At 38.3% G+C, this 562,854-nt stretch overlaps 5 protein-coding genes, 1 long non-coding RNA gene, 1 other non-coding gene and 1 pseudogene across 17 annotated transcripts; 6 read left to right on the top strand and 2 right to left on the bottom strand.

Moving 5' to 3' along the window:
- The first annotated feature begins 32,987 nt into the window (after positions 1-32,987).
- On the top strand, positions 32,988-54,680 carry Bmf (Bcl2 modifying factor). 2 transcript variants are annotated; one of them, XM_076848481.2, is made up of 4 exons: positions 32,988-33,054; positions 35,669-35,965; positions 37,542-37,702; positions 50,808-54,680. In XM_076848481.2, the coding sequence occupies exons 2-4, from the start codon at positions 35,674-35,676 to the stop codon at positions 50,907-50,909; spliced, it is 555 nt and encodes a 184-aa protein (XP_076704596.2). In that variant the 5' UTR covers positions 32,988-33,054; positions 35,669-35,673; the 3' UTR covers positions 50,910-54,680. The 2 variants fall into 2 exon arrangements, with proteins under 2 accessions (XP_076704596.2, XP_076704597.2); XM_076848482.2 differs by lacking the exon at positions 32,988-33,054 and adding an exon at positions 33,473-33,561.
- Positions 54,681-95,509: 40,829 nt separating this feature from the next.
- Srp14 (signal recognition particle 14) lies at positions 95,510-98,762 on the top strand. Its single transcript, XM_076850549.2, has 5 exons — positions 95,510-95,583; positions 95,737-95,809; positions 96,317-96,429; positions 97,702-97,734; positions 98,384-98,762. Exons 1-5 carry the CDS (start codon positions 95,560-95,562, stop codon positions 98,471-98,473), a joined length of 333 nt encoding a protein of 110 aa, XP_076706664.1. The 5' UTR covers positions 95,510-95,559; the 3' UTR covers positions 98,474-98,762.
- Positions 98,763-99,048: 286 nt separating this feature from the next.
- On the bottom strand, positions 99,049-201,958 carry Eif2ak4 (eukaryotic translation initiation factor 2 alpha kinase 4). 8 transcript variants are annotated; one of them, XM_076850542.2, is made up of 40 exons: positions 201,762-201,958; positions 191,239-191,351; positions 186,817-186,919; positions 181,135-181,287; positions 178,794-178,874; positions 177,663-177,811; positions 168,991-169,103; positions 165,265-165,422; positions 163,233-163,768; positions 156,072-156,178; positions 155,593-155,637; positions 155,341-155,498; positions 152,329-152,759; positions 151,320-151,389; positions 148,432-148,515; positions 147,538-147,660; positions 145,370-145,474; positions 142,716-142,773; positions 142,084-142,163; positions 137,420-137,521; positions 136,033-136,086; positions 132,466-132,702; positions 130,729-130,804; positions 130,207-130,328; positions 127,286-127,335; positions 126,189-126,357; positions 125,056-125,172; positions 122,900-122,965; positions 119,116-119,286; positions 118,098-118,232; positions 115,520-115,627; positions 114,394-114,522; positions 112,398-112,484; positions 107,851-107,963; positions 104,549-104,601; positions 103,356-103,453; positions 102,050-102,118; positions 101,504-101,548; positions 100,115-100,233; positions 99,049-99,569 (listed from the first exon to the last, which is right to left on the bottom strand). In XM_076850542.2, the coding sequence occupies exons 1-40, from the start codon at positions 201,903-201,905 to the stop codon at positions 99,512-99,514; spliced, it is 4,989 nt and encodes a 1,662-aa protein (XP_076706657.2). In that variant the 5' UTR covers positions 201,906-201,958; the 3' UTR covers positions 99,049-99,511. The 8 variants fall into 8 exon arrangements, 7 of the variants coding, with proteins under 7 accessions (XP_076706657.2, XP_076706658.2, XP_076706659.1 ...); XM_076850543.2 differs by lacking the exon at positions 155,593-155,637; XM_076850544.2 differs by lacking the exons at positions 186,817-186,919; positions 201,762-201,958 and having other exon boundaries at positions 191,239-191,345.
- On the bottom strand, positions 156,988-157,061 carry Trnaa-cgc (transfer RNA alanine (anticodon CGC)). The gene has a single exon. It is a non-coding gene; the product is annotated as a tRNA-Ala (tRNA).
- On the top strand, positions 194,630-195,058 carry LOC143393979 (small ribosomal subunit protein eS19 pseudogene; annotated as a pseudogene).
- A 3,502-nt stretch (positions 201,959-205,460) lies between the features above and the next one.
- On the top strand, positions 205,461-206,367 carry LOC143393978 (uncharacterized). Its single transcript, XR_013090657.2, has 2 exons — positions 205,461-205,682; positions 206,223-206,367. It is a non-coding gene; the product is annotated as an uncharacterized LOC143393978 (long non-coding RNA).
- Positions 206,368-210,469: 4,102 nt separating this feature from the next.
- Gpr176 (G protein-coupled receptor 176) lies at positions 210,470-347,575 on the top strand. Of its 3 annotated transcripts, none has more exons than XM_076850539.2 (3): positions 210,470-211,469; positions 341,062-341,314; positions 344,478-347,575. In XM_076850539.2, exons 1-3 carry the CDS (start codon positions 211,298-211,300, stop codon positions 345,592-345,594), a joined length of 1,542 nt encoding a protein of 513 aa, XP_076706654.2. In that variant the 5' UTR covers positions 210,470-211,297; the 3' UTR covers positions 345,595-347,575. The 3 variants fall into 3 exon arrangements, with proteins under 3 accessions (XP_076706654.2, XP_076706655.2, XP_076706656.2); XM_076850540.2 differs by lacking the exon at positions 210,470-211,469 and adding an exon at positions 306,645-306,672; XM_076850541.2 differs by lacking the exon at positions 210,470-211,469 and adding an exon at positions 321,586-321,616.
- A 26,648-nt stretch (positions 347,576-374,223) lies between these two features.
- Fsip1 (fibrous sheath interacting protein 1) lies at positions 374,224-562,500 on the top strand. The gene is made up of 12 exons (XM_076848480.2): positions 374,224-374,388; positions 379,846-379,981; positions 385,428-385,599; positions 389,201-389,355; positions 390,641-390,734; positions 411,150-411,248; positions 415,552-415,676; positions 417,186-417,296; positions 423,967-424,125; positions 440,687-440,824; positions 553,232-553,742; positions 562,332-562,500. The coding sequence occupies exons 2-12, from the start codon at positions 379,853-379,855 to the stop codon at positions 562,376-562,378; spliced, it is 1,740 nt and encodes a 579-aa protein (XP_076704595.1). The 5' UTR covers positions 374,224-374,388; positions 379,846-379,852; the 3' UTR covers positions 562,379-562,500.
- Positions 562,501-562,854: the final 354 nt, after the last annotated feature.

Raw genomic sequence — 562,854 nt, 5'->3', positions numbered from 1 at the left:
ATATACTGCTTCTTTTCTGCAGAAGCACCCTACTTTTTATGGTCTTCTGAAAATGTTGGAAACAGCCTGACCTAGAATTTTCACCCTGATACATGTAACAAATGCACATGCTGAATGGGGAGATACCAGTTATCAACTTTTCTGCATCTGGCAGAAGAGAAACGTAAAAGTCAGAATAGATCACAAGCTGAGAACATAAGCAATTATATGGCAGGGTTGTTGAGAAACAAGGCAAGATGCAGAGTTAAATAAGTTATCTAGGTATTAGGAAGTGCAAAATTTGTCTGTTTTACCCTAGCATTATCCCAGCTAGTACTGTGTTCTAAGCAGATCTTGAAGAATTTTAGAGAGTTCCCCACTTTTGGTGATTGTGCTTGTTTTACACAAGAAACAAAGTGGCAGTGAGATTCACCCATGGTGGAAGAATAGAGTAGGCTTTGGATGCTGTCAGCTTCTTGTTACAAGTCCAGTGCTCAGGGCACCAGCAACCTCATCTCTGAATTAAGGGATTCAACCAGTACTCCTATGGGTAATGTGTGACCCACACATTGATGGGTGGGGCCTCAGCAGGCAATTTTCTTTGTCTTTGAGGAAGAAGAATGGTAAAGGTAGGAGGTTTGCCATAGGTTTGGAGGGAGCTAGAATGGGGAGGCCACATAATATTCATCTTGGACAGGTCCCAAGGATTTGTTGCCTTGTGGAGAGAGTCCTGTAGACAACTGTCATAGGAACCAGTTCTGTATGATGTGGCCTCCAGCAGTACTGACTTCATGCCCAGGTGCTAAGGGCATGGTATCTCAAGGATTGGCCATTTTGAGAGCACCAAGAGGTCACCTCTGGGGCAAGACATTAGCACCCCATAGCAATAGAGGTGAAATGTTCTCCACTGGCCTCAAAGGGGACAGAATTGAGGATAAGGGGGCAGTGCCTAGGACCAGAAGAGACTATCAAACAAGGGGGCTGGAACAGGAAGGAATCACAATGCCCATACTCTGGAAAACACTCAGAGCCCTTGAGAAGGGTTAGAAAGAGGTCTCATTCAGGGCCACATATAAAGATATATAAATTTTGCTGCACCCAAGGCTGCCTAGACAAAGATATAAATGGTGACCTGTTCCTGCTTTTTCCATTCAGAGGGGGGACCTTCAAATGTTCGTCTGCCTAGAGAGGCTTTATCTTTCTAATTCACACGAAGCACTGTGTGTGTCAGTTGTGGCCCTGGGACTGAAGGTCCTGTGGAAGAGCTAGTGGAATTTTCATTACTAGTGTTCATGTGACTCCATAGCTCTGAGGCCTGAAGAAACCAGTCACTTACTGCTCTGTCTGTATTGAAAGGGTTGTGGGGATGGCTCCTGGAGGAGGCAATCAGTGTGGGAAGTTGACAGGAGGATGGAGTGCCTGAGGGGTGGACCTGTTCAGGATCCCCTTGCATTTCTGTCAGGCAGGCTTTCTTGCTCCCTGGCTCAAACATAGCCTGGTGTAGACTGTGCAAAGTTGGCTTCTGACATTCTGAGGGGCCCAGCTGCAAAAGGCATTCTTGCAAATCTGAGCCCTGAGTTGAGGAGGTAATTACAGCCTATGGATGGGAGGGATGAACCTCTCCTGCTTCTATGTACAATAGGGTCTTCCCTGTGACAGCTGCCACAGGTGATCATGTTGGGTGTTGGATCTGCTCTGGGCACACCTCTCACTGTTGGCTCAAGCCAGCCTGTCAGTTCCATAGCTCCCCTGCTGGAAACACAGGGTGCCAAAGCTTTCAAACATCCCCGCCTCTCTCTCCTTTCCAAGGAAAAGCCAGAGATCAGAGACCCCCAGGCTGGGAGGGAGCCAAATGATTACAAACAATTTAATTTGGCTGAATATGGGAGCTAAATTGGCCACAGATATATGTAAGATGATTCAGAGAAGAATTAAGTGAGTCAGCAAGCTATTTTACCCTTGTTTGTCCCTCGACCCTTGTTCTTAAATACTATCCTTTTTTTTAGGGAAGAAACAACCTGGAGGTTTAGTTTCCAGCTGAAATTGGTCAACATTCTTCCTTTACAAAACAAGATTGGGAGGCCATTGGAAGAGCTGAACTGGGGCCCCTTCAAGAGCAATTCAGAGGTGTTGGTAAAGATAGCACCCAGAGTGCTTCTCTTCCGGGAGCTCAGGTCCATGACACACTGAAGGCGCACGAACCATCACCTCCAACCCCTGTGAATGGCGCGAATTTTGAATGGCGAGAACTCTCAGCCAATGAAGAAGTAACAGCCCATTCGCCTTGCTCCTCCTCATCCTGTGTTAAGCCCATAAATATCAATACCCTGTTCGTGTTCGTTCTCTTACTCTCTCTTGCTCTCTCCCCCCTCCCCCCTCCCCTCTCCCCCTCCCCCCTCCCCTCTCTCCCTCCCCCCCTCCCCCTCCCCTCTCCCCCTCCCCCCCTCCCCCTCCCCTCTCCCCCTCCCCCCCCTCCCTTGTCCTCTGTGACTGGCCACTACAATCCTGCTAATAAAATCTCCCACAGGTAAACGGTTGTTTTGGCTTGTTGAGTTTAAGGAGCTTTTCCATCCTCCTTTACAAGAAGAACACTTCATGTTTCAGAATACCGGGCCTACTCCAGGGCTTGAGCATGCCACAGACAAATACCTCAGTTTTTTGAACTTGTGAATCACACAAGCTTCCCTTCTTCTCTGTAGGGGTCTTCAGGACACGTTGCCTCTTGGCAGTGTCAATGCCTTTCTTCTAACACAGGCTCCCAGGCCAAAGTAGAGAGAAAAGAATCCAGAGCTAGGCAGTCAGGAAAAATGTCATTTCAGAAAATGTCATCTCTTAACAACCAAAGACAAAAGAAAGGACTGAACACCTCCCAGATCATTCTGGGCCTGTTTCTGATTTTCCATTCAGTCCCCTTTTAAGGAATTATACAAGGTGGTGGGCATTCCAAGACAGAGGCAGGGATGTTTGCTAGCTTTGGCCCCCCTGTGTTTCCAGCAGGGGAGCTATGGAACTGACAGGCTGGCTTGGGCCAACAGTGAGATGTGTGCCCAGGGCAGATACAACACTGAACGTGATCACCTGTGGCAGCTGTCACAGAGAAGACCCTACTGCACATAGAAGCAGGAGAGGTTCATCCCTCCCATCCATAGGCTGCAGTTACCTACTCAACTTAATTAAAAAATAAATAAATAAATAAAGAGGAATTGGACTAGCAGCCAAAGAAGCTAGGTCCAGGAACCCTAGCTTTTCCAGAACCAGTATTCCCCTCACTGGAACATATCAGCCATGGGCCAGGGTGTGTCAGTTTTTATTCCTCATCAAATTCCCAGCATCTGGCCCAGGGCAGCAGCTCAATAAATACTGGTTAACTGACTAAGGGAACGGAACATCTGAGGGTAGGTAACAAGTAACCTTGTTAGAGCCAACACATAGGATGCCCTTCATTAGTACAATAAACATTTCTTGAATGTTTTATGTCAAGAACTATGTCCCGCACCAGGGACATAAATGTGAAAAAAGCACACGTCCTATGGTCAAGAAAATCTATAACTTAGTTTATGAGCCGTACCCTTTCAGTGTGCTTGGACTCTAAAGAAGATGTGGCCCCTCCCCCAACTGTGACTGCAGGTCCTAGAGAAGGGGAGGTCAGACAGTGCTGCCTAGAGGGGTCTTGAAAAACAAGTAGGGGTTACTAAAAGGAGAGGAAATGACAGTGCATCAGGCTTCTGGGGGGAGTGCCAGTAGTCGGTGGGAGTCTCCAGGAGTTGTAGGGACACGGCAGGAGCTGCCCCTGGGGAGCACAAAGTGGGAAGGCAAACCCAGCCCCCTCTGCCTGTGGTGTGGTCAAGGGCGGCAGACTAGGTGTAATCTGGAAGCTGGGCTCCTCCTGCTGAGCTTTCAAGTCGCCTGGCTTTGGAGCCACCTATTTCTTTCACCTCTGGGATTGGCTTGCAGATTCCTCCCTCCTGCTTCAGATGAGAAGGGGGCAGGGCACAGAATGGGCACAGCCCCATCTGGATGTATTCCCTTCCTCATCCCAGCACAGCTCTCAGAAGCCAGATTGTTTTCATTTATTTGCTTTATCCTGACTAGGCCATTGAGGCTGCCAGGACCAGGGAGAACCAGCCCAGCTGGTCTGACTGGTTGGCCTGCACCACTTAAGCAGCCCCTGCCTCTCCTGGAGGGCTCCTGTTCTCCCCTCTTCCTCTGCTTGCAGCCTCCAGTGTGGACATTGGCTGGGGTATACCTGGCTCCTGGCCCTGGCTCCTCCTGAACTAGTGCTCATCATCTGGAACTTTTCTGCACTCTTGCCCCTTGAGGACGTCATGAAGAGTTTTGTGATGTTTTAACTTCTGCATCCTTCTTCATCTCCTGAACCCATTTGCAGGCAGGTAGCCCTATTGTCAGGCATTTACCCAAGGTCTTATGAGTGGAGGAGTGCTCATCATTGCAAAGAACACTTCTCTCCAAGGGATCATACCCCAAGGCACCCCCCACATAGTTTTGCTCCCCAGAGGGCATTGGAGGGTATTTCTGGTTGTTTTGGACACTGGGGAACTCATAGGGATGGGACAGGATGTCCTACAAAGTGGAGGACAACCCCACACAATGAATTATCCCACCCGAAAAGGCAGTAAACCCTCTCCCCAAATCTGGGCCCACATTATTCAAGGAAGTATAATTTCTATAAGTTCTACAACTGTGTTTCTCAAAACATTAATGTGTAGATGAATCACCTAGGGATCTTTTAAAAATGCAGATCTTGAGTCCCATAGGGTAAGATTGGAGATTCTGCATTGCTACAAGATTGCAGATATTGTTCAGGCTATTAGTTTGAGGACCACACAAGGCTCTGTGGGCACAGGTATGCTTGTAATCTTTAAGGGAGGAACATTGTATTTTGAGGTATTCATCTGCAAAATTTGTTGATATGTTGCTAAACATGTTACAAAGAACAGAACAATCCCTTTATTGGGCCTCAAAAATGACACTCCAAAGTATGATACTTTGGCATGCTGAGCACTTTGAATTAAAGGAAAGTGAAAGGCCTCAGAAGCTGCCCCAGAATCAAGGTCTTTCTAGACTTCCATTCTTTCTACTCCCTCCAAATGCTAGGAGAGGACTTTCTCTGAAAATATTTATCTACTTAAAGACCCAAATCTGCATAAGAGAGCACAATTGCCTTTGACCACTCCCCTCCCTGAAATTTCAGAGGAGATTAAACTCACAGTGCAGGAAAACACCACTGAAGAATGTTGTTACCACACCTAGACAGACTTTGTCACAAACTCTTGTAGGTTCTTAAGTCCAATTCAATTTACAAAGAGAACCATTAACTATTGTCTGTACTTTGGACCCATTCATTCCCCTAAAGTTTCTCTAAAATTGCCCAACCTCCTCTGCTTGAGGGTATTTAAGTTTCAACCATCTCGCCCTGCTTTAAGCTTCATATTTTGTGTGACTCCCATGTACAAGTGCATGTTAATGTATTTGAATGTCTTCTCCTAATCTGTTAGTTTAGGAGTTTAAACTTTAAACTTTCAGAGGGGAAGCAAAAATCCCTTCACTTCTACACTCATTGAAGAATTATCTCGGACAAATTATCAGTAATGCTAAGGTTAAGAAACCCTGGCTTAGATGAAATTTTTAAATGATGTGAAATTTATTTGAGGTAATCTTAGTTCATTGCAAGTTGGTGACTGCAGTTACAATGCAGTGAACACGTCATCGACTGAGGCTTGAAGTACCTCTGAGCAGAAATAAATTCAGCCCTTAGAACTTGGAAGCACTGGATCTTGATCCTGGTAAATAAACTGTGGTAGTAGGTATGTCTTAGTCAGTTTTCTAATGTAACAGAATATTTGAGACTGTGTAATAAGGAAAGAGGCCAAATTGACTCATGGTTCTAGAGACTTCGAAGTCCAAGATCAGGTGGTTGCACCTGGTGGAGGCCTCATGCTGCTTCATTTCTGGGTGGAAAAGCAAATGGGAGGGCTTGGAAGAGACAAAATACAAGGGGCAGCCCTGCTTGGTGGATCACAGCACGCCCTTGCTGTAACTGGCACCCTGGGAGTGGGAACTCACTGCCTTGAAAATTAACCCAGTCCTTCAAGAAAGGCATTAATTCCTCTTAACGACCTAATTACCTCTTAAAAGCCCTACTTCCCAACACTGCCACAAGGGCAGTCAAATTTCAAGATGAATTTCGGAGAGGACAAAATGCATTCAAACTACAGCAAGATGTTGTACTTCAATAAGTGTCATACCTATTCATGGTCTCTCACCTCATGCAATTTAAGAGCAAATTTTTAAGAAAATTCTATGAGAGATAGCAGGGTTGCAGGTAGGAGGATAGGATGAATAGCACATAGCAGATGCGGTTATGGTGCATGTTTTAGTTCTGGAACCTCTCTTTTCATTGAAGTAGGTATGTGCACAAAGATGGGCCATGCCTACAACAATGAAAAAAGAGATGTATAGACCAAAAAATTGTCATTCATCTAATGTAATTGGAGTTCTAGAAACAAGTGAATTGCCCATGACAAGTGACTAATAATAAATGAATACTTTATACTCATGGCAAAAAAAAATATCTGTGAGGGGAGAGAACATGCCAGGTTATACGAAAAGAAAAAAATAAGCACCTTGGAAAGAATGCCACTTGCCTTGGGGAAGACTTTTTCCCTCTGAGTGCCATGGTGAAAGGGGATCTGAAGGCATGGGGGACAGGTTCTTCCCTTTTTAGCTTAGCTTTAGCTGTGCAAGGACTCTGAGGACTTCCCATGGGGTATCACAATGGAGACTGATGGCTGCAGGCCACGCCTTGACAACCTGCTGCCCAGAGGGTCTCTCATCAGGTCCTTTGGTTGATCCACTTGGAGCAAGGCATTAGCCTTGTTCCTTCCATGCTTGGCCTCCTGCACCTCTGCAACACATGACCTTTATCATTTATTCATTCATATCCAGCGATTTTACTACATAAAAATGTCGATAGCATTTTCTTTCTTTCTTTCTTTTTTTTTTTTTTTTCTGGTACAAGGGATTGAACCCAGGGGCACTTAACCACTGAGCCACATCTCCAGCCCATTTTTGTATTTTATTTAGAGACAGGGTCTTGCTAAGTTACTGAGACTTGCTTTGAATTCGTGATCTTCCTGCATCTCAGCCTTCCAAGCTACTGGGATTACAGGCATGTGCCAGTGCACTCAGCTGCTGATAGCGTTTTCTTTGGCATCTTTCTGTTTGCTCAAAATGCCCACTGTCCTTATGTCCCCCACCATGTTCCACTTGCTCAGGCTCACTACCTTCTGTTTCCTGAAGAATTTCAATTCATCCCAAAGAACCTGGACAGTACACTTTGTTTCAGATTTTCCTTTTTCCTGTCCATATCAAAATTTACCTATGGACTGTGGATATAGCTCAGGTGGTAGAGTGCTTGCCTTGCATGTACAAGGCCCCAGGTTCCACCTCCAGCAACACACACACACACACACACAAAAAAAAAAAAAAAAAAAACTTACCTATGTTCCACACCCTCAAGACACTTCTCTCTGAAACTAGATAGTAATAAACTCAGAGATATCTCCTCAGTTGTGCAGATGGATTTTCTTGTATGGTATGTACATTATAGCAGGGAAAGCTACATAGCTAATGCCTCAATCTAAATAAATAATCCCAGAGGTTGGGAGTTCTGTGATTCATGGGAAGTTAAAAATCACCAAAATGTCTGAGTGAGAAGGGATCTTGGAGACCCTTTTGATGCAACTTCCCAGTTGACAAGACTGTGGTTCAGTGAAGTTATTTATACAAGGTCACACAGTATATGGGGGTAGCACAACCCAACTCCCATTGCCTTAGTTAGTCAATCAGTCACTCAGTCAACAAATCCTTATTGAACATTTTGTTATTTCATGTCATGCACTAACTGGGAAGGGGTCACAAATATGACAAGATTCTTGTATTTAGCTAGAGAGAAAAGAGGAATAAAAGGGGGGTGATCTCATGAAAATAGAAGGGAGATCAGTAGAGGAGAAGTAGGTTATCAAGGGGGAGAGAGGAAGAAAGAGAAAGGGGAAACCTGGGGAATAAAACTTACCAAATTAGGGGCTGGGGTTCTGGCTCAGTGTCAGAGTGCCTGCCTCACACCTGCGAGGCACTGGGTTTGATCCTCAGCACCTCATAAAAATAAATAAACAAAATAAAGATATCACATCCATCTATAACTTAAAATAAATTTTTAAAAATTTGATCAAATTATGCTGTAAGCATGTATAAATATACCACAATGAATCCCACTTTTATGTGTAATTATAATGAACCAATGAAAAAAAAATACGTGTAAGTAAATAGAAAGACTAGAAGAATAAATGTTAAGGAATAGGGTGAGGGAGGTAGGGAGGGACAGGGAAGTACTTGAAATGAAGTGTAGTAAATTATGTGCAAATATGAACATGTCACAGAAAACCACACTATTACATATAATTATAATGCACTAACAAAAACACTTTTAAAATAAAAATTCTTGTTCTCAAGCACATCCTAGTCTTGTGGGAGAAAACAGTATAGTGTGGAAAAATAATTGCAATACAATGAGGTCAGTGATTCAGCAGAAGTATCATATGAAGTAGGAGCACATTGGGGAGGGAGAGTGAAATTCTTCTCCAAGACTTCTGATTGTGTTTAGGGTTTGTCTCTATACCTCTATACCTGGATAAGTGTTACCAAAGTGAGGAACTGGTAATGAAGCAGTTGTGAGAATGTGGATCCCAAAACCTATCATTGACTGAAATTACTCTGCTCTATCATCTTGTCTCTGTTACCTGTTCACTATCATGTTGGGCACAGGTTGCATCCCCAGCCCTAGGAAGCTTCACAGCTGTTGATATTCATGGCCTACTCTAGACCAATTCCCCCTGCTCTCCTTTGTTAACAGGATGATTATTTGGGGTGACAATGTTCCCTTTCCAAGCAATGAATCATAGCTTGCCCAATCCAGTCATGAAAATTCTGTTCCCCAATTTCTCAGCTTCCCTTGAATCTAGGAGTGGCCCTGTGATTCTGTTATGATCCAAATAGAAGTCTGGAGAGGTTGTATGACCATTTTTCTTGCATGCTATCTTGGAGATGGCTGTGATATCTGGAGCTTGACCACTTCTGACCCTGGGGTAAAAGCAGAAAGACAACAGCCAGTATACTAAGTAAAATCAGAATAGAAAGGTAGAACCAACCTGGAATCACTACCCTCAGACTTCTCATTATAAGGGGGAAGTATGTGTTAGGCTTTCCATTACTGAAGCAAATTCATTGCTAATGGAAATACCATCTATATCACTCAGGATTCTAAAAGGAACCAATGAGTCACTGTAAGTGAGCTAAATGAAGGGATAATTTACATTGGTAAGAGCTGGGTTAAGGGGAACAAACATGGATAGTGAAGTACCTTGGGACCAGCAGTAGTGGGAAGATGTTGCCCCTTACTCTGATGGGGCAAAAGAAGAAAGTAGTTCCTAAAAGCCATTGAGAAACTATAGTGAAGGCAGAACTGACAAAAGTTGTGTCAGGAATGCAGCTTCTGGTAAGCATAGACAACAAGGATTACATACCCCACTTGCGTATGTTATATAAGGGACAACTCCAGGCAAACCCAGTCATGTGGGTATTTTAACTTTGGGGGTGGTTCTCACTGGACCCTACTCCTGCTGGCCCTCCATCACTCTGCGGGGAGGGGTCACACTCCAAGCCAACTTCCACTATACTCATCAGCCAAGTGGGCTGGCCTTCCTTCTTGTTCTGCTTCTTAGGGACTGAATCACCAGGCACACAACCCTGCCTACTGGTCTTTGAGGGTGGCTCAAAAACTGATTGAGAAGTCTTCCTTACACCCATTCTCTACCCCAGGCAGGGGATGTGCTTCCCTTTCCTTTATCCCTGCTATTTTTGCTGCAATGGTTTAGATGTGTCCCCAAAGATCCATATGTTAAAGCTTGACACTATTAGAAGGTAGTGGAACCTTTAGGAGGGGGGCCTAGTATGAGGCCCTTAGGTCATTTGGAGTTTGGCTTTGAAGTGGATTGTGGGATCACACAATCCACTTGTTCTCTTTGGCTTCCTGGATGATGAGATGAACAGTTTTGCTCCACCATGTGTTCCCATCATGATGTGCTGCTCCACCACAGACCGAAAGCAACGGGATCGATCAATCATGGAGCCTCTATATATATGAGCCATAATAAAACTCTCTCTCTCTCTCTCTCTCTCTCACTCTTCCCCCCTTATACTAGGGATTAAACTGGTGATAAAGAGGTACTTTACCACCAAGCTATATCCACAGAACCTTTATTTTTTTTAATTTAATGTCTTGCTAATCTGTCCAGGCAAGCTTTGAATTTGCGATCCTCCTACTTCACTCAGCCTCTTAAGTAGCTGGGAACACAGGCACATGCCACCATGCCCAGCACACTTTTTCATCTGTTATAAGTGCATTCTCCTGGGTAGTTTGTTACCGTAATGGAAAGTTGGCAAATATACTTGCTGAAAGATAACAAGCAGGATTCTATAAGGATTAAAAAAGCAATCATTATTGGGGAATCTCAAGTTCAGAGCTAGGAGAGCATTGTCGAGTATTTTGGAGAGCACAGGCCAGAGGTTGAGCTTAGTAGCTTTTCTTACCATAAAAAAATTGTGTTGCTGGAAGTGGTGGCACACAACTGTAATCCCAGTTATTTGGGAGGCTGAGGCGGAAGGATTGCGAGTTTGAGGCCAGTGTCTGCAATTTAGTGAGACCCGGTCTCAAAATGAAAATAAAGGCTCAGGAGTCTGAGGCAAGAGGATTATGAGTTCAAAGATAGGGTTAGCAAAAAAAAAAAAAAAAAAAAAAAAAAAAAAAGTGCTAAGCAACTCAGTGAGACCCTGTCTCTAAACAAAATACAAAATAGGGCTGGATATGTGGCTCAGTGATCGAGTGCCCTAAATTCAATCCCTGGTACCCCTCTGCCAGAAGAAGGAGGAGAAGGAGGAGGAGGAGGAGGAGAGGAGAAAGGGAAATTAAAAATTAAAAAAAAAAGAGCTGGAGATATAGCTCAGTGGCAAAACATCCCTGGGTTCAATCCCCAGTGTCACCACCAATGCCCTGCCCCCTGCAAAAAAAAATAAATAAAAAAGAAAAGAAATAAAAGAAAATATGTTGGCCACAAGAAAGCCCTTTCAGCTTGGCACGGTGTCACATATCTGAAGTTCTAGCTATTTGGGAGGCTGAGGCAGAAGGATCACAAATTCAAGGCCACTCTGGGCAAGTTAGATCTTGTCTCAAAAAAATGGGGCAGGGACTTGGGGATACAGTTCAGTGATATAATGCTTGCCTAGCATGTGCAAGGCCTTGGGCTCCATTCTCAGTACCAAAGAAAAAGAAAAAAAAAAAGAAAGAAAGAAAGAAAGAAAAGCAAGGCCTTCCAGCTCTGAAATCCCTCATGATTCTCTAATGATTCCTGCCAGGAAGGTACTGAGCCTGATTTAGCCCTGCATTAAGAAAGTGTTAGATTTAAAGTTGTACCAAAATCTGTACCCATCAAAGCAGGCCTTGTTTAAAAGAAGCAAGCAAGGTTCCATGCTTAGAATGACAAGAATCAAGCCATTCATGCTCTCACTTGCCACTTGGCACTCTTTGCTTGCATCACCAGTTCCAAGAGGGCCCACACCTGAAGTGGTCCTTGTGCACCTCCCCTGATGTATTTCAGGCTCATTTCTCTGAGGCACCCCATAGCCAATCATGGGTCCACAGGAAAGCATCCACATTGGCGGTACTAAGACTGAGGTCTCTTCCCCTCAACAATTCCCATCAGAATGGAGAGAAGAAAAGTGAGGACCCCAGCAGCATAGACACCTGGATCACATGGACACTGGCTTCATACCACTTCTCTGAGTTTTTGTGTCCTCTAGCTCTCTCTTTTGCCAAATAACATTAGACAATAAATTTGTCTGAAGAAGATAAATCTTGAGATTTGAAATTTACCAAAATCATGCACTTTTTGACTGAAACAAGAAAAATCCATTCACTATGGTTTATCCACAGGTTTAGGGAACTTCTCACTTTCTCCCTCATACTTTATTGTCTGGATTTTTTTAATTTAAAATATTTATTTTTTAGGTGTAGATGGACACAACACAATGCCTTTATTTTTATGTAGTGCTGAGGATCGAACCCGGGTCCCGCCCGTGTTAGGCAAGTGCTCTACCTCTGAGCCACAGTCCCAGCCCCATATTGTCTGGATTTTTAAAATTAATTAATTTATTAATTTTAATTAGGTATATATGACAGCAGAATGCATTTTGATTCATTGTACACAATTGCAGCACAACTTTTCATTTCTCTGGTTGTACATGATGTAGCGTCACACCATACGTGCAGTCATTCCTGTACCTAGGATAATGGTGTCTATCTCATTCCACCATCTTTCCCGCCTCCATGCCCCTCCCTGCCTCCTCCCCTTTTGGGAGCGTTTGAGTAGTTCAAACACTTTGCCCTCCCCTTTGCCCCATCAAATTTCCTCCATTTCCCCATACCATGCCCCCGCCCCCATCCTGAATCAGCATCTACTTAGAACATTTAGCCTTTGGTTTTTTGGAATAGGCTTACTTGGCTTAGCATGATTTTCTCCAACTCCATCCATTTACCTGCAAATGCCGTAATTTTATTCTCTTTTAATGCAGAATAATATTCCATTGTGTAAATATACCACAGTTTCTTTATCCATTCATCCATTGAAGGGCATCTAGTTTGCTTCCACAGTTCAGCTGTTGTGAAGTGAGCTGCTATAAACACTGATAAGGCTGCATTACTATAGTATGCTGATTTTAATACCTTTATGTATATACTGAGGAGTAGGATAGCTGGGTCAATTGGTGGTTCCATTCCAAGTTTTCTAAGGAATCTCCATACTGCTTTCCAGATTGGTTGCACCAATTTGTAGCCCCACCAGCAATGCCCGAGTGTGACTTTTCCCCCACATCCTCAACAACATTTATTGTTATCTGTATTTTTTTTAACATTTATTTTTTGGTTGTAGGTGAAAACAATATCTTTATTTCATTTTTATGTGGTGCTGAGGATCGAACCCAGTGCCTCATGTATGCTAGACAAGTGCTCTATCTCTGAGCCAAAACCCCAGCCCTTGTTGTCTGTGTTCTTTATAACTGCCATTCTCACTGATGTGGGATAAAATCTTAGAGTAGTTTTGATTTGCATTTCTCTAATTATTAGAGATGTTGAACATTTTTTCATGTATTTGTTGATCGAATTTATATCTTCTTCTGAGAAGTGTCTGTTCAGCTTCTTGGCCCATTTATTGATTGGGTTGTTTGTTCTTTTGGTGCTTTTTTTTTTTTTTTTTTTTTTTAATAAGCACTCTACTGACTAAGCTATATTCTCAGCCCTGATCTGTAATCTTTTTTTAAAATTTTTTAAATTTATTTTTTAGTTTTTGGCAGACACAACATCTTTGTATGTGGTGCTGAGGATAGAACCCGGGCCGCATGCATGCCAGGTGAGTGCGCTACCGCTTGAGCCACATTCCCAGCCCCTGTTCTTTTGGTGTTAAATATTTTGATTTCTTTATATATTCTGGAGATTAGTGCTACAGATATAGTAACAAAAATGGCATGGTATTGGCACCAAAATAGACAAGTAGACCAATGGTACAGAATACAAGACACAGAGACAAAACCACATAAATACAATTAGACATACTAGACAAAGGCACCAAAAACATACTTTGGAGAAAAGATAGCCTCTTCAACAAATGGTGCTGGGAAAACTGGAAATCTGTATGCAGCAAAATGAAAACAAACCCCTATCTCTCACTATGCACAAAACTCAAAGTGGATCAAGGACTTAGGAATTAGACCAGAGACCCTGCGCCTAATAGAGGAAAAAATAGGCCCAAATCTTCAACATGTTGGATTAGGCCCTGACTTTCTTAACACGAATTCTAAAGCACAAGAAATAAAATCAAGAATTAATAAATGGGATGGACTCAAACTAAAAATCTTCTCCTCAGCAATAGAAACAATGAGGTGAAGAGAGAGCCTACATTTTGAGAGCAAATTATTGCCTGGATTATAAGCAAAACCAAGACAGGCATCTAATCTTAGTCATCTTGGAATCCCTGACAGCCTTGCTAATCAAAATATGGTTTGCACTGTAACAAAATCTCAAGGTGATTCCCTAAGACTTTGGTGGCTCAGTACTGGACAGTCAGTACAGTGCTCTTTAAATGTTCTACAAGCCAGGTAAGGAGGCTTGGTTCCAGCAATGCAGATGGTTAGAGGCAATGCACTATTGAAATGATATGTTTTGCAGGTTAATTTTTATTGTTCTTGTTGAACCATAAGCTTTGCAGCGTAGGGATGACATGGATGTAATACACATCTCCCCAGTTGCCATTGCTTATGGAGGACAAAGCTGGTATGCTGCCCTGGGAATCTTTGTTTGACCCAAGTCAACTTATATTCTTCTTCTTCTTTTTTTTTTTTTGTACCAGGGATTGAACCCAGGTGTGCTTAACCACTGAGGCACATCCCCAGTCCTTTTTTATATAGTTTATTTAGAGACAGGGTCTCTCTGAGTTCTTTAATGCCTCCCAAGTTGCTGAGACTGTCTTTGAATTTGCAGTCCTCCTGCCTCAGCCTCCCAAGCCTCTGGGATTACAGGCATGTGCTTCTGTGCCCGGTTCAGTCACTTTGAATTCTATTCCTGATGAATAGAAGTCAGCAGAGAAAGAGAGAGATGCAGGCAGCATGGGGGATCAGCTGTCCCTAGGAAAAAGGAACCTCAGGACAAGAGTATTTATGATAATCTGAGCTGGAGTTTTTTTTTTTTTTTTTTTTTTTTAATTTTTTTTTTTTTTTTATTTTAGTTCTCGGTGGACACAACATCTTTGTTTGTATGTGGTGTTGAGGATCGAACCCAGGCCGCACGCATGCCAGGCCAGCTCGCTACCGCTTGAGCCACATCCCCAGCCCCTGAGCTGGAGTTTTGATTTTAATTTAGTTCACATGGAAACAATTTTTTTTCCCCAGCAATGGTAGCTCCTTTCCTGTCTCTTCCTAGTTCCAGTCCACAGCCACCTTATCCTCTCCCCTGGTGTCATGGCCAAGGCCTCAGGGACACCTGAGCCCTTCATTACACATTCCACACAGCTGTGGCTTTCTAGCAAACATAAAGGGCAAAGATAAGGCATCTGGCACATGGTTCTGTTACTCCTCATGAGAAGTTGCAGTGTTTGGGCAATTTCATTTCAAAGGTCTCAGACCTCAGGCTAAAGCATATCCAGATCAGGTACTCTAAAGATAGCCAATGCCCTGAAAACCACAGAAAGAAAAATAGGGGCATACTCTGGAGAGGAGGTACAAACCACAGTGTGATTCAAGGAAGGTCCTCCTCTGAAGTGACATTTGTGAAAAGACATAAAGGTGCCAAGGAAATAGCCATGTGAATAGCTAAGAGAAAATTATTCCAGGGACATAGGGAACAACAAGTACAAAGGCCCTGAGGTAGGAGCATATCCAGTTATTGGAGGCTGAGCATATGTTTTATCTTGATGAATGTTTTCATGTTCCATGAAAAGAATATACTTTTTGCAATTGTTGGCATACTGATCAATAAATGTCAATTAGGTTAGACTGGTTGATAGTGTTGTTCAAATTTTCAATATCCTTACTGCTTTTTGTCTTTTACTTCTTCCAGTACTGAGAGAAGAATATTAAAATATCCATCTGTAATGTGGATTTATTTCTCCCTTTAGTTCTGTCAACTTTTTTTGCTTCACGTATTTTCTTTTTCTTTTCTTTTCTTTTTTTGTACCAGGGCACTTAACCACTGAGCCACATTTCCAGCCTTTTTTATTTTATATTTTGAGATAGGTCTCGCTAAGTTGCTTAGGGCCTTGCTAAATTGCTGAGCTGGCTTTAAACTTTCGATCCTCCTGTCTCAGCCTCCTGAGCGGCTGGGATTCCAGGCATGTGTCACCATTCCTGGTTCCACTATTGGCTTTTTAGCTATATTTCTCTGTTTTAATTTTAGTGATTGAAATATGACTTTTTAATTTGTTACCATTTATTTTATATATACATTATGCTACTTGACAAATAATGTAAGAAACTTACAACATTATGACTTAGTTTATCTTTCCCCATCTTTTAACTATTACTGTTACCTGTTGTATTTCTATGTATATGTAACAATCCCCACACATGGTAATTATTTATGTTTTAAAAGACCAATTGCAGTTTTTGAATAAATTAATAAAATTAGGGACTGGGGACATAGCCCACTGGAAATGAGTGTGCTTTCATATGCAAGGCCCTGGGTTTGAGCCCCAACACTAAAAGAAATTAAAAAAAAAAAAAAAGAAAAGAAAAGTAAGAAAGAAAATAGAAAATGGTCTTTTATTATTTATTTAATTTAATTTTTATTTATTTATTTTTTTGAGATGGAGTCTCACTCCTACTGCCTCAGCTTCCCAAGTATCTGGGACAATAAGTATGGACTACAGGTATGTACTGTCATGCTTGGCTTTATTTTCCTTTTGTAAGGACATAGTCACATTGAATCAGGGCCCATCTATATGAGCTCATTTTAATTTAATTACCTCTTTAAAGGCCCCATCTCCAAATATGGTCACATTCTGAGATATTGTGGGTTAGGGCTTCAACATATGGATGGGGCAGGACACATTCCGTCCATCACCAGAGGTATAGAGAGATTAGGAAATGTTCATAAGGTCTCACAGCTAGTAAATGGCGGACTCAGGATTTGAATTAAGCAGATCTAATTCATAATCTACTTTATTAACCATATTCTATATGTTCTCCTAATGACATTCCTACCTTGGTATACTTTAGCCTCCACATGAAACAGCATACGATGCATAGTTGTAATCCCTTATCTGAACCATTAGACCCAGATAATATGGTGTTATAGTTTGAATCTAAAATGCCCCCTGAGGCTCTTGTCCTGAAGGCTTGGTCCCCAATGCAGCAATGTTTAGAGGCGGGACTTTGGGAAGTAATTGGATCATGAAGACTCTAACCTCGATTGGTGGATTAATTTATTGATGGGTTCATAACCCAAATGGACTATTGGGAAGGTGGTGGACACTGTAGGAAGTAGGACCTAATTTAAGGAAGTGAGTGCCTTTGGGGACTATATCTTGTCCCTGGCCCTTTCTTCCTTTTTTTCCTCTCTCTTCTTCCCAACTGTCAGGAGGTAAATAGCTTTCCTCCACCACGCCCTCTGCCATGATGTTCTGCCTCACCTCAGGCCCAAAGCAATAGAGCCAGATGATCATGAACTAAAACCTACAATCATTAGCCAAAATAAATCTTTCCTCCTTTAAATTGTTTTTCTCAGGTAATTTTGTTAAAGCAACAAAAAGCTGACCAATACATAGGGTCATGTGCCATGTCTTTTGCTACTATGTCCTATAGGGTCTGGGATACCACTCCAAAAATAAATACTAATTTGACATAAAAATAGTAATATAATAGAAAAATATTTTCTATTCTATTGAACCCAGGTGCACTTTATTGCTGAGCTACATTCCCAGCTCTTTTTATTTAGAGACAAGTTCTTACTAAGTTGCTGAGGCTGGCTTTGAACTTGTGGTCTTCCTGCCTGAGCTGATGGGATTACACTATACCTGGCATTAGAAAAATATTCTACTAGAATAGAAATAATAGATAGTAATAGGAATAATTACCCTAAATGGGATAGAAACCATGAATAGTTTTTTTTCCTAACTTTCACATTATTTTAAGTAGGCTTTAATGCCAAATGTGTTATGCAAGTGTGCATGTTGATTTGTTTTCAGAGTTTTGGGATTTCAGAATTGTGAATAAGGGATTGTGGATAAACATTTGTAATTCTCATCCTCATGACTGCAACTGTCCACCTTGGTAAATTTTGTACCTTTCTCACTTATTATACTTAATCTCTATGAGCTGGGTGTGGTGGTGCACACCTATAATCCTAGGGTCAGGAGGGGGTTAGGGCTTCAACATTACTAATTGGAGGATTGCTAATTCAAAGCCAGCCTCAGCAATTTAGTGAGACCCTAAGCAATTTAGCAAGACCCTGTCTCTAAAAAAAACATAAAAAGGTCTCAGAGGTTAAGCACCCCTGATTTAATTCTTGGTGCCCAAACACACACACACACACACACACACACACACACACACACACACGTCCCTTATGGGACACTGAACTACAACCCTTTGTCCCATAATGGTTCGACCAAACATGTATCATGTGAAGTCCTATCTTCCCCATGTCCCGCGCAGATGGTGGAATTTGGGTTTCCTCTGTGTGTAGCGGGCTGGCTGCGGAATAAAGCTAAAAAACAGAAAACCATGAAGAAACCACAGGACATAGGAAGTAATTTTAGAAAGCAGGGGTAGAAAGCTTCCCCAATCTTAGGAATGGAACTTCCACACTGGAAAGAGAGTAAGAGCCTGCACTTGCTTTATTTATTTGTGTGAAACATCAAAGATTTTCCATGGAATGTTCTTTGCCAAATAGGGTAGAGGGTGGGCTGTCTAGTTCTCATTGAGTTATGCCCAACTCTAGAGCACCAAGAGCTGTCCCACCAGTAGAGTGAGGGCAGAGATCTCATGCCTAGGGCAGTCTACACAGGAATGCTGGAATTATTCCCAAGGGAACACTAAGTCCCCCATGGCTTGATACTGAATAAAAGACTATTCAAGTAGCTTTACAGGTGGCGTCCCATAAACCCTCCCATAGAGAAGAAAATGGAGGAAGTAAAAGGGACAGGTTTTGGTCCATGGTCACAGGAGGAAAAACCCCTGGATTCTTCGGGAGAGCTACAGCAGAACATGACCCCAGAGAAAATGGAGCCTAGGGAAGGCGATAGCCTCTTTCTCTAAGGCTTTCCACTGGCAGGAAGGGACTCCAGTTATGGGATCTGGAGGACTTTAGGCCATGTGAGCATAGAGGTTTAGCATCCCTTTTCAAGTCATTCCAATAGACAATACTGTGAAGAGAAACAGTAATTGTAACATTGCCCATCTGGATGGCTCTGACCTGAGGATCACACAGGATCAGAGACCTTGCTGATGGTTGCACTCTGACAGTTGGACTCTACCCTCAGGAGTCTAGGTGACTCAAAGGCTAAGATTTCCACAAGAATGGCATTGAGGCCAGAGGTCAGAGAAGTCTAGACTTCCCTTTAACTCACAAGGCTCAGGCCCAGCTGTGGATGCTATAGAACATACTGTCCCCTCCCATTTCCTCCACACACTGCTTGGCTTCTGGGGCAGAGCTCTGAGTGACAGCTCACTAGATTCAGAGAGCCAGTGGAAATCCAAACTTGAGAACAATCTCCCTAGTTTTGTCCTAGATCCAGGGCTGGTCAGCAATGGCTAGAGAACAAAGAGCTCTGCAGACATGGGAAGAAAACAGCATGAAACTTTGATGATATACTTTAAAAGCAGGTGTAATGGATGAGGGCCAAGTTCCCCCACACCACTGGGTCTCCCCCTCTGCCTATCCTCTTGGAGATTTCCTTAAAAGGCTCCTTACTGTTGGTATGCCCCTGCATATCTGCCCCACAGTAGCTCTGTTGCAGATGCTCTTGGGTGAGGTGGGGAGACTGCCAAAGATGTATGCACCCAGCTTACTAAACTTAGGGAGTTCTTTCTAGGCTTAGGGAGTTCTCTGCAGCCTGAGGATCCACTGAGACTCTGGCAGAGAGTCACTGAGCCATAGTCTCCCCTAGATCAAGAAGGTGAAGAAGGAATTGGGAGAGCAGAGAGATAAGGGGAGGGCATTAGGTCTCTGAAGCACTGGTTTCTGGCCTTCACTTTAGGGAGCTCTCAGAGCAGTAGCTGCTTCTGGACTGCAGCCCTGTCCTGTCTTGCCCTGCCATCCTGCCATCTGCTTCCCACAGGTCAGTTTGTAATATTGAGGTTGATTGCAGTCATTTACTGGGTACCCTAAATGATTCATTGTTCATGTTTTCTTCTGAGCATATGTAATTGTATGCAAATAAGTACACCATCTATGGCTATCCCAAGAGGCCTGATGTTATTTTTATTCAGATTCTCAGACTGGAAATTTGGGGATTTTGTGGGCATTCCAGAAGTCTAGGGGCTTTAAAAGGATAGAACCATTTCCTTTTTTAAAGACAACAGCTCATTTTTCCTCTACTTTCAGATATTCAGATATTTAGCCCTAGACTGTGTGAGAAAATGCAGAAATGTGAACTCAGATCAAAAAAAAAGAAAGCCTAGCTGGGTGTGGTGATGCAAGTCTGTAATCCCAGCAGTTGGGAAGGCTGGGGCAGGAGGATTGCAAGTTCAGGGCCAGCCTCAGCAATTTAGTGAGGCCCTGAGCAATTTAGAAAGACCCTGTCTCAAAATAAAAAATAAAAAGGTCTGGGGATGTGACTCAGTGGTTTAAGTGCCCTGGGTAACCACTGAGTTATATATATAAACTATATATATTTTATTTTATATACAAAATAAAAATGAAACCCTAGAAGGAAGCCCCAAGCTTTCAGGGATGGGAATGGGTACATTCTATGAGACAGGGGTCATGGGATTGTCCTATTAGTTTTTATAACAACAATTTTAGAATGCTAAACAAAATGATGGAAGGCTATTGTTTTGGACTCCTGTACTAGGATCCTATAGACCAGACAATACCAAAATGGAGTTACTCATAGGGGCTGGGTTTGTGGCTCAGTGGTAAAGCACTTGCCTAGCACGTGCGAGGTGCTGAGTGCGATCCTCAGAATCACAGAAAAATAGATAAATAAAATAAAGGTATTGTGTCCAACTACTACCAAAAAAATTTTAAAAAAAATGGAGTCACTCATGTTTAGTGTCATATAATCAAACTGCAACCTTAAGGAAGCAGATAGATCACAAAGTGGACCAGTACTTCCTGAAAACAAGATTTCAGTGTACCTGAGTCAGCTAATAATGAAGTTCCCTTACTTTAACCCTTGCAGAAAAAGTAACCTGAAGTCATCTGATATTAGCCAGTCAGGTTTTTCCCTATTGTTTCATTGTTCCCACCTTACAAAACCTGCTGTTCTGCTGTTGTCCAGTGGGAGCTCTCATTCTAGTTTGTAGAACTCATGAATCACAAATGAAAGCCAACTAAGTCTATAACTAAATTTGTTGTAATTTTGTTCTTTGACAAGAATAAAAATCAACTTTAAAAAAATCAACTTTATATTCTGCTACTTGAGTTTCTTAGTTATGTACTGAGAATATAGATTGTAGCAAGAAGTCAATTAAAACCATAAATTTACTGCAGCCCTGGCTGGGGAATTCTCAGAGAAGTATTTAACACGTAAATGTTATCATGTTTTTAATTAGCAATAGTTCTAAAAGATACATAGACTGAATTTCAGGGACACTGGTGGCTCTGGGGGTTCACAGCAGAGGCTAGGGCAGCTGACTGATCACACCCTCCTTCCCTTTTTAAAAAAGGGAAGGGAAACTAATATATCCTAAGCATCTACATGGTTTGGCCCCATGCAAGGCCTTTACAATTGTTATCCTGTTTATTCCACACACCCCTCACTTTTTTTTTTTTTTTTTTTTTTTTTTTTTGTTCTGGTACTGGAGATTGAACCCAGAAGCATTCTACCTCTGAGCTATGTTCCCAGTCTTTTAAAAAACATTTTATGTTGCTGGGTGTCACCACATTTTATGTTGCTGGGCATACACCTATAATTCTAGCAGTTCAGCAGGCTGAGGCAGGAGGATCTCGAGTTCAAAGCCAGCCTCAGCAAAAAAGGCACTAAGCAACTCAGTGAAATCCTGTCTCTGAGTAAAATACAAAAAAGGGCTGGGGATGTGGCTCAAAGATCAAGTGCCCCTGAGTTCAATCCCTGGCACCAAAACCAAAAAACAAACAAACAAAAAAAAAACAATCCCCAAATAAAAATCATTTTATGCTGAGACAAGGTCTCGCTAAATTGCTGAGGCTGCTCTTGAACTTGTGTTCCTCCTGCTTTAGCCTTGCGAGTTGCTGGGATTACAGGCATGCACCACTGCACCCAGCTTAATCCCTCCTCCTTTTTTTATTAACAGAAAAAGAAACTGGAACTCTAAAAAGTTAAGGAAATTATAAGATGCACAGAAGGATTTTCACCTGTGTCTGAGGATTCCAAATCCATCCTTCTTTCATGACTAGCTACTTTTCAAAAATAGTATATAGCAGAGGAATGCTTCTCTTTTACTGACAAACTGACGGCTATTCCTTGTCATTGTGGGTGAAAATCCATGGTTTCCAAAGACCAAATTTTGCATTTATATAGGATGGCACACAGGCTCTAGGTTATCCCAGCTTCCATGGCACTTTCATAACTCTGCTGAACTCCATTTCAGGTTCTCTGTCTGAGAAACTGGTCTGGACATTGAAGGCACAAGGATATACCAAGTTGGGCAGGGTGTACAGCCAGGGCTGGGGAATGGTGAAGAATCTTGGGGCAATCTGGTTCAGGCTCCTGAGGTACACAATTGGTCTGATAAATGATTTTCCTTGTTTTATGAATAAGTAAAGGATTTGCCCTCAAGAGGGAACTAATCACAGCATAATTACAAATGAACACCAGGCACAAGTTCTCAGTGTCTTTTCTCTGGGATGGCAGGACATGCTGGTGTCTAAGGGGTGGGAGCAGGGTACGTTGTTCTAGGACCCTTGGCTCAGTCAGGTCAGGGAGAAGCTCTGTTTTCCTCCTGGGTCTCTCTTCTGGTAAAGCAGTATTATAGTCTAGTTATTAGGGTGTCCCCCAAAAGCTCATGTGTGAGGCAATGCAAGGAGGTTTACAGATGAAATGATTGGGTTATAAGAGGTTTAACAATCAGTGCATTAATCCCCTGATAGGGATTAACTGGGTGATAACTGTAGACAGGGTGTGGCTGGAGGAGGTGGGTCCCTGGGGGTGGATTTCGGGGATATATACTTTGTCCTTGTTGACCAGAGCTCTCTGCTTCCTGATGTCTTGAGCTGCTTTCCTCCACCATACCCCTTGCCATAATGTTCAGCATCTCCTCAAGCCCCAAGGAATGGAGCTGGTCGTCTATGGGCTAAGATCTCTGAAACTAAGAGCCCTCAAATAAACTTGTCCTCTAAAATTATTTTGTCGGGTCTTTTGTTCACAGCAGTGAAAAGGCTGACTAAAACAGGTAGATTTGAAGGGGTATTTTAGGGCTTCTTTTGTATCCTGCATTAAAAAGCTTACTAACTTTAATGTTTGAAGGTTCTACTTTTTTTTTTTTTTTTTTTTTCAATGCTGGGGATCATACCCAGGGCTTCATAGAAACTAAGCAAGGGCTCCATGCCCAGCCCTATTTTATTTTAAAACGACATCTACACTGAATTCCTCAGGCTGGCCTGGAATTTGCGATTCTCCTGCCTCAGCTTCCTGAGAAGCTGGGATTTCAGGCCTGTGCCACTGTACCAGCTCATACAATTTATCTTGTATGTGCTGGGTTTGACTCTCCAGCTAAAACACACACCCTCTGAAAACAGGGCCAATAGTTTTTCATTCGTTTTATGGACTTTCTTTCCCTATCTTATGGTTGTCACACAGTGCTGAACACATGGTAATAGCTACCATTTGTTGAGCATCTATTATGTACAAAAGCATACTACTAGGTATGTTGTTCACTTTATTACAATTTCTACTTCCCAACAATCATATGTGGAGGATGCTATAATTATCTCCATCTGATAGGTGATATAACTAAATTCAGAGAGGTTAATTTAATATACCCAAATCACCAGCGGGTGCATATACTAGGAATTGAATCTCTATTTGTCTGACTCCAAAGTCTTATTTTTACCCTGTTGTACTGGTTCTTTACTGAGTCACAGCATTATCTCATAGTTATCTGTGGCCAACTAACTAAGTCCCCCAAGGAGTCCTGGCTCCTTCTTCAGTGGCCCCTGGGCATAATTAGAGTGGAGGAAGGGTAGGACAGGCAACTGAGAGGGCAGGCAAGAAATATGTCATATACACCCCTGGCCTCCCAACCCTCCTGTGTGGTTTGGGACACATAGTATGTACTCAATAAATAGTTAATGTAAAGGAAAAGTTTCTTTTTAGAGAGGAAAGTAGTAATTATTTCAGGTAACCATTGGCAATGTGTACAACTAGGAATGAACTCTGTTGCCAAGGAATGAAAAGAGATAAAATGAAAGAAGACCCCCCCCAAAAAAAAAGATTAAAATTTTTTAAAATTATATTTCAAAGATAGAAGCAAAAACATTGTTGTATGTACCAAGGAAATGGAATGGGAGTGGTAGAGCACTTGCCTAGCATCCTTGAAGCTCTGGGTTCAATTCCCAAAGCTGCAATGAAAAAGAGAATCTAGATGGCTGGGAATGTAGTTTAGTAGTAGAGCACTTGTCTGCAAAGCATGCTTGAGGCCCTGAGTTTGATCCCCAGCACAGCAACAAATCAAACAATTAAGCAAAGACTTCCTTCCTGTAGACAAGGAAACTTATAAACTGCAGGGAGGCTTTCCAAGAAACTAATTCCAAAACAACATCAAGATTCTTTTCTTCTCACCTCTGAGAACTTACCTAATTCAAAGCCACTGTAAAGGGCATAGTTTGTGACCTGTTTTAGAGCTGATGTAAACTGGAGAAATAATTTCTTCCCAAAGCCAATAAGAACGGATGCCAAGAGTTTATACGGGGGTCAGTTTTCTGTTTGGGGTACCAGCAATTGAACTCAGGGGCACTTAACCACTGAGCCCATCCTCAGCCCTTTTTTGTATTTTATTTAGAGATAGGGCCTCATGAAATTGCTAAGGCTGGCTTTGAACTTGTGATCCTCCTGTCTCAGCCTCCTGAGCCCCTAGGATTACAGGTATGCACCACCATGCCTGGCTCAGGGGTCAGTTTTGTATATTTTATATACTCATTGTAAGAGAGGTCAGGATTGAAAGTAAATTATCCTATTCTGCAACATTTTTTTTTTTTGTCATTTTTCTCCAGTTGCAAAATCCAGGATTGATTTTGACATTTAGTTTCTTTATTGTGAGTTCATGTATCATCAGATGATGTGGGTAGTCCATGAAACCTGGAATAGCCTCAACTTCTTCTGGGGAAGAAAGACTTCCTTGAGATCTTCTTTTTGAGTCCTTGAGATCTTTTTTTTAGAGATTTATACATCTAGAACAGGCTTAATGACATCAAACTCTTAGGAAAGAGCCCGAAAATAGCATGGGTTTGAACCCAGCATAGCAACAAATGAAACAATTACGTCTATCACTATCCAGTTGGACATTTCTTTTTTTTTTAATTAGGATCAGAGATTTTTTTTTAAAGAGAGAGAGAGAGAGAGAGAAAGAGAGAGAGAGAGAGAGAGAGAGAGAGAATTTTAATATTTATTTTTTAGTTTTCGGCGGACACAACATCTTTGTTTGTATGTGGTGCTGAGGATCGAACCCGTGCTACACGCATGCCAGGTGAGCGCACTACCACTTGAGCCACATCCCCAGCCCAGTTGGACATTTCTTTAAACAAAGTAAAACCGTATTGATAATTTAAGCCTGGACTGGTTCTAAAATAACACTTGATACTTGCTCAAATCACTGATCTGGGTGCCCTAACCCCTGCCATGGAGTAAATCAGGCTGGTGTGCCAAGAGCAATCAGAGAGCTGGGAGATACCCATGTAACAGTCACTGGTTTAGTGTAGATCTCTCTATGGGTAAAGGATAGTGGTAAGTCCACTTGCACAACCACTTAAAATGTCTCTTGTACTCAAGTAAACAATTTTGGAATAGAGATGATAATATTAAAAGCAGCAGCCTCTCAGACAGCTGTGGTGGCACATGCCTATAATCCCAATGACTATGGAGGCTGAGGCAGGAGGATCACGGTTTGAGGCCAGCCTCAGCTACTTAGTGAGACCCTGTCTCAAAATAAAAAAAACAAAAGGTTTGGGAATGTAGCTCAGTGGGAAAGCATCCCTGGATTAAATCCTCAGTATCTCCCCCCTCCCCCAAATATACACACAAGCAGCCTCTCTACCTGGGATGACTTCTACTGAAATGTGGAGTATTTTGAGTTGATAAAGGGCTAACTGTTGTTGCTGTGGGCTAAGGTGAGGGCATTGAAAGGTGGCAGACGCAAGAGGAAACCAGGGTAGAAAGAGAGATTAAGAGATACAGAGAGAGTGCTGCATGGGGGAAAGAGAGAAGGAAGTTGGCAGAGAGGGAAAGTCTATGATGAACAGAAAAAGAACTATAGTGTGGAGGATCTAATCCTCATTCCAGCACATTCCATGGCAGAACAGGGAGGAAAGCAAAGCCCAGTGCAGCATGTTTGCCAATCTACCCCCCTCAGACACCACCAAAGAGAGACATCCTGGCTGTGTTGCCAGCTTCAAGGGCCTTCCCCTTGCTGGTCCACTTGACAGCCAGACACAGAGGCACTGATCCTTGAAAGGTAGATGTGAAGTAAGGGTGGCTGCCTGGGTCTCCCTTCCTTGCTTGTTTCCTGTGCCCAAGAGGCCTTTTCTCTGAGCCCACAGGATCCCTAGATCCTTAGTGGGGAAAGCCCCTTCAGCCTGAGTCCCCTCCACCATCTGGCAGTGTTCCAAAAAGAAATGAGGAATCCTATCTTGTGTCCCTTATCCATTGACACACATTAACCTAAGCCCACAGGGCCAAGGTAGAGACCAGAATATAGGGCAGTGTGCTGAATGGAGGAAGGGGTGGAAGTAGGAACTGAAAATGTGCCCCTGCGATGATGCTGGAGCTCTGGGTCGCTTCCTGCGGGTGATGCAATAGCTTCTGCCACAGGTGGTGTGTGGTGGCTGCGGTGGGAGTGTTTGCGGAGTGTTTGCGACTGAGAGGCTGGAATTTACCTCAGCTGGGTTGCCTCAGGGTTGACCTTCCTGTTCTGGGGGCAGTGAAGACGGTGGGTTACGGATGGGGGAAAGGGAGAGAACCAGGTCTGGGGGGAGGAACTGGCTGTGGCCGTAAGGCAGTAGATACTGGGGATGCCAGCACCAGCTTTCATGCTTCGCGTTGTTAGGCTTTCCTGTCCTTGGAGAAGTGAACTTAGTTTTCCTTAAATGTAAAGTGCTTCTGATGGGGATAACTCCATCTTAGGTTGGATTCCAAAGATGGAATGAAACACCTTTTATAATATTGTGTCTGGTGCTTAGTAGGTGTTCAACCGATGGAAATTGGAACCTGGGCAGGACCTGGGCAGGATTGGAATAAGAGGCTCCTGTCAGTCTCAAAGCCTAACCTGCTGAGCCACACCATTCATCCAAGTTCTGCCATCTCTGAGTCCACAGGAGTAACAACATAAGCATGAGTAAGTGAGTGTTGGTGACAGAGCTGGGAGCTGAACCCAGATCTCCTGACACGCAGTCTGGATCTCTGTCTACTCTGATGATAGGTGGGCTTTGAGAGCAGGGAAGAAGTGGAGCATCAGATATTTCCAGATCCCTTGGTATAAAAAAAGGCAAGACCATCTGGGAAGAGACCATCTGGGAGAAGGCTGGCAAGACCAACCTTTCCTGGGAAGGTTGCTTTTCCTTTGCTTGTCCAGGTCCAACTCTTTCTGCCATTCCCTGTTTCTGACCCCAATGTCTTTTTGAGCTTGTAGTATTCATGGGAAAAATTCATGTTTGGGAAGAAGGGTGCTGACATGCTCAAAGCTCTCCCTAGGTGTTGTATCTACACCTCCAGTCTTGGCATGGAGACTAACACAGTATATGTTTCATGGACTTGCACAGCTGGGTGATTGAGCCCCTCCCTCATTATCAGAGAAAGACCCTCTCCCAAGTCTAGAACAGTGGGAGAAAGGGGTTGGCTGGGAAGCATGCTGATCTAATTGATCAGCCCAGGGTCTTTTGAGCACCAGGTTCAACACCTGGAAGACTTTAAGCCTGGAAGGGACCAGTCTCCAGCTCTTCTGGGTAGCAGGTTTTCTTGATAACAATTGGTTATTCTCTGACCTCAGCTGGAAATTTCTGAGATTTCATACTACTTTTGTATCTTTGTCCCAGAAAGAAGCTGCCATCTTGGCCGTAATGGAGTGAAAGGAAGTTGACTTTGATTGGATTTTTCGATCCCTTGGTGAGATGAAGCCAACTTTTTTTTATGGGCTTGGCATGTGTGGGAGTGCAGCCAAGGATACTGCTCAGACAGCTGGTTTGGAGTTTTGAGTTTTTCTGTAAATTTATTTTCACAGATTTAATGAGTGTCATCATGTGGCAACGCAGAAGGAGTGGTCTGAGAGTACCAGGAGTAAGTGGCATCACTCTTACCTCTTAGGAGGATTCTCTCTGCTGGTGACAAGAAACTAAGGGAGTCCAGGCATCTTGAGGAGCAAGAACAAGATAGAGACAGGGCACTTACTGGAAATTCCCCACTGGAGTTTTCTTCCCACTTTGTAACACAGAGCTAATTGTACTTTTTTTTTTATTTTTATTTTTTTAGTTGTAGTTGGACACAATATCTTTATTTTTTTTGTGGTGCTGAAGATTGAACCCAGTGCCTCATACATGCAAGGTGAGCACTCTACCATTGAGCTACAGCCCCAGCCCCTAATTGTACTTTTTAAATGTGAAAATGTTCACTCACTCGGCAATAATTTACTGAGTGGTCCCCAAAACAAACTGAATATATGCTGAATGTCATAATCCAAAGAATCTTGAACTTCACACTTGTTTTTTAGATTGTCCTGGGCTCTAGCCTGGTAGCCTTAGTCCTTAGTTTCTGGATCCCAGTTGTTCTGCTTAGTACCTGGTTTTTTTTTTTTTTCCTATTTGAATCCCACTGAATTGGTGATTGGCACATAGTGACCTTATTAACTGGAAGATCAGGTCTCCCCACTTGCCCAGTTAGTAGAAGCCAGTCTGTTTTCTGTTCTAGTTTATACTTTGTGTCTGTATGTACAGCTGTCTGTCTCACTCCCTCTCATACACACTGTGCAATTCAGAAAAGAGGAACTATCTTTTGCCGACAGATGGAATGATGCAGAGATAAATTCCCTGTTTTAGGGCAAGTCTGGTGAGGGAAGGACGCCATACCTTCCAAGTTCCCAGTCTTTCTTACATACATGATCCTTCCTAGAGGGAGTTAAGAGGTAAGAGGGTCAAGCATCATGGGCTCCCCAAGACCCCCACCTTACCATAAATCAGTTTCCAATCCACCCCCTCCCTGGGGATTGAGTTACAAACCCCAGTAACCCCAGGGCATCCTGCCTGGTAATTCGTATTATTCAGCTGTCAGCTGGGTTTTTAAAAACCACTCTTCCTAGTGATCCAGTTACTGGAGTTTCAGAGCCTATTCCTTGTCTCTGAGAGAAATCCTATAGCCAGGTGAAACAATGGAGAAGGCTCCTGACTGTTTTCTACAGGGAGCTGGCTTTTCTCTTTGGTTAGGAGCAGGCTTCCCTTAACTCTTTACACCCCTCTCAGATTGTTAGGAAGATCCACCAACCTCTAAGTTTCTGTGCTGATGTTTTTTAGAGCAACTCTGCCTTCCTCTGGGGGCCTTTCTTGTAGAGCTGGCATTGGTCAAGAGAGAAAGCATATTAAAGCAAGAAGTGACAAGAGAAAGGGGAAATTCTCCAAAATGTAGGTTTTTGTGGCTATAATGTGCATCTGCTCCTAGCCTGTTCAAAAGCTGGGGTTCATCTATTTTCAGGGTGCTGCTGTTAATCAAAGGGCTTAGAGCTCAGCAATATAGTCAGCAGATTTTGACACTGATGTGTCCCTGTGTTGGAAGGACAGAAAAGGCATGGACGGGGAGGAGTCTGTTTTGACACTGATGAGAGGTGGGGGTGAGGCTCCTGACCTCCTTGACCCCTTTATCCCTTTTCTGACAGCCCTTCTCTGGTCCCTCCAGCTCAGAAGCCTGGGCCTCCTGCTGCTTGACCTCAGAGGCAGAGAGCACAGGAGGCCAAGCTACAGGTGTCCTTCAGAACCAGCCCGAGGGAGCAGGCTGGGAAGGCATGGGAGAGAGGTCTTAAAAGCAAGATCCTGGCCAGTGTGACCCTCCCCCTATCTCCCACAATTCCCAGGCCCACTAAGATGACCTCTTCCTGCTTCCCAGGCCCCTTCCCCTAAAATGGTGATTTTTAACTTTGTATGCATATGTGTGTTTCTAGGGCCTTGAGCGTGGGAGGCAAATAAATGCTCTACCACTGAGCTACACTCCCAGCCCTTTAAAAAATTATTTTATTGACACAGGATCTTACTAAATTGCTCAGGCTGGCCTGGAACTTGCAATCCTCCTGTCTCAGCCTCCCAACTGGCTGGTATTATAGCCCTGTGCCACCAAGACCAGCTGATTTTTAAACTTTTATGAGGACTCAGGGAAATTGTTGTAAATTATAATATTTATGTGTACCCACAAACACATTTTAGCCATTTTTAGGGGTTCAGAGACCCTGAATCTTAGAACTCTGTTGAGCCTAGTAAGTTTGTGGATCCTAGTTAAAAACCATGCTCTCCCAGCTTCCTTTTCTTGTGACTCAGTTCTAGCATACAGTGCTGTGATGAAACAGAGGACTTTAACATCAGGTGGATCAGGAAAGCTAACATGAACCCTACCCCTCAGGTCCCACTCAGAGGGCAGATTTGAAGCCACTTTGTCTTTCGGTTCCACTTTGACCCCAACGAATGCTCATGGGCACCACTGGCCAGCCTGAGGCACAGGTCCAGGCCAGTGAGAAGGATGGAGGGAAGGAAGGGAAGGAGGTCTGTATGTGGGAAATAGTGGTAGGCTCCCAGTGCCCTTCCCAGCAGCTGGATTTGGCCTTCTCATCTCCCCATATGTGGCATGAGTGCAAGGTCACCCTGACCAGCTCTGATAGTTCCTCTTAGCCAAGATTCCTGGCAAAATAATGTACCTCCTTTTGGCTCTAACACCTCTTGCTGGACATCTATCAACTCCTGGGTGGACTGGGCTGCTGGCCAAACTTGACTATCCTTTTCTCTGTTCTCTGTCCTTTGAGGACATTATTTTCCTACTCCAGCAACCACAGCTCTTAGTATTCCTGCTTCATTCTTTATCAGGTACATTGTGAAGGAGCCAGGGAAAGAATGGATGGGAAAACTGTACGAGGAGACCTCAAGTACCAACGAGCTGATGGTCCTGGCTTGACCTAACTTGAATCTGTCCGAGTTTATAACCCAGAGAGAGCAGCTTGGTGATCAGATCACTTCACAACCCCATTGCCCCATTGGGTCAGGTCCTTATCATGGCTCATCTAGTCTTTGCAGGGATTGATTCTCCTTACTGATTTTTTTTTCTTGAGGAGCCAGTTATTGAACCCAGGACCTCACATATGCTAGGCAAGCACCCTACTTAGCTATACCCCCAGACCTTTTATGTTTATTTTGAGACAGGGTTTATTTGCCCAGGCTGGGCTTGAACTTGCAATCCTCCTGTCTCAGTCTCCTGAAGAGCTGATGGCATGCACCACTACAACTGGTTTCACCTCACTGATTTCTGCACTTTGTTTATCTTGCCTGAAATTCTGGTTTGGTCAAATCACTCATCTTCTATAAAATCTATTCTCTCTCTTTATTATAAAAGACAGATTCCTCAGCTTGGTATACCAGGGACACCTCTGTAATCTAACTTGAACCTACCTACCCATGCCCATTCTTCCTAAATCACTGTGCACCTGATGATCCATTTATCTAACCTGCTTCTGCTTTCTGGACAGGATTTCCTGTTCAGGACTTTATTCTGCCTGGTTTTGTCTTGTTTTGCTTTTTTGTTACTGGGGATTGAACCCGGGCCTTGCACAGGTTACACAAGCATTCTACAACTGAGCTACACCCACACCCCAAGCCCTTTTATTTTGAGACAGGGTCTCCCTAAGTTGCCCATGCTGGCCTGAAACTTGGGATCCTCCTGCCTCAGCCTCCCCACTTAGTTGGAATGACAGGTTTGTGCACCACTGCACCAGGCTGGGCTGTTTGATCTTGTTTTCCTTATCGAAAAATTTCCCCATTCTTCAAGGCCCAACTCAAAAGCCCTGAAGCTGTCCCCAGTCTTTGCGCCCTGAACTTTTCTGCATCCCTCAGCAGTCATTGTCCTGGAATGAGCACAACTCATGCTACTTCCCATTATTTCCAAGTGGACTGTAAATTTCCTGAAGGCAGGCAGCAGTTCAGTACCTGGCATAGAGTTGGTGCTCAATAAATATTCAGTAGTCCTTAGACTCCCCTGCAGATAGTGGACGATCTATAGACGGGACGTTTTGCGCTCCTGGCAACACCAGCACTGTCTTTACATGCAGCCATAAAGAGAGTTGTGTGTCAACAGCCCAAGGAGCCCCAGCCTCTCTTATGCTCTGCCAGATACTTATTTTGCCAGGGTTCTCACCCAGTAAAAAAGAGGACATAGGGGCCCGAGTTTGATTCGAATGTCACTCAATAACAACGCCAGATACACGTGTTCTCAGGCTTTGGGGTTGTAGTTTTCTTCTGACCCGCCTGGCAGGCGGGAGGACTCTTTTCCAGTTGCTCGGGATCCACCAAGACCCGCAACTTGTACCCACGGGACACTGCCGGTCGTGTCTCAAAGCTTTCGCCGCCTCAATTCCCTTTCTAGAGGTGCCCATTCGCGTAGAGAAGACAAAAGTCACTTTGGCGCCCCCTCACCCCACCTAAGAGAACTCAGGGACTCTCTAATGCTTCTCAAGCTTGCGTTAGGAAAGGAATCCACAAGGGCGACGGCGTTTCAACTGCGCTTCTGGCGGCGGTCAGAAATTTGTTCGGCCCCTTACAATGTTTCCAAGGGAAGCTTCTACATTTGTGGCTGTCCCTGGCAGCCGCCCAGCCCGGGACTTGGGGCTCCACTCGCCATTGGCCAGTGTTCGGTGTGACGCGCTGGGAGGCGGGGCCTCATCAGCTGTTTGCGGGATGCCCCGAGCGGGCGTATTTTGGAAACAATACCGCGCGGTGCGCAGTGGCCTCCTCCCGCGCCCGCCGGAGCCCGCAGCCGCCGCCGGCCCTGCCAGCGGCTCCCGCCTCCCGCCTCCCGCCAGAGCCCGGTGAGCGATCGGGCGGCCGGGGGCTGGGCGGAGTTGGATCGCACCTCTTCGGGGAAGTGGGAGCGGAGTCTCGCTGCTTGTGGGGGCCCGGAAGGTCTGGGCTCTGGGCAACTGGGATGACCATGAGGAACTGGGGCGCTAGGGTGCGGGAATGAGATGCCAGAACCCACATCTGGGCGCATTGCTCCAAGTGGAAACTTTGGGGTAGCATTTGGAACTCTAAGGAGTTGGGTGCAGGTGAGCAGGGTATCCTTGGGTGCACTGCTAAGCACACCTGGGCACCTAAGAACGACCAGCCTCTGGGTCTGACTTCGGGTAGTTAGGGAGTTATGGGGTGTCCTACCTCCCTGCGGAGTCTGAAGGCTCCTCTCCTTAACAGCTGGGCTTTCCCCCTTCTTCCTAATCGAGTCTGGGCGCCAAGCCCCCAAGTGCTCATCACGCTGGACCCTGGCGCAGAGCCCTGGCATCATGACTCGGAGGCCGAGACTCTCTCCTGGAGTCACCCAGGTGTGTGTGTGTGTGTGTGTGTGTGTGTGTGTGTGTATTCGTTCGTTCTGCGGTTTTATCTGCTGTTGAGGCTCGGGGTGTCTGACTACTGCCTTCTCCTACGAAGAGGAGGAGTCTAAGTTCAGCATCCCTGTTGGAGCCCTTAGGCGCTGGGATGGCTCCAACGGGGTTTAGTTCCCTTTACTAGGAATAAAAGATTCCCCAGCAGTATTCTGAGGAAGTGCCCTCGTCCTACATCTGGACATCACTACTTAAGCTCAGGAAAGAGGTACGAGAGGGTCTCTTTACTCTTTCCCAGTTTACACTTGACCTTGCCCAGCACCCCTTTGGAGACTCCCACGAACTGGAAAGCCACCTGCAGTTCTTGGGGAGAGTGAGAGAGGTCCCTGGGGGCTTGCGGAGCCACACCCTCTGGCTGCACATCCCCCACTGTCCAGTCTAGGCAAGAGTTGAACTTTGGGGCTTTGCTGGAAGGGGGAGGGGAGGTGATAGGCTTCAAAGGAAACACCAAGACAATGACTCCTGCTTGTGATTGGCGCTGGAGGGTCTCTTAGGTTGGGATTGCCAGCCTGCAGAGAGGAGTTGGAGGGCAGGAGGGGAGCCCCTTCCAGGTGACAGCACTAGGTCCTTTCATCAGGGAACTTTGTTTCCTGTTGCTGATAATCTGAACCCCCTCCACCCACCACCCCCGACCTTGAGAAATCATGTCCAAAGATACCAGCTTTGTCATTCTAGCAGTCATTCCTCAATCTCTAGGGAAGAGAGCAGCGACAGGACCATAGGAAGCTCAGGGACTAGATGAGGTAAAGGGAGGTTTGGAGCAAGCACCTTAAAGAGATTGAGCTTGGGAAAGGGAGGATTTCTGAATTCTACTGAGTTTCCTTCACCAACTCATAAGCTTGTTCTTCAAAGGCAAGACACTGGGATAGGGGGCAGAACTCTAACAGTGACAAACAAGGACAAGGACAAACTTCATCTCACCACCTCTTAACCAACCCTTCAGGTGGTTGCTGCTGACTGCCCCAGGGCCCCTAGGCGCTGGCGCCAGCATGTGTGTTTGTGTGTGTGTGTGTGTGTGTGTGTGTGTGTAGAGGGCTAGGTCAGAAGCTCAAGCTGCTCGGTGGCAGACTTCCATGAGCCATCAGGTGGAGCAAGAGGAACTTCTTTATCACCAAGAAACTCACATCAACAACCCAAATAGTATAGGCAGTGAGTGAGGTCACAAAGTGAGGGCCAAATTTCACTTCCTTCTATGAGACACGTTGCATCAATCTCAGGTTCAGCACAGGCAGGAATGGGAGGCTGTTCCTGAGGATTTGAAGTTGCAGAGACTAGTGAGTAGACTAAGCTGGGGGAGGCTGAACAATTTGCCAGAGGCTGAACCCAACTTAGAGGCCAGCCTAAGGTGGGCAAATGCCTCTTCTCTGTTCCAGGAAAGCTGAGAGGGCAGCTGCAGTGACTAACTTGGGTCTTTATCCCCTCTCCCAGGACACACTCTCACCACACAGTAGAGCCTGTTTGTTGTGTTGTGCAAGCAGGGGGTGGAGACTTGTGTGGATGGGCAGTTGGGCGGGACTTAGCAGGTTTGGAGGGAACCTGTCTAAGGATTGCTGGCTTTTGTTTTTGCTGCTGAGCCTGGAGCTCAACTCAGACTAAGATGAGATCTTGGAGTTACTCTTTAGGGTAGTCGTTGTGTGTTTGTGAGTTGTGAGCACTATTTGTATGGTGAGTCATGACCCCTTCTATGCTCCCATAGTCACTTATGGAAACTAGTGTTATGTATGTTTTCCCAGGCATTCTACATGCTGCCAGTACCTGATCCTACCTCTGCTATTGCTTAAACCCTCAGAGTCAAACTTTGTGACCAGCCTAGGTCAGAAGAGATTGGGGGAATGGCTCTGGTGGTCCCTTACATTGAGGCAGTCTACATGAAGTGAGTGGATGTCACTCTTGGCAATGCTTTATTACCAGTGGTATATGTCATCAGTATCTGGCCCAACTCCCCCAAATGAGAAGGGGAAGCAGGAAAAGAAGAAGAGGGAGGAAGCCCTTCTAGGTGTGGACTGGATGGGACAGCATCTCACATGACTACCTTGCTCCCTGACAGAGGAGATGGAGCCGCCTCAGTGTGTGGAGGAGCTAGAAGATGATGTGTTCCAGCCAGAGGATGGGGAGCCAGGGACCCAGCCTGGGAGCTTGCTCTCTGCTGACTTGTTTGCCCAGAGCCAGCTGGACTGCCCCCTTAGCAGGCTTCAGCTCTTCCCTCTCACCCACTGCTGTGGTCCTGGGCTTCGACCTACCAGCCAGGAAGACAAGGCCACTCAGACCCTCAGCCCAGCCTCCCCAAGCCAGGGTGTCATGCTGCCTTGTGGAGTGACTGAAGAACCCCAGAGACTCTTTTATGGTAAGTGCTCTTAGCCTCAGGGCTCCTCCCATAGATATTGGGGGAAAAGAGGGGACTTTCCCTTCCCAAACATGGCCTCTGCTATTTCCTTCCCCAAACTGATGAGTGGGGGTGGTTGATTCCTCGACTTTCAACCTTCTGTCTTGCTGCTTGTTATTGCTTCTCACTTGTGTTCATGCTCCCCAAAAGGCAAATTGCTTTGTCCTTCTTTTGGCTCTTTTGTGCTTTCTCCTTTTATATTTTATACACTTGAGTGACAGCCTTTTAAATGCTGACAGTGATTCACCTTCCATAAAGTAGCTAATGCTGCCCTTGAGGGATCTGTGACTTGCTGTTGACACTCAAGAAAAAAACCCAGCCAGTTGTGGTAGGGAAGGTTCTTGAAGGCAGAAGGTGGCCTCCAGTTGTCACTTGGGACTTTCTGTGCTTGGGAGAGGAACTGGAGAAAGAGGTTGGGCCTGCCTGGGCTCAGTGCCAGCAGAGGGGCTGTTTCCAAGGCTAAATCAGACAAGACCCCTTCATTTGTGGGCCTAAATGGTTTGTTTTATGAGGACTATGCCCTTCTCTGGCAAAAGGGCAGGATTACTATTCAGTCTTTTTTCTTCTTTTAGTACTCTGGTTTGTGGAGGGAGGGTAAAGGTTCAGAGGCCATCCTGCTGTGTCTGCCCAAGCAGATTAAGGAGGCTATGCAGTTATTCCCAGAGGGAACTGTCTGTTAGGGCACTTCTGGCAAAGCGGTTCTGGAGGGAGCCTGAGAAGTTGGATCAGGCCAGTGGCTGGGGAAGAGGGAGAGGGGGGAGAAGGCAGTTGGGCTGGCGCCCCTAGTGGAGGCTCTAGTGCCAGCACTTGGTGAGTGTCATGCTCTGGCCTAGAGGGCTCTCCTGAGGCTGTTTCTAGAGAGGAACTTGGCTCTTCTGAGGGCCTCAGGAGTTTTCTCTGATTCACTTTTGTGTCACCACCCACTGCTATAGGTATTGAGCTGAGCTTTCTTCCACTACGCTAAAAAAAAATCAAGAAAAAAAGCAAAATACTTTTTGTTTTTTTGCTTCTCTGTGTATCTTGGTTTGTTCAGCCCAGGAACTCTGAAGAGCTGCTGCCAGTGCTTTTCCAGAGAAGAGCTTCAACCTGCTACTGTGACTAATGAATTGTGGTCAAGTGTAGCTTGATAAATAAGGACAGAAGGTTGGCATGTTCATTCACACACATTACCACCCTGCCCTATGTCATGGCATTTACAGGAAGTGGAGAACTAAAGAGAAGATTGGGACCGTTCGTTTTTCTTCTCCTGGCATCAACATATTGTATGTGTGTGCATGCAGTGGATTGAACCAGGGCCTCCCATGAGCTAAGGACCACTGAACTATACCCCTAGTCTCTGTGTCACTTTTCTGTGCTTGGGCAGCAGGCAAGGCAGGCTGTCCAAGCTTGGTAGAGTTACCTGATAAAGGCAGGCAGTTCTTCTCTATTCTCATCCTAGGGTTTTACCCTCAGCCCAAGTCTCAGCCAGAAAGGGCAGGCCTGGGGAGGATGCGATAGTACTGGAGAATGCTGAGATGTGGGTCCTCTCTCTTTGCAGGCAATGCTGGCTACCGGCTTCCTCTCCCTGCTAGTTTCCCTGCAGGCTTGCCCCTTGGAGAGCAGCCCCCTGAAGGTCAGCGGCAACATCGAGCAGAGGTACAGATCGCCCGAAAACTTCAGTGCATTGCAGACCAGTTCCACCGGCTTCATATGCAGCAAGTAGGCATGGGGGATGGGGAGGGGGTGTGAGTCTACTGGGGCTGGGGGCCAGTGCCTGCCTCTGTTCTCTTGTCAGGAACTTGGTCTTTGCCAGGCCTGGAGTATATGTTCCAGAGTTTTGGCCTTAGCCATTGTCATTCCTATGAACTGGGTGAGCCTGACTGGATGAGCACTCTTGCCCTCATCTCTGAGCCCTAATTTGGTTTATCTGCATACTCTCAGCTCCTGCATGCTCCAGAAGAGCAGAGAGATGCTGTGATCTATCCGTGCCAATGGGATGGCTTTCTGCACTGTGACTTGATAGACTATCTCTTCTCTAGGGAGGGTTGGGGGCTCGTCTCTTATAGACCTGAGGGAAAGATTTTCAGGGTGCTGCAGTGAAACTGGACAGTTGTGGGGGGGGGCTGTGTGTGTGCCTGGCTGAGGTACAGAGGGAAACGGGTAATCAGGCCAGGGGATGGGGCCTGAGTGGGGGAAAGCAGTGGAACCGGTTGAAACCTGACACTTTCCAGCTGGGGAGCCACTCCTCACTGTCTGTGTCTGGGAACCCGGGCCTGGGACTCTGGAGAGTGTACCTCCGAGAGTCTCCCCAGACTGGCCGCCGGCCGGGCGCTTTGCCGGGTGCTTGGCCGGCAGCCTGGCACCAGCCCCGCCAGGGCGGAGCATCGCGTGTCAGCCGAGCATGTGGCAGAGTCCATCAACAAAGGCGGCGGCTGGCAGGCTCGTGCTGGAAGAGCCCTCCGTGCCATGGACTGGAGGCTGCCCTTCTCAACAGCCGCTGTCTGCACTGGGTCCCCAGGCACTTAACCCTTCCTCTCCAGGCTGGCTTTTTGAGAGGTTGCCAAGGCAGAGAGAGGAGCCCGAGACTGGATCCATGTTGGTACAGCCACTGCTGAAGCAAAGCCACACCACCTGTAAATGAATACATTTCCTATCTCTGAGGCTGTGTCCTGTTCCAGCAGGCTGTGTGTATGTGTGTGTGTGTGTGTGTGTGTGTGTGTGTGTGTGTCTGTATGCCTGTGGCCATGTGTCTGTCTGGATCAAGGAAATAAATAGCTACCATGATTGGACAGAACCTGAGATTAGATGGGTAACTTCAGGTGACCAGAAGAATTATTGGTAGTAGTAAGGACCAAATTGTTAGCAGCCCAAGGGGGAAAAGGAATTGACTTGGGTTTCCTGAGAACAAGTTATTGAGGGTTAGATATAGGTATGCCTTCTACCAAGGAGTGGTGTTTTGTTTTGTTTTGTTCTTGTGGTACTGGGGTTTGAACTCAGGGCCTCATCATGCTAAGCAAGCACTCTATCCAAGGTTCCAACACACACATTTTTGGCGGGGGCCATACAGGGGTACTGGGGATTGAACCCAGGCATACTCTACCACTGAGCTATACCCCCAGGCTTTAAAAAAATCTTTATTTTTATTTATTTATTTTTATGTGGTGCTGAGGATCAAACCCAGGGCCCCGCGCATGCAAGGCAAGCGCTCCACCACTGAGCTACAACCCCAGCACCTCCCCAGGCCTTTTTATTTTATATTTTGAGGCAGGGTCTTGCCAAGTTGACCAGGATGACCTCAAACTTGGAAGATCAGCCTCAGCCTCCAGAATAGCTAGTATTTATAGGTGTTCACCAACATGCCCAGCTTCTACCCCCTTAAATTTTTTTTTGTTCTGAGATAGGGTCTTCCTAAGTTGCTTAGGCTGGCCTTGAACGTGTGATCCTCCAGCTTCTGCCTCCTGAGTAGCTGGGATTATAGGTGTGCCAAGTAGTTCTGAGGGAAATTTGGGGCTAGACCTGGTCTTGGTAGGTTATCTCAGCCATTAGTGATCAGGAAGCAAAGGCAGCCCTGTGCTTAGATTATAAGGCAGCCTGGCTACCTCCTCTGGCCCTAGTTCCAGTCCCTATTCCCTCCTTTGATTGTTTTGTGGAAACTTGGCTTAGAATTTCCCCTTCAGTCTATGTGTGGACTCCCTCTGATTCTTGCTTTTAGTCTCTTGGCCTCTTTCCTGCTCATTCACTCCACCCTGGTTGTACAGCCCAGCTCATAGCTTCTGGTCCTGGTACCAGTGTGGGTAGGAGGACACAGTGGCCATGGACATCTGGAAGGCAGCTCATGTGATTCACAGTAATCTGACCTCTTTCAACAGTACACTGGTGAGCCCTGGATAGCCTTAGGAGCAGGCTGGTAGGTCTCTCTTGCCCAGCTGGACCCTGGTGTAGGAAAAGAAGGTCCTTATCCTGAGGTCTGACCCTGCTCTTTGCTGGCATTGTTTCTCCCAGTTCAGGGCTGCTTCTTTGAAGGTGCAGGTCAGTTCCAGAGGGAGTGCTGTCCTCTCAGCCAGAACAATCCCAGCCGAGGAGAAGGAAAATGGGTGAAGAACTGAATGAGGGTTTCCCCTGCCCTGTACCTCACCTCACACTGGCTCTCAAGTTCCTCATATTCTGTCCTTCTGTCTATGAGCTCCCTTGGCCAGAAAGTCCGAGCCTCAAAGCTGGACTGTAAGGCATTTCTGGGCCAAAGACCTGGTTTCCCCAAATTTTCCATTACAAAGAAATAGGCTTTTTGTCTTCTCCTAGGAGAATTCTCCCAGGTCCTCTTACTTTTAACCCTCTCCTTCCCACTAAGGACCAGGGTGATAGCCACAGGCAGGTGGAGCACTAGCACTCTGGGACCTTTTAGCAGCTGGGCCCTTTTAAGTTAATCATTTTCTGAACTTGATTCTTATGTAAACTATGATATGATATTTCATATCTAGAAGGTATCGTTATTACTCTTACATTTTGATCCTTTATCTTTTTTCCCTACTTCCTTTCCTCATTTTTGCAGGCAGAGACACTGAGGCTTGGGGAAGCCAGTTGTTGAAGACTAACTCTCTAGGCTTCAGGTACAAAGTCAGAAGGCCCGGTTTAAATAACAGCTCTGCCATCTACTAGCCCTCGGGAAGTCACTGGCCTTGCTGAACCAATTCCTCTTCTGTGAATTAGAGCTAAAATCACAGAATTTTATTGAAGATTAAGTGAGAAAACACCTATGAAAGTTTGGGGCACATAGTAAATATCCTTGAGTTGCTTGTTTCCTTCTATCTAGAATCCTGATCATTCCCCACCTTAGTTCTTTTCGGTTCACAGTTCATTTCCCCCTCTACCTGCCAAGCTGATCCCTGAGCAGAGCTACCCCCCCTCAACACTGCCCCCTCCACCTGCCCTATCCAGAGAAATCAGTGTCCAAGCTGCTTGGGTATGAATCTTGGCCTTATCCCTTTTTCCTGTGAGAATGAGTTATTCCCTATTGTTATAGACTGAATTTGGAGACCTGAGAGGGGTTACCCAACAGGCAGCAAGAGGTTAAGGAAGCCCAACCACCTCCTTTCCCCCCAGATCTAGGATAGTGTCATGGGACCAGATAATGGCCATTGGACATCAGTCTTGTAGGAAGTGTGAACTCCATTTTGTCTCTGTTTATTAGATCCCAGTTATTCTTTTTTGTCTGCACCAGGGGAAACCTCCCTTGGAGATAAGGAACAGAGGAAGAGAGCATGTTGATGAAGAAGGTTGGTATTATAGCAAATTGGAGTGTATCAACATGATCTCAGATGAAACAGGTTCAAGATTCCCCTGGATGTCAGTTAATACATGCCTTGCAACTTCCAAGTATGTTTCCTGAGGAGTGTTCATAGTGGAAGGCTAGACTGGTTACCCAAGTGATTGGTTCAGGGTAGCTCCTCTGGACCTACAAGAAGAATTTAGAGGCAAAAATCTCTTAGGGTTTCCGAAGCAGTGAGAGAGTTAGAGACAATATGTGTGGAGGTCAACATTTTCTAGTTTTGCCACATGTCCTGCTTCCTTTGGCTGCATCAGGAGGGAAGGTTCCTCAATTTGTTCCTCTTGTACTGACAGGCTACAATAGGGATTTCTGGAGTTCTGCTAACAGCAAGGAACTTCCACCTGGGTTTTGTGAAGGTGGCATCTGAGTGTTCCCATGTCCATCCAGTTTTTGCATAGAAGATGGAGGCAGAGATTCCCTTCCTAAGAGCGCAACAGACTTCCCTGACTAGAAAGTCTGAGCCTCAATTTCTTTTCATTCTTCATCCTGTGATCTCCAGCATGTGTCTAGAGAGAGAGACAGGAACTGATTTCCCTCCCTTTGGGAAAGTTTCCTGTCCTAGTACCCCATCTTGAAATCTGTGGTGATATTTCTGGGTAATGTTAAGAGGACATGAATCCTTGAAAAAGTAACTGAGTTAGGTCAGTGAGTGAGTAAAGCTACAAGAGAATTGGAATTCTTCAGACTGGAAATGACTTTTTCTTTTTCTTTTTTTAAAGAGAGAGTGAGAGAGGGAGAGAGAGAGAGAATTTTTAATATTTATTTTTTAGTTTTCGGCGGACACAACATCTTTCTTTGTATGTGGTGTTGAGGATCGAACCCGGGCCGCACGCATGCCAGGCGAGCGCGCTACCGCTTGAGCCACATCCCCAGCCCTGGAAATGACTTTTTCACTTGGACCAGGAGTGGCTCCATTCAGAAAAATTAGATTCGGAAATTCCCCAAATAGTAATTAGACTTTTTGGAAAATGAAATCCAAGAAAACTTTCAGCCACTCAGTTGAAACCATCTTCAGTTGTGATATCACAGGAAGGATCCAGGACTTGTAGGCAGGGCTAGATCTGGGCTAAAATCCCAGCTTTGCCACTTAAACATTCTGTCTTAACAGGCAAATCACTTAACCCCTCCAAACCTCAGGTGCCTATGCTTACCTTGCAGAGTTGCTGTGAAAGGTCTTTGGGAACTGTAATGCAAATGACTAGGGCTGGGGATATAGCTCATTTGGTAAAGCACCTGCCTAGCATGTGTAAGGTCCTAGGTTCAGTCCCCAGCACTTCAAGCAACAACAACAAAAAAAACTATTAAAGAATAGACAAATTGAACTCTTAGAAATATGTTAAAAGATGAGTTTGGGAGTTTTACTTGGACCTGGCTTTATAGTTCTTGGAAGCTGTCTTGGATGTTGTTACCCAAGTTGGTGTTTGCATGGTTCATTAACTGGCCGCATCTCTGCCTAGCAACCTTCATTCTTTGTTCAGGGCACCCCTGACTGGATGTTCTCCGTGTTGGTAAGTGATTTTATGGAGGTCAGGACCATGGCTAAAGAGGTTGCTGGGGCTCTAGATGGGACAGTCCTGGGCAGGAGCCCCAGAAATTTGCCCTAGAGTAAGAAGTGCCCCTAGGACACCAGTCTCAGGAGTGGGAGGTCTATCCTGGACAGTGCTGAGGTACAGTGAGGCTGGGGCAGGGTTATGGAGAGCAGGCGTGCGTGAGAGCTGCTGCCGGGGCTTGGGGGCCCTGTTTGCTCTGTGGCTGGCTCTGTTTATATCACTTGCTATATTTAGCTTCTGAGTCATCAGCGTGGCAGACTAGAGGCTGAGTTCCCCACACACTCTGCACCTGACTGCTCTCCCTTCCAGGAGAAGGGCTTGTAGTTCCGGACAATTCATCCCTCTCTGCCCACCAAGGCAGACAGTGAGGATGGGGTTGGCTTTATTTATTTATTTATTTATTTTGCTGGGGGAGGGTTATGGGAGAAGGGGATTGGGGGAGGCACAAAGAAGGATAAAGAAGAGTATCTGGTTTGCCTTTTGATCCAAGTCTGGCAGCCAAGAGGGCATGTTCCATGACCAGCACAAGAACAGTCAGCGTGTGTGCTGAGGGGAGGGTTCCAACCTTTATCCCCACCAGTTTGCCTTGTCCTGTCTAGTGAACTGACCCCAGACGGGATGAGAACAGCCAGCTGCCAAGGCCTCAACTTGTTAGTCAGTTTGCCCTCCTTTTTGACCAGGGCACACAACACTGTTCCAAGGCACAAAACACTTTCCTTCTGAACTCTTATTCCTCCTAAAGTTGCCTAGTCTTCTGATGGAGCTGCTCTGAGACTGAGGGAAACAAAATACAAAGCAGTTCTGGGGGAAACTGGGTAAGGGTCTCAGTACTTCCTACGTCTAGGCTGTGGAGGTTCGTACAGCAAGGGTCTGGGGACTAGAGTGGTGCAGCACAGTGCAGCCCCCCACCCTTCCCTCATCTCCCAATAGCTGGAGCCAGTCCACTCCGGTAATGCTGTAGAAAGCCCTACTGTCTCCAACTGAGAGCAGAGCCCCCAGGTTGCCCTTTCTTCCTTGGAGAAATGATTGACATTGGGATGGTGGCTTCAACATCTTGTTAGCACTGCTGGCTGGGCTGAGGAAGCTCTTGGCAAGGAGTGTTTTATTCCTCTTCCATTTTGCCACATTGCTAATTACTTGGGTGTCTAGGTCAGAGGCAGTCTGGAGCAGAGGGCCCCTGGGCCCACAGGTTTCCCCCTGGTTGTCAGAAGTCCTGGCTCAGTGTGGCAGCCTGGGATTCAGAGCCTAATTGCCTCTGGCTACTGTGGCCATTCCAAGTGGTAAGTTCTGGATCTCCCCAGGATTTCATCAGTCTGTTCAGGGTGGTGCTCCTGAGGCTGGCCCTGTGAGCAAAGTGTGTCCAGGGAAGTGCCTGGCAAGATAAAGTGGATGCCAGGTTTTCCTTGTGCTCACCAGGAAAAGGCACTCTGTCTAGGGCTTAATTTAACATTTTCTCCATAATCACTAGAGCAACCTTGTACTTCTAGATCTCCTTATTTCTGTTTTATAGGAAACTGAGATTCATAGAAGTGAAGTAGCATGCCTAAGTTACCCTGTAGGTGGCAGAGCCAGGACCCATACAGACTTGATTGATTCTACAACCATGATATTCCCATCTCCCCATACCTGCTTCTCAGCAAACACTGCCAGGAAGCAAGAATACAAAGGAGCTCTCATTTATTGCCCCAAGCCATCCTCCCTCATATAATACTTAGTTCTGTGTTCTTGCTTTCTTCCCCATCTGATTGTAAAATAATTGAGAATGAGGTTTATATCTGAATCATCTGGATCCCTCATAGCTCTAGCTCAGTTGGGTGCTTGATCAAAGCCTGCTAGACTGAACAAAAACATCTTCCCAACTTCTCCCAAGTGGAATTTTCCCAGAGTTGCCCTGATCCTGTTCCTGTTATCAGCTGCAAGGCTCTTTCCTTCAGCCTTGATCTGGAGGGATTTTGGGTGTGACAGGGGGAAGGGAAGAGGTAGGAAAACTTGACTTCATAGAGTGCAGATCCCCTCGTGAAGTAGAGTGTGTACAGTTCTGCATTTTGAAGAAAATGAGGGTGGTTTCAGAACACAGTCTGAAGTTCTGATTTTACACCAGTCTTGCTTTATTTCTGTTTGATCTTCAGCTAGCTCTGCCTCTGAGAGGTTTATTTTTTTCTGGTCTACAGCATCCTTTCTAAATAGTTAATGGTCTGGAAAGGATGTCTTTAAACATACCAGGGGAGCAATTCAGGATGATTCCCCTTGAAAAGGAAATACTGTATTCATGATGTGAATAAATAGGTGGAATATTTTAGCAAAAGAGCATGGTTTTGGAGTCAGATGCCAGGGGTTTGAATAACCTACTTAACCCATGTGGGGTGACTTTTGGAGCCTTTTCTTATCCATCTGTAATATGGGGTCTATACTGCCTGCCCTTCCTATGTCCCAGATCCTTGTGGGGATCAAATGAGAAGATAGGAAAGCACTCTTGTCCTAAGATGGTATAATTTGCTGTTTGATAAATTTGCATTTTGTGTGTAAGGTCCTTTTAAAATGGTGTGCAGCTTGGATCTGCTTTTTCCTGATTCTTTGGGTGACTTAGCTCTGCTGAAGCATCTGGAACACCGGTGACACATGAAGCCCCCAGAGGGTGTTAATTGGATCTGAATGGGAGAGGCAAAAGAAGATTCTTATCCAGGGAGGGCCGGGAACACACTTTGTGCTAAATGCGCAGACCGTGTGGGATGAACAGAGGTTGATTTGTGTAATCCAACCTTGTCAGATACCACAGCCAACTCTTTTTTTTTTCCCCTAAACCCTTTTACTAGTGGGCCTCTACCAGGGGAGAGGCCATGGCAATCACATAAAATGCATCTTTTGACCTGGCCAGACATCAGTTGTTCCTGGCCTCACACAAGTGCGTTATCCTGCAGGGCTGACTCTTCTGCAGTCTGTGCAGCAGGCGCCTGTTGAGTACCTACAATGTGTCCTCCATGTTACCCATTATATGGGGTGAGAGATGGAGTGTTAGGTTGTAGTGCTTTGTACACAGTAGGGATTTAAACACTTGTCAATGGATGCCTACATCCCCTGACCACAGCAGGAAAGCGAGGCTGAGCCAGAGAAGACCCTGGTACCTGCTTAGGCTCTCTTAGCTGAGGAAAAGACATTTTGTATGTGTGTGGTACTGGAGATGGAACCCAAGACCTCTCACATGCTAGTCAAGCCACATCCTCAGCCCTTTTTATCTTGAGAAAGGGTCTCCCTAAGTTTCCCAATCTGACCTCCAACTTGCGATGCTACTGCTTCAGTCTCCAGGGTAGTTGGAATTGCAGGTGTGTACTGCCATACGTGGCTTGAGGACAACTATTTTATCCCCCATGATTGGCCTCTTCCCAGGGGTATTCTTTCTATTCTTTCCCTCTATGCCTTGGTGTTAGGCTCTGTGTGAGTTTTGAGGACTCAGAGGAAGCTTTCTGTCCCCTACCCCCAGCCTCCTGCCTCTGGGCCATCCTGACTGTGCATTCTGGGAACCCCCTTCTGTGAGGGCACTCATGCTGATGTGAAAGATCCAGACCTTACTCCAGGTGTTTGTCCTCATTGATCTCAGATTGTGTGCCGGGCACCATGCCACATACCTGAGTCAGAGGCTGGGCACACTCTTTCCTGGTTCCCCCTTCCTTCTCCCTTCTTCTCCACGACCTCCTCTGGAAGGACTCATTCTCTCTGGTGTTTTGGTATCTTTGTATCCTTCATCCTGTTAGGTGAAGGCCGATTTCCTTCCTCCTTACTGTTTTTCTCTCTGGACTCCCTTCAAGTCCTTTTTCTTTTCTTTCTAATCAGGTTCTTTTGTTCAACTTTTAGAAAATATTTTATTCATTGTTGTTCTTTGTCATCAGTGCATTCTTTGAGTCTCTTGGTGTGAGGCAGCTTGGTTTCCTTTGGGGGGCTGCCCTGTGGCAGGAGATGGCCAAGAGGGGTATGTACAGCACTGCTTGTGCCCAGGGAGGCCCCTGGGTCTGTGATTGGGTCTCCAGGCCCACCCAGGACCTACCAGGCCAACAGGATCCATTCATTGGCACTCTGCATTATAATCCTGAAGGTAATCATGATGACAAATTCCTTAGTGTTGGAAAGCACCTTGGTGGTTTCCAAAGGCTTGACTGTGGCCTGGCTGGCAAAGCCACCTAGATAGGACTCAGCTCCAGCTTTGTCACTAGGGCAAGGCATTACTTTGCTGGAAAGATTTAAAAGGGACTAAAGAAGATACTCCATTTTGAAGTGTTTTCTTCTAGGCTGTAGGATTATAAGCAATTTTTTTTTTTTTTAAAGAGAGAGTGAGAGAGGAGAGAGAGAGAGAGAGAATTTTTTTTTTAATATTTATTTTTTAGTTATCAGTGGACACAACATCTTTGTATGTGGTGCTGAGAATCGAACCCGGGCCGCACGCATGCCAGGCGAGCGCGCTACCACTTGAGCCACATCCCCAGCCCCATATAAGCAATTTTTAACTCCCCCTCTGCAAGTTTCTATTTTTTCAACTTTTCTACAATCAGAATATATTGCTTTTATGATTAAAATATGCAATGAATGTTACTTCTTTTTTTTTTGTTTTGTTTTGTTTTTAATTTTTAATTTTTTTGGTCTTGGAGATTGAACCCAGGGTCACTTTACCACAGAGCTACATCTCCAGGCCTTTGTGTTTTTTATTTCGAAACAGGGTCTCACTAGTTGCTGAAGATCTCGCTAAGTTGTCCAGGCTGGTCTCAAACTTGTGATCCTCCTGCCTCCTCAGTTCCTGGTATTACAGATGTGTGCCACCACAACTGGCATTACTTCTGATTTTTAAAATGTTAATCAGGGAGCTTGTTCAATGTACAAATCACTGGGCCCCTTTCCTGGAGAGTGACCCTGTTGGTCTGGGTAGGGCCTATAATGGTACCTCAGCTGGTTTGTGAATTTGGAAACCATGAATCTTACAGGATACCTGCAGTTTCCTTTTGAATTAGTGAGTTCTAACAAATAGTCAGTGGGAGGTGCCAGCTTAAAGCAAGGCCCTCTGATTCCTGGCCTGAGGACTGTCACAGGTGAAGGCATAGAAGCAAGTTCTTCCCAAAGGCTGGCCTGCGTGGCCAACTCCTACATCTGCATCTTCTAGTGTCCCCACAAACTTCAGCCTACTGTCTGACAGCACTTACTGGCCCACAGTTGCTTCTGGTTCTCCAAACTCCTTCAAAGGATGGGGGTAAGGGTGTTGCCTTTCTCATCCCCAGAGACATGAAGACCCAGGAAGTTATCTATGTAGCAGGTGGCCTCCATTAGTGGAATATGGGAGAAACTGAGGCACACAGAGATGGGATTTGTCCAGACCTCAAATATCTTGTCCTTGGCTATTCAGCTGTTTTGAGATGATCCAGTGAAGGAAAGGACAGAAGATCTGCTTTGGTGTAAGATAGATGATGGCACTTGGAGCAGAGTGATAATAGGTAGGGATATTGCTCTAGTGATGGATGGTCTGGATTCAATCCTGTCCCTGTTATTTAGTAGGTATGGGGTGTTTAAGATTCCTCTCTGGTTATCTCCTCTGTAATGGTTGGTAATATATACCAGTTTCATCAGGTCTTTATAGGACCAGATGTGTACAGAGGAGCGTTTCTCATATGAAAGTATGCCTCAGAATGCGTGGGTATCTTGTTTAAAATGCACATTCTGGGGTTGGGGATATAGCTCAGTTGGTAGAGTGCTTGCCTTGCATGTATACAAGGCCCTGGGTTCAATCCCCAGCACCACAGGGGGAAAAAAAATGCCCATTCTGATCCAGCGGGCCTGTTCTGGTAAGCTCCCAGATATTACCAAGGTTGCTGGCCCATAGACCATGGATTTTTTTTTGGGTACTGGAAATTGAGTCTGGAGTGCCTATCACCAAGCTACCCCCAGCTCTTTTCTGTTTTTTATTTGGAGACAGAGTCTTGCTAAATTGCTAAGCCTGGCCTTGACTTTGGGATTCTTCTGTCTCTGCCTCCTGAGTCACTTAGAACTACAGGCGTGCACCACCGTGGCCGACCATGAACCCCACTTTGAGAAGCAGGGATGTAGAGCACTCAGTGCAAAGCCTGGTACACAGTCCATGTCACTGTTACAGTTACAGTCGTGGTTGTTACTGCTACTCAGCCTTTTCAAACAGGCACCTGAGGAGCAAGAATGCCAGCAGACTGGCCTCTCCAGGGATCTGTCTTTTCCTGGATTCTCCTTCTGTTCCACCACATGACCTTTGCACCTGTCCTGAGCAGCAGCTGGGGAGGGATACAGGAGGAGGGGGTCCTCTGCCCAGCTGCTATAGGCCCGAGTTCCAGGTTTGCAGCTGAGTCCATTTTCATGCTGCTTTACTCCAACCAGATTTTGTTAAGCCGGGTGTGTTTCCTCTTTTTACTCATCTTTGTTTACAAAACACGAGGAAGCTATCAGTCTCCCAGCGGCCGCCAGGCCTCTCTGTGGCACACCCCTCTTCCCTTCCCCTGAGAGCAGGCCCTGTGCCTCCACTTGCTGGGTTGTTTTCCAGTGTCTTTTCGGCAGGGGAAAGAGGAATGTTCTAGCCATGGATATGAGGTGTTCTCTTCACCTGGGTTGTCAGAGCCCTGAGGTCAGCCTCAGTGGACACCACTTTTATATGAGTCTAAGCAGGGAGAAGGGAAGCCTCTTCATGGTTCCCTGGGGAAAGGTCAGGGAGACTGGGACTGGACATAACTTCAGACTCTGGGAGTCTGGGAAACTGGGCTCAATGTTCCAGTTATCACATTGGCTTATTCTTTTTCTCATCTGACCAGAAATTGCCTGGTGGGGACCAGTGGTAGCTGTGGCTAAAGACTGTCTAAGGGAGGGCTCCAGCTCCCCTGGACTCTTCACATAAACTTGCTTGCAGACTGGGTCATCTAAGGAATCTAAGGCCAGCCTGTGCTGGCCCCTTTCTGCATATTAGGTTTTTATTCCCCTGTCCACTGAGAACCCCGTGGAGAGGCCCCAGCCCGGTCCTCCTCCCCTGGTAGACAAGGAGAGAACAAAGACTGCCTCTTCCAGCACCCCCCTCATCCCCTCTGGGCCTCTGCTGGCCCCTGGGAAGTGGTACCTGTATGAGTAGGACACTAGCCACAAACCTGTGAGCCACTGACCCTTGAACTTTGCCCCCAACTTCTCAGCCTGACAGTAGGACCTGGGATAACCTCCAGAGCGTGGTGTGCATTCTTTGTTTTTGTTTTCAAGTATGTTCTTGCTTAACGTTTAATTGGCTCCAGTCAGTAGGAAAGCGCTCCAAGAGGGATTATTTATGGCTTACTGTCAAGAGCAGCTATAAAAAGGGCAGCATGGAGCTGGAGATGCTGGGAAGGGGGAGAGGGCGGACTCACAAGTGTGTGTCTGTGTGTGTGTGTTTGCACTGGATGAAATCAGATTTTTGCTGCCTCAGCAGTGTGGTTTAAATTGAAGATTAACCCTTTGACCTTCACAGTGTCAAATCACTTGCAGATGGAGGCTCCCCCCCTTCTTTCTCCCCTTGTTCTCTGTGTTACTTTAGAGTAGGGGGTGGGGGGGCACTTCTTCTCTTTCTCTCTGAAGCAAGTTTGTTGTTCATGCAGCTGAGGTTTGGGGGGCTCAGGAGCCAATCTGATTAAAAGCAGCACTTGGCTAAACTCTGGAAAATCCTGCGAGCAGGGGAAAAAGTCTAATCCTCTTGTGCACAGTGCACATAGAGCCAGTCTTTTCTTTTGAATGTTAAAACTGTAATTGTTTTTGGAGAACCCGACCATCTCCTCCTCATCCCCTGTCTGTTGCCTCCCCCACTCTTCCTCCAGTTTGCTGGACTGTTGGGATTAAAGTGCGGCCCTGAGGCATGGAGATCTGAACTTTTATTGGAAATGGTCTAGGTGGTGTTTGGCAGTTATGGTGATTTTTTTTTTTTTCCCTCTTCCAGCACCAGCAGAACCGAAATCGTGTGTGGTGGCAGATTCTCCTCTTCCTGCACAACCTGGCCTTAAATGGAGATGAGAACAGGGACCGGGCAGGTCCTAGGTGAGGCTGGGCTGTCTGCTTCGCATGGGGCACCAGGAATGCAGTCTGGAGCAGAAGGACGTCGGGAAGGACCAACACTGTGTCTTGTGAAGTTGTTTTTGTTATTTTTAAGTTTTTCCTCTATGTGTACATATGACATACCCCATCCGGACCTTCTGTCCCTATTCAGGGCCTTGACCTTGAATGGGGACCTTTGTCAAACACTGTTGATGGAGAGGCTCGTGTGTCTGTGATGCTGGGAACTCCCAAGGGCTCTGACAAGTAGATTCTTCACTCAGAGCTATCAGAGATGACCAGTTAGTGGACTATTCTCCAGGAAGTGGACTATAGTTATTCTACAAGAACTCAGTTAAGAAGTAGGATGCTAGATTAGACCTCCAGTTCCACCAACCTATCAGCCTTCCATCATGCATGGGAGCCTTGTTCCTCATGGTCATACTGTTCTAACCCAACAGGGCCTTGGCCAGGGCCTTTCCAGCTATGGATGGCAGTGTCACTAGTCCAGCCAGCCGGCTCCACATCTGGGTTTTTATTGGGCCCAGCCAGTGTCCACCCTGAGGACTCAGGGATTCTTGCCCCAGAACTTGTCCCCTCCATCAGACTCAGGGAGGGTTGAGCTTCTCCAAGGACCCCTTGAAGGTGCTGCAGAATGAACCAAGCATTTTGACCTCAGAACTGATTTGATCCCACTTGGAGGCTCCAGGATTGGTCCTGAGGCACAGAACCACTGCTACTTCTACTGCCTGGGTGTCAGCCACAGATGGGCCCAGCAACCAGTCACCATGCTGTGCCCAGCGGCCTGTGCCTTTGTCAGCTCTGTTTTCCAAAGACCCTGTCAACTGGACTGTATTCCATCAAATATCAGCACTGTGGCACAAAAAGGGGCAGGTTTTCAGTGTGGCTGGGAAATGTGGCAGCCATCCCACAGATAAAAGTCAGCTCCAGAGGCCCCAGACCCCTTGGTTTCCTTGGAAACAACATACCTCCTCCCCCTCATCCCCATTCCTTTTTCACACCTAGTGGGATAGAGGAAAAAGCCAGGACAAGTGGCTTTGTCAGTGAAAAGTGACTTTTAGAGTCATAGACAGTGATCAGAGTGTGGGACTGTCAAAGCTGGGTACCCATTTCCTGTCTTCCTTCAGCTTCCAGCCAAGCCAGGAGGGCAAGCTCTGGAACTCAGCAGGATCACAGCTGCCTCTGAACTTCTTCCCTTCTCTCCCTGCTGTGGCACTAATGGAGGGAATTTAAAGCAGCTGGTCTGGCAGCTCTGATAGCAGACACAGGGAATCTGTTAACCTAGAAATTAAATTATAATTTTTGCATATGTAAGAGAAGACAACATTGGTGCTAAAGTTAAAGCAAGACCCAAAGAAAGGATGACTTCCCTGGGCATAGAAGACCTCGTGACAACTCAAGAATACTGGTGGAGTCCAGAGTAGACTCTCAAATCTGAATGAGCCCAAGCTCCTCTAGTTCTGCAGAGAAGAGATACTCAGTACTGTTGAAGGACAACTGATCTTCTGGATGTACAGTTGGGCGGGTTGTTCACTGCACAAGGGCACCTGCAGAGGGAGCTTATAGAGGCTGAAATCCAGCCTATACTCTGCTCTCTAACCTGTGTGCTCTGATGTGGGGCTGCATCTGCTCAGAGTTAGGGGTGCCTTTCCTAATTTGCACAAAGGTACCGGATGCACTCACAGTGGTCCTGAGAGGGACCTCATGACTGTGTGTATAAGCCTCTGTTATGTTCTGCTCAGATGATCTGGAGATATTACCTCTTCTTGGCCAGGATCATTTTCTCAGGGTGTGTACCATGGTTTGTCTGTTAAGAAGATTGGTTCCTGCTTATAAGGAGCCCAGGGAATGAATAAGAGGACATGCTGGCCATTGTGAAATCTAGCCTTCTCTGCATTCTCCATACTGTTTTGTGACATGTATAGGACATATGTTGTTTTCCCCCTCCTGGACCAAGGCTGTGACAGGCAGGCTGCTGGTGTGCTTGAGTGGTACACAGACACACACACACACACACAGGATTATTTACACCTGCAGCTTTTAACCCCTCTTGGCAGATTTCCACCTGTGCTAAGAGAAACAATGTCCAGACCTTGGTGCTGAGGCCAGACCATCAGCTTCAGACCTGGCCATGCCCAAGCTGGATGCCTGGTGGCCTGTCCTGAGACCTGAGCTGAGTTTGACAAGTCCACCTGAACATCAAGCCAGGCAGACATTGGTCTCACTGTGTGGTCTCCATCTAAGCCATGCCAGGAATGCCCTCACTATCCTAGGGCAGCCAGGGCAAAATTTAAACCCCCTTTTATTTCCCCTGCCTCTCAAAAATCCCAAACTGGAATGGGGATGTGGCTTAGTGAGATGAGGGAGGCCCTGAAGGGGGGGCGGAATATATATATAGATTCCTCCTGGCTGGCTGGCTTAGTAACCCGGACTGGCCTCTTTTCCTCTCCTGGAGAATTGGCTTTATATTCCCCAGGTCCAGCCTTAGGAGATGCCCCTTGCCTGGGCCCCTCTGGCTCCATCCCCCACCCCAAAAGCCTAACTGTCTCTAGTGAGGGGGTAAGGTTTTAGAGGGAGGGAGAGTCGACCTGGGTCCTGACCTGTAAAGCTGAAGGCAAGTGGGACTTTTGTGGAGTGCTAAGGGTGGGGGCGGGAGAGGGGCTGGAAACCTCTTCAGTGTGGAAATGCCTTGGAGGGAGGGAAGTCTAATATTCAGGGTCCAAACAGCCCCTCTAATTCAGAACCCCCCAGGAGGAGTTTCTAGAACGTTGCGCACAGATGGAGATGGGGAGGCCAGACGCTAACTCCCTGGGTGAGGTTGCAGGACTCAGCTTGGACTGCCTTGCCTGCTTCAGAGACTGGGCCACTGCAGAGCTGCCTCTGGTTGCCTTTTCTTGCTCCATCTGAGGTAGAAAGATCACCTCTCAATGACATCCCTCGCCCCCACCCCAGGGGAGTGGGTTGATAGCCAGAGCTAGGAGACAAGGTTATTTGAAGGGCTGACCTGTCTTGCTGCCTCTGGCATTTCAGCTGGTGCCTGGGCATGATAGGGAGGGGGTCATTTAGGATGATCCAGCCAGGGACCCTGTCAGCCCAAAGCTTTCGAGAAAATGAAGCCACTGTCATTGTTCTAACCAGCAAGGAACACACTACCCCAGTGAGAGCTTTTCTGGGGGCTTGATGGGGAGGCAAGGAAGGGAGAATACAGAGTAGCACAAGTCCTCAGTCACTGCAGCTCTTCTGGGCTTCTGCAAATTAGTGCTACTGCAGCCAGCCCTGGCTAGAGAAAGCTGCAGGGTCTCTCTGTGTAAAGATGAGGACCCTTGGAGGCAGGCCATTCTGGCCAGATACCTGGCAGGAAGGAGTTAACTCATCAACCTTCAAAGCTCCCTGGGGTTACCCTGGGGACTGAGCCTTGAGAGAACCCCATAGCTGGGCCAGCCTCCTCCAAAGGTGCTGTGAATATGTTGGGCCCCGGCTGGCACCCCTTTCAGTGTGCAGATGACAGTGCCTTTCCCCAATCTGGGAGCATTGCCTAGGGGTCCACCCCATCCCTGGATCCACAGGGACTGTCAGGGGGAGACCCAGTGAGATGTAGCATTTTATTCATCCCCAGGTAGTTGCCCTGGGGTCTGGGCACTCTGCTCTGGGGAGGGGAAAAGAGAGGGGTACCTGTTATTTTTTAACTTGTACAGAGCATCTGACTTTCTGTTCTTCACATGCATATGTGTTTGTGTGTATATCTTTTTCCTTCATCAATTGGTACCATTTTTAATAAAACCATTTAAAGCAAAGCTGGTCTTTCTTTTTTGAGATGTGGTAAAATGCAAGCGGATGCCAAGTGTGGTGGTGCACACCTGTAATTCCAAAGACTCAGGAGGCTGAGGCAGGAGGATCACAAGTTCAAAGCCAACCTCAGCAACTTAGTGAGGCCCTGTCTTAAAAAAAAAGAAGGGGATGCTGGATATGTGGCTCAGTGATCAAGCACCCCTGGGTTCAATCCCTCGTTAGGCCCCCCATCAAAAAAAATGCAAGGGAAGCATTGGAGAATTAAAGACTACTGAGTGGTTTCTCAATTGCATCAAGAGTTACCCAAAGACTCTGTGCTTTTGTCATGATTTCCTTTGCCCTTTTGGAATGGAGAAGAGCAAAGTCTGACTGCAAAGAAAGCAGCACAACAGAGGCCCCATAAGATGGAAAGATGGAGCTTTCATCAAACCTGAATTTGGATCCTGGTTGGGTTCCACTCTCTGCCAGCTGAATGATCTTGAGCAAGTTTGTAACCTTCTCTGAGCTTTCAGTTCTTCCATGTAAAATCCAGCTGTGCCTGCCTTGCAAGTTTAAAGGGGATGTGTCAAAGGGTCTGCTCACTGCTGACACTCAACAATAGCAGCCTGAATTGTGGAAAGGACCTCTTGCACCCTTTCCATGCTCACCTACCCTCCTTCAAACTGGGCTTTGGTTTTCCTTTCTCCATGTAGCATCTCAGGACTTCCTGGCTTGCATTTCTCTATGGATTAACAATGTGTCTGACTCAAAAGAATAATTTAAAGCTCTTGACAGAATTCTGTAAGCCCTTGGGAAAAACTACTCCTGGTCCTATCAGCAGCAAGTTGTGGGCAAGAGGGCCAGTCTAGGACTCCAGCTCCTACCTCCATAGATGGTTGCAGTCTGGACCATCTTGTCTAATCTCTTGTTTTAAAAATGAGTAAACTGAGGCCCAAAAAGGAGCTGTAATTTTCTGTCTGGGCTATTTATTTATTGGTACCAGGGATAGAACCCAGGGTCTTGTATATGCTAGGCATGCACTCTATGACTGAGCTACCTCCCCAGCCACATTTGATCTCTTTATTTATTTATTTATTTTTGCAGTGCTGGGGATTGAACCCATGGCCAGGCAAGTGCTCTACTACTGAGCTACACCCCACAGTCCTGGACTCTAAATAGCTGAATCAGCCAGGACATTGTGGTGCACACCTGTAATTCCAGCTTCTCTGGAGCCTGAGGTAGGAGGATCACAAGTTCCAGGCCAGCTAGTGAGACCCTAATCTCAAAATAAAAAAATAAAAGGGGGATGTAGCTCAGTGGTAGAAAACCCCTGGGTTCAATCAATCAATCGATAGCTGAGTCAGGCTGAGGGGTATCAACCCATTCATCTGTGCAATTTGGAAATTGCGCTGCTCTTGCTCAGCTCTTTGAGGAAGCCAAACTTGTCTATTTTTAATGCCAAACAACTGCCTCTTCTCCTGTAAAACATGGCACTGCTAGCCACTCTATATTTGGATAGTGAAGTTTATTTTTACTGGAGTGTGGCAGAAGTAGGGCCTGGTGCCACATCCGGATGTTATTCTACATTTCACATGCTAAGTTGTAGTTGGGTACATTAAGTAGCTCCTATAAGACATTAGTAGGTGACTGGTGATGGTCAGGTCTTTCATGCAAGTCATCTGCTCCTACTTTGAGTAGCAACCTGAGAACTCACCCTTGTCTACCCTCTCCTTCTTCCTCTCTCTGATCTGTACAGAGGAAGCACAGTGTAAAAGTGAGGGCACAGTGGCCCAAGTTTGAATCAGGCTGTGCTTCCCCCTAGTTGTGTGGCATTGGGAAGGTCACATAATTTTCCTGTGCCTTGATTTCCTCCATTATAACATAATAGCACCTAGACATAGGGTTGTTATGAGGGTTAAATGTGCGAGCACATGTAAAGTACTTAGAAACAGTATTGGGGACATAATAAGTTTTCAATAAATGTTAGTTATTAATTTTTTTTGTAGTGCTGGGGACTGAAACCAGGGCCTTGTACATGTGAGGCAAGCACTCTACCAACTGGGCTATATCCCTAGCTCCAATGTTGGTTATTAATAATGTTACTTTGATCATTGTTTGTAGGCAATGGATCAATAGGCTGTGACTACTCTTACTTGGAAATGTCTCCATTGAGAAGAGCACCTATCTCCAGCACCTAGGAAGATAGGTGCTCTTCTCTATGGCATTGTCTTTTTTTCTTTCTTTTTTTTTTTGGTACTGTGGATTGAATCCAGGGATGCTCTAATACTGAACTACATCCTCAGTCCTGTTTATTTTTTAGTTTAAGACAGAATCTCACTAAGTTGTTCAGGCTGGTCTTCAATTTGTAATCCTCCTGCCTCAGCCTCCTGAGTCATGGGGGATTACAGGTGTGCACCACCACACCCAGTTGCATTGTCTTAATGTAAATCTTCTTGCCTGGACACCTGCAAAGGCTCCTAACTGGTCTCTTGTCAGCCTTGCCACCTTCCACAGTGACCCTTGCTCACCTGCCACCTTCTCTGCTGGAGGGGGAGGGGTGGTTCTAAAAGCAACTCTGATCCCATCAACCCCACTGGAAAACTTGCTCTACTGGATTATTCCTTAGCCTGCTGCTCTAGGCACCCACCCATCATATTAGAATTCTTTATGTGTGTTCTATACAACAAACTACCCCCAATTTATTGCCTTAAAATAACAGACATCTATTATCTCATAATTTCTGTGCATCAGAGATTCAAGAAAGGTGGCAGTATGATGAGATGCTATTATTAAGGTAGAGATTTCTGGGCTGGAGAGTAGCTCAGTGGCAAAATGCTTGCTGAGGCTGCATGGGTTCAATCCCTAGTAAAATAAACAGTTCCTGAAGCACTTATTTACTTTGCATGAAGTCTACTGTACACTTCAGTTGAGAGGGAAGAGGAAAAGAGAGAGAGATTGATACATAGTGATGCAACACAGCACTCCCGTCCTTCATTCCATAAGCAACTGGTGCCTGGAGGGAGTGTGTAAGGGAACACGCATGATAGCCCTTCCCTGGCCTCACAGCACACCAGCATCTGATCACACTCAAAGATAAGTTTCTCTGGTCCAGTGGGGTTTAAATGCCAACCAGGGTTTTCCTCTGCTGCTCAACTGATGCAACAGAAGGAAAAGCTGACTGGCTGGGATGTCCTGAAAAGCGGGTCTGCTTGTTGAACTTCATGGGTACGTACAGGATTTTCAAGGACAATTTTCACTTTGTGTGATTTCTGCCTCACAGGAGGTCTTGGAACCAATGCCTGTGTGAAATGAGACTCCTTTGGACCACTAACCCCAACCACTCTGCCCTTAATTCTCTGCTTCCTGGGAGAAATGTTTGCCATCCCAACTGGGAAGGCTCAGTGTGGAAGTAGAATTGGAATTGCTCTAGAGAGGGTGGTAAGAGTAAGTGGTGTTAGTGATGGCCTGACCGGTACAATTCAAAGGCCCTCTGGCTCTGTGCCACCCTGCAGTTGAATGAATACCAACTCTGTCTGAGAAGACAAGGTCCACTGAATGAGTCAATGGCACTGGCTGTGGGGGCAAGCCACCACCCTAAACCCAGTGCAAAGATTCAAAAGAAACAGGCCAGAGTACCTGTCTTGAAAATTGTATCCTGTGAGAAATCCAGGTGGTATGGGATAGTGGAAAACCCGCTTAGCTAGGACAAAGGAGACTTAAATTTTTAAGCTGACTCTATTACTGACTGGCTAAATGACTTGGGGCAAAGAAGTGACTTTACTTCTCTGGTCTTGAATGTCTTCATCTGTCAGCATATCTGTTCACCATTTTATCCAGAAGGTTTTTTTTTTTTTTTTTTTCAGTCTTGAATTCTTTTGTTTCTCCTGAAACAATAGATCCATCTCTCCTCAGGAAAAGGCACAGAACATGCACAAACTTAAGAACTTGTGTGTAAAAATTCAGGCAATTAATTGAATGTCTAAATCTGTCACATGGTCATGAAATTTAATGACTACTGGTTTTATGCAAAGCAATAAGAGAAAGAATAAGCATTGAAATAAACTTAGAAACCTAAGCAAGCTCATGACTTTCTTCATATTTTAAGGAGTTGCCTCTGTGTCCTGTGAGGGAGAATGGTGCAATCTCTGGAAACTCATGTTTATCGTACTGTATTCCTGATTTCAGAGACCCACGCTTCCCATCGGCACACTCAAAGACTGAAGCTGTGACAATGGTCTAGTTCTTTTGGAGGCCACAATCCCACTGCAAACAGGGTATTTGTGTCCACTGCTTTCTTTGTAGCCCTTCTATCTTAGTTTAAAAAGGGCAGTGAACCTGGGTGCCTTCCCACAAACTCTACAGGGGGCTTCTCTGATCAAGGAGTCTCCAGGTTCATGCTGAATGAGCTGGTGGAAGCAATTAGACATTGGAGGTGTAGGAGGTGTAGCCATGGGACATCCAGAGCAGAGGCCCAGGAGATATGTACAACCCTGATAAAAGCTTCTTGGTTTTTTACCTGAGTGAGTCCAGGGTTCTGCCCCCGATTTTATCTTTTAAGTGGAGAGAGTTCAGTGCCTAGTGGCAACCTCATTGCTAACACACCATTACATTTGCCAAAATGCTCTCAAGTCCCAGGCACTCATTGCAAAGATACTGGAAACATATACACACACTCAAGTGGGCTGGGTACCATTCTAAATGGCAGCCCCAGAAAAATTCATTAGGCCCTGAATCTTGTAGGGCTGGGGTTGTGAGGCTTTCAGTACTAACTGCTGTGTTTGCAGCACATAGCCATTCCAGATGCATAATTTTGATGATTCCTCCCTAAAATGCAGAGAAGAACTGGGGATAAATCATCAATTAGGGAAACTGAAAACCACCTGTATGACAGGATTTTATACCATTAAGGACCAGCAAATATCCCTTTTCCCTTTCACAACAGATGGTCACTATTTTCTTGACCACCAATGGACATTGTCATATGAGCAGCTCTCTGCTTTTAATTTGGATAGACTGAAGGCCCCTGGTGGGCAGTGACTGGTCTGTCTGATTCACCAGAAGAACTATCTAGCAAAAAACTTGACTCTGACATGAGGCTCAGAAATCTTTGGAAGAAAGGAGTGAGGAGTCATGAGGGAAGATTGATGAGTGCTGATAGGGTCAAGTCCAGCAAGGTATGCCATCCACTGCTGTGGTCACTTTGGAACTCCTCCTGAGCAGTCCTGCTGGACCAGTCTTTGAGTGGCAAAATGAGCCTTGTTTCCTTTCCTCCTGCCTCCAAAGTCTAAAGGTCAGAGTCTGCAAACTTTTAGGAAATTTGACTAGCTCACTTCAATAAGTCTTGGTGCAGGGATTTCTGGGTTGAGGTGGGGTTGGGGAAAGGGTACGCTGGTCTCTGGGGCAGGTAAGCTTTGAAGAGTGCTGGATAGTGGGCAACCTGCCTTGCTTTGTGTGGGCCATGAAGAAAGTCCAAGCTAACCAAGTGTCCGTAGGGTCAAGCACTTTGGTGAAAGATGGTGCAAGTGGGCTCCTGGTGCCTGAGGGTGCAGCCAGGCAGGCTGCAGCTTCCCTCTGGCAATGCCTGCCAACCACCTCCCTCCCACTCCCGAGAGGGAGGGACAAGGGGGATGTCTGGTTCTATCTGGCCGCTCTCCTCTCCAGTTCACCCAGAAGGGGAGGGGGATGAGCTGGGTGGGGGGTGCGGGGGGCTGGGGTGGGGGGGGTGGGGGGTGCTTACCACTGGAAACTGGACCAGCCTGCGATGTTTAGATGTGGGGACCTAAGGAAGTACTATGGAAAATCTTACACAAGGGAGACCTTGGACATTGCTCTTGCTTCCAGTTGCTTTGGTGTGCCTCTCATCTCAAGGCTAGCTGTAGGAGTACATGTGTCCCTTTGCAAGCTCTTTTTTTAAAATTTTTATTTTGTAAGTGCTTTGCTCTACTGTGAACCACAAACAGAAGCTCTCCCTCTGGAAGCCCATGAGCTCAAAACAAAGAGTTAACCTCTCTCTCTGGTGTCCTACCAGCCCCTGGAACCTGTGTCAGCGTTCTCTTTTCCCGCTCCCCCTGTGTTTAGCCTCAGGACTGCCGCTTGCTCTCTGCACACAAAGGCTTCTCTGTTTCTGGCGGAGCTGAAGTCACATGCTTTCACTCTTAACCCCAGAGCTTTAAAACTAAACACCCACCCTCTTTGGCCCCAGATGACCCTGTTTACGTCTGTGGAGCCAATTCCAAACAGCAACAGTAGTGAAAACTTCTGTCAGGAGAGACTTCTTGACTATTGGTGTAGAGAGAACAAATCTTCACTTTGTATATCGTGAGGACTTTTGAGGAGTTTGGGGAAATGGCTTAGAGGAAAAAATACAAGGAAGCCAGCAGCCTACCCTAACTTTTCTATTTTCTAAAGTATCTCTTACCAGAGACCCCAGGGGCTCAGTAAAAAACTTGTGAGAAACAAAATGGTGAGCAGAGTTTTAACAGCTGAGAGGCAGAACATTCTGGATTTTCCTTAGGAGATCCTACTTTCTTTAACTCATAAGGAAAGTGATACTTTCTTTCTTTAATTTTAAAGAAGAATCAATCTCTCTCTCTCTCTCTCTCTCTCTCTCACACACACACACACACACACTTTGGTACTGAGGATTAAATCCAGGGGTGCTTAACCACTGAGCCATATCCCCAGCCATTTTATTTATTTATTTATCTATCTATCTATCTCTATATTTATTTACTTATTTTGAGACAGGTCTCAAAGTTGCCTAGGACCTTATTAAGTTGCTAAGACTGGCCTCAATTTTGTAATCCTCCTGCTGGGATTAAAGGTGTGAGCCCAGCAGGAATTTTTTTTTTTTTTTTTAAATGAGGGATAGTTTCTTTGTTTCATGTCACAGGGAGGTAGGAAAAAATTGTTCCTTTCATTGGTATAGAGGAGTGCTCTTGATACCAAGGAGACTTCTAGAGAGGTCAGGCTGCTCTTTCAAAGTTATATTTGAGAAGCATTTATGTTTCTGTTTGTAGCCTAAAGATTCCTTTTCTTTCAGTTTATGGGTAGTAGCCCATGTTAGCTATGAAGGAAGTCAGGTTTCCTTTGATTGTTCTTACCCTGATCAAAGTGGTAGAAGTTGAAGGGAAAATACCAGAACCCAAAAATGCTAATAACATTGGAGTTCCTAGATTAGGTACAATTCATGAACAATACAAAAATGAGCAAGGGAGTATTGAAGATGGAACCAAGAAAGTTCTGTGTCCTGGAGTCCAGAGAAACTCCTCAGGTGGAGAATGACAAACAATTTTCATTTTTAGTGATGCCATTGACAAACTGCAGCTACCTGGGTTGAAAAGGATTCTGTTGTTCTTTCCAGGCTCAGCAGAAAAGAGGGTAGTGGCCAACAAGCAAGGTCTAATGGGCATGGGAGGAGGACAGGACAGCAATATTTATCCTAGTGTAATCTCAGAAAGTTAGATTATCATTTGTGTGCAAAGATAAGTAGAAAACAGGCAGTGCCAGAGAGGAAATGATAGACAGGATGATAAAAGCAGTGGTAATTAAGGCAGAGACAGTGAAACACACTAAACATTGTAGTCTTGCCTGTTAGGTGAACCATGTGACAAGTTTTAAGCAATAAAATTAAGCAGAAATTATGTCGTCATTTCTGCCTAAGGCAGAAAATACTGGATTCCATTCTTTTTAATAAAACAATTTTTTTTAGTTGTTAATGGAAGTTTATTATTATTATTTATTTTTATGTGGTGCTGAGATCAAACCCAGTACCCCAAACATGCCAGGGAAGCATTCTACCACTAGCTACAACCCCAGCCCCTGGATTTCATTCTTTAAGCTTTCTTTTCTTTTCTTCATTGATTGAAGAGGCCTCTTCTTTTAATAGTGCATTTACAAAAGGGTGTAATAACCAGCACTGGGGATGTAATTCAGTAGTAAAGTGCTTGTCTATCATGCCTGAGGCCCTGGATTTGATGGGGGAGGGAAATAATGTAACTTTGTCACCCTGAGTCCCTGAATGATTATGTAGAGGAGAGCCCTTGGCCAACCTGGCATGCACATGATGTAGCATGTGAGAGAAAAAAAAAATTTTTTTGTCTCCTGGAATTCTTTTTTAATTTTTTTTTTTTTTTTTTTTTTAGTTGTTGAGGTACCTTTATTATTTATTTATTTATATGTGGTGCTGAGGATTGAACCCAGTGCCTCACACATGCTAGGCAAGTGCTCTACCACTGAGCTATCACTCTAGCCCCTGTCCCCTGGAATTTGAGAGTTATTTGTTACTGCAGCATACCATACCTTTTCCTGACTAAAACAATTAATTTGAGGTTGCTATTTCAAAAAATGAAATGATAGAACCCTGAAAATCAACTCTGGTATATGGAAGACTTGACCGTTCAGACCATGCTGCTTGAAGTAGGGATTATTTTATATAAAACAGTGAAAATATATGTGAAAGTAATGTGTAAGTATAAGCAATATACAAACATACATATTTTGTGGTACTGGGGATTAAACGCAGGTTACTCTACCACTGAGCTATATCCTTAGTCCTTTTTATTTTTTATTTTGAGCCAGGGTCTTGCTAATTTGCTTAGGCCTTGAACCTGAAACCCTAAGGCCTCAGTCTCCTGAGTTGCTGGGATTACAGGTGTGCACTACTGTGTCCAGCCATATATTTAATATACCTCTAATAGTGGTACTTACCCGACCAGTAAGACCATCACTGCCTGGGGCTGGATAAAATGGTGAGAAGGATCAGTAATAAAGAGGAGATGAAAAACTTTATAATTATGAAAAAAACAATGTTAGGGTACTTGGGCTGGAGATTTAAAAGGTAAAAGAGACCTTGGAAATTTAGTCATATGTCAGAAGATTTCTTAGGAAGAAAAAGCTGATCACAGTTAACAAAATATTTCCATGCCAGGATCCATTCACCACTCTGTTCCAAAACGTTTGTACAAATGGTTCAGTTTATATACTTATTAAATACAAGGCTTGCAGACCAGTTTTTTATTTTTCCCCCCTTTTCTTTTCATCTGCTGTTCTTCCTTATTCCCATCACAGCTATTAGTATTTGTACTACCGAAACATTGCCTGATTTATTTTCTCTTCTCAATTGGTCACTTCCCATTCCCATGTTCCAGAGCACTCTGAAGCATGCTCTGTGATTATAAACATTTAGGCTTTATTTGTTGTTATTGGGTCCTATCTTCTTTGCATCTCTGATTATTTCTTTAGGAAATATTCCTATAAGGGCAATTTCTGGGTAGTAGATGTAAAGAATATCAATTGCTGCAATAGACAAAGCCCCAAATAAAACTGTGTTTCTCACTCAGCTATCTAATAAGAGTGTGGTGGATAGATTAACATGGTCATTCAGGGACCCAGTTTTCTTCTAACTTATTACTTTGCCATCATTGGCATGTACCACTATAAATAGGGAAACAGGGGCTAGAAAAGGTACATCATTATCATCTTCTCCTCCCCACCCCCCTGCTCCTCTTCCTTCTCCTTCTCCTTCTCTTTCTTCTTCCACACTGGGCATTAAATCCTGGGGCCCTACACCACCAAGCTATTTCCCAGCCCTTTTAATCTTTTTTAAAAATTATTTTAATTATTTATTTTTTTCGAGACAGTGTGTTGACAAATTGCTGAGGCTGGCCTCAAACTTGCAATCTTTCTGCTTTAGCCTCCTGAGTTGCTAGGATTATAGGCACATGACACCATGCTTGACTAAGTACATCTGCTTCTTAACCATTCAGCTTACAAGTGACACACACTACCTCCACTCATCTTCCATCAGTGAGGGCTAGTTACATGGTATGGTACTTACCTCAAGTAGACCTAGGGAATATAGTCCCTGGCTGGGTTCCCACTTCCTAGAACTGCCTGTATACTGTGGAAGGGAACGTAATCAGTGGATAGCTACTATCTCTGGTCACAAACAGAATGCATTTCTCAAAGGCCTTTGATATCTGCCCCCAAATTATTTTAGAAAGTCTGTTCCAGCACATGCTTTCATTTACAGTGTCTTACCTATGGAGAATGCAATTTTATCATTTGAAACATTTTATTTTACTCATTTTGAGTGAAAAGGGATATTTCATTGCTTAATTCACACTTTCTTATTTTCCAAAAGAATGAGAAATTGTTAAATACTTAATTGCCATAATTTCTTCTATAAATTGCTTCTTTCTTAGTACTTGGTTCTTTCAACTTGTGGGATTTATATAATTCTTTAAGCTATTATTTGTCTTTTAATTTCATTTATATGAGTTTCAATCTTTTTTTTGTGTGTGCTACTAGGAATTGAACCCAGGGGTGCTCTATCACTAAACTACATCCTTGCCTTTTTAATTTTTAAAAAAACTTTGAAACAGGGTTTTGTTGTTACCCAGGCTGACCTTGAACTTCTGTCTCAGCCTCCCAAACAGCTTGGATTACAGCTGTGTGCCACTGTGCCCAGCACAATTTTTAATTTTTTTTTTTTATTAGGAATTGAATCCAGGGGCACTTAACCTCTGAGCCACATTCCCAGCCCTTTTTATATTATTTTGAGACAGGATCTCACTAAGTTGCTTAGGGCCACACTAAATTGCTGAGACTAACTTTGAACTTGCATTCTCCTGCCTCAGTTTCCCAAACCAGGATTACCAGTGTGTGCCACCATGCCTGGCATAAATTATTTTTTTTAATATAGTCAAATTAATCAAGCAACTTCTGTTGTTTTTAAGCTTATAAAACTTTTCACATGGTAGTGCACACCTGTAATCCCAACTACTCAGAAGACTGAGGCCCTGGGTTCAATCCTTAACACCACCACCACCACCACAAAACACACAAACAAAAAACAAAAACCCAAGTGTTTTGATTCTTGTTTTTCTTCTTTTAAAATTGTTTCCCTTCAAAAATAATTATTTGCTCTAATTGTCACTCATTCTGGCATATGTATTTGAAGTAAGAAACTACCTTAAGTCCACCCCTACCCCCTACCCAAAAAGTAGTCGTTTCCACATAACAATCACTATTCTGATACTGACATTTGCTTGAAGATCTAAAATATCAAAAAGATGGATGTTAACCAAGGCAGGAGTTAGATCTCCTTCAGTAGCCCTTTGGTCAAATGAACATGAAGTCATTAATTATTTCCCTGGGCTTCTCTATTTCTCACTGAGTGCTCTTTCTGTAATAGCATATACTTCTGAGTCCATTTGTACTAATTCTATGAGGGAAATCCTCAGCACTGGTGGGTCACACGGTTGACCAAAATGACTAAAATCCCAGCACTTACTCACTTCCCTTCCTTCTTTTATCACTAGACTCAAGGTGAATCGCTTTGATTGGATGATGTTATTTTCCTGCCCTGTGTATCTCTTGGCCTTTCAACTTTTACCCACCATCCTGCCAGTTTTTCTTGATGGAAATTTCCATCCCCCCTTTGGGGAGGGGAGGTAAGAAGTAATTTTGCTGACTCATTTGTCCTCTGCCCTCTTCCTGCCCCACAGTCCTGAGCCCCCTTTCTCTGCAGCCCAGATTATTATTCTGCCATCTGAGTGTTGTCCACAAGGCTTACTGTTGGGGCTTCTCTGAAAACCAGCCCCTCTACTCCTGAGGGATTTAGATTTTCAGATCATGTTCTGGCTAGCTCTGGGGTCTACTAGGCCTGCCTATAGTCCTACCTAGTTAATCCCATCTCTGAAAGGGTGGACTTGGAGACCTGCTTCTTTCTGGGACTGGCAAACTCCCCCCAGTGGGTGTATAGACCTGGCAGGGGACTATAATGTCCCTCCCCCTCCAGGTCCTGTGGACCTGTTTAATAGAGGAAAGAGAGAAGGGTAGAGGAGAGGTGCTGGATTTTCTGGGGTGGTTAGAATTGAGGGAGCATGATGCTGAGTGACACTTCATGCCTTGGGACAACCAGAAAACTCCCATCTGAGAGAGTGACAGCTTGACAGAAGTAACTGCCACACATTCTTGTTTCTGAGGCCTGTTCAGAGAGCCCTGGGATCCAAGGCTCTTCCCAGTGAATAGTTTCGGCAACTAAGCTTCCTCACTATGGAGGCAGCCTTGAGGACAAATTCTCATTTGTCACTGACCACTAGGAAGCATGTCCCAGAGAGTAAATTATGAACTATCCATCAGCTTCTTTCAAGATTGGTGACCATTCCTGCTCCAGGAGCTCTTTCCTTCTCAAAGCCTCTGAGGATCCAACCCCACAGAGGCTTTGGCAGCCTCCCCTTGAGCTTCAGATGACACCACACTTCTCCAGCTTTCAGGATACATACACCCAAGAACAGACCTTTTAGGGGGTGGGAAGGGGAGGATAGAAATCAGTTTCCTCGAGAGACCTGGGGCAGGGGAGCAGCAGAGAAAGCTGCTTGTCTGGAGAGGAAGTCAGAAAGGAAGACAGAAACTCTTTGAACTTCTCCCACCAAGCTGACAGGAAAATTGCAAAAACATCATCAGACTGGGTCAGGATGCAAAGGGAGCAGTCAGGAAGGAGTGGCTCCTTTGAAGGCTTCCCGCTCTGCCCTGCGTGAGGTATGCATGGTTCTCAGGGAGCTGCAGCTGGGGTGAGAAGCAAGCCTTCCTCTCACACCCACAGCCACACTGTTCTGCCGTCTTGCTCCCAGCAGTCAACACAGGGAAAGGGAGGGGGGAATATAAGAAGCAGATGCAGATGTGCTGTCACAGGCCCCAAGCCAGACCTGCGGGAGCCTGAGGAGAAGCTGGAGTTACCCAAGGGCAAGGGCATCCTGGCTTCTGGAGAAATGGCACTGGTGAGGCCTAGCTGTGGCCAAAAGGGCTGGGGAAGGACAATGTTGGCCTTAGGCAGGGCTATGAGCAGAACAGCTACCTGACTTGTGGAACTGATGCAAAATGAAAAATGTGGACCCTTGTTTAAAAAAAAAAAAAAAAAAGTATGAGGAATTTTAAGAGGGCAACAACCAAGTATTAAAATAAATCCAATGTTCATAAGGGTTAGGGTGTGAGCTGATCTAGTGAGAAGAGTCCTTTGTAAAAAGACATCTAAAGGATGAGTCCAGACTAGATGTGAAGGGCAAGGGGAGAGGCAATCAGACTCCCTGAAGGGTCTTTTGGTGCTTAAAGGTATTAGATAGAAATAAAGACTATCTGTAAAAATCACATTTTTTTTTTTTAACTTTCAGACAGGACTTCACATCTCTGAAACTATATAACAAAGGTGACAATTTTATAAGCCAAGTTATGCATAGCATGTTTTATGTTCCTAAACGACCAAAGTGATTTTTGTAGGTCCTTCAAGGACACTAAAAAAGTAAGTATTATGAGAAAAGCAAAAATTGCTTGCATTTCTACTTCTCCACCAAATATCAATATTTCTTTGTTAGAAACTTCATCCTTTGTACCTGTTCTGGAAAGTTCAAATCCCTAGTCTTACTTGCCACTGATTTGTTTTTCACAATGGATCCCATGACTCCCTGGTTGTTAGAGTTGCTGTCATTTGGGCTACACATTTTCCCTACCCATTCTAAGCCAAACCTACCCTCAGCCTGTCAGTCAATACACATATTAAACTCCCTCTGAGAACAGAGCTCACAAAAGTAGTAAAAGGAGACGAGGAAAGAAGGGAGATCAAGGGTGAAGAGGGGGCCTGTAGCCTGCAGGAAAGGTAGCTGCCATTCCTCTCCTGATTTCAGATGCCTTCTCTGTCCTATTGCACTCCCCTCTCAGGGTAAAGAGGGTGAGGAGAAGGAATAACTTGCCGGGAGGGGATGCATCTCTCCTTCTACAGCTCTGAAGAGGTAGGATGATCAGGCTCAGAGGATCAGGCTCTAACAGGTTAGACCACTCTGGTCCTGAGTACCCTCTCCACCTGTGGCCTCAGAAAGCAAGGGCTGTCTGCTACTGTTTTCTCCCTTCAGTGGGATATTCTGTTTACAATATCAAGAGACTGTCAGGTAGAATGATCCATCTTCCTGATGTCAAAGAAGCAAGATCTTTGCTTAGCAAGACTGGGAGGCCACAGATCTCCTCAGAATCTTAGGATGGAGACATTCCTGTTGATAAAGAATTAAGCTACTGCTGCTCATTCCTAGGGGAGCAACCAAGGAGATACTGGGAGCTAGCAGTAAACTCCAAAGTCAAGGAGGAGCCCTTGCCCCTGGCAAGCCCCACTGTAAACTGCCACCTGAATAGCTTCTCTGAAGCACAGTTTACAAGAGCCTCCTTGGCACCAGGCCACCCCTCCCAATTCCTCTTCAGGGTGAAGTTGCTGAGGTGGAGTAGAGCCTAAAGGCCCAGCAGGACTTTTGAGGGTCTGGAAAAGAAGCCCCCTACCCAACCTCATCCTCAATCTGGAGACCAGAAGTGCAGGCTGCTTCATCTGCTTTTCCTGCTGACAGACACCAGCCAAGCCCTGCAGCCTTCCTCTGTCCTTACTGCAGGCCATTGCCCATCCCCCATCTCCCAGCCTATGGGGGTCACAGAGCAGCCTCCAAACAGCCTGGGACAGGAAGAGGCCTGATCAGGGACAGTCCCCTGGGAATGGCCTAAAGTCAGAGCCCAGGGTCTGGGGGCCCAGTAGGGAGCCCTCCCCACAGGCAATAATGGTGGTGGTAGGAATACAGCCAGCGGGTGGCAGTGGGTGCCCAGGGCAGGCCTCATGCCCTCTTGGCCAGGGTGACTGAATCTGCCAGCTGTGGAGCCTTGCCAAGTCTGTCCTGGCTCCGTCTAGTCGTAATCGATGCTGGCGCCAGGCCAGGCCCCCTGCCAGCTCCGGTCACACTCGGCTAACGCGAGAGGCCCAGCCCATTAACTCCTTGCCAAGGCCCATTGTCTGGGTCCTTGCCCGGTGGTTTATTTACTCCAGGGCTGGACAGGCTGGGGTTGGGAGGTGGCGGGCCATCAGTACTCAGGCGAGTGGGAGGGGTTGGGGTGGGCGAGAGAAGGGAGGTGTTTAGAAGGGATGGAGGGGGTTAGAAGGGATAGGGTGGGGGGCTGAGTCCTGGGGAGGGGGCTGAGAGCAGACCAGGCCAGGAGTGGGGTGGGCAGGACTGTGGCTTTCAGAGCCTGAGGGCAGGACACACTGCTGAGGGTTGTTTTTTTGTTTTTTGTTTAAGCCACATCAAAGATTCCCTGTACAGCAGATGTACCTCCAGAGGTCTTGGGGTGGGGTTAGGCACTTGAGACTTGAGGTTCTTAACTCCCCACCCAGCTAGTCACCTTCAAATTCCCTTAAAGATTTTTTACATTATTTTTTTACATTAAATACTCTATTGTATTTTTTAAGTTGGCATTTAAAAATTTCAACACAAGTTTAAATAGTTCCAAAGAATATCCTTATAAATATGTGCCTTTTCAATCTATGGCAGTTATTATTAAAATTCAAAGAAAAATTAATTGTGACATTTTAAAATAAAAAACTGGCAAATTTCTTTTAGCTATCATATGGAGTCTAAATGCCATAGCAATTCTATATCCTTCACTATCTATTTAAAAAAGAATAGGTGTACAAACTAATTATTTAACAGTGGGAAGCTTACATTGTTCCTTTCCCTCCATGAACTTTCCATTTCACTTCTGTCATAGATTATATCCTAATGTAATTTTTTTTGGGGGGGTGGGGATTGAAGTCAAGGGAACTTTGCCACTAAGCAACAGTCTCAGCCCTTTTAAAATTTTTTTTTAAATTTTGAGACAAGCAGTCACTAAGTTGCTTATACTGATCTGGAACTTATGATCCTTCTGCCTCAGGCTCCTGAGTTCCTGGGATTACAGGTGCTAATATAATGTGATTTTATGCTTGCAATGAAAACTTCCTTTGTTCATAAAATTCAGAGTATTAGAAATTTTTATCACACTTTCAGTTATTATGATAGTTAATATTCAATTGATCAGAACAACATTAATACTTTTAAAAATTTTATAAGCAACTATTAAACATAAAAAGTAAGCTTTTAGCCAGGTGCATTGTGCATGCCTGTAATCCCAGCTACTTTGGACACAGAGACAGGAGGATGGCAAGTTGGAGGTCAGCCTGAGCAACTAAGCAAAATAGTCTCATAATAAAAAGACTGGGGATGTAGCTTAGGGTAGAGCACCCCTAGGTTCAGTCCCCAGTACAGGGTGGGGGGGGATTGTAAATTTTTATCCTAAATTGTCTCCTTAATGAGATGATTGGGGCAATTTTCTTCCCAATTAGTGCATGCATATGTAGGTGACTATAACTTATTGCTAGGCTGTCATAGGCTCAACATCAATATCATTCTCCTTGTGAGTCATGAGTTATTTCCTTCTTTCCTTCCATTCTGCTGGACATTAAACTCATACACAGTAGACAAGCACTCTATCACTGAGCTATACCCCAAGCCCAGGAAATCAACAAGTTTTGTTATAGGGATGTCATTCAATTCTTTGAATTTCTTCTAAGTTATATGCCTCATAACTTTATTATTATTTTTTAACAACCTTCTGACAATTTGATTACTGCCTACTTTAATTTTGTTAAAAACAAAGAGCTGGAAACCATTTCACTCGCAAAAAGATTTGCTCCCTAGTTATTAGACCCCCCCACACACCTACTCCACTACTTCCAGGTCTCACTTTGGTGCCCCTGAGGTGAGAAGGATTGACTCTTGTGTTTCAGAGTGTACAGCAACCCCTCATATCAAAGTGTCTGGAGGTGGAGAGCTGTCTTCTTGCTCTTAGGACTATTTCCAAGTTGTTTTTTTTTTCTTTCCTTTTCACACTAAAACTGAATTTTCTTTTCTTTTCTTTTTCTGTTTTTACAGTGCTGGGGATTGAACACAGAACCTGGCACATGCTAGGGAAGCAATTCTACCACCGAGCTACACCCAGCCCTGCCTTCAGACCCAACCAGTTATCATCCCTTCTAGAATTTACCATACTCCAGGCCATTCCTGTTACTCATAGACTTTAGTATTTGATTTATGGTCCTTCTTTCAATCATCACTTCTTCATTTTTTTGGGGGGGGGGCTTAACATTCATTAATTCTTTTTGTTTTTTAAACATTTTTTTAGTTGTAGATGGACACAATATCTTTGTTTTATTTATTTTATTTATTTTTAATGTGGTGCTGAGGATTGAGCCCAGTGTCTCACACATTGAGGCAAGTACTCAACCACTGAACTACAACCCCAGCCCTGAAACTTTTTTTTTTTTTTTTCCTCCGTGGTGCTGGGGATTGAACCCAGGGCCTTATGCAGGTGAGGCAAGCACTTTACCAACTGAGCTATATTCTCAGCCCCATTAATTCTTTCATCTAATTTAATTTTATTTTTTTGCAGTACTGGAGATTGAACACAACCCAAGAGTGCTTTACGAGCTGCATCCCCAGTCCTTTTTATTTTTTATTTTGAGATGGAGTCTCACTAAATGGTCCAGCTGGGCTCAAACTTGTGATCCTCCTTTCTCAGCCTCCTGAGTCTCAGGGAATACAATCCTGTGCCACCACAACCAACCAACAAATATTTTTGGCACTTATTGTGTACCAGATACCGTTCTCAGAGTTGAAGTTTAAGGAAAAAATCAGAGAGAAATTTCCTTATCCTTCAGGGGCTTTTGTTTTAAAGAGAGCAAGTGGACAAAGAAATGAGCCCTTCGTGGCTGAATGATAGGCAGACTCTATCAAGGGAAAAAGGCAGACGAGGGGTAATGGAGGGGGTGGGAGAGCTGTTTTGGAGATGGTGGACAGGAAGGTAATCTACATAGATGACCCACCCAACACCTGCCACTCGTGGGCGTTGACCACCACTCTTCTCCAACCTCTGCTACCCACTCTCATGGCCATAGTTTATAACTTGGTATTTCCAACCTCCACCTCTGTAACCGCCACTTTCTGTATTTTCAGCTCATGTACTCTGTCACCTCCACTCTATTCCCCCTCACCCCACAGTAACAGGCCTGATGAGTTTGTTAGAAAGGATGGGAAGGGAGAAAAGGGGACACTTTCAAGGGAGAATGTGGGTCCTCTCAGGAGAGGGACCACCTCCACTCTATTCTTTGTCCCCCTTCATCCCTTTATTTCACCTAACTTGCCCCCTTTCACTATTATGAGCCCTCCACTTTTTTTGGTACCCGGAATTGAACCCAGGAATACTTAACCACCAAGCCATATCGCCAGCCCTTTTTTGTATTTTATTTAGAGACAGGGCCTCACTAAGTTGTTTAGGGTCTCGCCAACTTGCTGGCTTTAAACTCATGATCCTCTTGCCTCAGCCTCCCCATCCACTGGGATTACAAGTGTGTACCACCACGCCTGGCTCCATGAGCTCTTTTAACCTCTTCCTTCAGCTAGATTATGTGGTCTATGACAGTTATCACCTTTTACTCAAGTCCTCTTCTCTCTTGCCCCTTCCCCTTTGGTTGGCCTCCCCTGACACAACCTCCACCCAAGGCCCTGTTTACTCTGTGCCTGCCCTGAGTAGCTGAACATTGCTGGGGGAATTCACAGCCCTTTTGACTAGCCGTACTTTACATTTCTGACCACAAACCTCAAGTGGGCACTCAGCTTGTCCAGTAATTCTGCTGTTCCTCTACTAAACTCACCATCTGACCTTCCTGATGGCTATTTCACATCTTCTCCATCCCTGCATCTCCCTTTTGTTCCTTGCGATTAAATAATGACCTTGCTTTGTTATTTTGCTGAAAAAATAGATGCAAAGTACCTGCTTTCTCATCATCAGATCTTCCAAGGTGCCTGCCTCTACACCTGAGCTGCTGCTCTCCTTTTTCACACTGGATGGATATATGCCTGGATGGCCTCCTCTTAAATTCCAGGCCAACTATTGCACCTGTGTACCACATTACAAGCCCTTTTCTTACTCATTCTTCTTCCCCTGCACTATCTAATCCTGTTGACCAGATAATTCCCTCCAGCAAATAAATGTGCTGCAGTCTCTCTCATCGCAAAAAACAACTCTTCCTTGACCCCCTTCTTCAGCTCCTATCCTACTTTCTTCCTCCACTTCCAGCACATCTCCTTGAATTGGTAGCCCGAATGGCTGCCTCTCTACCTCCTCACCCATGTTCTCTCTTTGTCTGCTTCCGCCAAACTTTTGTCTCTTCTGCTACACTGAAAATGCACTTGTTCAACTCATCAATGACCTCCTTGTTGGCACATTGGCTCCATTTTTTTTCTTCATCCCATCAACAGCTCTGCCTCGCGACCAGCGCGGGCTTCATGAAAGAAGGTTCAGTTCATAAGAAATTGCTAGTGAGTTTTAAATTAGAGACAGACTCTCATTACCTTTAACACCAGCTCCCAGACGGCTTCTCCTAGCTCCCGCCTCCAGCCACCTAATGCGGTGGTGAGGTTTACAGAAGAGACTAGCGAAAGAGGGAGAGCATGCCAGGTAGTGGGCTTTTATTGGGGAACCAAAAATTCCAGGGAAAATCCCATCCAATGAAGGTTAAGGGGGGCAGCATCCCAAGGTCAAGGACGACAATTGGGTCATCAGTCAGTGGCCAGGCACGCCTCTGCACGAGCAAGCCCTCGGACCTGGGAAAGGGTGGGGAAGGCTCAGACACAGCTGTGTTTAAGCGCCTCTCATCCAGCCAGGGAGGTAACTCAAATCACGTGCGAGGATGGCCTCCCACAAACAGCTCTACTGCACTTGCCCAGAAAAGTATTGGCTCCTCCCTAGAGCGCCGTCTCCACCTGGAATCCTGGACTCCACACAGGTCTGGTTTTCTCCTACCTCCTGTCTACATCTTTGGTTCCTTCACTGGCTCCTCCTCTTTTTGATCTCTAAATGTGAGCATGGTATGGGGACTTCTTTCTTATTAAATAAGAAAGTCTCTCCCTGGTTAGATTCCATCTAGGCCTGTGCCTTTAAATGACATATAGAGGTTGGAGTCTGAGAAGCAACAAGGAAGAGAGTAGAGAATGAAACAAAGGATTTTGGAATGCCCATCTGGATGGCAACCCTGCTCTACTCCTGAGGAGCTGTGTGACATTGTTATTAAATAATCCTTCCTGCCTTGGTAAGATGATACAAAAGCCTAAATATAAGAAATTTATTTGGGAACATGATCCCAGAGAGCAGGAGTTAGGGAAAGGGAGAGTATGTAAGGGGACCAATACAAGGGTGTGTTGAGAAGCTGGCCACCTCTGGGTGACTACTGCTGGGTCCTTCTCAGAAGCAGTATAAAATATATTTCAGAACCTGCCTGAAGAAGCACGAGTGCTTTTCCATTGGCTCCCATCAAGTCACCTCAATGAATATTAACTCTCCCACACTTCTCAGTGGCTCAACGCCAAGTTCCTGTCAAGTTCCATGAGTGTCCCCCCACCATAGGGTCAGGAGATAAGAGGCATTTGTAGAGGTACCATCAAGCTACATTTACATGACACTTGTCAAGACCTGTGCAAAACTTGTCATGCAGCAGGGGCTGGAACAAGAGGTGAGATCAAAGGCATTTGAAGTAGTAGATAAGATGTACCCAGGATACATATAGGGATAACTATAGTGCTTGTCTTATAGGACTGATAAAAGGATTAAATGATTTAATGCATGTATTTAAAAGACTGCCCAATGTTTAGCAATGACCATCTATATGATGGTGACCCCTACCTTGACATCTTCCCTGCCTAGTGGACCTCTCTGGAGGTCTATCATGTTCAAAGCAGAGCTCTGATTCACATCCGTCCCCCACCCAACTCTTACTCCAGTCTTCTCCATTGTAGTTAAATGGCCTGGATTCATCTCTCTCTTCCAGCCTTTGAATCCAGTTCATTACCACACTCTGACTTCAAAATATACCCAGGCCTGGCCTTCTCACTAATTTCCATTGCAAAGTGACCAGTCCAGGCCAACTCCCCATCACCCTTTGCATGGCCCTTGTTATAGCCTCCCAACTGTCTCTTGCTTTCCTTTTGCCTCCCACATCAGCCAGAGTGATTAAAGCAACCCTCTAACAGCTTCCTATTATCCTTTTAGAAAAAAATAACAGCTTTATTGAGATACAATTCACAAACCATATAATTCACCCACCCGTTTAAAGTATACAATTCAATGGCATTTTAGTACAAAGGGTTGTACAAATATCACCACAATAAATTTTAGAACATTTTCATCATTCCCTCAAAGAAACCCACTATCCATTAGCAACTTTTCCCCACTTCTTTCCAACCCCCTCCCCACCCTTGACAACCACTAATCTACTTTCTGTCTCTATGGATTTGCCTATTTTGGACATTTCACATAAATGGAATCGTGTAATATGTGGTCTTTTTTTCCCATTATTCCTAAAATAAAATCCCTACCCCTTCTCTTGGCCATCAGAAATATTTAATTTATTGGTGCACTTACTTTACTGTTTCCTCCTTTAAATCTCTATATGAGCAAAACTTTTGTCCTGTCCAATTTTGTGTCCCCAGCACCCACACCCATGCCTGGCACCTAGCTGGTGTTTAGCACTTGCTGCATGAATTATGGGATAATAAATACTTTTGGACATCCAGTTGAGGAGTTCCTACAATTCCTTCTACCTCTAAAACAGCATGAGACATCTTTCAAATTTTCTTCTTTAGGTCTGATGAAAACCTGCCATGCTGCATAGCTTACATTTACTTTATTTATTTTGCCATGGCCATTGTGATCTGGAGTTTTTTATACCACCCTGCCATGTTCCAAATGTTTGTGTCCTTTTCTCTTTTCCAATCCCACCCCAAAGCCAAATTCACCTTTTGAAATCCTCACCCTGGGGAGGCATCACCCCGGGGGAGGCCAGTGATGGTCCTTGGAGGTAGGTCATTTAGGAGGTGATTAGGTCAAATGGGATGGGGTGGAGGGTAGAACCCTCATGAATAAGATTAGTGGCCTGGTCAAAGAGACAGTAACAAAAGAGGCATCATTCCACCAGGTGAAGATGGAGCAAGATCCAGAACCAGCCCCCACCAGATACCAAATCTGCCAGTGCCTTGATCCTGGACTTTTCAGCCTCCCAAACTGTGAGATATAAAATTCTGCTGTTTATAAGCCACCCAGGTTGTGTTACTCTATTATAGCTGCCCATAGAGACTGACATTGCCTCATATCCTCTTACACTAGCTAAGCTCTTTCCTTAGGCTTCCTTCAAAGTTTCTCTTTCTTGAGTCTCTTGCTCCCTCAGGGGAAATAATCCATTAATCAGCTGGGAGGGTTATTGCTGCAAATACAAATAATGCACCTCAACTGCCTGTATCATCATCGACAGGACTGAAGGCAACTGGGGATAGGGCCAGCAGTGGCCCTGCAAGCTCTGGACTTCTGTTCTGGGCTTTACCTTCTTTCTACCTGTCTTCTATAGGGTCCTGATATTGCCTCCTTCCTTTCTATTTAAAAATATCATCCTGGCTGGGCATGGTGCTACATGCCTATAGTCCCAGATACTTGGGAGCTAAAGTAGGAGGAGCACTTTGAGCCCAGGAGTTTAAGAACACCCTGGGCAACATAGTGAGACTCCCATCTCAAAACAAACAAAAATCTCAAACAACAAAAATATCAACCTGGCATAATCTCTGTGAAGACAGTTTGCAATGTCTGTCTAAATTAATACAATATAAATTTTATATATATATATATATATATATATATATATATATAGAGAGAGAGAGAGAGAGAGAGAGAGAGAGATAGAGATAGATATATAGATATAGATGATAAAGAGATATTTTTAGTGGTACTAGGGCCCTTCACATGCTAGTCAAGTGTTCTATACTGAACTACACCTCTAGTCCATGTGTTATAAATGCACAGACCCTGAACCCATCCTACAGGAGCCCGCACACATCTGAAGGGACAAATATGGCAAAGGACTGGAGAGTGACTACCCAGTACCACACACAGAGTATGGTGTGGTTTTGAACAAAGAACACTTTGCTGCTATCATAGGGAACACTCTATGTGCAGATATGAAACAATCCCCAGGACATGTTAGTAAGAAAAAACATAATTATACTAAACTACCTTTGGAACAATAAAGAGGGAAATTAATATATTTACATAAAGAAATCCTAGAAGAATATAAAACCTTTTTATCTCAGAAGTTGATAACTGGGTTAGAGATATTGCTCAGTGGTAGAGGCCTTGCCTAGCATTCGTGAGACCCTGAGTTTAATCCTCAGCATTGCAAACCAAATAAACAAACAACAAAAAAAAAAGAAACAGTGAGGAGCTAGGCGCTGTAGTGTATGCTTGCTATCTCAGTGGCTTGGGAAGCTGATACAGGAGAATTGTAAGTTTAAAGCCATACTCAGCAACTGCGAGGTGCTAAGCAAGGAGGAAACTGGCAATGCTGTTTGAGAAGGTTAGAAGGTACCCTGCAGATGTGGGCCACAGCCCTTCTAACAACAAATTTCCTGGATTTTTCTTGACACATGGGTTCTAGACAACCATATAGTGTTATGACACTATATTCACATTTATTCATTATGGTTGAGGCAGCAAATAACTCAGCGTGGGCAGAATCACCTTGTCTTGGGTCTTCTTATCTAATCCTGATTTCTTAGAAACTCAAAACCCCTCACAGGGTTTGGACTTTATACATGGAGGGCAAACTGTAAATCAGCCTCCGGCTCCCAGCCAGAACTCTGTGCTCCTGGCTGGTGGTGTGGCACTGCTGTGAATGGGCCAAGCATCGTCTGGAACACACAGTGGACTCCTGGCTTTGGCCCTAGTGTTTGGCATCAGTTATACCCTGACAGAGTGTTAGGTTCTGTGGGCCTAGACTGAAACTTGCTCAGTGCCAGCCCAGCGTGTACCCTTACCTCCTCTGGGGTCTGGCTGCCACCTTGCAGCCAGCCTCTTCCTGAAGCTAAAAAGTGCAGACCCAACTGTAACTTCTGCTGGCTCCCCTCTCTCTCCTTTCCACATCTGATCCAGGGGTTCCTGCAGATGGGTCATTCCATTTCCTCTCAGGTCTCCTTTGCCAAATGGCCCTCCCTCTTCCTACCCTGAGCCTGGAGTTATCTCTGAGGAGGCAATGGGGGCTGTTCTGCAGACTGGAGGCCACTGAAGCCCCAAGCCTGAAGCAGGGACAGAAGCAGTTTGCCTGGAGTTGAATGTGAGATAAGTCAGAGTCCTGGGATTTGTCAAGCCTGTGCATGTCAGATTCCTAACTTCCCATTCCTCCATAACCCTAGGCCTTGGCTCTGGACCCCAAGAAGCAAGCACCCCTTGACTGTGACCTGGGAGGAGCACCCTGGGCATCATGAGCCAGATGTCCCCCTGGGATTTGAGCATGTGTCTGACAGCCCAGGGGTGGGGCATGGGTAGTCTGTCAGAGTAGGATGAGCCACTGAACTAATACTGTCCTGGGGAAGTGTCCTAGCAGGGCAGCACCTAGCACTGGCTTCATTGCTTCAGCATGAGCAGTTTCTAGAGGAATCCCTGGAGCATATGTGATTCACCCAGAATGCAGCTGGATATTTGCTCTGTGGCAAGCTGCCCCCCTAAGAACAGGCCCTGTCTAGGTCCTAGAATCATGTGTGTACAAGACTGTCTTGACCAGCAGAGACCTGGCCCCTGAGTCTCACTTCCTCCTCTTCCTTCCTGTCCTTCCCACTCACCTCACGTGCTCATTTCAACCTCTCGTTCTGGAGCTCTATGTCCCACCTCAAGGGACACCAAGCCTATGCTAAAGAGGCCAGTTAGCTTCTTCTAGAAGTCAGTGGAGTGGGGACAAGTGAGGGGCCGAGGGGCCCTGTGGCTAGTTTCCCCTCTCAGCAATCCTCTCCCATCTCCCACACCAGAGTCTCTGGCTTTGGCAACAAATGATTGGTCATTCAACCAGAGGACTCCTTGTGGCAGGCCCAGGCTAGAGGACTATGAAGACCCTTCCATGCCACCCCCAGCAGCTGGCTGCAGGGTGAGGAGCCCCTCCCAGGCGCCTCAGGCCTGGGGCCTCTCAGGTTCCCTCCCAGGGAGAGGGCTGCTGGGGAGCCAGCTGCAGCTGTGGGAAACCACACACCGCAGCCTGCAGGTGCAAGGGGCCTGGGGGAAGGGGAGAGGATTAACTATTTCTTGGGAGCAAGCTTTCTCCATTCCTTCCATTCCCAAACTGTGGCTTCCCCAGGATGATGGGTAGTATCATGCTCAACGGGAGTGTGGGGAGTGTAGAATGCCACAGAAAGGTCAGAGGACTTGAGACTCAGAGGTGAGAGACAAACCCCTGTCTCAGATACCCTAAACCACACAGAGAGGCCAAGGCACTGTCATGGACTGGGAGGCTTCTGGGCCGCAGAGAAACCTTGGCATCGAGTCCCTGTTCATGTGTGGTTACTGCTCTCCTGAGCGAGCAATTGATTCTAAGTTATGGGGTCTTGCCTCGGGAGAGGCCAAAAGAAGACTTATTTTCAAGGTGTGTCATTCCCTGCCACCCCGGGTTGGCCCATTGAGGACCTGCAGTGTCTCCTGCAGGGGCACTGAGCCCAGTCTCATGGGAGCAGCTGGTGGCTGAGCAGGATGTTCCCACTCAGCCTGGGGCCTCCGGGTGGTAACCATTAGTGTGAGTGAGTAAACCTCAGCTCACCAGGGCTTGGACATGCTCTGGGGTTGTCAAAAGGGCTGGAAGCCATTCAAGGGGAAAGCTTTCACACAATCTCCAGAACAGCTCTTTTCAGCTATGCTGTCCCCAGAGGCTAGCGTGATGCTTAATGCTGCCCAGCTGCCTGCCTGCCTGTTCATGTTGGTCTGACTTCTCATTCTGCCAGTTCACCTGCCCACTGGAACAGCACTACCAAGAGCAGAGTCTTTTGGCAAGAGGGCCAGGAGACTCAGGGTCCTATTGGAAAAGGCCAGTTTTGCCCTTGTTTAGTCCTCCCTTCCCCCTCCACTTCCTTTTCATTTTTCCAAGTACAATTCATCCCCCACTCTCTTTATTTTTCCTAAATGTGAGAAAGGTAACACTCTCTGGGAGGAGCTGAGTTCGTTCTGTACACATGTTAGGCATGCACTTCTTGTCAGGCTTGGAAAGTAGACACGTCCTTGCCCTGGAGGAGCTCGAAGTCTGGCAGGGCAGACATTCATGCTGTCTTCATAGAGACAGACATTCACACTATCTGTTCAGAAAGATTCAGACTTGGTGAGGGAAGGCACCGAGTTCTTCAGGGGCAGAGGATGGGCTGATGATGCTAAAAGATGTCTGCACAGCCCTTGAAAATGCTACACAAAACACACAGTGCTGATTGTTTGGAATGAGGCATAAAGGGGCACCCAAGCAAGGTGCTTAGGATCAAATTGGGGAGATAAGAATGTGAATCACAGTATGGTTTTCCATTGTCCCCAAGGGCAGTAGGGGACTGATTCAAAGGGCTTTCAGAATTCAAACCAGAGGAGGATTCTAGAGGGGGAGATGGCATTGGAACAGGGAGGAATGTCACTAGGCTGAGTTGGAGGAAGGACCTCTGGGCTGAAGCAGAGACTGAGGGAAACCTCCCCCCCCTTTTTTTTAGAGGGGGGTGGGATTAAACCTATAAAAGGAGCAGAAGATTCTATTAAGATGGTGATTTGAGGGAGCTGTCTCTACTGCTTTTCCTCTGCTCCCACTTCCTCAGGGAGGGGAGTGACTTTTCCTCTTACTCTTGATTGGGAAGTTCAAACTCTCCCTCTGAAGGTTCCATAATCGAGTCCTCTAAAATAAACTGACAATGGGGAGATTAACAGGAAAAAAGGCATACAGATTAGTTAATGTGCACATATACATAGGAATCACACAAAATGTATAAACTCCAAGAAGGGCCAGATGGTTGAGGCTTAAACATCCTCTGCAGAGAGAGGAACACTGTAGGCAATTTAGAGGAGAAAAAAAATTTTGGAGGAGATGGACAGGCTGAAGAATAGACAGTGATCTGGGACCAATTTCCTCTAGGCTTTAGGTGCAGTATCTAATTTTCAGCTTCTTCTCTTGTGCTATGTGTTTAATCTTCCTTGTTAATGAAGTTCCAGCAAAACGATTGAAAGCAATTGTGCTCTTTGGTGGATGGGGTTTTAGATAGATAATGCAACTTCAGAGAAAGGTATCTGTCTCACCCCCTTTTCCCCCACCCCTGCTTTGGGAGACAGGATTGAGAGAAAAGGCGGAGTTGAGAGCAGGGTAGGCCAGACAGACCTGGAGGCTGCAGCTTTAGTTCATTAGCATGTCAAAGGTTATATTTGGGGGTGTCATTATCTGAGCACTAATATGATCAATTTCTGATCTTATAAATCATTTCCATCATCAGCCCCCATTCTTTTCCCTACAAGAACTGTCAATTTCAATTTGTGGTATAATTTTAAAAATGCACTCAGATTTTGTCCCCCTTTCCTAGCACATAACTTCAAATCCCTTGACATTTCCTGAGAAATAGTGACTCTTGTTTATAAGGAGCCTATTTCCACCATCTCTGAGTTTATGTTAATGAGGAGTCTCAAGGTAGGAAGACCAAGCATGTGATCAGAGGGTGAGAAATGTCATCTCCACACCCCACTTCATAGCATCCCCAACCTCTGGAGAGGGGAGAGGGCTATAGATGGTGTTCACTATATGGCCAAAGATTTACTCAGTCATGTCCATGGAATGAAGCCCCATATAAAAACTCTGGACCCAGGGGCTGGCATTGTGGCTCAGTGGTAGAGTGCTTGCCTTACGTGTGTGAGGCACTGTGTTCAATCCTCAGCACCACATAAAAATAAATAAACAAAATAAAGGTATTGTATCCATCTACAACTAAAAAATATTAAAACAACAACAACAAAAAAAAAAACCTATGGACCCAGAAACTGGGAGAAGTTTTCTGTTAATAACACAGTGTGTGCTTGCTGGTAAGGTAACATAGTGGATTTTAGAATCCACAGGAGAGGACATCAGCTGTGTACCCCCTCCTTGACCCTCTCCTTTAGCAGTAATTTTTTTGAGGGGGCCACTGGGGATTGAACCCAAGGGTGCTCTACCACTGAACCACATTCCCAGCCCTTTTTATTTTGAGACAAGGTCTTGCTGAATTGTTGAGGCTGGCCTTGAACTTGTGATCTTCTGCCTCAGCCTCCCAAATTGCTGGGATTACAGGTGTGAAGCCAGCTTCTGGCTTCCTTTGGTAGTACCTGCACCATATGTTTAAGAAAACTGTAAGTATTTTGCTTTCAATGAATTCTGTGAGTCATTGCAGTGAATTATCAAATCTTAGGGGAGTGGCAAGAACCCCCAAATGTGCAGCTAAATCAAACAGAAAGTTCTGACTACTGAAGGAAGAGCAGTCTTTTGGGGGACTATGCCCTTTAGCTGTGGATTTGATAATATGTCTGGGTAGTTAGTGTCAGGACTGACCCTCAGTTGAATTCAGAATGGCCAGTTGGTGTCAGAGAACTGATGTCAAAATGTATGACCAAAGAGGCCTCTTTATAACCTTCCCTCTAAATCATAAATCATTCCTAATCCCTTCTCCTGTTTGAAACATCTCTCTCATCTCCCATATCCATTAGTTTTAGTTTTTTCCAAGTCTTTCCTTCCTTCAAAGTAAGTCTACCTTACTTTACAGCTTGGTACCTCTAGTCCTGTGCTTCTCTCTCTTTCTTGCTCTGTGTGTGTGTGTGTGTGTGTGTGTGTGTGTGTGTGTGTTAGTGGGAATTTATCCTGGGAGCTCACACATGCTAGGCAAGTGCTCTACCTCTGAGCTATAACCCTAGCCTAGTGGTCCTGTTCTGAAGCCCTTCCTTATTCTGTACCTCCTGCCAGTCAATGTGTGTTTTTGGAGAAGAGAAATCTGGGGACTTGTGGAGTTCCCTCGGGCAAAGAAGTTGCTCACAAAAGGAAGCCTCCTTGCAGACTGAAGAGGAAGCCTGCATTGCAGGGAGGAATGCTGCTGGCCAGGCTGAACACCCCTGGAAGGTTAAGCATTTTCACCTCTCTGCTTCCTTTGTTTGTTGTGAAAGGCAGTGCCTTGGGTGGGCAGGGCAGGGGCAGGAGGGCTCTGGCTCTGTAGCTCCCAGCACCAATGGCCTTGACAGTAAATAGAGTTTTGGCATCTTCTCTACTGTGATTGTCAATGCTCATCCAAGCCAAGCAACTCACACCCCCTTCTGTGTACATGCACACACGCATGCGCACATACACATGCAGGGGCAGGACCATGCCAAACCTCAGGTTGGCCTTGTTTTAGACAGCAGTTGAGAATCACCACACGTGGGCCTAGTCTGGCCTTGTTCTTCTTCTTTCCCTTTGTTTTTTGCCAACATTGGACTTGGCAGAGTGTAGCCCTGCAGACCAAAGGCCAATAGGGAACAGCATGTTCCCTTCTCCTACACCCTCTCGCCCATCTTTCTACCTCACACAACCGCCCTGCCCTGAAGCCACCTCCAAGAGTCTAGGATTGTGGCCCCTTTTGAAATAGCTCCCATGAGTCCCTTAGTCTTAAGACACCTGGATAACCTGGTGGGAAGCCAGAGAGCAGTGTGACTTTGTCCCTCTAAAACACTGAAAAAAGAGCAGGTACTAGACAGGTGGAAGCTAAGCTGGGCTCTATTTCCCAGAGGCTTCTGGGGTCTAGGGGGAAAGTGTGAAGGGTTTCAGAAGTGAACCAGAGGGCATTTAGGGGGTCCTGGGCTTTCTTCAACATTACTGTGACTGGGGACTACTCTGAGCCACTAACACAGTTCCTGTAATCTTCGGGCATCTGCCTTCTCTCCTCTTTTCAGTTTCCACCCCTTCTTAAGGCCCCTCAGCACACCTTGGGTCCTAGAAGGATATAATATTAGTCATTTATACCTTCATGGGAATTTGAATGGTTGTGTCAAATTTTAACTACAACCGGTGATGAAACTCAGGGGATGGAACCTCTAATTGCCACTTTGATGTGCTGATTGCTTTAAACCAAGGGCACTTGGGAACATCAAATTCAAGGAGGAACTTTGTCTGAACTTCCCTTATTTGTCTTGAGATAGATCTTCCAAAAGGACTCCAATCGCCCCAAGCCCCCTTCCCTGAATCAAACAGGGAAGATAAACTATCATTTGAGAGAAGATTGGAGGTGACACCATGCCCAGTACCTGTCACAGGCTGTCACCTATTTCGAGAGTCCATTTATCATTCCTCCAAATAGTTTCTCTCCCCTAAATTGCCTGCATTCCTCTGCCCCCTTGCCATGAAGAGGATATATAAACTTCTAGATCTTCCTGGGTTATTGGTCATTCACTTTTTTTTTTAACCTGTAATGCTCCTGTGCATGTAATAAATTTGTATGCTTTTCTCCTCTTAATCTGTCTGCTGTCAGTTTATTTCTAAGACTCAGTGATCAAACCCTTGGAAGGTAGAGAGAAAGTCTTCCCTTCCCCACACTAGAATGAAAAGTTTAGTCTGCAGGGATTTTAAGGAGAGGTCTATGGGTTGGGGCTGGGGCTCAGTGGTAGCACACTTGCCTGGCATGTGTGAGGCATTGGGTTCGATTCTCAGCACCATGTATAAATAAATAAAGGTCTAACAACACCTGAAAAAAAATTAAAAAAAAAAAAAAGGAGAGGCCTACGTGGAACACAGAGTTACAATGACTGGGATTTGTCTCTCCCCATTATTACTGTACCCTACTACCTGCTCTCTAGTGTGTTCTCTTTCCCAGTCTACTCCAAATGGGGGAGTATGTGACTAAGGAATGACCTCAAGTTATCTGTAAGGATTCTAGCTCTTCCCCACCAAATGATGAGAATCTTCTATAAAATCAGCTCTTCTTGAGATATTCTCAGTCTAATAGACCCAAATCTCTTTATCACGAAGATCGGCAAGAAACAAAAGCCCATCCCATTTCAAGTCCAGAATTGACTCCAATTCTACTTTATCTGACCTCAGTTGGATTCTTATCCTAATTTCTCCTTTAGCTATCCCCAATGGTGGCTTTTTTTTTTTTTTTTTTTTTTTTTTTTCAGTCCTGGGGATTGAACCCAAGGCCTCTTGTGTGCTAGACAAGCACTCTACCACTCAGCTACTATGGTAACTTTAAGGTTACTGCAAAACACCAGTCTCACAAAATGGAAGGGACCCTAGAGCTCATCAGTTCCAGCTCCCCATATTAAAGAGGAAATGATTTGTCCAAGTCCTCATAGCTGGTCACTTAGTGCTCAGATTTTCAATCTAGTTTTCATAGGCTTACTAATGAATGTCCCCACTCAATTCAGAGTTTGGGACTTGAGATTAGGTCTTATCTTTAGGGACATTGTTAGAAGTTCCATAATGATATATTTATGAAGAGCCAGTTCCCATTTCCCCCAATGCTCTTGTTTTGAACTGCGACAGGAGGTGGGGCAGGAGGGACTGTGGGGGAGGAAGGCTGCAGAACTTGGCCCTGGCCCTGCTGGGCTCCCAGCCTGAGCTGATGGGGGCTCATTCAAACCGACCTGGGAGCAGGTGTGGGCCCTCTGTCCCCAGAGCTTCTTGAAGAACAATTTGTTCTGCAGGGGTGCAGCCAGGGTAGAAGGGGAGTGACAGACACCAGTACAGCCCTGAAGCCTCTTGCAGCTGCTTCCTGTTGTCAGAGGGCTCCTCCACGATGGAGGGGTGAGCTCCATGGCACTGCCACTCCCTGCCTAGTCCTCCATGTGGTATTCTGCTTCAGTAGTCCAGAGACTTCCCATTGATACAGAGAGAGATGGATCCAGAGAGAGCAATAACTCGGAAATCATCTCCTGGCCAGGCACATTTCAAGTCTCAAGGCTCACCATTCCCCGTGCAAAGGGACCCTGTCCCTCAGTGTGCCTACTGATTCCCATTTCATCTTTCTCTTCCTGTGTGAAAGACCTTTCCCTTTTCTCTGCAGAGCCAAAATCATCCATTCTCTGGTCCCCTCAATTCCTTCTCTTCCTTTCCGTTTTGTCCAGAGTCCACCCTCACTCCTCCCACCCCCGCACCCTCCAATCTAACACTAGCATACTGGACCATCCAGCATGAGCACCTAATCTCTTGTGGTTTGACATTTCACCTAGGTTTGTTCTGTCTCCTCTTCAAGACTTTCAGACCGAGACCTTAACCACTACCTCCTACTTCAAATAAGATCCCTTACAGAGCGAGCTCAGTGTTGACCCATTGCAAGGGCACAATCAATCCTCAGCAAATGTGCAAGTGTCTCTCTCTTGGTTCCTGCCTGAATTTCTGCCAGCTAAGTCATAGTTTGCCCCAGATACTGTATCTTGTTGGGAAGAGAAAGGGAAGGGTGACTTGGGCTTCCCTTCCTAGGATGTTATGCTTGGCAGTCACATCTCTTGATAGGAAGTTGACCAAGGCCTTGGTCCTCTTCAAGCCTGTGGGCCCTCTGGACTCCCAGGTTCCCCTCTGACTACTAACAAGAGTGTTCTGGACTGACCTGAATTGAACATCTACACCCTCAGAAAAATCCCTCCAGTGTAAGTGCTTACAGGTGGACAACTGGGGAAGTATGTGAGTGGTGGGTACATACCAGGCTGCCCCCATGTCCAACTCCAGGAACACCTCTTTGAGAATATCCCCAGCAGGGGGCATCCAGCCTTTGTCTCCTTTCTTGCATCTCTCTTTGCCCCAAACTTCAGGCAGGGTCTGGCTTATTCTCCCCAGAGGGTCTGAGAGGGGCTGGAGTGGGGGTGTAAACTCAATAACTGGCTTCTCTCAACCCAGCGCTCTTCCCCGCATTGTGAAATGGCCTTGGATGAGGGCCAAGCAGGAAGCTGCCTCTAATTTGAATCCTGGTGCCTGGGGTGTGAGGACGCCCTAAGCTCTTCCCTTCCCCAGGTTTGGCCTAACCCTAACCCTAACCAACACAGAGTCCACCTGCTAGAAGACAGCTTGAGTTGTTCTTGGCTAATCAAGAGGGGTGTCTGTGCTCCCTCCTGCTCTGTGTCTCAGCCAGGTGGGGGCATTTAGAGGCCTGTGAGGGCAGTGGAATGTGCAAGGGCCTGGGGCTCAGGGCTTCCTCCCTCTACTTTGACATTACTAAGTCTCCTCCCACCCCTCCACACACACCAGGAATTGAACCCAGGAACACTCACCCACTGAGCCACATCCCCAGCCCTTTTTTATTTTGCAATAGGGTCTCACTCAGTTGCTTAGGGCCTTCCTAAGTTGATGAGGCTGGCCTTAAATTTGTAATCTTCCTGCCTCAGCTTCCAGGGTTGCTGGGGATTATAGGTGTGTGCTACTGTGCCCAGCCATTACCAAGTTTTGGGATCTTGGTTAAGTTGCTTTTCCTTTTTGTGCCCCAGTTTTCTTACTTGTGAATAAGTCCAAGTAAAAAGTTGGACTAGAAAAATATTTGAGGCCTCCTTCAGCTTGATATTGTGACTCATTAGTCAGTGATTCATTGATGTTATTACCAGTACTTGGCTTAATCAGATGGGGAGTCTGTCCGTTATGTCTGAGTTTCCCCCATATAAATCTGTCCCTATTGGTCTGTCAGAGGTGGAGCGGCCTTCCCTGGACAATCAAGGATAAATTATGACTTGGAGAAATGAACAGCATCTGTGCTTTTGGGAGTTAGAACACCTGGGTAATTTGTGCAGAAACTCTGGTTATATAATTTGCTGTCCTTTATTTCCAGGTGGAAAATTTTTAAATTTGAGACCCCTGATTATCAAGAACAGAGGAGCCCCTCCTTCTGCCCTAAAGCTATGAATGTGGAAGGAAGAGAAGTACTGGAAGAAGACAAGGTCTGTCATTCTTCTGACTTCTCACCTATCTGGAACTGTTTGAACAATAACCAGTTCTGTATAGCTGCCTCAGTTTCCCCTTATACAATGTGGGGTATGCTGTTCCCACTTCTTGAGGTTCAGCAAGAAGGGAAATTACGGATGGGAAGGGGACAACATAGTAAAGCTCACAGGCTTTTCGTGACACTACCTGATTCTGTACAAGGCTGGCCTTCTAGGTACATGGGGCCAGAGACTGTTCATGGGTTAGTCTGTGGGATACTGGGAATTCCTACACATCTCTCCAAAGCCCCAGCACCTGAAATCCTTCCATTAGCCAGGTGGGGGCTTTTTTTTTTTTTCCTTCCTTTTCTTTCTTTCTTTTTTTTTTTTTTTTGTGTGTGTGTGTGTGTGTGTGTGGTGCTGGGTATTAAACCCAGGGCTTTGTGCATGCAAGGCAAGCACTCTACCAACTGAGCTATATCCCCCACCCTAAAGTTTTTCTTTTGTTCAACACTGCCCAAGTTTTCTCTCAAAATGGAGTGTGTGGGATATTTGTGATGAACATGTTATGGTGGTGTAGCCACTAGACAGATGGGTTTCCCCTACCTACCTTGTTAAGGTTAGTGAGGGCCTGAGGTTGGGGCAGGGGTGAGTGGGAGGACTTATTCTTTATGCTCAGAGTATTGCTTGAGTAGGAGGAGAAAAGCACACTGAAACCTGACTTTTCTGGCATCAAGTTTCATCTATAATGTGTTTCTGTCTACATTATCACACTTAATTCACCTGAGCAGTGTGAGGAAGACATTCCTATTTTATAGTTGAGGAGGTAGTGAATCAAAAATGAAAGTGAATTTCCTTCAAAAACACAGTCAGAAAGTGTCATTTGGGTCTAGAATGCACAGATTGAAGACTCTGACTCTGGAGGGGGAAGGATAGAGGCTTTGGGTAGGCATCCTACTAAGAGGGAGGAGGAAAGTTGAGGGGTAGAGAGTGGAACCCCAGATTTTTCTATTCTGGTCAGACCTTTTTTTCTTTTTCTGCCTTCCCTCCCTTCAACCACCTTCTATCCACCTGCACCACTGCTTTGGGCATCTGAAAGGCACTGCTCCCTGCCACGCTTGTCCTTAAACGGCCCTCATTGGCATGCTCTTTTCCGACACACAGCACAATGTCAGCCCTCCAGGTTCAAATCTCCATTTCACCTTTTTCATTTCGCTTCAGTGCCTCCGTGTCCCCAGCCAAAAAATGGACATAAGACCACACTCAACTGTCAGGACTGTTGCGAGGATTTAAGAGAGAATATATGCAAAACACCCAGAAGTGAGCCTGGCACCAAGGAACTTCTCAATAAATAAAGATGAGCAAATAGTCCCTCTGATAAGGAATTTAGTTGGCTTCCAGGAATTAGAGTAGTGCTTGGCAGAAGTGGATGCTCATTTAGTCCTTGCTCAATGAATGTATAATATCTCTGTTACAGAGAAAGCTTGTCTCCACTGAAGTAATACTGAAGGATAATGACCACAAATTCTTCTGGTTGGTAAATGGTGGGACAAGCTGCAAGAGCTGCTTGCGGCTGCTCTTGTCCAGTGAGGCCAGGGTGTCCCCTGCTGGCCGTGAGGAGTGCTGCAGGCCGGCCCTGGGGGGGTGAGGCTGCTTGGGGGATGCTGCCTGGGGAGGCTAAGGGAGGCCATGACCAAGCGGAGGCCAGTGCAAATCACTGACAATTGTAGGCTCTGGAAACTTCCTTAGGGCCCCAAGAAGGGACTTGGAGAGAGAAGCAGTAGTTCTTAGAAAGTTGGAAGTGACCTTAGTAAACTATTCTAAATACTCAACATAATGGTGGAAAAAACTCAATCAGTTGGGTGCTCACTACGAACACTTTGTGTGAATTATCTCCTTGAAATCCAAAAGCGACTCATGGGGTAGGTACTATGTGGAGGATAAGGTACAGGTAAGTACTTTGTCCCAGGTCTCACACAAAGTGAAGGAATGAGAAAAATCCATGCCTTCAGACTCCAAGTCAATCCAGGCCTTTTAGTCTCTCTGGGGCACTGGGGCTAGAATTTAAATCCAAGACTTCATCTGGAGATGGGGGCAGCAATGGGAGCAGAAGTCCCTGGAGCTCTGAGTCTCCCAGGTAGACACAACAAATACTTGGTGACTAAAGAAAAGAGTAAAGGAATTGGTAGCTGTAAGTATCAGAGTGGATTCAGTCAGGAGAATGTGTTAACACGGTTTTATGGTGGTTTATGATGGTTATTTTCTTCTGAGGGTACCCAGTTCTCTCCCTCTGGTCTTCCCTGGGTTGCCTCCACCAGAACTAACCACTTCCCACTGACTCAGGAGGTCTTTAAGCCTTAGGACCTTGCTCCTGTCACCTGGAACACAAACCCATCCAATGTCCAATCTCCTGCACTTCAGTGACACTTTCCTTTCTTTATCAGGACGTGACCCTAAAGTCATCACAGTGGATCTTGGGTGAGGCAGCTCAGAACCCAAGGTGTGGTTCCCCTCAGAGTGAAATTGAAAATAGTCAAAATAGCCCAGAGGACAGTCTCTTTAAAGTGTGCCTGTCTGGCAAGACTGGCACTAATCCCTGCTTCTTGTGGTCTGCTTCTGTAGGACAAATCCACACAGGCAAGGAGGAAATGGTTATGGTCAATTCTAATCTAATCTATGTGACTGGGACATAAAAATGCACAGCCCAGCTCCTTCACTTCTCTACCTATTAGTGAGGTAGACATCCCAGTTTTACAGATGAAGAGATGATGGTACAGAGGGATTTAAGTAAATTTAGAATAAGCAAAAAAGATTAGTGGAAACAAAAGTAAAAGACAAAAAGAAAGAAAAAGACCAAAAAAAAAAAAAAAAAACCCACGACAAAGCAAGGGTTAGTGGATATTTCCAATGGAAACTATACATGATTTAGCCCTTGCCATTTTGGATTAGCTGATTCTGTTCTTTTATTGCCTCTCTGTGGGTTATAGAGGACTCATGGTAGGGGGCTGGGCATATAGCTCAGTTGGTAAAGTGCTTGCCTCACATGCACAAGGCCCTGGGTTCAATCCCCAGCAATGCCAAGAAAAAAAGAACCCATGGCAGTGCAGATGATTCCATCTCTGTTCAGTGGAGGGACAATCCTGGGCCCCTCCTGTGGAAGATTCAGCTTTGCTTGCATTTACAGATTCATTTCAGAATTCCTGATCTATAAATGCATCTGCTCTTTGTATTCTCCTTTGAGTGAATTGTAACAGCTACCTAGTTCCCTTATAATAAACATTTATACTTCATATATCTATGAGAGTCATATTTTGCTTATTGAAAATTATCTTTTTATAGGGATTCTGTAATTTGCCTCTGGCCACTTACACAAGAAGAGGTAGAACTGGAATTCAAACTCAGGCAGGTAGGAACTAGTGGGAATTTTTGACCATCATACTTTCTAAGCACTACAAAGTGTAACTACATTAAAGTAACTAGCAGTAAATTCATCAGCTCTAACTTTAACAATACCCTTTGATCACATTCAAACCCAAACCTAATTCTTGACCCTAATTAAAATATAACCCTAATTAAAACCTAATAAATTGTTCTCTGTGGAAAAGACACATGTGACCACCACCATTTTTGGAGATAATTTTTAGTGGTACAAGCAGGCATATTCATTCAGGTCCCTTGGGTGTCCCAGGCCACCAGGGAGCAGGGGGTATTTTTCTCCCCCTGGTCTTACTATAGAATCCCTGCTCATGGGGAGGCAGCCAAGGTTGGGCAAAGCAGATGCTAGAGTTATGTGCTAAGGGGCTCCATTTTACCCGTGGTGCTACCCAGATTTAGCTAAAGTCCCCCATGATGTAGAAGGGGATTTGGAAGTCATTTTTATCTCTCAGTTCTCCTGGAGTGAGAGAGAGAGGGAGAAAAGTGACCAAATTTCCTGCCTCACATGCATTCTTCTTTGCTCAAAGGACTAAAAGTTATAACCTCTATTATATATTTAAATTATAATCTGATTAATAATATATTATTTTAACCACACATAATTGCAAGTAGGAATTTTGGTTTTTAGATAACATCAAAATCTAACCATGACTTATAGATATAAACTCTTAACTTGACTGTTAACTTGACCATAAAAAATACCATTTTTCTCACTGGGAAATTTATTCTCAGATATAAACTGATAAATCAATTAGCTCCATTTTATTCATTGCTTTAGAAATTTAAATCTAAACATTTTTAAATTTAGCAACATCATTTCATGGTACTTATTTTTGTGATTTCTTTCAATTATGGAAAAATGATACTCATTTTCCATTTATGATAATGGTATTAAACATATATAAGTATAAAATGAGTCAACTTAAAGAAAAATATTCACTAACAGTACAAGTGGTATTAGATATAGGTAGAAATGAGGTTAGTGATATCCAAATGATAGAAGGTGTATAATCTTTTTTGATACTGCTTTTTTGAGCATTTATTTTTACTTTTTTAAATGCTTATTTTTTAGTTGTAGTTGGAACCAATACCTTTATTTTATTTATTTATTTTTATGTGGTGCTGAGGGCCTCGCATGTGCTAGACCAGTGCTCTACCACTGAGCCACAACCCCAGCCCTTGAGCATTTATTATATGCCAGGCTCATTGCTTTTGATTGTCCAACAGAATATGCTGTCCAAGCCACATGTGGCTACAAAATCTTCAAAATGTGGCTAATGTGACTGAGAAATTAAAAACATTTAATTTGAATTCAATTAAATTTAAATATTCATATCAACCATATAAAAGCAAACCTAAAGGTCTTTTTTTTTTTTTTTTGGTAGTGAGGCTTGAACCTAGGGGCACTCTGTCGCTGAGCTATATTCCCAGCCTGATTTTAAATTTGGAGACAGGGTCTTGCTAAACTGCTGAGGCTGGCCTGGAACTTCTGATCCTCCTACCTGAGTCTCCCAAGTTGCTGGGATTACAGCCATGTGCCACTATGCCCAACAAAAATCTTGCTTTAAAAATACATATATTAGCATGACTCATGAGTCATTTCCATTCCTCTTTTCCTGTTATTGTTCACATTCAATTGTATGTGCATTATTTCCACTGCAAACAGAAGAGCACCTGCGGTAAGCTCAGTGGTAGGTTGGATGCCCCCAAGATGTCTGTGCTCTCATACCCGGAACTTGTAAATATGTTATCCTACATGATTAAGGAACTTTGCAGATGTAATCAAATTAAGGATCTTGAGATAGACAGTTCTGGATTATCCTAGCGGGCCCAGTGATAACTGGAAAGATCCTCATGCAAGGAAGGCAGGAACATCAAAATCAGTAGTAGAAAGAGTAATAGTGGTGGTGGTAGTACAATAGAAGAAAAAACTTGTAGTGATTTGAGGAAGGGGCCAGAGCCAAAGGAACACAGTTAGCTTCTAGAAGATTAATAAACAAATTCTTCCTGGAAGCATCCAGATGGAATATATGTTAGAAATATTGAGAGGGCGGGGGTTGGGAATCAGTCATGTGCTTGAAGCTGGGTGAACAAATCAAACTTTTACTCCTGTCAGAAAGGAATGCTACAGGAACCTGGCTAGCAAACTCCCCTGGGCAGGTAGTCCACCTGCTTATATCCCTAACATAACACAGCACTGTCCTGTGCTCTGATTAAAGGAGTTTTGGGTTACATCTATGGGATTGGGGCGGATAAAGGAAAGGGGTATAATTAAAATGGTTACAAATGGATCCAATTAAAGCTATATTCTAAAATGTACCACCAGATTTTCTATTTCTCACATGTAGGCCTACAGAAACACTGATTTTAGACTTCTGACCTCCAGACATATAAAAGAATAAATTCATACTGCCTTAAGCCACTAAATTTGTGGTGGTTTGTTATAGCAGTAATGGGAAGCTAATACAATTACCTAACTGGGCTCCTTATTTCCTGCCTTCTCTCTTTTCAGTGCATTCTCCACACCACAGAGGGATCTTTTAAAAATAGAAAAGAGATTGTCACTTTCCTGTTTAAAAAGTTCCTTAGCAAGAATCTTCTCTTTATACCTGGAATCCAAATGATGGCCATAGGCCCTACATGACCTGCTCACTAGCTATACCTCTCCATACTCCTTTAATTTTCTTTCTACTGGTGCTCTCCCACTTTCCACCCCCACCTCCCAGCCTTGCTGACTCAGGGCAACTGCTTTTCTCTTTGGGGTCTTAGCTCTAGCCATTCCATTTGTTTGAAACACTGTGTCCTCAAACCTTTGGATGACTGGTCCTTTTACCTTTCAGCTTAAAATTCTCTTCATGAAAAACTCCCCTTGCCCCAACCTAAGGTAGCCACTTGACACTACAGCCCTTGTTTAGTTGTCTTGTTTAGTTGTCTTCACAGCACTTATTATCTTAAGCTATACTACTCACTTGTTTTGTTTGTTGATTACTTCCTCTCTACCCCTTTGACCCAAGTTCCAGGAAACCAGGAACTTAGCTTGTCTGTGTCCTGCTGTTATGTCCAACCCCTAAAATAATGCCTGGCACAAGCTAGGCAGCTCAAAAACCTGTTGCAGGATGGAATGTTTGGCTTTACAGAGAGCTCAGGGTTCAAGTTGGCTACTAGCCCAGCAGGGCCTAGAACCCAGATCTCTACCCATAAGCTGAACTAAGACTGGACGCTAGTCCCTCTTTCTAGGGCTCCTGAAGAACCACTCAGTCTGGTGAGGAGTTCAAAGGACCTCCATGGAAAATGATAATAATGAAAACAACAATGGTTAATGATTATTGAGCACTTTCTAAGTACCACAATTAACACTTAATTTTATGTGTTAAGACAATTGCATTTACTCTTCACAATCAATCCTCACATTAAGGACGGGGAAACTGGGCTGGAATGTAGTTCAGTGGCAAAGCGTCTGCCTTGCATTCGTAAAACCCTGGGTTCAACCCCCAGTCCCCCCCAAAAAAAACCAAAAAACGAGGAAACTGAGGCAATGAACTGTTTCGTAACTTTCCCAACATACAGCTGAATATACACATTACACGTTTCTATTAATCTTTCTGTGGTTCACTTCCTCACACTAACAAGGTGGGAGGATTTCTGACCTGAGTCTCCGGGAACAGTGGGGTACGTCCTCCTACTCAGGCGACAGGTGGGCGGGGCACCGGCAGGGATTGGTGGGAGAGACTCGAGGCCATACAGCGGAAGTCCCGCCCTGCGTAGGAAAACTTCCGGTTCCAACTGCTCAGTGCTTATGTTGACCGGAAGCGTCCGGTAGCGCTGCGATGGTGCTCCTGGAGAGCGAGCAGGTATAGCCAGGCGTGGCCGGCCCTGGGACTGATGAAGGTTCGGGTTTTAGCTCCAGACCTCTGTGTCGCCTTGAGGGAGGGACAGGGACTTAGTTGACGCGGCGGTACGAGGATTTGAGGCTGCCTAATGGGGCCGGGCTTCTTATGTTCCAGTTCCTGACGGAGCTCACCAGGCTCTTCCAGAAGTGTCGGTTGTCGGGCAGCGTGTACATCACCTTGAAGAAGTGTAAGCAGCCACCTCGGCGGGGACGAAGGAAGCTGGGAGAGGGAACCCTGGAAGCCGAGCTGTGCCCGGCCTGGGTCCTAGTGTCTGGGAGGCACCAGAGTCCCCTGCCTTCCTCCACCCTGCACTGGGCACATTCAGGGACTTGGGCCCCGGGATATTGGGAATTGCGGTTGGTGCCCCCTCTTCCACTCAGTGTTTGTGACCAAGGTCCGTCCCGGCTACAGTGGGCCCCAAGTATGTCAGAGGTCATCGTTTTGTCAGGGATACCAAACCCAACCGCGACTAGTGAGGTTTAATATTCCAATGTAACGGCGTTTCTGTTGTGGAAGTTGTAGTTGTCTCCAAGATTTGGCCAAACCCTTGATAGCAGATGATGTGGTTAAACAGAACTGGAGCGGTGACAGTGGATTAAGTCACCTATTTAGATCCCTTCTTTCCTATTTTAACCTTTGTCTACCTATCAGCAACATATATGGCTGTGTTCACTAGGATGTATTTTTTGTGCAGATGATGGTCGAACTAAACCCACACCGAGGAAGGGTTCTGTGGAGGGCGTTGAGCCCTCAGACAACAAGTGTCTGTTGAGAGCAACGGATGGGAAAAAGAAGATCAGCACAGTGGTGAGCTGGATTCTTAACGCTAAATTTTGGAGTTTAGAACGGAGGATGGATCATATCTGAACCAGGCTTTTAATTTTTTTTCTTTTTTAGGTAAAAGGTAGCAAATGTGTAGCTCCCAGACTATTTTGGGATGCGGACTTTCCTTTACCACATTAATAGTAGAAATATCAGTAAAATTAAAATGGAGGTAGAGGTCAAACACTTGTTAAACTAAACTTTTTGTGGAAAAAACATATTGGTAATGCTGGAAGGAGTGCTTGGCATACTTATTTCCTTATCTCCTTACTGTGTTGGGCCTTCAATAATTTCTTGGTATCATGATTGTTTTACTTTTGAAAAGTATTTTTAGTTGTAGATGGACACAGTAACTTTATTTATTTTTATGTGGTGCTGAGGATTGAACCTAATGCCTCTGTGTGACAGACAAGCACTCCACCACTGAGCTACAACTTTTTTAGCTGATTATTCCTTTGTCTTTGTGGTTGACGTAACATAGTTATATGTTAGACTTGGTACATGAGAGAGTATACATTTAGTTAAGAGCTCTATTTAGCCCTATTTTCTAGATTATTCTAGTCTTTCTTTTCCTGGTAGAGGTTAAGTATAGCAAAGCAAAAGACTCTGGATTCTTGAGTGAAAACTGTATTCTGCTGGAGCAGATCCAGACTCCGCCTCGAATCACATTAAAATAGGTTATTCATGAGAACATAGAAATAATTAGTTTATAATTCTCCCTTTATAAGTTATCTTGAGTAGACCTTTGTAGTAAAGCCAGCTTATGTGGTCTTTGGAATATCAAAAAATAGGAAAACCTGAGAATCTTTTAAGGTAATATTTCTCTTGCAGTAGTTTGCATTGTGCTTAAATTGGTCTGAATAAATGGAAAGCAGAAGATGAGGAGGGAGTAGTTTTTGTGTATGTTACACAAAACATTAATACTGAGAAGTCACTTGACATCTCAGAACCCAGGGAGAAAACTTAGGGTCATCTCTGTAAGGGATTTCAAGAGAGATAAAAAAATAGAACTTCTGTAGAAGATCACTTCTGCCTATCCCTTCTGGTGTAGTTCTCATGTATAAAAAAGGCAGAGCTACTTTGCTTGTTCCTGAGGCAGAGGGAAGTTAGGTAGAAAAATAGCCTTTAGTGCAACATCAGAAGTTGGGAAGAACTTAGAATGTCATCTTCATGAATATTTTGAGATATTATCTGTGGTGGATCAGAGGATACTGAATGGATAAATAGGGGGTGACATCTTTTTTCCTTTTCTTCCAGGTGAGCTCCAAAGAAGTGAATAAATTTCAGATGGTGAGTTCCTAGTGTTGCCCATGTCCCCCTTCTCATGGCAAGAGAGCATAATGGTGAACACTTGAGTTAAGATTGATATTTGGGGAGCTGGGCATGTGGTGCATACCCGTAATCCCAGCTACTTGGGAGGCTGAGGCAGGAGGATCCCAAGTTTGACACCAACTTAGCTAGACCCTGTTTTAAAAATAAAATGGAAGAGAGTGCTAGGGATGTACCTCAGGGGTAAAACACTCACAAGTGCAAGGCCCTAGGTTCCATTCCCACTACTGGGGTGGGGGAGTGGTTGATATTGGGTTCATTGCTGTCCTGTGATGTTTTACCAGTATTTTTCAGGTAAAAGGTGATAAGCTATGAATTTCAACACTGATATATTTCTCCTTTCTGGTTTTTCATCTAGATTTTGTTGTCTTAACTTCAGATATACTCTGTAGTATAGTTGAACAAGAAGTTGCTTGGCTTTTCCCCTTTTTGCTTAAATATAAAGTAAAAAAGGTGCAGCTCACTGTGGGAGAGTGTTTTAAAAGGTACTATATTCTCTATTAGGTAGGCTTTCTTATTTTGGCTACCCTAAGTCTATTGTGGAAGTAGGGCAGCTCTCCACCAGTTGGTACCTCCTCCTGTTAATAAGGTCAGGCTGTGTGTTTTTCAGGCTTATTCAAACCTATTGAGAGCTAACATGGATGGGCTGAAGAAGAGAGACAAAAAGAGCAAGAGTAAGAAGAGCAAAGCAGCACAGTGAAGAGCACTGAGTTCCCTGCTTTTACCAAACCACTGAATTACATATTTCCATTTTGTTTATAGTTTTGTTCATAAATCTAGGTTTCTGGTTCCCCCATTAAATGTTTTCATGTGATATTAGGGTTATTTTGGAGAGAAGAAAGGTTGCAGTGTTTACAAAGTATTTGTGGTAAGAAAGTAGTTTATTTCAGATTTATGATGTATGGTTATAAATTCCTAAATTAGTTTTAAAAAGTCTCTGTAGTCATCCCTGTGAAGAGCATTGTATCATTAAACACCTGTTATCAGCACTGTGCTTATGTGATCCTTCCCCCCCATCCCCCACGCCTTTTTTTTTTGTGTGTGTGTGTGTGTGTGTGTGTGTGTGTGTGTGTGTATTGCTGGGGATTGAATCCAGGGCCTCACACATGCTATGTAAGCACTCTTGAGTTACATCCCCTCATCCCCCCTCCCCCATTTTAATAGTCTGGCAATAACTAATTCTGGATGATGTGATTACTGAATGTTTTAGCCCTATTTTCTAGATTATTCTAATTGAAACCTGACAATTATAAAAGTTGTATCATCTCATGGACATTCTTTCCACCAGGTTGTGTAAGTTTATCATCATAATTTATTAAGTTTGGAAGAGTTCTCATAGCCAAATGAAAATCTGCTTAACCACGTTAGGAAAAACATATTACAAAATCATTAAAAATAAAGATTCTAAGGTAATGATTTCTGGTGTCTTTGTGCCTTTTAGGACATTTTCATGTGCTTAGTCATTAGGATCAAGGGAAGAACAAGGATACTTTCTAATGTTCTATTTCCATAAAACCTTCAGTGTTAACAGATTTGCAATTAAAAAAGCTACACATATGACAAAGCATTTATTTTACCCCAAAAGATAAATTTATAATATATTACACATGAAAAACTGACAAAGCTAAGTAGGGCATTTTCTTAGAATTTAAAGTCAATTTAAAATGACAGTGAATGTACAACATTCCATTATTCCAGTATAAGCCCCTGTCTGAACAATGTAATGAGTTCTTCAGGGTTAAAATAAGATTCTATAGTAGTCATCTCTGTAGCTATATAGAAACAGCACAGATACCCTGCAAAAGAAGGGAAAAGGCAGATTATAATGACAGTTTAGTGAGTGAAGAACAAAAACAACAGTTAAATACTTTTAGGAGATACGAAGGTAGCTTTACTTAATTAAAAACAAGAATGGAAGGCTAGTCACTAAAAAATTATGTAAGTTTTACAGAAGCTGTGACTGCAGTAAAAGGCTCTACACAAGGAGATCCCCATTTACCTCACAGCCTCCTTGTTGCCCTTTAAGTGGAATGAGAACATGAATGACATTCTGATATAAGGGTATAAAGTTATATTTTATTTCATTTAAACACTTATAGAAGTAATCTGGGTGAACAAAATGATAATTGGGATAGCTACTCCCAGCTCTGCTGTGTTTTATTATCGACAAGATATGACTTGTGATTCATAGTCTCAGGAAGATTCATTGGTTGCCAGCTGCAGTTCTAAAAGCTTGTCTTTAGCCTTCAAATCTCAATAAGAATAAAATACGTCACTCTAAAAGCTCTTCCTGAATTTTAACCCTGTGAATGAAATCTGCTATGCCCAAGTGATAACTTACTTTTTTTCAACTTTGATGTTATAAATTTCGTCACAGACTAATTTGAGGTACCTTTGCTTTGGCAGGCGTGACAGCAGCTGCTTTACAGTTGTGTTAAATGCCTGTTCATCAGCATCCCACTGGGGAAAAAACAGATAAGACTTAACAGGGCAGAAGGTTTATTACTTGGGTTCTTCTGGGTCGGTACTGAAATGCCATTGTTCAAGTATACCAGAAGAATGTATTGTAGAACCAGCTGTGAGACTGCTGGGGTTCTTCCTTTCAAGCATCAATTTTTTTTTTTTTCCAGAATTGTTAGTGATTTTTTTTTAAAAAAATATTTTTAGTTGTAGATGGACACAATATTTTTTTATATGGTGCTGAGAATCAAACCTAGTGCCTCACATGCTAGGCAAGCGCTCTACCACAGCCACAACCCCAGCCCTCCCTTTTTTTAAAAACAAGACTATAGGTACTATGTAGAGTCTAGATGCCACAGCCCTGATGTGCTAATATCCTGCCCCAGGGTGCTGTGACTTTAGATCAATTAATTCTGCCTACTGTTTACTTTGTATAAAATGGAGCTATTGTCTTTTATGTGTGTCCATCTGACTGGATGATAAATCAGTAAATTGCCAGTAGAGGGGTATATGTAGTATATACTTGTGAGAGCAACAGAAAATGTAATAGATAATAATTTTGGGGCAAAGTTTTTAATTTAACCTGTGACTAAACAATGGGTAGACATATTCTTTGATATGTTGCAAAAATCATTTGTAGCTTTCATTAAGTATTCTTACTAGTAACTATTCAAAAATGTTAAAGTTCTTAATTAGACTATTTGATAATAAATGTATAACCTATATAACAAAAGGGATCTAAATTAATTTTAATTTTTACAAAAGGATCTTTTGTATAGTTCTAGTCTACAAATGACCTTCCCTAGCTGGAGTTTGACAGACAGCATAGTAGTATAATTGTCAAGAACAGATTCTGCCAGGAATGTTGGCACACATCTGTAATCTCAGCTGCTTGGGAGGCTGAAGCAGGAGGATTATGAGTTCAAAGCTAGCCTCAGCAAGTTAGCAAGACCCTATCTCTAAATAAAATATAAAAAAGGCCTGGGGGATGTGGCTCAGTGGTTAAGCACCCCTGGATTCAATCCCTAGTACCAAACAAAAAACAACATCAAAAACTCCCATGATTCTCCTAGTCTGCCTGAGTCTAAATCCTGGCTATGCTACGTATTAGCTGGGTGACCCTGATTTAGGAATACATATAACATATGAAAGGGCCAATGTTATTAAATTCCTGGTGTTGCCAGTAGTTTCTGTTACTAAGAAAATTTAATTCTGTTTTTAATTTTCTTTTGGTAAATCAACACAATGTAGAACAGTTTGTATTGCTTACCTCTAATGATAAAAACTGTAAGATTGTTTCTTTGGGTAGATCCACCTGTTAATTCACAGAAATGAACATCATATATCAGAACACATTGACTCAGGACTTCAGTGTCACTCTGGATGGACAGTATGAACAGGGCCGGCAAAGTGTGAAATGCCTCTGTACTTTATAAAGTAGACTTGATGATCTGTGTGGTGATCTCAGTATTGGTGAACTAACAAGCTGTGGAAACTATACCCCCTATATGCCATAATTCAAAGCTTTGTTGACACTGCTACTTGTACTTAGTAAAGCAAAGCCCTGAAACAAAACTGATTTTGGTTTTCACTGCTTTCCTTCCTCCGTCTTTCAGAGGAAGAAAGGAGAGAGAAAAACAAACCTTCAATTTTCTCTCCAGTATTTTATATGTTTAGATTAAATGTGGTTCACATCAGTAACAATAAGGTCTACATCCAGATATTCATGACACTGAGCAAAAAAGCCCTGAAGTCTGATGTCACACTTTGACATTATGGACAGAGGCCATCTTCAAAATATTCAAAAAGAACTTACAGCCAAAATTTCAATTTCACTGCTTTTCTGATGTAAATTGGCAAGAGTAGTTTGAAGTCGGGTTTGTACCTAGTAGGAAGAAAATGTGATTCAGAACATGTTAAACCAAGCCATCTTATTTCCTATTCCAGAAAACATGACAAGGTGACAAATCAAGGCCTATAAAAGCTTCCAGTGTGGGGCTGGGATTGTGGCTCAGTGGTAAAGTACTTGACTAGCACATGTGAGGACCTGGGTTCAATCCTCAGCACCACATAAAAATAAAGATATTGTGTCCAACTACAACTAAAATATAAATATAAAAAAAAAAAGTTTCCAGTGTGTAAAGATTTGCTTTTACTCTCCCTCAGAAAGAAGGTGTGTCTAGTCATTTTGATCACAAGGAAAATAAATTTTCTAACTTCTTTATATTACTTATTTCTTTTTAATTTTGAAATGATGCCAAATAAAGACTCAGAATAATGAAATAGTACACGTGTAGGCAGAGAGATTTTAGGATTAAGCTAAAGGGGAAAGGGGAAGGTAATAGCAATAAGAACATGGAACTCAAAAAAAATGGGTCTCCACCCATAAACAATCAGAAGAACTTAAAAATGAGGTATTTGATTTTTTCTACTTCAGTCCTATTTTTTTTTTGGTGGTGGTGCTGGGGATCGAGCCCAGGGCCTCATGCATACTAGGCAAGCACTTTCCCACTGGGCTATACACCTAGTCCTTAATTTCATTTCTACATAATGGATGCTTTCCTAACATATGTCCATGGCACACTCTAAGACTCATATTCAATATATTTAGCTTGGCATTTTACTACTTAATTTCTTCTATTCTCTAACTATATTGTGCATATGCTTGCTTCCAAGGTTATAAGCTCTTTGATGACTGGGGCCTTGTAGTATCTTATATTTTACATAGCCATTAGCTTAGCATTAGGCATACAGCACACACCAAAACCATGTAAGGAATGAGAAACCTGCTTCAAGTCATATTATTGACCACTATTGCTTTGTTATTTGGATTAAAAACAAACTGCCATAAGAGGCAGATTAGAAAAGTTCTGTTTAGATGTGATCATTCTGACAACAGTTGCTTCTTTCAGTGTACACTGACATCTCTTTGGAGGATAGATGGGGTTGAATTCTGGCATCAGAGATGTTTTGTGTTGGTGAAATCTTGAGAAGCCATCAGGTCAGGGAAGTGGGTAGAAAGATACTTCCAAGAAATTCTTGTGTTTCTTATTTTCATTTCCTGCTTGCTTTCTTCTCTGATGCTCACATTAGAAAGCCAAGGAAACCTTGACCAGATGTACCTGAGTTTCATACCGCCTCCTTGTGCTGGCTGACAGCTTCTCAGGGGCTATCACACTCACAATGGGAACAACTGTTGCTCCATGGATTTCGAACAAACCTGAGACAAGAGAGTTTCAGAATTTATGGTATTATCTACCCAGTTTCTAAAACACCACAGAAATGATGACAGTTTATTTGTAGCTTTCTTTTTGTGATTCTAAGGGCTAGGTCATGTCTAGGCTTTGTATTTTATCTGTGCTACTAGCTACACTTAACCTAGGAAGAGCCTAGAACCACAACAACCCAGTTTGATTGCTCTCTTATTGGGTGGAGATATACCAAAGCACTGGGAGGCAACATGAGTCCCCCAAACTTCATGAACCTCAGAAAATAAAACTCTTGTATTATTACTACTTCTTTTTTACTTTTATTTTTTGTGGTGCTGGGAATTGAACCCAGGGCCTCACACATTCTAGGCAAGTATTCTATTACCAAGATATATCTCCAATTTTTTTTTTTTTTTTTGAGACAAGGTCTTGCTAAGGCTGGCCTCAAACTTGTAATCTTCCTGCCTCGGTCTCCTGAGTACCTGGCATTACAGGTATGTACCACCACACCCAGTCCAGTACTTCTTTCAATTCCTCAAAGTATTGGAATGTAATGGTGACATAAAGTTAATCCTAACAGAAATAAAAAGAAAGACCTGATTCTGTTAAAAGCCAAATATGCCTTCCTGTGGGCTTAACCAGAATGTTTCTTTTTCAGTTTTTTTCAGAAGGGTTGTTAGAGGTGATGAGACTAAAGGCATAATCTCTTTGTTGGATTTCATGGAAACCAAAAATGTACATAACGACTATCTCCAAGGAATTTCAAAATATTTTTCTCAAATCCTCTGCTTGAGGGAAATTTTCAAGAAAATGATCCACATTTAATCTATACAATAAACCCAGTCTAAGAAAGATTAAACTACGTGTAAAAATAAGACAGTAAGACAAAGATACAGCGGATCAGAAGAATCACTTAACCAATTTTATCTTTTTCTAGAATATGGGTTTCAAAGCACAGATAGGAATTCCATGTGGTACAATTTGTTGTATATGTGTTACTTTAAAAAGATATTTCCAGTGTCACAAAGAATTAGCTACAGTCATAAGTGCTTTGAGCAAACATAAACACAAGCAATATTATGTTCAATTGTAATTAGTAATTATACCTGAAGCATTAGACCCCTTCAGATTTTGCACTGCAAGATTATCGGAAGCTTCTCTAAAAACAAGCAAACAAAAACAATTAGGAAAACAGTCAATAAGACAGAAGCAACATAGAAAACTCACAGTGAGCTATACATATAGTAAGCCACTTTTTCTACTGACTATAAAAACACATGCCTATTGGTTATTAGTGGGAAGAAAAATAAAAACAACAAAAAATTGCACTTAGTTATGCTTTTGGTCAAGAGCAAGTTAAAAAAAATTACAAAGGATGTCATTTCAAGTTAACAAATGCCTAAAGAAAACATTCTGATTTATTCAGCTGGGTTTGAAATCCTGGCTCCAAACAAACAGCTCATTTCAATGAAACAACATGGGTGTTCTTTCCGCTTCCCTCATAATACAAGGAAACATTAGCAACAGCATGCTCTTGTCTTCATGTGGCAAGCAGCCTTGGCGACCACCCACAGGAGAACATTTGGTAAATAAGGATATTCTTTTAAAACCTGTAAATGAATGTTCTTTCAAATGCTGTGAATTAATTTAAAGCTTTTGTGAGACACAATAGCACTTTATGTTGGGAAAACCAGGGAAAAAATTGTAGGGAAAAAAGATTTTGAAACTTTCTCTGTTAAAACAGAATCTCATCCAACTTTTTAAGTGTCTTAATAGTGTTCACCTGTCCTCACTGTTATGTAGTTGTTGTGTTTTTTTTTTTTTTTTTTTGGTTTTGGGGACTGAATCTAGGACCTTGAGCATGCTAAGCACATCTCTACAGACAAGTTACACCCCCATTAGTTAGCCACTTTTTGCTTTTGCTTTTAAAACTCTGTCTGATTTGGATTATAATTTTAATATCTGGTGACTTTAAGAATATTACATTGTCTCAGAAAAGCCAGTGAATTTATCAAAGTTGGTTCGCATGGGAAGAGGTGGTGCTACAGGAGGAAGAACAAAGGAAGGAGTGTTTTTTTTTTTCTTATAAGCCAGGATTTCTCTATCTTGGTACTATTGACATTTTGGGCCAGATAATTCTTTATTGGAGGGGGGAGGTCAGTCTTGTGTACTGTAGGATGTTTTAGCAGCATCCTTGGCTTCTAATAGATACCAGCTACACACTCCTATTGTGACAAACAAAAACGTCTCCAAACATCGCCAGATGTTCCCTGGGGACAAGACTGCTACTGACTAAGAATCACTAATATAAAGAAAAAGAAAAAAAATTGAGTATTTTCTGATTACAAGATTATGTGTGTTATAAATAACAAAGAAATTTAAGACTCGCTATAATCCCACTAACCCAAAAGAATTACAGTTAAATATTTAGTACATTTCCCCAGACACTATTCTATATATAGATTGCATATTTTGGTTAAAACAAAAGTTGGATTATACTAGCCATCCTACTTGTGGACATCTTTCTAAGTCAATAAACTCAGCTTTATTAGAATCACCATTTTAAAAGGCGGTACAGTATTTTGTTGTGTTTTCAAAATTCAAACAATCTTCTACTAATGTATATTTTGATATTATTATTATTATTATTACTACTCTGGGGATCAAATCCAGGGCCTTGCCCATGTCAGGCAAATGCTACATTTCCAGCTTTCATATTTTGATATGAAAATTCTCAATGAGAAATTCTCAAAGTATAGTCCAGGGATCCTTGGAGGTCCCTGAGATGTTTTCAGGGGTCTGAAAGATCAAAATGATTTTCACAATAATCCCAAGATGTTAGTTGTCCTTTTGCTTCATCCTCCCATAATATCCATAATATCCACATGATGTGTGGATAATACAACAGACTGCAGAAGCAGATATGAGAATGGTCTCTTCCAGTAAAGCTTTAACGAGATAACAGGAAATGTACAAGAAGGTCTTAAAGAAATTTGTCTAAAAAATGCCACTTTTTGTACTAAATGTGTTTTGTTTTAAAAACGTTGCTCTTATAGAGTGAGCTATTTTTCATTAAAAATATGTTATTTAGGTTAGCATGTAATGGGGTTACTATTGTTATTTAAAGCAGAATAAATACATATTTTTAAATGTTTAAATTTTAATTTCTAACAAAATATTGATAGATAAAATCCATGTAAACAGAAGTTCTCTGTGGTTCTCAAATAATTTTTAAGGATATAAAGAAGGCTCTGAGATCAAGAAGTTTGAGAACTGCTATTATAAAAGATATCTTGATACATATCTTTTTTTTTTTTTTTTTTGGTGGTGTATGATTTGATGAGTTTACAACAAATGCAATTACGCTCTACGAACAGTTCCATCAACCTAAATATTTCCTTATGTGGTTCCCCTCCTCTCTTGCTCCCTGGCAACCACTGACTTTTGTCCCTAGAATTCTACCTTTTCCAAAATGTCAACAGATATCTTTATTCATGCCCTGATGAAAAAAGTTTTACTATAAATTCCTGAATTGCTGAGTCAATTTAAAATTATTTTATAGTTTTAATGCTTTTAATCTTTGCCAAATTTGTATACAGATGGCTGAACCAATTTCTCTCTCATCATGAGGATATGACATTTTTTCCCAGAACACATTATATCTTTCAAATAACATGAATAAAATACTACTGAAATTCATGATTAACAGACTGAATAAGATAATGACAGACAGATTTTGGCTTCTTAGGCCGTTTAAAATGAAAAGAAAACCAATTCTTGGAAATATCATTGCTATGGTTAGATTCATGTGCTGGAAGCTTGGTCCCCAATGTGGCAACATTGAGAGGTGAAGGAAGCTTTAAGAAATAAGGACTAGTGGAAAATAATTAGATCCTGGAGGCACAGTCTCCAAAGAGGCTAACTGGTCTTATAGAGTGAGCTGGTTCTCACAAGAGTGGGTTGTGGTAAAGTAATCCCACCCCATATGCTTGTCTTCTTTCACGTATAGCCATTTCCTTTTTCCTCATCTCTCCTTTGTTGTGATGTAGCCAAGAGGGCTCTAACCAGAGGTTCTATGAATAGATTGCCCAATCTTGGATTTTTAGCTTCCCAAACCATGAGCTAAACAAACCTCTTTTCTTTAAAAAGTACCCAGCCTCAGGTACTTTATAAAAACCAAACAGAACAAAATAGACTAAAATGGTTATGATAAACAAATGTTGAAAGCAAGATATGACCTTATCTAGGTTATAATTAAATTGCTGATTGAATTATTCAGAAGCAACAGAAAACCTGGTTCATTTAAAGAAATTTCCCTAAAGGATCAAATTAACTTTTAAAATAAATTTACCTAGGTTCTATACAGGTAATTGTAGTCAGGCTTCTGGGCTTTTGTTTACTAAGTTACCTGATATTTTTTTCATCACTGACTTTAGTTCTCAGTTTCTGCACAACATGGTCCACAAGATCGAACTCCAGCACACGCTTCTCTGTTTGCCTTTCCTTTTCAAAAGACTTAACCTAAAAAGAATGAGACAGATCTATCATTTGGAGGTTTTCAAGCCAAAAGGGTGGCTCTGAGAGACTATTAAATGAACAGTTAGTTTCTTAACCAGCAGTGATTTTGTTCCCTGGGGGACATTTGGCAGTTTGGAGTCATTTTTGAATGTAACAATGGTGGGGCTGCTTCTGGCATCTTCAAATAGAACATTAGCCAGGAATGTTGTTAAACAATGCATAGGGCAGTCCTCCATAACAAATAATTATCTGTCCCAAATCATTAGAAATGTTGCTGATGAGAACTTTGATCTGGTTTGAACTAGTTCATAATAGATGACAGAATTAAAAAAAACAAACCAAATGCGTGTGTGTGTGTGTGTGTGTGTGTGTGTGTGTGTAAAAGGCCATGATGAACGAGCTCTCATTTAATTGAATTCATTTACATTTTCTTCCCTTTTAAACATCCTCAATGAGTCACCAAGTTTTCTCATATCTCAGAACTGCCTATAATTCCTCCCTCTCCTATATAAACCCAAATTCTACCATCCCATTTATGGTACCTGCTTTTTTTTTTTTTTTAAGAGAGAGAGAGAGAGGGAGAGAATTTTAATATCTATTTTTTAGTTTTCGGCGTACACAACATCTTTGTTTGTATATGGTGCTGAGGATCGAACCTGGGCCGCACACATGCTGGGCAAGCGCTCTACTGCTTGAGCCACATCCCCAGCCCCATGGTACCTGCTTTTAAACCTTCACTCTTATGGCCAGCATCCAACCTTGGCCTAGGTTAGCCTGACACTCTTTTTTTTTTTTTAAATTGATTTTTAAAAAAATTTTGACAGCGGAATGCATTACAATTCTTATTACACACATACAGCACAACTTTTCATATCTCTGGTTGTATATAAAGTATGTTGACACCAATTCGTGTCTTCGTACATGTACTTTGGATAATGATGTCCATCATATTCCACTATACTTGCTAATCCCATGCCCCTTCCCTTTCCCTCCCATCCCTCCGCACCATCTAGAATTCATCTGTTCCTCCCATGACACTCTTCTTACTGCCTTCCCTGTCTCACAGTATTTCCTTAGTTACTCCATTCCATGCTACACATCCCTGCAGATTAATTTCTCTCAAATACAACTCTGATGTCCCCTTTTGTCCAAAAATTCACTGGCTCCCTCTTGGTTGCTAAATAAAATTCCATCTCTCTGGTTGGGCATTTGGGTTGTCCATGATCTAGCTATAACCATTATTCTGCTGAAGTACCATTTTGTACAATACTTCTACTTCACCCAAAATATATTACTCAGGTTAGATTAGAATTATTCTCGCCTACCTGTTCTGATCTTTGAGACAACCAACTGAGAAAAACTACCATGACTTTTGCTATTCCCTCTGCTTAAAGGCTCTCTATCTATATCCTAACCATTCCCGAGGGTCTGGCATAATACCACCACCACCCTGAAGACTTCCCAGCTGCCTCTAATGTGGTTTCCCAGGTCTCAGAGAACTTTATCCATAGGACTTTGATGGCGTTCAGCATTTTCTAGCTCATAATTATGCACAAATGTCTTATGTTCCCTACTGGATGATAAAATATACTTGACAGCAACGCCTGAGGCTTAAATATTTCTGTATCCTCTCTGGTTCTAAATTTAATTCCATCCACACTGTGAATGTCTAAAACACATTTGCTGAATGGACATGTGAAGGGATGTCTTGCTTCTCAAATATGAAGATGCTACTGACCTACCATTAATAGACAGAAGCAAGATTCAGAAGAGCTTGACAGGCTGGGATGATGTATTGAAATAAGATCACATTTAACAAAGATAAATAAATTCCTGTGATTAAAACTCTTGTTATAAAAGGCCAGCCAGACATGGTGATAACTGTGGAAAGGCCAGTGGGTTTTACTGATGATAATTTTAGTATGAATCAAAAGAAGCACAAGATTGCTAAGCGTTAGTTTATTCATAGGCTATGTTAGGACAAGTATGGTATCTGGATTGTGGGAGGTCAGAGACCCTTCCCATTTAATAGGAACATGTTTAAAGCACTCTAGAATTCCAGTGTCACATTTAAAGACAGATGCTGACAAAATAAAATGAGTCTAGGGGAGGTTAACTACGAGGGTCAAAGATTAGAAACTGTGCCATGAGGAATAGTTTAAGTAACTGGGATATCTAAATCAGAAAAGAGGACACTATAAGTGACATGGTAGCTGTCCCCTAAAATTTATTTCAGAGAAAGAGGAAGAATTTGACTTGTTATTTGACTATGCTAGAGGGCAGAAGCAGAACTAGTGAGTGTGAATATAAAAAAATGTGTGGGATCTAAGTGAAATTTATAGCACTAAATGCTTACATTTAGAAAACAAAAGGAAAACCAGTTCAAAGCCAGCCTCAGCAAATTAGCAAAGCCCTAAGCAATTTAGCAAGACCCTGTTTCTCAATAAAATACAAAAAAGTGCTGGGGATGTGGCTCAGTGCTCCTGGGTTCAATCCCTAGTACCAAAAAAAAAAAGCAAAGAAAAGGGTCTAAAAGCAGTGACTTAAGCCAGTAGCTGGCACTGGCAAACTTTTTCTTTTCTCTTCAGATACTTTTTTTTCTTTTTACAAACAAAGAATATAAAAAGGACTTCTAGTTCATGGGTCATAAAAAATAGGATATGAAATTTGACAACATATTAATGAATAAACAAATGATTAAAAACAAAAACAAAAGGATGTGAGCTGGATTTGGTCCAGGTTGTTGTTTGTTAAGCCCTGATCTAAAGTTCCATATGAAGAAACTAGAAAGAGAATAAATCCAAACTCAGCAGCAGAAGAAAATTATTAATAAGAATGCTCTAGGGTTAGGGTTATGGCTCAAGTGGTACAGTGCTTGGCTAGCATGCATGAGGCACTGGGTTCGATCCTCAGCACCACATGAAAAAATAAAAAAAATAAAGATATTGTGTCCACCTAAAACTAAAAAATAAATATTAAAAAAAAAAATAAGAGTGCTCTAGAGTGTCCTAAGCATGTTCCTACTAAACGGGAAAGGTCTGTGACCTCCTACAATCCAGTGGAGTGGAGATAGTAAAATAGAAAACAAATGAAAGAGTAGACAAACAACACCAAAAGTTGGTTCTCTGAAAAGACAAAATTAATTAATTTACCTCTAGCTACATTTATCAGAAAGAAAAGAGTGAAGACACAAATTACAGATATCAGGAATGAAGGAAGGGACATCATCACAGATCCTAGAGATAGTGAAATAATAATAATGATAATAATAATAATAAAGAAACATCTGAAAGATGAAATGGAAAAATTCTGGGAAAGATACAAACTGCCAAAGCTCATTCTTAAAACAAAGAGGCACCTGAATAGTTCCACATTTAGGCCCTTGTGGCTTTATGGGTAAATTCTACCAAATATTTGAGGGTGCAATTCTAAGAATGATTGTACAGAAAACCTATAGAAACAAAAGAACACAGCCCAATTCATTTTGAGGCCAACTTTACACTACTCTCCAAACCAGACACCACCACAATAAGAAAAACAGGAACAATAATGAAAAAAGTTGATGATCTTTTTTTGGTACCAGGAATTGAACTTGGGGGGCCCTCAACCACTGAGCCACATTCCCAGCCCTATGTCATATTTTATTTAGCAACAGGGTCTCACTGAGTTGCTTAGCACCTTGCTGTTGCTGAGGCTGGCTTTGAACTTGTGATCCTCCTTCTTCAGCCTCCAGAGCTGCTGGGATCACAGGCTGTGCCACTGTCTCAGGCAAAAGTTGATTTTTTTCCCCTTTACAAATAAGAAATAGGAGCTTGGTTGTAGTTCAGTAGAGCACTTGCTTAGCATGTGTGAGGCACTAGTTTCAATTCTCAGCAACAAATAAAATAAATAAGTTAATTAAATAAAGTTATAAAAAAAGAAATATTTTTTTATTGTTGTGTGGTGTTATATTTATGAATATATTTTTTAATATTTTATTTTATTTTTTTAGGTGGACACAATGTGTTTATTTTATATTATGTGGTGCTAAGAATTGAACCCAGTGCCTCCGGCATGCTAGGCGAGCATGCTACCACTTGAGCCACATCCCCAGCCCAATTTATGAATATTTTTAGTTATATAAAAAAGTTAAATTGGTTAGGAAGCAGCCAGAAGATATGCCAATCAGCAGGTATTGGCTCTATTTATTATTGTTATTATTATTATTATTTTAAAATGGAGAAAGAGAATAAGGGGAGAAGTAGAAATGTGCTCAGCATGATTCCCTCTTCCTTATTTTATACATTTTTTTTTTTTTTTTTTTCAAGAAGAAGCCCAGCAACTCAAAGGGAGAGAGCTGCACTAATGGATTTCCACCCCATATAAGGCAGGCTACAGTGGCAAGGCCAGTGCTCCACAAGGAAAATGTAGTTTGGGAAATTTTCCTGCAGTCTTTACCTTGACATGGCTTCCTTCTTTATCCGAGACAAGGGCCACATAGGTGATTTCATGGTGTCTGCAGTACTCTTGTAATTCCTCTTGGGACTGAAACAAATAGACACAGTGTACTGAATAAACACAGATCACCTGGAACCACTTCAAGTAATTAAGGAGAATGAAAATATCGGTCTTCAATTGTATTCCAAAGCAATTAATAAATATGCTGATTTCAGGGGATATAAATATTAAGCAAGAAAAGAAAAGGATAAAGAATTTCTTGCTTTCCCTATTTTCCTGATTATTTTAAGGGGTCCTGAACAATCAATGTGGCAAGCATAGTAAGAGGTTTTCAATAGCTTCAAGTCTTTTTTTTATTTTTGTGGAGCTGGGGATTGAACCTGGAGCCTTGCACATTACTAGGCAAGTGCTCTACCACTGAGCTACATCCTTAGCCCTTCAAGAACTTCCAGTCTTAATGGAAGGTGCCAAGAATAATACAATGTGTGTACAAATAAGCACACATAGTGAAAAAGCTTTGAGGAAAGCAAAAGAACCAAAAGGAATGCTGAAAGGTGAAAAGCAAAACTAAGCACAAAGCAAGCCAGAGAAGCCTGTGGGGGATGCCACTGTGCAGGACTGAAGTCACTGGTCATGGGTTTATATTTCACTGTAAGATACATTTCTCTAACAATCTCAGGTGAAGAGGATGTTGCTGTCAAATGATTAAAAACTGATGGTCAGCACTCTTCTGATATAATTAAAATACAGAATACATAAAATGGACAGCAGCAGTTGTAGAAGCCTCTTGGTAGGTGATATGAATGGAACAGGAGGGTGGCAGGTTGGTGTCCCTGTTCATCACCAAGCCCTGGGGCACCTTTAGCGTGGGTGACTATGCACTGAAGATCACTCTGGATGATCTCCTGGGAGCACACCCCTTTTGTGATCTGTTTGTGACAGCACGGATGCTATTTATCTAGAGCCCCCCGAAGTGTGCCACTTTTATCACCTTTGCACCCAAGGCAGGTGTCAGATCTTATGCTGGCAGTGAGGCTGAGGATACAAAGTCATAGGTACATTAAACCCAGAATGCCTTCTGAAGTATGGTACATTGGCCAGGGGTGGAGGCGCATGCCTTTAATCTCAGCTTCTCAGGAGGCTAAGACAGGAGGATCACAACTTGGAGGCTAGCCTGGGCAATTTAGAAAAACCCTGTCTCAAAATAAAAAATAAAAAGGGCTGGGGATGTAGCTCAAGGGTAAAGCATCCCTGGTTCAGTCCCTAGCAAGACTGGAAAAAAAAAAAAAAAAAAAAAGAAGGGGGAAAAAATGAAAAAGTAAAAGGTAGGCTAGCATATGGTCCTGCAAAGGTATCTATATCCTAACCCCTAGAACCTGTGAGTGACTACCCTGGTTTATCTTGGTGGGCCCAGGGTAATCACAAAGGTCCTCATAAGAGGCAGGCAGGCATAACAGAGTTAGAGAAGATGTAAGGTAGAAGCCTGGATTAAAGAGGAAAGAAGATGCTACACTGCTGAGTATAAAGGTGAAGAAAAGGGTCACAAGGCAAGGACTGCAGGAGGCCTCTTCAGAGCTCGAACCTGGAGGATGAGATTCTTCCTGGAGCCTCCAGAAGGATTGAGTTCTCCCAACACCTGGATTTTTTTTTTTTTTTTTAGTGTTTTTTAGTTATAGATGGACACAATATCTTTATTTTTATGTGGTGCTGATGATCGAACCTAGTGCCTCATGTGTGAGAGGCAATCACCACTGAGTACATCCCCAGCCCCAACACCTGGATTTTAACCCAGTGAAAATGATTTGAGACTTCTGACTTCCAGAAACATGTTGTTTTAAGTCATTAAGTTTGTTATTGCAGCAATCACACTAATAGAGGAAGCAACTCCAACCACAGGGATAAGCAGAGTTGGACAGAGTCTAAGAAACAGAGGATGATCTGTCATCCAAGCTGTAACTCTCTGCACTTCACTCATAGGTGCTTTCTGTCCCATTACCTGTGACCAGTCGTACAGGATTTCTGCTGTGATTCCTGCTGACCAGAGTTTCTGGGTTAAGTTGATAGCCCTGGACGTGGACATCTGGCCGACACTTACAACCAGGAGGTCACAGGAGCTTATTGTAACCTGGAGAAGAAATAGTGGTTACACTTAAAGAATGACACTGCAGATGTGGGACAAACAATATGAGAGAAGGTGGCACTCATGGGTAAGAAGGCATTCTTAGAATCTTGTACAACAACGAGGAAGGCTTTGCTTAAAAATGACATTGGGAAAAATAAGACACAGTAAAAAAAACTTTCATATTCCTTTTTTAAGATAGAAATTATTTCAGCTACTATGGGCAAATAAAGAAACCATTCTTAACTTTGTAGGCAAAGAGGTTTCATAAGTGTTTGCTACAACTAGAACATCTCCCATTTACATATTGCATGACAGATGAGGAAAAATAAACATCTAAAGTCACCTTGCTGGAGCAGAAGACAAGGACTAAATTGCAAGGATTGCCTATCTATAGCCTTGTATCTATTATATGAAAGATCATTTCCCAAATCCTCAGCCTATAGCTGCTACACTGATGAGATACATATGTGATCTCTGTTCCTGGCATACCCTTCCTAAAATCCCTAGAATCTTCAAAGTACTTTTTCTATGCCAATGAGGTGACTGACATGGGCCTGGTCACTGAAAAGACCAATACAGGATAAAAGGGCTGGGACTTTCAATCATATCCTACAACTTCTGGGGAGGGAGGGGAAAGGAGCTGAAGGTTAAGTTGACTACTAATGACCAAGGATGTAATCAATCAAGCCTATGTATTGAAGCTCCACCAAAAACTCAAATGACAGGGTTCAGAGAACTTCTGAAAAGCTAAATCTGTGGCATTTTCTGGAGGGTTGCAGGCCCTGAGGAAATGACATTATCTGCAGTTAGGAGGAAGAGTAGACAGAAAGAACTGACTTGGAGGTCACCCAGAGGGAGTCTGCTGTTCAACACTGCTTCCTTGATGTGTGACAATACAACAGGAGAAAATAAGTTTATTTTTTCCCGTATCAATTACAAATAATGCTTTTAGGAATGAAAGATATTACAAAGTATGATAGAAAGCCAATCTGGGACTTACAGGTTCTTCCATGTTGAGGACAGCAGCAAATATCTTGTCTATTGCAATACTGACACCAACCGCAGTGGGAACTGGCCCCAGAGCCTGTGGACCTCTAAACTGTGGAATCTATGGAGAAACAAACAGTTCTGGTTATGAAATACAGAATAAACTGCGACTATCAGGAAAGCAATGATTAATGAGCAAGCTCTCTGTCAGCAACTTATCAAAGGATTCAATGAAGAGTGTGAATGTGTGTGTGTGTGTGTGTGTGTGTGTGTGTGTGTGTGTGTGTGTTTTAAGACAGAGAAGCAAGTTTAGGAAAATAACAAATATTAAATCTAGATCTGCATAGTTCAATATGGCAAATCTGAACTGACAGGTGCTATACATGTAAAATGCACACCAGCTGCAAAGACTTAGAGTAAATAAAGAACATAAAATAGCTTGTTGATAATTTTTGGAAGTTTGAGTAAATGTTGAAATGAAATTTTGGATACAACTAGGTTAAATAAAACATATCACTAAAATTTCACTTTTTATTTACTTATTGTTACTAGATAATCTAAAATTATATATGTAAGTTCCAAACCAAGACAGAGGAGATATACTTTTCCCTACTCTTCCTAAGTATAGCTAAAAATCCTGGATGCTACATATAAAACAAGGAGACTCTACAAGTGAAGAGAGGCAGGCTGTCTAGGGACTGCAGAATGCGAGGATGACAATAGTGAATTCTCAGGTTTGCTCTTTGCTTCATACCTCATGGATTAAGTACTGGAGAAACTGTCAACCCAGAAATGCCAAGAGGAACAAGAAAGGGGAAAGCTAGTAAGGCAGATAACTTTAGACAATAATTTCCCTGCTCCAGCTAAACATCATAAAAAAAAAAAAAAGCCCAGGCCCACTCCCACCAGTGAAGGCAGGGTGCAGAGTATAGTCACCCTTACCCTAGCAAGGTGGCTTCAGAGGAGTGCAAGCAGAGAGCTAGGATTTTCACATCTGCCTAGCAGTAATGCCCACCACCTTCCAACAACAATGCCAGTGGAGGCCAAGATCCCCAGGATACTGGATTTTACCCTCACCCAGGCAGCAAGAAAGTATCCCTCCCTACTGGGGTGGGGCCAGAGGAAGCTGAGTGGGAAGATGTGATTATCACTGGCCTCCTGCCAGTTCTCTCCCCCTACCATGGATAGGTGGAGGCTTGTGGGAAGCAGTAACATGGTGCCCCTTCCACCTGGAGGTGTAGATGGAGGCTGAGTGAGGAATCTGGCACTCCGTGTCCATACCACGTAGCATCAGAGATGGCCTGCTAAAGCATAAGATCCAAATAAGTTCCAGTCTCATAACATGAGACTGCAGATGTCCAGGACACATACATCCTACCAAGAACTGAGATATATAAAAGTAACAGAGAAATATTCAACACACACTAAAACCAAGATCACATACCTGTTGGAATTACATGGCAAAGATTTTAAAGCAACCAGCATAAAAATGCTGTAACATGTATCATGAACAGGCTTGAAAACAAAAATAAACAAAAATATGAATGCATCTCAGCAAATGAGAAGATAAAACAAAATCCTCACTGAATGGACCAAATAACAGACAAGAGGAAAGAAATGGTGACATTAAGTTAAAACAACTGAAGTCACTCAATCTGTAAAAGAGAGAACAGAGGCTGTGAAGTAAAATGTGCCAGAAGCCCAAAGTTAGAGATGATAAAGAGACAGAGTGGCTCTCTCTTTCTCTCCAAAGAATGCCTGAAAAATTCCCAGGGTTGGCAAAAGACAAACTTGAGGATTTAAGAAAGAAGCTAAGAACAGAGCAGTATAAATCTGAAGAAATTCATGCCAAGACATATTATAGTTTAATTTCAAACTCAAGACAAAAACAAAATCATGAAAGTATCAAGAGAGAAACATTTTTCCTAGAGGGTAAAAGTAATTCAAATTACAGAGGATTTCTCATCAGAAACCATAAACTTAAGGGAAATTTAAGAGAATTTTTTTCTCCTCTTAAATTTTAAAAATTGTGTTTGACAAAGCAAAAAGTTTAACATTGTTTGATGTGGATCTCAATGGCATAGAGCAAACACTGAGGGCAATTAGATCATAAATGAGGCACAGGTAAAGGGATGCAAAGGGAGGGAGGTTTTTGGCCTTGAGCTATACTGATAATGCAAGGAGATAGGTGATAGAACAGTTCTCTTGATTGTGGCAGTCCTTACAGGAATCTATACTTTTGATAAAATGGCACAGATGTACAGATACCTTGTACCAATGTCAATTTTCTGCTTCTGATATTTTATAGAAGTTAACAAAGGATTATAATAGCTAGAGGAAACTGGGTAAAGGTTCTTCAGACCTCTCTATACTACCTCTGCAACGTCCTGTGAGTTTCTAATTATTTTTTTAAAGTTTAAAAAATTACAAATGTGGTTCACATTATATTTGTATTTCTAGATGAATGATACAGAGATATTCAATTGTATTACTGGTTTAACTTTTTATGTAGGCTTATAAATATTCAAAATAATAAGCTCAGGAAGAAATAAAATTGAGCCAGAACTAATAAACACAGGGTGAGGCCTCACCAGCAGATCATATCTGCCACCAGCTGCAAGGATTTCAGGTACGGCTCTCTGCCTCCGTCTGATAAATGCCACAAACTGGAAGATGATTCCATTGTGCTGTTGTACCTTATAAACCAAGCCCAAGTTGATCAAGACCTAGAGTAAAATGCCATACAAATGTGTCAAGGACTGGAGATTTAGAATACAGAATACAACACTGAAAATGCTGTTTTCCATCAACAGCATCAGAATAATCCATTTAGCATAAAGAAAATACTGAGCAATTTCTCGCATGAAGTCTGTTTAACCGTAGCCTGCCACGCAAGAGAAAATATATTCTCTTCAAGAATAAACATCGCTGGCTGGGCTGTGGCTCAGTGGCAGAGTGCTTGCCTAGCATGAATGAGGCACTGAGTTCGATCCTCAGCTCCACATAAAAAATAAAAGAATAAAATAAAGGTATTGTGTCCATCTACAACAAAACAAAAAACCAAAAAAGAACAAACACCTCTCTGAGGATAACACAGTAAGAATTTCTATAGGAGGGCTTGGGGATGCAGCTCAGTATTAGATGACACGATGATATGAGGCTCTAGGTTTGAACCCCGGCACTGAAAAAAAAAAAAAAGAAGAAGAAGAAGAAAGAAGAAACTGCTGCATGGTAGGAATTGAGATGCTTGCAAAGAAATCCTAATTTAAGCCAAAATTATTTGTAGGTATCAAATGCTCCAAAACATAGAAAGTAGAGCTTTTCTGTTAAAATAAAACACTAGCATTAAGGAAATAAAAAACATTTCCCCCTTGAGCTATTTTTTTTTTTTTTTTGAGAGAGAGAGAGAGAGAGAGAGAATTTTTCAATATTTATTTTTTAGTTTTCGGCGGACACAACATCTTTGTTTGTATGTGGTGCTGAGGATCGAACCCGGGCCGCACACATGCCAGGTGAGCATGCTACCACTTGAGCCACATCCCCAGCCCCCACCTTGAGCTATTATTAATGCTACATATTTGTCCTGCTACTATCAAACAGTTGCCAAACCTGTAACTTTATGCCAAGTTTCTTCAACAGTCCAACAACCTCCTCTAGGTCTTTTAAGCCATACTTCACCAACTGGGCAACACCTGTTTTCTGTTTTATTAGTGAATTTATTGTTGGTGTTAAGTCTTGCAGTTCCCCCTTCTGCTCGATAAACTTGTAGAGTCGGCAGAGCTGGAAAGCAATAGGCAGAGTTAGCAGTCAATCCATGGCAGGGAAAAGACTCTTTGTTCATGTGCTCAGGGAGTTCGTACACTTCTAGGAAGGGGGATTTTGTGGTCAATGGTAATTTAAGCCTTTGCTGTAATCCAAAGGGTCATCCTTGTGTGATAGTAGAAGCAAATGTGACTCCATTTTGTTTTTGACTTCATCCTGTAAAACAACCATGCCAAGAAGGGTCATGACTGGGGCAAGATGTTCTTTTCCTTTTGCTATAGAAACCTTTAAGAATGCAGAACTACCTATTGGGGCATTGTTTCTGTAACTAGGGTAACGGGGCTCTGTTTCCGTAACTGGGGTGATTGGGCTGTGATTGGTTAGGCTTCCCACCACTTGACTGCACTCTCCTGCTTCTGTAACCTGGCTTGCTTGCATTGGCTAGATCCCCGAACATCCCTTTTGCGGTTTTTAGGCTTATAAGGAATGACCTTGCAATTGTTTGGGGCTGATCAGGGGAACAGCTTTATGTTCTGGTCAGTTGCCACTAGTGTGCTTCAATAAAGGCTTGATTTGATTATACATGAGTGGTCTGGCAGTCAGTTTATGAAACCCTGGGACGAAGCTTTAACTATAACACTTGCCCCCAACTATAAAGCACTTCACAGAAGTGCTTCAGACACATACATCTCACTTTACTAACATGCCCTTACAGTTGATAATGACCCCAGCAAAGCAGAGTCTGGCACTAGCAGAGCCTTTATTATACATCTTCAGCCAACATTGCTGCTCTTTACCTTTCTCATTCCCATGAATTCCCATTAGCACAGGCACACAAATGGAGAGACAAGAAGGCAGAGTCTGACTTGTTCTAATACTCAGAATGAGTCAGAAAGCTGCCTGTCTTCCTTTTGCTTGAATAATTCCTATTTGGTGCCTTGGGATGTCTTTTCCTGCAGGCAGCCTCTGGATCCTTCATTCCAGGATTCTTCTAGATGCATACTTTGACCAACTGGTTGCTTTCATTCTGTTTGTCTCACAGGAAGGCAGTGCTAGAAATGATCTAGCCTTGGGCCAACCACAGTCTCTGGCACACAGTAGAAGGAAGAGGAAGGAGCTATGGACATACAGCCAGAGAGAAAAATCCCAGGAGCTAAACTGGAAATTACTAAGAAACAAAATTATAGCTATTTTTCAGACTGTAGGTAGAATCCAGTTCATCTATAAATTGGCACATGAAAGCTAGAAGTTGAATGAAGACTCAGCTTAACATAATCAAATTAATCATAAATTACTTAAATATTTTAAAAATAAGTTAAAATCTTCTATATTTTTTATACTGTTTGCTATATTAATGTTTTAAATACAAAATCATAAGTCTTTGATTTATATATTTTTTTCCTATGGCTGGGGAAATAGCTCAGAGGAAGAACCTTGAGGCCTTAGATTTGATTCCTAATACTGCTAGAGGCATAAAAAAAAGACAGGAAAAAAATTTTTCTTCTTAATTAAAAAAAAGTGTCTCTTCAATACATTTTAATGTTAAATTACCCCATTAATGAACTACTAGAAGTCAATACCTCCAGATTTTGGTCTTCATCCAATCACAACTAACTCCATGTGACGCTGGACAAATCACATCTTTTTGGGGTTCAGGTATCTTATATGTAAAATAAGACTGGGCCAGATACTCAAAATTCTTTTGCAATATTTCTGTTTTCTTTCCTTTCCTTTCCTTTCCTTTCCTTTCCCTTCCTTCCTTCCTTCCTTCCTTCCTTCTTCCTTCCTTTTCTTTCTTTCTTTCTTTCTTTCTTTCTTTCTTTCTCTCTCTCTCTCTCTCTCTCTCTCTCTCTTTTTTTGGTACTAGGGCATGAACCACTGAGTCACATCCCTGGCCCTTTTAATTGAGACAGGGTCTTGCTAAGTTCCTTAGGGCCTCACTAAAGTTGCTGAGGCTGGCTTTGAACTTGTACAAGATCTTCCTGCCTCAGCCTTCCAAGCCGCTAGACCTATAGGCGTGTGCCAACATGCCTGGCTTTACTTCCCTTTCTAACATCCTCAGTGTTCCATTTTAAAATAAATAAATTAAGTACCCAATGCCTTTATTGATAACATTTTTTCTATTTTAAACTACTTAAATATACAACTTCTAATGCTTAGTATCATCAAATGATCATGGTTAGCAAAAAGAAAAGAAGCCAACATTTAGCAATCAATGCAGCTATCATATGCAAGTGTGTGATATTTGTGATCCTTTTTGTGTATGAATCAGTTAAGTGGATGGTCTCTTGATAAGATTCTTGGTACCATTTATTTATACCTGGGACTATTTCTACAAATAGAAGTGTGCTTTGTACATGTGCAGGGTACGTGTAGATACTGTTCTTCATACCTGAACAGTGAGCTGCTGGGTCAATTTGCATATCAATTTTATCTCTTCTAATATTAAATATTTAATGTTTAAGCCAGCTCAGTTTTCAGAACTCCTAGTGCTATGCATCTCATTTACCTTCTCTACCTGAAAGTGGGTTTATGTGTCCCCAGTGAAAGTCATTTTAAAGAAGTGAGAGCAGATAAATGCTACACACAATCCTTTGTGACATTTTAGAGGCCAGTATGAATTAAGAAGTTGTACTGAGGGGCTGGGGTTGTGGCTCCGCGGTACAGCGCTCGCCTAGCATGTGCAAGGCTCTGGGTCGATCCTTAGCACCACATAAAAATAAATAAATAAAATAAAGCTATTGAGTCCATGTACAACTAAAAAATAAATATTAAAAAAAAAAAAAAAGAAGTTATATTGAGGCTAGGGCCCTCTCCACTTACTCCTCTTGTGCTCCAGCACTCTGTCTACCACACAGTAGGTATCTAAAAGACTGCAGGGCTTTGCTGGGTGTATATACAATCATATTTTAGTCTATCCTACATGTGACAGATTAAACCACAGGATCATGTAATCAAGTGTTAACTCAGAGGCTAGAAGGCTTCTGGGAAGGTTAAAACTCTTCTTATGTAAATATTCAGGAAATGTACAAAAGTCTGCTGTCTTCTGCCATGTAGCTACTTGTTTACTGTGCCAAAGATCTGGGGTTAATCTGAGGCCTGTAGAGAGAACATGACCAATCTGTTTACCCCACAATATTTTCTTATTGCTGATGGAATTGAATATAAGATTTTAGGAGTAGGAAATTTTGAAAGCAAAAGCTGTAATTCAACTCTCAGGAGTTAGAAGACTGGGGTGGGGTGGAGGGCACCAGTATTTGCAGGGCTCCGTGACTCCTTCTGATCCCATGTGGTCCATTTCAGAAAAGGACAACTGGCACTACCTCTGCTCAGCAGGAGACTCTGGTAAGCACAGGCTGTGTGAGGGGTGAAGGGAAAGGATTTAGTGATCCAGAAGGAGCAGGATGATTACAGCACATCAAAAAGATGTGTAGAGAGACATTTTTGATCACAGTGTTAGTTTCTCTTTTCTAATCCCAGAGGTTGCTATGGTACCTAATACTCAAGGGAAAACTGTGTCTTTGAGGCAGCAGGAAGTACAGCTACCTCACTGCTACAAGAATTTGATGACATTTTCTTGCATCATAAAATTACAGAGAGAGCTGTAATAACACCATAAGAAAGTACTTACGCTATTAGATGACAAAGACAGATTACAAAATTTAGCTTCCACTTCTCTTCTTGTTAGCTTCTCTGTCTAAAGCAGAAGAGAAAGAGAACAATGAGAGTCACCTCACTGATCAAGACAGAATTTCCAGGCGAATTCTGACACTCATATCCTTCATTTTGGACAAACTATTCCTAAAAGTAAAGAATGCATTTAATTCTGTGAATAAAGAACTCTTCCCCCCAGTTTACATAAAACCCACACTATTTAAAAATTATTTTTAGAAGGAAAGTTGTACTTACAGAATGGGGTGGAGACCCAGCTCTTGAGAGGCTTTACCAGGGCATTTCTGTTTAGGTGGGGAGGGAGTCATTTTGATCTGTGTTCCCTTAATAAAAGCTCAGGTCTGAGTACTTCATCCTATAACAACTACAGCCCTTCTGCACAATCCCCAAGGCTTCTGCCAGTGTCCAACTGACATAATATTGTATCTGTCACTGCCAAACAGTTGCAGCACTTTGAGGAGAAGAGAGACCCACTAAGAAACAAATAAAAGCTGAGTTGTATGGTAGGTACATGCCTATAATCCCAGTGACTGGGTAGGCTGAGGCAGGAGCAGGAGGATCTCAAGTTCGAGGCCAGCCTCAGCAATTTGGTAACTTAGTGATCTTAGTGAGAACTTAATAACTTAGTGAGAACCTGTACAACCCCCCTCCAAAAAAAAGGTTGGGTATGTTGCTCAGTGGTAAAGGGCCCCTGAGTTCTATCCCCAGTACCAAAAGTTAAGTGTGGACCCTTGATGTGTACCAGACAAACAAATGAAATGCTAGTCAAGTCTTTTGGTATATAAAAAACAATAAGCCATTATGGACTTCTATTATTCATTCTGCTTTAATCATAGATTGTTACTATTAGTTACTGAATCTCCTGGATGTCTCTTATTTATTATGAAAAAATTAAGCATGAAAAGAAATTAGGAAATATAAACACTCACCTCCCTCCCAACACCAGAATATAACACTAACTTATTTTTAAAATATTTTTCTTCCAGGATCTGCATGCACATCCATAGTATAGAGTAAGGAATACTATGGTATGGCTAAATCAAGGAAGAGTAACTAGAGATGCCACAGCCCTCATTCTACAGGAAAAGAGCAGATAATGAGGCCCTACCAGATATCTAGGCCCCTAATTCAAATCAGTATGATCTATAAATGACTTAATTGATAAGCATAGGCAGGCTAAAAGAACAAAGGGAAGGGCATAGATCTTTTATTCCCAAACAAGCACTCCCTCTCTTGCCTCCATAAAGTAGCACTGTCATGAAAATGAAGTGGGTTAATCTACATAAAGAACTTAAAAACAATTTGAACCCAGATAGGTGCTCAGTAAAGGTTAACTATTTTAAAAATGATTACAAGCAAGTACCAAAACCAATTAGTTGGTGATTTCTTACCTCATGAAGTGAGTTATTTTTATTTATTTATTTATTTATTTTTATTGGTTGTTCAAAACATTACAAAGCTCTTGACATATCATATTTCATACATTTGATTCAAGTGGGTTATGAACTCCCATTTTTACCCCATATACAGATTGCAGAATCACATCGGTTAATGAAGTGAGTAATTGAAGAACATTTTTTTTTTGGTGCTGGGGATTTAACCTAGGGATGCTTAAACTCTGAGCCACATCCACAGCCCTTTTTTGTATTTTATTTAGAGACAGGGTCTCATTGAGTTGCTAGGGTCTCTTGCTGAGGCTGGCCTTGAACTCATAATCCTCCTGCCTCAGCCTCCTGAGATGCTGAGATTATAGGCATGTGCCACCATGCCTGGCTTAAAGAACTTTTAGTCTCTTAAAAATTTCACCCTTTGGGCTGGGGCTGTAGCTCAACAGCAAAGTGCTCACCTGGAATGTGTGAGGCCCTGGGTTCGATCCTCAGCACCACAAAAAATATCCTGGAGGTTACTAGTAGTACAGGGCTTAGTATAGAATAAAACCTCAACCAATCCTTGCTAATTGTTGATATAATTAAAGCCCATCAGTTCTTTCATCTTAGAGCAATGAAGAAAGGAGATAAAACTCACAATTTAGTTTTATGGTTGCAATAATAAGAAAATAATCATAGACTATTATTATTATCTTTCAACATCAAATCAAAGTAATTACATGCTTACCACAGCATCATATAGAATAACATAGACTTGACTGAGTTTATCTTCTGGGATCCCACAGTGTAAGAGTATTGCTTTCAATAACATTGTATGGTTCAAGTAAATACTGTAATTTCTTTCCTGGGATATAAAGTAAAATTATTATTATTTTTCATTATACAAGAATTTAGGTAAATGGCCAAATCTAGAATCTTACTGTGAATTTATTACCCTAAAACCACAGAAGTACTGAATTTCAGCATCTTTCCTTCTAGTTTATTCTTTCACAAACATTCTTTTTACATTGCTATAGTTGAAGAATATGAAAAAGTTTAACACTTTTACTAAGTGCATCATAATACTCTTGCTGTTCTTTAGCCATGTTAAAAAGCCCAAATCCACACAAATTTCAAACAAGGAAAGATCTGGTTCAGTAGTAGCTGACTTATAAGCACAGGCTGATGGAATAGTTTTTGTTATTTTTGTCTAAACCAGTCACTTAATGAGTGTTCAGAGTGCTGAGCTGGGTGCTGAGTTGGGGATGAGGTACAGGGAAAAGTGGAACCATGGGCTCTGCACTGAAACAGTACACAATACATTTGAAGAAAACACTACAAATCAAGGGAGTATGTGGATGCCTCATGTCAAGAGTCATGAAAGTTAAGAAAAGGTGGCAGTCAGGCTTCATAGGGAGAAAAGGGTCCAAACCATGGCTGAGTAAAGAAAAGCCTGTTTGGACAAGGGGACACCTGTGACTGGTAGTGGCAGTAATGCAAGGCATGTGTGGGGGACAGGGAAGGATGCCAGAGGAGAGTTGGCAGCTCTACCCAAGACAAGATAGTGTGTGAACATGGTGAAAGGCATGGGGAGTTAAGCGAGCAGATGTAGGAGGAGCCACCGAGGGTTCTGATTTCTTGCATTTTGCAATAATGTGCAGAGATACAACACTGTCTTCCTAAATAAAACCAGTTTCTGTCATGGTGGAAGTGAGAGCCCAAGATGAACCTCAAAAGCAACATGATCAAACCTTTGAAGCTACTTTGGGAAAGATGTCATTCATTGCCTGCAGAAACCGAGAAACAGGTCTGAGGTTGTTGTAGACACTTAGTGAATGAAACTAGCAGGGCAATCTCAAAATGTTAAAATTTGGAAGGAACCTGAAGTGCTGGAAACTCTTGGATAATCTCATAGATAGTATAGATGGTTTCAGCAGTGGGCAGAGAGCTGTTGGTAGTAGAAGTGACGATGTCAAATGCACATTCTAGAAGTTCTTTGGGATGAAATCGATCTAACTTGCGGGGTCTAAATACACGTTCTATGCAGTATCTGAAGAGAAACCAAGATTTCCAAGGTCATTACTTATTAGAAATAAATATGTATGAACAAGATAAAAGAAACGAAGATGAAAAAAAAAATCTATCAAGAGGGCTTAAAGACAGAATAGTCTTGCTTTGTGATCTGGGTTCTAATTCCCAGTTTTGCAATATTAAATTATGGAGCTTAGTTTTTTTGTGTTGTTTTTTAATGTCTGAAGTAGAGATGAAATTACACACAAAACCAATTTTACCTTAAGTGATTGCTTTCTACACAGACACCCACACCTTAGGACTGACTCTAATTGCTCACTTGTAGCTAGAATAAAGCACATGAAGAGCTTTCATTTGAAGAAAGAAGCTGGAAGGTAGGGTGCCTCATTGACAACAATACTGGCTCCAATTTATGAAGACCTTGGTGTTTGACCCCTGTGGTATCTGAATATACAGAGAACCTGTCCTCAATGCTAAGTGCCAGGAGCTGCTCAGTGCTCAGCATTCCTGCTGGGTCGACTCCACTTTTTTACAAGTAGCTTTTGTTCAGTTACCTGTGTAGGAAGTTTTCACACAGAGAACACTGGCTATTTGTCCCTCCAATTAAATTTTAAAAGGGGCCATCTGTGATCAAGAATAGCCAGATTTTTTTTGCCCCCAAGCAACCATTTGTGAAAATAATGAGCTGTGTACGTTGCCTGGGGACATGAAAAAGGCACAGAATAGATGTCAGGTCACTTAAATGCTACATTCCTTCTATAGAGGGGGCTGCACTCCCAGTCCCCTGAAAGAAACGGGCACTGGGGCTGGGCTTTCTGACCCTATTACAAGCTCAATACTTTCAGCTCACAATTCTTTACTGTACAGGAGTCATGGAACATAAAATATTCTTCCCTGGTTTCCTTCCCACAGCTACCAAATGGAAGAAAGCCTCTATTGTTTCTTACCGTTTTAAATTCAATATATTATTTCTTGCCACATATCTTGCAAAAGGGACCTGAGAAGTAAACAAGATTTTAAAGGTCAATGTCAAGATGTGCTAACAATTATATTCTTCCAGTTTTAAAAATATCAACTTTATTGACATATAACCCACATACCACAGAGTTTATCCTTTTAAAGTGTACAGTTCAGAGGCTTTATTATAGGCAAGCAATGATACACAATGATGTTTAGGTTAATGATGGAAAGTATATACAACAGTGGCCCTATAAGATTTTATCACAAAAGGATGTTGTAGCCACCTTAGTTTATGTAAAAAGTACACTCTAAGATGTTTTCACAGTAACAAAATCGCCTAATGATTCATTTCTCAAAATTTATCCCCCTCAATAAGTGACACATGAAGGTAGTGAGACTTGTGCACCTCTCACACTCCTGAAATGTTCCCTAATACTTCAGTCAGCAGTGGACTCCACTGCTAGACACCAATCTCTGTCACTGAGGCATTTCCTAGGTTATTTAAACTTGAGGAAAATTTACTTTTAGTTGAATATATTTTGACACACACACACACACACACACACACACACATGCATTTATTTTTTTAAATTGGGCACTTTACCACTGAGCTACATCCCCAGTCCTTTGCTGAGGCTGGCATCAAACTTTCGATCCTCCTGCCTCAGCCTGCTGAGTTGCTGGTATTACAGGGGTGCACCACCCTACCTGGCTTTGCCAAATTTTTATTATGCCAAATTAAAATCTGTGCAAGTTTTTGGTTTCTATGAATTTAAAAAAATGTCATTCATAACAATGCAATAAAAATAGGTATTATCTCTTATGGTGAATTTCCTATCAATTTTTTGGGAAATTTTTTTTTTAAGTGCTGGGATTGAACCAAGGTTCTTGCACATGCCAGGCAAGTGATATACACTGAACTACATCCCCAGTCCAAGATATTCTTAATAACCACCCACAAAATTACAAAACCACTGTCTGATTGCCCCAAGAATTCTAACACAGTATCAATAGTTGGGAAATTATTCTCAAAAGATAATAACTTTCCACCACCCAGTACTGGGGATTGAAACCAGGGGCTCTCTACCTGAATTACATCTCTGGCCCTTGTTATTTTTTATTTTGAAACATGATCTTGCTAAGCTCCTGAGGCTGGCCTTGAACTTGTGATCCTCCTGCCTAAGCCTCCCAAGTTGCTGGGATTATAGGTGTGCACCATCATACCCAGCAAAAGCAATCACTTTCTATTTTTTGTAGTTGAATATCAACTTGCAGGGAGCATATGCTTAAAAATCTCACTTAAGTATCAGTACTTAGAGAATAAGAAGCCAGTTTTAAGTATAACTATGTAACTGTACTTCTACTCTTTAACAGGGCCCAAATATCAGTTATGTGATTTGTCTCTACCCCAAAACAATCCCCAACTACTTTCCTTACACACATACGCACACACAGGATATAATCAGGTAGTTCTCAGAAAAATTCACAAGGCTAATAAACTTCAAAAAAGATGTTCAGTCTCACTAGAAATGAGAAGCTATCTCAACTTCACTCATCAGACTGGCAAAACATGTTTAAATTAATATCATCCATATATGTCCATGGTATAGGAAAATAGGCACTTTCACACACAGCTGATGAAGAGTGCTAGTTGCTAAAGCTTCAGAAATGTAACCTGAAACTTTACAATAAAATTTTCAACAATATTATGCATATATTATACTTGATTAGTAATCCCACTTCGAAGAATTTATTAAAAAAATAAAAACATATTAGTGTATGAATGTTAAAAGAATGTTCATTGCCATATTATTGTGGTGGCTCAAAACTGAAACCTGTCTGCATGTTCATCAACAGTAAAATAGCTGAATGATTTGCTATCAATATTACAGAATATTAAGGAGCTATTAAAAAGAAAGTTTAGATTTATATTTTATATAGATCAAGTATATATATGTATATAAGATGAAAATGTGATACATTTGATCTATATATGATATAATATAGATATTGAGATACATTTATATCTCTATTTGATCGATAGGAATCATTAGAGTAAAAGAAATGTAAGTTTCAATAGAGTTTAAATATTCCATTTTGCTATAGAGAAAACAACATAAAAAAACCCCAAACCTATGTGTATCTAAGTATAAGTGTAGAAAAGGAAAATAGAAGCTAAGAACATGGAAGGATAGGATGCCGATATAGCTCAGTGGCAGAATGCTTGCCTAGGGACTCACTCATGCTAAGCACCCACTCCACCACTCAAGTCTCTATTTATAAGTGCCTTGTTTAAATTAGGGCTTAAACCCTTGCCTGTCATATGCACTCATGTTTTCCTCTGATCTGTTCGGATACTATCATACACACAGACGGGCTTGACAGTAGCTAGCACTATGTAAGTGAATGATTGGAAAAACTGCTACTTAGGGAGTCCTGGGGGTCAGAATAATCAAGCATGGCAAAAATCAGTGCACCCAACTAGCAGCAACACTTGTTACAAGAATGTAATTGATTTGGAATGTTAACATGTTAGAATTTTACTAAAGAATTAGAAAGAAAGTAGAAAATACCCTGTGTTTATTTGTCTGAGTTGACCAGGCTAACCTGCTGTGGTCACTCAGCAGAGCTCAACACTGAGGTGCACATGTGGCAATGCAGGGTTCTGGTTCCTAGAGCCATAAACACCTGAGGTCTTAGCAAGGTGGATGGCATTCAAGGTCAAACATTTACTAAACTTTAGTAATGCTCTTAACCCTGAAAACGCCTGTAAGAATATACTTCCTTAAAGTGACATTTGTAATATAATTCTGGGGGGAAAATATCTGGTAATTAACAATGAACAGATAAGCCATTCGTGTAAACAGACACAGCACCCAGATTGTCAGCAGAGCATTCTGAGCCTTACCCGCAGGTCAAAAGGAAGCATCACCAGCATCCCACTGTGGTCCATGAACACAGCTGCTTCATTGTGCTCATATATTTGTTTATTTCGGGGAAGCAGTAGTGGGGTACACAACTGGACAGCTCCTAACCAAATTAGAAAAAAATCACTAATTATTAGGTTCTTCTTCTCCCTAGGAGGCAACTTAAAACAAAAATCTGATAGCTAAGTAATTGCTACTGGGACCACTGAACTCAGCTTTTCTTCACTTCTCTAAATTTTACAGGTGGAGAGCTCATCTAGGGCTAAATTTGTTAATTCTGTCATAGTTCTGACTCTACAAGCCAACTGTATTTTAATAGCAAGTTTACAATATTCAAATTATTTCTCTTCAGCAAGGCAAGTTATAAAAATAAGCCTAAATTTAATGATGTCAATTGCTTATAATTGAATTTTAATATATGGTTGTACCAAAACCCTCAGATAGCATTTATTATTAATGACAAAATCTTATGGAAAAATATGGTTTTTTAAAATAGGTCATACCATGCCTTTTAAAGATGCGGATGATGGTTTCACACACATGTTGTTGTATCTTGGCTGTACGGATTGAGAAGTTGCCCTAAAATAAGACGAATTAAAATGTCATCATCAAAGCCTAATTAAAGATATCCCCTAGAAACCCTGTCTCAAAAAAAAAGGGCTGGGGATGTGCCTCTGGGTTTAATTCCTGGTACAAAAAAAAAAAAAAAAAAAGGAGAAACAACAGATAAGCAAAAAGACACAAATAAAAAAGTCATCAATAGCCCTGCAAATAAGTTTCTAATATTGCCAACCAGAAAAAAACTGCTTCTTAAAATCTATGTTGATCGTCCACAAATTTTACCAGTACTTCCTCTATTGGTCTTTTAAAATTGCATCAAGTTAATCATACAGAACATAACCAATATCTGTTATATACTCAGTTGACTTTATCAGATTTTAACATTTTGCTATATTGATTCAGGCATTTTTTTCTTTTTAAAAAATTTTAAAAATTTGCTCTTTTTAGATATATATGACAGTAATATGTCATATTACACATACATGAAGTATAATTTATTCTAATTAGGATCTCATTCTTGTGATTGAACATGATGTGAAGTTACACCAATCCTGTATTCATATATGAACATAGGAAAGTTACATCTGATTCATTCTGCCTTTCCTATTCTTATTCACCTCCCTTCCCTTTGTCTAACCCAATGAACTCCATCCCGCCCCCCACCTCCACCCTGTGCGCCTTATTGTGTGTTACCATCTGTGTATCAGAGAAAAGATTTGGCCTTTGATTTTTTGGAATTGGCTTATTTCACTTCAGACATTTTAAAGAAAAAAATGTTAAAGACTCCTCAAACAAGTAACTCAGTTACACTTCAGAAGTCACCTTGGCAGCTTTAAAAAAAAAAGAAAAAACTTTTTTTTTTTCCACTAGGGATTGACCTAGGGCCTAGCATATATCAAACACACATTCTATCACTAAGCCACATATGCTCCTAGTCCCTTAAAGAAGATTCTTTTCCCTTTCTTTCCTTCCTTTTATCCCACCCCTTCTTTCTTGTTTAAAGATGGGATCTTGCTATGTTGCCCAGGTTGGCTATGCATTCAAGCAATCCTCCTACACCACTGTACCCAGATCCTTAAAGAGACTCTTAAAGAGCCTCATACCTGGAGATAGAAGCTAGAGATGCTGGGGAGCCTTGGGCATCTGTGTTGACAGAAAACCTCCCAAGTGTCGGGATAGGTAACTCCACTGGGAGCCTACTTAATCTGGATCTGATTGCTTGATGTTTTTGGCCATAAGCAGCAGAGCTAGAGAATAATACCTTAATCTCCTGGGTAGGTGTAGAAGGGGATGGACCTAGAATTCCTTAAAGTAAGTGATTAACAGTGTGGCTATTCTTTCCAGAATAATGCAGGTTAACACTTTTTTTTTTTTGAGAGAGAGAGAGAGAGAGAGAAATTTTTTAATATTTATTTTTTAGTTTTCGGTGGACACAACATCTTTATTTTATTTGTATATGGTGCTGACGATTGAACCCAGTGCCCCGAGCATGCCAGGCCAGCACGCTATCAATTAAGCCACATCCCCAGCCCAGGTTAACACTTTTTGCATGTACAATTTGGGGCTTTTTGGAGCTCAGGATATGGTGGAGGCATTAGAGGAATCCATGAGAAATAAGAACCTGACTTGATCTTTTGGTGGGCCAGGTTAAACTCTCTGTGCTGTGGGGCTTAGCTCACCTTCAGTATGTCACTATCGTAGGTGTAATCGATGGCAGGGGAAATGCGCTGGGAGAAGATCTGGGCCATCATGGTGCGGTAGGCTTTCCCATCCACGTTGGCCAGCGTGTGATGCAGTACTTCATGCAGCTCAGATTCCTCCATCTGGGGTGGGGGAAGCAGCTCACTCTTCAGCAGTTCTGTGGCTGTGGGACGTTTTGCTGGGTCATGGTTTAACAACCAGGAGATGACAGATTTCTATAATGAAACCCAGGCATGCAGCTGAGTGGATGCAGTAAATGATGCTCAGGAATCATCCTGACAAGCTGATGGTCAATTCAGGTCAAAGAAAAGGTACCACACCTCTTGCACTTAGTAGGGGCATTTCAAAAGTTTTTTTTTTTTTTAATTTCTAAATATGTCATTTACCCCCTACACCTTGTTATGACCTCAGAGTTGTGTAACAATTTAACAGTAGTATTTCTTAAAAGGCAGAAGCCTTTAATATTTCTTGTCACAAACAATAAAAAAAAAAATTAACTCAGTAAACATAGAAGCAGAACTTAGGGGTTGTGGGTGTGGCTCAGTGGAGGGTGCTTGCCTACCCCATGTGAGGCATTGGGTTTGAGCCTTAGTACTGCATAAAAATAAATAAATAAAAATAAAGATATTGTATTTATCTACAACTAAAAAATTTAAAAAAGAAAGAAGTGTAACTTAGGTCTTACAAACACACAAAATACTACATAGAAGACATAAGCACAGAAACCAAATAGCTCTAGATGCCCAGTGTTAGTGATATTATAAACATACTAGTTGCTAGAATTCTTAGAGCATATTAAACATACTGTTTTACTTTTTCTTCTCCATTTGTGTTATTTGTACTGATATCAACCATTCCCTCGAATTCTCTCAATTTATGCTATTTATTGGTTATACTCCCATAGCAGGGAGCCTCTTGAAGAAAATCTAAAACTTGGAAAGGTTGCTTAACAATCCTTAATCCTCTTGTTCATAACAGGATTTATTAAAAAATGAATGTTAGATGAACATTTGAGATCAGAAAGCCTCAATTTTTATTTGGGTGTGGTGGTGCATGCCTATAATCCCAGTGGTTTAGGAGGCTGAGGCAGGTGGATTGTGAATTCAAAGACAGCCTTAGCAACTTAGTGAGGTCCTAAGCAACTCAGTGAGACCTTGTCTCTAAATAAAATACAAAAAAGGGCTGGGGATGTGGCTTAGTGGTTGAGTGCCCTTGTGTTCAATCCCCAGTCACCTCCCTCCTCCGCCAAAAAGAAACTCTTAATTTTTAGATGCATTTTATTAAGCATTTTCCTACTATATATCTTTTATAAATTACTTCCACTCCTGTTGTAGTGTGAAATAAAAACACCGGTAATTACTTTTCATGTAATATAGGAGTTTTATATTATAAAGATAGGAACTGATATGATTCAACTTTTAAGAAAAAGTTATGTAAAACTGGTAACATATTATGCTGAATGAGGTATCATTGATATGATACCTCATTCAGCATAATAGACCCTATTTTACTGCTAAATTTCTGTGTGTGACAAAAATTATGTAATACTCAGTCTATCAGCATTTCCCGTGTTCCCTCCTTTGAGATGAAATGCAGTGACATGGAAGGTGGTTTGGTTGTGGTTTGTGTGGTTTGGTTTAGTGTCACTTTAATACATGCCTAACTCAAAGGCTCAAGGGAACCTAATACAGAGTTGATGACAGGACAATAATCCTCATTATGAGAAATGGTTTACACGGTTGCTGTCATTTTGGTTGTTTAATAAAGTTCCTAGGCCACTATAGCTGTCACCATGTTAAAGTACTGAATAAGCCAGGTGCGGTGGCATACACCTATAATTCCATTGCCTCAGAAGGCTGAAGCAGGAGGATTTCAAGTTCAAAGACAGGCCTTAAGGAACTCAGTGAGACCCTGTCTCAAGATAAAGTATGAATATGAAAAAGGGCTAGGGATGTGCCTCAGTGGTAAAGTGCCCCTGGGCTCAATTCCTGGTACTAAAAAAAAAAAAAAAAGTACTAAATAGGACTAATCATGTGTTATGGTTTGGATGTAAGGTTTCCCCAAAAAGCTCATGTGTGAGACAATGCAAGATGGTTTGGAGGAGAAATGATTAGGTTATAGCCTTAACCTAATCAGTGAATTAATCCCTAATAGGATTAACTTTGGTAACTTGAGGCAGGTAGGGTCATAGCTGCAGAAATTTGCTCATCAGGGGGTGTGGCTATGGCACATATATTTTGTGTAGGGAGAGTGGACTCTCTCTCTGCTTTCTGATCACCATGGGAGCTGTTTCCTTTTGCCACACACTCTGCCTTGATGTTTAGCCTCACCTCGAGCTCCAAGGGATACAGCCTGCTGTCTTAGGATGCAGACCTCTGAAACTGTGAACCCCTGAATACCTTTTCTCCTCTATAGTTGTTTTGGTTGGTCCTTTAGACACAGCAGCGAAAAAGCTGACTAAAATAGCATGTTATAGGAAAAGACTATGAAATAAAAATTTAGTTATGATACCCAGAAACCAAACAAGGGGCTCAATTCAAATCATTACTAACAGCTAACAAAAGAAGTGGAAAAACAACTCAATGTATTTTCTAATGGTTCTTCACTAACTAAATAGATGTGGTAGAGTGGGTCCCTATAGCCATAAATAAATGCCATGATAAATATTACCAAATGATAGAATGTTGGTGTTAATATAAATAAAGTATACTGACTCTCTTTATTTTATAGGTGAGAAAAATTAAAGTCTAGAGAAGTAGCATGTCTATCCAGACATAACCAATAAGCAAGAAATAGCAAATTGTTACAGTGTTCTATGTTTCTGTTCTCAATATTCATCACTTAAAGGTTTTTTGCCTTGACCCTAATTGTCAATAAAAGTCAGTTTAAGGGACAAACTTCCATATGAAAGAATCAATCACTGCAGGCTCCACCAAGACAACCAACTGAACAAAGAAGAAAGGCATAACAGAAGTACAATACATTAATTTGCTACTATTCTTTCACATTAGCTGGATGCCAGTATTATTTTATGACGTGAAATACATAACACCCACACACTCAGATATTTATGTTCTGTGGGAGAAATTATCTTGCTTTAAAATTCTGTCAATCAGATTGTCTAAAAAGAGTCCAACACTTCCCCACAAAGTAAGTTATTTCACCCACAAAACAGAACAGAATTACAGTTTTAAATTGTATTTGTCTTCAAGTCCCAAGTTTTATCTAAAACAATGAGCTGTAAATGGATTTTCTCCCCCCCCCACCCTCAATAGCCAAGCTAAGGGTCCAAATAGCACTTCAAAAATACAATGAATCACACAAAAGAACCCTGTAGTTTGTTAATTTTCTCCACCAGCCCTTAGCATTTTTACAGTGTATTTCAAATCCAATAACATTTTAAGTGTTTCATCTTTTGATACTTTCTCCCATATTGTTCCCAGGACACAAGAGAATGAGTAGCAGAAGATTACTAATTGAAAAAGAAGAAAAACAGTAATTAAAGCCCAAGTCTGAAGACAGCAATTAAAGCATCAGAAAATTACCTGCTTTGTATGCTCTCCATCACTGAAGTCTTCTGGAAACTTGGGGGACATGGGCTATAAGAATATTATATTCAAATCAGGAAGTGCTTGGCAAACTGCCATTGTGAAAGCATTTATTCACCATAAGTAAGAAAACCAAATAGAGAAATTAAAATCTGCTAACAGGGAAAGACTGAGGAGACACCTTCTTGAAGCCTGATGCTCACTTTTTCATGTATATACACATTATTTTTATACAAACTTCACCTAAATGACACCTCTAGAAAGTACCTCCTCCAAGGACAAAGTATTTAAAAATCTAATGGTTTCAGAGACAGAAAGAGCAGTTATTAAACAAATAGCTGAAAAAAAGTCAAATAGCCCCTATCAAACTGCTAATATAAAGTAAGAAAAAACAACATTAAAACCACTATGTCTCCAAAAGGTCTGGTATATAGGACCTAAATTATAACATTAATTTGATGGTTTATATATTCTTGAAATGAAGGAGGAAGCATGAATTTTAAACTGAAGAAAGTTACTTCATCAAAGACATAATCAGCTAAGAGCATTCTGATCAAGGCAAGGAGGAAGAAGGCTCTCCAGATCTCTTGCTCATGGATATGTGAATCTTAAATTACCATTGCCCAAACCTTACTTTGCACTTTCACTTAAATGCCGTTAAAGGGCACCTTTGACCTCACACACTGCAATGTTAATCCTTTTTAGCTCAGGCAGTAAAAGAGGTAAGGATTAATCTCAAGAAGACAAATGGAAATTTCACTGGGGAAAACAATTCAGTGGCTGATATTTTCACAGACTATATTAACTTTTGCTCATGGTAATTTTCTTTAGGTCTCACTATACCAAGTCCATTCAGCACGAATTTTTCTTTTCTACAACTAAACATTCCTTATTCCTAAACCCATTCCCACACACTAATAACTGCACTGATAGCATACAAAAACTTTTAGATTCTTTTGTTTTAATGTTAAGATTAAATCTCTCAGACTAACTTAAAAATAATAACTATAATCTAGCAATTTCTCCAAGCTTTCCAAAAACAACACTGGGGGAGTTTATCATTATTGGAGACATGTAAGCAGAGTGGATTTCTACTTATTAGAAGTGCAGAAGACAGATCAACAGATCATACTAAGTGCCGATAGTCTTTGGTTACACAAACTTGCTATTTTAGCAACTTAAATGAGGCAACTTCTCTTGTTGAGAAAACATTTCACTGCAAAGGGAGAACTAGTTAGCTTGGCATGTCTCAGCAAGTAAATCATTATAGTTGGACAACCTCTTCTATATTATAAATGCCAGGAAAATATCCTGCCTCAAATTCTAATCTCCATGCTAAGACTGAGGTTACTAGAAATTTATGCATCAAACACCCGATACATACATCTCTAAGTTGGTTAAGAACAAAGATCCTTTCTGAGGCTGTCACCATGGGGTGATAGGACATCTCAAAGAAGATAATTCCCAGGCTGAAGAGATCCACTTTCTGAGGGGAAAAAAGAATTGTATTTAGAGATACTTTATATGAAAGTATAATTTACCAGAGAATTATAGAATCAGCACTGTTAGTTGAAATAAAGTTTGTTTAAGTGCAAAACAAGTCACACTGGAAAAATTTGACTATTTTTTCTAAACCATTACAGGTATAAAGATTATCTGGTTCATAGTAAAATATTTGGCATAATTTTGCTCAATTTTTTTTTTTGAAAAGTAACTGTAATCAGTTTATCTATACACATAGATAATGCCTGGCTAAAGACTGAAAATAACGGCTAAAGGGAAAGAACAACCAAGACTCGCCATAATATGCTTTGGCTGGGAATATAGCTCAGAACATTTGCCTTACATGCTCCTTGTCCTGGATTCAATCCCCAGCACTGTCACATAAAAAAGAAATCTGCTTTATTTTGCATCTTCACGAATCATTTCAAAAGTGAAACAGACCAAAATCTCCTGCTGATAGTAAAGGTCAGCTACTGACTACAAAGCCATACCAGTGAGGATAGAAGAAAGGTACAACTGAAAGATCATGTGACTAATCCTAGCAAAATATGGAAATACAATTAAAGAGGAAAAATAAATTAAAAGGCAACCTGTAGAATGGGGAAAATGTTTGCAAAACATACACCTGATAAGAGGCTAATATGAAAAAAATGTAAGGATCTCATACAACTCAGCAAAGGAAAATGTTCACATTTTTTTTCTGAGCAGAAAATTTCCCAAAGAAGATGTACAAATGGCCAACAGATATATAAAAAGATACACATCGCCACTAATCACCAAGGAAATACAAATTAAAACCATAATGAGGTATCACCTCACACTTATTAGGATGGCTATTATAAAAAGTTGAGGGCTGAGGTTGTGGCTGAGTGGTAGAGTGCCTGCCTAGCACATGTGAGGCACTGGGTTCAACCCTCAGCACCACATAAAAATAACTAAAATAAAGGTATTGTGTCAGTTTACAACAATAACAACAACAACAACATCAAAAACCAAAAAACAAAAAAACCCCAAAACAAAAAGTTGAAAGATAATAAACGTGAGGATGTGGAGAAAAGGGAGCTCTTGTGCACTGTTGCTGGGAATGTAAATTGATACAGCTGATATGGAAAACAGGATGAAGGCTCTTCAAAACATTAAAAAGAGAACTACCATGTGATATAGCAATACCACTTCTGGTATATACCCAAAGGAAAGAATATCACTGTCTCAGAGATATCTGCATGCTTATGTGCATTGCAGCATCATTCATAACAGTCAAGTTGGTATCAGTATGTCAGTGGACAGATGAATGAACAAAGAAAATGTGCTCTCTCTTTCTCTCTCTCTCTCTCCACCCACCCACACACACACATACACACAGAAAGGGGAGGGAGGGAGAGAAAGAGAAAAATAACAGAATTTTATAAAGCTTTAAAAAGAAGGAAATCCTGTCATTTGGGATAACATGGATGAACCTGGAGGACATTATATTAAGTAAAATAAGCCAAACAGAAAGATAAATACTGAAAGATCTCACTTATATGTGGAAACTGTATTAAAAATCCAACTCACAGTAACAAGGTAGAATAGTAGTTTACCAGGGGCTATGGATTGGGGGAAAAGAGAGATGTTGATTAAAGGGTATAAGCTTTCACTTATAAGATGAATAAATTCTTATAATGAGCTCTAACATACAGCATGGTGATTATAATGTATTGTATTTTTGAAATTTGCTGAGAGTAGATCTCAAGTGTTCTCACCACCTCCACACACACACAAAAAACAACAACAACAACAACAACAACAACAAAAAAACAAACAAAAACCAGTTAACTGGGTGAGGAGATGGATGTTTAGCTTGATTGTGGTAATAATTTCACAATGTATGTGAATATTAAAACATCACACACTGCTGAAAGCGGTGGTGCATGCCTGTAATCCCACCACCTCAAGAGGCTGAGACAGGAGGATCATGATGAGTTCAAAGCCAGCCTCAGCAACTGCAAAGCATTAAGCAACTCAGTAGGACCCTGTATCTAAATAAAATACAAAATAGGGCTGGGATGTGGCTTAGGGATTGAGTGCTCCTGAGTTCAATCCCTGGGGGGGAAAAAAAAAATCACACCATATACTTTATATATTTGCTTATTTTTTTAACATATTTTTTTAGTTGGAGGTGGACACACAATATTTTTATTTATTTGTATATGGTGTTGAGGATTGAACCCAGTGCCTTACACATGCCAGGCAAGTGTGCTACCAATGAGCTACAGCCCCAGCTCCACACTGTATACTTTAAATATACATAATTTTATTTATTATTCATACCTCAATAAATTGGGACATAACAACAACATAAACAACAAAAGACCAGAGAAAGAAAATAGAGTGAACCCAAAGACACTAAAGAGATAAAACTCAAGATAATTATTAAATAATAAATACAAAAAGACAAAAAACAAATGGCAATAATAAAAAGAAGAAGAAGAAAAAAAAAAAAAAAAGGGTAAGTTAGTGTACTAAAAATTTATGCAGGGCCTAAGAAGCACAACTGAGTGGGATGGTGTGTCTCTCAGGAAGCCAGCCATAATCAGCTTGCAAAGACTACTCCTTATCAGGTGCCAGGAGAGACAGAGCCCATTCTCAAGAAATCCTCTTAAATGAATGTGGATTCAAAGAGGAGTAGGAGGCCAGCAAGTTGGTGCTTGCCTCTAATCTCAGTGACTAAGGAGGCTGAGTATTACTAGTTTCAGGCCAGCCTTAGCTCCTCAGCAAGACCCTGTCTCAAAATAAAAAATAATTACAAGGGCTAAAGATGTGGCGCAGTGGTTAAAAACTCTTGGCCTAGGTCTCCAGTACCAAAAGAGGGAAAGAAAAAAAAAGAGTAGGAGGACCTCCTGACTTATCCCCAGTCATGTTCAAAGTCTTAAATACAAATATCCATTTGTCATTTCCTACATGTCTGGCTGGAAAATGCCAAGGGTAAAACAGTGATCTCCCTAAATCCCACTTTTTGTTTTTAAATATTCATACATGTACATACTATAAAACCAGAACCACATTACTGTTTCTTTTATTCACTTAATAGAGTGAGAATATTTTTAATAATATTATCACTTTTCTAAAACGGGTTTCTAAAATGTGATGTTAATGTCATGAAGTATTCAATTACATGAAGTCTTATAGTTAATGAAATAGATCCCAATTTTCAGTCACTGTTATTTTTTATTATATGAAACAACACTGTGATGAACCACTTTCACATTACCCTTCTCTAGTTGTTTCCTTTAGATGAATCTAAAGGTAGAATTGACAGGCCAAAGGACAAAGCACTTTTGAAGATTTCATAAAAATCTTCCACTTACCTCAGAAAAATGACCCTAAGGTACCCATGGTGTGTACCCTCCTACTCCCCTCATTCTCTCTGGTAACAGACCTCCCTCTGTGGTCTGTTTCAACTCTGCATTGCTGCTCAATGCTTCCGTCAGCATAAAACCCAGGCTTGAGTTTCCAATGCAATCCTGACGATTTGCTTTTATATACATTGCCTGGCTGATGTATTTTTAAAATTTCGCATTTATACTTTAGCCCTGGGTGATCTCAGTCTCATGGCTTTAAATCCCATCTATGTTCTGACAATCCTTAAATTTATACCTTTGACTTTGATCTTCTCTCTGAACTCAAGTCTTGGGTCTCTAATAACCTCTGTCCATCTAAATTAGATTCCTCATCAGGCATTTCAAACTTACATACCTCATACTAAATTTTTCTACCATCTTCTTCCCCTTCCCTATCTCTTTGCCCACATTTCCTCACTTTAGTCAACTATCCTTTCACCCAGGTTCTCCAGGCAGAAAACCTGAACCTCAACTTTTTCCCTTTCCAAACATCTAGTCCATTAGGAAAATCTCTCATTTCCCCTCTATTGTAGCACAACTTTCTCCATTTCTATTGCTACCACTTCAGTGACAGTCACCAGTTCTCCCCCTGGACTTCTGCAGAGTGTCTAGCACAGCTGGAGTGAATTTTCTGCTTGTGATTCTTCAGTGGCTTCTTGTGCACTTCAAATAAGTTCCATGATCCTAAATGTCATCCTTTTAGGGAGGCCTTCCCTGATCAATTTATTTAGAGAAGATGCTCCCTAAAGACAAGATGTTGACTTATAACTTGACTCTTTATTTTTGCTTCGGTGCAAAAATAGCCCTTATTATAATTCGTGATTATTCCTTTTTTTATATGTTTATTGTTTGTTTTAGTCACCACTGGATAAACTCCCGGAGGACTGGGGCCACAGTTGTCTTATTCACTTGATTGCCTTGTCCCACAGGGGACCTTCGTAGGACCTTGCCCAGGACAGGGGTTAGCTCAGTTTCTTTGGATGGATGGATGGACTACAAGCTCCTGGCATCAACAGTGCCTGCTTTAGTCCATGCCCTCAGTAACCACATGTCCTACCTAGAGCATGAACTGGCTCCTATTTCACCTGGTAATTAAAGAGGTGATTTTTATGTTCTTACTATTATTTCTCTCTTGAGAACTTTCCCTTTCCTAAAAGCTCTGTACCTGGTTGTATGCAGACTTGGTGCTTCCTTGGACCTCTGGGCTTACGTACAAAGCAGTGCCAACCATCCCAGTCAAATGGCCTGTGTGGAGGAAACCAGAGGGAAAGCTTTCCAGTATTTGGACTTAAAGATACAGCAAATTATTAAAAAAAAAAAAAAAAAAAAAAGAAAGAAAGAGAAAAAGAAAGAATATTTCTTATGAGTGGGGCCTGATCTATTAAACGTCTGCAGCACTTAAAGGAGAAAGCAGTGTGAATTGCACAGTAAGCATAGTCACGTATGTCCAAACATCCTGTTTTTGCTGTTGTCAAGGAGGGACTGGGCAGAGAGAAGACCCTAGACCAACCAGGCCCCAGAGAATTTCACATGACCACTAGTGTCAGACAAAGAGCTATTTGCATGTGGGAGCCAGTTATTCTATTAACTGAAGTCCTTAAAGTGCTGAAGAACAATTAACACAGTGACAAGGAAAAAAATTAAGGCATTTTCATAATTTTGTTAATTTAGTGAGTAATTAAAATTTGCTTTAGAATAGAGTCTTTACAAGTAAACCTGAGTAAAGACTCAGGTTAAAGAAATTTTGTGGTCTGCTTTTAAATACATGAATAAAAAAATTCAGTCTTCTGGATTTACCTGAAGGGTCTGATTTTATCAAGTGATCTCCTGCCTGATCATCTTGTTTCCCATCAGCCTAAAAACAAAAGTAAGCCAATTAGCAAATTCAAATGTTATAGCAATAGGAGTAGCTTGTCCATTTCTAAATGAAGACACACTGAAAAAATATTACATGAAAATCAGAATAATTATAATAATACTTTTTTGAATTTAAATGTTTTGTTTTAGTTATTTACTAGGAAGAGTAAGAGAACAACAAGCTGTGTAAGGAGGTGGATGCCAGTAGTAATCCCAGCTACTCAGGATGCTGATACAAGAGGATCGAAAGAAAGTTCCAGGCCAGCCTTAGCAACTTAGTGAGACCCTGTCTAAAAACAAAAAGGGCCTGGGATGTAGCTCAGTAGCAGAGTACCACTGGGCTCAATTCCTAGTACTACAAAACAAAACAAAACAAAACATCTACTTTCTAAACTTTCCCACTGCTACTCTGCTACTACTTTTTCAGAATCAGTTTTTGACTCTTCCTTGCACCAGGTCACCAAATCTGTTTCACTGTCACTCACTGCTAACATCTCTAAATGGCTTCACCTTTTATGTATCTCTGAATGCTGTCTCATGCAACACTTTAATCACTACTGTTATGACATCCGTCTGCTGGTTCCTATTAAAAGCACGACTATCAATAACAGCTCCTTCACCATTCTTAGTGCCAGACCCTGTTCCAGGCGCTTTACCTGTATTCTGATTTTATTTTGCTGAAAATTCTTTGAGGCAGCAACTAGTATTAGGTGCACTATGAGGTTCTGAGAGGCTTACAATTTGCCCAAGGTTGTACCAAAAGCAGTGGCAACAACAGGATTCTAGTCCAGGTCAGCGAGACTGCAGAGCCTCTGGTCATCTACCTCCCTACACCTCCAGACACTGAGGTATAATCTTTAGTTTGGGATCAAGATCCCATCATCTGCCCCTCCTTGGCCTTAGCATTTTTCAACACCTGCCCTTCCCTGTTCTACTGTCTTCCGTCTTTCCCCTCCCCCTCCTCCTTCTTGTAGTACAGGGTATTGAACCCAGGCTTCCTGAATGCTAGGCAAGTACTCTATCACTGAGCTACATCCACAGTCCTTCGTATTTTTTATTTTGAGACAAGGTCTCCCTAAGTTGCTCAGGCTGCCCTGGAACTTCCAATCTTCCTGCCTCAACTTCCTGAGTCACAGGCACCACTGCACCTGGCTCTCTCCATTTCTTCTAACCTTACCTTCTTATTTAGCCCCTGTGATTGTTTTTACCATCAATCCAAATGCTATTTTCTTTCTCCAACTACCCTTGGAATGAACTGCATTTTTAGAGATTTTGGTTCCTCTTATGTTTGGCTATGACATAGCCCCCCAAAACTCCAGGAGGCAAAATGATTAATTATGAAAACCATAACTTAATCAGTGGATTAATCAATTTCATGGATTAATAATTTGAATGGGCTAATTGTGGGCAGGTAGGGTGTGGCTGGAGGAAGTAGGTAACTGGGAGATATGTCCCTTGGGATTTATAATTTGTCCCAAGTGTCTTGCTTGCTCTCTTCCACTCCCTATTTGTCATGGGCTGAGCAGCATTCCTCCACTATGTCCTTCTGCCAGGATCTTCTGTCTAAATTCAGGTCCAGAGAAGTGGAAACCAGTCAACCATGAACTAAATATCTGAAATCATAAGTCCAAAAAATCTTTTCCTCCTTTAAATAGTTCTTGTCATTTATTTTGGTCACAGTGATAAAAAAGTGACTAACACAGTGCCTAATACCTTTGGCTAATGATGTTAAGTAAAAGTAAAACTCTGGCACTGAAGGCCAGAGAACCTTCTAGCATTTTTTCTTACTCTCTACTACACCTTACACTTTGAGCCAATCAGAACATGTGGTCTTCAAACAATCACATCTGCTCAACCACAGCTTTGGTTATGATGAAATACCCTGTCCTGATGTCACTAGGCCCTGTCTTCAACTTGGTCTGCTGGACTTCTAAGTTGAATGTTGTTGTATAGTCTTTCTTTCTTTTGGGGTGGGTGGGTGGTTACAGGGTCTTACTAGGTTGCCCAGGCTGGTCTTGAACTCCTGAGCTCAAGCAATCCTCTCACCTTAGCCACTAGAGCAGCTGGGACTAAAGGTACACACTATTGCACTCTATCTAGACAGTCTTTCTTTTTCCTGAGCCACAACCCAGCCCTATTTTGTATTTTACTTAGAGACAGGGGCTCACTAAGTTGCTTAGTGCCTTGCTTCTGCACATTAATTAGCTTTGTATTTTAAGTCACTACAATGTTGTGAAGAACAAGTATCTTTTGAGTTATATGTTGTTTAGGGCTGGGTTATCCCAGTGTTTAATGTTTTTGAGCCTCACTTTCCCAAGCTAAAGACTTAAGTATAAAGCATGGCAGACCAAAATATCAAATTATTTCATAAAGTACTGTATGCCTTTAACCTAAATATCATTCACAGCCAATAATTTTGTATCCCTCAAGTGGAAGGCACTTATTAAAACATAATTACAATTTCAAAGCCTACAAGATCACTTGCAGTATATGCCTTCATAGTTGCATGGCAGGGTTCAGGCAACCTGATAACCTGTTGTTATCAAGGAGCCTGGTTCTACTTTCAAGTATAGTCTAATTATTAAAATACTCACAGCAAAGGCTAGATGATCTGTTGCCAAGCCAAAATCACCTATTTTTACATGGTCATCAGAATCCAAAAATATGTTGACAGGCTTCAAATCCCGGTGTATCATTCCCTGTATTAAGAAAGTCAAGAATCTAATGATTGCTTCCCTTGCATAGTTTATAGTTATACCTATTTTCTAATCTGAAAGGCCAGCCCAGCGATGCAAACTGGGTTAGGTCTTCTCTCAGACCACCATAGTCCAGGAATCTGGTCTCTGGAATGTCTCCCAATTGTCTGGTAATCTCTCCAAAATCTCCCTCTTTCATCTGTGGTTGTCCTGATCAAGTGAAATCCAAATGACTTCCTGTGGCACCCAAGGTTCCTTCCACTGAGTTCATCAAATTATCTTTCATTCTGCTGCATCACAAAACCCTGGTTCTGGTCAGTGAGACATATCACTTTTATTCCTTTCTTTGTATTATTTCCCCTGCCTAGGACATTATTGCTTTTCTCTACTCATTCAATTTTTTTTATTTGTTCTAATTAGTTATACATGACAATAGAATGCACTTTGATACATCATACACAGATGGAGTATAATTTCTCATTCTTCTGGTTGTACATGATTTAGAATTCCACTGGTCATATAGTTTATATATGTATACAGGGTAATAATGTCTGATTTATTCTACTATCCTTCCTACTCCCATATCCCCTTCTCTCCCTTCACTCCCCTCTACCTAATCTAAAGTAACTCTATTCTTCCCTAGCTGTCCGCACCTTCATTGTGAATTAGCATCCTCATATCAGAGAAAACATTCAGCCTTTGTTTTTTGGGATTGGCTTATTTCTCTTAGCATGATTTTTTCCAGCTCCATTCATTAATGGCAAATGCCATAATTTTGAATTTTACCAACATTTACAAGTGCCAATTCATTCATTCTTCCATGGTAATTCTAACAATTCACTTTGCATCCCCAGTATACACAGTAGATACTCAGTGATTACGTTAAATGAATCCTGCTTTCTCCTCTTCCTAATGGCTTATCATAATACTTATAGCTTCATGTCCTATAATACAAAAAATAATTAATGGACTTCATTAGAACTCATTTTTATTTCCAAACTTAGAAATTTCTGCTTCCAACAAATTATTTATAAATTAGTCGTATAAATTACAGGCCTGGCTTCTTCGCATAGTAAAAACATTTTGAGTTCGTGAAAATTGAGGCAAAGAAAAAAAATTAATATATTTACACTAGCTAATACATTAGACAATCCCATTTAAAAAATGTAAGCCGTGGGGCTGGGATTGGGGCTCAGCGGTAGCACTTGCCTGGCATGTATGAGGCACTGGGTTTGATTCTCAGCACCACATAAAATTAATAAAATAAAGGTCTATCCCACTAAAAAAAATATTAAAAAATGCAATATTTCAGTTTGAAGCTAGGCCCTTTAGCATTTACATCATAATAGCAATTTCTAGCTTTAAAATAACATTTTATACACATAGCAAGTTGTTACTAAAAGACTCTTATTCTTCTCCTTGCCAGATGTCTTTCTAGTTTCTTTTTATTTCCAGAAAGGGCAGCACTAATTGTTACGATCAAATTTGGTATGTATCAACCACACAGGTATTTTATTCTAAATCTATCAAGGAATCATCTTCTATATTCCATACATGATCAAATATTTTTTCCTCATTCAGCAGTTGGCAAACTTTCTATAAAGGACCAGGTAATAAGTTATAGGCATTTCAAGCTGTATAATCTTTGTTGTAACTACTCAAATCTGCTGTTACAGCAAAACAGTCACAGGCAATATGTAAGCAAATGAGCCTGGCTTTGTTCCAATGAAACTTCATTGATGGACAATGAAATTTAAATTCTGTTATGAAATATCATAATTTTGATTTTTAAATAACTACCTAAAGATACAAAAGCCAGTTTTAGGTTATAGAACTAAGAAAAAGAGGTATTAAGAGAGTCATAGTGTGCTAATCCCTGTCCTAACCTACAATGTTTTCTTTGAACTTTGATACCTGGTACTATTTCTTTAGCTTTTGATACTTTGTCCTACGAAACAATATACAAAGTTTTCTATATTTTTCTCCATTTTCACCTTTGAATTTTTAAACTTAGTCATAAATTTATGTAAATGTCAGTTTTGGACACAAAATATTGTAAAGTTTACTTTCTCATGGATATAAGCCAATCCATCCAGAATCTCTCGAAAAAGTCTCCACAGTCTGATGGTGTCTCGATACAACCCCTGGTCAATGGTGTCACGTAAAGTACTCTTTTCACAGTACTCCATCTGCAGACAAGTACAGACCAGGAAGGACTTGGTTACAAAGTAAAAATTAAGGAGGTTAACTGCAATTAATGTAATCATCTATTTAAAAATTTGTGATATGGATTCTAAACAGTTATAGGAAAGATGTGATTTTTTTTTACACTGAAAAGAAGTATTTAAAAAAATACTTCAAAAAATATTTTGGGGTGTAAAAATGTAGCTCAGTGGTAGAGTGCATTTTTAGCAGGCACTAGGCCCTGGGTTCCATCTCCAGCACACACAAAAATAGTAAACAAGCAAACAAAAACAACCACTGGGAGCAAATATGTATAATCTTAGCACCCCAAAATAACCATTAAAAATTTAATTTTTTTTTTCTGTGTTGAGGAGTAAACCCTTGCATGTGCTAGGTGAGTGCTCTACTACTAAGCTTCCATTCCTACTCATATTTATTTTTTATATAATTGGTTATTTTAAAAAAGATTTATTTGCTTAAATTCTTATTACAAATAATGTGAAAATTCAGAGTGCAGTAAAATTTTATTTATTGTCTTATAAGACTGCAAACTCAAATTTCCAAGAAGGGCTAATTAATCCAATGATGTCATTAGTTTTTATTTGTACATTATGACCTTCAAGTCAAGAGCAAAACATTATAAATATGTCACAGAATATTATTTCCCTTTTGATTTTTTAAAATAACCACTCAAAAACATAAAAGCCATTCTTGGCTTACAAGCCAAACAAAAACAGACATAAGTTGGATTAGACGTGTGGGTCACAAGGCCTCACCTGTATATACAGATAGTGCACAGCCTCAGTTGTCACCGATGGCTCATTTTCATGGCAACTGTTAATTTCATTGTAGTCCTCATCCTAACCCAAGAGGAACATATGAGAACTCAAACTGGGGGCTGAAGTTAAACAGGACCATCACACCATCAAATACCTCCCCCCTCCCCCCCAAGCTATCCTGGTACTCTAGGAGGATGTCAGTGATAGAACTCATCCAACGCCTATAGAAGCTTAATGTGGTTTTAAGGAAAATTTGCTATAACCAGAATCTTCTATGTAGCTCATAAGTCTGTTGCTACACAGAATGATGATGGGGAAAAGGAAATCAGGAGGTTTTAAAGTTGTGCAATCCATAGAACGATTCCTTGTCAAGTTAATTCTACACTATTGATGACCTAAGGATGAGAAAGGTAGAATGTATATATGCTATTATTTTAGGGCTTCAGTGCTAATATAATGTCTTCCTTTGGTGGGAATTAGCTAAAGCAATTTAAATGTGACCAGACTATTAAAGAGAATACTGCCCTCTGGTCTATGCCCTCAAAAAACAAGCACTCAGCTGCCACTTACAACAAATGATCCTCTTGTCTTACCTCTACAGGGCCAACCTACTGCTAATTTTCTTTTTAATACCTTTTTTAAAAAAAGTATTTTTCTTCTCATAGATGTATTTAAATATTTTAAACCCTAAGTATAAAAAAGGGGCTAGTCACCATCTGACCATTCAATTTACATTTTTTATGAGGAAGGAATGTTCAATATATATATATATATTTTGTACCAGGAACTGAACTCAGGGGCACTCTACTGAGCCACATCCCCAGCCCTATTTTGTATTTTATTTTGAGACAGGGTCTCACTGAACTTAGTTCCTCACTGTTGCTAAGGCTGGCTTTGAACTTGTGATCCTCCTGTCTCAGCCTCCCAAGCTGCTGGGATTACAGGTGTGTGCCACTGTACCTGGCATTTTTTCCATTATTGAAAGGGAAAAAAAGAGCTCTGCTTGCTCTGGAAATAACCAGGTTCTACTCTTGAATCCTTACTATACTCTGGGGGATTATCTATAGAAGAATATTAATCTCTTGGCAGCTCCAAACCATCAGTTAGAATGCTCAAGTCATGTTGCTCATAACCAAGAAAAATCAGGAGCATAAATTTGGGGTCCCCTGAATCTGTGCTAAGAGATGAGATGACTCAGGATATGATGAGAAGGTTGTGACCTTGAGTCAGGTGGCTTCCGGGAAGGGAAGGAGGGGAGGGCAAAGTATGGGTCCTGGGGATAAAAAAGGCTTTAGACACCATCTGACCATTCAATTTACATTTTTTATGAGGAAGGATTTATATAAATATATAAATATATATATATTTTGTACCAGGATTTCAACTCAGGGGAACTCCACTGAGCCACATCCCCAGCCCTATTTTGTATTTTATGTTGAGACAGGATTTGACTGAATTTAGCTCCTCACCATTGCTAAGAATTCAATTGTGTGGCCAATGATTTAGTCAATTCTAACTACCTGATGGAATTTCAATAAGATATCTGGACATGGAGGCTTCGTGGGGCTTCCAGGTTAAGCACATGGCTGGGTGGGAGGATGAGGGGCTCTGATTCCATGAGGACATAAAATATATTAAGATATATTTTAAATGAATATGGCAGGGAAGCTTTGCATTTGAGATGCTCCCAAACTTTGCCTTGTGTCTGGTTCTGATCTGTGTCCTTTATGATAAAATTGTAATAATAAATGTAAAAAAATTTGTTGTCTTCATAATAATTAAATGCATACCACTAAAACCAAAACCAAACAACTTTGTTTTAGCAGTAGGTTAAATTACATATGCTCTTTTTAAATTTTTTTTTTTTTTAGTTATAGTTGGACATAATACCTTTATTTTATTTATTTATTTTTATGTGGTGCTGAGGATCCAACCCAGGGCCTTGCAAGTACTAGGTGAGTACTCTACCCTGAGCCACACCCCAGCCCTTGTTTATGCTCTTACCCTGATTAAATTTATAGTAAATAATTTAAATTGAGAGGAACTTAAGGTGATTTTACTTGATAAGGGAAGTACTTACAAAAAACACAATAATTCATTCAAACAACCTCCAAGTCAACTTAACTGCTTATCTAATAGAGTTCACATGTATACTTTTATCTGCTATGAATACACACTTAGAAAGCTTGACCCAAGTCCTAGGCACCACTATAGAAGGCTCTGCTGGCCTGGGCAGAGGAAGATGCAGAACTATGGGTCAGGTCCAAGGCCTGCAGCAATGTTTTTCAACTTTCAAAACCATGAATCATATGAAGAAATGTTTTATGTCACACCCAGTACACATACTTATGAGACAAGTCCAGAAATGAAGTTTACTTTAAGTGTGCAGCTTTGTGTTCTCTATAGTATTAAAAATAAAATATCTGGTTATAATATTCTAAATTGATATTATAACTCACTACAGGGTCATTACAGACTTAAAACTATAGGATAGTTTATGAAAATAAGAAATTAAGAGTAATTGACGAGGGAGAGATCAAGGTAATTCTATGATGAGACTGTTTAGTTAATTAATTTATATTCAATTCTCATCCCCAATCATATAAAATTTTCTCAAACCCTCTAGGAAACTTTTAAAATTTTTATTTGTTAGAGTTAGTGTCTTGATTTACTTCTCAATACTAAAGATCAGTAATGCTCTGTTATATATAGATTTATAAAAAACACAAGTAAAACATATTTTAAATGAATGATCATGTTTTAAAATTGGTATTTACATATCAGATTAAGGCTTTAGTATTTTACCCAAGGTTTATAACATCAGATAACAGTTTCCTTACATACCTACTCTGATGAATAAAATAGTATAATTTTTATATATTTACCTGATTCTGACTTTTACTGTTCTCATCTTCATGGTCAAAGATGATATCACTTTCAGAATCTGATGCAGGTCTTAAAAAGAAACAGAAAAGTGCTAAAGAAATCAAAATCCCTGTAATAATTCTAAAAATTTACATTCTTTCAAATTAATAGAAAGCAAAAGAGGCTAGAGACATTATATTATGACTCCATGGCATAAATCTGTACATATCACCATGTGGATTTGTACTTCCCTATTATGCAAAACATATATAACTCTTGAAAATTAGCAAAATTAAGTCTCTTAATACAAACGTCATAGCTAAGAGTTATGATAAATTGTACCCAACTGGACGTGATGAAATAAAACCATGAACGTAAATGGCCAGGATTCTGAGATGAATAAAGTTTAGTGTAGGGTTATAATTATTCATTTGGTACTTTCTTGGGAACTGCAGTTGGTATTGTATTAAGACTTCAAATTAGTTCTTTGTGTGTGTGTGTGTGTTACTGTACATTGAACACAGGACTTCCCTATAGTAGATAGGTTCTCTACCAATGACCTTCATCCTCAGCTCTATTATTTTTAGTTGTGAGACAGGTTCTGGCTAAGTTGCCCAGGCTGGCCTGGAACTTGTGATCCACCTGTCTCATTTAACTGAATAGCTGGGATTACAGGCCTGCACCACTATGCTGATTCCAAATTAGTTCTTAAATGCTCCATGGAGTTGAATGCCTATTTAAAGCAATGCCCTTTAAGAAATTTTCTTTAATGTTTTAAATGCTACAAGTAATTTCTGTTTTCCTTTCTCCAGTGCTTAGATTTTGGAGATCTTCTGAAGATAGTGCAAAAAAATTCCTTTGGATTGCATTTGATGTACTGGGTCCGTTTCTTAACATTGTCAATATTTCCAGTTTTCTAAATTATTGCCCTTTCCCCTGGCATGGGCTTGGTGGGGACTAATGACGGGGGCACATCCATGCTGCCTGGCTGGTGCCCACGCCTGTGCATGTAAGCCCTGTGCTCCTTACAGGAAGGACTGTGAGAAGACACCATCATGTTCATCCTCATCATCATCCTCATCACTGCTGGAGCCTGGGCCAGCTACAGGGAAGCGGGCGTTGGATGAGCGCTCAGCTGATGTGCTCCACTCCACTGAGCTGGTGAGGATGGGAGGTGGCGCGGCAGCCTCCAAGCTGTCCAGCTTGTTGGTGTCACTTTCTGGCTGCCCATGTGCAGCTTGTCCGTCCTGGGCCAGGGATCTTGAGTCTGGAGGTGGTGTCCCTGGGCCCGCTGGTCGCTCATGCCGCTCAATCCAGGCATTGTAGTAGCGCACGATGTTCTCATGGTGTAAGCGCGACAGCAGTGTCACCTCGCCCTTGATCCTGCGGAAGTGCCTACTGGCTGGGTTGATGGGGATGCGCTTCACCGCGTAGCAGCAGCCATCCAGCTTGTTTTGGACCTACCATACAGCAAGGGGAAGAGACCCAGGTAAGGCCCATAACCTTGCTCAAACTGGCATTTAGCTGGCATGGCCCCATTCCCTCCCGAAGAGAAACCGGAGTTCTGAGAACCAATAGCTACAGTCAAGAACTACAAGGTTGAAACTCTTACACTACAGAAAGTTTTTACACTCAAATTTAGTAACAGCTTACATAGATCAGAATGTATCAAATGTGCTAAAAGATTCTGGGTAAAACGTAGCTTTCATTCACATCATTAATTTTATTGACAATTAGTTCCCTGTTCTTCTAATGTCTTATCTACTATTTAAATTTTAAATAAATTTTGGTTTTAAAATAAAAATTATTTTCTAAAGCCAGTGTAAGTTCAGATGATGATTTTAGTTTCTGCTCTTTTTATATTTAAAGCACTCAAAACAAAGTAAACTCTAGAAATTTTAACAGACTAAAAAGCAAATGGCTAATTCTTAATTTTATAAAGCTGTCGATTTGGGCAAGTTACTTTTTTCCTTAAGACTCAATTTTCTTACTTACAAAACAGTATTTTTGTTATCAGGAAGTACCAGCACTGCCAAGGAGGAAGAGGCTAGGAGTTATGGTTTTGATTTGAGGTGTCCCCCCAGAAAGCTTATGTGACAATGCAGGAATGAACAAAGGTGAAAGGATCAGATTATGAGAGTTATAACCTAATCAGTGGATTAATCCATTTGATGGATTAATAATTTCAAAGTTTGCCTGAGGTTATACATATCTACTAAGAGATGAAACCAAGTAGGAAGAAGAGAGAGAGAGAGAGAGAGAGAGAGAGAGAGAGAGAGAGACAGAGACAGAGACAGAGACATCAGACAGGGAGAGAAGCCAGGGGACAAGATATATAATCCCCAAGGGCATGTCCTCAGTGACCTGTTTCCAACAGCTGTTATCAGGTTACTGCTGTATTGAGTAGAAATTATAGGAAGGTAGGGTATGGCTGACAGAAGGAGATTACTGAAGGCATGCCCTCGGGGATTATATATTTTGTCTCCTGGCTTCTCTCTTTCTCTCTGCTTCCTGCCTAGTTTCATTTCTTAGTAGATAACCTCAGGCAAATTACGTAACTTCTCTGAGCCTCAGTTCCCTCAAATGGAAATAAGAATGTCTTGCCTCGAATGCGTGAGGCACTGGGTTCAATCCTTAGCACCACATACAAATAAAATAAAGAGATCATGTCCACCTATAACTAAAAAATAAATGTTTTAAAAAAAAAGAATGTTTTGTGATCAAAAGATGAGGTATGTAAAACCACGTGGAACACAACCTGAAATATGGAATGTGCTCTGAAAAATAATAGTCCTGTGTTCCCTGACTACCACATTAATAGAGAAACCGATGAAATGTCTTGGTGCTTTCAATCTTATGTCTTCATATACACCAAGTATACTCTAAGTCACTGACTTAGGTGTGGAGCTTGCTGGAAATTTTCATAGGAGTTCATTTATTAAATTGAAAAGGTGTGGAAACAGTAAAGAATCCAAATGCTAACAAAATGCTAGATTACTGAGCAGACTCTCATACTCAGAGATGGAAATACAGAAGTGTGTGAGTTCTCCAAAGGAGAAACTGCAGGAAAAATGTGGGGCGAAAGTATGAAAGATTCTCTTGTTGTATGAGGTTACAAATATTTTTTAAGTACTTAAAAGGAAATGAACTTTGTTAATATTTTAATTCAATAATCTAAAAATATAAAGAAGCTGAAGTACTTGATCAAAAATGACAAACCATGATCTTTCTGATCAGGACACCTATCTTGTTTAATTAAGATTTTTTTTTTTACTGTAGGAAAATTCTTTTACTGTAAAAAAATTCTTTTTTAGTGTAAGAGGCCTTTTACAGTAAGAGTACTGCTTCTTCATAATATTCTGAGAATCCTAAACAAGACACATGATCCACTAATGGTGGGTCATCATCATATGTGAAAGATGGCATGTGCTTTATATGTACTTTATAATACAATATTAATCTGTGTTTCCCAAAGTTTAAAAAAAAACAACCCTTACATTATATAAAAATAACTAAAACCTCTTTCTATCAGGGGCAGATAATAAGTCACCCAAAGAGACTGAAATGAAGAAAGGAAGACCTAACACCAGCATACCTTAATAACATGTCACTAATTTTCCATCTCAATAAGAGCTGGGAAATAAAAGCCATCAAAGCCATCTGGGGCCATCTCCCAGTATGAATTCCATCTCTGTTCTAACTTTGGAATCCTTTTCTCTACAGCAACTCTAACAGCAAATGGGAGAAAAAGAGAACAATTTTCTTCCTGAACCAAAGCATACAAAAATGTTCTTTATCTAGAGGTCTTGGCTCCACTTGAAGCACTGTGTTTTTCACGTTAAGGCTCCGGCCAAGCAAGGACAGGAGAAAGAAGCACTCTTAATGTGCCTAGGGCAACTTTAGCTTCAGGAAGGTGATCACAGTTTCAAATAGTCCCATTCACTTCCCTCTCCAACCTCAAAATAGAAGTCAAGCCTGTAAGTCTGCAGAAATGGAATAGAAGAAATTCTAAAAGGCACTGGGGCCAACTATGTGTCACACCTTGATGACTGCTCCAAAAGCTCCTTTGCCGAGAAGCTGTAATTCTTCAAACTCAATGAAATACCGGGAAAACTGTCTCTGTGTCTCACTGAAGAATGCAGCACTGGGAAGCTGGCTGCTAGGTATAACAGTCTCAACATAATCTTGTCCTCCAGAATCTAAGAAAAAAATGATTGCATTAAAAATACAGGAAGAGCTAGAAAATCCAACAGGGATGTGAGCACTGGCAAAAGGGGGTGTGCAAAAAAGTACCTCTTGCTTGAGTGGCCCTTGTATACTTTCCCTCATCTTGCCTTCCTTAAAATAGGTAGAAAAATATAATTAGCCCATTTTATGGGAAGAGATAAGTATAGCAGAGAGTAAGTGATGGAACTACAGAGCCAGATCCCAACCCAGGTCTCCTAGCCTAGTCACTACCGAGGTTCTTTAATCTGCTACGTAAGTGTCAGCAAAAAATCCAGTTACACAGCAATAAGGGTAACAAAACAGGAAGGACGATTAAATACTCACAGAGGCTACACCAAAGGACACTTTATCATAGGGACTGGAAAACTCAGGCTGGGAAAACAGTCCCATGCACACAGGGACTGCTTATTGCTGAACATAAATGTATGTGTAGCTCAGAATAAAACAGATAATCTATGCAGCCCCTTCCAGTTTTAGGTTTATGAATACTTTCAAAATAATTTAATGTTAAACAGGGTATCAAAGAAGGATGGCAAGAGACTCACCTTCAGGACTTTGTTCCACTAAAGGCATTTTTGGCTGAGGATTTATAAAGCCATGTTTCAACAGCTGCTGAGGGCTCCATCTTTCCTTGTCATCCAAGCAAACACACCTCAGTGAGAGGGAAGGGAGAATCTCAGCAACACACAAAATAAACACTAACTTAGCTCTGGGTTTATTTTTAAAAAATACACATTAGAGAATTCATGTTACTTATGGACCAAAATATATATATATATGTGAATATAAATCAACAAATATCCCTACAGAATCTACATGTGAGTACTAGGCTACGTGCAAGTGGAGAATTTGAAAAACAAAAACAAAAACAAACAAACAAAAAACGTGCAGTTTCTTTAGAGGCATGGAACAAATTTTTTTAAATTTCAGATAGTAATATAATATAAGTAGGCTAGGAATTTTCAATCCCATTAACAATTTAAAAACTTGACATGCTTAATTAAGTCTTTCTAAAAATTAGTTATAAATAAATCTTTCTAAAAGCAAAGTAAATCAACTGGGGTTGGGGACCAGTTTGATAAACTTCAGATGAAGCCTATACACATTAAGTGTGTTGGTAACAATTAGGAATTCTTTAAAAGTCCCATATCTCCCTCCCTCCCTCCTTCCCTTCTTTTCCTTCCTCCCTCCTTTCCTCCCTCCCGAATACCTTCCTTCTTTCCCAGTGCTAGAGACTGAACCCAGAGGCACTCTATCACTGAGCTATATTCCCAGCACAGCTGGCCACAAACTTGTGACCCTCCTGTTTCAACCTCTCAAGTACCTTGCTTATAGGCCTGTGCTACAGTCCATGCTTACTATATACTTTCTCTTAATCCTCAATCTTTAATATACTAATTCAGCATTTAATGTTCTAATAAATAAAAATAATTTTCTATTATTTTATTTTATTTTTACTTTTTGGGGTACTGGGGATTGAATCCAGGGCCTTGTGCATGCGAGGCAAGCACTCTACCAACTGAGCTATATCCCCAGCCCACAAAAACAATTTTTTAAAAAATTTTCCGTCCTAGATGCTTTAACTCAAGCTAAAACCTAAGAACAACTGTTCTCAGTAAGCTAAACTGTGGCATTTATAACAATGACCCTAGTGGTACCACTTGGCCCTAATTATAAACAATACACTTAAGCCCAGAACTTGACTTAAAATCTATAAAGTGGTGACAACAACTATCATGAAGGACAACATTTTACTTTTTATGACACGGCACTAAAAAAACACTCAAGGTAGGAAAAGACCCGGAAAAGACAAGATTCCAGTAAAACAGTTTGTGTAAGATTCTTTATCTCCCCCTAAATTTAAAATTCATTTTAATTATATTAGTAAGTATAAATACCTTTCCCTTGCAAATATTAAAACATGATTGATAATAATAGTCTTTGACCAAATCCTTCCTCTCTCCAGGTCTTCCCTCCTCTGACTGTACATCCTTAGACTCTTTTATGCATTTATATAAATAAACACACAACCACCCAAAATAATACTGTATTTAAAAAATATTACATTTAATTAACTATTTTTGGTAGTATTAGGGATTGAACCTGGCCAGGGTCACTCTACCACTGAGATACATCCCCAGCCCTTTTAATTTTACTTTGAGACAGGGTCTCACTAAGTTACCCAGGCAAGCCTCCATCTGGTGATCCTCCTTCTCAGCCTCCCAAGAAACTGAGATTACAGGTGTTCTACTGTGCCCAGCTAATGTATTGATATTTTTGGGCAGCATCATCCTATACATATTATTCTTTAACTTGCTTTTCTCTGTGTGTGTGTATGTGTGTGTGTGTATGTGTGTGTGTGTGTGTGTGTGTGTATATATAAAATATATATGACAGCGGAATGCATTACAATTCTTATTGCATATATACAGAACAATTTTTCATATCTCTGGTTGTATACATAGTATATTCACACCAATTCGTGTCTTCATACCTGTACTTCGTAAAAAATTTAAAGCCTGCCCAGAATAAATTGTATTCTTATAAATAAATGAGATTTTATACCATCAAGATCCCACTTAAAACAATAAAATTCTCTAAACCAATAATTTGGGAAACATAGTAGCCATAAGTGGAAAAGGCAAATGCTAGGTCTGACTTTGAACAAAAAAACCTGTACTTTGGATAATAATGGTTCTCACATTCCACCATCATTAATTACCCCATTCCCTCTCCCTTCCCCTCCAACCCCCCTGCCCTATCTAGAGTTCGTCTATTCCTCCCATGCTCCCTCTCCCTATCCCACTATGAATCAGCCTCCTTACATAAAAGAAAACATACAGCATTTGTTTTTTGGGGATTGGCTAACTTCACTTAGCATTATCTTCTCTAACTCCATCCATTTACCTGAAAATGCCATGATTTTATTCTCTTTTATTGCTGAGTAATATTCCATTGTGTATATATGCCACATTTTTTAATCCATTCATCTAATCCTGTAGTATGCTGTTTTTAAGTCCTTTGGGTATAGACCAAGGAGAGGGATAGCTGTGTCAAATGGTGGTTCCATTCCCAATTTTCCAAGAAATCTCCATACTGCTTTCCATATTGGCTGCACCAATTTGCAGTCCCACCAGCAGTGGATGAGTGTACCTTTTTCCCTGCATCCTCGCTAACTTGCTTTTCTCTTTCAATCATGTATTTTAGAGATCTTTCTAAGCCAGTACTTAAAGATTTGTTATTGATTTTTGTAGATGCATGAACCTACTAGAATTCATTTACATATTATCCTATTATTATTTACAATTATTTCATATATGTGTGTGTTTGTATATGTGTTGATAAATATACATATACATATATACATACATAAAAGCTGCAATGAACATCCCTATACTTGCCCTGTTGGGTTTCTGAAGTGTATCACCTCCAACTCAACTATGACATTAAGGTGACATGACAACAGATCTGGATCAGAAAAAATTTAAAGTCTGACCAGAATAAATTGTATTCTTATAAATAAATGAGATTTTACACCACTAAGATCCCACTTAAAACAATGAAATTCTCTAAACCAATCATTTGGGCAACATAGTAGCCATAAGTGGAAAAGGCAAATGCTAGGTCTGACTTTGAACAAATAGGATGAAATGGGGCTGGGGTTGTGGCTCAGCCGTAGAGTGCTCATATAGCACATGCGAGGCCCTGGGTTCGATCCTCAGCACCGCATAAAAATAAATAAAGGTACTGTGTCCAACTAGAATAAAAAAAATAAATATTTTTTTAAAAAGGATGAAATGTGGAAAGTTCTCATTCAGGCAGAGAACTAACATCGATTCAGTCAAGTGCTAGGAAGGGTTTGAAGCTCTTTACAGGTGTTAACTCATCTGATACTCACAGCAAGGGCAGGGTGTCTCAGTCCCTCAGCCAGGAAGGAGTAGGAGATGTGACCCAGCTGTCTGGCTCCAGAGTCTGAGCTCTTACCCAGAACCAACAAATAAAACTGTAACTACAGATGGAATGTTGCCACACTTTGTGAATGATTTTTTCTTTGGTTAACTGGGGTGAAACAGCCAAGGTAGTAAAATAGTATCTTGCAACTCTTTCCTAAACAAACAGGGTCTATTGAAGCACTTTTGGAAGACAGAGGAATGGACACAATATTCTGAAGGACAACCATCTTAAAAGGATAAGAAACAATGCTGATCTCAAGTTAAAAATTGATAGAACATAGAGTGGTTTCTTTTCTTTTTTCTTTTTTTTTTTTTTTTGTGGTACTGGGGATTGAACCAAGGGCCTTACACATGCTAGGCTACGTCCCCAGCTCAAACTAATATTTGGGAGCCATTTCTGTAAGACAAGAACTAGGAAAGTTTTATTCCTGAGTCTATCATTCTGCTACTAAATGTGAAAAAATATCTTCTAATTAAACCCTCCTGTGCTGTTTAAAAATAATACACAATGCTATTGCTAACTTTTACTAAATTACTCTTGACCAATCAAGAACAGAAAGTTCAAAGTGACATTTTGAAGACTAAAACCATTTTTTCCATCAGCTATTCCATTGCCATATTTGTCATTTCAGCCAACCTCAAAGTTACGGTGCACTAAAATAAGTATTTTTAAAGTTCTATCACACTTAAGAAAAGATTTATACAATGAAAACTACAAACCCTAAAGAGAGAAATAGAAGAAGATCTTAGAAGATGGAAAAATATACCCTGTTCATGGATAGGCAGAACTAACATCATCAAAATGGCAATATTACCAAAAGTTCTCTATAGGTTCAATGCAATGCCAATCAAAATCCCAACGGCATTTCTTGTAGAAATAGATAAAGCAATCATGAAATTCATATGGAAAAATAAAAGACCCAGAATAGCAAAAGCAATTCTAAGCAGGAAGTGTGAATCAGGAGGTGTAGTGATACCAGATTTCAAACTGTACTACAAAGCAATAGTAACAAAAACAGCATGGTACTGGTACCAAAACAGGCGGGTGGACCAATGGTATAGAATAGAGGACACAGAGACCAATCCACAAAACTACAACTATCTTATATTCGATAAAGGGGCTAAAAGCATGCAATGGAGGAAGGATAGCATCTTCAACAAATGGTGCTGGGAAAACTGGAAATCCATATGCAACAAAATGAAACTGAATCCCCTTCTCTCGCCATGCACAAAAGTTAATTCAAAATGGATCAAGGACCTTGATATCAAATTAGAGACTATGCGTCTGATAGAAGAAAAGGTTGGCTCCGATCTACATATTGTGGGGTCGGGCTCCAAATTCCTTAATAGGACACCCATAGCACAAGAGTTAATAACTAGAATCAACAAATGGGACTTACTTAAACTAAAAAGTTTTTTCTCAGCAAGAGAAACAATAAGAGAGGTAAACAGGGAGCCTACATCATGGGAACAAATGTTTACTCCTCACTTCAGATAGAGCCCTAATATCCAGAGTATACAAAGAACTCAAAAAATTAAACAATAAGAAAACAAATAACCCAACCAACAAATGGGCCAAAGACCTGAACAGACAATTCTCAGAGGAGGACATACAATCAATCAACAAGTACATGAAAAAATGCTCACCATCTCTAGCAGTCAGAGAAATGCAAATCAAAACCACCCTAAGATACCATCTCACTCCAGTAAGATTGGCAGCCATTATGAAGTCAAACAACAACAAATGCTGGCGAGGATGTGGGGAAAAGGGTACTCTTGTACATTGCTGGTGGGACTGCCAATTGGTGCGGCCAATATGGAAAGCAGTATGGAGATTCCTGGGAAAGCTGGGAATGGAACCACCATTTAACCCAGCTATCGCCCTTCTCGGACTATTCCCTGAAGACCTTAAAAGAGCATACTACAGGGATACTGCCACATCGATGTTCATAGCAGCACAATTCACGATAGCTAGACTGTGGAACCAACCCCGATGCCCCTCAATAGATGAATGGATAAAAAGAATGTGGCATTTATACACAATGGAGTACTACACAGCACTAAAAAATGACAAAATCTTGGAATTTGCAGGGAAATGGATGGCATTAGAGCAGATTATGCTAAGTGAAGCTAGCCAATCCCTAAAAAACAAATGTCAAATGTCTTCTTTGATATAATGAGAGCAACCAAGAACAGAGCAGGGAGGAAGAGCAGGAGGAAAAGATTAACATTAAATAGAGTCATGAGGTGGGAGGGAAAGGGAGAGAAAAGGGAAATTGCATGGAAATGGAAGGAGACCCTCATTGATATACAAAATTACATATAAGAGAATTTGAGGGGGAAGGGAAAAAAATAAGGAGAGAAATGAATTACAGTAGATGGGGTAGAGAGAGAAGATGGGAGGGGAGGGGAGGGGGGATAGTAGAGGATAGGAAAGGTAGCAGAATACAACAATTACTATTGTGGCATTATGTAAAAATGTGGATGTGTTACCGATGTGATTCTGCAATTTTTATAATGTTCTGAATAACCAATAATAAAAAAAAAGTTCTATCACACTTAAAAGGAATCATAAAAGATTTCTTTAAAAATCTTAAGATTTTTATATACTCTATGGAAAGAATACAGCATACAGAAGAACAAAGTTGATTTCTTTCTACAACTATATGTATATTGTGTCTACTTCTATTTTGTGGTACACAAAAACTATCTCACTTATACATGGTCATATGTTGCTTAACAACTGGGATACATTCTAGAAACATGTCTTCAGATAATTTTGTCATTATGTGAATATCATAAGTGTGTTTCCAGAAATGAATATGAGCTAAATCATGTCTTTGGATGACACAATCTATTGGACTACCATAAGTACAGTAGGTTGTTGAAAGAACCTGTTATGTGGCACATGACTATACAAGAGCAAGTACTATTTATAACAAGTAGGATAGTAACAGGGAATAATACCATGGGGTCAGCTGGCAATTGGTAAAGATGAGAATAGGGAAAACAATGTGAAGGGTAAAAGAAAAGAAATGTAGGGAGTAGACAATGTGAATTAAAGCAAATAACTGGGAAAAAGATATTAAAAAAACAAGACAGGGTCGGTCAGAAAGGGAAGAGTCAAAGGGGAAAAAAACAGTCTAGGTCAACTTCTGCAAGAAAGCTAGATCAGGAGAATATCTGAAAAATCCAGACAGGAAAGATCTTATCTCCTATTTAACAGAAACTGAGGGAACTTAGCTCTGGCTTGGACCGAGAACAGATGTGGCGAAAGTAGAAAATGCTGAATTGAAGAATCCAGACAAAGACTTTAGGCCCAAGGAAAACTCTCCAGTCAATGATTCTCTTAAATCAGATTAAACTTGGTTTTATAATTAAATGTGCACCTGTAATTCACAGGTGCTGAAAAAAGTCTGGCTAGAGTCAGGAAGTCATTTGCTTCTCAAGACTTGGCTGAATGAGACAGCCAAAGAAGAATGAGAACAAGAGGCAGCATCACCCTTGAAGCTCTTTTTTAAAAAGGAGGTCTTGTGATGTGATGTGATTCAACAACCTGTGCACTCAGAAAAAGGAGTAATTATACCCCATTTGATTCAAATGTATGATATGTCAAGATCACTGTGCTGTCATGTGTAACTAATTAAAACAAATAATAAAAAATAAATAAAATAAAAAGGAGGTCTTGCCTTTGATCTGCACAATCAAAAAAGCAGGAGTAAAACGCAATTAGAAAATTTCAATGACACTCACTTCTTGAGGAAATCTTGAAAGTCGGCTGGTAAGTCACTGGGGATGGTTACGGGGTACTCTCCACATTCCTGTCCTTGGCTGAGGGAGAGTAGCAAAAGGCCAAGATGCCAAACATCCCCCTTCTTCCCTGTTTTATAAGGCAGGGCATTGTCACTAAAACGCACTCGGGTTTGCTCAAACACATCCTCCTTGCAAATGTCCGCTAGGCGTTTAGAAATGCTGTAATCTGTAATCTTGACAGTACCCTCTGCATCTACCAAGACAGTCGATGCACTCAAGACCTTGTGCACCACAGAATTGCTGTGAAGATAATCAAGGCCTGACAAGAGCTGAGCTGCATACTTGCGAAGCTGATGCACAGGGATGGGGCCTAAGTGACTCAGGTGTGTAGCGAGAGAGACCCCATTGATGTGCTCCACTAAAATGTCCACGGTGATGGAGTTGTCTTGCTCTTTGAAATTCATGGCAAAGTAGCGTACCACATTTGGATGACTCAATTTCACCAGTGAGTTGAACTCTGTTTCTGCTCCTTGAAGCTGATAAGGAAAAAAATTTAAAAAAAAAGATAATATTGGGTAAGTCAGCATTAATGGGTGTTTCACTTTAAAAGTGAAGTACTTGAAAGAAAATATACTTTCATGAGAGGAGAAAAAAATATTCCCTGAATAGAATAAAGATGAGAAAAATTCAATTCTTAATTCAAAATTTCAAAACTTAGTGTATAAATACTATAAAATTAGTGAATGGCTTTTAAAATCAACTTATTTTGAGTTAAGCCATGGGGGCAGGGGAACCACTCATTTTAAAATAACCTTTTTTGATTATAATAAAATCACTATAAAAGTTTTTTAAATTAGAAACTAGGGGTATAGCTTGGTAGTAGAGTACTTGCCTATCATGCATGAGACCTGGAGTTCAATTCCTAGCACCGCAAAAAGAATTTTTAAGTTAATACAAAGGTAAAAAAATCCACAAATTATCTATATTATCACCATCCAAAAAAAAACTTGTGATTTTTTGCATTTATAGTTTTTCTTTCTAAACATAAAAAAACTCTCATTTTTAAACACCAAGCTTTATCTTCTTTTTTGTCCTTAATCTTGGTATTATAGATTAATAATAAACTCTTCTTTCAATCCCCAATATTGCAAAAAGAAAAAATCTGCAGTTCCCCCCAAATCAGTTTTGAAGCAATATTTTTAAAGAGTAGAGAAGATATATGTAACTTCAAAAAGAACAACTTTGGGGGCTGGGTTATGGCTCAATGGTAGAGTGCTTGCCTAGTACGTGTGAAGCACTGGGTTCAATTCTCAACACCACATAAAAATAAATAAAATAAAGGTACTGTGTCCATCCACAACTAAAAAAAATTTTTTTTTTTTTTTTTTTTTTTTTTTTTTTTTGAAAAAGCACAACTTGGGCTGGGGATGTGGCTCAAGGGGTAGTGTGCTTGCCTGGCATACGCAGGGCGCTGGGTTCGATCCTCAGCACCACATAAAAATAAAATAAAGATGTTGTGTCCACCGAAAACTAAAAAAATAAATATTAAAAAATTCTCTCTTTCTCTCTCTCTGTCTTTAAAAAAAGAAAAGAAAAGAAAAAGCACAACTTTGGGCTGGGGTTGGGGCTGAATGATAGAGCTCTTGCTTCGCATGTGTGAGGCACTGGGTTGGATTCTCAACACCACATATAAATAAATGAATAAAAAACGTTCATTGACAACTAAAAAAAATTTAAAAAAAATCATACAACTTTGAAATAGTTGGAGTGATGGTTGTTAATGCCATAAGGGCTGAGAAAGGAGAGCAAGAAGGCAACTGCAGAAGTTTTGTCCATATTGTGAAGTTCTCAAAGAGGGAACAAGGGGCTAAGAAAACTTTGAAGAAAATGCGTGCTCTCTAGTCCTCTCTTGATTAAACAGAACTCATCCACTCTGGATCATCTCGGAGCCCAAACACAGAACTATTTTGTTCTACCATCTCCAATTACTTTAGATTGGCCTTTTGCTTAGCCAGCCATGGTGAATACTTACCTGCTTTTTGCACTTATCAATTTTCTCTCTTTCTTGACTGGTAAGGAAAGGACCAATTTTTTTTTGCCATTGAAGGACCCACTCATACAACAGGACAAAGCTGCCAGTGGCTGTTTCCAATGCATTGTAAACTAATTTTCCAAGTTGTTCATCACTGCCTGCACATTAAATAGACAAGGTAGTTAAATCTCACTGAATGTTTTCTATGCAAGGAAACAAGGGAGGGACTGTATATTCATTCATTCAATAATAGATGCCATGTGCTAACCATAAAACCATGATTCTTTAATAATGTGCTTTGTAAACTACTTTTAGTATTTAACAATGTATTGAGAGTCCTAAAATATTAATATTTATAAAGGAAAAAGAATTGACAATGAGATGCTAGTATCAGGTCAAATAAAGAGAACAATGTTTTATTCTGTTAACCATTATTTACCATTATTACTTTCCTAACCAGTTCACCTTTGCTGGCTATGCTACTGACCTACCTCACATAGCTAAATACCAACTCAAACGACAGAAAGAATTTGGAAATAAAGAATATCCCTCAAGATTATTTCAAGCTGGGTGCAGTGGTGCATGCCTATAATCTCAGTGGCTCAGGAGGCTGAGGCAGTTCAAGACCAGCCTCAGTAACTTAGCAAGGCCCTAAACAACTTAGCGAGACCTTGGTTAACATCCTTGGGTTCAATCCTTCATACCAAAAAAAAAAAAAAAAAACCAAAAAAGATTATTTCATCAGTAGGCTGGGGATTAGTCAGTGGTAGAATGCTTGGTGGTGGTGGTGGTGGGGCAGGGTTGGGAGGAAGGGAATGATTATTCCAACAGTGCAGAGATTAATGTACACTACAGTAGAACTAGCTTTTAGAGCTTTTAGTAAATTTGAAAATATGAATACGCCAATGACTTTCTAAAAACAAACTTTGAACATGCCCTGTAAATAAAAACTGGCCAATGTTTTAGAGGGAAGGAAGTTTAAAGCTAGAAAGGGAGACATATTTATTTAGTAATAGGCATATGGTTTCCACTTATATCTGTGAGAACTAAATTTTTGTAATACCAGAAATTTTCTTATGAAACTCTTCATTTTCACTAAGGACTGGAACAGAAAAGTATCAAAATACTGGAGAAAATGAAAAACATTCTTTTGCTTTATTTTTATGTATTTACTTTTCAACAGTGTCTTACCATGTTACTGAGGCTGATCTTAAACTTGTTATCATCCTATCTCAGTCTATCAAATAGCTAGGATTACAGGTTCATGCCATGGGGCCTGACTATTTTGTTTTATTTCCTATTTACAAAATCATAGCATATATAGCACCCTTGGCATTACTGATTCTTCACCAGACAATCTTTTGTTGTAGGATGCTGTCTTGTGCCTGGCCTTCATCCACAGCACACACCTCTGCCCCCAGACTTAACCATCAAAAATATCTGCAAGACTTGGGACACAGATCAACCGTAGAACACTTGCACCCACATGGGTGAGGCCTTGATTTTCATCCCCAGCACTACAACAACAAAACAAACAAACAACAACAAAAGAAACTGCAGATATCACCAGATGTCCCCTCAGCTAATAACTGTCCCCAGTTGAGAACCACTGATATGTAGTATTCTTTTACTTTTAGCATATAAATACTACTTTGATTTTTCTTCATAATGAAGAAAAAATTTAAGAATACTGATAATTATGTTTTCTACTTGAAAAATGAAAAGTGAAGTAACTTGTATGTATAAAATAAAGTAGTCTTAGCAAAAGTAGTTTGGAGAAATATGGCTATACTGCCTCACCTAAATTTCTTAACCTCAGAAGTAATTCTTACTTCAGAGAAATGCTAATAATTAAAGATTTCAATTAAAATGATCTATTGTGTTAGTAACTCCTGAAAGTCTTAGCTTAAGAGAAAAACTCTGATGTTTGAAAATTTGTCAGCCAAAGGAAGCAACCTGAGAAATGTGGGACTACATAGTTTACTGGAGACGAAATGTTAAATGTTTATGAGATAGAGCTGATGTGAACGACAGCAAGCCTAATTAAATTTGTGTGTTATATAGTTCACTGTCCTGTAATATTAATTTCTCCAATTCGGACTAGGAAGGCACTTCATAATTGCTAGGTTTTGAAAAAAAATTACAATTTTATTATTGCCACCCTCTTGTCTCTTTTTCCATGATGGAAATGATAAAAGGAACAGAAGAACACACTGCTCTGAAGCTAAAGGAAAATGTTATCAAAAGAACTCTGATTAAAACTCTGTTATATTTTGGTAATGATCGTTTATATATAGACAGTTCCATAGTGCTTCATCCACATATGTAAGTAAGTTCCTTTTTTTTCTAGTTCTAACAACTTTACATTGAAAAACAAATACTAATTAGTTGTTTTTTTTAAATAAAAACATATCATTGAACATTAAAATTGAATTAGTTTAGCTTTTATAAAAACACTTTGTAGGAAATTTAGGCATGTTTGAAAAACTAGACTCATTGTGAGAAAACAAAATAAATTATTCACTACTTGATGATTTAATAAAAAAATTCTTTCGTTGTAAATATGCTTCCCAATGAAGGGATTAACTAAGGTGAATTTGTCTAATGAATACCAGTGAGAATAAGAGACCAAGTTAATTTGCCTTCCTGATTTCCCCAGGTTATTAAAGTCAGGGAGCTTGTGTTGTCAGTTCATGAATCTGAAAGTCTCTGAATTAAAGACAGTCTTGGTTCTCAAGCCAACCATCTCTACCGTGGTCTTAATTTGCCCAAACAGTTGCTGTGAGTATTGCAGCCCTGTGTATGCAGAGCCCTATACTGTCCAGGCTGCTTTCAGTCAGTGAAGGTTAAATTTCCAGTTCTTAGACTACTCAGATGTTTGGTTCTTCTTCTACCTGTTGCCTATGCCCTGGCAATTCTTTTGCTTATTTGTATCTCCTTAAAAAGAAATGGCATAAAGACTCTGAAGGAAAGCAAATTCCATCTAGATAATATGGCTATCTTTTAACTCTGGCAAGAGTATTCATGGGATGAAAAATCAAAGTCAACTGTCAAATTATCAAGCAAATCTTACACCAATTAGTAGTTATATCAAAATGGCTAAGAAAAAATAATGTACATTTAGGAAGTAGATCCCCAAAACTTGATTTTAATATAAGCAATTCAAATTCTGAATTGCAGAGCCAGCTTTACTCCAAAAAGCTATCCATAGACAAAATTGCTAAATAAGACATAAAAAATAAAGTAATTTTCCTGGCCAGGTACAACATTCCAAGCAAGAAAATGCCAAATCAATGGATATCAACTTAAGAAAATGAGATTTGGTCATTTAACATCAGAGGCATTAGAACCATTTTGTTACACATTTTATTAGTATTAGAAGCACACGATTTAAAATTCTAATTGATAATATTTAAACCTTTTTTGTTTCAAAAAGCTTAGATAATTTGATGACAAATTTAAGTTACCTTTATGACCAATTTAGAATTTTACTTATGCTAACAGTATTTCCAACAGCACAGTTTTACTTCCGTTTTATGTTAGGGGAAACCTGAACAACTTCTCATTCCAGTCACGAGGAATGGGAGCTAGAATGACCAACAGCCTGCTTGACAGCCTTCTTTGGACTATGCTGGTGTAGACAACATGGTATCTAATCCACCCTGTTTCCTCACAATCAGCTTTCATCATAACAATAATTTAAATTAACTTAGCTAGTTTACTCACCAATACATTTCCCTTTGTGCACCATGAGCTGATCAGGACTACCCACGCAGAAGTATATTTCACAAGAGCCAGGAGAATCTTCACTACTACATAAAGAATACTGACGTTCTCGCCTTAAAAATAAATTTGGACAATGATTTTTTTCTTTAAATTAGGATTAGCACAGGACATTCCTGTTCCTGTGTTCTTCTGCTTAGCCCATTCACACTCTAACATCTGTGTTTTGGGAATGGAGCTGAAGGGGCTAATGAGAAAGCTGTTCAACTCCCCTATTTCCCACCACTGCCATCTCCTCATGGACTCTATAAAGCCCGTGTTCTCAGTTTGTGCTGACCAATATGTGACTATTTAAATTTAAATTAAATAAAAATTCAGTTTAAGTATAGTCACTGCATTTAAGTACTCAATCACAACATGTGGCTAGTGGCTACAATATCAAGTAGTACAGATGCAGAATATTTCTAGTGATTAAGATTAGTCCTACATCTCTTCATTCCCATGCACATATATATCTGGAGATAGCTCCAAAACAGGGGGTTTTAGAGCCCTCACATATTCCAGGTTCCTACTGGGCCCCAACCACTGAATGTTTATTCATTCTCTCATTTGTGTTTGGTAGATACTCCTTGTTATTTCCTTCTATAACTTCTCCAAAATACTCAAAATCCAACCTCTTCTTTTTTTTTTTTTTAACTTTATTTTTTATTTCTTTATTTTCCTACTTTTCCCCCACTAGATGAGGAACAATAGCTGAGAAGCTACATTATAAAAACAACAACCAAAAAAAAAAAAAAAATTGAGGGAGAGGGTTGCACTGAAGAAGTAAGGGAGAAAGCTCTTGATAGTCACAAGTTACATAAGAAATGCTTTGATAAAATCTTACAGTAGTTTTGATTTGCATTTCTCTAATTACTAGAGATGTTGAACATTTTTTCATGTATTTGTTGATCCGTTGTATATCTTCTTCAAAGAAGTGTCTGTTTAGCTCCTTAGCCCATTTATTGATTGAGTTGTTTTGTGTTTTGGTGTTAAGTTTTTTGAGTTCTTTATAGATCTTGAGACTAGTGCTCCATCTGATGTGGTTATAACAAAAATTTGCTCCTAAAATGTAGGCTCTCTCTTCACCTCATTGATTGTTTCTTTTGCTGAGAAGAAGCTTTTTAGTTTGACTCCATCCCATTTATCAATTCTTGACTTTATTTCTTATGCTTTAGGAGTCTTCTTAAGGAAATTGGGGCCTATTCCTACATGAAAATTTGGGCCTACTTTTTCCTCTATTAGGCACAGGGTCTCTGGTCTAATTCCTAGGTCCTTGATCCACTCTGAGTTGAACAGCAGTTATCAAGAATACAAACAACAGTAAGTGTTGGCAAGGATGTGGGGGAAAAGGCACCCAGCCAACCCCTACATTAGTGATAAGATTATGTATTGTGACACAAGTCTTTTATACCATATATTCTAAATACCAGGGAATAAGAACACATTGTAATTCTGTTTAAATTTCGGCTTTTGAAATTATTTGCATAAACAGGGAGTACACTGACATTTATGGAAAAAAGAATAAACGCAAAGATTCAAAATGATATACTAAACTACACAAATTATCCAGAAGCCCCTCAACATCGGCTCTGTTCCCTTCAACAGATGGTGACAAGATCCATTTTAGTGTAGGCCATCTAAATGCCCTTTAGTTGACAGTGTGCAAATACTTGATTTTAAGGTGTTTTAGAATATTAGCCACCCTATTATGACTGATTCTCACAAACACAGTGTTAGGAGTGTTACCAAAAAAAAAAAAATAATTAGAATTAAGGGAAAAGTGGAGAAAATTTAAAAAGTGAAAGTGTCAACAAAATGACAAATGTGGCATATGCTACATGAGACAGATAACAGAAATAATTCTGGAGGTTAAAAAATACATCTAGAGTATGAAAAGAAGGTTTTCATCCAAAAAGCTCTGTATATATTGGATGCTTCTACTGTCTACTGAGACTCATCCATAAGTAAAATGTCTTCTCAATGCCATCAGAATCACAAATGGTGTTTAGAAGCGAGGACACTGATGTCCTCGTCAATGGTCTATTCTGGATATGGAATGTCCATGGGATTTGCAATATTACTAGAAATATCACTCATATTGTCAGCTTTGCCAACCAGCAGTACCCAATGTACTAAGGAAAGAGTGTTTAAAACAAAATTGCCAAATAATACTAAACGTGTCTTATAAAGGATAGAGAAGTTAACATAATTCAATTTTAGAAGACAAAATTAAATATCTAGGACCTTGATAACAACAACACCCTAAAAAAACTGAAAAGGAAAAAAGCAGACAATTGACAGAAAGAAAAGCTGCAAATTGTCGAGTGCCAATCCTTCAGAATCTGGCTGCCATCCAAGAGACTGCTCTACCCATACAATCAGAGTGTGGAGGTGCTACAGTCTGGATCTGAGAGGCCCCTCACAGGTCCCTGTGGCTTGGTCCCTAATTAGGTGCTTTTGGGAGATGGTAGAACCTTTAACGTAGGGCCCAGTAGGAGGTCTTCAGGTCACTGAAGGGGACAGTGGGGACATGGCCCCTTCCTTTTCCTTTTATGACCCAGCCATGAGCTGCTCCACCACACACTTCCTGCTATGATGCATTGCCTTGCCATTGGCCCCAAAGCAATGGAGACTGAAATCTCCAAAAGTGAGTCAAATTAAACTTTTCCTCCTTATAAGTTGATCATCTTAGGAATTTGTTCCAGTAATAGAAAGCTAACAATATAAGAGGTTGGGATGGGAAGGAGAATCAACTCTGAAACTGGGACTGCAGCAGTCTAAACTTCCTGCCAAACTCACCAAGATGCTAGAAAAAACTCTAGCTATTCAGGATCTTTGTAGAAAAAAAAAAAAGAATTCTTGATATTGTTTGAGGTGAATCAGTCTGTGTCTGCTGGGAACCAAATTGAGAAACAGTAAGCAATGGAGGAACATGGGTTTGGAGAGATATACAAAGGATCCTCTCACCTCCATCTACATTCCTTATGTTAGTGGTTTCCCAAACTTTTGAGGGGGACGAGTGGAGAAAATCCCATGTCTTTTTTTTTTTTTTTTTTTTTTTTGTAGGCTGGGAGCTCAAGTTCATATTTATTTATAGTCAATTGCTATAGTGTTAGAAACAAGCAACCTATGAGCTGAATATAGCCCATAACCCCAAATTTATGTTTTTCTTAGCCTTCATGATGTTTAAAAACCAAGACCTTTCCTGTCGGTCTACATTTTGGCATATTTTGGTAGGGATGCGCCTGTCTATATTCCTGTTCCCACAGCCCCCAGTCTACCTTGTTCCTTAGCTGCCTGGCTCCTGGGGGCACTCGATTCTAGTCTCTGGGTTGGAGGCTGCAGGGAGAGCAGGAGAGACCACGTCCACTCCCTTGACTAAGATGTGGCACTTGTCTCCAGCAGGAGACTGCTGTCCCTGAGCTCAGATGCCTCTTCGGGAGGGGTTCCTCATGTAGGACGCTGACCATGGTCCTTGAGGCTTCAACTGAAAAGGCACTGACTCCAGCTTGAGAGACCGTCAGTCTCTCTTCTTCTGTTTCTTCTTTTTGGTGCTCTGGTCAGTGCTGATTCTCCTTCTCTCCTCCCCGAGTTGCTGCCGCCTCCTCTTCTTACTTCTGTTCTCTATTTCCTCAGTCCTGCCATTGTCACATTCGCAGCTTACATCCGAGACCTCCTCCTCTTTCCTGCGTTGCTGTCTCTTCTTCTTGCTTCTGTTACCACAGGGTGAGCTTCCAGCTTCCCTGGCTGCACCCTCTAGAGCAGTCTCCTCTCCGTCCCCATCAGCCATGCTCAAGTCCTCCTCACGAGGCTGCCTTTTCTTGTCTCTGCGGCAGGGGTCCCTGTGCGCTCTGCTCATCACATCTTCTGAAATCCCATGTCTTATACCCTTAGTTGTTTCTTCTCAGAACAGATGATGTACTAGCAGTTACCATACTTGGCTTTAGAACAGGGAAAACAAACTAGGAGATAACCTGATTTTATTTGATGGTAGAAATGTGGGCAAGGACTGAGGAGAACTAGGTCTATACTTTACAAAAGACAACAACACTGAACTATCCACTTCAAAATGGTTAATAATATCATTTGAATTTTACCTTAATTTTTTTTTAAAAAGCAAATCCTCAATCCTTCATGACTTGAAGGATACAGAAAATAAAGTTCTTTAACAAAAACAAAGATTCAGCAGTGAAGAGCTGGGTCAAGGAGCCAGGTCCCCAATGATCAGGCCTTTAAGTCCTTGCCACCATGTTTTTTCATGCATGTTTTTCTTTTCTCTCTTTCTCTTGCTTTAAGAAGTAGAAATTTTGTGTTTAACAACTAATTTCTTTTGGTATTGGAGATTGAACCAGGGGAGCTTTACCACTGAGCTACATCACCATCCCTTTTTATTTTGAGACAAGGTCTCAAAATTGATTGGGTCTTGATAAATTTCTGAGACTGTCCTCGAACTTGTGATCCTCCTACCTCAGCCTTCTGAGTTCCTGGGATTGCAGGTATTTGCCACCATTCCTGGCAAAACTAATTCTTGATATACCCCACAGATAAAGAAAAGCAAACTTGCTCGGGGTAAAGAGGCTGCAGACACTAAAGGCACAAAAACCACAATCTCTCCTTTCTTTCTATTGTTCTTCTCTTGTGCCCTCCTTTCCTACATCAGGTCATTTATTGAACAACTACTATGTATCTATCAGGCATTGAGGAAGACACCCATGTATTTTTGCTCTCATGAACTTTTCATTCTCCATTTCAAAAAGAAAACAAATGAGTGAGAGTTTCATCTAGTAGTAAGTGGTACGCTGAAAAACAGGGGTTGGGTGTGTGACTCGGTGGTAGAGAGCTTGCTTAACATGTACAAGGCCCTGGGTTCCATCCCCAGCATTACAAAACCAAAACCAACCAAACAACAACCACCATCACCTCCTCTAGCCACACTTTACCTGCCTTTGGTTACCACACAGTTAATCCCAAACAAACAAAAAACAGAAAAAGAAAAAAATTAAATAGAGAATCAGATAACAGGTACTAAGCAGAGACGTAGAGTAGAGGGCAGCTCAGGGGAGGTGTCTCTGAGGAGGTCATACTTCAGGAAAGAACTGAATTAGAAGCAGCAGCCATGCAAAGTGACATAGGAAAAGTGTCCTAGGCAGAGTGACAGGCAGAGGCCCTGAGATGAGAGGGTGCTTGTTGTGCTCAAGGAGTGATGCTGTGAAGCAAGGGAGGGGAGAATGATGGGGAACTAGATGCTAAAACCACTCACTTTTTACTGTGGTTTCCCCAATGTCCATTCTCCACTTGTGGCCAGGAAGAAGAGTCCACAATTGTTTTAGTCAGCTTTTACACTGCTGTGACTAAAAAAATCTGACCAGAACAATTTTAGAGGAGGAACAGTTTATTTGGGAGCTCACAGTTTCAGAGGTCCCAGTCCATAGATAGCCAGCTCCATTCCTCAGGGCTCAAAGTGAGGCAGAACATCATGGCAGAAGAAAATGACACTTGATGATCAGGAAGCAGAGACAGAGAATCCACTTGTCACATACAAAATATATGCCCCAAAGGCACACCCCCAATGCCCACTTCCTCTAAACACACACTACCTGCCTTTGGTTACCACACAGGTAATCCCATCAGGTGATCAATTCACTGATTGGGTTAAGACTCTCACAACCCAGTGATTTCTCCTCTAAACTTTCTTGCATCTCATCGTTTCACACATGAGCTTTTGGAAACACCTTACATCCAAACCACAACAACAATGCAAATCAGAAGGTATCGTATTTAGTCCTGAGTAACACCTTCAAAGCTGCTCGTTTATCTTTGTTGACCCACCCTGGTCAACAAAGTCCTCTGATCCTTCCTGAACTATTCTCTCCATGTCTACTAATTCTAGCCTTACTGTCCTGCTTAATGAACTTTGAGTACTGCAGGCCCATGCCAGCCTTGGATTAGCCAAACCAACTGTTCTCTGTGCTGAGCTATTCTCCTTCCGATCTTGGTCTGGCTGGCTCCCTCTCACTTTCTAGAACCAGAACCCCCCACTCTAGATCCAAACTTTGTATGTTTTCCTTCAAACATTCTAAAATGGTCATCCAGCTTTTATTCAACACAGGCCTGTTTTATTTCTCTGTGTAGCACTAATCCTTATCTGACATTTCTTTTTGCTTATGGACAGTTTTCAATGAGAATATAAGCTCCACAAAGACAGTCCTTGATCTCGTTTACCAAATCCCAGTACTCAGAAGAGCGCCTGGCACATAGTAAGTGCTCAATAAGCATTTATTGAATGAATCAGTGAAACATGATTCTAGATTTTACTGCTTTTAGTCATAGTCAGTTCAAATATTGCTGCTAATAATTCAGATGACAAAGACATCTCTATTAAGTCTAACATGTGTATTTATTCACAAAAAGACAAAGTGGAACTTTTGCCTATTTCTTTGACTTTCTAAATAATGAGGACCAATGAACAGCAGGCAAGAAAAAGAATCACAAGTATACCATGAAGTAATTTGGCACATCAATGACTTTTTGTTTTTTAACCAAAGAAGCATTTAAACTACACTTAAGAAGGATTTGATCTTTTCAGTCAGGAGCTAACACAACTACCAATGCAGAGTCCATGTAGGTACATGCAACAAACTTGCCAAACAGATGAAATAGATGACAACTATTTATTGTCAGTTTTGTTCTTTGATACTCATGGAATGTCGTTCCATCCAAGATACATACCTGCCACTCTAAAGGCGTTACATTAAAAAGTTGTTCAATCCATGGCAAGAGGAGAGACAATTTCCTGCCTTTTTCTGAATACACTTGCTATCACTGATCTCAAATGCAAGTCTAACCTTGGATCTACTGATCACAGTCAGCCACAAATATAAACATGATTAAACATAAAAAAGTTGTTTTTTCCATATCTAAAAAGACATATTTATAACATTGATTTAATTCTGCTATCTCTAACACAATAAGAATTTGCTAAATATTTCCCAGTGAAATTCTCTGACAATTTTTTATTCACTATTAGAACCCAGTTTAAAAAATAATCTAATTTGGTAAGGAGTTATAATCTAATTGGTAAGAAGGTATTCCTCAAAAAGATTGTCACCAGAAACAGTATTCAAAACATCTCTAGGTCTGGGGTTGTAGCTCAGTGGCAGAGTGCTTGCTCATATCCGTGAGGCCCTGGGTTCGATCCCCAGCACTACATAAAAATAAAAAAAATAAAAATATTGTGTCCATCTACAACTAAAAAAAAATTTTAAAAAAATCTCTAATTTACCCTAATAGTAGGTAGTTAAACATTATCAAAATTATTTCTAAGTTGGTTTTAAAAAAGGACATTAGGGAAAGAACTAAAATGTCTCCTTCTAATAAACAAACTATAACCTGAAATTTTATATAAATCTTTAGTTTGGTACCTAAAATGTTTGTTTTGACAGAAGCAAAGAGTTGGCTTTAAGTGTTGCTTGGAGACTCACAAGAGATAGTTTAAGAGCTGCAGTACCCATACTATTTAATGACGTGCTCATCCTCTCAAATTATATGGTTTCTGCACTAAAATTCCTTTCTACTCTCAAGGGAAAATAGGGAAGACTCCACAGCTTAGTGGGAAAGGATGAGAAAGAAGAAGCAGTGTTTTTCATGTGAATTCTGGTAACAGGGAGCAACACAGAAGCCCACTTCAGTAGTGGCAGAGAGGGGCTCCCTTCTCATTTAACAGGTGTTCTACATCTGTGCCCATTTTGGAGCACTCCCCAAATTTGTGGTTGTGCCTAAGGAGTTACACACTGAAACATATACAGAAAGCATACGATTTGAGAGGATGATATTACAGATCGAAGGAAAGATTTAAATAATTTATCATATAATAGACAATTAAAAGTCAAATTGAACAGTACCGAAGGCAGAATTGTGAAGTGTTACAGGCTGTTCTAAGGGGGTTTGAGCTATGAAACTGGTTTCATTCAATACACTTGGAAAGTATTAAATGAAAATTTGGTTTTGTCCAGTTAACTAATATATTTATATAGGCTTTCTCTCCCTCTCTCCCTGCTCCTCCCTAATCTCTCCCTCTCTCTAATCTTAAGGGAAACAAGACTGTCTTTCTTCCCCATTTTAGGCAGATTTATCTGTCTTTTTTTTTTTTTTTTTGCTTTATTTCTTTTTTTTTTTTTAATTAATTTTTATTGTTGGTTGTTCAAAACATTACATAGTTCTTGATATAGATTTATCTGTCCTTGTACACACACCCACTATAGTAACTAAGTAATCCAGACTCTGGGGATGGTACCAGAAGATCTCAGAAATGATTATCTCCCAAATTAACAAATGAATTATAACTTCAACGGAGAACATGTAGAATACAGCCTTTGAATCACATCTTTAAAAGGTCCCTGTTCCTGTTGAAAGGCAGAATCATAGCCTCTGGGACAGGAGTCCCCGGTGTGTCTCCTTTGCTAGCAAAGCAATAAAATTTCTTTTTCTTTTTTTTTTTAAACAACAACAACAAACAAACAAACAAAAAGATTTATAGGCTTAAGAGTCCTATCTGGAAATTTTATCAAAGTTTACCACAAGTTGTTTTGATCCTACAGCTTTCATCCTCCCAGATTAGAATCCCAGGGACTTACCTAGATCTTCCTGAAGAGTTTGTCCGGTGTTTACCATTTCCTACAAAATCAGGAGAGCCTCCATGTAGCAAGGCAGCTGTTCTGTGTCCTCCGGGGTCTTTCTTAGAGGTATGGTCTTGGTTTGACAAACTAGCAATTTCCAAACGTTCCTAGAAAAAGAAAAGCATAACCTATTTTAGATGTAAGTCACATGTGGAAAACAAGCATGGTATGGCATTAGCAATTCAGTATGGAATGCAAATTTTATTTAAGCTGAGTGCTTACAAGTGTAATAAAGCTGAACTCAACTTTTAAAAATTTAATGCCCAAATATGTACTGAGTCAAGATCTGAAGCTCAGATTATAGTTTCAAGAGAATTTTATAAATGAAAATGTTTACAATTTTAGAATAAACATAAAAAATTAGGCAGAGGGACAAAAGGAGATGAACAGAAGAAGAGGGGATTCAAAGAGAATGCAGAGTGGCTGACAGGAAGGCAGATCAGACACAGGATGAGAGAGTTGGTGGAAAACAAACATCTTAACTTGTGCTCAGCTTTCTACTTTCACATAGGCAGTACACCTGTTTGTGGAAATAATTACATGAAACAGAAAGGCATTATTAATTCTGTTTGAGAGAATGAGCAAAATTTTCTCTGGACTTCTGTAAACATGTATACCTTGTTCTTTGGGACTGAGCTGGAATCAGGGAAAATAAAGAAAAAGCACTTTATCTGTTTTTACTACTGACTTTTAAACCTGTTTTGTCACATCATTCTTTTCCACCATTGAATGAAATCTCTAATACATGCATATTGTTTCCATTCACTCTTCAGTATGAACAAATATTTTCTAGGTATTAAGAATTCCAGTCTGGGTTAATTAACAAAGCTTCAGTCTCCTCTTCCTTGACTCATTTTATAAATTAGTGTAACCCTCAAAGCTTAAATCACTTACAGATGACATAACTTAAAATTCTGCCACCTATTTGGAGAATCTAAAATATACAATACATTTAACTTTGGGGATTTTTTTTCTAAGCTTTACTACTGATAGAAATATGAAAGGAAAAAAATAACATCAATGGAAATAAAAACTTTTTATGTTTAGCAAAATGTAGATTATCTTAGTGTAGCAGAACTGATAGAGTACCTGCTTAGCCATTTCCTTCCTTTTTTTCTCTTCTTTGATCTCTTCTTTCCTTCTCTGAATCTCATGAAGGATTTCACGCTTCTGAAATAAATAAAAGCACCATCAGACACCAAACTCTAACATACATACTATGTGTCAATTCAAAAATTATAGAATTCTGACTTGAATTTCAATATACTTAAGCCCTTTTCTTCTAAGAGACCTGAATATAGAGAACTTTAGTACAAAATGCAGGTCCATCAGTTTTGTCTGAGTTCTTAAGCAATTAGCTTCCTAGCTGAGGTTTTAAGACTGTGTGAGGAGAATATTATTTTCCATTCTTTACCTCTTCATGTGGAGGGACTTTCATTATGGCAACGCTGCTGAATTCTCCCATCTCCCCACCTCTTATATCTGCCTATCTGTAGGGTACAAGAACTGTGGCTATCTTTGCCCTAGGGTCTGGGGCTGGCTTGCCAGAGGTGGGCTGCGCTGTCCTCAATACCAGGCACCACACCCACTAGCCATAGACCTGTACCTGCATTTTTCATAAGTCTTTTGGTATAAAAAGTGATATTTTGATATCCATTCTTTTTTGTTAATTCCCTAAAATTCCAGAGTACAAGTATCAAAAGTACCAAGACAGGGCTGGGGGTGTAGCTCAGTGGTAGAGCACTTGCCTAGCATGTGTGAGGCACTGGGTTTGATTCTCAGCACCACATAAAAATAAAGGTCCATTAATAACTAAAAATATATATAAAAAAGTACCAAGACACCACAAACTAAAATAGTAATAAGAACTAATAGATAGTTATAGCAGCATACCAAAACAAAACTATTAGCTAAATATCCACTATTCTCAAATAATATGGAACTGTAAACTTTAAATGATGACCTGGCTACACAATTTAATAGGAGATCATCAGTAAAAAAATAGAGGAACCCACAAAGAGGCAGTGATTATATAAGCTCAGAATGAAGCAGAAAAACAAAAAGAAGAGCTAGACACAAGAATCAACAGAAGCAACTGTAAGAAGTAATACTATCTACAGGGATAAAAAAAGAACACTTCATCAAGAGATAAAAATAAATGTAGATGGGAAGTCTGAATATTGTCAAGATTCAATTCTTCCTAAATAAATATATAAATTTAGTATAATTTCAGTCAAAATCCCAGAGGGTGGGCTGGGATTGTGGCTCAGCGGTAGAGTGCTCACCTAGCACATGCGAGGCCCTGGGTTCGATCCTCAGCACCACATAAAATATTGTGTCCAATTACAACTAAAAAATAAATATTAAAAAAAAAATCCCAGAGGGTTTAATTGTTGTTTTGACTTTGAAAAAGCAATTCTACAGTTCATCTGTAAGGATAAATGGGTGAAATGCCATTTACCATTTGGTAGCACATGCCTGTAATCCCAAAGGACTTGGGAGGCTAAGGTAGGAGGATTGCAAGTTCAAGGCCAGCATTAGCAACTTAGCAAGACCTTGTAACAAAATATAAAGGGCCAGGGATTCCTCAGTGACAGAGCACCTCTAGGTTCAATCTCTAGTACAGCTAAATAAATAAATAAATAGGTTAGAATGTTTGAGAAAAAAATAATAGAATATGAAAGAATGGGGAAAGGCAGGCTTGTCAGATATTCTATCTTTCTATAGCTAAAGTAATTCAGGGTGAGTAAAGACTCAAGGAAAAAAAAAAACAGATGGATTGAACAAAATAGATAATTTACCAACAGAACCTAGTAGAGATAAACAGTTAAACTATCAAGGAAATATTATGACTCACTTAATAAAGAATGATTATTCAATAAATGTGTTAGGAAAATATCTGGGGAAAAAAACAAACAGGCTCTTTTTATAATGTGCATAAGGAAAATTGAATTAAAATCAAAAAGGAAATTTAGAGGCATATATTATCTTAGACTTAAAGAAATTTTTAAAGTAAGCAATGAATTAATAACCTCATGGAAATAGATTTAAGAAAAATAAAAAATAGCTAATGAACATAAAAAACAGTTTCATTTCACTTTGCGATTCCTCATGGCATGAGAGACCATCTCTCACAAGGAAAATTCAGTGGGTTTGTGTACATCTTGGCAAGCTCAGAAGACCACAAGAAGAAACCTGGTTAAACGGCCTCCTTTCTCTGTCTTTTCTTTTTTAGATCTGAACTAAGATTTCTGTGAGGCAGCTCAGGGACCCACACAATATTTCTCAGTTACTCTCAGGGCCTCCACATTTTTTGAGTCAAACAGTGAGCAAAACTTATAGATCCATTTTTAGATAGAGACAGACTAATGACCCAGAAAACTTGGTGGCCTCCAGGGCAGGGCATGTGCTCCCAAGAGGGGAGTCTTACCTCTTGCTCCTCTTTCCGCTTGGCCTCCAACAGCCTCTGCTGCTCCTCCTGAGCCCTCCTTTCCAGCATTTCTTCATGGAAAGACTTGGGAGGGGGCTTATTATGCTCACTGAGAAAGGACTGCACATGGTAAGCCAGTTCAAATATCATCACCTAAACATGTCAACAAAAAGAATCCACAAATGATCCAATATGAGAAAAAAGTCCCCCAAAGGAGAGGCTACCAAACAGCAAACCAAGCCAGCAATCAGAGATGTGGCTATTCAGTTCACTACCACACATTCTGAATTAAGTGTCTGATGCAATCACAGCAGGACAAGCTTCAAAAGGGCTCACTGCATTGAGTTACAATCAAGACAATCACCCCTGGATAAATAAAAAAGCTCCTTTTCTCTTTTGTAGGCCTATTGAAACTTATTGGCATTTACTTTCTTTATTTTTTTTTAATTTTTTTTTTAAATTATAGTTGGACACAATACCTTTATTTTCTTTCTTTCTTTATTTAATTTAATGTGGTGCTGAGAATTAAACCTAGTGCCTCGCATGTGCTAGGCTAGTGCTCTACTACTGAGCCACAAGCCCAGCCCCTCCTGGCATTTTTTGTATAAAAAGTTCCATGAAATATTTTTCAGTACAAATAAATCTGATAAAATATTTAAAACTACATGAAAACAAAAACTACCTTTCCAATTAGTAAACCTGTTTACATAATGACAATTGCATGGAGAATACACATGTCTAACATCAGAACTTTCATTTGTCCATGAGATACTGAAAATATTCTACTGGTTGGAGTAGAATATAGAGGCAAATATAAGCCTTCACTATCTTCTCACTTATAAAGGGTCAATACTTAAAAAAAGTATTTCATCTCCACTTAGGGAAGCATTCACAGATAGACCCAGGAAGAATAAGCCGCCCTTCCCCTCTGGGCATTCTTAGAAAGCCTCTTGCTCCCACCTGAGGCTAAGCCATAATCATACCTAGGTTGGTAAATGGATAGAATCTGGGGCTCTGAGACCTCACTCACACTGTTTCAGAGTTTCAAACTTCTGCAGATGAGAAACACATTACTGAAATTTCTTCTTTTCTCAATTATGATAAAGGAATTTAAAACTTCTTAGTTCTATATATGCTTAAAACATATAATAAAAAAAAAAAAAAAAAACAGCTTCTAAATGGACCTAACATGGTGGTCAATAATAGCAGAAGTCACTGTACATGAGAATATAAAGTGGGTTTGTCTGGTACTGTATTTTCTCTCATGGAGCAGATGCCAACAAGCCATAGCTTCTGACGGGTGAAGTTAATATATTTTTAAAGTTATACCAGAAGTTGTGGTATATACTGGATATATATTGCTATAAAGTTGAAAAAAACAATCTGAAGTCTAAGAGATAAGTTCTTCTAAGAAAAGTTCTGCCAAGGAAAGCTGGAAAAACCAGGTAGTTTCTATTATGTTAAAGAGAAAACATTTTCAAACCAGAAAGGAGTAGGAGCCACACTGTAGAGGGTCTTTCTTTTAATTTACCAGCATTTTCTGTACAAATAACTCTGATAAAGTTTATGGGACAGGAAGAAAATAACTACTTTCCAAACTCCCTCCCTCCATACTACATGATTCATGGTTTTTGCCTCAGGCCTCTGCTCAGATCCCAGAGACCTCTCTCTCCTGAAGGCCTGCTCCTTGTGCAAACCTTATCTACTCCACCATCCAGCTCCAGACCCCTTACCATAATTTTTCTTCATAGCACTTAGTATAGCCTGATTTACTACACTGTCATTAGATTGCTTTCCGTCTGCTGCCCTCACAGCATGGTCAAATATTTTCTCACTGTAGTCTTACCAGAGCTGAGATGGTGCCTGGCTCATGTTAGATAGGTAATAAATATTTGTTTCATGAATTAGTAAAAAAAATTGAATTTGACTTTGCTCATTGTAAAAAATAAAGCCTAAGTTACATTTAAATTTACTTTTATAGGACTGATGAACAAAAAGCTGCTATACAGATTAAAAATGATTCAGAGGCAAGTGGAAGTGCTAAAACACATGTTTTGGAGTGCCTATTCCTCCCATTCAAATAATTAAATGACTCAATATTTTAATAGCCAGTTATCAGCAAGTGCCATACCACAATGAATCTCTAAGCCACACTTTAATACCTAATTATACTCTATTTTACTTGAAAATAAAAACAATTTCTTTAGAATTATGTGCATTTTAGATTTCCCAGTACTTCAGATTTAGTGGAAACAAACATTAGACAAACAAGAATAGCAATCTGCAGGATACATTCCCATGCTTGGTACCCTTTCAAATCTTAATATATGAGGTGTTTCAGATGAGTACTAATTTTTTTTAAATTGTGGCAAAATATACACAACATAATATTTACCATCTTCAACATTAAATCTACATTCATTCAGTAATGTTAAATGCATTTACAATGTTGTTACTATCTTCAACAACGATTTTCAAAACTTCCTCATCTTTCCAAACTGAAACTCTGTACCCATTAAACAACTCTCCAATTTTTCCTCCCCTCCATTCCTGGCAACCACTTTCTGTCTCTATGAATCTAAGAATCATATAAGTAAAATCATACAATGTTTGTCTTGTGATTAGCTATTTCATTTTGCGTTATAGCAAATGTCAGAATTTTCTTTCTCTTCAAGGCTAAATAATACTCCACTGCATTTTGATCTTCTTTCTCCTGGGCTATATGTGGTATGATACTCTCTTATAATGTTGGGCAGTGATGGTCACATGCAGCTCCCAGCCAGCTATATGATGGGGCAGAAGGGAAAACTACAGATACTCTATAGTATACTGTGTTGCTACACTATGATGTTCAGTAGGTTAGGTATAGTAAATGCATTCTTTTTAATATTTATTTTTTAGTTTTAGGCGAACACAATATCTTTATTTTTATGTGGTGCCGAGGATCGAATCCAGTGCCTTACACATGCTAGGCGAGCGCTCCACCACTGAGCCACAGCCCTGGCCCAGTAAATGCATTTTTAACTTAACAATAAGTTTATTAGGATTAACTCCATCATATGTCAAGTAGCACCTGTATATGAATATTTATAGTAACTTCATTTGCAGTAGCTCAAAACTGGAAAAAAATAGATTTTTTTCATCTGGTGAATGGCTAAAGAAAGTGTTACATCCTTACACAGAATACTATTAAGCAGTAAGAAGTAACAACTACTGATACATGTAACAATGTGGATGGATCATCAGAGAATTATGCAGGAGAAAAAAGCCAATCTCAAAAGATTACATACTATATGTAACATTCTTCTTTTATTATTTATAATTTTTAGTTGTCAACGGACCTTTATTTTATTTATGTATATTCAGTGCTGAAAATTGAACCCAATGCCTCATACATGCTAGGCAAGTGCTCTACCATTGACCCACAATCTCAGCCCTATGTAATATTCTTAAAATGTCAAAAGTATAGAAATAAAAATCAGATTGGTGGTTGCCAGGAGTGAAGGAAAGGATGAAAGGAAAGTACAAAGGGGCAACATGAAAGATCCTTGTGGAGATGGACTAATTTTACATTTAGACTATATCAATGTCAATATCCTGGGTATGATACTGTACTAGAGTGTCACAAAATGTTACCACTGGGGCAGAGCAGGTAGAGAATACATGGCTCTTTCTGTATTACTTATAATTGGAAGTATATCTATAATTATCTCAACATTAAAAGATTAATTTGGACATTTTTAAGGCAATTTTAGGCACATTTAAAAAAATTACAAATCAGAAAACCAAGAAATCTGAGGATTATCTGTAGCTAAACTTTCAAAATAACTCCATCATATTATTTTTCCATTAGACATTAGAGCACCTTACACTTGAAAGAACTTTGATAATTCCCAAAGGCCTAGTTTTTGATCCAGGGTGTTCTGTAATCACTTTGTGCACCTCATCAACCACTGAAGTTCTTAAAAACTAAGAACTTAAGTGGATAAATTTTTATTTTATTATTATCCAAAAGGTACTTCACAGACTGCATTATGACTCACTACATTATGGAATATAAGTGAAAATCTGTCTAGTCACTTTCTAGGGGGTGAATGTTACCTATAGTTATCTTTAACATAGGCCTGTCAGACTCAGAGCCCTAGGACTAGTCCTCGTTTAACTCTTACCAGTTTTTACAAGATGTGATAATTAAGCATGAGCTATCTTAAATGGTACAGTATGGATCTGGATTGTCTCTCACATGCCCATGTGTTAAAGACCTGGTCCCTGTTTGGCTTTACTGGGAAGTGGCAGAACCTTTAAGAGGTGGGGATCAGAGGGAGGTCTTCAGATTATCAGGCATGTATGTGCCCTGGAAGGAGATAGTGGGATCCAAGCCCCTTCTTCTTCCTCTCTTTGACTTCCTCTCTTTGACTTACCATGAGGTAAGCAGTGTTTTGCTTTGCTATGCATGTCTACCATGACATGCTCCCTGGCCACAGCCTTAAAGCAACAGGGTCAACCAATCATGGACTAAAACCTCTAAAACTAGGAGCCAAAACAAACCTTTTCTCTTTATAAATTGATTTATCTGAGGTATTTGTTATAGAGATAGAGAGCTGACAAAAACATCTTGCAAAAACAATGATTTTACAAACAAGTCAGGAAAAGATGAATTATATTTAAAGGGAATTGGCTGGAGCTGGGCATTCGGGCAAACACCTATAATCCCAGTGACTCAGGAGGTTGAGACAGGAGGATCACAAGTTCAAGGTCAATCTGCACAATTTAGCAAGGCCTTAAGCATCCTTACACAGTCTCAAAATAAAAAATAAAAAGGGCTGGGGATGTGGCTCAGTTGTAAAGTACCCTAGTTCAATTCCCAGTACCAAACAAACAAACAAACCAGAAAAAAATGGAATTGGCCTGGTCTGAGGAAAACACAGCAATACTCTTCTCCCCCAGGAGTCATCTAGTCTTGCCCTCAGAGTTCTGCCATCAAGGAAAACTCATATTAGACCCTGATGTTCAAAGGATTAAAAAATTAGTACTAAGCTCATTATAAATGTTCAGGTCCAGAACAGACACTGAAGGAGTAGAGTATGTCACTAGTTATTGAGAAGAAAAACAATGAGTTTTTCTGATATGCTAAAGGGAGAGTTGCAGAGTTTGGTCAGAAATCACTTTTCTATATTTTACAACAGAAAAGTTGAAGTCAAGGGGCTGGGGATGTGGCTCAAGCGGTAGCGTGCTCGCCTGGCATGCGGGCGGCCCGGGTTTGATCCTCAGCACCACATACACACAAAGATGTTGTGTCCGCCAAAAACTAAAAAATAAATACTAAAAATTCTCTCTCTCTAAAAAAAAAAAAAAAAAAAAGTTCAAGTCAAGATGTGCTCATGACACTAGATCCAAAGTATGCAAAAAAGCATACCTAGGTTTACATCAGCTGTTTTCAGAACAACTCTTAAGCATCAATAGTACCATCTGTACTCACTCTATAACTTGTAATTCATAAATACAGTAAATTAAACAAATACAAATAAACAACTCTCCCTGTGTGGATACCAGGATGACACAAAACATTCTAGTCAATATTGGATTTGAGGTGCAATGGCAAAATTTGAAAGTCAAGGCAAATGCTGGTGAGCACACGGGGACTGTTACTGTCTCTTATAATTCTAGCTTAACAAGACTTACCTCCCCACAATGTTTTCTGGCCAGTTCCTCTAGGCGGGATTTTAACAAATTAACACTTTCATTTGACAAACCTTTGGCATTCTTTAACTCTATTTCAGGAACTCTGGAGAGGTGGGGAAAAAGGAGTTACATCAGAAAGAACAGCCTGTTCACATTCTCATTCACTTAGTTCCCAGCACAATTGAGGGCCTGAGGGTTTTACACAGACCTTGTATTTGAATCTCTCCATGTAACCACCAACACTTTCCTTAATCTCAAAATGATTTCAACCATATCTTAGCAACTCCAGTTGACACAGTGCTTAGTAAGGACTAGCTGAACATGGTGGAGAAGTGGGCAAAGTCTTCAATCTGGGCTGTTAGGTGCTCTACTTCCTAAGGAGACCCAGACTTATCTCTCAACTCCTTAGTCTCTGATATCAGTTTTCTAATCTGATTAAAATTTCCCAACATCAGTTACTATTGATTGCCTCTGATTTGCCCTTAATCCCCAATTCTGAGTTTCTTCTGTCAAAAAAAAATCTAATCATTTCTGCTCTCACTCTGACTAACTTAACTATGCACTCTCTTGTGTGGTAATCCTCTACCCTAGCTTGCAGCCAGTGTCAATTGACCTAGCCCTGACAGCTCAATGGCCAGAGTTCAAGTGCTACGCACTCTTTTGCATGCTCTGGCATAAAGCAGAACAAGAATGCTAGGTGAAACAGAGACATGGTGATCCATCTAGCACTCCTACAACAGGCTGTGCCCCAATCACATTCTGGTTGTAAACAAGGACATGCTCACTGGCTCATGAATAAATATAGTCATGTACATTCTGGAAACTCTGCCTATTCCAAGGACACCTAATTCACACTCCTCCTCATCACCAAGAGCTCATCTAAGTCAACATTTCTAATTAAGGATATTACAAACCAGCCCTTGGGTTTCCTTGCATTCCCAACAAATAAACATCCAATAACAACACTCTAGGATTAAATAGGATTTATTTAATTTTATAGATAAGATGATTCATCACTTCCTATTAAGCATTTCTGAGTAATTCTGGCATTTTAGATTACTAAAGGCTTGCCCATTCACCTTTTTTTAATATTTACTTTTTAGGTTTCTTTAGATTGGCACAATGTCTTTATTTTATATTTATGTGGTGCTGAGAATTGAACCCAGTGCCTCATGCATGCTAGACGAGCGCTCTACCACTGAGTCACAACCCCAACCCCGCCTATTCACCTTTCTATGCATTCTCTCAACACTTATCTTTCATTTACTATGATAGGTTGCTATAATCATTATCTGCCTGGACAGACAGAAATCTGGAATATGGTAATCCAAGAAAAAGAATAGAAGTGTCATACAGTCCTGGTTCCATGTACAGTCCATCCCACCGAGGATTCTCTCTCTCTCTTTCAGAGTGGCTTCAAGGATGATTTGGCATAAAAGAAAGTTTTCTTGTACCACATCATTTTTAAAGGATGACAATATTCCCCCAAATCAAAGCTTACATAATTATTTTTTTAAAAAATTAAGCAATCATTGTATAATAATATTAATAGAATGGTATAAAAGTCATCTTTAATACTAGTTAAACTCTAAAATTTTCTAATGTTTTATGTCCTTGCTGCATGACTAATAATTTTATGTAGTTGATACAAAACTTAATTTTTTTTGGCGGGGTACCAGGGATTGGACTCAGGGGCACTCGACCACAGAGCCACATCCCTAGCCCTATTTTGTATTTTATTTAGAGACAGAATCTCACTGAGTTGCTTAGGGCCTCACTAAGTTGCTGAGACTGGCTTTGAACTTGTGATCCTCCTGCCTCATCCTCCCAAGCCACTGGGATTACAAGTGTGCACCACCACGCCCGGCTTTCACTTAATTTTTTAAAAATACTTCCTTATTGTTAAAAAAATCCCATGATATTTTATTACGTGGATACATTAAGATTTATCTGACTAGTTCTCTAGTATAGTTCTCACCCAGGAGTAATTTTGTCTCTAAGTGGACATCTGTCAATATTATGTGGATACATTAAGATTTACCTGACTAGTTCTCTAGTATAGTTCTCACTCAGGAGCAATTTTGTCTCTAAGTGGACATCTGTCAATATCTGGAGACTTTTTTGGTTGTCACAACCTGGGAAGAAGGTACTTCCTGTATCTCTATATCTACTCCCTATATCTAGAAGTCAGGGATGTTATTAAACATCCTACAATGTATAGGATAACTCTCACAATAAAGAATTAATTATCCTGCTGAAGCCAGGCACAGTGGCATGTGGCTTGAGAGGCTGACAGGAGGATCGTAAGTTCAGAGCCAGCCTCAGCAACTTAGCGAGGCCCTAAGCAACTCAGTGAGACCCATCTCTAAATAAAATTTTTTAAAAGGGCTGGGGATATGGCTCAGTGTTTAAGCATCCCTGAGTTCAATCCCTGGTACCAAAAAAAAAAAAAAAGCATTATCCTACTGACATGCCAACAGTGCCAAGACTGAGAAAGCCTGCTTTAACTGTTTAAAAAATTTAGACTGTTCCAATTTCTTTACTTTCATAAATAATGCTACAATTAATATTTTAGCACTTAAGTATCCAAGTTTTTCTTTGATTTGTCAAGAGTAAACATTTTGAATTCTTGAGTCTATGAATGTATAAAAAAAGTATATAGAGAGAGTCCTTGATCCCAGTTCCTGGCACAAGAGCCCCTATCACCCTTGGAATCTCCTGGGTGACAGAGGTAAGAAGAGCATCTTGAGCTGATCATAAAAAACCTTTTCAACTATACTGGCGTATATGTGGATGAGGTTGACTCTTGTTGGGTGTCTGCATAGTGTCAGAATAGGGGCTGATTACCAGAAAAACCAAATTTGGACTACAAGATGAGAAATTTCAACCCTACTCCAAACTAGTGTGAGGAGAGCAGGGCTGGAAATAGAGTTCAAGCACCAGTGGCCAATGATTTAAATAAGTGATCATGCTTATAGTATAAAACCTCCATAAAACCCCGAAATAACAAGGATCAGGTGGGTTGATGAATACATGGAGAGGCCAGAAGCTCCATCCCCCTCCCTCATGCCTCACCTATGCATCTTTCTCATTTGACTATTTCAGAGTCATATCTTTTACAATAAGCTGGTAAATATAAATATTTTCCTGAGTTCTGTAAGTCATTCTAGTAAATTATCAAACATGAGGAGGAGGCTGTAGGAACCTACAAATTTATAGCCAAAATTTGTAAGTCAGAGGAAGTACTGCAACTTGCAACAGGCATCATTTATTGAACTGATATCTTAACCCGCAGGGTCTGTGCTAACTATGGATAGCTAATGACAGAACTGAATTGCTAGACTCCCGGATGGTGTCAGAAAGACACCATGTATTTGGTGTTAGGAAACAACCAATCTTCCTGAAACAAACAAACAAAAACAAAACAAAACAAACAACTAGAGAGGCAATGTCTTCATTTTCTTTCATAAATTTAATTCCTTTTCTTCATTAATTAATCTTTTATATGCCCACTATGTGTACACTCAGTATAATGTTGAGGGCAAAAGAAAGTTATTGACTTGCAAGAGCTCAGTGTTGACCTGTCTGTCTCTTAATATTCTTAAATAACCTCTTTATCCACCATAGAAAGCACTGCCATCTTTTATTTGCCACTTGCCTTCTCAGAAACCCTCACTGGTTCCCTGTATGGTAAATTCAAACTACTTAATATCATCCAGGTCAATCAGTCTTTCCAGATGAAGGTCTGGGGATAGATACATAAGACTACTTGAATCCTAATGGCTAATAATTTTGCTCTAACCAGTGATCCTCAACCAGAGATGATATAGCCTTGTGTGTCTGTGTGTGTGTGTGTGTGTGAGAAAATATGAAGGGTTTATTGTTGTCTCAATGATTGGCAAATGCTCCTGGCACTAGTGGGTAGGGACCAGGGATGCTAAAGGTCCTGCAGTGCAGGGGATAGCCTTGCACATCTATGGCTCACCAGTTATACTGAGAAGTGCCACAACTCTAAACATTCTTTGGGACGTAAAAATTGAGGTCAGTCACAGAAGGTGATCTAATTTCCAATGCCAATCACACCTTAAAACTAAGTACATGAGTGATTTAAGTAGTCGCTAAGCTTTTCTCCTCTTCTTCAAGATTTGTTCTCTTCCTAGTTTATGAAGAATTAAATAAATTAACGTTAACATGTCAGAAGAAACAAACAAGTCACTGAGCAAGTATTAGTATTTGTAAGGAGTATCCTACAACTATAAACAGACTTAAAACAAGACAGACTTCATGAAAATGTCTATAGCTGATATGCTTCTCTTAATATACAGGTGATAGGAAATGAAATTTTATGTATAATGGCAGGGGGAGAAAATACTGTTGACCTTAAACTAAAACCACATCAAAGCTATTTATAAAGGTACTTACACATCTGGGTAGGTTGGTGGGCATTTAACTCTCAAATCCACTTTCACATAAACTTCTTCACCAGTTAGGCCCTGAGGGTACAGAACTAAATTGATTTCAGGGGGCTCTTTGACCTAAAAGAGAAAAAACATTATTTTTCCCTCCCAAGAGAGTCAATCTTAACCATTAAGATAATGATCACTTTAGCTCAAAAGTTGTACTTCCCAAATATTATAATAATTATATTTTACTTTGATGTTGGGTCATATTTTCCAGAAGCATGGTTTAAAAAATAAAATATGTGCCAGATAAAATGCATTTTTCCTTTTCAAATTTATTAAAGGATTTAACCAAAATGTTCTGCTTAGTTTCCATTCATTCAAATGTCACGGAGTGCTGAGTATATGCAAAGTATTGCCCTAGAGGCTAGAAATGCAGGAATAAATTTAGATAGACACAGTCCCAACTAACTGATACAAATTAGAGGATATGTAAATAATTTCATTAGTGATGAGAGCTATAAAGAAAATAAGACAGAATAATGGGACATAGTGGTAGGGGAAGAGAAGGCATCTAAACAGGTGGATCAGGGAAGGCCTCTGTGAAAAGGGGATACAAATTGGGTAATCATTTTCCAAAATGTGTGGGACCAGAAGTGCTTCAAATTTCAGTTGTTTTTTTTTTTTTTTTTTTGAATATTTGCACAGACTTAAAAAAATTGTGAACTTTGGAACATTTTCAAATCCAGATTTTCAAATTAAGAATGCTCCACCTGTACTTGAATTGAGATTTGAATACTGGGATATCAACAAAGGAAAAATCCTGACTTGAAGACATCTGATAGCTCTTCTAAAATTGTATGTGCTTTTCCAATCAACTGCTTTTCACCCAATTACCAAAAACCCTACTCTTTGATTCACTGACATACAGTTTCCAAAAAGGATATGAGGCAATTTATGTTTTACTTATATAACAAAAAAGGGGAGCCGAAGAAAAAACATCTACTAAGTGCACCATAGTCCAGGCACTTTAGCAACTGCAAGGTAGATGCCATCCCCATTGTACAGATATAGCAGAGTTTAAGATTCTTGCCACAGATACAGTGACAGAGCTAAAATTCAAACAGCTTTGACCCTATAACCTGTGGCTCTCTCATAAGACACTTTTATTAATGCCAATCCTGAGTTAATGTGATTGAACCTTGACTTTTTCTTTGAACATCCAGGAAGAAAGGGCAAAGACAGAAATGTGATCATATCAGAACGGAGAAAGATTAAAAAATTCTTTCAGGTGCAACAAAGTACTTAGCAACACTAATTTCTACAGAAATTTATAACGTGAACCTTAATATGTATCCTGAACCATATAACAATGTTCTCATCAACTATGTGTATAAAATCTGTAAAATCAAGTTTATATGGCTTTATAATAATCCTTGTCAAAAGCTGTGGGTCCTCCAGTATAGCCTGAGTGTGAATATGGTCCTGAAGAGGGGTCAGCATTCCAAGGCCTATGAAGCCTTTCCTTGACTCATTCCCTCTCCATGCATCAGTTGCCCACACTTACTCAGTGCCAACTCTGTCAGGCACTGGGCTGAGTTCACAGGGGTAAGAACACAGTTGTGGTTCCAACTGTCAGGGAACTTCCTATCTGATGGGGGAAACAAAACTCATAAACATGTAAGTACACAATTATAGCAATGCAGCCTGTGTTGTTTAGAAAGTGCTATTGAAGAGACAAGGTGGTGCTCTATGCAGAGAACAAGTAGGTGTGAGGGAACATGCTTAGATGGGGTCACCTGGGAACACCTGAGGATGTAGCATTTAAATTGAGACTCCTCAGAGACCATGCACTCCAGACAAGGGAAGAACATGTAAAGACACTCAGAAGTGAATATGAGATTGGTATGAGCCAAAAATGAAAAGGAGGCTGGTATGTTTGGAACACATCAGGAAAGGGAAGGCCAGGTAAAGCAGGTAGATAGAAAATGGCTGAATTCCACAGAGCCTCATCAGTTAGGCGAATTATTTGGCAGAATTTTAAGGGGGGAATGATATGGTCTACCATATATTTAAAAAGATGGCTTTGGCTGCTGAGTAAAAAATGAATGGGGATGATAAAAGCAGAAGGAAATAACCATTTCAACAGAGTTGGGAATGTGGCTCAGTGGTAAAGCACTTGCCTAGCATGCATGAGGCTCTGATTTTCATTTCAAGCAACCCCCCCCCCCACACAAAAACAAAACAAAACAACAACAAAAAAAACCCCACAATTATAACATGCAGCCTGTGTTGGTAGCAAAGGTGAGAAAAAGAGAAAATTAATTTTGAGGTAAAGCTGATAAAAAGATCAGGCTGTGAAGGAAGCAAATGGAAAGAGCCTTGTCCAGTTGCATGAGGAGGTGGTATAAGGCAGAAAGCATTTACAACTGGAGGAGGAGGAGGACCGCCTTGCCAAGAGCAGGTCTCATGGGAACGGAACACATATCCTACAGTGTTGAGAAGTGCTAGGTAAGGAAGTGGACACTGCAAGTGCAGACAACTCTTTCAAGATTTGGGTATTAAGGGACATTATGAATGGTGCCAGAGACTGGGTGTGGATGGAGGGAATATGAAATTAACGGAGGAATTTTTGTTCTGTTTTGAAAGGTAGGAAACACTACAGCATGTGAGGACACTGATGGCAATGTTTTTAAAGAGCAGAAAAGATGCAAATTAGAACCTAAAGCTGCAAAAGCCTTTAGAGGGTGGAAGCCAATGGATCCTGGACATGCCAAGACAGTTGGACTTCAACAGGAGGAGGGGCTCCATTTCCAGAGAAATAGGAGGGAAATAGCAGGAGTAGAGGCTGGTGGGTTTCCTAAGAGGAGCCTCAAAGGGTGAGTAATGAGACCAAACAGGCTCCAGGCCTCCTGTTCTTCTTCAACCACAGCAGCCCAGCTTTCTCTGATTTATATTTTAGGAGGAATTCAACATAGGAATCATTTTAGCTGCTAAGGGTGCTTAAAAAGACATGAGAAACTATGCCTTCACCAATCTCCTTAAATAGCCTCACTTAAAACAAACAAACAAACAAACAAACAAACAAACTTTTTAAATGGAATTTTTCAAACAGAAAGCAGAAATAATGGTATAATGAACCCCCTATATCCACTATCCAGTTTAACAATTACCAACTTAGAGTCAATACTTGCCATATAATAGGTTGTTCCTCCCTACACCATCATCTTAGGATTTAGGATTTACTTATTCTGAAGTAAATCCAATGAATGAGTCTTCCTGAATTACTGTTACTCATTTTATATCAACAATCTAGTGAAGGAGGGAGGTTACATATATGTCCATTTTGGGAAAACAAAACCAAAATCAACCCAGAGACCCCTTTCTCCTGGCTGGGAGCAGGAGGCCACAGGATGCCTGGAGTTACTATGAAAGATGGAAACCAGAAGGAGTCTCTCAGAGCTCTGGCAGCTGTTCTCAACAAGTTCTGGAAGTTGAAAGTCTCCAAAGGGTAGATGAAGTCAAGTGGGCCAAAAACAAAGAGGTTGCTTCCTAAAAAGAGAACCGCACACAAGCAGCTTTCACAGCATAGTACCTGTACCTCCAGGGCGGTGCTGCAGTTGGCTCCATGACCAAGATCTATGGGGGACCTCAGAGAGACGAAGTCATGCCCAGCCACTTCAGCTAAGGCTCTTGACTTGGTCCATAGAGTCCTTCAAGCCCAGGAGAGGCTGATAATGGTGGAAAAGGACCAAGTTGGAGGTTGTAAACTGATACCGTAAGGGCAGAGAGATCCAGATAGAATCACCAGTCTGGTGGCAGCTGCCAACAAGAAGCATTAGAACAAACAGGTTAATAAATCGCCTGATTTGTTAAAAGCAAAAACAACAGAGAGGAAGGCTAGACAGAATTTTTCCGGTGGCTTTCTCTAGCAGGTCAAATCTTGACAGACTTTCTTATCTCACTGGCCATAAATTTCAGAAAGACACTATGATCATCAATTCATAATTTTGTTAAGAAAATATTTTTTCCCTATCTTTTCCTGTTTGTCACTTTAGAAAGTACAGAACACAGTATTTTAATGTCAAATCTATAAAGAAGCACAAAAATCTAAGAATACAGTAGAGTCCTAAGAAGGGTCAATGTATCTTTTACTAATCTACTTTCACTTTATCACTTTGTTACTGACAAATGAAAATAATATTTCAGAAAAGTGAGAATAGGGCTCTAAATTCATACTGACTGTCATAGCTTAAAACAGGCAAAAGAAACAAGAAGCTAGAAAAGTAAGGGAAGATGCCATACAGATGGTCTTCGTAAAGTAAGATATTTGAGAGCTAGCAAGCCCAATGTGAAGGATCGAAGTAAGGATGCTACCTGGGAGTAAAAGCCTATCTGCTGATTTTGAAGGAAGAAAACCGAAGTAGTACCTTATAATTGGAAGGAGCAAAAACCGTAAGTATCAGCAGGATGTAAAAGCAGAAATTACAAATGCAAACCAAGGTTCTTGGGCTCAGGATAAAAAGAATTTGTGAGGAACACTTAGATAGCATTTGAGGTGAGTTATCTCCACAGATGGAAGGTAACAAATCTGGTTTAAAATTTCCCTTTTGGGCTGGAGATGTGGCTCAAGCGGTAATGCGCTCGCCTGGCATGCGCGCGGTGCTGGGTTCGATCCTCAGCACCACATACAAATAAAATAAAGATGTTTTGTCCACCGAAAACTGAAAAATAAATGTTTAAAAAAAAATCTCTCTTTCTCTCTCAAAAAAAAATTAAAAAATAAATAAATAAAATTTCCCTTTTGTCTTTTTTCCCCCAGGAGTTGAATGAATTTTTATACGTTAACACAGGTGGATTCCAGCATTTAGCATCCTGAGTAGAAACAAACAATTTTTAGCATACATGTATTTTATAAAGTCAAAACGGAATTTTCATTCACAGTCAATACTATAGAGTCTATGTTATGATGAATTCCAAGAACACAAAATTTCTGCTGTAGAAAATGTACTTTTCAGTTGTAACATCTTCAAAGAGTTTTTAGTTTGTCTTTATCTTACTCTTTTTTTTTTGAAATTTTTTAAATTTATTTTTTAGGTGTACATGGACACAACACAATATCTTTATTTTTATGTGGTGCCGAGGATCAACCCAGCCCCACTCATGCTAGTCAAGTGCTCTACCGCGGAGCCACAATCCCAGCCCCTATCTTATTCTTTTTAACTGTGACATATAAAGATTCCTGCTTGAATTCCTATTTATTGGGCACTGCTGAAAATACTTAACCATCACACAGGCATGTGTACCATGGCAAGAGCACCCAAACCAGTGTACTGGTTTGTGATCTCTAAGCCAAAAGGATTCTTGATTTGTCTTATCTGATTTGTCAAAACTATTGTGCTGAACTGGGTCTCTTCTGAATTTCTCAGAATTACTGGATTATTACAACCAAACCATCCTAATACCAGGCAAGTAGTCATGATGAAGCAGGTAGAGGTAGAAAAGCATTGAATATTCAGATTATTACCAGAAAAAATAGAGCTATCAGGGTCTCCTGGGCTAAATCTGGCTCCAGGTACCCAGGTCGCGTCGCGTCGCGTCAAGTCAGCTAGGCCCAGACCTCCCTTTTTCTTTATATAAGCAGTAAAGAGTATCCTTGAATGTGAAATCTTGGGAAAGAGCATGGCTTGGTCATTACTTTATTCTGAAGCACTGGAACAGGAAGCAAGTTTCAGGAAACAGTGGCTTATTGGAGGACTGCACATTTATAAGATATTCTTTACTAAATGGAATGTTTAATAAATGTACTCTATTCAACAAATAGAATTAAAGATTGGCAAGCCTCAAGGAAAGAGGCCTTTCTCAGCCAGCCCTAAGGCCACTAAGTGTGAATGGGAAATTGGTGTGCAGGACCCTGGGTCCCATAAAAGCAGAGTTAGAATCCTGTAACCATTTCTGGTTGGACCAGCCATAAAATATAAGGGAGATCTAGTGTCAGGTACTTGCATAGCATAGCAACACGAGCAGGTCAACAGTGGAAATGGTAATAAGCCCAGATAACACCAAAACAAACTTAGAAAAGAGGAAAGAATTTTGATAAAAAGTGAAGGACTCATGATGCATAAAGGTTTCAGCTTTAAAAGGCATATGAATCCAGTGATAGGAACATGAATCCAGTGGATGAAGGAACAGACCAGAGCCACTGAAGAATGACAGAAAAATCCAATAACTTGTCAGGATTGAGTACCAAGGCCAACTCAAAATGAGAAGAGCAAGACATTGAAGCTGTTGGGCTGACTGGTTACTTTTAAGGCCTTTATTTTGGCCAACAGAGTTTAATGACCAGAGTGGCATTTCTCTCCATAAGTCACAGACTATGGGGGTTTTTCTCAGCAAAGACTATTATCTTCAATACCCATTCTTCTTTTTATTTCGTAGCAACAGAACCTCTGACCTTTTAGCTGAATACATTTCCCAGGATCCTTTGCAGATACATGTGAACCCTGGATTGATTTCTGGACAATCAAATGAAAGAAGAACTGTCATATGCAATTTACAGGAAGTGACCTTAAAACAAAGGGATGCAACTTTTTCATCCCTTTCTCCTTTCAGCCAGCTGGAAAATAGGTGTGAAAGCTAGAATTTGGACAGCTATGGGAGACCATGAGGGGCATAATGATGATGGGACAACAGCAAAATAGAAGAGGTCTCAGACTCTGGACTTCTACATGCAAAAATATTAACTTTGTTGTTAAATTTTACTGTCATATGTGGCCAAACTTAATCCTACCTGTTACAATCTCACTGAAAGAAAAACAAACAAAACACCTAAACAAAATCCCCAAACCACTCAGGGAATAGTGCTTTCAGAGATTAGAGCAGAATATTTGTTAGGCTTTTCTCAAGCAAATAGAAAAATTTCTCAGCATGTGAAGAGGCATTTTGCAAGATGTGTTTAGGATACCAAGAATCAGCTCATATTAGGGCATTTAAGGACTCTGGGAGTTGAAGAGAATTTGATTAAAAATCTTACAGCCCAGGTATACTGAGCGGATACTGGGAGTAGGCTAGAGGGGGTCTCCTTTATGCATAGAAGACAAATGGTCATTTGAATGCTAAAAAAATTGTTGACTTAACCTGCACCAAGAAATTATGCATTCCTGAAATATTTGCAGGCAAACAAACACAAAGTAACAGGCAACCAAAACCTTTTGAGAGCATTAAAGGAGAGGAAAAACATAGGTTGTATCATTTGTAAATATATAACATCATAAATGAGAAAAAAAATTGTTCTGAACACTGGAAATGCAGGTGACATGAATATAGAATAAGAAGTCATTTAGAGAAGATCATATATTGCTATAAGACATGAATTATATTTGCTTCCTAATAGGATCATAAACTTTGATACCCTCCTGATCTGTTACAATATAGTTAAACAAATCCTCAAGCATATTAAAAAGTAAAATAGATGCAAATTCAGTCCTAAAACTTAACATAAAGGTGGCATTTCAAATTAGTAGTGAAAAAGACTGAAAATCTCAACTGACTGACTAACTGGGGGTGTGGAAGATTACACAAAGAGGGTGACCTAGACCTACATGATAGAGCTAAGGTGGAATTTTTTTTAAAAAATGACATTTTTATATTTATTTTTGTGGCATTTAGGATTAAACTTAGCTGTACCAGTGAACTTCCTCCCCAACCTTTGTAAGAATTTTTTATTTTGAGATACAGTCTAAGTTACCCCGACTGAACTTGAACTTGTGATCCTCCTGCTTCAGCTTCCTGAGTAGCTGAGATTTACAGACATGCAGCACAATACCCACCTACACCCAGTTATTTCTATATTTATTTGATGAAAATTTAAAAATGAAGTCATGAAAAATTAAATAAAATCTCAAAAAATCGTTTTTGTTTGGTAACATTGGAGCAGACAAGTTTTTTCTTAGGGGAAAAAAATCCAAAGTGACAACAATACAAAAAATAGTTCATTTTGATTCCATTAAAAATGTTTAATTGTGGGCTGGGCATGTGGCTCAAGTGGTAGCGGGCTCGCCTGGCATGCGTGTGGCCCGGGTTCGATCCTTAGCACCATATATAAACAAGATGTTGTGTCCGCTGAAAACTAAAAAATAAATATTAAAATTCTCTCTCTCTCTCTCTCTAAAAAAAAAAAAAAAAAAAAAAGTTTAATTGTGTAAATTAAATAAATATAAAATATGCATGGTTAATTAGGGTAAATATTTATAATATATGATAACTCAAAATGATAATTTTCCTAACATATATCTGCCTACCTCTTCCAAATAAGAAGATACACCGCAAAATAGAAAAATAAAAGAACACAAACAATTCATAGGAAAAAAAATCAATGGCTTACAAACAAAGGTGAGCTATATAATTTATAACCAAAGAAATAAAAATTAAAACATGTTTCACTGATCTACTAGAAAAGATGAAAAAGTCTGATATATACAATGATAGCGAAGAAGAAGGAAAGCAAGCGCTCGTCTAGTGTGTGTGAGGCACTGGGTTGGATCCTCAACACCACACAAAAATAAATAAGTAAAATAAAGGTATTGTGTCCATCTACAGCTAAAAAAATATTAAAAAATAAATTATAAGGGAGCAGTCCCTTTGCTGATATGGAAAGCTAGCCAAGATAAATAACAATAATAATTTATAACTGTCTTTTAACTATAAGTTATAGTTTAAACTAGTGGTATCCAAACTTTTTTATTTATAGCATAATTTTTAGCACATGACTCCAGATGTTTCTTTATAAATGATATTCATATGCTAAACTGAATTTACATTATAACACCACCCAAAAATTTTTTAAAAATCTCTTTGAAGGTATTGGCAGCAAATTTGGCCAGAATTGATACAGGATTATTAATAGTCTTTGTCTTGTTTAGTGTGAAATTTGAATATTCATTCTTGATTTTTGGATGCTGCCCAAAACTTGGAGGAAGGCATTAGATAGTGTGGAACATGCACCCATGAATGTGAACAGGAACAATTCTGAAAGCCATCAGGCCTCAGGCGTTCTGGATAAAGGATTGTGGACCTGCATAACCCTTCCCTGAAGACTAGCAAATAGCAGGTGCTAATAAGGACTTGTTGAATGAGTAAACTGACTCATCCATCAATTATTTTCTTATGAGGCCTATACAGGTGATCATATTCCTAAAGATTCATGGCCACAGATGCTATCCAATACTTCTGCCTGCCTTTTATAGTTTTTGTTTTGTGTATTTTTATATCTTATTATAAAAACCACTAGCTATAAATTCTTGGGCTTACTGACATCAGCTATAAATTCATGGGATGATCAGTGTCTCTATCCAAAAGCAGCTGCTTCTTCCCTCCTATTTTCTAGAGCATTAGGAGCAGATAATAAGCTCTGTATAAAGTAAACTGGCTCTGAATGAAGTCTCAGGGGTTTTGCACTGAGTTGGGTGCACACTTGTAACAAAAATTTTGGCTGCTTAATGGGTCTACTTCCTGGTTCTCAATGTTTGGGAATAGAGAAGTTGCCAGATGACCAGTAAATTAATTTATTATTTTACTAAAAACATGTATAAGCAGTATACACAGTTAAAAATAATTCTGGAAATTAAGTACTGGAAAAGTAACCTCCCTGAGGGCAGGATTTTTGTCTGTTTTGCCCAGTTTCATTCCCATGGTGTATCACAGTATTTAATAGAAGAAGGAAGAAGCAGGTTGGGTTGGGAGACTCTTCTGCCCTTACAGAAGGCAGATGTGTAGATAAGGCAGAAGCTGTAAAATGCTAGAATTAAAGGCAGATGAAGCAAGTAATATTTTTAAATGACAATGTTTAGAAACATATTAGTTTGGCAGATCAACTCTTCAAGAATGGGGGAAACAGTATCAGAAGCTTATGGTATATCTTAACTTCCAGAAAAAAAGGAAAATGATATTTTAAGCCAACTGGCCACTTAAAAAGTCTAGACTCAGTATAACTTCTCTGGTAAACTTCTAAGACGAATGCATTCTATAGTATTCTCAACTAACTGCCTCAAAGGAAGGCACAGAAAGTTCTGCCATACCGAAAACATGACGATGCCTAGGAGTGAGGTAAGAATTATGACTTGTACAGTTCTGAATACATAGGTGAGACCTAGAAATTCTGATTGAAAGCCCAAGGCCTGTGCAAGCGCTCCCAAAGCGTTCCCAGGCCACAGTAGCATAGGGTGACTGTGAATGTGCTACTATATCCTCCTCGAGAACTCAGGGGGTGGGAGGGAGAAGGCAAAGTTGGAAAAAGGCAGGGATGTTTGGGGGTCAGTAGGAATAAGAAATGGTGCCAAGTAAGACTCGGAAAAATCTCCAAATTCGGTCCAGGTAGGGGGTCTAGAGACCAGCTAAGGTTCGAGGACAGAGTGTGAGCATGGGTGGAATTGGAGGAATGAAAAAAAACTGCAGAATCCTAAAGGGGCCGCCCAAACTGTAAACCTCAGGGTTAAGAGAGGCCGGGCTGTGGGAAGCCAGCTCAGGCCAGATCCGCCACGTTCCTACCGGTCCGCACGCGTTCAGCCGCAGGTCTTGGAAGTCGGCTCCGTATATAGCTTCCAGGGCCTGCAGCTCGTGGTCCTGCCGCTGCGGGTAGCTCTCCTGAGGTTCATCCCGGCTGCGCCCGGGAACCCCGCGGCCCCCAGTCATGGCTACAAGGCTGCCAAGGCAGGGCGGCCTGGCAGCGGCGGCTACCCGCCCTAGGCGAGCTGGGGGGCGGGGCCCGGTGCCGGAGACGGGCCTGTGGGCGGGGCCGAGAAGAGGCGGGTCCATGGGCGGGACTCCACGCCAGGGGCGGGATTGGGGCGGAATTGGGGCGGGATTTCGGCTGGGCCCCACGGGGACTCTTGGGGCTGGAGGAACCCTGGCTGACCGAGGCTGGGAGAAAGCCTTGCTCACGTTATGCAGGAGAAAAGCAAGTAAAGGAACTGCATGAATGTGGGCGAACAAATTACACAGATTGGAAAGATAGTACCAGATTGGATAGTTTTTACGAAACAAGTCTCTTTAACAGAAGTGCCTTAGACTACCAGATAACTTTTGATTCTTACTAAAAAGGAATAAAATTTATTCTTTTTTTTTGGGGGGGGGGGATTTTATTTAGAGAAAGGGTCTCACTGAGTTGCTTAGCACCTCGCTTTTGCTGAGGCTGGCTTTGAACTCCCAATCCTCCTGCCTTAGCCTCCCAAGCCACTGAGATTACAGGCGTGTGCCATTGTGCCTGGCTAATCTTAAAGGGCATATTTGTCATGACCGGGAATATAGGAAGTGTTATGCTAGCTTCTGAAATGAACCATAAAAGAGGAGTCCCCTAAAGGGGTTTAGAAAGCAAGATATTCTTTTACAACTAAATGGCTTCTCAAGGTGACTCCTTTGAGGGTGATAATATTCATGGATGAATTTTTTTAGTTTGGCACATTTGCTATTAAAAAATTAAGTCTGATTTGCTTTATGATCACTGTGTTTGTGCACATGTATGTGCATATGTATATGTCTGTGTGGGACTATTGAGGCTTCCTGGGGAGGGAAGGGAAGGTCATTCAACTTCCCACTTCCCTGAAATACTTGATGAATTTAATAGCAAATCTGTAGGTACAAGGACAATTAGAAACTCAGATCCATAGGAAACTAATTTCCTGTTCCATATATTGGAGTAATTTGGAATACACGATGTTCTGGTTTAGATTAGGTATCCCCCATTGTGAGACAATGCAAAAAAGTATATAGAAGGAATGGTTGGATTATAAGAGCTTTAATCCAATCAGTGAATTAATCTCCTATAGGGACTAGCTGAGTGGTAACTGAAGGCAGGTAGGGTATGATTGAAGGAGGTAGGTCACTAGGGTGTGTTTTGGGGGTATATATTTTGTCCCTGGTTAATTAAGTCAGAGTCTCTCTCTCTCTCTCTCTCTCTCTCTTTCTCTCTGATGGCCATGGCCCGAGTGGTTTTCCTCATCCACACACTTCCGCCAAGTATATTATTCTCCCTCACCCTGGCCTGGAGGGAATGGAGCTGGCAGTCAATGAACTGAGACCTCTGAAACTGTGAGCCCAAAGTAAACTTTCCTCTTCCAATTGTTCTTTTCATGTCTTTTGGTCACAGCAGCAAAAAGTTAACTAAAATAGATGATATATTTTAAACAGATAATTGTTTTGATGGTAAATTACTATATACCAAACTAAGAATATAAATGTTTAGCCCAATGGTGAAAAGGTTAAATTCCAAACTTCTGTCCTTTGTTTATTGCAAAATAAGTGATTCTTTCATTTTTTTAAATATAGGGCTTGTTATATAATATTTTCTTTAGATCTACAGATGTTTTTATTTTTTATGTTTTGGTGCTGGGGATTTAACTCAGAGCTTTATATATGCTGAGCAAGCACTCTACCACTGATACCACTGAGCTACATTCCAGGACAGATTTTTTAAAGGTTGGAAGGTGATGCTTTTTTCCTCTTGGATATTTTTTCTTTAAACATCAATAAACAGGAATTCATCTTGCATAGTTACCCTTTATTGCTATTGTACAATGTGCCAGACATTGTCAGGATTTTCATTAATTAAATTCTTTATTGCCCTCAAAACAACTTTGCAAAATAGGTATTTTTAAGCTGGATTTAGAGAGGCAAAACAACTACCCAATGTTATTTGAACACAACTGGAAATGGTGAAGTGGGCATTCAAACCCAGGACCAGGATTTATGCTCCTAATACTCCAACCACTGTGCACACTATAATGAACTCTTTAATCTTGAGAAAGTTGGTGGTTTTTCCTGTGTAAAATGATAACCTAGGTTTCCAGAAAGAGAGAAATAGGTTTTCTGCTATATTAAGCTTTAGTGCTCTCCAAAAATTCATTTAAACAATACAAGTTTATCAGAGACCAATGTTTTTAGATGTGAAAATCTCAATATTTCAACTCAAAGATGCCCAGAGTTTCTATTATCTGCTACCACTTTCATTTCACAAGGACTTAAGAGATCCTTATTGCCACTGTCAATATTCACAGAGACTTTTAAAAGTCCTGACTCAATATCTTCTTCTGTTCCCAGAAATAAAATAAACTGTGCTTTTAAATATTTAGTCCCCAATTTTTATAACTATATCTGCCAGGATATGTTGGGTTATGCTGTAATAGTGTGTAACTGTAAAAAATCTTGGTTGCTTGGTATAATAAATATTCACTTACCAAATTTTTCATGAGTTTGGTTGGCCCTCCAGGGTATGTGCCCTCCTATATGGTGATTCAGAGACATAAGATGCTTCCATCTTTTGGCTCTTCCATTTCAACACAAGGCCCCTTCCACAATCACAATGGCAGGGAAGAAGAGGGACTTGAGAATCACAAATAGCGTTTCACTGTCTCAGCCCACAAACGACTCCACAACCGCTCATATTTCATTAGTCATAATAGTCACATGAACCTGCCCACCTGCAAGTGCAACTGAGAAATACATTCTTCTGTGTGGTTCCAAGAAGAGGACAATGAAATATTATTGAATGTTTGTGATCTCTACATAATAACCTGCAATATCTATTCTTTCATATAGGCATAGAAATAGTCATTTGAAAATAGAACTGCTTATTCCAGATGGGTAGCCAAGTGCCATAAAGACTTTTCTCAGCATGCTGCTTTTGGGCTTATCACACAAAAATACTTAAATTTCTCCAGCTTTTCTCTTCTGTCATTAGTAAAAGGCCACCCAGGGGCATGTGAAGGATAGGAGGGAAGAAGTAAAGGAAAATAAAACCCATTGGATCCACCTCACTTACCATGTTGGGCTTTGCAATTACTATTAATCCTAAGAATAAAGGAAAAAGTTGAAAAGGAAAGAGTTATTTTTAAAAAATTACTTATTGAATTAGGGTTCTCCAAAGAGAACATAACAGGATAAATATACATATAGAAAGAGATTAATTATGAAGAATTGACTGACACAATCATGGAGCCTAACAAGTTCCAAGATTTGCAGTCAGCAGGATAGAAATTTAGGAGAGCTGGTGGTATAGTTCCAACCCAAGTCTAATGCCTGAGAACAGAAACACCAATGGTGGAGTTTCATTTCAAAAGCCAGCAGGCTCAAGACCCAAGAAGAGCCAATGTTTAAGCTGGAGTCCAGGCACGGCTCAAAGACAGTTCAACAGAAAGAAATGCTACCTAAGTAATATTTTTCTCTTTATTTTCTTTTTCTCTTCAGGTCTTCAACTGATTGGACAAGATCCACTCACACAGTGGAGGACAATCTGCTTTATTCAGTCTATTCATTCATATCAATCCCATCCAGAAATACCCTCACAGACACACCTGGAATAATGCTTGACTGAATATATGGGTTCCTCATGACCCAGTCAACTTGACACATAAAATTGATCATCACACCTATATTCCAGTGGTTACAAGAAAATCCACAAGCAAGTTTCAATAGGTATATGATTAATTTCAGAACAGATGATTGGGGAAATCTGTAAAAATCTGTTGTTTTCCACATACTGCTTCCCTAATTGTGTTTGTAACACAGAGCCTTAACATGCGTTAAATTGAGTGAACTACAGACACATGTAGAAGAGTAACTTCATTAAATGCTGTGCAGACTGAACAAGGCAGAACTTTGGAGAGGGAGATAGATCTAGAGAATGACTAGAACTTTCCTTGGGGTACTTAATCCCCAGAACCTCTCACTCCCTCTTTGGGATTCCTCTTTTCCTCAAAACTCTATCACCATGTTTATTATTTCTATGGAAAAATGGATCCTCAGTGCTAATCAACTATATTAATCATGAAACAGGTGTATTAATCAGGTTTCAGGGTTCTCCAGAGAAATAGAACCAATGAAATATATATATATATATATATATATATATATATATATCATACTTTATAATATATATATATATCATACTTTATAATATTTATTTCATTTATATATATGAAAGAGGATATTGAGAATTGGCTCATGGAATTACAGAGGCTGAGAAGTCCCACAATCTGCCATCTGCAAGGTGGAAATGAAGGAAAGTTGGTAGTGTAATTCAGTGACTACTAAGGCCTGAAGACAGAAGAAGATGGATGTTCCAGTTCAATAAGAGAGAATAAATTCACCCTTCCTCCTTTCTCTGCTTTTTTGTTCTTTTTATTTTTTATTTTTTTTTTTTTTATTCAGGCTGCCAACAAATTGTATGATGTTTACCCACATTGATGAGGTTGGATTTTCTTTACTCAGCCTACTGATTCAAATGTCAGTCTCTCAGAAACACCCTCACAGATACATTCACAAATAATGTTCTATCAGTTATTTGGGCATCTCTTAACCTAGTTAAGTCAACACATAAAATTAGTCATCACATCAAAACTTTGGGAACATAAAGTGGTTTTAAGTTGGGAGGATGCCATCTTAGACTATTCTATGGGAGATGAATGTAAAGAAAAATGACTTGTGATAGCATTTTCTAGAGCTAGAGTCAGATGTTGCCTTAAAAGAAAACAAAACTGTACTTCATTGTTTATGATTTGCTTTACTGTAGCTTCAGAGGATTTTGGATAAAATTATCAGCACAAAGAGTGTAGGCTGGTAATTCCAATCATCTGTCCTTAGCTCTGGCCATGTACTTGATTGCTGCCAAGTGTTATTTCCTGGCCAGCTCATATCAACATAACATCTGCTATAGTCTAAATATTGTTTCTTCCCCTCATAAGTTCTATGTTGAAACCTCATCACGAGTGTGAAGTTATGAGGAGACCCCCCCTGCTTGAGCAGGTGATTATGTGATGAGAGCTCACCCTCATGAATGTGATTAGTGCCTTTATAAAAGGGTACTTTTCTAACCATGTGAAGACACAGCTAGAAGGCATGAATTATGAGTCAGAATGCAGTCACTGAATCTGTAGGTGCCTTGATTTTGGACATCCAGTTTATAGAACTGTGAAAAAAAATTTTTTGTTGTTGTTTATAAGCTGCTTAGAATAAGGCATTTTGTATAGCAGCCTCCAAGATTATACCTGTAAGTAATTGAAATGGACAGTAATTAATGCATGTAGTTTTTGACCTGTTCAACTTTAATTCCAAATAAGATATCTAAAATGGAACATTTTGTTAAATGATTGTAACATTTCTCATTCCACATGCTCTGTTTACAAAAGAGCATACTCCTTACTTTGAGAGTTGTGGTCTACATCCCTCTCCCTTAAACACAGTGATTTTGGGACTACTTTAGTAGAGTGCCGGGTTTCTGTTCTTGTGATTAAAAGGCTTAGAAGTCACTCCAGTTAAACTGGGCTAACTGGGCTGTGCAAAATAACCACACAAGAGACACAAATACCTTTTGTCTTTGGGGTCGCTGTGACGGCTCCTCTGACCTTAAGGGTCTGCAGCAAGAGAGAAAGCGAGAGCACTGACTCCTTTTATTCAGAAGAAGCTATTCAAATGAGGCAAGGGGTCAGGTTTCAGGGGGCTGAGTCTATCTTCATGATGTCCACTGTCAGCAGGTTGACTGACACCTGGGTAGGCCACACCCAAGGGCACAGTAAGAGAAGGGGACACACACAAGGCACTTCCATGGAAGATTCTACCCTAAACAGGGCAAAGGGTTATATTACAAAGGAACAGGTGAGTATAGCTTCACCCATGGGGCTGTAGCAAGACACATCTATGCACGAGGCACCCTCCCTTGAACCCAAGAAGGGTGGGGAAAGCTCTGCCACATTTCTGTGACTGAGCGCCTCAGCACCCAGCCACCCGTGGAGTGTGACTCTTTCATGTGTGAGGTTGATCTCCCACAATGGAGTATAGTGGAAGTGATGTTATGTGAATTCTGAGATTAGGTTATAAAAGTCAATATGGCTTCCACCTTATTCTCTTAGGACTGTCTTTCTTGGGATGCTATATTGTGGAATATAATTGTCAGGCTGTGGGAAAGCCAAGCAGATACATGGAGAGGCCACATGTAGATATTTTAGCTGACAGCTCCAGCTAAGTTCCCAGATAACAGGCGACATCTACTTCCAGCCTGTGAGTGAACAGCTTTTAGATTTCAGATTCAGCCAGTGATTTTGAATTACCCTAGTTGATGGCATGTGGAGTTGTTCAAGCTGCTAAATTTGTCATGGTTTTTTATGCAGTAGTAAATGACCAGACACATATAAATTGCCGCAGTCTCTGGCTGGGCACAAATCACGAGTCTCCACACAGCTTGTAGATTCAAACAGCAATTCTTTATTCCCAAACTCACACCGGCCATCTACAAACACGTTATGGGGGAATCCACGTTCTCTGCCCAAATCCACTCCCAAATCCACTACTCTGCCCAAATCCACTCCGCATGGGCTTCTGTCTCCCAAAATATACTGCCTGACCCTAAGCACTCAAGAGGAACTCAGCAGCAGGATACGCCCTATTCTAAAGGGGGAACACCCTAATCTCCTATTATGCTAAACTGCCCTATTCTAAAGGGGGAACACCCTAATCTCCTATTATGCTAAACCGCCCTATTCTAAAGGGGGAACACCCTAAACACGGATCCTGCCCTGGTCCTTGAGCAAGGTCACCTTTCAGAAGTCCTTCCACTAGACAGCATGGGAGTAAGCTGGCAAGGAATTTGTCATACCTACTTGGCTGATGGCTCCCAGCAATAAATAATACCATTATATCTATATAAATGATACTACTATAGACAATTAACATGTCTTTAAATCATATCCAACCTCTAACATTACATGTCAATCTTAACTTCTCTTGACTCATGATTGTAATGAGTGAAAAGTTCATAGACGTACTCACGACACATTGTCCTTGGCTCTATTTGTTCCTGGGGCAAACCTTCCTCACATCTGAGAATCATGGAGAGCTCAGTTCATTAGGTTGTTGATACCACTAACTCTATATCCTAACACCAAAATAGGGACTGTAAAGAATTTAGAGGTGTCTTTTCAAAATGAAAATACAGTTTTTTGCTTTCTTCATTTTTTTTTGTTTTCCCACATCTATATTCCAATTGTTTTGAGTAGGTGCCAGAGGGTGAAGGTAGGTGTTTTAGACTATTACCAAACAACTCTATTTGCACACAGTCTTCTCCAGCCTTTCCTTAAGGAGTGTGCTGAATGTTAATGAATTACTATTATGATTTGTGCTTTATGATTACAGTATAAGAGGTTTCATTTGAAAAACATGTTTAGCCTCACCGAACTAATTTTAACTACTGGAAATGGCAATTTTTTTTGATGGAGTATAATTAATGTAATTATTAATTTCCCTCTTCTTTTTGGTCTCTGTAAAGTTTAATGTAACTGTTTACATGAAGAATTACCATATGCAGGTATTGTGAAAATCCAAAGATATATCTAACATAGATTTCTGCCCTCTAAAGATCAATAAATAAGAAGGGTGACCAGTGAGAGTAAAATAGTCTAACTATAGCAGGATCATCCTTGGGGCAACCAAAAAATAACTAATTTAAATCACTGCTTAAGGGTTATTGTTCTTGAAGCTGATCTTGTCATTCACTATGTCAAAGTCCTCTACCATGTACTTCATGCTGTACAAAAGAAACTAGTTGCCATTAAGTCAAACTATGCAAAATCTTTCTTTTCTTGTCTCATTTCTCCTTTTCTTTTTTCTAGATCCATTCTCCTATTTGGTTTCTCTTTTATAGTCTTAATTCACTTGTTTATCCCAGTTTCCCAGCTTTAGCATCAGCCCTTAGGAAGGTGCTTCCTCCCAACTCTTCATTGCCAGAATCCACTACGCTTGGATTATACTGTGTTATGTTTTAGAAAAGAGATCCAATAAAAGAATCTAGGAAACCACGCACTGGGTTCCTATGTTCCATATTTCTTAAATACTTCAGCTACACTTAGGGACTGACAGAGAAGCCAGGAGACTGGGCTCCCTGCAAAGGTGGCAGAGACGTGTAGTTAAGGGCTTGCAGGCAGCCCAAGCTGACAAGCTCCAGGATAGTAACGGTAGCAATAAATGAAGAGAGGTCCAGGAGGAGTAGGGAGCGTGTCCCAGCCGCCAGACACCAAATCCCTCGCCTCCTACACTTGCCGTAAGGAAGTCACGCTCCGCGGGGCCAAGATGGCGTCACCTCCCTCGGCAGCGTGAGGGGCGGAGCCGAGCATCACGTGACCGTCCCCGCCGGCCGCGCGCCCCGGGTTACCCCAGGCACGCGCCGGTAGCCGGGCGGCCGAGGGGGCGGTGCCACTGCCCCTCAAGGGGCGTCCACCTGCTTACCTTCGGTGTCGCTAAGCTCTGTCCCAGCGGCGTCGGGCCCGAGTGGGGCCGGGAAAGGGCGTGTCCGGCCGTGCAGAGGCAAAGAGGGATTACGGAACGGGGTCCCTAGGCGGGAGGTCTGAGACCCCAGCATGGGTCTGGATCGGAGGAGACTGCCGGGAACATACTGGCAGCCAGCCAGCCAGCCGCGCAGGGTCAGGCTGTTTAGGAGACTCAGGGCATTCCGAGTAGGCCTGGACGCCCACCGGGTGTCGGGGTTCTGAGCCGACGGGGTCAGCTCCGACCACACGACTTGGCCATTTCGTGGGTTTCACATCGTCATCCAGCCTCGAAGCCAGCAGGAATGAAAAATTGCTTTAGCCAAATGTTCTTTTCCTTCTGAGGAGGGAGGCAGAGACTGTCAGTCCAAGGGGACTAGAGTGGGATACCCTGGCTCTCACAGGGTGGAGGGAGCAGAGGTTGAAGGGGGCGGCAGGATTGGAGAGCACCCTTCTTGAGCATCAAATGCCCCCTTCTCTGTTTTCATCTCTGCTGAGTGGGCTTGGCCGCGCTGATCCCCCTGGAGGAGGGACAGACGACGTTTGGCGGGCTCTGACCCTGCAGCCTTCATGTGGCTGCTGACAGGGACCCAGGAGGGAACAGACATGGGGCGCGGCCTCGCCTCTCTCCCACCCCGCCTCCCTGGTGGCGGGGTTGACAACGTGGAGACGTGAGGGGACCCGCCGGCTGCCCCGGCTCTCCAGGACTCGGTCAGACACCCACGCTGGGCTCCGAGGCAGGCTGGCGGCGAGCGGAACCGGAGCCCCAGCCTCGCCATGGGGCATAACGCGAGCTGGATCTCCCGGAACGCCAGCGAGCCGCGCAACACGTCGGGCGCCGAGGCGGCGGGCGCGAACCGCAGCGCGCTCGGGGAGTTCGGTGAGGCGCAGCTGTACCGCCAGTTCACCACCACTGTGCAGATCGTCATCTTCATAGGCTCGCTGCTCGGTAAGCCACCTGCGGGGCCCCTCCGGCAGGGCTTCCCCGAGGGCGCAGGCTCTGGGAGCTCCGATCCGCCGTAACCCGAGCCGCGTGGGTTGCAAGTGCCTGGTCAAGTGCGATAGTTGAAGGAGGTCTAAGAATCCTGTAGTTACTGCAGTGAAGTTAAGCAGGAGTGGTCGACCCCAACCCTTAAGCTGGAAGCAGAACAGTTCCGATAGGTCTTTCTCTTGGCTGGGGTTGGTGCCAGGTCTGGGCAGAGGTCATCCTCCTTGCGGAATGCTTCAGGGTGGGCAAAGGGCTGTGCACATCATACTTTACTTCCTGGGTGCCAGGGAGCAGCGGTGGCTCCAACACTTGTTTACAAATAAGAACTAAGATTCTGTGGGATTTTGTTGCTGATGAAGGAATGTTACTCTCTTTTAAAAATGTATTTCACGCTACTACTATTCCCTATATAAAATATTATTTTTGTGCATATTTTATGGCTTGCCTCTTCAGAGCACCGACCTTCTGGTAAGCAACCCTGTGAAGTTAAACTTTATGTTGCCTTCAGCTATTTTGAAAATTCTCAAGTAAAACAAAACCCACCCTATTTCTCTACTTACATTTTGTTCGAGGTACAAAACAAAGATAACCCTAACCCTAACCAAACCAAAACAAAAAGCCCCAAACCAACCGCAACAGATTTCTTTCCTTGTTCAGGGAAGAAAAGATCAACTGAAGTGAGGGCTAGTAAAAACTTATGTCCACTAGTAAGAATTACCTGTACTTCTCACTAGTCTTAAATGAGACTATTCTTTAGAGCTACTCTTTAAATGATGAATAATATAATTAATATTCATTTCAGTTGAGGTTTGCCCAACAATGCACACTATTTGTAAATATGTGTAAATTCTCTGATGTGGCATTTGGAAGGGTGAGAAGAGATCGTTTATGATTATATCTGATGTGTGGAAGAGTAGTGTTAAAGTTTCAAAGTAAGGATAGGTTTCTTTTCCCAGAACTTGTGGATTTTCACGGAAACTAAGATAACTGACATAAAAAGACCATATTTGGAAGAATTTTAAGTGTTTGGTATTTCCCTTCATATTTTTTCTAATTGTCATCATTCCATTACAGTCCATTCTTTTGTAATATTGGTTTTCCCCTTTTTTTCATGAGTGCATTGTTAGACATTTCTGTGACTATATGTAGATCGATATGTGTGTTTTAAGATGTTTTTATGAGTGAAATTCACATTAACAAAAGCCTGTGTTCCAAAGACTTTCAACATTCATTTATCAAACACTTAGTAACCCTCTAATAGATACTAGGCATGATACATGGAGTTAAATTTCAATATTGTCACACTTACAGTATAGATTACTGGGGAGGCTGGAGAAAGGGCTGTGAATTTTATTTTTGCAGGTTTTCTCCTGCAGAAATAAAATGTATGGCCGTGTGTGTGTGTGTGTGTGTGTGTGTGTGAATTTTCCTCATTGGTAACGTGGAAAAAAGATGGTGTTGGGAGACATTTTTTAACGATTCAACTAAAAAAAAATTGAGTACTATTGAAATAGAAGACAGAGCATGTGTGTAAAAGACAGCAAACAATGGACATTTAATAAGTTACTTCTGCTTCCCATGTCCTTTCCATTTTTTAGCTTGCATTGGATTCAGGAATTCTTAGGTAAATATGATCTTATTTCAGCTCTTTTCCACATAGCACTTCTGAGTGACATGCAAAAACTTCTTTCATGGATCTCTTAAAAGAGGAGACTTAATTTTCTCTTGATATGCCTCCCTTGACCTAGGAAGACATATTTTCCCCATTCACATTACTTGGGTCCACCTAAGAAGAAGTCCATTTGCTCCTTTCTATTTTCAGAAAGTATAAATATAGATAGTAGTTTTGATTTTCTTGAAAGCTTAACTGAATTGTAATATTTCCCTGTGTATTTGTTATTTACTGGTATTTTTGATTCATTGTTCTCTAAAGAGCTGATCCCTTCAAATATATCTGTGTACTTTCATATTCTCCTGGTAATGCCATTTGAGGCTTAGAGCTTACTTCCTAAGCCATGTGCAGTCAGCTGCAGGGCAAGTAAACTTGGGAAGCTTAGTTTGAAAGCCCCCAAATAGAGAAGAATAATAGATTAGGAATGGAGAAAGGTAAAATTGTGGGAGGATGGAATAATATCTAGAATAAATAACTGAGTTAGTCTACCTATTTCTTCTGTCCCCAAACATAAGCCAACGAGTTTCTCCTTAATTTTTTCTGTTAAACAAATTCAAACATACTTCTCATATTCTCTAAATAGATTTCTTTTTATTAGGCTTTTTAGAAGCCCATTATTATGTGAAAATAATTCTTTTGTACTATTTATGTCTTGCAGCTCTTTTTTGGAAACTGTTTTAGGGCCCTGTAATAGGAAAACTCCCTAACAAATTGGAATAACTGTAATATTCCAACCATTGGGGCATTATTTGCTGTGTTGAAAATGAACTCAAGAGTTATATATGTTATTATTCAAATAATATACCTTTTGGGGATTTGTGTAAACTAATGTTCCTCAGATTTCTTTATGAAACGTTATGGGATATCTTCAGATATGCAGAGGATCTTGAAAGAGAGTTAATTTAGATTCTCTTTTGGCAAATAGATGGCCCACACTATTTTTAGTCATTAACAGTGTGAAATCAAAAACTCAATAAGATTTGGAGTCACCATTTCTATTAAATACTATGGATTGAACTCCATAGGGTTGACCTTTTTTCCCCCTCACTCTACATGGATTCTCAGTTCAAGTGAGAGTGGGCTCCTCTTTGGTACTTTGACTTTAAAAAAGTCAGCCGTTATGACCTAGCTTATTACCTCTAACCTACTCCTTCACAGATTACTTGTCGTCTGTGCCTATCTCATTGTAGGCATAGGATATATTTTTAAATAAATGAATTTTCTGTTAATTAAAGAAAATTATCCCTGTGGACAACAGCCAGCATTTCTGTATACTGCATCAAAATTTATTTTAAAATATTTTAAAATAGAGAAATCAGCTTTCCTTCCTCCTGCCAAACATCATATATGTGGTTCTTGTTTTTAAGCTGTATCCACTTTTCCTACTATTGTAGACTAAATATTTGCAAACCCCAGATTCATATGTTGAAGCTCTAAACCCAGTGCAACAGATGGTATTAAGAGGTGAGGCTGGGGCTGGGGCTATGGCTCAGTCGTGGAGTTCTTGCCTCAAAAGTGTGAGGTACTGGGTTCGATCCCAGCACCAATAAAAACAAAGGCATTGAGTCCACACACAACTAAAAAAAATATTAAAAAAAAGAAAGGTGAGGCCTTTGGTAGTTAATCAAATTTAGATAAAATCATGAGGGTGGTGTCCTCATGATGGAACTAGTTGCAGGGAGCTTGCTTGTTTATCTTCCTAACCTGAGAGGGCATAGCAAGAAGACTGCTGCCTATAAGTGATGAAGAGGGTCCTCTCCACAACTTGTTCCTGCTGGTATCCGATCTGGTACTTCTTAGCTTCCAGAAATGTTAGAAATAAATGTTGTTAAGCCATTTCTATTATGATATTTTGTCATAGCATCCTGAGCACACTAATATACTTAGAGGTATATAGTGAGCCAGCATGAAATAAATGACTCCAAGTATTGTCTAATTTATTTGGGACTTGATTCCATGTGGTGGTTATTAAAGTATTCATTTCAGAGGGAAGATGGGGGTGTTGGGGATGTAACTCAGTGGTAGAGTACTTTTTTAGCATGGGGAGAGGCCTTGGGTTTGGTCCCCAGCACAGTTAAAAAACAAACAAACAAATAAGAAAAAGGAAAGATAGGGGACTGAGTTGATGAATCTGCTCAATAGGTGATATGGACCATTTTAAATGAAGAATAAATTTTATTAATAACATTTTATTAATATTAATTTTATTAATAACAATAATAACATTTTTCCTGAAATTTTACTCAAAGCTTGTGATACAGAATTTAATTTTGTAAGAGTAATGTTTTTATCTTGGTGTTGTTTATTTTTTATTTGTTCTTTTTAGATATACATGACAGGAGAGTGTATTTTGTTATACATACATTGTTATACATGTATAACTTATTCTAATTAGGACCCCATTCCTATGGTTGAACATGATGTGCAATTACACTGGTTATATATTCGTATATGTACATAGGAAAGTTATGTCTGATTCATTCTACTGTCTTTCCTATTCCTAATCCCCTTTCCCTTCATTCCCCCTTTGTCTAATACAACAAATTCTATTCTTCCTCTCTCCCAGGCTTATTGTGTATCAGCATGTCAGCATCCACATATCAGAGAGAACATTTGGCCTTTAGTTTTGGGGGATTGGCTTATTTCATTTAGCCTGATAGTCTCCAGTTCCATCCATTTACCAGCAAGTGCCATAATTTCATTCTTTTTTTTATGGCTGAGTAAATAAACACCATTTTTGCTTATGTTTACTCATAGTCTTCCAGCAAATCATGAGGCACCAGCAATGATCATGATACTTGATTGATAGAGAAATGTACCTTTGATACTAATTGAAATTAACCACATACTGAATGAATAATTGTTGGAATTCCTCACTTAAATGCTTAATAGAAAATGTGTTAATATTAGTTTGTACTTGTAATTCATAATTACAAAGAATGATTTTTAGTTAGCCATAATTATAGCCAATAGTATTGCAACACCAAAGTCTTACTTCTACCTGCTATTTCTTTTGGCATACCTACAAACCTACTAGACAACATCAAGAATAAAGGATCCTAAATTAAGGAGTCAGGAAATAGTAGGGTAGGTGAACCTAATATTATTGCCTCACTTTGTTTTTGATTTCCATATGATGGATGTATTCCCAACCCATTCTTTTGTAATAGGCAGAGAAAATCAATCTGACCTCCATCTGAATGAAATTCTGGTTGCTAACCATATGCTTCTCCTTTCTTGGCCTTTGTATGCATATCATTTAACTTTCCAATTCTTGGAATTTAAATTTTTTAAAAACTTAAAAAACATTTTAATTTTTAAGATTTGTTTTAATTAGTTATACATGACAGTGAAATGCAAATTGATACATCATATATAATGTAGTATAATTTCTGATTCTTTTGGTTATACATGATGTAGAATCCCACTGGTCATATAGTTATATATGTACATAGGGTAATAATGTCTGATTCAATCTACTATGCTTTCTATTCCTATACCCCCCTCCCCTCCCTTCACTCCCCTCTACCTAAACTGACTATATTTTTCCCTACCCACTCCCCACCATTGTGAATTAGCATCCTCATATCAGAGAAAATATTTGGCCTTTGGTTTTTTGGGATTGGCTTATTTTGCTTAGCATGATATTTTCCAGCTCCATCCTTTTATCAGAAAATGCCATAATTTCATTCTTCTTTAAGGCTGAGTAATATTCCATTGTGTGAATATATATGACTTTTTTTTATCCATTCATTCTGTTGGAGATCACCTAGGTTGGTTCCATAGTTTAGCTACTGTTTGAAAAACTTAAAAAATACAGCTTTATTGATAAAATTTGTACACTACAGAATTCACACAAAGGATACTACTCAGTGGTTTTTAGTATATTCACAGAGTTCTAAAACCATCACCATTATTGAAATCCAGAACATTTTTTATCATCCCACGAATAAACCATATACCCATTAGCAGTTGTTCCCTCATTTCTCTCAATACCCTGTACCAGAAGCAACCACTAATCTACTTTCTGTCTCCATAGATTTACCTGTTCTAGATATTTCATATGGAAATGGCTAGGGTCATACATTATTTGGTCTTTGTGACTGGTCTTTTTCACTTGTCATATTTTTTGGTTGCAATTGAGTTGTAGCCTGTATCTAGCAGAACTTCATTCCTTTTTTATGGCCAAATAATACTTCACTGTATAGATATACTACATTTTGTGTATCCATCCATCATGATGACATTTGAGTTATTTTCACTTTTTGGCTGTTATGAATAATGCTGCTATGAATATTCACATGTATGTTTTGATGTAGACATATTTTCAGTTTTGGGTATATATACCTCGGAGTAGAATTTTTAGGTAATGTGTTAACTCTATGTTTATCCTTTTTAGGAACTGCCAGACTGTTTTCCAAAGTGGTGGCATGATTTTATATTTCCATTGGCAGTACATGATGTTCCTGATTTCTTCACAATCTTGTCAATATTTGTTATTATTTTTCTTTTTGAGTATAGTCATTATAGTGGAAGTGAAGTGGTATCTCATTATGGTTTTGATTTATATTTCCCTAATGACTAATGTTATTCAGTATATTTTTATGTGCTTATTATTCATTTGTGTATCTTCTTTGATGTAATATCTATTCAGATCTTTTGCCAATTTTAAATTTGGGCATTTACACCTGGTGTGGTGGCACACAACTGTAACCTCAAGTATGTTGGAGGCTGAGGCAGGAGGATTGCAAGGTTCAGAGTAGCTTGAGGAACTTAGTGAGACCCTGTCTCAAAATGAAACAAGACAAAACACAAGCAAAAAGGACTAGAGATTTAGCTCAATGATAGAATACTTACCTAGCATGAATGAGACCCTGGGTTTGATTCCTAGTACCACAAAAACATAGATACTTAAATAATTACACAGGGTTATTTGTCTTTATTGTTGATTGTTGGAGTTCCTTAAATATTCAGGATACTAGACCTTATTATATATATGATTTGCAATTAATTTCTCCCACTTTATGGGTTATCTTTTTCATTTTCTTGTTCTGTCTTTAGAAACAAGGATTTTATTGAGCTGAAGTTATCTAATTTTGTTGTTGTTTGTGCTCTTGATGTCATATCTAAGAAATCATTACCTGATCTAAGGTTATCAAGATGTACTCTTAAATTTTTTGTGTTGCTGGGGATTGAACCCAGGGCCTTATGCACACGAGGCAAGCAGTCTACCAACTGAGCTATAGCCCCAGCCTCTTAAATTTTTTTGTAAGAGATTTATAGATCATTTCTTTGATTCATTTAGTTTAGGTCTTTGATCCATGTGTATTTATTTTTGCATATGTTATGAACAAGGAATCCAAATTCATTCCTTTGCATGTGGACATCCAGTTGTCCCAGCATCATTTGTTGAAAAGGCATTTTTTTCCCTGTCAATTGTTTTGATGCTCTGTTGGATCTTGTGAAAATTTCTGATGTCATCATCCTGTTGAAGGATTATTATAAATCTTTGACAAGGAATAAATAAATCTATTTTCCCACATGGTAATTTATGTTCTTTAAAAACATGATCTAGAAACAGAATTTCCCAGAGTCATGGAGGAGACTAATGACTTATTTTATAGCATATTAATAGAGATTTATTTGAAGTTGAATTAGATAATAACTTCCTCTGTGTTTTTCAATTCTGTAACTTAAATGAGCAATAAGGTTCATGTAATATGTGTTAATATACTTTGTCTGTTTCAGAGTTCAGTCTTTCCGTAACTGATGGGATATTGATAAATTTTCTGGCTATATCATAACTCTGCTTGCTACATTAATGTTTCTAACAGGAACCACTGTCATATAAATTTTTGCTATATGTCTACTAACAACTTAGCTAACTCCAGAAATATTTAAAATAATTCCACTTTACAAATGTTCCAGTGACAATGAGCTCATTGGAATAGAAGGACATATGTATTTAAAACATGGCCAATTGTCTTATTTTTCTTTACTGGTCCTATTTTGTTCTAGACCTTACTTAATCTATGGTTCTATACTACTGAAATACAGACATTCTTTTAGGATTTTAGGATTAGAAGTTTTAACCTTTGCAAGAACCCCATCAGAACAGTGTTTATATGGTGTTAAAATATCCCTTTATGTTGATAGCTAAAGTATAGTGGTAGACATTGGTAGATAAAAGTAACTATTATATCTATATTAGTAGATATTGGTAGGCAAAAGTAACTAATTTACTGTCTGGATTTTTCAGTTTAGCTACTTTTTTTGGCCCCAAAATATCATCTCCAAATATTCCTACTGCGAATACAGTATGCTTTTACTTTATTATTGGGTTTTGTAAAATGGGAGGAAATTTGTCTCAAAATAGGAAGAAACAGACATGGCTGTATTTTCTGCTGGGGTGTCTAAATCTCTGAAAGTATTTTTTTCATAATTTGCCAAAGACTTTTCCCACATACCATTTTTCTGAATAAGCCATTTAAGTTGACTAGTGACTGGAAACTGTTGGGAAAACTGCTTTATTGTCAAGGATCTTCCATGCTAGTTGGCTAGAAAATTGTTAGTAGACATATAGCATAAAAACTTAGAGGAGGTTTTTGCAAGGAAGGAGTAACTGTAGACAAAATTTGGAAGGTTTTACTCTAGGCAACACGAAAAAGCAATAAAGCATTGTCTTCAGAAAAATCCACTCTCATTTTCAGAGTTTTTATTCCACTTCTTAGATACTTATTATTTTCTTTTTAGCCTTTTGGATGCCAAGTGATGTTTTTTCTGTGCTGTTTATATGTATGAATATTCTCTCTTCCAGTGTCTGAATATCCTCTCTTCCATGTCATTGTGACATGCTACATAAAGAAACCATTTTAAATTTTAACATTAGCAGTTGTTAATGTATTGACTTTTAAAGTCACTTTTTAAATAAAGAAGTTCACTATCTATAAGCAGAAAGAATGAATAACTTTAACAGCATTTCATATATTTGATAACAAAATAGTAGCAGGTAGCATGGATCTTTTAGAAACCTCCAGTCACATTGTATGGGCAAACCTATGGCATGTAAGCCAGTTAGAAAAGTTGAGGGTTTCAGACTCACCTATATAGGAGCAGGAGGGTATCAGATTGATACTAGTATCTTGTTCTTTATGGTTTTAATTCCCTCTTTTATCTGTTCTAACCAATTTTCATAGATTTTCCAATCGATGATTTGGCTTTCTTTAATCACAGGGCTAAACCAGTGCCCCAAATGTTTTATATCTGTGTGCACCAGCTTTCATGGCTATGTGAAAACCATATTCCATATCTTCCAGCCACATTGCCCCAACCTTTGTGTTTTACTTCCTACGCAGTTGGGAACATGGCCATGTAGTTGCCCCCTGCCTCTATGGTAATGAAGGCTTTGTCCCAGTCTCCCCCTACTCCATGCACCATATTCTCTCTGTGTTGTAAATTCACATGTCACTGCATGGCATAGTATGTCTCTTATTTGGGGTTACTGGTAATATAAGTCTTCAGTGGTGCTCAGTCTTACCGATAAATTAAATCCTAGGTACATTTTAAAGCAGTCTCTTTTATAATTTTAAAGATACCATTTTAAATTGTTAACCGTGGGACATTTATTGTATCCACCAACTCTCACCTATGGTGGATCATTTTTGTGTGTTTTCTGAGTTTTTTATTGTAAGCTCATCTTTTTCTGAAGCATTCTCTGAGATTTTGGCCATGGAAATGGCCTTCAGAATAGTTTGACATTTGCTCTTGCTAGGTGTGTTAGGGTAATTGCCAGCCAAAGACCTCAGTCATGGGAAAAGACACATTTCTTGTCTTCTCTGAGGCAAAGCACAATTTTTAACCTCTTTTTCATTGAGATAGTCACCCTTTGAATATTCTGGGTGTATGCAAGGATTTCTACTCCAATTCTGCATCTAGTATTCAGGGTCTAGTATTCAGTTCCTATATGGTTGTTGAAACTTGAAGTTAACTGTGAGGGCCTACTTTCAGGGCTGAAAAATCAGACCGCAATATAAGCATTTCTTTCTCTTTTTGTTTCATGCAGTGAGGAATTACCTTTTACATCTATTAAGCTCAGCTATGAATTTAAAGATATCTTCTGGTCTTTTTATTGGTGCTGGGGATAGAACCCAGGGCCTTGTGCAGGCAAGGCAAGCACTCTACCCACTGACCTATATCCCCAGCCCAAGATTTCTTCTGTTTGACCCAGCCTATTTTACTTCTTTGTAACAGTGTTCTAAGTTTATAAAATTTAGACTACTGTGTTGCCACAATCAGAAGTTGCCACAATCAGAATCACAATCAGAAGAATAAGCAAACGTATTACAAGCAGAAAGTGGGATTATTGTTGGACTTGATTCCAGAAGACATTTAACCAAAAGTTAGATTGCTAGAGATCTGATGGTGAGATCTGATCAGAGTAACGATGCCTTGGAAGATTAAATAAAATTAGTAGTTTTGGGAATTTAGCTAAGAAACATTAAGAATATTTAGATCTATTTTGAATATTTGATCAGTTTGACCTATAAATACTGCAATTTTATATGATTCAAATGAATATTAGTTTTTAAAAACCAAACATTAATGCTGAAATAAATTGGGTTAATAAAGGAATATTAAAAATTGTGAGAGAATTATCTGAATACAAAATATTGGAATATTCATGAAATACAAATTCAAGGTGGATATTGGTATATTTGTGCTATTCAAATTTGAGTTTGGATATGAAGAAGTGTACTTTTAAGAGTACCTGGAAGACAGTGAGAGTTTTGGGAAGAACATTCAAATCCATTTGTTTCACCATAAAAAAGTTAACTCAATATGGATCAAAGACATAGAAATTATGCTAGAAACTATGTGACTACTGGAAGAAAATGAAGGGCCAACACACCAACATATACAAGCACAGGCAATGACTTTCTCAATAGGACCCCTAAAGTTTAGGACATAATGCCAAGAGTTAATAAATAGGATGACATCAAATTAAAAAGTTTCTGTATAACAAAGGAAACAATTAAGAATGTGAAGAGAGAATCTATCTACAAAATGGGAGAAAAGGGGAGGGAGGAGAAGAGGGAAGGGGAAAATACTGGGGAATGATATTGACCAAATTATGTTGTTATATCATGTGCACGTATTAATATGTAACAAATCCCTGCATTGTGTACAACTATAATGCACCAATAAAAATATGGAAAAATAACCTTTTGTATCTAAATACCTGCTTTTGATATATAATGTGGAACTTCAATAAATTTTACTGATGAATGAGTAAGTAAATTTGTTTCCCTACTATTTTACACTCATAAAACATTAAATTTATAAATCTTTCCTTTTAATCTCATAGTTTCTGGGTATCTGAAAATGTACCCCCCCTAGGTCCAATGCAGAGCCCACAATTTGAGTGAGGTAAACTCATTTTGCAAGTGAGGAGTAAGGCAATCCTGAGAATTGGAAGGAGGGGGCAAACCTGAGTTTTTTTTTAATCTAAAAAGTTTTAAACCCAATCTTTAGCCTTAGATCTTTTAGCCTTTACACTTGAATCAGTGCTATACCTGTTGTATAGCTGCTTCTTAGGACTCCTGTTCCTAAGCCTAGATTAATCGGTAATTATAGAACTTAATTATACAACTTTGATTTGTGTAAGTTTGATTCAACTAAAATTTCATCATGAAGCTAGGGCATTATAAAGAATTACTGACAAAAGGAAATGATAGATAAAGACTCTATTCTCACATGGTAAGGTATGGCCAAAATTCGGTAAGCCAAGTGTAACCTTTAATCCTCCCAGTTATTACTGTACCATAAAAAAAGGAAAAATAAAAAAACACCCCTCCCTCAAACACATACAAAGATTTCTTTTGACAGCAGTGTACTGGAAACTCAAATGCTCCTGCTTAGGAAATGTGTTGTTTTCTTTTGCTGTTGCATTCCAAGCAATTTATTAAAAAAAGTAAGTCTTCATTCTTACTCAAACAATATTTTGATTGGTGGCCACACTTGATTCTGAGGCATCCTGGGCAACAGTTCTTTTTGCCCCATACTAGAAACTTGCTTCATCAGATCTAAGACTGAAAAACTTTCAGTCTATGCCACAAATGCTAGGCAAGTTGACACTTTAAATCAATTTCTAACAATGATTTATTATTCATTTTGGAATTTTTGGCTTGGTTTTTGTTTTTGTTATGGTTTGTTTTTCTTCCTACGAGTAAAATAGAAGAATTAGCATTAAAGCATGAAACATACTTTTAAAATTTTTTTCTGACTTCCTCACTTTTTTTCTTTTACTTGGTTTCAAAAATGCAGAAAAAAATTTTGAAATTGTCATAAACCCACCACTCAGAAGTAACAGATTTTTATAATATTTGTTTCAAATATTTTTGTATTTTTTTCATATTTGTAAAAATATTACAGGTATAATTGATGGTTCCCCATGCCTCTCCTAAATCTGTTCTATCTCTTCTTTTTCAGAGCCAGATGCCTTGCTGGATTTGTTGTACAGTAAAAACTTCCTTCCTGTTTTTGTCCTGTTGGTTCTGCATGTTGCTTGCCTGTGGTTATTAAGTTTACCAATCAAAACTTAATCAATGACTAGTACAGGGATAAAATGATTCTATATGCAATGTTAATTTCCAAATAGTGTCATGTAGTCTAGAAAGAATATATGTGTAGAGTTTAAGAAATTCATAGAGGGCCTCTAATAAGGACAGCCAAAGAGGATTTTGCTAATGGAAGAGGAGTGCTTTCTGATAGTTTAGGTGTATTTGACATTCGACTTATCTGTCAACATGGTGAATAGCAAAAAAGAAGACTGTGTCAGACTTACATTATGTTTTCCAGTTTGTAATATACCACATTATTTCATTCCATCACCATTCATTCCATTCATAATAACCTTGTGAAATGATGCAGGGGACATTTTCTATTTTCATTTTCTCACCAAGCCCTTTCCCCCTAACAGCACTGTCCTCCCCTAATAACATGTGCATATCCATTGGTGACTCTTCTGTGCAGTATTCATCAGGGTTCTTAGCTGCAGACAACAAAAAAGCTATGTTAGTCAGATTTCTGCTGCTCTAACAAAACACAGAGATTATGGAGGAAAGATTTATTTTGGCTCATGGTTTTAGAGGTTTCAAGTCAATGATCAGTTAGTTCCATTGCTTTTTGTCCTGTGGTGAGGCAGAACATCCACCATGGGGAGTGTTTGGTGGAGCAAAGCTACTCACTTCGTGGCAGCCAGGAAGGAGGTGGGGTGAGAGGAGAGGCTGGGATCCCAATATCCCCTTCAAGGGCAGGCTCCATGACTGCACTTCCTTCTACTTGGCCTACCTCCTAAAAGTTGCACCACCTCCCAGTAGCACAACAGGCTAGGAACTAAGTCTTCAACACATGGGCCTTTGGGGGATACTCTAGATCAAAACTACTGTAAGATCCTACTGTCAAAAGAAGGGATAGCTACCAAAGCATTTAGTAAAGAAAAACTTCACTTGCAAAGATGAATTTCAAGGGAGTTCAGGCTTTGGAAGGGAGTTTAGACTTGCCAAATATAGAAAAGGCTTACAGAAAAGGCTCAAGATTTCATTGTTTTGGAGAACAGGACTAGAATAGAGAAGTTTTTTTTTTTTTTTTTTCCCTAAAGTATGTCTACTTTGGTGGTCAGATGAAAGTGCTTACATGTGCTTCTGATTGGTGGGTAAGGCTGTGGGTGAGTCCTAGGAAACAAAACCCTCATGGCAGTTTGTGGTGTGTAGAGGAAGCCCAGGGTGTCTGGCAGGTGTTTGGTTGGGGGAATTAGCAGCTTTGTTTTCAAATGACCAGTGTCCAGCTCTCAGGATGGTCAGTACAGAGCATTTCTGTGAGGCTGAGATGAGAGTCCTTAGCTGATCAGAGCTTAAGGCTGGGAGGAGAGAAGAAGAACTTCTGATTGTGGACACAATTTACACCCACCTACTTAAGTTCATCTTGCCCACTTTCCTTGGGAACTTCTTTTGGGTGGTATTTGAATCATAAACCTGTACCATCACTGCAAGGGTTTCTACAACATTATGCTCTCCAAGAAATTAGCAGACACTCCAGTTTGGTTCATTCAACATTCCCTCTATAATCCTTGTAGCTTTCCAAGCTTCGTAGCAGAAGGTAGTAAAAAATTGAAAGGATTATGGAGGGAATGTTGAATGAACCAAACTGAAGTGTCTGCTACTTTCTACTTCACATGGTTCTTCCATGGCTGCTCCTCATAGTACTCTGTTTAGCCCCATTCCCATTCTGGGATAGACGGGTAGCCTCATGAGCCAGGCCTTGCTGATCCCAGTATCCTGTTTCCCTGCCCGTGGTGAGTAAGCCAGGGCTGGTCATGGGATCCCAGCTTGATCAATCAAACCAAAGTCCTTGATGTAGTAATGCTGGTAGAGAAGTCTTCTTCTGAAGGGTTTGCTGAATAGAGATATTGGAAACTGAGAGCTGTCTGCTTAGGAGAGAATGAGGATGGAGAGAGAACCAGAGGTGAGGATGAGATGGGGAGAAAGGAAAAATGAGATATAGGGGGACAGCAGAGAGGAGAGATGGAGCAAGTGAACCCAGCTGTTGTTTGATTCCTCAGTGAACCTGAGCCTAATTCTATCCCTGTATGTTCCAATTACACAAACCCCCAACCCAAATCTTCAGATTATTTTATTTATTTACTTATTAATAGTTTTTTTTCAGTTGTAGATAGACACAATACCTTTTATTTTATTTATTTTTATGTGGTGCTGGGAATCAAATCAAGGGATTCACATGTCCTAGGCAAGCGCTCTTCCACTGAGCCACAACCCCAGCCCCCAAATCTCCCTTTTAACTTAAACTTGTTGGAGTTGGATATCTGTCACACACAACAGAAATATCCTGTATGATACAGTGTTTTGGGGAATAAATGCATATTCTACATTTGATTAAATGAATTCAGAAGATTAGAAACTTGTTTAATGGCATATTTTCATAGCCCAGCAAGGCCTGATTGCAATGGGAATTGGATACCCAGGAAGAACCCTGGCTGAAACCCAGGCCATGAGAATGGAGCAGGAGCTAGAAATGTCATGGCAGTTGGAGAGATGCTCACCAGAATGGAAGAGGACTGTTACGGTCCAGGAGTGGAAGGTCATGCTCAGGCTCAAAGAGTCATGAGCATGGGAATGTAAAGGTGCTGGAAGCAGTGGAGTTGTCAGAAACTCGTGGGTATGTAGCAGTAGAAGTCCAGAGGTCTAATGGACCAGGAAATATTCTAATAGACCAGGGAATATTTTGGCAAGTGACCTAAATCAGCCTACAGCTTCTGATTCTTTTTATCTCTTACTTAAACCTCTCTTTTTAGTCAACAGCTTTTACCACATAAGTAGTTGTGGGTAGTGAATTAATATAAAATAGTAGCAAGGGAAAAAAATCTAGCTGTGTTAGAAAAGGAAAATATTGCAATTAGATGTAGCTGCTCAGAAGATGGTGAGCTCAAGAGTCTCTGAATTGTCAGCTGGCTTCTGCTTTCTTGAGTGCTTACATGTGCTTCTATTGGTGGGTAAGGCTGTGGGTGAGTCCTGGGAAACACGACTTTTGTGGCAGTCAGTTTGTGGTGTGTGGAGGAAACCCTGATGTCTGGCAGGTATTTGGTTGGGGGAATGAATGGCTGTTTTCTGCTTCAAATGAAGCTCTTAGGATGGTCACTGCAGAGTGTGTCTGTGAGGCTAAGATGGGTGTCCTTAGCTGATCAGAGCTTAAGAGAGCTTTGCTAACATAAGGTCCAGACCTCAAGTGCAGGTGAGTCAGGGAATCGAGTGTCAGAATCACAAAAGCATTGTCAAATCAGAAACAGAACAAAGGTAGAAGGCACAGACCAAGTGGTGAAAGGTGGAGAGGGGCAAAGCAGAGAGATCCTGCACAGCCTCTCAACAATCTTCCAGTTTCTTTAAGACCTCAAGCCCAGTACCACAAATGGCCTTTAATCTTACTCAACTGTTCTTTCTGCCCTGGGGTATTCTTCCGTCATTGTTTTCCATGGCTAGCTTGCATCCATCTTTGAATTGCAGCTCAAATTTTCCTGACCATTTATCTAATATATCCCCACCCCCCCACACTTCTAATACATCACTCTGGTTATTGCTGTTAGAACCCTGGAAATTATCTTGTTGGCATAGCATTCTCTTCCTTTCCATGTGAGACAGGGACTTTGTTTCAAGCATTGCTGTGTTCCCAACATCTAGAATATGTGCCCAGCACAAAATTGGCACTCAAAAGTGATTGATTGAATGTCAAACTTAGGACAAACAGGACAGCTAATTAGGTAACTACTATCATGATTTACATGAGACTTAGGGGCATATGGAGATGAATATGAATTTTTTCCATAGACGGGATCTAAACACACATACAGCCATGTCTAGTGGACTGAAGCAGTGCTTACAAAGGCTGGGTAACTGGAGGGACAACAGGTCTCTTCTCGGGAAATCCATGAGGACAGAAATTTATAATCTGATTTAAATTAGAGCTGTTTAATAAGGAAATAAGACAGGCAACATTTTTTTAACCAGGTAGCATAATGTATGTGGGGATGTCACTACAGATTTTGGAGCCTTTTGGATTCTAGACAAGGTCAGAAGTAACGCCAGCAGTAGTCTGTGGAACATGAGCCTTTGGCTGAGAGGCACTGTTGTCATCAGAGAACTGAAGGTGACATTTGACTGTCTATGTTGACATACATGGGTCCTAGGTGTGTGGGATCAGAGTGGGACCCTTGAGTTTCTATCAACTATTAGGGGAGCATCCCCTCCTCCTCTCTGGGAAGCTTCTTAGTGGGAGTGGAGGTATTGAATAAGGACAGAAAACAATAGAATATTTGACCCTAGCCACAGCAGCCAGCAAATGTTAGACTGAAATCCCTGATTTTTGCACAAATGAATGCAATAGGTTTTATAGAAAACTCAGACAAAGCATCTTCTGCTGATAGGATGTGTATCTGTGTAGTAGAGGCTGGTCATTACTTGTTCTATCATTTGTGCACACATAACATTTAGTCTTTTTTTTTTTTTAAATTAGGCTGTTTTAATTTTGTGATACTTACAGATTCACATGCAATTGTAAGAAGCATTACAGAGGTGCCTGTACCCTTTATTCAGTTTCCCCAATGATAACCTCTTCAATATATGGTACACATGTATTTTGTGGTTTTTATGTAAGGTGCTTACAGTATCACATCCAGGATATTACTGCTGATATTTCTGTCACTACAAGGATTATTCTCTCCCTCCCTAACCCCTCCTTATTGTTGACAACCGCCAATTGGTTTCCAATGTCTATAATTTTGTCATTTCAATAATATTAAAATATAAGTGGAATACTATGGTATGTAACCTTTTGGGGTTTTTCCCACTCAGTTTAACTCTTTGGAGATTAATCCAAATCATTGCATGTATCAATACTTTGTGCTTTTTAAATTTCAATTTCATTTATATGACCATCTCAAATGAAAGCAAAGAAACCCCACAACTTTCCCAGTTTTTCTCAAGTCACAAAGCACTTTAAATTTAGAACATAGTATGTATGGTCAGATGAAGAAGTCTAAGCCCCAAACTCTATTTAAAATAATATGTTCTACCGTTGCTGAAATTCCAAATTCAGGTTGTTGCCTTGGAGAAGGCTGAGGAGTCTAGTTTGTTCCTTCCCTACCTTGAGCTCCACTGCTCTCGCTCCTTGGCCCTTGAAAAGACATGCTTTCTTTGCCCTTGATGAATTCTGGAAATGCAACTGCCCACTTTAGCCTTTCCTTTTAGTAGCTCATCAACCCTTTGCTTGCCCTTTAGGTTTCTCAGACAGAAACGCTTGTGAACCCCAATTGTAGGGGATACAAATCAAGCTGTCTGAATGGACTTTTTGAAAGTCCCTTCTTAGACTTGAGGGGAGAAACAGGAACCCCCTCCTTTCCTGCCATGAAAGGATTCATAGTGCACCCATGGTTCTCCATCTCTTTTGTACACTCCAGGCTTGTGAAGGTTTGAGTCTTATAACCCCTTGTCTATAACTTAGAGCAGTTTCGTCTTGGTGTGACACCTTCCTTTGGGGTGCTCTCTCTAAAGCACGTTGGTGCCTGACATTTCTGTTTCTAATGATGATATACTATGTGTATTAGTCGGGGTTCTCTAGAGGAACAGAATCAACAGGAAGCATGATTATAAAAAGGGGATTTATTAGGTTGGCTTACATGACCAGAAGCAACAATGGCTGTCTGCAGGCTGGAGAGCTGGAAGAACCAGTAGCTGTGTAGTCCAAGAGGCTGAAGCATCAGAACAAGAGGGATCAACAGTGCTACCCTAGTCTGAGACCAGAGGCTTCTGGAAACTCCCTGGAGAATCACTGGCAGAGTCTGCTTTGGAAGAATGAAGAAGCAAGAGTCGGATATCCTCAGAAAAAAACATGGCAGCAGCAATCTAGTCTGGTCAAGAATAGAGCTTGCATCTACTACTGCTTCCATGTTCTTCTGATTTTTATTCCATCTAAGCCACCATCCTATTGGTTAGTTCTGCCCGGGCTTAGGGAGGGTCTCCACTTCATTTGGCTATCCCACATGCCAGTCATTTCTAGACACACCCTCAGTGATACACCCAGAAGCCTTTTAATCAATGCCATCTCTTAATCCAATCAAATTGACAATTCAAATTAACCATTACACTATGTTAATTGAGAAATGCTTTTTCTTTTTTTTTATTGGTTGTTCAAAACATTACAAAGCTCATGACATATCATCTTTCATACATTTGATTCATGTGGGTTATGAACTCCCATTTTTACCCCAAATACAAATTGCAGAATCACATCAGTTACACATCCACGTTTTTACATAATGCCATATTAGTGACTGTTGTATTCTGTTACCTTTCCTATCCCCTACTATCCCCCCTCCCCTCCCCTCCCATCTTCTCTCTCTACCCCATCTGCTTTTATTCGATTCTCTCCCTTGTTTTTTCCCCCCTTTCCCCTCACAACCTCTTATATGTAATTTTGTGTAACAGTGAGGGTCTCCTTCCATTTCCATGCAATTTGTTTTCTCTCCGATTCCCTCCCACCAGTCATCTCTGTTTAATGTTAATCTTTTTCCTCATGCTCTTCCTCCCTGCTCTGTTCTTAGTTGCTCTCCTTATATCAAAGAAGACATTTGGCATTTGTTTTTAGGGACTGGCTAGCTTCACTTAGCATAATCTGCTCTAATGCCAACCATTTCCCTGCAAATTCCATGATTTTGTCATTTTTTAGTGCTGTGTAATACTCCATTGTGTATAAATGTCACATTTTTTTATCCATTCATCTATTGAGGGGCATCTAGGTTGGTTCCACAGTCTAGCTATTGTGAATTGTGCTGCTATGAACATTGATGTGGCAGTATCCCTATAGTACGCTCTTTTAAGGTCTTCAGGGAATAGTCTGAGAAGGGCGATAGCTGGGTCAAATGGTGGTTCCATTCCCAGCTTTCCCAGGAATCTCCATACAGCTTTCCAAATTGGCCACACCAATTTACAGTCCCACCAGCAATGTACAAGTGTAACCTTTTCCCCACATCCTCGCCAGCACTTATTGTTGTTTGACTTCCTAATGGCTGCCAATCTTACTGGAGTGAGATGGTATCTTAGGGTGGTTTTGATTTGCATTTCTTTGACTGCTAGAGATGGTGAGCATTTTTTCATGTACTTGTTGATTGATTGTATGTCCTCCTCTGAGAAGTGTCTGTTCAGGTCCTTGGCCCATTTGTTGATTGGGTTATTTGTTATCTTGTTGTTTAATTTTTTGAGTTCTTTGTATACTCTGGATATTAGGGCTCTATCTGAAGTGTGAGGAGTAAAAATTTGTTCCCAGGATGTAGGCTCCCTATTTACTTCTCTTATTGCTTCTCTTGCTGAGAAAAAACTTTTTAGTTTAAGTAAGTCCCATTTGTTTATTCTTGTTATTAACTGTTGGGCTATGGGTGCCCTATTAAGGAATTTGGAGCCCGACCCCACAATATGTAGATCGGAGCCAACTTTTTCTTCTATCAGATGCAGAGTCTTTGATTTGATATCATGCTCTTTGATCCATTTTGAGTTAACTTTTGTGCATGGCGAGAGAAAGGGGTTCAGCTTCATTCTGTTGCATATGGATTTCCAGTTTTCCCAGCACCATTTGTTGAAGATGCTATCCTTCCTCCATTGCATGCTTTTAGCCCCTTTATCAAATATAAGAAAGTTGTAATTTTGTGGATTGGTCTCTGTGTCCTCTATTCTGTACCATTGGTCCACCCGCCTGTTTTGGTATCAGTACCATGCTGTTTTTGTTACTATTGCTCTGTAGTACAGTTTGAAATCTGGTATCACTATACCACCAGATTCACACTTCCTGCTTAGAATTGCTTTTGTTATTCTGAGTCTTTTGTTTTTCCATATGAATTTTATGATTGCTTTATCTATTTCTACAAGAAATGCCGTTGGGATTTTGATTGGCATTGCATTGAACCTATAGAGAACTTTTGGTAATATCGCCATTTTGATGATGTTAGTTCTGCCTATCCATGAACAGGGTATATTTTTCCATCTTCTAAGATCTTCTTCTACTTCTCTCTTTAGGGTTCTGTAGTTTTCATTATATAAATCTTTCACCTCTTTTGTTAGGTTGATTCCCAAGTATTTTATTTTTTTTTGAGGATATTGTGAATGGGGTGGTTGCCCTCATTTCCATTTCAGAAGATTTGTCGCTGATATACAGGAATGCCTTTGATTTATGCGTGTTGATTTTATATCCTGCCACTTTGCTGAATTCATTTATTAGCTCTAGTAGTTTCTTTGGTAGACCCTTTTGGGTCTGTTGGATATAGTATCATATCATCTGCAATTAGTGATAATTGAAGTTCTTCTTTTCCTATTTTTATGCCTTTAATTTCTTTTGTCTGTCTAATTGCTCTGGCAAGTATTTCAAGAACTAAATTGAATAGAAGTGGTGAGAGAGGGCATCCCTGTCTTGTTCCAGATTTTAGAGGGAATGCCTTCAGTTTTTCTCCATTTAGAATGATGCTAGCCTGAGGCTTAGCATAGATAGCTTTTACAATGTTGAGGTAAGTTCCTGTTATCCCTAGTTTTTCTAGTGTTTTCAACATAAAGGGATGCTGTACTTTGTCGAATGCTTTTTCTGCGTCTATCGAGATGATCATATGGTTCTTATCTTTAAGTCTATTGATGTGGTGAATAACATTTATTGATTTCCGTATATTGAACCATCCTTGCATCCCAGGGATGAATTCTACTTGATCATGGTGCACAATTTTTTTGATATGCTTTTGTATTCGATTTGCCAGGATTTTATTGAGGATTTTTGCATCTAAGTTCATTAGAGATATTGGTCTGTAGTTTTCTTTCTTTGAAGTGTCTTTGTCTGGTTTCGGGATCAGGGTGATGTTGGCCTCATACAATGAATTTGGAAGAGCTCCTTCTTTTTCTATTTCTTGAAATAGCTTGAAAAGTATTGGTATTAATTCTTCTTTGAAGGTTTTGTAAAACTCCGCTGTATACCCATCCAGTCTGGGGCTTTTCTTGGTTGGTAGTCTTTTGATTGCTTCTTCTATTTCCTCCTTTGTTATTGGTCTGTTTAAATTGTGTGTGTCTTTCTGACTCAATCTGGGCAGATCATAAGATAAGAAATTTATCGATATCTTCACTATTTTCTATTTTATTGGAATATAGGGTTTCAAAATACTTTCTGATTATCTTCTGTATTTCTGTAGTGTCCGTTGTGATATTGCCTTTTTCATCCCGTATGTTAGTAATTTGAGTTCTCTCTCTTCTTCTCTTCGTTAGCATGGCTAAGGGTCTGTCGATCTTATTTATTTTTTCGAAGAACCAACTTTTAGTTTTATTAATTTTTCAATTATTTTTGTTTCAATTTCGTTGATTTCTGCTCTGATTTTAATTATTTCTTGTCTTCTACTACATTTGCTGTTGTTTTGCTCTTCCTTTTCTAGGGTTTTGAGATGAAGTGTGAGCTCATTTATTTGTTGTTTTTTTCTTTTTTTGAGGAATGAACTCCAGGAAATGAATTTCCCTCTTAAAACCGCTTTCATTGTGTCCCATAGATTCCGATATGTTGTGTCTGTATTGTCGTTTATCTCTAAGAATTTTTTGATTTCCTCCTTTATATCTTCTGTAACCCATTGATCATTCAGTAACCTATTGTTCATTTTCCAGGTGATGCAGGATTTTTCCTTCCTTCTTTTAGCATTGATTTCCAGTTTCATTCCATTATGATCAGATATGATGCATGGTATTATTTCCACACCTTTATATTTGCTGAGAGTTGCCCTATGGCATAATATATGGTCTATCTTTGAGTAGGATCCATGTACTGCTGAGAAGAACATGTATCTACTTGATGATGGTTGATATATTCTATATATGTCAGTTAAGTCTAGGCAATTGATTGTGTTATTGAGTTCTATAGTTTCTTTATTCAGTTTTTATCTGGAGGATCTGTCTAATGGCGAGAGCGGTGTGTTGAAGTCACCCAAAATTATTGTGTTGTGGTCTATTTGACTCTTGAACTTGAAGAGAGTTTGTTTTATGAATGTTGCAGCACCATTGTTTGGTGCATACATATTGATAATTGTTATGTCTTGTTGGTGAATGGTTCCTTTTAACAGTAAATAGTGTCCTTCTTTATCCCTTTTGATTAACTTAGGTTTGAAGTTGATTTTATTCGATATGAGTATGGCCACTCCTGTTTGCTTCCATGTGAGTGGTATGATTTTTCCCAACCTTTCACCTTCAGCCTGTGTATGTCTTTTCCTATCATATGAGTCTCCTGAAGGCAGCATATTGTTGGATCTGTTTTTTTAATCCAGGTTACTAGCCTATGTTTCTTGATTTGTGAATTTAATCCATTAACATTTAGGGTTACTATTGATATATGGTTTGTACTTCCAGTCATGTTTGTTTATTTATTTATTTTAATTTGGCTAGTTTTTCCTCTTTGGTTATTTTTCTCTCCCTTTACTGAGATACCTCCCACTGTTAGTTTTGGGCGCTATTTTTCAATTCCTCTTCTTGTAGTATTTTGCTCAAAATGCCTTGCAGTGCTGGTTTTCTGGCTGCGAATTCTTTTCATTTTTGTTTATTGTGAAATATTTTAATTTCATTGTCAAATCTGAAGCTTAATTTTGCTGGATACAGTATTCTTGGTTGGAGACTATTATTTTTCAGCATTTGAAATGCGTTGTTCCAGGATCTTCTTGCTTTCAAAGTCTGTGATGAAAAATCAGCCGTTAACCTAATTGGTTTACCCCTGAATGTAATCTGCCTCCTTTCTCTCGTAGCTTTTAATATTCTCTCCTTGTTCTGTATGTTGGATATCTTCATAATTATGTGTCTTGGAGTTGGTCTATTACGGTTTTGTATGTTTGGGGTCCTGTAGGCTTCCAGGATTTGGCAATTCATTCCATCTTTCATATCTGGGAAGTTTTCTAAGATTATTTCATTCAACAGATTGTTCATTCCTTTGGTTTGAACCTCTATACCTTCTTCTATCCCAATGACTCTCAAGTTTGGTTTTTTTACGACATCCCATATCTCTTGTATGGATTGCTCATGATTTTTTTAACATCTTTTCTGCGTTGACTATATGCTTTTTGAGTTGATAAGCTTTGTCTTCATTATCTGATGTTCTGACTTCTATTTGATCTAGTCTATTTGTAATATTCTCGTTTGAGTTTTTAATTTGGTTTATGGTTTCCTGCATTTCTAGGATTACTGTTTGATTTTTTAAAAAAATCTCTATCTCCTGGTAGACTTCCTTCTTTGCAATTTGAATTTGCTTATACAATTCGTTTTCAAAGTATTCTTTCATTGTTTCGACTTGCTGTCTCATGACTTCTCTAAGATTCCATTCCATCTGAGTCAGGTATGCCTTGAGTTCTTTTCTGTCCATTTTTCTGATGCCTCTAGGTTCTCCTGTAGATTTAAGTTGTCCTGTATTGTTTGTATTCCTTTTTTCCCTTGTTTTTTCATGTTGTTCACATTACTTTCCAACTCTGTTTAACTACTGTGTTTCTGTTTTCTCCTATAAATTTGTTTTGGTTTTGTATATCTCTGTGGTCTCTCCTTTGTGGTGGGAGACTATGCCTAAAAATGTTGGGCTTTATTGTACTTTAAAGCTGATTCATTCAATTCATAAAAGGCTTCCGGATTCTGTATGCATATAGTGATTTGTTTTTTGGTCTTAGGACTTTATGTTTAGGTTAGGTGCTATGATGGTATGAGCATTAGTATGTCTTGGCTACTTTGGAAGATTGCTCTACTGAAGGGGGATATTAACAGGCGATTGGATCAGGGTGTTTGGTAATAGCTAGGTATTTAGGAGCCCTATAGACAGCCTCGAAACATTCACCTATTTGCATTTAGACAATTACATTAATGGAAGACATTATGGTAGGGATGAAAGTTGGGGGTTAGGGGAAGGAAGGTGGTCTTAAAAAGAAAGAAGGAGAGAAAGATAGATAGAATAGAGGAGAATGGAAAGAACAATAAAACTTTAAAAGGGAAAGAAAGAAAGAAGGAAAAGGGGAGAAAAAAATAAAATAAAAAAATAAAATTAGGTCTTAGAGATCCATTTTCTTCTCTTCCAGTAGGCAGAGTTGTGCCCTCCGAGCCGAGCTTCTGCCCTCTATGTGTCGACAGCAATCCCTGTAAGGCGGCTCCTGGGAGTCTCTCAATCCTGGTAGTCCAGAGCCGTTTCACTTCTCCGGCCCCTCCCCCCCTTCCTCCTGCCAGCCAGCCAGGTCCTGCTCACCGGAGGCGGTTCCCCAAGGATCTGGCTACACTTGCAATTCCACCGTGTGCCCTATTTCCCGAACGAGTGAGCACTCTCTCTGTCATTTATCTAAGCCCCAGTGCTATGGAGCTGTGATCTGGGAGCCAACAGTTTAATTTTTCCAGACCCCACGCCCTTGGAAACTTGTGGCTAAGACCTTGGGTGTCACCGCTGGTGGTAAGGGGAGTTGGGGATCGAGAATCCCCTCTGCTTCCCTCGGCCCCTACAGTCACGCCCACTCCGTTGGCAGTAGGGGGAATTGGGGGTGGGGAATCTTCTCTGCTTCCCTCTGTCCCTACAGTCACGCCCACGTCACTTGCGGTAGGGGGAGTTGGGGGCCGGGAGTCCCTCAGCCCCTACAGTCACGCCCCCGGAGAGATTTTTGAAGTTTCCCGGTTGTTTGTATCTGGTGGGGGTGGGAGTCACACACCTGCTAAAGTGGATTCCACTGGGAAGGAATCTCTTTGGCTGAACTCTGGTGACGTCACCTCTCTGCTATGGCGGGCCCCAGGCTCCTTGCCGGAGTGTCCGAAGGGAGGGGTGGGACTGACTTGTCTTTGGTCTCACCCACTCTCGGTTGGTTTTAGTTCTCGGTTCATTATTTCATTAAGGCTTGGTTAGAGTCCCTTCGCCACGCCTGCTGAGCTGTGCCTCGGAGGCTGTTCGCTGAGCTGGGCGGGCGGGGGCCGTTCACTGAGCCGCGCCGGAGGCAGCCGTTTGGCTGCGGCCAGAGGGTCTGGACCTCTGTGCCACATGGCGGAGATTCACTTGTCTGGGGCAAACTGTCACCTCCAGTAAACTTACTAATTCCCGGCAGGTCTCCTTTCAGCGGAATTTTGGTAGAAGTTTCTCAGCAGGTAGAATCTAAGCGTATTAATGCGTCTCTCTGATCCCGTTAATGAGGAGGTACTGAAAGTGCTGCCTCCCTGCCCGCTGCCATGTTGGGTCCCCGAGAAATGCTTTTTCTTTCCTACTTAAAAGTTTATGAAGCAATTTTGTTGAAAGTTTTCACGTACCTCTTTGACATCAGCTTCTGCTTTTGTTGGGAGTTCTTTGGAGCCATCTCATGAAGTTTTTCAGGGCTCATCATCATTGCTTCAAGTTGTCTGAGTGGGACACTACCCTTTTTATATTATTTTTATTTTTTAAAAAATGTTTATTCTTAAGTTTTAGGTGGACACAATATCTTTATTTTACATTTATGTGGTGCTGAGGATCGAACCCAGTGCCTCGTGCATGCTAGGCGAGCACTCTACCACTGAGCCACAACCCCAGCCCCTTTATTTTATTTTTTTTTAAATTCATGTATGATTTGGCCCCTGAAAATTTTACATTAAACCAGCAGTAACTATTCTGATTTGTTTTACAGGAATTTTTTCTTCTTTTGCCCATTGATTTGGTTTCCATTTACAAACTCCATGATACAATCACATATGACTTTTAAAGTGAGTTTATAAAAAACTTGCAGTTGTGAATTTACATACCTGGGAATGATGAATAATATTGCCTCCTTTTTTACTTATTGCATCAGATATCCTCTACGGGGAACCTAAAAGTAGTATTGACTGAGGTAATTTCATGTCATTGTGCCTTCTCCAAAGTTCCAAATAATTTATTACTTCTTCCAAATAAAGTAATTGAGAGAGTGGCTTGTGTTAAGAATGACCTTGTGTTTTCTGAGCAAGCATGTCTAAGGACACCTCTGCCTTGTATTAGAGGACGTGTGTATTTATTCTCTGGTTCCCTGGACATCCCTATGTGTACTCATTTGCACCTTTAATTACATCTATTTTTTGTTGGGGCTTTTGTGTGGTTTCTTAGGACAAGAACTACTTTCAGAGGCTGCTAAGTGGAAAGGAAAGAATAACTCTCTGAAGTCAACATGAGTGTGAATTTAATTTCCAGGAACACAGAGTTCAAGAGAGACTCAAGCAGAGATGAAATAATCAAATTTCGGTTTCCAAACTCTCTCATTGATTGATGAGAATAGCACCTTTTGTATTTGTCCTGTTGTTTCTGTGCCCTGATCCCAAGGTTGCAAATCATTAACAGCAATGAATCTGCAAATGATCAGAAGTCTTACAATGAAGCTTTCTGTCTCTGCCACATGAAAGGCAAGGTTAGGGATTACAGGGTTAACTGCCTTTTTCCTCTGCAGGATGCTGTTGTTAAGATTGGATGGGACTTTTCTCCGAAGGGCATCAAATCATTTTTCTTGTTAATAACAAATCAGTGGGCTGTAACTGGCAAGGATCACACCTGGTGCTAGGGAAGGGTGAAGTCTGGCCCTGTTGCTACCCAGCAGTGGGTTGACTGCTGGTCAATTTCTTGGCCTCTTTTTGCGATTTCAATGATAAGGTTGAGATTCTTAAACTTGGTGTGCATAAAAGTCATTGGTTAAAAATGCAGATTCCCAAGTTCTACCACTAGGAATTCTATTTTAGTGGGTTCGATGTGGTAATGTAGCATCTATAGTTTTAATAAACACTTCAGGTGATTTTGATGCAGGTACTTCACACTTTCACATTAATCTAAGAGATGCCTGACCAACTTCTCAGTATATGGAAATGACAGGTGGGCATCAGGGTTGCTCTGAGGTTATAACCCTGTGAGTCAAATGATGCCAGCAAATGTCAGGAGGATGGAAAGAGAGAGCTGGTTATTTTAAGGAAAGTGCTGAGGTTATTGGAAGACTTTTTTTCTTCCTAGGATAGTAATAGCATTGTCTGCAGGCAACTTATTCTTGCAGAGTTAAGGTTGGGATGGAGAAGATTTAGGGATTAAATTTAGGGATTTAATTTTGGGGTTATTGGTACCAGTTTTACACATCTTTTAATAATTAATATTGCTTATGAGCTGAGGATAATATGGAAAAAATAGAGATTCTAGTATGAATAGGTAGGGCCTCTTCTCAAATCTGACTTTACAACTTCAAATTTTTATAAATGAGATCATCAAATTTCCTAACTCTGCCTCCAAGTCAATCCATGTCCTATAAGTAATAACTCAGTTACTTATTCAGAAAGGCAGGAAGAGGAGTTCTGACATTTGCCTTTTGGAGCTCTGGGACTACTCCCCCATTATCTTTGTGGGTTCCTGTTCTTCCTCACAACCTAATATCTCAGCATAGCTGATCAGCTGGAGTTCCTGGCTATCAGAAATATAGTACAGTTTTCTTAGGCTATATAAAAATAATTTTGTACTTGGTAGAATTTTTTAAAATCCACAAAAGTTTCTTTGATACAGAAATTTGAACTTTAGACATAATATGCACCATCTCATGGGGACTATAAACATTCATTATCTCTATCTCTATCTCTATATCTATATAAATATATATCTTACTGTTAGTACTTTGACTCCCCTCTGCTCTAACCATTTAATTACACTTGTTTCATCTTCTTCTGAGATTGTTTTCAGTTGGGCACAAAAGAGAATAGAGGGGGCCAAAGGGTGAGTAGAAGGACTGATTAAGAGCTATTTGACTTTAGGGAGAATTGTAATGGATTTAGCATGCAATTTTGCTGGTAATAGGACAACCAGGAGTATGTGGGCAGCTTTAAAAACACACTCCACTTCAATTTGGTCTGCTTATTAGGATTTTTTATTGTTTGTATCAGGCATCTTTAATTTTGACTACTTGTACTATCTCAAGACCTGAATGCAGAAGCTAATCTCAAATGCCCACTTTTAATCTCAAAAGGAGTCCTCTGTTTTTAGGGTGTGAGGAATGTAGGTCTAACATATTATCTTGTTAACTTCGTGTTAGCATCAATATGTTGACTCATATTGAGTTGAACATTTACTAAAACTCCTGAGTTTTTATTTCACTTACTGTTAGGCTTCTTTTTTCACTGTCTTTTATTTAATTTAGAAACCCAGATTAGCACTTTAATTTTTTCATTTTCATTTGTCAAAATTTTATTATTTTAATTTTTCTAAATTTAACTAAAATGTTTTCTTTGTTTTGACCTGTGAATTTGGAGGGGGGCGGGGACAAGAGTGACCAGATCATGCCATATAACACTATTGTTCTCAGTGATACTTCTTGTGTATCTTTTAGATCTTCATTTAAATGGTTAATTTCAAAGAAACAGTTTAATGATCAGGAAGAGATCTTGCCACTGGAGGCCAGCTAATCTAGGTTGATTTTAATTCATTAGTCAAAATCTTTTGGAATAATCGTGAATTATTCCAATTCACAATGCATTATGAATTCCAATTATGAATGCATTAAGTAGAACTATCTTCCAGTCCAGATTTATTTATCTTGTTTATGAAAATATTTTAAGATGTTCTATCAGAGACTTTACTAAAAGACAGATACACTATTATCTACTGTATCTCTTAGGCTTACTGATATAAGAAAATAAGAAGAATTGAATTTGAATTGAATTGAATATGATTTATTTTTAATGTATCCATGTTGACTCCTAATGATTACTTTTGTCTTCCCGCCAATAATTCATTGTAGTGTCAGATTGACCAATATGGATTTTGCTGTATTTCTATTTTTCCTTTTTCTCCTCGTTTCTAGCCTTTTGATTCCTATTTTTTGAAATTCCTTAAAGCTCTCCAGAGTTGGTCTGGAATAGTCCTACTCAAATTTCAGTGTGTAAGTCATACTCTATGTATGTATAATTTGCCACAATACATTTTATTATCGTGTATAAAAAGAACGAATAAAAAAATTTAAAAAAATTTCAGTGTGTAAATGAATCTGCTAGGGATCTTGCTATAATTCAGGTTCTGATTCAGGAGGTCTGGGTGGGTGAGATTCTGCATTTCCAGTAAACTTCTAGGCCATGTTGATAGTGTTGGTGCACAGACTGTACTTGTAACCAGAGTAGCCAGAGACTAGAGACTTAGTGTTCTAGATAGAGACTTAGATTTAAGTGCTCCTCTAGAACAGGAAGGAGGTCTCTGGTGGACAATGCCCTTAAATTTTTATTTCCACAATAGCACCCTTATCTTCTCACAGTTATCACCTTCATTTTTTTTTTTTTATCTTCAGGGTTTCTGACTCCCACTGGCTCCTCTGTCACCACCTCCATCATGCCTTCCTTTCTTCTTCCATTCCTAGTCGCTCTTCTTGGAGGAAAAGAATTGCATTTCATACTTGCATTTTATTGCTATCTGATTATTCTTTAATCAAAAAATCTGATCACATCACTCTCCTCTTTGAAAGCCTTCCCAGACTCCCTATTCCTTCAAGCTCCTTGTGCTACCATTCCTTATGGGCTTCTCTTTCACTCTCCAGCTCCTCTTTACACTCAGGACTTTCATACTACATTTGGTTCCTAGGGAACACCATTCTTTCCAGTCTCCTTGCCTTGGCTTTCATTGTTCCTCAAATAAAAGGAGAGGTTAGAGTGCTTTCCCTCTCTGGTCTGTAGCTATAACTGTGGAATTAGCATGAGTGTGTGTTATCTCACATGATAATGGTGAATGTTTTTGAAGGGTTTTAAGGATACTAGGTCACTTGGTAGAGTCACCACAAATCCTGTTTTTTTTTTAATATTTTTTTTTAGTTGTTGTTGGACACTATTTATTTATTTATTTATTTATATGTGGTGCTGAGGATCAAACACAGTGCCTCAGGTATGATAGGCGAGCACTCTACCAATGAGCTACAGCCCCAGCCCACACAAATGGTGTTTTTTTTTTTTTTTTTTAAAAGGAAGGCTTAGCCATCACTCTGTCAATAAAAAGGAAGAATATTTAATAATTAATTTATCATTGTGTGAATCACTCTAGCTTAGCTGTGCAATTTCATCGACATTATAGCTTTATGGGAATGAAGTAATAAAAAAGATAACAATTTTATCAGATGAGAACATTTTCACTGATGGTCAGAGAGACAGTGATGAATAGTAATATTTTCAGATGATAACTCAGGGCTTTGGTAACCTCTTGCATTGGCCACCTCTGTGAGCAGTAACAGGCATGGTAACTTTCTGGCTTAGAGAACGGCTTCATGCAAATCACTAAACTAATTGGGTTTTCTCAGCAGTATAGAGAATACAGACAAATAGCTGCCTGAAGAGATGCAGATGCTGAAGCTTGATGAATTATTATTATGATGATTATTCAAGCTGTAGAAGCTTAGGATCTGAAATAAATTAAGCCCCAAAGAAACTAGGCTATGGCAAAATAAAATTTTTAAATAAAATTTGAAAATGTTTCCCATAGTTGTGTTCATGACCTCTCAGGCAGCGATACAGTTTGCCGTGGGATTTGTTGTTGCTATGGTACTTGCTGAGAAGAGAAGGGCTGGGGAAGGTGGAGGTTGAAGGACTGCTAGACTTAAAACTTTATTTACAAGATGGCCTTAATGTGTGTATTGCAGAGTAAAGTCTTCATCCCTGGAACACAATAAGTATTTTGTAAATGTGTGTAGAATAAATATATATTATGTGAAATGTTTAAAATTAGATGAAAGAAATATTTGTGGGTGCTGGGGCCGTGGCTCAGTGGTAGAGCGCTCGCCTACATGTGTGAGGCACTGGGTTCGATCCTCAGCACCACATAAAAATAAAAAATAATAAAATAAAGATATTGTGCCCACCTACAACTAGAAAATAAATATTAAAAAAAGAAATATTTGTGTTTTATTAAAGAACTATTCTGTATAATGTGGGGTTCTTTTTTGCCTGCTGTATCTCATAGCGACCTAGATTTCTGTGACTGTAGAGAAAGGCATGAGAAGAGAATGATAATTGTCAACCTCATTAAGGATATCACATGTATGGATATAATCTCCTTTCCCCTGGGATATAGAACTGTTGATGAATTATTTTCTAGCCGAAATGCCTGGAGTGGAAGCTCTGGCCTCTTTTCTTTTGACTGATTTCCTGGTCAGTCTATCTCTGCGTAATGACTCCCTTGGTTTATGTTGCCTTTCAACATAATGCATTTATTTGGATTGAACTCAGCCCCTGGTAGACTGTACTAGAAAACCAAGGAACAACAACTAGAGCTAGAGGCAATATTTCAAATTGTGAAAGTTCATAGTCATAATATAGTGTTCTGTGAAAAAGGACTTCACCAAAGTATAGCCAAAGGAATAGCCAAAGCTATTTCTCTTTTGTTTCTAATGTAAAATAAGAGTTTACACAAAACCCATGTAGGGTAGTTTTGGCCATAGGATTCTTGAGTGCTGAGTTCTGCCACTTGCTAATATTTTGTCTTTGGAAGCTTTTATAATTTTTAAAATAATGTTTTGTTCATTGTAAAATAGTAAAAAATTTAGAAAACATAGAAAATTTCAAAGAAGAATAAGTGTTCACTTAAACATATGAGCATTTTTCTCTTACCACTAAGCATTCTTTGAAAGCATCATTTCATACTTTTATATAGCATTTGATTATTCAGTCATTTCATATACATACATATATATATACATATATATATATATATATATTTATATATATTTATATATATTTATATTTTGTGTGTGTGTGGGGGAGGCTATTGGGGATTGAACTCAGGGACACTTGAGCACTGAGCCCCATCCCCAGCCCTATTTTTTATTTTATTTAGAGACAGGGTCTCACTGAGTTGCTTAGCGCCTCATGGATTTCTGAGGCTGGCTTTGAACTTGGGAGCCTCCTGCCTCAGCCTCCTGAGCTTCTGGGATTATAGGCATGTGCCACTATGCCTGGCCTCACCATTATATTTTTTTTGGACATTAAGCATTTCTCTTGGTTACACAATGTTATGATGAATATCTTTTTTTATAGAAAATTTAAGACCCTTTTATTCAATTTTTACACTATTATGATGAACATCTTTTAATTAAAAAAATCTTTGTTCTAGTTTCTTTTTTTTCAGTGGGCTTGTTACTTAGGAAAGATGTTTTAGTCAGCTTTTTCGCTGCTTGGACTAAAAGGACCCAACCAGAACAATTGTAGAGGAGAGAAGTTTATTTAGGGGCTTTTGGTTTCAGAGGTCTCAATTCATAGATAGCAAGCTGTATTCCTTAGGGCTTGAGGTGTGGTGAGACATCATGGCAGAAGAGTGTGGTGGAGGGAAGCAGCTCACTAGATGATCAGGAAGCAGAGAGATGTCTCTACTTGCCAGATACAAATATATAACCCAAAGCCATGCCCCAATTCCCACATCCTCCAGCCACATCCTACCATTTCAGTTACCAGTTAATCCATTATCAGGGGATTAAGCCACTGATTGGGTTAAGACTCTCACAACCCAATAATTTCTCCTCTGAACTTTCTTGCATTGTCTCACACATGAGCTTTTGGGGGACACCTCACCACCAAACCATAACAAAAGATGTTATAGAATTTTTTTGGTTCATTCTTTATTTTCCCATTTATTTATTTATTTTTAATTGGCATTTTCTAGATATGCATAAATGTGGAATTCACTGTGGTATTGTTTTTTCAGTCTTTTAAAATTTTGATTGTTATATATGACAGCAGAATGCATTACAATTCATATTACACATATACAGCACAATTTTTCATCCCTGGTTGTACACGTTTGTTCATTCTTTTTTTGTTTTTTAGTTGTAGGTTGACACAATACCTTCATTTTATTTATTTATATATGGTGCTGAGGATCGAACCCAGGGCTTCACGAATGCTAGGCAAGTGCTCAACCGCTGAGCCATAGTCCCAGCCCTGTTCATTCTTATAATTGCTTTTGAAGCTCTTGATACCTGAAAGTTTTTACAAAGCCTTTGATAGTTTACATTTTTTTAAATCTAAAATTGTATGAGAATAAACTAGTAAGTAATTTAACTGAGATTCAACTTTCTTGATTATCTGTAGGAAAATATTGGGAGGATTATGGCTAAATAGAACACCTGGCACAATGACCTGGCAAATATGATTAATGTTTTTAGTGGCTGCTTTATTGTATCCATTGTCCATCTCATATCATTAAGTGCTCTACCACCTATCTTCCAATAGAAAAGAGGAAAACAAACTCTTTTATTATAAATTACAGAGTTGTGCTATAGAATTTTGTGTGTGTGTGAACATCTAACCTAATGTTCTTTTTTTTTGAGAGATGCCTTAAAATGTGCTTATGAGGATGAAAGTTAAAGGGCAAAGGCAGTATTTTTATTAAAAGTTTTTATTTTGAACAGGGCACAGTGGTGTAGGCCTGTAATCCCAGCTACTGGGAAGGTTGAGGTCAGAGGATCACAAATTCAAGGCCAGCTTCAGCAACTTAGTGAAATCCTGTCTCAAAAATAAAAAATAAGGGCTGGGGATGTGGCTCAAGCCGTAGCGCGCTCACCTGGTATGCGCGGGGCGCTGGGTTCGATCCTCAGCACCACATAAAAATAAAATAAAGATGTTGTGTCCACCGAAAACTAAAATATTAAAAATAAATAAATAAATAAATAAAAATGGTTGGGGATGTAGTTCAGTAGTAGAGCATCTCTGGGTTTAGTCCCCATACTAAAAATAAATAGATAGATAGATAGGTAGGTAGATAAAATTAAAATTTAAAAAGTATTTTTTTGAATTAAAAAAAGAAATAAACAAATAACAACAACAAAAGCCAGGCTGGGAATTATAGCAATCCACTGAAGGCTTGGCCCAACTGGCCATTAATGTAGTTTCAGAACTTATATCTCACAACTGCTTGACTTTTAGTGTATCTTTCAGTTACATATGGGTGCTGATGGGAGAAGCAAGAAAGGCAGAGAAGGGGTCAATATTCTTTATATCTCAAATTTTCAGTGTTGACTTATACAATTTGAGAGCTTTGAGCTTTTATATCTCAAAAGAAGATATAAACTGGTAATTTTAGGCCGGGCATGGTGGTGCATGCCTGTAATCCCAGCAGTTCGAGAGGCTAAGTAATGAGGATTGTAAGCTTGAGGCCAGCCTCAGCAACTTTGAGAGGCCCTAAGTGACTTAGTGAGACCCTGTGTCAAAAACAAAAAATAAAAAGGGCTGGGGATGTAGCTCGGAGGTTAAGTATCCCTGGGTTCAATCCTCAGTACCAAAAACAAAAACAAATACAAACAAACAAATAAAAAGTAATTTTAGTAAATAAATTAGGAAATAAGGAAACTTTATACCTTATTTTTTCTATTTTCACATATTCTATTGCATGTGTCCTGGCTGCATTAGTTCCTAGGACTGCAGAAACAAATTACTCAAAATTGAATGGTTTTAAACAACAGAAACTCATTCTCTTGAAGTTCAGGAAACTAGTAATCTGAAATAATTGAGCCTTCCTGTTGGAGGCTTGGAGGGGGATGCTATCTGTCCATGCCTCTTTCCTGGCACTTGGTGGTTACCAGCAATTCTTGGCTTGTAACTATTCACTTCAATTTCTGTCTCTGTGGTGATGTGGCCTTCTTCCCTGTTTCTCTTCTTTGTGTTCTCTCTTCTTATAGGAGACCAGTCATAGGAGTTGGGGCCCATCCTAATCCACTGTGACCTTATCTTAACTTGATTGTATATACAAAAATTCTATTTCTAAATAGGGTCATATTAACACCTGTGGGGAGAGAGTGGGATGGGAGAGAAATTAGGAATTGAACATGATTTTTTTTAATATTATGTATGTGGGCACAGTTCAATCCACCACAATGGTAAATTTACTAAATTCATTTAGAAACTCACTCTCTCTCTTTCCAGCTACGTCCACTGCTGTCATCTTTAACCTCAAATTATTAAGTTGTATTACTTAATCACTGACTTCCCATTGCCCACTATATTTAGTGTGTTTTTATGCTTGCTGTACCCTTTCTACTCAAAATGATTTTTAAAAATTAATTATTTTTAATTGACACATAAAAATTGTACATATTGTGGGGTAACGTGGTATTTTGATACCTGTGTACATTGGTTCAAATCAGGGTAACCAAGAAGATTTCTGATTGTAAAATACTACTCTCCCTGTCCTTGGATCATGCTTTTTGTGCTGTTACCCCTGCAGAAGGCCTTCTCTCCCTCCATCCTCATAAACCTATTTCCTAACTGCAGGGTTTGTGCCTTATTCTTCCATTTTTTTTTCTCCCTATAGAGGCTAGCCCATTGCTAATACAAACCATGTGCTCAATACAAATTTTGATTAATTGTCTGAATAGAAAATAGAAAGATGTAGACCATAGATTGAAATAAAAGTTTAATAATGGTTTCATGTGTTTGAATCCCAAGATTCTAGAGAGTTGATCTGTCTTGGTAGCTTAAATTACTCAAATAAACTATTGTATTCTCTTTTTTAAAAAAAATTTTTACCTAAAATATCAGTATTATATTTTAGTCTCATTCTGATACTAGTTAATTTGAGCTTTAAGGAACAAACAGATATTCCTGGAGTTTCAATCATTATGAAGGAAATGTTTGTTATTTATTGTCAACACTGAGCTCAGTGTCTGGAAAACCATTTCTTATAAGTGGTGTAATTTCTAAACGCAAAAACAAAATCAGCTTTGAAATGTTTTATCTTTATTATCATTACTATTACATAGCTGGAAAATATTTAAGATGTTTTCTTTTCTTTTTACCTTTATGGGTGCTGAGGATTGAACTCCGGGCTAAGCACATGCTTTTCCACTGAGCTACAGTCTTCTAAGAGGTTTTTCTAATCCTAGTGTACCTCTTCAAAAAGGGGGAAAGACTAAGGCAACACTGACTGCTTCTTCCCCCTTGAGTTCTTATTCCAGTATTGTAAATTTGAAGGGATACATAACAGGGTGCCAGATTTACTCTGTGGAACTCTAGTCAAATCAACTCAAACATGGTCTGGTGGATCTCAGTTCCAAATCAGATTTCTTGCCATTATCAGGCCCAGAGCCTTTAATGGGTGGTGAGCAGATTTATGCTTATGATTTTCCATGGGTGGAAGGGTCGGTGGATGTCAGCAGAGTTAATTTGACTGGATGAAGTTGCACATTGAGTATGTGTTGCATTTGTAGCTGGAATAATGAATAAATATTTGCTAGGCAAATAGATTGATTCCTGGCTCATAGTAAATGGTATAAATGTGTTTGAAAATAAAATTAAAAGTATACTAATTGGGCTGGGTTGTGGCTCAGTGGTAGAGTACTTGCCTAGCATGTATGAGGCACTGGGTTTGATTCTCAGCACTGCATATAAATAAATAAATAAGGTTCATCTAATTATATATATATATATATATATATATATATATATATATATGTATATATATATATTATAAGTATACCAATTTTCACAGGTTTTTATGCAAATTTTTTTTTTGCAAAAAAGTAAGATGTGGCTTTTATGTGAAGCTTTTTTGTTTAAAAAATTGTGCCAGAATTACTTAAAAATAATTTATTCATTTATAACTAAGTTGTCTTTGGTACAAGATTAGGATGCTTAGAATACTTGTGAATGAAGTGGCAGCAACTGTGTCATGAAATATGGTAACTTGTAGTTGAAATAGGCTCTGAAGAGCCACTGGCAGCATCTTGGCAGGCTCTGTGGTTGAGCTACAAGGTCTTTTCCTCAATCTTCCAGTCACCCTGTATTTAGATTTCTATCTTTATTCGTTTAACTAGTGACAGTTAAATATAACTTTCTGCAAATGGGAAGTGTCCTCATAGAGGAACCTCTTCAGTGTTCAGGGACATTTCTTTTATAAGAACTACAAAAAATCTGGATCAGAAAATTGGTGTGAATTTATATTTCTTTACAAAATGAGTTGACAAATATGGTTTTATTTTCTGGATTGGAGCTGCTGAAAGCTGAGCTTAATTCTTTCTTGCTTTTGTGTTTGCAGAAAAGAGGCGTTATGAGTCTTAAGGATTGTGGTATGTTGGTAAATGTTTAACAATGGGCTCTATAAAAACAAGCCCTGATTTGTAGTATTTGTGGTTTTCACAATGCAGATACTCCCTTCACCATCAATTTCAAGCTACCCTGTGAATTTTTCCTGAAGTAGAGTTAGCCAGATGTAGGAACAGGCTCCATCCCATATACTTCTGGAAGAGGCCTGGGCACAATTCAGGAGCCACTTGTCAAAAGAAACTAACTTTATTTTTAGAACCACACACACCAAACAAAACAGCTCCTCAGGAAAAACCCTCAGAGCCCAACTGCCACCACCGGCTTCCCACAAGCCACACACCCCAACCCAGCCTCTTCCTCCCACAATCCTCCTGCTCTTGAGGCCGATTGGCTGGGTCACGTGGGCGGAGCCAAAAAAGTCCCCCAGTGAGCAGCTCCGTGGCCTGAAAGGGAAGGGAAACAGCCCAATGAGCATCACCGCAGAGGAGCCAATCAGCTAGATGTTGCTGGGGCCGCTGTGAGCCAATCATCAGCTGGCAGTCTGAAAGAGCAGGGAAACAGCCCAATGAGCATCACCGCAGAGGAGCCAATCAGCTAGATGTTGCTGGGGCCGCTGTGAGCCAATCATCAGCTGGCAGTTGAAAGTTTGCTGGGGCCCCTTCAGCTGTGGCTTTCAACACCACATGGCAAGAAGGGATCAGAGGGAGAGAAAATATTGAGACAGAGCTTATTTTTTTTAACAAAGTCACTCCATGGTAGTGAAGCCTAGTCCTTGTCCTGGAGCTGTGGAGCAGTGGTTGGGGCAGGCTGGAGTGCAGGCTGTGAGCACAGGCCATGGCTGCAGCCAAGCCTGCTCTGCCAGCGGTGGGCTTGAGATGCACTGAGCCAGGGCAGAGTCAAGCCAGGGTGCACTGACCTGTCACACTGCAGTAGCCCAGTTTAGGCCAGATGCAGACACCTGCTCCACACAGTACTACATCTATCATGACAGCCCCACCATCTCCTGACCCCAATCCTCTGGAAAGCTGGGATTGCAGGTGAGCAGTGAGAAAATGGAAGTAGGGTAGACCTGAATAAAAGTTCAGACTCAAGTGTTAACCAATAGCCTTAGTACTTTTCCAAACCTCGATTAACATAAATTTGGACCAATAGCATTGACCCAAGTATTCTATAAAACTCTAGAGTAGCACACTCAAGGGGCGCTTCCACTTGGGTCCCCTCTTATCCTGAAGGACATCTGTGTCTATTCACACTTGAATAAATCTTACTCTTTTTCTTTTTAAAATTCAAATCTTACTCTTTCACTAATCCTCATTTGTGGATTACATTCTTCAAATTTGTGAGACAAGAACCCAGAAAGAAGAGATTAGTGGTGAGCTGCTGGGGTCTCCTGCAACACTGGAGGGCATGGTCTACCATGAAGGGCTGAGATATGTCACTCAATTGTAGTGGAGAAGAAACAGGCTTTCTTGGCTGAAGAGGTCTGCAGTTTACACAGACCCCACTGGCCAGCAGAGAAGCTCATTTCAATAGCTAGTTGACTCCTGTGATAATGTTAATTAATCCATTCATTAGAGTGAAGCTCTCATGACATAATCACCTTTTCCCAATACTGGCACAATGGCAATTAAATTTTGACATGAGTTTTGAAAGAGACATTCAAGCTGTGAAACATGGGAGATGCCCAGAGAAATGGGTAAATTTCAAAGAGATTTAGTACTGTGGCTTTTAGAGTATCTTTAACAAAGAACAAGACATTTTTTAGAGAAGTGACAAGACAAAGGAAGAGGAACTGAGTCTTTAGGGGCAGCAAGTTGTGGGGAGGAAAATCCAGTGATGTGTTACCTAACAGTGGGGTTGCATTTTGAGAAATCATGGATGGCCATTTCATTATGGTGTGAACATCATAGAGTGTACTTCTATCAACCCAGGTGGTAGAGCCTCCCACACGCTTAGGCTATATGGTATATCTATGAATGTACATGGTCTAGCTTCTGAGTTACAAACTTGTACAGTGTGTTACTATACGGAATACTGAAGGCAGTTCTAACAGTGTATTTGGGTACCTGAACATATCTAGACCTAAAAAAATACAGATACTAGGCAAGTCAAGCACTGTGGCAAATGCCTATAATCCCAAGGGCTTGGGAGGCTGAGGCAGGAGGATAAGTTCAAACCAGTCTCAGTAATTTAGTGAACTTCTAAGCAATTTAGCAATCCCCTGTCTCAAAAAATAAAAAGTGAGGGGATGTAACTCAGTGGTATAGTGCCCCTGGGTTCAATCCTTAGTATCAAACCAATAACAAAACTAGGCAATAGGAACTTTTTAGCTCTATTTTAACTTTGTGAGACCACTGTCCTATGTGCAGTCCATTGTTGACCAAAGTCACTCAGTGCATGACTGTATATGGGAAACTGACTATTAAAGCTTGTTAGTAAAGTTATGTCCTGTTTTTAGGCAAATAGAGGACGAGCAAAGAGCTTTTATTGTGTCTCTTTCTTCTCAACTGCCTTCAACTCAACACAATTCTTATGCAAAAGTGGACTATTTTAAGGCACATATTCTGCTGTCCTTGAGCATACTCCTTTGGGAGAGAATTTAGGATTCTCAGTGAAGGACATCAGATCCTTCCGTTGAGTACTAATAGGTGATGTGATCTGAGAAGTGAGATTTTTTTCCCCCTAGGAAGTTAGGTTCTCATGAAATGCAAAGGCTTTTGAAAGAAAGAAGACAAATTGTTTTTGCTATTAACTGTTGGATGCTGCATATATCTTGGTCAGGGTTGCAGGGCTTCTGCGCCTTTGCCCTGCTATTTTCACTTGTTGAATGAATGATTAATTTTCACACAGTATTGAATGCTGTTGCTGCCTTACTTTGCATCATCACTCCAGCAATTCTGGACCATGCAGCATTTATTTACCTCTTTGTGTTTGTCTGGAATATGCATTGCTCCACTCATGCCAAGGCTTTCTTGATCTTCCTTAGATACAAGGACAAACATTTTTTGGTACTGGGGATTGAACTCAGGGGTGCTTTACCACTGAGCCACATCTCCAATTCTTTTTATTTTTTATTTTGAGACAGGTCTCATTAAGTTGCTGAGACTAGCCTCAAATTTGTGATTCTCGTGTCTCAGCCTCCTGAGTTGCTGGGATTAGAGGTGTGTACCACCACACCTTGCTTGGGCATCCAAATTCATCATGCTGGTTTTGAATGTAATATTGGACTGTGCTGCATTTACCCAAATGAAGAAAACCCAGGCCCTTTTCCAGCATGAGGATATTTTTTAGCTGCTTTGAAATTGCCTGTATGTGTCTGAATATGGGTTTTGGATTACCTGCATCAGAATCACCTATGTAGCACTCTAAACCTCAGTGCCTCTGGAGTGAGGCTTGGGAATTTGCATCTTTAAGAAGTTTTGCAGGTACACTTACATTTGAGGACCACTGGTTTATACTCATAGAATACTAGAAAATAATCTCAGAGTTCCAGGGGTTCTAATCTGTGCCCCATTCTAATAAATGCAGCTGGCCTGACCCTAAACTTAAGCCTGGGAAGGGTTTGTAGCCCAGTCTTCCCATTTAAATTAACATGCCCACACGATCTTAGGGCAGTAAGGACAAAGCTCTTTCCCAAAGATCACCATGATGTGGCATTTTGCTGCTAGCAGACTCATTCAGTCATTATAGCTGAAGTTGAACATAATTCTTTTATTTTCAGCTGTTAGTTTAATTCTGCTAATCTTACATTATGAAACTCATGCATTTGCATAAGAATTAACAAAAAGATCAGTGTGAGTAAATACACTGCCCTCCTGGGCTTCCATTCTAGATGAGGCTCATCCAACCCCACTGGACATCACAGCAGGTGGTGTCTAAGATGTGTTCTGCTGCCCTGTGGGCAGACACATCCTCCCCAGTTCTGATGGGAACACTTGAGATTGTGAGAAGCTGTGTCTCTGCTGAGGCCTAGCAGAGCTAGGGGTCCCAAGTGCCCTGTGGAGTGAGTTGGGGCTCTGGGGGGCCTTGTGAGTCCATTCCATTCCAGCCCCATGTACACACATGTGTCTGGGCCAAGGCCAGGGCCCAGAGAGAGCAACTGGGTCACACTGATCTCACTCCTCTGCCCTCAGGTATGCCCAGCACTCCCAAGAAGAGCGCCAGGGAAAGAGACCAGAGTGGACAACAGGTGGCCAGACACAGGGTATCAGAGAACCGTGTGGGCCATGTCGGGTGGCTTGCCTGTTTCCCCTCCTCCCCTTTCCCAATACACAGAGAGCACCTACCATTTGTAGTAAATGTGATCAACAGAGCCAGCATCACCCCTCGAGAGCCCAGGAACAGAGGACTGTGTCAGGCTCCTGGACTACCAGAGGCAGCCATGGAGAGGTGTTCCCTCAGCTCCTGTTCTGTGTGTAGCCCAACCCCACCAGGGCAGTCTGTGGGCTGGGCTGGGCAGGCACCAACACAGACATCTTTAGCTTAGTCTGATGCTATCATTTAATGGATATGAAGACAGGAGAGGAGGATGCCTTCTTTCTGTAGGCATATCATGGCTGGAAGAAGTCCCCAGGTCTTGCTACTTCTAGGTGAGTGTCTTTTCTTCCTTGGGATGCCTCCCAATAGGAGGAACATGCCCCTGCAAATTCTTTGCTGATCTCATGGTTCTTGGTTGACAAAATCCAGTATTCCCATTTCTGATGACACATATTGTTTAGTGTTCTCCTGTGAAAGCAGAGAAGTTGCAAAGGATTGTCTATTCAGTCTGAGATTTGGAGAAACTGCATCTCCCTCTCTGTGTCTTGTTCTACCATCAGTGTGCCCTCTTGCTTCAGAGGAGGGGCACTGCATGGCTGAAATAATCTAGGCCAACTTCCCTCAGTGCCTGTGAGGGCAGGTGTGCTGTAATTATCAAATCCTGTGCTAAATGTGCCACAGTTAATTAATTGGAAGATTTGTCTCTAATTTACTTTGGATACTATAGGTAATTCAATTAATGGACTGGAGCAGCTGCCTAGGCACAAAGAGATGGGGAACTGGTTCATATTTATTTTGCATTACCTTCCTTCCTTTTTTCCCAGATATGCTTTGGAGAACCATTTGGGCGTTTAAAAAGTGCACAGATTCTTACTATAAAGTTAGCAGGAAACACCATTCTATGAAACCGAGCAATGCTACAGGGTTTGATTGATCCCCTTGGAAAATGCTGATGGGCTGGACAGCCTTTGTGTCTTCTTTTCATATGCTCTTTGTGACTGTTGCTAAAGTGATGTTTCCTAGAATGTGTGGTTGATCCTTTGGGCAGAGGTAACATAAATCATTGATAAAGAGTAAGTTTGATGGATGAGAGACTTAGAGCTACTTCTAGGATAGAAAAAAATAAACCACTGAAGTTAAGTAGACAGTTAAAGTGTCCTTGATTTTGTGGTACCCACTGCTCATTGCCCATTCAGTATTCATCTTCTTAATATTTGTTACTTAAAGGACCCTGATTTTGTTTAGGGAAACCTTCCAGAATCCTTTGCAGGTAGAGTGGCTGTATCACCCAGGTTTTGACTGATGAATTGCGGTGAATTATTGGGTAGTTCTCTGGGATGCCATTTTTACTGAGGTATGCCTTTTGTCCTTGATGTTGGCCCTTCCTCTTCTTTACTTAGCATGTAGATGCAATGTTTAGGAATGGAATAACTGTCTTGCAGCCATGAGTACACAAGTCATGTGCTAAGAATGGTAGTAGGAAGTTAAAAATCTGGATTCTTGACTTGATGACTTCTTTGAGCAACTGTGCCGGTCCTCTTGGACAATTTTGTTTATATAATAAAACCTTCATTAGTTTAAATCATTTTGGATATATAAAGTCAAATGTAACATTCAGAAATTGCTAGATAAGAGGTATATTACATATACACATATATGTATATATGAACACGTATAAGTTATATGTGATTATAGTTGTTTTAGTCGTTTTGTGTTGCTGTGAACAAAAGACTTGACAAGAACAACTTAGAGGAGAAGCAGTTAATTTTGGCTCATAGTTTCAGTCCATGTTCAACTGATTTCATAACTCTGTGTCCAAAGTGAGGCAGAAAATCATGGTGGAAGGATATGGCAGAGGAAAGCAGCTCAGGACATGGCAACTAAGAGGCAAAGAGAGAACTCTGCCAAAATATAAACCCCAAAGGCATGCCCCTAGTAATCTACTTCCTCTAGCCCTACCCTACCTGCCTACAGTTATTACCCAGTAAATCCATATCAGTGGATTAATCCATTGATTAGGGTACAACTCTCAATTCTCATAATTTCACCTCTGAATAGTCTTCACGTGTGAACTTTTGGGAGACACTTCATATCCAAACCAGAACTCTGCCCTGGCTCTCAAAAGCTCATTCCCATCTCATAATGTGAAACACATTAATTTATTTCTAAAAGTCCCCCAGAGTCTTAATAGTTAAAGCATTGCCTAAAGTTTAAGTCCAAAATCTCACCTGAGATTTAAGGTAAACTCTTAGCTATGAGCCAAGATCTAAAGCAAGGTACATATGTCTATACACACACACACACACACACACACACACACACACACACACGTGTGTGTGTGTGTGTGTGTGTATAATGTATACGTATACATATATATTGGATATATATGCACATATATACATATATTGGTGATATATATATGTAATGGAAATGTTTACTCTTGCCATTATATATTGGAGATACATTTCCATTACACATATGTCTCCAATATATGTGTATATATATGTGCTTATATACATATATCGTATATATGTATACACATGGAGATACATATTGGAGATAGATACACATATATATCTCCAATATACATGTATACACATATATACATGTATATTGGAGATATATCTCCATACATATTGGATATAGGTAACATATATATGTGTGTGTGTGTGTATATATATATATATATATATATATATATATATATCTCCAATATATAATGGCACAGAGTAAACATTTCCCTTCCAAAAGGGAAAAATAGGGACATAGAAAGAAGGTATGGGACCAAAGTAAGACCTAAATCCAGCTGGGCAAACAAGTCCTATATGTCCATATTCAGCATTTGGGGATCATGGAATCATGATATCCTCTTCAAAGGGCTTATGTAGCTTGGGCCTGTGGTTTTCTATTTGAAGCCCACATGTTCTCTTCTCTTGGCTTGTCTCTGCTCAATTCCTGCAACTTTCCTTGGTAGATGTTCCATGATACTGATTTCTCTTAATCTCAGGAGTCTCCACTACAGATTTAGCTTCCTTTCACATCTTCATGAATCACCCTTTTAGGGGATGCCTGCTACACTTTGCTTGGCCTCCCAGGCCTTCCTTTAAAATCTTGGTGGAATTTTCCATGACCTCTGAACCCCAGCTTCCTATATTCCCGAAGAACCAGCACTCAGTGGTTGATACCAGGTCTGCTGCCATTGTGAGCAGTAGCCAAGTCTCCTGGTACCATGGCTGCAGCAGCTCCTGAGTGCATGGGTGGTTGATCATGGTGAAAAAAATTCCTAGGTTCCCCTGTGCGAGCATGCTGTCCCCATGGTCTCTTTTTAAAAGAATCTTTACTTTTACACTCTTGAGCTGGAGATGTATGTAGTCTTGTCAGTTTCTGAGATGCCCTCAAGCCCCCGCTTCCTATTATATCTGTGCAAATACTTTGCATATCTTTAGTGGCTATAATCTCTTAACTACACCCTCCTTTAGTCCTAGTTTTACTTTCTCATCTTTCTGCCTCTGATTATCCATGCCACCAACTGAATGCTATACTGCCTTGAATTTTCCTCCACCAGATTAATTAATTCATTATCTTTAAATTCAGCCTCAGAGAAAACTTCAAGACACTGGAACATGTAGACAACTTCTTTGCCTGTATGTAAAATGAGTGGCTTCTAGTCCAATTTCCAATAGATCCTTCTTCTCTGAAAACTCAGGAGCACAGACTTTACTGTCTACAATCCTATCAGCATTCTAGTCTTCTGAAACCCCACCAAAACCATTTATTAAACTCTATTTACAACATTCTAAAGCTTTTCTACAGCTCTAAACTTTTCAAAATTTCTCCCCACACAAACCAGCCCCAAAGGCTTTTGAACCACATGGTCTGATTAGTCACAGCAATGACCCCACTCCTGGCACCAGTTTCTGTTTTAAATTAGTTTTGCATTGCTGGAACCAAATGAACTGAGAAGAAAAACTTAGATAAATAAATAAAAGTTTATTTCGATTCAAGTTTCAGAGGTTCAGTCCATGGTCAGCTGACTCCGCAGCTCTGGGCCCAAGGTGAGGCAGAAGAACATCATAGGGGAAGGACTTAGTGGTCTTTTTAAAATTTTTAAAAGCATGCTTAAAATTAATAGTAAATTTTTTTATATAAGTGAAAGATATTAATTATAAATTCTAAACAAAATATCTTAATAGTTAGCTAGATTGTTGGTTCCACATCCAGTGTTTTTTTTCTTCCTTGTTATTTAAAAAAAAATTTTTTTAGTTGTAGTTTGACACAATACCTTTATTTTACATATTTATTTTTATGTGGTGCCAAGGATTGAACCCAGGGCCTCACATGTGCTAGGCAAGTGCTCTACTGCTGAGCCACAACCCCAGCCCTCCTTCCTCATCATTTAATCAAAATAGAAAATATTCCATGATTAGAATCTTTCAGGATTGGCACTAAATGTGTGATGACCATCAGTTTGGGAAGTTTGGATACTTCAGATTGAACTTGTGTCTAGAAATGATGGGAGAATTTTCACCTGAAGACGAGTTCATGCTTTACGAGATACTAAGTCTACAAGTACATGAGCACGTCTCCCTCCAACTTGTTGTTCAATCTTCTCAAAAATTCTCTATGTTTATTCTTTTGTTTAAGTATTTTTTTAGTTGTAAATGGACACAATACCTCTATTATTTATTTATCTATTTATTTATTTTTATGTGGTGCTGAGGATTGAACCCAGTGCCTCACATGTGCTAGGCAAGTGCTCTATCACTGAGCCACAATGCCAGCCCCTACATTTATTCTTAATATTCAACATAAACATGTTTTGGTTTTGGATGAGAGGATCAGGGAAAACAAGATGCTGACTACCTTGTTGACATTTACCACTTCAAACTATGAAATTGCTCCTTCCTGACATGATCCATGTGGAATAAGACTGATAGGAATGATAGTCTCATTCCTCATTTAGAAGTTTGCATGTGCACCCTTGAAAGGGAGAGTCCTGTGAATAAACAATGAATCTTACACACTCTGCCCATTTCTTTGTAGAATATGCTGAGAAGACTGTGACTGTGATTTGATTATATTCACTCCGGAAAATATTTTCTATAGTCAGGTGCTGTGGCGCATGCCTCTAATCCCAGTGGCTCGGGAGGCTGAGATAGGAGAATCTCAAGTTCAAAGCCAGCCTCAGCAATAGAAAAGCGTTAAGCAACTCAGTGAGATCCTGCCTCTAAATAAAATACAAAATAGGTCTGAGGATGTGGCTCAGTGGCCAAGTGCCCCTGAATTCAACCCCTTGTACCAATAAAGAAAAAAATTTTTTCTACAACCTTTCATGGAGAGTAGGATCTATATTGTTGTGTATCATTTGTTTTGATGAAGAAGCATAAAGATAAAACTTCTATTTTTGTGTGTAGTATCCTCCTTCCTCACTGCAAACAAAGTTGGTAGGTTATTCTATCAGTACGAATCCTAGTGTATCTTTTCCAATTTATATTATACTATTTCTTACAAAATAACTGTTAACTATTGAAGAATTTCCTCTGTAGCTTGGGTTTTTGGCGATAGAACCAAGAGTTCTAAAGTTACCTCTTTTGCAAATATGTTCAGCTCTTATGCTGATATGTATACTCTTCACATCATTGTCATGCTTGTGTACATATGTGATTTTAATTTACTCTTACATTGCATGACATTGATATGTGTTGTTCAACAGAACTATTGATAGTTTTGCCAGTTTTCCAATGTACTTGTATAGTATGATTTTTTTTTTCTTTGAGCATATTGTTATTGGCCTTGTGGCAAGTGCTCTCTAATTTCCTGCAAGTAGAGTAATCTTTATGTAATTTTTTGGAGGAATATTAACTTTGAATAATGCTTCTATAGTTTTGGTCCTTTCCTCCCCTTAATTGAAAAATGAATCAATTTTGCCCTGGTAAATAATATTTTGTACTTGTTTTGGAAAAACTCAGACAGTTTAATAGGGAGGTTGCTGTATAACTTTTGAAATGTAGTTTTTAAAATGATGTGAAAACTTTGATTGCTTCAAGCTGCTTTTTGATAAATTACTGCATAAATACATTAGCAAAGGAAATAAATTTTCCAATATAATCTTGTCCAATATGTTCCTTGGCAGTCAAATGTCTTCTTTGATATAACTAAGAACAGAGCAGAGAAGAAGAGCATGAGAAGAAGATCACCATTATACAGGGAGGAGAGGGGGGAGGGAAACGGAGAGGGAAGGGAAATTGCATGGTAAAGGAAGGAGACCCTCATTGTTATACAAAATTACATATGAGAGGAAGTGAGGGGAAAGGGAAAAAAAAACAAGAGAGAGAAATGAATTACAGTAGATGGGGTAGAGAGAGAAGATGAGAGGGGAGGGGAGGGAGGGGAGGGAGAGGAGGGGGGATAGTAGAGGATAGGAAAGGCAGCAGAACACATCAGACACTAGTATGGCAGTATGTAAAAAAGTGGATGTGTAACCGATGTGATTCTGCAGTCTGTATACGGGGTAAAAATGGGAGTTCATAATCCGCTTGAATCAAATGTATGAAATATGATATGTCAAGAGCTTTGTAATGTTTTGAACAACCAATAAAAAAATAAAAAACACAAATGAAGGGCTGGGGATATAGGTCAGTTGGTAGATTGCTTGCCTTACATACACAAAGCTCTGGGTTCAGTTCCCAGCACCACACCCCCCCCCCCCACTGGCCCCCACACACTCACACATACACCAAAAAAAAAAAAAAAAAAAATGAAAAAGAAGAGAAAGGGGAACAAGTGTCCAGAGTTCTAATTTTATCATTCTTATAATGCTGTGACTTTGTGTAACTCACTTAACCTCTGCTTCCCTGCTCTAAAATAAGGATAATAATATCTGAGCTTCAGTACTACTAGAGATTATTTTAAATGAGATTATTTCATATAAATATATAACCCTAAAAGAAATAAAGCATTGGAATGTTGATAATTGTTCATGTTGTGTCCTGCATATGTGAGGAAGGAATCTTTATGCTATTATCTCTAGCATTAATTAAATGTTCCTTGGCAGTCAAGTGAACTTCCTTCACTACTGTGAAATCATCTCAGTTGTACATTCATACTCTTTACTTATACTTGACTGTGATTCCTGCTTAAAATATTATTTTGAGGTCTTGTGTGTGTGTGTGTGTGTGTGTGTGTGTGTGTGTGTATTTGTAGATGGACACAATACCTTTATTGTATATATTTCTATGTGATGCAGAGGATTTAGCCCAGTGCCTCACACATGCTAGACAATAAAGTGCTCTACCACTGAGCTATAATTCCAACTCTAGTATTTTAATTCTATTTTCATTAGTATGGTATGTCTGTATCATAATGAACACTTTTAACCATCCATTCATTTGTGTGAACTGGGATAAAACACATCAGTAACTGTGAAAATGTAACTTTTATGGACAAAGTAACACATAAATATGTTTGAATATGTTACCAGGGACAAGCTGTACCAAGTATACCTTGATAAGTGCGGTGACTATGGCAATTATTAAGAACATAGTAGGATTGTTATGAAAAATCCTAATCAGTTTTGTCTCTCAAATGTCAAGTATATGGGAATAAATTCTTCCCTCCAAACTATCAAATCCCAATGGGATCATTTGACTGATTGATTGCCTGAGAACCTTATACTGTTAGGTCCTTTAAAAAACAACACAGACTTTATAACACAGAAGATTATAAAGTCATGCCTTTGAATAAGAAAATTTCAAGTTTACTCATTTATCAACATTGAGTGATAACATATGCCAACCATTTTATTTGGAAGATGGAGATATAAAGATCAATAAGATATGCTGATGGAGCCAGCTCATGATCTGTTGGGAAGGACAGAAACATGAAAAAGTAGTTCTAATTCATCATACTAAGTTCAGTGCTGGCAATATGCCTGCAAGAGCACAGCATGGTACCTGGAAATCACAAGCAGTTCCAAGTGGCCAGACCATTAATTACAAGGTTGAGAGTAGAAAAAGGGGTGACAGAGGGGTGAGCAGAAGCCAGATCCTCTGCCACGCGACCAGCACAAGCTTCATGAAAGAAGGTTCAGTTCATAAGAAATTGCTAGTGAGTTTTAAATTAAAGAGACAGACTCTCATTACCTTTAACACAGCTCTGAGACGGCTTTTCCTAGCTTCTGCCTCCAGCCACCTAATGAGGTGGCGAGGTTTACAGAAGACACTAGTGAGAGAGGGAGAGCACGCCAGGGAGTGAGCTTTTATTGGGGAACCAAAAATTCCAGGGAAAATTCCATCCAATGAAGGTTAAGGGGGACAGCATCCCAAGGTCAGGGGCGGCGATTGGGTCTTCAGGTCAGTGGCCAGGCACGCCTCTGCACGGACAAGCCCTTGGACTTGGGAAAGGGTGGGGAAGGCTTTTAACACAGCTGTGTTTAAGCGCCTCTCACCCAGCCAGGGAGGTAACTCAAATCACGTGCGAGGATGGCCTCCCACAAGATCCCACAAGGCTGAACATGGGTGGTTAGGAAGCTTGGATTTGTCCTCTGGGCCTTAGGGAGTTGCAGAGTAGTTTCAAAGAGGGCAGGGTCGTGAGCAGGTTTATATTTTATTAAGATCATTCTGTTGGCTGTGTGAAGGGCGTACTGGATGGAAGGTTTAGAAACAGGGAAACCAAGTAAGAGGCTGTTGTAGAATTCTAGGTGAGATCTCATGAGGGTTTTGACAAGGCCATGACCATAGAGATGAAGAATTGGTGACAAATTCAAGAAGTATAGAAGACAAACTTGTTAAGGCTTGGTGATTGACCAGATATGTGTGTGAAGGATTGGCTAAGGTGGAATCAAGGATGATGCTTAGTTCTCTAGATTGGGTCCATGCATGGTGCTATCAATGGAAAGATGGAGTTCAAAAGAAGCAGGTGAGGTAAAGCACTGGGTAAAGGAGATAAAGTATTAAGTTTGGTAGAAGTTGAATTTTGGGTACATGTAGAACACTCAGACTGACACAAGAATCTAAAGGTTGAGGGTATAAATATGGAAGTCATCAGAGCAGGTGGCAGCTCAACCCATGAGAGGAGATGAGTTTACCCTAGAGTATCTATCTTCGCTGGGTATTTTAAATTGCAGATGGAAGTAGAGGAGTCGGATGGAGACAGTAAAGGACTGGACAAAGAAGTGGCAGGAGAGCTGTGGTAGTGAAGTGCCTTTTTTGCAAAGGGAGCAGAGAGGGTCCATTGAGGAGTGGTCAAGTCATCAAACTCAGCAGAAAGACTAGACAGTGTTCATTGGATGCAAAGAGGAATGGATGATAATTGCAGGGAGAGGACCATTTCACAAGAGTGGTGGAGGTATATTGCTGTGGTTCTGGAAGTGAGGTGGACAAATTCAGAGTTAGCGAGTCTCTCCCTTTTAAGCCATTGTATCAGAATTTAAGATTTCCTAGTTAGAGAAGTTCAGAGTGCTGAAAGGGATGAGGGTGTCAACTGTGTGGGAGAGTGAAGTGAAGAAAATTTCAAGTTCTTTGGAGTTGATAAGTACAGAAATTGTGGGTCTGATCACCCACATGGGACTCTGAAATTATCTAAGGTCATGGCAAGGCCCAGGGAGGACAGAGCCTGAGACAAGTACTTTAATTTTGAGTATATGAGAAGGAATTATCTGGAGGCTGGCAGATTATAGAAATGCAGAAAGATTAGAAGGAAATGTAGCCAGATGATATGCAATTTAAAGAAGCCAGGGTTTTATACAAATATAGAAGGGCAGTTTGCCAGATGTAGGATGGGGTATCTGATGACCCCATTCCCAACCTCATGGTGGAGTGCCTAGGAGAATGAGCAGCATCGGTGGGAAGCTGGGCTCTTGGGTTTTAGCTAAGGTCCAAGGCTGCAGGGATTAATCTGTGAAGTCGGCAGGATACGGTCAAGTATTTGTAGTAATCATGGCACAGGAGCTCCAGAGGGCACAGTGAGGCTCCAGAAGGAAGAGAATAAAGGGAAGCAGGTAAAATAGAGGAAGGTCTGAGCAGTGTGTGTAGAAGAGAGCATGATTGTGAATATAGAACGAGGAGATGAAGTACAGTGAAATTAACTGGCCTCAAGAATTTGGTAGATCTTTGGGATAAAGTTATTTTAGGTGTTTCACAATCATCAAAAATCAACTGATGACTACTGACCTATTTCTATCAAGGTTATTTAGTTCCTGTGAGCAACACTGCAGAATGTTAGGTGGGCTTTTCCATAAAGCAATGCTGTAAACGTTCAAGGCTTCAGCAACTGGAGAGAGTTGAGACTGGGTTTTAGTCCTAGCTTTGTCTTTAACCTGTTTTATGGACTTGGACAAATAACTTAATGTTTTAAGGCTTTAGTTTCTTAATTTTTAAAGGGAAGGAGTAGGCCAGATAGTCTTTGAAATGGTAGGTTGATCCTGTTTGTTCTCTAGGTTTCTTCCTTTAGGTGTGATATGTATGATATAGCACTGTGTACCATTATAGCACTCAGCAACTTCTCACTGTAATCTCCACCAAGATGGGCCACCTTCTAGGCCCAGTCACACACATACACAGACAGCATTGCCTGCTCTCATCTTACCCCATCTGTGAAATTCAGGAAGGACCATTTCCTCTGTGTCTAAATACGTAGGAGTTTCTTTAGTGTTCTGTTCACTTGACTTCAAAGGATGACCCTCAGGCAGCCAATCCTCCCTGACCATCACTCTAGTCATTTAATTTTTGTTTCATTCTCTTTTTTATACAATAGTGAGATTTATTATCTAAATAGAGTTTTAAAGTGATTTCACAGTTAAAGGCAGGAATCCTTATATACTGGTATGAATAGTAATTAACTGGTACATGGAAAATAGCATGGAGGTTCTTAAAAAAATTAAAAAGAGGGATCTGGGGTTGTAGTTAAGTGGCAGAATACTTGCCTAGCATGTGTGAGGCACTGAGTTCCATCCTTAGCACCACATAAAAAAATTAAAAAACAAAATAAAAGCATTCTGTGCATATACAACTACAAAAACAATGAAAAATTAAAAAGAAAAATAGTGTATGATCCAGCAATCCCACTTTGGTGTATATACCCAAAGGAAATGAAAACAGAATCTTTTTTTTTAAATTTTTTTTTTATTGGTTGTTCAAAACCCTACAAAGCTCTTGACATATCATATTTCATACATTAGCATACATTAGCTTCAAGTGAGTTATGAACTCCCTTTTTTTTTTCCCCCAAGTACAGATTGCAGAATCACATGGGTTACACATCCACATTTTTACATAATACCATAATAGTAACTGTTGTATTCTGCTACCTTTCCTATCCTCTACTATCCCCCCTCCCCTCCCCTCCCATCTTCTCTCTCTACCCCTTCTACTGTAATTCATTTCTCACCTTGTTTATTTTCCCATTCCACTTACAACCTCTTATATGTAATTTAGTATAACAATGAGGGTCTCCCTCTGTTTCCATGCAATTCCCCTTTTCTCTCCCTTTCCCTCCCACCTCATGTCTCTGTTTAATGTTAATCTTTTCTTCCTGCTCTTCCTCCCTGCTTTATTCTTAGTTGCTCTCATTATATCAAAGATGACATTTGGTATTTGTTTTTTAGGGATTGGCTAGCTTCACTAAGCATAATCTGCTCTAGTGCCATCCATTTCCCTGCAAATTCCAAGATTTTGTCATTTTTTAGTGCTGCGTAATACTCCATGGTGTATAGATGCCACATTTTTTTAATCCATTCATCCATTGAAGGGCATCTGGGTTGGTTCCACAATCTAGCTATTGTAAATTGTGCTGCTATGAACATCGATGTGGCAGTATCCCTGTAATACCCTCTTTTAAGGTCTTCAGGGAATAGTCCGAGAAGGGCAATAGCTGGGTCAAATGGTGGTTCCATTTCCAGCTTTCCCAGGAATCTCCATACTGCTTTCCAAATTGGCCGCACCAATTTGCAGCCCCACCAGCAATGTACAAGAGAACCCTTTTCCCCACATCCTCGCCAGCACTTGTTGTTGTTTGATTTCATAATGGCTGCCAATCTTACTGGAGTGAGATGGTATCTTAGGGTGGTTTTGATTTGCATTTCTCTGACTGCTAGAGATGATGAGCATTTTTTCATGTACTTGTTGATTGATTGTATGTCCTCCTCTGAGAAGTTTCTGTCCAGGTCCTTGGCCCATTTGTTGATTGGGTTATTTGTTATCTTATTGTCTAATTTTTTGAGTTCTTTGTATATTCTGCATATTAGGGCTCTATCTGATGTGTGAGGAGTAAATATTTGTTCCCATGATGTAGGCTCCCTATTTACTTCTCTTATTGTTTCTCTTGCTGTGAAAAAACTTTTTAGTTTGAGTAAGTCCCATTTGTTGATTCTTGCTATTAACTCTTGTGCTATGGGTGTCCTATTAAGGAATTTGGAGCCCGACCCCACTATATGTAGATCGTAGCCAACTCTTTCTTCTATCAGACGCAGAGTCTCTGATTTGATATCAAGGTCTTTGATCCATTTTGAGTTAACTTTTGTGCATGGTGAGAGGAGGGGGTTCAGTTTCATTTTGTTGCATATGGATTTCCAGTTTTCCCAACACCATTTGTTGAAGATGCTATCCTTCCTCCATTGCATGTTTTTAGCCCCTTTATCAAATATAAGATAGTTGTAACTTTGTGGATTGGTCTCTGTGTTCTCTATTCTGTACCATTGGTCCACCCGCCTGTTTTGGTACCAGTACCATGCTGTCTTTGTTACTATTGCTCTGTAATATAGTTTGAAATCTGGTATCGCTATACCGCCTGATTCGCACTTCCTGCTTAGAATTGCTTTTGCTATTCTGGGTCTTTTATTTTTCCATATGAATTTCATGATTGCTTTATCTATTTCTACAAGCAATGCCTTTGGGATTTTGATTGGCATTGCATTAAACCTATATAGAACTTTTGGTAATATCGCCATTTTGATGATGTTAGTTCTGCCTATCCATGAACAGGGTATATTTTTCCATCTTCTAAGATCTTCTTCTACTTCTCTCTTTAGGGTTCTGTAGTTTTCATTGTATAAATCTTTCACCTCTTTTGTTAGGTTGATTCCCAAGTATTTTATTTTTTTTGAGGATATTGTGAATGGAGTGGTTTTCCTCATTTCCATTTCAGAAGTTTTGTTGCTGATATACAGGAATGCCTTTGATTTATGCGTGTTGATTTTATATCCTGCTACTTTGCTGAATTCATTTATTAGTTCTAGTAGTTTTTTTGTAGACCCTTTTGGGTCTTCTAGGTATAAAATCATGTCATCCGCAAATAATGATAATTTAAGTTCTTCTTTTCCAATTTTTATGCCTTTAATTTCTTTTGTCTGTCTAATTGCTCTGGCCAGTGTTTCGAGAACTATATTGAATAGAAGTGGTGATAGAGGGCATCCCTGTCTTGTTCCAGATTTTAGAGGGAATGTCTTCAATTTTTCTCCATTCAGAATGATGCTAGCCTGAGGCTTAGCATAGATAGCTTTTACAATGTCAAGGTAATTTCCTGTTATCCCTAGTTTTTCTAATGTTTTGAACATAAAGGGATGCTGTATTTTGTTGAATGCTTTTTCTGCGTCTATCGAGATGATCATATGGTTCTTATCTTTAAGTCTATTGATGTGGTGAATAACATTTATTGATTTCCGTATATTGAACCATCCTTGCATCCCAGGGATGAATCCTACTTGATCATGGTGCACAATTTTTTTGATGTGCCTTTGTATCCGATTCGCCAGAATTTTATTGAGGATTTTTGCATCTAGGTTCATCAGGGATATTGGTCTGTAATTTTCTTTCTTTGAGGTGTCTTTGTCTGGTTTCGGAATCAACGTGATGTTGGCCTCATAGAATGAATTTGGAAGAGCTCCCTCTTTTTCTATTTCCTGAAATAACTTGAAAAGTATTGGTATTAATTCTTCTTTAAAAGTTTTGTAAAACTCCGCTGTATACCCATCCGGTCCTGGGCTTTTCTTGGTGGGTAGTCTCTTGATTGCTTCTTCAATTTCCTCCATTGATATTGGTCTGTTCAAATTGTGTGTATCCTCCTGACTCAGTCTGGGCAAATCATGTGTCTTAAGAAATTTATCGATGTCTTCACTATCTTCTATTTTATTGGAATATAGGTTTTCAAAATAATTTCTAATTGTCTTCTGTATTTCTGTAGCATCTGTTGTGATATTGCCTTTTTCATCCCGTATGTTAGTAATTTGAGTTCTCTCTCTTCTTCTCTTCGTTAACATGGCTAAGGGTCTGTCAATCTTGTTTATTTTTTCGAAGAACCAACTTTTAGTTTTGTTGATTTTTTCAATAGTTTCTTTTGTTTCAATTTCGTTGATTTCCGCTCTGATTTTAATTACTTCTTGCCTTCTGCTGCATTTGCTGTTGTTTTGTTCTTCCTTTTCCAGGGCTTTGAGATGAAGTGTGAGCTCATTTATTTGTTGGTTTTTCTTTTTTTTGAGGAATGACCTCCAGGCGATGAATTTCCCTCTTAAAACTGCTTTCATTGTGTCCCATAGATTCCGATAAGTTGTGTCTGTATTTTCATTTATCTCTAAGAATTTTTTGATTTCCTCCTTTATGTCTTCTGTAACCCATTGATCATTCAGTAACATATTGTTCATTTTCCATGTGATATAGGATTTTCCCATCCTTCTTTTATCATTGATTTCCAGTTTCATTCCATTATGATCAGATAAAATGCATGGTATTATCTCCACCCCTTTATATTTACTGAGGTTTGCCCTATGGCATAATATATGGTCTATTTTTGAGAAGGATCCATGTGCTGCTGAGAAAAAAGTATATCCACTTGATGATTGTTGATATATTCTATATACGTCAGTTAAGTCTAGGTTATTGATTGTGTTATTTAGATCTATAGTTTCTTTATTCAACTTTTGTTTGGAGGATCTGTCCAATGGTGAGAGAGGTGTGTTGAAGTCACCCATAATTATTGTATTGTGGTCTATTTGATTCTTGAACTTGAGGAGAATTTGTTTTATGAACGTCGCAGCACCATTATTTGGTGCATAAATATTGATAATTGTTATGTCTTGTTGGTGAATGGTTCCTTTTAACAGTATATAATGGCCTTCCTTATCCCTTTGGATTAACTTAGTCTTGAAGTCGATTTTGTTTGATATGAGGATGGCCACACCTGCTTGTTTGCGAGGACCGTGTGCATGGTATATTTTTTCCCAACCTTTCACCTTCAGCCTGTGTATGTCTTTTCCTGTCAGATGTGTCTCCTGGAGGCAGCATATTGTTGGATTTGTTTTTTTAATCCATGTTACCAGTCTATGTCGCTTTATTGGAGAGTTTAAACCATTAATGTTTAGAGTTACTATTGCTATATGGTTTGTACTTCCATCCATGTTTGATTATTTGTCTCTCTCTCTTTTTTTTTTTTAAATTTAGTTTATTTCTCCATGATTAGCTTTCCCCCCTCCGTCAGTCTTTACTGGGGCACTTCCCACTGTTGGCTTTGGTTATTGTTTCTCATTTCTTCCTCGTGTAGTGTTTTGCTCAAGATATTCTGCAATGCTGGTTTTCTGGCTGCAAATTCTTTTAGCTTTTGTTTATCATGAAAGATTTTTATTTCATTGTCGTACCTGAAGCTTAATTTTGCTGGATACAGAATTCTTGGTTGGCATCCATTGTCTTTCAGTGTTTGAAATACGTTGTTCCAGGATCTTCTCGCTTTCAGTGTCTGAGATGAAAAATCCGCTGTTAACCTTATTGGTTTACCCCTGAATGTAATCTGCCTCCTTTCTCTTGTAGCTTTTAATATTTTCTCTTTGTTCTGTATATTGGATATCTTCATAACAATGTGTCTTGGCGTTGGTCTACTTTGATTTTGTATGCTCGGTGTTCTGTATGCATCTACAATTTGTATATCTGTTTCCTTTTTTATTTCTGGAAAGTTTTCTGTAATTATTTCATGTAGTAGATTACACATTCCCTTGGTTTGAATCTCTGTGCCTTCCTCTATCCCGATCACTCTTAAATTTGGTTTTTTAATGTTATCACATATCTCTTGGATGCTTCTCTCGTGATTTTTAACCAGCCTATCAGAGTTGGCTAGACTCTTTTCAAGATGATATATTTTGTCTTCATTATCTGACGTTCTGGCTTCTACTTGCTCCACTCTGTTAGTGATACTCTCATTTGAGTTTTTAATTTGGTTTATAAGTTCCTTCATTTTTAAGATTATTGTCTGATTCTTTTTTATAATCTCTATCTCCTGATAAAGATGCTTAACTTCTTCTTTTATCTGTTTTTGTAATTCGTTCTCAATGTGTTCTTTTGCTGCTTGAATTTGCTGTCTCGTATCCTCTTTAAGGTTCCATTCCATCTGTCTAAGGTATTCCTTGAGGTCTTTATATGACCATTTTTCTGATGAATCTATATTCTCCTGGATATTTAGGCCTTCCTGCATTGTTTGTACTCCTTTCCTTCCTTGCTTTTTCATATTGCTTCTTGTTCTGTTTGACTACTGAGTTGTTGATTACTCCTATAAATTTATTTGCTGCTTGGGAGGAAAGGTATTATAAGGGGAGGGAATAAGTCACCAAAGAGAATGAGAGTAAGCAGGCAGAATTCAAGGAAGGGGGAATATGAGAATTGAAAATAAATGCAAAGACAGAAGAAAAGAAGAGAGAGAGAAAGGAAACAGAAAATTAAAAAGAATTAAAAAGAAATCATAATTGCAATAATAAAAATGAAAATTAGTATTAAAAAATAAGATAAAATGAATTAAAAAAATTTGGGGAAAACAACAACAAAACCAAAACAAAACCAATAAAAAAAAAATTTTTAATACATGCAGTCTTTTAGACTCATCAATTCAGATTGTTAACTACAATTCTGGTATGAGAGAGATCATCCATAGTGTGAATAAAACAGGAGACCAGAGAAAAGAAAAAAAAAAAAAATACATGCAGTCTTAGAGTTCGATTCACTATTCTCCAGTAGGTGGAGCTGTGCCCACCAGGCCACGCTTCTCCTCTCAGTAGGCGGGAGCCAATCGCTATGCAGCAGCTCTTCCTCCTGGACTGGACGGGACTCTAATCCTGAGTGCACCGGTGATGCTCACCACAATATTGGCTACACACCAAGTCTGCTGTTCCTGTGAGCCCTGTTTTCAAGAACGCCTGGGCACATTCTCCCTGTTTGCCATTCTCTTGGACCCTAAGTTTGTAGAGCTTGGGGCTGAGAACCCCCAGCGAATTTGCTTGCCCTCTGGTAGCCACGCCCCTGGAAGCTGGTGCAAGAGACCTTAGTTGTCAGCACTGGTGATAGCGGTAGCCGGAATTCCGCGCCGCGGGTCCCGCGCCACTCCTGATTCCCCCGTGCAAGAGCCGGGCGGGCGGGGCCTTTAGCAGCGCCCGGCAGGCGGGGACTGTCCACACGAGCGCGGGGTTGGGGGTTGGGGTGGTTGTTTCCAGTGCCGAACCGCCAAAGGCGGCTCACAGAGCTGGGAAGGCAGGACCCAGCCTTCCATATGCTCGCTGCAATGTGTGAGCAGCGGTTTTTCGGCTGGGCCGGCGGGACTGCGCCCCAGTAGGAGCTGTTTACACGAGCGCGGCGGGGCAGGGGTGGGGGGTGGGGGTCGTTGTTCACAGCGCCGAGCCGGCGGGGGGGAGGGGGTGATCGGAGGGGGTGGTCGTTTGCAGCGCCGAGCCGCCTCTGCGCTAGGCCGGCTGGGGCCCAAGCAGGCTGTGGCCGTTTGTAAGTACGCTGCAAAGTGTGGGCAGCAGCGGGAGTTCGGCGTTGGCCGTGAGTTCCTGCTGAGTTTCACTCGCTGAGATTCACTCATCAGGGACAAAGTGACCCCTCTAATAGACTTACTAATTCCCGGCAGGTCTCCTTTCTGCGGAATTTTGCTAGAAGTCCCTCAGCAGGCCGTATGCAGGTGAATTGATGGTCCTCTCTGCTCCCGTTCCTGCGGAGGCATTGAAAGTGCTGCCTCCTTGCCGGCAGCCATGTTGGGTCCCCCCGAAAACAGAATCTTGAAGAGCTATCTGCATGCTCATGTTCATTGCAGCATTATTGGTTGATTTCAATCAACCCAGATGTCTACTGACAGATGAATGAATAAATAAAATGTGATATATGATATATATATATATATATATATATATATATATATATATATATATATATATATATAATATATGGAACATTATTTATCCTTAAAAAGAAGGGAATTCTGCTGTTTGTGACAAGATAGATCCTGGAGGATAATGTTATGCTACATGAAATCAGCATAGGACAATATCTCTATGATATCACTTATGTGTAATCTAAAGAAATTGAACTCATAGAAGCAGAGAGTAACAGCATGGTTGTCAGGGGATGGCAGGGATTGGGTGGGTGAGAGAGATCAAAAGATAATGGTCAAAGGATACAAATTCTCAATACAAATCCTCACAGCATAAATAAGTTCTGGAGATCTAAAATAAAGTATGGTGACTATTGTTAATAATACCTATTGCATACTTACAATTTCCTATAAGAGTATATCTTAAATGTCCTTATTACACACACACACACACACACACACACACACACATACATATACACAAAAATGTAAATATGCTAGGCAGTAGATATCTTAATCATGGTAATCATTTCATAATGTACATGTATATCAAAAATCATGCCATACACCTTAAATATATACAATTTTAATTTTCAATTATACTTTAATAAAGCTGGAAAAATGCTTATAGAGTAGGAAAATGTGCTGGTCTCGTTGTTTTGATTATCCCTACTAGGACATTCTGCATGTGTAATATAAAGAGCATTGAGTTGGGATCCAGGAGGCCAGGGCTTAATGTACCTGAGACTAGTTTGATAAAGGACAATAAAATATTTAGAAAATTCCTTGCTTATATTAAGTATAATGGGGCACTTGCTATTTGCCTGAATTGGGATTTGGGTGAGTCTGGGTGAGCATGACTGTAAATGAATGTGTCCACTTGAACACAGCTGTGTGGATGGGGAGGAGGGGAGAAAATAAGCCTGTTCTGCTCTTAGCTTTTGTTCCCCGTCTTGTTCTTATGTTTCCTGGCAACAGTAACTGTGATAAAAGAGATTTCTCTAAGATTAATGAGACAACAAATTTAAAGAATGAAAGAAGAGAGAATTTAAATAACACGGGGCACCAACATGGATTTCCATTAGATGTGCTTAGAGATGCTAGGCTCAGCAATTGGATTTTCTTATGAGTTTTTAATTGCATTATTAAGAAAATAGGATGAAATAAAATTAAACAGATAAGGCAGCCAAATTATAGAACTAAAAATGATGCCTCTGTTTCTGAGTTGAAGAAGTAACTTTTTGCCCCATTTCCTGATTTGATCATGTTGAGAAGACAAAAGATACTATCTATTACCTATCCTTAGAGTATCTACTGGCTACTGCAAAAATTTCCCACCAGAAAATAGGCTAAGAAAAATGCTAGTTTTTATTATAAGGTACTAGATAAGCCATTTCATAGTAACAACAATGGAAATTAAAGTATAAACATTTAACATAAACATAAGCATCAATAACATTATACCTCTTTTATTGGAACAATGGTAGAATACCATTTTAAGAACTGACCCAGCATTAAGAAGATGAGAGTAAAGGTGCATGTAAATTCGATTTTATTGTGCCTGAATTCCCTGTGCACAAAAGGGTGAGAGCAAGGGAATTTCATAATTCCAAAGGGAACTTAATTTCAGGAAAAGATATTTCTGAATTTCTTTTAAATGAAGTTTAGTATTTTAGATATGTAATATCAGTTTTAAATGCATGGTAGTAGGACCATGAAAAGGATCATAGTTGTATGAAGGCAGAAGAACTTACTTTTATTCCACTAATTCTCTTTCTTTTTATCATTATGTTTAAAAATGCTCTTTTAAAAAAGTCAAGCTGGGTGTAATGGCACATACCTGAAGTTCCAACTGTTCAGGAGGTCAATGCAGGAAAATCCCTTGCACCTACAGATTTGAGGCCAGCCTGGGCAACACAGCAAGAAATCATTAGGACATAAGAAAAAGAAGAAAGAAAAAAAGTCAAAAGTTTGAGAGGAACATAGAATAGATTCCAGTATTTGCAAAAATAATAATAGGGGATGGAGATAAAGCTCAGTTGGTAGAGTGCTTGCCTCACATGCACAAGGCCCTGGGTTCAATCCCCACTACCTCACTCACAAACAAAAAAAATTAAAAATATATATAATGTCACATAAATTAGTTGGTGATAAGTACATGTGTATTTATGAGAAACTTCTTTGAGTTAAGCAAGACAATAAGACTCTTAAGTTATCTTATTTAATATTTTTTAAACATTTTCACCTTATCTTGTTTTCAACAAACCCATAGGTAAGGAGGATTGGCATTATAATCCCATTTTACACATGAAGAAATTTAGTCAGCTTTTGATTAAGCTCATAGAACTAATGAGTGGCAGATTGGGTGAGATCTGGTTGCTAATTCTCCATCTAGTGGTCTTTTTAACATTCTCTATTATCTATAAATATTTTTCTTTTGAAAGTTCTATTTATGGGGGCTGGGATTGTGGCTCAGTGGTAGAGCTCTTGCCTAGCACATGTGAGGCACTGGGTTCAATCCTTAGCACCACATAAAAATAAATAAATAAAATAAAGGTATTGTGTCCATCTACAACTAAAAATATATATTAAAAAGTTCTATTTATGAATGAATCAGTTTGCTTGTATGTAAGAACATATACATTTATCCAGGAATGCTAATAAAAGGTAATCTCTAGGAGTGATGTGAAAATATTTGTCCATCTAGTATGAATTCTGCAAAGATAAATATTTCTGTGCAAACAAATCTTACCAAATTATGACATTAGTAGTTGGAGAAACAACAACATTGGCATTTGTTGTGTTGTCCTGAAACTTTAAGATGTTTTCAGAAATGGTTGCTTTTGCTCTTATCAGGCTCAAAAATTGGGGCAGTGACTCTCATGTTCAGAACGTTTAAAACCACTCACTTTGATGGTAGAACAATGCTACACTAGGAAACCAAAGTGAGCCAACTCTGCCTGTTGCCAACAGATGGCGGTATCGGTTGAGTAATGGTATCTGTTTCTGTAGTCTATGGCAGTCGAGTTTATTGAGCTTGTTCTTAGTTTTCTCTCCTTGTTTTTTTTTTTTCCTTGGTTGGGGGGTAGTGTTGGGGATTGAACCCAGGGCCTTGCGCATACTAGGCAAGAGCTCTACCACTGAGTCACATTCCCAGCCCCTTGTTCTTAATTTTGAGGAGTTTTATAAACATTTTCTTCTTGAAATGAAAACGATGACAAGAAACATTCAATTACTCCATTCTTATTGTCTTTAAGAATATAAAGGTATCAAAGGATGACAAAACAATGATGAATTCTGCAATTATGCAAGAGATGAATCATTTGACACCAAAGTGTTTCTGAAGGACAAACTGCAAATCATGTAACATGTAAAAACTATTGTCCTAATGCAGTTAAAAATGTACGGCAAGAAGGAAAGAAAAATGATAGAGGAAATGAATGGAAAAACACTGGAATTTGTTATTCCAAACAAAAAATGCCAATTCACCTAATATTAATTTAGAAGATGAGGACAAGGCTGGTCTGGTTGAAATGGATGGACTGTTCCCATCAGCAAATCATCCACATGAGGAGTCACTGGTGAATGACTGCCATAAATTTCTGAGAGCTTGTCCAGCTCTTAACAAGCTGACTTATGGTCCAAGGTCTGCCATGAAATTCACAGATTCAGTAACTCTGCATTTGCTGCCACTGGTGCTGGGAGTTTTTAGTCCTATACTGTCATCTTGGTTTGTGAATCCTCACTAGCAGATACCTGGGTCAGAAATCTTTCAGTCATCTTTGATTTTTCTTTCTTCCCCATTTCTAAGTTGGCACCAGTTAAGAGTATACTAAAATCAACTTATTCTATCTCTGAAATGTTTCTCATAGGTCTCTGACATTACTCTAGTCCATTCCATGTTACCTGAGATAGAGTAGAGTAAAAACTTGGGCTCAAGATTCTGACCTGATTTGTGAACCCAGTACAGCTATCCTCTAGCTGTATGACCTTGATCCAGCCCTTAACTTTTAAAGGCTTATTCTTCTCAGTCAGAAAATGAGGTTAGTAATAGTATATATTTTGTGAGTTTGTCTTGAAAATAAAATGAGATTATAATAAACAAGTATATTACTTAGTGTTCAGTAAGTATAAACTACCAGAACCTGCATTATTATACTGAACTTCTAACAGCTTTTGTTTTCTTTAGTTTTTGCTTCTACAAGCCATTTTTCCTACTTTTAACAGTTATTTTCTGAAAGCAACATTTAGAACCTGTTACTCTCATGATTACACACATGTGAGCACATGTACAAGTGAGCACATGCACAAGTGAGCACATGCACATGTGAGCATGCGAGTGCACATACACTTGCATGCGCGCATGAGCGCGCGCACGCACACACACACAAACACACACACACACACACTAGTAGCAGTAACACAATACAACAAAAGCCCTTTCCTGGCATCTCATTACTCCTAGGATAACATTGGTCTACTATGACCTTTTATAGTTGGGTTCCATTCTGTCTTAACTTCATGTCCTATTGTGCCCCATTGTCTGCCTATGCCTCCTCATTTTCTACTTCTTATCCTTCTGCATATCTCATGAACTTTCAGCGTTCTGTCTGCCTTTGGCTGAATTCTCCTTAAATTTGGGAGGAACATCTGAATCTTCCCTGATTGACATATTCTTTAAGGCTTACTAAAGCCTTAAAGAATAAGGCTTTTGAATCTCTGTGATTCAACTTACTGCTTCCTGCTTAAAAAGAGTTTACTGAGTTGTTTTATTGCCTCTGCCACCATCATATTCTAACCATGGGAATGTAAGAAGCTTGTTTTAGGAATCTCTGTGTTTTCTGTAGAGCTCAATTCGGTAGGTTGCAAATTTGCAAGTGCTCAGGGAATAAGTGCTGAATTGGATAAAATAATTATAGCTTTATTAGCTCTTGCCCCTTTAACTGCAGTCTCATTTGTTAGTCCGGGATTTATTTCTAACTGTCTTCCAATTTTATCTTTTGGGTCACTCAGCAGGGATCAGTACATAACATAGTGTTGGCATTAGATGAATGCTTTGAATTCAACATATTAATGGTTTGATTTTTAGGTTGACTCTTTCGGTTGCTAGGAAATCATGTAATAAAGACACATTTCTCCTTCAGGCATTGGTCATCTGCATGAGTGGAAAAGAGTTTTTGCAGATACTCTTTAAATGAAAGGAGAGGGCTTTGAGTTCATTCAGGAAAGATTGGGAAAGAGTTTTGAAGCATTTATGCATTGAGTACTGAAGAACTGCAGTATGTTATTAGGGAAAGGGACATGGTATCAAGGTGACAATTGAAGAAGGTGGGCACTGCTTGTTAGGTTCTAGTGCTCTGGGCAGTGAGACCTGCACTAAGCGAGGGAGGCCATACTATATTACTCTCTACTGAAATACTTTGCAGTGAAATATGCTATACATCTCTACTTTCCATCTTGCCCTGTGTTTAGAGATGGAAGGATTCTCACAAAGAATGGTTTACGAGTCCTTACTTTTTTTTTTTTTTTTTTTTTTTTTTTTAGACTTCCCTACTCTTTGATATCATGCCAGATAGGGACCTCAAAAGAAACATCTCAAAGGTATTTTTGTCTGCTCTATTAGACTAATTTAGTGTTCTTCATCTTACATGGGCCACTGGCCTGTTGAGTATCTGATACAAGTTATGGTCCATACCTTAATTAAATGCATGTTTATGGGTATTTAAAATTTTCATGTGATTTCAGGTAGTTTATTAACCTCCCAAAGTTTTTTTTTTAAAGGAGAGAGAGAGAGAGAGAGAGAGAGAGAGAGAGAGAGAGAGAGAGAGAGAATTTTTTTTTAATATTTATTTTTTAGTTTTTCGGTGGACACAACATCTTTGTTTGTATGTGGTGCTGAGGATCGACCCTGGGCCGCACGCATGTCAGGCAAGCGCACTACTGCTTGAGCCACATCCCCAGCCCCCCTCCCAAAGTTTTAATGATGTAACTCCTTGTGGCATTTCATGTCTGCCAACTGTAAGTTTTCCCTTACTGCATAACAAATCGCCCTTATACTCACAGTGTCCATGGGCATGGGTTAGTTGGTCCTCTGCTCAGGGTCTCACCAGGCTGAAATCAAATTGTCACCTGGGGCTATGATCCTATCTGAAGTCCTCTTCCAAGCTCCTTCACGTTGTTTGCAGAATTCATTTCCTTGCAGCTTTAGGAAAAGAGTCCTTATGGGTATTTACCTGGAGAATACTCAGTCCAAAGGAACTCATCCTCAGGTCATGGTGACATGGTCATTTTACAACATGGCACAACAGGACAATCAGTCCATCTGTTGTGACAGAGTGTAATATATTATGCAACTCACTCAAGAGAGTGACATCCCATCATATTTCCAGGTCTTTCTCTCACTCAAGGGGAGAGGATCATACAGGGCATATAGACAAGGGTTGGGAATCTTGGGGCCAGTTTAGAATTCTGCCTACTGCATCAAATGTCCATTTTATTAGTTTTTGAGTTTTGGTATTATGACACATGATAAGTGGAGGTAAGATGAGCTGTCACAAATGGCATGCTATCAACAAAGTTCTAGAATTTACTGTTTTCTTATAGTAAGAGAAGATGCTTAGTTATCCCAGAAATGCTATAACTCCCCTTCACTGGATCTCAAGGATAGAGTTACTTTAGTTTTTGTGGGAGGTTGAATAATGGCCCCCAAGATATCCTTATCCTTTCTTGGAACCTATAGGTATTACCTTATTTGGTAAAAGGAATTTTGCAGATGTGATTAGGGATCTTGAGATGCAGAGATTTTCCTGGATTATCCAGGTGATTAAATATAATCACCAATGCTCTTATAAGAGAGTTTGACTACAGAAGGGGGAGATGTGACAATGGAAGCACCAGTACACAGCAAAAGAATGCAGGCAACCTCCCGAAAGCTAGAAAGATGAGGAAGTGGTTCTCCCCTAGAGTTTTGGAAGGAACCAGCCTGCAAACACCTTTGCTTTAACACAATGAAACTGATTTTAGTCTCCAGAACTGTAAGAGAATAAATTTGGGTTGTTCTAAACCACTAAGTTGGTATTAGTTTGTTATAACAGTCCTCCAAATTTAGTACACCTCCTAAGAATAACTGCACATAATTCTGGATATAACCAGTGAAACATCCTTATTCCATATCTATAATGTGTAAATTTTTTAAAATAATGCCCTGAGACTTTGGGGATAATTGTGGAAAAGGTAGAGCTAGATGAATAATATCTCTGAGGATAAATTGTGAATTACAGTAAAGGATTAATATTGGGCTGGGGTTATAGCTCAGTGGTGGAATGCTTTCTAACACATGTGACGCACTGGGTTTAATCCTCAGCAACATATAAAAATAAAATAAATAAAAGTATTGTATCCATCTACAACTAATATATATATATATATATATATATATATATATATATATTTAAAAAGATTAATACTGTACTATTCTCGCGAGGTCTTTGAATAAGAAAGAGTTCAAAGGAAACAATAAAGAAGATAGTCAAAAGAAATAATAAAAGAAGGAAGGGATTAAAAAGGGGGAAATGGTGGAGGAAATCAAATGAAGGAAAGAGAAGGCGGAGAGGAAAGAAAGGACCCAGAGATATAATTTGGCTGTGCAGACTTGCTTATTAAATAGCTTGTGACAAGTGGCTTCTGTTTGGGAGGATTGATGGCTCAGGGCTGGACCTTTTGGAGCCAGAGACTTGGCCAGAGGTCAACACCATGACAGAGCTGTTTCTCCTCCACAGCCTGGCAAAGATGTCACATAAGCAGATTGCTGCAGCCTCTCATGGCTTCAACTGCTGTGTCTGGACTTCAGATCCAAGGTCTTCAGATCCAAGAATCTCCACTTTCTCTTTAAAACAATTTTATGGAGGAAAAGATATAGTGCATTTTTAAATTTCACCAAGCCTACATGATTTACAAAATACTTATGATAGAGTCCTTTTTGAAGTAAAACTATGGACCCTGAAAGTGCAATATAAAAAGCTCACCAAAGGATTATTTTTAATTTTTTTTTTACAAAAATAAATAAGTGCAGGGTGAAGGGCAGTGTTGCCCCTTTGACAGAATGCAGAAGGAAGTTGTATGCAGTGTTTGTGAAACCTTAGCTGTCTCAGAAATGTTCTGTATGTCTCAGGTGCTAATTTAGGGAACACTTACTTCAGTAGCAAACCCACTCCTCATTTCCAGTGACCTTACACACATTTTTGAAGCTGAATGTGTTTTCGGAAGACAGGGCATTCAGGTGAAGGCCAGTGGGCAAAGAGGGAGACACCTGGCCTGTTTCCTTTCGCTCCTTCCTGTGGGCACACTGCTCAGGCAGTCTCTGCATTTATTGGGCCACCTGGAGGCCTAGCTAGCTGAAACGTTAGTGAAATTTTGGTCTATCCCCACATTTAATTGTAACTGTTGGGTTAATGGCTGATGTTAACACTAATTAAGAATGTCTTAAATAAAGCCTTTTTCTTGAGAGTCCATAAAAGCCCAATTAAAAAAATCAAAGCAAACCTCTCATTTAAAAACAATTGTGTGCATAAAGCATTTCTCTGAGTGACCTCCTTGATTGCCCTAGATAAAATGCTTAGCAATGTTCCAGTTCCAGCAAAGAAGTGCCCAAGCTGTTAACTCCTGCTTTCTCTCTCATTTGTATGTCCTTCTAAAACCTTCTGGCCTAACTTTCCACACTGCTTTCATTGGGATGCGATGGGGTCCTGCTTCATCTTACACTGGTTTATGGATTATCTTTACTTCTAAGAAAACCACTTGACAGTTTATCTTCTGAGTGCTTCACCAATCACTTTGGTTTTAACCAACATCAGATTTGTCAAACAAGTGACAAAGAATATGTGAGTGTGAAAAACCAGTTGGTGGTTGGCTGTTCATTATCCTAGATTTATGTTCTCTTATATCTTCTCCAGCCTTCTCTTTAGGCCCAGATAAACCTCAGTTCTTTAAGTTCCAGGACACTTCTCACTAGTAATCTTATATTGATAGAGGTTCTTACAACCCCAATCTACTTCTCTAGTGAGCTGTCATTCATCGACTCAGAGGATGGTCTCGTGACTTAGGTACTGGTTGGGTCAACCTGAGTAAATAACTCAAATCCAGTTAATGTTAAGATTGGTAGAGACTCCAAAGATCATGCAAAATCGTGTCATCTTCCCCCAGTCCCTCCTGTCCCACCATTCAGTGCTAAACTGTCTTCTGATCAGAAATACCTAACAAAAGTGCTTATCTTATCACTTGTCATAGATAGTCCTGAGCAGTCTGGATGGTGGTTGGAACAATCCACTGCTTCCTGCTGTGCCTTAGTTCTGTTTCCATTTCTCACATGACTTTTTCCCCTGTCAATTTGACCTAATAAATACACCTTTAGGGTCTTTCCCTTCTCCACTGCCTAGTCATGCTTCATGGAGGGATGCTAACAAGGTTTCTGTATCTCCTTCAAATGTTCCAAAATCCAGATCTGGTGATTTTGCTTTGCTGCTTGACATCCTCCAGTGGCCTTGTGTAGGCTTCGGGGTAAATTTCAGACTCCATAACCTGTGAGACTTTTCACAGCTGGCTCAACCTAGCCTCCACTTGGGCCAGCCCATGCCTCTGGTTGGTTTTCGGCCTGGCCATGCATTTTAGGACTCCCACCCCTGCCTTTCCCTGTCTGTGCATGTGTTATTTATGCTTCTCATACTTCTCTGCCTAACTCATTCTCATCCTCCACAGTTGGAACCTGAACCCTCGAATTCAGTATTCTTTTTCTGTGGCCCTGTTGCATCTTCTAGCAGAGCTCTGAAACCACACACAGCATGGGGTAGTGGGTGCACTAGGCTTTGGCCTCTATTAGACATCTGGCCCATTTATTATAGGACTGATTGGGGTCAGTGGGAGGAACACCTAAAAGTAAGTTCTGTACTTCATATCTTCAATGTGAACTATCTTCCCCAAATTAATCCTTTACCTGGATTCTGGACTCTTATGACTGTTCCACATCTTGTTTATACTCACATTCATTCTCCTCTCTGTCCCTTCTCCCTCTAATTTTCATACTTTTCTCTCAGTGTCCTTTGCCTGAACCTGCTGTCCCTTCTTATTCCCTCAATTTTAGAACATGGGTCCTTCTACCCACTGCCCCACATCTTAATGTTTTACAATCTGATTTCTGGACCTCCCACCTACTATGGCCTCTGTGCTAGTGCTGTTGATTCAGAAAATCAGTAAGGAAAGATGGGGATTAGAAAAGACAAAGAGAAAAAGCTAGGACCAGGTAGGACATTATTCTTTGATGGAAAAATAATGACCCAGGGCTAGCTCAGTGCATTCATTATATAGGTTTTATCATCAAAAGCATTTTTTTCTGAGAAAGTTTCTTCAAAACATGCAGTACTGAAGGTCAAAGACTAGTAGACAATTATCATTATTAACTTGTACTCATAATTCTCTACCCCTGGCATCTGGTGTCTGAACTCGGCATCAAGACTGATAGACCTGTGCCTAGCACAGAACCTCAGCTGTGTCACCATAGAAACTGGGCAGCTTTGAGCTGCACCTTTGCACAGGAAGTTCCCAGTGTAGGCACAGATCCTGCTATCGGACAATCAGAGACAATTCAAATTATGGCTTCCAACATCTCCCCCTTTTTATTTTTAAGTGCAAGTGATGGACTATTATTTGAAGTTGTTGGATTTCTTCTCAGAAGATGTGGCATCCTATTGTTATAATACAAAAGAGTATCGGTAGCAAACATATAATTCCAAAAATGTCCCATATTGTATGTTTTAACATATTTCAAGGATTAAAACCATTTAAATTATAAGTATTTGTTTTGCAAGCCATGTAGGATCCATAAGATTATTCCTGTTTTCCTGAATATCCTGGATGTGATGATGTAACTCCATAAGATCTAGACTGCCATTATTTCTCTGCCGAATGCCCTTTCAATGATTTTAAACTTTTTCCCAATCCCATTGAGAAGTATTATATCTTGTTGCTGTAACACAAATTTGTAGCTAGCATGGCAGTGAAGTTGAATTTAAGAGCAACAAGCTCATTTCTTACATTTATGACCATAACTTCCAGGGCATTTAATTTAGTTTCTATCTTGTCATTAACATCTACCTTATTCTGTAGGCCTTTGGAAGTATTCTGAGTCAAATCATTAAGAAAACGAGCATTTTGAATGCTTTTTGATAAGGTTATGGTGGATGTCAAGGTAGAGACCAAAACAGATATCAAAATAACTATTCCAAATGTGATGAGGCCAATAGCATGCCAGTGTCTCTTCAGCTGGATGTGAATTTTTTGTAGGCCTTGAACTCCAGAACATCAGAATTCTTGAACATTAGAATACCAGGGCTTTTAAATGTTAACTGGGATTAAAACAAAGGAGGGTTTCAGTAACAAAAATACTCCCTGTTCTCCATTATACCTAGTAATGCAATTAATCACATTGCAACTTTGACAAGTTACATGGTACTTTTCTACAGTTCTATTTACTTTTATGTTCCCAGAGATTAAAACATAAGGAGACTGAACACAGGCCTACAGGCCAAAGCAGGGAGCCACTTTATAGCTGTTGTCCACAAGATCAGTTAGGGAGCTGCTGGTATAATTGATGAAATCTAAGACAGCTATTAAACACCACAAATCTCTTGGTATGCCACCATCACTGAAGGTCAGAATATTACTAACAAATCCTCCAGGATTCATAGGTTTCTGATGTGGGTGCCTCTTATCAAATCTATGAGACCAGTTCAGATATATCCACTACTGACAGAGACATTATGTCACACTGGCATGATATTGGCACACTGCATCCAATTAGGAAAGGCACTCAGTTCTATAGTAGTATGATTAGGGCAATAAGGTATTGGTGGATGTTCTGTGAGAAACATAGTTATGTAGTTGGGGAGTCCCATTTTTGTAATTATCAGGACATACTTTTTTAAATCCCAGGGGTCAGTGATATTGGCTACCCTGGCCCCCCTGTATGCTGTCTTTTTTTTCTGGGACCACTTTTAAACAGCCAGTATTTTCATTGTTGGACCAACATATCAGTAGACTCCCACTGTATCCAGTATGATTAAATCTAGTTGTATGAACAGGGGTAATATGTTTATCTGAAAATATTACATCTTCCATCATGTGTGTATCATTAGTAAATACTGGAATAGATTCTCCAGTCCATACAGCTGGGTGCACTAAAGGTGGATCTGGGAAATAAGTTCAATAAGTTTCCCCATGAACTCTACTTACCTGACAGATCAATAAAGCCAGTATAGCCACATGGTTGGAGATTTAGTACTTTCCTGCTGTTTGATCATCTGCTCAGCCTGATGTGTCAGGTTCTTCAGTTGTCTGAACTGTGGCTTGAGATCCTCCATGGTGATGACAAACAACATGCCCAGGTACCCAGATAGGATGAGCTTCATCTGAAAGACACAAGCATACCCCACATTAGGTCCATTCCATTGTCCTATTTGTAATTCTTTCCACCAGACTAGGCCTGATGGTCCTACTGCAATGAGCAGCAGTGTGATCCTTACCATCACAATGCAAAAAAATTTAAAACAAAAGAGTATGATTCAAACAATTTTGTGGGAATCTATCTCCCCCTTTTTGATTTTGTAATTGTAACTTAAGGAATAAGTGAGCCTATTCTACAATGGCCTGGTCTTGGGGTTACCTGTTCAGTGATCAATATGATATTGATCATAAAGCTGTTGAAAAGAGAAACTAGTGTAAGCTGGGGCATTATCATTTTTAATTTGTAGAGGATGGCCCAGCACTGCCAAAGCAGCCAAACGGTGGGAAATGACTTGATGAGATTTTTTCCAATTCAAGCGGTGGCAAAAATGAAGCAAAAACAAGTGCTGATACTAACATGAACATAACACTGTTTGTCAATTTTAGGGAGATGAGTTACATCCACCTGATTTGGTTGAAAACCATGGGGAATAATCCCAGTAGGTGAAACTGGAGTATGTACCACACAGTGAGGACATTGATGAACAATTTGATGAGCTTTTTCTTGGATAACATGGAATTCCTTACAGAAGCCGAGAGCATTTTGATGATGTAAAGTATGAGAGGCTTGAGCACAGTCATAAGGAGACAACTGCCGACAGTTGCAACAAGATGATCAGCCACAGCATCGCCTGTTGTAAAAGGGCCTGGAAGTCAGCCTTATATCCAGTCTGTAGGTTGTTATATTGAAAGTCGTACTTTCGTAAGCCACTAACAGATGTCAGTTATAAAGTTTACAAGGAAAATACAAAAATGAAATTAACAAGAGTGAAAATATATTTAGTTTGCATAATAGATATGAACCAAGAAGCATAATTTTTATAATGCCAAATTTTTATTTTAAACTTTAATTTGAAGAACATAAGCTTAGTAAAATGTTTTTTTTAAATCTTGTACTTTCAAAACTTGTATATTTGGAAGATATGAATACATTTAGAATATAAAATAGCCAGTAACAGCATCACAATCAGACTGATGTCTTTATACTAATCAAGTTTAGCTTTTAAAGAGAAATTTAGAATCTGGAATGTAGTGTAATACCCTAAAATAACATTTATTGTTCAACCAGAGTTATACAAATGCTAATTCCTTTAAGACTAGTTTTTCTAAGCAATTAAACTTAACAGACACAAGAAATTGTCTTGTTGGATAACAGCAGATTTAATGTTTTTAAGAAATCCTATTACTTTAACACATAGAGGATTTTGGTTTATATCAGTCCATTAATATTTGGCCTTAGGAAAAAATTTGTTTGAATAATTTTAACTGATTGTACTAATTATATGTACAATTTAGTTACACACAAACTTTTTGAAATTTGCCCTCCATATCTTTTGTAACTCACTTAGACATTTTACGACTATTTTACTTTACCCCACAAACTTTCTCATCCAGAAATATTTGCTTTTTCCTTCTACTTTTCATATTAAAATATATTTCAAAGCCTAGAACCTTCTTATTACTTTTCTAGCTGATGATCCCTTTTTAAATTCACATTCTGAAACAATCCTTATGAAATTTCTGAATTTAGACAAATTACTATATTTTAATAAGATGAAATACTTTTTTATAGTACTGTAATGGAAACTTACTTAAGACCTTTTGTACTCTTTGTATATAAAGTTACACCTGATAGAGTCTTAACTCTTTGTAACTTTGTTTTAGTGAAGACACAAAAACAAAATAATCTTAAACTTTTTCCATTTACCAATTTATGAAAACACATTTAATGTTTAAATATATTACCTTATGGAATTTTTTTGAATTTTTTTTATTATTGGTTGTTCAAAACATTACAGAGCTCTTGACATATCATGTTTCATACATTAGATTCAAGTGGGTTATGAACTCCCATTTTACCCCAAATACAGATTGCAGAATCACATCGGTTACACATCCACATTTTTACATAATGCCATATTAGTGACTATTGTATTCTGCTACCTTTCCTATCCTCAACTATCCCCCCTCACCTCCCCTCCCATCTTCTCTCTCTACCCCATCTACTGTAATTCATTTCTCTCCTTGTTTATTTTCCCATTCCCCTCACAACCTCTTATATGTAATTTTGTATAACAATGAGGGTCTCCTTCCATTTCCATGCAATTTCCCTTTTCTCTCCCTTTCCCTCCCACCTCATGTCTCTGTTTAATGTTAATCTTATCCTCCTGCTCTTCCTCCCTGCTCTGTTCTTAGTTGCTCTCATTATATCAAAGAAGACATTTGACATTTGTTTTTTAGGGATTGGCTAGCTTCACTTAGCATAATCTGCTCTAGTGCCATCCATTTCCCTGCAAATTCCATGATTTTGTCATTTTTTAGTGCTGCGTAATACTCCATGGTGTATAAATGCCACATTTTTTTTATCCATTCATCTATTGAAGGGCATCTGGGTTAGTTCCACAGTCTAGCAATTGTGAATTGTGCTGCTATGAACATCGATGTGGCAGTATCTCTGTAGTACGCTCTTTTAAGGTCTTCAGTGAATAGTCCGAGAAGGCCAATAGCTGGGTCAAATGGTGGTTCCATTTCCAGCTTTCCCAGGAATCTCCATACTGCTTTCCAAATTGGCTGCACCAATTTGCAGTCCCACCAGCAATGTACTAGAGTACCCTTTTCCCCACATTCTCGCTAGCATTTGTTGTTGTTTGACTTCATAATGGCTGCCAATCTTACTGGAGTGAGATGGTATCTTAGGGTGGTTTTGATTTGCATTTCTCTGACTGCTAGAGATGGTGAGCATTTTTTCATGTACTTGTTGATTGATTGTATGTCCTCCTCTGAAAAGTGTCTGTTCAGGTCCTTGGCCCATTTGTTGATTGGGTTATTTGTTATCTTATTGTCTAATTTTTTGAGTTCTTTGTATACTCTGGATATTAGGGCTCTATCTGAAGTGTGAGGAGTAAAAATTTGTTCCCATGATGTAGGCTCCCTATTTACCTCTCTTATTGTTTCGCTTACTGAGAAAAAACTTTTTAGTTTAAGTAAGTCCCATTTGTTGATTCTTGTTATTAACTCTTGTGCTATGGGTGTCCTATTAAGAAATTTGGAGCCCGACCCCACAATATGTGGTTCGGAGCCAACTTTTTCTTCTATGAGACGCAGAGTCTCTGATTTGATATCAAGCTCCTTGATCCATTTTGAGTTAACTTTTGTGCATGGCGAGAGGAGGGGATTCAGTTTCATTTTGTTGCATATGGATTTCCAGTTTTCCCAACACCATTTGTTGAAGATGCTATCCTTCCTCCATTGCATGCTTTTAGCCCCTTTATCAAATATAAGATAGTTGTAACTTTGTGGATTAGTCTCCGTGTCCTCTATTCTGTACCGTTGGTCCACCCACCTGTTTTGGTACCAGTACCATGCTGTTTTTGTTACTATTGCTCTGTAATATAGTTTGAAATTGGGTATCGCTATACTGCCTGATTCACACTTCCTGCTTAGAATTGCTTTTGCTATTCTGGGTCTTTTATTTTTCTATATGAATTTCATGATTGCTTTATCTATTTCTACAAGAAATGCCAATGGGATTTTGATTGGCATTGCATTAAACCTTTAGAGAACTTTTGGTAATATCGCCATTTTGATGATGTTAGTTCTGCCTATCCATGAACAGGGTATATTTTTCCATCTTCTAAGATCTTCTTCTACTTCTCTCTTTAGGGTTCTGTAGTTTTCATTGTATAAATCTTTCACCTCTTTTGTTAGGTTGATTCCCAAGTATTTTATTTTTTTTGAGGATATTGTGATGGAGTGTTTTTCCTCATTTCCATTTCAGAAGTTTTGTAGCTGATATGCAGAAATGCCTTTGATTTATGTGTGTTGATTTTATATCCTGCCACTTTGCTGAATTCATTTATTAGTTCTAGTAGTTTTTTTGTAGACCCTTTTGGGTCTTCTAGGTATAGAATCATGTTGTCTGCAAATAGTAATAATTTAAGTTCTTCTTTTCCTATTTTTATGCCTTTAATTTCTTTCGTCTGTCTAATTGCTCTGGCCAGTGTTTCGAGAATTATATTGAATAGAAGTGGTGAGAGAGGGCATCCCTGTCTTGTTCCAGATTTTAGAGGGAATGCCTTCAGTTTTCCTCCATTCAGAATGATGCTAGCCTGAGGCTTAGTATAGATAGCTTTTACAATGTTGAGGTAAGTTCCTGTTATCCCTAGTTTTTCTAGTGTTTTGAACATAAAGGGATGCTGTACTTTGTCGAATGCTTTTTCTGAATCTATCGAGATGATCATATGGTTCTTATCTTTAAGTCTATTGATGTGGTGAATAACATTTATTGATTTCCGTATATTGAACCATCCTTGCCTCCCAGGGATGAATCCTACTTGATCATGGTGCACAATTTTTTTGATATGTTTTTGAATCCGATTCGCCAGAATTTTATTGAGGACTTTTGCATCTAGGTTCATTAGAGATATTGGTCTGTAGTTTTCTTTCTTTGAGGTGTCTTTGTCTGGTTTCGGAATCAGGGTGATGTTGGCCTCATAGAATGAATTTGGAAGAGCTCCCTCTTTTCTATTTCCTGAAATAACTTGAAAATTATTGGTATTAATTCTTCTTTAAAGGTTTTGTAACACTCCACTGTATACCCATCTGGTCCTGGGCTTTTCTTGGTTGGTAGGCTTTTGATTGCTTCTTCTATTTCATCCATTGATATTGGTCTGTTCAAATTGTGTGTATCCTCCTGACTCAGTCTGGGCAAATCATATGACTTAAGAAATTTATCAATGTCTTCACTATCTTCTATTTTATTGGAATAGAGGTTTTCAAAATAATTTCTAATTGTCTTCTGTATTTCTGTAGCATCTGTTGTGATATTGCCTTTTTCATCCTGTATGTTAGTAATTTGAGTTCTCTCTCTTCTTCTCTTCGTTAGCATGGCTAAGGGTCTGTCGATCTTTTTAATTTTTTCGAAGAACCAGCTTTTAGTTTTGTTAATTTTTTCAGTAGATTCTTTTGTTTCAATTTCATTGACTTCCGCTCTGATTTTAATTATTTCTTGACTTCTGCTACATTTGCTGTTGTTTTGCTCTTTCTTTTCTAGGGCTTTGAGATGAAGTGTGAGCTCATTTATTTGTTGGTTTTTTCTTTTTTTGAGGAATAACCTCCAGGCGATGAATTTCCCTCTTAAAACTGCTTTCATTGTGTCCCATAGATTCCGATATGTTGTGTCTATATTTTCATTTATCTCTAAGAATTTTTTGATTTCCTCCTTTATGTCTTCTGTAACCCATTGATCATTCGGTAACATATTGTTCATTTTCCATGTGATGTAGGATTTTTCCTTCCTTCTTTTATCATTGATTTCCAGTTTCATTCCATTATGATCAGATAAAATGCATGGTATTATCTCCACCCCTTTATATTTACTGAGGGTTGCCCTATGGCATAATATATGGTCTGTTTTTGAGAAGGATCCATGTGCTGCTGAGAAAAAAGTATATCCACTTGATGATGGTTGATATATTCTATATATGTCAGTTAAGTCTAGGTTATTGATTGTGATATTGAGTTCTATAATTTCTTTATTCAACTTTTGTTTGGAGGATCTGTCCAATGGTGAGAGAGGTGTGTTGAAGTCACCCATAATTATTGTGTTGTGGTCTATTTGATTCTTGAACTTGAGGAGAATTTTTTTTATGAATGTCGCAGCACCATTATTTGGTGCATAAATATTGATAATTTTTATGTCTTGTTGGTGAATGGTTCCTTTTAACAGTATATAATGTCCCTCCTTATCCCTTTTGATTAACTTAGTCTTGAAGTCGATTTTATTCGATATGAGGATGGCCACCCCTGCTTGCTTATGAGGACCGCGTGCGTGGTATATTTTTTCCCAACCTTTCACCTTCAGCCTGTGTATGTCTTTTCCAATCAGATGTGTCTCCTGGAGGCAGCATATTGTTGGATTTGTTTTTTAATCCATGTTACCAGCCTATGTTGCTTTATTGGAGAGTTTAAGCCATTAACGTTTAGAGTTACTATTGATATATGGTTTGTACTTCCAGCCATGTTTGATTATTTATCTTTTTTTTTTTTTTTTTAATTTAGTTTGTTTCTCCATGATTAGCTTTCCCCCCGCCCTCTGTGTTTACTGAGGCACTTCCCACTGATGGTTTTGGTTATTGTTTTTCATTTCTTCCTTATGTAGTGTTTTCCTCAAGATGCTTTGCAATGCTGATTTTCTGGCTGCAAATTCTTTTAACTTTTGTTTATCATGAAAGATTTTTATTTTGTTGTCGTACCTGAAGCTTAATTTTGCTGGATACAGAATTCTTGGTTGGCATCCATTGTCTTTCAGTGTTTGAAATACGTTGTTCCTAGATCTTCTTGCTTTCAGCGTCTGTGATGAAAAATCCGTTGTTAACTTTATGGGTTTACCCCTGAATGTAGTCTGCCTCTTTTCTCTTGTAGCTTTTAATATTTTCTCTTTGTTCTGTATATTGGATATCTTCATAACAATGTGTCTTGGCGTTGGTCTACTGTGATTTTGTATGCTCGGTGTCCTGTATGCATCTACAATTTGTATATCCGTTTCCTTTTTTATTTCTGGAAAGTTTTCTGTAATCATTTCATTCAGCAGGTTACTCATTCCCTTGGTTTGAATCTCTATACCTTCCTGTATCCTGATGACTCTTAAGTTTGGTTTTTTTAATGTTATCCCATATCTCTTGGATGTTTTTCTCGGTATTTTTTACCAGCCTTTCTGAGTTGGCTAGACTCTTTTCAAGATGATATATTTTGTCTTCATTATCTGACGTTCTGGCTTCTACTTGCTCCACTCTGTTAGTGATACTCTCATTTGAGTTTTTAATTTGGTTTATAGTTTCCTTCATTTCTAGAATTATTGTTTGATTTTTTTAATAATCTGTATCTCCTGATAAAGATGCTTAACTTCTTCTGTTATCTGTTTATGTAATTAAATTTCAATGTGTTCTTTCACTGTTTGAATTTGCTGTCTCATATCCTCTTTAAGGTTCCATTCCATCTGTCTAAGGTAGTCCTTGAGTTCCTTATATGACCATTTTTCTGATGACTCTAGGTCCTCCTGAATATTTAGGCTGTCCTGCATTGTTTGTACTCCTTTTCTTCCTTGCTTTTTCATGCTGCTCATGTTACTTCTGGTTCTGTTTGACTGCTGAGTTACTGTTTACTCCTATGAATTTATTTGATGCTTGGGAGGAAGGTATTAGAAGGGAAGGGAAGAAGTCACTAAAGAGAATGAGAGTAAGCAGGTAGAATTCAAGGAAGGGGGAATAAGAAAATTGAAAAGAAATGAAAAGACAAAAGAAAAAAAATAGAAAATAAAAAAATAAAAAATAAATTTAAAAAATTAAAATTTAAAAAAAATTAAAAAAAGAAATTTTAAAAACAACAACAACAAAAAAATGAAAATGAAAAAAAAACCCAAATTAAAAAAAAATTAATAAATGCAGTCTTAGAGTTTGATTAACTTCTCTTCCAGGAGGTGGAGCTGTGCTCACCGGGCCAAGCTTCTCCTCTCGATACACAGGAACCAATCGCTGTGCAGGAGCTCCTCCTCCCAGACCGGGCGGGTCTCCAATCCTGAGTGCCTAGGGCCTTCTCTTGTGTCTAGTCACTTCCCCACTTTTCCTCAAGCCAGGCCCCGCTCACCCGTGATGCTCACCACAATACTGGCTACACGCCAGGTCTGCTGCTCCTGGGAGCTCTGTTTTCATGAACGACTGGTCACACTCTCCCTGTTTGCCATTCCCTTAGACCCTAAGTTTGTAGAGCTTGAGGCTGAGAATGCTCAGCAAAATTTGCTTGCCCTCTGGTAGCCACGCCCCCGGTAGCTGGTGCAAGAGACCTCAGTTGTCAGCACTGGTGGGAGCAGTAGCCGGGAGTTCTGCGCCGCGGGTCCTGCGCCACTCCTGATTTCCTCGGTCTGGCTATCACGCTCACCGGAGAGCTGTGAGGGGCCCTTAAGGTTTCCCCGCTGTGTGGAGAGGGAAGCTAGGGGGTTACACACCTGTATCCGCTGGTTTCAATGAAGTTATCTCCTCCACCGCATTCTGGTGACGTCAGTTCTCTGCCACGGTATCCCATGCAAATGGTGACAGTTTGTTTCTCTTTGCCGGGTGACCAATGCAATGGATGGGTCCTGACTGGCTCTCCCAAGCCCCGTTTCAATCCTGTGGCCACTGCCTATGAAGGCTCGGTTGGCATTTACCTCCGTAAGTGCAGAAGGGCCGACCAGTTGTTTCAGCGGGATTGTTTAGTGCTGAGTCACAGCAGTTTGTCTGCGAGAAGCAGGCGAACGGGAGCTTGAATTTAGCCGATCCGGGCTCGGTGTGTGTTCTGAGAGGCCCAGACTGTTTGCCCCAGATTCACGTCAGCTTAGCATTGCCTAGTGATCCTGAGCAAACAGCATTTAGACGGTTTACGACTCCCTATGTCCGCGCAGCTGAAGAGGTCAGAGACTTGATCTCTCCGCGCCCAACGCTATGTTCTACCTTATGGAATAAGAAGTCAAGAGTACTTGATTTTGTATTTAGCAGTTGATGTTTTAGTAATTTAAATTTGAAAAATAATTAGATGTCACTTTTAACAAACAAATTTATGAAGATTAATCTCATTTATGTTAAATCTAGTTTACTCATTTTTAACTATAAAAACCAAGATACCAGACAAATGTAGTTAACATTATTTGCCATCTCTTCCCTGTTGAAGAAAAATCCTAAAAGCAGTAGATATTAAATTTTAGACATTTTCTGGAAACCAACACTTGGTAATTGTCTGACAACTTAGAAAAACTTGTGAGTTAGTAATTTCAAAGACATTTTACTCTCATCTGTTTACTTAATTTAAATTCTTTTTTTAAGTTTCATGAACTAAAAGGTATTTGGATCCATTTCTTATTTAAATTTTAATTTATGAGTGCTCATCTATATGTCAGTTTTGATACCATGCACATAATATGTGGACATAAGCACATATGTAGATACAACAGTGTAACATACAGGTATGCACTCATATATAAAACAGACAGAAAACAAAGATTTTGTAACTTTTTGTAAGTGGAGCTCCACAGGTAGGAGGCAATGTTACAGATGCTTACAAAAGCCTCTATTAGATTTAACCTGTTAAAAATTAAAATAGAGCCTATAATACCTTTACATTATGACTTAACTATAGGGCAAGGCTGTATAGTTGGAAATGCTAGGTGTAAAATTCAACAGCCATGATAGACACAGAAATCAAAGGTTTCATGTAGCCAGCTATTTGTCCTTGATGGTTATCAGATTTATTCCCAACATTACCATGTCCATGTCCCTTTTAGGATTTTTTTTTAAAAGGAAATTTTCTAATGTATTTGAGAGTCAACCCTTGAAAATTGGCCTCTGAATAAAGAGAGTGTAAAAACCTCCATAGTTAGGTAAAATAAGACTGATCAGAAAAATATATTAATTTAGGTATGCAAGATCAAATATGAATTTACCATAAAACTATGAGCTCAAACATATAGTTTTTTTTTTTTAGCAAGAGTTCTAGAAAAAAAATTACATGGCTGTAAAAGGGCATGTAGAACATCTTTATTAGATCAGAGTGCACTTTTAGCTTAGACTTGAGTCAGTTCAGATATTTGAAGTATGTGTGAGCCTGAGAAGTACCCAGAAAAAGGTTTTCAAGGAAAAGAAAACTTGGTCATTTGGGATCTTTCCATTTTTCCTCCCTGTGCTATAGCATTAGAGAGGAACTTGTTAAGAAAACAGTATGGTAGAGTATGAGAGAAGAAAAGATAGCTTGCCAAGCCACAAGCAGCTTGGATTTAAAAGTAATACTTTTTTCTTCTGTCTTAACCAATTTTCTGTAAGTCTTATAAATCTTGCAGGCTCTGTAGGCCTTTGCCATTTACATTTTATATGCATGCCTAGAAGAGTTAGAGATCTAGCAGAAGATAAGAAGTAAGAAAAGCTGCTGTTTTGAGCTTCAGAGGCAAAACCTCATGCATAGAGAGCATTTTAACCATTTTTTCTTTTGTAAAATTAAAGCATGGTACTATAGTTTATGTTTTTATCTGAAGATCCTCTCTTTTCTTTTTTTATTCCTCTAAACTTAAGAATTACTTTAAGTAGGGTGCCAATTGTTCATGTCTCTAAATTTACCTCTTCCTCTTTAGGGAAACAGGGGCGAGTTTCAAGAACAAATTCTAAAAACTGTGACAACTGTGCCTTCCTTAATGTAAGCATAGCCTTAAATATATCAGCATAGAGATCCCTTATTTTGGATCCTGTATGTCCCATATTTTATATCCAGCTATACTATGCTCCTTATCTTTCTTTGTCTGACTCATTTCCAGGAGTCTTTCCTCATCTAATCATTGAAGTTCCCCTGTGTCCGCTCCCTGTTTGGGCACTAACCGCCCTGGCCTCTGTGCCAAGGCTGTTAAATCAGAAAACTGGTGAGGGAGATGGGGGATTAGAAAAGACAAAGAGATAGATAAAAAAGATGGGACCAGGTGGGACATTATTCTGTGATGGAAGAATAATGACCCAGAGCTAGCTCAGCATTAATTATATAGGTTTTTTCATCAAAAGCATTTTCTGGGAGAAAGTTTCTTTCTTCACAGCATGAAGGATTGAAGGTCGAATACTAGAGGCCACTTATACTTATCAACTTGTGCTCATAATTCTTAACCTCTGGAAGCTAGTGATTGATCTCAGGGTCAAGACTGATAGTTCTGTGCCTACCACAGAACCTCTGTTGCATTGCCATAGCAATCGGGCAGTCTTGAGTTGCATCGTTGCACAGAAATTCCCAGTGCAGGCGCAGCTCCTGCTGCTATAAACATTGATGTGGCTGCATCACTCTAGTATGCTGATTTTAAGTTCTTTGGGTATAAGCTGAGGAGTAGAATAGCTGGGTCAAATGGTAGGAACCCCTCTTCTATGAATCCACTCAGAAGATACACTTGCACAAATATGAACCAACACATGAAACAGTTATTCATTGCAGCATATCTATAAAGATTGAAAACAAAACAAATGCCCACCAATAGGGGAATAGCAGAATAACCCATATCCAACAGTGGAGTGCTGAGAATCATAAAAAGGAATGACAGAAGTGATAAGAAAATCAGAAACAGTGATTCAAATCACCACTCCCTATGCCCACCTTCCTTAAGTATCCCAGTTCTTTATTTCTTGATATATTTATGGCATCACTGAATAAGACTCACAAAGTTCTGATTTGTTAATTTTGTTTCAGTTTGTATTCTTTCTCTTATTCAGGATCTAATTCTTGTTCCAATAACAGCAACATCTTCACTTTAAAAAAATATCCTGCAATATACTTAGTTTCCAAGTTCCTACTAACATCCAACAAGTGAAGTTGGAGATTTCCCACAGTTCTTCTGTCCTTAGACTGTGTTGAAGAGGATGTACAAGTAGCATGTGAAAAAGTTACTTGAAATTATTCATTTTTCTGTGTGGTTATGGTATTCATTTGAGACAAAATTGCATTCACTTTTTTCTATTTTGTTCAATTATAGGGCTTGCTTTCCCCCTTTTAATTTAATGTTATTTGTTAAATATGTTAAAAATTAACCTTGTTCAAAATTGACAAAAATATAAACAGGGATAATAAGAGAAACCCAGACCTATCCTTGTCACTCTACTCCCTTCACTCCTCAGAGGGATCCATTTTCCTAAGTTTTTGGCTGTACTTCTGGTGCCCCTTTTGCAAAAATAATCAAATAAGCATATCCATTCTTATTTCCCATTCTTTCTTATACAAAAAGTTGCATACTCTACATACTTTTCTACACTTTGCCTTTTCATTAACAATATATATGGGGGGAAAATCTTCCCATATCTTCTCAGGGAAATTTCTGTCATTCCTTTTTATGATTCTCAGCACTCCACTGTTGGACATGGTTTATTCTGCTATTCCCCTATTGGTGGGCATTTGTTTTGTTTTCAATCTTTATAGATAATGTTGCAATGAATAACTGTTTCATGTGTTGGTTCATATTTGTGGAAGTGTATCTTCTGAATGGATTCATAGAAGTGGGGTTCCTACCATTTGACCCAGCTATTCTACTCCTCAGCTTATACCCAAAGGACTTAAAATCAGCATACTATAGTGACACAGCCACATCAATGTTTATAGTAGCTCAACTCACAATAGCTAAACTATGGAACCACCTAGGTGCCCTTCAACAGATAAATAAAGAATATATGAATATATACACAATGGAACATTACTCAGCCTTAAAGCAAAATAAGCCGATCACAAAGAACCAAAGGCCAAATATTTTCTCTGATATGTAGATGCTAATTCGCAATAATGAGTGGCTAGGGATGAATAGAGGTTCTTTGGATTAGACAGAGGGGAGTGAAGAGAGGGGAGGGAGTATGGGGGTAGGAAGGATAGTAGAATGAATTGGACATTATTACCCTATGTGCATATATGATTATATGACCTGTGTAATTCTATATTATGTACAACCAGAAGAATGAGAAATTATACTCCATTTATGTATGATGTGTCAAAATGCATTCTACTGTCATGTATAACTAATTAGAACAAAAAAAAATAAAGAAGTGGAATTTCTAGATCGAGGATAAATGCATACATAAATTTGTTAGATCTTTGGGTTGGGTTACCCAAAGAGCTAGGAGCAATATGTGCTATACACATCAGACAAGGACAGTCCAAGCACTGACTAGAACCAGCAGAGCAAACTTTCACTCCCAGAACAAAGGTAGGGTCAGAAATGGAGACTAAGCCAACAGTCGATGGTCCTAGGCAGGTGGCTGCTGGAGTGGTAGTTCCCCAAGAGCCCACAAGGAGAAAATAGTCCATCTAATGACCTAGAACAGAGGGTGCTGTGATCTTTGAGTACATTATCTTTTTAAGAGGCACAAGATTGAGAATGGTAGTTCAACATTGGTTCTCAGGATCTGAGATTAATCTTGTTAAGGGTTTAATATGCAAGTACTGCTTCCTTTGTAAAACATACCTTTAACTTTTTTTTAATGAGAAATTTCCAAGTGAAATACTACAAGTACCCTGAGAGCCTGATGATGTGTCTTTGATGTGAGATGATATCAGATTTCCTGCTAAGCACACCATTTATCTCACTTGTAATTGGTGTATAATGTTAAATGGGGATTGTCACAAATTTTTTAAAAAGATAGATTTCTTTTACAAATTCTTGTCTAAGATACATTTTCTTAGTCACATTAGTCACATGGACATTAAAATATAATTTTATAATGAAAGTACTTCAAACATTCCTGATAGTATAGGTAAAGTAACTATTCTGTATTGCTAAGAGCCACAGCCAAGTAATATGATGCATGGCATTTTTGGTTGAAAGGTGCCGCCAGCAAGCCATTGAGATGATATAATTATGTTAAGATCTGCATTCATATGGATATTGGACTCCTGCTGTTCACCTCAGCCTGCTACGGGACTCCTGGAGAGTTCCCATTGGTTGGGGAAGTGCGGTAGGAGGGAATTCCGGAGGAGGAACTCTCTCTTGGGTTCCAAGAGAACGCCCGCGAGCGTAGGTCTGCAATCTTCCCGGAGCGTATGGGGCATTGGCGGCAGTTTCAAAAATAAAGTTTGTTCCTGCTTGAGTGGCTCGTGATTTTGTGCCCAGCCAGACTGCGGCACTGTATAGCTTCTGAAAATGTTTACTGCTGTGGCGGTGTTATATGAGGTTGATGAACTTCACTAGTTGTACTAATGTGGCGGTTGTCTGAAGGTGTTCTGACTAGAGTTGATTGGCTTTATTCAGTCAAAGCTTGCTGACACATTGGATTCTTAGGACATTTCAGGAAGTTGTTGGAACCATGATGTACAGAACTCTTGCAATCAGAACTATCTCAAAGCCCCTTTGAAGAGAAATATCTTCTTTAGTGTTACTTGGTGCTCATTTCTTTAGCTATTCCACATGATACTTTCTTTCCAAATGGAGCCAGTTACAAAGTATTCCAAGGTGCCCAGCATAATAATAATTAAGAATGGAACTTGTCTTCCATTTTCAGGTGTAGCATCAGCATTGGGAAAGTTGTAAAAACTAGAATGTAAATAAGAAAGAGCAGAAAGTCAGCCAGGGTCTTCATGACTCACAGTGGTGTCATCCTGTAATCCCATTGGTGCATCGAGTCTTAAGTCAGCTTCTTATTCATACAAGAGTAAGCCTATAGGGTTGGAGTTGTGGCTCAGTGGTAGAGTACTTGCCTAGCACGTGTGAGGCACTGGGTTTGATTCCCAGCACCACATGTAAATAAATAAAATAAAAGTCCATCAACAATTTAAAAAATTTTTTAAAAAAGTAAGCCTGTGTTATAAATCGTGTGTGTGTGTTTGTGCATGTGTGCATTGATATCAAACCCAGGGCCTTGATAGTGCTAGGAAAGTTCTCTGCCACTGGGCTACACCCCAGCCCTGGTCTGTTTCTTTTTAAATTTCTCTTTATTAGCTGACCAAAGGAGATATAGTAATGACTCAAAAATGCTTATAAACGAAATCATTTTTTTTCAACAAACATTCTAAAATTATGGCTAACAGAAGGAGTAGAATCTAGAGGACAATGTGCAAAATTGAGAATGCTTGCCTTAACTCTGTGTGTGATGCAAACAGACCATTTAACTTTTCTTCTTTTTTTAAATTTTAATATTTATTTTTTAGTTTTCGGTGGACACAACATCTTTGTTTGTATGTGGTGCTGAGGATCAAATCCGGGCCGCACGCATGCCAGGCGAGCGCGCTACTGCTTGAGCCACATCCCCAGCCCCCATTTAACTCTTCTTAATTTTTGCCCTGGAAAATGGAAGCAGCCATCCTTGCTTCTGTTCTCCTTTGCAGGAAACATGGAGAATGTACTCAGGGCAGAGGAGGAGCTTGCATGCTTTTTCCAGAGGTGGCAGTGCTGGGGAAGCTGTTTCTTGGCCTGAAGCTTATCAGCCTGGACCCTACCTGTACCAGCACTTGAGACTTTTATTTAAAATCCTATCTCTATCCTTTGCATTGTATATCTTCTCATTCACCAATGAAAACATGTACTCACCCCATTGTTCATTCCTTACTCTCTTCTTTCTTTGTACTTATTGGGTGGACTTTTTTCTTTTTCTTTTTTTTTTTTAACTCTAGTGCTGTTTTCAGTGGAGTATCACTTGAAGTCTAAGAGCCAAGAAATCCATAAAAGTGCCAGTTGAAGTCTAAGATTTAAGGGACTAATAAAAGTGGTCACTTCTGAAATGAGAAAAATAACAATGCTTTTTTTGGGGAATGTAAGACTTTTTATTATGGCAAAAAAAATATCCTATGTATTTTCCATCAAAATCATTTTTAAGTGTTGTTCAACACCAGGGCTATGAAAGCCCCAGCAAAGTGTTTATCGATCCCATAGAAAGAACTTGGAGGACTCTGGAGAAGGTTTGGACAATTTTTTGCTCATGTTTTTCTTAGGGGTGGCAGACGGGAACAATGTGGAGGCAGCACTGCACCTTCAAGCAGGGGGAATATTCACAGATAGTCTGTGTGCCTACTGTACAACTGGATTCCTTTGCTTCGCAATCAAAGTCACTCTGCTTTGATCCCCACCTGAAGATTGGAGATGGGGAACTGGCCAGTTTCCCTTCTCGTTACCCGTGATAACACATTCTTTCAAGTCCTTGTCCCACCCCCAGAAACAAAACGTTTCCTAGTCATTGACAGGTGGTAAATGCTGGGAGCCATTAGCCAAGTAGGTATGACAATTTCCTTGCCAGCGTACCCCCATGTTGCTTAGTGTAAGGTGACCTTGCTCAAGGACCAGGGCGGATCGTGTTTAGGGTGTTCCCGGTTTAGGATAATCCGAGTTTAGGGCGTTGCCGGTTTAGGAAGATTATTCCTGCCGGGAATAGGGCGTATCCTGCTGCCTGAGTTCCTCTTGAGTTCTTAGGGATTCAGACAGTATTTTTGGGAGACAGAAGCCCAGTGGAGGTGTGGATTTGGGCAGAGAATGTGGATTTCCCCAGAACGTGTTTGTAGAAGGCCGGTGTGAGATCGGGAATAAAGAATTGCTGTTTGAATCTACAAAACTGTGAGTGGCTCGTGATTTGTGCCCAGCCAGACTGCGGCAGGTAAACCCAAACAAGGACAGTTCATTAATGTTAATTCTATTCATGTTGTTGTACAACCAATTTCTAGTACTTTTTCATCTTGCAAAACTGAAACTATACCCATTAAATGACAACTCCTTTTTATTCCCTTTCCCCAGCCCCTGGCAACCATAAATCTACTTTCTGTCTCAATGAATCTGACTACTTTAAATGCCTCATATAAATGGAATCATACAGTATTTGTGGGTTTTTTTTTTGGGGGGGTGAGTACTAGGACTTGAACTCAGGGGCACTTGACCACTGAGCCATATCCCCCAGTTCTATTTTGTATTTTATTTAGGGACAGGGTCTCACTGAGTTGCTAAGCACCTCACTATTGCTGAGGTTGGCTTTGAACTTGTGATCCTCCTGCCTCAGCCTCCTGAGCTGCTGGGATTACAGGTGAGTGCCACTGTGCCCTGCCAGTATTTGTTTTTCTTTTTTCATTTTTTAGTTGTAGATGAACACAATAACTTTATTTTATTTATTTATATTCATGTGGTGCTGAGGATCAAACCCAGTGCTCATACTTGCTAGGCAAGCGCTCTGCCACTGAGCCACAATTCCAGCCTCAGTATTTGTTTTTTGACTGCCTTGTTTCGCTTGGCATAGTTCCTCAAAGTTTATCCATATGGTAGTATGTGACAACAATTCCATCTTTTTAAAGGCAGATGCATAGTTCATTGTATGTATACACTACAGTTTTTTATCCATTCATATTCCAATGGACACTTAGGTGGCTTCCACTTTTGGCTATTGTGAATAATGGTGCAATGAACATGAGTGGGTGTGTCAGTATCTCTTTGAGATTCCTTTTTTTTTTTTTCAATTATTTTGTATATATGCTCAGAAATGGGATTTCTGGATCATATTGTAGTTCTGTTTTTGGTCATTTGAGGATCCTCCATGCTGTTTTCCATAGCAGCTTGCACCATTTTACATTCCTGCCAACGGTGTAATGGGTTCCAATTTTTCCCTATCCTCATCTTGTTATTTTTTTCTAATAAAAATTTTATATATATATATATATATATATATATATATATATATATATATATATATTTGTAGATGGACACAATGTCTTTATTTTATTTTTTGATTTTTATGTGGTGCTGAGGATTGAACCCAGCCTCACACATGCTAGGCAAGTGCTCTGCCACTGAGCCACAACCCTAGCCCCCCCCCCTTTTTTAGTTTCTAATTGACATGTAATATTTGTACTTATATATGGGGTACAGTATCATAGTTTGACACATGTATGTGATGTGTAATGGTAAAATCAGGATAATTAGAATTTTAGCTTCTCAAATATTATCATTTCTCTGTTGGGAAACTTTACTATTTTATAGTAGTTATGCTAATGAAAGTTAGAGTAATAGGTATTTTTTTAGTTCCTACCACAGGCCAAGTATTATTCCAGACTTTGTGGATAAAGTGGTAAAGAAGACTTGAAAATTATATTCCTTAAAGGGACTTACTTAAATATATGTCTAAGACACTTTTTCCAGTGGTCATGATAATTTTGAGCTGATGCACACATTTACTTTTTGTAATTGATAATATTTTAAAAATAAGATATGGTGTAATATATTTATAGCATGCTTGTTAGGGCTAAGAGTAGAATCTGTGTTTGGGCTACAGGGAAATGCCACAGGCCCATCTGAGGTTTCCCCATGACTTTGTTTGCATTAGCAAAATGTTTTAACTGCCTGAATTGATAGGTGTGGACTAGTGCTTTGAAAGTGCATTACTAGATGAGTTTTCAGATGTTTTGCAAAATTTTAGCTCTTGTATTAGGATGACTCTTAGATTTCTGCAATCAGAGCGCTAGACTTGACTTTTTGAAACTTTGGCTAAGACTCAGGTCTCAGATGGAAAATAGGGCTCAGTGCTCTTGCCTGGAATGTAGTGTTGAGAACGATTCTGAGATTTTTTATTGAGCTCAGAAGGAAAATTGACTGTAGTAGATTTTCAGTGTTTGCTGTGGGTGAGAGAGGGTAAGTGTAGTAGATGTGCTTTATGTGCTCCCTAGTGTCACCTGGGGACTTCTCAAACAAGAAACCATTACCTTCATAATTCTTATTCCAGTTTCTCATAGTATAATGGTTGAGCAACCTCATCATTCCTTTTCTTGGCCATCAGAAAACACTAGACCAGAAGAATAAGAACAGCATAAAATAAAGAAATATGTATATCGTTTCTTTCCAAATATATCAGAGGATTATTATTGCCTAGTTGAATCTGATTACATGGCCTTATGATACCCTTGTGCCAGAACACCAAAAAAGAGAGTTCAGGGGCAGAGAGAAGCAGCCAAGGGTACAATTACAATAAAAAACTTTAATTAAAGGACAAAGCTAGAAATCCTTTTTGGGTCTTGGTCTTTAGTTTTTGTGACATTTTAGAACCAAAACATATCTGAGACAAAAGAGATGACTGGAAATGGCACTGAATCTTTTATGTGCTAAAATACATGCAAAAAAAAAAAAAAAGTGCTACTCTAAGTCTGTGTTCCGAGAAAACCATTTTGGTGTGTGAAATTGCAGTTGCTATGACAACCAGGGGCTGCAGCCCACTGACTCTCGTGCTTGTAAAGAAAAACAAGACTTGATGTGAATGGATGAGAACCAAGCATTGCCTTAAAGAAAACGACTGAGACTGGGATATATTCATTTAAGTGCCAGACCCTCATCTTGTATCTCAGAGGAAAGAGGTTCTCTAATATCCCATGTACATCTTGCATTTGGTGTATGTCGTTCAATTACCTTTAACTAGTGCAGCATCCTTGAGGGACATTAAGAAGGAAACACCAAAGCAAGAACGTCAATTTAAGTGAAGCAATATTTTAAGTAGACAATTTGGGCTCAACTTCAGGATAATGAACACTGTCTTGCTCTGGTATTTAATTCTTGAAAAATGATGGAATCAAGGGTTTCTGACTCAGCAGTTCTTCCTTGTTTGGGGTCTTCTTAGGCTGATGTTTTCTTCAGTGCTCTTATGCAAAGCATCATAGCCTATGTTAAGTCTTGGAAGCTCTTAATGTATGGTGGTAATTATTTACATCCTAATTTTGAATGTTTTTAAAGAAGAGGATGGATTAATTAAACAATGGCCTCAAATTTCAAGTTTCTCTAGATGAGTGGAGCCATTAGCTGTCTAGTTGTTAAGAAACCTAAGAATAATTTTTTACATTCTTCCATTACCTATAGCTAATTAGCAACAAATACTCTTGATTCTGCCTTCACTCTACACCCCAAATCTATTCACTTCTTCCTATTTTGACTCCTACCCTGTTAGTTCTAACAGTCATTTCTGCCTGGATAACTGGGTATTCTCTAACTGGTCTCTTTTCCTCAACTTTTTCTTTCTTTTTTTTTTTTTAACTGTCCATTTTCCCTACAACTGGGTAACCATTCTTTTTAAATTAAACATTTTATTTTGACTAACTGTAGATTGACAAGCAATTGTAAGAAGTAATTCAGAGGTCTTGGCAGGCATGTGGCATATCCCTGTAATCCCAGCAATTTGAGAGGCTAAGGCAAGAGGATCCTATGTTCAAGGCCTGCCTAGGCAACTTAGTGAGAACCTGTCTCAAAAACCAAACCAAAACAAAACAGAAAACAAAAAAACAGAGGTCACATGTACTCTGAACCCAGTTTCCCCCAATGGTAACATCTTGTAGGATTGCAGTACACTGTCACAACCAGGAGACTGATATTCATATATCCAGAACATTTCCCTCACCACAAGGATCCCTCTTTTGCCCTTTTATAAACACACCTACTTCTCTTCTATATTACCCTCTCCTTTACCCCTAGAAATCACTAATATGTTCTCCCCCCACACACACACACAGTTTCTCACAATATTTATAGGTTATTTGGTGTCATCTTAGACCCATCCTATCATTGGGACTTTATCCTCTTCTAAAAAAATTCCTAATCTACATGGCCAAGTTCCTTGTGCAGGATCTCTAACATAAAACACTCACAGAAATAGATAAAAAGAAAGGAGTCTTTTCACTAATATATTCTTTATTTCTGTGATTTTTTCTTTTTAAGGATATTATATAGATGGAATCAGATAGTATGAACATTTAGAACTTCTATTGTTGTTTTGAAAAAGAGTTGTGATAATCGATGTAGTAGGGCTCTCCAGAGGAGTAAAACCAATAGAATATATGTGATTATCAGAGGGGCTTTATTAGATTGGCTTACAGAGTCAGAAGCTGAATTGTCCCCCAATGGTCATCTGAAAGCTAGAGAACTGGGAAAACCAATAGCCGCTCAGTCCAAGAAAATGGAAGCCTTAGAAAAATAAGGATTAATGATACAGCCCCAGAAGCTGAAGGCCTGGAAGCTCCCTTGAGAGTTGCCACGCAAATCCACACTTAAGAGACAAAGAATCTGGAATCTAATGTCCATGGCAAGCACAGCAATACTCCCACTCTATAGAGTGGAGTGTGTACACATGTGAGCTTCTCCCTTCTTCCACTTTTTCTGTTCCATCTTGGCCCCAGCCTATTGGATGATGCCACCCACATTCAGGGTGAATCTTCCTCACTGAGTTTCCTGACCCACAGCCAATCTTGTTGGGAAACACCCTCACAGACACACCCAGAATTGTGTGTGAGTGTGTGTGTGTGTGTGTGTGTGTGTGTGTGTGTGTGAGAGAGAGACAGAGAGAGAGAGAGAGAGAGAGAGAGAGAGTGTGTGTGTGCAAGCACATTTAGCTGTCTCTGAACCCAAAGAGGTTAAAAACCAAGATTAACCATCACTGTGGGCATCCTTGAATTATCCCCAGTCCTGAGGAAAGGCATTTAGCCTTTCACCATTGTGTGTAAAGTAAGTAGTCCTTTTTGTACATATTCTTTATTAAGTTGAGGAAGTTCCCCTCTAGTTATTGAAATTTGTCATGGGCTTTTTTGGGGGCATCGATTGATATGATTGATTTTTCTCTTTAGTGTGTTAATATAGTACATCATTGATTGAATTTCAAATGTTGAACCAGACTTTTTATATATTGTGAGTCTTATTTGCTAATACTTTATTGAAGGTTTTTTGTGTATTGGTTTTTAGTTTTCTTTTTATCCTTTCTTTGATTTTGATATCAGCATAATACTGGCTTAATTAAATGAATTGGGACATGTTCCTTCCTTTTCTATTTTCTAAACTATTTACGAAGAATTGGTGTTAATTCTTCTTTAAATATTTGGTAGAATTCTCTTTTGACACTATCTGGACCTGGAGATTTACTTTTGGGGAAGTGTTTAAAGTATAAATTAAATTTCCTAAATAGTAATAGTGTTGTTTAAATTGTCTCATATTAAGTGAGCTGCGGACTTGTATTTTTCCAGTTGGTCTGCTTCATCTGAGTTGTCAAGTTTTATGTGTATAGAATTATTTTCTTATTATGCTTTTTGTGTCTGCAGGGTCTGTATTTATATCCCATTTCATTTGTAATATTGGTAACTTGTGTCTTCTCTTTGTCAATATTGCTAGAGGTTTATTAATTTTGTTGATTTCCTCAAAAGACCAGCTTTTACTTCACTGATTTTCTCTAGTGTATTTCTGACTTAAATTTTATTAATTCCACTCTTATCTTTACTATTTCCTTTTTCTGCCTGTTTTGGGTTTATTTTTCTTGTGTTTCCGTAGGTTTTTGAGTTGGGATCTTAGTTTATTGATATTAGACTTTTCCTAATGGCAGCATTTAGGATTGTGCATTTTTCTCTCCCAGCACTTCTCCAATTGTGTCATGTAAATTTTGATATGTTGTATCTTCATTTTCATTCAGTTCAGCATATTCTTTTCAGGATAATGAACCTTATTTAGAAGTGTGCTATTTGGAGATTTAAAATGTTTGGCAATCTTTCTTCTACTGATTTGTGGTTTGATTTCATTGTGGTCAGAGACTGCACTCTATGATTTCAGTTTTTAAAAATTTATTATGCTGTTTTGTGGTCATTGATATAATTTATCTTGATCCATTTTGTGGGCATTTGAAAAAAAAAGGTGCTGTTGTTTGGTGGAGTGTTCTATACATGTCAGTTAGATCCTGTTGGTTGATGGTATTGAATTCTTCTATTCCTTTGCAGATTTTCTACCTTGCTGTTCTCTCAATTGCTGAAAGAAGGGTGTTGAAGTCTCCAACTAACTGGATTTGTCTATTTCTGTTTTCAAGTTTGTCAGTTTTTGATTCATGTATTTTGTTGCATAACATTTAAGACTATTATTTCTTCTTGTTGAATTGAGCCTTTTATCATTATATAAAGTCCTTATCTGCCTCTGGCAATTTTATTCCTTCCTAAGGTCCACTTTATTTAATATTAGTATAACCAAGCCTTTTTGATTATGTTGCTCTAAGAGTTACATAATAATTCATCACCACCTACTGGTGCCATCATTTACCAGTTCATGGTACAGAAAATTTATCTCCCTTTGTGCCTTTACTCATCCCATTTATAGTGTAATTTTTGTAAACACATCTTCTGTACACATTTAGAACCCTCTCAGACAGTGTTATAATTTTTTTCTTTTCATGTTCATCATCAAACCTAATTTGGAAACTCAAGAGAAGAAAAATGTATTTTCCTATATCTCTTTATTTTTCTTTCTTTCTGCTATTCCAAGATTCTTCCTTTTATCATTTCCTTTCTTTTTAAGACCTTTTTGTAGCCATTATTTTTAAAAAATATGTATTTTTTAGTTGCAGTTGGGCATAATACCTTTATTTATTTATTTTTATGTGGTGCTGAGGATCAAACCCAGAGCCTTGCACGTGCTAGGTGAGCACTCTACTGCTGAACCCCATCCCCAGCCCTGTAGCCATTCTTTAGGGTAAGTTTGATTCCCCTACATACACACAAAAAATGTATGAGTTCTTTTTGTTTTTCTCTTTTTGATAATATATCATTTCTCTCTGGCATAATATTTTCAAGAAATTTTTTTGTCTTGGATTTGTAGAAGTTCAGTTATGATGTGTCTTGATGTGAATTTCTTTAAGTTTATTCTGTTTTGTGTTCACTCTGCTTCTTGAATATGTATATTTACGTCTTGTCAACTCTGAGAAATTTTCAGCCATTGTGTCTTTGAATGCTTTTTCAGCCTCACCATCTTTCTTCTCTCCTTCCACAATTTCAGTGACAAGAGTGTTGAGTCTTTCATTATAGTTCCCTAGGTCCCCAAATCCAATTTATTTTCTCTTGTGTTCATATTGAGTAATTTCTGTTCTACATTTCTATTCATTGTTTATTTGCTCTGTCCTATCATGCTATTGAACCTATTTATTGAGTTTCTCATTTTATTATTTTACTTTTCATTCCAAAATTTCCATTTTGTTCTTCTTGCTGAGATTTTCCATAAAATTAATTGTTTCAAGAATGTTGAAATTGGGACTGGGGATGTAACTCAGTGGTAGAGCATTTACTTGCCTAACATGCATCAGGCCCTGAGTTTAATCCCTGGTACCACACACACACACACACAAAATGTCCATAATTGCTTATTGAAGATTTTTATGATATTGACATTGGCATCTACCTATTTTTTTTTTCATTCAATTTGAGGATTTCATGGTTCTTGGTATGATGAGTAGATTTTTGGCTGAAATTTGGGGGAATTATGGTATGCTATTTAAACTCTCTGTTCCTGCTGGTGTTTTTTGATGCCACGGTGACAGAGGAATGGGCCTCTGATTTGTTCCTGGCAGGTAGGGTAGAGGTCCAGGCTCTCCAATTGATACCCTCTCCTCTGTTGATACCCAAAAGGGGATCGGGTAGAGGTGGCAATTCTGGCTCTCCATTAGGCCTCCTCTGGTCCTTCCCTGGGAGTGAGTGGTAGAAGTACCATATTATTGCTCCTTATGTGAACTCCACTAACCCTAAAGCAGGGGGTGGGGGGTATTGGCTTTGTTAACCACAGGGCAGTGATTAAAGTCCTAATTCTCTGCTTTCTCTGATGCTACTCTTGTGGGACAGATGGAGTACTCATTATAGTCTCATTGGAAGTCTGTGTACCCCACTGGGCCTCTCTTGACATGGGCATGGATGGCTCAGTTGTTCTCTGTTCTGTTTGGTTGGAACGATTATTTAAGAATTTTCTGTTTTATTAGGCTGCTCCTTTCAGGGTCCTTTTGCTAGAAGCAGTGAGATTTTTGATTTTGTTTTGTTTTGTTGATAATTGTGCCCACTGGTATTTTCAGGTTGCAGGCTTTTTCAGCTACAAGTCTTGGATACTTGAGGCAAAATGAAAACCCAGCGAATTCACCATTATATTGTTTTCCTGGGTCCCAAGGTACCTAGTCAGTCTGCCTCCTTCTCTCTACTTTTGAGTCTTCTTATGTTTGTTTTGTATATGATGTCCAGAGTTTTAAACTGTACTTAGCGGAAGGAAGAGGGACAAGTACATCTACTCCATCTTCTTGGACGTTGAAGTCGAGGGTGATCTTTTATAAAGTAACCTAAGTCATGTCATGCTTCTGTTTGAAGCCCTGTGGTAGCTTTCCTTCATTGAGGTGCAGGCTCCATGGCTACAGGCCATGAGCATGATTGGCTGGCTCTTCTATCCTTTGCTGCATAGCTTTAACTTAATTTGCTTTAAATATAATAGACTTTTAAAAAATTAATTTTCTCAACAAATATATATTATGCCAATTATATCCCAGACACTGGTCTAGTCCCTATACTGTGTGGTATAGGCACAAAGTCCCTGATTTCCTGGAGCTGACTTACATTACTTTAGTTCCCACGTCTGGGATGCACTTTCCCTTCCAATCGCTAAGATCCCACGTCCTTCCTAAAGAGACCTTCCCTTTCTACCTGAAGTGGGAGTGGTCCATTAGTGATTTCATGCTGGAAGCACTAGAGCAGTGTTAAAAGATCCAAAGCCTGCCTTCATCCCAGACTAATTGGATGGAAGCCTCTGAGGTGGCCCAGGAATTGACATTTTTAAAGCTTTCAATATTCTAGTGCTCAGCCAATCACTATCTGAAATTGTCTTCTTCACATGTCAATGTACTCATTTTTTCCTCTGTTTTCTAGATCTTAACTAGTAGGTAAGGTGATTTTAAAGTTCTTGAATGGGAAACTCAATTTCTTACTTGCAATAATGGTTCTGCTCAGATTCTGGGGTCTGAGACTTACATGAGAGCAAGGTCTCCAGTGAATTCATTTCTGTGAGCTCTTGGATAAACCTCAGAAGTTCTGAGGTTTCTACTTTTAAACCAGACCTTGTGGGCCTGGGTCAGGCTTAAAAATGGCTCCTCTAGTGGTGATGTCCAGAAGATATTAGGGGAAATCAGGGAGGGGAGTCCTAGACAGTTTCTCTTCTGAGAACCTTTTGCTTGGCCAAGCCTGCCTCCCTCTACTGAGGTCCTCTTGGTATTGCTCTCTCGTGCTGCGAACACCCATTTTCTGAGGAACTGGCTCTTGGGGTACAGTTATCTATGTTTTCTGTAAATGCCCTGCCCCCCAATGTGCTAGGCTTGGTCACCAGCCTATGGCACTACTGGAAGGTGGTGGAACTTTTAAGAGGTGGGGCCTTAATGAGGGAAAGTTAGGTTTTTAGAAGTTAGTCCTTGAAGGGGATATTGGGACCCCATCCCTTTCCTCCCTCATTTTGCCTTTGTCTGCCATAGGTGAGCAGTTTCCTCCACAGTGCCCTCCCACCATGTTGTTTTGCCTTACTACAGGCCTGAAAACAATGAAGCCAACCAACTTGGACTGAAATTTCTGAAACCTTGAGGTTTCCTCTTTATAAAGTGTTTATTTCAGGTATTCGTCACAGTTATAAAAGCTTACTGACACAGGTTAGTATTGGGAGAGAGTAGGAGAACATTTTGTCTTGGTTTACCCAGAGTTTCCTCAGTTTTATCCCTGAAAGTTCTGCATGTCACACATGTCCTAGGCAAACCAGGATGGTTGGCCCTCCTAGGAGAGTCTGAGAGTTGCCTCAGTACTTTTCCTGATCAGATTTCAGGAGGGAAGAGATTGAAAGGACATTGTTGTTCAAGATCATTGCTTAGCTATCGAAGTTTGAGTCTTCAAAGCCTGCTGTTAAGGCCCTGTTAGAGTGTATTCTTTTTAAGACAGTAAACCAAGGGAAAGTGTGGTACTTTCTGGGACTGGATCTATGTTTCCTATAGAATCTTGCCCTAGATTCACCTGATCTTTCTTTCTTTTTTTTCCAGTGGGAGGTGGGGATTGGGGGTGGGTAGAGTAATAATGAGTGGTCAGAAAGATTCTTAAAATCTCTTTTAATTGGTCCTCTTGTTTGGACCTGTGACTACAGTGATAACCATGGAACATGATTTTGTTGTGATTTGAATCCTGGATAGCTAATCTGACAGCTAGATAATGTGGGTTGAGATTAAATGCACATTTTATAGTAGTGTTGCCCAGTGTGTAGTCTGATAACTACCTTTTTCAATATCACCTGGGGGCTTATTAAGTATAGATTGTGAATCAGCAGGTTTGAGGAAGGAATTAGGAAACTACATTTTTCAAGTGCTTATGTAACAATCATGAATTCTGACAGTTGAGGACCACTGTGCTGGTGGTGATGTCCAGAAGATATCAGGGGAAATCAGTATCTGACCTTGATTTTTGTTGGAAGAGCCATGAAAGAATTATTTTGGACTATAAAAATTATTTGGACTTTACTATTTATTATCATTTCTGCTAATTATTTAGTACTTAGATTGGGTATTTAGAACAGTAGTAGCAATCCTCCCTACACTCTATGAAATGTATTCTTTTTACTTTTAACAGTGAAAGAGAGAAAACTTTGGTGGTGACAGAATAAGAGCTTCATAGCAGTTCAACAGCTTTTCCTTTCAGCTTTAAAAGTCTCCTCTAGAATTGAAGGAAAAATTAGATAAGGAAAGTGAGTTAATCACATAGAGAGAGGATAGCACTGGCTGCCTTGTGTTCTGAAACTGGGATAAATTCCCAGGAGATCTTTAAGATGTTTCTTGTTGAAATCAACCCCCACCCCCTGAACTGTACCTGCTGCCATCAAATGTCTAGTATTTTTAAAATAGTATCTATTCTACAGATATATTTATTACATTAAAAGTCCAAATGACATCTTACCTGGGATTTTGGCTTTCTTTCCTACTTCAGATAAAATCATGCTTATGTGATAGTCTTTTTCACTAGCAGTGAGTACTGTTGATCTGTCAATTACCTGGTGTTTTCAAACTCCAAATGTGGGGCAACTTGCAAAATGTGCTTCCAGGAGTGGTAGTTTGAATTACTGAAACCAGGGCTTTTGTTAGTTACCTTCTCATCACTGTAACAAAATACTTGAGATAATCAACTTATAAAGAGAAATAGTTTATTTTGGCTCACATTTTTGGAGGATCTAGTCTGTGATTGGTTGGCCCCTTGCTTTGGGCCTATTACAAGTTAGCACATAATGGTGAGAGCACATAGCAGAGAAAAACTGTTTACCTCATCATGAGACAGGAAGTACAAGTACAGTCCCCTTCAAAGGCATGTCCCCAGTAACCCAAGAACCTCCCATTAGGCTCCACCTCTTAAAGGTTCTACTGCCATCCAATAGCATCTCCAGGAACAAAGTCTTTAACACATGGGGCTTTGAGTGACATTCAAGATCCAGATTATACCAGGGGATGATCTGGAAATCTTTTGAAGGTTTTATTTCAGTTGATAGCAACTTTCATGGGCTACTGGTATATGGGGTGTAAGTGGGTTGAGTAGAAGGTCTGCTTCTTTAATTTCAGAATTTCATTGTGTCCCTATGTCAGTCTAACAATGGCCCAAACTAAGCATAATGGAAAAGATGATTTAGAAATCTATGTTTGTTCTTGATTGTAAATCACCTTTGAAACACATATAATTGAGGCATTATGTGTTGCATTTTGTGTTGCACTAATGGGACCAGCACTCTTCAAATTCCCTAGCTCACATTTTTGTTGGATTTGAATGGGGCATATGCTCTCAAAAGTCTGAATACCTGTGAGACAGCCTTTCCCCTTTCATTTAAGGTGTCAGGCTGAGATATTCAGGGCTTTAATATCTTAATTAAATATCTTTTGGGGGGGACACAATTCAACCCATAACAAAAGTATCTGTGAAATGCTTAGGACAGTGCCTCACATCTAGATATTGTTATTACCATTGTTAAGTTTTGATGAGTGAGGAACAGCTACCTAGCAGGTGTGCACCCTGGATTCGCTCTTGAATAATTCAGATGCAACCACATTGACAATCTGGGTATAAGTGTTAAAGCTCCAACTGAAATTCTTTTTAGGGCTGAGAGGTAGCTGGGTAGGAGTGAGGTTTTAAGGAGGACTGTTTCAGGTCCTGGGATGGCAGAGAACTGGGAGAAACAATGGACTCTTTTAAGCCAGAGGATCCAGGTTCAAGTCCAAGTTCCATGACTCACTGAGCACAATTCACATGGCTTCTCTTTTCCTGTTTTATCAGGGTGGCTGGAGGGAGTACCTGCCTTACATTCAGAACAATAGTATTACCACATATTAAATGACAGGATGCATATGAAATTCTTGATAAATGTTAAACTGCTGTTACTACCTCACCAAATTCCTCTTGGCCTATTGCTGTGAAACTCAATAACTGCTTCTGTAGTAGAAGAAAAAATATTTCCTTTCTTTGGACTTGATTAAGAATCAAGAAGGATTGTGGCTCAGTGGTAGAGCGCTGGCCTGGCATATGTGAGGCACTGGGTTTGATTCTCAGCACCACATATAAATAAATAAAGGTTCATTGACACCTAAAAAATATTTTTAAAAAATAAAAAAAAAAAGAATCAAGAAGCCATTTAGGAATTTAAAAAGTTGGAAATCCTTGTTTTTCTTCTTCTAATCTATAATAAGAAGTTGAAGTCTGAGGAACAAAATACAATGAAATGTTTTAAATTTTATCCATACTGGAATTGATCTAATGGGGTATTTATTGTGAAGGAGTACCATATGAAATTGAAAAAGTCAGATTTCTTAAAAGATTAATTTTTAGTTTTATAGGACTGAGTTCCCTAAAGTATACTAAATTTAAATTTTTCCTTTATCAAAAACCCCAACTTATTTATCTGTAAGGGTCTGGCAAAACGTCGGAGGAAGAGACCACCAAGAGACTGACTCATGCAATTGCAGAAGGGGGTTTATTGGGGATCCATTCCAACGCGCTGGGGCTCCTGGCCCACTCAAGAAGGGCGAGCAGCCAAGAGCCCCAAGCAGGGGTTGAGCAGAGCTTAAATACACTTCTTGGGGAGGGCGGGGGCTTTGCATACATCAGAACAAATCAGCATGAGGCACGGGAAAATTGAACAACAAATCTGAGACATGATTAGTACATTCATTAGCGGGAACAGATTGGGCAGGGGTGATTGGTTATTCCTAAGCGGGGTACACATTCAAACTGATTGGTTCGGGCCCTGTATGCTCTAGGCTATGAATCAGCAAAATAGCCTAGTAGGGCGTTGTCTTAACTGCCTCAGGGTGTAGCAGAGGAATTTAACAATACCTGGTCCTTCACTTTTTAACTTCAATTTCTTTTACTCTTACATATCCATGAAGAAAAATATTCAGAAAGTATAAACTTTCCCTACTGTTGGAGGTTGTTAGTTTAGATCCGAGAGGGCATTTGCAAATGAAAGTAAATGCTCTGGAAAAGCTGGTTCTATTGTGGAGTTGGGCTGGAGTCTGGGCTGAAGCAGTAGAGATCATTAAGTGGCTGCTTAATGTCACATGTGGTGTGAAGAGACATGTTGGCAGAAAGGATATTTTGTTTATTAATTTGCTTATTTTTATGGTTTTATTTGTTAACTGCTGATCTGTACTTATTTGATAAAATTTTGGATATTGTTGGGCTAGTATCACCACACCCTTTCCCAAACCTAAAGTAGAAGAATGAAGGTGAACATTTAGCCAGGGATGTAGTGAATATAGAGGTATTTAAATGTTCTTGGAATGTGAAATATATTTTTATTTATAAATATTATGAAAAGAAGTATGGTCTTGAAGGGTCTTCCATGCTGGGAGCCATCAGCCAAGTAGGTATGACAATTTCCTTGCCAGCTACTCCCATGCTGTCTAGTGGAAGGACTCTTGAAAGGTGACCTTGCTCAAGGACCAGGGCGGATCCGTGTTTAGGGTGTCCCAGTTTAGCATAATAGGAGATTAGGGTGTTAGCATAATAGGAGATTAGGGTGTTCCCCCTTTAGAATAGGGCGGTTTAGCATAATAGGAGATTAGGGTGTTCCCCCTTTAGAATAGGGCGTATCCTGCTGCTGAGTTCCTCTTGAGTTCTTAGGGTCAGACAGTATATTTGGGAGACAGAAGCCCAGGAGTAGTGATTTTGGGCAGAGTGTGGATTTGGGCAGAGAACGTGGATTTCCCCAGAACGTGTTTGTAGACGGCCGGTGTGAGATCGGGAATAAAGAATTGCTGTTTGAATCTACAAGCTGTGTGGAGGCTCGTGATTTGTGCCCAGCCAGAGACTGCGGCACTTCCAAAATAAAAAGATGGGTGTGGATAACAGTGGCAGAGGTTGGGTGCTCTCTGGTATTCTTTCTCACTCTTTTCCAGCACAATAGAAACTCTGGACACAGAATAAATATGTCTTTTGGTAACTAGCATGGTCATGTGACTGACACAAATTATCATAGGACAGCTTCTGGAATTTTCCCTTAAAGACAACAGATACTGGCTTCCCCCTTTCTAGCTTCTTTGTCTTTTTTTTCCACCTTGCAGCCTGAAATACAGATGTGTTTTCTAGATCTCTAGTTCCTATTTTGAAATATGAGGGAGCCTGGTATTTGGGAAGTTAGAATAGTGAACTAGAAAAACACTGAAAATTTTGGGGCAGAGCACTCATAGCCAATTTGACTCTTGGATTTTAATATGAGACAGAAAGACATGCTTGTCTTACTTAAACAATTATTTTGTATTTAGCCACATCTCATTTTAAGTGATACAGTGATATGACTTTTTAGGAAGGGGGTGGTTTATAACCTCTATTAAAAGCTTATTATAGGGCTTGCTCATTCTTAAGGACAAAATGTCTATTTTTATTTTTAAGAAAGTATCTTTGATGCATCTATTTCTTTTTTGTTTGTTTGTTCTAAGTCTCTGAGATGGGGAATAATTGATTGCCTACTTCTTCATAAATCTTTGTGGAATATAAAATTTTGCTTTGCTTCAATTTTATCACATTTTATCAATTGGTAGATATAGAACTTTAAACAATTATTTTATGAAAAATACTCAAAGCTAGGATCTTTCTTAAGTAAGAGAGTTGGCTATGCTAGACTTGGAGTTCTACTTATGCCTGTGATATTTTCAGTGGATTACAGTGAGCTTGCTCTAAGCAAAATGAATAAGCCATTTGCTGAACTGTGAATGGAGGAGACAGAATGTACTTATATTATATTTGGGGAGAATTAGTAGAAGGTGGCCTCTCTCTCTCTCTCTGTCTCTCCAACCACTAATCTACTTTCTGTTTCTAAAGATTTTCTTTTTCTGGCCATATATAAATGGAATTGTACAATAAGTGATCTTTTGTTAGTGACTTCTTTACATAGCCCAATGTTTTTGAGGTTCATCAATATTGTGTGTGTGTGTGTGTATGTGTGCATGCATGCGTGCGTGTGTGTGTGTGTATGTGTGCGTGCGTGCGTGCGTGTGTGTGTGTGTGTGTGTGTGAGAGAGAGAGAGAGAGAGAGAGAGAGAGATAATATCTTCAAAGTGAAACACTGCATATGTTTAATTGCTGCTCTGTTTTGTGGCTGCCTGGGGAGTACTCAGCATCTCCCAGTAGGGGAACAATGTTAGATTCCTTTGGTGCATGAAATTAGAGCTGGTGTCTGAGAGGCCATACACATTTCTGTGCCAGCTGTCTTTACACTCTGACTTATTTGGGAGACACTACATTTCTTGCAAAACAGTTAGTTAAAAGCAACCTTTAAGGGAAATGTAATTGAATAAGTATGAAGACATCCCTCATTTTCCTGCCCTACACCTTCGGAAATATACCGACTGACTCACCTTTTTAAAAATAACAACTTGGTTGAGATATAATTTGCTTGCCATATGATTCACCCTTTTAGAGTGCACAATTTAGTGGTATTTATCATATTCACAGAGTTGTGAACCCATTATCACAATCAATTTTAGCATTTATATTTCTCTAGGGAAAAACCTTATGCTCTCATTAGTACCTTGATTTCCCCCAGTCTCTTCCCCACTGTCCTAGGCAACCACTAATCTACTTTCTGACTCTAAGGATTTGCTTATCCTGGACATATACAAATGGAATTGTACAAATATGTGGTCTTTTGTTACTAGCTTCTTCACATACCATAATGTTTTTGAGGTTTACCCATGTCATGGTGTGTATCAGAACTTCAGCTAAATAGCAGTCTGTTGAATGGCTATACTACATTTTTTTTTGTTCATCAGTTGATGAACAGCTGGGTCGTTTCCACTTTGACTATTATGAATAGCACTGCTATGAACATTCTTTTACAAGTTTCTGTGTGAACATAACTTTTAATTTCTCTTGGGAATACACCAAGGGTGAAATTGCTGAATGAGATAGAAGAAAATACCCCTTGCCCTATGCTCACTAAAGATGTCCATGCCACAGTCCTTGGAATCTGTTAATAGTTTGTCATAAGGCAATTGAACATGAATTAAGGGTGCAGGTGGAATTTAGGTTGCTAATCAGTTCACCTTAAAGTAAGGAGATAATTCTGAATTATCCAGGGGTGCCCAATTTGGTCCAAAGGGTCTTAAAGGATGGAGGAAGGAAGCAGAAAGTCAGAGTCAGCATGAAGAAATTTTACCATGTGCTCAGCAACACTTGTTATCATCTGTCTTTTTGAGTATAGACGTCCCAGTGGTGTGAAGTGGTATCTCTTTGTGGTTTAGATTTGCATTCTTCTGATGGCTAATGAAGTTAGGCATTTTTCCATTGGCCATTGGTATATCTTCTTTGGAGAAATGTGTATTCAGATCCTTTGTCCATTTTTCAAATTGGGTCATTTGTCTTTTTATTATTCAAGAGCTATGTAATGTTTTGAACAACCAATAATAAAAAAAAAAGTTGTAAGGGTTTTTTATGTGTTCTAGATACAAGTCCCTTTCATATATGTCTTGCAAATATTTTCTCCTGTTTTATAGTCTGTCTTTTCACCTTCATCATTGGAAATGCAGAGGTGTGGGTAGAAGACTTCATCTGCCATGGTTGAGCAGCAGTAGAAATCCAGGTGCTCCCAATTTCCACTATCAGCCTAAATAACACAGGCTTCAATTTTCCTTCAAATGGTCCTCTATTCCAACCTTAAGCTGAAAAGAACTATTTCAACTTTAAATGACTCTAAATTAGCTTAATCAATGTCCAGAACTGTGGCATATAGCAGAGCCTTTTACTTATATTGATGTGCACTGGGGCAGCAAGGCAGAGTCTCACTTATATTAGGTCTGTGTTTATATTCTCCTGGATAAGATATTCTAGCTGTTGCTAGTATTTTATTTTTCAAAAGTCCTTTCACATTCTAACATTTCTTAAACTGAGTTATGTTTTACAATCAAGGTGTTATTTAAGTCAGTGGAGCATCTTAGAATTGAGAAAGCAGCATTGAAATTGAAATTTAATGTCATTTGTGGACACCTTTGCCTTTTCTCTTTTACAGATTATCAGCTATTGACATTTAGCACAGGGAGCAGAGTGACTTTTTAATTGGCACCTCATCTGCTGACTCTAATTTTATTTCCCAAAAGTCATCCTGTCCTGTGGCTTTGCTAAATTTCTCACCATTGCTGTAGCCATGCTGTGCCACCTGCCTGCATGCCTGGGTGCTCCCTCTTCCATTCCTGTCCCTCCCTGGGTCTGCTTGAGGCTTCAACCAAGACACAGGCCAAGCATATCCTCTTCCAATGCTGATGCGTCCCCTCCCACACAGTTTGGTCCTCCTTCTGCTCTGCTCCCCAAGTGCCCCAGCAGATGCTTGGTAACTAACTACTTATCTACCTGTATGCCCACTCATCTGTCAATTCCTTGAGGTTTGGTCTTGTTTATTTGGTAAGCCTGCTCAGAGCCTAGCATTCTAATAACTCAGTAAATGTTTGTGAATATGTTAACTTTTTTCTCTGCTATGATTTTATATGTAGTTCATTAGTTGTTTAATATCAAATGGTGATAGTTTATAACTCTTAGTTAAAATTCAGAAAAATGACCAAATGATAATAATATGTTCTCAGCAATAGCCTAGCATTTTCTTCATACCAGTTGTCTTATGATACACTGGTGATTTGAATCTGTGAATTATTCATACCAGAGCAATAAAAAGATTTATTTATCTGAACTAGTTGGGAGTGTATAGAAATAGATTTGTAAATATTTCCACATATAATTTTATAATTATAATATGTTGGTATTTCTTAAGAATATGAAAAGTTTGACTTGGCATGGGAGTGCATACTTGTACTCCTAGCTACTTAGGTGGCTGAGATGGAAGGATCACAAGTTTGAGCTCAGCCTGGGCAACTTAATGAGAACTTGTCTCAAAATAAAACATTAAAAAAGGCTTGGGGAGAATACTTGCCTAGCATGTTCAAGGCTTTGGGTTCAATCCCTGTACTGGGGAAAAAAAGTACACAGATGGGTTGTTCTAGACAGAAAAGATAAAATCTACTGCCCAATTAGTATTTATTGCCCATCCTTGTTTGACAGATGCAGCCATAGGTAGTATAACAAGTTAGAGGAAAAGTCACCAAAGTCTCTAATATGCTTCCAGTGCAGGGGCCAAGCTGTCCTATCTGAGTGGGTTTCCATCTCTTCCCTGCCCAGAGAGGAGACAGACACTGAAGGATGAGTCAACTTTGGCCTTGGAGGGCTTATTTAAAGTCTTCATATTAGACTCTAAAGCCAGGTAGCCAAGTTTTCACGTGGTTTGGGGACAGTGCTAATAAAGTCAAGGTAATAAGTATGTATGCTTTATACAGAGAAAGTAGTCAAAACAAATTAGATCATACAGATCTCCTTAAGTAGCTGTTTTCACTTTTATTTTTGACAGACTATGTGAAGCAACTTACGATCTCCGGTCCTTTCTGGGTACATCTAAGTCTACCCTTTATTCCTTATAGATACCTGCAACATCACTCTCCAGAGCTGTCTTAGTTTTAACCCAGACCCTTTTAAGCTCCTTAGGGCCTTTACGTACATCTTTCTCAAGGAACTCTGGCATACTCTGCCATTCTTCTTGCTCACGTGGCTTCCTTACTCACATCTAGTTTTTGCACAGATCCATCCTGCCACAGTCTGAAGGGTTACCAGCGACACATCTTTTGGTTCTTATGCTCAACATTGGGGGTTGCACTGTCAGGTGTTGTCTTTTCCTGAGGAGGCTGTGTGATGCCATGCTCTGGAGCTCCCTGCCCTGGAGCTGGACTGCTTCTTATTTCTATCACTGTGGACAAATGACTTAACATCTCAGTGCCTCAGTTTTATCATCTGTAAAATGATTTTTTTTCGGATGTGCATTTTTTTTTTTTAAATACTGGGAATTGAACCCAGGTCCTTATGAGTGTTAGGCAAGCACTTTACCACTGAGCTGTATTCCTGGCCTTAAAATGAAGGTTAATAATACATTTTTCATGGAGTTCTTGCAAAGATTGTATGACTCACATAAGATTTAGACAGTTGGCAAGGGCTCACTAAGTGCTGGCTGGTAGTTTCATCTTTCCAACATTAGCATGCAAAATCTGCTTAAATTCCAGTTACCCCAACCTGGACAAACGAGTCCACATACAAGGTTGGGGGAGGGGAGTTGCACTGTATACTCACCCAGGCAGAAGAGCCTGTGCCCTCAGGTTTGAATCCTGGAGGAGGCAATTGTAGTTTGTTTCCAATGTCTCCTTAAACTCCCTATTGATTCTCCTGGCACTGTATAACAAGGGCAGCCTTTTTTACTTTATTGAAGCAGAGGAAAATCACACTTTACTGATTACTTATTCTGCTGCCTGGGTGAATTGCAAGAAATTATGTCTGGCACCTTCGATCTTGCTGGGAAGGCTACTCTCTCAGCCAAAGCTAAGTCTTCCACCCCTTTACTGGTCCCTGTCGGGGGCCCTTCCTGTTGGCAGAGGGCCAAGTCAATGCTTTTGCTCATCCGAAGGACCAGGAAGAAAACCTAAGCAGTGTCCTAAGGCGCAATGGCTTCAGGCAGTCAGCAGGAAGTGTTTGCGCCCACTATTCTCTCCACCAGAGTCTTTTCTCTCTTTTGGTCCCCAAATGAGATGTTAGTATCAGCAAGACACTTGTCAGTCAGATCATGAACTGGCTTTTCCTCTGATCATCCCACAAACACCTACTTAGTTAAGGATATTTCTGTCAGCTTGCTGTTACAGCTGGAAAACAATCAAAACACCATCTCTCTACTGCCAGATGTTGAGCACCAAAAAACAACTTCAGGCATATTTGTAATTATCAGTAGACTTTTAGAAGAAAAATTAACCTCTACAGATGAAATTTTGAGTATCATCCTAGACTGACTAGAAGACTAGAAGTGAAAGGGTGTGTGTGTGTGTGTGTGTGTGTGTGTGTGTGTGTGTGTTTGAGAGAGAGAGAGAGAGAACATATTTTTGCTTTCATGTTTTTAGTTTAGAAACAAATTAAATCACATGTTTATTATGCCCTCTCCCAATTACACTGTAGTTGAGGTAATCAGTGTTGACATCCTGGTATAACCTTCCACACAGTCCTCTCTGTTTCCATGGGGACAACCCTCCAGTTGAGTTTGGCAGTCACTGTCAACAGTCCTTCAACAAGTACTTTGAACATACAGCCTTTATATATTGATTTAAAAAACAAATGTAGGATAGCCTCATAAAAGTAGGGCTGCTCAAAGTATATATATTTAATAAATGGCCAGATTAACTTTCAGATACCTATTGCAATCTTCTTGGATCTTATCATTTTAATTTCATTTTTGCCTAGCAATGGTGGAAAATGGTTTCTCCCTTTTATTTTAATTTGCATTTTTATCACTGGGTCAGTGGTTAGAGTTCCTTTTTTGGATGCTGACCCTGATGGCAACTTTGAGACTGCTTTCAATCCCCATGTGCTTCTAGTTTCTCCAGGCAAGAGCTGAAAAAGCAGCTTCAATGAACATGATGGATTTTAATCATCATAGCTGTTGTGTGTTGCATAGATTTAGAACCATCAAAAAGATGGATTTCAAGCAAATGCCATTAGAAAAGGTTACAGGAACAAAGAGTAAAGAATAGCTTATGTATGTGCACAGTTGCTAGAAGGGTTCTGGATTTGCTTAGATCTCTGCAGTAGCCACCTTGTGGGCCTGTTGCCTTGCTGTGACCTATACTCTGAAGAACACACAGAGTATCCCTATGGGATGGGAGGACCTTCTACTCTGCTAGCGTGTTAGATTTAGAAGGAAATACACATGGAGGCAGAAGGACTCCCCAGAACAACTTTGAAACTTTTCTCTCATCCCACAATCTCTGCTGAAACAAGGTGCATAGTCCTGTGTGGGCCTCCTTTTCTGAAGATTTTATAGCTTTTAAACAGCCCTGGGATCTTGTCTTTACTCCAGTTGGAAATCTTTCATCCTTTCTCCAGAAGCACACTCCCTCTCAATGTCCTTGACTGAATAGGAGTGAGTTTTTTTTTAAATAATTTTTTAGTTGTAGTTGGACACAATGACTTTATTTTATTTATTTATTTTTATGTGGTGCTGAGGATTGAGCCCGTCCAAACCCAGCACTTGCATGAGTGAGGTGAGTGCTCTACCGCTGAGCCACAACCTGTCCATCTCTGCTTTCATCTGCACCCTCAGTTGCATTATCTGCTCTCCTGCTCCAGCTTGCCCATGTTGCATGTCCTTGGAGCACAGTGACCTTATTCTTGAGGACTTGTTTGTTGTGGATTGTAGCTTTTCTCTTTTTTCTTCTTCTGTCATTCTCTCCTCCTCTGCATTGAGGGTGCCATGAAGTAGGCACTCCACAGCAGTGCATGCTCAAACACTCTTTTGGGGGCTGCTTTCCCCCAGAAAGACAGGGAATGTGATTTGGGAGACGGAGCACCAAAGTAGCATGTTAACCCCGTTTATACCTGTTGCTGAGCTTTTGATGGACTGTCCAACTCCAAACTGGGTGGATTACTTTCCATGAGCAATGAAAATTTACAATAATTCATTTGGAAAAGTATGTGCACTGTGAATGATAACTTGTTTATGCAGTATGGGGTACTGGGCACAGGGATTACCCCTCCTCTTTGGTCTTATTATAACTTCTCACCTGATTGGCAAAAACTGATGAGAAATGATAGCATCTGTGTTGGCAGGATTGTTTTGGGAAAAACTCGATAAAGATTATTGATGGGAATGAGAAATATGTATACATGTGATATTTATTACAGTATTGTTTAAATAGTAAATAAATTCATAAACAAAGTAAATGTCCATTTTTAGGATAAATTGTGTTCTATTTACAATACAGAACAGGGAGATTTCCCATGATGTATTGCAAATATGTAAAATGTGATTCTATTTTTACAAAACAAACAAACAGTAGCACTATATATATGTCTGTAAATACAGTATATGTTTATATATGATTAGCTAAAAAGACTACAGAAAGAGTTCCTATTAGTTATTTAAGAGAAGAGTGTCTACAATGAAGAATAGCACATGCAAAAAATATCATTTACATGAAATTATTTTTATATTTGTATTCATGCATAAAGAGAAGTGTGAAAAGACAACACTTGAATATTTATTATACTTTTCTTAAGTGGTGGGATTTTAAGTGATTTTTTTTCCTTCTTATACTTTTTTGAACTATTTGAATTTATAACAGTGAACATATACGAATTCTAAAAAAAAAAAAAAAAAAAAAACTTCAGAAAGAAACTAGAATTGTTTTTGTTGTGAAAAAGCATAGCTACCTCTGGGAAGGAACGCAAAGCTTTAAAGTTTTGGGGATTTGAGAGAAGGCCCAGAGGGGCTACCACACCCCCTTGTCCAGGGGGTGCCATTCATAGAAAGTCATAGACTTTTGTTCTATTTCAGTTAAGAGATGGCAGTGAAAGTGTGACTTTTCTAATTCTCACAAAGTCCAGCAGTCCAGAAAGCTAGACTTAATGGATTTTATTACTACATGAGGGAATAGGAAAGCAACAGAAGTTGTGAGAAGGTTAGTGGTGTTTCGAGTTGCTTTTCAAAAGGTCAGTTGGCTGTGTGGAGAATGTTGGGTAGGAGGGAAGTGGTGATTAGGGAGTCAAGCCAGGAGGCCATTGTAGCAGTTGAGGTGAAGGGAACAGGCTGGAGTGTAGGTTTGGTGACCAAGAGAAGCAGATGGCATTACAAATGTATTTTATGCGTCCAGCTGACAGGATTAAATGTTGGATTTGTGAACTTGAAAGATAAGAAGATGTCAAGGATGATTACTGAGTTTGGTAACATGAGCAACCAGGGGGATGGAGGTGCCACTTTCTGAAATGGGCAATACTGGAAAAGGAGGAGATTTGGGAAAGAAGATCAGAGGTTTAGTTTGGACATCATGAGTTTGAGATGCTTGAGAGGGTTCAAAATGGAGGTGTCAGGGGAGCTATCTTGTTGCTGAATGGATATTTGAGTCTATGGCTCAGGTAAGAGGTGAGGGGGGTAATACACATCAGAGCCATTAAAATTTCACCTGAAATAGTGCTGGGGAAGAGGATTGCATAAGGGCCAAGACTAAGCCCTGATGAAAGGAGAGAAGTCACTAGAAGATACTGAGAAGTGCCAAAGTAGTAGGAGAAAACCAGAGGAGTACACTCTTGGTGTGTTTCTAATGTCTAGCTGGGAACAGAGCCAAGGCCTTTATTGATCTGGTTCAGGTCATCCAATAAAGTAAAGGTAGATGCTGTTACATCCAGGCCCTCGCTGCCACCCGTAGGCCCAGTTCCTGGTGTAGATGATCTATGTGTCTGGACTATGTGCCTGGACTATGGTTTTTGTACTTTTCCAAACAGCCACTTATCAGGGAAAATTACATTTTGCCAGTTGAATAGCTGCGTTTTCTGATTTCATTAATTTTATTGCTGATGGAAAGAAGTCAAGCTGATAAACTTACTTTAAGGACTATTAGTTGTTTGGGTTTTTGGTGTTTATTATACACCTAAGAAAGTCAGAGCAAATAGAAGATTTGCTCTCAAAAGTTAGTGGATCTGGGCTTGGTAGCACTCGCCTATAATCCCAGCAGCTCAGGAGGCTGAGACAGGAGGATCACAAATTCAAAGCCAGCCTCAGCAAAAGTGAGGTACTAAGCAACTCAGTGATACCCTGTCTCTAAATAAAAAATACAAAATAGGGCTGGGGATGTGGCTCAGTGGTTGAGTGCCCCAGAGTTCAAACCCTGATACCCCAATAATGGAGCTGCATGCAGGAGAAAAGTTTAAAGGACTTTTGCTTTTTACTTTCTTAAAGAAAGGTAAGTAAAATCTTAACCCTCTGAAGAAGCATTCTTTTGTAATTGCTTACTGAGTACTGTGATGCTTTTCAGGATTTCTAGAAATGAGTCTCACTAATGTGTACTTGCGTGATCATCAGTAAAAGAAAGTTTATGAATAATTATACTCACATAATATTACAGTTAACATTATCTAATATTAACCCTTGCCAGTAGAAAGTGTTTGGCATTCTAAGCATCATTTCAGTTAATGCAAGATGAATTTTTATCTTTCTCATTCTATAGATGAGAGAAGTAAGACAGAACCTATGCAATGCATCTAAGAGGCAGATCTCACCACATAGCAGCCTAAAGCAGCAAAACATTTATTTGGGAACAGAATGGCAGGGTATCTCTGGCTCAAGGTCTTTCACAAGGTTGCAGTCAAGGTGTTGGCCAGAGATGCAGTTATGTGAAGAAAGCTTGAGTGGAGCTAGAAGATTCACTTCCAGGTTGGCTCATTCTCCTGGCCGTTGGCAGGAGACCTCAGTTCCTCAATGCACGGGCCTCTTCCTAGGTCTTCTTGGGTTTCCTAAAAACATATCAACTGATTTTCTCCAGAGCAAGTGATTCAAAAGAGGTTAAAACAGAAGCGATGTGTCTTCTGTGATCTGGCCTTGGAAGCCCCACAGTCATTTCTGTCATGTCCTATTTACACAAATTGGCTCTAATCCATGTGGGAGAGGCCCCCCTCAGGGACATGAAAGCCAAGAAGAGGGGATCTCTGACTATCTTAGAGACAGATTACTGTTCAGGGCCCTTATAGTGTTTTTCCTTAAAGTCTTAACAATTAGTAAAATTATCTTTTCTCTCTACAAAGACTTGCCTAGTTTTATCTGGAGACAAGGAAAATATAGATGACTCTTCCAGGTCTCTTCCATCTATATAAATCTAGAAAATATTTTTAGTGTTGTAAATAGCCTTCTTATTCCCATGGAAGAATTTCAGAGAGTTCTTTACTGAAAAAATAACAATTTAAAAAGTTGTAGCATGTCACAATCTTTGAATATGTTTTCACTTTTATTTCCTTACTTGGAAAAATAACAAAATTTGTTGACTAATAATAATTAATGAATGATTTATTTTCATTCACAGTATTTGCATATTTAAACCTTTATAAGAATAATGTCAAAGAGACTAATGGGATCTGTAGCTTAATGAAAGCAAACAGATTTTATATTTTATTTTATTTGCTTCATCCATATTGAATTGGTGACATTGATTATACTGTGAAAGCCAGTATTTTACAAACCCACAAAGTAGAAAATCAATATCTCACAGGATAGGAAAAAATTCTGTCTTTTGTTTTATAATAGGAAAATAAGAGGTCATATCTCCTCATTGATCTCAGTGCTCTAAACAGGCTGATAGTATTTCATGCTGGTTTTATTTTGGACCAGCAGGAAAATTACATTGTAAATAACTGAGCATTGTTCAAATCAACTAATATTAGAGGAAAAATTCAGGAGTTGGAAGCTGATTATTCATGAAATGCTAAAATATTAAGTGAATTCTCTGTCACCATCATCGTGAGTCCTGGATTCTTGGAGAATCATACAAAGCAGGAAACCTTTTGTCCAGTTTTCAACAATGTGAGTAATGAAGATTCAGACATAGAAAATCTCAGTTGTCTTAAATAGTCACTGGGAAATGCTTCCCATGGGAGATAAATGGAACTGACATAATTCTCCCTATTGTTTTGCTCTCAATTTTTTCCCTTGTCTCTTCCTCTCTTTTTATCCTGTTCTTTCTTTCTTTCTTGTTTTTTTGAGACAGGGTCTCACTGAGTTGCTTAGCACCTCACTTTTGCTGAGATGCTGGCTTTGAACTTGTGATCCTCCTGCCTTAGCCTCTTGAGCCACTGGGATTACAGGAGTGTACAACCGTGCCCAGACCATCCTGTTATTTCTTGAAGGAGGGCAGAAAAGGAAAAGAGAGAAAGAAATGTTAGGATTTACTTTTCAGCAGGTCTCGTTTCTGCCCATCCACAAGCATTTCATTATGGACAAGAGCTTCTAAGACCACATACCTTTGCAAGGCTTTTTTTTTTTTTTTTAACTTTTTAATTGTAGATGGACACAATATTTTATTTTATTTATTTATTTTTATGTGGTGCTGAGGATTGAACCCAGGGCCTCACACATTTGAGGCGAGTGCTCTACTGCTGAGCCATAACCCCAGCCCCAGTTTGCAAGTCTTTTAAATGCATCTTGTTAGCTTAGTTCTTGTTTCAAGAGGAGCCAAATCCAAGTTCTGTGTGTAAACTTAAGTGTCTTAATTATCAAGTTCCTTCCATGTTACCAATGGCTCTTAGTATACTGTCTGAGCACTTTTTCCATTCTTTTATTTTGTCAGTGAGCCTTCCTGGGCTGAGTGTTGTAGCTCATATTTTTAGTGCCCTTGACCTTGCTCTGACCTTCAGACCATCACTTCCTTCCGGAGCTTTCCCTGCCTTGGCCATCTGTCTCTAGCCCTGTCCTGGATCTCACTACCTCCAGCTCTTGCTCCATCTGCTGCTCTGGCTCTCCAGCTCCTCATTCTACAAACACCTCTCTCCTGCTGGCCTTCTCCTTCCTTGTAGGGACAGGAGAATGCGGCAAAGGACACAGGGAGTTATGGTCTAGGAAAATGTTAACTCCCGAGAGCAGTGAGTGGGAGAGTGGCTCGAACTGTTAGAATTGCAATGCCATTCCTAGCTCCTTGCCCTCCAATCTTCCCTATTCCTCCTGCTTCCCTCCAAAACTTAGAGAAAAAGGATGGAGTTTTTAACTTTTAATTAATATCATTGCTAGATTGTGCCAGATTGTAAAGAGTAAGAGGCACCCATTTCCAAAATCTTATTCCTCCTGCTCACATTAGCCTTGCTGGGTCCCAGTGGACTGAAATAGTTCTCTAATTGTCTTACCCTTGAGGTCCTTACAAATATCTCCAGCATAATTTCCTTTTCAGACTGCTTAATTATAGTTACTAGAACAGAGGGAGTAGGAAAATGGGGTATATGAGTATTCCATGTACGTTCACTACACTAATTATAGTATAACTTGATGTATCATTGTTGAATTCGTCTCTCTCAAGCTGTTCTGACACTGTGTTGGCAATGAGGAGATAGTAAACATTCCGCTTGTTGATTGAAGGCAGTTATATCAATAGGTATATCTATCAAACTGAGAACACAGAAAATAATTCTGACAAAGTCAGATTAAATTTCAAGTTTTAATTAATTAATTTAGGTCTTTACGAAACAAATCCTAGATTAAAAAATTATATGATGCTAATGAAGGTCAACAGAATTTTCAGATACGTTTCTTTTCAGGCTTCTTAACCTTAGTCTTACAATATGTCAGGGGAGAGATAACTCCTCTAGGCTATTGTGATATGAATGCTACAGAAATACGGACCTACCTTCAGAGATTGCAGGAGCACTTTTAACATCAGCAAGGACCTCTCAGTGAGATGACCTGTGTAATAAATATTTAGGATAGTGAGCTATTTCACATCCACTCAATCAAGCATGATTTGTTTGGATTTTGATCCAAGTGAAGCATGCCTAATGATGGAAAAAGTTAGACTTCTTATCTCTGGAAGCTTTCTCCATACACTATTGTCTTAATCTGCTTTCTATTGCTCTGATAAGGTTTATTTAGCTGATAGGTGTAGGGAATGGAGATTCAAGGGCATTGGGTAGGTTTCTGGTAAGGAACTTGTATGGCTTCAACTCAGGACAGGAAGTGGAAGGGGAAGTAGGTGTGTTGGAAGAGAAGTAGGTGGGCAAGAGAGTGGGGTGGTGCCAGGCTCACTTCATAACAACACATCTAAAGAAAACCAATCCAGTTTCCTGAGCAAGAACTCTCCCAGGAGAAAAGCATTAAATCCCCTTTAATTACCGAGCATCCCTCAATCCTGTTACCTGGGAAATCAACCCTCACATCAACATAGTTTCTGGTTGGGACAAACCTTATTCATGACACAGCACCTAATACAGAGGAAATGGCACCTGTGGTTATTCAGTATTATCAGTGTTATCACAGATAGGTAGGGTCAGTGATCCCAAGATTCTTGCTACAGCTTTTCAGGGAATGATATGCTTTTCAGGGAGGTTGATAGACTTACTATGAAAATCAGAGAGCAAGGTATTTTATGAAGCAATGAAAACTTTCTCGTTGATTTTTATGGAAAAAATTTAGGCCATTGAAGAAAGGAGAATAAAATCAACCTCAGACTCCAATATGTCTTTCTTCTTGCCTTGTGCATCTTTTGTATTTCCAGGGACTGATTTCATAGGCTTTGTGACTTCCATGAGAGAGCCTTAGGGATGGGGCAGGCTTGGCTGCGGTCACTTCAATCTTTTTGTCTTGATCGTACTATACAGTTTGCCTTACCTTTTGGATACTGCTATGGCTAAAATGTGTGCTTTGGTTGTACATTTGTTGTGGACTCATAGGAGCTGAACAGGCAAGGATTTTTTGGAGTCTCTTCATGTTCTTATGTTTTATAGAAATGAATCCTGTTAATATTTTCTTTGAATTATTCATTGGGAACCAATATTCTGAGGAGAAACTATCCAAGGTTAGATTGGAGACACATCTCTCCTAAGATGCTTTTCACTCAAAGTAGTTATTTAAAATTCACCATGAATTTTAATAAATGTACAACATAGCTATCGCCTGTTAATTCAATTCCTACTTAATTTGATCTTCCTGTACCATTTAAGAAAAAGCTTTGGAATCAAATTAATTGTAACTAAAATAACATAATGTTCTTATGATAATAGTGATGGGCTTAAACAGAATTGGGCAAATACAAGATAGTTTAAACACAAGTTACAGCAAATTGACACTTCATTAGTGAGGGAAAAGGCCCAGATTTTTAGACAGAGAAGAAGAGAAAATTGTACTGAAAACTACCAGAAACAGCCTTCTGAATACTGGCTGTTTTTTCTTCATATTCTTGTTGATGGCCATGATTCTACAATTATTCTGCTACCAACATCAAATAAAGAAAAAAAATTATTTATCACTGGTCAGTTCTAGCTCTCTGAGTAGCTTGAAATTTATCTACATATAGTAAAGAGAAAAATGTTTTTTAAAAATCAAAATAAGACAGTCCATTTTAGAATTCTTTAAGCTTCCCTTCAGAAGTATGAACTTTGAAACAGCTGCTCAGTGTTGGTGCCACCTCTGCTCCCAGGTACATGCAGCTTAACAGTGCCCTTTCTGAACCCTCCAGGTACCATTTGCCTTCTCTACACTGAGGAGTTCTTTATTTCTGTCTTGTCTTGTCCTTCCCTTTGTTCTGTCCTGTCCTACTCACTCTTTCTTATGAAAGGGAGCTCCCTTTGAGGTTTTGCTTGGGTGTGAATTTAAGGGTTAGAGAAAATTTTGAAACTGACTCTTAGATTTGGCTGTCATTTGAATGTGTTCTCTTCAAAATTGAGGTGTTAAAACTTAATGGCTCATGTGATGATATTAGGAAGTGCGACATTTAAGAGATGATTAGACCACTAGAGATCCTCCACTGTGAATGGGATTAGGCCCTTATTAAAAAAAAAAAAGATTGTGAAGTATTTGGTTTGCTTGTCCCTCCACTTTCCACTATGTGAGGACCCAGAGTTTCTCACCTCTGGAGGATGCACAACAGCTGCCATCTTGATAAGAGCATCCCTTATCAGACAACCGAACTGATCAGTTCCTTTATCTTGGACTTCATATTCTAGTACTGAGAAATAAATATCTGTTTTTTATAAATTATTTCTCCTTCATAAATTACCCACCTTGTTTCCATTAGAGTGCACAAAAGGACTAAGACAGATTTTCAGGATCATTATTTTCCATTGTAACGTTACAACTTTGAATAATAAGCATAGGGGTCATATATTAATAAGGGTATTACATGATTTTGAGAAGTTTGGTTTTATTTTTTTCTTAATGACAACAGGAATTTATTTAATACTTTTGGTAAAATTGTCACAGGAAAGCAGGGAAATGAAACTCCAAACCTGAGTTCTTGTGTTCCAACGAAAGAAAATTTAAAGTCAGACACCAAAAGTCTTGCGAAAAAACTTTATTATAGGTGAAAGTAAAGTAAAAGCAAAGTGAGGCTCAAGCAGAGAGCATTCTCAAGAGAGAGAGTAGGCCATCCCCAAGCAGAGAACGCCAAAGGAGACAATGCTGTTCCCACATTTTATTACCATTTGATGTTTACCAGAAGAACTGGGGACCACCTTCTGTACTCTTTGCCAATCAGATGTTCAACTCCTCCTTCACATAGGACAATGGAGGTTTTGACCTTAGTTGGTCCTTTCCGGAATAGTCATGGTGGTCATCCTATTTAGGGGGGCTTTATCTACAAGTCAATCCCATGTTGATGTGGGCACTGAGGTCAGTAGCTGGTCAGAGTTACCTTAGTGCACCTGTGCTACTAAAGGAAACTTCCTTCCCAGACAATTGGAGACACTTTTTATAGCCATAATTCCCAACTTCACATCAGTGGACTTTGTCAAGAGTTAGTTCCATTAATTCTTTTCTCTTAATGGATTTTCAACTAGCTCTCTTGCTTCTGTTTATTTTCTACAAATTAAATATCACTCTTTGCTTTCTCATCTACTTTGGAAGTAGTTTAAAGCAGACCCTAAAGTAATTTAAAGAACTCTTGTGACTATGCCTGAATTTCACTGCTCATTACTAGCTACTACCTAACAAAATCAATCAAGTTACTTTTGTACCTCTACTCTTTTCCAAAATGGATTTAACTCATTAATCTCACACTTTTTCATTTTCTGGAAATATTTATTTATTTATGCACTTATTTACAAACAAAAAATAATTATTTTCAAAGCTTAGCATCACAGTGAAACCACATTCATATTGTACCTGCATAAAATGGAGCAATGTCTTTGGGGATCTTTTGCTTTCTCATGATGGTGGTAAAATATTGAATAAGGTTTCTTTTTTCCATCTTGATAAAGTTTCTTAATTGCTTATCTTGTGAGTTTAAACACACAAGGGGCTTAGTGGCTACCTTTGGGAAGATGATGGGGGTATGATTAATGTTTTTAAAGACTTGCCTTTAAAAAATAAGCATAATTATAATCATTCTTTTATTATTTGAAACATATCCTTGGCCAGATAGCATTAAAAATATTTTTAATAATGAAATAAATAATCTCTTGGTGTTTTCAAGTATTTAACTAATTGAATTTAAAGTGCAATCAGGCAATCATCATTACTTTGAGATTTTTGCTTTTTCTTATGAACCGATGCCAAAGCCATTGATTTTTTTTTCCAATTTTCTTGACCCTTTGTGGTTTTTAATTTGCTGTTTTCTATATTAAGATACATCATGTTTGTGTGTTGCTGCAAGATTTCTGTGGGACCTTTTGAATATAGCAGCTTGATGGATTTTAGGAGCAGGACTCCATCTGGAGAAAGAGCAACCTTGTTCTGAGACCTCTAGCATATGCTTCAAGTCAAGGTTGAATGTTCTAGGAATGAACAGACCCTGCAGTGGTTCAGCCCTCTCTGCTAGGGGAGAAAGGGCTCTAGTGAAGTCACTGAATCCAGATGACAGTGGGGAAGAGGGAGACAGCTATGTGTCTCACAGGTCTGAAAGAGAGCTCTTTGAGACTTCAACAACTGTCCCAATGTCATGGTCTCAGGAACCCATCCTAACTCCATGAGACAATCTTCTGTGGTTCTGCTAGAACAGCATCACTCAAGGAATCTCCATGAGGTAATCCTAGGTGGTTCTTCCTTGACAGACCCAAGTGCCCATTTGGCAACAGAGTTTGGTAAGTCCTACTCTGACTCTCATTTTCTCAATTCACCTGGAAGTAATCAAACCATACTTTTAAAAAATTTTGGTTTCATCTACTTTGAACTGCTTATTCTTTATTCTTTTTTTAAAAATATTTATTCTTAAGTTTTAGGTGGACACAATATCTTCATTTTACATTTATGTGGTGCTGAGGATCGAACCTAGTGCCTCATGCATGCTAGGCGAGCCCTCTACCAATGAGCTACAACACCAACCCCCTATTCTTTATTCTTTATGTCCAGTTATTTTACTATAGTTTTTATTTTTCTATAATTCAGTAATTTTTAAATATCTTGTTTCTTTCCAATTATTCTACTATATCTAGTTCTAGAAATGTTAATTTTGCTATTTGGGGGGGTCTGCTGGCTTTCCCTTATGGCTTTTCCTCAAAGGGTCTTTAATGTTCAATTATGAACTCATAGTTTGTAGGGCTGAGAATTATCACCAGTTTGCAGAAGAGTATAAACTGATGGAAAACATGAATGAGATATAACTAATAGAATGAACTCTCTAATATGTGCTTAGTGATAGATTAGAGAAGAGAATAAAGAAAGAAAGTAGGGCAAAATTAAAAGAGGCAATGGATGTAAATTTTAGACACAAGGAAAATGATAAATCCTAGAATCAAGGAAGCGTGCAAAGCTGCACAATTTTTGGTAAAACTGGAGAACAGTTAGTGAGCGTACTGAGAAAACAACTTTTCATATTATCATTTGGTAATGTGTGGGACCCCACCATAAAGCTACTTGAGTGGTCTTTTACTTGGTCCTGAGCCATGGGGGACTTAGGTCTCCCCTTGGGAAACTAAGGCATTCCTGTGTGTAGACTGCCCAAGGCCTGAGATCTCTGCCCTTGTTCTACTTGTGGGACAGCTCTCGTAGCTCCTAAGCTGGATGTAACCCATGGGGAACTAGACAGTCCACCCCCTACCTTATTTGTCAAAGAATATCTCATGGAAAGCCTTTGACGTTTCCCCCATATAAATAAAGCAAGCGTGGGCTTTCACACTCTTTCCAGTCTGGAAGATCCGAGAGCCGGCCTACATCTGCTTTCTAAAATTACTTCCTGTGTCCTGTGGTCTCTTTGCTGTTTTCTCTTTCTTAGTTTTTATTCCTCAGCCAGCCTGCTTCGGAAACCCAAATTCCACTGCCCGCGCAGAACGTGGGCGAGAGTAATATATATTAAAAAATATGCAAGACATTGGTCCCAGAAATTCTGCTTCTAGGAATTTCTCCTCTGTAAATATTTAGTTCAGTTCAGTTCTGCATTGTATAATAATGGAATATTATCAGTTTGTTTGCTTAAACAAACCCACCCATACTGCAGTAGATCAAATTAATTAGTGTATGATTATAAAAACACTGCTGCTTTTATGTAGCTGTTAAAGTGGCGTTATAGATCTGTTTTTATTTATTCACACATAAATATAGTTGATTTGGTGAGAAGATCTAGTTTAAAAAGCACCATGCACCTGGACTTGGTGGTACATGCCTGAAATCCCAGTGACTCTGGAGGCTGAAATAGGAGGGTCACAAGTTCAAGGCCAGTCTCAGCAATGTAGCAAGACCCTAAGCAACTTAGAAGACCTTGTCTCAAAATGAAAAGTAAAAAGGGCTGGGGATGTGGCTTAGTGGAAAAGCACCTCTGGATTCAATTCCCAGTACCAAAAAATAAATAAAAACAAAACAAACAAAAAAACAGTGTGCATTGTTTGGTCCCACTGGCACATATAAAAATCTGTATATAAAAAAAGAAGTTTGGAAGGATAAATACTTAAAGTTTATAGTTTGCCATTACTGGGTAATTCTCAGCTTTTCTTTTATACTTTTATATATTGTTTGAATTATTAAAATTAACTACATGTTGCCTTAATAATCATAAAAAATAAGATATTTCACTTGGGAAACAAAAAGCAAACCTGAAACAAAAACCAAAAAGATCTTTCTAAACTCTAAGTAATTGGAGCAGTTGTGATGGCCACAGTTCAGTCCATATTACACTGTAACCAAAACAGTAGCCTGGAGAGTAAGACTCTTGGGCCTCATTCTTTTTGTTCCAGCCTATCTTCTCCTTCCTTGTTCAGCTTTTAGTAAACAAGTATATTTTTCAGTCTTCCCTCTTCTTTCTAAAACAAAGTGCATGGGTCCCAATGTACTTTGTGATAACTGCATCAGCTCATTTTAAAAAAATGGAAATAATTGGATTAAAGTTAGTTAAAATCTTTCCATCCTTTCTGTTTGGCCATTGAGAGTGATCAGCTGGGGGAGATTCAAAGTATCAATGAGCACTAATAATTGAAAAATTGGTCAAAAAATGTGATCCTTCTTGTGTTTCTCCTCTGGAGGAAAAAGGTTTCTCTGTACCTGGCGCCCAGCTGGACCACTGGCCATATAGTGCTCACACTTCACACTCATCCTTGACCAGATGACTTCCTTGGGACTCTGTGGAGACTTGTAATTAGAGCTCACTGTGACATGTGTGATTCTTTTGCCTTTAATATCAGAAGGAGATCCTCTTTATGTCTGAGAAAATGCGTGAGTGTGGTTCCCTGTGAGAGGTTTTCAGCATGGAGCAGGTTGCCATGAGTGATTGTGCTGGTTCACTTTAGTGACTGTCTGATGTTCCTGCTGAGCACATAAAAAGCCTGTAATCTCAGCAGCTCAGCAGGTTGAGACAGGAGGATCAGGAGTTCAAAGCTAGCCTCACCAAAAAAAGGAGGTGCTAAGCAACTCACTGAGACCCTGACTCTAAATAAAATATAAAATGGGGCTGGGGATGTGGCTCAGTGGTCCAGTGCCCCTGAGTTCAATCCCTGGTACCCAATAAATAAATAAATAAATAAATTAAATTAATATATATATATAAATGATGCCCAGGCCCTCCAGAGTTCTGAGTCAACAGGTCTCAGGTCTGAGATCTGCATTTTAAAAGCTCCCAGTGATCTGAATGGTCACAGAGTTATAGCTCTTCTGCATAATATAGTGATAGAGATGTCTTCCTGACACCAGGAGGTATTTGTATATCAGTGAGGTATTTGTATATCTCAGTGTCCCATCCTCCTTTTTCCCTGTATCCTCTGCTCCTCCCACATTAAAAAATTATCATTGGTGTCCTTTTTCTCACCTAATGTAAAGTCATCTGTATATTTACTAGGACTAGTAAATGAGGGCTACTACTTGTGGGTCTGGATTCTAACCTAAGCATCACTGTGTGAGTATGTGTGTGTGTGTATGCACACCTGTGTGACCATGTGTTTTGTAAAAATTATTTACCAATCTCTACTGTCCTAAAGATGATATCTGGCTTTGGGTTGGGGGTATAGTTCAGCCTAGCATGCATGAAGTTTGGGTTTTATCCCCAGCACAGGGGAAAAATATATATATATATACACACACACACACACACACATATACTTATATTTATAAATATATTTATATACACACATATTTATATATATATTTATACACACAAATACACACTATGCATTCATATATATATACACACTCACATATCTGGTTTTCAACCTAAAATTATTACACACACACACACACACACACACACACATACACACATCCTTCCTGTCAAAAGACAAAGCTTCCTCCAGTCTCTGATGTGACACAGATATTGAAACTATCAGCCAGAGAATTTAAAATAATGAAATAATGAGGATAATTTCCCCATCTTATAGTCAGCTGAAATCCTTAATTAGGCATCCAAATTCCTCTCTGTCAAATAACCTAACATATTCACAGCTTCCAGGGGTTATACATGGACAGGTCTATTGGTGGGTGACATTATTCTACATATCATACATATCATATGTAATCCGAATCTGGAAGAAGACAGAGAAAGCAGGGGCAGAAGAAATACTTGAAGAGATATTGATTGGCCAGGAATTTTCCAAAAATAATAAAAGACATAAACCATAATTCAAGAAAATCACAATATCCTGGACAGAATGTGCACACACAGATCATATTCAAACTTCCAAAAACCAAAGATAAAGAAAAAAATTTGAAGACAGTGAGAAAAAAAGGATACATTACACACAGAAGAACAAAAGTAAAAATGGAGTTAAGATGGAATTATGAAAAAGAAAATCCAAAATCAGGAAGATAAAGAAGAAAATAGGAATAAAGAACAGATGGGGCAAATAGGATACAACTAACAAGATGGTAGATGTTAATCCAATCACCACGATTTACATTAAATGTAAAGGTTCTAAGTATACAAGTTAAAACAGACTGTCAGATCAGTTAAAAAAGCAAGTGCCATCTATAGAGAAAGACACTTGAAATATGAAGATGTAGACAGGCTAGGAGTCACTCTTGTTATCTGGCAGATTGATTAAAAGTATTTTCTTATTCCCCTTCACATAATTCTTTTAACCCTAGAGACTTTGCTTTTGGCCACCTTTCAACTGAACATAGAAGGCAAGAAGACATTTAGAAATCCATTCTGCTCAAAGTGGTTGTCTGTTGTTTCTCCTATTACAGTGTTAATATTACTTAACTTGCTTATACCCTCCTCTTGTATCACATGGAGCTTGCTGAGGGTGAAAATTCCTTTGAAATTCTTCTAACCTTTGTCTGTTCACTTTGGCCTCTTTCTTGGCCACAGTCTATTTCATTTTCTTTTCTTTTTTCAAGGTTTTATACTATTACCATTTACAGAGTATTTTTGACTTTTCCTTTTGACAAAATTTTGACTCTTGTGAGCACTTGCTTTTTTTCAAGTTTCAGTTTTTAGAATGTTCTGGGTGATCTACTATCTCTCTGTAAAAGCATGACCATGTATCTGTTTACTGCTTAAGTCTCTGGGGAAGAGAGTAGTTGAAAAAGGGTAATGTACCTATTTTCCCAGAAGGATTTTCAAAGACAGTGTTTCCTATGGCTCTTTTGAAATATCTTTTTTTCATTTTTTAAATTAGTCTCTTTAACACACCGAGATTTTTGCTCTCAAAGATGTAAAACCAATAGATCAGTTCAAATGGATATCTAAATTTAGCTGGGAAAATAAATGGGTAGTTCTTCATTATTAGTCAGTTTTAGTTAATCGTGTGTGTGTGGCCAATCAGAAATTGGATGTAGGCAGTTCTCTCCTGATAACTTTGATCCAATTCAGGTTCTTAGAGCCAAGCAAGTCAGTTTTAAATGAGAGAGAGTGATGGTTTAGAAAATGGAAAGAACATAGTGTTCTTTAGTGTCATGTTCTTAATAACAAAACAGGTTAGGTCTAGGTGTCGCCTAGAGTCTTATGTAGGTGGAGATAAAATGTGACTACAACACTCTCAGACTTTTCCAATAATATACTGAAAACAGGTTTTCTGAGTGTGAGGGCAATCTGACTTTGACCTCTATCACTGCTCTGATCTTCAGAGTTGATTTAATCCATCTGGTGGCTAGGAGGGCATCCCCTTCCTCTCTCATTCCATGAGTGCTCAGGGGAGGAGAACTATCTTCTCCCATGGAGGAGGACCATTCTTTAGTCAAGGGCATATGAGTAGTTGTGCTCCCCTGCTGGAACCTCTAAACAAGCCTTCAAGGTCCATTTTCAGGAGAACATAAGGTAGTCACACCTCCAAGACTCCAGACACATCCAAATGTGGTGCTGCATGTGTCTGTCTGCCTTTCTTAAAAAAAAAAAAAAAAAAAAAAGGTGAGAAAACAAATTTCCTCATTCACAAGTGTGGATGTGTTTATAAAATGTTCATTTTATTGTCTGTATGATTCCTCTGATGATATATCAGGCACCCTATCCCACAGCTGGAATATTTTGACCTCAAATTATTATTATAACAAATAAACTTAAAGTATGATTTAGAAAAAAAGCAATAAAAAAGCATGCCTGACTTAATAAGGAAGTAAAGAGATGGAAGGGAATATGAGGATAATGATGGAAATTAATTTAAGGTAGGTTTCAAAAGATAAGAGACCTGAGGCCCACAGCCTGCCCTTTGCAATGAATTTTCCTGCTTGTTCTGTTATTTGAGATGTTATATTCAACATATCCTACCATGTGTTGGGTGGGTTAGGTTGAAAGTTAACATATTAATAGTTATTAACAAATATTAACAGTTATGAGAGAAAAAATCCTAAGTGTTTGACTTTAACAAGAAAATAGCTTACTTGAAGAGTGGACTGGAGACACCCCCAATTGTGGAAGCTGAAGAACCCGGCACACATGCTCCCTCCATGGACAATTTCTTCAAGATGTCTATTTTATTAATAAGTAGCTACCAGACTTTAAGTCTTGTCTGTAAAACTGAAGTGAGAAAAGGTGCTTCAGTCAGATTCTAATCTGTGCTTTTGTGGAGGAATGAGAGGCAAAAATAAATAAATAAATAAATAAAATAAAATCCTTAATCAATCGAGTTTCAAATACATAATTTGTTGTCTGGTGGTACTAGTAAAAACAACTGAATAAATGTGTGTGTGTGTGTGTGTGTGTGTGTGTGTGTGTACAAATGTCTGAGTTCATCTCACAAGTCACCATACTAATACAGAGTTCAGTAGAGATTTTCCTAGAGGCAGCTGGCCTACATACCTACATTCAGTGGCTGGTTTTCCTACTTTGCTTTCCTACTTTCCTACTTTGCTTTTGGGATAATGGGCAGCTGTAGGATATTGTGTTTGAAGAGAAACTGTTGACAGTAAGTTCTGTCTACATCTGAGGCAACGAGGCAGCTCCTTGCCGTGACCTTGTCTGTAGGCCTGAACTCTGCTGTCCCTGCCCGGAACCATCACTCTCCTTCAAAGCATGCTGTGGCTGTCAGCTCAGTTCATTAGAAGCCATTCTGTGAACATGGGCACAGGAGGTAGCGGTGTCCTTAGGGCGTGACTGATTGACCTGATGGTCCTTCTCTCTCCCCAGGCAAAAGTAGAGTAGGCTGTACTACATATCTGAAGACTGGGACCCTTGGAGATTCAGGGTGAGCTGTAAGGCTCTGTGTCTGGAAGTGGCATTTGTGAAACTTTTGCTCTGGGTCATTATGCTGGGACACTTTCACAACTTGGGTGTCCATTCCCATACCTATTCTGATACTGGTTTAGGCATTCTGATATAGAGGGACATGTGGAGACTACCTACTGATGGACACACAAATTACAAAAGGGGTTGTCCTCCTGCAAGGACTTTTGGTTACTGTTTGTCCACTTATTTTTACAAATTCATTTATTCAACAAATATTTATCAGATGCCTGCTCTGTGCCAGATACTGAGCCAGGTGTGGACTTATAACAGTGAACAAGATTGACATGGTTTTTGTTCTCATGAAATGGAGAGAAAACAAATACCAATAATTATAAGAACTGCAAAGGATAAAATATGGTACCATATCAGAAGATAATGAAAGGAGGAGCAGTATTTAAAATAAAAATAAAAAGAGGGTGAGAGAAAGCCTTTTGTAGGTGGCAGCATTTAAATTACTACCTGGATTAAAAGGATCCAGACATATGAGGTACACGCTAGGCAGTATAAAAAGCTTGGGTAAAGACACTGAGATAGGAAAAGGCTTGATGTGTTTTGAGAGCAGAAAAAGGACAGAATAGCTGGTGCCCAGCAAGCCAGAAGATGGTGTGAGATGAGGGAGGCAGACACCAGATCATGTAGGCCCTTGAGGACCATGGAAAGATGTAATAGACTGAAGGGGATTATGGGATCGGAAACTTAGTTGGAAATAGCCATCTAGAGTTGGGAGAGGCCTTCTTAGGGACATGAATTTGGAAGTCATAAGCATTTTAATGGGAAAACCACAGGAATCAAGTGTAACCTAGGAAGGGGCTGTAGAAAGAATAGAGGATGGACTGAGAAAAGAAGACCTGGATAGGTCAGGGGCTGGCAGAGGTGAGAAGGTAGGAGGAAAGCAAGGAGATAGTAGTTGTCTGGAAACCATAGAGGAGAATGCTCAAAGAGAGAGGGCTGACTGTGTCACTATAGCTGAAAAGTCTGGAGTATCACTATTTAGTATGGTAGTCACTAGCTTCATGTGGCCATTCAGCACATGTAACTAGTTCAAATTGAGATGTGTTGTTGGTATAAAATAAAATGCACACAGGGTTTTGAAAATGGTACAAAAACAAGAATGGAAAATAGTTCATTAGTATTTTAAAGTAATGATTACATGTGGAATGATAATATTTGGGATTTATTGGGTTAAATTAAATTTATTATTAAAATTTCACTTGCTTCTTTTTACTTTATAAAAAGGTATCTATGATGGGCTGGAGTTGTGGCTCAGTGGTAGAGTACTCGCCTAGCACACGAGAGGTGCTGGGTTTGAACCTCAGCACCGCATAAAAGTGAAATGGAGGGCTGGGGCTGTGGCTCAGTGGTAGCACACTTGCCTGGCATGTGTGAGGCATAGGGTTCGATTCTCAGCACCATGTATAAATAAATAAAGGTCTAACAACACCTGAAAAAAAATTTAAAAATTAAAAAAAAGCGAAATGGAGATATTGTGTCCCCCTACAACTATAAAACAAACAAACAAAAAGGTATCTATGAGAAAAATTTAAATTACATGTGTGACCTACAGTGTTCTTGTATTGCAGTTGGCAACTTGGAAGTCATTAGCAAACTTGATAACAGTAGACTACCTGAGATTAAGTAATACCCAGCTAATTGTTTATATGCCAGTGATACTAATTCATCATCATCATAATTCCATTTTGCCTAAAATTAAATAACAAAACTTACCACCAAAATGTCACCTACACTTTATGATGTGTGCAATCTAATTTTACATAAATTGACAATATGTGAGTGTTTAAATGAAATCCTTTGAAGTCAAATCTGAAAGGTGTTTTAAAAATTCTTTTTAACCTAAATTTTCTTTCTTTCCTTTTCTTGTTTTTTTATTTTTAATTTTTATTTAAATTCTTAATTTGTTTTTTTATTTTTATTTTTGCATATCTGGCCAGGAAACTTCATGGTGTTATGGTCAACTTGCCGCACAACCGTGTTCAAATCTGTCACCAACAGGTTCATTAAAAACCTGGCCTGCTCGGGGATCTGTGCCAGCCTGGTCTGCGTGCCCTTTGACATCGTCCTCAGCAGCAGTCCTCACTGTTGCTGGTGGATCTACACCATGCTCTTCTGCAAGGTCGTCAAGTTTTTGCACAAAGTGTTCTGCTCTGTGACTATCCTCAGCTTCCCTGCCATTGCTTTGGACAGGTAAGTTCAGGTTGCTAGGGGCTCAGCCTTTATTTAAAAAGTATATTGAAAACTGACCATCATGAACCAAATGATGAATAGTCAATGTTCCATATGCTGCTTTTTAGTCTGCTTGTGGTTAAAAAAAAGGGAGGGGGAATGAATGTCTAAAACACAGCCTCACAAAGGATGGATTGATTTGCAGCAACCATGGAAAATAAGATCCTTACAAAAAGACATGGCATGGGGTTATATGGTGAGGATGCTAGAGCAGAGCTACTGGATCATGGTGTCACATCATCTTGGTTGGAATTGGTATCGCATTGCAATTAAAAGTAGATTGCTCATCTGATTGATAACGTTGCAATTAGGGATCTTTGATGCAGGATGAAAACATTTCTGGAAGAACAAGAGAATGATTCAGTAGTTACTTAACAAATGGCCTATTTGGACCTCATCAGATAACACTAGAATTCCTCTGGACAATTTAGATCCAAGGCTTCATATTGTCATGGTGGTGGTTTTTCCATGTGATCATTTTTAAAAGGATATTCATTTGGAAATTAATCTTATTCTTAGTTATTGCCTTTTATAATTTGGAAGCCAGAGTCCTTGGCTCAAGTTCACACTCTAGTGGCTGCTCTAATGCATTTGGTGTTGAACTGCTTGTGTCTGTGAGAGATGTATTTTCTACTGCTCCTTGTACTGTCTGGTCTGGTGAAATCTTTTTCCTTTTGAGATGAGGTCTTGCTGTGTTTCCCAGTCTGGCATCTATTTGCTAGGTTCAAGCCGTCCTCCTGTTTCAGTCTTCCCAGTAGTTAAGCTGGTAGGTGTGTGCCACTGACTTGGTGGAATATTAAGTTTTCAGCTTTGTATCACACGTCTTCTTTCCTGGAAGTTTTTGTTTTAAAGTGGTTTTGGGATATAATTTACATATTAGAAAATGTAGCCATTTTAAAGGTACAAGTAAATGAATTTTAGTGTATTTATAGAGTTGTGTAGTCAGCACCCTCCCAATGGGCACTTTGTGGTCATCAAATTTTTGCACAAAGTATTCTGCTCTGTGACTCTCCTTTGTGCCCATTGAAGTCACTTCCATTCCCATCCCAGACCTAGGCAACCACAATCTACTTTCTGTCTGTCTCTCTATATTTGCCTTTGTTTGAATATTTCATTTAAGTGGAATCATATAGTATGTGTTCTTTCACATCTAGCTTCTTTCACTTGGCATGTTTTCAAGGTTTTACCAATATTATAGCATGAATATTCATTTTTATGGCTAAATAACATTTCATTGTAAGATAAACCACATTTTGTTTTTCTATTTATCAGTTGATGGACATTGGTTTGTTTCCACTTTTTGGCTGTTGTGAATAATGTTGATATGAATCCTGAAAATTTTTAATCATAGTTTTCAAAAGAGTGGGGACATCTTATACTGAATAGTTTTTTACTATACCTGGAAACAGTGCAGTAATTTCTGAGCCTTATTCTGGGCCCTGATCTTAGATATAGAAATATAAAAACAAAAAGAAATCCTTGTTATCTTTACATCAGAAGAACTTTGCATTTTTACCTCCATTAACACAAAAAGATAAACAAGTTCTTTTAGTAGAAAAATAATATGGGTAAATTCCTGTTTTATTACACAGAAGTTATTTTCAGGAACCAGCATGGTGTGCATGAGGGAGAAGAGAAGACATTCTTTCATTTCTTTCGCAGCTATTGGTTTCATGGCACCAAGTTAGCAAATTAATTGAAAGGCCACCCACACTTCCTGCATCATCTTCTAGAGATATATTTATAAGAGGACTATGTGCTTGTGTTGTAATACATAATGGAATAAGCAATTGATGGGGGCCTGGGTTTGTTCATATGAGTGAGGAAATGTAAGCAGAGCTAGTAGACTTCTGGGCATGCATTCATGTGTGGGGGTGGAGTCATCACATGTTTATAGACTTGTGATTGGAAATATTGATCTGTATTAAGGAAAAAATTTTTTGAGAGTATGCCTCATTTATGCATGTCTTTCTCTTTCTTTCCTTACCAGAAAGAAATCTAGAACACATTTCACCATGTTCCATCCTTTCCTGATCATCCATGGTCACTGTTGTGCTCTCATCACGTCTCAGTCTGGGATGTTCCTCCCTGCTGTCCCCCTGCCAGACTCCATCACAATGCTGCTTTCTCTTTGATATTTTCCCAGGTAGTTCTAGGTGTCCCTGTCCTGTACCTGCCTCCGGTAAAGCCATCACTTCCTTGTTTATAATTTTTCAAGTACATGTCTTTCTTCCCATGGAATTTAGAGACATTCTGTGCATCTTCCATGTTTGTAACCCAGGAACTACCACAGGACAGGTACAGAGATGGCACTTGTCATGTATGCTTATCTGGCCCCATGAGTGAGGGAATGTCACTGTGTTGGGAGGTCAACCCCAATATTAGCTGACAGAAGAGACATGGGCTGAGTTCAGATGAAGACACTCACCATATCTCTGATGGAAGATGGCAGCACCTTTATAATATGCGTGGCTCTAGAATGAATTACTCAGTTTTCCCAAATCACTGGTGATAATAAAACAAAGTGCATTTGTTTGAGAGGTTATAGAATCATCAAGCTAAAACTTAGAAGGAAAAAAGTCTCATCTGATTTTAGCAAAAAGTTAATTGTGCCAGCATTTTAATATTATCATTTTCTCTTAGAGTTATCATGAGAACAATGGCAATTGAGGAGGCATAATTTTTGTTAGCTGGGACTTGTTGGAATCCAGACTTCACCCAAGTTCTTCTGCCCTGAACTGCTTTGAATGCTAATGATATCCACTGCATGGTCTGCTTTGAATATGTGTGTAGATAAATTTCTTCTTGCTAGTGGCTTCAAAAATTTCCCTGAAGAGTCTCTCATCCATGTAAAAATATAATAAGTTACCTTTTACCCTTAAAGTGGAAAATAGATGTATTTACAGCTCATTTATTTATTTTGGTGTACTTATGATACTTCTTAGTGTATTAAGAGTTCTCAAAACTTAAGGTCTAGCTTTCTGGATTCCTTTAGTGGTTCCCTGGCTTAAGCCAAAGAGAAGAACCTGACCCTTTCCCCCATCTTGCCTACTTTTGGTAATTTGTTTTTCCTTAATTGGCAGAGTATCTTCTGTGAAATTAATTTTGATTGTGTATTGTGCAGGTACTACTCTGTCCTCTATCCACTGGAGAGAAAAATATCTGATGCCAAGTCCCGGGAACTGGTGATGTACATCTGGGCCCATGCAATTGTGGCCAGTGTCCCTGTGTTTGCAGTGACCAATGTGGCTGATATCTATGCCATGTCCACATGCACAGAAGTCTGGAGCAACTCCTTGGGCCACATCGTGTATGTTCTAATCTATAACATCACTACGGTCATTGTGCCTGTGGCTGTGGTGTTTCTCTTCCTGATCCTGATCCGACGGGCCCTGAGTGCCAGCCAAAAGAAGAAGGTCATCATAGCAGCGCTTCGGACCCCGCAGAACACTGTCTCCATCCCCTATGCCTCCCAGCGGGAGGCTGAGCTACATGCCACCCTGCTCTCCATGGTGATGGTCTTTATCCTGTGCAGTGTGCCCTACGCCACCCTGGTTGTCTACCAGACTGTGCTCAACATCCCTGACACTTCTGTCTTCTTGCTGCTCACTGCCATTTGGTTGCCCAAGGTATCTCTGCTGGCAAACCCTGTGCTTTTCCTAACTGTGAACAAATCGGTCCGCAAGTGCTTGATAGGGACCCTGGTGCAGCTGCACCACAAGTACAGCCGCCGGAATGTGGTAAGTACTGGGAGTGGGGTGACTGATACCAGCCTGGAACCCAGTGTGCGCTCGGGCAGCCAGCTCCTAGAGATGTTCCACATTGGGCAGCAGCAGATCTTTAAGCCCACAGAGGATGAGGAAGAGAGCGAAGCCAAGTACCTCGGCTCGGTTGACTTCCAGGCCAAAGAAGTCACCTGCCTGGAGGGACAACAGGGACCACAGTTTGCACACCCCACGCCACCCCCAAGCGCAGTAGATTCTGTATCCCAGGTGGCACCAGCAGCCCCTGTGGAGCCTGAGACATTCCCTGACAAGTATTCGCTGCAGTTTGGCTTTGGGCCTTTTGAGTTGCCTCCTCAGTGGCTGTCAGAGACCCGAAACAGCAAGAAGAGGCTGCTTCCCCCCTTGGGCAATACCCCAGAAGAGCTGATCCAGACAAAGATGCCCAAGGCAAGCAGGGTAGAACGGAAGATGAGCAGAAACAACAAAGTGAGCATTTTTCCAAAGGTGGATTCCTAGCAAGGATTGTAAATCCCTGGAAGTAACAGAGAACTTCTACATTCCTGCCCTTCCTTCACTGTGACCATGAGTTCTGAGATCTCATTGCAACCCACTGTAGGGTGATTCCTTCTGTATAGGCCAAATGCTTTTGAATGAAAGGGAAATCTATATAAAATCAAAATGTCTATTTATTGAAGGAGTAGACACATTTGTCTCATTGATCCATGTGCTCAGTAAAGTCTACATTCCTCTCTATGGGATGAAAGTTAGGCAGATTGGAAAAAGTCTTGGGTGAGTGCTCCATGTGCATTTCTGGGGGAGTTCTCATTTTTCTGGGCTCAGAAGAGAACACACATAGAGGAATTCCACAAGCTCAGAGGGAGCAGAAACACTAAGGAAAGCCCAAGATAATTTTGGAGTGGAGAGATTACAAAGAAGATGCATATTTGGGTAACTTAAATAAAACAAATAGAAAAACCTTTTCTATTGAGAAGATAGGGTCATGGCATCTGGCATTGTTTCCCTGAAAGTTCCAATTATGTGTCTCACTATTTCTCCCGATACCCTTCATCCCTCTAATTGGAGTATAAGTAAGGGATGACAATTCCACCTCTGTTTGACAAATATGGCCTTAGATGTGTTCAGGGGACAAGGGAGATTTTTGTTTTTCATTATACTGACATTCTTTTGACATCATCAGAGCCTCAGAAAAATGGACCTGCATCATTCTGTCATGGCCAGTGTTAGCTGGAAAACACTGCAGGCTCTTAAGTAAGGTTTCTTTCTTTCTTTTTTTTTTTTTTTATTAAACTGTATTTTATTAACAAATGAGAGAGAAACTTAGAGGTGGAGAAGAAAGATTGAGAGGTGCCCATGGCACTGTAGACTTTTCTCTTCCACATGATCTCATGTGAAAGATGCTGTTTCACAATCAGTATGAGTAAAGCATATTGGGAAAAAAAACATGTTATGGAAACTTTTGGCATTAAAAGGTGGCTGAGAAATGCAAAGTTAGCATGATCTGGGTTCTTTGGAAACATCAACTAAAAATACTTGATTAGGAAAGCTGATTCTGCCCAAAAGACTGGCAAGAGTGACAAAAAATGACTCTCTTCTGAGAGAATGGATCGGCATGCCAGTCTCATTTTCAATGTGTTGTACAACTGTGGTTCTCACAGACAGAGACATGAACGGAACAGGGAGAAGTAATCATTGTAAAATGCCAAAGCAACACCTAGACCAGGCAAGCTCTTTATTTCCTCCTTCCCAGTGAAGTTTTAGTAGGAGCCAGAGTGGGTGGAAGAAGGAGGGCAGCGTTCTCAGCTCATTAGTCTCCTGGTGGTTCTCATCTCTTCAGGCTGAATTCAGACCTAACGCTTCACTTTTAATGAGGACAAATCAAGTGCCAGCCTACTCTTCTCTCTAGAGTGTTTTGTTCCTGTTAATGGTAGTTACTTGGGGGCTCCAATCTGGTGCCTTGAGAAAGCTTGAAGGGAAGTGGGTGGGTGTCCTCCCTGGCAAACTTCCACATCCCAAAGGCAGTGGTCCTAACACACCCACTCCTTTAAGCCCAGTGAGCCCTTGTTCCCTGAAGGAAGCTCAGAGGATGTGTAGGGAATTTCCTTTTCTTTTTTCTCTTGAGTGTTGTCTTGTGATTCCTGAATGTGAAGCCAAGGATCTTCCCTGCAGAGGAAGCACCTTCTTCTCTGTGCTTCTCATCTTGTAGCCTTGTTTGCTCACAGCAGAAACAGGGGACTGGCACCTCTTTTGAGGCTTTCCTGGCTCCTGGACCCTGTGTGCATGCCTCCATAGTTCCTGGCCCTGGTAGTCCATGTTGTGGCCCTTTAAACTTATCTTTCAAAGCCTCATAACTGTTACAGCTTTTATCAAGGGGAAAAAATAATCTGTCGGAAAATTCTGTCCACTTTACAAGAATCTGTCAAATGTATCCATTTGGGTGTTGTCCTGATAATATATATGTGTTGCTAAATAAATTCTGATGAAGCAGAGTTTTTGATTGGGTGTATTTCTTATGTATATTTGAAGCAGATGGTTGACTTCTACAGGTTATTGCCAGGTGTATTTCTATCCTTTTTGAAGGATAATATTTTAAAAATTAAACATCAGTTTCTGAACCACCACAACAAAAAGTTGTATGAGCTATGCTTTTCTCCCTTCTTTTCCCTCTTGAGTATTATACCATCTGAACCTCTCTTTTCCTTCATGGTCTCAAATTAAAGTTATTCAGTTTTTCCCCACAAATGCAAATGCCACGTTGCAGCAGCATTTTTCTGTGTTTTTGCAACTGGAAGAGAATGAATTCCCAAAGAAGAAAATGCAACATTTGAATAAATATCATAAAGGTGAATTTTAAATTGAGTCGGCAGATGGACTGCCCTAATCTTTTTTTTAAAAAAAAAATATTTATTTTATTTTAATTTTAGTTGTAGTTGGATACAATACCTTTATGTGGTGCTGAAGATCGAACCCAGTGCCTTGCACATGCTAGGTGAGCGTTCTACTGCTGAGCCACAACCCCAATCCTGGATTGTTCTAATCTTTAGGTGGAGTTGCACAAGGGAAGACTGGACTGACATCTGTATCCTGCAAAAGAGATGGTCACTAGCTTGGTGGTGGGGGCCTTGACCTCCAAGGTCAGATTTCTCATATTCAAATCCTGGCCCTATTGAAAGAAAAAACAAGGCTCGCTGTCGGAGAAAATGCCCGTTTATTGAGGAACAGCTCTGCATATTTATAGAGCCAGGGGTGGTTTGACAGTTATGACAGTTTAATGGTTGAACGGTTTGACAGTTGGCTGGGGTGTTTTCTGATTGATGGGTAAGAATCATGTGAGCAGCAGGGCTCACCATTGGATGGCTCTTCTTGGGGGATGAGGAAGTTAGTTTTTGGAGCCAGGGCGACTCCCAACATTCCCCCCTCTTTGTTATTAAATGAGAGTGGGCATCGACTCATTGTGGCTGCTTCCTGCTGTGATGGGGCATCCTGGGAGAAAGAAAGGAGGGAAGTAAGGAGCCCCCACAGGAGGGCAGAGAAGACTGGTATCAATGAAGGTTCCTTGCCATCACAGATCCATGATGTTTTCAGTCCATTCGGCATAGGTCTCGACTGGAGGTATCATCAGTAGCCAGGAGGTAGTAATTCCTGAGGAGAAGCTGGTTAAAAGCTTGATTAGAAATTTTACCCACCTGAGTCTGAATGAACTTTATGATGGGGGAAGGAACCGAAACAGGGAGTTTTTATAGCCCAAATCTAATGAGGTCTTGGGTCTGCAAGCTGCCTTGTTGGCACAAGGGGGCTTAAGTGTTCAACCTTGAGTCGGGGGTTGAGTGTTCAGCCTTGAGCAGGGGCTTGGGCATTTGAGCTTGAAGCAAACAGGTGATAAAGAACCAGACAGAGGGTTTGAAGAGCCAGGTCATCCTGCAGCTAACTTTGTTGGGCATGCCCTGCAGACCAGCCTGTCCTGCACCTAACACCCTCAATTCCACTCTTCATTCCTAGTCCAATCTAGCTCCCTCCCCTCTCTATTAAGGCTGTTGTTCAAACTTTCTCCTACCTGGGTGTACCAGCTTACTTCTCTCTTTGCCTTTCTAGAAGGCAGCCAAGGGAGGATGGTGGCCCATTGTTACCATATTTCCCTTTGAGAGCAGTCAGATCTCTCCAGGTTTTATGTGAAACACCTCAAATTTAAATACTGATACTTGAAATTCTTACGAATTCTTACGAATTTACTAATCCCCAGTGGGCAATAGTAAACAAGTTGACCAGGTGTTAAGGAGGTAGGGTAGGTAGATACATGCTATTTGGGCCTTTTATGGAGAGGCCCGATATCCCTTTAAGGCCAAGAAATTAAGTAGGAGAACTGTGTCATCTGTTGAGTACCCTTTGGACAGGCTAGAAGAATTTGTAGAGGTTTGCAAGAGGTGCAGAGAGCAGGATTGGATCGGAGCAAGAAGAAAGCCTGGAAGAGATCCCTTAGAATGGAGGGATCCAGGGACCCAAAAATGGGCCATCTGCTTTGGTTGTCTAAGGGATAAGTGGGCCAGGCCTGGGTGCTATATTTGATCCAAGAGACATTGTAGGGGAGAGTCGACCATCACAGAGGACACATTACCCATGTAAGGAGGAGGGGAAAGGACTCAGAGAAAGAGGAAACTGATTTATTGGCAAAAGGGGCGTTCCCATTAGAGCCAAAAAATTAGGAGTGCCTAAGTGGCAGTTATGAGCTGCAGAGGTTGGTCGTCACCGAATCCTGACAGTCAAAGCTCTCATTCTGGACGGAGCCGGAGCCGTGGGAGACCTTGGCCAAGGTTTTTCGGGACCCATCCTGGAGAGGTTGGATACTCCCAGGGCTGGAAAGAGGGGAGAGGAAGGAGAGGATAAGCGTCTCTCTAGTGGCTGAGTCTTAAAGGTGAGAGGACTAAGACTTTCGAGTCTGCCCAAGGAAGGAATCCCTGAGAGCCACCGTAGCCTTAAAGGTGCTTTCCTCCCTGCAGGTGAGCAAAGAGATTATCAACATATTACGATAATCAACATATTACAAGAGGGTGGATTTGGGGCACTGGGGGTGAAAAGATTGGAGGTCGGAGGCCAAGGTTTGTCCACAGAGGAAGGACCTTACAGGTTAAAGGCAAAAGGATATCCTTTAAATCTATGACTGAGAAGTGGGTGGCAGTGTGGGGGATCTGAGACAGCAGGGTGTAAGGGTTGGGAACCAAAGGATGTATGTGCCTAATGGAGGTGTTGATGAGTCGTAGGAGGACCCGTTGGGCTTTTTTACCGCTAGTATGGGATTAAGGGGAATGAGCAGGATGGAGGTACCCCTTGCTAAGAAGGTCCTGAATAATAGGTTGTAGGCCCAGAAGAGCTTTTGTGGACAGCGGGTATTAAGCCTGATTGGGGAAGGTGTTAGGATCTTTGAGATGAATGTTAACTGGTGGGCAGGAAATGGTAGAGGGGGTGTGGGTATCCCATACAATCGGGTCAACCAGGTTAGTATGGTATTTCATGTCAGCCTCACAAGTGGAGCAGAATGGTCAGTTTTTTTTTTTTTTTTTAAGAGAGAGTGAGAGAGGAGAGAGAGAATTTTTTTAATATTTATTTTTTAGTTATTGGCGGATACAAACATCTTTGTTTGTATGTGGTGCTGAGGATGGAACCCGGGTCGCAGGCATGCCAGGCGAGCGCGCTACCGCTTGAGCCACATCCCCAGCCCAGAATGGTCAGTTTTCTGCTAGAAGAGCCAGAAAAGATGAACAGGCCGATTCTGGGGCCTGACTGATGCCAGGAGCCCGTATGTTGATTGTTGTGTTGAATTTAGAGAGAATATCTGTCGGAAGCCATTCTCACACGTGACTGGGTGACTCCCGGTTAGGGTCTGAGGCGCTCTGGCTGTGTCGGAGCTTTCCCGGCCCTCTCCTGATGAGAGAACCTGTCCGTGTGGGGGTGTAACTGACCACTGACCCCGGAGGCCCAATCACTGACCCTGACCTTGGAGTGCGGCCCCCCCTTCAACCTTCATTGGATGGAATTATCCCCTGAATTTCTTGCTTCCCAATAAAAGGCTACTCCCTGGCGTGCTCTCTCTCTCTCTCTCCTGCTAGCCCTGAGTAATCCTTGCTGCCCTGCCGGGCGGTTAGAGGAGGGAACCAGAGAGGGGAGCCGTCTCGGACCTGGTCATAGAAAAAGGTAACTGAGTCTGTGTGTTTATTTCGATCTCACTAGCTAACTTTTATGCCAAGAACCTCATTAATGAAACCATTGCGCTGGCCGCGTGGTAGAAATATCTCGGCCGAGCAAAGGAACTGGTCATTGGGGCATAACTAGGAAGAGAGAATGGGAAGTTGTATATGGAACAGAGTAATAGGGGAGTCTTTCTTGGATAGATGGTCTTTCCTCCTACCCTGACAATAGGAGAGGTGGACGGCACTGTTTGCCCCCAGAATTCTGTCAGGACTGAGAAGGTAGCCCTGGTGTCAAGGAGAAAGTCAACCTTGCACCTATCCACCTGAATCTACACCCTGGGTTCCTGTTACAGCTGGGGACAAGGACCCAAGGCTCTGTCAATTGATTGCCATGCCCAGAAGGTCAGAGGATTCCTTGGCCATAGGCCTCCTACCGGATCTAGGACAGTCAGAGTCCCAATGACCTTATTGTTGACACTTAGGGCATGGGGTACGCGGAGTACGTGGTACGGGACATGCCCTCACCCAATGTCCCTTCTTGCCACACTTGAAGCAGGCGCCAAGGGGGGTTTTTAGTGATGGGCAGCGACCCAAGGAAGCACCCTGCAGAGCCTGGGCGAGCGACTGAAATTTCTCAGTCTGGGGGGTGGTAGGGCCTCGTTTGAGCTTTTTAGTTTGGCCTGGATGTCAGGGTAGCTCTGCGAGAGGAAATATGTCATAAGGACATGACGGCCATCTGGGGTTTGGGATCTAGGTTACTGCTGAAGGGCTTTTATAAGTCGATTCAGAAATTCTGATGGGGTCTCTTGTAATTTTTGGAAATTGATGGCCTTATGTGCCGCTTTTTTGAGCCCAGCAATAATACATGTGGAGAATCAGTCCCTACTCTGTATGCCAGCTTGTGTATAATCCTAGTTGGGAGTTTCTGGGGCAGCAAGTGGCCCTGGAGGGTGATTGGGATTAACTCGGTGAGTTTCATCCGCATGGGCTATGGCAAGTTCCCAGACTCTGGTACGTTCCTCAAGAAGTAGAGTATTAGCCAATAACATATAAGTGAGGTTATGAGCTTGGAGGACCCACTGAAACTCTCTTATGTAAGTGTTGGGATCTGTGGTGAATGAGCCCAACCTTTGCTCTAGTTTCATGGGGTCATTCATAGAGAATGGGACATGTACCTGGATAATGCCCTCAGGTCCAGCAACCTCTCTTAAGGGGGCCATGGTTTGTGGGAATAGGGAGCGGGACCTAGTTTGGGGGGAACTAAAGGTGTTGGCCGAGTCAGGGGGAGCACCTGAGGGGCTAGACGGATCCAACGGGGGAGTTTGGTAGGGAGGAGGTTCATCTGCTGGATAGGTAGGGGTGAGAATAAAGAAGAGAAAAAGCCTCAACATCTCCTTCCGCTTTTTTGAGTGCTCGCAGACGATAAACAGATCTCTGAGAATTGCTTGATCTAGGGATCCTCCTGGGGGCCATTGACTTTGATTGTCTAATTGATAGTAAAGCCAATCTTGTGTGCAGAATTTAATAAAGGGGAGTCTGCAGGGAGGGAAGAAGAAGCCCCCATAGGTCAGGAGAGGGACAAGGGTGGTTGAGAGAGAGAGAGAGAGAGAGTGCAGTGCTTGCTCTTCCACCCCTCAGGACCTCCTGCTCATGAACCGGGTTCCAGAGAGTCCACTGTGACCGTGAAGGTCGTAGTGGAGTGCATTCTCTCCTCCAGATTGGGCATCAGAGGTTTGCCAGATGATCACGGTCAAAGCCCCTGCATATAGCCCATCTGAAGTTGGATACCCGATAGGGGAACTCACCTACTGAAGAGCTAGTGTTGTGTGAGTAGCAGCAATGCTCAAAAGAGTGGACGAGGACGGCAAGCCTTGAGAGAGGGGGCCCTTGAGCAGCGAGGCATTTCCCCTCCTGGGTTTCAGCACCAATGAAAGAACGAACAAGGCTCGCTGTTGGAGAAAATGCCCGTTTATTGAGGAACAGCTCTGCATATTTATAGAGCTGGTGGTGGTTTGACAGTTATGACAGTTTAATGGTTGAATGGTTTGACAGTTGGCTGGGGTGCTTTCTGATTGGTGGGTTGCTGCAGTCTGGCTGGACACAATTCAGGAGCCACTTGTCAAAAGAAACAAACTTTATTTTTAGAACACACACACCGCACCACACAGCTCTTCAGGAATCCCCTCAGAGTCCAACTGCCACCACCGGCTTCCCACAAGCCTCTCAACCTCCTCCACCTCTCCTGCTCTTGAGGCCGATTGGCTGGGTCGTGTGGGCAGAGCCAAAAAAAGTCCCCCAATGAGCAGCTCCGTGGTCTGAAAGGGCGAGGAAACAGCCCAATGAACATCACCGCAGAGGAGCCAATCAGTCGGCAGCTGGAAGTTTGCTGGGGCCCCTTCAGCTGTGGCTCTTGACAGTGGGTAAGGATCATGTGAGCCAGCAGGGCTAGTCTGATTGGTGGGTAAGGTCATGTGAGCCAGCAGGGCTCACCATTGGATGGCTCTTCTTGGGAGATGAGGAAGTTAGTCTTTGGAGCCAGGGTGACTCCCAACACCTGTCACGACCAGCTTTGTGACTTTAGGCAGATGAGGTTACTGCCATACACTCTAGTTGTCTCTCTGTAAAATGGAGGGATAATAATTGTGTCAGAAGTTTCTGTTGCATGGACTCACATACTTCGCCTCCAATTTGATTTTGGCTGAGTCTGCAGTGGACTTCTCTGCTGGCTCCATCCACTCACTCCCCTGGAAGTAGTCAAGGCCTAGCTTCTGTTTTCCTCCCTGGGATCGTTCTCTACCTCCTGTGCTGTGGAGAGTGGGGCATGGGAACCAGTGAATAAGTACCCCTGCTTTCTGCCCTTATGCTAGATAATTATGGGAGACATCTGTCCCATCCTCATGAGACCAAGCAGAATTGAGTCCCTGTTGCCCACCATGGTAATTAAATAACACATCCTGATATTGACTTTTCCTCCTTTCTTGTCTTGCTTCCTCTAGCCTCATTCATGCCTTCAGAGATCACCTTCCGAATATACCTGCACAAAGCTCTTTCTGGAGCTTTGTTTTCAGGTGCAATCCAAGTGACACAATAACACAGCTCACTTAAAAAAAAGTGATCAGGAAATTTATTTGGAATGTTACTCAGAAAGTTATATTATCTGATGTTATCATCATTTATTCTAACAATAATTAAAAAAAAAACACATGATGATAATTTGGGGGCAGTATGTAATGCCAAAGGTCTATTTGAATTCCCAAAGAAAGAAACTCTAAACCTGAGTATTTCTTTAGACAATTCTTAGTTTGAAAAGGACATTAAAAGAATGTTCAACTTTTCCAAAAACCTATAAGTCATATTTGAATATGAAAGCACATTTACTTTGGAAATGATATATAAGTATAGCAGAATATACATAGAGTAGGGGCAGACAGACATACAAACCCAAACTGGCCTATCCTTAGAAAAGGAACTACAGTTTATCACCTGGTGCACCAAATTAACATCTGGAGTTCAAGCACAAGTCTGATTGTACTAGAGAAAAGAGCCACTGCCCTGTCCTTGATCGTGCTGGGTTCTTGGCAGATCTGCACCTGGGGTGAGAAGGCTCAGTGTACACAAAGTTGCTGCCTGACAGATCTGATGCTTAGGGAAGAAAGATTATTTTAGATTGAATTTTAGTATAGGGGAAGGGTTAATGCTTTCATATTGAAGTCTACTATTGTACTAACATACAGCATAAATAACACTATAACAAAGTGATTACTTTTCCCCAAATAGTGGTAAAAAATTAGCAGGTTTATGTCACAACTAGTGTACTATATTAGAGTTCTATAGTCAAAAGAAAAATGAATCATGGTAAATATCAGGGGAATATGAATAAAACAAGAATTGAAATTAGTACTAATGCCCAGGGCAACACCAAAAGCCTCTTTGTGTGAGGTTTTTAAAATATTGAAATGATCTTAAATTTTCCATATGTGAGGTTTCAGAAGCTAAACTTTCTGTCCTTCTCTTAGCCTCAGGTTCCAACCAGTGTTTTACGATTTCCTGTGTGAAGGGGATAAGTTGGTTCATCAGTAGAATAAAGGCCTGAAACTGTTATCTCTAGCACTGTTTTATTGAAATCTCCACAGATATTCATGTTCTGGGAATTTGGGAGCCTCTTATTGTCAAATTTAAACGAATAAATGATAAATGAATGAATAAATGAGAGGAAACAGCCCCTGGGGCAATGGTGAGATCTCCCTCACATAGGAGCTAATGAAAGGTTTGCTGCAAGTAGAGTTATTGCTGGTTCTTACTGATTTCCTCAGAAGGACTCCTGCAAAAGTTAAAGGCATAAAATGCAAGGTTTTTGATCCATCTTCTCCCGCAAACACCCAAACCTTGCTCTCATTCACTAAAGGAAGGGTAAATTCTGAACCTGGAAGGCAAGTTCAATACTGAGAAACATGGTTCCAGACATGTGTGTTAGATGTGAAGAATAATTATTTTTTTTAGCTGCATTGATCAGAATTTAGTGATTAAATACTTCTCCTCCCTACTCAGTTTCTATATGCTTATTCATTACAGTCCATACATAAAATGTAATATACACACAAATAAGGTGCTAGAATGAACATGGAATATATATTCTAATGCAAGAGATGAGAAAACACATGTAGGATAAAGCTTTTAAAATATTAACTGCATTCTTCCTTGGAAAACTGGGAATGGAACCACCGTTTGACCCAGCTATCCCACTCTGTGGTCTATACCCAAAGGACTTAAAAACAGTATTCTACAGGGACACAGTCACATCAATGTTTATAGCAGCATAATTCACAGTAGCTAAACTGTGGAACCAATCTAGATGCCCTTGAGTAGATGAATGGATAAAGAAAATGTGGCATATGTATACAATGGATTATTATTCAGCATTAAAAGAGAATAAAATCATGGCATTTGCAGGTAAATGGATGAAGCTGGAGAATATAATGCTAAGTAAAATTAGTCAACCCCCCAAACCAATGCCAAATGGTTTCTCTGATTTAAGGATGCTGATCCATAATATACTGTGTGTGTGTGGGGGGGAAGGGATTAAATGAATTTTAGAAAGGGCAAAGGGGAAAAGGGGAGGGTTGGGAAGGGAGAAGCACAGGGGTAGGAAAGATGGTGGAATGCCATGGACATCATTACCCTAAGTACATGTAAGAAGACACGAAGGATGTGACTCTACTTTTGTGTACTTCGCCCCACAGTACTCAAATGAGAGAGTTGAAAAATTGTGCTCTTTATGTGTAATATGAATTGTAATGCATTCTGCTATCATATATATCAAATCAAAATTTTAAAAAAAGTTAACTGCATTCTCTGTATATCTAATTTACTATATCTTTTGCCTTTCGCCTTGCTCTTCCCATTTACATGCATGGCTTCATGGAAGTGGACGAGGCATTCATTGCCTCAAAGAAAAGCAAATTGCCTTTGAGTTTCTTCTTAGTTTTAGTTTGTTTGCTGTTTTGTATCAAAAGTTTTGAAAACAGAGGGGACTCTTGGGTTTAGCGAAGAGTGATTTTTTGGTAATGATTGTCAAGAATTGGAGGCTGCTGCTTGCATCTATTGCCTAAAAGCTAGGGATGCTACTAAACACATTTAATGTTCAAAACAGTCCATTACAAAAAAAAGTAATATCTGGTCTAAAATAATAAGTAATGTTAAGATAATCAATAATGTTAAGGTTGGGATAACCAGAGATTTGAGGTGGTTTGAAGAGAGCGGGGCCATCTCTACTGATAGAAAAAGCTTCCCTGGGGTTGAGTAGTAGAGGGGAGAGGCCAGAGGAAAGTGATGAGAGTGCAGAAATTTGCACTTTCTGGTTAAATGGGCCCGAAGACTGTTTCCCAGGGAAAATCCCAGGGATGCGGCAACACACAAAAAATGTGCAATTACAAAAAAAATCTGGATATATCCTGCTCTCGGGGTCATGGATTCCTAGTATATGGGGTCTTGTAATGAGTCCATGTAGGCAGAGCCTCATAGATGGTTTCATGAGTGTCATTTTTTTAAAAAAAGATGAAGCTTCAGACCTATAAGTGCCAGTGGACAAGAAAGCTGAATCTCTTAGTGACAAACTTCTTGGATCACTGAGCAATGACATTGAAGACATTTGCCCTTTCCACCATCATCTCCCATAATACCATGGTATAAAAGTGAAAAGGAAGGAAATCTTGACTGTCTGAGGTTATTTCTATCATCCCAGGATCTCAAAATGAAAATTAAAATAAAATGAAAATTTTAAATTCTATGTTTTCACACTTAGTTTGTGGACTGAAGCAAATGGTTTATATTCAAACCTTGAAGAGGGAGTTGAAATTTCAACTATGAAATTTAATTATGTTATAGACTATTGTTATTCTATATTAACTTAATGCTTATGAAGACTTCAATAGTTTGTTTTGACTTTGTCTTACTAAGAGTCTCATTCCCTGTGTATTTTTTCCATTGGTAGATTTTATGGAGGAAATTTGGTGTAGACAATATTATATAACACTACCCTAAGGTCTATATAGACTTATTTCCTCCACACACATCCTACCTATCTATAATTACTACCTAGTAATTCATTCAAATTATTCATCCACCAAATGACTTAGTCTATGGATGAGGTTATAGCTTTCATAATCTGATCATTTCACCTCTGAACATGCCTGCATTGCTTAACACATTAGCTTCTCAGGGGACAATTTATGTCTGAATTATAGCAATTAGAGAGCTTCTCCTTCTATATATGAATGAGGAAGCATTTAACCAGAATTCTGCTGGCCATTTTATTTTTAAAGAGAGAAAGAGAGAGAGAGAGAGAGAGAGAGAGAGAGAGAGAGAGAGAGAGAGAGAGAGAGAGAGAATTTTTTTTAATATTTATTTTTTAGTTCTCGGCGGACACAACATCTTTGTTTGTATGTGGTGCTGAGGATCGAACCCAGGCAGCAAGCATGCCAGGCGTGCATGCTACCGCTTGAGCCACATCCCCAGCCCCGCCATTTTGTTTTAAGATTGTAAAACAAAATGCTCAGCAGAACTTTTACTAATGTCTTGAGGTTGTAGCTGAAGTCCCCAAACTGAGGACAAGAGGAGCTAAAGTTCTCATATTCTTATGATTAATTAAGAAGCAGCAGAATGAGCATTGCTGCCCCAATCCTCTCCCTGTCCCCACACATACCCAGGCTATATGTGGAGTGAAGACAGAAGAAATTTAAACAGCATTATCTAGGTCATGAGACATCTGCTCAGTGAAAAATGCAAGGCTGGCCTTCTTTTCCTCAATTGGAAATCTGATTAGGGGGTATACTTGCTGATGTGCTCGTCATGAATTTTGAGATGTGGGAAAGGAATTGGAGATAAATCCAAGACAGAAGGCCTTTTACACACCCACCTTGTGACATGATGAGGATGGGTGTTTTTCTCAAATGTCAAGTATAAACCACAGAAACTTGGCCTGAGGGGAGGTTACTGGCCAATCTGGAAGGAAGCTGTGGGACGTCGGTGAGGGGGTTGAAAGTAGTCGGACTAGTACCATAATTGGCACCTGACAGGTATACAAAGAGGGCCACAAGTCAGTCCTCCACAGATCGCCCCACAGTACTCAAATGAGAGGACCATGGCTGTGCCTGTCAAGGAGAAGATATCTCCCTTCCCCAGTCTTCCTTCTAACTTCATGGAGGCAATAGGGAGACCCAGAAGAGGGCACAGTGAGATACAGATGAAGTTGGTGTTCATCATCCTGTGGTGAGTTCCTCAGCTTTTAAGCTTGAGGTAGAGGAGGGAAGAGTGTTAGACTAGAATTGTATTGCAGTTTTAAACTGGACTGGACTTTTAATATCTGAAAGTGACTGGAGAGTGATAGGATCTGCCTGGGTTACAGTAAAGGAACAAGAAAGAAAGCTTCTATTGATTAATTACTCTTTCTGAGATCAGACTGCAGTGAGTCATGATGACCGTGAGAGGAACAAGCATTGAAAAGGTGGTGACAAAAAGGACAGCAGAGTAGAGACAGGGTGACATGTTCTTAATGATGTTTCTGGGCTGCTTAATCATATGCCCCTACCTCTGAACTTCCAGTTACATAAGGTAATAAATTTCATCTTGTGTGCACTAATTTGAGCTAGCATTTCATAATTTTTTGGCTGAAAGTACTCTCAAATATATGTACTAACTAATTATTTGCAAAGAACATATTTGGAAGCTGCTCCTGTTCAGGGATATAATCTCAATAAAATAACCTTCTCAGATTAATCCATTGTTTTCCTACCTGAGCTCTATTCCTTTTTGCTTTATCTGTTTTATATTAAGTTAATGAAGAATAGTCACAAGGAAATTATTTATGGTTCTTTTGTAAAAAAATTTTTTTTGTAGTTGTAGATGGACAGCATGCCTTTATTTTATTTGTTTATTATTATTATTTTTTATGTGGTGATAAGGATTGGCCCCAGTGCCTCACACATGCTAGGCAAGTGCTTTGCCACTGAGCTACTGCCCAAGCTCTCATTTATGGTTCTTGATAAAGGAAGGCTGATTGGTTATACATATCTAATTTTTCCTTCCTAAAATCCTTCTAAAACTCCAGCTAAGGGGTCAAAAAATAAGTCACAAATCCATAAGGACGTAAGGAATAGGAGAGAAGCATATTGGGCCCAGTTTACCCCACAAAAGTAATAAGAAATTCCCAAGAACTTTTTTTCCTTTATAAGGGTCTGAATGTTTTCTGGTATTAGGGATATTAGGGATAATTTTTTCTGTGGGTTTGTCCAGGAATCTGCTTTTTATGCTAGAGGTTTGTTTTTGTTTTGTTTTGTTTCTGACAACTGGTAATGCTTGGCTAAGGTTTTAGCTTTGGAACTGGATATAAGGTGGGGGAGATTGAGAGGCAGTTAGGGCTTTGTTAGATCTGCTGTCTTGGTCCACACTTCTGGGTCAGCTACCACTTCTCCCTCCAGATTTACCAGCCTCTGCCCCTCCTACTCTTTACCCTATATTCTACTATTTTTCAAGGAGACTAGAAGTGCCTTTTCTGAGGAATCAGGCTAGACTAAGAAGAAAGACTTAAAAGTGCTAACAGGAGACGTTTCCCCAATACAGCCCAACCAGATCAACCTACTGTAAAGCTATGAATCAACATGTCTCCAACCCAATTAAAAATGAGTAGACAGCCAAGGAATCTCATTTGTCTGAGGAAAGTGTCTAGCATAAAAAACTGATGCTACAACAGGAGCACAGGAAAAAAGATGCTCAGGGGACAAACAGAATACACAGGGAGAAAACTTTTTTAAAAACCAGTGTCCTGAGCTGGGGATGTGGCTCAAGTGGTAGCGCGCTCCCCTGGCATGCGTGTGGCCCGGGTTCGATCCTCAGCACCACATACAAACAAAAGATGTATCCTCCGAAAACTAAAAAAATAAAAAAATATTTAAAAATTCTCTCTCTCTCTCCCTCTCTCTCTCTCTCTCCCTTTCTCTCTCTCTCTTTAAAAAAAAAACAAAAAAAACCAGTGTCCTTGGGCTGGGGATGTGGCTCAAGCGGTAGTGTGCTCACCTGGCATACGTGCAGCGCTGGGTTCGATCCTCAGCACCACATACAAACAAAGATGTTGTGTCCGCCGAAAACTAAAAAAATAAATAAATAAATATTAAAAAATTCTCTCTCTCTCTCTCTCTTAAAAAAAAAGATATTGCATACCTTAAAGGGTATATTCTAAGGCCTTGGGATTTACTTCATAGCATAAAAACAAAACAAAACAGGGGCTGGGGTTGTGGCTCAGTGGCAGAACACTTGCCTAGCACACGTGAGGCCCTGGGTTCAATCCTCAACACCATATAAAAATAAATAAATAAAATAAAGATATTGTGTCCAACCACAACTAAAAAGTAAGTAAATATTTAAACTAAACAAAACAAAACAAAACCTCAATGGAATTTGAATCAAGGAAATATCCCAGAGAGTATTGTAAAAAGATAAAGGGAGAGAGAAAAAAAGGACAATAGATAAGTAATTTAGAGAGGAATCTAGGTAGAAAGAAGAAGAGACAAATGGAAAGAAGGAAACCATCAGTGAATAATTAGGAAACTGTCTCATTTTCATATTGAATAGGACCATTGAATATCAACAAAAATGGGTGAAAAAGGATATATCATCATGATTTTTTAAAAAATATTTATTCTTTAGTTGTAGTTGGACACAATACCTTTATTTTATTTATTTATTTTTATGTGGTGCTGAGGATCGAACCCAGGGCCTTGTGTGTGTTAGGTGAGCGCTCTACCTCTGAGCCACAATCCCAGCCCCTCATCATGAAATTTTAAAAGATCTGTGACCAAGAGAAAATTCAATAAATTTTCAGAGAGATGAAATAGGTCAAGTACTAAGGATGAGGAATCAGAATGGCCTTGAACCTAACAACAACACGAGCAGCTATAACATAATAGAATGGTGCCTTCATTGTTCTGAAGGAAAATTATTCCCAATCTAGAATTCTATTTTTTTTAAAAGAGAGAGTGGGAGAGAGAGAGAAAGAGAGAGAGAATTTTTTAATATTTATTTTTTAGTTCTCGGCGGACACAACATCTTTGTTTGTATGTGGTGCTGAGGATTGAACCCGGGCCGCATGCACACCAGGCGAACGCGCTACCGCTTGAGCCACATCCCCAGCCCCCCAATCCAGAATTCTATATCCAGCCCAATTTCAAATGTGAAATAAAGATGTTTCCAAACATATAAGTCTCAAAAAACTCTCATGTACTCATTTCCTAAAAGCCAACAGAGAATATTCTCCTTTAAAACAAAAGGAAGTCAGAGATTAGACACAGGGTACGTGACATAGAAAAGTGGTAAAGAGAGAAGGGGGTGTCATGGAAAGAGGAGATTTTAGAATGACCGTTATATAGCGTGTTCATAGCCACAGGTCAAGCTGGAGCAGTGTGATTTGAGACATAGCTTAGTCCATTTGGGCTTCTGTGACAGAATACCACCAACTAGATATATTATAAAGAACAGAAATTTATACCTCATTTCTGGAATATGAAAGTCCACGATCAAAGTGCTGGCAGGTCCTATTGTCTGGTAAAGGCCACTCTCTAAGATGTGCCCTGTTTCTGCATTATCTGGAGGATGGGAATGCTGTGTCCTCATTTGTTGGGAAGTAGAAGAGCAAGTCCCATGAATTTGTGAAGCGTCTTTCATTCCATTCAGGAGGGGAAGAGCTCTCATGATTTCATCACCTCTTAAAGGACCAACATTTTCCTACCCTCACATTAGCTATTAAGTTTCAACTCTTGAATTTTGGAGGGTCCACATTTAAACCGTTTTTAGAGATATACATCTAGTGAAAGTTATCATTTCTTCTGCCAATATATTGATTTTATAATCTGAAAACTACTAGATGTTGTGCTTCAAGAAATGAAGGTGAAAGCATGAAAGAAGAAGATGCAAAGTCCAGGAAACAGTAAGCCAACTCAGGATATAAGCCAAGGGAACTTCAAGGATAAGAGTTGGAGGAGAGCCTGAGGGTGTAGTCCAGTGCTAGAGCATGTACTAAACATGTATGAGGCCCTGGCTTCAATCTCCAGAACCAAGAACAAAAAAAAAAAAAAAAAAAAAAATGACAACAATAAAAACACAGGAGGAAATTTCAGAACAATGTGCTGCTGGCAGACAGAGAGAACAACCAGTCCAGAGAGGAGGAGATAGAATTCTCTAGGAGGGATGTCTCCAAGAAAACAGTAACTCATAGGTTACTGTTGCCCAGAGGGGTGTTTGGGAGGTGTAGGAAGAATTTGCAATGCATATACGGAGAAATAAGCAAAGGAGACAATAAGGCAATATTAACTTCAGGAGAAGTGAAGATGAGCAAGGAAATATAATCAGCAATAGGTTCTGATCCTTAGAGGTGAATGAAATTTATGAGAACATATTAACATAAACACCAGATGTTGGTTTAACCAAAAAATTACAATGATATTGAGAGGGTAGAGAAGTAGAAAAGATGTTTGTACAAGAGAGCAGTATCCTCATTTACCATGACAGGAGGCAATCAAATTATGTCCAAAATGGATAATTCAAAAGAGAGTAGAACATACTTATTATTTAGAAATATGGAGATGTGTGAATGTCAGAAGAGACAGCTGAAATTATTGCAGATTCTATTCTCTGGACCTCTCCGGGGTTTTTTTTGTTTGTTTGTTTTATGTTTGTTTTGTTATGTTTTTTGGTTATATTTTAAAACCATATATACATATTATTTTGATAAAAAATACAAGTTAACTTTCAAAATCTTCTGTATTTTGCAATGCACTATCAGACTAAACAAATGAGAACAAACCATGTGCATTGTTACAGGGAATTGAGGAACAAAGCGGTTTAGGCTGGAAGGCGAGAGTAACCAAAGGCTTTTGCAGAGATGCTTATATCATGTTCATTTACTCAGGTAATTCCTTTGGTTTTTCTGTATAGACTAGGTAACTATGAGCTAATCTAAATTTTATTCTTCCCTCCCATATCCTCTGGATAATCAAGAAGAAAGATTTCTTCTTTTGTGTATTTATTACAGTGCTCTTGAGACAGCACTACTTTGTTAGAGTAAGTTTAAGTTATAATACTAGTTTGGAGCTGGGGTTGTGGCTCAGTGACAGAGCACTTGCCTAGCAAGTGTGAGGCACTGTGTTCAATTCTCAGCACCACATAAAAATCAATAAATAAAATAAAGTTTCATTGACAACTAAAGAAATAATGCTAGTTTGTTTCAGAAATTAATTTAGAACCCACATAGTATCTTGGATAAATATATACAAAATTTAATAAGTCAGATTTACCTGGAATTTGTATATCTGTTAATAATTTATACTCTTGACTGTTTAAAATCTAAAGTGAGTGCAATATCAGTACCTTTGTACAAACCACTTCAAGTCATTAGACTATTATTTAGGAGTTCTAATTAATTTTAACATATAACACTCTGTCTTAAAGTTTTCTCCCTTGGTAGCATTTGGCTTCTTATTGCCTGCTTCTTATTTATATATGATGTTTCACTGGAGGATATTAAAGCACAGCCCACAAACTTTCTGTAGGAAATGATATGATCTCTGTTTTGCAGATGGGGAAACTAGAGGCGCAGATGGCTGCATCATTAGCCCTGAGAGATGAAGCAAGTTAGAGACAGCTAAAAACAGTACAGAAGGCATTAAAGCCCAATTCTTCCGCTTATACCCTCCAAAGTACTGATGATCATCATCTATCGTTATCATGACTATTTTTTGAATACCCACTTGGCACATATTATTTAACTGTACTGGGGACTAGATTAAAATCCTTAATGCTTGGCAGCTGTTTTTCTCAATGTTATTTTCCAAATTTTCTTCTGCCTCACCATTCCCCCCTGTTTTGTGGTAGAGGCATTAGTTTTACATTAAATGTTAAGAAACTTTTAAAGGAATGCCAGGCTTGAGATGGCTTTGCTGAGAATACTCACAGGCATCATCTTGTGCCTCATCTCCTCCTTGCTGATTCTGGTGTGAGTTTACCTGTAGTTAGTTTCAGAGTCATTGCCATCAAATCACTCTCACCCATTTCCCAGGCTCTGGAAGGGTGCTTGGTAATCTTGATAATATACTGACAATATTTGTTCACTCACAACAGTCAATGTTATTACATTTAATACTTACTATTACAGTGGAGCATGAAGTGTTCAGGACATAGTCCTTGCTCTCTAGACAGTTTTGGGGAGGGAAAAAAAAACCATGAGAGAGTGTAGTAAATGTTCATCTACAGGCAAAAACTGCAGAAGGAAAGTGAAAATTATATTTTCTGGAGTGCATTCTCCTTAATGATTTTTTTAATAGATGATGACAAGTTTTTTTTTTTAAATCCAGAAAATTCCTTTCTTCACAAAATGAAGTTACCTTATACAGTCACAGCACTTATAATTTAGAGATCTTAGTCTAGTCATATACCACTACTGGAATTTAGTAAGAATTTGAGGCTGAAGAGATTAAGTTTTTTTTTTTTTTAAGATCATGGATGAGAACCAAGGATTTTCAAAAACATGTTTAATCCATAAGCAAGACATAGAGAGTGGAAAACAATGCTTTCAAACTTCTTTCATGATGAAGTTGAATAATTCAGAAGATAGTAGGTTGAGAAGATAAATATTTCCCTATAACTTTTCATTCTGTCTTTGCTAGTCACTGGAGGCCAGTAGGAGGATCACAGAGTCTTGGAGCTGAAACTGCCTTAGAACTTTACTGTCTCTTTGTACTCAAAAAGTCAAGACTGAGAGAGATTGAGATTGGCCCCAGCCCAGGCTGTTCTTAGCAGAGACACATTGGGCATCCAGGAATGCATAATTTAAAAATATTTTTTGTATGAATTAGAGGAATATAAAATACAAATTTTAATGAAATTGTAATACTAATTCTGTTTTAACTATTATGATAAAATGAAGGGGAAATAAAGCACCTTCATGAAATAAGGATTTAGGATGATAAGATATGGAAGTATTTTAAGGTAGAAAGCTAATAGTCATCAAAAAGATGACTAGTTCCTAATTTAATAAACACACTGTATGTCCAAATAGTAGAAAGATGACTTTGAATTTCAACTAAGAAAGAAGATCTGTAAAAAATAATGATTTCAGAATGGGGCAGCTTGAAGCACTATGGTTGTTTACTTATTTCTTTAATCTCTGAGATGTTAACTCCGAGAAAAAGAATTTCTGTACATTGCTGCTTACAACCCTTACTGTTTGGTTTGAATACATTTCTAACCTGCCATGTTAATTGTTTTTAACTTCCTTTACTTTGTGCTAAAGTAAATACAAAGGTTTACATAATAATAAAGATTTACTATAACTTATATGATAAAATTGTATTTAGTATATAGATCAAGAGATTCAAAACAGTAAACAAAACTCCTCTGGGATCTGAGAGACCAAGCTCAATACAGAAAGTTATGCTTTGGGTTGAAAAACAAGCTTGCCAGCAGGCAGAAGCATGAAACATGACATCGAATGCAGGGATGGTGTTCAGAAACCATGGGTTTCAGCCAGGATTGATTATTGCTGTGAAATCACTAAACTCTTCAGCCCTTCTTCACAAGCCGTGTCTCATCTGCTCTGCTGGCATGGAGAAGAGTCAGGAGTAGAGCATTGTAATCCCAGCCGGCATCCAGCCATGGAAACAACAGCTGGCTTCGGGAAGCTTCTGCAATTCTTTAATTCTTTACAGATAAGAATTGCAGGAGCTGGAGGGAGTGTGGAAGTGCTGGGGGTGGGGTGGGGGGTTGAAACTGGCCAAATTATATTGTTACATTGCATGCATATATGACTATGTAACAATAAATCCATCATTATGTTTAACTACAATGCACACACACACAAAAGAATTTCAGGATGAACCAAACTTTGGAGCTAGCAATATAATGATAAAGTTAAGTGTTCTTTTATGGAGGGAACTGCCTTAGAAAAGAAGATATTCCTCCCTTTTTGGTGAGAATGACTTGTTTGATAGAGCTGATCTCTTGAGAGCAGAACTGAGTTCATGACTGCCCCAAACCCAAATAGCAAGGGACATCTTCTTCTTCTTCTTCTTTTTTTTTTTTTTGTTTACTTTATGTTTAAGAGCAAGCTTCTATAACTCTTGTGGAACTGAAGGTGATAATTTCACTGTTCTGTATGTGCATGCTGATTTTACACATCTCTACCATCTCCTGGATAGTCCCTTTCCTCCCGCTGAAATTCATATCCCTTGAAGTAATTAAATGAGGTCACATGACAATGTATGAACTAACTCCTTGTTTCAGTCAGCTTTTCCCCTCCTGTGACCAAAAGACCAATAAGAACAATCCCCGGTACCAACCTCCCTAAAAAAAAAAAAAAAAAGAAAGAAAAAGAAAAAAGAAAAATTTAGAGAAAAAGTTTATCTTTTGGGACTCACAGTTTCAGAGGTCTCAGTCCATAGACGGTTGACGTTCTTGCTCTGAGCCTGAGGTGAGGCAGAACATCATGGTGAAAGGGTGTGGCAGAGAAAAGCAGCTCAGGACAGGGCAATAAGGAAGCAGAGAGAGCTTTATGCACCAGGGATACAATATATATCCCATCTCCTCCATCTATGCCCTACCTGCCTATAGTTACCACCCAGTTAATCCAACTCAATGGATTAAGCCACTGATTAGGCTAGACCTCATAATTAATTTAATCATTTTGCCTGTGAACATTTGTGTATTATCTCACATATGAGCTTTTGGGGGATACAATATATTCAAACTGTAACATCCTTTTCACTTTAAAAAGATTTAGAGTATAGGAATGTTTTCAAGTCAACAGGATTGAGGCAAGCTTTATAATTTTTTTCCCTTGATTTTTAAAAAAATGATGGTATCCATTGATCAGCACCTAATTCTGTATAGGAATTCATAATAGACAGGAAAAACAGAGAAAATTTCAGAATCAAGGAAGCAGAAAAGGAGAAAATGTTTCTGTTTTCTAGCTTACATTTACAAAGGAAGACCAAATGTCACCGTTCAGAGCATTCCTGTTGCACAACTCCATGACAGCAATTTGGTGCCTCCAGGAGCAGTGGCCTCATCACTATTTATCTTCTGAAACACAAACTGTAAGCCAGTGGTTTTCACAGTAAGTTCATGGTTCCACCATACCAGAATCACCAAGATACTTGTTAAAATGTAGGTTTCTGGACTGGGCCTCTACCTATTGAATAAGGAATAGGGACTAGAACTAATAATGCCTCAAATGATTCTTATGAACAATAAAATCTTAGAACCCTCATGAAGTGATTTATTTCAGATTTTAAGTGCAAAAAGAAGGTACTATATGAAAAAGATATGAAACACTTACTAAATATAAAGTGCATTTTACCTTGAATAAAAATAAGATTACTTGTTCCAGAATCTGCTTTTTGTTCTTTAATGCTTTATTTACTTCCCTGTTCATGACCCTTACTTATGTAATAGCACTGTGGCCAAGCTAGATTAAGAGGTGCTGAACGGAGCGTAAATGGTATAAAGGGGGTAAATTAACTTCTTTTCTCATCTGCCAATTTTATGCAAATATTTGTGAGAAGTTTCAGGTTCTCAAAATTACTTTATATTTACATATTTATAACATGTACAAGATTTTTTAAAAATCTGGGTTTTTTAAGATCTAATTTTCACTTCTATTTAGATGGTTATTTAAATATGCACCTAAGCACAATTTGAACATACAATGTATTTCAATTCAATGGCTTCTTGAATCACATCTAAAACCCAAGGAGGGTATTGGGAAAAGCCGCTGCAGGTTTTTTTCTCTTTTAACAGAAGACAATCAGCACCATCTAGTGGATGCAATTAGCCTCTTTCCTGAAATTGAGGCCCAAGAGGAGGTTCAGATTACAGACTATGAAACCTGGTTTGGAATCCCAATGCCAGTTTCTGGGTGATCTTGGAAAAAGTAACCTTTTAATCCCCTGCATTTCAAGCATAAATTTGAATAATAATTGTACAAACTCATGGTATATATATATTTTTAATTTTTTTTAAATTTATTTTTTAGTTTTAGGCAGACACAACATCTTTATTTGTATGTGGTGCTGAGGATCGAACCCAGTGCCGTACGCATGCCAGGCAAACGTGCTACTGCTTGAGCCATATCCCCAGTCCACTCATGGTATATTATGAAATGAAGTGAAATGATGCGTCCAAGGCATGTCCTAAACAATAAATATAACATTTAATAATGCTAAGCATAGACTCTTAAAAAGTGGGAACTGTCCAGTGGCATACACTTATTAACTGCCCTTCAAAAGAAATGACTATTTAACCCAGTTGGTGGAATCTATGATATGAGGCTTAATGAGATTCTTCTCCTTGTTATATTTGGTAAGCACTTATGGTGAGAAAAGGGAAACTGGGGCAATGAGACTGGTAGTTGGAGGCCAGATGGAATACAGTGTGGGCTCTTCCTCTTTGATTCAAATCTGACTCTGCTCAGAAGGAGGATGTCAAGAGTAGGGAGAGATTGAAAACAAAACAAAAGCTAACTCAAAACCAACACTACCATATGTCATCAACCTGGAGTAAGACCAGGGAAATTTTAGCTGAATATATCTTGACTCTAGAAGAAATTTTTATGAATTACTTTGAAAGGCATAACACTTTATAGACTATGTTTGCAGAAATACAGAAAAATATGGTGCTTTTTGACTTATATCTGAATGTTAAATTGTTTTGAAGGAGACACCCATAATAGCTGACACAGAAATATTTCCAGAAACAAATACACAGCAACTACAGTTTATTAGTTTGCTCTCAAGGCACACACAGCCTCTCAGCAGTTTGCAAAATGGAAGCACTAGGAGGCAAATAAAGTGAGAAAAACACAGACAAAAAACAATTCAAAACGAGATGAGTTTTATATAAAATGTAACTAGTGGGGACTTAACTTGGGAAGGCTACAAAGAGCGAAGAGACACCAAGTTTCCATTGATCCTGACTTTTATATTAAAGTGAACACAACTTTAATATTCACTAATAATTAGTAACATCATGTGTACTAATTATAACTCTGCTTTTTTTTAGTTTTTCTCATCCCCCACTCCCATTGCTAAGAAACATGAAATCTATTGTTTTCTTAATGGGCACCATTAGTCACCAAAAATAAAAACTGGAAAGAATGGCCCTCTTTCATGGAAAATATACATTGTGCCAGCACTTGGAGATTACCAGTCTATAGCTACAGATTCAGACTGTATCTGGTAGACCAGAAGCACTGGCATCACCTGAAAGCCTGTTAAGAATCTTGGGTCCCACCTGACACTGAATCAGCATTTTTAACAAGATCCCCACATGATATGTCTGCATATTAAAATTTGAGAAGTTCTACAAGTTTCAGGTTCATTTGATATATCTCTCTCTCTCTCTCTCTCTCTCTCTATATATATATATATATATATATATATATATATATATATATATATATATACATATTTTTTTTTTAAATTTTGGTACCAGGGATTGAACCCAGAGGGTGCTTAACCACTGAGCCACATTTTCCCATTTTTTAAAATATTTTGTTTAGATACAGAGTCTCACTGAGTTGCTTAGGGGCTTGCTAATTTGCTGAGGCTGGCTTTGAACCTTTAATCCTCCTGCCTTAGCCTTCTGAGCCACTAGGATTACAGGCATTTGCTACCATGCCTAGCCAAGAATCAGTATTTTATGAAAAGTCTCCAGGCAATTCTCATGTGCAGTAGAGTGAAGTACTGAAAAACTAGTCTACCCTCATTTTTCAAATGAGGAAACTGTGGCTCATAAAAGCTTATGAATTTACCTGCAAATTCCCAGCTATTTAGTATCAGAATCCAAATAATGGTACCTCTCCTCCTTAAAAATAAAATAAAGCATTTCCTGTAATTTGGATAAATGTACCCCAAAGGGTGCCAGCTTATGGTACTGTTGGGAGATGGTAGAACCTTTAGAAAGTGGGGCCTTGTGGACAGAAGTTAGATCACTGGGGGACATGCCCTCAAGGAGATATTGGGTCTCTTCCTTCTCTTTCTTTGCTTCTAAACTGCCATAAAGTGGACAATCTTCCTCTGCCATGTGCTCTTACCATGAAGTACTGTGCCATCACAGGCCCAAAGCAACAGAACCAAGTTATCATGGACTAAAATCTCTGAAATCATGAGACAAAATAAAACTTTTCTTCCTTATAAGTTGATAACCTCAGGTATTTTGTTACAGTAATGGAAAGCTAACAAAATAGGCTCGACGGTACAGAAGGTAGGGAATGTGGTTATGGGGATTGTTATTTTATGTAGGGTGGGTAGGAAAGGCTTCCTTAAGGAAGCAGATACCTTAGGAAAGAGGAAGCCAGTAACATGGATAGCTGGGAAACTATTCTAGGCAGATGAAGTAATAAGCTGGTATGTGTGTATGTGTTTATTTCCAAGGTCCTGACAGATATTAATCTCTGGAATGTAGAAAAAGTATCCTCTTCCTCTTCTCCTTCTCCTCCTTCTTCTTTTTCCACTTCTTCTCTTGCTTCTTCTTTGAGATTGAACTCAGGGTCTTGCACATGCTAAGCATAGGTTTCACCACTAAGCTACACCTCCATCCCTGTCAGTTATTATTAAAATATTTCCAACTTTCTTCATATTCTTTGCTCATATGACTCTTTGAAGCATTAGTTTGAAAAATAAGAGCTTCTAAATTTGTAAGTGTTTATAAGAATTGTTACCTGTAGTAAATATTCAATTGTTGGAAAAGATAGGGAACATCATGGGATAAATATTTGAACAATATAACTGTTAACTAAAGAATGTTGATATAGAGGTGAAAGGAAATAATAGCATTTTTGGAGGAAACAACTGAAGTTTGGGTACACTGAATCAGGATAGCCCTGTTCCCTACGGTAAGCACAAGAGAAGTATTTCGTAGGGGATTTTCACAAAGAGACAGTCCATTGACTGGCAAAAATCCTAAATTGCAAAACCATTCTGATTGGCAAGTTAACTAGGGTACTCCGAGCTGAGAGATGTTGAAGGCCAGTGAATACTGCCTTAGTTGTTATTCCAGTATGTTGGAACATTCTGTGCTTTGACCTTTAGCTGATGTGAGTATAATACTCCCCAAATCTCCAGGTTCCCCTTTAGAAAGTCTTAGCTTTAGTTGCCTCACTTTTCTTTATTTTTTTGTGGGGTAGGGTACTGGATGTTGAACGTAGGGCCTCATGAATACTGGGCAAGAGCTGAACCACTAAGCTATTTTCCCTCCTTCATTTTCTTTCACATGCAAATCTACCAGTGAGATTTGTACCACACTAGAATCAGTACCAGTACCACACTAGTTAGAATCATGGATTGGAACTTTCTAATTTAAGGACTTGCTTTAAATCCCAAAGCCATTTCTTCAAGCACTGCTTGAAAATTTTATATAAAGTGTAATGTGAATATCAATTTATTAATATTTATTTTATTTGCAAGAATGATTCACTGCCAGCAGCAGATAGGACCAGGAACATACACTTATAACATGGCATTAGTTACAAGCAAGACTGACAGATTAGATTGTGACCATGCTTCTCTCACATGCTTCTGTCCTGGTTCCTGGAAATGCTGACCTCAACTTCTGACTCAAAGTGTCAAGCATTTCGGCTCTTGATTCTGACTAAGGTTTAGTGAATCTCTTGCATAACATCTGTATGTTGGCTGCTAAAGTTTAATTCTCATAGGAGAATTAGAATACTTCCTCCCATTTTCTTGATTTCTCAACTTTTTAAAAATTTGGGATTTAGAAAAGTATGAATTTCCCAAGTAGGGCTGGGAAGAAATTCCTGCATAGAAACACTAACAATGAGGGCAGGAGTAACAGTTTGATCATTTAGGACTCCTGGGCACTGTAAGGACTCTAAGTGAAACAGAGCAGAGGAGTAACATCATTTGACAGCTTTTGAAATTATTATTCAGGCTGCTGTATTGAAAGTAGAGTAAGGGAGCTGGAGGTCCCTTGAACAACAACAACAAAAAGTCATCACAATCAACACCAAAAAACAAAACAAAACAAAACAAAACAAAAACCTACTACAGAATGAGATAGATATCATTATCCTAAGTATATGTATGAAGACACAAATGCTGTGAATATACTTTATATACAATCAGATATATGAAAAATTTTGTTCTATATGTAATATGAATTGTAGTGCATTCTTCGGTTATATATAACAAATTAGAATAAAATGATAATCTTAAGGAAAAACAACAACAACAAAACCAACCAAACAAACCAATAAAAACCCCCACTACAGTTAGATTACTGCAAAAATCTTTATGAGAGATGAAGGCACTATGGACCAGAATGGAAACCTTGAAGGTTATGAGAATTGCTTGGATTCTGGATATATGTTGAATGTAGAAAGACTTTATAACAAATTATGAGAGGACGTTCTTGTTCTGAACCTGGCAGGATGGAATTATTGTTTACTAAGATAGGGGCTGGAGTGGGGAAGCAGTTTAATTTTTTACTTTTTAAGTTTGAGATGGTTCTTACACACCCAAGCAGAAATGTTAAATACACAGTTATATAAAGGAATCTAGAAGTCAGGGGAGAAGTCTAGACTGGAGATAAAAATACAGGTTCATCAGCATGTGGATGGCATTTACACCAGAAACCAGCACTGTCCTAGATTATAGCTGTGTTCTTCCGGCAATTCGCTTAACCTATGCCTATTTGTTCCACTGAGAAAGACCGAAAAAAACATACATTTTACCTACCTAAAATAATGAGGACAAAGGGGCCATGAATGTGAGAATGGTTGTAAACTGTAAAGCACTATCCAGACTGGAGAGTGGAATGCAGCAGAAATTTGATGGTACTAGGGATGAGAAAAATCAGTTTAGGGTCCAGGGACAGTCTTAATGAACTTTAAATTAGAAAAATTGAAAATAAAAGGTGCAAATAGCAATTATTATCCTTTTTGGACTATGGCCCAATCTGTGCAAAACTAATATTTAAACAAATTTACACAGCACCCAAAATTTACCAAGAGCTTCAGGTTCATGACCTCTTTTAGCTGTACAAGGCAGGAATAATTATCGCCCTCATTTTATGGTGGAGGAAACCAAGATCAGAAAGGGTAGCTAGCTGGAAAGAAATCATTAACAGGGACCCAAAGCCCAACAAACACCGGAATTATCCCTTCTGAGACCAGCCTAAATACGAACAAACTATTCCCCAAACACAACGTCGGCTGCAAAGACAGAAGACAGCAGAGCCCCGCCAGCTCTTCACCGTTGCCGGTTATAGCAGTTTTCCTCGCTGCCCAGAACCCCTACGTCCCATTTCTGGATGGTATGCTCCTTTTCTCTTATCGCGAGACTAGGAGCGTCCTGCTTTTGGTTGCCAGGGGAACAGCGTTTCCAGAGGCAGAAGGGCTTTGAACCGGTCGCATCTTCACCCCCAGAGGCAGCGTTGGCGGGAAAGACTCCTCCCTTTTGGGGAGAAGTGTGATACTGAGTGTGAGCGGCGCATTTTTGAGCGAGTCGGTTGCCTAACGGCTGGCGGTTAGCTCTGACTTCCCGCCAAGAAGGTGAGGGACAGCACAGGCCACTGGCTGAACTCGGTCGCCGTTACCAGCAAATGAGTGGGCGGCGCCGACTCGTGTCAGGCGGAGTGACAAAAGACTGGCTGTTAGGGACAGCAGGCAGGGCCAATGAGAAGGCGGGAGGATTGTGGGGCGGGCTCTGTCCCAGGGCTGGCCCACCACCGGAGGGGCCAGGTCGGGCGAGGTGGAGACCGGCGGGCGTGAGCCTCTGGGGCTGATGTTGCGCTGGCAGCTGGGAGTGTATTTCTTGGACCTGGCAGTGATGTCCCGAGCGTTAGGACTCCCACGCCATCTAAGCCAATAAAGAGCTAGAACTAATCCGTGGTTTAAACTAGACCGTAAACGGCAAAGGATGCAAATAGACATTTCATAGAAGAAAAAAAAAAATGAAAATAAAATGAAGGCCAGTAAAATTTGACTAGAGACTCAACTTTTCTCATAATTGAAGGAATGTAAATCAAACTAACAGATGCCTTTGGACACCTCTCAGATTGGCGAAGATAAAAAGGGTTTGATGAAAACCAGACTGGCACCAAGCAAATGTGGAGAAGCTTATTCATCTTATCACAATACTCTGTTGGTGGTAGTGTAATTTGGTACTTTTTTTTTTTGAGCACAATTTGGCAGACTATCAAAATTGAAACACAAGTGGCCTTTGGTGCAGCAATTGTAATTTATCTTGTGAATGAGCATAATTAAAGACTGGTACAAGGATAGTAACTTAAAATTGAGGTCTCATTTACTTATGGTAGAATTTACCTTTTTAATGCATAGTTCTAGGAATTTTGACACATACAGTTATGTAATTACCACCCCCCATATCCAGATACAGAACAATTTTATCATCCCTTCCCAAATCTTCTAGATCTCTCCTAGTACTCTTTGTAGTTAATCCCTTCTCCAGTCTCATTTAACCTATTAACAATTTTTCTGTCCATAGATTTTACGATTCCAGAGGGTCTAACTGGTGGAAGCAAACACTATGTTGCCTTTTGAATCTGGCTTCTTTCACCTTAGCGTAAAACACGGTGGTTACTCTTTTATGTTCTATTAGTTACTTGTTCTCTTTTATTACTGGGTAGTATTCCCTTGTGTAGATGTACTGAAGTTTGTTTATCCACCACTAGTTGAGAAAATTGTTTTCAATTTTTTCACAATTTTTAACGAAGCTTCTATAAATATCCACATACAGGTTTTATATGAATATACTTTTTACTTTCTTGGTTAAACATGTAAAGTATGTTTTTAAGAAACTGACAGTTTTGCAAAGTGACTGCCATTTTACATTATCACTAACAATATATGATTTCTGGTTGCTCTCTAACTTTGTCAATACTTGGTCTTGTCAGTTTTCTTTTTTTAAATTAATTTTCACTACTCAAGTAGGTGTGTTGTGGAATCTCAGTTTGGTTCTAATTAGAAACTTTCAGAGCACTGATAATGTTGCACATCTTTTCATGTGCTAATTTTCCATTTGTACATCTTGGATGATATATCTGTCCAAATCTTTCGTTTCTTGATGACTGTTGATACTTCTTTATATGTTTTGGAACCAAGTTCTTTGACAGATATGTATTTTGCAAATATTTTCTCCCAGTCTTGGAGTTTTGTTTTCCTTTTCTTAACAATATCTTTTGAAGAACACAACTTTCAAATTTTGATGCATTTATCATTATTTTCTCTTTGAATCTTGTTTTTGATGTTGTATACAAGAACTCTTCACCTAACCACAATCATGCATATTTTCTAGTCATCTAGTTTTAGTTTTTTACTTTTGGTGTATGGTCCATTTTAAAGTATGTTTTAAAATTGCTTTCAGTAGCACATACAATCTATCTTAGCTGATTAAGAACTACATCTATGTAGTGGAGTATTATGCTGTTGTTTGAAAGCCTGAAGTATATCTATAAAGGTAGTATAGAAAAATCTCTAGAATACCTTGGTAAGTGTAAAAAAGCAAGTTGCAGTGTACCATGCCATTTCTGTGTATGTTTATATTGAGAAGGAGGAGGTTGGTATAAAGGATGGAAAGTTTGTGCATATCTGAAAAAAAAAGATAAAAATCTATTAACATTGGTCATTGGGGTAAAGGGAATTTTGACTTAAAATGTTTACATTCTTCTTCATTTACTTGTCTTTCATGGGCAAGTATTTTTTACGAAATAAACAAATATAAAAAGTAAAAAAAATTGACCTGGATAATTTTTAGACATAAAAATAAGGAAAATAAATTGATTTCACTTTTTGTAGACTTGCTGTTTATAATTACTAAGCAAAGGAGGACTCATTTTCTTTCCTTTATCCAAAAATATCAAATTATAGGTACCATATGGTTTTAAATCATCCAGGGAAGTTGAATTTCTCACAACCCAGTATGAAAAAGTTTAATCTTGTTTGAAATGAATGTTTATAAGAAGTTGGCAGATATCAGTTGTGCTTTGAACTTAGAATCTGGTCATCTATCTAATTGAATATCATGAAGCAAATAATATTTTGTTCTTGAAATATTTTAATTACATAAGAAAATACTAATCATGTAATGTTAAGTGAGATATATATGAGTCAATTTTCTTGAAAAAGACAGGAAATATAGAAATGTACCAATGATGATTAGCTTAGGGTCTTGGGATATTGGGTGTTTTTTGAAAAAATTTTTGAATATTTCAAAGTAAATTTTAGAAATCTTCCTACAATAAATAAATTCTTTAATTATAAACGGAAGACCTACTTAACAGAAAATCAGATACAGATAAGCACAGGTTAAAAAAAGACAGAAGAACATCCACTGAGCCAGAACCCATCACTCTCATTTCTTTGAAATATGATCTTCTTATATCTCTTTCTGTGTATTTCCTTAGAGAAGTTAGATTTTTTTAAAGTAAGATGATTGACATTTTATCTCTCTTCCTTCCTCCCTCAAGTTCTTTTTTCTTCCCTCACTCCCTCCCTCCCTCCCTCCCTCCCTCCTTTCCTTTGTTTCTACCCTTAACCAGTCTTTTATTAAAATTTTTTTTTATTGGTTGGTAAGAGCTCTTTAAATATCTTCATCTTTTGTATATCATCTATGTTGCTTTTATTTTCCTCAGTTTCTTAATTACCTTTTAATTTCATTTAGAATTCTTTATGTTTGAGACTCAAGAGCATTAAATGTAATGTAATCATATCTGTCTCTTTTTTGAATTATGCTCTTGTTTTATGGTTAATAATTAATTCTATAATTATGCTGATTATTTCTGTGTTTCCTTCCAATTCCTTGAAGATTTAATATTATTTATTTATTTTTAAAACCAGTTTTTACTTTTGTTAAGTAATATAGTAAAAAAAAGTCAAACTGTTCAATAACAAGGGAGGGTAAACAGAGCATTCCTTAGAGCCTCCATCTTACTGTTGCTTGGCTTTATCAATTTTTTGATATTCTCTTTGATTTCCATTAGGAAAGGGTAGATTTTTTTTATATCAGCCCTTCCTTTTGCACATACTTCCCCAGATACACTTTGTTAATTAAGACACATAATTTGGTTAATCAATAACCATTTGCATATGGTTTGATTGCTTTTTTGTACAGTGCTTTACTTTTCTTGTTTATTTATTTAATTTGTTCTAAACAGTCAGTGCTTTACTTTTCTTGTGGAATTTCTATATAACAATTGAGACTTCTTATCACTTAACTATAAGATCTGATTTCAGTACTCTTTGTCCATATATTTTCCAGGTTCAAATTGAAAGATAATCTGTCAGTTATATCCCACCTTTCCTGTGAACTGTATTTAATTTATTATTTTCAGGAGAAAACATAATAAACAGACTTCTTTCTAAAGCAAATTGAAAGGTTTATGGAGACTGTTAGCTGATCTACATCGTTGATGGTACCCTGTGCCTCTCCCCTTATTGATGTGTATTATATCAGCTCTGCACATGCTTCCATCTCGTTGCTTCCTCTGTAAGCTGCAATAAGTCTCACTTGACAGGCTGCTTAGGGCATCTACAAGACATTTGGCCTTTTGGTGACTTATGCTTTTTGGTTGTGATGTGATGGGCTAGGGTGATCCATCATCCCACAATAATAATGTCAGTGCCTTCCTCAGTGAGCCGAAACCCTTTTGCAGAGTGTGAATAATGTTGAGACCAGTGCCTTTTTAGGTTGCTGAGATGGGAAGAATTGACGTACTTGTCTCTTAAACATCAGCTTCGGCACATTGAATGGTTGGAGGCGAGGCCACATTTTCCCTCTATGTGCCTAAGAGGAGCTTTAGGTTGGTAATGTTGTGCTTCCCCTTATCCAAGTCTTCTCTGGTTTCTGCTTCTATAGTTCACAAACAGAAAGGCAAGTCATTTTATAGGGTAAGAAAGGACATTGTTACACTTCTTTGTTCTGTTAGGAGTGATGGTTTAATACATAATCACAAGGCATTTAAAGGTAGGTATTGAGAAGACAAAAACTGGAATTGTCATTGTTTCTTCCATTTTACTTAGCATACATGTTGTCCCAACCTCACTGGGTGAATCTAGAAGGGTCCTGATCAAGGGTATAGTTTGCAAGGATCATGTGCTTGCAGTGCCCACATTCTTCCTCTAGCTTAAGCCACCCTGCTTAGTATTTATTGTTTAAAAAAAAAACACATTGGAAATAGAACATCCTAGGTGGTGAGAGGATGACATCTGTGGATGTCATATGAAAATTAGTTAAGGAGATTGGCAAAGTGCAGCCAGATATGAAAGTTTGTCCTTTAGTAAAGGAAATAGGTTTTATTCTCTGTGTCTGAGGGAAGAATTAGAATCATGGGTTTTAGAGGGGGAGGGCTGATCAAATGAAAGCAGTGCCTTAGAGATTGGTGCTCCTTGAAAATGTGGCATCAAGGAGAAGAGAAGTCAGAGGTAAGAGGGAAGCCCAGGCAGAAGCTGACCTGGAATAGGAAAGTCTAGAATAAGGAAGGCAAAACCAGAAGAAGATAGCAGGGAGGCCTTAGAGCACCATTAAGATGAGTGGGGCATGGTGGCATAGGCAGTAATTCCTGATACTCAGGAGGCTGAGGCAGGAGGAACACAATTTGGAGGCCAACCTGGGCAACTTAGAGAGACCCTGTTTCAAAGAATAAAAGGGACTGGAGAAGCAACTCATTGTAGAGCACTTGCCTAAGCATTTGCAAGGCCAAGGATTCATTCCCCAGTAAATGTTTTTGCATTCTGTTATAGGTACTTTCGGCATCTAACATCTGGGGCAGTTTTGTACTTACGGTGGCATAGATTTAATAATTCATGCACACAAGATGACTTTTGATGAAATTGGGGTACTCATAAGTGTGACTTTGATAGTAATGTAATACTTAAAACAGACTGAATAATTGGATATAAACATTAACTAATGTTTATTAAACTATATTAACATTAAACTAATACTTAAATTTCCAAGTTACTTGCTTTTTCATTTTTTGTTTGTTTTAGGATACCAATGGATATTATAAAGGGAAACCTAGATGGGATTTCAAAACCAGCCTCAAATTCAAGAACACGTCCCGGGAGTAGAAGTTCAAATGCAAGTTCTCTGGAGGTGCTCTCACCAGAACCAGGTTCCTTCAAGGTGATTTGCTGCTGAATTCCTTCTCTCAGAATCAGTAACTGATGAAACCAATCTTGTTGTTAACATCCCCCCTTATTTTTCCTCTTTAAAGGGCATTTTCAGGAGGCATTCACAGATTTCTTGGATTTTACTTGAGTGTTTAATATGAAAGTACTCTGACTCCTTTCTTCCTTCCCTTCTTTATTTTGGAGTGTGGTTTATTTGTTCACGTTGTAATTTGTTAAAAGTTTGATGACTTTTTAGAAAGTGGTGACTTTTTTTTTTACTTCATAAGGAAAATTTGTATTCCAATATCTAATATGTATCCATCAACATTTACCATGAAAATGATTCAGTATTTAAAAAAATGGTTTGAAGTCATGTGGTCTGTTTGTTAGGTATATTATCTGTTCATAACTTTCTTTTATATTCTCTCTTTTTCTTGTAGTACGTCTTCTTTAATTAAAATATCTCAACTGATTTTTAAAATAATCAGTTTTCTCAAGTCTGATGTGGTATAATTTATTCCTTTTAAGTTTGTAGAGGAAAAAATTTGAAATTTATGATGAAAAAAATCTCTGCAAGTTAATGAACTTATACTAATTTTGTTGTTGTTTATGGATTAGACTTTGCATTATGGAACTCTGAGAGTTTTTGTCTATCATGATTTAGTGTAAGAAATAGCACTCTAGATATTTCTAGCAGACAAGATTTGACTACAAAAATCCAGTTCCTCAAAACCAACAGAAGGCCAGTAGGAAATGTAGTCCAAGGAGAGAGCTTCCCCTGGATTATTGGTTCCCACGTCATACCACTGTTCTGCACTACAGAGATCAGAAAACTGCTACTTCTGCTGTTTCTAGTACTGCCACAAGGTTCTCATAACTACAAAGCTGGTAACTAGACATTCAGAGATGACCATCTTTGATATATTTTGCCAGATTCCTATCAGGATCTTAGATGGCTTCTACCCCACTTTTTCTTTCCACCTTGGGCAGGTACATCTAAGTAGATGATCCTAACATGCTTCTAGAACCCTCGTGTCAAGTGACTTTGTAAAATACAGTTTCTGCCTGAGCTCTCTGTTTTTGTTTCATCTAATCTTATATTATTACTATATGGTGTGTTAACTCTTGTAGCTTTACTAAATAATTGCTAAAATCTGATAGAGTGGTTTGCCCCATCTTATTATTTTTTCAGGACTGTCTTAGCAATCTTTGGTTTTTTGTTCTTCTAGATATATTTTAGATCAGCTTTTTAAGTTCTAAAAAATACTGTTGGTTTTTAAAAAAATTTTTTAGTTATGCATGGGGGCAATATCTTTATTTGTTTATTTATTTTTATGTGGTGCTAAGGATTGAACCCAGAGTCTCACACGTGCGAGGTGAGCACTGTACCACTGAGCCACAACCCTAGCCCCTACTGTTGGTTTTTTAAAAAAAATATTTATTTTTTAGTTCTAGCTGGACATAATATCTTTATTTCACTTTTTTATTTTTATGTGGTACTGAGGATCAAACCCAGGGTCCCACATGTGTGAGGCAAATGATGTACCACTGAGCCAAAACCCCAGACTCTGTTGGGGTTTTGATTTAAATTATTTTGAATATATAGATTAATTTGTGGGAGAATTTATAGCTATATGATTTTAAATCCTCCCTTCTAACATTGTGACTCATTTTATCTCTTATTAACTTCTATTTTTTAATTAAAAATCTTACATACAGTAAAATTCACTTTTTGGTGTATGATTCTGTGAGATCTGGCAAATAGAGTGATGTGACCATTATTATAATCAAGATATAGAACAGTTTTATAACTCCTCAAAAAAATTCCCTTGTTCTATTCTTTTGTAAATAATCACCTCCCAGCCTTAATTCCTGAAAATTATTAATCTATTTTCTGTTCCTGTAGTTTTTATTTTTTTAGGAGGTCATATACATAGAGTCATATGGTCTTATTTTCTCTCCTATTGTACATACTGCCTTTGAGAAGTATCAACTTAGTTGCATGTATCAAAGTTAATTTTTTTTTCATTGCTGAGTATACCATGATTTGTTTCCTAGTTGAGAAACATTTGAATTGAATTCAGTTTTTAGTGATTATGAATAAATTTGCTATATATATTTGTATACAATATAATTTTGTAGGTAAATAAGTTTTTATTTCTCTTGAGTAAATACCTAAGAGTGAGATTTATGGACTGGATGATAAGTGTATGTTTAACAATAAGTGTTTTCTGTTTCTACCAGTGATGTACAAGAGTACTTGTTGCTCTGCATCCTTGCCAGCAGTTGGTTTAATCAGTTTTTTTTTTCCCCAAGCCTTTCTAATAGACATATAGTAGTATCTCAGTGTAGTTTAACTTATATTTCTCTAGTGATGAATAGAATTCATAATGTTTCATATGTTTATTTGAAATCCATATATCTTTTTTGAAAAATGTCTATTCATATTTTTTGTTGAATTGTTTAAACTATATTTCTTTTTTGTTGACTTTTGAGAGTTCTTAAGTATGTTCTAAATAGAGTCTGTTGTCGGATTTGTGACAGTATTTTGTCCCAGTCAATGGTTTGACTTCTCATTCTTTCAACTGTGTCTTTTAGAGCATAAACATTTTACATTTTAAGAACATTTTACCATGTTTTTTTCTTTTGAGATTGTGATTTTGGTGTTTTATCACAAAACTCTGTCTAACTCAAAGTTCTAAAGATTTCTCTCCTGTTTTTCTCTGACAGTTTATAGTTTGTTTTCATTTAGACCTATGATTCATTTTTAATTAATTTTTATGTTAAGTCATGAAGTATAGGTCAAGGTTACTTTTTTATATAGGATATATATTTGTTAAATATTAATATGGCAGCTTCAAATAATTTTTAACCTTGTTTCTTTATGTTTTAAGTTGGATTTTGTTTATTTAATTTAATTGGAAAATCTCTTAAACTAGCTGGTAAAATGTACATTTTTTTTCATTTTATCTAATCTGTAAAATATATGTTTAAATAACATTTGAATTTATCTAGCATCTTGGTTTTTTCTTACATTTTATTAATATTAACTGATTATTTATATTTTTCTCTGTTTCAGTTTACTGATTTGAAAATTATATTTATGTTCTTTCCTTAGAATTTGATGAACAAATTCTAAAGTTTACCAATATTTCTTTTTCCTTCTAAAAAATGCAAAGACTTTAGATATTATATTGTCACTTTTTCTAATTTACATGTAATTATTATTCTCCATGGATATTATTTTCATCATTATTGTTTATGCTTTAGTTTCAATTTACTTATATGTTTACTGTTTTTTTTTGTTTATCCATGCTTTTTGGAAAAATAAATCTTCTTTATTCTATCTTTAATCTTCATTTTGTAATATCTGTATCTATTGATCAGTTTATCTACATCTTTTAGTAATCTTTCTTTAAGAACCCATAAGTGGCAAATACTAAATCTGCTTTTGAAAATGTGTTCATTTTCTAGTTTGACTATTTTTTTTTAACAACGCACTTTGAAGCTATCACACATTTGGCTTGTGGTTCTCTTGTGGTCAATGAAAAGGCTTTTGTAGACCTAATATATTCATTCTGCTGTAGGTTGTCTGGCTTAGTTTTATTTGGTTGCTTTAATTTTTTCTCTTTGTGTTTGGTGTCCATTGTTACTTACTAGGATGGGTTTACATAATTTCTCCTCCCGGAGACTAGAACTTCTTAAAGGATTTGTTGTTTTCCATTTATTTTGGAAAATTTTAAGCCATATTTCAAATGTTAAATTACTTTTATGTTTTCAAATATTCACATTTCTAACTTTCCCTATATAGTTTTTCTGTTTTCTCATTCTAGAAGTAATATTAAATATCTTACCTTTATATCTTTTTTTTTAAAAGAGAGAGATGAGAGAGAGAGAGAGAGAGAATTTTTTAATATTTATTTATTATTTTAGTTATCGGCGAACACAACATCTTTGTTTGTATGCGGTGCTGAGGATCGAACCTGGGCCTTACGCATGCCAGGCGAGCGCGCTACCGCTTGAGCCACATCCCCAGCCCCCCTTTATATCTTTTATATCTCTTTTCTTTTTGATAGTTTCTAATCATTTATCTTTCTGTGCTTTATTATGAGTAATTTGTAACATATACTTTTTGGGTTTGGAATTATTTCTTAATATATCCAGTCTGTTTTTCAGTCTACCCATTGAATTTAAAAATTTAATAAAGTTTTTTTTTTTTCTGGAAGCTCTTTATAGTTTTTTTTTTTTTTTTTTAAATTTTTCTGTTCTTGACAGTGTCTTGGCTTTTTCTCAAGACTTTTGATTCTTCTTTTTGCCTTTATAATCCTTTCTGAATTGGGTATTTACAATTTAGTTTCATTCTGTACATCTATATTCTCCTATGTTTAAGTGGGGTACTAGTACCCTACTAGCATAGGGTCATTGTGAGTAGTGAATGGCACAGTGTATATAAAGTACTTAGCACTGGACATGGTTGATTGCAATTTGTCAATAAATGTTGGTAGTGATTATTATATACTGACAACTCAGTTCTGCTAGGTTTATGTTTCATGTCAGGCAAAGATGCTTGCCCAGGGAACTGCATTCCTAGCACTTTAATTCTCAGTAGCACCCATTTTCTGTCCTGGAGATTTGCATTGCGGTAATGGAGAGTTGAGCTTGTGGCTATAGGGATAACAAAAACCTTCCAATGGCTGAGGCTGGAAGGGCTAGAGCAGACAGTCTTTCATTGGAACCCTCTCTATCTGAGACCTCAACTCTCTTGGGCTCTGTTCACTTCTGTTGCTTCAAAGTCCTGTGATCTCTGTTTTCTCCTGACCCCCAGTCATGATGTCTTTTCTTGTTTTCTCTCAGGAAAATGCAACTGTGCCAAACTGGTGTTTGCAAAGTGAACTTTGCTAAAATATAAAGGGAAACCAAGATGAAATGGAAAAAAATATGAATGGTATAAAAATAAATAATCAAAGCACAGTATTCTGATGATAAGATTCTCATTAGAAGCACATCTCAATTCAGATTAGCCACTTTTCAGCCATTTGATAGTGGAAAATAATTATGTCATATTGGACAGCACAGCTCTAGATCTCTGACTGCTCATCCACATATGGGCTCAAAGGGGCTCATCGTGTATCATCTCAAGAGCCTGGCTGGTAGCAGTTCACTTTAGGACTGATTTTGACCCTTCTCCTTTATTGATAGAGATTTTTGGAGAATGGTAGATATTTGGTATAAATGTTATTAAATTTGTGTAGTTAAATTACATTTAAGTAAACTTCGTTATATTTCTAGATACTTTAATGCCAGTGTATATATTTAAATATGTCTCTACATATGCGTCCATTAGTGTTAAATATTTGAAAATATCATATTTTAAGAAAACAAATTATGTTATTTCAATGTCCTTTAGTCCAGCAGGAGAAAATACCTTTTTTTGGAAATTTTTTAAAAATTATTTTTAGGTTGATACTGTAAGCACATTGAATTCTGGTAAGGAGGACCACTCAGAAAGCAGTAATACAGAGGAAGGAAGATATAAAGGGGCAAACTACTCTGAGAAAATAAAACTGGCTAAACAGGGGCCAGTTGAAGATCTGGACTTGATTCAACATCAGATGACCCCTGAATGTTCAGGTAGGATAATCACAAGTTGATTGGATAATGATAACTACAGATATTTTATTTAAAATATTAAGATTATATGTGTTTTTATCAACTAAGTAGAAACAATAAACTAAAAAAATAAGGAGGCATAATTACATTTTTGTAAGAGAATGATCACCAGTTTTTACTTACAAGAACATTAAGAGCCCTTAAATATATTTAGAAATGTAATAAAATATGACATTTAATAAAATTGTTTTCATGTTCAGTTTACAATAATCAAGTAGGGATTATTTTGCACATTATGGCATGATTTATGGATCATTTTGATTACTAAAATTGCACAATAAAATATATCCTATAATTTGTAAATGCCCTTTTTAGGGCCAATCCCACTCAAAATTGATAACATTTTGATTTTAAATGTACCTTTTTTTTCCATTCAATTGAATTAATTCTGGTCAGATAGAATTAGAAGAGCAGTTCTGAAATGTGATCTGCAGAGCCCTGTGAAGACCCTTGTGGGGGCTCTGTAGAATGAACACAATTTTCATAATTGCACTGAGATGCTGTTTTCCTCTTTGTCCACTGTGTCAATATTGGTACTGATAATATAAAAAACAATGGTGGGAAATATTCTGGTGCCTTGGCATGATTTGAGACAGTGGCACCAAATTGTATTAAAAATCACTGTGTTTTTACAACCAGTTACTGGCAAGAAAAATAAATAACCAGTGTCACTCAGGATGTCCTTAATGAAGTAGTAGAAAATATTAATATTATTAGATCTTGAGCCAGTATACATCATCTTAATATCCTATGTGGCAAGGAAGTAGACATAAAAGAATTTTGTGTATTCTAAGGTGGGAAGGTTGTGTTGAAGAAAAGTACTTGTGTGATAACTTGAACTGGGAGCTAACTGCCCAATTTTTTGTGGAACACCATTTTTACTTGAAATAACAACTGACAGGCAAACTGGTATCATTAGATTTTTGTATTTGGCAGACTTGTTTTTTCTTTTAAAGATAAAGCAAGTCTTCTACTTCAAGGAAAACTACTATAGTATTTGCTACTAATGGTAAAATTTGAGCATTCAGATGAAAATTAGAATTTTGGAAAACTTGTGAATGTTATTCAATAGCTTATCAATACTTAGACTTTTTTGATAAAAATAGGTGGTAATATTAACAAATGTGACTTTTGAATATTGTATAATGAAATACGTTTATATTTTGAATGTGTGCATAATTCTGTTAGCCACTACTTTCCAAATGGCAAATGCAGGATTAAAGATCCATTCAACATGAAAGGCAGAGCCAAAGATTTTAGTGGAACAAACTCAGAAAGCTCACTGATATGGTTACAGGTTTCACACTACAATTAACCTTTAAGAAGCTAACCCTGACAAGTTTTGGTACAGTACTAAAGAAAAATAACTAGTTATTTGATAGACTACTAAATTTCTCCTCTTTTCCCAACTACATATCTATGTGAGGCCAAATTTTCCTCATGTACTTCAATCAAAACATAAAATTACGATAGGTTGTAGAAGTACATATGAGAGTCTAGATGTTTTCTATTAATCCAGATATTAAAAGTTGAAAATAATGCTAGTCTTCTCACTAATATTTTGGAAGACTAATAATTATAACATGTTAGTTATGTTAACATGTAATTAGTAATACTTTACTATTATTTAAAATGAATAAATAAATGTATTTTACAATAATTTTCAGTTCTGCTTTCTAAGATGGTAATTATAAAAAGATATAACCTACATACATGAAGACTACTTTGGGCTCTCAATAATTTTGAGGTGGTGAAGAGGACTATGACAAAAAAGTTTGAGATCTGCTAATTTAGAATATGGTTGGGATGAGATGAGTTCTTAAAGTTAGGCAGGTGACTCAGGATTACAGTTATCAGGAAATAAGATATTATATTTGAGATTAGCTATTGGCCCTGTCTACACGGTATTTTAAAATATATTTTTAGTACTGTGTGAATTACTTAAAAATGTCTATTATATAGACTACTTAGATGGAGCTTGAGAATGCTAGGATTGGTAGTTGGGAATTAGAACTAAAGGGTATTACATTTGAATTATATAAGCAATAAGATTTGAGGATACTCCTTATTGATAAGATTAATATTCTTTTTGAATAAACTTCCTTCTTCTAAAAATATCTCCCTCTTTTTTTTCCTTAAAGAGGAAGCAATGTATGTTATGGGGACATCACTGGTCTCTTTGGATTTTCAAAAATTGCTAAATTTGGCCTCATTTAGCATAATATGCCATTTAAAGTGATTTGTCCTGAGATGACTAAGACTTAATACTTGAACATTTATGCTCATTGCCAGAGAACCAAATTTCATCAGATTTCATGGAGGGTGTATTATTGCTTGGTGGCTAAGAGCTGAAGTCAGACAGATGTGGGTGGAACTGACTCTATATTTACTAGTTATATTACATGTATGAACTCAGGTACAGATTAATGTCAGTTTACTAATTTTTAAAATGAAGACACTGCCTATACCACTTTACAGAGTTAAGGTGAGTGTTAAATGAGTAATGCATGTAAATAACTCTTAATGTGCCACAGGTCACTCTGTAAGCTGCCATCATTATCATTAATTCTAAATTAAAACTTGAATGATGGAAGATCATTTTTTATTTTGGTACCAGGGATGGAACCCAGGGGTGTTTAACTGGGAGAGCAACAACCCCAGTTCTTTTTATTTTTTATTTTGTGACATGATCCTGCTAAGTTGCTTAGGGCCTCGGTAAGTTGCTGAGATTAGCCTCAAACTTTCAATCCTTCTGCTTTAGGCTCCCGAACCACTGGGATTACAGGTGTGTGCCACCATCCCTGCTAGTCAAAGCATTTTTAAGTGCTTTAAGAAATTAGAAACATGGAGGGGCATGGAGAAAAGTGTCTGCCTACATTAGGTACTTATTGGAGCTTGTTTCTTCTGTATGTTGAACCACTTTGTGTTGCTTATGATATACTACTTTTTTTTAAGGGTGGGGGAGGGAGAGAGAGAATTTTAAAATATTTTTTTAGTTTTCAGCGGACACAACATCTTTATTTGTATGTGGTGCTGAGGATTGAACCCAGCGCCGCGCGCATGCCAGGCGAGCCCACTACCGCTTGAGCCACATCCCTAGCCCTGATATACTGCTTTTTACTGTAGCTCTCTATACATGCCTTCTCTTTCTCAAGAAAGAGTTTGGAGTCTTCAGCAATTTTAGGATAGGATATATGTTTTATTCTTTATTTACTATTTGTTAATCATGGATAGGGAATATCTAGAAGAAGGAAGGAGAAAATTTGGGATTTAAAATAATAAGGGAACAACTTATGGATTCAGTGTCATAAATTATTAGCTTTTTGAAAAGGCCCAGTTATCTCAACTGTAAAATAGAGACAAATGTCTATTTCTCAGAGTTATTAGATAATTATATGAAAAAAATACATGAAAGTACCTTGTAAATCAAGTTGGTTACATGACATCAATACAATAGTTACTATCATCACTATACATAGTTGTTAAGTCAAAGAATAAAGACTAAAAACAATAAAACTTTATGGATTTATTAAACTTCAAACCTGTTTCTACTTTCATATAGATGAAACCAAATTAAAAGAAGTAGACTCTCAACTTCAAGATGCTATTTATAAAATGAACAGACTTGATAAAATATTGGCAAAAAAACAATACAGAGAAAAAGAAATTAAGAAGCAAGGTCTAGAAATGAGAATAAAGTTGTGGGAAGAACTTAAGGTAAGGGTTGTACAACTATATGCCAATATGTGAGAAACAATTTCCTCTAAGATGAATAAGAAAAGCATGGACTGTGATAGTGTTAATGTGGTCTGCCTTTGTTATTTTGTGGAGGTGGTGACATTGCATGAATATGTGTGTATGTGCTGGGTACAGGGGTGAAATGTTTCTGGAACGAGACTTTGGGCACTGTGCTAGCATGCTCATTGACTTGTCTTACCAGTGTCAGGTTAGAACTCCTCAATCTCTGGAATAGGGAAGTGTATGATGTCTGCTTTCATCAAGAACATATATTTGCTTTTTCTTCAGTAAGTTTACATTTTGGAGATAAACAGGAAAATACACAAAAATTGAATTCCCTAGTTAGTTTATTACTTGAGTAACATTTATGACAAGTTGGGAGTTTACTGTTTCATGTGTTGGTCAAATCTCTTCAGGAAGCTGTAAGGTACTTGAGGAATGAGCCATGCTCAAATTGTTTTTGTTTCAACAAATTTCTGGTGCTTCATTAACATTGGCTCTCTTGGACTTCTTATTTTCTGTAGTATTAAGGGGTTGAGGTTGACCAGATGTTGTTACTGATTTGGTATAGAGCCATTGACTCTTATTTGTATTTTGCCCTTGAAAGGAGAGCACCTTTGAGTGCTCTGAGATAGGAACCTTGTGATAATAAATTGGTTGTTTTCGATAAAATCATTCTTAATCATCTAATGACTTCAGAGGAAATTTCCTAGGCCTAGGCAGTATTATGAATTAAGAAGGAAATAATTGTGAATACATTTTTTTTACAGAGATCTCAGGAAGGCCATTGAGATGAAAGAAAGCAACCCCAAATGCAGTGTTTTAAACTAGAAAAATGATTTCCATAAATCTTAGCAGAAAAAGTTAGCTTATCACTTTTTCCTATGGAAACTCAAATTGTTTTTATTTCCTTTGAAATAAGAATTATAAATAGAAACAGTAATATACTTGAAATGTCTGAAATTTCAATTTGATTATACCTTTAGGTTACTCTTTAGTTATAAAAATATCTAACAGAAACTTAAGATTTTTTAAGCAAAGTGATTATCATATATTGATGATAGACATATATTTCAACTCTATCTGGAAATATCTATTGACACAATTTTGTAGAAACAGGAAATACTAACAAATTTCCTACTTAAAGGAATATGAATGGCCTGAGGATTCTTGTTTGTATATATATGATAGTAAACTATGCTATAATTAAAAAATCAGTGAGTATAGCTATCTTCTTGTTTAAATTTTAATTTTTATTTCATAGTCTGCAAAAAATAGTGAAGCTTTGCAAAGTAATGAGGAGATGGAAAATACAAAGAAATTTTTATCTTTGACTGCTGCATCTGAAGAAACTGTTGGTGAGTAGATGTCATTCATCCTTGTTTTTATCTGAGTCAGACAAGATTTGGATTAAAGTTAAATTCCTGATCCAAAATTTCCCCTTTTCTTCATGAATTTGACTCTTCTTTAGAGGAAATATGATATAAAATTACTCTGAACTTAGGTATGTTTCATTGTCTTTAAGTATTTGTATCTTAATAGAGCATTAAGAAAATTTGGAAAAATTTTTGAAAAAAATCATTGGAAAAATTGAGAAACAGGCCCCTATGTCTTTGCCCTTACTTTCTGTCCCTGTTTGATTCTTCTAGAGGATATTTTATTCTGATAGTCCTCTATCTCACCAGGTAAAACACTCAGGCCTATGCAATCCCCTTCATAAAAATCTACTTCTGATATATCCTATTATCTTACACTCCTAGTTTTTCAGACTAACCAATTAGTTCTGCACATGTATTTCTACTTATGCCTTTGTGTGTATGTGTAAAATTGTGAATGTTCTTTTCAAATGCAAATATGATGTAGTCATATATTCTTAAACCCACTTACTTAATGGTGAAACTTTTAGAGAGTGGAAGCAGTTGATATGTTTTGCTTGGCTACTTTTGGAATCCTTTAGTCAATATCCCATAGGTGGTCTTTGTGGTGGAAGAGCTCTAAGCAGTGTCCTGAGTTTTCTCAGAATATGGGGATCTTTTTTTCTTATATAAAGTGAATGTCTAACATTGTAGAACTCCAAAAATATGATTCAGGCTACTGAAGCACTTTTAGTGGAACAATAGTCGATCTTTGTTGTGAATAATATTCCTTCAGGTGTATTCCTTTCTGGACTAGTATTAAGAGCTCAGAAGCTGCTAGGGCTTGAGAGATTTGAGTTTATAGTGCACCAAAATGTTTCTCCTTAAGAAGATGGGTGTTTCATCTGGGTTGCCCCTTCTGTAATGAAGGACTTTTAAAAAAAATGAGTATTTCAGAATTTCAACTTCTTAGATCCATAGCTAGAGTGACCTTATTGAAATTTACCTTGCCATTTGTATATCCTAATTGAAACAACAAAAAATTAGCTTCTCTATATTAAAATCCTAGATAGTTTACTTTCTGCTGCTTCTACCTTATTACAGAAGTAACATGGGTAATTGTGTTGGAAAATATGGGTAAACAGGATGAAAAAAATTGCTATCACCTAAATTGTCAACATGCAGAAATAATCACTATTAATAATTTGGTTTATTATTTTTGATAATTTGGTTTATTATTTTTCTTTTGAGACATGTTTAGTGTAAACATCTGTATCTACCTACCTATCTATCTAAGGATAAAAATGGGGTAAAATTGGATTTATGGTGTTTTTAAGCTTTTTCTCCACTGGTTTGTATCTCATGAACCCCTTCAAATGTTACTAAGAATCTGTGTGGTAGCTTGTTTCCAAAATGGCTGCCCTCAGTGCCTTCCCTCTATGTACTTTCATTCTATTCCTCATTAAGAGACATAATTTCTCCTATTTCTCCTGCCCTTTTCAGTCTGGGCTAGCCTGGAGTAACTTTGACTGATATAGCCAAGGCAATACTATGCCATTTCTAGGCCTTGCCTTTAAGAAGACTGGCAATTTCTGTTTCTTTTCCTGGCTTATGCAGATGAAAGCCAAACCACCCTGAGTCTGCTGTGCTGTGAGAAAGCCCAGACAGGCCATGAGAAAGGTTAGGCAGAGAGAAAATAATTCTGGCCAGTTCCAGGGTATAATGTCCCCCTCAAATTCATGACTACCTGGAACTGCAGAATGTAATTTTATTTGGTAATAGGGTCTTTACAGACATACTTAGTTAAGATGAGGCATAATAGAGTAGGATGGACCTAAATCCAATGCCTGATGTCCCTTATTTTCATAAAATAAGCATAGGAGAGGACATAAAGATATAGAGACACCAAGATACAGGGAAGAAGGCCTGTAAAGATAGAGGCAGAGACGGGAGTTATGTAACTACAAGCCAAAGACTACCAAGGATAGCTGGGAGCCACATAAACTAGGAAAATGCAAAGAAGGAAATTCTCTGGCAACACTGTGGTTTTAGATATCTAGAGAATAAATTTATATTGTTTTCAGCCACCTAGCCCCTGGTAATTTGTTACAGCATCCTTAGGAAACTGATTTATCAGCTGTTCTAATTATCTTAGTGCCGGCACTAAAGTTGTGAATTAAGAAGGAACTGTAAGCTGGGCATGGTAGCTCTTGCCTATAATCCCAGTGGCTCCAGAGGCTGAGGCAGAAGGATCTCAAGTTCAAAACCAGCTTCAGCAACTTAGTGAGGCACTAAGCAACTTAGGGAGACTTTGTCTCAAAATAAAACATAAAAAGGGCTAGGGATGTTGTTCAGTGGTTAAATGTCCCTGGGTTCAATCCTTCACACACACACACACACACACACACACACACACACAAACACACACACACACACACACACACACACACACACACACACACACAAGTAACTGTGGACATTTCAGACTGAGAAAACACCACAGAAAATTACCAAGGCAAGAAATTGAGCTACACCAGATTTCTACAACCAAATGCAGGACCTAGCCAGTCAAGGCCCCTTTCCTAAGAGACAAACTGCTATAGGCATCAAATTCCTAACCCACAGAAGCATGAGCATGGTTCCATGGTGATTGTTTTATGCTATCAAGTTTTATTTTTTATTTTGAAATAGGTATAGTTCTTGTATACCCTTGCCTAAGCTTTGTCTAATGTTAATGTTTTGCATTACCATAGTACTATAATCAAAACTAAGAAATCAACATTGCTACAGTACTTACTGTTAATTAAACAGTAAACTTCTAAAAATGTACCAGCTTTCCCACTGATATCCTTCCCATTTTTTAGCATCTAACCCAGTACCCCATATTGCATTTAGGTATTACGTCTCTTTGTCTCCTCTGATCTGTGATGGTACCTCAGTCTTTCCTCGTATTTTGTGACCCTTTTCGAGAGTAGTTATTTTCATAAATATCTTTAAATTTTGGTTTGTGTGATGTTTTCTCATGATTAGATGAAAATTATTCATTTTTAGTAGGTGAATCTCAGAAATTATGTGTCCTCCCTCAGTCACATTTGGGATTCCTAATGATGATATATTATTGATTGTGTTAACTCTAATCACTTAGTTAAGTTCCTGCTGGATTTTTCCACTGTAAGGTTACTATTTTTCCTTTTGCACTTAATAAGTATCCTGGGGGAGCTACTTTAAAGCTATGCAAATATTCAGTTTCTCTGTAGATTTTTGCCTACTAATTTTAGCATTAATCAGTACATCTTACTTGAAGTAATTATTACCATATGCTGTGAAATTTTGGGTGATTTTTTAATGCATAATAGAAAAATGGAACAATTTATATCAGCATTATTTTAAATGGCCATGTGTCAATTTAACATGTGTATGTGCCATCATTTGTTTAATACCCTGATGTTTAACATTTATTTTTTTTTTAATTACACAACAGCTGCAGTGATCTTCAACATGCTGAAGATTTGGGCCTACTTTTTCTTCTGTTAGGTGCAGAGTCTCTCTCTCTATATATAAGAGAAATTACTTAGTCAAAGGGTGTTGGACTTTTAAAAAATTTTCTAACCATATTAACTATTGAAACCAATTCAGGCTTCTACCAACATTTGTATCTGAATATTGTTTTCCTAAACCCACAACAATGGATTTTATGATTATTTTAAGCTTTATTTACTTAAAGTGGAATTTAAAAAATTTGTCTCTCTCTGATTATCAGAGATTAAATATTTATTTTTTGTTTCACCATGCTATGAATTGCTTGTTTATATCTTAGTATCTCTTTTTTCTTTCTTAGATATTTATACTTTAAAAAATTTTTCAATTTTAAATTTATTTATGTATTCTAACTTGTTATATGTGACAGCAGAATGCATTTCAATTCATAGTACACATATATAGCACAATTTTTCATGTCTCTGGTTGTTCATAAAGTAGAGTCAAACCATTCGTGTCTTCATACATGTGCTTAGGGTAATGATGTCCATGGCATTCCACCATCTTTCTTACCCACGTTATCCTTCCCTTCTCCTCCTTCCCCTTTGCCCTATCTAAAGTTTCTCCATTCCTCCCATGCTTCACCCCCCCATCCCCATATGGATCAGCATCTACATACCAGAGAAAACTTTTGGCCTTTGGTTTTTTGGGATTGGGTTACTTCCCTTAGCATAATATTCTCCAACTCCATCCATTTACCTACAAATGCCATGATTTTATACTCTTTTAATGCTGAATAATATTCCATTGTGTATATATACCACAATTTCTTTATCCATTCATCTACTGAAGGGCATCTAGGTTGATTCCACAATTTAGCTATTATGAATGGTGCTGCTACAAACATCGGTGTGGCTGTGTCCCTGTAGTATGCTGTTTTTAAGTCCTTTGGTTATAAACTAAGGAGTGGGATAGCTGGGTCGAATGATGGTTCCATTCCAAGTTTTCCAAGGAATCTCCATACTGCTTTCCAGATTGGTTGCACTGATTTGCAGTCCCACCAGCAATGTATGAGTGTGTCTTTTTCCCCACATCCTCTCCAACACTTATTTTTGTTTGTATTCTTAATAACTGCCATTCTGATTGGAGTGAGATGAAATCTTAAGAGTAGTTTTGATTTGCATTTCTTTAAGTGCTAGAGATATTGAATATTTTTTCATATATTTGTTGATTGATTGTATGTCATCTTCTGAGAAACATCTGTTCAGTTCCTTGGCCCAGTTTCTGGTTGGGTTATTTGTTTTTTTTTTTTTTTTTTTTTTTGTGTGTGTTACGTTTTTTTGAGTTCTTTGTATATCCTAGAGATTAGTGCTCTCTCTGATGTGAGTGTGGTAAAAATTTGCTCCCATTCTGTAGACTCTCTGTTCACCTCACTGATTGTTTCTTTTGCTGAGAAGAAGCTTTTCAGTTTGAATCCATCCCATTTACTTATTCTTGATTTTATTTCTTATGTTTTAAGGAGTCTTGTTAAGGAAGTTGGGGCCTACACGATGAAGATTTGGGCCTACTTTTTCTTCTGTTAGGTGGAGGGTCTCTGGTCTAATTCCGATGTCCTTGATCCACTTTGATTTGGGTTTTGTGCTGGTAAGAGATAGTAGTTTAATTTCATTTTGCTACATATAGATTTCCAGTTTCCCAGCATCATTTGTTGAAGAGGCTATCATTTCTCTGATATACGTTTTTGGTGCCTTTGTCTAGAATGAGATAACTGTATTTATGTGGGTTTGTCTCTGTGTCCTCTATTCTGTACCATTGGTCTACAAGTCTATTTTGGTGCCAAATACTGTATTGTTTTTGTTATTACTGCTCTGTAGTATAGTTAAGGTCTGGTATAGTGATGACACCTGCTTCACTCTTCTTGCTAAGGATTGCTTTGGCTATTCTGGCCAAATTATTTTTCCAGATGAATGTCATGATTGCTTTTCCTATTTCTATGAAGACTGTCTTTGGGATTTTGATTGGGATTGCGTTAAATCTGTATAGTGCTTTTGGTAGTATGGTCTTTTTACAGTATTAATTCTGCCTATCCAAGAACAAGGGAGATCTTTCCATCTTCTAAGGTCTTCCTTATTTTCTTTCTTTAGCATTCTGTAGTTTTCATTGTAGAGGTCTTTCACCTCTTTTTGTTAGGTTGATTCCCAAGTATTTAATTTTTTTTGAGGCTGTTGTAAATGGGGTAGTTTTCCTAGTTTCTCTTTCAAAGGATTTGTCATTGATGTATAGAAATGCATTTGATTTATGGGTGTTGATTTTATATCCTGCTACTTTGCTGAATTCACTTATTAGTTCCAGAAGTTTTCTGGTGGAATTTTTCAGATCCTCTAAATATAGAATCATGTCGTTGACAAATAATGATAGTTTGAGTTCTTCTTTTCCCATCTGTATCCCTTTAATTTATTTCCTCTAATTTCTTTGGCTAGAATTTCAAGGACTATGTTGAATACAAGTAGTGAAAGAGGACATCCCTGTCTTGTTCCAGTTTTTGGAGGGAATGCTTTCAATTTTTCTCCATTTAGAATGATGTTGGCCTTGGGCTTAGCATAGATAGCTTTTCCAATGTTGAGATATGTTCCTGTTATCCCTAGCTTTTCTAATGTTTTGAACATGAAGGGATGCTGTATTTTTTTGAGTGCTTTTTCTGCATCTATTGACATGATCATATAATTCTTATCTTTAAGTCTATTGATATGATGAATTACATTTGTTGATTTCCATATGTTGAACCAAAACCTTGCATCCCTGGGATGAATCCCACCTGTTTGTGGTGCACGAACACACACTTTTTAATACGTGTTTGTATGCTATTTGCCAGATTTTATTGATAATTTTTGCATATATGTTCATTAGAGATATTGGTCTGAAGTTTTCTTTCTTTGATGTATCTTTGTCTGGTTTTGGAATCAGGGTGATATTGGCCTCATATAATGAGTTTGGAAATGTTCTCTCTTTTCTATTTCATGGAATAAATTGAAGAGTATTGTTCTTCTTTGAAAGTCTTGTAGAATAGCTGTGTATCCATCTGGTCCTGGGCTTTTCTTGGTTGGTAGGCCTCTGATGGCATCTTCTATTTCATTGTTTGAAATTGATCAGTTTAACTTGTATATATCATACTGATTCAGTTTGGGCAAATCATACAACTCTAGATAAATTTTCGATGCCTTTGATATTGTCTATTTTACTGGAGTACAAATTTACAAAATAATTTCCAATTATCTTCTGTATTTCTGTAGTGTCCATTGTGATATTTCCTTTTTCATCATGGATATTAGTAATTTGAGTTTTCTCTCTCCTTCATTAGCATGGATAAGGGTTTATCAATTTTATTTATTTTTTCAAAGAACCAACTTTTTGTTTTGTCAATTTTTAAAATTGTTTCTTTTATTTCAATTTCAGTTATTTCAGTTCTGATTTTAATTATTTCCTGTCTACTCCTGCTTTTGGTGTTGACTTGTTCTTTTTTTTCTAGGGCTTTGAGATGCAATGTTAGGTCATTTATTTGATGACTTTTTCTTCTTTTAAGGAATGAACTCCATGCAATGAATTTTCCTCTTTGTACTGTCTTCATAGTGTCCCTGAGATTTTGATATGTTGTATCAATGTTCTCATTTACCTCTAAGAATTTTTTAGTCTCCTCTTTAATGCCTCCTGCAACCCATCATTCATTCAGTAGCATATTATGTAATCTCCAGGTGTTGAAGTACCTTTTATTTTTTATTTTATTATTTATTTCTAATTTCATTCCATTATGATCTGATAAAATGCAGGGTAGAATCTCTACTTTTTTGTATTCGCTGAGTTGCTTTGTGGCATAATATGTAGTATATTTTACAGAAGGATCCATGTGCTGCTGAGAAGAAAGTGTATTCACTCGTTGATGGGTAGAATATTCTATGTCAGTTAAGTCTAAGATATTGATTGTATTATTGAGTTCTACAGTTTCTTTGTTTAACTTGTTTGAAAGATCTATCTAGTGGTGAAAGAGGTGTGTTTAAGTCAATCATATTATTTTATTGTGGTCTATTTGACTCTTGAAGTTGAGAAGAGTTTGTTTGATGAACATAGATGCTCCATTGTTTGGGGCATATATGTTTATAATTGATATATATTGTTGGTGTATGATTTCCTTAAGCAGTGAAATGTCCTTCTTTGTTCTTTTTTTATTAATTTTGGCTTGAAGTATACTTTATTTGATATAAGGATGGAAACCCATGCTTGTTTCTGAAGTCCATGTGAGTGGTATGCTTTTTCCCAAACTTTCACCTTCAGTCTGTGGATATCTTTTCCTATGAGATGACTCTCTTGAAGGCAGCATATTTTGGGGTCTTTTTTTTTTTTAAATCCAATCTGCCAGTCTTTGTCTTTTGATTGGGGAGTTTAGGCCATTAACATTCAGGGTTATTATTGAGACATGATTTATATTCCCAGTCATTTTTGTTTATTTTTGGTATTTAACTCAACTTGGTTTCTCCTTTGACTTGTTTTTCCTATAGTGTAATACCTCCCTTTGCTGATTTTCATTTCCTCCACATGGAATATTTTGCCAAGGATGTTCTATAGTGCAGGCTTTCTAGTTGAAAATTCTTTTAACTTTGTCATGGAAGGTTTTTATTTCATCAGCAAAGCATCAACAAATATAAACCTTATTTTTCTGGATATAAGATTCTTGGTTGGCATCCATTTTCTTTCAGAGCTTGGTATATGTTGTTCCAGGATCTCCTAGCTTTGAGGGTCTAATTTGAAAAATATGCAGAGATCCTAGTTGGTTTCCCCCTATATGTAATCTGATTCCTTGATCATAGCAGCACAATTCACAATAGCTAGACTGTGGAATCAACCTAGATGCCCTTCAATAGATGAATGGATAAAAAAAAATGTGGCATCTATACACAATGGAGTATTATGCAGCACTAAAAAATGACAAAATCATGGAATTTGCAGGGAAATGGATGGCATTAGAGCAGATTATGCTAAGTGAAGCTAGCCAATCCTTAAAAAACAAATGCCAAATGTCTTCTTTGATTTAAGGAGAGCAACTAAGAACTGAACAGGGGGAAAGAGCATGAGGAAAAGATTAACATTAAACTGAGACAAGTGATGGGAGGGAAAGGGAGAGAGAAGGGAAATTGCATGGAAACGGAAGGAAACCCTCATTGTTATACGAAATCACATATACGAGGTTGTGAAGGGAAAGGGCGGGGAAGGGAGAGAACGGAACAACAACAGATGAGGTAGAGAGGGAAGATGGGAGGGGAGGGGAGGGGGGATAGTAGGGGTTAGGAAAGACAGCAGAATACAACAGTCACTAATATGGCATTATGTAAGCATTGTGAATGTGTAACTGATGTGATTCTACAATTTGTATTTGGGGTAAAAATGGAAATGCATAACTCATTTGAATCAAATGTATGAAAGATGAAAAAAATAAAAATAAAGTAAAAAAAGGAGTAAAAAAAGGAGTAAAAAAAATTCTATCATTCTGTATGCTAAGCATTTTCATTACAATGTGTCTTGGTGTAGATCTGTTGTAATTTTGTACCTTTGGTTTCCTGTAAGCATCTTTTATTTGATTTTCCAATTCATTTTTCACATTTGGAAATTTTTTTGATATTATTTCATTGAAGAGATTCTGCAATCATTTGGTTTGAATCTCTGTGCTTCCTCTATCCAAATAAATCTTAGATTTGTTCATGATTTCTTACCATCTTCTCTGTGTGATCAACTTTATTTTCCAGATTGTATACTTTGTCTTCATTATCTGATGTTCTGTCTTCCAAGTGATCTAGTCTGTTGGTGATGCTTTTTATTGAGTTTTTGATTTGGTTTATTGTTTTCTTCATTTCCAGGATTTTTGTCAGTTATTTTTTTCAGAATCTCTCTTTCTTGAAGTAGTCTTTTGCTTCCTGTATGTACTCTTTTATCTCTTTGTTGGTATGATCAATGGTTGCCTCTATTTGCTCTATTATTTCTTTTTTTGGAGTGATTAATTTTTGCCTGTATTTTCTCACTTAGGTCATTCTTTAATTAGTAGATAATTTTAATTATGTCCATTCTGAACTCCTTCTCTGACATCAACTGCATTGTTAATGGATTCTGTTATTGTAGAATCTTGGTTTGTTTGGGTCATTTTCCTCCCTTATTTTTTATGTTATCTATGTGTCTTCCTTTCTTGCAGTGTGGATCTGAGGTATTACAGTTTCTACCCTATAATCTTATAGTGTTCCTGCAGATTACCTTTACCTCATCTTGGTGTTGGGCTTCTAGACCCAAGCTGGTGTCCCATGATAAATGCTACTGCAACTAAAGGTGGTGGTGGCAATAGTGGAGTTAATTCAAGATAGCAGTGAGATGTCCCAAGATGGATGCAATCACTTTCAGAGATGGGGCTGAAAATGTGGGCTGTCTATTTGGAGATGCAGATGCCTCCAGGCCCTATCTGTTGTCTAAAGGTGGAGGCTACTGCGTGGGGAGGGCTATTGCAATGGCTGCAGTGTCCCAAGATGGAGGTAGGGTATGCCTGGGTTGGGCGTGGGTCTGCTGGTTGGTGTGGGGGGGGTGGGGTTTGGGGGGGGTGCAGCAGTCCTGCAACTAACCTTGGCCTCAGCTCCCTTGTAGATCAGAGTGGTCCTATGTCTTGGGCTGGGCTCCGAAGTGGGTATGCCGGGTGGCAGGGTCCTGGGCTGGGGTTTGGGCCTTGGCTCCTGCACGGGTGGGTGAGGATGGTCCTGGGCCATGACTTAGTCTCTTTTTATAACTCTTTTTAAAAAAAATTGATTTGAAGGACTTCTTTAAGTATATTCATTCTTTGTATAAATATCAAAAAAGTTTGAAATTTATTTTTTCTATGACTTTGTGATATTTTTTGGTCTATAAAAGGTTACAATTTTTATTTAATTAAACTAGTCATTTCTTTCATATTATTTACTGGTACTCTGTTTCCATCTAAATATTCTATAAATATATACTTATACTTTTATTTTTTTGAAAAATGAAAAATAAAAAAATAATCTACTTGGAATTTGTTTTGGTATCAGGCATGAGGTAGAGAGTTGATTTTATTCCCAATTTTACTAGCCAGTTATTCCAGTGTCCCTTATTTAATAAACCATCATTTCTGCACTTATTGAAATGCTAACTTTATCAAGTAATGATTGGTATACTTCCAAATTTCTATTAGTATTATATTGTTTTGATTATTGTAGTTTTATAATACATTTTATTAGGGTTGTATCTTTAAACATTTTTAAAAAATAACATGTTTGCCTCAAACCAGTTTTCTCTGAGGTTAGCAAAATGACTACATTATTTTTTTTAAAAAGTGAAAAGCATTTTTATAGCTTATAAAGTTTTTTTAAAAGTAACTTAAATGTCTAAATACTAGTGTATAAAGTTTGTCGAGAGAGGTAAAACTTAGGTTTCCTTTCATGTCTATCAGTAATTCTATACCTTCATAGAAATGAGTATACATCTTTTAATCCAAGCAAGAAATGTGAACATGGACAGTGTCTGAAATGTAATTCTAAATATTATAGTATCTCAGTATCTATAGATTAATTATCAGGAGCTAAATGAGATTATCTATATTGAATAAGGCATTTCTAAAAGGCCACTGCACCTGCTTGTGATTGACTCAGGAGCAAGCAATGTTAGGCAGTTCTGTAAGGGTACTGATATGTGGTAATATTTTATTAACCTTTTTAAAAAATATTTTAAGCTATAGATGGACATAATATCTTTGTTTTTATTCATTTCTTTTTGTGGTACTGAGAACCAAATCCAGTGCCTCGCTCATGCTAGGCAAGTGCTCTAACACTGAGCCACAACTTCAGCCCTACTATTAACCTTTTCAGTCACAGAGTTCACCACCAGTTGACCTTTTGGTCCTAGAGGGAAAGATATTTGTTTCTAGTTTCACTTAAAAAAAATTATACACACACACACACACACACACAAACACACACACACACATATTAGTTGTAGATGGACACAATAACCTTTATTTTATTTTTATGTGGCGCTGAGGATCGAACCCAGTGTCTCATGCATGCTAGGCCAATGCTCTGCTGCTGAGCCACAATCCCAGCCGTCTAGTCTCATGTTTTTAAAAACCAAATCAGAACTATCAATTATGTTTAATTTTTAAAGCTTGTGGCATATATATTTCCCTTAAATCCCTAGAATTTACAGCTGAACCTCAGGAGTCACATGACTACTGTATGCCCAGAAGACACTTACCATAATGCTAGATGAGTACAAATGCTCTAACATGGAAATTAGGTGTACTTAATGAGCAAAAGGCTTAGCTAAGGGGCTTGAAATCTATGTTCAGAGAAATCATTGCTTTAAACATTTCACATTAAAGTTTCAATTTTTAAAATTTTGAATTTACAGTCAATATTTATTGTCATTGTGTGCAAAGCAGATAAAATGCAAAAGTAGTATTTTGTAAAAGGAAATAGGAACAAGAGATACTGTTAGATAAACCAAATGTCTATTGCCTTCATTTTTGCTTCTGGCTGTCTTGATTAGTTCACACTTGACCCATTCATTAAAATGAAGAGATAACATTATTGTATTCCTGTTTTCTTTAGACTTAGAGTCTTTTTTGATAACTATTCTTTTATAGAAAATTTAATTCTTTAATGAAATTACTTTCTGGCTCTTATGTCATAATCCTGTTTTATCAGTCATTTATTTGATGTATGTTTTTTTTAATTAAAAAATTTAAACACCAGAAAAATAAATTAGTATTCACTTGATACATAATTATTAAGTTATTCTAAAAGGAAAACTCTTGGTATCATCAACGTAAGAGCTGTATTATTAGCAGAGTATTTTAATCTTAAGTCTGAAAAAAATGAGTGTAAATGCAAGAGTCCAGTTTGATTGCATAGCACAGATGTTTTATTTGTTTGAGGTGCTTGGGATTGAACCCAAGGCCTCGTGCATGCTAGACATGCACATGCACTGAGCTACATCCTCAGCTATTAGCACAGTCTTTTGAAAGTTTCATATTCCTACTTTTCCAACATAGCCACATAGTATAAGATGGTATGAAACATTATATCTGCTCCACTCTAAGTTTTTTCTGTCACTCATTCAACCTTAGATACTAGTCTTAATTAAAATATAAATATTAAAAATTATTTTGATTGGACTTATATGTAAACACACACTTTTAAGTAAAATTCCTATAAGTGTTATTAGGAAAGCAGGAATGCTGCATTTCCATGATAATGTTTTTTTTTTGGTTGCGGGTGGAAAAGCAAAGTTATTTGTAAATTGTCCAGTAGGTGGCGGCATCTAGTTAGAATATGTACAAATACGGACAAAGCTCTTAAGAGCTGAACCTATTTTGACTTGAACTTTAAATGCATACTTATAAACATACTAAAATTTATTTTCCACTTATCACTTTCCATCTTTAAATAAAAGGAAAAGTTTCTGAGGATGAATTTTTCTTTTTCCGAGGTCAGTTTTCCTTAACCTCTTATTTAGCAGTAAATATTAAAGATTTTGGCTGGTTAACTGAATGGCAGTTTCCAATCTGTTTTCCAACCCCCCAAATACAAACTCCATTGTAGTCCCCTTATAACATTTAAACAGCCAACAGTAAATAAGGGAAAAATAATTATTTTTGGATTGTGTATTTAGTTCTTTTTATAGGTATTATACACAAATGAGACCTTGGCTCTAAGAGAAAGATGAAAACTACATTAAATTTATTAGGCCACATTTTGACTTTATAAATCACATAAACCCCTAGTTTAACTACCTAAGATTTTAAAGTAAATGATGTAGCACTTTTTAGGGATTTCCAAAATTCTGTCTATCCTTCCTTCCTTTCTTCCTCCTTCTTCTCTCTCTCCTTCCCTTTCTTTCTTTCTTTTTTTGCCAGTGATTTTGGCAGAGATTATTCTTCTTGCCTTTGCCACATTTCTTCCTTTTGTTTCAGATTTATAAATGCATGCAAGCACAAAACATGAATATCTTAATGAGTTAAGATTTTCCAAATTTGTGAATACCTCTTTCTAGGTGCATTTTTTTTGTGAAAACCATCTTTATGATACCTCTGCTCTTGAGTGTTAAGATGAAATACTCAAAGAAAATCTGCTGGTCTCTTTCTACTCTGATTTGCAGAGGACTGAAGGAGAAAATCAAACTCCTGTGCTGACTGACACAGAGGATTTTGGGGTTTTGACCTCTGTTGAGTGCTCAGGAATACGAGACTTTTGGAAGCCTGTGCTAATGGCTGAGGATGTAGCTCAGTACTGAGTGCATATCTAGCATGCACGAAGCCTTGGGTTCAATTCCCAGCATCTCAAACAAATAAAACATCTGTGCTATCTGATCAAACTGGACTCTTGCATTTACACTCATTTATTTTAGACTTACTGTGAAAATACTCTGTTAATAATACAGTTTTTAAGTTGATGATACCAAAAGTTTTCCTTTTAGAATAAGGTAATAATTATGTAGTATGAACTGTTAATGAAAAGTGTAACTGAGCTAATAATGGAGACTCAAGTGAATACTAACTTCTTTTTCTGGTGTTTAATTTTTAATTAAAAAAGTAAAAATATATCAAATATATGACTGATAAAACATGCCTATGACATAAGAGCCAGAAAATAATTTCTCCAGAGTGCCTATTCCAAACTGTTACTGTGTGCTTAATCTCCCATCTTCTTGTGCAAGATCTTAATTCTGATGTACTTGCTTTTCAGAGACAATAGATCTACCAGGTGGGAATTACTTCCATATTCTTTCCTTTTGTTTCTAAATTTCACTCTGAATGTGCTTACCCATCTCTACTACTTCCCTCTCACTTTAGGGGAGGGAATGTTCTCTTGTTCTACAAGGCCAAAGTTAGTAATATTCCATCCTTACCGCTGGGTTCTGGCTCCTGATCCATCAATCATTTTGTTTTATTTTAATCTGTTCTCCTCTGTATCCTTTCCTTCAATGTACCATGTTTGAATTTTCTAGCCCTAAAACAATCAAAAAGCCATTGAACCAACCAGTAACCAACCAAATATACAAACAGAACTTTCCCTTCAATTCTTCACTTTACTCTTCAATAGCTACTAGTCAGTTCCCTGATTTCTTTCTTTCTCTCTCTCTCTCCTTCCTTCCTTCCTTCCTTCCTTCCTTCCTTCCTTCCTTCCTTCCTTCCTTCCTTCCTTCCTTCCTTCCTTCTTCCTGCCTCCCTCCCTCCCTCCCTCCCTCCTTCCCTTTCTTCCCAGGAGTGATTAACTACTGAGCCACATCCCCATCCCTTTTTTAAAAAATATTTTATTTTGAGACAACTTCTTGCTAAGTTGCTTAGTGTCTCCCTAAGTTACTGAGGCTGGCTTTGAGCTTGCAATCTTCCTGCCTCAGCCTTGTGAATTGCTGGGATTACAGGTGTGCACCACCATGCTGAGCAAGGGCAGATTTTCTTGAAAGAATGGTCTACAACTATTGTCATTACCTCATTGTCAACTTTTATTTACATCTTAACTCTTTAGTGATTTGTATTTTATACTATCACGCTATAGAACTGCCTCCTAAATTCCAATTTTTATTTTAACATCTCAGTATCATCTTAAACATTTGACCACTCATTGATAATAAGACTTTGTTGTTGTACTGGGATGAAACCTAGGGCCTTTTGCATGCTAGGAAAGATGCTGAGCTACATCCCAACTTTTTAATTATTTTGAGACAGGGTCTCACTAATGTCCAGATTGGCCTCAAACTTGAGATCCTCCTGCCTCAGCCTCCCAATAGCAGGGATTATGGGCATATGCCATCATTCTGGGTTAGGAGGATTTCTACTAGGTTTATTATTTTCTGCTGGTTCTCCTCTTTTTTTCCTTCATTCTTTCTCCTTATTTTTGAAAGCTATTCCTTCTTTTGTATATTTTACCTCTTTTGGTTAATTTCTTCACCCACTCAGTCTTCTAAACTAGAAAGTTAAGAGCCATCCTTAGTTCCTTCATCATCATCTTCTTATGCTTCTTCTCTCAGAAACAGTTCCTTAAAAGAGTATTTTCCTACTTTTTCTGTATCTGATCTTCTTCACCTCTATAGTTAATGGTGGGATTCTGGCCTTCAGCATTCTCTCTTAGGTCATTCAAATAGATTTTAGTCTTGTCATGTTGTCTCCCTGCTATCAGTTTCTCAAATTATCATTGTATTAGTTACCTATTGCCATGGAAAAAATTACCCCTCAAAGGTGGCAGCTTGAAACAACAAACATTTATGCTGTTACTATTTCAGCCATCTGGGAGGAGCTCAGCTGGATGGTTCTGATTCATGAGGTTGTAGTCAATATGGTGGCCAATGCTGTGGTCATTTGAAGGTTGTCCTAGAGCTAGAGAATCTTTTCCAAACTCACTCAACATGGTTGTTGTCTGGACTTCTTAGTTTCCTACTGTATGAACCCCACCATAGGATGCCTACATGTTCTTACAACATGGCAGCTTGCTTCCTCTAAAGCATGTAGTAAGTGCTCAATAAATTATTAGTAATATTCTAGAGATTACTAGACAACATCAACAGGAACCCTGTATGTCTCATATATTTCATGTATCAGGGAAGTTTTGCAGGTTTCATATATTTATTGGTCATCTATAGATTTTCTATTTCTCTTTACTGTTATTACTCCAATTGGTGATTATCCCATCATATTTTTAATGGGTTGTTAATGATATAGAAAAGAAAAACTATTGACATTTTCAATTTTGGCACTTAACTAGATTATTTTATTCATTCTAATTATCTTTAGATGTTTGCTTTGGGTCTTGTTAGTTTATGAATGCATCACCAGAAAATAGTCTTAATTTTTATGTCCTTTTCAGGAATGATTCTGAGAACCATAGTCTTATTGTTGAAATTTGTTGAATGCATTTCAATGTCATTTAAATTATAATAGATTTTTACTTCTTGACAAACTTATTTAATGTTTACAGATCAAGGTATATTCTTGATTATGGAGGACTATTTTTATTTTGTACCATATTTGAATGGCAGAATTTATTCAGAATTTTATATCTATAAAGTAAGATAATTGTGTGTGTGTGTGTGTGTGTGTGTGGGTGTGTGTGTGTGTGTGTTTACATGCTTATGTCCATGTATAGGAATGTATGTTTATGATGCTGGGGTTGAGGTGGAAGTAGAGGTGTTTATGTTTGTATAACTGCTTTGTCAATTATGTAACTTTGTCAGTTAATGAGTGGAGGTGGTTACTCATTTATTTCTATGCTTTAAAACAGCTTATATAACATGAGGATTATCTGTTCCCTAAAATTTTGAAAGATTTCACTGGAAAAGCCATCTGGTTCAAATAATTTCTTGGAGGACATTCTCTGACTCTCTTCTCAGCTTCTTTCATATTTACTATTCTATTTCAGTTGACGAGTTATTCTGGAGTTAGTCTTGGCAATATATCCATATACTGAGATTTTAAAGTATCTATTTACCAAGATTTAAAATTTTACTGACATAAAATCTCAATGTGTTTTTTAATAGTAATCCTCCTTCTTGTTTGTACATTCCCTTTCTATTTCTAATTTGTTTATATTTTTCTCTACTCTAAAAAATCTTTTAAGTTTAAGTTTTAAGTTAGCTTTTTATTTTAGCAAAACTTTGTATTTACATAAAAAGTAAAAAGATAGTATAGAGATCTCCTATATATCCACACCCACTTACCCAATTAAATTAGTATGATATGTTTTTTTACAACCAGTGAACCAGTATTTACATTATTATTAACTAAAGTCCAATTTTATTTATATATCCTTTATTTTTACCTAAGTTCTTTTTCTGTTCCAGGATCCCATTCAGGAACCCACATTATATTTAGTCCTCAGGCTTTCTTAGTCTAATCTTTGCTGTGAGACTTTGTTTTGAATGACTTTGACAGTTTTGAGGTGTACTGGTCAGCTATTTTGTAGAATGTTCAGCATAGGATTTAGCTCATGATTAGACTGAGATTATATGTTCTTAGGAGAACGACCACAAGGTTGTGGACCATTTTCATTATATTACGTTGTGCTGTTAACATAACATCACTGTTGATGTTAACTTCAATTACCAGCCTGAGGAAATATTTGTCAGATTTTTCTGTAAAGTTATTCTAGGTTCCCCTTTTTCCCCAGTATACTTTTTGGAAGGAAGTTATTATGTATAGGCCCCACTTCAGGAATAGGGAGTTATGCTTTACTTCTTTGAGGGCAGAATATTTACATATGCTAATTTGAATTATTCTATATGTGAAATTTACCTGTACTTCCCCATTTTATTCAATCAGTAATTTATGCTAGTATAGACTTGTGGATATTTATTTTGTACTTTAGTTAGAATTCCTTGCTACTTTATTTATTTTGTTGCTCAGTTTTTCCAGCTTTGACCATTGGGAGCTCTTTGAGTTGGTTCTTGTGTCCCTTTGATACAACTCCATTGCTGTGGATTTGTTTTGTTATTGTTGTCAAGTGCTTCCTCACTTTCTTTCACTACAAGATGCTTCAGACTCATTGACTTTATTTGTACTGGAATCAACCATTTCTCCAAGGATCCCTGATTTCTTTTATTGGAGACTAATATTAGAAGCCAAAATCTGGATTCCAGGTGTGACTATTGATTCTAGGCACTCTAATAAAGAAAATATATATACTATATATATTGTATATACTATATGCTAATCTGTTATACACATATCTATGCTATATCTATGTGTATGTATAATTAGCTAAACCTGAGTTCATACTGATTTCTCTGGCTCTACTCCATTGCCACATGGATCATTCTAACCTTTTCCCCTTGCTTAATGGTAACATTCCACTCCAACAGTGAGAAGACTATTTCCAACCATCTACCACCTTTTTACTTAATTATTCAATCCCACTATACGTGGATATCAGAATTGCTAGTCTACCCCCATGGAAAACAACTCAGTCAACTAGAATATGGTGCCTATGTGCTTGCCTTTAGTCTTGTAGACTTCACTAATTTTTAGTTACTTAGGCAGGCACCTTTTTCTTTTATTCTCTTTAGTGAGACAATTTCATAGTTTGTTATATAGTTAGATTGTTTTGTCACATTAACATTCCATTCTGGGATTCTTCAACCTCATAAATGATTTTTTTGAAAATTGGTGTACATTATTGTTTCACTTTTTATGCTTTGCAAAATTGTATAATGTCACATATTCACTATTAAAGTATCCTGCAGAATAGTTTTACAACTGTGAAAGATTGCCTGTGTGAATACCTGTTCAGTCCTTCTTCTTTCCACAAGCCCCTAGCCACCACTGATTTTTTTACTGTCTTTATAATTTTGCCTTTTCAGTTAATGCTGAATTAACTGATTATGACTGGAATTGTTCTTTCACTTAGCAATATGCAGTTAAGATTCATCCATGTCATTTTGTGACTTGGTAGCTATTTTCTGGTCACAGAATAATATTTCATTCTATGGATATACCTATCACAGTTTGTTTATCACTTTACTTATCAAAAGATATTTTGGTTGCTTCCAGTTTTGGGCAATCCCATGAATAAGCCTGCTATAAATATTTGTGTGCAGATTTATGTGTGAATACATGTTTTCAACTTATCTGGATAAATATGTAGGAACATGATTGCTGGATTACATGGTAAGGCTTTATCTTGGAATGAGAGTGCCTAACTTGTCTTCCAAAATGGCTGTACCATTTATATTCCTACAGATGATGAATGAAAATTCCCTATTCTCTGCATCTTTTCCAGCAATTGGTATTATCATTTTGGTGTGGGAGGGTTAGCCATTCTAATAAGTATGTAGTGGTATGTTTTTTTAAAATTTGCATATCCCTGAAAAATGGTCAACATCTTTTCAGACACTTATTTGCCATCTGTATATTTTCTTTAGGTATTTGCTGCCCATTTTTAAATATTGGGTTGTTCTTTTGTTTTTGACTTTTAGGAGTTCTTTGTGTATTTTGGATGTAATCTTTTAACAGATATGTATTTTGCAAATATTTCCCCCCAAACTTGGCTTACCTTTTCATTCTACTAACAATGTTTTTTTACATAAACATTTTTAAATTTTGCAAAGTAGAATTTATCAGTTTTTAATTGCATGGATAATGCTTAAACCAGGATTGTTTTCAGAGATAGGTGGTGGATTCTGTAATATCTTTAAGACTTGAATTCTTTTCTGAAACAAAAACATTTCTGTGCCATAACCTGTCAGATTCTGTCATACTAAGGTACAAAGACAATTTAAAAAAAAAAAAAAACTACGTGTGTTAGTTTCTTGAAAACATAAAATGATTAAATTAGTTAATAGGAGAATATAAAGATAAATTACATTGAAACAAAAAAAAAAGTTGAACAATGAAATTTCCTGTTAGCTTTATGGGGATTAGTCCAAGAGAATGAATTACAAGACAAGAAGGCTAACTGCCAAAAGTCTCCAAAATTTTCTCTTTGAATTTAATGATTGACTATCTACTTGAAATGTTTACCTTGGATCTAAAATAAAAAATAAAAACACAATTAAAGTTATTTGGTTATGTATATTGTCTTTCTTGTGAACACTGGGATTTGAATACATTATCTTGGGGGAGGTAGGTGATATTTTAGCAGTTTCTTATACATCCTTTTTGCATTAAAGTTCTAGGGAAATTCTATTTGGCTACTTTGACCAATAGTTTTTTTCAGTGTCTCATGTATAGAAAGATGATTATCATTTCTACTTGGAAGCAACCCAACACTGACATTGTTTAAAAATTTTGTGTGTATTAAAGGGTTTCAGGAATATTTGAGAAAATATTAGAGCTTAATTCATTTTCAAACAACTTGTATAGATGGTTTTTTACTTTTGTGAGTATTGAGCAAGTGATTTTTTAATCAGTAGATCTTTCTCATCGTGAGGATGAAGATACCTTTTTCCCAGTGTTTCATACTCAGATATCTCCAGAAGAATATGAAAACCGTATGCAAAATGCCAATCAAGGTATGTTTTAATTTTTATGATTGTAGATATTGACAGAACAGAATACTAACTGTATACAGAAATACTCAGAGAAGAAATGATTTGATGTAATTTAATCCAGAGGGGAGTAGAGATAGATGGGGTTAAGGATGACACACAGTTATGAATCAAAATTTGTTGAAGCTAGTTGTTGAAAGTTCATTATACTGTTTTTTATATTTTTGGATGTTTAAACTTTTATATAATAAAGAGTTAAAATGTAAAAGCAGGCTGTAAGTAATAGAAACTTGGCTTAAGCAAGAAAAAAAAATAAAGGAAAGGAGCTTGGTGGTAGACAGCTTTTCTTTGGGTTCCAAAAGCATGTGCCATGGTTAGTCATTGAGAGGGAGGCTAAATCCCAAAGTCCTAGTTAAGAGGCGGGCTAACCAGGTGGATTTAGGTGCCCCCCCCCCCCCGGTGTAACCATCTTGTCCAACCCATCAAGGACTGGGGTCAGGTGGGAACATGGCAGTGCCTGCTATATCACCACCAGACTGAAGGGTACAAAAGCACATCACTAATGAGACGGATAATCCAATGTTTTTTTACCCTGCAGTTTATTAGAAGTCTTATGGAAACTTCTAATAGAGTTTCATAATAAAGTTTTATTATGTTTTAAGGAAACTGTATTATAAATGTAGAGATGGCTGCATTTGAATTATTTTAATATTAAATGTATATGAAACTTCAACTAAATATATCTATCTCATATTTCAAATAAGACTACTTGATTAATGGGAAAAAAGTAATAAATTTTATATCTATGGTTGTCACTTCTCTCTCCCAAAGTAATTCAAACTACTTGTTGGTAGTTTGTTTAACAAGTAATTGTATGATTGCCTACTACATAATATCCAGTTATAATCTATAGGTTTATTTATCTAGAAACTTCTTTTTTCTTTTATGTGGTACTGGTGAAACCAGGGCCTCATGTACTGAGTTACATCTCCAATCCTTTTTATTTTTCATTTTGAAAAAGGGTCTCATTAAGTTGCCAGGCTGGTTTTGAACTTTTGATCCTCTTGCCTTTGCCTCAAAAGTAGCTGGGATTCCAGGCATGTGCTATCACACTCAGCTAGAAACTTTTAAATTAGAACAAAACACATTTTTTTTTTTTTACTCAGATTTACTTTTGTTTGAGAAGAATTGAAATTCAGCAATCTTTCTCTTTTCCTAGTTCTTTCTAGCTGTTTTCATCAAAATTTATTCCTTAATGGTTCAGTTTGTATTGAATCTTTGATAATCAGCTGTAAATACACAATTGACTGTTTTCCTTGATTCTTTTTATTTTATTTATTTTAATTATTAATTTGTTTTAATTAGTTATAACATGACAGTAGAATGCATTTATGCAGTTTGATATACTATACATAGATGGGATATAATTTCTCATATTTCTGAGTGTAATGTTGCAGAATCATACTGGTCATGTAATCACGTATATACATATAGTAATAATGTCTGTTTCATTCTACTATATTTCCTATCCCCACATCTCCTTCTCTTCCCTCCCATCACTTTCCTCTATCTAATCTAAGTTAACACTATTCTTCCCTAGTGCCCCGCTTCTTATTGTGAATTAGCATCAACATATTAGAGCAAACATTTGGCCTTTGGTTTTGTGGGACTGGCTTATTTTGCTTAGGATGGTATTCTCCAACTCCAAACATTGATTGGCAAATGCCATAATTTTACTCTGTTTTAAAGCTGAGTAATAGTCCATTGAGTTTATATACCACATTTTCTTTATCCATTCATTTATTGAGGGACACCTAGGTTTGTTCTATAGTTTAGCTGTTGTGAATTGAGCAGCTATAAACATTGATGTGACTGCGTCACTGTAGTATGCTGATTTTAAGTCCTTTGGGTATAAACTGAGGAGTGGGATAGTTGGGTCAAATGGTAGTTTCATTCCCAATTTTCTGAGGAATCTACATACTGCTCTCCATAATGGTTGCACCAATTTGCAGTCTTACCAGCTATGTATGAGTGTACCTTTTTCCCCATATCCTCTTCAACATTTATTGTTGCCTGTATTCTTGATGATTGCCATTCTGACAGGAGTGAGATGAAATCTTAGAGTAGTTTTGATTTGCATTTCTCTAATTGCTAGAGATGTTGATCATTTTTTCATACATTTGTTGATCAGTTGTATTTTTCTGTGAAGTGTCTGTTCAGTTCCTTAGCCCATTTATTGTGTTATTTTATTTTATTTTATTTTATTTTTGGCATTAAGTTTTTTGAGTTCTTTATTGTGGGAGACCAACCTTACACATGACTGGGTCACACTCCTCAGCTGGGTGCTGAGGTGCTCAGTCGAAGAAATGTGGCAGAGCTTTCCCCACCCTTTTTGGGTTCGAGGGTCAGTGTCTCATGCATGGGTGTGTCTTGCTACAGCCCCATGGGTGAAGCTATGCTCACCTGTTCCTTTGTAATATAACCTCTTGCCCTGTTTAGGGTAGAATCTTCCATGGAAGTGCCTTGTGTGTGTTCCCTTCTCTTACTGTGCCCTTGGGTGTGGCCTACCAGGTGTCAGTCACCCTACTGACAGTGGACATCATGAAGATAGACTCAGCCCCTGAAACCTGATTCCTTGCCTCATTTAAATAACTTCTCCTCAATAAAAGGGGTCAGCTCGTGCTCTTGCTCTGTCTTTCTGTGTGGACCCTTAAGGTCAGAGGAGCCGTCACAGCGACCCCAAAGAAAAAGGTATTTGTGTCTCTTGTGTGGGTTATTTCGTGCAGCCCAGTTAACCCAGTTTAACTGGAGTGACCCCTGAGCCTTTTAGTCGAGAGAACAGAAACCCGGCACTTTATGTATTCTAGACATTAATGCTTTATTGAATGTGCATGTGGTAAAGATTTTCTCCCAAAGGCTCTCTCCTCACTTTATTGTTTCCTTTGCTGAGAAGAATCTTTTTAATTTGAATCCATCCCAGTTATTAATTATTTATTGATTTTACTTCTTGTGCTTTAGGAGTCTTATTAAGGAAGTCAGATCCTAGGCCAACATGGTGAAGATTTGGGCCTAATTTTTCTTCTATTAGGTGCAGGTTCTAGTGCCTAAGTTTTTGATCCACTCTGAGTTGATTTTTGTGCAGGGTGAGAGATAGAGGTTTAATTTTATTTTGCTACACATGGATTTCCAGTTTTGCCAGGCCGTTTGTTGAATAGATATTTTTATTAATGTGACCTTTTATTAATTTTGTTGACTTTTATTAATTTTATTAATGTACCTCTTACAAGGAAACTTTTGAGTAAACCTAGTCTGGACTGAGCTACTGACTGGTGTTTTCTTTTTTTTTGGACTTTAATGTGGCAATTTGTCCTATTTTGTGGGGTGAGCTTTATTTGTCATTTAAGGAGACTCTCCTTTTGAACATATTTTTAGAATTATACTGAAGGGTTCACATGATTTCATATTGTTATTTCTACAGGGGATAAGAATTCACATATTTTTCCTGCCCTTATTATGAGCACTCAGGGTCTGAATGTTTCAGAAGATTACATAAGGTTCTTATCAAAGATTGAGGAAAACTGACAAACTGAGATAGCCTCTAGGGATTTATACAGATAGAATAAAGAACATCCAGGACATTTATCCCCAGAACTTGCTTAAAAAACATCTTGAGCTAGGCACAGTGGTGCATGCTTGTAATACCAGTGACTCAAGAGGCTGAGGCAGGAGGATTACAAGTTCTAGGTTAGCCTGTGCAACTTAGCAAGGCCCTGTCTCAGAATAAAAAATAAAAAGGGTTGGTGATATAGCTCATTGTAGAGTGTCCCTGGGTCCATTCTCTGATACCACCATCCCACAAGAGGGAGAAAAAAAAAAAAAAGGCTTGAACCAAAGACTTATTTTTTTGAAGGAGTGATGGCTAATTAATAGAATAATTGGAGATGACTCTAGTTAATATTTAGGGGAAGTTTTGTTTCACATCAAGACAAAAATAGAATATATATTTTAAAAATTCTCATAATACCACAGATTTCTTTTTCATATGCATGACTCTGAAATAGTTCTGTTCATATTTCCCATCATTCCCAAGGAATCAATATCAAGAAGGTTGATACATGATAATAATACAAGAAATGAGAAGTTCATTTAAACTTAAGTATCACATTTGTCTTTTTAAGAAAAAAAATATATATATATCTGGATATGAAATTTAGAAGGTAGTTTTTCTGTCTGTGCTTTCTTATAATTTAAATATATGCTTAAAGTGAATTTTTAGTGTAACATATAATTGTAATCATGAAAACATTTTGAACTTTTTTAATATTAGATTTTACCTATGATGTGGAAAGAAATGAGTCATTGATCAAAGCAGAAAAGAAACCTTTCTCAAATACAGAAAAATTTGAGCTCAGGGGTAAATACAACCACGATTTTGTTAAGCGAAACATTGAGGTATGTACTTAGAAATTCAGGAGTCAGAATGTGTGACTAAATGAGCTGCAACAATGATGGTAGAATGTTTAGGATCTTTAAATATTTCTGACCATGTTAAATGTGTTCATAATTGAACCAGAACATATAACTGAAAGAAAAGTTTTCTGAATCAATACTTACCTTCACTGTTTTCTATTACATCCTATCCCATCCTATCCTATCCTATCCTATCCTAACCTATCCTATCCCTTAAAAAAAAATGCTAGCTGCCACTGGCATTTATTTCACTACCTAGAAAAGTCTGGTTCCTACAATTTGAAATATATTTATTTAGATAATATCTTTGGATGATGTTTCCTAGATTTTCTATTGTATTAGTAAACTTGGTTTTTAAAAGTAATGAGACAGATTATGTAGCTAGTGCATTTAGAACTTGGAATGAAGATGCTTCTGGCAGAGCAGCAAGGGTAGACTGGAGAAGCCCACTAGTTGTCTGCCTCCCACTGAGCCTCTTGGTCACTGTCCTTGATAAAGCTCCCTGCTTCAGGGGTTATTCCTTGAATTTGCAAGTTCTGTAGCAAATTTGTTTATAAGACAGACTCAGACTAACCAAGGATACAGGAACTCCTGTATTAGACCAGAATATTAATTAATTAATTTATAATAAGAAATGTAAATAGGCTAGAAGAAGGCTTATAGCACAGCCCTCGAGCAACTAGTTACTAGAAGGCTGCATTGGTGAGAGTGAAGTCTTAGGAAGAGAAAATAAGTAATTCCTACTGTTCAGTCTGATGCTTTCCCCACCATTTTCAGGCAGACAAGATTCATGAGTCATCCTGCTACTGCCAGGACTGATCTTTGGGACTCTAAATTTTTTTGTACTCCATGTTCAAGTGATCTTTAGGAAACCTTATTCAGCTTGAGCTGTCTCTTTGTGCTGGCTCATTCTATATTATTTATTGCTTAGTTTTCTAAGAGCTTTAGAATTTCTCCCATATTCAAGTTCTGGCTGGAACAGCTCCACCATAGATTACATTTCCCCCCTTTTAATAATAGTAACTGAATATTTATTTAAATTCCTTATAATATTTATGCTTGAAACTTAAAATCAGTTTCATTTAGTAAATATCTTCTATAAGGAAATGTCAAGAAGAGGAATTCCACCAACATATACAATAATAATGCATCAGTAAAAATGTGGAAAAAAGGAAGAGTCCTTCCAAATGTCTCAGCAAATATATTTTTGCATGTGTGTATGCACATTTTACAAGGAGAGATTAGAAAATGCTCTCGCCTGTTTATAGTGGAAATATTTTTGTTTGGAAGTGGCCCCACAAAAGTGTTTGTCATAAAATAAAATTACCTAGCAATATAAAATTAGGGTTAGGGTTAGGGTTAGGGTCTAACATATGTCTCTCAACATATGTCTTGGTGTTTCTATTCTGTGGATGCCTCTGCCACTTTTTTATTTTCCTGAATTATGAATTGCTTTGAATATTTAATGTTTCTCATTAATGAATTCTGTAGTTGGCTAAGAATTCAAGAAACCCAGTGGTTATGATTGACAGAGAGAAGCAAAGACTGGCTGAACTTTTGAAGGACTTAGATGATAGAGATTCGGGACTGTCCAGTTCTGAGGTATGGAAACTCATAGTCAATGACTTATACAGTAGATTTTTTTTAGGTTATGATACAGCATTCTCTGACTTTAAAAATTCCTATTTTATACATGTTTTCAAATTCATTTTTGGTCAATTTATTATTAATTCTTTAAGATCATTTTAAGTCTTTATTAGAGGACCACACATTGATTATCACGATAGTAACCACCGCCTGTGATGAGATGGGCTTAGACACTGATGACATAAGAATGTATTTCTCTCTATCCTTTTTTATTATCCCCACATTGGACACATGGTGTTTCACTGTAGTTTTCAGTAATCCTAAAGAATACCATCCTGCTCCTTCCCAATTAAACTTGACCAATTAATTCCCTGGGGGGCAAAAAACTGAGCTGAAAAGGGGAAATATGTAATGAAGGGGGCAAGTGCAGGTATTTATAGTGTCCCAGAAGGTCCCAGAAAGAGTGCAGTGGCCCAGTGTTTAAATAGTAATATCATAGGAATATTCTTTACTTCTACAAAGAAATACACCCTCCTGTGTTCCTTGACACAACTAGCCCTGCTGTATTTTATTCTCCTGTGTTGAATAGAGACATGGTGGAACAAATGTTGGCACCCTTTCCAGATCCCCTTTACCTAAAACTTGTCTGTGTGTCCATTCCCTAGCCCTGTGCCAGGGTACATACCTGTCCCCTTCCTTGGAGAATTAGCTGGAGCCAAATGGGAGCCAAGTAGCCCTGCCTACCTCAGATCCCTCACCTCAAAATAGGATTAGCTTTGTATTGCTTCTCCAGAGATCAGATCCACGCTGGTCTTTAGCTTGCTTTGTGCCCTTGTCCTAGACTGTTTGCCTCATGCCTCTATTCCCAAAGACATTTCTCTGATAAATCACTCAAGCAAGATTCCCTGTCTCAGGTTCTGGATCTATGTAACCCAGCCTAAGACCCATAGGTTCAGAGGATGGATTTTGCTTTAGGTACAAAAGCAATGCATGTGTGGTGATAACTGTGACTAGTAGGGCAGGATGCACCAATTCAGTGGGACTGGCATCAGCTAGTGATTGCTGTGTGGAAATCCTAGTCCAGTTGGGTGCAGTGGCATACACCTCTAATTCCAGTGTCTCCAGAAGCAGAGGCAGGAGGATTGTGAGTTTGAAGCCAGCCTCATCAACTTAGTGAGGCCCTAGGCAACTCAGCAAGATCATGTCTCTAAATAAAATATTTTTAAAAAAGGTATGGGAATATGCTCAATTTTTAAGTGTCCCTAGGTTCAATCTTTGGTATCCCTCAAAAAAAAAAAAAAAAAAAATCGTAGTTCAGGGCTGCCCGGATCCTCCAATTTTTTGAAACAAGCTAAAAATTCAGATTTTTATGGGAAACATTAAAATATTGACAGGTAAGTCCATTCAATAAAATTCCATGTGGGTAAACAGAATGTTTCTCACCTTCCACCCTAAACCAAAAACAAATCTACAGAATATCACAGGTTACGATGTCTAAATAATCTTTTCTTGGATAATGAGCACTCAGTGGGGGCTGGGTCTAGGAATGGACAAAGATTTTGCTGTGGGGGCTGGTGAAGTAGGGGCAAAGGGTAGGCAAGGCACATTGCTGAATATCCCCATAACTCTGAGATACATTAGCTTTGTTGATTTATGATAATTTTCTTATTTGATGAACAAAAGCTCAAATAATAGAATTAAGAAACCTTGGTTTCAGTCCTTGTTTTGTTAATTGTGAATTTGTAAACTGCTGCCCACTGTCTGTGTGTCAAACTATGTTATGATGAATCTTCCTTGTACGTTCTAGGAATGCTTTCATAGGGATTTTTTTTTGCTATTAATATTGCATTTTGCATATTATTCTTGTTAGCATTTATGTCTTATTCTCATTCTTTAAAAAATTATTTTTTTGTTCTAATTAGTTATACATGATAGCAGAATGCATTTTGATTCATTGTATAAAAATGGAGTACAACTTTTCTCTGGTTGTATACAGTGTAGAGTTATACCACATGTACAGTCATACATGTACCTAGGGTAATGTTCCACCAGCTTTCCTACACCCATGTCCCCTCCCCTTCATTCCCTTCCCTTTGCCCAATCAAAATTCCTTCATTCTCCCCATGCACTGCCCCTCTAACCACCTCCCGTGCCCCCATTATGGGTCAGTATCTACTTACCAGAGAGAACATTCAGCCTTTATAAATTTTTTGGGATTGGCTTTCTTCTTTTAGCATGATACTGTCCCATCTCCATCCATTTATATACAAATGCTATAATTTTATCCTCTTTTATACTTAGTAATATTCCATTGTGTATATGTACCACAGTTTCTTTATCCATTCATCTGTTGAAGGGGGTCTAGGTTGGTTCCACAGTTTAATTCTTGTGATTTGAGCTGCTGTAAACATTGATGTGGCTGTATCACTGTAGTATGCTGATTTTAAGTCCTTTGGGTATAGGCTGAGGAGTGGGATAGCTGGGTCAAATGGTGGTTCCATTCCAAGTTTTTTAAGGAATCTACATACTGCTTTTTATAGTGGTTGCAATAATTTGTAGTCCCACCAGCAATGTATGAGTGTACCTTTTCTCTACATTCTTGCCAACACTTATTATTGCTTGTATCCTTGATAATTGCTTTTCTGACTAGAGTGAGATGAAATCTTTGAGTAGTTTTGATTTGTATTTCTCTGCTTACTAAAGAAGTTGAACATTTTTTCATATATTTGTTGATCAATTGTATATCTTCTTCTGAAAAGTATCTGTTCAGTTCCTTAGCCCATTTATTGATTGAGTTATTTAGTTTTTTAGTGTTAAATTTTTAAAATTCTTTATATATCCTGGAGAATAGTGCTCTATCTTATGTGTGTGTAGTAAAGATGTTCTCCCACTCTTTGGGCATTTCTCTTATGGATTGTTTCCTTTGCTGAAAAGAAGGTTTTTAGTTTGAATTCATCCCATTTATTAATTCATGATTTTATTTCTTTCACTTTAGGAGTCTGGTTAAGGAAGTTAGGACCTAATCTGAAATGATGAAGATTTGGGCCTACTTTTTCTTCTTTTTGTTGCAGGGTCTCTGTTCTAGTGCCTTTGATACACTTTGACTTGAGTTTTGTACATGGTGAAAGATAGTGGGTTTAATTTCATTTTGCTGCATATAGATTCCCAGTTTTCTAGCACCATTTGTTGAAGGAGGCTATCTTTTCGCCAATGTATGTTTTTGGTGCCTTTGTCAAGTATGAGATAACTGTTTTAACGTGGGTTTGTCTCTGTGTCTTCTGTTCTGTACCATTAGTCTACAAGTCTATTTTGGTGCTGATATCATGCCATTTTTGTTACTATAGCTCTGTAGTATAGTTGAAGGTCTGATATTGTGATGCCTCTTCTTGCTAAGGAGCACTTTGGCTATTCTGGTTCTCTTATTTTTCCAAATGAATTTCATGATTGCTTTTTCTATTTATATGAAGAATGTTGTTGGTATTTTAATTGGAATTGCATTAAATCTGTATAAAACTTTTGATAATATGTCCATTTTGACAGTATTAATTCTTCTTATCCAAGAACATTCAATGTCTTTCTTTAGTGTTCTGTAGTTTTCATTGTATAGGACTTTAACCTCTTTTGTTAGATTGATTCCCAAGTATTTTATTATTTTTTTTAATGAGACAATTGTGAATAGGGTATTTTTCTAATTTTTCTTTCTGAGAATTCATCACTGATGTATAGAAATGCTTTTGATTTATGGGTGTTGATTTTATATCCTGATACTTTGCTGAATTGATTTATTAGTTCTAGAAGTTTTCTGGTGGAGTTTTTTGGATCCTGTAAGTATAGAATCATGTTGTTGGCAAATAGTGAAAGTTTGAGTTCTTCTTTTCCTATTTATTTTTGAGAGCCACAGCCGAAGGGGCCCCAGCAAACTTCCAGCTGCCAGCAAACTTCCAGCTGCCAGCTAATGACTGGCTCACAGTGGCCCCAGCAAACTTCTAGCTGCCAACTGATTGGCTCCTCTGTGGTGATGCTCATTGGGCTGTTTCCCTGCCCTTTCAGACCACAGAGCTGCTCATTGGGGGACTTTTTTTTGGCTCTGCCCACGTGACCCAGTCAATCGGCCTCAAGAGCAGGAGGAGTGGGGGAGGTTGAGAGGCTTTGGGAAGCCGGTGGTGGCAGTTGGGCTCTGAGGATTTTCCTGAGGAGCTGTGTGGTGCGGTGTGTGTGTTCTAAAAATAAAGTTCGTTTCTTTTGACAAGTGGCTCCTGCCCAGTCAGACTTCGGAAATTTATATCCTTTTAATCCCTTTCATCTATCTAATTGCTCTGGCTAGAGTTTCAAAGACTGTGTTGAATAGGAGTGGTGGAAGAGGGCATCCCTGTCTTGTTCCAGTTCTTAGAGGGAATGCCTCCAATTTTTCTCCATTTAGAATAATGTTGGCCTTGGGCTTAGCATAGATAGCTTTCACAATGTTGAGATATGTCCTACTATCCCTATTTTTTCTAGTGTTCTGACCATGAAAGGGTGTTGTATTTTATCAATTGCTTTTTCTGCATGTATTGAGATATGATTCTTATCTTTAATCTATTGATGTGATGAATTATGTTTTTTGAACTCTGTATGTTGAACCAACCTTGCATCCCTGAAATGAACACCATTTGATCATGGTGCACTATCTTTTAAATATGTTTTTGTATGCAATTTGCCAGAATTTTATTGAAAATTTTGTTCATCTGGGATATTGGTCTGAAGCTTTCTTTCCTTGATATGTCTTTGTCTGGCTTAGGTTTCAAGGTGACACTCACTTCATAGAATGAGTTTGGAAAGGTTCCCTCTTTTCTATTTCATGAAATAATTTGAGGAGTATTGGTATTATTTTCTTTTTTGTAAGTCCTATAGAACTTGTCTGAGAACCTGTCTGGTCTTTGACTTTTCTTAGTTGGTAGGCTTTTGATGGCATCTTCTATTCATGCTTGATATTTATCTGTTTAAATTGTGTATATCCTCCTGATTCAGTTTGGGAAGCTCCTATTTATCTAGAAATTTTCTGGTGTCTTCAATATTTTCTATTTTATTGGAGTATAAATTTTCAAAATAGTTTCTAGTTATCTTCAGTATTTCAGTAGTATCTGTCATAATATTTCCTTTTTCATCACAAATTTTAGTAATTTGAGTTTTCACTTCTTTTTGTTAGGGTGGTTAAGGGTTTATCAGTTTTATTAATTTTTTCAAAGAGCCAGCTTTTTGTTTTATCAATTTTTTTTTCAATTATTTCTTTTGTTTCAATTTCATTGATTTCAGCCCTTATTTTAATTATTTTCTGTCTTCTACTATTTTTGATATTGATTTTTTCTTCTTTCTCGAGGGCTTTGAGATGTAATGTCAGGTTATTTATTTGTTGACTTTTACTTCTTTTAATGAATGAGTTCAATGCAATGAACTTTCCTCTTAGCAATGCCTTTATAGTGTCCCAGAGATTTTGGTTTGTTGTATCAAAATTATCGTTTACTTCTAAGATTTTTTTATCTCCTCCCTGATGTCTTCTGCTATCCATGCATATTTTAATAATGTATTATTAATCTCCAGGTGTTGGAATAGCTTTTATTTTTTATTTTATCATTGATTTCTAATTTTATTCCATTATGGTCTGGTAGAATGCAGGGTACTATCACTATATTTTTGTATTTACCATATGCTCTATTTTAGGGAAGGATCCATGTGCTTCTTAGAAAAAAGTGTCTTCACTCATTGATGGATGGAATATTTTATGTATGTCTGTTAAGTCTAAATTATTGGTGGTATTATTGAGTTCTATAATTTCTTTGTTTATTTTTTGTTTAGAAGATCTATGCAGTGGTGAAAGAGATGTGTTAAAGTCACCCAGTATTTTTGTGTTGTAGTCTATTTGACTCTTGAACTGAGAAGAGTTTGTTTAATGTATGTAGATGCTCCATTGTTTGGGGCATAAATATTTATGATTGTTATGTCTAGTTGATATATGATTCCCTTAAGCAGTACATAATGTTCTTCTTTATCCTTTCTGACTAACTTTGGTTTGAAGTCCACTTTTATCTGATATGAGAATGGAAATCCCTGCTTGTTTCCACAGTGCATGTGAGTGTTATGTTTGTTCCCATCCTTTCACCTTCAGTCTGTAGATGTCTTTTCCAATAAGATGAGTCTCTTGAAGGCAACATATTGTTGGGTCTTCTTTTTTAATCCAATTTGCCAGTCTGTGTCTTTTAACTGATGAGTTTAGGCCATTAATATTCAGGGTTATTATTGAAATATTGTTTGTATTCCCAGTAATTTTGTTTTGTTTTGTTTTTTACTTGACTTTGTTTCTCCTTTGATTGTGTTTTCCTTTAGGGTAGTTACTGATTTCTTCCTATTCAACACATCACAAAACCTTTTTCTAAAGTAGAGAAATGAAAATATTATGATAACCAGACTAAGAGATTTATTCCATAGGAGAAATTCCCACATAATGTAAGAAGATACTTTACACAGAGTTGGCAGATAATGAAACTGTAAATTATTTTATTTTTTCTTCTACCATCCTAATATTAATTCTGTGTTTTTTGTTTTGCTTTTGTTTGTTTTGTGAAATCCTGGGCTTTGATAAAGCAGTCTGAAAGGTATGTTTTGGAAAATGTAGTATGGATATGACCTGGTAACCCTTGTTTCATTTTAGGGTGATCAGTCTGGTTGGCTGGTCCCAGGAGAAGGATACACATTTGCAGTCACCCAGCATCAGCAGCTTGCTGAAATTGATACAAAACTCCAAGAACTAGCTGCAGTCCGCCCAATAATTCCCAGCTTTTCTCCAAGACTTGAAAATCAGAATGATCAGGTATTCTTTTTTTTAAATTGATTTTTAAAATATATGACACCAGAATGTATTACAATTCATATTATATATAGAGAGTACTTTTTTCATATCTCTGGTTGTATATAAAGTATATTCACACCAATTCATATCTTTATACATGTTCTTTGGATAATGATTTTCATCACATCATTTCACCCTGTCCCCTCCCTTTCCCTCCCAACTCTCTGCCCTATCTAGAGTTTTTCTATTCCTCCCATGCTCCCCTTCCCTACCCCATTATGAATCAGACTCCTTATATCAGATAAAACATTTGGCACTTTTTTTTTGGGGGGGGATTGGCTAACTTCACTGAGCATTATCTTTTCCAATGCCATCCATTTACCTGCAATGCCATGATTTTATTCTCTTTTATTGCTGAGTAATATTCCATCGTGTATATATGCCACGTTTTTAAAAATCCATTCGTCTACTGAAGGGCATCTAGGTTGGACCAAAGTTTAGCTGTTGTGAATTGTGCTGCTATAAACATTGATGTGGCTGTGTCCCTGTAGTATGCTGTTTTTAAGTCCTTTGGGTATAGACCAAGGAGAGGGACAGCTGGGTCAAATTGTGGTTGCATTCCCAGTTTTCCAAGGAATCTACATACTCCTTTCAATAGTGGCTGTACCAATTTGCAGTCCCACCAGCAATGTATGAGTGTACTTTACCCCCACATTCTTGCCAACACTTAATGTTGTTTGTCTTCATAATAGCTGCCATTCTGACAGGAGTAAGATGAAATCTTAGAGTAGTTTTGATTTGCATTTCTCTAATTGATAGGGATGATGAACATTTTTTCATATATTTGCTGACTGATTGTGTATCGTCTTCAGAGAAGTGTCAGTTCAGGTCCTTGGCCCATTTACTGATTGGTTTATTTGTTTTTTTGGTGTTTCATTTTTTGAGTTCTTTATATACCCTAGAGATTAGTGCTCTATCTGATGTGTGCAGGGTAAAAATTTTCCCTGAAGATGTATGCTCTCTATTCACCTCATTGCTTATTTCTTTTGCTGAGAAGAAACATTTTAGTTTGAATCCATCCCATTTATTGATACTTGATTTTAATTCTTGTGCCATAGGTGTCTTATTATGGAAGTTGTGGTGTAATCCAATATGATGAAGATTAGGGCCTACCTTTTCTTCTATTAGATGCAGGGTCTCTGGTTTTATTCCTAGGCTCTTGATCCCCTTTGAGGTGATTTTTGTGAATGGTAAGAGATAGGGGTTTAATTTCATTTTGTTGCATATGGATTTCCAATTTTCCCAGCACTATTTGTTGAGGAGACTATCTTTTCTCCAATATATGTTTTGGTACCTTTGTCTAACTTAAGATAATTGTAATTTTGTGGGTTAGTCTCTGTGTCCTTTATTCTGTACCATTGGTCTGCTAGTCTGTTTTGGTGCCAATACCATGCTGTTTTTGTTATGATTGCTCTGTGTATAGTTTAAGGTCTGGTATAGTGATGCCACCTGCTTCACACTTCCTGCTAAGGTTTGCTTTAACTATTCTGGGTCTCTTATTTTTCCAGATGAATTTCATGATTGCTATTCTATGAGGAATGCCTTTGGGATTTTGATCATGATTGAATTAAATCTGTATAGTGCTTTTGATAGTCTGGTCATTTTGATAATATTAATTCTGCCTACCTAAGAGCAAGGTATATCTTCCCATTTTCTAAGGTCTTCTTTGATTTTTTTCTTTAGGGTTCTGTAGTTTTCATTATATATTTCATTGTATCTGTCACCTCTTTCATTAAGTTGATTCCCAAGTATTTTTATTTCAGAGGCTATTGTAAATGGGATAATTTTCATCATTTCCATTTCAGAGGATTTGTCACTGATGTACAGAAATGCCTTTGATTTATGGGTGTTGATTTTATATCCTGCTACTTTGCTGAGTTCATTTACTAGTTCTAGAAGTTTGCTGGTGGCATTTTTAGGGTGTTCGAGGTATAGAATCATATTGTCAGAAATTAGTGCTAGTTTAAGTTCTTCTTTTTCTATGCATATCCCTTTAATTTCTTTTGTCTGTCTAATTGCTCTGGCCAGTGTTCCAATAACTATGTTGAGTAGAAGTGGTGAAAGAGGACATCCCTGTCATGTTCCACTTTTTAGGGAATTCCTTCAATTTTTCTCCATTTAGAATGATGTTGGTCTGGGGCTTAGTGTAGATAGCCTTTACGATATTGAGGTATGTTCCTTTTATCCCTAATTTTTCTAGTGTTTTAAACATGTTGAAAGTTTTTCTGCATCTATTAAGATGATCATATGATTCTTATCTTTGAGTCTATTGATGTGATGAATTGCATTTATTGATTTCCATATGTTGAACCAACCTTGCATCCCTGGGATGAATCCCACTTGATCGTGGTTCTCTATCTTTTGGATATGTTTCTGTATTTGATTTGCCAGAATTTTATTGAGAATTTTTGCATCTATGTTCATTAGAGATATTGTTCTGAATTTTTTTTTCTTTGATGTATCTTTGTCTGGTTTTGGAATCAGGGTGATATTGGCCTCATGGAATGAGTTTGGAAGTGCTCCCTCTTTTTCTATTTCATGGAATAAATTGAAGAGTATTGGTATTAGTTCTTATTTAAGAGTCTTGTAGAACTCTGCTATATAAATAAATATATAAATAAATAAATAGCTTTTCTTGGTTGGTAGGCTTCTGATGGTGTCTTCTATTTCATTGCTTGATATTGGTCTGTTTAAATTGTATATATCATTCTGATTCAATTTGGGCAAATCATATGATTTAAGAAATTTTTGGATGCCTTTAATATCTTCTATTTTATTGGAGTACAAGTTTTCAAAGTAGTTTCTAATTATCCTCTGTATTTCTTTAGTGTGTGTTGTGATATTACCTTTTTTTATTACATATGTTAATAATTTGAGTTTTCTCTCTATTTCCCTTTGTTAGCATGGTAAGGGTTTGTCAACTTTATTTTTTCAAAGAACCAATTTTTTTTGTCAATATTTTCAATTGCTTCTTTTGTTTTGATTTCATCTCTAATTTTAATTATTTCCTGCCTTCTACTGCTTTTGGAGTTTATTTGTTCTTCTTTTTCTAGGGCTTTGAGATGTACTGTTAGGTCATTTATTTGTTGACTTTTTATTCTTTTAAGGAATGAACTCCGTGCAATGAACTTTCCTCTTAGTATTGCCTTCACAGTGTCCCGGAGATTTCTATATGTTGTGTCTGTGTTCTCATTTACCTCTAAGAATTTTTAAATCTCCTCCTGATGTCTTTTGCAACCCAATGTTCATTCAGTAACATATTGTTCAGTCTCCAGGTATATTTGAAGTACTGTTCGATGACATTTTTGGTCTGAGATTCTTTGCCATAATCCTTAACAACTAAACTGCAACCAACCACTTTACGGGGTTTGCCCATTCTCCTAGTTTCTTGTTGTCATTGACATTAATTAGATTGATTTGGTGTTCAGCACAAAGGGACTCCACCAATTTGACATAAATAGGCTCATTACAGTTGGATGCAAATACACAGAAATGGGCCTGGCGCACAATTCCTCTTAAAGTCCAGATGCTTCTGCAACAAACATCAGCTTCATGTTTCATTCATTTATCATAATGCTTGATTTGCTTACTGCTACAAATGAGGCTTAGGATCCTCAAAACAACGAGAATAGAGCCACAACTACAGGTTTGTCATACTCGGCATTTTTATATCTAAGTTCATCAGGGATATTGGTCTGTAGTTTTCTATCCTTGATGTGTCCTTATCTGGACACCAATGTATGAGTGTGATACTGGCTTCATAGAGTGAATTTGGAAGTGTTCCATCCTTTTCTATTTAATGAAATGTTTGAGGAGTATTGGCATTAGTTCTTTAAAGGTCTGGAGAATTCAGCTGAGAATCTTCTGGTCTGGGGCTTTTCTTTATTGGAAGGCTTTTTATTACTGATTCTATATAATTTCAAGTTATTGGTCTGCTTAGGTTTTGTGTAAACCCTTGATTCAATTGGGCAGATCAAATGAACACATTTCTTCTAGATTTTCCAATTTATTGGAGTATAAGTTTTCTGATATTATTTCATTGAATAGATTGATTATTCCTTTGGTTTGTAACTCTATGCCTTCCTTTATTCTAATAATTCTTTTGTTCTTTTGATGTTATCCCATAATTCTTGGATGTTCTGCTCATGGTTTCTTACCATCTTTACTGTGTGGTCAACTTTGTTTTCATGATTGTATATTTTGTCTTCATTATCTGATGTTATGTCTTCCAAGTGATCTAGTTTGTTGGTGATGCTTTCTATTGAGTTTTTGTTTTGGATTATTGTTTCCTTCATTTCCAGGATTTCTGACGTTTTTCCCCCCCAGAATCTCTATCTTTGATGTGACGTAGCCTTTTGCCTCCTGTATTTGCTTATGTAGTTCTCTATTGAAATGATCTTTTGCTGCCTGTATTTGCTCTCTTATATCATCCTTTGATTCATAGAACATTTTAATTATGTACATCCTGAACTTCTTCTCTGTAATTTCTTCTGCTGTGCTGGCCATAGATTCTAATAATGCCGTATCTTGATTTATTTGGGACACTTTCTTCCCTTGTTTCCTCATGTTGTTCATGTGTCTTCTCATATAGCACTGCGGATCCAAGGTGTTACAGTTTTACCCTATAGGCTTATAGTGTCCCTGCAGGGTTCGAATAACTCTCCTTTAAGGGGACAAACAATGTTAACAGATTCCAATACAAACAATATAGAGCCTTAAACCAAATAACTGCTGTTAAGACATTTATAATTTTGTCAGAATATAAATAAATGGTGAATTCAATTATTATCTACAATATAAACAGTAGGTTTGCAAAAAGGTCTACAGTTTCTGATAGTGGACAAAGAGAGAACTGGAGGTGGGGTGTCAGATGAGATGTTAAGGAGGTAGAAGGTGAGGATATAGAGTTATTAGATCTTAGGAAGTGTGAAAGAGGAATCTAAAGAAGTTGGCTTGTAGCAGGAAAAAAGAGAGAAAGTGATTTGAGGGAGACAAGTAAGTGGGAAGACAATAAGACAGTACAAAAAACAATCATAAAAATTAAGAAAAATAAAAAATGTAAAAATAAAAAAGAATATACAACACAACTGCAATATACTATTTAGACATTCCAGACCTCAGTAGACTAATTCATGAAAAGTACTTGGTTTCACAAATGTTGGGGATGTGAGGGTGGGAGAAGAGAGAGAGAGAAAAGAGAAAAAAAAATTTGAAGGAAAATTAATGGATTGTTTTTGTTGGAGTTCAGTATCTTTCCTGCTTCCCTTTTCATCCAGTAGGTGGGTTTGTCTGTTATTTGCTGGTATCTGCATCCTTAGGATGGTCAAAATTATTAGGGTGAGAGGGTTGTTCTTGGGGGTGGAGCTTCTGGAGGTGGAGTATAGCACTTGCTGTTCCTTGTTGGAAGATTGCTCCCCAAGGATCTCCTTTGAAGTTTGCTCTTGTGATGTGGGTGGCTGGTCCTGTCTCCTTATATCACTTGTAGATCTCACAATTCCTGGTCTCTAATTTAGTCTCTAAACTGTATCTCACTCACCCCTCCCTTTCTACTTCCCAGTTAGGAATCTCTCTCTCTCTGGAGGTCTTGTGGGCTGTGCTCTGTGTCCTGCACAACTACCACAGATAGCTGTTTTGTATCAAGCAGATCAGGCCCAGGCTTTGCGAGCTATGGACTGGCTACATGGCTCCAAGCACTGTGTTGGGTTAGTGCCTGTTGGAGAGAGCAGGGAGTTCTGCTTAGAAATTAGAAGTGATTCTGTTTGGTTTGCCTATAAATGTGATCTGACCTTTTTCTCTTGAGGTTTAAAAAAAATTCTATCTTTGTTCTGTATGTTAGGCATTTTAATTATAATATGTTGCAGAGAGTTTCTTTTTTGATCTTTTGTATTTGGGGTTCTGAATGCCTCCTATAACTGGATGTCCTATAACTGGATGGTTTGGAAAATTTTCTGTTATTATTCCCTGAAGAGGTTATCCATCCCATTATCCTGCATCTCAAAATCCTCCTCAATTCCAATGATTCTTAAATTTGCTCTCTTAATGTTGTTCCAGAATGCTTCTGTATTCTAATCATTGTTATTTATTTTATTTTCTTTAATATCATCTGAATGTTTTTTTTTTAAAAACATCTTCTTTTTTTTTTTTTTTGAAAGAATTTTAATATTTATTTTTTAGTTTTCGGCAGACACAACATCTTTGTTTTGTATATGGTGCTGAGGATCGAACCCGGGCCCCACGCATGCCAGGCGAGTGCGCTACCGCTTGAGCCACATCCCCAGCCCCTCATCTGAATGTTTAAGGCTGGTCCCTTTGACTTCAAGCTCTGAGATCTTGTCTTCAGCATGTCTATGTATTAGAGATACTTTCAACTGAGCATGTTATTTTATTTATTATGTCTTTTATTTGCAATATTTCTGTTTGATTCTTTTTTAATATTTCTAACTCCTTAATGAATTTCTTATTCTTAGCCTGTACTGACTTCCTTAATTCATTCAGTTGTTTTTCTGTGTTCTCTTGCAATTCATTGATCATTTTTTATAATTATTCTTTTGAATTTTTTTATCTGATATTCTATTTACTTCAGGATCTTTGGGGTTAGTTGCTGGTGTGTTATGAACTTAGGAAGTGTCATATTACCTTGTTTTTCATATTTCTTGTATTTCTGTGTTGGGTTTTATGCATCTGTTAGGAGGAATTTCTCTTCTATTCTTATGTGTGGGCCTTTTAAGGACATAGTTTTCAAATGCCAAAGTACCCTAGAATGATCTATATTGAGACCTCCCCTCATAGCTGTGGTATACATAGCCTTTGTGTTCAGTTCTCTCTGTTTTTGCTGTAGCAGTCGATGTCCATGAGTGGGAACCTTGAGGGTCCACCCCTAACTGTTTCTACTTGAGGCCTGCCATTAGTTTATTTTTCCCCTCTTTTATTCTTTATATTAAAATATAGCTGAATATGAGTGTTGTTAATTTGTGTGTGGAACAAGGTAAGCTGTCTCTTGACTGAGTATAGTTTAGCAGCAGAGACTCTACTGTGAGAACTTGTAGTGTTCTTGTGACTTCCCAGCACCTCACAGAATAGGGGGAAACAAACAATAGCCTCAACCAATGCAAATAATATACAGCATCAAAATAAATGCCTGGTTCCTCTATGAAATCTACAATGTTAATTATTATAAAACCTGGAAATAATGGGGTTAGTAATGCCCAACAGCAAAAAAATAAGTAACCATAAAGTAGATCTGGCATTAAAGTCAACAAGAGGTGTCAAGAATGTCATACACAGCAGTAATAATTGCAAGAGCATGAATGGTGGGAGTAAATGTTATATAAACCAATTTGTTCTAAAAGATGATAAAAATATGGTTAATCAAGAGAAAAGAAAATGTGATAGGGAGATAGAAAAGAGTTTACAATTTCAAAGGTGAACAGAGAAAATGCAAAAGAGACATAGCAGGCAATGGTTAAGGAAGGAGGAGAAAAAATAGAAATAAAGGGAGAAAAAAAGGGGATATTGAGAATTTTGACTGTTGGCAGGAGGAGGAAATAGGGGTAGAGAAAGAAACAAATGAAACAAAACAAAAGAAAATCAAATTATGCAAACCCCAAACCCTAACCCCCAAAGACAAGGCAAGAAAAGATAATTACATTAAAAAATGCTAAAAATTAGAAAAAAGAGTCAGGCATTGCGATACATTCCTATAATCCCAGTGACTCTAGAGACTGAGGCAGGAGGATTGCAAATTCAAAACCAGCCTCAGCAACTTAGAGAGCTAAGAAACTTAGTGAGACTGTGTCTTAAAATAAAAAATAACAAAAGGGCTGGGGATGTGGTTAAGAACCCTGGGTTCAACCCCTAGTACCTCCCCCCAAAAATGGGAAAAAAGAAATAAATATGTGTATGTATATATGTCCACAAACCAATCAACAAAGCAAGAAAGCACACACACACATACACACACACACACATATACACACACACACAGATCAAAAGATTCTTAATGAAAAATGTAGGAATTGTCTCTACTGAGGTAGTCAAAATAAAAAGAATGGATGGTCACTGCCTATGCCCAACTGCTTTTCTTTCCATTTCTTCTTGGACTATTAGAGAAGGGGGAGGAGCATGGAAGGGCTGGGGTTATAACCCCTTCCTCTTTTTGTATTGTTCAGAGAGCTTCTATTTGAAATGGCCTAAGACTGATGCTGGTAGAACTATTTCTCAGGTTCCCTTCTCACCAGTATATGGTAGGATGGAATGGGACATACTATTAGTTGAAGTATTGTCTACACACACTAACTTGATGTACTTCCAGGATAAGGCTGCTGCAGAGTTACACAGGATGAGTTCCAGTGGCTGGGACTTAGGTCTAATCAGGCTTTAGGGACTTTGTTGGGTGATATCTGCTTTGGAGAGATTAGATCAACACACTCCTACAACCTGGCAGTTGCTGATCTCTGTCAAGAGTCTGGATCTCAGAAGCCTCCAAGTAGTCCTTCTTGTGGGGCAGGGGGGCCAATCCTTCACAGACTCTGTTGTCCATGAATATAGACTCTAGGTTTAGTCCCTGAGTGTATTCACAATTGCCTGTTCAGATTTCCAACTCACTTCAGCTGGTCAAGTGAGCTGCCACTCGGAGGAAAAATGAGTTGGGCTTCCCTTCACTTTTTTGACATGAATCCCTTTGGGTACAATCTTCTCTGTGCCGGTTTCACTCATACTCTGCTAGGTACACCCTAGACTACACAGTAGACACTTGCTAGGTTAGTCTGGCAGTGTTTGCTGTTATCTCTTGGGTCCCATAGCAGTGAGTTGCAGCATGGCCACTCAAGAGGGCTGCTGCCTCAGCTCTCTGAGGCTGGTTGAGAAACAGAGAACTTTTCAAACCAGCTCATAGTATAGCTAAGTTCAGGTTGCTTTTCTGATCTCTCTCTCTCTCTCTCTTTTTTTTTTTCACACCAAATTTCTCCATTGTGTTTCTCTTTGTTATCCCTTCCCTTTGTAGTGAACCAGCGAAGCCACACCAGTGGGTTCCAGTGTACTTGTTCTTCTTTGTTCAGTGTATCCAAATTTCTGAGCCTCTAAGATAATCTGACTGACGAGTATTTTAGTGAAATTCCTTCTTTCATCCGCCTCACTGAGAAGCAGTACTCTTGCTGCTTGATTCCTAAACATGGGGCAACTAGAAATTCAACCTTCTTCTGATCCACCACTTTGAATCTCCCTCCGATGATACTTTTGAAATGAATGTGTTTCTTCTCTGCATAATTCCCTCAAATATTCTTTACAAAACTGGTAGAAGGTGTAGAATACAGAGAGTAGCAATGCTTTGGAAAATAATTTTTTCCCTCTCCTCCTCTATTTCACTACTTCATCTAGTTTGGGATTGGGTGGTAGTCTGAAGTGGAAAAATGTACCATCTTTTGTTACCCACTGTCCCTCTACCAGCTTTGTATAGGTTTCACCAAATCATGTTTTGTACAATCATAGATTGAAATATCAGTAACCTGTAGGTAATAATTCTGATTTATAGTGTGTCCTTTCTCCCAGTTGAAACTACCTTAGGAGAAAGTAACAGAGTCATGATATTCCAAAGAAACAGTCTGTTGGCTAGTAGAACCTTTGTAGAGCCATCTCTGCTTTCTTAGGTTGTGTTTTTAAGGGTCAGGCCCCATGGCTTATGACCTTGAGACAGCAGGAGTGGTGGTATGTTCCCACCACTAGTATCTGGATTGGGTTAAGTGTTCATGGAAAACAGAGAGAATTGGAATCTTTCTCTCCACCCAAATATACCACAAAACTTTTACATAAGTTATGCTAGTTTATTTATGTTACTAGATTCCATTTTTCAAAAGGAGAAAGTCAAGATGGGGTGATAAAATTGTTCAGAGATATTCTTTGTTCTTTTCATGTTTCAGCTGATTTGTTGTTGTTGTTAGCTTTCAAGGATAGCTGAGATCTCAAAGTTAAAAAATGGTCTTAAAGATAGAAAATGTCTGTTTCATGGCTGTCAAATATTATTCTTGAAAGAGAGACTGAGATTTAGAGATTTGTTCAGCCATTAGAACTTTAAATAAAGCATGAATATTGTCAGATTCCATCATTATTATCTACATCACATTTTCAGAGTTCACATTTATGGTTCAGATAAAATATTTAAAAAATAATGAAAGGGAAAATCAGTAAACTGATTTTGTTGTTACATACTGAGATTATGTATTTTTATGTGAAGCCACATGTATTTACAAAGAGAAAATTGTATTTTGGGATTCCCATTGGATGAAGAAATAGAAATGTAACATCATAGTTGTTGAAAAGTAGTAATTGATGCTTCTTGCATGAAAAAAAGAAAATCTTTTGAGCTTTAGTTCAATTTCCTCTTGGCATTTTCTCATTTCTAACTAAAACCAGAATTGCACATTGAATTTTTAAGGCAGAAATGCTAACAAGGGAAATTATCTTATGGATATTATTTTTGTGTTGGAATGCTTTTGAAATAAATATACTGAAACTACTTTGGATAAGCCCTGTGTATCTATCTAGTTGGTGAATGGGCTCCAATTTATTGCGGAACCCAAATATTCATACTGTATATCCACCTCGTTTTAATTTATTTATTTTAATTTTTTTATTAGTTGTTGATGGACCTTTATTTATTTATATATGGTGCTGAGAATCAAACCCAGTGCCTCAAACATGGTAAGCAAACACTCTAGCCCTCATTTTTATTTTTTAACCCTTCTGAAAACCATTTACTCATCACTAATTTTTCTTCATGCTCTTTCAGCATTTATTTTAAGTGGAATATAGATTTCTGTTTTTAAACAATTCATCAAATAGTAATCAAGTGCTTGTTGAATGCAAGAAAATGTAGGGAGCTTAAACATAAGTCAGGAAAATATAGTACTTTGGAGTACAAAAGCCTTACTTGAAGGTTTGACTCTACCATTTAGTAGTTCTGTGAACTTGGGCATTAATTAGAATGTCTTTAAACCTTATAAAATGATGATAAGAGGGTTCTTGTGAAGAGTAACTGGATTAATATACATTATACATGTGTTATATATGTAATTTATATATGCATATATATAAAATAGCACAATATTTGAGACAGAATTCAATCGATTAAATTAATATTGTTATAATAAGTAACTTAAAGAACTTGTTTCCTTGTGGGAGATATTAAATACACATAGGATACTGTAGTATAAGACAATGTAGGTAAGTGGTGTAGAAGATTGCAAGTAAAGTGGTTTGGTGGTTCAGAGGAGTGAGAACATCCATAATGAATATCAAGAAAGTCTGTTTTTGTAAGAGGGGGACTGGGCTAGGAAGAGGACCTAGAGCAGGAGGGAGAAGACGTCAGAGACACAGAAGATTGCCTTCATACACTAAGAGGATGAAGATTAGTGGCCCATAGGAGGCTAAAATCCACAAAGTGTTCACAAACATTTTTAGTCTACATTTAAAAATTAGGCAAATTTACATAAAAATCTAAATTTCTAGTTTCTCTTGAAAAAGAAGAAAATATAGCAACATTAGATGTGAATCCTTAGTTAGCAACTACTGTACTAGATTCAATTGAGCAGGAACTATGGCTTTCTATGGGGCACAGATTCTCTACTTTTTTTTTTTTCTCTGATTACTGGCCCTCTACCATTGAGATATATCACCAGCTCTTTTTGTTTTTATTTTGAGACAGGGTCTCACTAAGTTACTGAGGCTGACCTCTAATTTGTGATCCTCTTGCCTCAGCCTCCCAAGTCTGTGGGATTATAGGCATGTGCTATTGCACCGCCTCAGATTCTTTACTTTGCAGCAGTATTCATCATTTGATACTGGGTTGTCAAGAAAACAGTTTACATAACAAGTTGAAACTCACAGACTTTCTGTCTGTGGTAACTATGTGTTGATAAATTGGTGGACATGAAACCTAAGATATGAACATAGCTAAGTCAGAATAACTTGAGGGACTCTAGAAATATGTCTCAGAGATTAAGGAAGTGTTGGTTATTGCGAAAGAAGCAGATAAAAAGTCTCCTTTTCATATGGTAGGAGACCTTCAATGTTACACAAAATTATAAGAGGTTGTGAGGGGTAAGGGGGAGGGAAAAAAGGGAGAGAATTGAACAACAGCAGAGGAGGTAGAGAGGGAAGATGGGAGGGGAGGGAAGGGGAGGGGGGATAGTAGGGGATAGGAATGGTAGCAGAATACAACAGTCACTAATATGCCATTATGTAAAAATGTGAGTGTGTAACCGATGTGATTCTGCAATATGTATTTGGGGTAAAAATGGGAGTTCATAACCCAATTGAGTCAAATGTATGAAAGATGATATATCATGAGCTCTGTAATGTTTTGAACAATCAATAAAAAAAAAGAAAATAGATACTTGAACCTTAAAAAAAAGTCTCCTTTTCCTTATGAACTTTCTTATTATGATGTTTTCATATAGATGGTCCTGCCTGGTCCTTAACTTTTATGGCAGTATTTTAAAAGCTGCATTTGGCTGTTACATATCTTATTTCCTTTGTTGAAAATAAAACACATGACCACATTCAAAGGAAAGAATGGTATATTACTGTTATTGCTGTAATGCTAATAATATCATGTGGTTGTAGTTTTTACATCTGCTTTTTATTTTTATTTCATCTTAGCAAAAGAGAACTAATTGAAGCATTTTTTCCTTAAGATCTGTGGTTAACTGTGCATACCTTTCTGTATCCATTTCTTAACTCTCCAACAAATCAGTTCTTTCTATGTCTTGTAAATCCCACAATAGACTTGAGTGATGTTCATGATTTAGTTTTTATTATTTGTAGATATATTAGATTTTACCTTTCTCCAGAAAAATCTAAGATACAGGAGTTATGTAAGCATTCAGTTTCTTAAATCTTTAGCAACTGGATTCAATAATAAATTCTATTCCATTTGGCTCTTGTCAAGAAGTGTAATTTATTCATCTCTTAGATAATCAGTCTTATTAAATCTAGGATTCCAGCTCATGGTTAGTTTTTTTTTTCCCCTAGTTGGAGGAGAGTCTTCAGAAATGGGTCTCATTGATAAAAGGAATTTCTTAAACCAATGAATATAATTGAATATAAAGGTTCTCCTTAATTTGATATATATTCTTGTTCTTAGTATACTAATACCATTTTACACAATTTGGTGAGACCAACAAGAAGTTAATACACATTTGATTGAAGAAAATTGGAGTTGTATTTATCTCTTTTCTTGCCAAGGTGCTATTGTTGGAAGCAACAATTAACTTTTTTTGTTCTCTTCCTGTCTCAACATTAGCTCAAATTAAGTAAATATAGACAGTGTTTGACATGTAATCCCGAAAAACGATGTTTTGCTGACTCCAAGGATTTGCACAGTTCCATTAATGGCCACAGAGTCCATTTAACTGCATGTTTATTTAATACAGTGATTAAGAACAGGAATATAGGAATTTTTCAATGTGCTGGTCACAAGTACAGAACTCTTATTGACCAAGCTCATTCTCCCATGCATACAGAAGCATGCCCCAGGAGTATGAGTCTTGAATTGAGGAATGAACAGGAAGTTACTTTAGAGGTCTTTGTTGCCAACCTGTCATACATTCTCAATTAAATCTTGGAATGGCTCTTGCACCTATATTTTACAGATTTTTTTTGAAGTTTACATTTTTTTTTTGTTAAGACTTTGATGCAGTCAAGGTGTCTTTAACTTTATAACTATTTCCCAAAATGATAAAAACAATCTTCTTGAAAGACTTCCTCCCTACTTTGCTATGGCCAGGCAAATGACCCATCAGATCAGAGGAGATGGCAGAATGCTGCGAGTCTGAAAATGCAGAACAGGCTGGCTTTATCCAGGCAGGTTTGTGATCCTTAATATATGCTTTATTTGCATATCAGATAACTTAGGAAGCTATGAGTAATTTCCTCTGTATTTGACTTTTGAAAATGAGTTTATTTAACTTCAAAGACCCCTGTTGGCTCAGTCAACACCACGGATATTTTTCTAAGGATGAACTCAGAATCTTTTGGCAATCAATTAGTCAAGTAAACAAATATCAATTTTCCTCAGGGATAATTCTCTTCTTCTGACTCCTTTAGATATTCTGTGCTTATCAGGGAGAGCTTTTGCTGAATTCTCCATAAAATCATTTCTCAGCATCCGTGACTACATTTTCTTGCTTCCTCTTGGCATCTGCTTTCATTACATGATTTTCTTCAGATATTACAACTTAATCCTCTCCTTTGCTGTGCAGAAGCCTTTTAATTTAATGCCATCCCTCTTATTGATTTTTGGTTTTATTTCTTGTGCTTTAGGAATCTTATTAAGGAAGTTGTTTCTTGGGCTGGCAGATTGGAGTGTTGAGCCTACATTTTTTTTTCCCTAGCAATTGCAAAGTTTTTAGTCTAATTCCTAGGTATGATCTACTTTGAGTTGACTGTTGTGCAGGGTAAGAGATAGGGGTACATATAGATTTCCAGTTTTCCCAGCACCATTTGTTAAAAAGGCTATCTTTTCTCCAAAATATTCTTGATAATAATTCAGTCTCTGGATGCTTGTACAGATTTAGAGCTCAGAAGTGAGACCTGAAACAAAATGTAATTCTTAAAATCGGTATATTATTTTAATAGTTTGCTCATTAGAATTTTATTCAGTTGAATTTCATTGACATTCATAATCAAATATTAGTTGTGATCAATGTTCTGAGAACAAAATTACACTTTATTGGCAAGAACTTACATAGCTTCAGAATGTTTGTATTGAGGTACAGAGTACCTCAATGAGTACCTGAAGAGTAGGGTCAGTCATGTCACTGTCTAGGCAATGACAATATGGTATGTGCAATAAAGGAACATGGGGCATGTCTAAGAGAATAATTTGTCCTACCTGGATATGCCAGGTAATACTTTATAGTGTAAATATTCTGGAGCTAGGCTCAAAATAGGTAGGAGTCTCCACAAGGAGTTGGAAGATGGAGGCATGGAGTGGCAGAGAACTACAAGTAGTGAATATGCCTGGAATTTTGAGTCTGAGATCCAAGCAGTGGGAGCTAAAACTGAAGAATCTTATAGGCAGGGCCCAGACTTTGAACACTTTATGCCTTGTGCCATGGCTTTTCTGCAAAGGATGAAGTAAATGGGGCAACTGGTAACACAGAGACCAGTTAAGAGGCTCAAGCAGTCACGTTAAGTCATTGATTCTCAAATTTTAAGTAGTTGTACTTTAGGTCACCAGTACTTCACTTTTACCTTTTGAATCAGAATCTCTTGCATGGTGGCTGGGCCTTTGCACATTTTCAAGGCTCTGCGGATGATTTTGAAGCGTGCTAGAGTTTGAAAATTACCAATGAATGATGAAGTCTGAGCTAAGGCAGTGAGAAAAAAAAATGAAGTGCCTTTGTTATAGAGATGCTAGAAATTAGAATAGTGAGCATTCTTGATGACCAACTGTGTGTAAGGAATGAGGGAGCAGTAGGATTCTGGCTTGAGTAACTTCAAAACTGTCATTCATACTAATTTTCTTTGTGGCAACACAGAATAGAAGTTCTATGGGAGAGATGAGAGGAAATTTAGTTTTAGATGTAGGATCAACTTACTGCCCCCAATACCCATTTTTGTCACTTAGAAAAAGCATCAACTTTCAGCAAATGTGATTCTGTCAATATCAATATTTACTGGTATCAGTAAAGTACTTTCATTATATAATGCTTATTCTTTTCAAAGGACATAGCTCACATTTATCACACTTAAATTTGTTTCATGTCTATTATGTGATGAATTTTAGGCTAGATCTCATTATTATTGTAATTTAAGTTGATGAAACTGAGGTTTAGAAAAGTTAATTTATTTCTGTGAGATCAGGAACAAAATAGTCAAGATTCAAACTTCTGAAGTTACCAAGCCCTGTTTTCTTCCATTTACTATATACCTGGCTGTAATAATACAGATGGCCAGGTTTTAAAATTTATTATTTACTTACGATGAATTTGAAGTTTGTCCAAGATCTCAAACTGATAATCATCAGAGAAGGCACCAGAATCCAGGTCCCAACCTGGCCATGGCTCTTTGCATTGTATCTTTCTGCTTTTCAGGTAATTGCAGAAGTTGAGTTTATTTTCCTACTTGTTTTATGTGTGGTTGGACTGTTACTCTTTCAAATAGGAATATTTTAAAGAATTATAGGTGTGGTTTTGAAGGGAAGGAATTTTGTAAAAAAGCACAACTGGCTGGATACAGGGGCAGACACCTGAAATCACAGTAGCTGGGGAGGATGAAACAGGAGGATCTAGAGTTCAAAGCCAGCCTCATCAACTTAGTGAGGCCCTAAGCAACTTAGTAAGACCTTGTTTCTAAATAAAATATAAAAAGGGCCAGGGATCTAGTTCAATGGTTAAGCACCTCTGGGTTCAACCCCTTGTACAAATAAAAAGCACAACTGACCCTTAAGGCTCAGTTGCTTAGGAGGGGTCTGTGACCACTGTGCATTACCAGCCTGTGAATTATTTTATATTTTTTAAAATAGGAACATGACCTTCATCATGAAAAAAATACAGAAATAACTCCAGGAGAAACAGTCCTGCAGAAAAACAAAGAGGAACGGGATCAGCAAAATCGACTGAGAGAGATAGATGAAAAGCTGAGAAAGATCAAGGAAAATGTGGTAAGTCTTTTTTATTTAAAGTTTAATTGTAACCAGTGTTTGTACTAAAAAGTGTTTCAGTTTCCTTAGAACTGTATTTTTTCTATTTTTGTTTTGTGTTTTTTCTTTTTAAATTGGTGTCCTTTGACTGTTTTATGACCATTCTTTTGTGTTAAATCAGACGTTAATTTGTCATTAAGAATTTAAGTAAAAGGTAAATATATGATTTGTAGGACTTAAAATGGTATTATACTTAAGCAGTTTATATAACATTATAAAACTGTCAAATACTTCCATAATAATGGTCCAATTCCGCAGTTGGTTGTTCATTGTCTATTATGTAGAAATAATATAAATAGAAGTAAAGGAACTCAAGTTTTCTAGTTTCATCTTTTATACTGAACTCCCATATAGTCTCTAATTAAAACATGAAGCTAGAAAAAAATTACACCAGCTTCTTCAATGTTTTCCATAATTATCTTTAATTTTAGGAGGATTTTTTTAGAACTAAACTCTTATGGGGGGAAATTTAAGTTGAGAATTTCTTTAATTTTATATTTGTTTTAATTCTGTAAAATTCAGGTGAAATTAATTTTTATATTTGTTAAATATAGTATATGAGCACACTTTTGTAAAACCATTTGTGTATTAATATTTATATGCTTAAGAGAGATGGATGGGATGAATTAAGTTTACCAGATACTAATATTAGTTATTTCTGGTAGCTGGATTTTTTTTTTTTTTGTATTAAAGATTGAACACAGGAATGCTTTACCACTGAGCTACATCTCCAGGCCTTTTTATTTTTATTTACTATGTTGAGCCTGGCCTTGAACTCATGATCCTCCTGCTTCAGCCTCCTGAGTTGCTGGGATTATGGGTGTGTGTCATTATGCCCAGCTGGTTGCTGGACTTTTGAGTGATTTTTATACTTTGTACCTTCATATAATGCTTTTTTCTTTCTTTTTTTTTTTTGTTATGTGAAGGTTTTTCTTTTTTTTTTTTTAACCTTGTTTATTTTCCCATTCCACTTATAACCTCTTATATGTAATTTAGTATAACAATGAGGGTCTCCCTGCGTTTCCATGCAATTCCCCTTTTCTCTCCCTTTCCCTCCCACCTCATGTCTCTGTTTAATGTTAATCTTTTCTTCCTGCTCTTCCTCCCTGCTTTATTCGTAGTTGCTCTCATTATATCAAAGAAGACATTTGGTATTTGTTTTTTAGGGATTGGCTAGCTTCACTAAGCATAATCTGCTCTAGTGCCATCCATTTGCCTGCAAATTCCAAGATTTTGTCATTTTTTAGTGCTGCTGTAATACTCCATGGTGTATAGATGCCACATTTTTTTTAATCCATTCATCCATTGAAGGGCATCTGGGTTGGTTCCACAATCTAGCTATTGTAAATTGTGCTGCTATGAACATCGATGTGGCAGTATCCCTGTAATACGCTCTTTTAAGGTCTTCAGGGAATAGTCCGAGAAGGGCAATAGCTGGGTCAAATGGTGGTTCCATTCCCAGCTTTCCCAGGAATCTCCATACTGCTTTCCAAATTGGCCGCACCAATTTGCAGCCCCACCAGCAATGTACAAGAGAACCCTTTTCCCCACATCCTCGCCAGCACTTGTTGTTTGATTTCATAATGGCTGCCAATCTTACTGGAGTGAGATGGTATCTTAGGGTGGTTTTGATTTGCATTTCTCTGACTGCTAGAGGTGATGAGCATTTTTTCATGTACTTGTTGATTGATTGTATGTCCTCCTCTGAGAAGTTTCTGTTCAGGTCCTTGGCCCATTTGTTGATTGGGTTATTTGTTATCTTATTGTCTAATTTTTTGAGTTCTTTGTATATTCTGGATATTAGGGCTCTATCTGACATGTGAGGAGTAAATATTTGTTCCCATGATGTAGGCTCCCTATTTACTTCTCTTATTGTTTCTCTTGCTGTGAAAAAACTTTTTAGTTTAAGTAAGTTCCATTTGTTGATTCTTGATATTAACTCTTGTGCTATGGGTGTCCTATTAAGGAATTTGGAGCCCGACCCCACTATATGTAGATCGTAGCCAACTTTTTCTTCTATCAGACGCAGAGTCTCTGATTTGATATCAAGGTCTTTGATCCATTTTGAGTTAACTTTTGTGCATGGTGAGAGGAGGGGGTTCAGTTTCATTTTGTTGCATATGGATTTCCAGTTTTCCCAACACCATTTGTTGAAGATGCTATCCTTCCTCCATTGCATGTTTTTAGCCCCTTTATCAAATATAAGATAGTTGTTACTTTGTGGATTGGTCTCTGTGTCCTCTATTCTGTACCATTGGTCCACCCGCCTGTTTTGGTACCAGTACCATGCTGTCTTTGTTACTATTGCTCTGTAATATAGTTTGAAATCCGGTATCGCTATACCGCCTGATTCGCACTTCCTGCTTAGAATTGCTTTTGCTATTCTGGGTCTTTTATTTTTCCATATGAATTTCATGATTGCTTTGTCTATTTCTACAAGCAGTGCCTTTGGGATTTTGATTGGCATTGCATTAAACCTATATAGAACTTTTGGTAATATCGCCATTTTGATGATGTTAGTTCTGCCTATCCATGAACAGGGTATATTTTTCCATCTTCTAAGATCTTCTTCTACTTCTCTCTTTAGGGTTCTGTAGTTTTCATTGTATAAATCTTTCACCTCTTTTGTTAGGTTGATTCCCAAGTATTTTATTTTTTTTGAGGATATTGTGAACGGAGTGGTTTTCCTCATTTCCATTTCAGAAGTTTTGTTGCTGATATACAGGAATGCCTTTGATTTATGCGTGTTGATTTTATATCCTGCTACTTTGCTGAATTCATTTATTAGTTCTAGTAGTTTTTTTGTAGACCCTTTTGGGTCTTCTAGGTATAAAATCATGTCATTCGCAAATAGTGATAATTTAAGTTCTTCTTTTCCAATTTTTATGCCTTTAATTTCTTTCGTCTGTCTAATTGCTCTGGCCAGTGTTTCGAGAACTATATTGAATAGAAGTGGTGATAGAGGGCATCCCTGTCTTGTTCCAGATTTTAGAGGGAATGCCTTCAATTTTTCTCCATTCAGAATGATGCTAGCCTGAGGCTTAGCATAGATAGCTTTTACAATGTCAAGGTAATTTCCTGTTATCCCTAGTTTTTCTAATGTTTTGAACATAAAGGGATGCTGTACTTTGTCGAATGCTTTTTCTGCGTCTATCGAGATGATCATATGGTTCTTATCTTTAAGTCTATTGATGTGGTGAATAACATTTATTGATTTCCGTATATTGAACCATCCTTGCATCCCAGGGATGAATCCTACTTGATCATGGTGCACAATTTTTTTGATGTGCCTTTGTATCCGATTCGCCAGAATTTTATTGAGGATTTTTGCATCTAGGTTCATCAGGGATATTGGTCTGTAGTTTTCTTTCTTTGAGGTGTCTTTGTCTGGTTTTGGAATCAACGTGATGTTGGCCTCATAGAATGAATTTGGAAGAGCTCCCTCTTTTTCTATTTCCTGAAATAACTTGAAAAGTATTGGTATTAATTCTTCTTTAAAAGTTTTGTAAAACTCCGCTGTATACCCATCTGGTCCCGGGCCTTTCTTGGTGGGTAGTCTCTTGATTGCTTCTTCAATTTCATCCATTGATTTTGGTCTGTTCAAATTGTGTGTATCCTCCTGACTCAGTCTGGGCAAATCATATGTCTTAAGAAATTTATCGATGTCTTCACTATCTTCTATTTTATTGGAATATAGGTTTTCAAAATAATTTCTAATTGTCTTCTGTATTTCTGTAGCATCTGTTGTGATATTGCCTTTTTCATCCCGTATGTTAGTAATTTGAGTTCTCTCTCTTCTTCTCTTCGTTAGCATGGCTAAGGGTCTGTCAATCTTGTTTATTTTTTCGAAGAACCAACTTTTAGTTTTGTTGATTTTTTTCAATAGTTTCTTTTGTTTCAATTTCGTTGATTTCCGCTCTGATTTTAATTATTTCTTGCCTTCTGCTGCATTTGCTGTTGTTTTGTTCTTCCTTTTCTAGGGCTTTGAGATGAAGTGTGAGCTCATTTATTTGTTGGTTTTTCTTTTTTTTGAGGAATGACCTCCAGGCGATGAATTTTCCTCTTAAAACTGCTTTCATTGTGTCCCATAGATTCCAATAAGTTGTGTCTGTATTTTCATTTATCTCTAAGAATTTTTTGATTTCCTCCTTTATGTCTTCTGTGACCCCTTGATCATTCAGTAACATATTGTTCATTTTCCATGTGATATAGGATTTTCCCATCCTTCTTTTATCATTGATTTCCAGTTTCATTCCATTATGATCAGATAAAATGCATGGTATTATCTCCACCCCTTTATATTTACTGAGGGTTGCTCTATGGCATAATATATGGTCTATTTTTGAGAAGGATCCATGTGCTGCTGAGAAAAAAGTATATCCACTTGATGATGGTTGATATATTCTATATATGTCAGTTAAGTCTAGGTTATTGATTGTGTTATTTAGATCTATAGTTTTTTTTATTCAACTTTTGTTTGGAGGATCTGTCCAATGGTGAGAGAGGTGTGTTGAAGTCACCCATAATTATTGTGTTGTGATCTATTTGATTCTTGAACTTGAGGAGAATTTGTTTTATGAACGTCGCAGCACCATTATTTGGTGCATAAATATTGATAATTGTTATGTGTTGTTGGTGAATGGTTACTTTTAACAGTATATAATGCCCTTCCTTATCCCTTTGGATTAACTTAGTCTTGAAGTCGATTTTGTTCGATATGAGGATGGCCACCCCTGCTTGTTTGCGAGGACCGTGTGCGTGGTATATTTTTTCCCAACCTTTCACCTTCAGCCTGTGTATGTCTTTTCCAATCAGATGTGTCTCCTGGAGGCAGCATATTGTTGGATTTGTTTTTTTAATCCATGTTACCAGTCTATGTCGCTTTATTGGAGAGTTTAAACCATTAATGTTTAGAGTTACTATTGCTATATGGTTTGTACTTCCATCCATGTTTGATTATTTGTCTCTTTCTTTTTTTTTTTTTAAATTTAGTTTGTTTCTCCATGATTAGCTTTCCCCCCTCCGTCAGTCTTTACTGAGGCACTTCCCACTGTTGGCTTTGGTTATTGTTTCTCATTTCTTCCTCGTGTAGTGTTTTGCTCAAGATGCTTTGCAATGCTGGTTTTCTGGCTGCAAATTCTTTTAGCTTTTGTTTATCCTGAAAGATTTTTATTTCGTTGTCATACCTGAAGCTTAATTTTGCTGGATACAGAATTCTTGGTTGGCATCCATTGTCTTTCAGTGTTTGAAATACGTTGTTCCAGGATCTTCTCGCTTTCAGCGTCTGTGATGAAAAATCCGTTGTTAACTTTATGGGTTTACCCCTGAATGTAGTCTGCCTCTTTTCTCTTGTAGCTTTTAATATTTTTTCTTTGTTCTGTATATTGGATATCTTCATAACAATGTGTCTTGGCGTTGGTCTACTTTGATTTTGTATGCTCGGTGTTTTGTATGCATCTACAATTTGTATATCTGTTTCCTTTTTTATTTCTGGAAAGTTTTCTGTAATTATTTCATGTAGTAGATTACACATTTCCTTGGTTTGAATCTCTGTGCCTTCCTCTATCCCAATGAGTCTTAAATTTGGTTTTTTAATGTTATCACATATCTCTTGGATGCTTCTCTCGTGATTTTTAACCAGCCTATCAGAGTTGGCTAGACTCTTTTCAAGATGATATATTTTGTCTTCATTATCTGACGTTCTGGCTTCTACTTGCTCCACTCTATTAGTGATGCTCTCATTTGAGTTTCTAATTTGGCTTATAAGTTCCTTCATTTCTAAGATTATTGTCTGATTCTTTTTTATAATCTCTATCTCCTGATAAAGATGCTTAACTTCTTCTTTTATCTGTTTTTGTAATTCGTTCTCAATGTGTTCTTTCGCTGCTTGAATTTGCTGTCTCGTATCCTCTTTAAGGTTCCATTCCCTCTGTCTAAGGTATTCCTTGAGTTCTTTATATGACCATTTTTCTGATGAATCTATATCCTCCTGGATATTTAGGCCTTCCTGCATTGTTTGTACTCCTTTCCTTCCTTGCTTTTTCATATTGCTTCTTGTTCTGTTTGACTACTGAGTTGCTGTTTACTCCTATAAATTTATTTGCTGCTTGGGAGGAAAGGTATTATAGGGGGAGGGAATAAGTCACCAAAGAGAATGAGAGTAAGCAGGCAGAATTCAAGGAAGGGGGAATATGAGAATTGAAAAGAAATGCAAAGACAGAAGAAAAGAGGAGAGAGAGAAAGGAAACAGAAAATTAAAAAGTATTAAAAAGAAATCATAATTGCAATAATAAAAATGAAAATTAGTATTAAAAAATAAAATGAATTAAAAAAAATTGGGGGAAAACAACAACAACAAAAACAAAACAAAACCCCCCCCCAAAAAATTTTAATACATGCAGTCTTAGAGTTCGATTCACTATTCTTCCAGTAGGTGGAGCTGTGCCCACCGGGCCATGCTTCTCCTCTCAGTAGGCGGGAGCCAGTCACTGTGCAGCAGCTCTTCCTCCTGGACTGGGCGGGTCTCTAATCCTGAGTGCACCGGTGATGCTCACCACAATATTGGCTACACGCCAAGTCTGCTGCTCCTGTGAGCCCTGTTTTCAAGAACGCCTGGGCACATTCTCCCTGTTTGCCATTCCCTTGGACCCTAAGTTTGTAGAGCTTGGGGCTGAGAACCCCCAGCGAATTTGCTTGCCCTCTGGTAGCCACGCCCTTGGAAGCTGGTGCAAGAGACCTCAGTTGTCAGCACTGGTGATAGCGGTAGCCGGGAATTCCGCGCCGCGGGTCCCGCGCCACTCCTGATTCCCCCGTGCAAGAGCCGGGCGGGCGGGGCTGTCCACACGAGCGCGGGGTTGGGGGTTGGGGTGGTTGTTTGCAGTGCCAAACCGCCAAAGGTGGCTCACAGAGCTGGGAAGGCAGGGCCCAGCCTTCCGTATGCTCGCTGCAATGTGTGAGCAGCGGTTTTTCGGCTGGGCCGGCGGGACTGCGCCCCCGCGGGTGCTGTTCACACGAGCACGGGGGGTGGGGGGTGGGGGTCGTCGTTCACAGCGCTGAGCCGTTGGGGGGGGGGTGGTCGTTTGCAGCGCCGAACCGCCTCTGCGCTAAGCCGGCTGGGCCCCAAGCAGGCTGTGGCCGTTTGTAAGTACGCTGCAAAGTGTGGGCAGCGGGAGTTCGGCGTTGGCCGTGAGTTCGGCTTTGCCTGGCGGGATCCTCGCTGCTGAGATTCACTCGCTGAGATTCACTCGTCTGGGACAAAGTGACCCCTCTAATAGACTTACTAATTCCCGGCAGGTCTCCTTTCAGCGGAATTTTGCTAGAAGTCCCTCAGCAGGCCGCATGCAGGTGAATTAATGGGCCTCTCTGCTCCCGTTACTGCGGAGGCATTGAAAGTGCTGCCTCCTTGCCGGCAGCCATGTTGGGTCCCTCGCTTTTTTCTTCTTCAGTGAACACATTAGATTATTTTTTACATGGAAAGAAAAGAGTTAGTGGTTATCTAAGTGGAAAAGAATGATATATAAGTAGAGAAGAACAATTATTGAATATATATATGAGATTAAAAGGTGGTAGATTTATTGTGACCAATGATATTCATGAGCAAATGTTTGGCTCTCCTATATAAATTTTAATTTCATAATTTTGTGTTTTATAGTAAACACTGTCAGAGGCTGTTTTCTGTGTTTTTATGTTTTAATTGCTTAGTATTTCATAATAGTCTATGGATTCATATTGTGTACTACATGATCTTTTTCAAATTCTTTAAAACTCAATATACCTCATAGACATCTGGTACTTTTTAGATTGGGAAACTAGAGACCTGAGTCGTCGTTTAAATCTCTGTGACCTTGAATAAATAATTTTGTCTCTTAGAGACTTGGTTTTTATACTTTCAAATAAAGAGAGTTGAGCTAGATGACCTCTGTTGTTTTACCTGTGATTCTTGCTTTTGAGAAGTGATATTATAGTATAGTACCTAAGGCTCAGTTTGTATGCTTCTTAAATGTTTGGTATTAATTAGTCTTCCATTAAAAGTTACTTTTGGAAGTATAGTAACACTTTTTAGGAAAATGTGAGATTGTCTTTTACATATAAAAATTAGTCTACTGCTTACCAACCAGAGAATATGGTTTTTGAATGCCAACTTCTAAAAATGGCTAATTATGCAGTTTTATCTTATTCTCACTCCTGCATGGAACATCCTTTCAGGATCATAGGTTTTGGAGAAAAAAGGTGATGTGTGGCTGCTGAATTGATGACTCAAGGATCAAATTCATATTCAGTGTTAGGTATGGAAAAGAATGAACTAAGGGTAATATAGGAGCCCTGAACGCCTGATCCCATGGTTGATTTGTCAGTAAAGGATGGAAAAAATGTCTTAATTCTGTTTCAGATAGTAGGCTGTGGCTGGTGATGCTCATTTGTCTTGGTCAAGATTTGTTGAGGAAATAGGATCCAATTTATTCTGTAAGTGGTGGTAATATTGTTAATATCAATAGATTTAGCTATTAGAAGCTAAGGAAAGTAGACACAATGAATTGAAGTTGAAGCTTCCAAACTTTATATGAAATTGCGTAGGGATACGGGTGCTCTGCAAAGTGGCTGTGTAAGACAAGCCTTTATAAACTCTCAATTATTTATCACACAAATATCAAATGATCTCAGGTATCTATAAATCCTGATTTTTCTATTCAGCTCAAAGAATTACTTTCCATTGTTTTGGGTATTCTATAGACTTCTCTACCCATCCAGTTTTCTAAACCCACTCTGCTTTACATTACTCCCCTGAGTTATAGTCCTTTTATATAAGCTTCTATACACATGGGGCATAGTGGACCCAAACTGTTTGGGTTTTAATCTCAACTCTGCATTTAATAGCTTTCAAACTTAGTCAGATCACCTGATTTCTCTATGCTTCAGTTTCCTCATCTATGAAATGAGGATAATTATAATTAATACTTATATCTTAAGGCTTTTATAAAAATTCAATTTATACACATACACAGTACTTAGAATAGGCCTCCTAGAACATTTTAAGTGCTATTTACATATTATTTTTGTTATTATTAGCATTATTAATATGAGTCCATCAAATATTAATAATATTGATATTAATAATATCAATTATTAATATTAATTATAACATAATATTAATTATTAATAATATTATTAATATTTGATAGGCTCATGGAATATCATGAGCCTATCAAAAGAATACATAAACTTGTTTCTAGGATAAGAAGGAAGAGAAAATGGTACAGAGGGTGAAATTGAAGATGGTAGGATAATCCCTAGACAAGACCAAAAATGTCCTTTTTCTAACTCAGGATGTAAGAAAGGAAGGATAGGTCAAGAAAGGCAATTGAGAGATGAAGAGGAAGTGGAAAGTTACTCTGTAAATTACAGAGCAAGTTATTTGATCAGGGTGAGAGGGTAGTATAGAGTAGGAAAGGATTTCAGTAGACCTTTCGATGATGAGAACAATACAATGATAAAAAATTAAAATAACCCAGGTGAGGCTGGAGCTACTTAGCCATATTTGAAAGATTCTTTTTGACAGCCCTTCGTAGTCCTCCAAAATGGAGATAATGGGTGATGAGTTGAGGCAGGGATTAGGAGAGATTTGGCATTGCAATGGAAGATCAAGAGAGCAAGGGAGGGCCGGGTTGTGGCTTAGTGGTAGAGCACTTGCCAAGCATGCATGAGGCACTGGGTTCGATCTGGCACCACATTAAAAAAAAATAAACAAAGTAAAGGTATTGTGTTCATCTACAACCTAAAAACTATTTTTAGAAAAGAGAGAGAGAAAATAAGGGAAATTGGTGCTACTTATGAGTTCATAACTGAAACAAATGTGTTAATTTTTGTCACTGTGACAAATAACCAACAAAAACAGCCTAGAGGAGGAAAGATTTTTGTTCCTGGCTTCACAGGTTTCAGTTCATTTTTGGCTCTTTCCATTGCTTTGGGCCTGAGGCAGCATGTTGTGGAGGATGGCCCTGATGGAGGAAAACTGCTTAGCTTATGGCAGTCAGGAAGCAGAGAGAGAAGGATCTGGGGGACAAGAGATACCCTTTCAGCTCACACACACAGTGACCCACCTGCTTCAACCAGTTCCCACCTGTAGTTTCCATTGCCTCACAGTAGTCCATTTCCGCTATTAGTGGATTAAGCCACTGATAAGGAGATGAGTCCTCTTGATCCAATCACTTCCAAAAGGCTCTACCTTTCAAACTTGCTGCCCTCAGACCAGGCCTTCAACATACTCACCTGTAGAGGACACTTTATATCCAAACCATCACAGAGTGTAACATGCGTACCATATATATATAAATTATATATAGTTCAGGGCCCCTCTTTGTATAACTTGTATATACACAGCATGGAATATCATGAGCCTATCAAAAGAATAAGGTTAGGTCTACATGTCTTGAAAAGATGTCTATGATAGTATGTTAAAAAGAAAGAGCCAGTTGCATAAGACAATGATTAGTGTGATTCCATTTTTATAAGCAAAAGTCATAGAAAAATCATAGAACAATGATACCAAATGCTTAATTATGATTACCTAACAATGATGGGAATGGGATGGGTGGAGAGGTAAAGAAAGGAAATTCACTTTTTATATACACGTTATTTAAATGGAACAATATGTTGAGATTATGGGTGATTTTACATTATCCTGGTGTTTTTCTGTATTTCTTGACTTTCTGAAATATACATAGATTGCATTTGTAGACAGAAAAAAATTAATGTTTATAAATATGGTAAATATTAATGAATATAAAATATCACTATTATCTCAATAAATAGACTTTAAATATTTAGAAAATCAGAGGGAATTATCACAAGGAATATTATTCAACCTTACTAGCAATTAAATTCATATTTGAACAAACTTTACTCACTATGTACACTTGTCAGCCCAGCACAAACAACAATGTGATGTAATTCTGTGAGGTGCTAATGGTGTGAATGTGGGGCAATAATATTTGAACTTTATTGGTAGCTTTTAAAATAGGTTATATTTCCCCTTGAAAAACAATTAACAACTATAATGGGGCTATCATATTATTTATATGTTTACTGATATAATTTTACTTTCAGAAATATTTTTTAAAAAATAACACCCAAGGAAAACCAAGTCAAACAATATAGGATACAACTTAAATGCTCTCAAATGAAGGAATTCCAAATCAACTTGCAGGATACTAACCCAATTAGTACTATGATAGGATGATAAAAATGTCAAGTACATAGCTTTGTCAATGTAGTACTTTTAATTGGACAAACATGCTACAAAACATAAAAATAAAATTTTTATAGTTTACCAATTACGAATATGTAATCTCTGTCACACATACATCCACATTTACCTGAAGGGAAATAGAATATATGTTAATGACTTACCTTGATTAATTATTTTTCCCTTTCTTTTCCCTAAAGAATAGGGGATTCATAATTGAGGACATTTTATAGTTTCACTGTTTTATGTAGAGATGTTTTAACTCATTAATGTAATGATGAACTTCTTCAGTAATTTAAATAAATAGTAACAATAATTCATGTTTTGTCTTATTTTCCTGGAGTATTGAATGTTCCACTGTGATAATAAGGATTTTTTTTAAAGAACATTTTTAATTTCTAGGGAAAGGTAAAAATGCCTTTAATGAAGATATATGGTAATTATGCTTTTCACAAATCAATATGATTTAATTTTAGATTTGCATTTCCAAAGAAGAATCAGTAATCTGATTTTATGTCATTGAACCTTTTATGAGAATAGTTCTCTAAGATGGTTTGTTAGTAATGTAAGGAAAAGCTTTCCATGGTTCTAATAATTCTAAATGCATTGACCACACTTGTTAGGTCTTTATTGTGTCTCCTTTTTATTCTCAGATTGAACTTCATTCATTATTTTCAATTTGAAGTGTCTACTATTTCTTTCTACATTCTTTCCCTTTTTGGTTTCCTGGAAACCTCTGAGCTTGGCCTTGTTTGGTGAACTGCATTATTATTGCATCAGAATGTTTAGTACCCTAAGCTCTGTTGCTGAGCATTGACGATAAGAATGTGGTTCACAAAGGATGGTAAATTCTTGTGTTCTTATTCTTTATTTTGACATGCTCTTGTCATTTAACCTGGTACAAGAGTATATGGACCCCAGTTAGTAGGGGATTTCTTCTGGATGAAGGGTCTACCTTCCATTGTTAAGCATGCTATAGAATCAGAATTTTAGAATGTGAGAGCTGAAGGGGCTTTAGTGGTCACGTGGGCCAGTTCTATGAATTAGAAACAAAGGTATTGAATAGTTAAATGATTTTTTTAAAAACCTCACAAATATTAACAGTAGACTTGAGTCATTCCTTGGTTCTGATACCTTAACCTGAACTTTTAAATAAATCTGACCTCTCTAAAAACACAACTTTGTAAATCAGCCATTTTTTAGCTCAGATTTGTGGCCACCAAAAATGTAGGTTTCATTTTAAAACCTTTAAGCTATTATCAACTGGATGTACATTGTTTTCAAAAGTTAGCATACCTCCAGACAAACCTGACCTGCTAGTGGTTAAATAGGAAGACCAACTAGTGTGCTTTGGTATTAATACATTAATGAAGGCCTGAACTGGAAAAGTAGTTGTGTGTTCTCTGGTGTCATTGTTTAGAATTGTAGAAATGATTTTAATCTTTTTTTCCCCTTTAATTTGTGATAGTTTTTAGGAAGATGGCTAAAATAATAACATTTAAACATAAAGTTGATATTTTATGCAACCTCGATTCTTCCTTCTATTGGTGATAGCAGGTATATGTTCAATAATGTTGCAAAATATCTGGTTTTGAAATTTTGAGAAGGAGATTTTTTACCAACAGTTAAATAAATACATTTCCCCCTATAACCATGGGTATATTTTGAAACAAATAATTAGAAAATAAAATTTCCTTTCTATATCATTTGATATAAAAATCTTGGCAAAACTCCTTGTAACTGAACATTATCATTTAGTAGTTGAGAAATAGCATGTAGTACAGTTTAAGTGGTGGCTGATGTGCATAAAGTACACCAAAATGAATTATACCAGAATGAATTACACCAGAATGAATTCATGAGCTAGTAACCTTTTAAAAGTTATTAGATACATATTATATTTTAATATAATTTAGAATAAATTGAAACACAATCAGCATGCTTTGGAAAGAAGATGTTAAGGAAAAATTTCCTTAATTTCATTCGAGTTTCATTATTTTAAATTTGTTTATAAGATATATTAGTACATTTCAGATTCAAATTCATTTTGGAACAAGGGCTATAAATATCCTTTGTATTCTGACTATACTATAAATATGTTTTGGAAATTACCAAAGATATTTGCTTCTAGATTATGATTTGTAATATGATTAAGTGTTATAATGATGCAGAACTGATATTGTTATAGAAGGACATTGTGCTATTTCTGAATGATAATATATTATCTAATAATGAAAGTTATTATTATGGCAACTTTGTTTGATAATATTATCTGTTTTTCCTTAAATACATTTTTGTTGAACAGAGGCTCTAGAAATAGTTAATATGACTAGTTATGTTTTAGCACAGCTCATCTTTTGTTTTCTGAATTAGTTTTCAAAGCTTATTGGTTGAGGCCTTGTGTCATAGATATGGTTACATGGATGGAATAAAGACATGAAAATGCTTCAAGAAATAGGCAAATAATATAATTATTAAAACAAAATGAGTATTATAAAATGCATTTAATCAATATAACATTTACTGAGGTAAAAGTAGGATGTAGGAATACATAGTTAAAAATTATAACAATTTTAGAGATTGAAACAAAGCTTATTATTTGGATATTAACATGATATAATAATACTATTTAATTTATTTTCTCACACCTAATGCCATTTTTAGTATTCTTTTAGTATACTAAATTCTTGAATGATTCTTTCTCAAGTGAAATATTAGCAATATTTATATGTAGCTTTAAATCCTTGCATTATTTTTTTAGCTATTGTTTTCTTTTTCTTTTTTTTTGCAGTCAACTCCTTGCATCTTTAAGGATCCTGGAGCTATATCGGTTTCACCATCTGGTTTCACATTATGTAGTTTCAGTTACTCTGGTCATTCATGGTCCAAAAATATTAACTGGAAATTTCCAGAAATACACTATGCATATGTTTAAATTAGGCATGATTCTGTGTAGTGTGATGAAACTTGGGCCATCTTGATTCATTTTACTTGGGATGTGAATTATCCTTTTATCTAGAGTATCCACAAATAAACAATGTAAACACTCACTAGTCACTTACTAGCAGTCTTGGTTATCAGATTATGTCACAGTATCATGGTGCTCATGTTCAAGTAATCCTTCTTTTATTTAATAATTACCCCAATATGCAAGAATGATGATACTGGCAATTTGGATATGCCAAAGAGAAGCTGTAAAGTGCTTTCTTTAGGTGAAATGGTAAAAGTTCTCAATAAGAAAAAAATGTATGTTGAGATTGCTAGGATCCACCCCTCACCCTGCTCTTCCCAGTCTCTAGTGACTACTATTCCATTATATGAGATTGACTTTTCAGTTTCTACAAATTAGTGAGAATATGTAACATTTTTCTTCTATATCTGGCTTATTTCACTTAATACAGTGACTTCCATTTTCATCCATGTTGCTACAAATGAAGGATTTCATTGTTCTTGATGGCTGAGTAGCATTTCATTGTGTATTATACTACAGTTTCCATATCCATTTATTCATAGCTGGATACTTTGAGGAATTGCAAATCTTGGCTGTTGTGAATAATGCTTCAATAAAGGTGGGAATGAAGATGTTTCTTTTATATAATGACTCTATTTCATTTGGATAATACCCAGCAGTGGGATTGTTGGATTATGTGGTGGTTCTATCTTAGTTTTAAAGGGATCTCCATGCTGTTTTCCATAATTGGTATAATAATTTTCATTTCCACCAATAGTGTATGAGAATTCCCCTTTACTATATCCTTACCAGCATTTGTTATTTTTGATGATAGCCATTATAACTGGGGTGAGATGATATCTTACTGTGATTTTGATTGGTCTTTCCCTGATGATTAATAATATTGAGCACTTTTTCATGTACCTATCAATCATTTGTATGCTTTCTTTTGAGAAATGTCTATTCAGATTTTTAGCCCATTTTTATTGGATTTTTGTTGTTCACTTTTTTCAAGTTCCTTATAAATTCTTGATATAAAAGGGTTTGGATGAATAGTTTGCAAATATTTTCTTCCATTCTATAGAATGTTTCTTAACTCTGATAATTATTTCCTTTACTATTCAGACGCTTCTTAGTTTGATAATCCCATTTGTCTATTTTTATTTTTGTTGTCTGTAGTTGGAGGTTCTATCCAAAAAAATTTGGCTTACACCACTGTCTTAAAAAATGTGTTTTCTAGCCAGGTGCAGTGGTACATGCCTGTAATCCCAGCGGTTTAGGAGGCTGAGACAGGAGGATTGAAAGCTCAAAGCCAGTCTCAGCAATGGCAAGGCACTAAGCAACTCAGTGAGACCCTGTCTCTAAATAAAATACATATAGGCCTGGGGATGTGCCTCTGTGGTTGAATGGCCCTAAATTTAATCTCCAGTACCAAAAACAAAAACAAATGTTTTTCCTATTTTATTCTTAGTAATTTTATAGTTTAGGGTCATACTTAGGTCTTTGGTTCATTTTGAGTTGATTTTTCGTATATGGTAAGGAGTAGGGATCTAGTTTCATTCTTTTGTATATGTATATCCAGTTTCACCAGCATCATTTATTGAAAAGACTATCCTTTCTCCAGTGTATATTCTTGATACCTTTGTAAAAAACAAAACAAAACAAACAACAACAACAAAACAGTTGACTGGGAATGAAATCTACCAAATTATGCTTTGTCCATGCATGATTTTTACTACAATGAATCAGGCATGTGTATGTATATACACACACATATACATAAATTCAATCATAACGCACTACTTAAAAGAACAATTTTAAAAATAATATAAGCAAGATCAATACAATAGAACAAGCAGATCTGGAGAGGAAGGAGGTAAGGGAGAACAAGCAGATCTGGAGAGGAAGGAGGTAAGGGAGAAAGGTACTGGGAATAAGATTGATCAAATTATGTGCATGTACAAATATGACATGAATACCTCTATTATGTATATTTACAGTGCACCAATAAAAATATGATGTAAAACAAAGAAATTGGCTATAAGTATACTGATTGATTTCTGGCTTCTCTTTTCAATTTATCTACATGTCGGTTTTTATGCTAATAACATTTTGTTTTGTTTAGTATAGCCTTGTGTAGTATGTTTTGAAGTCTAATATTTTCAGCTATGTTGTTCTTGTTCAAGGTTGCACTGACCAGTCAGGGTCTTTTGTGTTTTCATATGAACTTTAGGATTTTTTTCTGGTCTTCTGAAGAATGTCATTGGTATTTTGTTATGGATTGTATTGAATCTATAGTTTTCTTTAGGTTGTATAGACATTTTAATAATAATAATTCTTCTTATTCATTAACATGAGAAATCTTTCCATTTTTTGTGTTCTCTATAATTTCTTTCATCCATGTTTTATAATTTTCATTGTAGAAATCTTTCAATTTCTTGGTTAAACTTAATCCTAAATATTTTATTTATTTTTTTAGCTGTTATGAATAGGATTACTTTCTTAACTTCTTTTTTCAGCAAGTTCATTATTGATGTATAAAAATGCTATTGTTTTTAAATATTGATTTCTATACTCTGCAACTTTGCTGAATTCACTTGTCATTTCTAACAGTTTTTTGATGGATCTAGTTGTTTTCTGTGTGTAAAACTGTACCATCTGTAAACTTGAGTAATTGGACTTCCTCTAGAAAGAACAGTTTTTAAAGCATGGCTGGGCTGGCAGAAAAGTAAGGGAAAATCCTTGGAGGATGGAAATGACAATACAACATTAATTAGGAGGGGTGAATTACCACTGGAACCAGCATTTGTCCCCATATTTTCTGCTGATCTCTGAAGAACTGAAGTGTGGGTTTTAATAGGGGGTTCAGGACTCGGAGCCCAAGAAAGAGTAGGAGGACAAATCAGAACACTTTCATTGAATTACCATACTAGATGTTTAAAACCTCAGTGAAAAGAACTAGGGAAAACCTACTTTAGAGAGAGATTTATATATATATATATCTCCATCTCTTCTTTGATTGGGGATGGAATAGACAAAAAAAGGTCTCTCTTGAGAATTTTTAACTACAAGCCTTCATGAAGGTAGATTTTGGGTTTTAGTTTGCACTACTTGTAGTGCTGGAAAAACCCAAGTTGAATATTTTGTTGAAAGTGGTCTAAGGATGGCAGAACTTCTGACTTATGATAGAAGGAAAGGGAAATGTTCTAGAAGAATGCAGTTTAAATTCAGACGTTAAGGAATTCATTTCCACAAATAAAACTTAAGGACCATGAATTCACAATAAAGTACTACCCTCCCCCTGCCAACACATGAGGAAATAAGCCATCATGATCAAGAGTTAACAGAAAAAAAAAAAAAACAAAAAACAACAACATACAATAGAATGAATTCCACATAAATTGCAGAATTTGGAATGATCTATTTCAGAATGTAAAATAAGTCTATTTAAAGAAATAAAAGAAGCTTTTGAGAATATGGCAAAGGATGATTTGAAATGGAATCAAATAGAACTCAGAAATGAAAATATAATGGAAAATTCTTAGTGTCTTCCTTGGTCCCTTATATAGAATCTTGGCACTTATACTTATAGCTCCCTCATTTTTCTATAAGTTTCTAAAGTTTTGCATCATCTCTTTAGTGAGAGCAATATTGATATTTTCAAATCAGTCAGAGAAAGTTTTTCCATAACAGCCCATTAGTCTCTGACCCTGAGATCAGAAGAAAGAAAAAGAGAATAACCACACATAGCCTACATTCAAGAATATATTACTGTTATTTTTTTCCTCAGCAAGGTAGAGTTTTTCCCATTTGATTTTTTTAATTTCTTACTACTTATCTTAATTTTAGCTTTGTATCTTAAATGTTAACTCTCATTGCTGGAACTTTTTTTATATTAAACAGTTTTAAAATTAGAATGCAAACAGATTTGATAAATAAATGTACTTCCTGACACATTAAAACTATTTAATAGACTTTATTTTTAAGAGCAGTGTTTGCTTTACAGAGAAATTTTGCAAAGAAGTACAGAGTTCCTATATACTTGCCCTGAGTTCTGTGTATTTAACAAATGCATAATGTCAGGTTTTTATCATTACAGTATCATACAGAAAATTTTCACTGTCCTAAAAATCCCATTATTTATTCCTTTCCCTGTCCCTCTGGGTCTCTGGAAACAACTGTTTTTTAAAATTCTCTATGATTTTGTATTTTCCAGAATGTCATTTACTTGGAATCATACAGTATGTAGTCTTTTTAAAAATCATTAGACAATTTTTAAAGCAATTTTAGGCTTACAGAAAAAAATAAGCAAAGGGAACAGAGAATTCTTAACAGTACCTCTCAATTTTCCCTGTTATTATCTTGTTTCTTGTGGTACTTTGTTATAATTGGTGAATCACTAAGTATACATTATTATTAATTGAAGAACATATTTTACATTAGAGTTCAGACTGTGTTGTACTCTCTGGGTTTTGACTTGTATATAATGACATGTGCATAACATTACAGTATCATACAGAATAATAATTTTGCTGCCCAATAATCTCCTGTTTTCCACTTATTTATTATTCTCTCCTTCCCCATAAAGTTCCCCTTGGCAACTGATTCTTATTATCTCTCTTTGTCCTCTCTAGAATGTCATATATTTGAAATCATACAGTATGTAGAATCTTCAGATTAGCTTCTTTCACTTAGCAAATGAATGTTATTCAAAAAAATTTTTGCCATTTAAAGCTATGTTTTAAATTTAAGATTCATTCTCATCTTTTCATGATTAATAGTTTATGTCTTTTTATCACTGAAAAGTATCCCATTGTATGGATATAACACATTCACCCACTGAAGCACATTTTTATTGCTTCTAAGTTTTGGGAGTTATCAATAAAGCTACTATAAAAATTCATGTGCAGGTTTTTGTATGAGCATAAATTTTCAGCTTATTTGGATCAATAGCTGTGCAATTAATGAATCCCCAGTAAGCTTATACTTAAGTATATAAGAAATTTCCCCAAACCATTTCCCCAAACCCAACATTCAGATGTTGTGGTCTCAGAGGTAATGTATGATTCATACAGAAGCACAGTATCAGTTTGTCTATATGGCCATCCAGTGTTATATTGAAATAACAGTGCAGAATCAAAGAAGAGCAGAAAAGCAAAAGGAGAGGGCATGAATATATCAATATTGTTTACTAGCAGGCCAGATAAGTGGCCATCACAGTTCCCTCTGGCCTTGTACCCCAATGCCATCCTATGTGGAAATGAGAGAAGATAATGCTAGAGTCTGTACTGTTGAATTTTAAGTGTTCTTTATATATTTTGGATATAATTCCTTTAGCAGATGTAGGTTTTGCAAGCATTTTCTTACATTCTGTAGCTTATTTTTCCATTCTCTGATTCCAAGTATATGAGGGATTATATATATATTTCTTGTTATAAATAAAAAATTTCCAGAATATAATTTAAAAACAATACAGAATACCAGAGTTTAAAAGAACTAGTTTGAATCATATGTGATTGCTCTTTTCATAGATCAAAAAAATGATAAGAGTATTGGCAGTTTTGTGTAGTTCAACCTGATAGAAACCAAGTTCTTTCTCCATTGTTTTCCACAGGTGCACTACTCATCAGTAATAAACCACGATTTTGTGTTTAAGGTGATTCTAGGCAGAAATTTAGCTCGTATTGGAATCAAAAGTAGATGTAGATATTATGATCATATAACCTCAATTTAAAAAGATAACTCTAGTTTTAAGTGCTTTGGTCACCAACCATTGAAATGGATGTTATTCTAAAATTTTTTTTGGCCAGTTAAAGCTATGTTTTAAATAGGAATGCACCTAGAAATGGCACAAACATTTCTGTGTCCTAATTTTTGGTTTGTGAAGTCTGTTCATCCTCTGTAGATGCTCAAGAACCTTTGTTTTAAGATTCTGTTGCTGAAGTTATGTGGGGGACCAATGGGATGGTGAATGCCTTATATAGACTCTTGTGGACAGCATTGCCTCCCTACTGGAGCCAAAGGACATCCCTCAGATATTTGTAATAATTTTCTCTGGACCTCAAAACAGAAGCACTGAGTTAATTTTTGTATTGAGAGTCATAATTCATAGCCATATTTTTAAATGACTATGGTCAATGAGTTATACAGTTAATTTTACTTATTCTGTTGAATAGGAAAAAATATTTAGTTAAATGCAATCACCTTTCTGTATTTTTATGTATACAACTCTTTAAAAGTGTGGTGTAGACACAAGCTTTTGATCTAGTAGGAAAGAATAGGACTGCTCAACAAATATGATAATATAAGGTAGAATAAAACAAATGATGTGAGAAAAGTGCAGAGAAAGTGTAATATTTGTTCAAAATAGAGAATAATTATAGTGGAGGGATCTGGAAAGACTTTGTGGAAAATGTGAAATCTGAGGTGAGGCCTAAGGAATGAGTGTGTTTCACTTGGCATAGATGAGGGTGGGTGTTAGAGAAAGAGAATACTGTGGAAAAGGTCCATATATGGAAAGCTTAGGCCATTTTAGGATACAGAAAGATCAGTAGCATTTATGGATTAATTATATAAAGTTTTGACTTTCAACCAATGTCACAAGGATATGACATTTTAGAAACATGATTTTTGCTGAAGCAAGACTTTGAATCCGGGACTCCTGTTTGAGAGCCAGTCGTTTAGTGAACGAAAGGTACTCTTAGCTGAGGGTGAAATACCCACAAGCCAGTGTACCTCTCGCATTCTCAACTTGGCATGGCTTGGGCCTTTGCACTCGTGAGGTCTTAAGAGCTAGGTTGCAGTGTCTTTTTAAGAAAAGGACTTTCTAGTGGTAGTGATTGAAAAAAGCAAATCAGCAAAGACAGTAGTACTTATTAGCAACAACTCTTCAGAGAAGTTTGAGTAGAATGCCTAATTTGATATTAGATCAGATCAGTGCTCCTCTGGAGTGCCACTGATGAAGACACATTATTTAAAGAGAATACTGAGTCTTGCTAAGTTAAGAAATGGTAATAAGAATACTGACATGAGAAATAACATTCTAGACTGCACTGTCCAATATAAATACAATGCAAATGATGTATTTAAAAATCTTCTAATAGACACATTAAAAAGGTAAAAAGAACAAATGAAATTTTTTTAAAAAATTATTTTTTAGTTATAGTTGACACAATACCTTTATTTATTTACTTATTTATATGTGGTGCTGAGGATCAAACCCAGGGCCTCACATGTGCTAGGCAAGCGCTCTCCCGCTGAGCCACAACCCCAGCCCCGAAAAAGAGCAGATGAAATTTTACTTAACTTGATGTATTCAGAATATTACTATTTTAACGTGTACTCAGCATGAAAATTATTGATGGAATATTATAATTATTTGTATTAAGTCTTTGAAATACAGTCTCTATTTTATATTTACAGCACATTTTGATTTGGCCACATTTCAAGTGCTCCATAGCCACAAGTGTCTAGTGGCTATGGGATAGGGAAATTCCAGAGAACAAAGTGATTTGTATAGCATATAGACACATAGGTATAACTTTTAAAAAAGGAAATGTTTTCACTAAAATTATAATTTTCTAGGATTGTAGAGGAAATAGGCCTGAAGTAAATTTTTAGGAGCTTGAACAATGAAGGAAAGTTCTCATGAATTGTTTAACTGTGTGTTTTTAAAGTGAGCCTGACCTGAGTTGTTAGATTAGATCTAAAAAATGTTGGCTACAAAATGAAAATTGAATTGAAAGAATTATGGAAACCACATGTGTAATCTTGGGGAAAAAAAGAATACTTTCAGTTTCAACTTTTAGATGCATCAAGAGGTAGGAAAAATGTATCATTTTATAATTATTCACAATGTCTATCTAAAATGATGGGAATTTGCACAACTTATTTGACCATTGTGCTGTTACTGGCTTTTTCTTTTGTAAATTGGGAGAGCTGAGAAAAAACAGATTTGGAGAACGCATGGCAGGCTGTATTCCTTCATTTTTGTGGCTGTGGAGCTTGATATCCACTTGGTTTGTATTTGCTTCCTGAAGTTATGTGATTATTATTTATCCTAGTTAATTTGATGAATGAAGTATTCGGGAAGGGTGTTTAACTATTTCCTTTCTTTTAATCAACCAGCATCAAATACATATTTTAGGCCCTATTTCCAATGAAGTGTTTCCCACTAGAAGCAGACATACGGTAAGTTTTAGGTGTTATTGTTGTTTTTCCCAAGACCAAGATACACTTGTGAGTGAAAAAGAATCTCTTTAACCCAACTAGAAATATGACTGCTTAGGAAATAAGGAAGAAGAATTTGTTGAAAGATACCTTTTTAATTATAAAGTGGTTATTGCAAACATGATTGTTTTCATAGTTAAATGGCTTTTTAGAAAACTCTGGCAGCCCAGAAAAATATAAAGAAGAAATATTACTCATACGATCATAGCTAACCCTTGACTATTATCCTGCATGACATTTTCCCCTCTTATATTCTCCCTTCACACATCTCCCTTATCTAAACACGCACACACCTTCTTCCTACTCCACTGTCTCTATTTTTCCTTCCCGGTCCTCTCCCCATACCTTATTTCTGTAGATCTATAAGATCTACATACATCTTATAGCTCAGTTTGAAGATGTTATGTTATGGGCAAATCCCTATATTAATAACATATATAAATACCTCATTTTTAATAGTATACGACTATATGAGTGTGTCTATTGAATGAGTCCTTTCTTGGTTCATTTCTAGTTTTATTCAGTATTTTTGTCCTTGTAAACTGTGATGCAGTGTCTATACATTTGTTTAATTATTTTCTATGGATATATTCTTATGTGGAATTGCTGAGAGTATAACTATAAAAAGTTTGGTCATGTCTTGCCAAGTTGGCCTTCAGAAAGGATGTTTAATTTATACTTTTAGTCACAGTGTTCCAGAGTATTTTATCTATGTCAATAGTGTTAGCATTCTTTTTATTTTTGCCAATCTGATAGTTTAAAAACAATGTCAGTGTTTTAATTTATGTGACTTTGGGCATGTTTTTGGATGTTCAGTAGTTGTTTGTATCTTTGTACATTTTTTTAAACTAAGGTGTTTTTCTTTTTCTTTTGAAAACCTATCTTTATATATGTAGGATGTATATTCATCATCATATATGTTACATATTTAACCATTTCCAAAATGTTGATTCTATTTACTGTTCTCCAATATTAAAATTTGATAAGATGTCATTTCTCCATCTTATTTTCATATGAATTCATTTATGAGAAATATATGTTGGTTGTTGCAACTTGCTTTGTGTTTCCTGAAATAAGCCATCAAAAGTATTGATGTACTTTCATGTATAAGTCCTGCATCATCTTTAGAGTATGTTTTGAATAAGTAGTGCCAAGGAAATCATTATCTAATTATGTTCTTTCTGAAATGCCTGCTACTAGCTTTGAAGTTTGTTGTTAATCTCTTCTTGCCTACATTTTTTAGGATCTAAGGTTTAGATAAACACAAGTAAAAACATAGAAGAATATATTTTTTTCTTTGATGGAATCTGCTTTTAATATTTAAATTTAATGTTAATTGAGAAGTAGCAATTGTAGTGTTTTTATTTTTATTTTATCCCTGCATTATGTGAAAACACACATAACTTAAGATTCTCCTTCAGAAAAATTTCTTATCCAGTTTCTCAAGCAAAGTCTAGTAGTCAGTGGATGCTTAAAAGAGTATTGACATTTAAATACCTGACTTAAAAAAACAGGGCTTCCCATAGTACAGAAAGTCTACCTACTATCATAATTTTGGTGTGAATGTAACATGGTAATATTTAGTTTGACTCTGAAAGATAAAACATTAAATCCGTATCTCTGAGAATTGAAAATTAAAGTATTTAATTTAATTTTAAAGTATTTAATTAAAGTATTTAATTTTAATTTTGAAGTACAGGGGACATGACAACATTTGTAACTAGTTGGGGGTATATAAATAATAATTTAAATATTTTGAAGGATGGAAGATAGAAATTGATATTTGAGCAAATAGGAAAGACAACTCTAGTTACAGCTTTAGATATTCATGAGGATGAGTGGTGTGAGATAAGCAGAAGAGATATATTTAGGTACTAGATGCTATGAAGAATTGGATGAGGATTGGCAACGATGGAGGACAGACCGGCAGAGAACACCAAAGCAAGGACCAGCAGGGCATCCTGATGTAGAGGTCAAGGACTAACCCCAGGTGGGCAGCTAATATCTTTTCACTGTGGTAGGCCTCACGTGGCTATCACATATAGTTTAAGAAAAATAGGTTGAAATGCTGATGTGTGCAGAAGTTAAGAGAAGTACAGCCTATATAAAAGCAAGGCAGAGGTCTTAAATGCTGTGGTTTTATGATTATTTGCTGGGAGGGTGTAAGCTTTTTTGAAAGTGCTTCTATGTTAAAAATTTATGGGCAAATAATTGGGCTAAGAAAAGAGATTGTGTGATTGATTATGATTTCTCTATGGTACTTAACTCACATTGGAAATTCTAAACTTTTTGATTAGTTGACTACAAATGCCTTTAAAGAATGGGTCATATTATAATTTGAACTTTGCATGTAAATGTATATAAAAGCATGAACTTATGCAGTTATTGAAAATTTTATATAATTTGGACCTTTTTAAAGTTACATTGTATTTTAATGCTTCTGGGTTTTAGCCATCCATTTTAACCATTTAGGTAAATTTCACAATCCTTAACATTTGGTATTCTGATTTCTATATTTCTGACCCTTGGTCAAGAAATTTCTAGTGCTAATTTATAGTAAATGGAATGATATCTTAAGGCTTCCATGGTTAAAATGGCTACATATTAATATCCTTTAATCAGAATAAAAACAAAAAAAACAAAAAAACTTGGAGTTATTTGCAAAGCATAATCATTCCCTTTATTTTTATAGTGCATCATAGTTTGCAAAGTGCTCATTCTCTTGCAATTTAGATTTTTATTTATCTATTTGGCAAATAATAATTGTACATATTTGTGGGGCACTATATGATGTTTTGATATATTCATACACTATAGAAAGATTAAATCAAGCTAATTAACTATCCTTCACCTCATCTCATTATTTTTTTGTGTGTGTGGTGAGAAAGTTTAAAACCTCTTCTTTTATGTTTCTTGTAGTTTTGATTTGATCATTACGAAAAACTAAAGGGTTGGTGGCATAGTCATCATTGCCTCCAGTATTATAGGTGAGGATACCTAGACACAGGGCTTAAGTGACTCATTCATTAGTTATGTTTCCTGACTTCCAAGAGAGGGCTTTAAACACATGTGGCTTCTATTATCATTATTTTATTATAGATTCTCCAATAAATGATATTGAAAGGCAAGACTCTTGATTTTCTTCTTTGTGCCATTCTATTTCAGGCTCAGCAGAGTTGGTAGTCAAATATTTGAATTCTTTTTCTGAGAAAGGTAATAATATAGCTCTACCTCAAATAAAGGGGTAAGATACTTAATGCTTACTCTGGCAAATGCTTTAAAAAATTAAGCATGGGTGTAGGTCAATCACCATGTGTTCAGCTTGATTCCTTTGCAGAGATTTATTATAGCAATTTAGCGTGGAAAGAAAAATGGGCAGACAAATCTTTTAATTAGCCCATGATCATGGAGTGTGCCCTATTCATTAAATAGATTTACAAGGGCACAAAAAAAGGTTCTTTCAAATCATTTTTATACTGTTTTTGTGGTTTGTATACTTGACTGTTCAGGAGCTACCAGACCATAAAATCCAGCCAGTGAGAATGCTGGAAGTCACAGAGCTCAAAGGTTTATTAAGTGGTGTGAAACTCTATTGTTTTGTGCATGTGTTAAATAATTGCTGTCAGTGCAAGACTGTTAAAAATTCCCCGCTAGTAATAACAGGAATAGCACTTTATGGCTTCAAAAGGAGATAAAAGAAATCTCTTAGTCAGCACTTTGACAATATCACAGCATATGTCAGTTTGGTTATTGTGAGGACTTTACTTTTGGCAGATGCTCTCCCTTCTGACAGAAGAGCTCTAATTACCATATAAATTAAGCTGGGAAATGAGCGGAGGGCATGCAGCCTGGCCCCTTCTGCTTGCAACCAGGTTTCAAGGGCTGCAGTGCCAAGTAGGCATGTGGGCTGGTGCAGAGATGGTTTCGCCTCCCCTTTTCCTCTTTTTTTTTCCATTCAGATCCATTAGAGGAACATTAAGCGGCTTAGCTGCTGTGCAAACACAAGGATCTTTTTTCCTTCTTTTATTTTTTTTACCCAGGATTTTCTCTTCAGCAGCATTCCACGAATTAGCCTAATCCATCCTGCTTTAATTCAAAGGCACTAATTATGTTACAGCATACATTCTTACACACTAAATTATAAGTATGCCTACTTTAATCAGTTGTAACTAGTCCTTAAATTGAGGGTTTAGTATTTTACTTTTATACGATAACAGGCTTTGCTGGGTTACATGTCAGGATTAAACCCTTCATTTAGGATGTGGAGACAAAGACATGATGATCCATTATTTTTTCTTTAAAAAGCTCTCTATTTTCTTCTAGCCAGAGTGTAAATCAAAACTTTGTAATAGTTTTATAAAATTTGTAAAAAGGTGTCTCATGCTTAGGTAGTTTTGGGATATGGATTGAAAAGTACAATTTGTAGGAACATAATTATTGAGTTGCATAATGATGTATAGTTGCAAAGCAATTCAAACATAAAATACTTCATTTGGTATTTAAATAACCCTGAGCTCAGGTAATTTAGGGATTAACATGAGGTGGTTTCTGAAGATTGCACAGTTAGTTGGTGGCACAGTTGTTGGTACTAGCACAAGTCTTATCTCCCTGTATGAGTCTCTTTCATTTTTCACTTCATGCTGCTCATTGACTGCAGATTCCCCTGGCTATTATTGTACATACTTATAAAGTTCCTTATAAAATTATCTTTTCCTATCAGTAGTCTTCTTATTTTATTAGACTTGGTGGAAAATCAACACAATTTGCAGCACATAAAGAACATCCACTTGTGAGCATTCTGCCAAATGTTATAATTAACTGACAGCCTAAATCAGGACGTTGTTGTTTGTTTTTTCCTTCTTTGGCAAGTAATTACTATTCTGCCTTCTTAAAATAAATTCTCTCTCTTCTCCATGCTCACTCTCCCTTCTTTTCCTCTTATCCTCTCCCTCCCTCCCCAAAGAGTTTTAAACCTCTTGAAAGAATTGTAAAGAAGGTGGGCAGATGACTATTCCCTATCCCCTGGAGAGGGCCAGCCAGAGAGGAGAGAATTATAGATACATTCTCTTCAAAGTAGAGTTAGAAAAGAATCAAATTGATGGAGACATATCCTAACTTCCAGACCATCTCTCTACTTTCCCATGGAAAACCAGGGCATCCATCACATGCCTCTGCAGCATTATCTTAGGTGAGACTCCCTGGAAAGGACCTTACTTTGCCAAAGTCAAAGACCCAACTGGAACTTAACTTCTTGAAGAAGGACAAGCACCTTCAGCCTTGGTGGTCTCAGCCACCACCACTGGGTTGCTGTGGGTTGCCCAGAGGTGACTGGCTAAGGGCAAGAAGGGGCTGAAATGAGTGTGCTCCCAGGCATGTTGCCTTCTTGTCTAATAAAAGACTAGTCAGCAGCCAAGACCTTCAGTGGAGTTGCTTCGACTGGCACCTTTTCCAGTTTGCTCATGGCATTCTGTCTGTAGCTGCTTCCCTGTTGCTGACACTCTGAGCAGGAGCAGTTGCATCTCCATTCACTTAAAGACCAAGGCCAGACCCTTCACATCTCGCACCTTGCTGTCTAGTTGAAAATAAAAACTTGACCAGACCCTATTAATTATGCATATTTAATGCAAATAAGTAATCACTATTCTGGGAGAAGAGTGACAGAAATTTTGCCCCAGTGAGGACCCTTGGAAGGAAAAGATTACAAGAATCCCAAAGAGGTACTTACTATAGAGAAAGAAGTTTGAACTAGTGACCTGTTAAAGTCTTTCTAGGGTTGGTAGGTAGGGCTTCGGACTGACCCTGGGTCCCTGCTCAGTAGTGATTCTTTGGCAGAATGTGTGAGTTAAAGGAAAAGAGCAGTGTCCTAGGATTTCAAGTGTGAGGCACCATGTTGTGAAATTCATGTGGAGTTCATGTCAGTGGTGACATGACAAATGGCAACTCTATGGTTTTACAGGGGCTATGGAAGCTATAAATGTAGACTTATCTTGTATTCCTGGGGCAGGTAAAAAATTCTGGGGACCACATGGGAGGTAGGGACCAACTTGACAAGTGGTTGACACATGTTTCTCTACACCATTGTATTTATCAGAGAGGGAAAAGGAGATTGAGTTTCAAGAGCAGGCAGTGCTATTGAGCAAGATCCTGCAAAGCAGGTTGGAGGCAAAAGAGAGATTTGAGTTGCCAAGGACAAACTGTGCATAGTTACAGATTTTATTTGGGACTCAGCCTATTTTTAGCTACCTGAAACTGAGGTGATATTGTGCAAATAAAGTGAGTAAACAGGCAGAATTGCCTACTCCATATCCTATACAACAACAATATTCCATATAAACCAAATGCCCATTACTCTAGACTTTCCTTTAAATCGAATGCTGCCTCTCAGGTCTTGGGAAATTTGCTGATTGTTTGTGAATGCCTCAAGGTCATAGTCTGGACCTTTAAAAAGAACTTAGAAAACCTTAACATCATTGAATGAAAAAATTATGTACATTCTATCCAATCTGCAGAGATAATTGACTTTTATCATCATGGGCTAGGACTTGAGTAGTACTATAGGGTACCACTTATTTATTTTTAGTTAGACACAGCCTTTGCTCACAGGGCTTTTAAAAATTATTTAAATTCAGTTATACACTTAGTCAAAACCACTATACCAGACCAAATTCCATAACATGAAAAGTCTTCAGAGTCATTTTTGGTGAGTCCTTTTGTGTGTGAGTAAAAAATTTTGAGTCAGTGGCCTTTGTCAAGGCATTTTTAAGTGTTCTATGTGAACAATTTCATTCTCAACACCTTTTGTAGGGAGAGGCAGAAAGGATTTCACATGCACTTAGAAGATATTTATGAGAAAAAAGAATGAAAATAATTTTATCTTAGTTCTATACTCTAATGCTGGAATATGATACATTACCAAAAAGAGAGGAATACCAGTTTATAAGTATTTGGGTAAGATATTTTCTGGTGACTATATACCAAAACATTACATGTAGAAATTATAGGAAGAACTTTTATTAAAACATTTCATAAACTTGTTTTCATTGTTAAAATGAAGTGCCCATACTTTGGCAAAGTCAGTCAAGAGGGAAAAATAGTTTGGAGATGAAACAGTGCGGAGGTGCCACCTAGTGGTTGCAACAGCATGGCTGGGCAGTATTCTCGCTAGTTGAAATTGGATACCAGTGGTAGCGTCAGGGTTTCCTGGAGAATCTCTGTAAGAAATAAGTGTTGAATTCAATTACCATATTGTTGTCCTTGCTGGGACAACATTTTTACCTTTATTTCATGGTCACTAAAGTTATCCTGCTCCAAATTTATTTGAAAGTAATTTTATTTGGACAGTTTTTGTTACCCATTTTGCTAATATTTTTAGCTAATTATGTCAGCCAAAATTATATAAGCTTGAAAATCATAGCTTAGTCATAACTTATCATTTTTACTGAAATGTTCTTATATGTAATATACGGAAATATGAAGAATATCTGGAGGATATCATGGTCCAAACCAAAGCCTAGATGATGGACAGCTGCAATGAAATTTTATTAAAGCTTTTCGTATTCTTTTAGGATTAATAGGATGATGTATAAGAAAAAGATCAATGGGAAACATTGTATTTTGTAAAGAATTTTTTTTTCAGTTGAGATACACTCCCCAAACATGAACCTCATCATAGAAATGGCCACAGATGGCTGATTACAATAGTTTCTTTCCTTTTTTCTTTTTAAAAAAAATATTTATTTTTTTTAGGTGTAGATGGACACAAGACAATGCCTTTATTTTTATGTGGTGCTGAGGATCGAACCTGGGGCCCCACCCATGCTAGGTGAGCGCTCTACCTCTGAGCCACAATCCCAGCCCCTCCTTTATTCTTATTTCAAAGTGCATATAATCCAAAATTGTGACAAAGTATTGAGGTTTTCCAAAACAAACTATAGTGATAGAGATGATAGAGTATGATCAAAATTCCCAGAGGTCACTGTACACTTTATCTCATCTGTGATAAGAAATCTTTGAAGTTTTCTTTGCCCTCAAAGGCTGTGTATGTATGTGAGACAGAGTGGGTGGAGGTGGGGCATTTCATTTCTACGAAAGAAATTTCACTGAAACATAAAACAATCTCCCCAGAAATATTTTTCCTAGAATTGTTTTGGTATCATTTTGGGTAATATGTATCTTAAAAACCAACATTTGATAAAATTAACATTTTTATTCCATATGAAATTAAATAAAACATTATAGAAAGGTCAGAATGGGCTCTTCAGAACATTCAGACTTTAGCTAGAAACTTTCCTTAATGATGTTCCCTGAATTTGCAAAGAGAACCCAGATAGCATAGCAGTCATTTAGATTTTAAAATGTTTACTGCATATTCAACTGTACTGGATGGTAATTGCTGAGAGGAATAAAAAAACAAACAAAAAAATAAAACAACAAAGTATGATGCAGTCTGGGTTCTCCAGCTTCTTAGAAGACATAGTATTGAGGCAATGATGGAGTCAAATTGCCTGTGTTTCAGTCTCTGCTCTTCCCTTTACTAGCAGTGTGACCTTGGAGCAATTACTTTACCTCTCTATGCCTCAATTTCCTCTGTGAGAGGACATAGCAGTAACTGGCGTTTGCAGTGTTGAAAGCACAGTGCTTGAAATATACTGCCTGGCTATATGGTGGGGACTCAACCCATGTCAGCAATTTCATCCTCAACCTATGGTGTGGAAGCCAAAGCTTGGCCACCACACACAAGAGGACAGTTTAACCCCACATTTTATCAAATAATAAATTAATAACACTTATTGAAGGAGTTCATAAAAGAGAAACTAGGGTGGGCTGGGATATTTTGGAAAGGAAGGAACAAGGAATAGATCTGATTTTGAACATTTCAAAATAAATTTTAATGTTAAACCAGTTTTCCCTATTTGATTTTCAGTTGAGGAGAATAACTCATCATGTCTCTTGGTGCTATTCCCTTCTATAGGGTTAGGGACAAAGAATAAACCCTCTCTTTGTTCATCACTCATTTTCCATTCATTCTGGTACTTATTTATGGACTATGCCAAGTATCATTTGAGTGAGTGAGGCAGGCAAGAATCATAGCTGTAGTTTTTATTCTCCAGGCTTTTAATAATGTGCCACGTGCTTCAGTGTCCTTTCCAGATTCCTCATGTTCAGTTTATTTTTTATTTTCTGTTGTAATAATACAATTATGATGAAAATTTCTAGCACACACATCTGTCTCTTTGACAATATCGCACTGTCTTAATCATTGTATCTTTATATTAAAATTTAAAATAAGTCATATGAGTTCTGCAATTTTTCTTTTCTTTTCTTTTTTTCTTTTGGTGCTGGGGTTTCACTTAATCACTGAGCTCCTAACCTTATTTTTCTTTTTTGCAAAATCATTTTAATTATTCTAGATCTTTGGTCGTTTCATATAAATTTTAGAATTAGTTTGCATATGTCTATAGAAAATCATGCTGGGATTTTGACTTGTATTGCATCAATCTATATGTTAACTTCATTATGTTGAATTTTTCAGTTCATAAACCTGGTATACACATCTCTACTTAGTCTTCTTTGATTTCTGTTGGCAGCATTTTCTTCAGCATTTAGGTTCTGTATATGCTTTTGGGGATTTATACTTATGGGGATTTAAAAAAATTTCAAAACTGCTGTAAATGGAGTGTTTTTGGTTTCTAACTGTATTTTGCTAAAATATATAAAAATATGATTAATTCTGTGTGTTGATCTTTATCCTGTTAACTTTTAAAATCACTTGTTAGTGGTAAGAGAGTTTTGCCACTGATTCTTTGGGATTTTCTTCATAGCCAGTCATGCTATCTGTAAGTAAGAACGACTTTATTTATGAATTTTATTTATTTCCCTTGCTTTTTTCCTTGCACTAGCTAGAACTTCCAGTATAATGTTAAATATGTGTAGTGAGAATGGAAATTTTTGCCTTGTTTTTAGGGGGAAAGACTTCAATCTTGTACTATTCAAAAGAATGTTAGAATTAGGTTTTATCATGCAGTTCCCTTTCATTCGAGTTTCTGCTGGGAGGTTGTGGGGTTTTTTTGAAATCATGTGTAGATGTTGAATTTTGTGCCTTTCTACATCAGTTGATGATTTTTTCCCTTTAAGCTGATGATCTTGTAGATTACATTGGTTAGCTTTTAAATATTGAGCCAGTCTCCCATTTCCACGACAAACTCTATTTGGTTGTGTTTTCTTGTCAAATTTTGAAATTACAGCAGGAAATGCATAATAAAGGATCAGCTAGCAAAGAGCTTATAGACTTATAACTGGTGTATTTTGGAAAACAGTTGACTTTCAGCTGTTGATCACTCCATTAGCTTCTGCTGACCTACTTCCAATAACCCACTTAGGTCCAACCATCCCTCTACTGCCAATATATACTTTCCCTCCATCTCTTATTTTTACTTATATTTATTTTCGTTCTCTCTCCCTGCTTTGTAGTGGACTGTAAACTTCTACATATTGGATTCACCTCCAGGCATTTACTTCTTCCATTTAGGCTTTAATTTAGAGCAGGAAAGTTTGGGGATAATTTGTATTTTAAGAAACAAATGATAAACATATTTGTGATTAAAGTGTTCTAAATTTAAGTGATATTAAATAAGAGTTTTTATAATTTTTATCCTTTTATAAGGCCAGACAAGAAAATATATGGATGTCTTGTTGTATGTAGTCTCCTAAGATATGATTTTAAATTGCAATTTATTTTGGAAGGTAATGGAAACAAACCAGAGAGTAATATAAATGTTTGCTTGTGGTTGGCATAATTTGCCTGCTTCTCTGGGGGCTAAATTCCAAGGAATTTGTTTCTGGTATTCTCGAGTCTGCAGAGTCCCTGTGAAAGCAAGCCCTCATCCGGGGATCCAGCCTCATGGGCACTCCACTCACCCCCTTCCTGGGGAGCAATGAGAATGCTGTGGGTTGTGGCATGAGCTCAGAGCTGCTGCTTTCTGTTAAAACATAGTCCTAGTTCTTTGAGAAGGCCATTAATAGATGTCAAGTGCACGTTATAGGTTTTCATCCTCAAGCAATGCTAAGAGCAAATGTGTGGGGTTTTATATTTCTAGCTGCCACCACTTTTTTTTCCAAAGTAAAATATGTAGGCTTTGGTTTTCAGCAGCCCACATTACTTTTAATAAAAACAGTTGGAACAAAATGTGTTTTATAAGCATATAAAAATGTCAGTCCTTAATGATTTTAGTGCTGCATATTTAAGAATTTTTGCTAATACTGAAGATATTGGTATCTGTAAAGAAAGTCAATTATGGAAAGTAAATTACTATCATTTATATAGAAGAAAAGGTGGTTGGAAACTATGTTGAGACCCTTTTATTTGAGCTTTTATATAATTTGCATGTTTTTCATCTTTTAGTTAATCAAATTTTGCCTAAAAAGTATTAGATTTTTGTACTTGAAATGGCCCCAACATTTCAAAATCCTGTTTTTGTGTGGAATCACAATTTATTATGTGATAAAGTTCCTGCCTTGTATGGATTTGCTAGAGAAAGCATCTCTGTAGCTGCTGGTGACAAAATCAGTTGTGTTTCCTTCTGAACAGTTTACTTGCTATCATCAGATTGATACATTGAGCTCCTTTTTGCTCTGTCTGCTGGGAAGCTCAAAAACATTTTCTGTCCATCTCTAACAAGGTTTCTTTATAAGACCTTAGCCAGTGTATTTTGCATGCTGACTGTATATCTGGAATCATCTTCATCTTCATCTTATTTCTCTAACCTTTATTTTTCTTCTGACTCATTTTTTTACTTATCTCTCTTTCCCTATATAAGCTGCTTTAAATCTACATTGGAATAATATAGTTATAATCAGATTTTTAAAAATCTAATTTATTGTTTTTATTATTCCATATATATAATTATATTTCTGTAGCACTTTTGTACTTCTTCTTAATTTACAATTGCATATGTACTCTTAAATGAGAAAATCCCATTCATAAAAATTTCCAATTCTCATTATGACAGGCTTTAAGAAATCTATTACTAAAGATTTGTAAATCTTTATAATTTTTAAATTTATTTTTATAATCATTAAATCATATAATTATAAATTTTAATAATCATCCAGTATTACTTTTATCCTTTGAAAAATTATTGAAAAATTCATTTCCTTCTATTTCAAAGGATAAAAGTAATACTGGATGATTATAAAAATTTCAAACATTACAGAACTTATAATGTAGAAAATAAAGGTCCTCTATAATTCTTAAATATCCTCCATAATTAGAAAAAACACCCGAAACTCAAAAGTCAGAAAATTATTAACCATTTGGTATATAGCCTAATGACACGATTTTTAAGTTATATTGTAACCGATTGGCAATGGGAATGATTTATATTTTCTTCTGTAATCTTGGCTACATAACTTTTTCTCCTTTATATTCTGTGCTGTGATTATATGTGATACACACACACACTTATGTATGTATACACATATACATATATGTATATATATATATATATATATATATATATATATATATACTGTATACATTTGACATTACACACACATATGTATGTATGTGTGTATATGTGTATACATATATGTGTGTGTGTGTGTAAAATGTCAAATGTTTACAGTTCTGAAAGACTGGGAAAGACAACTCAATGTTCTTAGAATGCTTTGTAGGAAGGGATCATATAGGGGGTATAGAGAGCCATAACTCACAGCCTGATCTTGGCATCAGTATCAGATAGGACTGTTCTCAAGTCCTGGTTGCTGAGTAACTCTGGGCAAGTTACCTTTCCTCCATAAGGCCTGACTTTTTGGGGGCTAGAAATAATTGCTTAAAATTATTGTTGTTATGAGCAAATGAGAGATTTTATATAAAGCATTTAGCATAGAGTCCAGTATGTAGTAAACAATAAATAAATGTTAGCTGTTGTGTTATTTTGGTTAATAATGGGTTGCTGTTTATAGAAAAAATCTAAATATTCATGGTGCAAACAAGACAGAAGTTTCTTTCTTTGCCATATGAATTGCTAGAAAGAAGATCAAGGACTGACTGTGGTTTTATGGTTACCAAGGACCAGGTTTTCTTGTACTTTGATGTTCACACGTCTACCATCTCATGGTTTAAGATGGTTGTTGTAGCCCTGACCATTTTAGTCATATTCCAACCAGGGAGAAAGTCTTGACTGAGAAGTTGCAAGTTATATGACTACTAACATCTTATTGGCCATATAGCCACACTTAGCAGCAAGGGAAGCTAAGTGGCTATATGGCCAACTAAAAATTATAATTTTTAGCTAAGTGGCTATATAGCCAACTAAAAATTCTAATACCATGTTGGAAGAGAACATACATGGGGAGGCACCTTGAAGTGTGTGTCATAGAAGCTGTAGCTTGTTTTTGAGGTAAGGCAGGTGTTCTGCATATGTTCTCCTAAGAACTGGTTCTTGCTCTATTATCTAGACATTTATCAGATACCTTTGTAAACTTGTTTGTTTTTCAATTTTGCTAATACATCAGGTACAGTGGCGCAGGCCTCTAACTTCTGTGACTTAGGAGGCTGAGACAGGAGGATTAGAAGTTTGAGGCCATTCTCAGCACAAGACTCAACTTAGAGGGACTCTATCTAAAAATGAAAAAAAAATAAAATAAAAAGGACCGGGAGTTTAGCTCAGTAGTAAAGGACCCCTGGGTTCAATCCCAAGTAATCTCCCCCCAACAACAACAAAAAAAAAGTTTTATTCTTTGGGATATCTATTGCCCTATGTTTATGAACTTTTATTGAAAGACTCATTTCCTTCTATTCTAGATTACTTTAAAAAAAATGCTTCCAGACTTAATTGATATATATAGAATATACCACCCAACATCAAGCAGTTACACTTTTTTCTCAGCAGCACATGGATCCTTCTCAAAAATAGATCATATATTATGTCACAGGGCAACTCTTAGACAATATAAAGGAGTGGAGATAATACCATGCATCTTATCTGATCATAATGGAATGAAACTGAAAATCAACGATAAAAGAAGGAAGGAAAAAACATGCATCACTTGGAGAATGAACAATTGGTTACTAAATGATCAATGGGTTATAGAAGACATCAAGGAGGAAATTAAAAAATTCTTAGAGATAAATGAAAGCACAGACACAACATATCGGAATCTATGGGACACATTAAAAGCAGTTCTAAGAGGAAAATTCATTGCTTGGAGTTCATTCCTTAAAAAAAGAAAAAACCAACAAATAAATGATCTCATACTCCATCTCAAAATCCTAGAAAAAGAAGAGCAAAACAACAGCAAAAGAAGTAGAAGGCAAGAAATTATTAAAATCAGAGCTGAAATTAATGAAATCGAAACAAAAGAAACAATTGAAAAAATTGACAAAACTAAAAGTTGGTTCTTTGAAAAAATAAATAAAATCGACAGACCCTTAGCCATGCTAACGAAGAGAAGAAGAGAGAGAAATCAAATTACTAGCATACGGGATGAAAAAGGCAATATCACAACAGACACTTCAGAAATACAGAAGATAATCAGAAACTATTTTGAATCCTTATACTCCAATAAAATAGAAGATAGTGAAGGCATCGATAAATTTCTTAAGTCATATGACCTGCCCAGATTAAGGCAGGAGGATATAGACAACCTAAACAGACCAATTTCAATTGAGGAAATAGAAGAAACCATCAAAAGACTACCAACTAAGAAAAGCCCAGGACCGGATGGGTATACAGCAGAGTTTTACAAAACCTTTAAAGAGGAACTAATACCAATACTTTTCAAGCTATTTCAGGAAATAGAAAAAGAGGGAGAACTTCCAAATTCATTCTACGAGGCCAACATCACCCTGATTCCTAAACCAGACAAAGACACTTCAAAGAAAGAAAACTACAGACCAATATCTCTAATGAATCTAGATGCAAAAATCCTCAATAAAATTCTGGCAAATCGGATTCAAAAACATATCAAAAAAATTGTGCACCATGATCAAGTAGGATTCATCCCTGGGATGCAAGGCTGGTTCAATATACGGAAATCAATTAATGTTATTCACCACATCAATAGACTTAAAAATAAGAACCATATGATCATCTCGATAGATGCGGAAAAAGCATTCGACAAAGTACAGCATCCCTTTATGTTCAAAACGCTAGAAAAACTAGGGATAACAGGAACTTACCTCAACATTGTAAAAGCAATCTATGCTAAGCCTCAGGCTAGCATCATTCTGAATGGAGAAAAATTGAAGGCATTCCCTCTAAAATCTGGAACAAGACAGGGATGCCCTCTCTCACCACTTCTGTTCAACATAGTTCTCGAAACACTGGCCAGAGCAATTAGACAGACGAAAGAAATTAAAGGCATAAAAATAGGAAAAGAAGAACTCAAATTATCACTATTTGCAGATGACATGATTCTATACCTAGCAGACCCAAAAGGGTCTACAAAGAAACTATTAGAGCTAATAAATGAATTCAGCAAAGTGGCGGGATATAAAATCAACACGCATAAATCAAAGGCATTCCTGTATGTCAGCGACAAATCCTCTGAAATGGAAATGAGGACAACCACTCCATTCACAATATCCTAAAAAAAAAAAAAAAATAAAATACTTGGGAATCAACCTAACAAAAGAGGTGAAAGACTTATACAATGAAAACTACAGAACCCTAAAGAGAGAAATAGAAGAAGATCTTAGAAGATGGAAAAATATACCCTGTTCATGGATAGGCAGAACTAACATCATCAAAATGACGATATTACCAAAAGTTCTCTATAGGTTTAATGCAATGCCAATCAAAATCCCAACGGCATTTCTTGTAGAAATAGAGAAAGCAATCATGAAATTCATATGGAAAAATAAAAGACCCAGAATAGCAAAAACAATGCTAAGCAGGAAGTGTGAATCAGGCGGTATAGCGATACCAGACTTCAAACTATACTACAGAGCAATAGTAACAAAAACAGCATGGTACTGGTACCAAAACAGGCGGGTGGACCAATGGTACAGAATAGAGGACACAGAAACCAATCCACAAAACTACAACTATCTTATATTTGATAAAGGGGCTAAAAGCATGCAATGGAGGAAGGATAGCATCTTCAACAAATGGTGCTGGGAAAACTGGAAATCCATATGCAACAAAATGAAACTGAATCCCTTTCTCTCACCATGCACAAAAGTTAACTCAAAATGGATCAAGGAGCTTGATATCAAATCAGAGACACGGCGTCTGATAGAAGAAAAAGTCGGCTACGATCTACATACTGTGGGGTCGGGCTCCAAATTCCTCAATAGGACACCCATAGCACAACAGTTAATAACTAGAATCAACAAATGGGACTTACTCAAACTAAAAAGTTTTTTCTCAGCAAAAGAAACAATAAGAGAGGTAAATAGGGAGCCTACATCCTGGGAACAAATCTTTACTCCTCACACTTCAGATAGAGCCCTAATATCCAGAGTATACAAAGAACTCAAAAAATTAGACAACAAGATAACAAATAACCCAATCAACAAATGGGCCAAAGACATGAACAGACACTTCTCGGAGGAGGAGGACATACAATCAATCAACAAGTACATGAAAAAATGCTCACCATCCCTAGCAGTCAGAGAAATGCAAATCAAAACCACCCTAAGATACCATCTCACTCCAGTAAGATTGGCAGCCATTATGAAGTCAAACAACAACAAGTGCTGGCGAAGATGTGGGGAAAAGGGTACACTTGTTCATTGTTGGTGGGACTGCAAATTGGTGCAGCCAATCTGGAAAGCAGTATGGAGATTTCTTGGAAAGCTGGTAATGGAACCACCATTTGACCCAGCTATTCCCCTTCTCGGTCTATTCCCTAAAGACCTAAATAGAGCATGCTACAGGGACACTGCTACATCGATGTTCATAGCAGCACAATTCACAATAGCAAGACTGTGGAACCAACCTAGATGCCCTTCAATAGACGAATGGATAAAAAAAAATGTGGCATTTATACACAATGGAGTATTACTCTGCATTAAGAAATGACAAAATCATAGAATTTGGAGGGAAATGGATGGCATTAGAGCAGATTATGCTAAGTGAAGCCAGCCAATCCCTAAAAAACAAATGCCAAATGTCTTCTTTGATATAAGGAGAGTAACTAAGAACAGAGTAGGGACGAAGAGCATGAGAAGAAGATTAACATTAAACAGGGACGAGAGGTGGGAGGGGAAGGGAGGGAGAAGGGAAATTGCATGGAAATGGAAGGAGACCCTCAGGGTTATACAAAATTACATACAAGAGGTAGCGAGGGGAAAGGGAAAAATAATACAAGGGGGAGATATGAACTGCAGTAGAGGGGGTAGAGAGAGAAGAGGGGAGGGGAGGGGGATAGTAAAGGATAGGAAAGGCAGCAGAATACAACAGACCCTAGTATGGCAATATATAAATCAATGGAAGTGTAACTGAGGTGATTCTGCAATTTGTATACGGGGTAAAAATGGGAGTTCATAACCCACTTGAATCAAAGTGTGAAATATGTTATATCAAGAACTATGTAATGTTTTGAACAACCAACAATAAAAAAAAATGCTTCCAGACCTTCTAACATCTAGAACTTGGGGCTTTATTCTTTCCATTTTCCTAGTTTTATCACTGCATATTTTGAGAGGTACAATTTATTTATTGAAATTAGTCAAGTTCTGTGAGAGTTAGTTCAAGAGTTTCCCTACTTCAGATTAATGTCATATAGACTTCAGTTACATGATTATAAATACTGAAAGACTTAGACCTAAAGAAGCTGAAAGTTTATTATCTTAAATAATATCTTCGGCATCTTGTGGCTGCTTAAAATATTGGTTAATATGTGTCTGTGACAAATGGAAAATTATATATCTAAGGAAATATTTGTGATTATGATGTTGTTTTTTCCCCTCTCAATAGATTAATGTTACTTAGCATTGATAAATTATGGTTTAGCCTAAATATTCCTTGCAGACCATGATAAAGAGTCCTGTTCGAGCAGGTTATCTTTAGGCAGAGTTCCATGCCATAACAGACATTGCACAAACCTGATTTTTAAATTAAAATCCTTTGTTGTCCCCTGTGTCTATTCTGTGATCATAATTTGGGGGTTAACCTGGGCTGACGTTTTTTTTCTCATGTCAGTTTGCCAGGACAAATAAATGTAAAAAGCTTTGCAATGTTTTTCCAGATCTGATTGGTTTCTAAAGCTATATTTAAAATATTTGGGGTTCTTGGTTACTTAACCTTTAGCCTTTAGACTTGTAGCTACTGCCATAATTGTGCTTAACTTTTTCCATCTTTCCTAAAACTTCAATGTAAATTGTCAAAACACAGAACTAATATTTCATGGAAAGCAGTGCTACTGGTTTAAATTCACACAAAGAAAAAACTGAGTCTTATATACTAAACAGCTTAGTGAACTTAGCTGAAGAATGAACTTGTTAATATAGATAGCTGAACACACAGACAAGATACACCCTTGTTTTCAACATCTCATTTGAGACCTTTGTAGTTGGAACTTTTCCCTGATTAAAATAAAAAAACAATCATGACAATAAAGCGGTATACCCCAAATTAAAGTACCTAAAAGCCTTTTGATTGCCTCTCAGTGAATCAAGTCTCCACTGTTTAATTTTAGCAGATTTGTGGCTTGATGTGATCAGATTATACAGCGAAGTAACTCGGGCCATGTGATTTCAGAATCTTTCATTTATGGATGGGACATTTTCCTCAATAAGCTTAGAATTCTGATGCAGTTATTGACTTTAGGTAGTGGTAACATAAAGCTGCATTAAAAAAGGAAAACCCCACACCCTTGATAAGAATGGGGAGTGGAATTTTATTTTTAGAAAGTAAAATTTGGTAAATATTTTATTTATTTTCTGGTATTCATTATTTAAAATATTTTGTAGTATTTTTGTAAAGTGCATTTCACTATTATATTACTCTAAATATGAATGCTTCTGCATTTCAAACAAAGTATTCACAATATTTACTTTTCCAATGAGATATTTTACTTTCTTGACTATTTTTAAAACATGTGCTCATTTTGGTGGGGCTGCTCCTGTGGTGTTTAAACCATATTGTATATTTTTCTTTCCTTATGAATGTCTTGTTTCTGACTTAAAAAACTATCAAAAGCTTTTTTGTAGTTGTTGGATAGTACGTAGATAGAACCCAAACATGGAAATGAGTATATTTATTAACTAAATTTATTTGTTAAGTACAATTTAAATTGTTTTTGTAAGCTTTTAAAATTATTGACTGCTGGGCTCTAGTAGCAAAACATTTTAACTACTTTTAACATTTTTTAATATTTTATTTCATTAAGTTCTTTTACTATAGATACAGATATTATTCATGAACACCTTTATAATAAATTAGAATCTAGGAGTGTAGGTATGTTTATATGCATTATATATTAAATGTATCACATAGTAGTATGAAAATCTCCCTTATATTAGTAATTATACTTTGTAAACACATTTCTTAATAACTTTCTAGACCTCTATTATATTGTGCAGTATGCTACATTTAACATTTTTCTGTCATTGAACATTTAGATTTAGATTGTGTGCTGTTAGGAATAATGCTGTAACAAACATCCTTGTATATTTATCTTTTGTGTCTCCAATTATTTTCTTAAATAAATTTCTAGGTACAGAATTACTGCCTTAAAGGGGTATGAAAAAAATTTAAATACTCTTGATACATAAAGAGCTATGTTCATTCGTGTATTCAAAAGTGTTTTCTAAGCAGCAATATTATATCATGCCCTTGGGATCCAATAAGGGCATGATATAAATAAGACCTAGTTTTTGCTCTCCACTCACAGTCTAGCTAGGGGACAGTCACATGTACGAAAAGGCTCAAGTTCTCCAGAAAGTTTGTATTGATTTACATATCACTAACACTGTCAACATATGCAAGTATTTTTGGAATGTGTATATATGTGTTCTTTTGGAATTAGTGCATCATGGAATACTTTTAGGAAATAAAAATATTTTTATTGGTTATTGCATATCATGAATTACATACCTAATAATTTTTAACATTATTGATTAGCAAAACTTTGTTAGGTTCAGTGTCCTCATTTTTGCAGGAAGGCATTTATAGACACTTTTAAAATGTTCTTATTTCCATAGTTTTATGAGACTTTCTCAGCATGTTCTCCAATATTTAGATAGTTTCTGCAATTGATAAACAGGACACTCCTATGATGTTTGGGACTGTTAATGAAGAACTCATATTTATTAAAACTATCTTACTATTGCTTTGTTCTCTTATTCAAAGACAGAAAGATAATTATTTTATATGTATTCTTTATAAATGTGGAAAAGTCATATAAGAGTGGAATCTATCCACAGTAGTGAAAACTCATGGTAATGTTATTATATTTAATTTATGGATTCTTCAGCACCTGTTGCCTTAATATTCAGGACAGAAATAGCAGATTTTCCAGATTTTAGGACAGTAGGTTGATTGACTGCAACTATATAAGTAGTATGTTAAGTATCTGGCAGTCAAAAATAATTATTTGTCATAAGAATGCAATAAGGACACTTTGGAGGGGAAAACTGCCACATATTTAGTGTTGTCTGAGAGTTGGGAGGGAAATGTGACTCTCATGGAGCATTGAGCTGCATTCTCAAGTCAGAACACACAGTCTTTGGTAATAATTATTCTATTCACTGCTCAATAGATTTCCCACATGTGAAGGCTGCCAAGCTCTTCTGGCTTCTAATTTAGGACCTAAAGGGATTTTCTTACTGGGTTCAAAAATGATTTTGAGCAACTGTATGACCTTCCCCATTCATTAAAAAATGTCCACAGACTGACATTGTATGGACTGTGGCAAGATAAATTATGTGACTGAACTGTTTTCCAGAGTGTGCTTTTTCAGGATATATACCACATGTTTTTCTTGTCCATTAGATTTTCTCAAGACTTTCTTTATGACTGAGTGTATGATCTTCTTGCTTAAATGAGCAAGCAAACTATTCTTAGTAAATATGTAGGAGAGATGGTATAACATCTACCATTGTACACTTTTAAGTTTTATCCATTTGTATTTCATTTAATCATGATGAAATACATAATTTTATTTGTCAAATGAAATAAATGAAGTAGGTTGCTTTTACATCATGAAAATTCTGAAGATGTGTTATTGTTATTTTGATTCCTGGTTTACTACATCCTTACATTTTATGTTTGAGTTTGTATTTGATAAGAGTATTTGGTTTTGATATTATTTTGAGATTTAGTTTTTCAATATGTATTATATTGTCAAAATCTATCTGTATTTTTGCAGGTGTCAGTAATGCACTCTTTTTAAGGGATGTGTAACATTCCATAGTGGGGAGTTGACCGAATTTATATCCACATTTTCCAAAATAGCATTTGGATTATTTTCAGATTTTTGTTGTGAATACTGTTAGCCATGAATATTCTTGCACATGTTATCTTCTATACATGTATAAGATTTCCTCCAGTATCTACCTAGGAGTGTAATTTCTGGGTTATAGAGGATCTGAATGTTACAAGTTAATGTTATATTGCCTTTCAAAGTAATTATATCAGTTTATATATTCCAAGTGGCAATACCTAAGAAATACTGATTAGCCATATTCTCTCTAAACACTTGATATTATCCAACTTTTACATCTGCTAATTATGTGATTGGGTTTATAATGGTCTTCATTTTCAATTCTTCTATTACTAATGAGATTAATTCAAATTCTTATTGCCATATATTTTCCTGTTTTTTTTTTTTTTCTTCTTCTCAGTACTGGGAGTTGAAACCAGGAGCACTCTACTATTGAGCTACCTCCCTACCCTAGCTTGCTTTCTTTTTTCTTATTTTGAGACAGGGTCTCACTAAGCTATATTCCTTTTTTTTTAATGCCTCTTCATGACTTTTGCCAAGTTTAAATAATTGATGGAGCTTTGGTAATAATTTGTTATAGGAGCTCTTTATATATTTTTTGATACTAAACCTTTGGTGATTGTAGGGATGGGAGGAATCCTGTTTTACTTTGTAACTCGTGTTTTTACTTTTTCTAAAGCGACATTTAAGTGATAACACGTTCTTGCTTTAAAAGAGTCAAATTTATCAATATTTTATTTTATAATGAGCACTTTTATTTCTCTCTCTCAGAAAGAATTTTTTAAAAACTTAACTAAAATTTTTAAATTTTAACTTCTGATATTTTAAAGTCCTTGATCCATTTGGAACTAACCTTAGTATGATGTGAAATAGATCTTCAATTTTCAATTTTAGCACAGAAATTCACCACCTCTGTCATATAATCAAGTTATATCTGTGTGTGGAATTTATTTTTCTTGACTGTCTTCTATTTCATGGGCCAGTGTACCTATTCCTGTCCAGATTTATTTTGTTTCAATTAGTTGACTTCATCCTGATAGCTGATAGGACACAATTTCTTTCCTTTCTCTCTCTCTCTCTCTCTCTTTTTTCTTCAGAAGTACTTTGTTCTTTCATGTGAATTTTTAAATCACCTTCTCGTTTCATGAAAACCTTCTTAGAATTTTTTTTTTGGATTATGTTCACCTTTCAGGTCATTATGAAAAGAATGTCCTCTTCATGGTATTAGGTCTTCTAATTATGACTCTGGTATATCTCTCAATTTATTTAATGTTTTCTAAGGGTTTTAAAAATTTCCCTGTTTGAATCTTATATCTCTTTTAAAAATATTTTTTTTGGCTACTTCATATTTTTGGTGCTCTTATAAATCATAAGTTTTAAATTATGTAGACTAGGTGGTTATTGCTGGTGTATAGACATGTGATTAATTCTTGAATATTAATCTGGAATCTATCACCTTGCTAGACTTGCCTTTTTAAAGATAATAATTATTGGTAGGTTCTTTTGGACTTCTTGTATGTACATTCATAGTTGTCATTTTTGTTTCTTCATTTTCATTCCTTTTGATAACCCCCCCCCTTTTAATGTTTAGGAACTCCCTGATAATGGAGAGGTGCTGATAATGGGCATTCTTTTTATGTTTTTGATTTTAAAGGTTGTGTTTTTAATGTTTTTCCATGAGGTGTGTTGTTTGTTATAGTGTGTTTTTTTTTAATTAAGTTAGATGAAGGATATCCTATCTATATTCCTAATTTACTAAAAGTTTTTATCAGAAATTTACTAAAAATTTTATCAAATGCTTTTCTAAATCTAAACAATACTCTTTGAAGTTATTATATATATGATAAAATATATATTAAAAACAAATTAATGATAATATGATTGAAGGATAGTAGTTATCACAGATTGAATAGAGAGAAATACTTGATAGTTGTAAGTTGTTAATGTTCTAGTTCTTGTGTCAAGTGATAGGTCATGAAGTTGTGTTATATTGTCTAAAACACACTAGTATATGCATAAAAACATATACAAAAGTGGCTCTTGCATGGACCATTAAGGACATATAAGCATAGTATTTTGAACAAATAATTATGATTAATCTAATTCTGTGGTTTAAAAAATATTTCATGTTTGCTTTTAGGAGACTGTGTTGCATTTATTCCTAGATTGATAAAAAGAGTTTTTAAAAAATGCCCATATTTGTTCTTAGTTTTTATTGATTAAGCCCCTTTCTAATTTTAGAGACCTTTGGGAAGTTTTTGGTTGTAAGACTTGATGTCATTACTTATATGTGCCTTAAGGGCTTGCACATCCTAGGAGTGAAAAGTTCCATGATTATTGTATGCTCTCACTTAATGGCTCTCACTTTTTGGTTGACACTGTGCAGAATGTTCTGTAGTGTATAAAAAGCTTGGTTGCTCTTTTCTTTTAGTAATTTAGGCCATACATGCTATAAATTTTCATCCTACCCTGTTCTATCCATCTCATCCCATTCCCTCATGCAGGAGGATCACAAGTTCAAAGCCAGCCTCAGCAACACAGTGAGGCCCCGAGCAAATTAGCCGAGAACCTGTCTCAAAATAAAAATACAAAGGACTGGGGATGTGTCTCAGTAGTTGAGTCCCCTTGGCGTCAGTCCCCAGTACTAAAATAAAAATAAAAAATAAAAGAATCATGGTGCCAAAATATTCTTACCTCTTACTTCTTAAGCAGAGACTTTTCTATTCTGTCTTCACTGTTTCTTGAAGAGAGGGAGACAGATGGTACTCTCAGCCAAGCCCTTTCTAAGGACAGCCCACAGATGGAAGTATTTGGGATGATAATGATGCTGAGAACAATAATGATCACAACAATTGCCTCTGTAGGGAGACCTCTGTGACAGCACTGTGTGCATGCCTTATCTCAGCATCTCACTGGATTCTTGCCTATTTCCCCAAAGTAGTTCTTCATGTTGATATAGCAAGCTGAGGCTTAGAGAGGTTTAATACCTAGCCCAGTGTTGTACAATTGGTGATTGGCAAAACCAGGAGGTACTTGCTGGTCTTGACTACAAACCCACAGTTGCATCCACTTCCTTATCCAGATGCTATTACCTGGAGAATCTATCTCCCTCTAATTTTTGGATGCAGGAAAGTATGCAGAGCCCATACCTGGTGGGACCTAGTGGGAATGTGACTTTAGTTAGATTCTCTGTGCTGTTTATGAAAGCTAGCTACCTGCCAAGGCACGAGAGGTTCTGGAAACTTTGGGGACTATTTGGTTATTTTCCACTGAAAATTAAATCTAAAATGATTTAATGCTGGGAATGGTAGGTTTGAAAGATTTTGTGTTATTCATTTTGGATAGGGAATATTTAGATATGTGGCATTCATGACTGTATTTTGGATTTTTAAGTTAGAAAACAAGGATTATAAAAACCTTTGGAAAATATCTGTAGCATGCTGAAATTAAGTGAGAGCTTAATAAAAATATGCATTAATGCAGGAATCCACTGCCCTCACAGTAAGCACAAGAGATCTCTGTTGAACTTTGGGAAAAATAAACTTTCTCTCTTGGTTTTTATGGGGGTGGCACTAAAATTTGGTGGTTGTGCCCAGGAGTGGGATAGTAGCATAGAATGAAAACAGTCTACAGGAACCTTCAGGTTCTTTAAAACACAACCAAATTAAACATTAACATGATCTTTATAGAATGAATCCCTGATTCCTTCATTCTACACAGACATTTTAAAAAAAATTCAACTTAAAAAGATAATTGACTTTTCTATTTTTACCAAGTATTTAAGGATAAAAGGATAATTTTTTTTGTTTAAAGTTTTTTTCTTCTCCAGCACATCACAAAAAAAGTGACAGAAGTTTTAAAGAATTGTTAAATTTTATTTTTTCCCATATTCTATCTTAATTCAGTTAATATAAAATGCTCAACAAGCAATTTTCCTTCATCTTTCAGCTTGATGAGCAAGTATTTTCATTGCAAATGAAGTATGTCCTGTAAATGATTAAACATTAATAAAAACAAGAATCAACCTGATTTGTTTCAACACCTTTATTTCTCTGCAGGAGGTGACATTCTTTTTCTGTTTTTCAAGTGCCATTTTTTTCAGACTTCTTTTGGCTGGAGAGGTATATATTTAGTTTGGTTTTGAATTCAGTGAAGACTATGATTGAAATCAAAATGAAAAATACTGTCATGCTTTTCATATTCTGTTGATAAAAATCTTGTACATTTAGAAGTTTTTGACTCTAGAGTTTCTGTGGTTTCATATTCTGTTTATAAAAATCTTGTACATTTAGAAGTTTTTGACTCTAGAGTTTCTGTGGCATTCAGTGTTTAGAATTGTAGTTTCTGGTGACATTTGAATAACATGCAGTATAACCTGGCAACCCTATTAGATTTTCCATTTCAGCACTGTTTAAAAGATGTAAATTTACCAAAAGCTGACAGATAATTTTGCATATGGAAGAAATTAGGTTCAACATTACAGGGTAATCTTTTCTTCAGTATTCTTTAGGATACCATTAAGAAAGTAGTAATCACAAATCTTTGGCTTACATCTAATATGTGATGTGATTTTTGTTACTTCTACCTAACATGGCAGTAAATTTTTTGACATTTTTTATTTGTCAACTCATTTGGCAGAGTTTGTTCCCTGAGTTACTGTTTCCATTCACCAAACAAGATAATCACTATTGGAATAGATCTGCCCACACAAATTCTGATTGGCACAAAGTAGGTGCTAAGCAAATAATATCTGAATGGATTAATGCTGGATGTTGAATGAGGAAATGATTGACTTCTCTGCATATCTATTTCAGTGGTGTATTATTTAGTGTTTAAGGTGAACTTCTCCCTTCATGTCATGGCTGTTCATTCAGTGTTTAAAAAATTATCTTCACCTGGACAGTTATTTAAAATTCCAGTCTTTAAATGTTACCTCCAGATTTAGATAAAAGTAAAATTATAGTGTTGAGCAGAGAGGCTAAAAGGTCCCTCTGTAAATCAATATTGTTTATTTTTGACAGTAGATCTTTCCCAAATAGCGAGTGGTACTATAGAAGAGTCCCTGCAATAACATTATAATTAGTTATGCAACTTTAGTTTTATCCTATTGTTTTTAAGTTTATAAATTTCTTCCATAGTTATTTGAGATAAAGTCAAATGTTGAAACTCAGCATGTAATTAAACTAACTTTGAGATTTTGAGTATCATTTAGGAGGTGATTTGCTTATTGAAACTGCAAGTAAGTAAGTAAATAAACAGAACTATTTTTTTCTCTTAGTTAATAGAACATTTTCCAGTTACTTAACAGGTCTGTTCTTGGCACTTAAAATAGGTAGTGAAGTTGTTTGTTGATTTAGTATCTCCAAAATCAGTAACTAGAGTGTGGCTAGTTGGTTTTTCTAGAAGCAGTGCTGAGAAGGGCACCAAGGGGCATCTCTCCCTGTCTACCATGTAGGACTCTTATAATTATTATTAACAATAATGCTTCTATTTTCTATATTTATTGTTACTATCTTCATCTGATTTGCAAAAAAGATGGAAGCAAAAGGGTTTGCTTAAGATATTGTGGCTAATTCTGGGAAAAGTTATAAAGAATAACTCATGTCCTACTCCTAGCCTACAGCAAGCTGGTATCATAGTGCAGCAGACGTATTTATAATTTTTAAATGGATGGTCAATCAGTGTATGTGAGGAAAAAGTGAGAGGAGGAGGTTTATCTGTTAAGAACTAGTGTGGCAAACAAGAAAGGGTGTGAGTTTAGATCCAACTGACCTTGTCCTCCAGTTCATGTTCTCTGGCTCTATTGCCAGGCAAGGCTACCTTCTGTGTTTTAATGTGTCAATAAAAGGAATTAAGTTTATGAGTTGATTAAATAGTGTAGATGAAAGTACCTAATATGATGTCTGATGTTTATAGCAAGAAACACAATGTAGGATAAGTTTCTTAAGTACTCACAAGTCAGAATGTAAAATATTGGTTGAAAAATAAAAATTTGAACTTAAAGGCAAGGAAAACTTTTATCTCTAGTATTTTTCCTTTATATCTCTTATTCCTTTAGTGTTGCTATATTAGGGAATGAATTGACAGATTTTTCTGAAGAACAAGTTGCTTCTGCAATGTGGGTCTGCTCCAAATAAGAGGGGACTTTACTAAAGAGGGGAGGAAGAAGCATGGGATGAAAAAGATTCACTAAACCAAAATTCTTATGAAATGCTTCTTACGGTCAGGACTATTTTGAATTTTTATGACATGGTTCATTAGAAGATCATCAAAAATACCAGCTCTGAGATCAATTATCCACTTTTCTCTTTTTTATTGCCACCATCTTGGTTTAGGCTACCATTATAATCCTATGTTCACTTTTTTTGGCTGGCAACTATTTCCTACCTATCTACTGTAGACTTACCTTCAACCCATTTGTCATTCTACATAAATTCTGATCATGTTATTCCCTGCTTCCCATTGCTTTAATAAAGTCTCAAATACTTGACATGGCTGTTGCTTGGTACCTGCCAAACCTCATCCCTCTCTGTTTACATCACCAAACTCATCCTCCACACCTGCTCCTTTTCCCATCTGTCTTCTAGTTTTTCTAACAGGCATTGCTCCTCTTGCTTCAGGACTTTGCTAGAACTGATTGCCCTTTCCCTTTCCTTTACACTTGGTTAACTTTTACTCACTTTGGGGAAGTTTTGCTGCTCCCTATGCAAGATTGGGTCTCCCTCGTCCTTTTCTCTCACATTTCTTCCTAGAACTGATCACAGGGAGTAACAGTGAATTTTATTTTTGTGATCCTCTATTTTCCTAACCGACTGGAGCTCCATTAGAACAGTGGCTGGGTCTGTTTCAGCTCTCAGTTGCTAAGCACAGTCTTGGAAATAGAGTAGGGACATATTGGATTTTTTTTTTTTTTTTTTTGAATGAAGAGTTGCAAAGGATCACACAATCTTCTCTGGAACAGCTTTGCTTCCTGTTTCATTCTTGGGGCTACCTAAAGATGGATGCAGATTGTTCATAGTAAGCTACACATGTTCCACCACAATGACTAGGCACCAAGCCTTTATTCTGCTATTTACACTTAAAAAAATTTTTAACTTTGCTTAAATTTGGTATTCTTCATGATATTTTAGTGAATGCTGTCATGTCATGTTAAAAAAAACACAGTATTTTTAATTTATTTAACAAATTACTTTTCTTGTCAAGTCATTGAATTACAAGAAGTGACAACCTTTAAATATTATTATTCAAATAAATTTTTTAAGGGAGGAGGGTTTTGGGGGACTGGAGGGAGGGAGAGTCAAGCAATTCAGATTTTCTCCTAAAGTCTCTCCTTATTTATTGTTTTGTCTTGAACCTCAAGGCTATCTCTTTGCTGTACTGTGTGTGTTGTGATGAGAGTGAGAGAAAGCTGAGATGAGGAGTAAAAGTGAAACTGAAAAATGGAACTCTCTAAGAGCTTGTTTCAAATGCATATGTTCATTTCCTTATAATAAGTGCTTCTTGGCTATTTAGTGGTGGTATATGTTCCTACTTTAAAATGGACTTCTTCTATTTTGATAGAAAACTCGTGGAATGCCTGGAATTCTGCTTAGAAAAAGGGATTCTGCATCCTGCTGTGACGCAGCAAAGTACTTGCTTTTTGTTAGTTGTGGTCAAGTGGAAAGGCATCCTAGGATGAACTCAGAAGTTCAATATTGTACCCTTAAGAAAACATGAGAATAGTTAGATGCACAGCAGCTAAAAATGAGAGAGACTGTATATATTTATTTTAAAAAATTATTATCCATTCATTTTTTTTAATATTTATTTTTTAGTTATAGGTGGACACAATGCCTTTATTTTGCTCTATGTGATGCTGAGGATCTTAACCCAGTACCCTCACGAATGCTAGCGAGTGCTCTACCTCTGAGCCTCAACCTCAGCCCTCAATTCACTTTTTTTTTTTTAAATTAATTTTTATTGTTGGTTGTTCAAAACATTACATAGTTCTTGATATATCATATTTTACACTTTGATTCAAGTGGGATATGAACTCCCATTTTTACCCCATATACAGATTGCAGAATCACATCAGTTGCACATCCATTGATTTACATATTGCCATACTAGTGTCTGTTGTATTCTGCTGCCTTTCCTATCCTCTACTATCCCCCCTCCCCCCTCCCCTCCCCTCATCTCTCTCTACCCCCTCTACTGTAATTCATTTCTCCCCCTTATATTTTTCCCCCTTTCCCTTCACTTCCTCTTGTATGTAATTTTGTATACCCCTGAGGGTCTCCTTCCTTTCCATGCAATTTCCCTTCTCTTTCCCTTTCCCTCCCACCTCTCATCCCTGTTTAATGTTAATCTTCTTCTCATGCTCTTCTTCCCTACTCTGTTCTTAATTACTCTCCTTATATCAAAGAAGACATTTGGCATTTGTTTTTAAGGGATTGGCTAAGCATAATCTGCTCTAATGCCATCCATTTCCCTCCAAATTCTATGATTTTGTCATTTTTTAATGCAGAGTAATACTCCATTGTGTATAAATGCTACATTTTTTTTATCCATTCATCTATTGAAGGGCATCTAGGTTGGTTCCACAGTCTTGATATTGTGAATTGTGCTGCTATGAACATGGATGTAGCAGTGTCCCTATAGTGTGCTTTTTTTTAGGTCTTTAGGGAATACACCGAGTAGGGGAATAGCTGGGTCAAATGGTGGTTCCATTTCGAGCTTTCCAAGAAATCTTCATACTGCTTTCCAAATTGGCCGCACCAATTTGCAGTCCCACCAGCAATGTACAAGTGAACCCTTTTCCCCACATCCTCGCCAGCACTTGTTGTTGTTTGACTTCCTAATGGCTGCCAATCTTACTGGAGTGAGATGGTATCTTAGGGTGATTTTGATTTGCATTTCTCTGACTGCTAGGGATGGTGAGCATTTTTTCATGTACTTGTTGATTGATTGTATGTCCTCCTCTGAGAAATGTCTGTTCAGGTCCTTGGCCCATTTGTTGATTGGGTTATTTGTTATATTATTGTCTAATTTTTTTAGTTCTTTGTATATTCTGGATATTAGGGCTCTGTCTGAAGTGTGAGGAGTAAAGATTTGTTCAAAGGACGTAGGCTCCCTATTTACCTCTCTTATTGTTTCTTTTGCTGAGAAAAAACTTATTAGTTTGAGTAAGTCCCATTTGTTGATTCTAGTTATTAACTCTTGTGCTATGGGTGTCCTATTGAGGAATTTGGAGCCTGACCCCACAGTATGTAGATCATAGCCAACTTTTTCTTCTATCAGACGCCATGTCTCTGATTTGATATCCAGTTCCTTGACCACTTTGAGTTAACTTTTGTGCATGGCGAGAGAAAGGGATTTAGTTTCATTTTGTTGCATATGGATTTCCAGTTTTCCCAGCACCATTTGTTGAAGATGCTATCCTTCCTCCATTGCATGCTTTTAGCCCCTTTATCAAATATAAGATAGTTGTAGTTTTGTGGATTGGTTTCTGTGTCCTCTATTCTGTACCATTGGTCCACCCGCCTGTTTTGGTACCAGTACCATGCTGTTTTTGTTACTATTGCTCTGTAGTATAGTTTGAAGTCTGGTATCGCTATACCGCCTGATTCACATCAAAAAGTGTAACTGTTTGATGTTGGGTGGTATATTCTATATATGTCAATTAAGTCCAGGTTATTAATTATGTTATTGAGTTCTATAGTTTCCTTATTCAACTTTAGTTTGGAAGATCTGTCCAGTGGTAAGAGAGGTGTGTTGAAGTCTCCCATGATTATTGTATGGTGGTCTATTAGACTCTTGAACTTGAGAAGGGCCTGTTCTGTCGGTGGTCACGGTTCAGCCTACCTTGCAGGCGTGTGGGGCAGCTGTGCCCCCCCGCAGTTTGCTGGGCCTGATCTGCCGGTGGGTCGCAGGTCCGCCTACCTTGCAGGCGCCCTCAATTCACTTTTAAATTGTAATTTAACTGGCCATTTTGGCTTTGTGTTTTATTTTGAAATTACTTACTTTATAAAGCATTGTTTATGAACATTTATATTCACTTTGAATAAATTGAACTAATTGGTAGTTTAATATAATTATTGCCTCTGTGACATTTCTGTAGTTCTTATATATGAATACCAGAGCTACTGGACTAAAAAAATATAATCATTCGTGCAAATAACATTGAAAACATAATAACAATAATTTTTTTTAGAAACTTTTTTCTTTTTTTAAAAAATATATACATGACAGGGCCTGGGGTTGTGGCTCAGTGATAGAGTGCTCACCTCACATGTACAAGACCCTGGATTTGATCCTCAGCACCACATAAAAATAAATAAATAAAATAAAGGTATTGTGTCCAACTACAACTAAAAAATTATTTAAAAAAGATATACATGACAGTAGAGCATATTTTGACATATTATACATACATGCAGTATAACTTATTCTAATTAGGAGTCCATTCTTGTGATTGTATATGATGTGGAGTTTCATTGGTCTTTTCTTCATATATGAGTGTAGGAAAGTAATATCCAATTTATTGTACTGCCTTTTCTATTGCCATCCCCCATCCCTTCCCTTCATTCCCCTATGTCTAATCCAATGAACTTCTATTCTTCCCTCCCCCTCCCTTATTATGTGTTAGCATCCACATAACAGAGGAAATATTCAGTCTTTGTTTTTTTGGGATTGGCTAATTTTTCTTAGTATGATAGTCTTCATTTCCTTTCATTTACTGGTGTTATGCTCCAATTCGGGACCCCCAAAAGACCACCAGAGACCCAGATCTATGTAAGCAGCAAAGAGGTGTTTGTTTTGAGTTAGCTCATCCTCCATGTGCACACAGCAACTGGTGACTCTGACAGGCCCTGAGCCCAGGGTTTGCAGCAGTTTTAGATATTCTTTGGGAAGGCAGGGACCCCACATACATCATAGCATCTCTTAGCAAATCATCACACACTGCGGGAAAATCAAACAACAACTCTAAAACATGATTAGCGTATCAAGTGGTAGGAAAGAATCTGGAAAGGATTATTGGTTAATTCAAGGGGTTGATGCACTTTAAAATGATTGGTTTAAAACGTGAGGGTGTCGCAAGCGGGGTACATGCCAAGCTGCAGGGTTTCTAGTTTAGATATTGGTCACCACACCTAGGTGGGGGCCATCTGTAATTTCAGATATTTTGATATCTTGGCCTATCTTAAGTGATCACCATCTGCGGCTTTTCCAAGAACTGTTTCCACAGAGCTTTTTTGTGGTATTTTCCTGACTTTAGGACTGCAGTAGGTCACTAAAAGAAAACAATTTTCTTTTCTCTTTTTTTTTTTTTTAGAAAACAATTTTCTTAACAATGTACCTTATCTTCAACAGAATTATTAAATATAATGAAAAGGAAAGGTGAAAGTAAACAAACAGATCTGTTAACCTCCTTTTTTTGTTCATATATTAAAACAATCCTCAACAGTTGTTTACCCAATTTAAATTAAACCATTTAAATCACGTGAATAAAAAAAAATTTGGATCCATTTTTTCATGAGCGCTCATCATATATGATATATGGACATACGTACATTCAAACATATAACACAAAACACAAGTGTGCACACATAATATAATACATACAACACATAACATAATAGTAAAGGCCTTATAACTTTTTACAGGTGAAATCTCCATTGCAATGTTTAAAAACTTTATAGTCAGAAAAATAGAACTGATCAGCAAAACATTAACCTAGGTCCATATGAGCTCAAAAAACAAAATAGAACTTCATGATATGGGAAAGGACAATAATAAAATAGATATTGAAAAAAGCATCCTGGTTCTGTCGCAGATGTAAGAATAGCCAAACTGGAGTTCTGGATATCAGTTGTTATGGATTTGAGCCAAATCATCTTCTTTTTGGTTTGTAGAAATCGCTTTAGTTAATCTTTCTGGAATCCAAATCGGCTGCTGTTCTCCCTGTGGAAACACATAAACAGACCCCCGACTCCGGACAATCACTGGGTCAGGACCTTAGTTAATCTCTCTGGAATCCAAATTGGCTGCTGTTCTCCCTGTGGAAACACACAAACAGACCCCCGACTCCAGACAATTACTGGGTCAGAACCTTTCCATTGTCCTGTTCGAATATCCTTCCAAAGTACCTTGGGCTTATGTACATTTTTTGGACACATATGCCTTTCTGCAGCACTAAGCCCTGATGAATCCAAATTTAAAAAGTTTAGAGTAAAAAGGGTTATTTTAAGTTTATCTTTGGGGAATATATACCCCTTCCCAATTCCTTCTTTTTGCTTTAATAAGTACATTTTAAAAGTTTGATGAGCTCTTTCAACTATGCCTTGTCCCTGTGGATTGTATGGGATTCCTGTTATATGAGTAATGCCAAATGTTGAGCAAAATTGTTTAAAAGAGGTAGAAGTATAACCAGGGGCATTATCAGTTTTTAACTATTTTGGAACACCCACAGTGGCAAAATTTTGTAAACAATGAGCTATAACATCTTTAGTCTTTTCTCTGGCATGAAGGGAGCCCATCAAAAATCCAGAGGAAGTATCAACTGTAACATGCAAATATTTTAATCTTCCAAATTCTGACGAGTGTGTGACGTCCATCTGCCAAATATGGTTAGGTATCAATCCTCTAGGATTGACTCCAAGATTAACTTGTGGTAAAAAGGTCACACAATTTTGACATTGTTTTATTATTTGTCTAGCTTGTTCCTTAGTTATTTTAAAACGCTTTTGTAAAGTATTAGCATTGACATGGAAGTTTTTATGAAAATTTGTTGCTTCTTCTAGTGTAGAGAAAATATGTATGTCATGTGTAGTTTTATCTGCTAAATCATTGCCCAAACTAAGGACTCCAGGCAATCCTGTATGTGCCCTGATATGTCCTATAAAGAACGGATCTTTTCTGTCCCAGATTAGACTTTGGAAAAGTCTAATAGTGGAAATAGTGGAAAGCAAAGAGAAAACAGTAGAGGAAGGGGAAATCCTACCAGCATCTTCAAGGGATACTATAGCATTAACTATATACTGACTATCGGAAAATAAATTAAATACAGAATCTTTAAACATCACAAAAGCCTGTAATACTGCCTTAAGCTCTACCTTTTGAGCTGATTGTTTGGGTACTAAAAATGTAAACGTTTGATCAGGTGTAACTATTGCTGCTGTACCATTATTTGACCCATCAGTGAATATATTTGGAGCATTCATGATAGGTATTTTTCTTGTCATTTTTGGAAAAATTACAGGATGCAATGACCAAAAAGACAATAAAGGATTAGATGGTAAGTGGTTATCAAATGAAACATTAGATTTGCACATGATTATTGCCCGAGTATTTAACTCATTAGCTAACTCATGAATTTGATTCATAGTATATGGAGTAATAATTTTATTGGGAGAAATTCCAAACACTCCCTTTGCTGCTTTTATTCCTTTGAGTATTAATTGTCCTACAGCCTCAGGATACTTAGTAAGAAAAGTGTTAGGAGAATAAGATAAATGTATCCATAATAATGGACCTTCTTGCCAAAATACTCCTGTAGGAATATTTTTTGTTGGTAGTACAATAAATAATAAAGGCAAACTTATATCAATTCTATCCAAATGCAAATTTTCCATATATGTTTCAATGATTTTTAGTGCCTTTCTTGCTTCAGGCGTTAACATTTGGGGTGAATTTGGATCTGATGGACCTTTTAGGATATCAAATAAAGGTCCCAACTCTCCTCTTTGTATACCTAGATAAGGCCTTATCCAATTTATGTGTCCCAATAACTTTTGAAAGTCATTAAGTAATTTGAGTTGATCTACTCGTATTTGAATTTTTGGTGGACGGACCATGGTTGAGGATAATAGAATTCCTAAACAATTACTTGGAAAATTTAATTGTACTTTATTGCTATCTCTAGATTATAATTTTTTAATAAGTTTGTAAGTGTGGCATAACATTCTAGCAATGTGTTTTTATCTTTGTGTGCTAATAATACATCATCCGTATAGTGAAATATTTGTAGTTCAGGATTTTTTTGATTTCTAAGTGCCTGGATTACTTTGTTAACATAAATTTGACACATAGTTGGGCTGTTAGCCATCCCTTGAGGGAGTACTTTCCATTCATATCTCTGATCAGGACCTTCATGATTCAGTGCAGGGATAGTAAATGCAAAACATGGACTATCCTCAGGATGAATTGGAATTGAAAAAAAAAAACAATCTTTAATATCTATAACTAAAACATGCCAGGTTTTTGGCAAAGCAGACAATTGAGGAATCCCCGATTGAGCAGGTCCCATAATAACCATCTCATTATTAATGGCTCTTAAATCTTACAGTAATCTTTATTTACCAGATTTCTTTTTGATGACAAAAATGGGAGTATTATGGGGATATACAGAAGGTTGTATATGTCCTTCCGCTAATTGTTGTTTGACCAGGTCATGGGCTGCTTGTATCTTTTCTTTAATCAGGGGCCACTGAGGAACCCATACTGGTCTTTCTGATTTCCAAGTAATTTTTATTGTCTCAGTGGCCCTCTCTGAAAATCCAACCCATGTCTGTCTGTTCCTTGATCTATTTGTATTGGTGCTGCTATACCTTGTTCTTGTTTTTCTAATATTTTTTCTTTCCTAAAACCTTGTCTAGTCATAATAGTGGGTGCATTTTGGTTGATGTTATTTGTTAATGTCAAACCTAATTGATCTAGAACATCTCGTCCCCATAAATTTACAGGAAGATGATCCAATACATATGGCTGTATAGTTTCTTCACATCCTTCAGGATCCTTCCAATCTAATACCATTGCACTTCTATGGGGATTAGTCACCACTCCTAGGCCTCGAAGCGTTTGAGTGGCTTGTTGTAATGGCCAATGTTTTGGCCATTCTTGACGAGAGATGATGCTAAGGTCTGCACCTGTATCCAGTAGCCCATTAAATTCATGTCCTTGAATGTTTAGTTTTAGCATGGGGCGAGAATCTAAATTTAAAGAAAGCATAGCCCAATCTACACCTGTGGAGCCTAATCCCTTGTAACCTCTTTCTACAGTATGACTGGAAAATTTATCATGTAGGCTGGGTATTATTAGTAACTGTGCTATTCAATCTCCTGGTGAAATTACTGATATACCCTTTGGATAACTGGCTATAATTTTTATTTCACCTTCATAATCGGGATCAATTACTCCAGGACTTATCATAAGTCCTTTTAGAGTAGAAGAGCTGCATCCCAATAATAAGCCTACTGTTCCTTTGGGAAGAGGTCCTTTTACCCCTGTGGGAATGATTTGAACTCCCATCTCTGGAGTTAGTACTGCTCTGGCGGAGGCGCAGATGTCCAACCCTGCGCTCCCTCTGGTTTGTCTGATGAGGGATCTGATGGACAGTGTGTCCTGGGCACTACCCTGATGGGGTTGCTGGGTTCCTCCAGTGCTCTGTATATTTGTGGTTTTGGGCCCTGGAGCATTGGGCCCCCCTGTCCATTTTTTGGCAACGGAGCCCGATGCCTTTCTCCACGATATCGTGGAGAAACACCTGGTCCTTGTTCGTTTTTTGATAATGGAATACCCTCTATGGTGGTTTGAGAATGGCATTCATTAGCCCAATGTCTCCCTCTACTGCATCGTGGGCAAATACCCGGTATTCTACTCCTAGTTTTGTTAAACCCTCCTCCTATGGGGCAATTCCTTTTAAAATGTCCTGTTTGTTCACAATTGTAGCATGTTCTTGGCCTGGCATCTAAAGCCTGTTTTACTGCAGCTGCCACGATTTGCCCTTGTTCTAAAGCCTGTTTTACTGCAGCTGCCACGACTTGCTCTTGTTCATTAATGTCTCTACATAATTTTATATATGTGTTTAAATATTCATGTTTCCATGGTCTAATGACTTCTCTGCACCAACGATTTGCTTGCTCATAAGCCAGTTGTTTTAGTAATGGCATTGCTTGTTCTGTATTCCAAAAACTCTGGTAGCTGTTTGAATAAGCCTATCTACAAATTCAGCATAAGGTTCATTAGCTCCTTGTATTACCTTAGATAATTGACTTTGTAAACCTCCATGTCCTTGTAAAGTCTTCCATGCCTTAACTGCATCTATAGCAATTTGTGAGTATACACCAGGATCATATGCAATTTGTTGCTGTTGATCCTCATAAGGTCCCTTTCCTAACAACATATCTAGATTTCTCTGAGGATAACCAGCTGCTGCATTTCACCTAGCCGTCTCCTTGCAAAATTCCTCATTGGCAACCTTTCATAACAGGTGTTGTCCTCCATTTAGCACAGCTTTACACATATTAGCCCAATCTGCTGTCGTCATGTTCAAGTTGTTAATTGGCTCGACCAAGCTTACAGTGAAGGGTGCTTGAGGACCATAGGTTGTTACAGCCTCTTTTAGCTGCTTCACTGTTTTGAAATTTAAAGCATGGTGAATTCGCTGCCCTCCTGCCTCAAATACAGGGCATGTTAATATTTGAGATCCTGTCTCAGGATCCCAACTATCAACTGTGGGGTTTGGGGGCCTCCCAGCATATGGAGGTGGCCTTGTTAGTTGGACACTTACGTCCTCTGGTGATAGAAAGGTGTTAGTAGCAGTCTCCTGTAGACGTGGTGCTATTGGTTGGACACTTACACCCTCTGGTGATAGAAAGGTGTTAGTAGCAGTCTCCTGTTGTAACTTTCCCCCTGATGGCTTTTTCTACTTTACACTTTCTTTCTCTGTTTGACTAGCTCGCGAGACCTTCTCTTTTACTTGAATATTTCTATTGTAACTATAATACAACCCAAGAAGATAACGCCAAACAAAACTGAAACAGAGTGAAACAAAATTGGAACAACAAAAAATCATTATAGCCTTTCTATCCTCCTGAAATGTCCATCCGTCCTTTCTCCCTATCTGTTCCTCAGATGTGAGCGGTTTTTCTTCCATCTTACACATCTCCAGGGACAGGCAACTTAAAACAAAAGTGAAGCAAAACAAAAGAAGAATCTTAAAATGGCTACCCATCCTCTCGCCCTGCCCTCAGGGGTGAGCAGTTTACCTTATCACTTACCCTCAGTCATTCCCCGTGCGGCCCTCCAAATGCCGCAGTCTGGCTGGGCACAATTCAGGAGCCACTTGTCAAAAGAAATGAACTTTATTTTTAGAACCACACACGCCAAACAAAACAGCTCCTCAGGAAAAACCTTCAGAGCCCAACTGCCACCACTGGCTTCCCACAAGCCTCTCAACCTCCCCCACTCCTCCTGCTCTTGAGGCCGATTGGCTGGGTCGCATGGGCGGAGCCAGAAAAAGTCCTCCAATGAGCAGCTCCATGGTCTGAAAGGGCGGGGAAACAGCCCAATGAGCATCACCACAGAGGAGCCAATCAGTTGGCAGCTAGAAGTTATTGGGGCCGCTGTGAGCCAATCATCAGCTGGCAGCTGGAAGTTTGCTGGCAGCTGGAAGTTTGCTGGGGCCCCTTCGGCTGTGGCTCTCAACACTGCAGTAGGTCAGGGGTTAAGTTTCAGAGCAAAATGAGGTCCCAGTAGAATGAGATTGCTTAGGTCTTTCACTGGCAAATGCCATAATTTCATTCTTCTTTATGGCTGAGTAATATTCCACTGTGTATATATACCACATTTTCTTTATCCATTCATTGTTGAAGGGCACCTGGGTTGGTTCCATAGCTTAGCTGCTATAAACATTGATGTGGCTGTGTCACTATAGTATGCTTATTTTAAGTCCTTTGGGTATAAACCAAGGAATGGGATAACTGGGTGAAATGGTGGTTCCATTCCAAGTTTTTTAAGGAATCTCCATACTGCTTTCTGTAGAGTTGCATAAATTATGCTAGTCTTTACAAGTCTTGACTTTGTCATTCTGCCATATGTGTTAACTGTTTCAGTAATTGGGCTGATTGAATTTCTAGTCATACAGAGGTTCATCTTATTTTAATTTTCATTATATTTTATCATTTTCACTATGAGAAAACATGATTGACAGATCCACAAAGTTGATTAGTGTGGGTTTTTTTAAAAAAAATCCCAGTAATGCTTTTAATTTAATTTATTTTCTTACAAATATGCAAAAAGGTAATCACCAATAAGTAACGATATTAAAAAAACTGGTGCATAATAATTAAATACAATAATGGGTTTCATTAAGACATATTCACATATGCATATAATATAATTTGATTAGTTTCATTTCCCAGTATTCCCCTTGCTCTCCTTTCCTCCTTCCCGCTGGTCCCCTTGCTCTATGCTAATGATGTCCTTTCTAGTTTCAGGAGACCCCTTTTTTCTCTCTATTTTCCAGATTAATGTGGAGTTTCTTGCTTCACTGTTTATTCCCTTCATGATTAACCAGAGACTCCAAATTGCTGATATTCAGTTTTTAAGTTTATTGGAGCTAATAAATATGTAAAATTCTTTTAAGGCTTTCATTTTCCATATTGTGGATATAAAATCTCTTGGGAAATACAAGAATTCAAGGGGGAAAAAAAGAAAATTAGATATTTTTCTTGCATAATCATTATCTTATAAGCTCCATAGAGACAAAAGGAACCATTGTACTCTGAAGGAGTTTTTTTAGAGCAACTTTTATTTAGCTCTCTGGACAGAGTAGCTCAGAAGAAAAATCTGTTCTAATTAATAGCTTCCCCCCTCCCCACACTTTACTTAGTATAACAAGTTATTAAGACTTTACTCTTGCTGGCTGTCATGGCTAGTATCAGTAGTCCCAGCTACTGTGGCAGCTGAGGCAGGAAGATTCCTTGAGCCAGGAGTTCAAGGTTAGCCTGGGTAACATAGTGAGACCCCATCTCAAAAACAAAAACCATTTATTCTGCTTTTACTAATACACAAAACAAAATTATCAACTACTTCCATAATAACAAAAATTTTGAAATCTAAGTATGTAGATTAGTGGAAAAGACTGCTCTGTCTGGTGTCAGCAGGCTAGAGAGCAATTAATTGATTTCATCATCATAATCTTAATCTCTGACCTTGGAGAAACAACCCTGAGGGGTTTCAGTTTTCTCATTACAGCCTTAGACTATTTTTTCATCAAATCAAGTGATACTTTGCTTGACTACTTCATGTCTAAATGACAAGCAAATAAAGAGAATTATTTTTACTTATTAAGTGATATTTTATCTTAACATATCTCCTGTGAAAAAGTAGAGGATAAGTTGGAAGTTAGTTGACGAAGGAGTTTGGACTTTCCCCTTAATTGAGTTCTTTATTGAGCTCATTCAGGCATTGATTAAGAATCCAATAAGCAGTAAAGGAGCCCGTCTTTTCTCCTCATTTCCTTGTTTTATAATGTGGAATGAGAATCAGAATAAGGGAGAATATGTAGAAAAAAAATGTTCATCCTGTGTTGTAGAAGGGTACAAATGTAACAGGAATGCAAAGGATGTGGTGATGAACTTTCCTTGGATGCAGTTGGAGTTGTGCTAGTTAGTGATGATGTTGATGGCAGTGGTAACAGAAGGGGCAGGCTTAATAGAAGATGTGATTTCCAATAATGATTCTGGGAATTTTTGTTGCACACCTTCTATATATGAACTTTTGTCTCTGTTAGAGAGCCACTAACAAGACAACGTTTCTGTTCCCATGGAGCTTATGTTTTAGCGGGAAGAAATAGCTACATTTAAAATGCAGGTATTATTATAGGTAGAAAGAAGGGAGGTCATTTATGGCCATCCCTGTCCAGTATTCCCTTGGATGGGTCTTTTATGCTTTGTGGAAAGTCAAAAACACACAAGGGTAGCTTAGCCTGATTGGAGGAAGGACATTTCTCTCTGAAAACAGAAGGGTGAAAGGGAAACTGGGAATTGATACTTGATCCCTGGAAATTTACATATTGATGGGGGAGGGGGAGAAAGAGGGAGAGAAATAAAGAGGGGAATGCTCTTATCTAGAGGCTTTTGTTTTTTCAGCAAGCTGCAGGTGAGGCCCTGAGATTGGGGTTAGGGGTGTGTGTTGGGGTGGTTGAAGGAGAGAAGAGCAGGTAGGATATAGTTGTCTGAGATGTGATACATGCTTAAAGTACAGCAAGATTTCTATGTACTATTGAGTGTCCATTTGGGGTGTTCATCATGCTTAGGTAATTTTTTTCTACAAATGTTCAGTTCCTTGGCTACAGATTGATTGCTGGGATTTTAAAACAGTTTTATAGGTCTAAGGAGTTGCCAATAAATTTGATGAGTACATGGATTCTTGACCTATTCTATACAGATCTGATGGAACCTAAGTGTTTGTCAAAAAATCCTATAAAGTGTGTGTTCATTCAGCCAAAATTAAAACTGATTTCTTAATTCTAATTCTTTTTATGCATAAAGACTTTTGCAAGTTAAAAATGTCTCACCCTCTTTTTAAATTGATGTATCAATCCATTAGCCTGCTTTTTATAAATAGAATAAATTGTACCAGGTGAAAGAGTTATTACTGAAATTTTTAGTTTTTGAAGATTAATGTAACTTTAGTAATGTAGAAAAAACCCTGCTTTCTGCCAGTTCTGTCTAAACATGAAAGTCCCTTCCTCCACCTACTCTCACCTATTATTTTCAGGACTGCACTGCTCTCTGCATTTGTTTCTTTTAACAGTCCTATAATATTTTCATTCAAAAGCTTTTAGTTACCATTAGGAATGGACCCAAAATCAGAACCGAAATTAATAGACAATACTTTTGAACAATGCTTAGTTACATTCCATTGTTCAATATCTATCTCCATGAAATTCTTTTCTTGACAGCGAAGTAGAGTTTAAATAGATTATAGGATCACTGCGTGAGGCCCTAAGAAACACTTTTAAAATCTAGTTATCCCTTTGAAACTTTTGTCTATTTCCTTTTTTAAATCTCCCCTTGGATAGTGTTTTATCCTGGAAATTAATTCTATAGCCCCTTTTGTTTTAAAAGTACCTTACTTTATTTAAAAGTACCTTACTTTTCTTAGCACATCATACATTGTTATTTCTGCCCAAGTTACCATCAGTGAAGATGGTTTAATCCATTTTCATTTCCAACCTTACAAGTTTGTATTATGAGTGTGCCAAGTACAGTTTCTTTTGCTTTGAGTTGAATGTAACTTCAGCTACCACAGTGGCCTAAGGGAATTTTCATTCCCTTCCCTTTACTCCATGTCGGAATTAAATTGAATTGGATAGTGAGTTTGTGATTATTTTTCCTCTGTTTGAATACAAATAAGCAGATGTAGAGATTATTTTTATCTATTTAATATGTTAAAAATTATATATATTTTTATATATTATATTCTGTGGAGAGTACATTTCCTCCCTCGTGTTACCGATTATTTGTGGTATACTTAGAAATTCAAATATTAGTGGATCTACAGGTTTTGTTGCAAAACTATGCACAGATGTAAGTGAATATAAGGCAATGGAACCTAAGTGTTTGTCTAATGTGCTCTACTCATTTTCCAGTGGGGAAGAGTCAGATTAAATGTAGTCCTTATTGTGTAGTAGTTAGGGGATTTGCAAACTATAGTGTTGACCTGTAAGGACTTTTTATTTTGCACATCATGAATCTTTCAAGTTTGGGGCAGACTTAATTTTATCAAAAAAAAAAAATGTAAACAAGAGAGCTTGCTAGAGTTTAGCAAGGCTGTTTTTTAGATTACATTTAAATGTGCCCTTTGTGTTTTTGCTGGCTAAGTTTTTTTGCCAGTCAGAAATTGTTCAGAGTGCATGAGACTTCATTTGGCTGGGTGCTGATTTATGATCTTTTATTTGATGACACTAACTGTATTTATTTTTATTTGCAATCAGTGGGGAATTTTTTTTTTTTTTTTTTTTTGCTTTCCTAAGTGCTGTTTAATAGGATTCACACTTGCATTCTATTATCAATTAATAGACTTTTTAAGAGTTAATTAAAGTCCATTAATTAAATCCAGTAAGAAGCATTCATTTTATTATAGTTTTCCCTATGACTTATGAATCTTTCTTAATGTTAACCTTTAGTGTTAAATAGTGATGTAAACCTCTCCATCCACTCGAGACAGAAGGAAGTGGGTTTAACTTCTCAGCACTGTTTAGTTTGGCAATTGGAGAAGACCTCTCTGTTCATGTACCAACCTCATTACTCTTCATTGAGCAATACTGTTTGTTTGAAAAAGAATTGCAGAGTGTGTGACTATATTTCCTTAATTTCTAGAACATCTATTACTTTGAAACATCTTACCTGCTAAGTCTTTCTTTTTCATTTTTAGGTTGATACTGGATCCCTTATCATGATTCATTTTTTAGAGAACCTTTTTAGATGTTTAGTTTTCAACTTTTCTTAATTTAATATCATAGCTGAACTTTAAAACTTTATATTTATTATACAGTTACTTAATAATTTTAGGACTTGATTAGATTTATTCTGGACACGGTACAACTAGACTCCTGTTAATCAGTATAATTTAATGAACATTTTAAAATAATTCAATTTGCCTGAATTTTTTGCTTGAGTATATAGTATATTTAAATAAAGCTCTTCACCTTTTCCCTATAGCTCTTTCCCTTACCCCTACTCTGGTCAGAAAAAGAGGTAAACAGTTGCACATTAAAATAGAAACCTATTAATAATATAGTCCACTGTATTTCTGATAGTACTCTGATGCTAGTTAGTCCTACGACTTACTATTTGTATTATAGTATTCTTCTCTGGGAGGTCTAATAATTTTTCAAAGACATCCTATCCTGTCCAAGAATATAATCTTAATAATGCTTACTCTGTATTAGAAGGTGATAATGGAATGCAGGAGAGCAGGCACTTGAATGGTTGATTAAATAATATTTTTATATCCTTTAGTAATGTTAAAACCAGGCAATCTGAGTGGAATGAGGAATGGTTCCCAGCTGAGCAGAACTCCTACTAGGTATGACCTAAAATTTAATATATGTGATTCGGAAGCTGTATCTCTTACAGAGGCAAAAATTCTCTGGAATGTCACTTGAGGTAAAGAATAAGGTAATAAAGTTAATTAGTTGTGGCATCTGTAACCAAACTTGTAGTGCTTGGACTCCAGATTATCACATTTTCAGCAATTTGTGAAAAATGAATTTTCTCCAACTTTGTTCAGAAAAAAATATATTACCATCCTGGGGTTTAAGATGAGTGAGCTAAATCCTTTTGAAATTATATTCTAATCTTTATAGCACTCAGGTTTTTCTCAGAGTAATCACTCTATTAGGTCCTGGTTTAAAAAATGATCCAGTAGTAAGACTATACAAAAGAATCAGATTGACATAAGTGAGAAATTTTTACACTGGCTAAGCTGGGATTAGATGAGTGAAAATTTGTAGCAGACGCCCTGGTTCCCAATTATTTATCTAAATCTATTGTATAAAGAAAGTCCTCTCACCATTTAGATATGGTTTAAGTGGAAATTTACTCCTATTCTGTATGTTGAAAGAGAGTTTGTTAAGCAGACAAACAGGAAAATTCCAAGGGGAATTCATAACTCCTAATGTGAGTCTCTAGTTTTCATACCAATAATCTACTATGTTTTTTCATCAGAGAAGCCAATAAGGTGCCAAATGATTAATTTTCTTAATCATTACCCTTAGTTTAAGGTCTACTTTACATAAAAAGAGCCACTAAGATTTAGAATGTAGATATTGTCAATTTATAAGACTAATTTTAAGTTTTCATATTTCAAATAAATAAAATTTCACTCTAAGCTCAATAAATAATAAATAATCTTGAATTAAACTGGTAAGTTGTACTGTATATTTTAGTCTTTTATCAGTCATATTCATTTAGACCACAGACTGCATTAATTTTACTAAAACATTCCAGAAGTTATTTGTGATTAGAAGAAATATTATTGTAAGGTTTATAATCAAGGGATCAATCCACTCATATTCAGTTAAAATTCTTATAACATCATAAATATGAGTGTTCTCTTCTCTTTCTCATGTTCCCCATTGGAAATGGGGCAGCTAATCTGATTGACTGGAGCTGGGGACAACAGTGTGCTGTATTTGATTTCTACTTGTTAAGGCATAAATTTAGGCCCCTCCTTTTCTTTTTTCTATTGCTGGGTAGTTGGCTGGGGTTTTTCTGTGGACGTTAGTGGGTACAGTTTTCGTGGAGATGGTGGGGAGTGATGGAGCAGGAGTTCATACTTAGACTTCTAGGCTTAAGCCTTGTGTTTATTTATTATTTTGAAATAATTTTTGGTCTTAGAGATATACTACATACTTAGAAAACATTTTAGAATTATGATTTAATACTGTGATCATAGCAGTATCCAAATACACTGAATTTTGTTTACATTATAACATTCCATCTTTGGAAGTAAACTTGTAGGAGTTTCTTTCTGGAAAATTCCAGAATCATAATGTCACATTGTTGCACACAATGACAAATATTGATTCCTATCATGATGTTTATTATTATATATAAGGAAATAAGTCAGTAGCAAATAAGAAAGGACAAAAAAGACCAAGAAATTTTGGGAAGCATTTGAATGGCCATTTTTTTTTAACATAACAGCTTTGTGAATTAAGATATGATGCTTAATCCATGAAGTTTATCCCTTAAAATATATCCTTTAGTAATTTTTAGTATATTCACAGAATTGTGCATCTTTCATTTCTATCAAATATTAGAATATTTTTCTTAGCACCAAAAGAAATACTACACCTACTAACAGTCATTGCTCATCCCCTTATCATAACTAATCCGTCTGTCTCTTTGGATTTGTATCATTTAGACCCTTCATATAGGTGGAATTACATAATATGTGGTCTTTTTGTTCAATTTCTTTCTCTTTGCTTGTTTCCAAGGTTCCTCAATTTCATATCATGTATCAGTACCATATTCCTTTTCATGACTAGATAATATTCCATTGTATGGATATGCCGAATTGTTAATTATTCATCACTTCTTGGAGATTTGGTTTGTTTCCACTTTTTGACTATTGTGAATAATCCTGCTATAATCATTTGCAAACAAGTTTTTAATGTGCACATGCTTTCAATTCTCCTCAGTATATACCTATGGATGCTATTGTTGGGTCATATGGCAAATCTTGGTTTTTGAAGAATTATTTAATCCAATTTCTGAATAGGAAGCAGCAAAATATAACAAGAGTTTGGAATTTTATTTTTTAGGACAAGCTGAGCATTGTTATATCTAACTTAAAAATACTGTTTTAATGCAACATTCCTATTTTGTAATTACGAAGAGTTCAGGAAGACTTCTTTTATTGCATAACAGTGTTGATTTAAGACATAGGTAGTCATTTCTGCTGAGGCTGATAGATCAGATTTCTTAGTAGAATATTGGTTAATTTGCATTGTTCCTTCATGCTATAACCTGGTAGCAAATGTTAATAGATTCCTCATTTTTTAAAGAGTGGAGTAAAAGAATACAGTATAAATACTAAAACAGTGGAAATGTATCCATACATTTTATGTCAAAACAACATAGTTAATACTTGTTAAATTGCAAATTAATTTACTGTCACAATGTTTTTATGCTGATCATCCATCACTAAATACACTATTCTTGGACGAATAGCCAAAACTCTAATTAGGCATTTTCAGATTTTTTTTTTGTTGGTGATTTCTTATATATTTTTCTCCATAGTAACTTTCATTTTTTATTATTGTTATTAGTTGTTCAAAACATTACAAAGTTCTTGACATATCATATTTCATACATTTGATTCAAGTGGATTATGAACTCTCATTTTACCCCCATACAGATTGCAGAATCACAGTTATACATCCACGTTTTTACATACTGCCATACTAGTGTCTGTTGTATTCTGCTGCCCTTCCTATCTTCTACTATCCCCCCTTCCCCTCCCCTCCCCTCCCATCTTCTCTCTCTACCCCATCTACTGTAATTCATTTCTCTCTCGTTTTTTTCCCCCTTTTTCCTCACTTCCTCTTATATGTAATTTTGTATAACAGGGAGAGAGAAGGGAAATTCCATAGTAACTTTCTTCTTACCTGCAATTTGTGATTTTGGGCACTTTCTTGTGCTCTTGGGTGCAGTCACTTCAGCTCACGTCTGCTGGCTTTGATTTTGTGTTACTATTAATTGTATGATCAGAAGGCAGAGGCAGATTTTGACTTCATTTTTATGTCATCCTGGATAACATAATGCTGGCATATTGTGGATGCTCCTAAAAAATGTTTGTCTTATGAGTTAATGAAAGAATAAATAGAATTTGGTACTGTACCGTATTATTTCAAAGAGGGAGAATGATGAAGTGAAATTTTATTTGCTGTTTTTATAAACATTATTTAAGCATCTTTGAACATAAGAAATTCATTACCGAATTATAGGAATGCCTTTCTGTTGGTTCCTATATACTTACTGATCCCCTGTCTCCACGTAAGATCAAGTTTCTCATTTGATAAACATTCTATGAACTTCTAGATGGAGTCTGATTTGAAAGTTTTTTTTTTTTACTTCTTAATGAATGTATTAAAGTTCTTCTTTGTTACTTTTTAAGATGGTGTTATAGTTTTGTTCTTCCAGTTATTTCTATCAAAATCTAATTTATTTTATCCTAGTATGAGAATTCTTCAAATACATAATGAAAGATACCATAGTTGGTATGATTATGTTCACACATGAACTTCATTCTTTCTAAAGGATACTGTGTCTTTTATTTGTCATTGCATTTACAAGCTTTGTAAATTATTCTGCTTTTTCCTGTGGCTAGGAAGCATCAAGAAGATGCATTTGTACTAAACTCCTCCAATTTGCTGATGATATAGTTCCAGTAGTCACAGCAACTACTTCTGTATTTTCCTCAATAGCAAAGCCCCTGCTCTTCATCGTACTGGGCTGTAGGAACCCATTAATGGATTCAGCAACCTTGCCACTTCCCCAGTCTCATTCAGGTACCAGAGGTTGTTAATGTTGATTCTCCACTGAGAAGATCTGAGAATCAAGGAATTACTATGCCAGCTGAGTGCTTGTTGAAGAAGACAAACATAATCACTGGTGATCATGGATAGCTACCTGATCCTAATTGTTACTGATTAAATTTAGCCATTTTGGCCAAATGTACTAAGATCCAGAATGTGAGCTGTGATTGTGTATTTCCTGGTACTGGTGGTGCAGAACCAGTGTTTGTGTTTAAAAATTATATGCTATAAAATATTATAGGTAAGAAAAGCTTCGTATAGGAAATCTATCTGAAAAATTAGTTCATGTTCCCTAGGTGAAAGATGAAAAGAACTGACCTACCTTACCAGGACGGATTTTGACCAGCCATCTCTTGCAAGTCAATCAACTTTGTCTTCAAGGATATAAAAGTCAAACTTTCAGTGTGCTCCCTTTGCATTTGGGGGTACGATGGTGGCAACAGCATAAGAGTAGCAGAATCCTTCCACCTTCCTCTCACACCCATATCCAGCTAAGGTTTTCAAAGGTTTCTGGGATTTTCAAGCACCGTTGTCGTATTGCATCCAATATCTGCAGTCTTACAGTCCTGGGGTAATGATTTATCAGAACATTGGCTTTGACTGGTGCCTTCAGAGATTTTTTTATCTGTCACTGTCTAGGCATACATCTATATGCTGTAGAAATGATGGTTTTTAGTGCCTCAGTGAGTGATCCTATTGTTGGACCTGTGGAAGGTTTCAGAGCAACCTGCCTGAGAGTCTGTGTTCGCTCCTAAAAATCATTCTAAAATATATCTCAGTTATGATGGTTAATTTAAGGTGCCAGCTTGATTGGAAAAAGGAATTCCTTGAGAGCTGGTAAAGCATTATTTTTAGGTGTGTGCATGAGGGTGTTTCTGGAGAACATTAGCTGTAAGTTGGTAAACTGAATGGGCAAGATCCATGCCCAAGCATCACCCAGTTGGCTAGGGGCAGGTAGAACAGAAAGACACAGAAAAGGCAAATTCATTCTCTTTCTCCTGGAGCTGGGATACCCTTCTTCTCCTGCCTTTGGAACATTAGATCTCTAGGCCTCTGACATTTAGACTCCAGGAGTTACACCATCAGCTTTCAGATGTGGACTGAAGGTTACATCATTAATTTCCCTGGCTATGATGCTTTTGAACTTGGATTGAACCATTCTACTGGCATCTCAGGGTCTCCAGCTTGCTGATAACTTGTCATAGGACTTCTTAGTCCTCATAATTACGTCTGCTAATTTCCCCTCTCTTTTCATGTCTCTATATTTCTCTGGATAACTCTGACTAGGACAGTAGTCTTCCTGGAGGTTGACCCATAACAACCTCCCTCCCAGTGGGGCATCTGAGTGAGGAAGATGGTATAGCTATAAGTTGGCTCTTAAAAATAGTTGCATAATAGCAACTAGTATTTTACAGACAAAAACACTGAAATTTGAGAGCTTAATAAATTTATTCAGAGTTTCACAAGTTTCACTTTTTGGAGTTAGGATTTCCATAACTCGTAAATAATTACAATGACACTGAGTTTCATTCAATAAACATTTGTTGAGTGAATGAATGAATGGATGGATGAATGGGTGGATTCATTCTTGTCAATCGTGTTGGAAAGTGAGGTCAGTAAGGATTGGTTGAATGATAGCATTTGAACCAAAGAGTAATACTTCTTTGAGACTTGTTTCTCTTTAAAAATTTCTAGGGTAGAAATACCCTTTTTATATACGAGGTTTCCAATTGAGTACATATGAGCCTAAAAGGCAACTGCTGCTGTGGGATGGGGATGGTGTGCATCACTGAAGACCCTTAAAAAAGATCTCTGTAAGTTTACATATTTTTCTGGAGGGAAAGTGCTCAGATAACAAAACTGTGTTATATCTTAAATCTATTTTAACACACTATTTAATCTCAAACTACTAACAAAGAGAAAATATATGTTGGAAAAACTTGAGTTTGAGGAACACAAAAGAAATGGAATTTTCTTGGATTTTTCTATAATATCCTATATATGCTATGGTTGATGAAGCTGAGGAAAAATAGAGAATCCTAGGGGAAGAAATAGCAAGTGATTATAAGTGTTGTGCTATTTTCCACTCTTTGTTGGAGAAATCGTCTTTTTATCAGCTAGTGTGTCTTCTTATAGAACATGAACAATTTCTTGATTTATCCTTAAGTCTTTGGGCAACCAACCAATCTCTCTCTCTCTCTCTCTCTCTCTCTCTCTCTCTCTCTCTCTCTCTCTCAATATTTTTAGTTGTAGATGGGCACAATAACTTTATTTATTTAGTTTTATGTTGTGCTGGAGATTGAACCCAGGGCCTCATACATGCTAGGCAAGTGCTCTACCACTGAGCTACAACCCCAGCCCAACAACCAACCTCTATTTAAAGGAAAGAAGTTGTCCATAGCCATACCACCATGAACACACCTGATCTAATCTAAAGAGAAGGAATTTACATGGTCAGAAGACAGATCAGCTTTTTTCCTTGCCATTCATCATTCTGGGGGTCCACAAAATTTTGTTCTCCATTTAGTCCATTAACACATGACAACCATTGGACACAGGTTTTTCTGACTGTTGGGGTGTCTTGGAACTAGCCCCAGTCAGTGAAGAGACTGGTAAAAGACAAATACACTTATTATGTCTGAGAGAACAGGCTCTTGCCTGTTCTTTTAAAATTTCTAAAGGAGTTGTCTTTGCTTTGACTGAGCATACAGATTTGAATTATTGTCTTTAGCAGTTGTTTTTTTATAGATTATCCATGTAAAGTTTCTTCTAAGTTGTAATATTTTAAACATTTAGTTCTTTATGTATTCTAGACATTAATGCTTTATTGAAGGTTCATGTGGTAAAGATTTTCTCTCAAAGGCTCTCTCCTCACTTTATTGTTTTCTTTGCTGAGAAGAAGCTTTTTAATTTGAATCCATCCCAGTTATTATTGATTTTACTTGAAAAGAAGCATCTTAGAGGTGACTAAGAAGATTGCATAATTGAAAGCATGGTTTCTGGCCTCCATAAGCTCACCTAGTAGAAGGTTATAAATTCCAGATTCTAAATATGAGGACTTACACTTTACTGTGTTTTAATTTCTCTCTGTACAGTGTGTATGGGTGCATGAACAATTTCCACTTTCCCAGTTTTCTCACTCTCATTCCAAATTGAATGTGGATATATAGACTAACGAGATTTCACATATAAAAATACTTCAAACTTCTTGAAAGACAATTAAGCACACTTGAGAATGTTAAAGATGAATATTGTATAATTATCAATAAGTAACCTAAGAAAAATGTTTTCTACTGCTTTTTTTTCTCATTCATATTCAGAAGAGGTTGTCTTAACTAACGTCAAAGGTTACTATCACTAGAAGTAATATATACTTGTGTGCGATGCAGTAAATAACTAGATAATCTGCTGTACCTTGGCTGTGTGAACCAAAATTCTCTAGTGCCCTAAGAATGGAGAAGCCATCCTCTTATAGCCCATACACCCACGAAGTTTTCAAGGTCACATAAATCATATGAAAGGCATGTCTCTTAAGTTTAAACCAGAGGATTATTTTTGTCAATTATTAGGTTAGAAAACTAGCCAGCAGCTTGGGATAATGATTTTACTTCTTGTGCTTTAGGAGTCTTATTAAGGAAGTCAGATCCTAGGCCGATGTGGTGAAGATTTGGGCTTAATTTTTCTTTTATTAGGCGCAGAGTCTCTGTTCTAGTGCCTAAGTCTTTGATCCACTTTGAGTTGATTTTTGTGCAGAGTAACAGATAAGAGGTTTAGTTTTATTTTGCTATATATCATTTACAGTTTTGCCAGCACCATTTATTGAATAGACTATCTTTTCTCCAGGGAATGTTTTTAGCACCTTTGTCTAACATGACATAACCAAATTCATGTGGGTTTGTCTCTGTATCCTCTATTCTGTACCATTGATCTACAGGTCTACTTTTGTGCCAATTCCATGATGTCTTTATTACTATAGCTCTGTAGTATAGTTTAAGGTCTGGTATTGTGATGCCTCCTGCTTCACTTTTCTTGCTAAGAATTGCTTTGGCTATTCTGGGTCTCTTATTTTTCCAAATAAATTTTATGATTGCATTTTCTAATTCTATGAAAAATGTCATTGGGATTTTAATAGGAATTGCATTAAATCTGTATAACACTTTGGTAGTATGGCTATTTTGACAATATTAATTCTGCCTATCCAGGAGCATGGTCCATCTTCTGAGGTTTTCTTTAATTTCTTTCTTTAGTTTTCATTGTTGAGGTCTTTCACCTCTTTTGTTAAGCTTATTCCCAGGTATTTTTTTTTTTTTGAGGCTATTGTGAATGGAGTAGTTTTCCTAATTTCTCTTTCAGTGGATTGTTCGCTGATGTATAGGAATGCATTTGATTTATGGGTGTTGATTTTATATCCTGCTACTTTACTGAATTCATTTATTAGTTCTAGAAGTTTTCTGGTGGATTTTTTTGCATCTCCTAGATATAGAATCATGTCATCAACAAATAGTGATAGTTTGAGTTCTTCTTTACCTATTTGTATCCCTTTAATTTCTTTCATCTATCTAATTGTTCTGGCTAGAATTTCAAGGATGATGTTGAATAGAAGTGGTAAAAGAGGACATCCTTGTCTTGTTCCAGTTTTTAGCAGGAATGCTTTCATTTTTTCTCCATTTTGCATGATGCTGGCCTTGGGTTTAGCATATAGAGCTTTTACAATATTGAGGTATGTTCCTACTATCCCTAGTGTTTCTAGTGTTTTGGATATGAAAGTGTGTTATATTTTGTCAAATGCTTTGTCTTCATCTATTGAGATGATCATAGATTCTTGTTTTTAAGTCTATTCATGTGATGTATTACATTTATTGACTTCCTTATGTTGAACGAACTCTGTATCCTTGGGATGAATCCCACTTGATCATGGTGCACTGTCTTTTAAATATGTTTTTGTATGTGGTTTGCCAGAATTTCATTGAGAATTTTTGCATTAGGGATAATGGTCTGAAGTTTCTTTCCTTGATGTATCTTTGTCTGGTTTTTATATCAGTGTGATATTAACCTCATAGAGTAAGGTTCTTTACTTTTCTATTTCATGGAATACTTTGAGGAGTATTGGTATTAATTCTTTTTTTGAAAATCTTACAGAACTTGGCTGCAAATCCATCCGGACCTGGGCTTTTCTTGATTGGTAGGCTTTTGATAATGCTTTCTATTTCATTCTTGAAATTAAATCATGTATGACCTCCTCATTTAGTTTGGGTAGGTCATATGTCTCTAGAAATTTGTTGATTTTTTTCAATATTTTCTGTCTTATTAGAGTGTAAATTTTTAAAATAGTTTCTAATTATCTCCTGTGTTTCAGATGTGTCTGTTGTGATATTTTCTTCTTTATCTTGTATTTTAGTAATTTGAGTTTTCTCTTTGTTAGCATGGCCAGGGGTTTATCTGTTTTATTTATTTTTTTCAAAGAACCAACTTTTTGTTTTGTCAATTTTTTCTTTTCTTTTTTTTTAATACCTCTATTTACTTATTTATTTTTATGTGGTGCTGAGGATCAAACCCAGGGCCTTGCACGTGCTAGGCAAGTGCTCTAATGATGAGCCACAATCCCAGCCCTTGTCATTTTTTCATTGTTTCTTTTGCTTTAATTTCATAGATTTAAGCTCTGATTTTAATTATTTCCTGTCTTCTACTGCTTTTGTTGTTGATTTGTTCTTCTTTTTCTAGGGCTTTAAGACTTAGTATTAGATCATTTATTTGTTGACTTTTATTCTTTTAATGAATGCTCTCAATGCAATAGACTTTCCTCTTAGTATTGCCTTCATAGTGTCCCAGAGACTTTGATATGTTGTATCACTGTTCTGATTTACCTCTAAGAGTTTTTTTTATTTTAATCTTGATTCCTTCTACTGTCCATTCATCATTCAATTATGTATTATTTAGTCTCCATTTGTTACAGTAGCTTCTGTTTTTTATTTTATCATTGATTCCTAATTTCATTCCATTGTGGTCTGATAGAATGCAAGGTATTATCTCTGCTTTTTTGTGTTTACTACGAGTTGCTTTGTGGCATAAGATATGGTCGATTTTAGAGAAGGAGCCATGTGCTGCTGAGAAGAAAGTATATTTGCTTGTTGATGGATGAAATATTCTATATCTGTTAAGTCTAAATTGTTGAGTGTATTATTTAGTTCTATAGTTTCCTTAGTTTTTGTTTGAAAGATCTGTCCAGTAGTGGGAGAGGTGTATTAAATCACCAAATATTATTGTATTGAGGTCTATTTGACTGTTGAAATTGAGAAGATTTGTTTGATGTACATAGATGCTCCATTGTTTGTGGCATATATAGTTATAATTGTTATGTCCTGTTTATATATACTTCCCTTAAGAAGTATGAAATGTCCTTCTTTGTCTCTTCTGATTAACTTTGTTTTGAAGTCTACTTTATCTGAAATGAGAATGGAAACCCTGCTTATTTACACAATCCATATGAATGATAAGTTTTTTTCCATCCTTTAACCTTCAGCTTGTGGATGTTTTGCATATTGATGGGTCTTGCTTTTTAAACCAATCTGCCAATCTTTGTATTTTGATTGATGAGTTTAGGCTATTAACATTCAGTGTTATTATTGAGATATGATTTGTATTCCCTGTCATTTTGATTTGTTTCTGCTTTTTGATTTATCTTAGTTTATCATTTGGTTGAATGTCACTTTAGTGTAGGCCCTCCCTTTGCTGGTTTTCACTTTTTTTTTTACTTCATCTTCATGTAATATTTTGTTGATAATGCTCTGTAGTGTAGACTTTCTAGTTATGAATTCTTTAATTTTTTTCTGATTATGAAATGTTTTAATTTCATTTTCAAATCTGAAACTTAATTTTACTGGATATAAAATTCTTGGTTGGCATCCATTTTCTTTCAGAGCTTGAGATATGTTATTCCAGGACCTCCTAGCTTTGAGGGTCTGGGACTGAGAAATCAGTTGAGATCCGAATTGGTTTCCCCCATATATAATTTGATTTTTTTCTCTCACAGCCTTTAAGATTTTATCTTTATTCTGTATGTTAGTCATTCTCATTATAATGTGTCTTAGTGAGGATCTGCTGTAATTTTATACTTTTGGGGGTCCTATAAGCCTCTTGTATTTGGTTTTCCATTCCATTCTTTAGGTTTGGGAAATTTTCTGCTATTATATCATTGAAAAGATTTTGCATTCCTTTGGTTTGTATCTCTGATCCTTCATCTGTTCTGATAACTCTTAAATTTGGTCTTTTTATGTTATCCCATAATTCTTGGATGTTCTGTTCATGGTTTCTTATCGTTTTCTCCCTATGTTCAATTCTACTTTCAAGGTTATATATTTTGTCTTCATTGTCTGAGATTCTGTCTTCCAAGTGGTCTAATGTGTTGGTGATGCTTTGTATTGAATTTATAATTTAGTTTATTGATTCCTTCATTTTGAGAATTTCTCTTTTTCTTTCACAATCTCTAACTCTTTATTGATGTGGTCTTTCACTTCCTGTATTTTTTCTTTGATTTCACCCTTTAATACTATCCTTTATTTCACATATCAGTTCAACTATGTACAATCTGAACTCCTTCTTGGACATTTCTTCTACTGTGTTATTGGTGGCTTCTGTTATTGAAGCATCTTGGTTTATTTGGGGCGTTTTATTCCCTTGTATTTTCATGTTGTTAGTGCATTTTCGCATCTAAAAGTATGGATCTAAGTCAGGATAAATTCTACCCTATAGACCTATTGTGTCCCTGAAGGTTTCCAGCTCTTTGCCTTTATTGGTAAGACAAATTTCAATGAACACATTATATAACCATAAACCTAATAACTCCCACTAAAGTTTGTACTGCTTTCTTGCATTGAACCAAAATGATGAGTTCAATATCTATCTATAGTACAAACAGAATATTTGTTAAAATGATTTATGATTTCAAATGGTGGATGAGAGAACAGTGGTAATGTAGTATGCAATATTCACGAGGGAGGAAGATAGGAGCTAGAAGTAAAAATTCACGGGAAGAAGGAAGAGTAGCTGACAGAGATTGGCTGTTGGTTGAAGAAAAGTTGGAAAGAAAATAGATGAGAGAAGAAGAATATGAACAAAGGGAAAATATAAAGACATAAGAATACAACAAAAATGCAAAATACCAGTCACATATTATTGTTCTACACAAACTGATGCATAAAAACATTCTGTTCTAAATATGGTAGAAAGATTAGTGAATCAAAAATAACATAAAATAAGTCTTGCTGGAAAGTCAAACTGTCTCTGTCAGTGTTCAACAGTTTCTCAGCCCTGTCTCTGACATCTCTTGTGATCACCAAACCTAGATCAGCCCTTGCAACCCATCTCTGTCCCACAGATCTGGGCTTCAGATACCTCACTGGCCACACTGCAGTCCCAAGATCTCAATGCTGCTCCTACTTGCAGAGAGTCCACCAGGGATACACTCATGCAAAGCAGCAACCCTGAGATGCAGCAGGAGCAGGACAATGGCCATCAGCACTCTCAGCAGGAAGACTCTAGGCTCCTCCAAACCTGCAGGCACCCCCACACAGGTCCAGCTAGAGTCCCCAGACTCTTGTGATGGTAAGAATACAACAAAAATGCAATGATGGTAATCTCACTAGCACCCAGGCCCCCTGCCCTGGCTGGTGTCCCAAAATGGATGCAGCCACATGCAACCAAACCTGGAGTCTCCCCGAAAGCAGTCCTCTAGGCTGTGGTAGCAGTGGTAGTGGTAGTGGTTGTTGGCAACAGGCAGCTACACCTGCAGCTGTGGGGGCATTTTCTCTAGGCGATTTCCAGGGGTCAGCAGCAGTGTCAGCTTTAGTTGCATCTAAGGCAGTAGTTTTTTCTGTGGCAGTAGCCCCCAGAAAGAAGACCTCCAGGCTATCTCAGGCTGGCAACAGGGAAATCAGAGACAGTAGCAATGGCAGTAGTGGTGCAGGTGGCAGTTGATTGAGAGGAGACTTCCAGTTCAGCAGCAGCCACCATGAAGGTAGTGACAGAATTCACTACCAAGGTAAGGGAGGCCTTGCCCGGAGGTCTCTGACTTCTGCTGCAGCCCAGAAAGAAACCTCTAGGAGATCTCAGGCTGGCAGCAGCGGAATCAGAGGCAGCAATCTCAAGTGCTTTTAATTCATTATTTTTTTGAATACTCACAACTATAAGAGGTAGTCTCATTTTTCAAATGAGAAAATTGAAGCTTAGGGAAATTAATTTGCCCAAATTCACACACCTGGTGTGTGGCAGATACTGTTCTTTTCACTAATTAGAACTTGGACAAGATGTAATGTTTATCCCTTTTTATTTATTGACAAATATAAAAATTTGCTTTGCTTTTATTGTGAGAAAAGTTATTCATGTTGCAGAATTCATTAGAATAATGAAATAGAGATTGTTTCTATTGCCAGCTAGGATAGATGGCAATAGAAACAATTGCCTAATGCTGAGTTAACAAAATCTGAGTATTCCAATAACTTAAGAAAACAACAAAGAAAACACACAAACACACAGAAATACCTTTCCAAATCTGTGATGGCTCTCTGACCTTAAGGGTCCATGGAAAGAGAGAGAGCCACTGGAATTCTTTATTCTTATATAGGGATACATAAAGGGGAGGTTCCATGGAAGATTCTATCCTCAAAAGGGCAAAGGGGTAGGATTACAAAGGAACAGGTGAGTGTAACTCAATCCCAACAGATGATGTCTACTCCTGGAACCACACCTTGATATCTGAGCTGGGGATTAGTTACTGCAACCTGGTGCTATTGTGCCAGACTGAAGGCAATAATTGTTCAGAACCCAGTGCATCAGGACTTAAAGGCATCTGCATCCAGGGCAGCTCCTGACATGTTTCAACATTCACCATTCCTGAAGTCTTAGAATCATGATGGTTTTGTTTTCAAATGGGCTTTTGAAGCAAAAAATATTAAAGGTTTATTAACTTAGAAACACCTAAATTCTGAAATGAGAAGTTTATATAATTGTTGGTCCATTAGAACTGGAACTATGATTGTACATGAAAATTTACTACAGCTTTCCAGGTTCAGACCCACCCTCCCATCACATGAGTTCTTCTCTCTGTGGCTGGTGCCCCCTGGGACTCCATCTGACATATTTCTTGGATGCATGTTATAAATTAAAGAGTACTGGGAGTGTTGCTGAAAATCATTCCAGTCATTGCTGTTTTGTTTTTGCTATGTCTAACAAAACCTTTGCTAAATCCAAATGGCAAGATACCTAAATTAACAAAGATTGTTTTATTATAAAGGAGGCAAATCATTAGAAAACAAGTTAAAGCAAAGTACAAAAAACTTCTTAACAATATTCTGGGGGATGATATCTAGTTGTCTTGCTCTTACATTTATAGGATATGTAGTGAATACTCATTTGAGGAATCATTTAGACACTGAAAAATAGATCATTACAACTGTGAGGTTCTCATTATTCAGATGAAGACCCTAAGGCCCAGGGAGGTGATCTCTTGAAGTCATTTAGAAAAATGGTGTTGCAGAGTTGTGTGTTTTTTTTCATGGTCACAAAAGAGTTGTTTTTTTTTTTTTAATCATTTAAGCTTCCTTCAGTTATCAAAAATTCTCATTGTTCTGCTTAGTAAGGCAAGGAGGTAAATTAGTGCATTTTAGAAAACTTTCACCAAAAGTTTAGACAAAAAGCATTTCTTGCTTTAGACTTTTGCTTTCAGTCATTAGGAAAGTAGGACTTAATATTTTGGATATTTGAAAATGACTTAAGATATATAGAAAGGGTTGCAGGAGGGAAGGAGGGAAATAACAGGATAATACCATGGAGCCAGCATGTAATTAAGTGGCAAACCATGTGGTACCATTCTATTAAATGACAGCTATGTCCCAAAAAAAGATTTTCCTGCAATATCAGTAGTTATTATGTTGTAAAATTTTCATGCCCAAGTATGAAATGCTGATTCTATATACCCCTTTTAGGAATTTACAGCTGGTATTAATTTATTAAAGTCTCTGAAAATCTCTGTAGTAGAGAAACATGTTCAATATAGTTTAAACCAGAGTATCCAAATTTTATTTGAAATGGAATCTCTGAAAATATTTTAGAGAAGTTCTATGTAAATTCAGAGTAAAAACAAAATGCTGATAGGGATTCAGAGGGTTAGGCGGCTGAGTGGTAGATCAGCACGCCTGAGCAGAGCTTATGAAGGACTTGGTATTTGAACCAGGTCTTTCAGAATGGGTAAAGTATGAATACACAGAGAGGAACAGGGATGAGCAAAAGTGTGGAACTAGGAATGAGCACCAGTCCTGACACTCAGTTTGTGCTCAGTAAATTTGTTTAATGTGTGAATATGTGAGTGAAAACATGATTTTTGTGGAAGTAGTAGGTACTGGCTTGCTTAGAATGAGGATGTTGGAAGAGGTAGAAATAAAGTTGAAGACCCATCAGATTATAGGGTGCCAAGATGAATATTCAGGACTTGATCCAATGGGGAACTCTTTTTGGTTCTTAGGCAGACGATAACACAGTAGAAATAGTGTTTGGGAACAATAACCTGGTGTGGAGCCAGCCAAGGGAAGGAAAAGACCAAAAATACAGTGAAGAGCAAAGAGCCTAAGAAAGTGATGCTAACCTCTGAGGGTAGAAAGTAGGTCACATACAAGTTTTTGTACATACCTAAGTCAAAGCACTAATAAGGTCTTTTTAAATATAAGAAATAAGCTAGACTATTCCACCTTAGTCATCTCTGATATTTTGAAAAACAGTGGGATAGTGAAATATTTATTATTAGACTAGGTAGAAAAAAATATTCTTAGAGACAGGAAACTTGCTGAAAGGAGACAGCATGTTCTACTCAGAAACTTGTAATGCCTTTTATATTAAAATATATCTGTCCCTTATTATGTTTGCAGAAGTTGGAATTCCAGATGAATTCCTCAGTCAGGACATGTCACTAGCTTGAGTTCCTGGAGTGGTACTGATGCTGGCTTTTCAAGTGTTTTTGTTGTCTTCATATTGAAGAACAGTTTATATGAATAAGCATGTAATTTCTCATTACACATCTTATTTATGCCAAAAACTCCACAACTCTTCCTACAGTCCCTTTTCTTAAGGAAAGTAGACTAAAATAGCACTCAGTCAAATGTTTAGATGCCTACTTCATTCTGCATTTGAGTTATTGGTTGTTTTCCATTTGCTCTGTTTAGGTACCTTCATTTGCTCTTAGGTTAGACAAAGATTCATTTTCTTTTTGGATGAAATACTTCCTAGATCAGTTATAAAAATCAACTAAAATAAAACACTTTTCATAACTATGAAATTCCAGTAGCATTCTTTTTTTAAAATAATGATATCCAAATAAGACATATCATATTTAAGATCATTATTACCTTGAATGCTCAGATTCACTTAAAAAGTCATTTTTGATGCTTTATTCTGTATTTCATTTGTTCTCTTTACCTTTATAATTCAGTTTTTAACGTATGTTTCCTAGGGAATCTTCCAGTAGGCCTTAAATCATCTACTACATTCCACAGACCACCCTTCCCATCTCTCTTTGCTTTTGGAAAGCACATATATTAGTATTTTGTTTACATGATTAGTATTTTGTGTTTGTTTAGCTTACTTCATCTGGGTTCTCAATTGTTATACTTGTCTTTTTGCAAGAGGCAAAGTTTGAAGACTATCTGCCTCAGTTTTTCTCAACTGTGGCAGATAAGAATCTCCAGGAGAGTTTTAAAAAATTCAGGTTTTAGCTGGGTCAAATGGTGGTTCCATTTCCAGCTTTCCAAGGAATCTCCATACTGCTTTCCTAATTGGCTGAACCAATTTGCAGTCCCACCAGCAGTGTACAAGTGTACCCTTTTCCCCACATCCTCACCAGCATTTGTTATTGTTTGATTTCATAATGGCTGCCATTCTTACTGGAGTGAGATGGTGCCTTAGAGTGCTTTTAATTTACATTTCTCTGATTGCTAGAGATGGTGAGGATTTTTTCGTGTATTTGTTGATTGATTGTATATCCTCCTCTGAGAAGTGTCTGTTCAGATCCTTGGCTCATTTGTTGATTGGGTTATTTGTTTTCTTATTGTTTATTTTTTTTGAGTTCTTTGTATACTCTGGAGGTTAGAGCTCTATCTGAAGTATGAGGGGTAAATATTTGTTCCCAGGATGTAGGCTCCCTATTTACCTCTCTTATTGTTTCTCTTGCTGAGAAAAAACTTTTTAGTTTGAATATGTCCCATTTGTTGATTCTTGATTTTAACTCTTGTGCTATAGCTGTCCTATTAAGGAATTTGGAGCCTGACCCCACAAGATGGAGATTAGGGCCAACTTTTTCTTCTATTAGACGCAAAGTTTCTGATTTGATTCCTAGCTCCTTGATCCATTTTGAGTTAACTTTTGTGCAAGGTGAGAGAAAGGGATTCATTTTCATTTTGTTGCATATGGATCTCTAGTTCTCTCAGCACCATTTGTTGAAGATGCTATCCTTTCTCCATTCCATGCTTTTGGCACCTTTGTCTATACCCAAAAGACTTAAAAAGAGCATACAACAGGGACACAGCTACATCAATGTTCATAGCAGCACAATTCACAATAGCTAGACTGTGGAACCAACCCAGATGCCCTTCAATAGATGAATGGATAAAAAATATGTGGCATTTATACACAATGGAATATTACTCAGCACTAAAAAACAACAAAATCTTGGCATTTGCAGGGAAATGGATGGCATTAGAACAGATTATGCTAAGTGAAGCTAGCCAATCCCTAAAAAACAAAAGCAGAATGTCTTCTTTGATATAAGGGGGGCGACTCAAAACAGAGCAGGGAGGAAGAGCATGAGAAGAAGGTTACCATTAAATAGGGACCAGAGAGGTGCGTGGGAATGGGAGAGAGAAGGGGAATTGCATGGAAGATGGTAGGAGACCCTCATTGTTATGCAAAATTACATATAAGATGGTGTGAGGGGGAAGAAAAAAGAGAGAGAAAAGTGTCACAGTAGATTGGGTAGAAAGAGGGGAGGGGAGGGGAGGGGGGATAGGAAGAGCAGCACAATACAATAGACACTATATGGCCCTATGTATAAACGTGGCTGTATAACCAATGTGATTCTGCAATCTGTACACGTGGAAAAATAAGATTAAGATTACGTATCCCATTTGAATCAAATGTATGATATGTCAAGATCATTGTAATATTTTGAGCAACTAATAAAAAATTTTTTAAAAATTCAAGTTTTCTTAGGTTATGATTTAATTTATGGAAATAACAGTCTATATAAAATTCAAATTATGAAAGCACTATATGAACATGTGGTAAATGTTTTATATTAGGTTGGAACTAAAATTGTCTTAGAAATTCAGCTGCCAGTACAATCTCATATTTCTCTCTTGTTTTTTGGTAACAGTTTTATAACAGATTCTTCTTGTGTGCATTTATTATTGTGACTTTTCTTTCTTTCATTCTTTTTTTTGGTGTGTGTGTGCTGAGTTTTGAACACAGGGACTCATGCATGCTAAGCACATGTTCTACCACTGAGCTATGTCTCTACCCCCTCATGACTTACTCTTGATGAATTCAAAGCATACTGACAATAAGTTAACTTTTGTATTCCAGACTTTATAGTCATTCAGTATTTTAAACTATTATACTAGTTCAATATCTGTATGTCCTTATGTAGTAAACATTGTTAGAATATTAAATATAGATGGAGTACCTGTCTTTTTTTTTTAATGTCTTTTCCATCCTTGGTACATAATGTGTGTTCAGCCTTGACATGATATGTTTTTTAAACAGCTGTTCTGAAATTTTAACTATAAATTATTGTTCCATGGCCTGAGACTGTTAGAAAACACGTAAATTCTAGAAACACACCAGCAGAGTCTTGGGTTGGAAGGTGTGGAAAGGGGTGGCAAGAGTCTCTTCTGAGCACAGATTTATTGTGTCCAGGGCTGGAAGGCCAAAAGTGGACACTTGAGCCCTACCTACCAGAAGACAAAGCAACATATTCAGTATGGAATAAACCCCAAATTATATATCCACAGGGCTTTTGCTCTCATGCCTCTTATATCAGCTTTGTTCTGAAAATCTGCTTTTAAAAAAATTTGTAGTTGTAGGTGGACAGAATGTCTTTATTTTGTTTATTTTTATGTGGTGCTAGGGATTAAATCCAGTGCCTCACACATGCTAGGCAAGTGCTTTGTCACTGAGCTACAGCCCCAGCCCTGAATAGCTTCTTTTGAATATTGCTGCCTGATAGTGATTTGGCTCACTGGTGCCTGAATGAGAAATGTAATTCTAACATTTTACATGAACAACTTGAAAAATTGAATTGAATAATTTCATTTCTCACCTTTTGAGGGCAGAGGCCCTGAAAAGGAGTTTCCTGAACAATGAGAAACTAACTATAAAATAGTTTTATCTTCAGTTATAAATTTAAAAACTTTCTGTATTAAATTCATTTTTTATTACTTACTTATATCATAGTGGAAATATTCTTCTTAGCTTCTGATTTTGAAACTATTCATGAATTCTTTGAGGTCATAAAACAAATAACGGTCAATTAAAACAAATGTTTCTCTTCTTGTTTGGATCTCAGATGCACACCTGAAAAAAATCATCTTGGCATCTTTGACTGATAAATGGGACAAGAAGGGGATATACAATATGCTGGTTCAGCAGGATGCCTTGACTAGTGGGCACATTAAAGGATCCATGGTGACCTGTCCCCAGGAAACCAGAGGGCTGGTGTTTCCAATCATTAGTCACCTCAGGAATAGTCGTTTTAAACTCTCAAACCTAATTGGTACAGACTTGGCACACTCTGCCAGGTGGCTGGAGGTTAATGAATTTTCCTGTAGTGAGGGGAAGTGTTCAGGACACTCACAGGCATTGGTTGTGATGAGCATAAAATTCTAGAAGGAAGTGTGTTTGGAGAGGCTGAGTACATAGGGAAATTTCAGAAATTAAGTTTTATTTTTAAAAACTCAATACCAGAGTCTGATGAGAAATCTAAAGGTGTACAAGATGTCCCACAGACCATTTCAGTTGATAGTTTTAGCTAAGGAAAATTACTGTCACCAAGGTTTGTTACTCATAAATCTCATGATATTAGATTCTTTGTAAGCTTATATACCATATAGCTACATTTTGCCTCCTCAAATGTGGTTTTAATTTATGGTTGGCACACTTCCTTAGCTTTGCAGAATTTTCCAGTTACACTGAAAATAAATAAACAAACAAGCAAAGAAACAAAAATAAACAAACAAAAAAATAAAAAGAAAGAAAAGACAACCAAAAAATCCCACAAACAATGAACAAAAAACAAACCAAAACCAAACAAGCTAATAAACAAAAACCCCCAAACTAACACAAAAAAAACTGGGAAGGTTGAAAAATTTGATACTGAGTTTTGAAACTGAGATTCAATTTAAGTATCTTGGCTTATGAAAGAATATTTATGCTGAAGAGTAAACTGCAAAACACTTTTGTTGACCATGTGGCAAGTTACAGGCAAATACAAACAAATAAGCAAGCAAACAAAAAGCCCCATACAAATAAAGAACCAGACTTGATGTTCCCATATATTTGACTAATGTCTATTGATTCTTATGAAAAGAAACATATCATTTAGATTTTTCTAGATATATGTTCCAGAATAAATTGAAATAAATTTGATATTGAGAAATGTTATTCAGTCTCTCATGAATAGTTAGCAGGCTTGTTTCTGACTAAAGAAAGGCTGTATTATTCATCTGGATTCATCCTTTTTTTTCCCATGAACTTTTCTCAGTCCACCCTTTTTGTGTGCCTCAGGATTTGATAATTCTCAAATTAACATAGTTGGAAAGTTCCACATGGGAGCATCATGAGAACTGGGCCCAGTAAAGATTTGTATGGACAAATATTTTTCAGAATTACTCTCAACACATAAAAATTCAGTTTTTATTTTCTCTAACAACTTGAGTTTTGAAACCTGTAAGAAGAAACATAATTCTTGTGTTATACCATTTCATGGTTGTTTACTCATCTTTTAAATATTTTCATATTGTATGTGTGTATATATACGTATATATTATACACATGTATATAATCACTGTTGAAATAAAATAGCAGTTACTTTGTATCTTCCTCCTTATTTTCCTTCTCTCTTTCTAACTTTATAAGAATGTAGATCTGTTCTAACACTAACTAAAATGGTGCTTTTATGCCAGAATTTCATCTCAGGTGCAAAGAATTATACTGCCACAGAATTTTTCTCTGAAGACAGTATCTAAATATGAATTTATTGATTCAAATTTATGGCTACCACCTAAAAACGAATTGCTTTGAAGATGAAATCAATTGTGTAAAGAAACTGTGCCTGTTAGAGAACTTTTCTTTTCTCTCTAAAATTCCTGGGGAAAAATTATAGCAGAAAATTATAAGATATGCTCAATGAAGGATGATAAATACAATGACAATAAACAGCCAATTTATATACTTCACCAAAGGAATCAATTTATATGTAATTTTTAACTTTAGATTCAATTACTGCATCTTGAAATTTTGTTAGGATCCTTATACCTACTCAGCAAAATTGAAATCATTTTGAAAAACTTACTCCGTATTTCCCTTAAAATAAGGGTTTTGGATTTTCTTAGGTTTTCTTACTTTAACTGAGATGTTTTCCCTTAAGACATGAAAAATGACTTTCTAACTTTGAACTTGCAATCTGAGTCACAGCAGGGCAGAATGTAAAGCAGCTGAAAACATGTGTGTGCATTCCTTCCCCATGCAGAATTCTTTATTCTGCAGATTCCTGTCACTAAAGAATTTGGCTAAATACAAAGACCCTCAGGTAGAAACAGGCTGTAAAGAGCCACCCAGTCTGTGAGTGAGCTGGAGCCAGCCATGCACTTGTACCAGTAATCTTGGAAAGGCCAGTAGTAAATGCCTCCAGCTCAGGCTAGGAAATTATTTCTTGGACTACGAGCAGGTTGAAAAGATAAATAGAGGAGTGGGGACATGTGTTAAGATCTTCTGTCCTGTTAAAATTAGCAAGGATGCTTAGTGTTTTATTCATTATAATGAAGAGATCAGCAGCTGAGGCATTCGTCTTTGCAACATGAATACTTGCAATATTATTTAATAATGATATAATAATGTGAGTCATTGATAGTATCTAACTCAGTTCAATTTCATTAACTCGACAAGTATAACATTAAAATTGGAGACTTTATAGCAAAATATCAAATGTGAGGTCAAAAAATGAAGGTGAATTTCAAGGTCCCAGCCCACATCCTATTCCTATGACTGTAATTTGCACTTTTATAGTACCCTTGAATCAAGGACTGCTCAATAATTTTATGAATATATCTAATATTGTGAAGCTTATAGGCTGTAGTAAATTTATACTAGCACTTGGGCCATCTGTTCAGAGTTCTGGAGTTTTCCTATTTTATGTTTGTTGATTGTTACTAAGACCCCCATACATGAGTGGTGAGGCTTGCATTTTAATCCTATATATTTTTGCTATAACATAGGAAGGAGAATTGGCCCTAAATCATGGTAATGGTAAAGTAGCAGAGAGTAGAAGCTATGACTCATAGTTCATTTGCTGAACCTCTGAAACAACATTTCATTAGGTAAACCAGGAAAACGACTTTTATTGGAAAGTCAAATAGAACACCAAGTTGGTTTTATATCATTTTTATACATCATATTTTATGGTATTAGGTCACAGTGCTTATTTGCTTTCAAATACCATAAACCATGTTAATTATAGTCAGTTTTGAGGTTTTTTTTTTTTTTTTGCCTATGTATACATACATACTATGTATGATGTGTTGAGAGGCAGATGACAGACATCTAGGGCAGCTGTGTGAGCTAATGCATTGGCAAAGCTGGTGGTCGCCAGTCACCTTTTTTGACTTTGAATAAAGGCCTATGATGGCTCCTAAGTGGCCTGAACTTTACTTTTGTGTTCTGGTGGTATGTGATGTGCGAACAACTCAACCTGTTTTACTGTGGAGAGCCATTCTTGCTTTTCACTCTCTGCAGAATGATGGGAATTGTTTTTTTTTTTTTTTTCAGTTTGAATTTGGAACAGATAATTCTGTATATCTGATGATATCTTCCTTCTATATTACATTCTATGGCTAAGAAAGCATGTTTGTATTCAAAGATTATTAATTCATAGATCTTTGTATTGACTAATCATTTCTGTTCATGAGCCGTTTGGGGTTAAGAAACTTCAGTAAAATTATATATAATTTAGTGTTCTTTGCAGTGCACCAATGGATAACATCCAAATTGTTATGGTTCCATGTATCCTTCATTAATACTTTATAAACTCTTTGAGTATTCCTTGTCATGGGGATTGAGTGGCTGTGGAGACCTATTCTTCTTCTTCTAAGCATTTAGTTACTGTCATTACCAGCTGAATTTATAGAAGCCTGCCATCATTTAGTATCTCAGTTTAATAAGTTTACCTGTTAAATTTGACCTGAGATAAAAATGAATTCCATATGGGGAAAGGAAGGCCCAACACATGAGTAGGAAATGGAGAAACTAGGAATCTAAATATATGCTAAGATCTAGTTCCACCCATCCTACATGTTCTAACCTCACAGTGGAACTTAGTCCACAGATTTTGTGGAGAATGACTATATAACATTGCTCTAAGAACAGAAGTAAAGGGGATCCAAACCAAGAAGTGCTTTGAGAAACTTCAGATTCCCAATGAATGGTTAAAACTGTGGTCAAGGCTTTAGAACTCTATAGAACGCAAGTTTCACGTTTTTTATCTGCTTCCATGGGCACTGGGGCAAGGCACTTAAACTCACTGAGAACATTTCTTCTCTGTTTACTGTTCCTTGGATCATCCATATGTTTCCTTCCAACTCTAAGGATTCTTTGGTTCTATTATATTACTACAGGTCCTGAAAATGACACAGCCAGATGAGACCTCATTTAATGTTATTAGGCCTCATGGGAGCAGAGGAGAAAACCTTTAATTATTCCCAGAACAAATTATGTCCTTGGAGGCTCCTGTGGCTATTATATTCCAACAATAACAACACCAACAGCAATAACAATGACAACCACCACCCTCCAATAGTTTGAGGATGAGTCTTCAAGTTGCCATTAACGATATTGGTATTTCTCAAGTGATAGTTCTCTCCCCATTTTAATGTTTTTGTCTTTCATTCTTATATTTCTAACATCTATTAATTTCTTAATTATTTTTCAAATATTTCTTACTTGGGGCCTAAGTATATTTTAGTATATAACATGTATATATGTGAAGTTAACACTTAAGTATTCACTAACTTATTCTTTTACATGACAAATATTTATTTATTCAATCAACAGATATTTACTGGGCATCTCATCTTTGTTGGGTAACCTACCAAATTCAAATTCTAGGATTACAATCATGAAACATAAGCTTGGCTGTTGCCCAAATGACACTTATAGTTAATAGGAATATAGGACTCCATGTGTTGTTTTAATTTTGAGATGAATTTGAAAAGACTGTAAAATAATTAAGTTGCTTTTTATATATTTGTAATTTTTTCATTTTTTTTCAATGGTGAATAAGTAAGAATTGATGTGAAAAAATGGTCCCTATACTTCCCTGCACACCCTGGGTATCTAGAGTATGCCATTGAATATTGAGTCCTTTACAGTGTGTTTTTGTTGGGAAGGTTACTTTCCACATATCACTATATACTTTTCCTTTGGAGGAAAAAACCTGAAAATTATAGGACTCATCAGAAACCCTAGCATGTTCACTTGTGTTGCAAAATCTCAATTCAAAATACAGTATACCCAGCTCCCGACTACAACCTTTTAAAAGATATAATTACAGAGTTTTTTTGTTTTGTTTTGTTTAATTGTAGAGTTTTGTATCCCAGCTTCTAATTCATTTTTGTTTTTACTGCTTTAATTACATTTAACTGAAATTGTTTGTTGGATTACAGACCAAGTTTGTGGTCTCTTAACTTTCTTTTCACTTGCTGGCAGTGGCTTGCAAGGCAGACTTAAGACAACCATGTTAAAAACATTTTAAAAAATGGTGTCAGAGGAATAAGAAAAATGCTTCTTTTCTGGTTCATCACTTCTAGTGCTCTGTCATTCCTCTTACATTCCTCTGGACCCCCCACAGGCAGATTTGGCAATGACCTCTGTGGCTGCAGCTTCAGAAGAAAGCAAAATGATGTACTTTGGTCTTGGTGTCAGTTGGGAACCAAAAGAATTTGGTAAATTTTTAAGCCTATTTTTAAGCCATTTGCCCTTCCCCCCCTTGGCTTTCTTTTTTTCTTTCCAGTATGTCTTCTTATTTCACAATATTCCAAACTTCATATAGTACATTTAAAATCTAAAAGTATATTCTGTGTTTTTCTCAGCATGTAACAATGAACTTTAATTAACCTGCCATTAGCTTATGTAATTTTTTCTCCTTATTTCTAAAAAATTAGAAATAAGGATAAAAAAAAAAGAATTGAGAAGATTAAGGTTTCTGTTGAAATGGAGCAAATTTGCTAGTCAAAAATCACATACGCATATACACACAATTAATTAACTAGTATAATATCTTAATTTCTCTTTCTTTTTTCTTCTCTTTCAGTCCTCCTTATGGCCTACTTAGTCATATTTTTATTTTAAGTTTTTTTCACCTATTATTGTAAGGTCTGTATGGCAACAAACTAAGAAGTTACTTTGTCTTTTACATGTGTATTATCAAAATACAAGTGAAATGGTTGTAACTATCCAGATGTTTTTATGCATTTTAAAATTCTTTTTTCATTTTGAATATGTGGAAACATTAAAATACTTACAATAGTGTTCAGGTAATTTATAGCAAGAGAGAGGAATATATTCCTGACCAAGATGGGAAATTGCTATGTATTTCTGTAGGCTCTTTATTCTTTATTTTCTTAATATAGAAAAAAAATGCTCTGTTCCTCACCAATGACAAAAACATCTAAAATCACCAAGTACTCATTAATCCCCCTGCCTAGCCATATATTTCCTTTTATGCTCTTCCAATTGTATTTCTGATTCTCCATTGTTCCTCCACTATTTCTCTTCAGAGTTGCACTCTTGGAAGGCAGATTTGTTTAACATGCTCTGCTGTGATGGGATTTAAACATGCTTAAAGGGAAATATGGAATTCAGTTATTAATAAGAATTTTTCTCTCCTTTGATGCTCATCTCTGGTCAAATTGGTAACAAATGTTCTCCTTTAGGTCTTTGTAGAATTTTAAAACATTTTTTGGGAAAATATTAGCATATATTTTAAATACTTCTTATGAATCAGTCTTATTGAGGACTGAAAAAAGGATGAAGGATCAAGAGTATGATTTCCAGATTCTGTGATTTACTATAGATGCAAAATACCTACAAATAAATGAAATTTTTGCAACTCTCTGTTATTCCCCTTAGTGTGGAAATTTTCCAGTTTTGGCTTCAATAAAACCATATCTTCTTTTGCTCTAACAGTGCTTCCTAATAATATAAAGACAAAACCAATAGTGGATATTTGTCTTTTCCTTCTTCCTTGTTTGAAAAATTTCTAACTTAGTTACTTTTAGCAGGATTCAGAACCTGCCTCTCATCATAGAGTCTGGGATGCTCCATTATTCAGTTTCCTATTGCCTTTGGCACAGGGCATGTGCTGAACCCAGCCGATCAGGTATGCCCACTCTGAACTCAAGGAGAAGCAGGTAGAATGGAGAATCCACTCAGTGTCCCAGTGATGACAAGAACATTTCTTTACATCACAGCAGTGATGACAGTTTCAGCAGTTACCCTGTCTTATTGACATAGTGTTGGTGCAGTTAACTCTGCCAGCTAGTTGAGTGGTCCAGCAGAAGCAACAGCCTTGAATTTTTGGCATAGTTTTTGTTATGATTAGGTAGACTCCTGTTTGCTCCTGGTTGTTTTCAAATACCTTTTTCTAGCCTTCTCAAAGATTGTGGGATTATCCAACATTGTTTCAATTCCATTTCTGCTTAAAGTGGCCAGTGTCCATTTTGTTGTTTATTCTTTGCACCTTAGAATTCTGATTGATATGGAATTTGACACCAGGAAATAGAATTGCAGAGAAATGGAACCAGAAAAGTGGAATTGGTTGTCTAGCTTAGTTGGAGCTGAAAGTAGTGAAAAATCCAGCTGTGCAAGGGATGAGTTTCTGGCATACCATGACATTAGGTGGCAAATCAGCAAATAAATCATCTGTGAACTTCTAGAATGAAGTGCTCATTGAAGGGAAGGCTTTTAGGAATCATTCAGGGCTTCCATAAAACAATCATGAAGGGATGAGGATGTAAAGCACTGGAGTGACATGGTGGCTGCTTCTCACAGTACCAGATGGCTTTAAAAAAGGAAATATGAACTCAGATAACTAAAATTTTCTATCTAAGCATGAATTGAAAAATAGAGACTTTCTATGACTGCATAAAAAGAATCTTTTGTATAATTTAGGATAGAAAAGGCTGCCAAGTGCAGTTATGCATGTTGCCAAATTATGATGTCAGTAAGATTCATATCAGGTCCCCTATGTTCAAGTTTGTGCACTTAGAAAAATAATTGTGCCTGAAAACTAGACTGAGGGGTTGTGGTAGGATTTGGTGAACCCAAGATATCCCAGAGTCCATCAAGTTACCCTTGTCAGGAGAAGCAGCACTTGCCCCTCTTTGATGAGATTATTCCTGTCTTGATGGAAATTTCTATTTCTTGGTAGAGTTGCATCATTAGAGTCCATTCTCTTTATGCTTCTTATGCCCCATTTCCAGATATATAACTAAACTTAGATTCCAGCATGCTTTAAAATGACAAAGTCAAAGCTAGGAGGAGATACCATATGTTGATAAAAAGTTGCAAGACTTTGCCAATTAATATTGACCAAAAAATGGGGACTATGTGTGAGAATGGAATTTGAAGGTTCTGGGTCAAGTAAAGAAAAAACACAATTTTATATAAATTGAATTTATTGTTATGGAGCTCCTAACTGGATGTTCTGTGTTCGATATACTAGCACAAATAGATGGCATGGATTCTAATTGTTTGTTTGATTTAACCAAAATTTGAACCATCCCCCAAATGAGATACTAAATATTCCTTTGCATATTATAGGAACAAAGAATCCAAACATTAAGGATAAGAGTATTGAAAAGATATTATGGGTATAGAGAGCCATATTCCATCTGTATGCCTTGAGTGGGTTCTGATAGAGATTCTCTAAAACAAAAACTTGAAAGATTAAGTTATGAGAGGCCATTAGCATTCTTTGGGGGATAAAACAGCTGTTCTTCACTAGCCAGGGGTGCTGATGTAAGTTGCTACAGTTGAAATGAAGCTCCTTGATGTTATTAGGCATTTTAGGAGGATAGGATAATGAAATTTAAGTAACAGCACCTTTCTCTCAGAAGACTGGGTGGCATAGCTGCCATAATAGGCAGAAGGATGGATGTTTTAGTGGGAATAACCAACAGGGATCCTTGGAAATGGCTCCCGATAAAGGAATCTCTGTGACTGAAACAGATAGGCACTATTTCATTTTTACAAAAAAAAAAAAAAAAAAAACCAAAAAACACAATCCAAACCAAACAAAACTCAAAAACCAAAAACCCAAACCAACTCTATCTTGATGGAAACCCATTGCAGTGCCAGTGGGTTACTCTGTTGTTAAGAGTTTAAGAGTAGGGCTGGGGATGTAGCTCAGCTGGTAGAATGCTTGCCTTGCATGCACAAGGCCCTGGTTTTAAATCCCCAGGATTTAAAAAAAAAAAAAAAAAAAAAGTTTAAGAATTTTCATCTCTTGTGTAGTCTATATGACAACAAACCTAGTGTTAATTGAAGATGCTGCGTTCAGCATTTAACCTTTTGATATCTATAACTTAAATATGAAATGTTGTGTTAAAATAGATTGGAATAACAGTGACAATGGTTTTAGTTTTGAAACAGAATATTTAAAACCCCAATGATTTTTTGAATTCATATATTTGTTAAATTAAGTATATTTAAAGATGTTTCCACTTTACTGGTTTCACAGTTATATATTCCTCATTTTAATATACTAAGTTAGTTATACTATAGCAATTACATTATGAATTAACAGACTCATGGTAATCTATAAATGCAAAATTTTCAGGTTAGTCATGAAAAAGTCTCTTGGATTAATTAATTAACTAGAAAATTCAGTTCAAGAATGCATTTTTATAATTTCAAAAACTAGATTAAGTTAATCAATTGTCTTGACATTTTAAAAGGATAGTCTATGTGGGGAAGATTTTGGACATTAAAAATGGCAATTATAGTACAGGAGTTTACATCCAGCAAATGGAAGCATATATCTGAGTCTGTTTCAGTTTTCATTTGTTCTTTTGATTTAAGCTATCACCCTTAAGTTAATTTTTATTACCTGATTTTGGGAAAATTGTGTTTCTACTCCATATACTTGAGTTTAAAACATTAATTTGAAATTTGATTAAAAGTAAACAAAACCTGTTCATTATTTTGTTGGACTTGTAGAGACAGTTGTTTTCTGTATTACCCAATCAAAAAGTACAAAGATTTGAAGCTCAATCTCCTTTTTTTCAGCCAGTATATTTTGGCATATTCAATTAGGTAATGTTTCCAATAACTACTGTATTAAATATCTGTTGCATTTGTCTGTCTTTGTACAATCCCTAAGTGTACAATATACACTTATATTAAATAAGTGACTCAGACCCTGTCTCGTGCACAGGCCTGAGCTCATCCTGGCTCATCATGGAAATCAAAAGAAAAAACATTAACATGACATGATTAAAAAATGTTTATATGAAAGGTACAGATCCTATTTTTTATTTGAAGTCTTTATTTACTAATAAAGAATCTTTTAAGAAGACCTTTATCCTATAAATTCTTATGAAAAGAAATGGTTTTCTTCAATGTTTGGCTTTCTGTATAAATATACAGCAGGTTTCCACAATTAAACCTAACCACAGTAAAAAAAAACTGAAATTATTCTGTTTTCATAGTAGACCAGATTAAACCTTTGTTCCTGACTTGTAGTGAATATCATAGTGATAGGTCCATAATTCAATTGGCCTTGGGATTTTTGTAAATCTAAAAGTTTTTTTCCTTGGACAGTTGGCATGGAGTTTGCAGAGGTGTCTTTTTAACATCACCTTATCCTGAGGTGGGGTGAGTCATTGCCTGTAGAAAGTGACATGGAGAGTACCAGAAATACCTGTCCTTTCAACATGGAGAGTACCAGAAATACCTTTGTTTATCTATTTAGCTTTGCTGTAATCTGAAATTCCCTGTGTTGGGGAATTCTTTAGGAGTTAAAGCATTATCAGTACTGCCTGAATCATAAGCAAAGTTTCATTAATTGATTAAATCATTATGTTTCAAAGCCATGAGGATTCCAAAGCAGGCCTTGGAGGGAACAGGACTCAGGGGAGAGAAAAGAGGTTGGGCCATGTCCTGGGACCACTGATCAGTCAATTCCCATTGACTAAGATCACTGAGTTTATAGAGGTATAGTATCACTGAAGAAGGTGGAAGAGCACCCAAAGAAGGCTCTGTGTAGTTGATAGAACTTTGCCATGTGTTCATCTTTTCCAAGACTTTGTGCCATGAACGGGACACAGAGATCAGGAGGACCTGATGCCATCCTTGAGAAACTTAATATCTAAGCAGTGAAGGTAGATGGAGAAGGTGCTGTGATAGAGTAACTTGAGGTTCCAGATTTGAGGGACACAGTGGCTGGTTGTCACCAACTGGAGAGGGCCTCTTGTTCATACATTCACCTCAGGTTTATTAGGTGAAAAGAGGCTTTCAGAATACTCTTGGGTGTGGAATAAAGTGTATGGTTCCATGCTGCTGTCAGGGTGCTCACCCTGGACAATGGAGCTTCACCTACACTCTCAGCATCTGTGTTAAGACAGTTATGAGTATTAAAATGTCCTGGCTTTGTATTTTGGCTTCACCTTTTTAAATTAAGGGCCTTGCACTAGTTTTCAGTGTAGGAAGTGATTTTCCAGCCCATCCCCCACCTTGGGTAGGTGGGAGAATTGAAGGGAATAATGTGTGTCGACCTTCTTGATACATGGCAGAATGGACAGCCCTGTCCATTCCAGGACCTAACCCAGTGTGCCTGACTAATGGCATGGACTTGTTTGGACACTTGTCTAATATAGAACTTGTTGGCAAGGAGGGAAGTAGAGGATTTGTCTCTTTTTGTTTTATAGCCTTTTGCAGTATGTGAAAGGAAAATATTTAAATGTATCATGAGATAATATGCGTTAAGCTGTTTAGATACTTCTGAATTTGTTTCTAATTCACGGGTGGCTTTTTTCAATTTGATACCTAGAGAATTTAACTCCCATAATTTGGATTAAGCATAACTTTAAACTTGTTATTTGAAGTATATTCGTATTCTCAACAGTAGCATGATTTCACTTCGAGATGGGCAAATGGAAAAGGACAGTTCACTGAGCAGCAATATTAATAGGGAGCTTCGTGTTTATGTACTGACGTCAGGCTTTTTGTGCTGTACAGAATGTACAGGGGCAATTAGATGGTTTCAGATACATGTCTAGACAGGGCAAAGCTTCAGGAGCACTTGCTTAGCCCTGGGAAATACTACAGGTCACTAATTTGTGACCAGAAAGAGCTTTCCTTGATTAATGAATTAAATGTGGTAGATTTATGGTGCTAGGTTTACACCAAATAGGAAAGTCAGATCCGATGAAATTTGACAGGACTGACAGTTTGTCAAACTCGAGTAGGACTAACTCTGCCCAGCATTGCCTGATTTGAAGTACTAAAAGGGATCCACATGACTTTCTGCCATGCAGTCATGGGGCCTGGATTTCATTCTTAGAATTACCTTTTTGGGCTATACCATTCTGATTCAAAAGGGCTCCTGTAAAAAGTGAGATTTTTCCTTGAAAGAGTTATACATTGACCAGGATTACTTAGTTTTAGGGAGAATAATGAGGAAACATCTTTATAGACAAGTTTATTTAAAATATATTTTTTAGTTGTAGATGGACACAATACCACAATGCCTTTTATTTTATTTTTATATGGTGCTGAGGATCAAACCCAGTGCCTCATGCTTGCTCTACCACTGAGCCACAACCCCAACCATATAGATAAATTTTGATGTGAGGGTAATAGAATATTTTTTGGTTTGGAATTGAGTATCCCCAACTCAATTCCAAACACAGGAGGGTGTGCTCAGGTGGAGAAGGCTGGGGGGACAGATGCCTTAGGGAAGGGATCAGAGAAAGGAGGGGAAAAGGGTGGGTAAAAGGGATTTTATATCTGTGTGCATGAAGCACTATGTCCCTGTGCACCATGGTACTCACAAAAACTCTGACATTGATTATTTTGAGCAAAGGCAAGAGTTTCTAGAAACTAGCCCCGTTCTGGTGAGTTTCCAGTCACTAAAGTACTTTCTGGTACTGAAGACTTAATATTGTGTCTGCTTGAAGTGTGGTGATAGAGATTCATATTTCAGCCTTTTCCTTGTGCTTGCTAAATCTTCTAGAGGATAATGGAAATTTACTCATTGCAAATTCTAAGATTATTTGTAAAGCTCCTTTCCTGATACCCCAGAGAGAATCTCAAAGGGGCCAATTATACTTGGAAAGTACAGATTTCAATCTGTAACTCCCTGAGACCTTGCCTGGTCATTTCTATTGCTGGCTTCAGGTGAAGCCTTGTGCTTATAGCCTGGTTTTGTGAAAATTCCACTTACTCTGCACTAGGCTCAGTGCTAGCAGTTTTACACATGTATCTCTTGCTCATTGCAAATTGTTACTTGTTAGTGTTTTTACAACTAGTTGTTAGGAGTCAGCTAGTTGCTAGTATTTCTATTTTTGCCAATTATAAGTCTGAGGCTTTGTGAGGTCAAGTAATTTGACCAATATCAAGCAGCTGAGGAGTGAGAGGGCTGCCATTCAAACTTAGCAATGTCAACTTCCTTCTGCTACTCTATGCTGATGTTAAGGGTATTCCCTCTGTCTCTGGGACTCACTACTCTTTTCAAAAAGATAGTGTGTAAACCTAAGGACGTGGAGTGCTTTCCCAAAAGGCCATGGGAAAACAACAGGGAGAAAGGATACTGGAGACATCTAAGAAGTGGAGGAGTGTCGCATCTGCATAGCTGGCCTTGCCTCATTCTGATTTCTCAGCAGCACAAGGTGTGCTTGGACTCCACTTCCTTCAGACTTAAGGCTTAGCCTTGCATGCTGGCCCCTGCCTCAGAATGAGAGCAGGCCTCCTGTTTTTGCAGTGGACACACCTTAGAGACTGAACAACCTGTGGTGACCTCTTTTACATCTCATTCTAGTCATTCTTTTTCTGTTTATCTTGACACACCAACCTAAGTTATGACCTTGGCTGTCTCCCCATGGTTCCATTTCATATTCTCATTCCAACTATGCTGCTTCTGGATACCCTGGAAAAATGTCCTTCCAGAGCTCCAAATGATTTTCTTCTTTGATCCTAGCCTGTTGCTCTGTCACTGAGGTCCCAACAATGCCAGTAGGAACAAGAAATTAAGCCAAGAGCCCCAAGGATTCTGACGCATAACTCTTCTTCTGACAGCCTTGGAGATGTTAGGCATGGCTCCACAGTCCTTGCGTCCAGCCAGTGCCACCATGTGAGCCTTGTTGACCAGTATGGGTGCAGCCATTGACTCTGTGCTCCCAGACCCACCCTGTACAGCTCAAGCTGCCACCTCAAAGCCCTGCCAAGACTTGGAAACTGTCACTTATTGTGACAGTCTTAGTTTGGAACAGCAGAGCCTGAGTCAAAAAAATTTACTTGCTACCACTTAAATGGCTAAAGCAACAATTAAGAAAAACAAGTGAGGCAAAGAAAAAGGAAAAACAAATATGAGAGCTGCATTATTGATAGGTGCATTATTGATATTGATATACCTGCTGGCAAGTATAGCTGATTGATTTTGTGAGACATCTTCAGAGAGACACCATAAAAGTAACTGCATTTTTGGGCAGTACTTACAGGGGGAGGAAGGGAAAGAAATTTATTTACTGGTTCCCTTTTCCTTGACCAAAGTCTTGCCCCATGGATCATTAATTCTTCTGTACTGATTATCACACACTAGTGGCTAGCTGACCATATCACACCCACCAATAATGCATACCTTAGCAGCAATAGAAAAGTTCTGGGTGGGAGGTAAGAGGGGTGTGCTGTGCCATGGGTGACATAGGGTCTGAGACAGTGACTTTAATATACCTGGGTTCACAGCATTGAGAGTAGGACAATCCATGTTAGATCTGCCCAGCATGGCAGCAAGAAAGTACATAGATCTGGGTGATGGAAAAAAACTGAGTCTGGTCATTGTTGGAGTATTTTAATAGTAGTATAGTTTGGCTCCTGGATTTATTCTTGCTGTGAGGAAACTTCTTGGGAATACAAAGAAGAACCCAATTTCCTCTTCCAGTTTCTAGGGTTGAGCATTCCTCTGAGAGTCTCTTGTGTGGCTAGAATACAGATGAGTTTTTTCTCTGATTGGAGAAGAGGCACCGATATAATGTTATAATGGAGAGATGCGTCATCTCACAACAAGAGGCAGAGGAGCTGTTCTTGGAGCAACTGATGTATGTGGCACTGATCATCTCTTAGGGGCCTTCACCCATGCAAGTGATCTAGCCAGTACACCAACAATCAAAGTGAGTAGCGGGATTAATTGATATGAAATAACATATTAGATATAATTAATGGGGTGAGGTGTGGTGGGGAGGTCCCTGTGACCATACAAACTGCTCTTGCCTCTTAATGCAAATTGACATACCTTATCTCTTGGCCAAGCTTGCTTTTCTGGGAATATGGGTTAGGGGTGCCAGGCTCCCTCCATTGCTTAGCTAGAGCTTAAGCCTAATTTTACCAAAGGAGGTGATAGACATGTGACAACAGGCCCATTCCGGCGACTTGCTCAGAACAAAGAGGATCTTGCTATTTCTACTACTAGAAAACAGCCACTACTGGCAATCCTCAAATGGTAATTGTTGCACAAAATGGAAAACTTCAAGTTCCTTTTCACAGTACCCTGTTAGAATCAAAATACTAAAGTTGGTCTAGCTCTCCTCTGCACACAGCCACAGCCTCTGAATTGTCATTAACAAAAGGCAAATTCCTGGCCCCTGTTGAAATTGCAGAATTGGGAATCCTATTTCCTGCTTCTCACTCCTCCCATCCATGCCCATCCTTACCTTACTGGGGGTCCTGCTGGCTGCCTTTCCCTCTCATCCTTGTAGACAGAAACAGAAATAATGGATTCCTGAGGCCATGGATCCAGCCTGGCATCTGGGCTGGAGGAAAAGAACCATCACAGAATTCTCAGAGGCACAGTATTCTCCCACCAGGCAAACCTATTAGCCAAATCCCTCCCTCCACCTGGCCCAGGCAAGGGTTGTTTCTGGTTCTACAGAGTCGCTTTGACATGCTAGGTGCATAAAAGTGAGCTTTCAATACCACAAAAATATTTATAGCCTCAATTCAAGAGTCCTTGCCTTGACCTACTTTGCACTCAAATTTCTTCAGATCCTCCCAGCTTCTGACCTGGGTACTGACTCATTTTCCTGTTTACAGTCTTGCCTCAACCCTCACTCCTAATGTTTTGCATAGTTTCTCTGGCAATGACCTTTGGTTTCCTTTTGACTAGAGTTCAGGTTCTCTTCTGGCCAGATAGCCTCTGACTATTCTGGTTAAAAATATGGCAGAGATCATCCATGTCTCCTGGGATCCTTTGTCCCTGATGTTACCTCCTAAGAGCAGTGCACCTGCCAGACTTGCCTTTATTGATGGGGTAGCCTTAGGATAAGAGAAGAAGGTGGGAGAATAAGTAGGTAGATGAGGCAGAGAGAGAGCTCGAAGTAAAAGAATAAGCCCATTCCTTCTATGAATCCTTAGTGTCATCGGTGCAGACATTAAAATGAACATTAATTATTTTACCTCCATGGTTTTTAGATTTGTTTAAAAGAGCCTCAAAAGTGACATGAACCTTTTTTGTCTGTATGAGCTTATTGACATTTTGACTGGGCATTGCTGCTCTGTAGTTTAACTGAAATATTTTTATTCTACCCATGAGTGAATGTTTTCTGACAAGTAATTCTACTTTTGTATCTCAATTAACAATTCAATGAGGGGACCCATGCTCACAGTAGGCCCTGATCCACTGTTCCACCAACAGGGTAGACACCCACCAGAGCCTAGCCTTTGGCACAGGACTGCCCCTTCCGTCCAGCAGACTACCACAGGAATCAAGCCTAGCCCAGATCTGTCCACACTGATTTGCGCAGGACGCAAGTCCAGGGTAGGTCCAAGTTTGCCAACCCCCTACCTGAGAGTCTAAGCCTAACCCACTTCCATCTTGGGACACTGCAGTCATCACCATAGCCTTCCTCACACAGTAGCCCCTAACTTTTTGACAACAGACAGAGCCTACAAGTAGCCGCATCTCAGAGCAGGCATCCCAAAGGGAATATGAGATCCCCTCTTGCAGCCTCATTTCTGTAAGACATTGCTTCCATCTTGGGCCACCTTAACTATTATCTCAAGTTACCTCGGTTATTGCTGCCACCAACCTTAGATACAGTAGCATACACTTAGGGACACCAGCAAGGTCTGGAAGCCCAGCATCAGGTGAGGTACAGACAATCTACATGGGTACTACAAGAATTGGATTAAAAAAAAAAAAGACCCAACAGTATGCTGCCTCCAAGAGACTCATCTCATAGGAAAAGACATCCATAGACTGAAGGTGAAGGGTTGGGAAAAATCATACCACTCATATGGACTGCAGAAGCAAGCAGAGGTTTCCATCCTCATGTCAAATAAAGTAGACTTCAAACTAAAGTTAATCACAAAGGATAAAGAAGGACACTACATACTGCTCAAGGGAACCATACACCAACAAGTCTAAACAATTATAAATATATATACCCCCAAAAATGGAGTATCTACATTCATCAAACAAACTCTTCTCAAGTTCAAGAGTCAAATAAACCACAACATAATAATTTTGGGTGACTTTAACACACATCTTTCATCACTACATAGATCTTCCAAATAAAAGCTGAACAAAGAAACTATAGAACTCAATAAAACAATAACTTAGACTAAATTGACATATATAGAATATTTCATCCTTCAACAAGAGAATATACTTTTTTCTTAGTAGCACATGGATCCTTCTCTAAAATAGACCATATACTATGCCACAAAGCAGCTATTAGCAAATACAAAAAAGTAGAGATACTACCCTGCATTCTATCAGATCATAATGGAACGAAATTAGAAATCAATGATAAAATAAGAAATAAAATCCACTCCAACACCTGGAGACTAAATAATATGCTACTGATTGAATAATGGGTTACAGAAGACATCAAGGAGGAGATCTAAAAGTTTTTAGACATAAATGAGAACACAGATACAACATATTGATATCTCTGGGACACTATGAAAGCAGTTCTAAGAGGAATTCCATTGCAAACTTCATTCCTTAAAAGAAAAAAGTCAACAAATAAATGACTTAACACTACATCTCAAAGCCCTATAAAAAAGAAAAACAAATCAACACCAAAAGAAACAGAAGACAGGAAATAATTAAAATAAGAGCTGAAATCAATGAAATTGAAACAAAAGAAACAATTGAAAGAATTGACAAAACAAAACGTTGGTTCTTTGAAAAAATAAGTAAAATTGACAGACCCTTAGCCATGCTAACGAAGAGGAGAGAGAAAACTCAAATCACTAACATACTTTTTTTAAAAAAAGGAAATATCACAACAGACACTACAGAAATACAGAAGATAATTAGAAATTATTTTGAAAACTTGTACTCCAATAAAATAGAAAATATTGAAGACATTGACAAATTTCTAGAGTCATATAATTTGCCTCAATTGAATCAAGATGATATATACAATTTAAACAGCTCAATTTCAATGACGAAATAGCAGATGCCATCAAAAGTCTACCAACCAAGAAAAGCTCAGGACCGGATGGATACACAGCTGAGTTCTACAAGACCTTTAAAGCGGAACTAACACCAATACTTTTCAATTTATTTCAGGAAATAGAAAAAGAGTCAGCACTTCCAATATCACCCTGATTCCAAACCCAGGCAAAGACACATCAAAAAAAGAAAACTTCAGACCAATATCTCCAGTGAACATAGATGCAAAAATTCTCATTAAAATTCTGGCAAATAGAATATTTTAAAAAACATATCAAAAAGATTGTGCACATGATCAAGTGAGATTCATCCCAGGGATGCAAGGTTTCACCATACGGAAATCAATAAATGTAATTCATCACATCAATAGACTTAAAGATAAGAATCATATAATCATCTCAATAGATTCAGAAAAAGTACTTGACAAAAAGCAGCACCCCTTTATGTTCAAAACACTAGAAAAACTTGGGTAACAGGAACGTATCTCAACATGATAAAGGGTATCTATGCTAAGCCCAGGCCAACGTCATTCTAAATGGAGAAAAAATTGAAGGTATTCCCTCTAAAAACTGGAACAAGACAAGGATGCCCTCTTTCACCACTTCTATTTAACATAGTTCTTTTTTTTAATTTTTAATATTGGTTGTTCAAAACATTACATAGTTCTTGACATATCATATTTCATACATTTGTTAACATAGTTCTTGAAACACTGGCCAGAGCAATTAGAGAGGCAAAAGAATTTAAAGGGATACATATAGGAAAAGAAGAATTCAAATTGGCTCTATTTGCTGATGATATGATTCTATACCTGGAAGACCCTAAAGGTTCCACCAGAAAACTCCTAGAACTAATAAATGAATTCATTAAAGTAGCAAGATATAAAACCAACACCCATAAATCAAAGGCACAAGAATTAAAATCAAGAATTAATAATTGGGATGGACTCAAACTAAAAGGCTTCTTTGCAACAAAAGAAACAATCTGTGAGGTGAATAGAGACCCTACATCTTGGGGGCAAATTTTTACTCCTCACACATCAAATAGAGCACTAATCTCTAAAGTATATAAAGAATTCAAAAAGTTAAACACCAAAAAAAAAAAAACCCAAATCCAAATAACCCAATCAATAAATGGGCCAGGGACCTGAAGAGACACTTCTCAGATGATGATATACAATCATCTTACTCCAGTCAGAATGGCAGCTATTATGAAGACAAACAACAATAAGTGTTGGCGAGGATATGGGGACTACAAATTGGTGCAGCCAATATGGAAAGCAGTATGGAGATTTCTTGGAAAATTGGGAATGAAATCACCATTTAACCCAACTTTCCCTCTCCTCAGTCTATACCCAAAGGACTTAAAAACAGCATACTACAGGGACACAGCCACATCAATATTTATAGCAGAACAATTCACAATAGTTAAACTGTGGATCCAACCTAGATGCCCTTCAATAGATGAATGGCTAAAAAAAAAAAAAAAAAACATGGCATATATACACAATGGAATATTACTCAGCAATAAAAGAGAATAAAATCATGGCATTTGTAGGTAAATGGATGGAATTAGAGAAGATAATGCTAAGTGAAGTTAGCCAATCCCAAAAAACCAAATGCCAAATGTTTTCTTTGATATAAGGAGGCTGATTCATAGTGGGATAGGGAGCAGGATCATGGGAAGAATAGATGAATTCTAGATAGGGCAGAGGGGTTGGAGGGGAAGGGAGGGGGCATGAAGTTAGAAATGATGGTGGAAAGTGATGATCATTATTGTCCAAAGTACAGGTATGAAGACACGAATTGCTATGAATATACTTTGTATACAACCAGAGATATGAAAAATTGTGCTGTATATGTGTAATAAGAATTGTAATGTATTCTGCTGTCATATATAAATAAAAAAAAATTAATGAGTACTCAGATTTAATGAGAGTGATAAAATTCAGAAACACGTTGATTCCTAATCCTTTAGTCAACTGTAGAACTTCATTAAGTGGCAGGTTGCTTTCTGATGGTTATGTATTTCATAGCAAGTAGTTTAAAAATATGGCAGATTTTGGCGGGGTATTTTCTGCCCTGCTCATGCTTTATTCTTTGGTAAATCATTTGTGTCCACGGTCCTGCCAGAAACCAACTTTTTGCTATGTGATCCTCACCAGGTGCTACCGGGTCAATGGTAGAAACTTGAATCCAACTCAGTAGGTCAATTAATTTTGTTATTGACCTGTGAAGTTTTCTTGTTGAATGTATGAACTAAAGGACATAGTGTCAATAGTCAGTCTATATAAGCTAAGTTTGTGAGAGAACAAAAATAAATGATAACCAGTGAGTTAAGAGACCACAGGGAACCACCATTTGACCCAGTTATCCCACTCCTTAGTATATACCCAAAGGTCTTAAAATCAGCTTACTACAGTGATGCAGCCACATCAATGTTTATAGCATCTCAATTCACATTATCTATGCTATGGAACCAACCTAGGTGCCCTTCAACAGATTAATGGATAAAGAAAATGTGGTATATATACACAACAGAATATTACTCAGCCATAAAAGGAATGACTTTGTGCCTTTAGCTGGTAAATGGATGGATCCAGAGACTGTCATGTTGAGAGAAATAAGTCAATTCCCAAAATCCAAAGGCCAAATGTTCTCTCTGATATTTGGATGATAACACACAATCTGGGGATCGGGGGAAGAATAGAAGTTTAGTGAACTAGACAAAGGTAAATGAGGGGAAGGGAGGGGAGATGGGAATGGGAAAGATAGTAGAATGAATCGGATATAACTTTCCTATGTTCATATATGAATACATGATCATTGTAACTTCACATCATGTTCAACCATAAGAATGAGATCATAATTAGAATGTTGTATTCCATGTATGTATAATATGTTAAAATACACAGTACTGTCATGTGTATATAAAAAGGGAAAAAAAGAATGTTATTAATATATTATTAATATATATTAATATAATTATTAATATAATACTTGAACAATTGTAAAAGTGAGGATATCTTGTTAAATAAATTTAGATATATATATCAAACATTAGTGAATAAATATTATTTATTTTTTCCAAAGAGGATGCACCAATTAATTGGAAAAGTTGTCTGATGATGAATATTGTACCTTCTTATAACCAAAAATTAAATAGGGAAATAAAAGAGAGAGAGAGACCACAGGAATCCAGAAGGAGAGTGATGGAACACATGACTTCAGTTTCTGGTGGCTTATCAGTCCTAGACTCCCAAAGCCGGTTGATATTTTATTTCCTGTTTGTTGGTATCCATGAAATGACTTCTTACATCTTACAATAGCCCTCACCCATCACCTCTTTTTTTTTTTTTTTTTGAGATGAGGGTTTCTGTTTTTTATAGTCAAGAGTCTTGACTAAAATAAACTGCTACTTAGGTGTTGCCAGTGTTGGTTGCAAGTGAGAGTTGTAAACTTGTATCTTGGTAGTTAAGCAAAGGGTGGAATGATTTCTAGTTGTTTATTTTGAAATTGAACTAGGTGTCATTGAAAACTACTTATATCTATGCTCTCATTGTTAATCATTTAGGACATATAACTTTCCACTCTTTATAGGGTGGGTCTTCAGAAATTCTGTTTAGGGAAAAAATATCCAAAATAAGCTTACATCAAAGACCAAGATTGCCTCTGCTGGTTTATAATGGTGAACTTTCTCATTGTTTGCACTAGAGAGATAATTTTAATTGCCCTGTCAACAAATGCATTGCCCAAATAACTAGAGTTTTATGGCTGGGGAAACTCCTGTCACACAGAATCATGATGCCAGGGAGGCAGGGTCCAAAGTGAGGCGAACCAGTCTGTGTTCTCTCTCCAGCATTTAAAAGTCGCCTCCTCATCTGATTTAGTGCCTGTACCAAACTGGCATACACAGAGGGCACCCTGAAAATGGAGCTGTAGCTGTCAAGTTTTTGTTTTGCAATGAGCCGAAGGAGAGGACACAGTGTAAGCTTGCCCAAAACACAAAGCTTGTGTGGATAATTGAAATACCCTATAGAAAGCCTTTAAAAAAAAGAATAGACAGAATAAATAATAGAGAGAATAGACAGATAAATGAACACCAGTTGAGAAGAGGGCACTGGGAGATGGAAGAGAGAGAATACATTTACATTGAGAGGCAGTTCAGTCTAGTGGGAGGCATTCAGCCCATGTTCACCATTTAGTAGATGCCTGACCTTGGACAGGTTCTTTACTTGGTGACTCAAGTTTGTTGCAAAGGTTAAAGAAATCAATACACACAACATGAACTCAGCAATGTCTGGCCTAGAGTAGGTGCCTAATAAATGGTAGTTATAATTATCCTGTACGACATCAACTCTCTGCCAATAATCCCAGCAAGGTAGATGAGAACACACACCACAAGAGCATAATACATTTACTCTTTAGCTATGAACTGTGTTTGTATTGGTCAAAACAAGAAGGAAGATTCCTAAAAGGACCACTAAATAAAGATGCGGGGAGAAGGCCTTTCATATAAAGGGAGAAAATAGATAGATCTCTGACCTAGAAAAACTAAAACTATTGAATTGTATGAAAGACAGGAATGGTAAGAATAATAACTTGTTTATAAACTATTGGGAAATTAGAGCTGGCATGAAAAATGAATATTTGAGGCAAATACTTAAACAGATGGTTACTTGACTGTGCTTGCATAGTGAGTGGTTCAATTATGGAGCTCATTAGCTCTAGAGTGTCAGGAGCAATCCAGAGGGAGGCTGTGTTACAGTCCTTAACTATAGAGAGTGGTTAGGGATGTTTGTGATAGAGCCCATGTTAAGTCCAATTCAGCATTTGTAATGACATCTGTTGATAGAGTACTTTACAAAACACTACAAGCATCATTTACTGAGATTTTATTGTGGGAAAAGCTCTGCTGGGAATCAAGATATGAAAGATGGATTTTACTAAAATTTCTGATCTTTACCACCACCCAGAAATACTATAATCAAGTTAATTTAATTTGAGGGCTTAAGATATTTGATTCATTTTTATTTAAAATGTTTTGAGACCAAAGAATTTTTATGAAGGTTCACCATTGATATGAAGAAGCTAAAGAAATGAAAGTTCTTTCCTATTGTTTAGTTTTTATAATTCTACCCAGTCTACTCTCTAATGTTAATAAGAAAGTTTATTCTTTCATTCTTTTTTTTGTTGTTGTTTATTTTTATTTTTGCTGGTGCTGGAGGCTGAACCCAGGGCCTCAAGCATTCTAAGTGCACATATTATCCCTGAGCTGTACCTCCAGTCCTGTCCTTTATTGTACTTTTGGAGTAGTTGTTAAGATAGTAATTTTAGAGTGACAAGTTAGAGATTATCTTCAATTCCTCATTTCAGATAAAGGTGATAGATCCCTGAGAACTTGGGTGACACATTCAGGGTGGCAGAGCTTTGATGAAAGCCTAGGTTCTAGTCTTTGTGTTTTCTTTACTATCAGGCTGCTTCCCGCCTCGAGAAATTGTAGTTCTGCTTATTTCTGGATACACAAAGACTGAAATGTGTTATGTTTTATCTTCAACTATTGAGAAGCAGATTTGCTGTGAAGCCAGTGAAGCTTCAATAATGGGGCCCCTCAGTTGTACGAGCTTTGGAGTGGGTTTGCATTAGCAAACATTTCCATCAGCATTTCTTCTCAATGAGATATTTTCAGACACAGACTTAACTCTCCAAGCTGCCAACAATTTGTTGTGATCTTGTATATAACTTTGTATTTTAATTTTGTATTTTTTAAAAAAGAAGTGCTTTCCTCCTGCTGCAAGATCATATATGTTTCTGGCTCTATGAAATTGGATCTGTTTCTGATGTCCAAAGATACAATCAGTTGGGAATTTCATTTAAATATTTTAGATTTTTATTTAAAAATTTTGAATACACTTAAGTTACTTTTATGTTTTAAGTGAATTAAAATTTTATTATATAAAATTAAAACTTGTGTTAAAATAAGCTTCAGGTGAGTTACCTAAATTGTGAATTCCAGATAATTACTAAGAATACATTTCCAGAAAATCTCTTTATTATTCTCAAACTCACAGTGACTTTTGCCACTGAGTTTTCATATCGGTTGGTTAAATATAATTTTAAAACAAATAAAGAGCTAGGGTTGTGGCTCAGCGGTAGAGCACTTGCCTAGTGCATGCAAGGCCCTGGGTTCAATCCTCAGCACCATATAAAAATAAATAAATAAAAAACAAAAGTATAGTGTCCAACTACAACTAAATATATATATTTAAAAAATAAAAATAAAACAGATGATAGATTTTAAAAGTATAATACGCAACTTTTTAAAATTTTTTTGTTAGTTGCTCAAAACATTACAATGATCTTGACATATCATACATTTGATTCAAATGGGGTACGTAATCTTATAATACACAACTTTTTTACATGCTATTTTTATTAGCTACACTAGAGGCATTACATGCTGCTAATGGGGAGTTACCTATTATAGTTGTAATAGCAGAATCTCCCCCTCTCCCTATGCTCTACATATACGGAATATTTAGTATTTTTTACTGTTTACTTACAAAGTAGGATAATAGCATTATTTTGCTTTGCAGAAGTAGATATTAAGGCCATTGCAAGTAATAATAAATTTTTTTCTTATGGGGACTTCTTATTCTTAGAGAACTTATTCCTTTTTAAAGGAGGATGAGTGTTTTCCTAGATAATACACTGTGGAATATGCTGATTATTTAGAGGAGGAGAGATTTTTATTCAATGTGTTTCAATACATTTTAATGCTATTCCTTTTTTTTGAGATTTTTTTAACTCAAGTAGCATTTAGTTCAGTTGAATTTTTGTAAACTGTGGCTCTATTCTTTGATTTGATTTATTTATTTCTGAGGACATAACCAAAAGAAAAATGTTCTAAATCTTTAAGGTCTTAGTTCAAATACCTAGCCCTGGTTATCTTTACAGGTAAATATTACTTTACAGGTAAATATTTAATAAGTGTGATCAAATCTTTCTCCCTAAATGCACTGCTCCTGGAATGCTCTTGGCTCCTGCCTGGACCTGTAACTTTGAAGCAACTGCACATCTCAAGATGCTCTACTCCTTCACTCTTCCTTTTCTGTCTTCAGCAGTATTGTCCACTGAATGTTGTAGACAGACAGAAGAGTGAATCACTGGGGGCAGGTGCAGTAAGCTCTATTAGCCTCAGATTTTTTTTTTTCTTCTCAATTACGGAATTGGGTGGTGGTTGGGTTTATGCTGAGGAATGGGTGGAGACAGAGAAATACCTCCTGGGGATTATGACAGTATTCCCATCTGTTTATCAAAGAGGTGATTGCCTACTTCTTTGCTTGATGATTTTTAAAATCAAAGGTGCTTTTCTGATGTCTCCATTTAAGCTCAAGTTACTTTTATGTGTAGAGAGGTTATTAGTGATTAATGTGGTATAGTAATTAATTTTTGTAGGATTTCCTTCACCTCCCCCACCCCACTCTAATTCTAGTGTGAATGATTGAGTCTAAAGTTATTCTCTAGGGCTGCTTTGCATTTTTTAATAATTTAAAATAATTTTTTTCTTATTTGCATATATAATGTAAGGGTTTTCCTGGCATTTTCATTTATATTGTATTATTGGAACTTTAGCAAACATAAACATGTATACTCAATCAATTGATTATGAAAACTTTTGGTTTGTTTTATCAGTTAGATTCCACATCACTTCTCTCTGAGGAACAGTTGAGGTGTCTTCTGGATGAATGCACATTCAAACAAAAGTCCATCATGAGGCTTTCTTCTGACAGAGAAAATGAAGATATTGAGGACGTAACATCAGAGTTCCCCAAGCTTTCTAGATCTATCCTCTCTAAGTTACTAAATAGGTCAGAAGCAGAGGTCCAGAAAACTGAGGTAGAGGATGAAGATATGCTGGAGAATGTAGAATGTAAAGTTGCTGAACAGTGCTATTTCACAGAATCCCTGACTGGGCATTATATATCAGAAGCTTTTGTAATTGACACAGAGAATATGAAATGCCTCCAATTTTCCAAGAATGGGGTTATTAGTGATGCAGAAGACTACTTTATGTCAAAGACTGTTGGCATTGGGAGATTGAAAAGGCCTTCCTTCTTGGATGATCCACTGTATGGTGTCAATGTGAGCCTTTCATCAGAAGACCAACATCTGAAACTGAGTTTTCCTGGGAAACCAACAACAGGTGAGACTTAGAGAACATGTGTTATATATCACAGAGTGTTACTTATAACAAAGGAGCACATTGGGATCATCCAAGGAGTCTTTGCTTGTTTATTTTGATACCCATGTCCAAGACCCTCTCCAGGCTTAACTGAAATAAGAGTTTCTAGCTGTCAATTAATGTGGTGACAGGATTTCACTGGGTGCACTTGAGAAATATGGGTTTCAGTTTAGTGAAAGGAAGCTAATTATGTTATCTTATTGTGGTCCTCAGATAGAACCAGTTCTACCAATAATGACAATTGTACAATTTGAGTGTATTTAATATTGAAGTTTCATCCACTTGATTGTAACTGTATTGATGAAACCTGGTTGTGGTGGATTGATTTTGGGAAGTGAACTGCAGTGGTTTGAAAGGGGTATGTGCTGGTGTATGTCATTATTCCACTAAACAGTTCAAAGGAGCTAGAGTGTTTAAGAAGCTTTTGTTTGTCATAATGTAGTCTTATTGCTTTGCAGTGGAGCCATGGGATTTTTGGAAATAGTGACACTATTAGCTAATTTTTTTCCATTAAATGAATATTTTGGATCCACCCACATCGGCCTCTGCAGGGTCCAGGCACACAGCGGGCTGGGTCCACACCTTTCTTGGTGGGGCAGACACTCATTAGAGCCTAGCCTCTGGTGCAGGACTGCCCCTTCTGATCAGTGTACTACCCCGAGAGCTAAGATCCAGCCCAGATGGCTCATAACAACCCATGCAGGATCCAGGATTTTGCCTGGTTCATCCCTCCCCGGCAAAGCAGACACTGCCAGAGCCTAGCCTTTGGCACAAGACTGCCCCTTCCTACCAGCAGACTGCCATGGGAGGTCAAGCCTAGCAGCTCGGATCCATCCACTCCAACTTACTTAGAGGTCCCAGACACAGAATGCAGTAGCATCCATTGAGGGATACCAGCAGGGTCTGGAAGCCCAACATCAAGGTGAGTTACAGACAATCTGCACAAGTACTACAAGAATATAGGGAAGAAACTGTAATATCTCAGATACACACTGCAATAAAGGAAGACAGATAGACAACATGAAAAAAAATAAGGGAGGAAAGTGCCCCAAACAAACCAGGACACTATAACAACAGAACCTATGGGTAGTGAAGTTGATGAAATGTCAGAGAAGGAGTTCAGAATGTTCATAATTAAAATGATCTGTGAATCACCTAAGTTAGCAAATACAAGCAAAAATTGATCACTCCAACAATGTGATAAGAGAGCAAATAAGGAAGCAAAAGATTAAAGAGAGAGATAGAGAAACTGGAAAAAAAGTCAGAAATCCTTGAAATGAAGGCTATAATACATCAAATAAAAAAAACTCAATAGAAAACATAACCAACAGACTCGATCACTTGGAAAAAAGAATATCAGATAATGAAGACAAAGTATACAATCTAGAAAATAAAGTTGATCACACAGTGAAGAAAGTTAGAAACCATGAACAGAACATCCAAGAATTATGGGACAGCATCAAAAGACCAAATCTAAGAGTAATCAGGATAGAGGAAGGCACAGAGTTTCAAATCAAAGGAATGCACAATCTCTTCAATGAGATAATATCAGAAAATTTCCCAAGCATGAAGAATGAATTGGAAAACGAAATACAAGAGGCTTACAGGACATCTAATGTACAAAATTTCAACAGATCTATACCAAGGCACATTATAATGAAAATGCCTAGCATACAGAATAAGGATAGAATCTTAAAAGCTGCAAGAGAAAGGAATCAGATCACATATAGGGGGAGACCAGTTGGTACCTCAGCAGATTTTTCAATCCAGACCCTCAAAGCCAGGAGATCATGGAACAACATATACAATGCTCTGAAAGAAAATGTATGCCAACCAAGAATCTTATATCCAGAAAAACTAAACTTTAGATTTGATGATGAAATAAAAACCTTCCATGAAAAATGAAAGTTAAAAGAATTTAAAACTAGAAAGCCTGCACTACAGAACATCCTGGGCAAAATATTTCAAGAAGAGGAAATGAAAAACAATGACAAAAATCAGCAGAGGGAGGGATTACACTAAAGGAAAATCTAATCAGAGGCAAAACCAAGTCACATTAAATACCAAAAATAAACAAAAATGGCTGGGAATACAAATCTTGTCTCAATAATAACCTTGAATGTTAATGTCCTAAACTCATCAATCAAAAGACAGACTAGCAGATTGGATCAAACAAACATATAGCCAAAAAAACCCAACACTATGCTGCCATGCTGCCTACAAGAGACACATCTCATAGAAAAAGACATTCACAGACTGAAGGTGAAGGGTAGGGGAAAATCATACCACTCATATGGACTGTAGAAAGCAAGCAGGGATTTCCATCCTCATATCAAATAAAGTAGACTTCAAACTAAAGTCAATCAAAAAGGATAAAGATACTATTCAAGGGAACCATACAACAACAAGACTTAACAATTATAAATATATATCCCCAAACAATGGAGCGTCTACTTTCATCAAACAAACTCTTCTCACATTCAAGAGTCAAATAGACCACAACACAATAATTTTGGGTGACTTTAACACACTTATTTCATCACTAGATAGATCTTTCAAATAACAGCTGAACAAAGAAACTATATAACTCAATAATACAATCAATAGACTTAACTGACACATATAGAATATTTCAACCTTCAATGAGAGAATATACTTTTTTCTTAGTAGCACATGGATCCTTTTCTAAAGTAGACCATATACTATGCCACAAAGCAGCTATTAGCAAATATAAAAAAAGTAGAGATACTACCCTGCATTCTATCAGATCATAATGGAATGAAATTAGAAATCAATGATAAAATAAGAAATAAAATCCACTCCAACACCTGGAGACTAAATAATATGCTACTGATTGAATAATGGGTTACAGAAGACATCAAGGAGGAGATCTAAAAGTTTTTAGACGTAAATGAGAACACAGATACAACATATTGAAATCTCTGGGACACTATGAAAGCAGTTCTAAGAGAAAATTCCATTGCAAACTTCATTCCTTAAAAGAAGAAAAAGTCAACAAATAAATGACTTAATACTACATTTCAAAGCCCTATAAAAAAGAAAAACAAATCAACACCAAAAGAAACAGAAGACAGGAAATAATTAAAATAAGAGCTGAAATTAATGGAATTGAAACAAAAGAAACAATTGAAAGAATTGACAGAAAGAAAAGTTGGTTCTTTGAAAAAATAAGTAAAATTGACAGACCCTTAGCCATGCTAACGAAGAGTAGGAGAGAGAAAACTCAAATCACTAACATATGTTTTTTAAAAAAAGGAAATATCACAACAGACACTACAGAAATACAGAAGATAATTAGAAGTTATTTTGAAAACTTGTACTCCAATAAAATAGAAAATAATGAAGGCATTGACAAATTTCTAGAGTCATATATATTTGCCCAAATTGAATCAGGATGATGATATACACAATTTGAACAGCTCAATTTCAATGACGAAATAGCAGATGCCATCAAAAGTCTACAACCAAGAAAAGCCCAGGACCGGATGGATACACAGCTGAGTTCTACAAGACCTTTAAAGAAGAACTAATACCAATACTCTTCAATTTATTTCAGGAAATAGAAAAAGAGTCAGCACTTCCAAACTCATTCTATGGGGTCAATATCACCCTGATTCCAAACCCAGGCAAAGACACATCAAAAAAAAAAAAAAAAAAGAAGAATAAAAAAAAGAGGAAACTTTAGACTAATATCTCTAGTAAACATAGATGCAAAAATTCTCATTAAATTCTGGCAAATTGAATACAAAAACATATCAAAAAGATCATGCACCACAGTCAAGTTGTATTCAACCCAGGATGCAAGGTTGTTTCAACATATGGAAATCAATAAATGTAATTCATCACATCAATAGACTTAAAGATAAGAATCATATGATCATCTCAATAGATGCGGAAAAAGTACTTGACAAAAAGCAGCACCCCTTTATGTTCAAAACACTAGAAAAACTTGGGATAACAGGAACATATCTCAACATGATAAAGGGTGTCTATGCTAAGCCCCAGGCCAATGTCATTCTAAATGGAGAAAAAAATTGAAGGCATTCCCTCTAAAAACTGGAACAAGACAAGGATGCCCTCTTTCACCACTTCTATTTAAAATAGTTCTTGAAACACTGGCCAGAGCAATTAGACGGACAAAAGAATTTAAAGGGATATACATAGGAAAAGAAGAATTCAAATTGACTCTATTTGCTGATATGATTCTATACCTGGAAGACCCTAAAAGTTCCACCAGAAAATTCCTAGAACTAGTAAATGAATTCATCAAAGAAGCAAGATATAAAACCAACACCCATAAATCAAAGGCATTTCTGTGTATCAGTGACAAATCCTCAGAAAGGGAAATGAAGAAAACTATCCCATTCTCAATAGGCTAAAAAAATAAAATAAAATAAATAAAAATAAAATAAATGGGAATCAACTAAAAAAAGAGGTAAAAGATCTATGTAATGAAAATTACAGAACCCTAAAGAAAGAAGTCAAAGAGGACCTTAGAAGATAGAAAGATCTACCTTGCTCTTAGATAGGCAGAATTAATATTAGCAAAATGACCATACTTCCAAAAACCTATACAGATTTAATGTAATTCTGATAAAAATCCCAATAACATTCTCATAGAAATAGAAAAAGCAATCATGAAATTCAACTGGAAAATAAGAGACCCTGAATAGCTAAAGCAATCCTTAGCAGGAAGTGTGAAGCAGGTGGCATCACTATACCAGACCTTAAACTATACTACAAAGCAATAGTAACAAAAACAGCATGATATTGCCACCAAAACAGACTGGTAGACCAATGGTTCAGAATAGAGGACACAAAGACTAACCCATGAAACTACAATTATCTTATATTAGACAAAGATGCCAAGAATATGCATTGGAGAAAAGATAGCATCTTCAACAAATGGTGCTGGGAAAACTGGAAATCTATATGCAACAAAATGAAATTTAACCCCTATCTCTCACCATGCACAAAACTCAACTCAAAATGGATCAAGGACTTAAGAATAAAACCAGAGACCCTACTTTTTCTAATAGAAAAAAAGTAGGCCCTAATCTCCACCATGTGGAATTAGGCCCCAACTTCCTCAATAAGACTCCTTTGGCACAAGGATTAAAATCAAGAATCAATAAATGGGATGGACTCAAACTAAAAAGCTTCTTCTCAACAAAAGAAACAGTCTGAGGTGAATAGAGAACCTATATCTTGGGAGCAAATCTTTACTCCTTACACATCAGAGCACTAATCACTAGGATATATAAATAATTCAAAAAGCTAAACACCAAAAAACAAATAGCCCAATCAATAAATAGGTCAAGGACCCTGAAGAGACACTTCTCAGAGGATGATGAACAATCAATTAACAAATAATTGTTAAACAATTAACAAATATATGAAAAAATGTTCATCATCACTAGCAATTAGAGAAATGCAAATCAGAACCACTCTAAGGTTTCATCTCATTCTAGTCAGAATGGCAGCTATTATGAAGACAAACAATAATAAGTGTTGACGAGGATGTGGGGAAAATAGTACACTCATACACTGCTCGTGGGACTGCAAATTGGTGCAGCCAATATGGAAAGCAGTATGGAGTTTTCTTGGAAAATTGGGAGTGGAACCACCATTTAACCCAACTGTCCCTCTCCTCAGTCTATACCCAAAGGACTTAAAAACAGCATACTACAGGGACACAGCCACATCAATGTTTATAGCAGCACATTCACAATAGCTAAACTGTGGAACCAACCTAGATGCTCTTCAATAGATGAATGGCTAAAAAAATGTGGCATATATACACAATGGAATATTTACTCAGCAATGAAAGAGAATAAAATCATGGCATTTGCAGGTAAATGGATGGAGTTAGAGAAGATAAATGCTAAGTGAAGTTATCCAATCCCCAAAAAACAAATGCCAATCTTTTTTTTTTTTTTTTTTAATATAAGGAGGCTGATTCATAGTGGGATAGGGAGCAGGAGCATGGGAGGAATAGAGGAACTCTAGATAGAGCAGAGGGGTGAGAAGGGAAGGGAGGGGGTATGGGGTAATTAATGATGGTGGAATGTATTGATCATTACTATTCAAAGTACATATATGAAGACACGAATTGGTGTGAATATACTATGTACACAACCAGAGACATGAAAAATTTTGCTCTCTCTATATAATAAGAATTGTAATGCATTCTGCTGTCATATATAAATGAAAAAACTTACATAAAAAAGAATATTTTGGTTTGCTCCAAGTGAAGTCCTTAATTCATCATTGTCTTCATGGATTTCTCTTTTTCTCAGTTTGTCCTCAGACCTATTTATTTGTTAAATTACTTTTACAGGTTCTATTAATTGCTTCTTAGATGCTCTTAGTGACTGTGTTTTACCTGGTTTACTATGTTCTAGGAAGGGGTTTTCAACCTTATACTGTTGACATTCTTGGGCTGGACATTCTTTGTTGTAGGGAACTGTTCTGTGCATTGTAGGATATTTAACGGAATCTCCGCTTCTACTCAACAGATGCCAGTAGTGTACCATGAAGTTCTGACAAACAAAAGTATTTCCAGACATCACCAAATGTTAACCGGGGGACAAAATTTTCCCCAATTGAGGACCATTGTTCCAAAATACAAAATAAGTAGGACATAATCACTGCTCTGAAGTATTTTCATAGTCTATTGATGAAGAGAGGCAGTTTCATAGATAATTACAGTGGAGTGGGACAAGCATATAAGACCTTCAGAACAAAGTCCATAGGTATCATTACAGAGGGAATGACAATATCATTAAGTTTCTCACTTTTCTCGGAAGTTTCAAATCATCTGGACTTAATTATTCAACTGATTTTTTTGAATTTTTAAATAATAGTTTTGAGATTTAATTTATATACCTGTATTAGTTTCTTATGGTTGCTGTAACAGATTGCCAAAACAGAAATTTATTCTCATGGTTTTGGAGGTCAGAAGTCCGAAATCAAGGAGTCACCAAGACTACATACACTCTGCCTGGAGGCTGTAGAGGAGGATGCTTCTTACTTGCTTTTCCCAGTTTCTCATGGCTGTCAGTGTTCTTTGGCTTTCTCACTTTCTGATCACATCACTGCAGTCTTTTCTTCTCTCTTCACATTGCCTTCCTTTCTGGGTTTCTTAATTTCCCTCAGCTTTTTTCTTTAAAAAATACTTCTCACTGAATTTAGGGCCTACCCCGATAATTCAGGATGATCTCCTAATCTCAGGATCCTTTAATTTGGCCTCATTTTAGAAAATGAACTTTTTCCAAAATAAGGTAAAATTCACAAATCCAGGGCCTAAGAAGAATGAGGACATAGTTTTTGTGGGGCCACTCTTCAATAACACCAAAGCATTCACCCATTTAAAGTGTATAATTCAAAGATTTATGCTATAATCACAGAGTTGTACATTCATTACTGCTATCGATTTCATATTTTCCTTATCTTACCTCAAAGAAACACTATGTCCATTAATTATCATTCTTTTTTTTTCTTCTTCTAATCCCCAGCTCTAGGCAGTCACTATCCTACTTTCTGTCTCAATGAATTTGCCTGGCCTGAATATTTCACATAAATGGAATCATACAATATGTCACCTTTTACTACTGGCCTTTTATGCTTAACATAATGTTTTCAAGGTTTATCCATGTTGCAGTATGCCAATACTTCATTCTTTTTATTGTTAAATAATATTCCATTGTATGGATAGTCCATATTTTATTTATCACTTTAATACTTGATGGACATTTGAGTTGTTTCTACTTTTTGGTTAATATATATATATATATATATATATATATATGTGTGTGTGTGTGTGTGTGTGTGTGTGTGTGTGTGTGTGTATGTATATATATATACACACACACACATATATATATATATATAATGCTGATGTGAATACTTGTGAACAAGTTTTTGTGTGAATGCATATTTTCATTTCTCTTGGGCATATACCTAGGAGTAGAATCACCAGGTCTATCATAACCTTTTGAGGAATTGCCAGACATATTATTTTCCACAAGTCTTTTGATTCTTATTATCTTCCTTTATTTAATTCTGTTATCAATTCTGTCTTTTCTGTTAACCTTCTCACCTTAGGGTAGAAAAACATTTCCATTCCACTTCTGTTAGTGTCACGATTTATTTCTGTTTTTGAAGAGACAAAGTCAATTATTTCTTATCTACCCTATATATAGCATTCGCTTTTACCCTATTTCCTGGAAGCTTAATAGAAAGCAAAAAAGTAATTTTGTTGTCTATCTCTAAATCCATAATCATTTCAGCTTTCAAAACCCAAAAAGTTCTGTCTGAGAAGTAAGCTCAATGAAGACAAACACCTTATCTTTTGATCTTACTTTTAAGCTTTATACACAACTTGTGGTGACTACTCAATACATATTACATGAGAATGTGATGTATTATATGTTAAAGGATTTAATATTTAATAGGCTCAATTATTTGCCTTAATTATGGACACATTTCTGATTATCTAATGACTTTGATTGTTATTTTTATATGTAGATGAACAGGAGACTGAAGATGTAGTGGAAGAATGTGAAGAATCTTAAGCAAGGACCTCCTGGGATGTGCTCTGAAGAAAGTTGGTAATGAAGTTAAAGTCTATTTCTTTCTGAATTCTTTGAATTTAATGAATGCATTATAGAGACTATTTCTTAAATAATGATTTTGACATTGGGGCTGGGGGTATAGCTCAGTTGGTAGTTTGTCTCAAAAGCACAAGATCCTGGGTTCAATCCCCAGCACCAAAGCGAACAAACAAACAAATAAATAAAAACTAAAAACCTTCTTGCTTTGTAAATTACATTTCCTTGCTATTTTTTGAGACTTGGGGTACAATTGTTCAATGATTTTTCTTCATTGAAATTTCTGGGAAATTTGTAAGTATGTTGCTAATCCTGCAACATCAGGGACACCATTATAAAAACCAACATTGTAACATATGGGTATGTGTTAAACTAGTGAAAGTGGTATGATTGATGATTGTTCTATATTTGATTCTTTTTCTTTTTCTTTTTTATTTGAT

Source organism: Callospermophilus lateralis, chromosome 3 (genome assembly GCF_048772815.1).
Source record: "Callospermophilus lateralis isolate mCalLat2 chromosome 3, mCalLat2.hap1, whole genome shotgun sequence".
Taxonomy (NCBI): domain Eukaryota; kingdom Metazoa; phylum Chordata; class Mammalia; order Rodentia; family Sciuridae; genus Callospermophilus; species Callospermophilus lateralis.
Note: the sequence above shows the minus strand (reverse complement) of the source record. Positions and strands in the feature narration are given on the sequence as shown.

Bases quoted from the DNA above. Each gene is read 5' to 3' on its own strand.
- Bmf (XM_076848481.2), top strand. From the start codon at position 35,674: ATGGAGCCGCCTCAGTGTGTGGAGGAGCTAGAAGATGATGTGTTCCAG. The intron at 35,966-37,541 runs GTAAGTGCTCTT...CTCTCTTTGCAG, and splicing joins ACCCCAGAGACTCTTTTATG to GCAATGCTGGCTACCGGCTT. The intron at 37,703-50,807 runs GTAGGCATGGGG...TCCCTCTTCCAG, and splicing joins ACCGGCTTCATATGCAGCAA to CACCAGCAGAACCGAAATCG.
- Srp14 (XM_076850549.2), top strand. From the start codon at position 95,560: ATGGTGCTCCTGGAGAGCGAGCAG. The intron at 95,810-96,316 runs GTAAGCAGCCAC...TTTTTTGTGCAG, and splicing joins GTACATCACCTTGAAGAAGT to ATGATGGTCGAACTAAACCC. The intron at 97,735-98,383 runs GTGAGTTCCTAG...TGTGTTTTTCAG, and splicing joins AAGTGAATAAATTTCAGATG to GCTTATTCAAACCTATTGAG.
- Eif2ak4 (XM_076850542.2), bottom strand. From the start codon at position 201,905: ATGACTGGGGGCCGCGGGGTTCCCGGGCGCAGCCGGGATGAACCTCAG. The intron at 155,638-156,071 runs GTGAGTCTCTTG...ACCTATTTTAAG, and splicing joins AGTGGAACAAAGTCCTGAAG to GAAGGCAAGATGAGGGAAAG. The intron at 142,164-142,715 runs GTAAATCCAGAA...TCCTCCACACAG, and splicing joins GATAAAATCAGACCCTTCAG to GCCATTTGACTGGGATGGTT.
- Gpr176 (XM_076850539.2), top strand. From the start codon at position 211,298: ATGGGGCATAACGCGAGCTGGATCTCCCGGAACGCCAGCGAGCCGCGC. The intron at 211,470-341,061 runs GTAAGCCACCTG...ATATCTGGCCAG, and splicing joins CTTCATAGGCTCGCTGCTCG to GAAACTTCATGGTGTTATGG. The intron at 341,315-344,477 runs GTAAGTTCAGGT...TGTATTGTGCAG, and splicing joins CCTGCCATTGCTTTGGACAG to GTACTACTCTGTCCTCTATC.
- Fsip1 (XM_076848480.2), top strand. From the start codon at position 379,853: ATGGATATTATAAAGGGAAACCTAGATGGGATTTCAAAACCAGCCTCA. The intron at 379,982-385,427 runs GTGATTTGCTGC...AATTATTTTTAG, and splicing joins CAGAACCAGGTTCCTTCAAG to GTTGATACTGTAAGCACATT. The intron at 424,126-440,686 runs GTATTCTTTTTT...TTTTTAAAATAG, and splicing joins TTGAAAATCAGAATGATCAG to GAACATGACCTTCATCATGA.